The sequence below is a fragment of the Pan troglodytes genome, chromosome 15, assembly GCF_028858775.2.
Source record: "Pan troglodytes isolate AG18354 chromosome 15, NHGRI_mPanTro3-v2.0_pri, whole genome shotgun sequence".
Lineage (NCBI taxonomy): Eukaryota > Metazoa > Chordata > Mammalia > Primates > Hominidae > Pan > Pan troglodytes.
In genome coordinates, this window is record NC_072413.2 from 87,731,889 (window position 1) to 88,280,791 (window position 548,903).

The following is a 548,903-nucleotide window of genomic DNA, read 5'->3' on the forward strand; positions in this document are numbered from 1 at the left end:
CTGTAAACATGGACACAACCATTTTAAGCAACTTGAAAAACACACTGATGGTTCATGGGATGCAGATTTCCTGTATGTGGGGCTTTAGAATGCCAAGTCTTTGGTTAATTCTTTTTTTTTTTTTTTGAAGCAGAGTCTCTGTCACCCAGGCTGGAGTGCAGTGGCATGATCTCGGCTCACTGCAACCTCTGCCTCCCAGGTTGAGATGATTCTCGTGCCTCAGCCCCCGGAGTAGCTGCGACTACAGGCATGAACAACCATGACTGACTAATTTTTGTGTTTTTAGTAGAGATGGAGTTTCACCATGTTGGCCAGGCTGGTCTCGAACTCCTGACCTCAGGTGATCCACCCACCTCGGCCTCCCAAAATGGTGGGATTACAGGTGTGAGCCACTGCGCCCTATCCAAAAATGCTAAGCCTTTGGTTAATTCTGAATAGGGTCTAGGTATGATCTGTATGAACTGCTTTGTGGAGATCCTTTATCTTTTGGCAACAAATTGCTGAAAGCTTCCAAAGTAATTGTCACTTACCCTCTCATTACTTCATGTAAATCTAGAGACGGCATTTGTCAAAGGTGGAAAAGATGCCTCAGAGTTTGCCCTAGCCCAAGTTGTCCCAAAGTCATGTCAGTTTAGTATCACTCCTTGTAAATAAGTTACCACATACCTGACTATTCTAACCCAAAATATTCTTCAAGAAAAGGATATTCTTCCATAGGAGTATATAAACACAGGTATTTCTCTTGTCGTAAACCTAGCATCACTGAACGTGGCAGGAGAAACTTGAGCAGTAATACAATATTCCAAGTAATTGTTAGCTTATCTCTTAATCTTCAAGGGACAGAATTCCTAGAAAACCAACAGAGCATCTTAACTATTCTAAGAAATTTTTCTGGGTTTCATGATCATTATGACCTTGCCTGCCAAATTCTCGGGAATCTACAAAAAATCTGTCATAAATTTTAAAATTATCCCTTAAAAATGTGTGTGAGATTATGTCCCCTGCCCTGCTCAAAACACTATAATGACTTCCTATGACAATTGGAAGAAAATTCGGTCCTCACCACGCCTCCAACGTTCCTCATGGGCTGACCCTGCCTTCACGGGTAGCATGCTTGCACTGTCTCCCTGGGCTGTGGCCACTGTGGCCTCCCAGACTCCAGTCTGGAGCCCATGTACTCACTGTGCCCCTGCTGGGAGCATCCTTCCACCACTGACTCACCTACAGCCATGACTTGTTCCCTCATTCAGAGCTCTGTTCAGATGTCTTCCTTCCTCAGAGGGGTCTTCCCTGACCCCCTTGCTAGGGGCTGAATTATATTCTCACCAAATTCCTATGTTGAAGTCCTAGCCCCCACTACCTCAGGATGTGACTGTATTTGGAGACAGGGTCTGTAAACAGGTGATTATGTTGAGTTCACTTGAGTGTACCCTAATCCAATAGGACTGGTGCCCTTTTAAGAAGAGGAGGTTAGAACGCAGACACTGATGTACACTAGACGTGGGTACACACAGAGATGGCCAAGTGAACACACAACAAAAGGCAGCTATACGCCAAGGAGAGTCTCAGAAAGAATCAAACCTGCCGACACCTTGATCTCGGACTTCTAGACTCCAGAACTGCGCGAGAATAAATTTCTGTCATTTAAGACACGTGGTCTCTGGTATTTTGTTATGGCAGCTCTAGCAAACAAATACACCCCTCAACCTGGGAGCTACTTCCCTGACTTTACCCTGTATCCTGCCGTATGTCTCCTCATAGCACATGATAATATGTTCCTATTTATTTATGCATGATCGTCTCTCTCCCCTGTGTACAATGAAAGCTCCTTGACAGTAGGCACTTGGTCTTGTTCTCTGCTGTATTCCTGATGCCTAAAGTAGTACCTGATACATAGTAGGCATTCAATAAATATTTGATTAACAAATTACTAAATATATATTAAATAATGCACAGTAGCTAACTTCACAATAACACTAATAGGAGCTTTGAGCAGCATATACACAGATACTGAGGTCTCATGTTTAAATCAAATGAACCAACTTATTCCCTAAATGTATAGTAACTTGTACTGAAATGACTATAATCTTGGCAGGCACCTTGCAAATGACATTGAAATAGACCTAATAACTAGAGAGGCACTGAGAGGAAGCTGTGAATATGAAATCAAATTCAAGAACATATATGTATATTTTTTTGCTGCTTTCATGGTCATTATACTATATTTGGAATAATTAGGAAAAAACACACCACAAAGAAGCTAATGTTCAAAAGGCAGAGATACTTGAAAGTCTTTGAACACCTCACTAGAAATAATTTAACCAAATAAGATTAAAATTCCAGATCAAAGGTAGCAAAAATAAAGGGAAGAAAGGCAGTTGTGAGACTTCCCATTCCCACACATGTTTAACACTATGCAAATGATGAATAGACATGGGGTTCCCACAGCAAATAATTCCATTTCCAACATCTATAAGGAATAGCGTTGCATCACTGTTCTTGGAAATATAGCTGGTAGTTTCCGTCACTCATGATCTGAATGATCTAGGAGCACATGAACAATAGAGAAAAAGAATGATACTGAAGGATGAATCTTTACTATTGTGTAATAAATCAGCAAATACGTAGTGACTACCTGCTTCTATGTGAAATTCTATCCATGGTGTTATAGGAAAATCCACCATTATATTCAAAAGCTTCATGCAATTTATGTAGTCAAGGAAATCTACACTGAATGGCACTGGGCATTAAGCCCCTTGCTGGAATGTAAGCTAGGGTCACGACACTGACTCATCTGTGTATTTCAAGATCCTTACACATAATTAGTGCTCCATTAATATTTTTTGAATGAATAAAATGAACATCAAAATAAAAGTCAACGTATGGCTGCACTTCAGAAATGTAACAGCAATGGCTCAGCTTCTTGAGTCATGAATTCAAAGCTGTTAAACAAACAAAACCAGGCTACTGGTCATCCAATTCAGTGATATAGATTACCTGCAACTTTGAGATCAGATAATATCCAGTGTCTACCATGGACGGCTCTCCTGGCAGTGACAGGGAATGTCTGTCATTTTTGTCTCCCTTGTATGTGTTCTGTCCTTCAAACTGAGGTGTGGGAACAGCATCTAGATTTCCCTTTCCACATTCTCGGGTCACACAGTTTGAGTGGAGTCGAACCCCTCCTCCAACCCCGGGCATGAAGACAGACACCTGGCACAGGCCGGGTCACCTCAACGGTTCCTTCCACTTGACCACAGGGGCCTGGCTTAGGGATGTTAAGTGGCCCAGGACAGGCCCATAAGACTCAATCCCAGGATTCATACTGGGACTTTTAAGGGGAAAAAAGTCCTCTCTTTCTACCAGACTTTAAACTTTTGGATATAGGCCTGTTGCTACTCAGTTTAACCATGTCAACAGGGATGTGAACAGACTCTGTAGGTGGAGAATGTGTGTGTGTGTGTGTGTGTCTGTGTGTGTGTGTGTGTGTCAGAGAGAGAGAGAGAATGAATGAGAGAGAACCACCACCTCGTCACTTGGATACAGCTGTGCCTGAAACTGGAGATTCCCAGTGATCCCAGTTATGCCACCAACAATTTCCTTTCCTATACTCACTTCAGCAAATTTGAGTTGGCTTCCCATAGCTTGCTAGTAAAATAATTCGAACAATACAGCAACACAGGGCAAGCCTCAAATTAGTCTGTTTCTCAGTGGAACACTGCATGGTGAAAATAGTTGTCAAAAAAAAAAGGGGATAGAAATTTATGGATGGGTCACATGTGGTGGCTCATGCCTGTAATCCCAGCATGTTGGGAGGCTGAGGGGGGAGGATCGCTTGAGCCCAGGAGTTCGAGACCAGCCTGGCAAGGGTGAGACCTTGTCTCCACTAAAAATACAAAGTTACCCGGGCATAGTGACATGCACCTGTGGTCCCAGCTACTCGCCAGGCTGAGGCGGGAGGATTGCTTGAGCCTGGGAAGTCAAAGCTGCAATGAGCTGTGATCATGCCACTGCATTTTGGCCTGGGGAACAGAGCAAGATCTTGTCTCAAAAAAAAAAAAAATTATAGACGAACCCATAACTGATTAGTTATCTTTGGATTCTCTGTTCCTCATCTGTGAAATGGGGATAATAATAAAACCTGCCTTGTGAAGGAGTAAAGAAATCAATATATCAAAATACTCCCAATGTTAACCAATACTGTTGTTAGCCCCATTTAAAAAATTATGTCCATGCAGAGTTCTGTCGTTCTGTGTGAGGGTACTGCTTTGGCATCAGATATGAATTAGTACCAAGTTGAAATAATTATTCATGAGGTCTCTTCATTACTGGATACATTGATTATTCATTCTGTCTTTCAAAAAGGAAGTCCATATCTGAGTCTGGGATCTGGCCTGACACCCGAATCCACAGGGAACACCCATGGATAAACAAGAGGCCCCTGAAGGACAGGGTCCCTCATCACTGCACAGAGCCTATAAGGACCAGGGAACCTGTGGCTCCATCTGCACCTGTGGAACCAACCGAAGTTCCCATCTCTGTGGAATCCAATAGGGAGATGAGTATTTTTAGAGGAACCGAGGGAAAAGGATAATGGTAGCTTTAGCTTGAGTCTTGAAGCTGTCGCAAGAGAAAATAACAGTGTTGGTAATTTCTCCTTCCTGTTTAAGCACTTCAGCAAAGCGCCTTCCCTTAAATTAAACTGGGAAGTAAGAAAAACCTAGTTCCCATGCCAGCTTACAGACCCACAGGCCCACTGGGCCACAGACTTCTAGCACACAGGAGTTCTCTTAGAGAGTAACTGGGGAACTGGGCCAGACTGCAATATAAGAATTTCCCTCTTACGTGGAAAAAAAAAAAAAAGAAATTTAATCATCCCAAAGACATGTTAATGTCCCCTTCCCAAACCCTTTTTTATTATTTCTTCTTCTCTTTTCTCTTTTTTTTTTTTTTTGAGATGGAGTCTCGTACTGTTTCCCAGGCTGGAGTGCAGTGGCGCGATCTCGGCTCACTGCAACCTCCACCTCCCAGGTTCAAGCAATTCTCCTGCCTCAGCCTCCCAAGTAGCTGGGATTACAGGTGCCCGCCACCATGCCCAGCTAATTTTTTGTGTTTTTAGTAGAGACAGGGTTTCACTATGTTGGCCAGGCTGGTCTCGAACGCCTGACCTCATGATCCACTTGCCTTGGCCTCCCAAAGTGCTGGGTTTACAGGCATGAGCCACTGCACACGGTTTCATTGTAATCATTTTTAAGTGTACGTTTAAATGGTATTGAATACATATACATTGTTACGCCACCATCACCAGCAACCATCTCCAGGACTTTTTCCCGTTCTCCAACTGAAACTCTGTACCCGTTAAACATAATTATCTCCCAATTCCTCCCTCCCCAAGGTTCCTGGCAACCATCCTTCTACTTTCTGTTTCTATGAATTTGACTACTCTAGAAAACTCATATAAGAAGAATCATACAGTATTTGCTCTCTTGTGACAGGCTGATTTAACTTAGCATAATGTCTTCAAGTTTCATCTATGTTGTATAGCTTTGTCAGCATTTCCTTCTTTTTTAAGGCTGAAGAATTAACATTCCACTGTATGTATGTACCATCTTTGGTTTATCCATTTATCTGTTCATAGACACTTAGGTTGTCCACCTTTTGGCTACTGTGAATAATGCTGCTACGAACGTGGGTGTACAAATACATGTTGGAGTCTCCGCTTTCAGTTCTTTTGGATAGACACCCAGAAGTGGAATTGCTGGATCATATGGTAATTCCTTGTTTAATTATTTGAGGAACTGCTCAAATAATTTCCATAGCAGCAGCTCCATTTTACATTCCCACCAGCGATGCATAATAACTCCAGCTTCTCTGCATTTTTATCAACACCTGTTATTTTCTGTTTTTTTAAATGATGGCCATCTAAATGGGTGTGAAGTGGTTTCTCATTGTGGTTTTGATTTGCATTTCCCTAATGATTAGCGGTGTTGAGCATCTTTTTATGTGCTTATTGACTATTCATATATCTTTTTCAGAGAAATGGCTATCCAAGTCCTTTGCTCATATTTTAGTTAGGTTATTTGGTTTTTTCTAATTGACTTGTGGGAGTTCTTTATGTAGTCTGGATACTAATCCTTTATCAAATATATGATTTACAAATATTTTCTCCCATTCCATGGGTTGCCTTTTCACTCTGTTGATAGTGAGTGTCCTTTCATGCACAAATTTTTAGATTTTGATGTAGTCCAGTTTATCTATGTTTTCTTTTGTTGCCTATGCTTTTGATGTAATATCCAAGAAATTCTTGTCAAATCCAATGTCATGAAATTTTTCTCTGTTTTCTTCTAAGAGTTTTATAATTTTAGCTCTTACATTTAGCTCTTTGATACACTTTGAGTAAATTTTTATATATGATATAAGGTAAGGGTCCAAATTTATTCTTACAATGTGGAGATCCAGCTTTCCCAACACCATTTGTTGGGCAAGAAAACCGTTCAGTTTGAAAATCACCTATAATTGTGAATTAAAAATTTGTTCTCTTCTCAGTTCTTTCAGTGTTTGCTTTATGTATTTTGAAGCTCTGTGAATAGGCACATATACATTTAGGACTGTTGTGTTTTCTTAGTGAATTGATCCTTTTATTATTGTGAATTGCCTTTTTTAATCCATGGTTATGTTGTTTATTCTGAAGTCCACTTGGCCTGATATCGATATAGCCACCTCTGTTTTCCTATTATTAGTGTTTGTATAGTGTATCTCTTTCCATTCCTTTATTTTCATCCATTTGTTTTCTATATATTGGGTTTCTTTTAGACAACTCTGAATTGGGTCTTGCTTTCTTATCCAGTCTCACAATATTTGGCTTTTAATTTAAGTACTGTTATTTAATGTAGCTACTGATAGGGATGGATTTAAGTCTACCACTTTACTATTTTATTTCTACTTGGTTATCTGTTTTTATTTTTTCCCCTCTTTCCCTGCTTTCTTTTGGATTGAGTATTTTTAGGTTCCATTTTTTCTCTATTGTCTTATCACCTATATGTATCTGTTTTATTTTTTAGTGGAGTACAGTATAGGGTTTACAATATGCATCTTTAACTTACTGCAGTCTACTTCCAAATTATAGTATATCTCTTATTATATAACCAAAAATCTTACAATAGTATATTTTCTTTCCTCCCCTTGGGTCCTTTATGCAATTGTTGGCATACATTTTACTTCACATAGATAATAAATCCACAATATATTATTGTTTTGGCTTTAAACATTCAACTCATTTTAAAAGAAATTTGTAAATAAGGGGGAAATATATTTTACATTTGCACACATATTTACCACTTTCAGTGTGCCTTCCTTTATGTAAATCCAATTTTCCACTTGGTATTATTTTCCTTCAGTGCAAAAAGATTCCTTTAACATTTCTTTTTTTTTTTTTAAAGAAAATTATGTTAATTCCAGGGTAAGGCATTGCAATGGAATATGTATGCCATGATAAACTATATGCATATTCAGGGAGGTAAAGAAAGACAAAAGTTTTTAAAGAAAAAATGAGGAGAATTGCATAATTATTTGAAGATACTTATCCTTGGCTATAAAGATCAATAATAAGAGTGACTCTCATCTGATGCTAGACAGGCAGGTGTTGGGCAGATGTTCTTGCAGAAGCATTTTTTCATGTGTAAGGTTGTGATGGACTTTGTGCAATCCTTTAACATTTCTTATCGTGGAGGTCTCCTGGATGAAAAGTGTTATTTTGTTTATGTTATTTTTTTAAAGATTATTTTTGCTGGATATAGAATTCTGTGTTGACTTTTTTTTTAACTTTTAGCTCCATGACAACACATATTTACTGTCTTCTGGCTTGCATTGTTCTTGACAAGAAGTCTGTGAATATTCTTGTCTTTGTTCCCTGTATGTAATATGTCTTTATTATCTGCTTTTAAGAATTTCTTTTTTATTACTGGCTTTCAGCAATTCACTATGATGTGTTTTGTTTATATTTTTTTCCGCTTGGGGTTCATTGAGCCTCAGAGCTATATATTTATAGTTTTCATTAAATTGGGGGAAATTTTGGCCATTATTACTTCAAATAAATTTTTTGTTCTCCCTTTTCTGGGACTCCTATTTTTTATACATTAGACCACTTAATATTTTCCCAAGGGTCATTAATGCTCTTTCTTTTTTTCTGGAGACAAAGTCTCGCTCTTGTCCCCCAGGCTGGAATGCAATGGCACAATCTCGGCTCACTGCAACCTCCGCCTCCCAGGGTCAAGCTATTCTCCTGCCTCAGTCTCCCGAGTAGCTGGGATTACAGGTGCCTGCCACCATGTCCAGCTAATTTTTGTATTTTTTTAGGAGAGATGGGTTTTCACCATGTTGGCCAGGCTGGTCTCGAAATCCTGACCTCAGGTGATCCGCCCACTTCGGTCTCCCAAAGTGCTGGGATTACAGGCATGGGTCACGGTGCCCGGCCTCTTTTTTTTTTTTTTAAGAGAAACAAATCAATAAAGCATTTTTTATTAACCGATAGTAAAACATATGCTACCTGACAATAACTGTGTCCCTTTATGTATGAGTCTAAGATAAATATCATTCAGATTTTTATCTGGACAACAAATTCAAAGGCTCCTTAAGAAATAAGAAACAAAATACCATGGTTACTAATGTAACCAGACTAAATATAAAAGCTATGTATATAAGTGTGTGTATATGTATCTTAAAAAATCAATGTTTTGATCAATGTAACTAATCTGAGTTTACAATAACTCACTGCTTTAAATAATATTTCAATCACATATATCAGATTAAGATCCTGTTTGGGGAAAACAGCCTCAGAAGGAAGTATTAAAAAAAAAAAAGGTGGCCTGGTGCGGTGGCTCACACCTATAATCCCAGCACTTTGGGAGGCCGAGGCGGGCGGATCACAACGTCAGGAGATCGAGACCATCCTGGCTAACATGGTGAAACCCTGTCTCCACTAAAAAATACGAAAAATTAGCTGGGCGTGGTGGTGGGCGCCTGTAGTCCCAGCTACTCGGGAGACTGAGGCAAAGAGAATCGCTTGAACCTGGGAGACAGAGGTTGCAGTGAGCCGAGATCATGCCACTGCACTCCGGCCTGGGCAACAGACCAAGACTCCATCTCAAAAAAAAAGGTATATTAATCATTACTTTTGATCAAACTAAGTATCAAACTTTCCCCCAACCTGTAAAGACTTCATGTCTCTAAATGGTTCCTAAATCATGAAAGATAACTTGAAGATTTTTAAGTAGATCTCAAGGTATTAGATACTTATACACACAACGTGGGCCCAACTTTTACTGCCCAGAGTTTCTTGTCATGGTAATGTAACGTCATGAAATTCTGGTTGCCAGATCTTTTTGTTTTTATTTGTAACACAGCTAAACCTTTTAACAATTATATTAACTACATCTAAGTTATTTGCTAATGGTAGTAGAATGATATATATGCTTTATTAACAAAAATAGTACTTCTGGAAATTTTTCTTTGTAAGAATTTCATAAATACCAAGGAAAAGAAAAGACTCAAGGGGTTTGGGAAATAAACCCCTTTTATTTTCTTTTTAAATCTATGTAAGTTTAATTTATTCCCAAACTTTCTAAGTTCTTCCAGAGTTCTGGACTTCATAATATTTCCTAATTTTTCTTCTTGAGTTCTGCACTGCTTCAGAATCTATCCAAACAATCTAATTCTGTGTTACCTATATTTAATATAAATAAAGTAAATATATAATCAACATTGTATCACTAGAATTGTGAAGCTCTTCATGAATTACTTTTAAAAAACTCCAAAAGAATTAAGCTATTTTATTTAACATGTAATAGATAGTCATAAAGCAAGTCCATATATTTAGTTTTCTGATACCCTAATGTATTTCCACAAACTTTTGAGTCTCCAATTTTATATAGTTTTCCATCAGGGAGGCAAGACATATATAATTTCTTTTTATATTTAACTAATTAAAGGTTTTAAGAGGGTTTAGTCTCTAACTAAGCAACAATTAGTCATAACACCATACAAACACATTTAAATATTCAGGAAAGAGGTTTTTAAGATTATTGCTTAGTCTTATAAAATGGTGAACTTTAACCAAATTGATACCTCTGCATTCTTACTTATGCTTCCTATACACTTACATCATACTGCTTGGCAAGCAATGTAAGTTTTGATGTAATTTAAAAATTCAAGTAGTTGTAAACAAATTCTAATTTGTTAAACAGTTCATATATTCCCCTTTACTTACTACACTACCTTGGAATTAATCCTCCTTAAAAAAGTAATCATCCCACATAGAAAAAACTGCAGAGCTTCTCATCTCTTCCTTAAATATTTTCAAGTACTATAAGAACACAAATCCATGAAAAACTGATTAAAATTTGACATTTCATCTTGCTTTACTAATCATGGAATAATAGAAAGATATAAAAAACATGTTCCTTAATATTTCTGTGCTCAACTGAGAAATACAAAGAAATACTGCAATTATAGTTATGGGCTATTTCCAGCCTTTTCAAGTACAGGACACAACTATAGTTCCTACCAGTAAGGAGAAATTAATAATCAATCTTATATAACATAAAAGAAAGACGAGAGGCACAAAAAGACAAACTGACTTTGGCTTTTAAGAACCTAATGTTAACCCTGAAATGCCAGATTCAGCAACACAACAACAAAACAAAAGATTACGGCAGCAAGCCACCACTTCACACAGTATTAAGAATTCTGAAATACAGGATAGCCTTCCTCCCATCTCCCACTCAATCTGTTGTGTCTTCTTTCTGTTTTTCCTGCTTTTTCACTGCAGGCAGTTCAAGGCTTGCCCACTGCATCGGTTCAGCTTTTCTCATAGTGATCTCAATCTTTGTTGCAGTCAAAGTTACGTAACTTTGCTTTACATCAATCACACCCTATAATTTCACATTTTGATCAAATTCCTTCTCTCCTTCAAATACAATGTGCACATTTAACAATGTGCTATTGCTTCTACTCGACTAAGTTCTGGAAGTGAATTTTTAGCATATGCTTGAAATGGTAAGTCCACCTCCAGTCTGATGCCAGTCATGTCTACATGGAGCAACTTTTTTCCCAGCATCCTTTTATTTCTTTTTTCTTTCTTTCTTTTTTTTTTTTTGTTTTTTTTTTTTTTGAGACGGTGTTTCACTCTTGTTGCCCAGGCTGGAGTGCAATGATGTGATCTCGGCTCATAGCAACCTCTGCCTCCCGGGTTCAAGTGATTCTCCTGCCTCAGCCTCCCAAGTAGCTGGGATTACAGGTATGCACCACCACACCCGGCTAATTTTGTATTTTTAGTAGAGACAAGCTTTCTCTGTGTTGGACAGGCTGGGCTCGAGCTCCTGACCTCAGGTGATCTGCCCATCTCATCCTCCCAAAGTGCTGGGATTACAGGCGTGAGCCACCGCACCCGGCCTCCCAGCATCCTTTTTAGTCCGCATGTGTTCCCCTGTTGTACAGCCCCTCTTGGGCTAAGAATGTACTAAAATCAGAAGTTTTTCTTCTACAACAGCTCCAGTATTTCATACCCTCACGGAAAATAGCTTCTCCAGAATGATATACTCAAACCTTTTCTAGACTCTCTAGACCCTGATACGTCTTTGAACACCCTCCATTCTTACATGAGGTGCCAATCTTAATTTCTTCATTGTCTTCTTTCTTATCTTCTTCATTCCCTGACGACAGTTTATCAAGTGCTTGTTTTGGGGAGGCAGATATTTTTAATTCCAAATTTGTCATTGGTTCATCTGGGCTTGGCCGTTTTATTGCTTCTACTGGCTTAGGGGCTTGAATGATGTGTTCCTGAAATTTGGGTTTCAATTCAGATATTTCCTTCTTCTCAGTAGTCTTGACTTCAGGTTTGACTGGTTCAGGTGGCTTCTCACTATTATGTCTACCTTTTGTGCAGCCTACAATGCTTAAGAAATCAGAAAAATCAGTTGTTCTTCTCTTATAGCAAGACCAACCCTTTAAAGCATCGTGAAAGACTGGAACACCTGGGTGGTATGTACAGGCATCATCGGAATCGGTCTCATGATCGAAGCGCTGACCGCAGCCCCAGCTGTAGCCCGCAAGGCCATTTTCTCTTCTCACCGTCGCAGGCAGGCAAGGTCCAAACACCGGGAACGGCAAGAGGATGCGTTAGCCACTCCCGTGTCGCTAGCACCGGTTTGACGACTGAGGCGGTTGCCGGCTTCGGGAAACGACCGCTCTTTCTTTTCTTTTTCTTTTTTTGTTTGTTTGTTTGGTTGTCTGAGACGGAGTCTCACTCTGTTGCCCAGGCTGTAGTGTAGTGGCGCGATCTCGGCTCACTGCAACCTCCATCTCCCTGGTTCAAGCAATTCCCCTACCTCAGCCTCCTGAGTAGCTGGGATTACAGGTGTCCGCCACCACGCCCAGCTAAATTTTTTGTATTTTTAGTAGAGACGGGGTTTCACCATGTTGGCCAGACTGGTCTTGAACTCCTGACCTCAGGCAATCCACCTGCCTCGGCTTCCCAAAGTGCTGGGATTACAGGCGTGAGCCGGCGCCAGGCCTTTCTTTTTTATTCAGACTTTTTCTCTGTGTGCTTCAGTCTAGATAGTTTCTTTTTTTTGTTTTTGTTTTTTGTTTTTTGAGACGGAGTCTCGCTGTCCAGGCTGGAGTGCGGTGACGCGATCTCGGCTCATTGCAGGCTCCGTCCCCCAGGGTTCACGCCATTCTCCTGCCTCCGCCTCCCGAGTAGCTGGGACTACAGGCGCCCGCCAACTCGCCCAGCTAATTTTTTGTATTGTTAGTGGAGACGGGGTTTCACCGTGTTAGCCAGGATGGTCTTGATCTCCTGACCTCGTGATCCGCCCGCCTCGGCCTCCCAAAGTGCTGGGATTACAGGCGTGAGCCACCGCGCCCGGCCTAGATAGTTTCTTTCATGATTTCTTCTAGTTGACTGACCTTTTGTTCTTCGGTGTCCAATCTCTAATTAAAATTTCCAGTGAATTTTTCATTTCATTTGGTTCCAATTGAAATTCCATTGACTTTATGTTGATGGTTTGTATTTCTCTCCTCATATGGTCACGTTTTTATTTAAACTCTTGAGCGCATTCATAAGAACTATTTTAAAGTCCTCATTTGAATTATTCCATTATCAGTCATTATGGGATGATTTCTATTGATTAATTTTTCTTCTGGTTATGAATCGTATTTTCCTGCTTCTTTGAATGTCCAGTAACTTTTGATTGTGATTATTAATGTCACATTGTTTTGTGACATTTGTGTCTGGATTTTGTTGCCTATCTTTAAAGAGTATTGAAGTTTATTTTGACAGGCATTAACTTACTTGTGGATCAGCTTAATCCTTTCAAGCTTGTCTTTAGGCTTTGTTAGGTTGGGTCTAGAGTAGCCATCATTTTAGGACTAGTTTATCATAATACTACGGCATGACTTTTCTGGGGCCTCTAATAAATGCCTCAGTGGTTATAGTAAGCAAAATTATTCCACCAAAGATGTTCACATCTGAATCCCCAGAACCTGGGAATATGTTAGGCTACATGACAGAGGGGAATTAAGGTGGCAGCAGCTGGAATTAATGTTGCTAATCAGCATGCCTTAAAACAGGGAACTTACTCTGGGTTATCCAGGTGGGCTCAAGGGTCCTTAAAAGCAGAATAGGGATGCTGAAGAAAGAACCAAAGAGATAGCAGCATGAGAAGGACCTGGCTCAATGTTGTTGGCTTTGAAGATGAGGGAGGAAGCCATGAGTTAAGGAAAGTAGGTGGCCTCTGGAAAGTGAAAAAGGCAAAGAAGTGGATTCTTCCCTACATCCTTCAAAAAGGACAGCACCATGCCGTGATCTTGGCCCAGTGTGACATCTGTGTTAGACTTCTCATCCACAGAACTGTAAGATAATATTTTGTTATTTTAAACCACCATATTTATGGTAAGGTATTACAGTAGCCACAGAAAGCTAATACAATGATCAGTGAGATTTCTCCACACTGACTGGGTTGTCTTCCACATCATCATGAATGCTGAGAATGTTCCAGTTTATAGCTCCCTGGTGGTTCTTTCACTCTGTTTTGTTTCCTTTGTCTCAGGAATTATACTTTTGCTGTCCAATATCTGAAAACAATTGTATCATATAATTTTCCAGTTGTCTAGCTGTTTACAGGTAGGAAGGAAACAAGTAGAACTGGTTATTCCAACGTCGCTAGAGGCAGAAATAATACGTTCAGTTTTGCATATTGAGAACGAAACTTATATAGTATGACTTTTAAAAAACTTCCTTCAACACAGAGCTGAAGATTCAACTCAGTTCCACCCTCCTCAATTATAGCACTGCCTTCTTTTGGTCTTAGCAGCCACCACTGAAGACAAAAGTAATACCCTGTGTCTTCACAGCAGCCTTCCCTCCGAGTGTGTCTGACTATTAATCTCTTCTTTTAAGGAGGCCAGTTTTACTGGTTTAGGGCACACCACGGTGACCTCATTTAAGCTTAATTACCTCTTTAAAAACTCTGTCTCCCAATATAGTCACATTTTGAGGTATTTGGGGTCTTTGAATGCATGAATTTTGGAGGGACATAATTCAGTCCATAACAGTGTGCTTCCATGCTTAAAGTTACTGTTTCTTTTTGTTTTTGTTTTTGTTTTTTTTGAGACGGCGTCTCGCTCTGTCGCCCAGGCTGGAGTCCAGTGCCGCGATCTCAGCTCACTGCAAGCTCCACCTCCCGGGTTCACGCCATTCTCCTGCCTCAGCCTCCGGAGTAGCTGAGACTACAGGCGCCCGCCACCATGCCCGGCTAATTTTTTGTATTTTTAGTAGAGACGGGATTTCACCGTGTTAGGATGGTCTCGATCTCCTGACCTTGTGATCCGCCTGCCTTGGCCTCCTAAAGTGCTGGGATTACAGGCATGAGCCACCGTGCCCGGCCAAAGTGACTGTTTTAAGAACACTGGGAATCTTTTTTTCCATTTCTGTGACCCATTGACTGTTCTTCCTCATTTAAGAGCAGCAGCAAATATTGATTAAGAAAAACTTGATTTGGCCTGGCGCAGTGACTCACACCTGTAATCCCAGCACTTTGGGAGGCTAATGCAGGGATCACCTGAGGTCAGGAGTTCAAGACCAGCCTGGTCAACATGGTGAAACCTCATCTCTACCAAAAAATACAAAAATTAGCTGGGTGTGGTGGCAGGCACCTGTAATCCAGCTACTCAGGAGGCTGAGGCAGGAGAATCACTTGAACCCAGGAGGCGGAGGTTGCAGTGAGCCAAGATGGCACCACTGCACTCCCTGCTGGGTGACAGAATGAGACTCTGTTTCAAAAAAGGAAAAGAAAAGAAAAACTTGATTTGCTGGACAGGATACCAGGATATGGTCAGGATACAGTTCTTGCCCTCAAGGGGCTTACTTTTTGTGGTGGCATTATATTTTTGATATATAACAATCTTGGCTGTTTTTCTTGTTGTTGTTGTCCTTAGTACTTTCTTCTACCCACTGACCCACAGACAGGTTCTCTGATACCCTGGACTCTCACACAAGCCTCTTTATATTTACATACCTATAAAGGGAATTGGGGCAGCTGAGCCCTGAACCAATGGAAGGGCCTTATAGTAAAGAATGAGTAAAAATCTCACAGTTAACTGACAATGAAATATCAAATAAATGAGGATGTCTCCATCAGATGATGACATTAAAGACCAGCTACACCTCCACAAACCAGAACTTGGGTTCAAATAAAAAACATTAGAAAACCCCCAAACTAACTAGAATTTCTTTTCTGCTATCCCTGTGGCACAAAAACTCAAGAAATAAATTCAGTAAAGAAATGCATTTCTTGCACCTTGAAATCCATACCCACGGTATTGTCTAACTGGGGAGGTAGGACATTTCCATAAAAAGAGAAGCACTGACACTTTTAGATGCTGAGGGTAAATAAGTTGTGTAGGAGACACTTTCTACAGTAGGTCAAAGCCTGTAGAGATGGAGAGGACATTGAGAATGTGAGTGACCTTCTTGCAATATTAACTGACCATACTGGTTAGGGTAATGCAAAGTATCTCCAAAGCTAGCTGCTAGAACAAACGCCAAATGTCAAAGGCTAACCACAAAAGAAGTTTACTGCTTGCATATGTAACAGTTTGATAGAGGCAATCCTGGTTGCTAGATGGCTTCCTCCACACAGTCGTTCAGAGACCCAGGCAGCTAGATCTCCCCAGAGCAAGGGGAACACTTTAACAACACTATAGGGCAGCGGATCCCAACCTTTTTGGCACCAGGAATTGGTTTTGTGGAAGACAATTTTTCCATGGACTGGGGTCAGGGGATGGTTTTGGGATGATTCAAGCACATTACATTTATTGTGCACTTTATTTCTATTATTATTATATTGCAATACATAATGAAATAATTATGCAACTTGCCATAATGTAGAATTAGTGGGAGCCCTGAACTTGTTTTCCTGCAACTAGACAGTCCCATCTGGGGGTGATAAAAGATAGTGACAGATCATCAGGCATTAGATTTTCATAAGGAGCATGCAACCTAGATCCCTTGCATGCACAGTTCACAATAGGGTTTGCTTTCCTATGAGAATCTAATGCTGCTGCTGATCAACAGGAGGCGGAGCTCAGGTGGTCCTGTGAGTGATGGAGAGTGGCTGTAAATACTGATGAAGCTTCTCTTGCATGCCCACAGCTGACTTCCTTCTGTGTGGCCTGGTTCCTAACAGGCCATGAACTGGTACTGGTCATGGCCTGGGGGTTGGGGACCCCTAGTATAAGGCATTGCTATGAAAGGAATCATCCTAGTTCGCATTCCCTGAGCACTTCCTGGGGAGCAGGCAATGTGTTGGGGCTCCCCATACAATCCTCACAATAACCCTGTGCTGAGGAGCCAGGTCCCGGAAAGGTTCACACCCAATTTTGGCCAAACCCAGCCAGATTCTTAATCTCTCTGGTCTACATCAGCCTCTGGATTTATGTTGCTCTTATATTCCTGAGACGTGCCAGTTAATTCAAAAACATGTAGAGCAAAAATGAATTTTCTCACAAGACACAAAGGGACAGCAAAGCAGGAAAAACACTCCAGTAGGTTGCAAAAGACTCCAGCCACGTAAATGGTTTTGCCACATTGCATTAATATGAGCAGTAAATAAGCAGTTTATGGGGGAAAACTGAATACATTAAAATTTATTCATGGAATAAAACAAGAAAAAAACCACCACTGACTGACAGCGTACTGGCCAGGGTAGCCTGCAATCGGTAGTATGCAAGTCTCCATTTGCTACTCCATCAGAATTCTAACATACCGAGTCTCTCATCATATTAGTGGTGTTCCCAACCAAAGGCCCCTGTTATTCTTGGTGGCCCTGCTGAAACTTGTTCTTAGTATTGTCACCTGGGTGAAGCCTGGGGCCAAAGCCTGTGATGATAACATGAAAGATCAAGCCCTGAGTGCTGAGGGCAGGCACTGCTGTAAACACATGCATCAACCCGTTTCATCTTCATGTTCACCCAATAGGAAGTTTCTGTTATTATCTCCATTTTATTGGCGAGGGAACTAAGACGCTAAGAGACTGAGCAACTTCCTGTGATGGTTACTTGTATGTGTCAGCATGGCTGGGCCAGATGTCCAGATATTCTGGATGTTTCTGTGAGGGTGTTTTCAGATGAGATTTACATTTAAATTGGTATGCTTTAAGTAAGGAAAATTACTCTCCATAATGTGGGGGATGCTCACGCGGTCAGTGGAAGGCCTGAATAGAACTCAAAGATGACCTTCCCTGAGCAGGAGAAACTCTGCCTGCAGACAGCCTTTGAACTTCCTCTGCCGCACCTGCTCTTCCTGGTTCACCAGCGGACAGCCTTTGGACTTGAACTGTGTCTCTTTCGTGGGCCTCCACCCTAGCAGCTTCTCCCATCAGACTGTGGAGATTCTAGACATGCCAAACCTCCACTGTGATGTGAGCCAATTACTTAAAATAAATTTCTTCCTACACACACACACACAGACACACACACACAACTTATTGGTTTTGTTTCTCTGGAGAACCCTGATTAATACAGATTTTGGTACTGAGAGTAGATGGTGGTCAATGGTTTGGTTGGATGGTCAGGGGCTTGGAAGGAAAATGATTAAGAAATTGATGGCAAAGAAGTCTAGGAAAGAGTTATGTGGATAGACCTCTAAAGGGGCAAAAAATATGAAGGTATTTGTGTCCCATGTGAGTGCTCACTAAAGGGTGGTTTCAGCAGAGGAGAACTTTAATAATCGAGCAGATAGGCTGACCGGTTCTGTGGATACCAGGCAGCCTCTTTCCCCAGCCACACCTGTCATCGCCCAATGAGCTCATGAACAAAGTTGCCATGGTGGCAGGGATGGAGGTTACGCATGGGCTCAGTAACATGGACTCCCACTCCCCAAGTCCAACCTGGCTATCACCATGGCTGAGTGGCCAATCTGCCAGCAGCAGGAACCAACACTGAATCCCTGCTATGGCACCAATTTTCCAGGTGATCTGCCAGCTACCTGGTGTCAGGCTGATTACATTAAACCTCTTCTACCCTGAAAGGAGCAGCATTTTGTTGTTGCTAGGACAGACACTCTGGATACAGATTTGCCTTCCCCTCATGCAGGGCTTCTGTAAAAGCTACATTCCACAGACTTACAGAATGCTTTCTCCACCATCATGGTATTCCACACAGCATTGCTTCTGATCAAGGAGCTTGCTTCACAAAAAATGAAGTGTGGCAGTGGGCCCATGCCCATGGAATTGGATGGTCTTGCCATGTTCCCCACATTCCTGAAGCAGCTGGCTTGACAGAGGGTGAAATGGCCTTTTGAAGACTTTTAGCACCAGATAGATGGCAGTACCTTGCAGGACTGGGGCAAGGTTCTCCAGAAGGCCGTGTATGCTCTGAATCAGCCTCCAAAATACAGTGCTGTTTCTCCCCATAACCAGGATTAATGTATCCAGAAACCAAGGAGTTGAAAAAGAGTGGTGCCACTCACTATTACCCCTAATAACCCACCAGCGACATTTTTGTTTCCTGTCCCCACAGCTTATACTCTGCTGGTATAGAGGTCTTAGTACCAAAGGCAGGAATGCTTCCATCAGGAAACATAATAATGATTCCATTGACCTGGGAGTTAAGACCGCCACTCAGCTACTTTGGGCTCCTCAGGCCTCTAAACATCAGGCAAGAAGAGAGGGACTGTGCTGGCTGGGGTGATTGATGCTGGCTGCCGAGGCAATTTTGGACTGCCATTCCACAATGGATGTAAGGAACAGTATGTCTGGAATACAGGAGATCCCTTAAGGCATCTCTTAGTGATGCCCTGTGATTAAAGTCAATGGAAAACTACAACAGCCCACTCCAAACAGGACCACTAATGGCCTAGACCCTTCAAGAATGAAGATTTGGCGCATCCTACCAGGTAAAGAACCACAACAAGCTGAGGCACTTGCTGAGGGAAAAGGGAATATAGGTAGCCATAAATACCAGCTACAGTCAAGTGACCAGTTATAGAGACAGGGACTCTAATTGTCCTGAGTATTTCTTCCTGATTTTGTTATGAATGTGTGTGTTTTCCTCTCTTATCTGCTTATCGTGTAACATAAGCTGCATTGACTTTGTATCACAGTATTTAAGTATTGTTACCTTTCCATCATATACTTAAGCTACAGGATCTCAAGGTGAAGAAGAAAGATCATTCATGGACTTTGCCTCCTCTTCTGGGGAAAGGGTTAGTGGGTTTTTGGCTGTACACAGGATAGTTCTATCACGTTAGGCAGAGCTATAACCTTATGATTGTCTTTACTTGAAGATTAAGTACAGTTTAGGGAGATGTGTGTGGGTGCCCAGTTGACAGGAGTGGACTTGGGATGGTTAATTTTATGGGTCAATTTGGTGGTCCATGGTGCCCAGATATTTGTTCAAACATTATTCTGGATGTTTCTGTGAGGGTGTTTTTGGAGGAGCTTTACTATTAAATCAGTGGACTTTGAGTGAAGCATATTGCCCTCCATATGAGGCTTCTGCAGTTAGTGGAAGGCCTGAATAGAACACAAAGATGACCTCCCCCGAGCAAGAGAAACCCCGCCTGCAGACAGCCTTTGAACTTCCTCTGCAGCATTGCTTTTCCTGGTTCACCGGCAGACAGCCTTTGGACTTGAACTGTGACTCTTTCCTGGACCTCCTCCATCAGATTTGGAGATTTTAGATGTGCCAAGCCTCCACCTTGATGTGAACCAATTGTTCTCTCGTGTGTGTGTGAATCCTTTTGGTTCCATGTCTCTGGAGAACCCTGCCTAATACACTTGCCTAAGATTATATAGATGATAAACAGTAGAATTGGCTTTAAATCCTGCAGTTTGGTGCCAGAATCCACACTCTTGATGTATACCATTCTGTTAGCCTTTATCACTGTAATAGGTAATGTCCATTTGAGTCCAATAGTGATAGCTTTTTCCCATGTCTTCATATTAACTGATCATATTGGTTAAGGGGATTCCAAGTGGCTAAGAAGCTAGCTATTAGAATAAAAAACTCCAAATGTCAAAGGCTAATCACAATAGAAGCTTACTTCTTACATATTCGTCAGTTTGATAGAGGTAATCCTGGTTGCTAGGCTACTTCCTCCACACAGTCATTCAGGGACTCAGGCTGCTATAGGCTCCGCCTCCTTCAACATGTAGCTTCTAAGATCACCCTGGGCTTTGATTCCACTCTAGCCAGACAGAAGGGGAAGGGAGAATGGTAGATTAGGCATGGAAAGTTTTTATACTTACTACTGCTAAGGAATTTGTTTGTTTGATTTAAAAGGAAAGCAGTTTAAATTGTTTTATTCTGAAATTATTTTGTGTGTATGTGTAGGTACGCATGTAAAGTTTCCAATCTCTCCTTCATTTTATTTCAAACTCCTTAAATTAACAGGGTATAAACAGAGAGGCAGGTGTATTTCTTCAGGAATCAACCAAATTGACTGGAAGAGCTGTTTTACATAGAGGATATTGAGACAGAAGATTGGAGATAAAGTCGAAGCCAGATTGTGGAAGGCCTTGAAATGCTTGGCCAAAGGGCTTGGACCTTTTCCTCTGAGAGATCTCAGGTTCTCTCTCTCTCCTCAACTAACTGCCCTTATTCTCTACACCAGCGAATCACAGCCTACATTCACCACCACGTGACGTGGTAATATTTAACTTGTCCTTTGTTTATTTCCTTTCTTACCCCACACCCATCACCTGGATAAACTGTATGCATCTCAACAGCAAGAACAATGACTTATATTTTTCTCAATGCTGCACAAGCCTAGGAGAGGGTCTCATATGTAATGTTTAAGGACTACATTCTGTTGACATGCAAGAGGTGTATGTCCCTACACCTTCAAACGCCCTACAAATTGTTGAATATAACTATAGCATATCGTTTCCTCCCCTAATCTGGTATATTTTGACTGAAAAATGTGAATAATATCTTGAAGCTTCTAATGCCTTTATAAGCTACCACATTCTGATCAGAGTTCTTGGCAAAATGGCTTAATGAATTATGCGTCCTTGTTTTGAGATCACATCCTCCAACTGTTTTCATATCATAAAGCCAAGTCATCATCACATTTGACATTCTGTTCCTTGAAATTTCTATTATTGGGCTAGGAATGTCTTTCTCAGGCCTCTTTATTTTCTCTTTATTTCGAACACTAGGACTAGCAGAACTGGTTTTTTGACAAAGGAACACAGCCTCAAGAAAAAAAAATCACATTAAGCCAGGTGCAATGGCATGCACCCGTAGTCCCAGCTACTTGGGAGGCTGAGGTGGGAGGATCACTTGAGCCAGGAGTTCAAATACAGCCTGGATGACATAGCAAGACCACATCTCTTTTAAAAAAAATCACATCATAAAATGTACTGCATAAGGAACTACACGTCGAGAACAAAACTCTGTTTATCTGACAGTCAGCTAGGATCACTCACTAGCTAAGAAATTCACTCCCGCCCACAAGCCTGTGACTCAAATTCATGGCTCAGCAAAATTACAAATGACTGTATATCGTGGATCTGGTATTTATAAACAATCAACACCATACATGCTGACCATGCGGAAGGTAAGCGTTTATGATATAATAGGTGAATGTGACAATAGCATTGACCCCATCTAGTTACCAAGCCTGAAACATGTCTGCATGAATACATATGCATACACATGTGAGTTTGGAGATATATATTTTTTCACGTTCTCTATGATTACCTAAGACGTTATCTCAGAATAGTGGCTTACAACAACTACAATCATTTCTTCTCGTGTCACACAGTTCTAGAAGTTGACTGAGTTCAGCTAGGTGGTTCTCGCTCTGGGACTGGCCATGGTTGCAGTCAACACGTAGGGAGAACTAGAATTTTTTTTTTTTTTCCTGAGATGGAATTTCACTCTTGGTGCCCAGTCTGGAGTGCAGTGGCGTGATCTCAGCTCACTGCAACCTCCGCCTCCCAGGTTCAAGCAATTCTCCTGCCTCAGCCTCCCGAGTAGCTGGGATTATAGGCTTGCGCCACCACGCCTGGCTAATTTTTTGTATTTTTAGTAGAGACAGGGTTTCTTCATGTTGGCCAGGATGGTCTCAAACTCCTGACCTTGTGATCCACCTGTCTTGGCCTCCCAAAGTGCTGGGATCACAGGCATGAGCCACCACACCCGGCTGCTAGAATCATTTTAAAGGCCTCTTCATACACCTGTCTGGGGCCTGGACTGGGAAGACCCAAACAGTTGCAGGCTAGAGCGTGAAGACAGGTGACTCCTTGGGCATCTCTCTCTATTTCTATGTGGTCTCTCCATTTGGTTGTTCCACTACGGTGGCTTCAGGGTATCTGGACACTTACACGGTGGCTGGTGACTCAGGGCTCCAAAGGCATGTGTCCCAGGAGAGAGACATGCTATGCTCTAACATAATCACGTGCTTCCCATCACCTTTGCTGTCTGCCGCTGATTAGAAGCACATCACAGGTCCCACCCACCCTTGTGGGGAAGAGCATGACACACGCTGTGAATACGAAGAGGCAGGGATCATGGCGGCCTCCTTAAAGTCTCTCTGCCACACTTAGTAGAATTTAGCAATGTTGCCCCAGGTCACGTAGCTAGTGAGCAGCACAAACAGGATTTGACCCCACGCAGTCTCACTCCAGAGTCCCCATTCTCGAATAGTACCCTATAGGGCCACTCAGTATGAGTGACTATTTTTCAATAGTTCTCATTTTCATTTTAAATGAAATGTGTCCTCAGTTAGTAAGAGACTACACTACTCCCGCCACACTGGCAGAATCATGCTTCTGGGTCTACAGAGCTGAAGACCAGACTCTGACACATGGCGACTTCATGCAGGTAATGCCGTACCCATCAACAAAGTTCCCTGCTGGCACCTGTTCCATGATCGTCCCCTCGAGTCACAAGAATATACCTAACATATTTGTACAAACTGAAAAAGAGATCTTGTCAGAAGACTATGCATTTCTTTAGAACATCATCAGGCCGGAAGCCCATGGGCAGGAACAAATGGGTAGTGGAAAAATGGAAAACAAGTGGGAGAAAGTTCTGTAGATGCTGGGACTTCAGCTTTGGAAAGGCCCCTGGCCACAGCTGATTTTCTGCAATGCAACCGGCTGAAAAAATACATCTCTGCAAAAATAAAGAAAAGCCTAACCGAGTGCAGCTGCCATCCTCCCAGTAATGAGATTTGGAGGATTACTGCTGAGATGAATGGAAGATATCGTATGGTCACTGCTAGAAATATTTGCCATCCCGGTCTAACTACATGAGTAGACACTAGAGTTCTTAGAATACCCACATATGTTTGATTTTAATTAAAATGTGCTGAATGAACTGTTAGCAGCACTGAAATAATGAAGAAAAGCAACGTAAGACAAATCGGCTAATTGACAACCCCAAACATTCTATTTTATACCCTTCAGTTATGTTAATGGAGGTTTCCAATATGTTCTAGCTGAAATAATCATTACACAAACACAGTTACATAATAATCTAAGGGGTAGATGAACATATAAATAACTACAGCAGCAAAAACCACAAATGGGTCAAAGGATTACAAATTCATTTTCTCAGTCTTTATTCGAAAACAATTTAGTGAGTGCTTATTGGTTATTATGTGCCAGGCACTCATGGGCTAATGCCTATGATGAAATCATCCTAGAGTTTCCAAATATACACTTCTGTTTAAGATAGCATGTTCTATGAGTACCAGGGTGCTGTGTAGAGTATATCTCCAATCACATGATGAAACAAAACAGCAAGCGACTCTTGAAAGGGAGAGACTATCATTTTAAGTCATTTCAAAAGCTAGTTCATATGAAGGCAGAGACTCTGGCCAAGATCTTAACAAATTACATTTTATTGAGTGCACAAGAAATTAGCGCAGCTGCCTGAAGGAAAATATGTCCTGGGATTGTGTACACAGTGCAAGGCCAAAGGGCAGCCATATTCCAAGTAGACCGTAAACAGGAGGTTTATTGGAGGCCTTTCCAAAGAACGTGACCAAATTTCAGCTGTGAGATAACCAGAATTCCAGCCAAAATTGGGAGTGATGGAAACTGTCAAATGTCTTTGGATCTTTTGTGGAGATTAATCCCTTGGCTGTGCAGTCTCTGATGAATGAAGGAGAATAATTCAGAGTCACTGAACACCCTTGCTCTTAACTGGAGAGGCAGGATATCAACGAGGTAAGTGAACGCCAATGCATTTAGAGTTTATTTACAACTAAACTGCTAAAGCCTCAACTCATCCATATTCAATTAGAGAAAGTTGTGGTTCATCCAAGACAAGACGTGAGCCAAAATTTGGGGCGAGGGTGACATCATCTGAAAGGGCTGGAAATAAAGTGTTAATTTGAGTATCATCTGTATATAAGTGATAATTAAAGCTGTGCAACTCAACACGTGCCAAGAGAGAAGGTCAATAAAAATGAAGAACAACAGGGTCCCAAACCACATGTTACTTCTAAAATGAAGATTTATTTTTTTTAAGGTGGTGGGGGTGAGCTTTTCTTTCCTGCTGCATAATCTCAAAACAGATACAGATCACCTGCAAGGAAGACTCATTTCTGCAGAAAGTCACTGAGTTACTTGAACATTGAGCTAAGGGGAGGGGCTTTTCTATGTGATCTATACTGCAAGGAAGTAAGAAGTCATTCCATTTAGTTTGGGGAAGACCTCCCCAACCCCCTAAAATAGATCACTTTAGTAAATAATATCTAAGAGAACCACCAATTCAAGCTGATACTTGATTGTCCTTTTCAAGTCTTGTGTTAAATTTGGGCAGGAAACACAAGTTGCTTTTATCTGGGTGCTCGATAATTTCATTCATGCAGTGAAGAAATAGGTTCTTTATTCTCAGCTGTGTTTGAACACTTTAACAATGGGATAACTGAAGTAAGATGCAGCTTAAATCAAATGAAATGGAGACTTGCCCACAAGGACTTATTCATTATAAAAAAGGGCAGCTCTTGTCCTAATCGTTCCTCTAGAGATCTATGACTTAGGGCTCTTTTTATTTTTGACTACCAGCTACCTTTCCAAATCATGGAAGCTTTCTAAAAATACCAAGTTCCTCAGTAGCTGGAGCTGAGCAGGGAGTGAGCCTAACCATAAATGATGGGTGTTACGGGTTTAAATTGTTTCCCTCTCAAAAATCATGTGTTGAAATTCTAACCCCCAGTGCCTCAGAAGGTGACCATATTTGGAGACAGTGTCATTAGAGAGGCAATTAAGTTAAAATGGGGTCACAAGGATGGACCCTCATGCAATATGGCTGGTGTCTGTATAAAAAGAGGAAATTAGAACAGACATGTACAGAGGAAGGACCATATACAGACACAGGGATATGACGGCCATCTACAAGCCAAAGAGGGAGGTCTCAGCAGAAGCCAATCCTGCCAACATCTTGAACTCAGACTTCCATCCTACAGAATTGTGAGGAAGTAAATTTCTGTTGTTGAAGCCACCCAATCTACAGTACTTTGTTATGGCCACCCCAGAAAACTAACACGATGGGGCAAAAGGAGTAGAGCCAGGGCCGGGTGTGGTAGCTCACGCCTGTAATCGCAGCACTTTGGGAGGCTGACATGGGCGGATAACCTGAGGTCAGGAGTTCGGGACCAGCCTGACCAACATAGTGAGATCCCATCTCTAATGAAAATACAAAAAGTTAGCCAGGCATGTTGGCGCGCACTTGTAATCCCAGCTACTTGGGAGCCTGAGGCAGGAGAATCGCTTGAACCTGGGAGGTGGAGGTTGCAGTGAGCCAAGATGGCGCCACTGAACTCCAGCCTGGGCAACAGAATGAGACTCTGTCTCAAAAAAGAAAAAGATAAGAAATAGAGCCAGGCCGAGCACAGTGGCTCACACCTGTATAATATTCTGTGTATTTTTTTGGGGGGGGGGTATATCTTAAATTTGTAAAGAGTTTCTAAAAGCAGAAAGAATGGTCAATTCATCCATTCCTGGAGATACTTTATTTAAATTTGCTTTTGAGTGAAGTCAAACCATGAATGAAGGAGCTGCAAAGTGGGACTTCATTTCACCTTGATCTCCCTAGAAAGGCCTTGCTCCTTCTTGCTGCATTTGAGTTTATGCAACTGTGGGCGCACTTTAGGGATCAGCCCTATGAGCCCCTCTTTGCATTTGTTAGAGGAAAGTGGTTAATGATCTTGTCTACTACTTCATACAATTTTTCCCTTACTAGGCCTCATTATTCTGAAGATACTTTTTATAAGCAGACAAAAATCCTTTTAGAATAAGGAGGAGCATAAATAAATACATGATTATTATATCAAATGCAATAACTATCTCTGCTGGTGGATAACAGGCTCATGCCTCTAGAAGGATGAAAGCAACTTTTACTGAACTCCTACCGTGAGACAAGCTTTCTGCTACAGGCTTTAGACAATTGTCTGCCGAATTTTAATTTTCACAATCTTATGAAGCAGATTATGAGAAAATGTAGGTAACTTGTCTAAAGTCACATTTTAAATGACCAAACCAGAAAACCACAGTATTTTATGATCATACAAAGAATGGAAGAGGGGAAGGAGAAAAGCTTATGTTAATTTATTGAGAACCTACTTCCAGTGAACCAAGTATTTTTCATCCCAATTTAGAAATGAGGAAACTAAAGCTCAGAGGAATACATAAATGTATAAATATATGTAATATATATATATTAAAAATATATGTAATATATATATTAAAAATATGTTATATATAATATATATTTGCTCAAGGTGACATAATAGATGAATATATTAGGTAGGTCTATTTCTAGAATGAGAGGAGACATTTAAGACAAGGAGATTCCATGGAAAATACATAAGCTGGCTCTATTTCTTTTTTTTATTTTTATTTTACTTTTTTAGAAACAGGGTCTTACTCTGTCACCCAGACTGGAGTGCAGTGTCACAATCATGGTTCCCTGCAGCCTCAACCTCCCCAGGCTCAGATGATCCTCCCATCTCAGTCTCCCAAGTATCTGGGATTACAGACAGATGCCACCATACCCAGATAATTTTTGTATTTTTTGTAGAGATGTGGTTTCGCCATGTTGCCCAGACTGGTCTTGAACTTCTGGGTTCAAGGGATCCACCCAACTTTGGCCTCCCAAAGTGCTGGGATTACAGGTGTTAGCCCCCGCCCCCACCCCGTGCTCAGCCAATTCCAGGGCATTTAAATGTTTACTCACATATAGAAGGGATTTCTGTAGGTCTGTGGGTGTGTTCCACGCCTCTAAGTGGTAGGTGGTATCATATGGTATGCACCATTATGCCTCATGCACATTCAACTCAACATTGCTTTCTGAGATGGAGACACTTTGTTATTTATGGATCTTACTCATTCCTTGTAGGGGCAGGGTTATGGGCTAAATTGTGTTCCCCTCAAAATTTGTATGTTGAAGTCACAATCTCCTAGTACCTCAGAATGTGACTGTATTTGGAGACAGTGTCTTTAAATAGACAATTAGGTTAAAATGAGATCACTAGGGTGAGCTGTAATCCAATATGACTGCTGTCCTTATAAGAAGGGGCGATTAGGACACAGACACAAAGAAAAGCCATGTGAAGGCTAACAAAAACAAGCAACAGGGAAAGGACTCCCTATTCAATAAATGGTGCTGGGATAACTGGCTAGCCATATGCAGAAGATTGAAGTTGGACCCTTACCTTTCACCGTATAAAAAATTAACTCAAAATGGATTAAAGATTTAAATGTAAGACCTCAAACCATAAAAATCCTAGAAGGCAACCTAGGAAATACTCTTCTTGATATCAGCCTTGGCAAAGAATTTTTGGCTAATTCCCCAAAAGCAACTGCAACAAAAACAAAAATAGACAAGGGGGACCCAATTAAATTAAAGCACTTCTGCACAACAAAAGACATTATTAACAGAGTAAACAGACAAGCTACAGAATGGGGGAAGATATGTGCAAATCATGCATCCAACCAAGGCCTAATATCCAGAATCTATAGGGAACTCAAACAAATCAACAAGGAAAAAATAAATAACCCCATGTATTAGTCCATTCTCACATGGCTATGAAGAAGTACCCAAGAATGGGTAATTTATAAAGGAAAGAGGTTTAGTTGACTCACAGTTTCACATGGCTGAGGAGGCCTCAGGAAACTTACAATCATGGAGGAAGGGGAAGCAAACATGTCCTTCTTCACATGGCAGCATCAAGAAGTGCTGAGCGAAAGGGGGAAAGGCCCTTATAAAACCATCAGATCTCATGAGAACTCACTATCACAAGAACAGCATGTAGATATCTGCCCCCATGATTCAATTACCTCCCACCAAGTCCCTCCCACAACACATAGGGATTATGGGAACTACAAGTCAAGGTAAGATTTGGGTGGGGATACAAAGCCAAACCATATCATTCCACCCATGCCCCCACCCACATCCCATGTCCTCACATTTCAAAACACAATCATGCCCTTCTAATAGTCCCCCAAAGTCTTAACTCATTCCAGCATTAACCCAAAAGTCCAAGTTCAAAGTCTCATCTGAGACAAGGCAAGTCCCTTCAGCCTAGGAGTCTGTAAAATCAAAAGCAGGTTAGTTACTTCCTAGATACAATGGAGGTACAGGCATTGGGTCAATACACCCATTCCAAATGGGAGAAATTAGCCAAAACAAAGGTGCTACAGGCTCCATGCAAGTCCAAAATCCAGCAGAGCAGACAAATCTTTAAGCGCTGAAATAATCTCCTTTGACTCCATGTCTCGCATCCAGGTCACGCTGATGCAAGAGGTGAGCTCCCATGGCCTTGGGCAGCTCTGCCTCTGTGGCTTTGCAGGGCACAGGCTCCCTCTCAGCTGCTTTCATGGGCTGGCATTGAGTGTCTGAGGCTTTTCCAGGTGCACAGTGCAAGCTGTAGGTGGATCTACCACTCTGGAGTCTGGAGGATGGTGGCCTCCTTCTCATAGCCCCACTAGGCAGTGCTCCAGTGGGGACTCTGTGTGGGGGCTTCCACCCCACATTTCCCTTCTGCACTGCCCTCACAGAGGTTCTCCATGAGGCTCCATCCCTGCAGCAAACTTTTGCCTGGACATCCAGGCTTTTCCATACATCCTCTGAAATCTAGGCAGAGGTTCCGAAACCTTGATTCTTGTCCTCCATGTATCGGCAGGACCAACACCATTTGGAAGCTGCCAAGGCTTGAGGCTTGCACTCTGAAGCAATGGCCTGAACTGTACCTTGGCCCCTTTTAGCCATGGCTGGAACTGAAGCAGCTGGGATGCAGAACACCATGTCTCAAGGCTGCACAGAGCAGGAAGGCCCTGGGCCCGGGTCCAGGAAACCATTCTTCCCTCCTAGGCCTCCAGGACATTGATGGGGGCACTGCCAAAGTCTCTGACATGCCCTGGAGACATTTTCCCCATCGTTTTGGTGATTAACATTTGGCTTCTTGTTATTAGGCAAATTTCTGCAGCAGGCTTGAATTTCTCCCCAGAAAATGTGTTTTTCTTTTCTATCACATCATCGGGCTGCAAATTTTCCAAACTTTTATGCTCTGCTTCCTCTTGAATGCTTTGCAGCTTAGAAAATTCTCCCTCCAGATACCCTAAATCATCTCTCTCAAGTTCGAAGTTCCACAGAACTCTAGGGCAGGGGCAAAATGTGCCGGTCTCTTTGCATAGAAAGAGTGACCTTTACTCCAGTTCCCAACAAGTTCTTCATCTCCATCTGAGACCACCTCAGCATGGACTTTATTGTCCATATCACTATCAGCATTTTAGTCAAAGCCATTCAACAAGTCTCCAGGAAGTTCTAGAGTTTCCCACATCTTCCTGTCTTCTGAGCCCTCCAAGTCTCTAGGAAGTTCCAAACTTTCCCACATCTTCCTGTCTTCTTCTGAGCCCTTCAAACTGTTCCAACCTCTGTCTGTTACCCAGTTCCAAAGTAGCTTCTACATTTTCAGGTATCTTTACAGCATCACCCCACTCTCAGTGTTACCAGTTTACTTATGCAAATTAAAATTTAAAAATGGGCAAAGGACATGAACAGACACTTCTTGAAAGAAGACATACAGTTGGCCAACAAGCATATGAAAGATGCTCAACATCACTAATCATCAGAGAAATGCAAATCAAAACCAAAATGAGATACCATCTCACACCAGTCAGGATGGCTATTGTTAGAAAGTCCAAAAACAACAGATGCTGGCAAGGCTGCAGAGAAAAAGAAATGCTTACACGCTGTTAGTGAGAATGCAAATTAGTCCAGCCACTATGCAAAGCAGTCTGGAGATTTCTCAGATAACTTAAAACAGAGCTGCCATTTAACCCAGCAATCCCATTATATACTGGGTATATACCCAAAGGAAAATAAATCATTCTACCAGAAAGACACATGTACTTGTATGTTCATCACTGTTCTATTCACAATAGCAAAGACATGGAATCAACCCAGTGCCCATCAGCGGTAGACCGGATAAAGAAAATGTGGTATACGTATACACCATGGAATACTACGCAGCCATAAAAAGAATGAAATCATGTCCTTTGCAGCCACATGGATGCAGTTGAAGGCCATAATCCTAAGGGAATTACACAAGAACAGAAAACCAAATACTGCATGTTCTCACTTATAAGTGGATGCTAAACACTGAGCACCTATGGATATATATATGGGAAGAATAGACCCTGTGGACTACTAGAGGGGGCAGGGAGAGAGGGGCCAGGAATTGAAAAACTACCTATCAGGTACTGTGGTCACTATATGGGTGATGGGATCTGTACCCCAAGTCTCAGCATCATGCAATATTCCCAAGTAACAAAGCTGCACATGTACCTCTGTGTCTAAAATAAAAGTTGATTTTTTCTTTTGAAAAGGCCATGTGAAGACATAGGGAGAAGACAGCCATCTCCACCCCAAGGAAAGGGGCCTCCGAGGAAAGTAGCCCTGCTGACACCTTGACCACAGACTGCTAGATTCCAAAACAGTGAGAAAAGAAACTTCTGTTGTTTGAGCCACTCAGTCTGTGGTACTTTGTCATAGCAGCCCGAACAAATTAACACAGGCAGCAAAGTATTCTACAGACCACAAACACCACAGTATTTTAGCCAGTCTCATGGTGGACATTTAGATTGAAACTAAACAGAAATACACATCCTTGGACAGCGCTCTTGTGAGCCCCTGTGGGAGTAAATACGTAGAAATGAAATTGCTGTTACAGGGGACGCATGTTTTCAAATTTACAAAATGCTGCTAAATTGTTCTCTCAAATATCTCTGTTGATTTGCACTCCCAACAACAGTGAATGAGGGCACCATTTCTCTCACAGCTTAGCCAACATTTGATATTCTCAGGCTCAAGATTTCTGCCAATGTGATTGGTCAAAAAAAAACCATATTGTTTTAACTGCACTTTCCTAAGTTTGCATGAAGTTGAATATTTTTTAATATACACATTGCCTGTTCTTATTTCCCCTTCTATACATTCTCAGTTCATATTTTTGGTCTGTTTTTCCTTTGGGGTTGTATGGCTTTTTCCACCTGATTTGTAGGGATCACATATGTTCTAGCTCACAATTCTCTGTCTGCTAGATCTTCTGCAAATACCTTCTCCAAGGCCCCCACTTGTCTTTTAATCTAGCTCATGGTGTGTTTTTGACAAAAGGTTTTAAATCAGGTATAATCAGATAGACCTCTGTTTATAGTTTGTATTTTTTGTATTGTCTTAAAGAAAATACTTTCTGGCTGGGTGTGATTACTTACACCTGTAATCCCTGGAGGCTGAAGCAGGTGGATCACTTAAGGCCAGGAGTTCGAGACCAGCCTGCCCAACATGGTGAAAACCTGTCTCCTCTAAAAATAGAAAACAAATAGCCAGGCATGGTGGCACATGGCTGTAATCCCAGCTACTTGGGAGACTTGAGGCATGAGAATCACTTGAACCCAGGATTTGGAGATTGTAGTGAGGCGAGATCATGCCACTGCACTCCAGCCTGGGCAACAGAGTGAGACTCTATATCAAAAGAAAAGAAAAGAAAAAACGTTTTCTCTCCAAAATTCAAAAAGGTATTCTCTTATAATTTCTTCTGACAGTTTTAGTGTATTTTCCCCATGTTCCAGTCTTTAGTACCTCTTTAATGTATTTCAGTGGTGGCAATAGGTAGGAATTTTATTTTCTTTAGGATTTTTTTCTTTTCTCTTTCATTGAGAGTGAATTGTCCCAAAGCCACTTACTGAAATATCAAATGCTTACTCCAGTCATTAAAAATATATATTCAGCAAAGCACCCACAGACCATCGCATTTTGAGTAGTGTAATTTCCTGATAAATCCTCCATAATGTATTAGGAGAAAAATGTACCCCTAGGTAAGTAAATAAGCTGATCTAAATGGGTATTTGGCTATGAGCCAAGCAAATGCTAGAGGTTGTCTGCCAAAAAATGGTTTTGATATTGGAAGAGTTGATGTTAAGCCCTTCTTCCTGACAGTCATTGGATAGTGGGACCAGGTGTCTTTTGAGGCCACTCTGAGTTTGTAATGATTAAACCATGTCCACGACATTTAGGAGAAGACTTGTCCTTCCATTGTCCCCACCAAGGGAATGTGCTTCCTGCCCAGCAGAGCAGTGGCCCCTGCACAGAAATCTCTGGAATGACATGCTAAAGCCAGACACAGCGTTGTCTCCGGAGGATGGAAACAGGGTGTTTGTGAGGAGGGTAATTTTTAACTGAATTCCTTTTCTATCTCTCTTAACTTTGCTGACCATATGCATATACAATTGATTCAAAATAATAACTTTTTTTAAAAGCCAAAAAAAAAAAAAAAACCCTGCCAAGTATGTCACTAAGACACTAAGGAAAATCAAGAAAAAATACATTCCTGTGGCAGTCTGCTAAAAACAAACAACAACAAAAAAAAAAACGACAAAAAAACAGATATATGAGAACTTCTTTTGCAGGGGTAAACTGGAAATTATGTTCCACCTTGTTTGAATAATTTAGGGAATTGTTTTTCATATATTCCTTAGTCACAAGACACTTTGTTCAAGCTAGATCTTCCTCAAAGACCAACATATAAAATAGATGAAAGTACTCCTGTTTAAAAATGGGGATCCCCATCAGCGGCCTTTCAGGCAGCTCTGTGGGGGTCCCCAGGGCTCTTCTGAGTACATTGAGAAACTTCCTTTAAAGTCAATGTGTTTGAGTTAGATATATAATTATCTTTTGCACCTTCTTCATGTAGTAATACTACACCCCACTTTAAAATTTACAGCATTGTGTATTTGCTTATGCTGTAAATATTGCTTGAGCACCTACTGTTTGCCAGACCCTAGAATAGACAGGAGGAGGAGGTGACTTAAACGTGGTAAGGTCTGAACAAAAGGTTGAAGTGTGAATAGAAAACAACCAGGAGGGCGTTCCAGGTCCAGTAGACTGCAGGGGAAAGCTGGAAAGCTGGGAGGAAGCAGCCTGGCAGATCGGGAAGATGGGGGTGGGTGCACTCAGTGTGCATAGATGCACGGGGCATCTGTTGGTCCTAGCAGGTGCTGAAACTGGAGAGGGAGGGAGCAATAAGTTATTACTGCCTGGTGGATCTTTCTAAGTTTGGACTTGGCAGGCCATGAGGAAGCGATTGAAGGGTCTTAGACAGGAGATTGACACAGTCATATTTGTGCTTTGGAATGATTGCTCTGACCTAAGTGAGCATTGCAAGGGGACATGATTAAGGCAGTGAGACTGGGTAGGGAGGTCTTTGCAGCCACCCAGGGAGGAAATGATGATGGACAGACTTGAAGTCCTGGCAGAGATAGAGCAGAGGGGGTGACTAAGACGGAATTAACTGGATGTTGGTGGGAGGCAGAAAAGGGATGTGTCTAGGAAATTCTGGAGTTGGGCTGTATAACTGAGTGGGGTTGGATAACTGGGGCCATTCAACAAAGCAAGGAAGACGGGAGAAGGGATTTGGGCAATAGATAATAAGCTTCATTTGGGGGAAGGTTTTGATTGAAGTACCTGTAAGACATGAGGTGGAAATGTCCAGTAGGCAATCAGATAGCCGATCTGGGATGGAGGTGAAGGCCTGAGGTCATCCTCAGTGAGCTGATAATAGTAGTCAAGAAGATACTTGAAACCCCCAGGAGAATGTGAGCAGTGAGAGAGGAGAGGCCCACGCAGGCAGATCTGGGTTGGAGAGGAGAGGCCCATGCAGGCAGATCTGGGATGGAGAGGAGAGGCCCATGCAGGCAGATCTGGGATGGAGAGGAGAGGCCCATGCAGGCAGATCTGGGATGGAGAGGAGAGGCCCACGCAAGCAGCGGATGGTTCGCATGAAGCCGGCTAAGATGGCTGAGCAGTGAGGAAGGGGGAGAGTGGGGGTCAAAGAAACCAAGGAGGGAATTTGAGGATAGGAGGAATTATCAGCAGGCTCAAACCCTGCACAGAGAAGAAGCTTAGGGACTGGAGAACTCACTGGACATAGCAACTAGCAGCTCACTAGAGAGAATGAGGAAAGGCAGTTCCCAGAGACGTGGGCAGCGGGGAAGCCATACAGCAGGGCTTGGGGAGTGAATGGGCAGGGAGAAACTGGGGGAAAGTCGGGTATGACCACTCTCCAAAAACGGCGATGATGAAGGAAGTGTCAGCTACCTCCAGGTGGGCCTGCTTCAGTCCTCTGATGAGCAACACAGAATGACTGGACCCGTGCCTCTCAATTCCAGCTGCGCTTCTAATTCCAACCGCACAATAGAAGCACCTGGGGAATTTTTTAAAATAAAAAAGTACCAAAGCTGGGGCCACAGATTTAATTGGCCTGGGGTGGGGCCTGGGCAAGGGTATATTTTTAAAGCTCCACAAGAAAGTCTAATGTGCTGCCAGCATTAGGACCATGGCTCCAGTTATTCCCTATTTTGAGCAACAAAGGATTGAATGAGCTTGCTTGGGGAGAAGTCAGAGGTGGTCCTCTGACATTGATTTGTCTTGTCGGGACACAAAGGAGAGGTTCGTGAAACAAAGAGTCCCGCACATTTAAGTGTGTCTGTGTGGACCCAATTCTTTTCAGTAGAGTTAGGCCCTGAAATTAGGGGAGCACCAAAAATGTGTTCTCCATTGCTGGAGAGTAGGATTTCACTGGGCTTTTCTAGAACATAAGAGAGCTGTCCCCCAAATCATTTTGAGTCTATACTGGCCAAACCTCCTTTTGATTAATAATTAAACTCTACCTGGTGATTTTTAAAATCATACCTGTTTTCCATAATTTCCAAGAAATACATGCATAGGATGAAAAGATAAAATGCTACAGAAGTAACCTTCTACCTCCCACATCGCCTCCACCTGCAGCTGCTTCCCAACGCCAACCGCTTGACTGCTTCTGTTTTTGTTTTTCCTGGTGGTTACCTCCATAACCTTAAATCATATGCTTACTCTTCTCCTTCATAATTTACCAATAGTATACATGGTCTACCTATTTTGAAAGGTAAACATCTACTAACTCTGCCTCCACTTTCACTTCTCCCTTCCAAAGTTTGGTGGTTTTAGTATTATTTTTAATCCTTCCATTGGTTACTTACATAATTTTAAGTAATATACTTAAAATTCCAGTTCTCACTCTATGAACTTACCTTATTTATTTATTTTGAGACAGGACCTCATTCTGTCACCCAGGCTGGAGTGCAGTGGTGTGAACACGGATCACGGCAGCCTTGAACTCCTGGGCACCAGCAATGCTCCTGCCTCAGCCTCCCAAGTAGCTGGGATTACAGGCACGTGTCAACACACCTGGCTAATTTTTAATTTTTTCTTTTTGGAGAGATATGATCTTGCTATGTTACCCAGGCTGGTCTCAGACTCTTGGCCTCAAGTGGTCTTCCTGCCCCAGCCTCCCAAAGTGCTGGGATTTCAGGCATAATCCACCACATTTGGCCTCATTCCATGAACTTTCAACAATATTTCTTAACTCCACACAGTATGAGATGGAGATACCAGCTCCCCCACTTTCCCCTTTCAACTTCTTCCAGCTTGATCTTTGTTTTTCCATTGTTCTGATTGGTAACATTACATTCTGTTCTGCAACCATGATGAGTCCTCTGTGCTTGGTCTATGGGTTAATTCTGCTAGTTCGAAGCCAATGAACTGCATTAACATTATTGTGAGCGGGTAAATATTGTTCCCTGGAGAGCCAAGGACTGCGTTAGGATCACACTTCTTCCTCTTGCATTCAGTGTCATCACCTTTTGGTTGACTCAAAGGAGTATGTTCCCAGGAGCACAGCCGAATTGATTTTCTTTTATTACATCCCTGCAGTTACTCAAAATTACGATTCATTTTATTTTGCCTCTATTTGGACCATGATTTTCTTGTACCTTTTTGAGTTCTTCCTAGACTTTTTTTTCTGTAGAAAGAAGAAACATATTTTGTCCTTGCCACATCATGAATATTTTCTAGCTTCTTACTCCTTCCATCTGAAGCATCAAATACCTTCAGTTTTTCTTCTTACAGAGAGATTTATTGGACCATGCTGACTTCCTGCCTTTAATTTGGACTTAATGACTTTTAGACCTCTACACAGCTACCATCTTTCCCCTGTGTTGATACTGGGAAATGAATATTAGAGATAACTAACACAAACTTTTTTTCCATCAACTTTTATCTTAAGTTCCGGGCTACATGTGCAGGATGTGCAGGTTTGTTACATAGGTAAACGTGCCACGGTGGTTTGCTGCACAGATCAACCCAATACCTAGCTAATGGATACTAGGTATTAAGCCCAGCATCCATTAGCTATTCTTCCTGATGCTCTCCCTTCCCCTACTGTCCCCACACAGGCCCCAGTGTGTGTTGTTCCCCACCACGTGTCCATGTGTTCTCATCATTCAGCTCGCACTTATAAGTGAGAACATGTAGGAACACAAGCATTTTGATCACTGCAAAGAGACAATCTCATTGTAAACAAATCCATTTGTCATGTATTCATTTGTCTTGTCTAAATTTAATTAGTGTGATTTGTCATAGAAAGACTGATCAGCTATGGACATATAAAGAAAATTCATGTTCTGGGCCTCAGAGATTTAAGTATTAGACCCCAGAGGTAGCCACCCAACCACCCTGAGAAGTCTCACCATAACCAGCCAAAATCCTTCAATGCATCTGTAGTGGGAACTGGAACGTGCTGCTTGGAGACACAAAGGACTCAAAGGACTAAGGCACTCAGTCCCCTGCCTCAATCCCAGACATCTCTGAAGGACCAGCCATCTTCAGAGGTCCCCATGGGGTGAGCTGAGCCCTTTCTCACAATTGCCAAGAAGTTCAACTTCTTTCTCTGTCCAGTCCTTCTTCCTTCATTCTCGTGCAGGTTTCCCCCAAAACTCTTCCCTAGGAACATCTATCTCAAAGTCTATTTCCTGAGGATCCATTCCTACAACCACACCTTTATCACATACCCTAGAATTGTAATATCAACAAACACACAATAAAAGGTCAATTGCTGATGGGGATAATGAATTATTGTGGGAAGCAGTTGTTTTACAGGCAGGAAATGAGATGAGGATTGGGTTTCAGTCCTAGGGGAGGCAGGAGAGGCTGGGATCCAGGGCACCTAGGGAGGGGAGCAGGAACTAAGCTTTGTCAGAGGTAGGAATGGAAGACAGAGCGTGAGATGCAGATCATCACTGCAGGTATTAGAATGGGGTACGAAGCTGAGGAAGTGGTAATGATGGTTGTGACTCTGAATTTTCTTGGGGAGAAGAGCTCTCTGTTTGTAAATTCAGTTGTACCTTCAGACCCCGGTGGGAGGGTGGAAGGGACAGGAGTGGATGAGGACCTGAACTGAAACAACTGCAGCAATTACAACATGTTCTGGAATAGTCAGGTTGGTGAACGTGTTCGCGCTCATTCACTTAAAGTAACTTTAAATTCCTATTAATTCAAACTAGAATGAGTTTATATAGAATCTATGCTATAGGAAGGGAGCTGGGAGGGGGAGCCAGCCTTCTAAGGCCAGCATTAGAAAATGTCAGTCCTATTAATGCAGAAACGGAAATCCAAATACTGCATGGTCTCACTTGTGAGAGTTAAACATGGGGACACACAGACATAAAGATGGGAACAATAGATACTGAGACTCCAAAAGAGGGGCGGAAGGGAGGGGGGAAATGGCTGGGAAGGCTTCCTATTGGGTACCATGTTCACTATTTGGGCGATGGGATCAACAGAAGCCCGAACCTCAGCATCACACAATATACCCTTGTAACAAACCTGCACATGTACCCCCGAATCAAAAATGAAAACAGGCCAGGCATGGTGGCTCACACCTGTAATCCCAACACTTCGGGAGGCCGAGGCAGGCGGATCACCTGAGGTCAGGAGTTTGAGACCAGTCTGGCCAACATGGTGAAATCCCGACTCTACTAAAACTACAAAAATTAGCCAGGTGTGGTGGTGGGTGCCTGTAATCCTAGCTAGTCGGGAGACTGAGACAGGATAATTGCTAGAACCCAGGAGGCAGAGGTTGCAGTGAGCTGAGATCGCACCACTGCACTCCAGCCTGAGCAACAAAGAGTGAAACTCCATCTCAAAAATATAAAAATAAAAATAAATAAATAATAAAAACAAAAAACGAATATGTCAGTCCTTGCCAAGTTAGTTAAAATTAACTTCAGCTTAATTAGAAATGGTAGAAAACTTCAAATAATAACAAATTTAACAAGATACACATGTAATTGTCTAATAGAAACCAAGTCTGGAAGTGAGCAGAGGGGAGACTGTCCTGGTATCTGGCAGTTTTGCAAACACTAGGAAGCCAGTCTCCATGTTCTCGCTCCACCAATCACAAGAGTACCCACCTCATGGTCTTTTTTTTTTTTTTTTTTTTTTTTTTTTGAGAAAGGATGTCACTCTGTCACCCAGGCTGCAGTGCAGTGGCTCAGTTATAGCTCACTGTAGTGCAGCCTCAACCTCCTGGCTCAAGCAATCCTCCCACCTCAGCCTCCAACATAGCTAGGACTACAGGCACACACCCCCATACCTAGTTTATTTATTTATTTATTTTTTGTAGAGTCAGGCTCTTGCTATGTTACCTAGGTTGTTCTCAAACTCCTGGGCTCAAGTGATCTTCCCATCTCAGCCTCCCAAACTGCTGGGCTGACAAGCATGAGCCACCACCACGCCTGGCCTTCAAAATTCTTATGACACTGTGTGGACCAACAGTTTCTGTAGATGCATTTATACTTTGGTTGCCCAGGCTGGTCTCGACTCCTGGCCTCAAGTGATCCTCCCACCTTGGTGTCCCAAAATGCTGGGATTACAGGCATGAGCCACCATGCCAAACCCACCTCATGGTCTCAAATGGCTGCTGGAGTTCCAGCCATTGCATCCCTACCAGAGGAAGGATAGTAGGAGAAGAAGGGCATGGTCACACTGAGCTGCAAGGGAGGTTGGTGGCCATGTGCCCAGTTATTCATAAAATTTGGGAGCTCTAGTACCAAGGCAGAAGGGAAGAACAGGCATTGGGGGCCATCCACAGCTTCTGCCACACCTGCCTTCCCTACTCCAGACACCTGGCATCACCTCTACCCTTCATCTGCCAGCTCGCCCCCCCCTCTGGAGCTGACCGACTCCCACACAGAGCAGTCAGTGAGTTAATGTCCATGGTCATGCTGTAGGACTGCTGCTTGGCACTTCTGTGCCTGCACACCAGAGAATTGTACTTCTGAATCAGTTTCCCTCCCAGCACCCCTCTTCCATGATGGCGGCCTGTCCAGCTCTTGCCAATGCCCTCTCTATGGAGTCTAGTCTCTCTCTGTCATGCCCTCAATCTCTCCAGACACTGGCTGGGGCCCTTTTCTGATGGACCCACCACCCAGATCCCAGTATCAGGCCACCCAACTTTCAGGGTCACTTCCTGCCTAGACCTTTGCCTCACCTCTCTCCACCTCTTCACTGAGTTGCTCAAACTACACCTGAACTTGACATGCTTATTAGCTTCTCACCAATGATGACAGTGAGCAAAGTCTTTTTTTTCCTGGAAAGGACTAATTCCAAAAAACCATAATTCTTAGGAGCTATGTATTTCTCTTTCAAAATAAGAACTTGAATCCCAAGAGAAAATGTACACCCTTGTAGTTTAGATCACAAGGGCATGACTTGTCAACTCAGAGAGTGGCCTACAGCCTTGGTTCCATCTCTTGCTAGCTGTGGGACTTAGGCATATAACTTACCATCTCCGAGATTTGGGTTCCACAACTGGAAAACTATCCTAAGCACAGCACCTACCTTTCAGCACTATAAGGAAGATTATGGAAGATTAAATGAGGTACACTGCCCGGTGCAAGGCAAGCACAAAGTAAAGTTACTTATAATAATAATTGATTTATAATAACATGAATTTTAAATATCAGTAAATTGGCACTGATTTTTTAGTTGCTAAAATGTTACTGCCTGGGCTTTTGTGGGAAGTAGTTCAGTGCAGTCAGTGTTTCAATTTTTCATTCTGAAATCTTGTCTAACTCCTTACTTCCTCCTTTCCCTGGTGGACTCAAGCAGTGGAGGTCCCAGTGTGCCTTACACCTGAGGAGATGTGGTGTGTACATCAAAATCAAGCCTGCTTCCTTTTGGTAAATAGTTACACCACACCAGGCGAGGGCCTGCCTACTCCAGTGTGGCAGATGTATTTTTCCAAACCCATAATCAACCCAGAGATCATTGGCCCAACCACATCTGCTGCCCTTGATATTACATCTTGGAGTGGCAGTTGAGGGCCTGGCCAAGTAGAGAACTTGTCTTTTGGGGATGAAGTAGCATTCTCCCCCAACTCTCACTTTCTTTTCTACACGTGGATTTCTTTCTGAGTCTCATTTTATCTTTGTCTTTTTGGCTTTCTTTGTCTACACAATTGTTTTATTTATTTATTTTCCCCATCCCCCTACTTTTTTTGCAATGGGGTCTCTCTATGTTGCCCAGAAGCATCTGGAACACCTGGGCTCAAGCGATCCTCCCATCTCAGCCTCCCAAGTAGCTGGGACTACAGGCCTGAGTTACCACATCCAGCCCCACGATTGTTCCTTTTTACATATTAAATAACCTATGCTTAATTTAGAAAATGCACAAAAATGAAAAGATGGGGGAAAAAACCAAATATGTAACTCCTGCACCTTGGTGTGTACCCATCCAGAACACTACACATGCACACAGTTTTTGTTTTCTCGGAAATAAAATCATATGAGCTAGACCAGTGGTTCTCAATCAGGGTGATTTTTCCCCCACAGAAGACATTCAGCAATGTCTGCAGACATTTTAGGTTGTCAAAACTGGGGCAGGTGGTGATACTGGCATCTAGTGGTTGAGGCCAGAGATACTGCTAAACATCCTAAAACGCACAGGCCAGCCCTCAACAACAACAAATTACCTAGCCCCAAATGTCAAAAGGCCCAAGGTTAGGAAACTCTGGTCTAGACCACGGTTAAGCAAACTATAGCCCTCCTGGTTGGCTACCTGTTTTTATAAATAAAGTTTTATTAAAACACGGAGATGTCCATTCATTTCTATGTCATCTATGGCTGCTTTGACTTACAACGCAAGTGAGCAGTTGTAACAGAAACTGTGTGGTCACAAGTCCTAAAATAAATATGAGCCACATAGGAAATTTCAAGTTTTTCTAGTAGCCACATTTTTTTAAAGTACAAAAAAAGCAGGGGAAATTAATGTCAGTAATATGCCCCAAATATTATCATTTCAACCTTGAATCAACATAAAAATTAATGAAATATTGTTATATTCTTTTATTTCCATATTAAGTCTTCACTTACAGCACTTCTCAATTCAGACTAGTCACATTTTTTTTTTTTTTGAGACGCAGTTTTGCTCTCATTGCCCAGGCTAGAGTGCAGTGGCACAATCTCAGCTTACCACAACCTCCTCCTCTCAGGTTCAAGCGATTCTCCTGCCTCAGCCTCCCGAGTAGCTGGGATTACAGGCACGTGCCACCACGCCCGGCTAATTTTGTATTTTTAGTAGAGACTGGGTTTCTCCATGTTGGTCAGGCTGGTCTCGAATTCTGACCTTAGGTGGTCCACCCACCTCAGCCTCCCAAAGTGCTGGGATTATAGGCATGAGCCACTGTGCCTGGCCCAGACTAGTCACATTTTAAGTGCTCACGTTGCTGGTGGCTATTGTATTACACAATGCAGGTCTACACTGCATTTTTCACTAAACTGCTTTTTAAAATTATTTTATTTTTAATTTTATTTTATATATATTTTTGAGACGAAGTTTCACTCTTGTCACTCAGGCTGGAGTGCAGTGGCGCGATCTTGGCTCACCACAATCTCTGTCTCCTGGGTTCAAGTGATTCTCCTGCCTCAGCCTCCCTAGTAGCTGGAACTACAGGTGCATGCCACCACACCCAGCTAATTTTTTTTTATTTTTAGTAAAGACAGGGTTTCACCACGTTGGCCAGGCTGGTCTCGAACTCCTGACCTCAAGTGGTCCCCCTGCCTCGGCTTCCCAAAGTGCTGGGATTATAGGTGTGAGCCACTGTGCCCTGCCACTAAAAAAAAAAAAAAGTGCTGCTTTTTTTACTTAATGGAAATAAAAGTCTTCTCATGTCCACCATATATTTTTATATCTCTTTTAAAGCGTTCAATTTTTTTAAAAGATTCCAATTTTCTGGATGTTTATATTGCTTCTGAGTTTCACAATTATGAACGATTCTGCCACGAACATTCTTAGATAAAACTTTTTCACCTCATCTGTAATTATTTCCTTAGGATAAACTCCCAGATGTGCGTCAAAGAGCAAAGAAACATTTTTAAGGGTTTTGAAATATATATATTTTTAAGAATAATACCTTCCCTACAAGATGATTACAAGAATTAAGTTAGTACATGTAAATCAATTTTATTAATTCAAGTAAGGTCAATAAAACTTAAAATAGTAGGCTGGGCACAGTGGCTCACACCTGTAATCCCAGCACTTTGGGAGACAGAAGCGGGCAGATGACAAGGTCAGGAGATTGAGACCATCCTGGCTAACACGGTGAAACCCCGTCTCTATTAAAAATACAAAAAATTAGCCAGGTGTGGTGGCGGACGCCTGTAGTCGCAGCTACTCAGGAGGCTGAGGCAGGAGAATGGTGTGAACCCGGGAGGCGGAGCTTACAGTGAGCCGAGATTGCGCCACTGCACTCCAGCCTGAGTGACAGAGTGAGACTCCCTCTAAAAAAAAACAAAAACAAAAAAAAAACAAAAAAAAAACTTAAAATAGTAGAGCCTGGCACATAAAGGCACTCTATAAATACCATCTATTATTGGTATCAGTATTGCTCCTGAATTTATCTCCAGCATTGTGGTTCTAATTATACTTCCACTAACAATGTCTAAGAATGCTTGTTTCTGGTATACTCTTTCTAATACTATTATTTTTATAGCCCTTGCAAATTTGATATACGAAATTGGCTTCTTGTTATTGTTGGTTTAATCTGACTGTAGTTCATTCGTTTTCTTTGATTTAGGATGTTTTTCTTGGGTAGAGTTGTTACAAGCTCAGTCTGTAGCCACATGTTTAAGAGTTGGACCATTTCTCACCAGAATGACCAGGACAGTAAGTGACCATTTGTATCAGTCAGCTTTCACTAGGTTACGTGTTGTAACAAGTGCCCCTAACATCTCAGTGGCTCACAATAACAAGTATGTATTTCTCACTCACATTGCATGTGACAGCCCAGGCTGAAAGAGCGGTGCCCATCGGGGACATGCCATTCCCATGGAAGAGGGAAAGGAATAAATGAGAAAGAAAGAAAGGGTGAAGCCTCCAAAGCTTCAGCTCCTACCCACACAGACTCCCTTCCGCTTGCATCTCATTAGCCAGAGCAAGTCATGGTGCCAAGTCCAATATCAATGGAGCAGAGAAGTGTATTCCCACCATAAGAGACACTGCAAGCTACATAGCAATGTGTGGGAACTGAGATAGGGAGCAATCCACCAGTAAAATCGATGCAATTAACTAATTGTGTGCCTCTACTCGCCTCAAGTCAGGATTCCCCCTATATGATTCATGACAGTTCTCATAGAAATGATAAGCCCCATCCCCACTAGCCACCGTGGGAACAGACAACAGATACTGAGCTGCTGTACGGCTTCCAATGGGCTCTAAAGACAAACTGGTCTGGAGAGACTCAGCCTAAACCAAACACGAGGACATCTCCCACTCCCTGCTTGAAGGGGCAAACTTGCCTATCAATGGAAAGAACTTTGTGCCTAAAGTCATCATTACATCACCAACAAGTAGGAAACAATAAATCTCTGATCTGATCTAACCGTCATCAAACAATCATCCATCATACACAGAGAGTGTAATGGTTCCCTTAGAATAAAGAGGATGGGGTTTATATTGCAGTTGGCCTCACCTGTGAGATCAATAGTTGCTATCAGCAGCAGCAGTAGCATAGTCACCACCATCACCTCCAGCACCTTTTAAGGTCAAGCCAGTTACCATACCCTTGAACCCAGCCAACAGCACAGGATGTTTACAGATAAAAGGACCGACCCCTGTCCTAAAGAATTGAGCCCTTGGCTCTGCTAGCATAGCTTGTTGGAAAATTATTATGCTACTTGAATCCTCATAAAAATGTATTCCTAAAATCGTAACACTAGACAGTTTTAGAATTAATAAATGTATATTAAAATTACAAGCTGTTCTACCCCAACCCTGAAAGAAACCATTCTAGGAACATGAAAAACAAAAAAGAGCAAGGCATGTTTCCTAAGGTAAGTCACTTCCTATTTGAATCATTTATTTATATAACAAGTCTTTCTGGACTGATTAAGGAAACTGCCAGTTACACTTACCAGCTGTTCCTCAGGTTGGGGAGAAGCATGGCGTTTTCCTCCTGCTTTACATGTGAGTGCCTGTGCTGGAGATTTTTGTCCTCGTATCCAAATTCTCCCCCTTTCTGTCAGTCTCTGGAAGGACTCGATGCTCGAAGAAAAACACTTCTCATCCTGAACCAGTGGCAAAGGGAAGAAAACCAACACGATCCTTTACATCCCCCTGGGCTGCTAGCTTCCTTGAGCCTTAGAAAATGACCAGGAATCAAAGTACGGTATTTTCTTCTTCATCCGTTTTTAAACTTTAGGTCTCCCAATGCCCAGCTCAAATCCTACCTGTCCTTTGAAGGCATTCCTAACGACCTCAGCTGAGAATGGTTTTCCTTCCCTGAACCTCAATTGCGGCTTCCTGATTTTACCCCCCACCAGCACTGTCTTCACTGCCTGGTAATGTTGGTTAACTTCCCAAGTGGGCTGTAACGGCTACTGATTTTACAGGTTCATTCTAATCTCCCTTCTTCTGAGGTTTGCAGTGATTGGTTCGGGGTGAGCCTGCAACCCCAGAGGGACCGTTCTGCATTTCCTCTTCATAGTTAAGTATGCCTTGAGAGAGAGAAGCTCCTGTTTTCTCCTGGGTCATGAGCTAGAAGGGAATTGTGAGCCTGGAACTTCTCTAAGCCATCTTCCCTGGACTCCTGCAAGAAGCCAATGTTGGGAGACGGAGAATCCTAATGACATGCTTTGAACCCCTAGATCCAGTTATGCCTGAAACTCAGCCTGAACCTCCCAGTTATGGGAAGAAATACATTCCCTTTTCTGCTTAAGTGAAAAGTCTGTCTTGTCTTCTTTTCTTTTCTTTCTTTCTTTCTTTCTTTCTTTCTTTCTTTCTTTCCTTCTTTCTTTCTTTTATAGAGACAGGGTATTGCTGTCTCTAAAAGGAGGCAGGCTGGAGTGTGAAATGGCACCATCACAGCTCACTGCAGCCTCAAACTCCTAGGCTCAAGCAATCCTCCTGCCTCAGCCTCTTGAGTAGCTGGAACCATAGGTGCACATCACCATGCCTGGCTAGTTTTCGTATTTTTTGTAGAGACAGGGTTTTACTATGTTGCTTAAGCTGGTCTCAAACTCTTGGGCTTAAGCTATCCTCCCGCCTCAGCCTCCCAAAGTGCTGGGATTACAGACATGAACCACTGTGCCCAGCCAATTTCAGTTGGTTTTAATTTTTTTCCTTCCTTCCTCCCTCCCTCCCTTCTTCCTTCCTTCCTTCCCTCCCTCCCTCCTTCCTTCCCTCCCTCCCTCCTTCCTTCCCTCCCTCCCTCCTTCCTTCCCTCCCTCCCTCCTTCCTTCCCTCCCTCCCTCCTTCCTTCCCTCCCTCCTTCATTCCTTCCTTCCTTCCTTTTCCTTCCTTCCTTCCCTCTCTCTTTTTCCTTCCTTCCTTCCTTTCCTCTTTTTCCTTCCTTTGTTCCTTCCTTCCTTCCTTTTTTAGAAACAAGGTCTTGCTGTGTTGGTCAGGCTGGTCTCAAACTCCTGACCTCAAGCCATCCTCCTGCCTTGGCGTCCCAAAGTGTTGGGATTACAGGTGTGAGCCACTGCATCTGGCCTCGGTTGGTTTTTATTATTCACGACCTAAGTGATTAAGAAGCTCACTCAGAGCTCCTTAGGAAAAAAGAAGAGTACGATGCAGGTGCTTTAGGGTATAAAATCTCCAAGATCTCTCCATCCTGCTGCTCTGTTCTTGTCATCGTGTGGTTGAAGCTGGGTTGCCTCAGATTTGGGTTCCAGCTGATGGGAAGGGGAAAGAGCACGTGGAAGGGTATGCAGCTGGCGTCCACAGGTGCAGCTCTGGAGCCGGCACACCCACTTGCCCAAACATGCATGTGATAAGTAGCAGTGATACGGCCACCCCTAACTGCATGGGAAGCTGGTTCATGGCTCTGTCTGGGGAGCTGTGCGTGCAGCCACAGCTGTATTTCTGAAAGAAAGATGTGGATGCACAGCCAGCAGTCTAAAGCACACCAGGTGTTTGTGGATTTAAACAATTGCAATAGCACATCCAATTTCAACGCATGCGAAGTCTGGAGTGAGGTGAAGAAAACACCACTTCACAGGTATAAAGTGCTGGTGAGCAGAGCCCCTCAGGGTCTACTGTGGGGGGCTTGGACTATGGCAATTTAGTGAACCTGGAACTACATTTTCTAGAGTTCCTTTCCTGTAGGGTTTCAAGTTAGGGCTGACCAGGAGAGAAATTTGCATGAGATATGGAAGGTGGAAGTGAAGCAGCAGCTCTCACGCTCCGCAGGTGGGTGCGGGGCACTGTGCATTGTTACTGTAGCTCCAGTGCGTTGCCACTGATCTGCTGACTCACCCGGTGGCTCGGGGCAGCCAGCCCTGCAGTTCCTCAGCAGCTGCCCCATATCCCTCTTCAGCATCGCCAAATCCTCCCAGGTGCAAGTGTTCTTCAATGATGAGGGACGGCAACTCCTGCTTTGGGTTATCCCTTCACTGAGGGGGGCTGCAGGAGGCAGACATGGCTTATAGGTTGTGGCCTTTCTTCACATAAGGGTCTCTCAGCCTCAGCACTGTTGCTCTTTCAAGCCAGGTAACTGTGGTCAGAGGCTGTCCTGTGCATTGCAGTGTTTAGCAGCGTTCCTGGCCTCTTCTCACTAGATAGTCGTCACTCTCACCTAAGTTGTGGCCACCCAAACTGTCTCCAGACATCAACTCCAAATGTCTTCTGGGGGACAAAGTCGTCCCAGGTTGAGAACCACAGCCTTCACATCCGGCTTTTTTTCTCAACTGCTGGCTTTGTGACCTAGGGTAACCTCAAGCCCATCTGCAGATACAGAGGTCTAGCAGCTCTGCTGAGACCTCTCCATCAGCTGTCACAGTCACAGAAAAGCCAATCCTGAGACTCAGTCCCTTATTCCATGTTACTCACAGCAGTTCTGCTCAGAGATGAATTATGATTTCTACGCGCTGAGCCACTTTGCCTTCATGGGCCTTATTCTACTGTTAAAACATTTTTAAAAAATTATAGTTTAGGCCAACTGTGGTGGCTCACACCTGTAATCCCAGCACTTTGGGGGGCCGAGGTGGGTGGATCACCTGAGGTCAGGGGTTCAAGACCAGCCTGGCCAACATGGAGAAACTCCATCTCTACTAAAAATACAAAAATTAGCCAGGCTTGGTGTCAGGTGTCTGTAATCCCAGCTACTAGGGAGGCTGAGGCAGGATAATTGCTTGAACCTGGGAGGCCACTGCACTTCAGCCTGGGCAACAGAGCGAGACTCCTCCCTGCCCCCCCAAAAATTATATTTTGTAATTATGTTGGTATAAAAAAATACTACCTAGGCTGGATTCATTATTATGTATTCACTATTATACTCATTTTCCTCCAATCTTAAAATAAATTATAATTAAAATTGGGCCCTGCAAGTATCCAGGGCTGTAGACATTGTGTGTCTGATGGAGAAGTCGGTCTTGGGTCTGCTCCTTTTGCCGAAACCCTAATGACACCTGCATTAACTTCACATGACTATCGTCTCTGTAATCAGAACAAAAACTCATGCAACAATGATTTGTTGCTTTCAAAGCCAACCTGAGTTTGGGGAAGTCACTCTGAGTATTCGGTGCTATATTCAATGGCAGCAGAGCCAAAGTGAGCGAAGACCCTTGGTGAGCTGGCGATGAGCTTACCAGCTGGGTCAATAGGAACGATAGTGGCTGTATAGGGAATTCAAGGGAAAAGATGAGTGTGAAATAAATCTCCCTTTAAAAAACACATCAAAGAAAACAAGTATGTCTCAAAATGAAATGGCAGACATGTGTTTTCGATGTATTTCCCATTAGATTCTTAATAATAGGATGTAAATCATCAACTGGAGTCAGACGGACCAATCCCGGGGCCCCGGTCCCCACCAACGATGGCTGTTTCTGATTAGCTTGGAGCCTACTATTCTCAGGAACAATGAGCGCTTCTTGGGGTCTGTGAGGGACAGGAAATTAAGCCATCAGGCTTCTTGCCTATTACTTCCACACTTTCCTCAAGTTGGAAATCCATCAACTTTGAAAGAAAGACAAATAAACTGTTCAAAGTGGAAGGAAGTTCGGGATGCAGTTTTATTCCACACTCCCCTTAACAAGCTTGTCCACAAGGGCTAGATATTCACTCCAGAATTAAAACACCTGCCTTACACCAGATGTTTTATAGATGGGTACCATAGTGGATGTTAGAAAGTTTGTATCAAAACACCAAATTTTTCCTGTAGCAAAAACTCTGCTTTTTTTATATGGAAATATCAGGAAACCATTTTGCAGTTGAACAACCAAACCAAAGGCAGTGGAGTTTAAGATAAATGTTATGAAAATTGCATAAAACATTATATCAAAACCCTTGGCAGTGTCGAAAAGCAAGATTTCTGAATCCAATGAGTAGCCGAAGAAGAAAATTCAATTCCATTTTTTCACTTTGCCTGCCAATTTTTATAGCACTTCATTTAAAATGGAATCTCTAAAGAATCAATTCAAATTAGCTTTACAGTTTTCCCCAAAGAATCCGCTTTAAAATAAATTGAATTGGAGCATGTGACATAATAAGTGAGAATAAAATTCATGTTAACTAGAGTCTGAAGGAAAAACTTCTCATAATAAGGAAACAAATAATCTCACTTGACTGAGCTAAAAATAGTCTTTAGATTGTCAGTTTCAAAATTGAACAAAAACAGGGGGAGTTGTTGTAATAATGACATGGCGCATTTCCCCCTAATGAAATGGCCTTGAATTTTGTAATAAATTACAAAAAGAGAATTCTTTGGGTGAAAAGGAGATTCCAGACATGAGTTCCTTTCATAAATATAGTGACAGTAATGAAAATACCTTCCATCTGGGACTGAGCAGCTTTGGCCATTCTCCCCAGAGGTCCCACCATTGAACCCAGGGCAGAGCTGGGATTAGAGTGGGGTTGAGCCATAACAGGCTGCTTCTCTTGTTCAGAAAATAGCTTTTGCTTCTGCATTTGTTTTATTTTGATCAGGTAGAGCTATCATAAGTTTTTACTTATGTTTTTTATAAAGTTTATTTAGGTCTTAAGCTCCTTGAGGACAATGACTATATATATATATATATATATATATATATATTTTTTTTTTTTTTTGAGAGGCAGGGTCTCACTCTGTCATCCAGGCTAGAGTGCAGTGGCATGATCACAGCTTAGTGCAACCTCAAACTCCTGGGCTCAAGCAATCCTCCAACTCCTGGGCTCAAGCGATCCTCCCGCCTCAGCCTCCTGAGTAGCTAGGACTACAGGCATGTGCCACCATGCCTGGCTAATTTTTTATTCTTTTAACTTTTAGTAGAGGAAGAGTCTCATTTTGTTGCCCAAGCTGGTCTTGAACTCCTGGGCTCAAGTGATTCTCTCACCTCAGCCTCCCAAAGTGTTAGGATTACAGGTATGAGCCACAGCGCCTGGCCTGACGATATCTTATTCGACTTTGTAACTACCCGGTACCTATCATAGTGTCTGACACACAGTAGGAATTCCATTATCATTTGAGGGAGAAACACAAGACTGAATAAGCCAATGAATCAATTTATTGTTTAAATCAGATTAAACTGAGCTTTAAGATTATATCTTTTTTTAAAAAATCAGTTAATTTGGGAAATGCACAGTTTTTAATTAAGAAGGGGATAGTTGGGTTGTGGTGATTTTTTTTCCCCTCTATTGAAGTCAAGTGACAAATAACTTGGTTTATCTTTGAAGAAGTCTTGATGGAGATTACTTAAGGCTCTGCCTGAAAGTAACCGTAAGTTACTTATAAGTTACATAAGATAACCAAAGTTTATCTTAAGGGGACTCAATATCTTGAAATGTAATTATGTTGTAAAGAACGGGCCAGCTCCTCTTTTCACAATACCATCTGGGCTTCCTTGCATTTCCACTATGCTCAATCAACATAACTTAGTAAAGACCGTGTTTTATTTCCTACCACCTTTACCTATCTTTCCATCCTTCCACCTATCCATTCATTAGTCCATCCATCTATCTGATTATCCATCCATCAAGTAGTTAGAGACACAGTGATGAATAATAATAGCTAACATTTATTGAGTGCTCATTACATCCCAAGGACTGCAATAAACACTCTATGCTAATTAACTCATTTAACACTCCCAAAAGTTCTATGAAGGAAGTACAATTATAATTCACATTTTACATACAAGGCAACTGAGGCACAGCAAGGTGAAATATCTTGCCCATATTTACACCACTAGGAAGCGGGGCAGTCGAGATTTGAACCCAGAGACTCTGGCTCCAGAACCACCTGTCTGCTGTATTAATTAGACAGATATGGTCACCGAACATGCGTTCTAGTGGGAGAAATAGAATTTAAACAACTAATTATGTAATTTTAATAATAACAATTGCTTTGAAGGAAAAGTACAGCGTGTTATAAGAGTCTATGAAAGATGGCTGGGTGCAGTGGCTCATACCTGTCATCCCAGCAATTTGGGAGGCCGAGGCGGGTGTATCGCTTGAGCCCAGGAGTTCGAGACCAGCGTGGGCAACATGGCGAAACCCCATCTCTACTAAAATCACAAAAATGAGCCGGGCATGGTGTCGTGCACCCGTAATCCCAGCTACTCTGGAGGCTGAGGCATGAGTATCGCTTGAACCCGGGAGGCAGAGGTTGCAGTGAACCGAGATGGCATCACTGCACTCCAGCCTGGACGACACAGCAAAACCCTGTCTCCAAAACAAACAAACAAACAAACAAACAAACAAAACAAAAAGTAAGAAACACTGAGCCTAGTCTGAGGAAATTGGGAAGACTTCCCTGCTGAGGAGGTTGACCCTTGGGCTGAGATGGGCTGAGATGTGGCTGGTGGATGAGTAGTGAAGTATAAGCAGGAAAGAGTGTTCCAAGTAGAACGGCACATGCTGGAGAAAGAGGTATCTGTGTTGAGGAACAAAGAGTGGCCAAGTGGCCGTTAATGTCTACTGATGTCAGTGTGACTAAAACTCAGCTCAAACGAGGGCCTATTCTGGAGCTCTCGACCCCACTGACCTTCTGTACTCAGTTATGGAAGTCAGAATTCCAGGAGAGAACTGGTCATCTCCCCCCTCACCAGTGCCCACCCCACCTCACCTGTCATCAACTCTTGTCTCCTGGTGCCCCCCATATCAAATCAGTTGCCCCTCATAGATCTATCAAATCCACTCATTTCTTTCCGATCCTGTCCCACCTCCTGAATCCAAGCCACTTTCACTTCCTGCTTGGATGTCTGCAGCATTTCCCTGTATCTGATGCTCTGCGAAACGTCCCCCAGATCCCCACATGCCTGCTCTCCGCCCTTCAGCCAGACTGATATTTCCAACTCTGCCCTCACTTAGAAACCTTCAGTGGTCTTCCATTGCTCTTGGAAAAAGACGAAACTCCTGACCATGGTCTCTGAGGCTGAGCATGGCCTGTTCCCCACCTAGAAAGTCAGCTCTGTCCTGGGCCCCATGCTCTGCCTCACAGAATCTCAGCTGCCGTGGCCTTCTTGCTTTGGTCTCTCTAGTGTGACCGGCCCCTCCCGCTGTAGGGCTGTGGCGCCTGCTCTCACCTCTTCCTGGAGGACACTTTTTCTCCTCTTTGTTTAATTTGCTCTTACTCATCCTGTAGATCCCTGCTGAATAGGGAAGCCTGCCTATGTCCCTGCTCGGTTATCTGACCTGTCCCCATTACAATCTCTGTCCAGCTACCTCTCTGTTATGGGTGAAATTAGGTTTCCCCCAAATTCCTATGTTGAAGTCCTAATCCCTGGAACCTCAAAATGTGACTGTATTTGGAGATAGGGCCTTTAAAGAGACAATTAATGTGAAATGAGTCAGCTAGGGTGAGCCCTAATCCAATGAGTAGTGTCTTTATAAGAGGAAATGTAGACTCAAAAAGAACCAACCCAAATGTCCATCAATGATAGACTGGATGAAGAAAATGTGGCACATATACACCATGGAATACCATGCAGCCATAAAAAAGGATGAGTTCATGTCCTTTGTAGGGACATGGATGAAGCTGGAAACCATCATTCTCAGCAAACTATCGCAAGGACAAAAAACCAAACACCGCATGTTCTCACTCATAGGTGGGAATTGAACAATGAGAACACTTGGACACAGGAAGGGGAACATCACACACCGGGGCCTGTTGTGAGGTGGGGGGAGGGGGGAGGGATAGCTTTAGGAGATATACCTAATGTAAATGACGAGTTAATGGGTGCAGCACACCAACATGGCACATGTATACATATGTAACAAACCTGCACATTGTGCACATGTACCCTAGAACTTAAAGTATAATTAAAAAAAAAAATTAAAAAAAAAACCCTTTTTCTGTCAAAAAAAAAAAGAGACCCTATGGATGGGTATGCAGAGAGAAAAGGCCACGTGAGGGCGCCATAAGAAGGCAGCCATCTGCCAGCTAAGGAGAGAGGCCTCAGGAGACACTAGCCCTGCCTGCGCCATGGTCTTAGTCTTCTTGGCTCCAGAACTGTGAGAAAATAAGTCTTCGTGTCTAAGCCACCCAGCCTGTGGTATTTTGTTATGGCTGCCCGAGGGGACTGACATACTCTCTTTCACAGAACCGGTCACAGTTGTAATCTGTTTTATTATCATATCGTCATCTTGACAAGAATGCAAGCTCTGTGAGGACAGAAACTGGGTCTGGTTTTGCTTGGCCAGCTGTCCCCAGAGCCTGGCACGGGGCCTGGCATGTAGTGGGTGCTCGATAAATAATTACTTCCTCACTGAATGAATGAATGAATGAATGGACAAATAAAAATGTGTGAGTGGGCCAGGTGCGGTGGCTCATGCCTGTAATCTCAGCACTTTGGGGAGGCCAAGATGGGCGGATCACCTGAGGCCAGGACTTCGAGATTAGCCTGGCCAACATGGTGAAACTCCATCTCTATAAAAAATACAAAAATTAGCTGGGCATGGTGGCACGTGCCTGTAGTCCCAGCTACTCGGAAGGTTGAGGCACGAGAATCACTTGAACTGGGGAGGCAGAAGTTGCCAAGAGCCGAGATTGTCACTCCAGCCTGGGTGGCAGAGCAAGACTCTGTCTCAGAAAACAAAACAAAACAAAAACAAAAACCACATGAGTGAATGGTCACTGAATGAATGAATGGACAAGTAAAAACATGAGTGAATTGATGAACACGCACATGAGAGAAGCGATCATTACCGATATTAGTGGGTTTTACTGCTGGGAAGATTCACTTTAGGCCTGGCTTGCATCTAGAAGCAAGGGCACCTTGTATTGACTAATATGGGTATTAGTATGCATTTATGTAATTTCACCAGATACAGCCAATTCCTGGAATTTCAAGTTTTTAGCCCCTGAGAGAAATACTATTTAATGAAATTTAATCTCATGGATTTTATTTTTAAAGAGGCAAATCTCTCTCTGTAGGGTTAAAAAAGATCATTCTAACAAATTTAAGTCCAACATCTTCGCAACGGGAAGAAAATACAAAAGTGAGAGAAACGTCCTCATTTGTATCTAGCCGGGTTGATTTATGGCACGCTTGACTTTGGCTTGGAAAATGTCCTTGCTGGTTTCCGTGGGGGCAATGACACCGTGAGAACACTGCGGAATCGCTAGGTGGGAGGGAGGGAGGGTGGAACACATACACGAGAATTTCTATCGAAGTCTTTGGAGGAAACTTCTTTTCTGAGAAACTCATTATTCACTTAATTATTCATTCTGTTTATTTACTGTATAGTTATTACACATAAATATGGTGCAAATCCCCAGAATCCTCAAACACCAGATGCCAGTTTCCCTCCGCAGTCCCAAAAGACATAGCCAAGCCATCACTGTGAGAATTAAAACAACAACAACTAAAACCCAATTAAAATTGTGCCAGCATGTTCATTTCCAAAAGAAAAACCCTGCAAATGAATAAGCTTTAGTCACTCTCCCGACTGCTGCTGCAAAGAAACAAACAAACCTTAACACGAAAACTGAAATATCATTAATATTTACATCACAGCTACATTGAACTTAGTATCTGCACGGAAAGGGCATTGGTGAAATCAATTTTATATCATTTCTTCCATTTTCTAAATCAGATGATTGGGAAAAAAATGCTGTTTTGCTTTTCAAACTTTCAATGTGTCTGGCAAAGCCCAATGGTGATGGGGAAGAAGCCAGGTAGTGCTACGTTACTGATGGGGTCTTGGGATTCTCGGGTTACACAACCCCTCCTCTTATTGATCTGAGATGGGATGAAATGGGTGCATCTTGCTCACCTGAGTGCATGAGCGGGCATCCTGAGGAGGTGAGCCTGCAACCTGAGCTCTTTGGACAAAGTCTAATGACGTATAAGCCAAATGCTGCCAGTCAAGGAGGCCTCCTGTGAGAAATGGTGGGAGGTGGCAAAAACAGAGGGCAGTGCAGGGCTGATGGCTGGGATGGAGGACGCATGTAGGTGTGGAGGGAGGAGGGGAGGGGTGTGTGTGGGTGTCATTGTTTACAAGTCACCAGTCCTCTGGTGACATTGGCTTCGTGAAGAACAAAGTGGTCTCTTAGATGAGTGTGTGATGGTGGCTGTCCCTAATCAAGAGTCATGCTGTACCTGGGAGATGTGTCTAGACTGTTCCACCCACACCAACATGTCTGCCTGGGGGGCCACTGATCAGACACACAGGGACCTTTGACACACAGGCCACTGGTTCTGCTACTGGAAACACCTGAAGCTCCTCTAGATCTGTGGTGCCTCCCCAAACCTAGAGCTCAGACCTGAAAGGCCAGGGGTCTCCAGCCTCAGTGTTGAGGGTCTGAGGATGGACTCTGGGCCGGACTGTCCAAATTCAAAGCACCAGGTCTCCCACTTACCATTAACAGTCCTCATCCTGCCTCCTGAGAATCAAGACTGTGTCTTGATTCTTACAGTTGCCACAAGAATTAAATTCTATGGCCGGGTGCAGTGGTTCAGGCCTGTAATCCCAGCACTTCGGAAGGCTGAGGCGGGCTGATGACTTAAGGTCAGGAGTTCAAGACCAGGCTGGGCAACATGGCGAAACCCAATCTAAAAATACAAAAGTTAGCCAGGCGTGGTAGCATGCATCTGTGCTCCCAGCTACTCGGGAGGCTGAGGCACAAGGATCACTTGAAGAAAAGGTTGCAGTGAGCTGAGATCGTGCCATTGCACTCCAGCCTGGGTGACAGAATGAGACTCTCGCTCTCTCAAAAAAAAAGGGAAAAAAAAGGAATTACATTCTTCACATTACTTTGCACTTCATGCAAAGTGCTGAGAACAGTGTTGACCAATGGCAGGCATACAATAAACCAGCAGTCCCTAACTTTTTGGCACCAGGGATCAGTTTGATGGAAGAAAATTTTTCCACAGATGAGATGGGGGGATGGTTTTGGGATGAAACTGTTCCACCTCAGATCATCAGGCAATAGATTCTCTTAAGGAGTACACAACCTAGATCCCTTTGCACATGCAGTTCACAGTAGGGTTCATACTCCTATGAGAATCTAACGCTGCTGCTGATCTGACAGGAGAAGGAGCTCAGGTGGTGATGTCTGCTCATTCACTGCTCACCTCCTGCTGTGTGGCCTGATTCCTAACAGGCCATGGATTGGTACCAGCCCCAGGGGTTGGGGACCCCTACAATAAACATTGGTTTCTTTTTTTTTTTTAGACAGAGTCTCACTCTGTCACCCAGGCTGGAGTGCAGCAGTGCAATCTTGGCTCACTGCAACCTCCGCTTCCCAGGTTCAAGCGATTCTCCTACCTCAGCCTCCCGAGTAGCTGGGATTACAGGCACCCACCACCACGCCTGGCTAATTTTTTGTATTTTTAGTAGAGATGGGGTTTCACCATGTTGGTCAGGCTGGTCTGAAACTCCTAACCTCAGGTGATCCACCCGCATTGGCCACCCAAAGTGCTGGGATTACAGGCATGAGCCACCATGCCCGGCCTAAACATTGGTTTTTGATAAGTTAATAAGTTCAATTAATAAGTTAATAAGTTCAGTGCATGTGGCAATTTAGCACGGCACGAGGAAACCCTGTTTTTCCTGCTTTTTATCCCAAAGCAGTTGACATGATTATTTGTGTTGTTCTTCAGCATAAGAATGTTGCTATTCCTGGCATCTCTGATTGAAATAAATTCAGCACCTCATGTCCCACAATGCCTCATGGCCATTTTGGTTACCTGTTGCAAATATTCTCTATTCATGTAGCCTAATTTGGGACCTTTTTACTAAGAAGGCAAAAACATTTCCAATCTATCTGGCACCCATGTTATAAACTATCAGACCCACCAAAACACAAAAGGTCTTCATTAATAATACACGGAATATGAACTCTGTAGAATATTTCATTATTGCTTTCTTATTAACATACCATTATTAATCTGTTGCTGCTTTAAGAAATGCATATGTATGAAAGCCTTGTATATTAAGTTATTGCTCAAACTAGATATATTAAACTGACACCCATGAAACCATGAAAGAAATGTGGTAGATCTGAAAACATCAATTTTAAATTAAAATAAAATCATTCTCCCTGTCTTATGCTTTGATTTTCAAAGCAGCTGCTCTTTCAGATTAGCACCGACTTTACTTCCGTATCAGAGGTCAAAGGTAAATATGCATGCACCCCAGCCCTGTCTCTCCTGACAGACATGTGAAGTAGAGCTGCTCCAATGTCTTTTTTTTTTGGGTAGGGCAGGTTGTGGAAAGGAGATGAGGAAGCAGGGGCTGACGGAGTGGAAGGTGAAGTGTATGGCTCTGTGAGTTCTTAGTTACAGCGCTGTCCAAGTCAGCCACAGGGACTGTAAGACTCTGGAAGGCATCTTCATAAAAATGCAGAACTGGAAGATTCTGCAGGGGTCAGCTAGTTAACCATTTCCCAAGATATGATCCATGGAACATCAGTTCTTTATGATGGCACTCTCTATATACACACACATGCACAGGCACCCACATCCAACGTGGTTCCGTGGTTCATCAAATAAGTCTGAAACTCTGCACATTCTACTTATTTCTTGGAGTGCCATAATGGACCTCAGCATTTCAAAAGTTCTGTGAACCCCTGTATGAAAAAAATACCCATTTATCATCTTTGACCAAGTATTTCCCCAGCTTCCCTGGCCATGACACTTTCTGCTCACATAATGCTAATTCATGTATAATGGTGCAATGGAACAAATGTTTGTGTCTCCCGAAAATTGGTATGTTGAAATTCTAACCCCCAGTGTGATGGTATTAGGAAGTACGGCCTTCAGGAAGTAATTAAGTCATGAAGGTGGAGTCCTCATGAATGAGAGAAGGGCCCTTATGAAAGAGACCCCAGAGAGATCTCTCACCCCTTCTACCATGTGAGGACACAGTGAGAAGAAGGGTGTCTATTAACCAGGAAGCAGGTCCTCCCCAGACACCTAATCTGCTAGTGTCTTAACTTTGCACTCTCCAGCCTCCAGAATTGTAAGAAATAAATGTTTATTGTGTAAGCCTCCCAGTCGATGGTATTTTTGGTATAGCAACCCGAATGGACTAAGACAAATGAGCAGTGAGCAATCTTATCCAAGTCAACCACTTCACTGAAATTTATGAAGAAGAGGAAATTGAAGCCCAAGAAGTGGTTGACTTGCCAAAGAGTACAAGAGATAGGAATTGAGTGGAGCACAGAATTCTGGCTTTCTGATTCTTAGCTCTATACTGCACCATCTTGCAGAGAAATTTCCCTTTAATTCAACATACCAAGATCTGTCATTTATGAGGCACTGTGCCAAGGATTAAGGACACTGGTCCCCAGGGAAGCTGGGGAAATACTGGGTCAAAGATGATAAAATACAAAAAAGACACATAGCCTTAGCCTTTGGGAAGTTCATGATCAAGAGTCAGAGACAGATATGGAAATATGCCAATCACACTACAACATGGGGAGGACTCTGAAGAGGCTTCTGTGAGATTCCAGAAGAAAGTATGACAACCCTCTAAAGGAGCTAGGAGAGTTGTCCTACAGTGGGTGATGTAGGCATGGGGCCTTCAAGGATGCTATAGTTTGTCTCCTCCAAAACTCATGTTGAAATTTAATTGCCATTGTAACAGTATGAAGATGTGGGACCTTTAAGAAGTGATTAGGCCATGAGGGCTCCACCCTCGTGAATAGATTAATGCTGATATTTAGGGAGTGGGTTCATCATCAAAAAGGTACATTTAACCCCCTTTTCTCGCTCTCTCATCCTCTTGTTCTCTGCCATGAAATGACGTGGGAAGAAGGCCCTCACCAGATGCTGCCCCTTGGTCTTGATCTGGACTTCTCAGCCTCCAGAACTGTAAGAAATAAATTTCTGTTCTTTATAAATTACCCAGTCTCAGGTATTTTGTTACAGCAGCACAAAGACAAAGGATGATCAGGCATTTTCCAGGCAGTTTGCTGCAACGTGTTTGTCTCTCCCTCAATCCCTTTCTAAGGAGTTCCCACAATAGCTGTCTTATATGGGGTACTGTTTGCACACATCACCATGCTAGTACCACAGGACCCTGTCAGCTGATTGGACCAGGATGGGCTGCTGACCCCAGAGCAGTCAATCTAAAATCTGACTAGCATTGCGCGGGAGCACCTAGGGAGTGCTGTCTAGGCCAACAGAACTGGCTGCAGTGATGAGAATGTTCTATTCTGTGCTCTTCAGTTTGGCAGCCACTAACCACATGCAGCTATTGGACATTTGAAATACGGCTTGGGATATGGCTGTTCAGCAGTGAACTAAATTTTAAGTTTTATTTAATTGTGTTAAAAATTAAAATTAAATAATGACATGCACTGTTGGCTACCGCATTGGACAGCACAGCCTCAGACTGATTAACAGCTTTACTTGGCGATTCTAATTTAAAATACAAGTTGGCTTAGATTTACGATTTTAAGTTGAAATCCAAGCTTACAAATAGTGTTGGAACATTCAAGAGAACTAAGACAATAGATTACAGAGTTTAATTTACTATTCTTAAAAACTTGTTGAAATACATGGGAAGATGTCTTTGTTCATTGAAGAACCAAAGGTCTTAAAAGAGAATTGATTGAAACATTTGAAAGATTCAGAATAAGTCCTCTGGCCACAGTGAAATTAGCTGGAAATCACCAAAGAAAACTAGAATACCCATAATTTTTGAAAATTTAACATTTCATTTCTGAACAGCACATGTGTCAAAGAAGCAATCACAACAGAAATTAGAAAATATGTTTTATGACAATTATAAAGAAGATAAAATATATAAAAACTTTTGAGATGCAGCTAAAGCAGTACTCACAGGAAATTTATAACCTTAAATATATATATTAGAAAACAAATACTGGAAGTCAATGATCTTAATTTCTCAAGCAGCTAAAAAACAAAGAGCAAAAAAGAAGGGAAATAATAATAATTAAGAGCAGAAATAATGGAACAGAAAACAAACAGAAAAGCAACAAGATCAAAAGTTGGCGTTTTGAAAAGGTTAATAAAATTGATAAATTCCTAAAAAGATCAATCAACTAAAGTGTGATGGTTAAGTGTCAACTTGATTGGATTGAAGGATGCAAAGTATTGTTCCTGGGTGTGTCTGTGAGGGTGTTGCCAAAGGAGATTAACATTTGAGTCAGTGGACTGGGAGAGGCAGACCCACCCTCAGCGTGGTGGGCACCATCCAATCAACTGCCAGTGCGGCTGGAATAAAGCAGGCAGAAGAAGGTGGGGGAAGCCGACTTGCTGAGTCTTCTTGGCCTCCATCTTTCTCCCGTGCTGGATGCTTCCTGCCCTCCTTGGAACATCAGACTCCAAGTTCTTCAGCTTTTTCACCAGTGGCTCTCGGGCCTTTGGCCACAAACTGAAGGCTGCACTGTAAATTTCCCTATTTTTGAGGTTTTGGTACTCAGACTGAGCCACGACCAGCTTCCTTGCTCCTCAACTTGCAGACGGCCTATCGTGGGACTTCACCTTGTGATCATGTGGATCAATTCTCCTTAATAAACTCCCTTTCGTATATACATATATCCTATTAGTCCTGTCCCTATAGAGAACCCTGACTAATTCAGAAAGATAACTGAATATATATTTTATACATGCAGGTAAAATGTATGGAAATGTAACAGAATTATGAAAGCCACCTTAGAGTGATTCATACAATTTTCCAGATTTATAAATAGAAGAATAGGATCTGTCTATATGGTAAAAGCTTAAAGGAAGAATTAGGCTTGTTAACCATTACAACTTTAATGTAGAAAACATGAACTTTGTAAAATCAAATTAGTCCCTGAGTAATCTCACAATGACCATGCTGGTTTTCCGAGGCTATGACTCAGTGCCAAGCTGAGGCCAAGCCACCAGGACTGCAGAGAGAACAGGGGGAGGGCTCCTCCCAGTACGCGGGTGTGCGCCACTCATTAGCAGCCCTTTCAGGACCTGCTGCAGGGTGAATCGAGGAACTACACCTTATGGGTGCATGGCACCTTACAGTTTTCTCAGCACTGTGAGAAATTACCAAGTTCAAAAGAAGTAGAAAGGCCTTTGTTTTCAATAGGTCCAAAGCTAAGGGATTTCTTTCCTTGAAACGTATATTGAAAGCAATATAATAGAAAGCTGGAGACTTTCTTTTTTTGAATGTTTTCAAAATGCAATTCAAACATACTTTAAACTATATGAGGTCTCTTCTTTGTCAGAAACCAATCCAAGTCATGTAAGAGGCTGTGAACACACTTCCCTACGGCAAAGGCCTGACCCTATTAGGGAGGCCATCGTTGAGGCTGCAGTCAGAGGGTCCTATAAAGGTGCCATAAGTGGCGGGGCGCGGTGGCTCACGCCTGTAATCCCAGCACTTTGGGAGGCCGAGGAGGGCGGATCGCCTGAGCTCAGGAGTTCAGGACCAGCCTGGGCAACATGATGAAACCCCATCTCTGCTAAAAATACAGAATTAGCTGGGTGCGGTGGAGCACGCCTGTAATCCCACCTACTCAGGAGGCTGAGGCAGGAGAATCGCTTGAACCCAGGAGGCAGAGGTTGCAGTGAGCCGAGATCGCGCCACTGCGCTCCAGCCTGGGCAGGAGAAGCAAAACTCCATCTCAGACAAAAAAAAAAAAAAAAAAAAAGGGCCGCAAGTGGTGCTCTACACGGGTTTTTTGCTAAGTATTCCATAACATTATTCTGAAAAGTTATGTACTCCTTTTTCCATATTTTTAATTGATACCTTAAACTTTTATTATAAATTTAAATAGTGGAAAGGTATAGAAGTTCCACCATAAAGTAAGATCTGTTTTTTTTTTTTTTTTGAGACGGAGTTTCGCTTTTGTTGCCCAGGCTGGAGTGCAGTGGCATGATCTCGGCTCACCGCAACCTCTGCCTCAGCCTCCCGAGTAGCTGGGACTACAGGCATGCACCACCACACCCGGCTAATTTTTTGTATTTTTAGTAGAGACGGGGGTTTCTCCATGTTGGTCAGGCTGGTCTTGAACTCCCGACCTCAGGTGATCCATCCGCCTCGGCCTCCCGAAGTGCTAGGATTACAGGTGTGAGCCACTGCGCCCGGCCAGATCTGAATTTTTTTAAAAATAAACTTTTTACTTTAGAACAGTTTTAGGTTTACAGAAAAATTAAGATAGTATAGAAATTAATACATATCACGCACTCAGTTTTCCGTATTATGAACATTGTATGTGTATGATACCTTTGCTGCAATTAATGAGCTAATGCTGGTACATTATTAATTAAAGTTCATACCTTATTCAGATTTCCTGGGTTTCCCATAGTGTCCTTTTCCTGTTCTAGGACCCCATCTAGGCTATTGCATTACATTTAGTCCCCATGGCTCCAGAGGTTCCTCTTGGAGTTTCTTAGGCTTTCCTTGGTTTTGATGGGCTGGACAGTGTTGAGGAGGATTGGTCAGGTATGTTGTAGAAGATCCATTCACTTCTTAAGAACATATCTCGGTTGCTTCTAGGTTTTGGTGATGATGAAGAAAGCTTCTATAAACATTCATGTGCAAGTTTTTGTGTGGATGGAATTTTCAAACCAGTTGGGTAAATACCTAGAAGCTTGATTGAGGGGTCATGTGGTAAGACTATGTTTAGCTTTGTAAGAAACTGCCAAACTGTCTTCCAAAGCAGCTGTACCATTTTACATTGCCCCTAGAAACAAATGAGAGTAGAAATTATCCAACTGAAACAGGGAGAGAAAGGAGGAAGGGGAGGAAGAGCATGAAGATGTGGTGGAGAAGAACAGAGAATGAGAGATGTGTCAGATAATATTATTGATATAAAGTATGTACAACTGGAGTTTGAGAAGGCCATTCTCTTCAAGATTGTGGTAAATGGAGTATTTGAAGAAATCATGGCCCAGAGATTTCTATGTTTGATGAAAGACATAAAGTGTTCTGGAATTTTGGTTTCAATTTGTAGTAAGGGGGAAAAATCTGCTCATAGAAGTTTGAATGTCAGCCAAGGAGCAGGTCAGATCGAATGAACCTTAGATGGTCCAATATATGCAATTCTAGGAATTAAGGAAGGAAAGAAGAAAGGGAACAAGGAAGGAAAAAAAGAAAGAAATGAACAAATCCTATCCCATGGGCCGTCCAAGACAAGTAGCAATAGTGAAAGCTTGGTAAGGAAATGGACTCAAGAACTCTCTCTGACACATTTGACCTTAGAAAAGTTATTTAAAATTAAACTTGGCTTCCTTATTTAAAATTAAAAAGATGTTCAAACCTGACTTCTACCTTAAAATGACTGTTGCTATGACAATACACACAATATATTTCCAGCCCCTTGGTCAAAATTTTTTTCTATAAATTCAATATTATTGGAATTGCTCTTTCTGAAGTCACATACTTTAGCCAACTTAACTGTTTTGCGCTCTGCTAAAATTTTTTTCAAGGATCAGTAAAGCACAAAATAGGGAGTATATTTGGATTTCAGTTTATGTTTTCACATAAATTAATCTGCATTTTCTCTGAAGTTAGAATAAATTCTTTTTTATTCACATTTCTGAGTATTTCGTCAACTTAATAATCTAAGAAACATTTTGATTGGACACTCTATATTTTATTATGTTAAATTGTTTTAAGCTACTTTTCAATCCCTGTGGCCAATCCAATTTAAGCCTGTTTTATAAGAAAGGTTACTTTGTGAGCTGCTATTCCTAATGCCATTGAATTTCAATTTGTGTGTGTATATGAATTTTTTAACTGCCTAGTTCTGCAGTTCCAAACAAATTTCTCAAAAGTTATAAGCTACAGAAAGGAAAGTAGCCAACAGTTCATTTTTATTAATCCTAAATTACAATTCTGTGAGAGAGGTGTGAATACCAAGTAGGCTGATTGGTGAGATACACTGTTTAGAATTTATATACATAAGTGAGCGTTGCCCAGTGGGAATGCACACCTATTTCAAAGATGCTTCAATTGTTCGCAGCATTTCTGAAACTCCTCTTTGAATATTGCCTTTAGAGATTGCAGTACATTTTAATCCTTGTCTTTTGAAAGTGGGTTTAATAACTCAAAGTAATTTTGGTTAAGTTTGGTGATGCGGAAGATGGAAAATAATTTTTTTTCTTTTTTTTTTTTTTGAGACAGAGTCTCACTCTGTTGCCCAGGTTGGAGTGCAGTGGCACGATCTTGGCTCACTGCAACCTCTGCCTCCCGGGTTTAAGTGACTCTCCTGCCTCAGCCTCCAGAGTAGCTGGGATTACAGACATGCGCCAACACACCCGACTAATTTTTATATTTTTGGTAGAGATGAGATTTCACCATGTTGGCCAGGTTGGTCTCGAACTCCTGACCTCAGGTGATCCACCCGCCTCGGCCTCCCAAAGTGCTGGGATTACAGGCGTGAGCCACCGAGCCCAGCTTGGAAATTAATTTTTCATACCTACTATGTGCTAAAGGCTTGTCTTGGATTGTCCAGTGAATCTGGGTAAATTCATTTTAGACTGAAAATGAAGTATAACCATAGAATATGAATCAGTGTCATAGATGATTTTCCCACTGCAGGTAGTAATGCAGCATCGTAGGAAAGGCATATGTTTTCGGTCAGGCTGATAGGTTTGAATCCCTACCCTGACACTCTTCTCCCGTCACCATCACTTAGCCTGAATCAAGTTACTTAGATTTTCTGGGACTGTTTCCTCATTTATAAAAGAGGATGACTAATATCTATCTCAATAATTTACAAAATAAAACAAATATACAAAATACCTGGCATAATTAGTCCCCCTTCCCAGGGTGACAAAGTGAAGGGAAAAATACTCATTATGACGAAGATGATCCCGGATGTTTTTCAAAGTGAGTTTTATTATTTTATGGTTGCATTTTCCTATTATCTTGTCAGATATTAATTCCAAGAGTATTTGTTACTCCTCTATTTTGGGCAAAGATGTCTTGTTTTTGGTGTATTTAGGAGAAGGGACTGTGTGTGTGAGTTTACCTGGTTGTGGGGTGGTATGGCAGAGGTAGTTGTGAACAATGGGACTGAAAATATAAATTGATACCCGATTATGGAGGGCTTTGAATGGCATATTACAGGGTTCGACATTATCCAATAGAAAAGATGGCCACCGAAAGCTTTTGAGCAGAGACAAAGTAATTTTGTCTGTGCTTTGAGAAGATAACAGACATGCTAGATTGAAATTTGTTGACAGCAGGGTTTACTTCTTACTTGCACATCTTTTACTCATCTTTATATAAATGAGTAGAAGAAAAAATGATGAGGTGGAAGGATGGAAGGGGGAATAAGGACAAAGGCAGGATGATCAGGAGGGGATGGAAGACAATGCTGTGAAGGGTTTACAGAGCCAGGCTCAAAAGGATTCAGCAAGTGTCTGGATGACGGAGCTAAAGAAGATGGGGGAGACTCGAAAAGAACTCTGCGGCAGCTGGCTTAGATGACAGCTCTGGGCGGGGGGTGGGGCGGTGGCTAGGAAAAAGAAACACAGAATGGGAAAATCATTTTGAAAATGAGGGGAACAATGAGTCTGATTTTAATTCAATGAGTTTGCGTGGCAGTCCGATAGGCAAATGAAAACACAGGTCTGGAGTTGAGCCGAGGTCAAGATAAAGATTTGTTTGTAGAGTCATACCCATAAAGATAATAGCTGAAATCTTGGTGGTGATGAAATCATCCTTGGAGAATGTGTGGATCAAGAAGATTGGCCAAATACAGGGCCTTGGAAAATGCTAATACTTACGGGATGGCTGTAGGAGAGGAAGCAGGAAAAGACAGAGGGGAAAAAATGGGCACAGAAATACCAGGAGAGACCCATGTCATGGAAACTAAAAGGGAAGGATTTCAAAGGTGCAGCTGTCAGGGCAGACTCAGGAGAAAGGACAAGTATGATGAGGTTAGAGAAGGGCTGGTGCGTTTGGCCATTCATTAGCAGCTCACTGGTGACCCCTTTGAGAGCAGCTGCCATGGGGAAGATGGAGCTGGGTTACAGGGAGAGGGCAAGTCGGGGCAGGGGAATCGTAGAGAGAAGGGGGCAACAGCTTCTGCTTCTACCTTTAACTGCTTCTTCTTAGTCTCGTTAGAAGACTTTTCTCTGCTGTCCTAGTAAATGTTAACGTTGCCCAAGACTCTGTCCTTGGCTCGATGCTTACAACAGTTAGGGTTCTCTTGGTTTCAAATAACAGAAAGCAGCTCCAGCTGGCTTGAGCAGAAAGATTTATTGGGAGGATACAGGGTTACCTCACAGGACCCAGAGGGTTATGACTGGGCCTTGGACACAAGCTTTAACCAGCAGCCAAGCACCATGGGGCTTCTTGTCTCCTTTCCTGTTCCCCTCTCGGTGTCTTTTTCTTTTTTCTCCGCTCTCAATGCCAACTAGCTGCCTTGGGTTTCCAGGCCATGTGGTAGAAAACATGTGTGCCACTCACTCCTGAGTCAGACCCACTTACTCAGCCCCTCAGAGGGGCACTGCTCTCTCTCACTTATGCCCACTCTTGGTGTTTCCCAAGAGAAGAGATTGAGTTGGTCAACAGACGTCCACCCTTGGGCCACTCAACTGAAATCAGATCAACAAAGTCATTCTGCACAGACAGTAGCATGTGGACTGGGGACAAAGACAGGGACTAGGACCTGGAAGTGAGAAGCTGGGGAAAAAGCTTATGGGATGAGGATTTGGATTGGGCCCAGGGCAAGTGAAAAGAAGGGGAAGGTGACATGAGTGGCTTCTCATTCTCTCTTTCTGTATTCACCCTGAGAGCCTGGATCCTCCTAAGTAGCAAATCCGAGGAGCACTCTCCCTCCTAGACTACAGTTTACAGCTAGACAGACATACGGTTTTCTTCTAAGAAAGAAAATGGGATGTCTGCTCAGATCTTACAAACTTCCCCTCTCTGCGACCAGCCGTGGGTATACCTGGGCCAGTGCCCAGTGGCCATGTCCATACCCCCTGGGTGAACCAGAGTTGATTGCTCCAAGGGGCCAGAGCCTCTATGTGGGGTCTCTAGACTTGGAACTGGATGAATCGTGAGCCAATTCCTTTTCAGGATACTGTGAGGCTGTCCGTGACTACGGGAGAGAGGCAGAGTCTGAAGGTGCTTGTATGGTTGGTTCTTGTTATCCTGGAAACCCACTGCACCACTGCTGTCTCTATGTTAGTTCTATCAGATAGCCCAGTGTTTTCCAGTACATTCTCTTGCAGTCTAAGCTAGTTTGGGTGGTTTTCCGTCATTGAGACAAAAAAGAGCCTTGACTAGTCCAGGGTCAAGGGAGTTGCCCAACAGCTATCCCCAACTTGGCCTCTTGCCTGCCGCATCAACTGTAGGAAATGACCCCTCCCTTTCCCTTGTCATGTTTCCTGGGAGAAATGAGGTCCGAATAGTGACTGCAATAGGAGGTTATGGCTTTCTGGAAATTCTGAATAATGTCACTTTGTTCATGTATTACTCCAATTTTGATATTTTAAAAAATCTGAAGTATGCATCATTTATGTTCTGAGATCAGGAATCAACAACTCAATTATTCAACTTATGATGAAAATACTTGCTGAACAAAACTCTACCCAAAATCAGAAAGGAACAATTCATCAACTTTTCATCAACTGGAACAATTCGTACATAAACACAAAAGCTACTCAATGATACCATTGATCCACTTTGTATTTGAAATAAGATTTTATTTTTACTTGATTTTCAATGTTTTCTTCATTTTAGATAAAGTTTAGTTTAACAGGTTTTGAATAAGACTTTATTTTTTAAATGAATTTTTAATTTTAGAATAGTTTTAGATTTATAGAAAAATTGTGAAAATAGTAGAGGGTTCCCATATACCTCACCCAGTTTCGCCTACTATTAACATTATATATGAGTAGGATACATTTGTTACAATTAATGAACCAATAGTGATACATTATTATTAGCTAAAGTCCATGCTTGATTTGTTTCTACTTAATGTCTTTTTTTTTTTTTTTTTTTTTTTGAGAGGGAGTCTCGCTCTGTCGCCCAGACTGGAGTGCAGTGGCACCATTTCAGCTCACTGCAAGCTCTGCCTCCCAGGTTCATGCTATTCTCCTGCCTCAGCCTCCCGAGCAGCTGGGACTACAGGCACCTGCCACCACGCCCAGCTAATCTTTTTTTGTTTTTTGTATTTTTAGTAGAGACGGGGTTTCACCGTGTTAGCCAGGATGGTCTCGATCTCCCGACCTCGTGATCCGCCCGCTTCGGCCTCCCGAAGTGCTGGGATTACAGGCATGAGTCACCGTGCCCGGCCAATGTTTATTTTTTATTCCGTGATCTCATCCAGGATACCAAATGACATTTAGTTGTCACATCTTGTTAGGCTCCTCTTATTTGACAGTTTAAAACTTTATTTTTATTGGCCAGGCATGGTGGCTCACGCCTGTAATCCCAGCACTTTGGGAGGCCGAGGCAGACGGATCACTTGAGGTCAGGAGTTCAAGACCAGCCTGGCCAACATGGTGAAACCCCTTCTCTACTAAAAATTAGCCGGGTGTGGCGGTACACACCTGTAAACCCAGATACTCAGGAGGCTAAGGCAGGAGAATCACTTGATCCCGGGAGGCGGAAGTTGCAGTGAGCCGAGATCGCGCACTGTACTCCAGCTTAGGTGACAAAGTGAGACTCTGTCTCAAAAAAACCCGCAAACGTTTATTTTTATTAAGGTTATCTGCTAATAATTTGTATGATAATGACGCTTAATGTTTCCATATTACAAATTTACAATTTTACTTGACCTTTAAATTTTAACACTTAAAAAGTGAATTATATTAAAAGTTCTTTGACTAATGTTCATGTTATGCATTCCGTACACTTATAAATAAGAGTACTGATACCAGTATTTTGGAATTACCTTCACTAAATGCTGAGTGTCCAGCATTGCTGTTCTTGCTCCAGTATAGCAGTTACTGGAGCCCAGCAGGACAGGCAAGGCATGGGGAACGTGAACACACATGGCTAAGTGTCTGGGTGCAGGACATGACTGCTAGAAACCAGGGGGTATGGAGCAGAGGGCAGCTGAGCAGCTCAAGGCTTGCTTCTCTGCAGTGAGACTCCCAAGCCTAGGCCATCCTAAAGGGTTCTGCAAACATGTCTCTTGCCCCCAGTACCCTCATCACTCTGTTCTTCCTCTGTATATAGCCCGAGAGGGCTTGCTCGTGTTAGCCCAAGCCGATTTCTTTGTCTTGCACAGACAGTGCCCTGGGACCACTTTACAGTGATGATTTGGACTCAGGGACATTATCTTAGAGAAGTCTTTATATGTTTTTTTTTAATTGAAAGTGTTTTTTTAGAGACAGGGTCTTGCTCTGTCATCCAGGCTGGAATGCAACAGTGCAATCATGGCTCACTGAAGCTTCAAACCCCTGGGCTCAAATGATCCTTCCACCTCAGCCTCCCAAGTAGCTGGGACTACAGGTACACACCACTAAATCCAGATAATTTTTTATTATTAATTTTTTGGTAGGGATGGGGTCTCGGTATGTTGCCCAGGCTAGTCTCCAATTCCTAGGCTCAAGTGATCCTCCTGCTTTGGCCTCCCAAAGTGCTGGGATTGTAGGCACGAGCCTATCTTAGAGAAGTCTTAAGCCTATGCTTCCCAAGGCCTGGCTCATTGCTTGGAACATAGTAAGTATTCTGTATGTGTAGGTGCTATTATTTGTTCAACCAATGTTGAGCAAATGAAGGAAACTGGCACCATTGGCAGGAAAAGTCTGCTCCTCTGCAGATATTAGGAGATGATGAGATTCAGGGTGGGATGGTGAGGACAATGAAGTGAGTGAGTGGAGCACCGTGGCCTGCAGTGTGGAGAGGGTAGGGGGCAAGAAGAGTGAGGAGGAGGAGGACCACCAGTGCCATCCCTAGCCCCAGCTCTAGCAATGGCGGCCTGACTCAGGGCTGCTGGCCACACAGAAGGAGACCCCCGGCAGCAACCATCTCTAGGATTCTGAGATGCAAGTCCATCATCAGCATGCAAAAATTATGATTAAAAATTTAGTCAATTACTTATTGCATGCCTGTGCCAAAATATCTCCCGTAACCCATATATGTGTGTGTATGTATACATATGCACCTACTATGTACCCACAAAAATTAAAAATTTTTAAATGTTTAATCACAAGTCTGTAGCATGACATCATTAGTAGAGTAGAGTCTGCTGACATAACAATCTATTGATCTCCCCAGAGTTACCAAAAGTAGTTCACAATAGTTAGGCTTCCTTCTGTCCATAGTTCAGGGCATATTCAAAGTCTCTAAAGCTGACATGACCATCTGAGTCTCGATCTACTTCCCTGGAAAATGAAACAAAAAGTCATTTACACATTATTCTCGTTAACACCTATGCACCGAGAGCACATTAGAATCTTTATTTATTTGCATGTCTGTGTGAGACAGGAACCTATTTTATCTACTTGAAGGCTGAGATTGATGCCTGTTTTTTCATTGATAATAAAGGTTTGCAGGAAAGAAAGGGTATTTATTAAAACTTACAGAAATAATATATTCCACATATTTAAAGAGATGAAGCCAAATACACAGATTATATAAGAAAAAAAGAAACGGCTCTTTCTAATTATCTTACACGTCTTTCTGTGATATGTCAAAAACATATGCAGGCCAGATGCAGTGGCTCATACCTGTAATCCCAGCACTTTGGGAGGCCAAGGTGGGTGGATCACCTGAGGTCAGGAGTTCCAGACCAGCCTGGCCAACATGGTGAAACCTCGTCTCTACTAAAAATACAAAAAATTAGCCAGGCATGGTGGTGGGCCCCTGTAATCCCAGCTACTTGGGAGGCTGAGGCAGGAGAATCACTTGAACCCAGGAGGCAGAGGTTGCAGTGAGCCGAGATCACGCCACTGTACTCCAGCCTGGGTGACAGAGCAAGACTCCATCCCAATTAAGAAAAAAAAAAGTGTGTTTGAAAGCATAACTGATGAGTAGTGGTCCCAACTCCTCTTTGGGGGCATTCTAAAACAATGCCTTACAAGTAGCTTCTGCAGTTGATGCCAATTATATTTTGTTCAAACATCAAATTCGTATCAACCATGACATAGGACTTTTTAAAGCAAAGACTGGCCCAAGCAAAAGAGCCACTAATCACTGTAATAGTTTTAAAGCAGGCTTTTAAAATCTTGAACTCTAAAATAAACTTTCTGAATATTTCATGCCAAAGTCTCTGAAGTCTATAATGGTTCTGGATAGAGTGATGATCATTTTTCATTCTTTTGAAGTAGAGAAAAATCCCTACTTCTCTGCCCCAGGGCAAAACCATGTTGCAGTGTGTTCATATAAAATGACTGCAGACTGTAGAGGCCATTATTCTTGTTACTTCTTTTGGTAAAATATACATGATGATTTCATGCTACACAGGACCGAAAGCATAGTGTCAGATATCTTCTAAGGGATTAGAAATAATCAGTATCACGTTACTAACTACAGAATATAAATCATCCCTTTTATTAAATTAGATCATTGAGGATTCTTAATATTGCCTAAGTATTTTTTCCCAAGGAATTGGATTAGATAAACGGCCTTTTTTCTTTCCACTCTGAACTGGTATGGTTGAACTATAAATCTCAGAGGGTGAGTTAAGTGAATAACCTAGAAAAATAATGTTTAGAATAAACTGCTTCTGATAATATTTTGTGTGTGTGCGAGTGTGCTTATTCACTTATTGAGATGCTGAATGCTTGTAGAGAAGCAAATCCCTTTGCCTGACCTTCTCAGTAAACGACCTCATTGTTATTGTATTAACTTTTTGTTTTTTGAGATGGAGTCTCACTCTGTCACCCAGGCTGGAGTGCAGCGGTGTGATCGTGGCTCACTGCGACCTCCGCCTCTCCGGCTCAAGCAATCTTCCCACCTCAGCCTCCTGAGTAGCTAAGACTACAGGCACACAGTACCACGCCTGGCTAATTTTTGTATTTTTTTGGTAAAGATGGGGTTTCACTATGTTGGCCAGGCTGGTCTCGAACTCCTGAGCTCAAGCCATCCCCCTGCCTCAGCCTCCCAAAGTGCTGGGATTATAGGCATGAGCCATTGTGCCCCGCCTGTTATTGTATTAACTCCTAATTTTTCTTGCTGCCTTTGCTAGAGCTTTCCATCATAAAATGAGTATAGTATAACCAAACACTGTTAAAACTGGAAAGTTTATTCATAACGTGTGGGGTGGCATTTTATTCACATAATGAATGGCAGGGCATCATCATTTTAAATTTATATTTCAAATGAGACATGCTGAAATACTTAATGTCTTTTGACTTTTCGTCCTCATCACATATATACAAGCAGGTCTGGTCATCTCACGGAGAGTGCAGAGGAAATTCAAGTTCAGAGCTATCATTTTTTTTTTTTTTTTTTTTTTTTTTTTTTTTTGAGACGGAGTCTCGCTCTGTCGCCCAGGCTGGAGTGCAATGGCGCGATCTCGGCTCACTGCAAGCTCCGCCTCCCGGGTTCACGCCATTCTCCTGCCTCAGCCTCCCGAGTAGCTGGGACTACAGGCGCCCGCTACCACGCCCGGCTAATTTTTTGTATTTTTAGTAGAGACAGGGTTTCACCGTGTTAGCCAGGATGGTCTCGATCTCCTGACCTCGTGATCCGCCCGCCTCGGCCTCCCAAAGTGCTGGGATTACAGGCGTGAGCCACCGCGCCCGGCCCAGAGCTATCATTTTAAAAGCTAACAAATACTGTTTTTCATTGCAGACAGAATTGTTCTGAAGAAGGAAGGTCTCATAGCACCCACACTTAAATCACTGTGACAGAGAAGATGTACCGTGGGTAGAATTAGTGACTGGCTGAGGAGAGGAAGGAAATGTCATCAGGTTAAAAAGCCCTCTTGTTTCTGTTACAGCATTCAACCCTAACGTGAGTTTGCTCTAGTTCTGAAACTAGAATGCATTGTTTTGGTGTCATCAACAAACCCTCAGCACTAAAAAATTCAGCACCTCCCACCCCCCAACCCTGACTCGAAAGAAACTTTAGGAGGGCAAGACCTTTGTCTTGTTTGCTGCTGTGGCCCCACTTCTTGCCCCACAGCAGAGGATGAATGTCGAATGAATGAATTTGTGGAACAAATGAATCTGAGGAAACAGCTGATAATATTATAGAAAATCTATTACCTCCCAGGAGGTACTAGGGAATTAAAGAAAGAAACTATCACTTCATTGTTTTACCGAGTCTAAAAACGCTTGTGGCTGGGCGTGGTGGCTCATGCCTGTAATCCCAGCACTTTGGGAGGCCCAGGCGGGTGGATCACCTGAGGTCAGGAGTTCGAGACTAGCCTGGCCAATGTGGTGAAACCCAATCTCTACTAAAAATACAATAATTAGCCAGGTGTGGTGGCAGGTGCCTGTAATCCCAGCTACTTGGGAGGCTGAGGCAGAAGAATTGCTTGAACCCGGGAGGCAGAGGTTGCAGTGAGCCAAGATCGGGCCACTGCACTCCAGCCTGGGCGAAAAGAGCAAAACTCAATCTCGTAAACAAACAAACAAACAAACGCACGCCTGAGAAACACCTTAGACCCATCATTCAGGGACCCGTAAGTAAGTCGATTATGGTTTCCATGCTCAACCACATTTTGCAAAACATAGACTAGGTACAGAGGAGACCACATGAGAGACAAGCTGTGGAAAATGAGGCTCAAAACATGGGGCAGTGGAGCGAGGGAACCCCCTGAATGTCAGGCTGAACAATTTAGAGTTAAGAAGCAGGAAATTGTGAACCAATGCAGAACACTGGGTACACATGGTCTAACCCATAGTCAAAGACCACCCACTTCAATCCAGTTAAGCAGCTCCCCTTTTACCAGACACAGGGACGTAGGTATAGACACATATACAGACTATCTCAGAAATGGCTTTTCAAAGGAATTAAAGTTTATGCAGATGTAAAAGAGGAGAATTAACTAACAACAACTGCTTCTAGAAATGTAGGCCCAATGAAATTAAAGGCTTTTTTGGTGTGTTTGTTTTTGAGATGCAAAAGGGAGACCTGGAATTGATTTTGGGAGTAGAGACTCAAGAGAGCAGAACTGGGCTGGGTGCGGTGGCTCACACCTGTAATCCCAGCACTTTGGGAAGCTGAGGTGGGTGGATCACTTGAGGTCAGGAGTTCGAGACCAGCCTGGCCAACATGGTGAAACCCCATCTCTATTAAAAAGGCAAAAATTAGACAGGCGTGGTGGCATGTGCCTGTAATCCCAGCTACTCGGGAGGCTGAGGCAGGAGAATCGCTTGAGCCTGGGAGACGGAGGCTGCAGTGAGCTGAGTTCACACTCCAGACTGGGTGACAGAGCCAGATCCCATCTCAAAAAAGAAAAAAAAAAAAAAAAAGAGAGAAGTACTGCTCTGTATTACTTGGTATGAACAATTTAGGGCCATCTGGGAGGAAGGAGATGACAAGCCAAGACAAGAGAGGGTACAGGCACAGGGAGATGCCATATAAGAACAGTCATGAAATTCCCCAATGATGCGATGATCAAAAGTCCTTCAATTAACTGTTACGTTTCCTATGTACTTCCAAACTGTTTGTATTACCTGTTCTAACCTCTCCCCTATCTTCACCAAGGGGATTGCCAGGCACACACACACTGTGGGGGATGGTGACTTTGGGGTGTCAGTGTTGAGTCAGGGGCTGAAGATTGAGTCAGGAGATGAGCTCTGTCTGAACGTGCAGCAGAGAGCAGGAAAAGCAAGAAGGGAAAGGCAGGATGATCCATCCACTGAATTCTCTCAGAGAAATGAGAACTCAGAGCCATAAGCCTGCTAGGAATTTGCAAGAATCTTGGGAAGTGCTTCATAATCCCCCAGGTGTAGAATGGAGGTTCCAGGCAATACTCTATGGACTTCAAAGTACAGGAAGACCTCAGATGACACAGGATACATTCCAAATTTGCAGAACTAGACTCGGTCCATTCAGTTGAATTCCAACAGTTTTCAAATTTGTTAAAGTACAAATATTTTGATTCATTGTATTAAAAAGTGGTTATAGGCCAGGTGCGGTGGTGCACACCTGTAATCCCAGCATTTTGGGAGGCCGCGGCAGGTGGATCACTGGAGGTCAGGAGTTCAAGACCAGCCTGGGCAACATGGTGAAACCCCGTCTCTGCTAAAAATACAAAAATTAGCCGGGCATGGTGACGCACACCTATAATCCCAGCTACTGGGGAGGCTGAGGCAGAAGAACTGGTTGAACCCAGGAGCTGGAGGTTGCAGTGACTGAGATCGCGCCACTGCACTCCAGCCTGGGAGACAGAGCAAGACTCCATCTCAAAACAAAGAAACAAACAAACAAACAAACAAAACCAAATAGTGGTTATAATTACTTTCATCAGCATGAACTTTAGCATTTTTCTCTCTCACATCCAGATTTTTTACACAAGATTCTAATTGCTCTTTTTGGTGGCGCTATGTGGGCTTCAACAGCCCAGGCTGGATGCTTCCCTGACCCAGAGCTAAGAGGTCTCAACCCTGAAGGAGCCAGGGTTTTACACTGGGAATCTTTTATTAAGATTAATAAAAGGGTGGGAACGTATTGCTCTAATACATTCTGAAAGAAAACCTAGGGTTTTTTAAATTTAAAAAATGTCAATAATTGGCTGGGTGCGGTGGCTCAAGCCTGTAATCCCAGCACTTTGGGAGGCCGAGGCGGGCAGATCATGAGGTCAGGAGTTTGAGACCAGCCTGACCAACATAGTGAAACCCCGTTTCTACTAAAAATACAAAAAATTAGTTAGGCATGGTGGTGGGTGCCTGTAATCCCAGCTACTCAGGAGGCTGAGGCAGAAGAATTGCTTGAATCCAGGAGGCAGAGGTTGCAGGTAGCTGAGATCGCACTACTGCACTCCAGCCCAGGCGATAGTGCGAGACTCTGTCTCAAAAAAAAAAAAAAAAAAAGTAAATAGTCAATGTTTCTCACAAGGAGTAAATGTTTCTTGTATGAAAATGTTGACATCATAACAATTTCTTAGAATGTTCTGAAAGTGGTTATTTCTTGGAAAATCATTTTTCTTGTAAAATTATTTTTCTTGTAAAATTATTCAGGAGTACCCCATGTCTAAGTCTCCAAAGCCAGGCTTCAGACTAGAGTACTTGCTTTTACCCAAGTTACTTAAAAAAAAAAAAAGAAAGAAAGAAAAAGAAAATGGTTTAAATTTTATTACATTGAAACGATGGAATCTTTTCTATTAAAATGACATAAAGACTATGAAAGTGATATTTTTAAGTGGGAGCAAGAATACAGAATGGTATCGCATCATCATTGCAATGTTTTTGTTTTTTAATTTTAATTTTAATTAATTAATTTATTTATTTAGAGACAGAGTCTTGCTCTGTCACTCAGGCTGGAGTGCAATGGTATGATCTCGGCTCACTGCAACCTCTGCCTCCCAGAATCAAGTGATTCTCCTGCCTCAGCCTCCCGAGTAGCTGGGATTACAGGCATGCGCCACCAAGTCCGGCTAATTTTTTGTAGTTTTAGTAGAGACGGGGTTTCGCCATGCTGACCAGGCTGGTCTCAAACTCCTGACCTCAAATGATCCGCCTGCCTTGGCCTCCCATAGTGCTGGGATTATAGGCGTGAGCCACTGCGGTCGGCCCCATAATTGCAATTTTATAAACATTTATATTCTTTTGGGCAGAAGCTGAAGGTTATATGCTATGCAGAAACTTGTCTTATGAAGATGGTAGGGTTTTGGGTAATTCTGTCTTAAGATATTCCTTAATATTACTTATATCTTTTTCAACTGAAAAAATATTTTCTTTCAATTTAATCTGAATTTTCCAAACAATTGGCCTTATTTCAAATCGTATAAATCCACAACAGCTAGTGCTGGGCTTCTCAACGTCAGCACAATTGATATTTTGGACCAGACAATGCTCTGATATAGCAGAGAGGGGGCTGTCCTGGGCATTGCAGGACGTTTAGCAGCATCCCTGGTCTCTAGATGTTGGTAGGACCCTCTCCCACCCCTCATGCCCAATCGTGACAGCCAAAAATGTCTCCAGAAATTGCCAAGTGTCCCTTGGGGGACACAATCACCCCAGTTGACAACCATTGAGCCAGAGGAATCACAGTTTAAGGCAATCCTTTTGAACATTCCAGCTAAATCTACACTTACTAATATAATTGCTTTAAAGACTTTTTCTTTAAAAAAAAAAATGATTTCAGGGTCAGCTGAGGCACATGTTTCTCAGATCATGCAGATGATTGTCCCAACACTCTAAGGTTTTGAAATGAGCCCAGAGAAGACCCCACTGGAGAGGCAAACTCTTGCTGGTGGTAACAGGGCGTGTGCCAGACATATCTGTGTTCCCAACAAACGCACTGACAGATAGTAATTATTTTGAGTCACTGTGATAATCACATGAGATTTTGAAAGTTGATGCCATATTTGATGCACCTGAAATGTGAATGAGAAATTTAATGTGGAGGCCAAGATTTAAGTGAGAAAAGTTTTCTTAGTGGAATTTTTGGGGTGGGGGAAAAGGGAGAGAGCAGCTTTTTCTCTTTGATTCTTTATGGAATAATTTAAACCAAAGTCAAAACTGCCACTACATTAGGGACAAAGCTGTCATACTGACTGAACAGTGAAAGTAAAAATTACCCTCCAAGCAAGGAGCCCCTGCTGGGGATGAGAGGACCCGCCAATTGAAGATGTAATGATGACAGCCTCTCCCGCAAGCAGCCTTCTCTTCTGAGGAGCCCGCTGCTTCTTCCCACTGGCGTGCTTGCCTCTTTGTTGATGAGAGTCCTGCAGGGCTCTACAGCAATTCAGCTGGTAATGTGTTTATTAATTTTACCTTTTTAAAGACATGTGTTAAGAAAAGCCATTCAGATACACAGGAAAGACTAAAGAGATATGCAGATGATTTCTGGTCTTTTCTAGGCTCCAACATGACTTTGGCAGATGCGCTGCATTCTCTTCGGTGTGTACTGGGGTCCCTTTGTGCCCGTCCCACGCTATGCAACCTTCTTTGACTCCAGCCATTGCTGGGAAAGCCTCGCCCGAGCCAGTAACAGTATCTTTTGCTGTTTGGGACTGCTCTGACACCTGGGGTGGCACCCCCTACCCCCCAAACGTGGAAGCATGAAAAGGAGTGTTAAGGCCTTCTTCATGCACAGAGCAGGTAGAACCCCTTGACCAGTTTACACTCCAGCTCACTCTGCTCTTCTCCCTTTCCTTCATTGTGCACAGCTCCAGTCTCAGGCTGGTAATTAACGCTTAAAAGCCTGTGCACGAATTATTGAATCAATGTACCAAAGGAGCACAGGACTGTTGTGAAGACTGCATCCTTATGGCAGGAAAAGGCTGTGGCAATACCAAGCCTCACCTCTGCATCCCAGATGTCCACATGTGGGTAGAACAGAGCAGGTGGCACCCCTTCACCAATGCACAGAGCATTGGTCAAGCACTCCTTGACCAATGAGGCATGAGGACCAGGGGATAATGGCGTCTGCTTTGGTGCTTTACATAGACAACTCTGAGGTCATTCTCTTGGCTCATCAGAGGTTCCGGTGGGATCAAGCTCCAATCGCTCATAGTAGTAATGAGCTTGGTGACAGACACTTGCACTCCCTCATTCTCCGTTTCACAACAACCTGTACACAAGGCCTCATCAGGCTCTGCTTTCAAGAAGAACCCAGGTTAAGACACAATGGAAAGTTTATTTTGAGAGATGAAACTTCACACAGAGCATTTAAATTGCCATCAGCAATAGCACGTCATATCAGATTCTCATTCAAGTAAAATATATCTCACTACTTGAAAGAGATCAGACTATTCCTCTATTTGCAAAATGCTTTTTTTGGGAGGAAATTAAATATTGCCTTTAAGAAGAGCTCTGAAGTTTGAAGTTCCAAGCAATTAAAATGCCAGAGTTAACCAGAAAAAAACACTGCAGCAGTCTTCTTTTTACTGTCTAATATACATGTCTTATTAATAAATATTTAGTCCATTAATAGTAAATAGTATTATTGGACTTTAAGTGCTCCTTCAGAGTGAGGACAAGGTATCCCTGAATATAAGATTCTTACAGGGTCCTTTTGGATGCAGGGGTATAGTTATCATCTGTTCATAAGCAAGTGGTGGACCTGGCTGTTTAGGATGAACGGTGAAGGGTAAGAGAATGTCCAGATCAGGCCAGGAATAAAGAACGACATAAGCCAGGCAAAACGGTGGCTCCATTAGCACTCGGCTCAGCCTACTAGCCTAACAATTCCATGGACATTGTTTGCGTCTTCCCCAACTTCCATCTTACCTGCTCTGTCCATGTAGCAGCTGTGTGATTGTGGGGGAACAGACCCCCACCCCAAGCTCTAGAAGTGGGATCTCACTGGCCTTAACCAATGACTGTAATTCCACTCTCCTTACCACAGTGACTGGCTCAAGGATTGACTGGCTTAAGCCAGTTAACACATGTCATTCCTCCCCTGGCTACTACTGATTGGTAAAGAATTGGTACAAACATAATGAAGTCTAGGAATTTTGTTTGCAAGTTGAGAAGCTCTTTCAATGTGGACATCTGAGATGCAGAGGTGAGGCTTGCTATTCCAACAGCCTTTTCCTACCATAAGGGTGCAATTTCCACAACAGTTCTATGCTCCAATGGTACATTGATTCGATAATTTGTGCACAGGCTTTTAAGTGTTAATTACCAGCTTGAGACTGGAGCTATATACAATGAGGGAAAGAGTCAGAGAACAGCACAGTGAGCTGGAGCCTAAACAAACCATGCCTGAAGCCTCCCCTATGTCAAGACTCTTAGTCACTGACCCAGTAAATTCCCTGTGTTGTTTAAGGCAGTCTGAAATGGATTTTCTGCTACTTGGAAATGAAAGCATCCTGACATACAAAGGATTCTGTCTGAAATCTTTTCCAAACCTTGCAGTATTTGGAACTTGATGGACAGACAGCAGATACTCAATGAACATAGTATTTTTGAAATGATTATTCCATTTTAAAGAAACCATAAATAATTTAGATTTCTCCTCGGATGCTAGCTCAAGATTCTGGATTATTCTCCTCAGCTCTGCAATCTAAAGACGCAACTTGCTTGCTGTATCCAACAGAAAGTTCTGTTTATGGTGCCTTAATTGTGATTCTTAATGCACTGAAGAGGCTATTGAGGGAACTAATATATATTTTCCCTAACAAGTGACGGAATAAATTCTCCAGTCCAAGAAAAAAGGAAAAATGGATGTAAAATACAGTCACAGCTTACCAAAGTGACTAACCATAAATAACGACTCACTTTTTCCTATTTACTAAATTTTAAGAATGAGGAATCTCATTGACAGCTAGACATATTTTGAAAGGAAGAAAATATAATTTCAGTATGTCATTTCGGATTATTGACTACTTGTAGACATGTGGATAAATGCAATCAACATATAGCCCAAGGCCCTGGGCTATATTTCCAGGAAATAATTTGATATTCCTTCTCTATCAAGTGCTTTAACAGAGCTGCTAATAAACAGGGATATGATTGTGTTTCTAACTTTGATTCTCTGGAAGAGAAATGACAATGTAAGAAAACAGCACAGATCAGACAGTTTTCAGGATAAAGTACAAAAGTCAAAGTGAACATCTTTGAACTAATCATAACAAATCTGTTTCCTACACTTCTGAGTCACTAAGATCTTCCATTCTTCCCCCCATGCCGTAAATATGCAACTACCACAGGCCCACTCTGAATATGGCAGGGAGACAGTGTGGTCCAGCAGAAACCCCCCAGGAGCGAGCTCTCTGCTCAGCTAGGCTGCTGCCAAGCCCTGGGCAAGTTTCTCAACTGCTATGACTTTGAAGCTCCTCACTTGTCAAGCTGAATGGCTAGGCTAGATGATTGCTAAGATTTGGTTCAGTTCTCAATTTTGATGAATCTAAGCCAGATCTTAGTTATACAACTAGTATCTTTGTATGCAGAAAATTGGAAAATGTAACCCAACTCCTGTTAGCCATGTTTAGCCTTTTAAAAAAAAGTAGTTTGGACCTTTGACCCCGTGGACATTTATAAGGAAACATAAGCATATATAAATATAAAGAAAAAAGATCCTACCATCAACAATATGAAATATGAATGGAGATAAAGCCATTTCTATTTCAAATATATAATCACTTCAGCTGAGATACCCAGTATCATCTTGAACTTGATTATGAGATAAAAGAAATGGGACAGAGATGGCAATCATTTAATCTCTTAAGAACAGCTATTCTGAAGAGCTTTTCACTCTATGCTCAATAGATTTCTAGCAGGTTATGATCTGGCTAGAAAGAAAGCATAATGATGAAGAAAATTATGTTTTCAATAACACAGGCTTTTTACAGTACAAGTCCTTCCACAAAGGAGGCAATAAAATGAACTCTGACCACTTTAACAGATGGCATAATGGCTCAGTGCACAGATGTGGCCTCTCTGAAAGCAACAAGTTCATCTCCTTGACTGGAGGTTTAGGAATGAGCTGAACTTTCAAGTGTAATGTAGGAAAGATTACATATTTCCATACAAGAAAGCTGAGCATTAGTGGGTTCAGAAGCTTGGAGAGATGGACTAAAAGAATAAGGCTTAATGAGTTTCATTTTGCTAATGCAACCAATAGAGTTGAAGTTGAAATGTGAACTATAAATATCAAGCCATTTGTAAATGCCCTCCTAATCACATTGTTAGCCATTGTTTAGACGGAAGCTTGCCTTTTAAAAAGCATGCTTCCTCAGAGTCAGAAAATACCAGTTGTCAAATAATGCTTATTTTCTTTAATAGTATAATATTTTGAGTGGGATATATTTTTAATAATACGTGATAGAAGGACTGTAGAGTTTTTTGTTTACTTTCTTTGGGAAATTTGATAAATCAAAAGTTTATCTGGGAAAATAAATATGCCATAAAATGCAAAATATTTTTAAAAACAATGTTATCAAAACAAAAGATAAATCCTCAATTCGGTAATTAAAAGAGTATGATTATTACTCAGGAATCAATAAGAATAATGTCCAGAAATATGTATATATAGGAATTCTGCAAAAATCAAATGAGGCAATTCAAACGAGTGGGGATGGAATAGGTTGGCAGGAAAAGAAGCCGGGATAATTGGCTATCCATCTGGGGATGGGTGGAGTTTGACTCCATGGTAGAGCCTGCTTTGTGTTCAACAAAATTTACTTCCCTCTCTTCCGGGGAACATAGCTAGACTACATTTCCCAGCCTCCCTTGCAATGAGATGCAACCGGGAGTCCTGGCAATGAATGTTAATAATATAATGATATAGGAACAAAGACTAGCCATTGCTCCATCTAATTAAAAGCGTAATATTTCAAAGGCCTGTATAGGACCTTATAATCACCCTAGGGGCTGTGACATGGCCAGATCCTGAAGGATATTCTCATACAGTGTTAGCAAATACTCACCAGTAAGTGAGTAATTTACTCTATAGATCTTGGTTATAGAAAAATTACTTTAAAATTCTGTGAAGATAGATTTTTTTTCCATTAAATGAGAGTGCAGGAACTTATATAAAAATCAAGATTTGCTTTTAACAGCTTGTACTTTAGTTTTCAATGATCCATTTGGGAAAATAAGATTTTACATCTCAGCCCATTTCTCACTGATGCGATGTGCATCACTGAGCCACTAGGAAATTTGGCCTTAGTTCAGCATGACTATAATAAATTATTTATGTTTTCATTTACAACATGCTCCTAGCATTTAAAACCTCTGGGTCTGTGGACAATAATACATGACATAAAAAATGAATAACATTTGATAATGAAACAATTCCCTCAAATTATCAAAAGCACTCTATTAATGGAGTCCACTCACAATAAAAAAGTCACACCAAATGGAATGACCAAAAGGGCTTTTAACAAGAGAATTTCAGTCTAAAGAGATAAAGGTTCAGAGGGCCATATACAAGCATTTAGAAAATTATGAAATGCATGAGGAGTGTGAATATGGGCAAATCAATCAAATCCTAGGATTAAAACTCAGGGACTCCAAGTGAAAGTTCAGAGGGGACATTTGAGGACTCAAACCTGGAAGTGCTTCTTCAGCTAACAGTTAGAATTTGTTTTCTATCCCTGCATTAATTCTCAAAGTTGGTATGGAGATGGGAGAAGAAAAAGGAACATAAGGAACATACCGTGAGGGAGGTCTTACAAATTGCATATGACATCCTCATTCCCCGACCCTGTCCACCTCTCTCCCTCTGCCCAGCACTAAGCATTACTCCCAAGACAGGTGACCGTTGTGCTGAAACTGGTGTGCCATTTGCCTTAGTGAGTTGGGGAGGCAAAAAGTCCTCAGAGGTTTCAGGCCAGGAACAGACACTGGCCACGAGGGATTTCAATAATGCGTAAATCACTGAGGGACATTAGGATGTTGGGGAGCTCTCCCTACCCTTGGGAAGAAACTGCTCTCCCATAAATTGCCACACTAATACCAATTTCAGGGATTCAAATTACTGGCCCAATCCAGCAAGACATTTTCTGCCCATTATCTAGTTTCTCCTGCCTCCAGGCAGGGCCACATCATTGATTACGGAGCATTTCAGCCACTAAAAAAGATCACGCTCATCATTAAAGACATTAAGTGTTGATCTGTGCTGGCTAAGTGACTTAAAAGGTTCGTGCCCTTCTAGTAACAACTCAAAGAGGCTATTTCAGGATATTTATTAAACAAATTAAGTATTTACATTATGCTCAAGCACAGAGGCACAGTCACCGAGTGCAGAAGTGTAAGAAGACAAAACCAAGAGAATTTATGTTGGAGAGAACTCGGCATTTTTAGTTCTTAGAAGTGGGGGCCGGGGAACCTCCAAATGTCTGAGAAAGAGAATGAATTGGGCAGGGAAAGGGTTCTACCTCCCTCCCCCCGTCAATGGCGTCCCAATGACCACCTCTTCAAAAGAGGATAAACAGTGATTAAAGACAGCAGAGACAATTTAGAAAATCTCCTTCAAGGCCTAAAGACTAAAGGAAACAGGTATATTAACCCTACAATTTTCCCCCACAATTTAAAATTTTAGGACCCTAATGATGATGACCCAGATTTTAGAAGTATTTTCTGTAGCCTATGGTACACACTATGGTGAAGGAACCCATGTTTTCTTGAATACAGCTGCAGCCCATGAATGCTGGACCATCAATATGACTGTGATTAGTGTTCCTCCTCACCTGCCTATGAACTTGCAGTGGGCGGAGGCCACCTATATCGTGTTCACTGTGCTGTTCCCAGTATTTGGCACAGTGTCTGGCACACAGTGGTGTTCAATAAGTATCGGCTGAACATACGAGCATGTGAGTGGGAGAGTTCGGAGATGGGAGAAAGAACTCACCACCCTATGATCTTACACCAATTGCTGTGAAAATGTTGGCACTTTTCCTTCCGTCAGCATAAGAACATTTGGATCCTGCTATTTAAATGTAAAACAGATGTTTCTCCCCATTGTTATAGTCTTTATAATTTTCATTTTTAATGGCCATATGCAATTTTATCAAATGGACTTATAATAAATTATTTTTTGTTGGACTTTGGAGCCAATCCAGTCTTTTCACTTTTATAAATGTATCACTGAACACGTTGAGTAACTATGCAGAGGTGGGTGGATCACCTGAGGTCAGGAGTTTGAGACTAGCCTGGCCAACATGGTAAAACCCCATCTCTACTAAAAATACAAAAATTAGCCAGGTATGGTGGCGGGCACCTGTAATCCCAGCTACTTAGGAGGCTGAGGCAGGAGAATCACTTGAACTCGACAGGCAAAGGTTGCAGTGAGCTGAGATCACGCCACTGCACTCCAGCCTGGGTGACAAAGTGAGACTCCGTCTCAAAAAAAAAAAAAAAAAAAAAAAGAAATGGATTCCTGAGTCCAGTTACTCATTCACCAGGCAAACACTAAGAGCCCACTATGGTCCACGCACAGTAGGTTCTGAAGATACATGGGTGAGCAGAAAAGACAAGAGTCCCTTTGAGCTTTTATCCAATCCTGGGAGAGAATTCTATAAGCAAAATTAAATAATTCTATTAATACAAGCAAAATAATATTACCAGTGTACTAAGTGCCCTGAAGGAGTGACAGAAGGTTCTAGGAGAGGGTGGGACATAGGGGCGAGAACTGGGCAGCAGGTCAGGGAAGCAGGACCTGGCTGAAATCTGAGAAGCATGGAGCTAATAAGAGAGGTGCAGGTGGGGAAGAGTTCTCCAAGCAGAGGGAACAGCATGTGCAAGGTCCTTGTGGCAGGACAGAGCAAGGTACATTCAAGGAACTGAAAGAAGGCAAATGTAACCAGGCACAGAGTGAGGATGAGCATGGAGCCAAATGAGGCTCTGGGGTGCATGGGCTGGAACTATTCAGGTCCTGGAAGTCTACGTAAGGACCTTGGTCGTGATGCAAAGAGCGATGGAAGTCATCAAAGTGCTTCAAGAAGGGGGCCGACGTGCTTGATATAAATTTTGGAAGTTTATCTTTGCTTAATAACACCCCGCCCCAAAGGTATCCATGTGCTATCCCCAGCACCTGTGAATATGTTGTATTATGTGGGGAAGGAAAATTAGGGTTGCAGACAGAATTAAGGTTGCTGACTCTAACATGGGGGAGATTATCCTAGGTTATCAAGGTGGGGCCAATGTAATCTTAGGGGACTTTAAAAGCAGGAGAGGGCGTACAAGAATCAGAGGAGCCAGAGGGATGTGAAGATGCTAAACTGCCAGCTTTGTTGATGGAGAAAAAGCCATGAACCAAGGAAGGCAGGGGCCTCTGGAAGCTGGAAACAGTAGACATGGCTTCTCCCCTTGAGCCTCCAGCAGGAATGTGGCCCCGCTGACACCTGGATTTTAGCCCAATGATGGCCATTTTGGATTTTGGCCTCCAGAAATGTAAGATGATAAATTTGTGTTGTTTAAAGCCACCAAGTCGGTGGCAACTTGTTATTGTGGCAATAGGAATCTAATACAAAGGAGATGATCATGAATTTAGTTTCGGATATTTAAGTTTTACAAGTCTTTGACACAAAGAACATGGACATTGGAAGTATTATTCATCTACAGCCACTCTCTTAATGAGTAATATGATCTTTATTTTACCTTTCGTGTCTTCAGTGTTATCATATATAAAAAGAAAATAGATTTAAGGTTGGTTCCAGTTCTAAATCTCTGAGCTTATAAGCCTGGAAAGGAACAAATATGCTTTTCACTTAGATTTCTGTCAGAATTGGCAATCAGTGGGGAAAAAGTGATATTAAAAATAGTGATCTAAACTAAAGGGGGAAAAGATTCCATTTTAAAAAAGTACCCAAAATATGAAATAACTAGAAATACCTTAATAAGAAATGTGTTGAATTTATATAAAGAAAACTACAGAATTCCTTCGAGACATATAAAAGGATATTTGAAAATGTGCAGGGACAAGCCACGTGTGTATTCCTGGATGGGAAGACTGAACATTGTAAAGATGCCAGATCCTTCCCAATTAATTTATAGGCTGAATGCAATTTTCATCAAAACCCCAAAGGGAGTTCTTGGAACTTCACAAAAATGATTTTACCATTCATCTGGAAAATAAACAGGCAAGAAGAGCTGAGAACAAATTCGACAACAAGAAACACCAGGTTTTAGAACATATTGTCAGAACTAGGGGCGGAAAGGTGTGTCCCTGGAGTAAGAATAAGCTGACCAAGGGAATAGGATAAATGTCCTGGAAAGGTCACCTCGTATGTAAAAGGAATCAGTACGGCACAAAGTGATAAAGGCATTATATATAAATGAGGATTACTTAACAAAGGATCATGGAAAAACTGGCTATTTAGAAACAAAAATGCTTAGATCATCACCCCATGCTATATACCAAAATAAGTTCCAAATTCGTTAACATGTTAGATTGTCCTAAAATTCAAACCAACCAAGAATATGGAAGCAGATATTAATCTGGTCTCTAGACAAGGAAAATTTTCTTAGTACAAAAGCAATTGAAGAAATTGTGAAGGAAAAGATCAGAGATTTGAATACATGAAAACTTAAAATCTTTGCACATCAAAAATTATAATAAAAGAAAACAATAAGCTGGAAAAACAGTTGTAATAAAAATAGAAACAAGTAAATGTTTTCACTATAGAAGAGAAAATGGGCAAATGGTATGAATAGATAATTCACAGAAAAGAGAACAGAAAAGGCTAATAAACATGTAAAAATGTTCAAAGTTATTAGCAATTGGAGAAATAAAACAAAAAAATAAGATACTCTTTCCACCTATTAGATTCGTAAACATTTGAAAAATAATACTCGGTCATTGGTGAGAACAGGACGAGAAGGGCATATACAGTGAGGGGAGCAGAATTTGTTTATTAGGCAATTGGGTAAGAAGAACCAGGAGCTGTAAAAATGATAAAATAACTTCATACTCTCTGATACGATACCTTGATATCTAGGAACAACTCCTAAGAAGATAAAAGTGAAGACAAATTTGTTTATTGTAGGGTTATTTATAAAGGAAAATGGCAAAATGATTGAAAAGCATGGGATATAAAACTCACACTCATCTTAACAAAAACAGAGAGAAACAGGGAAGAATCAATACCAAAATATTAATGATAATTATCTTTGGTTTGGTATGAATATGGTTGTTTGGTTTGTTTTTTTGTTCTGTTTTGTTTTGTTTTTCTTTCTTCAGATCTTTCTCTATTTCCAACATATTCTATGAGGAGCATTTGTTACTTCAGCCAGATCTCCTCCCAACCATCCACCTCCCACCCCCTGCCCCACCTTCTACCCTCCACCCCCTATAAAATGCCTATGTGCTCAGCACACAACCACCTCTCTATTTTGTGAGTTTCCCATTGCGTGCAGCTGATAGCTGAGGGAAAATTCATGTTTGATAAAATCATTTTGTGAGTGACGGCCAACCAAGGAAAACCATTTCACACTTAGAGAGTTTACATAATGTGAGTTTATAAGAAAGGAATGAAAGAAAAGATGTTACGGGCAGAACTTTTAGAGAAACAACCGTGCTTGACTCTGCGGAGAAGGAATGCAGTTCCAGGGCGCCCGGTGTCTGCGCGCATTCCTCGGCTGCTGCTCTCTTTCAGTGACTACATGGTCTGACTATTTGACTCGTTTGACACTCTTTAGTAATAAATATATCCCCATATGGAAGTTTTACTGAAAATAGCTCCCTGGGGGGAGAAAAAAAAAACTAACCTTTTTTTTTTTTTTCCACTTTGAATCGAACCACAGGTATAAAATAACTCTGAACTTGGTGTTCAGAGCTACAACCTCTAGAGCACTGTACAGAACAAATGTCCTGAAGTGAGAACTTTTCATGTCTTCTTTTCTTCCCCCTTTGCTTTTCTGTCCCTCGCTGAAGGGATCTGTGGTGAGGGCTTCAGACCTGCCGCCTGCCAGCAACACACGGTCTGGTCCGCTGGGAGAAAGGGCTCTACTGCCCTGCCCACCATGCTTCCAGAGTCCAGGCCTCTCCCCAGAACAACAACACGTAGTCATTTTTCCTTCAAGGGACTTTAAAAATCACCCAGCAGGCCGGGAGCGGTGGCTCATGCCTGTAATCCCAGCACTTTGGGAGGGCGAGGCGGGCAGATCACCTGAGGCTGGGAGTTCGAGAGCAGCCTGACCAACATGGAGAAATGCCGTCTCTACTAAAAATACAAAATTAGCCTGGCGTGGTGGTGCATGCCTGTAATCCCAGCTGCTCGGGAGGCTGAGGCAGGAGAATCGCTTGAACCTGGGAGGTGGAGGTTGTGGTGAGCTGAGATCACGCCATTGCACTCCAGCCTGGGCAACAAGAGCAAAACTCCCTTTCAAAAAAAAAAAAAAAAATCACCCAGCCCCACTCTTTCATTTTACAGATGGGAAAATGGAGGCTCAGATGCACGAAGCTGCTTTCCTACCTAGCATAGCAGAGCAGGTCTCTGGATTCATGGCACAGTCCTATGCCCAGCTAATAACTCTGGGCTTTCGGAGATTTTGAGGGTGTTTGCCAAAAACCCAGGCTGGTCTCATTGGACACAGAAAGGAACGCCAATTTCTAATACACTGCCAACTCAAAGCTGTGTACACACTGCAAGCAGTACCAAGAACAAGACATTGGGACTCCCCATTTCAACTGCTTGATCATTTCCAGCTTATGTGGGAATATGGGATAAACTGTAGGATTAGGATGACTTTGGTGTGCAGTTAGCTTAAACTTTTCACAGTCACGCAGAATTAGGGGCTGAATAAGACGTGAAGATCTGTCCCTGGAATATGCGGCAATTATGACATCACAATGAACATCCTCCCCGGAGCCCTGCAGAATAGCCCAAGAGAACGTCCCCACACTTTGGGGGTGGGAAAAGAAGGCACAAAAACTTTTCAAAATATTAGTGTTTCAAAAATGTTGTCCTAAGTGTACATGTGAAAAGTTTGTTTAAGTTCTTAGTTAGGATTTCCCCCCACGGATGCTGGGTTGGGCTTAAGAAAAAAGTCTTTCACAAAACCTGATTTTAATACGTGCACTGGTATCATAATTAAAGGAATTTCATTATGAAATCCTTTTTTTTTTTCCCAAGACGGAATCTTGTTCTGTCGCCCAGGCTGGAGTGCAGTGGCACGATCTCGGCTCACTGCAACCTCCGCCTCCCAGGTTCAAGCAATTTTCCTGCCTCAGCCTCGTGAGTAGCTGGGATTACAGGCGCGCGCCACCACGCTGGCTAATTTTTGTATTTTCAGTAGAGACGGGGTTTCACCATGTTGGCCAGGATGGTCTCGAACTCCTGACCTCATAATCCACCCGCCTCAGCCTCCCAAAGTGCTGGGATTACAGGCGTGAGTCATCGCGCCCGGCCGAAATCCTTTCTAATTAGTACTATACAGATTGCTGTAAATTTGAGTTTTGGGCAATGGTGAGGAAATAACCTGATGGAAGAAAATGAGTACTTCTGGAACATCCTAAAGATTAGGGTTTTGACTCATTTCTCGGGTTCAACTGGAAAAATAAAAATTAAGAAGAAAAGAATTTTAGCATTTTTAGCATTTTTTCCTATTTTTGTGAATAATGTCATTGGTACTGTGGTAGGCATTACATTGAATCTGTAGATAGCTTTGGGTAGTACCGACATTTTCACAATATTAATCCTTCCAATCCATGAGCATGGGGTATCTATTTTTTGTGTGTCCTCTTCAATTTCGCTTATCAGTGTTTTATAGTTTTCCTTATAGAGATTTTTTATTTCTTTGGTTACATTTATTCCTAGGTATTTTATACTTTTTTTGGTAGCTATTATAAATGGAGTTGCTTCCTTGATTTCCTTTCAGTTTGTTCACTGTTGGCATATATAAATGGTACTGATTTCTGTAAGTTGTTTTTGCATCATATAACTTTACTCAATTCATTTATCAGTTCTAATAGTTTTTTGGTGGAGTCTGTAGGTTTTTCTAAATATGTTGTCAGCAAACAAGGATAATTTGACTTTTTCCTTTAGGAACATGACAAAGTACCAACATTTCCTTAAAAAGGAAGTCTTTGAAACATTAGAGCAAAAGATTAAAAATTTGTGAACTAACAGGAAAAGTAACCATAAAAGAAATATGTTCTTCTCATAATACAGTTAATTCACTCCTAGCACACTTTGCTGGCCCTCACCATTACTTGTATGTTAAAAGGCTTAAAAGGGAATTTTATAAAATAAAGCATACATTCCTAATCTTTAACTTCTGAAAACTAAACAAAGCAAAACCCTTAGTGGAGATACAGATATTAGTGGCATGTTTCCTAAAGCAAACTCAAAACAGAGATACTCTTTATTTTACATTTTATTTAGTAAACTAGAAGAGGGTCTTGCCACGGTGAAAAGGCAAGAAAAACAAAAAAGAAAAATTAATAGGAAAGAAACATCATTAATTGCTACAGCTGCGATTATGTAACCCAGAAAACTCAAAGGGCTCTACTAAGAATTTTAGAAGTAAAATAATGCAAGGATAATTATCATATAAACCATGCTCTAAAAATAATAACATTGCTTTTCAACAACAACTATCAAACTTTTTGTTTCAAAATTAGATTTCTCTTATAACAAGGAAAAAATATATCTGTATTTAATACACATTTATTGAGTACCTACTTGGTAATTAAACCAAGGTAGAATATATCAGTCCAATAATAAAAGTATAAATATTTTATAAAAGAAAAAATGAAAATAGGCAATACTTCAAGGTAATTTGTAGATTTAATACATTTCTAAATAAAATAATAATAGGATATTTTATTATGTAAAAATTCTGAAGTTCATATCAGACATTAACTGGGACAATAAGGGGCAACTTAAGAGAGATCAGAATGTATCAAAAAGCAACCCACATTAAAAGAAATAGGAGCACTGACTAACACCTGTAACCCCAGTGCTTTGGGAGGCCAAGGGGGGAGAACCACTTGAGGTCAGGAGTTCGAGACTAGCCAAAAACTGGGCAACACAGTGAGACCCTGTCTCTACAAAAAATAAAAAATAAAAAAATTAGCTAGGTATGTACCTGTAGTCCTAGCTATTCAGAAGGCTGAGATAGGAGGATCACTTGAGCCCAGGAGTTCTGGATAACAGTGAGCTATGATCGTACCACTGCATTCTAGCCTGGGTGATAGAGCTGAGACTCCTTCTTAAAAAAAAAAATTATAAATATAAACTTAGATCCTTACTTTATACCATAAAACAGAATAAATACATGGTAAAGAAAAATTTAACATACAATTTCCCAAAGGTAGACGAAAATAATAATATATTTATCCCAGGTAGGTATTTAGATTCACTATTTAAAACACACGAGAAAATTACAAGTAAAATGCAGTTGCAAGGCCAGGCGCGGTGGCTCACACTTGTAATCCCAGCACTTTGGGAGGCTGAGGCAGGTGGGTCACTTGAGGTCAGGAATTCGAGACCAGCCTGGCCAACATGGCGAAACCCCGTCTCTACTAAAAATACAAAAATCAGCCAGGTGTTGTGGAAGGTGCCTGGAGTCCCAGCTACTCAGGATGCTGTGGCAGGAGAATCACTTGAACCTGGGAGGCAGAGGTTGCAGTGAGCCAAGATCACGCCACCGTACTCCAGTCTGGGTGACAGAGTGAGACTCTGTCTCAAAATAAATAAATAAATAAATAAAAATAAAAAATTGCAGTTGGGGTAGGGAGTAAACCAAGATAAAAGGTAAATATGGATATGAAATTGTGATAAATATTATATGTAAATGTTGACATCTACAATACATGAAAAGCTCTTATAACTCTATAACAATAATTCAAAATTACCAATGGCAAATGGTTAAAAGTTACAGAAGGAAAAATATTTTAAATACCAAATTTAAGTAAATGTTCAACTTGCCAGGTAAGTGAAGTGAAATATAACCGTAATGTCGCACTTTACACTCACCAAAATAGCAAGTAAAGACAAGTGAGAAAGACCAGAGTTGGCAAGCCTCCAGGGAACAACATACTATGATTCAGTGATAGTGTTTCAAATTCTTTGGAAGACAGACAACAAGTAAGTAGAACTACAAAAGAAAGAAGCAAGAGGGAAAGAGGACGTAGGGAGAAGAAGGGAAGGAAGGAGGGAGGAAGGGAGGGAAGAAGGAAAGAAGAAAAGATTAGGTTTTTGACCCATTAATCTTATTTCTGAAAATGTATCCAAAGAAAATATATTTTAAAAATTTCTGCTCTTCAACAAACACAGGTAAGGCAATGAACAGACAAGCTACAGCCTAGAAGAAAAATCTTTGCAAAGTACATACCTGATAAAGCAATACGTAAAGAACTCTCAAAACTCAATAATAAAGCAAATACCACGTAAAAAATAGGTGAGAGATTTGAACAGATACTTCACTAAAGAAGATATGATGGAAAATACGCACATGAAAAGATATTCAACGTCATTCGTCATTACAAAAATACTGACTGAAACAACAGTGAGAGATACCACTACATGCCTATAAGAATGGCTAAATTTACAAAGATCGAGTGTTAGTGAGGATGCAGAGCACCTGGAATTCTCATTCACTGCTGGTAGAAATGAAAACAGGTACAGCCACTTCGGAAAAATTAGGCAGTTTTGTAAAAAAACTAGACATATAATACATCTACCACACAGTCCAGCCATTCCACCCCTAGCTACGTATCCAAGGGAAAAGAAAGCACATATCCATTCAGACTTGCACACCAATGTTCACAGCTGCTTTATTTGTTTAATGGCCCCAAACTGGAAACAAACCCAACGCCCATCAACATGGTACATTGTTACAATGTACTCAGCAATGGAAAAGGAATGAACTGTTGATACATGGTATCCCATGGATAAATCTCAAAATAATTACACAGGGTCAAAGAAGCCAGACCTAAACAAGTACATATTATATGATTCCATTTATATAATATTGTAGAAAATGAAAACTAATGTGCAGTGTCAGAAAGCAGTTCAGTGGTTATCTGAGAAGAGGGAAGGGGGAACAGGGAGGTGGGAAGGGGTAGGAGGGTGGGAGCAACTGCAAAGGGATACAAAGAAACTTTCTATTTTTTTTTCTTCCTCCAGGCAGGGTCTCACTTTGTCACCTAGGCTGGAGTGCAGTTGCATGGTCACAGCTCACTACAGCCTAAAACTCCTGGGTTCAAGTGATCCTCCCTGGTCAGCCTCCAGAGTAGCTGGGACTACAGGGGACTACAGGGACATGCCACCATGTCCAGCTAATTATTAAAAAACCCCATTTCTTTAGAGATGGGGTCTTGCTGTGTTGCCCAGGCTGGTCTTGAAGTCCTGGCCTCAAGCAATCCTCCTGCCTTGATCTCCCAAAGTGCTGAAATGACAGGCATGAGCCACTGTGCCCAGCCCCAAAGAAACTTTTAATGGTGATGGCTATCTTCAATATTTGACTGTAGTGATATTTCATGTGTATACATACCAAAAATTATTCAAGTATGTTAAATTATTAAATATATGTAGTTTATTACACATCAGTTATATCACAATAAAAATGTAAAAAATAATTTAGATAAAAAATCATTTATACCATTATCTTTTACAATGGTAAAAATCTGTTAGGAAATCCCAATCCAACAATAGGAATATGACTCAGTAAACTATGGCTCATCAATTTACCATAAAGCTTTTCTGTTATTAAACATAATACATATAAAGACCACATAGACATAAACTTCCTCATAGTAGGGCACAAAACCACATATACAATATTATTACAGCTATACAAAAGCCTAGGATTACATAAGGCTAAAGACTGGAAGAGGCTATAGAAAAACCTAACAGTTGTCATAGTAAAGAAAGGGATTACAGGTGTTTAAGTGCAGAGCTGTCGATTTTTTTTCTTTATTCACAAAGAATAGCATGCTTGTTTTTTAGAGGTTTAATAACATCTTTCTAAAGCTCTCTCCAAAGGAGTTGGGAAGTCCTGCCACCAAAGAGACAAAGAAACTTAAGGAAATTTAAATGCTGAATTCCCCAGCAAAATATTCATCATTTGCCTTTTTCCTCTCTCCTTCCACTCTTCTCCATTCCACCGCCCCCACCACTCTCACCGTTGGCCTTTCCCTGGACACTGTCTCACTCAGGTCCTTCTCATTCCTCCCCTAGCTACCATCTCAGTGCTGCACACTAGATTTCAGTCCCTACACTGCCATCTAGACAGGCGACATCACATATTTCCCTCATCAAAACGTTAGAAGACTCCCACTCGGCCCACATAATACAGTTAACTCCTTCACATAGTCTCTCAGGAGCTACAGTAACCTCTACTTGCAGCCTTATTTAAACATTATTTCCTTATTCCCAAACTGCAGCCTCTTATTTGCTATTCCTTAATTCCTATGCAGTACTCAAAGTTTTAGGGGTATAAAAATGAGTAATAGATGTATGATGGTTAATTTTATGTGTTACCTTGGCTAGGCTATGATGCCCAGTTGTTTGATCAAATACCAGTCTAGACATTGCTATGAAGGTAATTTTTAGATTTTTAGATATTATATATATAAAATATGTTATATGTTTTATACATAATAACATATATATTTATATGTGTATGGTTTCTCTTTGTCACACAGGCTGGAAGGCAGTGGCCTGATCTCAGCTCACTGCCACCTTGAACTCCTGGGATCAAATGCCTGGCTAATTTTTTATTTTTTGTAGAGATGGGGGTCTCACTATCTTGCCCAGGATGGTCTCCAACTCCTGGGCTTGAGCAATCCTCCTGCCTTGGCCTCCCAAAGTGCTGGGATTACACCTGTGAACCACTGTGCTGGGCGGTGATTAACATTTCAATCAGTAGACTTTGAGTAAAGCAGATTGCGCTCCATAAGGTAAGTGGACTCATTCAATTAGCTGAAGGTCTTAAGGGCAAAGACTGAGATCTCCCAAAGAAGAGGCAATTCTGCCTCAAGACTGCGGTAACAACTCTTACTTGAGTCTCCAGCCGGCAGCCTTCCCTATGAACTCTGGACTTGCCAGCCCCCACAATCCTGCAAGCCAGTTCCTTAAAACCAGTCTTTCTACCCTTATGTATATAAATCCTATTGTGTCTGTTTCTCTGGAGAGCTGTAATACCATATGGCTCCTATGCTTATAAAACTCAGGCAAATCTAGGAAATAGGAATATAAACAAATAATAAAACCCAGTGTGGAGGGTACCACACTAGCCCTTCTGCCATAAAGAATGAAAAATATATTTTTAAAAATCACTTTCAGAGATTGGACAACAGAGAGTAAGGCCTGTGGTCCCTGAAAAGAAAAACAAATGAAGTGAGCCCTGGGATGGTCCTAGCTTTCTGCCTAGAGGCACCGTTTGGATGGAGGTGCGGGGGAGGGAAACTTGAGCACAGAGAACCTAACCTACTTCACACCAGGAGCACAGCCTTTTTAAACACCTCCTCCTCTATGTGACAAAACTATTTTCAGCAACACTCATGTAATAATGAGCAATAATCATGACCTTCTTGATTTAGTCTCTGGTTTTAAAACACACATGAACAATCCAAAAAGGAGAATAAATATCACTTTACAAAATATCATTCAAATAGTAAAATCATCCAGGTGTAAACTACAATTTACACATAACAAACATAAACATTACACATGACATTTCCCACTTTCTCACTATTTTCCATTTTAAACACAAATTAAAACTCTGAAGTAGTCATATAGATAAAATTTAATAACTCGAGGTTTTTTTAATGTTTACAACCACTGTGTTATCATTGTTTACACTGAATCTATTGTTAAAACACTGGAGCTTCTGGTGCGACCAGAGATGAAAACACTAACTGCACCTAAAGCCAGTTCAAATGATTCTGAACTGTTATAAATGTATTCTCAAAATGAGCAAGTGTGGCTGCTTATTAAAACTAAGAAATAAAAGTGTACAATTTAAAGTTTATATATGTATTATTAAAACTCAGAGTAACTTCAGCAATTACTTAGAATGTAGGCGTATAAGCGTGCTTGTTTTCTTCCCCTGGCAGGAGTAGGTATTTAGAAACATGGTGATAAAAGAAGATAGATTTTGAGTCACTGTTTTAAAATTCTCTTCAGACAAATACTCCTAAATTTTCAGCACCTAGGTTGGATTGGTCCTCCCACCCCACCCTTGGCACACCACTGGTTGGGAGAGGCTGAGAGTCTACAATTTGTAAGGCAGAGTACAAGAGAAGGAGCTGTGCAGAAAAAAAGCTCCAGAAATTGGCCTCGGTGTCACTTGAGTCTGGTCAAATATCCTATGGACACACAGAGTGTGAGAATCCAAACCCATGGGAAAAGAACTTACAGGTACAGATCAGCCGGATGGCCACAGGACTTCACAGAGGGCTTGTGCATGCTGAGGTTCTGACTACTGAGAGTGGAGACCTCACTGAATACCTACATTATTCAATAGACACCACAAAGGCCATACCTCAGAAATAGGGCTAAATCAGTCACGGAGTAAAAGCTATTCTAGAACTATCCTAACAAAGCTTATAAACCAGCCTGAAAATATCAAGCTGATTTGCAAGTAAACTTAGAACCTGCCAGAAGACATCTCAATACTCTTTAAAAGAAGACATCAAAATCCTGCTACTTGGCCATCATAATGGTTGTAATTGTGATAGGCAGAATTCCTAGGAATAACCCCCAAGATTATACATCCTGAACATATGAAAGTGATGAGCTATAACTCCTGTGATTGTTATATTACCCAGGTGGGACTAATCTAAACCTGTGAGCACAGAACTTTCTCCAGTGTGTAGTAAAAGAGGAGGTCAAAGAGACTCAAAGCCCAAGAAGAATATGACATACCATTGTTGCTTGAAGATGCAGAGGATCACATGAAAAGGAATATGGGCATCCACCAGGGCCAGAGAGTAGACCCTGGCCAACAGCCTGTAAGAAAATGAGTACCTCAAACCTACAGCCACAAGGAACTGGATTCTATTAACAACCTGAGTGAGCTTGAAAGTAGATTCTTCCCATGAACTTCCAGGTAAGAGCCCATCCCAACCAACACCTTCATTTTGACCTCCTGAGACCCTAAGCAAAAACAATGAGTCCACCATGCTGTGGACCTTCATAAGTGAAATGAAAATGGGTGTTGTTTTCAGCTGTTAAGATTGTGGCAGTTTGTCATGCAGCAATAGAAAACTAATATAATAATACTCAGAATCCAATAAAAACATTACTATACATGCTAAGAAGCTGGAAAATGTGACCAATAAGCAGGAGAAAAATCAGACAATGGAAACAGAATCAGAAACAACAAAGCCAATAGAATTAGTTGACAAGAACTTTTAATTATAAGTATGCTCTAGTATTTAAAGGAAGGCATGGATATAGTAAAGACAGAAATGGAAAGTATTTTTAAAAACCCAGTGGAACTTCTAGAGATGAAAAACATAATATCTGAAGTTAATAATTCATGGACTGGGATCAATGTCACATTAAATATTGCAGAAGAAAACTTCTGTGAATGTAAAGACACAGAAATAGAAATTCTCCAAACTAAATCTGAGAAAAAGAAATGAACAGAGGAATGAAAAGAGCATCAGTGACTTGTGGGGCAATATCACGTGGTCTAACATATGCATAATTGGAGTACCAGAAGGTTGAGGAAGAAGAAAAAAACATTCAAAAGAATGATGGCCAAACATTGTGCAAATTTGATGAAAACTAAAATTCTACAGATCCAAGAAGCTCAATGAACTCTAAGTAAGATAATGAAGAACACTATAAAAAACAACACCATAATCAAATTGCTGAAAACTGGCAATAAAGACAGTATCTTAAAAGCAGAGAAAAAGACATACTTGTTCAGAGAAAAAAAATATATAAAAACTACCACTGACTTCTCATCAGACACCATGGGAACCAGTTAGAATTACAATGTTAGAGTGTGGAAATATATATATTTCAAAACAAAAGTAAAATAGAAACATTTTCAGACAAACAGAAACTGATAAAAATTTGTGGCCAGCAGACATTAAATTTAAGGAAGTTCCTTAGGCTTATGGAAAATAATATGAAATGGAAAACTGGATCTACAAAAGGGAAAGAAAAGTACTGGAAATAAAGGTAGAAAAGGGGGATAGAGGAAAACAAATGACAAATGAGAGAAATAGGAAATGTGAAGATGTAGACTTAGACCCAATGATATAAATAATTACATTAAATGTAAATATGCTAAATATTAATTAAAAATCAGGATTGCCAGAAAAGATGAAAAAGCAGACTCAACTGTATGCTGTCCTTAGGAAATTCACTTTAAATATAAAGACACAGATACGTTAATAGTAAAAGAATAAAAAATGATAATCACAGCAAAGAAAGAATAGCCACATCAATATTACTGCTGAACAAAAAATACTGGTGGAGATAATAAGAGACATTTCATAATTATAGCAGGGTCGATTAATCAAGAAGACATAATAATTCTAAACGTATACGTACCTAATAACAGAGCTTAAAAATACATGAAGCAAAACATCGAGAGAACTAAAAGGAGAAACAGACAAATCTATTATCATAGCCGGTTATTTTTAACATTTCTCTCTCAGTAAATGAGAGAACACAGAGACAGGAAATCAGTAAAAATAATATGACCAACACCATCAACCAACTTGACCTAGCTGACATTTATAGAGTCCCACTCCTGACACCTAGAGGATATTCATTCCGTTCAAGTGCTCATGGAACATTTACCAAGATAGATGCTGGGACCAAAAAAAAAAAAAAAAGTTGCAACACATTTGAAAAGATTGAAATTGAATAACGGAATGAAATTAGAGATCAATAACCAAAAAATTGGGAGAACTTTCAAATATTTGGAAATTAAACAGTACATTTCATAATAACCCATGGGTCAAAAAAGAAAATTCAAGAAAAATTAGAAAGTATTTGGAATTAAATGACAGTGAAAATCCAACATATCAGAATTGCGGTATGCAGTTAAAGCAGTCCTTAGATGGAAATATGTAGTTTTAAATGCCTACATTTGAAAAGACTAAAATCAATGATCAAAACATCCACCTTAAGAAGACAGAAAAAGAGCAAGTCAACTAAAATAACTATAAGAAATAACAAGTAACAATGGCAAAAGTCAATTAACTGGAAAATGAAAAAATCATAGAGAAAATAAATGAAACTAAAAGATGCCTCTTTAAAAAAATTAATAAAGTTGATAGCCCTGAGCTAGACTGATGGGGGAGGGGAGAAGAAAACCCACAAATCACCTATATCACAACTGAAAGTTAGAGCCTAGAGTCATTAAAAATATCATAAGGAAATAGTATATGTAATTTGTGCTAATAATTTTGAATTTAGATGAAAATATTCTTTTACATTTTATTTCTCGAAAAAAAAGAGAAAGAGAGAAAGAGAGCGAGTGCAACTGTGAGATGTGAAGCAAGTATGGCCATATGTCAAAATGTGTTAAATTTTGCTGGCAGGTACCTGGATGCTTGTTATAATATTTTCTGTATGCTTGCAATGTTTTATAACTAAAATAGTAAGTTAATTGAAAGAAAATTACTTCCCAGGATCATTCAATCAACAAATAATCATTGATCATCTACTATGCGATAGGTATTGGAGCAGGGTCCTGGGAATATAGTAGCCAATAAGACTGACAGGTTTCTGCCCTAATGGAGAGCAGGGTGGTGGGGGAGACAAACAAATAAGATCCCTCTTTCTCTCTCTCATATACATATATATGTAAGCTCTGTTATTATGTATACATTTAGAATTATTATGTCTTCTTGATTAATTGACCCTGTTATAATTATGAAATGTATCATATATATATATAGTGGCAAGTGCTATGTAAGAAATGAATGCATGATGATAACATATTTACTAGAGGAAAGGGTTGAAGGTTTGCTTTAAATAGGGAGGGTTGGGGACCTAGGGAATATGAAATATGAAGGATGGGTAACAGTCATACATGCCAAGGGAATTGAATTCTAAGAAGAAGGAACTATAAATGCGGGAACTCCCAGGCCAGAGAGAGCTAGGAAGACTGGAACACAGAGGGGAGGAAAATGGTTTGAGACGAAGTTGAAGAGGTTAGATTTTTTTTTTTTTAATGCAGTAGGATGTCATTGGAGGTTTTAGGCAGAGGTGTTGGCTTTATGGTATCTTGGTCACCCTCTAAGAAATGGACTGTAAGAAAGGGAGAGCAGGAAGCTGTCACAAAACTTCAGTTGAGAAAATATGACTTATAGTAGGATGGTAGAGGTGGAGATAAAAAGAAGTGAAATAATTTGAGATTTGCCAGATATGACTTGAGCTGAGTGTTTAAAGACTTGAGCTTGTCATTTTTTTCTTCCACAAGAATGCCACTAAAGGCAGAATAGCCTCCCATTCCACACTTCTGACATCATCATTACTACTATAATGGCTAAGTGCAGCCGCCACTTGGTCCCTTAAGTTACTAGCTTCAGGCACTTCTTCACAATCAACCACAGGGGATAGTTTGATTAATCATGATGCCACGGCATGACCCGATTACTAACATTCCATTTCACATTGACAAGCTGCTCAGCACTGCATTTTGGGCCAAAGACACAATCAAACCATTCCCAGACCACCTGGGACCACTTCTGGTACCATTTATTATATCAGTTGGGATTCAGTTAGAAAATCAGAAACCACAGTGGTTATTTTAAAAGAGAGAATTTAATATAAAAGAAATAGGTTAGACAGGTATTGAAGAACAAAAAAGGCAAAAGAGGAATTCTGCAATTAAAAGGTAGTAACCATTAAAACACATGAAGCCCCTACCATCCTCAGGGCTGAAGAAACAAAGGGATGAGACTGAGGTTATTAGAACCTAGGAGGCTGCAGGAAGGTCCTGTGGAGCTGGAACCCAGACCCCTGGAGAGGGTGCTAGAGGCTGAAGCTGCTGTCTCTGAGGGAGGACACCATAGGAAAACGCACGAAACTAGAACTGCAGACAACTGGAGTGAGGAACTGTTATAGGAGTGAGCCTCACAGGAACTGCAAGAGGACAGGAAGGAACACTCGCCTCTCCCTTCTCTGGCCGCCTGGTAGCCTCTGTATCTCCGGAGGACAGGACCTAAAGGGAAGCAGCTGGGAAACGAGAGATGTGGTTTGTCAGGCAGGTCTGGCCCCACCATGCAGAGTATAGAAGGGTGAGTTTGGAGCCCAGAGACAGTTGAAGGACCAACATGCACTGCTTTTTCCATGACCATGTTTCATGAAGCAATTTTATTCAGTCTTTTTTTTTTTTTTTTTGAGATGGAGTTTTGCTCTTGTCGCCCAGGCTGGAGCGCAATGGTGCAATCTTGGCTCATTGTACCCTCCACCTCCCGGGTTCAAGCGATTCTCCTGCCTCATCCTCTGAAGTAGCTGGGATTACAGGCATGTGCCACCATGCCCCGCTAATTTTGTATTTTTAGTAGAGACAGGGTTTCTCCATGTTGGTCAGGCTGGTCTCGAACTCCCGACCTCAGGTGATCCGCCTGCCTCGGCCTCCCAAAGTGCTGGGATTACAGGCGTGAGCCACCATGCCTGGCCTTTTATTCACTCTTGACATGCATCTTCATATAAATGTTTTCATGATCACCAGAGCCACTTTTTGAGACATAAAACTCTTTTCCAGGGCACCTGGAAGAGTTATCTGGAATACAGGACTTTGATTCCATGCTTAGTACTGACAGTAGAAATTTTTGCCTAAAGCCATTTAGTAGCCATTTGCATAACATTATAATAGGTGTGTTTTTTCATTCAACCTGAGATGCATGTTTGTGATCTCTAATTAATATATAACCACTTATTGTATTGATATGACTGGTCTGTTAACTGTACCCTAAAAGTGTATAAAAACCTATGAAAATGTAAGCATTTATTTTTATGACTGACTTTATACGTTTTAATTTTTAATCAGAATTTTTAACTTTGTGGTTTAACATTATTAGCTGATTAGAGCAATAATATTTGTTATTTTCACCCTCAATTTATGGAGGTGAAACAAGCTTCACTGGACTTTTTTTCATGAGAAAATACTTTTCTGAGTATGACAGGGGTAGAAACCAGATGATGACATGGAAGTGATTCTGAAGAAACCAAGACCCAAAGAGTTCATAGTGCTTTTCCCCAGAACTATGATCCCTAACATGCTGAGTTCAGTTTAAAGCTGTAATCGATGTTGACATGCTAAAAACATAGTGTTCGGTTTTTTGTGTGTACTGGCTATGAAGCAATGAGACCATCAGAACTTATGGGGTGTTTACTTAGAAAAATTCAGTTAAAAACCACAAGAATTTTTTGAAAGAAAGAATATTGGATTAAATAGCTTATGAAGCAGATGTTCAATATTTTACATATAAACATTAGGGCTTTACGGGCTTAATAAGAAGCAGTCCAGCTTGCCAAAATTAAGATCCATATACAGTTGGGGCGATATTAGTGAAAAGACTGTATCAAAGGCATTTACTTGGAAATATTGGGTGAATCTGCAGCAAAGAAGGTGGCTCAAGCACTACTTTTCAGTGCCACCATAGCTCAGCATATCCAGGCACTGGCTAACGATCCAGAAGGCTAACCCATGGAGCAGTTAAAGCTGGCAACGTATTTTTCATTGCAGCATGATAATTGCACTCACATTCCTGTTTATGTGCAATTGGAACATGATGGTGATATGAAGGAAGAGTTCTTTTTTTCAATTTTGTTGCTGACATACATAACTAAGTCTGAACTGTATAAAACTATGAAAGATTATATTGTCAACAAATGTGGTTTGGAGTTCAAATTTTGTGTAGGGTATGTTCTGACGGTGCAGGAAATATTCTGGAGGAGTTATCCTGACTAAGGAGCTTGTACCAGAATGTAAATCTATGTTTTGTTTCTCTCATGAGAAGGTCCTGCTATGAAAAGAAATGTTGGTGGAAGTAAACAGTGGGCTTAATGTTGTACTAAAAATTATGAATTAGGTAAAGGCTAGTGCGTTAAATCTTAGATTATTCTCTTGTGTTGCATGATACTATGGAAGCAGATCATAACCAGCTGTTGCTGCATGCTGGGGTACGATGATGACCAATAGGCTGTGTTTGAGAAAGTTTGAACTACAAAACAACTCTTAAATGTTTCTGCAAAATAAGAAGACAATTTGGCCCCAACTTGTTGAAGATATGAATTGGACAGAGAGGATTGTTTATGCATCTGATATCCTCAGTAGTTTTAATGATCTTAATACTTCCATGCAAGGAATTAATGCAACATGTTTTTCAATGACAGGTAGAATCAAATGGCAAAAATGAAAGTTCAAAGCTTGGAAGAACAGTTTCTGCAGATTGCTATGACACAGGTTCCAAAATGTAACAATTTTAAATGACATAGTGATGATTCTGATATTGCACATCAATGAAGAGCAAACACCAAACACCTTAAATTTGATAAAGCATTTTGAATTTTATTTTCCATCAAAAGAAGATCTATGTCTAAAAAATCCATGGATCTAGGATCCATTTATTTCACCAAAAGATAATTATATTTAATTATAATTTACAGGATATATTGCTGGCACTCATGTCTGTTGAGGGATTGGAAGACTTTGAAAGCATAGTGGCACTGGCTCCATCTTAGATAAAATTTTAAAATGAATAAACTGAGCTCACTGAAAATTGCTCTAAAATCTCTCCCTCCATTCCATTGTGAGACTGGTTTCTTTTGTATCATTATTAAAATAAAGCGTAGAAATTATTTAGATATACCTTATTCCCTACAAGTAGCCTTATTGGCAATTTTACCTAGATTAGGTAAAGTATCAAGTAGGAAGCAATCCCATTTGTCACATTAAAAACTTTAAATATTTATCCACATTGTGTTCAAAGTGTACAAATAGACATTTAATATGGGAATTCCATTTTCCCTTAAAATGAAGAAAACTTACAAGTGCAATAGCCTATTAATTGCTTACACGCATACTTTCAATGAACAAACATGAACAATTTTTGTATCTTTTTTCCTATACCCCAGTAATTATTGCAATATAACTTCCTGTTTGCTAAAAATTACAACTTTTATATGTCTTTTTCAAAAATTTCATTTTTCTAGTAATTCACTTTTATTAATTTTTACAAAGTATCGGTTTGCAACAGACTGGAAATTTATAAAAAGTGGTTCTTTTCCACAGAGAGTTTAAGAAGCACTGCCTTATAGAATGTAATATAAAACGAGCCTTTCCTTCAATATATATCCCTTTGAAAAGCATTAGTTAGCTTATAAAGTACCTTCTACCACCAGACATGCTTTCAGTTACTTTATTTTGAACAGTACTAGTTGAGCCTGAAACAACCTCAATCAATGCCAGGTTTTGATGCTTACAGAGGTCACCTAATGAAACTGGCAAAAAATTTCACAGATCTAGTTCTCATGCTTAGTGCTATACACTCATAATTGCAAATAGTGGCTATGGTTGTAAACAAACCTTTAAAAATCATTTTAAAAGCAACATAGTAAGTGGTTACATATTGGAGGTCACAAACATACATCACAGGTGAAATGGAAAAAAGAAAAAACTCCATACCTATCATAGGTGAGATGAGAAGGCCCCTCCTGATGTACATTTTACAAGGATCATTGCTGGACTTATTTATTGGGTGGAGAAGAGACCTGAAGTAGATTGTTGGGGGCAAAGGCAGAATCCTGGAGCTGGGTAAGAGGCTGAGATGGTGGTGGAGGTTTGCACTGGGTGACACAGTGGAGGTGCTGAGAGGTGGTCAGAGTCAAGATTTGTTGACAGCTTGGATGTGGAGGGTAAGAAAAAGAAAGGAACTTGGGATGACTTCCAGGTTTCTGGCACAAGCAACACAAAGGATGGAGTTACCATTAATTAAGATGGCAGAAAACCATGGGAAAAGCAGGTTTTGGGGAGAAGATGAGGAATCTGGTTTTGAACATGGAGATGTCTATCTCACATTCACGTACAGAGTTTAGAGTAGAATACTCGCAGAAAAGATAAAAACAATTTCAATGTCACTAACAGGGACTGGTGAAATTATGGCACATTGATACGACTGCTGAAAGAACAGGAGTTACAAAGAATGTGATATCACTACAATAATATGAAATGTTGTCTATATAAAAAAGCAAGTTGCTGAATGGTACGACAGCATTTTAACTAGATATCTCTATATAGTCTATGTATGTATGTGCATGTATATATTAGTTTACATACTCAGAAAAATTTGGATCTATAGACACCAAATAATTTAGCAGTGTTTACCTGGAGAACGAGAATGGTGAAGGGAAGAATGGAAGGAAAAAATTGTACTTTATTTCTATATTGTTAGAAGTTTTAAAGAAAGAGCATGTATTACAAGTTAGTACAAATTAACAAAGATTGAAAGGATTGAAACCTTTCAAAAAGTGTTTGAAATGATGCTTGCTTCATATATAAGCAAACTTTCTCAAATACAAGCACATTTTGCCAAGGTTGTTCTTTGAAATGAAGAAGCATTTTTTGATTACAGCTTTTATCTGAGGCAGCAAGTGGTCTAAGATATGGAGTGGGTGGTGGTGAAGAGTAGAAGAGAGAAAGAAGGCATGCAGAAAGGGGAATGGCAGGCAAGGGGCAGGCATAATTTAGAGATCTAAATCCCAAGCTAGGGGCTGGGCGTGGTGGCTCACACCTGTAATCCCAGCACTTTAGGAGGCTAAGGTAGGAGGATCATTAGAGGTCATGAGTTCGAGACCAGCCTGGCCAACATGGTGAAACCCCATCTCTACTAAAAATATAAAAATTAGCCAGGCGTGGTGGCCGGCACCTGTAATTTCAGCTACTTGGGAGGCTGGGGTAGGAGAATCACTTGAATCCGGGAGGCAGAGGTTGCAGTGAGCCGAGATTGCACCACTGCACTCCAGCACTCCAGCATGGGTGACAGAGCGAGACTCCGTTTCAAAACAACAACAGCAAACTCAAGCTAGGGGCAGTACAGGATCTCTGGCCATGTTTTTGCTTGGCTAGCACAGTGTTTTCAAATTTTTAAATGTGGATGTCTTTAGGCAACTTGGGAGCTCTCCAGTTTGCCATAAGCTCTACCACTCCTCAAGATTTCGCATGACGCCTATGTCACACATGTATGTTTCTGTAGGCAGTGACTCTTCCAGCCCTGCAAGCACTGAATTCTTACTCTGGGCTCAGCACTATACAGATGTTCCTTGACTTACCACTGTAAGTTGTAAATATCGTAAGTTGAAAATGCATTTAATCCACCAAACCTACTGAACATCATAGTTTAGCCTAGCCTATTTAAATGTGCTTAGAACACTTACATTAGCCTACAGTTGGGCAAAATCATTTAACACAAAGCCTAGTTTATAATAAAGTGTTGAATCTCATGTACTTTATTGAATACTGTACTGAAAATGAAAAACAGAAAGGCTGTGTGGGTACTCAAAGTACGGTTTCTACTCAACGCCTATCTCTTCAACACCACTGTAACGCCGAACCATCCTAAAAGTCACGGACCATTTGTATGAAATTCTGCCTTATACTGTCTTGGTGGCATAGGTAATGCCAGAAGATCAAGAGCATTAACAGAATTTTCCCCACAACATTTTCATGTCTCATCTATCCTCCTTTGAGCCATATCCATTTTCTTACACAACAATAAAAATTAAAATTGTTACCATATCATTTTTAAAGTTCCTACTTATGTTGCAAACAACGTGAAATACACAAATCATCAGGTAATGGAATCTTGACTTTTTATTTAATTTTGGCAATTCTTTCTTCTCTGGACCGACAAGAGTTTTCCCTATTTAAGTAGAGAGTAGCACATAAAGGTCACAGGATGAATGTTGTTATTAAAGTAACTGTGGCAGGAACAGACGGAATGAAATGATATGATCTTTGGAATCTCGTGACTGTGCAAAAAGTAGGTACTTCTGAGTAACACAGTCTGAAGGCTAGGACAAGAAATGCTGGCAGGTAAAGCCAAAATAAAGTCATAAATTCAGCATATCTTTTGGCAGGCATCTTTTCATATATTAAATAATATCCACTCTAAGATTTCTTGAAGTGACTGTTCACATAATTATTTGTTGGATGAATGATGAATGAATAAACAAAGGAATGTTCTATATGTGACATTTCTTCATTTCAATGAAAAGAGAGCCTTAAATAGTTCTCGCTGAATTCTTTCAGTGTCAAGATCTAATATGGCCCCTAGGCTGGTGTGTGGCACTCAAGTTCTGAGTATGGAACATGGAACTAAGTAAGAGAAGCTTTACTACAAGATATGAAAAGGAAAAGGCTATAATGTTTAATCAAATTTATCCAGGGAAAAAATTTTGAAAATGTTCTTTTCAATAATCATGGAACATCCATTGTCTTTTTAAGGTTTCTTTCTCAGAACTGCAGAAATCATTTAGTCTAGCAGAACACTGTGTGGCTTAAATTTATTTTCTTTCTCTCTAGATTCTCTGCCAAGAACTACAGAGCAAAATGAAATGATGGTGTGGGGAGACAGCTGCTAAGTAATCTCTTTATTGTATTTCTAATAAAATAGCTACACCACTTCTGTTGCTAACATATAGCCATATTAGTTCTGAAATAAGCTATTATGGTTTTTTCCCCTCAGTGGACTCCAGTTGCAATAAGTAATACATCATTTATAATTGGAAATGTGTATCCCTTAAAGAAAAGTTTGTGGCCGTGTGTGGTGGCTCACACCTGTAATCCCAGCACTTTGGGAGGCTGAGGCGGGCGTATCACGAGGTCAGGAGATAGAGACCACGAGGTCAGGAGATAGAGACCATCCTGGCCGACGTGGTGAAACTCCGTCTCTACTAAAAATACAAAAAATTAGCCAAGCATGGTGGCGCGTGCCTGTAATCCCAGCTACTCAGGAGGCTGAGGCAGGTGAATCGCTTGAACCCAGGAGGCGGAGGTTGCAGTGAGCCGAGATCGCACCACTGCACTCCAGCCTGGGCAACAGAGTGAGACTCCGTCTCAAAAAAACAAAAAACAAAAAACAAAAAACATTTTTGTTTAAACTTCTAAAGATTTGTGAGTCTACTGCTTGAATTTGCAACCGGCAATTGGATCTGCATATGTAATTTGATACTGACTGAGCCCCTTCTCCAGGCAAGGCACTGGGAGTGCAAGGAATTAGAAGGGAAGCCGCCTCCGGCAGAACTCTGCGGAAGACATTTGTGGGAAGGAGACTTGGAAAGCTGTTCGGGAAAGTAGGAAGGTGCATGGATCTCAGGGCAAAGAGCATGCTTAGAAGGTAGGCTCAAGAGTGCCCAATACTGCAAGGACTGAAGTACCCACAGGTAGCAACAAAGAGGTTCAAGGCAGTTTCAGCAGAGTTACTGGGGCAGAAATAAAATCACAGTGGACTGAAAGAGATTTGGATATGACAAGTAGAGAAGTGACTGCAGCTTAATGCAGAGCTTCAGACAGAGAAGATAATTGATGCAGTTAGGACCAGAGGAAGTAGAAAAGGGCAGAATCCAAAGCTATGGTGGAAGGATTTGTCTGGGGCTGGGAGATAAAGGAAATAGTACCCCTGCCATTGTGACCAGGATGAAGCGGGCAGTGGTTAGTGCTGAAGAAAGTTAGCCATCATCCCCCATCACCCTCATCCTTACCAACAGTGTATAGTAACTGCAGAGGGAAGCAGAAAGTAAAAGACATTATGCTTTGATGACTTCTATTTTCTTGGAGATATAGGAGGCAAGGCCATTTGCTGAGAGTGACAGGGGAAATGGGGCAGGAGCCTGAGAAAAGTGGCAAAGGTTTGAAAGTGCTTCTGTGGAAACCAGAAAGAGCTGCCTGAGAGAACACAGCAGGATGCCCGGAGGCAGAGGCCCAGCATGTTTACACTGCTGATACAGGCTGTGGTCCCTTATCTGAAATGCCTGGAACCAGAAGAGTTTCAGATTTCTGATTGTTTTCAGATTTTGGAATATCTGCATATACGTAATGAGATATCTTGGGATGGCACTCAAATGTAAAGACAAAATTCACTGATACTTTATAAACATATGTATAGCCTGAAGGTAATTTTATATAATATTTTCAACAATTTTGGTTTATGAAACAAAGTTTTGACTGCAACCAGTCACATGAGGTCAGGTGTGGAATTTTCCATTTGTGGCGTCAGATCAGCTCTCATAAAGTTTCAGATTTTGGAGCATTTTGGATTTCAGATTAGGGATGCTCAACATGTGTGTGTGTGTGTGTGTGTGTGTGTGTGTGTGTGTGTGTGTGTTTGAGACGTTGTCTCACTCTGTTGCCGAGGCTGGAGTGCAGTGGAGTGATCTCGGTTCACTGCAACCTCCGCCTCCCGGGTTCGAACAATTCTCCCACCTCAGCCTCCTGAGTAGCTGGGATTACAGGTGTCCACCACCACGCCCAGCTAATTTTTGTATTTTCAGTAGAGACAGGGTTTCACCATGTTGGCCAGGCTGGTCTCAAACTCCTGACCTCAGATGATCTACCTGCCTTGGCCTCCCAAAGTGTTGGGATTACAGGCGTGAGCCACTGCACCTGGCCCAACCTGTATATTTTTATTGCAGACACTCAACAACCTAAGTGTAAAGCAAGAAGATGGAGAGTCAGGTTGGCCCAGGGCTAAGATTTTGCTAGGCAGGAGTGACGGATAAACAAGGGTGCTAGGAAGTTGAGGGCATTGCTAGGAGTATGAGGGGCTATAGGCTCCAGGCTAGACAGGGAAAGAAGGGAGTACCACAAGAGGTTTACAGTCTGAGAAAACACAGATGGTCAAGGGACTACAGGTCTTGATGAAAATCAAGTGTAATGGGGCCCAGCATAAGACTCAGGACAGAGGCGACCCTACCCTGGGCCCTGCATTTTAGAGGACTAGGCTCAGTCTCATCTTTTGCTCTAGAGTCCTTTCATGGAGCAAGGACTCTATTGGACCAGGAGATATGTCCATCCAAAGCTCATACCCGTTACCTTTTAGACCACATTCCAGGTACCTGGGACCCTAGAATTTCCTTCCTACACAGCCCTGAGGCTGCTTTTAGTACCTTTGCAGGCCTCTTCCTGAGGGTCTGCCCAGAGTGGTTGTTTGAAGGGGATGTGGATTAAGCATGGATGTTGGGGGTGGTGTGTCCACACAGTGTGTAAGGCTCTTCACCATGGGGAGCAGGGCTAGGGACCAGACGTCAGTACTCCCCTGTGCCATAGATGTTCCACATGAACCTCCAGGAAATTGATGAATCCCAAATAAAACCTCTGCCTTCTAGCTCATTATTAATGTACATCTGTCAGGGTAGAAAGATAAAACAGATTTTATTTAATAGTTTACCTTGATTTATAATGTTTAAATATATAGACATGGCTGGGCACAGTGGCTCACACCTGTAATCCCAGCACTTTGGGAGGCTGAGGTGGGCAGATCACTTGAGGCTAGGAGCTCGAGACCAGCCTGGCCAACATGGTAAAACCTCGTCTCTACTAAAAATAAAAAAATTAGGCGGCTGTGATGGCGCACGTCTATAATCCCATCTACTTGGGAGGCTGAGGCAGGAGAATTGCTTGAACCCAGGACGAAGTGGAGGCTGCAGTGAGCCAAGACTGTGCGACTGTACTCCAGCCTGGGCAACAGAGCGATACACTTGCCTGAGAATCTGCACAGGTGAGGGGTGTGCCTGAATGATAGAGTCAGCTGCTAAGAGGCCAGAGGAGGGGTTATTAGACTTCTGGTCAATATGGCAGAGTAAACACTTGCTGAAAATCCTTAGGCCTCTGCAACATACAGAAATAACAGATACACTATTTATTTAAACCATATAAGCCTTATACTATTTATTCTCTATTTGCATATCCATCCAATCAATTTTCTGCCTTGCCCTGTGCCCTTCTGGGTCACATTACCTGGGCTCCCTTCCAGTTAGGTTTGGCCAACAGAAGTTCCACCAAGAAACTGGAGTGTGGGAGAAGAGAGGATGGGATATTTCTTTCCTGTAGCCTCCCTGCTTCCTTCTGGTAATGGCTACTTTCCTCCAGATACAGCTTCTACCAGGCGGCCCTTCTCAATAGCTCCAGCTCTCTTGGGCTCCTGTAATAACATTTCCTCCCTTGCCCTTTAGAGCCTGCTGTTCTTAGTCTCTGGGCACCTCAAATGACCTTGTTGTATGCTTTATTCCTGGCCTTATATCTGTAAATAGTCCCTTCATTCAAATCTCTTGAATTTAGGTATCTGAATAATATTGTTTTCTGCTGGGGCCCTGACTGATAGAACCATTTTTAAAAACAAGAAAGAAAAGTCTCTGTGAATAAAAAACGATAATAAACCCATGCTGGTAGTGACGGGTAAGACTATGGCCATTGTGAGATTGGAGGTAGGGGCAGGTGCTGAAAAGACATGGGGTCTGAGGTTTCTACATCTGCAAAGGGAAAAGAATATGAATGCTGAGCATGACTCCACATAAATCTAGGGGTGGGGCGGGGAGCTGTGGGGGTGATATCAGTTTCTTTTTTTTCAGTGAGGGTCAAGGCCCCAAATTACCTATGATTAGAGATGAAGATAAGACACCTATATATAACTAGCCTCTGAGTCTGCATTTCACATGGGCATAGAAATCACTTCCCTGCAGTAGGATTCCCAAGCTATGCCTAACTTATGAATTGTTTCAGAGCTGAGGAATTCATAGGCCTGGGGTTGAGACAATTCCCAAAGAGAACCTTTATAGGGCAAATCTGTAGGGAAGTTAAGCTCTTAATTAAAGAAAATTACAAAAGGATATGCACCATGATTAAAAGCAGTTCAATGAATGAGAAGATTCATATCCGAGGAAATATGTACTACAGAACACTCTGAATAAAGACTTTAAAAATCCTCAGTCATAATAGAGATTACTAGCAAGATTGTAAAATCAGAAAGTTGTGAAATAAAAAGAGGTAGAAATGAAAAGGAACCAACTGAAAGTCTTAGAATGAAAAATTATATAATTAGCAGGATTGACAGAGCTGAAAAGAGATTTGATGAACTGGAATGTATAACTGTGGAAATCTCCCAATATGCACTACAGAGAGATAAAAAGGAAAAAAAAAAAAACAAAAAAACCCTGAAAGGAAAGTCAAAAAAACACAGAAGACACAAGGGAAAGTGCTAACATTAAACTAAAAGAAATTTCAGAAGGAGAGAAAATATTTAATGCTGCAAATATCAGATTAAGGGAGAAAAACAATAACAGCATTTCACATATGTAGAAAAATATTCAAAGAAACCCAACAGCTATTTATAGTGGAAAAATTGAGCAGATTGGGAATACAAACGCATTTTGCTTCCACCAAAACCCTACAGCAACATCATACTAAATGGTGAGACTCTAGAAGTATTTCCTTAAAAAAGCTAAAAGCACATAAGGATGTCCACTATAATTTCTACTACCCAACATTATATCAGAGATCCTGACTCATAAAAAAGAGTTATTTCAATGTGGTATTTTAGCAAAGATGTGTTTCCTGGTAATGATCCAGGGTATAGCTAAGGAAGCAGGCGGCTAAAGTAACACAGATAAATGTGTTGATGATGTGAAAGAAATGAAAATCTAAAGGACTGAGTAGTTTTGATGATGGCAGGGCTTTGAGTTTTGGGGGAGGCTATATGTGACATAGGTGACTATGAGGTTAGTGGATGACAGTATTATGGACAGAGGACAAATCAGTCAGATAGCAGGATGATCAAAAGAGTAGGGTCTACAACAGAGTGGGAAACAATGGACTCCGAACAGCACTGTGCTTCTGGAGCAGGATTCTCTCAACTGGGAAAAGCTCTCAGGGAAGAGTCAAATTTCAGTTAAGGCAAGAAGACAGGTACAATGTTCTACCATCCAGTTAAGGAGGTGGGTGTATTTACTATGAAAAAGGGATTCCAGGAACGTCTTTCACAAGTTTGAGAGAGGAAAAGGGTGGAGGCTGAGTGAGAACAAATAAAGAGCAAAGTAGAATGGGGATGGGACAACCAGAGAGAGGGGCTTCTTTTTCTAACAGAGTGGTCAGACTGTGAGCCTGGGGCATTAGCTGGTGATGAGGTTGGAGGTCTCTCTGTTAGTCTGCCACAGCCCAGATACTTACAGGAGGATCCATTATATGTGTTAAGAAATGGAACATGAGGTCTCTTTGGGGTCATGATTGGGAAGAATAAAAACAAGAGGGAAACAAGTGAGGTGGTTTGGCAGGCAGCTTGTATTAGTCAATTCTCACACTGCTATAAAGAAATACCTGAGACTGGGTGATTTATAAAGAAAATAGGTTTAATTGGCTTACAGTTCCACAGCCTATACAAGAAGCATGGTGGCTTCTGCTTCTAGGGAGGCCTCAGGAAACTTACAATCATGGTGGAATGCAAAGGGGGAGCCAGAACTTCGCATGGCTGGAGCAGGGGGAAGAGAGAGGAAGTGGGGAGGTGCTTCATATTCTTTAACAACCAGATCTTGTGAGAACTCATTCACTATATAGTACCAAGGGGGGATGGTGCTAAACCATTAGAAACCGCCCCCATGAACCATCACCTCCTACCAGGCCCCATCTCCAACACTGGGGATTACAATTGGATATGAGATTTGGGTGGGATATGAGATTTGGGCAGACCCAAACCCTATCACAGCTCAAATGGCCTGGTTGAGTCAAAAGGCAACAAAATCAAGTCTGACCTCCAGATGAGATCCACTAGGCATTCCCCATAGATTTGCCACTTAAAAGTGCCCTTGTACTATACTGTAGTCTACGCTTACACATATTCAACACAAGTATATTCAAGTTTCTCAATATGAGAAATCTAGAAAAACTGCAATATGACATTAAAGCATGTTTCTAGAACAAACACCCATGTCTTAAATACAATAAATATTTAGTAGAGGGCTATAAACTTGGAATCTAGAAGTATTTTATAGAGTAGGCTTATACTGAAGATACTTGAGATACTTTATTTTACAATTGCAATGAAGAAATTGTTTTGTACTTTGCATAATTAACCTTAGAGAAATAGATTTTGGACATCACTTAACTATCCCCCAAAAGCAATAATCTCCATTACATTTGCCTTATCATTTCCTCTGATGCAGAACACAGCATGTTCAAGTCTTAGGAGGCATCTCTTTCAGTAATGACCATTGAGGAACAAATATCAAAATAAGCAAGGATTGGCATCTGTCGGCTTATGAATCTGGAATGTTAATTATGTAAGACAAACATGATGTATTCAAGAAAATAGTACCCATTCATCTGCTTTTTTTCAAAATGGAAAAGCACTACATTTAATTTGTGGTTCTCTGCATTTTAAATAGGCAATTCAATGAAGCAATAAATGTGTTCATAATGAATAGATTTTTCTACATAGGGATCTCTTAATGGCAGTGGCGTAACTGAAGATTTAACCTGGTGAACATAAAAGTAAACAACAGAAACACATAAGAATAATTTGAATTGGTCAGAAAATGATGTTTTGGTTAAAAAGAATATTATTGTTGAGAATAAATTTTAGGTTGTGATAAAATGCATCATTGTGTAAAAAGATGAGACTGCTGTAATTAAGTTACCAATATCTAAAATAAGCTACAGCTCCCCGTACACACCTGTCTCCTCACAAAACTGCCATGCTTGGGCACTCTGGGGAGCCCCTCTGGCCTTCCAGTCTCCCGTGTCTTCTTCCTCACACTGCCTTGTGCTTTTTCTCCTTTAATCTAAATTCCTACTACTTTCCTCCTCCTGAACCTTTCCACTGAGTACCATGGAATTTCCATTTGCTAGTTAAACTATCATACATCCTCATCTGTCTCAGCTAATGCTCATTTCACCTCATGCCTTGATTGGAACTTGGTTTTTCGTTGGAGACATGGCTTCTCTCCATATTTTCCCCAATCCTTTCACCGCCTGACTCTTCTGGAACACCCCATTCAAACAATTTCCCCTTCTCTCTTATGTCTTCAGCTTTCTCTCTCTACTGCCTCCTTCCCATTGAGTGAAAGTAATCTCAACCTCCCTCTCTCCCCATCCTTTCTCTCTCCCCTACTGCCTTCATCTCCCCTCCCCCTCAACTACTCTCTTCTTCCCCGCCGCACCCCCAGTCTGCTATCCTCTCTCCCTCGCTCTTTAACCTACTGGAGCGTGCCATTCTACTGATATTGTTCTGGAAGCAGTCAATGACTCAACAACTACCTCCTGGTTACTAAGTCAAAAAGACCCTCTTAATCCTCCTTGTACTTCTTGGCAGTACTTGTCACTGCTGACCCCGCCCCCTCCTTTCTTCTTGACTCTATTCCCCTTGCCTCAGTGCTCACATAGTCTGGATTCTGTTACTTCTCTGGGCACTGTTTACTGTTTTTCAGGGACAGTTGCACACTCTCCTTTCTTTAATTATCCCTTAGATGTCGGTACCCCCAGGGTTGTCTCTTAGGCAGTCTTCTCTTCTTATTCCAACCCTCTGAGGGTTCTCACTCAGCCCATGGCTTCAGTTACAGTTTGTGTGTTGACGGCTCTCTCCTCTGTGCCTCTAGTCCAGATGCTCTTTCTGAGCTTCAGAACAACGCATCGGAGTGCTGACCGGGCAGCTCCTCCTAGGTACCCTACAGGAACTCAAGTCAGATTCCTCCTCCTTCTCTCTAAACCTGCACCGCCTGTGTTCCCTCTGCTGGTGAACAGTATCATGACTCCCAGGTGCTGAACCTGAAACCTAGATTCAGTCTTGATGCCTACCTATCCTTCCCTCTAGCCACACCCAACCATTTACCTAGTTCTGTAAACTTCTCCACACACCTCTCTCTGAAGTGTATGCATGTCTCTCCAACACTTCAGCCATATCCTAGTCCAGGTTCCATCAGCTCTCTGATTGCCACAATGACCCCTAGTGGGTCTCCCCTGCCTCTAGACATCCATTCCCTATGGCCAGAGGGATCTGTCTAAAATGTAATCTGGGCGGGGCGTGGTGGCTCACGCCTGTAATCCCAGCACTTTGGGAGGCCGAGGCAGGTGGATCACCTGAGTTCAGGAGTTTGAGACCAGCCTAGCCGACAGGCTGAAACCTCTTCTCTACTAAAAATGCAAACATTAGCCCAAGCATGGAATCCCAGCTACTCAGGAGGCTGAGGTGGAAGAATCACTTGAACCCGGGAGGCGGAGGCTGCAGTGAGCCGAGATCGTGCCACTGCACTCTAGCCTGGGCAACAGAGTGACCCACTGTCTCAAAAAATAAATTAATATGATATGATATGATATGATATGATATAATATAATGTCCCTCTTGTGTCTTAAAACGCCCCAGTATCTTCCAGTTCCCCTCAGAGGAGGTCCTGCCTCCTGAACTCACACAGCCCTTCGTGATGTGGCTGCTGTCCTCTAGTTCAGCTTCTGTCACACCATCCCCCTTTACCCTGTGCTCAAGCTACACTCCTCTTATTTCTGCAGTGGAGCCATGATCTCTTCCATGGGGCCCTCTGCACATGATTTTCCATATACCCAGAGGAATCACTCTGTTATTGCTTGGATAACTCTTATTCATCCTTTAAGAATCAGCAGAGAGACATTAATTCGTCCTGGAAGTTTCTAAACAGGGTGAGGTGCTCCCATATCACCCTGCGCTTTTCCTATCACAGCACTTACCACACTTTATGGGACGTATCTATTTAGCTGTAGATGACTTAGCTCCATGGTCAAGGTCCACTCCTGTCTAGTACACAATGCTATCTCTACACCAGCCCAAGCCCACTATATAATATTCTCTATGTACCAGAACGGTGGTTCTCAAACTTTTTGGCTTCAGGATTCCCTTATACTCTTAAAAATTGAGAACTCTAGAAACTTCTGTTCATGTAGGTTATATCAACAATATTTACTATACTAGAAATGAATATTAAAACTGAGAAAAATTTAAAATATTAATTCATTTTAAAATAAGTTATTTGTATTTTAACATAAACATATTTTTAAGAAAATTCATTTTGCAAAAGAAAAGTAAGAAGAATATCATGATTTTACATTTTTGTAAGTCTTTTATGTGTATTCCCTAATAAATTATAGCTAGATTCTCTCCTGCTTCCGAATTTCCTTTGTAGAGATACGGCTGTAGTATATAAAGAAAAATATGGCCTCACATAGATTCATAGTTAAAAAGGGGAGGAGTATTTTCATAGTCTTTTCAGATGACTGTAGATACTCTTGTGCTACACTGTAACTCAGTAAGTGGTATTTTCTTAAAGACTAGCTGCAGTGTAGAATTTGAAAACATATCAATTAACTTTTCATACTTTATTACGTTAACATATATTGGGGCATCTTATACTTGCAATGGATCTTTTATCCAAGCAAAATTCATGATTTTGTAACATCTTACACTGGTCATCAAAAAATGTTTATTCACTGACTTAAACGGATCTTCTAAACGTTAGCACATTTCATTATACACTATAAAAACCATATTTAATATCACCACTGAACTCATCAGAAAAGCCTTCATGTATTGAGAAACTGTCAAGCTCACAGTGGTGAATACAAGTTTCTCAAATTCTAAATTTCACTTGAAAGCTTGAATTTTATCATTGGCAACAAATACTGTCAGTTGTTTTCCTTGAAATGACAGGCTCACTCCATTCAGTTTTGAGAAAATGTCGACCAAATACTAAAGGCTGAATAACAGTAGTTTGTCTGTCAGTCACTCTTTCAAATAAAAATGGTGTACCAGTAAAACAGTGGCCACTTCTGATTTCAACTTAAACAATCATGAAATCCTTTTCCTGGAGACAATCTTTTGTGCTTCTGCATATAACAGAAATGCTGTATGGATACTTCCCAGAATATTAAAAAGATGTGCATTTGGGGATTGAGACAATAAAATTAATACTTTTTAATATTTCCTTTGAAATATTCTTAAGTGAGACTGACAATTGTTTTAAACTGTGAGGACAAGGGGGTGATGAATACAATGATTACGACTATGGTTTTCACTACTGTCTTCATGCTAAAATTGAATGAAATAATTCATACAATTTTACCTACCATTGCTTTTGCACCATCAATGCAAATGTCAATGGTGCCTTAATATTGTGAAAACAGTTTTGACCTCACAGACCCCTGGTGGCCCTGGATCACATACAGAGAACTGCTGGGTGGATGAATGAATATAAGGAAGGCCATCACCACCCAGCTTAGACGCCTGTGACAATGCTGCCTGGGGCACTGGCCCTATGTCTGAAATCCAAGCTAAGCAACTTCTGCATGGCTAACACTTCCCCCAACCTTCCTCACTCTCAGCCTTCCCAGTCACTTCCTCCCAGCCACATCCCCACACCCGATACCTGGTTTTGGCTCAGTCCCTGGGTGTTAACACCTAGGCCTTAACAAAGTCCTGGTTGGAACTTAATTTCCTGGCCTCATTTTTGTAATTCCTTCTGGGACTTGGCTTTGGGTATCAGCCCTCTGGCCTCAGGCCCCATGATCAGGAGTAAGGTAAACCCTCCTTGGTGTTGTTTCTGGAACACTATGAGGTAGACTGCCAGGGGCACTTCCAGCTCTGTATCTAGCACCGTGGGTGTGTTGGAGGAGGCAGTGAGGGGAGGGGGCAGGGTTATAAGGATTAGGTATTTGGTATAAATTGATATTGTTTAGGAATATATCTAACATTAAAAATAAAAAAATCTGTTGTGTTGTTTTACATTTTGCATGATGAAGTGAAATATTTTACTCTTGCAAATAGGGGTTAAAAAGTCTTCATTTGGTTAATAAACATAAGCTAAAGAAATACCTAACGTATTACAGTTTTTAAAATATGTGCTCATCCATTTCTCTTCCATCGGTACTTTCTGAATATGCATCATGAGTTCATCCAAGTAAACGGATCACTTAAATATAAAAGTTAGAGTTAGGCATACCACAGGACAAGGTATCATTTTCTGAAAGTAGCTTTCAGCAAATAGCAAATTAATTTAGAAACAAATTAATATGATTTTCAAGGAGGTCTTAAAATTAAGTTACTCATTTTATCATTATAAAAGAAATGCTTTCTTCTCCTTGCATACTTCTTATATTACTTTTCTGAGCATTCTTGAAATAAGGTTTCAAACTAAGATTTCGACGTCAGCACAGCAACCTCCTTGCACTTTGAACAGCCAAGCGCCATCACAGTGACGTGTCTATGTGAAACAACCCTCTGGTATTTCCAAGAGTCAATAGTGGAATGAAACGGCTCTCATGCCATTCTTCAGCTCTCTTGTAAGGAGTGCCCAGAGGATTAACTTCTGCGGGGCTTTGGGAAGACATCTCATGCTGCCCCTGGCAGTGAAGGGCACTGTCTGAGGTGAGCAGTACTGTATGGGGTGATGGAATGCCCAAAGGACACTGTGATTCTGTGCTTTAGGGAGAAGCAGGCTGAAGATGGACAACGGGGAGACGGATGTGCAGTCGGAAGTCCTGGGTCGAGTGGTGTGTCTCTGGACAGGGGCCCCAGGGTGGCTGCTTTCCTCTTCCTTCACAAACAGGAATACACTAACCTCCAAAATGAGGCTGACTTAGGTCTCCCCAGCATCGACAGACAGTTTTACAGAGTTAGTATCTCAAGTTCTAGATGCAAATTGCCCGGATTTGAATATTGGCTCCATCATTTACAAGCTGAGTGACCTTGGGCAAGGGACTTAACCTCTCTAATCTTCAGAGTCCTCATCCATAAAATAGACACAGAAAGTGCACCTATCTTGCGGAGTTATAAGTGTATAAAGAGATAATCCACATAAAGTGCTTAGCACAGTGGCTGGCATGTAGTAAGTGCTTAACAAATGACAGCTATTAGTATTATTAGTATTATGCTTCTGAAAGCGTAAGCTGTACATCCTCTGGAAGAAGAAATGAACCCAGGACACTTCCTCTACCAGTCTCAGGATGAACATACTAAGAAAAAGTTGAAGATTCTATCAGATTTCTTGGACACCAATGAAAGAACGTCACTAACCATGAAGAATGTTTCCATCATAATGGGGAAGGACCTCTTTAGACATAACAATTGGATTATTAACAAAGTATTATTAAAAAGATGTAGTCTTACTATTTGGGAACTCAAAAGGATACCAGTGCAAAGAGCTTAGTCCCTTCAGCTCTTCAATTCTGATGAATTCACCTTCACTCTGCTTCAACAGTTGATCTCTGATGGCAGGGCCAGGGATATCATCAGCTACCCAGGCTTCTCTGTACATGAATTGATCAATATCAAGAATACTGTGCACAACTCCCTCTACTCACAACTCAATTCTTCATTTACTCCCAACTTCTCTTCAGCATCTCTGAGACTCCCAGGACCTTGGCCCCTCTACATTCTCTAAGTCTATGAATGGCCTCCTGATCTTACTTATTCTCTTCCTAGTCTGCAGCCTACGATGCCATGACTTTGGTCATACTGATGACTGTCTTTAGTTCTCTGCCTCCTTGATCTTCTATCACACCCAACCTAAAAAGCCCAATCCTGACGTCAATCCAGTCATAATTCTTCTACCAGGCTTTGGATCCCATCTCTCCTATCTCCTAAGGAAGGGTCTTGCTTTCTTCAATCACATTCCTTCACTTCTACTATTTCTGCCCGATATATCTATGTCTTAAATATCTCCCTGGATTCCAAATAGCTTATTTAGCACCTCATTCTTCAAAAGGAATTTATACCAGTTTTCTCCACTTCATCATTACCAATTGACTTCTCAACCCAAAGCAATCTGGCCTTTGCCTTCCTTATCTTGCCCAAGCTGCTTTTGTTAAAATTATCAATCCTTTTCATATTGCCAAATCCAAATAACCTTTTTAAATTCTTACCCTTTTTGATCTCCTGATGGCATCCAAAACTGCTAATCATCCCCTCTTTCTCTAAATTCTTACCTCACCTTCAAATTCAGTGTTGCCCAGAGTTGCATCCTTGCCTTCTGCTTTTCTGATTCTATAGATTCCTCCAGTGTTACCTCATTCAAACCTAAGACTTGAACCACTGAGAACATTCACAAACTGACACCATGTAGCTCAGATGTCTCTGCTGAGTGGAGGCCCATATGCACACTGGTTAAGAATACAGACTCTAGACTGGGTGCGGTGGGTCATGCCTGTAATCCCAGCACTTTGGGAGGCAGAGGCGGGCGGATCACCTGAGGTCAGGAGTTCAAGACCAGCCTGACCAACATGGGGAAACCCCATCTCTACTAAAAATACAAAATTAGCCAGGCATGGTGGCACATGCCTGTAATTCCAGCTACTCAGGAGGCTGAGACAGGAGAATCGCTTGAACCTGGGAGGTGGAGGTTGCAGTGGGCTGAGATTGCACCATTACACTCCAGCCTGGGAAACAAGAGAGAAACTCTGTCTCACAAAAAAAAAAAAAAAAAGAAAGAAAGAAAAAAAAAAAAAAAAGAATGCAGACTCTGAATTCAGACAGACTTGCCCTCCAAATTGTCTCTGCATTTACCAGCTGTCTGGCCTTGAGAAAGATACTTAACTTAAAACTCAGTCTTCTCAGGTTCAGAATGAGAGCAATCATATCACTAATACCTACCTATACAGTTCTTTGGAAGATTAAACAAAATAATGTATGTAAAGCATGTAGTTAACAATCAATAATGTTAGCTATTGTTGTTATTTCAGGATTCTCTACCTAAGCTCCCCAAAGTAACTCAAACTTTACATATTAAAATATCAACTGAATGCCCTCATGCTTCTCCTTTTATTGCAGTAATAATCATAATAGCTCTCTCAAGGATTAATTTATATCATTATCCTGTAAGTTAAATATTAGTGACTCCATTTCACATATAAGGAAACTGAGGCTTAAAGAATTACTCTGCTTGAAATGGCAGAAAAGTGGCAGTTAGGATTCAAATCTTGGTCCTCTGACTCCAAAGTTTATGATGTTTGGTACCGATATATGACTTCAGTGTTCAATTCCCAAGCCAAAACCCAGGACATTTATTTTGGACTTCTTCCCTCTCACTCAGCTACATCTAGTGGTGTGCTGCAGAACTGGCTTGAATGAAAAAAAATCCCTGATTTGTAGCATTTGCTGATTTCAAGCTATGAAGGTGACATTACTGAAAAGATGGGCAGAAATGTCTTGAGAGCCTGCATAGGTCAGCTCCAGCACAGCACTGGATCCAGTAAGCCCCCAAATCCTCTTAATTTGGGTATAGATCATTTGGTTGAAAGCCATTTGCCAAAACCAACTTAGTCCTAATCAAGTTGGTGAAAGCAACACTGTGTTAAAACAATCTGGTTGAGTCCGGGCACAGTGGCTCACGCCTGTAATCCCAGCACTTTGGGAGGCCAAGGCGGGTGGATCACTTGAGGTCAGGAGTTCGAGACCAGCCTGGCCAACATGGTGAAACCCCGTTTCTACTAAAAATACAAAAGTTATCCAGGCGTGGTGGCAAGCACCTGTAGTCCCAACTACTCAGGAGGCTGAGGCAGGAGGACCACTTGAACCCGAGAGGTGGGGGTTGGTGGGGGTTGCTATGAGTCGAGATGGCACCATTGCACTCCAGCCTGGGTGACACAGCGAGACTCCGTCTCAAGAAAATATAAATAAATAAAAATGAAAATAAAGCATTCTGGTTGAAAAGGAATAACGTTCAGTGATAGGCTGCAGATTTTTTCTCTTTTTGTCTTTTTTTCCCTCTACTTTTTCCCTAAATAAATTTTGGCCAATTAGTCCCCTGGATATCCAACTGTAGGCTATTAGTTCCAATGTTTTAATCTTGTGAACCTCCACTCCCATTACCCTTCACCCTTCATGGTCCAGCTTTACTGTACATCCTTCGGTTCTCACAAATGTTATGGTTGCTTCACCTCTAGGTCTGTGCCCAGACAGTACTTCAACCTAGAATGTGTATCCCTCCACTCCACCATCTTTGCCTGGCTGACTCCTGTCCCTTCACTTTCAGTTTAGGCATCAGCCATGGGAAATTACTTGGAACAGACTAAATGTGAAACAATGGGAATTAGATTGGAAGAGTACAAATGTCCAACAATTGGCAGATTGTGTAAATGAACTGTGCTGGTTTTCAAAACGTAGATGGTGTAATCTATTTTGGTAGGGAAGAATGCACATCTACATGGAAAAGAATCTAAAAAGTTAGTGTCTAGGGGGTTTTGCAGTGGTTTTCTAAATGTGAGTGGGATTGTGGGAGGTTTCTTTGCTTGTTTGTAGTTTCCGTAATAAGTATGCATTGCTTTTGTAACAAGGAAATCTGTTTTGTTTTTTGGTAAGATACTCTTATTGCTAATATCTTGGTATTCCACCTGTTCATTATTATAATCAATTTGGGACAAGGATTACTGGCTGACTATTCATTGGATAGAAAAAGAACCTAGAAAATAATGGAAAACAGATCATATTTAAGAACACATAAGTCATCATATGGTGCACAAAAATGACCAGAAATGAAGAAACCAGATACCCAAGAGATTGACTTTCAACTGAAGTGTAATTTCAGCAGGATTAATGGGTTAACTAGATTATATTTAGATAAATTCTACGCTATCATTAATTCTACCACCTTGAGAACTCTAGTGAATCTTTTATTTTCTTTGTTCCATTTCTCTTGTTCTCAGGTTAGGACAGCAATCCAATCTCTTGGAGTACACAAGCCCCCTAATTACCATCAGAGCTCTACCTAGATCTTGGCATCTCTTCTGCCACATGTTCCTCTCCTCCCCCCACCCCTACTAGACTACCCCCTGCCTCCCGGCCAGCCACATGCTCTCTGCTGCAGGATGCAAACTTCACATTCCTGAATGTGTCATGTGGTTTCAATTCTCTAAGCCTCTGCACATACTATGTTCTCTGAAATGATTTTAGAACACATGGTCCTGTGCACACACACACACTGTGATACAGTATAATTAATATTAGCACACAATGGAGTATTAATATTAATCCTACCTGCCTTACAGACACCATGTGTCTTCCTTACCTTGGCATTCCGAATGTTTCTAGACTGTGCGACCCAAAGTGTGGTCTGCACACCAGTAATATCATATGGGAGCTTGTTAGATGCTAATTTTAGGCCCTACCACAATATCTACCAAATCAGAAACTCTGAGGATGGAGCCCAGGAGGGACATTTTAAAGGCCTTCCAGGTGATTCTCATGCACATAAAGTTTGAGAGGTGCTGCTCTGCATAATTGTTAACATTGCCTGGATGAACTAATAGATGATTAAAAACTTGGGAAACTCCTTTACATTTGTTTTAAACCTACCTCCATTCTAAGCCCTTGCTTTTGTATGTGTAAGTCCAGATATGTAGGTATGTGTGTGTGTATGAATTAATGAATCAATAACCAATCTTGTCAAAATATCCAGTGAAATTTTACTTAATTATTTGATCACCGTAGGACATTTAACTTTCACCTCTAAAAAGGGAAAAGAGGAAGTTAATAGAGGATTTCACGCTACACGGCCTCATTTATTATTAGTTAGTTGGTTAGTGGCTTCTTGGGATTTAGTAAGCTAAATCTGTATTATAATTCCTAATTTTGGAAGGAGAAACTGAGCCCTAGGAAGTTAAACACTCAGTATCTTGCCTAGGACCACACATCAATTTAGTGGGAGGCCTAGGCCCAGGCTGAACAGACTCAGAATTCCAATTTGTTGCTCATCCACTGAGCCAACAGTGTTCATCTACCTTTAGTTATATTATAGGAATTAACTTACTAGAGAGCCCTTGGAAGGTTACAGTAAACACTTTATTTTGTAGTCAGGTAATTAAATGTGTAAAGGTCCCTTACCCTCTATCCAGCCATTACCTATAGGACATTCCTATTTGGCCAGAAGTGATTTGTTGGCTTTGTAATATAGGCAGCCTTTGTACATCTCCCTCTGTAGCTGCTGAAATCTTGGCTTGCACCCAAATGCCCCACTTGGGTTTTGTTCAGAAAAGATTTCCTCCAGCTGCTTTATTTGTTCCACGATTACATGTATGAGCTTCCAGAATGTATAAGATCACAAGTCAAATGAAGGGCTTCAGCTCCCAGTTCACATAAAGAGATAAAATTTGAAACCAAGGAAACAACAAAACTTGGCTAAATGAAGGGCTAAGCATAAATGAGGCTGAATAGTATTCCTGCTAAAAGGTCAGCACATGCTAAAATGCTCAAGGAAAACAGACACTATAGGGTAATCATAGGATCTTTGTGCTATATTTATGGTCACACTGGCAAAGGGATTCAGACTTCCACTTTAGCATTGACAATTTGGGGCAAAGCAAGCTGAGAGAGACGAAAAGCAAATTTGGATCTAACAATAAACAAAACAACCATATAAACAGGGCTCCTGTTTTAAGAATTGGAAGACTATATTCCAAAATGAAATTTAGACATCCTGGAGATTGGCCATCATTCAAGTCAGGAGCTTTGGGATCATCATAAAGAGACGCGGGTCTAAGGCAAAAGGCTAAAGTAAAAGGAAGAGGGATGGCAGTTATTTGCAGCAGACGGAGGAGTCACCAAAGAACATGCAGAGAGAGACCTACAGGTCATAGGGCACGAAAGGAAGATGATCTCTAGTACAAAAGTGGAGAGTTTGCCAAAGGATACCATCGAATGCCAAAAGAGTCTTTGGAAATTTAAAAAGAAAACCTGAAGTTGGTTCCATGAATCTCAAAATAAATACTGGAAAATACTTAGGAGTGGACAGAGGCCCTAACATCAGTTGTGCTTCCAACACATCACACGTTTATTTGCTGCGATTAAGTTTACAGGATTCAGGAGAACGCAGTCTTGTTGTATCATAGATGGGACAACTGTCATATGCAAAGAAGATCAAATACAATGAGACCTTCAGAAGATTATGCATAAGCAGTGAAGATACTCTTATTTGAAGCAATCTGGACCAGAAGTTAATCAGTTAATCTTTAAAAGTCTGTTATAAAGGGAAAACCACACACAAAATGGAGACACACTGTTGTGGATGCTGTAGTGTACCACTCAGATCCCCCAGCTGCTGGAGTGTTACCTGCTGATTGTTCTCAGCTAAGAACCTCCTGAGACTCACGCTCAGCCAAAGAAGTTCGCCTTGTTCGAGGTTATGCCCCCTCCCCTGGGGAGCAGCCCACATCCAAGGTCTGATCAACACAGGAGGACAAGTTCCAATGGCCTCAATCTCCATCTGTGAGTCTGTTCCCCAGGAGCCTGGCCCAAGACACGTACACAACTTAAATGTTTCATTTTAAACTTAAAATAAGTTTCCTATCTTGGTTTCCTGAAATTATGAAAACTTAACGACCACTGGGAAACAATCTTGATGTGGACTCTTTCTAGATGTTTTATTCCTCGCACACCTCAATCTTTAACAGCTATTTTATCCACAGCTAATGTGACATATTTTTAAAAGCTTTAACTGTATTAAAATATACATAATATAACATTTACCACCTTAGCCATTTTTAAGTCCAGTCACATTGCTGTGCAACCGTCATGCAACCCACCCATCTCCTGTCCCCTGTCCCCATCCAGAACTCTCCTCATCTTGGAAAATGGAAACTCTGTACCCATTGAACCCCAACTCGACATTCCTACCTTCTCTCCAGCCCCTGGCAACCACCATTCTCCTTTCGGTCTCTACAAATCTACAGGTACCTTAATGAGTAATATTTTGTTAAGTCTTTCCATAGCCTTCAAAGTTCATTTTCAGGAAAAAGCTGCTGTCTTTTTGTACTTTTACATTCCATCTGTTTGCCTGATATTTAATTAAATTACATAATTACAATAACAAGTTCAACTGGCACAAATAGGCTTGGGAACAAACACAAGCAACAAATAACATAAACAGGTTTGGCAGCAAATAAAGTCAGCTAATTGGAGTAGAAGTGCCTGAGCATACTAGAGAGAAGCCAGTTACAGTTCACCACGTCGTGGGCATTCACTGGACTGCTCGGCATAGGGTCTGGAAGCTTCCTTTAATCTGATGAATTGGTTAAGAAAGCTTCCTCTACTATATAAAAATATATATTGTTAGCATTTATTGAGTACCTACTATGTGCCAGGCATTGTGCTATGCATGTAACTTGCATTATGTCACTGAATGCCCATAATCCTGTGAGGTGAATATTACCATCATTCTCATTTCATGCACCAAGAAGCCTAGGCACAGAGAGGCACCTAAGCAACTTACCCAAAGTCACACCACTAGGAAGCGGTGAGGCTGAGATTTTCAAGGCAGTGTGACTCCAAAGCCTGTCCTCACTTCACCTGCCACACTGGCTCTTAAAATGAATATTAAATAAAAGGGATACCAAGAATAAAAATACAGAAGTGATCCTTTGTTTTCTATGGCATCATACAAAATGACAAAATATGTCACATCCAATTTCTTTAAAAGACTGTAATTTAACAAACAAGGGTGTACTTACATCCTCACAACAAAAGAATGTAGGTAGTACAATCTGCAATTGTTATTTGTTTACATAAGAATGATTTCGGATAATTAAAGACAGAAGAGTTAGGCAATATTTGTAAGGAAAGAACTGAAGTCAGACATCTTAATTATGCTCTCAGATTAGCACAAAAAAGAGAATAAGCTACAAATGAAAAAATGGAAAGTTTACAGAGTATAATAACAGCTAAATGTGTTACATCTCAGGACAACTCTTTGAATCAAAAAGAGAGAGAGAGAGCAAGAGTGCCAGCACATTTAAAATGATTCAGAGTCAGATAGCAAGTGCTTAATTAGAGAGGTCTCATTACAACCATCTGTATCAACACCCATATGGAAAAAGCCAAACTATGGTTTTAGTAGAGGTGTTTCCCCCGAGAAGATAAGCATGAATTTGTGGTTGTCTCTCAAAAAAAAAAAAAATGACATCTCAAAGCAGATACAAACACATTTTTTTAAGAGGCATTTAAGATTGCCAAATCCTAATGAGTAAAAGCAAGCTCCATGTAATGGCCCATAGGAGAGCTGGGCAGAGAGAGGGGCCCGCATCCTACATACAGGGCAATGTGGTAGCTCCTCTCCACATCCACTAGCAAGAGGCTGCCCATTGCTCCCCTCCTCCTTCAGGATACTAAGCTATAAAGACAGCAGCAGAGATTCCCAACAAAGCCGCACACAGCCAAGAAAGTCCTCTGCAGCAGTTGGCTCTTTTCAGTACCGGCAATCCATGAACTGGACATCATCAGATACATGCCTACGATCCAGCTGTCTCCCAGATGTCCCCAGACGGTTGTTCTTTCACGGAGCCATCTAACCTCAATGCACATTTCTTGATAAAATATCTTCCCTAATTGTCCAAAAGACGCCTTAAATACTTGAATACACAGCCCAAATTGCCCCCATAGTGAACCCCACACCTGCTCCTCCTCCCCTGTCCCCTGCCATACTGAATGGAGCTACCATTCACTCAGGCTCCCAGGCCTCCTCAACTTCTCCATGTCCATCCACCGTGCATCCTGTCACCACGATCCTGTAGACTTAGACATGAAATATTTGAATGCACCTGCTCTTCCACCACTACTTTAGCTTAGGGCCTAGACTCTTGCATTGGGGCCTCTTAAGAGTGATCAGGAAGTCTCAGTAGCTTGGTCGGGGGTTTGATACACAATCTCCTCATTTACTGAGCTCCAACTTCCTATCTAAATACCATGTTCAATTTCTGCATCACCCAGGTCAGAATCCCTGGAAAAATGGGAAAGAAAAAAGAGGACTTTCCCTTACTTAGCACTTTAGGCATGAGGAAATTTCAGTGTCCCACTTACAGAATGAAGAACATCAGGTAATACCAAAAGTTCTTTTGTAGCCTGAATAGGACAGCTGCTTTTTTTTTTTTTAAATAAATGTTAGGCCAGGTGTGGTGGCATGCCTGTAATCCCAGCACTTTGGGAGGCAGAGGCAGGAGAATCACTTGAGCCCAGAACTTCAAGACCAGCCTGGGCAACGTGGCGAAACCCCATCTCTACAAAAAATACAAAAATTAGCTGGGCAGGGTGGTGTGCACCTGTAGTCCCACCTACTCGGGAGGCTGAGGTGGGAGGATTGCTTGAGTCTGGGAAGTTGAGGCTGCAGTGAGCCATGATCGTGCCTCTGTACTCCAGCCTGGGCAACAGAGTGACACTCTGTTTCAAACAATACATGAACACATTGTATTGTGTATATTTAACATATACAACATGATGATATGGGATACATACCGATAGGAAAATGGTTACTATAGCAAAACAAATTAACATATCCCAACTAACTATTGCACAGTTATCCATTTTTTTTGTTTTTGTGGCAAAAACAGCTAAAATCTACTCATTTCACATGAATCCCAAATACAGCACAATTTTATTACCTGTAGTGCTCATGTTGTACCTTAGGCCTCTAGGCTTGTTCTTCCTACACATCTGCTACTTTGTATCCTCTGACATGTATCTCCCCATTTCCTGGCATGCCCCCACAGCCCTGGTAACCACTGTTTTATTCTCTCTGTATATTTGACTGGGTTTTTGTTTGTTTTTTAGATTCCACATATAAGTGAGATCATGCAATATTTGGCTTTCTGTATGTGGTTTATGTCACCTAGTATAAAGCCCGCCAGGTTCATCCATGTGGTGACAACTGTCAGGATCACTTTTAAGGCTGAATAATACCTCATCCCATATATACACTACAGTTTCTTTATCCATTTGTCCAGCAATGAACTCTTAGGTTGTTTCTATATCTTGGCTATTGTGAATAATGCTGCAATTATCAGCAGATATCTTTACAAAGTGGTGAATTTTATTTCCTTTGGGTATATTCCCAGAAAAGGAATTCCTGAGTCATATGGTAGTTCTATTTTTAATTTCTCTTTTTTTTTTTTTTTTTTTTTTTGAGACAAAGTCTTGCTTTGTCATCAAAGCTGGAGTGCAGTGGTGCAATCTTGGCTCACTGCACCCTCTGCCTCCCAGGTTTTGGTGATTATCCTGGCTTAGTCCCCCAAATAACTGGGACTACAGGCGCATGCCACCACACCTACCTAATTTTTGTATTTTTTTGTAGAGACAGAGTTTCACCATGTTACTCAGGCTGGTCTCGAACTCCTGAGCTCAAGCAATCCGCCCACCTTGGCCTCCCATAGTGCTGGGATTACAGGCATGAGTCACCATGCCGTATTTTGAATTTCTTTAGAACTCTCCATACTGATTTCCATAATGGCTGCACCAATGTACATTCCCAACGGTCTATAAGAGTTCCCTCCTCTACACCTTTGCCAATATTGGTTATCTTTTAACTTTTTGATAATAGCCATCCTAACAGGTGTGAGGTAGCATCTCACAGTGATTTTGATTTGCATTTCCCTGATGATTAATAATACTGGGCACCTTTTCATATACCTGTTGGTCATTTTTATGTCTTCTTTGGAGAAATGTCTATTTAGGACCTTTGCCCATTTTTAATTTGGGCTATCTGTTTTTCTACTATTGAGTTGTATGAGTCCTTTATCAATTTTAGATATTAACCTTTATCAGATATATGGTTTGCAAAAGCCAGCTTATTTTCAAGACCCTTTTATCCAATCAACAGACTGTTTCCTTTTGGCAGTCTCTTAAACTACAGTGATTCATTCTGGGCAAAGACAGAAATGCCTCCTAAGTAATTTCTCCTAGCTGAGAACTACAAGGATACTACTTGGGGCTCCCAACACAGTTCTCTCCTAGAGTTCTCCTGGGTGCATCTGAACTGAAGCAGAAAATATAGACCTGGCTTTGAATCTCAAACTCTGCCACTTCCTAACTATGGGCTGCACTCAAGTTTTCCAATCCTCTGAGTGTTATCTTTCTTACAGAGAAAAAGAAGATAATGGTATTTACTTATAGGCTTGTTAAACTCAACCACAAATAATAAAAATCAACTAAGGGCCAGGCATTGCCTTGCTCATCTGGATTCAAAGACGCATTTCACAGCTCTGCCCTTTGGGCACTCCCAGTCAAGTGGCAAACAGATACAGACCAAAAAGTGCTATAATCATGACGCACGAAGACGGAAAGACTGGTTGGAGGATGAAGAATCGAAAGAGAACTTACTTGAAACGAGGTAATTATGTAAAAACACGGTTCCCGATGCCTGGCTCACTTTATAAATGCCTTTGGGTTGATTTTTTTTAACACCCTATAGCTGTTACTGACCTGGTCTTTGTTTTTTTTTTCTGGAAGTTCCTATAAAAAAATCACCAATAAAATGCTGGATGGTTATTGGTTCCATTTTTGGAGAAGCTCCTGAGTAACTGTAAGATGCCTTCTCTGAAGCTCTGTCATATCTGGCACTGGCTCCTCTAATCCTAGGTGAATGCTGTGGAATTGGCCCTCACCAGTTCATCTAGAAACTGGGCAGCTTTCTTAAATTTCTTTCCACCTTCAATAAGAAGGCTTCTCAGAAACAATAAGTTCTGAATTATGGTCTAGACAGGAAAAGTTTGTAGTCTGGTGTGCAGAGAGAAAATGATATCTTTTTATTCTAATACTTCATGATTTTTTTACTACTGTATCTCATTATCTTATACAAGAGAATAAAAAGAAAGTAGGCCCTAGAAATAATAAAGTAGAAACCAGAAATTCTGATATCCAGCTTCTACTCATGGAGAAGAAACTACATAAATAACTTGGATCACAGATGCTTTCAGACCCTGGACAAAGCATCTAAGGTAGCAAACAGAATCTAATGGTACAGGCTGTGGCACTTTTAAACTATGTCCACAAATGCTTTGATGTTCCTCCCTTCAAGAGTAGAGCCTGACAGCCTTTCCCCTAAACGTGGGCACTGGGGCTACCTCTAGGCTCTCCCTCTCCTGGCTCTCTTGCCATGTGGTGAAGACACTCAAGCTGCCCTGATGACAGGGCCATGTGGTAAGAAACTGAGGCCTCCTGCAGACAGGCACTAACTTGCAGGCATCTGAGTGAGCCACCTCGGAAGCCTTCAGATGACCAATACCTTGACTGTAACTTCGTGAGAGGACATGAACTAGGACGACCCAGCAAAGCCACTCCCAGATTCCTGACCCACAGATACTGGAGAGATACTAAATGTTTATTGTTTTAATCAGCTGAGTGTCAGGGAAATTTGTTACTCAGCCACAGATAACTAAAATGCAGGTCAACAGGCTAATAGGCTATAAATGATGAAGGGTTTGTTTTGTTTTTAGACAAGGTCTCACTCTGTCGCCCAGAGTTGAGTGCAGTGGCGTGATCATGGCTTACTGCAGTCTCAACCTCCTGGGCTCAGGTAATCCTCCCACCTCAGCCTCCCAGGCAGCTGGGACCACAGGTGTGCATCACCACACCCAGCTAATTTTTTTTTTTTTTTTTTTTTTTTTTGTAGAGGCAGGGTCTCCCTATGTTGCCCAGGCTGATCTCCAACTTCTGGGCTCAAGCGATCTGCTTGCCTTGGCCTCCCACTTGAGCCACTGTGCCTGGCCAATGATGAGGTTTTTGTATTCAGGATGGCATAGTTTTCTTAGTTAAAAAACAATTATCTTAATTCCTTTCTCTGGAGCACAGAAATACGATATACATAAGTGTGGGTGGTGTGACAACACCAAAAGTTCACACTAGTTCTCCTTTATTCAGCACTTCACATCCCTCACCCCAAAGAAAGAAACTGTAGTTTAAAATACTAGAATTATATGACTCAAAAAAAAGTGGTGGATTGTCACTTATTAAGAAACAATTTAAAATAAGGCCTATGGTAAGGCAGTAATAATGAAAGCAAATATCTTATCACGAAATTGTAAAAATCAGGCAAATAAAGCAGAGTAGTCCTAGCCAAAATTATTAGATAACAATGAGCTCTGAATTTTATCAGATCTGGTGGTTTGGGCACTTACATAATTTCACTTATTTAAAACTATAACTTGGTATGGGTAATGTGAATTAGTCTTTAAAGGTCCAAGGTTTTAGATCTGCAAACAGAAGAAAGGGCATTTTCCTCTCATTTATTATTTATTACTTTTCTCTAGAGTTAAATTCTCTTATTCACAAATATTTCTTGTATATCTAATTTCTGCCAGAATCAGAATGGGAATGAAATGGCAGAAACCATAGTCTGCCTCCTCAAGGAACTCACAGAGGAGAGACTTGTGTTTCTCACATGAGCATAACCTGTGGCGGAATTTTACAGTAGGAATGTATAGGCCCGTTCCTCCAAACTCAAATGCCAAAGGCAGGGGAGTAGGACCTGGAGATCTCTGTTTCTGATGTTTAGTCAGTGTGGAGAACCACCAGGGTGGACAATAATACAACACAGTCCATTTACTCTGTCATCAAATATTTATGGAGCACCTGAGCTGTACCAGAGGTGCTAGGTGCCAGGGATGCCACTGTATGCCAAAAAAACAGGTAGCCTGAGGTTAGGAGGGTAAGATAGTTGGGCACATGAAGGGAGAGGTAAGGCTGTTCCATCATAGACAGAGGAAACAGGCAGAGGAGGGGGCATGAGGAACACTCTGATCACGTCTGTAAATGTGGAGTCATACCATGCAGTAGGCTTGATTAGTGGAAGACAGAATATATAGTATAGCCATGCATTCTGAGCTTTTTTATTTGAATGAGACCAAATTGGCCCTCTGATACCGTCTTCTCACTTCATTGCTGAGAAACTCTAGATGTTGACCTCCTCACAGTCAAGCCCCAAAGGAGGGAACAGAACCTAGGTCCTATGACTCTGGTTCTAACGTACTTTTTCCTTTATTGGCTCCTTTTAGGACTAAAAGATATCTTCAGGGCCAGGTGCAGTGGCTCATGCCTGTAATCCCAGCATTTTGGGAGGCCGAGGCAGGTGGATCACCTGAGATCAGGAGTTTGAGACCAGTCTGGCCAACATGGTAAAACTCTGTCTCTACTAAAAACACAAAAACTAGCTGGGTGTGGTGGCGGGCACCCATCATCCCTGTTACTCGGGAGACTGAGGCAGGAAAATCGCTTGAACCCAGGAGGCGGAGGTTGCAGTGAGCCAAGATCGCACCATTGCACTCCAGCCTGGGCGACAAGAGTGAAAACTCCATCTCAAAACAAACAAACAAACAAACAAACAAATGTCTTCAGGAACCAGAACAAGGCCAAAGTACATTTCTCAACCATTCTAAAAAGCTTGTGTTGTTACTATAGGCATACTACCTCACATGCTGTCAATCTGGGGTGTTTTCAAAAAGATATAATCAACCAAGAAAAAGTAAGGTAGATGTGAAAAATGTCTTTGAAGCTATTTCAGTTGCTACTGTTAGAAAATGTTTGAATTTAAACTCTACTAGGCATAAAATAAGCTTATAGAAAACACTAGTTTTGGAATCTGAATCAATGACCCAGAAATAAATCTTGGAGAGGGATAAGTGAAATTCTGAAAGAGTGGAATCAAAGAATATCAAACTATTATTTCCAAATGGTTTGTAAAAATAATGTTTCTGGGTTACAGTGTGAAAACAGGTACATTTTAAATCTCCAGGTATTAATAATATACTGGCATTTTGTAACATAATGCTAGTCAGTTAAGGAGTAAATTTCCTTCCAAGGGGTTTATTACTTGAAGTGACTGAAGGATGTTGTTTTACAGTCTCCCCAGTAACACAAATTCTTCTCCATTTTCAGGGCCTTTGCCATCTGGTACCCACTTCCACTACTTTTCTGAAGTTACTCAAAGGTCAACATTTTGTCCTTCTCCTAAACAAAACCAAACTCAGACCTCTTATTTCTTGACTTTTCTGTTCTTCTTGTCATCTTGAAACACTGTCTTCTCTTTGCTTCCATGAAACTGTAAGTTCCCAGTTCTCCTCTGACATTCCTTTTCTGGCTTTCCTCCTATCCACTGACATCCTCTAAAGCCTCTGCCTATTACACTTCTCTTTCTAACCATCCATTTATACTAATATGACACCATGATTCCCTACTCGCCTAGGCTCTCCATCCTTGGAACTAACCTTGACAATTCTCTTCACATTGCTTCCCAATATCCAATAAGTTACTGAGGCTACCTGATTCTGTGTTAAGATTTGACTTAGCCTTCACATGTCTACCTCCTTTACCCTAGAAACAAGACCTCATCACTTAAGCCTCGGTCAGTTACTTAGTTCTCTGGTATCTGCTGCAGCCTGCAAACAGATGAAGACCTTTCTCATCATGTCCCTTCCTTGCCCAAGAATTAGTACATGCCCTGCTGAACCCAATCCCAGTGGCCCTTACCTGCAATGTCATTCCCCTTTGCAAGTTGCTATGGTTTAAATGTGTCCCCCAAATTTCATGTGTTGGAAACTTAATCCCCAAATTTATAAACTGATTAGAAATGTGGTCTTTTGGAGGTAATTGGGATTACATAAGACCATCAGGATGGGGCCCTCATGAGAGGACTATTGGCTTTATAAAAAGAGGAAGAGAGACCTGAGCTGACATACATGCTCTTGTCATCTCTCCATGTGATGTCTTCTGCCATGTTATGATGCAGCAAGATGGTCCTCTCCAGATGCTGGTACCATGTTCTTGGACTTCCCAGCCTCTAGAACTGGGAGAAATAAATTTCTTTTCTTTATACATTGCCAAGTCTCAGGTATTCAGTTATAGCAACAAAAAATTGACAGAGACACAAACCAAATTTAATTCTTTGTCCAAAATTAAACATGAAATTCCTTCTTGGATGAATCTTTCCTTACCTAATCTCCTTCCACAGTGAATTTTAGTTTCCTTAGCAGTCACATCTGGATCACACTCTCTCGCACTTGCTGCAACTAAAAGCCAGCTCTTATAGAAACCATGGTATTGCGGGACCAGCAGAAGGGTCTCCACAAATGTTTGCTAAATTGAATTGAATTATATTGCAGCTCTGCCAAAGTTCACTTTTAATTATATAAAGATGGAAAGAAAATAGAAAGCACATCCTGTTTCAACTGTAACAGTTATTATTTTAATTTCTTAAACAGTAATAATAGAAACAGATACTAAAAGCATTTTTTTATTAGAAAAACCACTGGGACAAAAATCTTTTAAACATTTTTGTTAGTTTTCTTTCCTGTAACACTTTTGATATATTTTATCACTCTGAATATAGAGGGGATTTTTGGCACCTGAGGAGCTGAGGATTGATGACAATGGGCAGTCTCACACATGTGAAGGATGAATTGTGTCCAGAAAACTGTGGGTCAGAGAGATATTTTCCAAATGGGAAATGACTTCTGACAGAAAGCTACCTGGTGGGAAATGAAGGATGACTTTGAAAAGCTAGTAATCATGATCAGATTTTAGTTGTGTTGACTAGTCTGAAATACACACATGGAACTACAATACATAAGTTGTTCTTAAAAGAACTGAATTATGCAGAAGAGGAACAAAAGATCTTATAAAATTTGAGCATTCACATCATCAAACATGTTAATGTATCATAGATAACAAGTCTGACTTACAAAATAACTGATGTCTGAGAGCACTTTAGTAGGTTTCTAAATCTTACCTCCTGGAGAAGGTAAGACAAAGTTAGCTCTGAGTTAGGTAAAACTAGCAGGAAGCTGCTATAAGAAGATAGATTGTTCAAAATCATAAGTAAAATTACAATTATACATATGTACTTACATCTAATTTCCTCTGCATTATTTCTTTCTACTCATATGTGAAATGTTTCCATACATTTACTAAGCATTTAATGTGCATCTTCTATGTGCCAAGCACTATCCAAAGCTCCAGGGAGTTGATGATCTCTGTCCAAAAGGAATTCACAGCCAACTAGGGGAGTTCACAGACTTAGTAGAAAAAAAAAAAATGAAGAGTAAAGGACAGGAAATAACTAAAAGGGAAGAAATAATATGAAATGGAAAATTTTAGGTTTAATCCTAAATTTATTAAACTAAGAATAATCCAACAACTCAATGTTAAAGAAAGCCAGCTAAGAACTCTGCCAACTTGATGATAGTCAGATTCAGAAGTGATCTATATGACCAACTCCTAACAATTCTACAGGAAATATTACACAATAAAGAAAATCTTGGAATTAAGCAGCATACTCCATAATTTTAAGAAAAATAGAATGAAATTCAACTGCAAAAGCAAACTTGTTTGACCACCTGGGATGTTCTCCCCTTCCTTGCCAACATCTGAGCCTCTCCCATCCTCTGCAGGCTTTCTCCTCTCACCCCAGCAACTGCTCCCCCTTTTCTAAACTCATTGTTGGTTTGCCTGCTGGCACCAGGTAGTGAATGAACTGCTACTTTTTATTTTCCATGTTATTTGCTTTTCTTCCCAAAGAGATCATATGCTGTTCCCTGAGGAAAGGAAGTGTGTCTTCTACTTCTCCGTATCCCCAGCAATGGGGATGCACCCTGCACATGATAAATGTTTGTTGAGCATATGCTCATTTTATGTTCATATATCTGTGAATATTAATGAATACAGTTGGTTGAGAAAAAAAGGACCTAGGATGAAAAATTGGCAATGCTACACATTTTGCCTGATTTTGAAGTATTTCTGAAGAATTCAATACAGCCTGTACTAACTAGTCAAGTAAAAACTTAAAAAAATCCCAGTATTTTTAAAACTGAAAATTCATGTATTCTGAATTTTAAAAACTCTTTAAACTTAGATAAGATAGCAAACAAAAGATCATCAAACTTTTCTTTAACCAATAACCCTTATTTGCATCTTCTTCTACTTCTCTCAAGCTTATTTATAAAATTATTCTAATATAACCAATGAGGAACACTACTTAATTTTTAAATAACTAGTTCTAAATAATGCATAATTGTCCTAAACAAACAGGATCTACTTGTTTATGGAATTCCATCCCTAACACCCACATACTTAGCCTATTTTAAATGTCCTGGACTCAAGCTCAAATGCACTCCCTTTAACACAGGAGTATGTCAGAGGCAAAAATAATTGCATAACTGAGCCGTACTAACAAATTAGTGATTATACGAATGAGTGTCATGGGCAAGGCTAGTACAGGAAGCACAAGTTTCAGGAACTGTTGGATGGCCTGACGGTCTACCCTAAAAACAATTCCTCTCCCATCTGTTTGCTGATGCCCATGTTTCTTTCTCTTTTTCCCTTTTCTTTCCTTTTTCCTTTTGTTTCCTTCCTTTTTTTTTCAGATGGGGTCTCACTCTGTTACACAGGCTGGAGTACAGTGGTGCAATCATGGCTCACTGCAGCCTTGACCTCCTGGGCTCAACTGATCCTTCCACCTCAGCCTCCCAAATAGTAGCTGGGACTACAGGTGCACGTTAACATGCCCAGATAATTTTTGTTTGTTTTTTTTTGGTTTTTTTGTAGAGACAGGGTTTTTTCACGCTGCCCAGGCTGGTCTCGAACTCCTGGCCTCAAGTGATCTGCCTGCCTTGGCCTCCCAAAGTTCTGGGATTACAGGCGTGAGCCACTATGTCCAGCCACATTTCTTTAATATTAAATTAACAGACAAAATACCTAAAATACAAATATCCCTATGCGTCAGTGTTGTTTGGTGCTTCCCTAGAGCTGACTCAACCTTGTGCCCATTCTTGGTCTCCAGGGTCCCTGTGATTTGGGAGAGAAGGATCCACCCACAGCTCCAGAGATTATACTCCACCAATCAGCAGGATGCCCTCAGTGACTAGTTCTCAGATTATTAGATACTCCTGGACCTAATAATTGGCTCAGGGGTGTCCCACAACCTTAGAGAGAAGCCAAGGGCTTGTGACCGTCCAGAGTAGAGCAGCATTTTCAGCTCAGGTTGGTGAGGTTACGGGTGTGAGGCCGGGAGCCGCTGCAGTCAGTGCTGCATCCTTGGTGGGAGTCAGTCCAAGATCACCACTGACACGGGGCAAGGACAAGGCTGAAAGAACATCAGAGACCTGCGGCCAGGGGCCAGATCAAATTGCACCAGAGGCAGTCCCACTTCTGCATGGTTCTGTTGTGAGAGTCAACAAATTCCTTTTATCACCTAAAGCAGCTGGAGTTACAATCAGCCATACATTATAACCTGGGAAAAGGCAACAGACTGATTCAAAATTGCATCATAAAGTTCATATAAGTCATATCCGACAGAGCCTCTCTTGAAATCAGGTGTTGATTTAGAGACTGACATATGAGTCCTGGGCGTCTGAAGAGGGAAGAGATGCTATGGGGGGAGAGAGAGAGAGAGATACTTTATTTGAAAAGGATGGCTGGAGGTCTAAAAAAAATTTATTTTTATTTTTGAGATTGGGTCCAATGCCCAGGCTGGAGTGCAGTGGAACAATCATGGCTCACTGCAGCCTCAACCTCCTGGGCTCAAGTGATCTTCCCACCTCGGCCTCCAGAGTAGCTGGAACTACAGGCGCATGCCGCCATGTCTGGCTTATGTTTATTTTTTTTGAGATGGAGTCTCACTCTGTCGCCCAGCCTGGAGTGCAGTGGCGCGATCTCAGCACACTGGGGCCTCCACCTCCCAGGTTCATGGGATTCTCCTGCTTCAGACTCCCAAGTTGGTGGGATTACAGGCGCCCACCACCATGCCCGGCTAATTTTTGTATTTTTTTAAACTAGAGATGGGGTTTCACCATGTTGGCCAGGCTGGTCTCGAACTCTTGACCTCAAGTGATCTGCCTGTCTCAGCCTCCCAAAGTGTTGGGATTACAGGTGTGAGCCACAATGCCTGGCCTGAGATAGGGTTTTGCCATGTTGCCCAGGCTGGTCTAAAACTCCTGAGCTCAAGTGATCCGCCCACCTCAGCCTTCCAAAGTGCCGGGATTACAGGCATGAGTCACCGTGCCTGGCCTGACAAAATTTTTAAATATTATCCTGCAATTTTGTCTGATCCTGCTTGACTGTCAGAGGACTTGTGTTTTAAAGGAGATGAAGTTCAATGATAGGATTTTAGACACCGTCAGGGATGGTTGGAAAGACATTTTTGGGCAGGGGCCCTTCTGGGTGCACCTAAATGACACTGTATGGCAAGAGCCCCTTCTGTTCCCTTCAGATCTGAATTGCCCTCACCAATAATAGATTCACTTCTTCAAGCCCCAATTACACACATGGTCAGGGCCACAGAGTAGAAGCTGCTGCTCCCCTGCTTAAAATTCCTAAAGTCAGACCCCATGCCTTTCAGGTTCTATCCTCAAAACGTGGCCCACGTGGCCTGTGGGACAAAGCTGCCTCCTGGCCTCTCCAAGGGACCCCTCCAGCACCTGCAGGTTCTCCCTCTTCAAGATTCACCAGCCACTTCTCAAAGGCACCAAGAGTGTTTCCTCCCCAGGGTCTTGCACACCATGCGTCTTGCCTAAAATGCTCTCCTAAGCCCTGGGCCCACACCCTCGTCACTTGGCTGACCCAGCCTTGATCTCCTTGTCTAGGCTGAAACGTGTCTCCCTCAGAGAAGCCACCCCCACTCCAGATCAATCAGGCCCCGGGCTATAATCATTCATGATGTTCTTTGGTTTTCTATGACAGCAGGTAGAGAAATGTGTAATGATCTCATTTTTAAAAATGTTTTATTTATCTTTTTTTTATTTTTATTTTTTTGAGAGTCTCATTCTGTTGCCCAGGCTGGAGTGCAGTGGCACAATCTTGGCCCACTCCAACCTCAGTCTCCTGAGTAGCTGGGATTACAGGTGCCTGCCACCAAACCCAGCTAATTTTTGTATTTTTAGTGGAAACAGGGTTTCACCATATTGGCCAGGCTGGTCTCCAACTCCTGACCTCAAGTGATCTGTCTCGGTCTCCCAAAGTGCTGGGATTACAGGCGTGAGCCACTGCGCCTGGCCTGATCTTGTATTTAGTGTAATTATTTACATAAGGTCTATTTACCTGACTAGATTATAAACTGAGTATGAAGCCAGGAACCAGGTCTCCTGCCTCACCATCAGCAAATAGGACCTGAATTGCTGAATGATTCCATGATTTCTGGTCACTACTGGTGCTATACCTTTGTCTTGTTTTTTAGTCAGCGACCCTGCCTTATATAGGCAGTCCCTACATTTATTACTATCTGGCGTATTGGCAACTCAAACCTAAAAATCAGTCATGGATGACCTCAGCCAATCCCTGGTCCTCCCCAAACCTCACCTCAACCAATGGAGCTTCTGCTGGTGCCAACATCATGTTAATGTGTGGCCTTTTCCAGAATCCAGAAATTTAGAAACAGTATAAGGAAAGAGGTGATGAGAAGTAGGGTGGGCTTTGGAGAGCCAGCCCCAGGGAACAAGCTCCTCGTACGGCTGTTCTGCCTCCAGGGTGATCCTGCAGCCCCAACGCAACTGCCCTTGCATGGTCTTAATCTTTTATTTCACTTTATCCTACGTGCTAAATAATCTACCCTTGCTTGACTTAATATGCATTTAATAAGTATTTTGTTTTAATAATGCAAATGCCTCTGGGAAGATTAAGGAAGTTATCAGTTATGCACATGTTAGTATGAATTAGTTACATCAAAATACTTCTGTACTAACATCTAACTGAGATCTGCTACGCCGAGGAAATGAGAGTTTTGCTGGGTTGGGGAAACAGGGAGGAGGCAGCTGGTGACTGTGGAGGACACTGGGAACCCCTGTGGCAGGAGGGCACTGAAGAAGGGGTGAGCTTAGCACCCAGAAAGGCAGAAGAAAGTTCCCCCTGCTTTTCTTTTGTATCTCAACCCTAACAGGAGCCTCAGACATCAAGGTATGGATGAACCACACTAGGGATTAACGATGCCTCATGGGTGAACCTGGAAAATTAAGCGCCATTCATTACATTGTTGGGCGCCACATTCCAGGTTCCAGATTCAGCTTCCCAATCATTTGGAAACCAATCCATTCTTAATTGGGGGCTGTACTTCCTTTGTCTCTTGCACAGGGGAAAACCCTGAACTAAGCCCACAATAGGCATGCAATAAACACCTGTTTAACTGATAGATCAACAGTGTGCAATCTTATCATCAAGTCAAGTGAATATGGTCCCTCAAGAGAGACTGGCAAGACCAGTAGGACTAAGCTAAAATAAAGGTTTCTCTTGCTATGATATGGTTTGTAAGTTGGAGTGGTTTGCACTTCAAATTATGTATATTTAAACCACTATTACATACAGGACTATGTGGTCCTCAGAAAGAGTTTATAAAGATACAAAACATTCCCATTAAAAGGAAAGATATGTCAATTTTGTATGAAATTCCATCAAATTAAGGCATTTACAAGAATACACCAAGATAAAATACTCCGTAGAGTTAAGCAGAAAAACTATAAAAAGCTCTCCTAAAAAGATTACAACTGGGGGTCCAAGGTCTCTGCAGCACCCAGTGAGTACCTGTCTTCAGGGATGTGGCCAGCCTTCTGTACCTGGAGGAGGCCAGTTCTGGCTACTTTTACACTGCATTTCCTTGTTTTACGTGCTCTGTATGCCAGATTAATGTATTTACATTTTCTGTAGCCGAATAAAGACAAATCAGCAAACTAAGGATAAAGACACTTCATATTTTACCTTTGAAGCCCATTTCACATTAAGTGCTGTGACTTCCCTCATAGGTACCAATTATAAATCAGAAGGAAAATGACATATCCTTCGTGAGCATAACAGACACCAAAATACTATGCAAACCTGCTTTCTTACAGAAACAAACGTGTGCACACTAGGTCTCATCCTAGTATGTTAAAGAAATATAGCTCACGTCTGTAATTCCAGCACTTTGGGAGGCTGAGGAGGATCACTTGAGCCTAGGAGTTTGAGACCAGCCTGGGTAACATAGTGAGACCTCAACTCTACAAAAAAAATTAAATTAGCCAGATGTGTTGGTACACATCTGTGTTCCCAGCTACTTGGAAGGCTGAAGCAGGAAGATCACTTGAGCCAAGGAGCTCGAGGCTGCAGTGATGCATGTTCACAACACTGCAGTCCAGCCTGGGTGACAGTGAGACCCTGTCTCAAAAAACAAAAACAAAAATAAAAATATCTCTAATGTACTTGGTCCCTCCTCCTCACACTTTAAAAATGTTAAATCCCGCTTATTAGAAAATATTAACCATCTTGGTATCAGTGATATAGTTTTGCTGAAAAGTAGTAGCATGGAATTCACTTTAAAAAGGGATAGTCAAATCTCAGCAATCTCTAATGTATTGGGGGCTCCTGCCTGGAGGTCACAGAGCTTGACCCACTTGTCCTTATTACATAATGTCTGATCACAACTGTAAGACATTCTCACTTCCATGAGGTTAAAAAAAATTCTATACACTCCTGTAATGTTACCAGAATTAAAGGATTAAATGACAAAGACCTGCCACTGTTAGAAGCATAAGCTATAGAATCCACAGGACCGAGTGTGCACTCTGCCTAAGAGGCCACAAAAAGTGACTTCACCTCTTTCTAGGCCCTGCTTCCTCAGCACAAGATGGGGATGGTGACAACAGCTACCTTGGGTTGCTGTGAAGAGTAAATAAAGCAAAGCACAGAAAGCATTTGGTCTACAGTAGGTGGTAAAAACCTTCAGAGAGTATTATTTATGACAACAACATCCTAAGAGACCTCACAAAGAATCTAGTGTCCTAACTCCCAACAACAACTAGACCACACATCAAGCTCTCTTCGCAAGTGTGATAAGGGCTGGTGAGTCCCCAGAGGCCTTGTTTTGGGCTAAGCTGTCAGCAAGGAGCTGCAGTCATTCACAGGGGACACAAAAAGCACAGGATTCTCCTTAGAGTTTTGCCACCTGAGAAAGGCTTGAAGAATCCTTCTTTCTCCTGACCAGATGGAAGACAGAATTACAAAAGGAAACATGATGGCTTCTTCATTCCTCAAGAACAGTGAGGTTGGTAGAGTACATAGAAGATCTTCCCAAATGTCTCAAATTCCCAGGTAATGCCCCCTCAGCATTATAAACATAGGTGTTTAGCATCTGTTTTCAGAACTGATGAAAATTAACTGTATCTAGAATTAGACATTAAGCTAAAATAATTTTAAAATAATCTTAGATTAGGAAAATACTGGAGCACTTAGTCTGCAATAATTTCATGATCTATCTACTATCTAAGAAAGGTAAAACCTTGAACATCTCCAGTATTTCTCCCAGGAAGGTGGGGAGATACACCATTTTCCTGTCAGACATTCTTGTTTGATATTACAGGGCTTTTACGGGAAGACACTATCCTCCACTCTACTAAAGCCATATAAGAATCCAACAGATGTTATATGACTCATAGCAATTCAATAATTCCAATTATAAATGTCCCTAAGCTGATCCCAAAAATGTATTATGTAATAGTTAATACATACAAAAGAACATATGTGACTAATAGGTATATCATGAAGCATAATAAAACCAAAACTTGTGAACTCACCCCCAATGTCAGAACTAGAAAACTAACAAGATTACCATAGCTGGCTGGAAGCGGTGGCTCATGCCTGTAATCCCAGCACTTTGGAAGGCCGAGGTAGGTGGATCACAAGGTTAGGAGTTCAAGACCAGCCTGGCCAATATGGTGACACCTCATCTCTACTAAAAATACAAAAAAAAAAAAAAAAAAAAAAAATTAGCCAGGCATGGTGGTGGGCGCCTGTAGTCTAGCTACTGGGGAGGCTGAGGCAGGAGAACCGCTTGAACCCGGGAAGTGGAGGTTGCAGTGAGCCAAGATCGTGCCCCTGCACTGCAGCATGGTCAACAGAGTGAGATTTTGTCTCAAAACAAAAACAAAAACAAAAAAACATAGCTCCCGCTGTGTTCCTTCTTGATATGAGCCCTGTGCCACATCTTCTTAAGTAATCACTTTCCTGAACTTTTCATTTCTCATTCTCTTGCTTTTCAAAATATTTTTCTTCCAAATATGGGTCTTGAAATGTGGATTTTTTAGTTTGATTAAATCCTGTGAAAATCTTTGAGACCTTTAATTCCATGTGGGTCTGAAGTTGGCAGACAAGAGTGCAGGAGGGACTGGACTGAGATGGCTCAGCTCTCACCATGCTTCCCTAACAAGTATTACATGCCCCACCATCCATCTCCCAAAACAAACTTCTAATGATTCTCTGGTTTCTGCCTATGGAAATCATAAATTTCCCTACATTCTCACTCAATATAGGCATCTGTCTATATAACTATTATCTGAAAGAGGGTAGAGCCTTCTGCCAACCCAGGATGAATCTCTGTACAGTTGTTTCAATGGGTGGACCTGGGGCTGACCACCTCATTGGTGAGGAAGTCTTCCTGCCTGGAGGAGAGGTAGCAACCAACCCGGGCACTTTCTAGGCAATTATCTGTGAATCCACTGCAAGTCCCTCCCCAACTCCTCCTTATAAACAGGAAATGAAGCAGACCATGACTCCCTGGTTGACCATACGGTTCGATCAATACATTCGCTACTAATTCCCATAGACTTCCCTCAAGTCCTGTTAAGGATCATGATTTCCTTATCCTTCTTCCAGAAAGCTATGCCTCTGGCAGCATCCCATCCTTGCTGAAGAAACTATTAAAAACTGTGAAGGATCTGAAGATGTAGCCTCCCTGCAAGCTGCCACATGCCACAGGCTCACAGATGCTGGCAGAAGACCCAGGACTACTAGGTCAGAAACGAAGGACTTCATTACTCACGGCACAGCAAACAGCAAGAGCATCAGCACGTTTGAGTCAGTCTTTGCCCCAAATTCTCCGGGCTGATGCAGCTGGACCCAGAGGGATGCCTGTATGTGCAAGTGGGTGCATCATAGAAGAAGAACCTTGAGTTTATGGAACCAGGAATTTTTAAACATTTTTTTGAGACAGAGTCTCCCTCTGTTGCCCAGGCTGGAGTGCAATGGCGCGATCTTGGCTCACTGTAACCTATGCCTCCCGGATTCAAGCGATTCTGCCTCAGCCTCCCGAGTAGCTGGAATTACAGGCACATGCCACCAGGCCCGGCTAATTTTTTTTGTTTTTACTAGAGACAGAGTTTCGCCATGTTGGCCAGGCTGGTCTCGAACCCCTGACCTCAGGTGATCCACCCACCTGGGCCTCCCAAAGTGCTGGGATTATGGGTGTAAGCCACAGCACCTAGCCCAGGATCTTTTTAAATGGTCAGTAAGCAAGCCTTTCCGTTGCTCCGGAAGGAGACACTATCTCTGTCTCTGAAGGCTGTTCTCTATAAAAACATCCTGAAAAGATATTCTGGGAAAAAGGGCAGCAAGTGCCTCACTCATAAACCATGTGGAAATGAGAGAGGCCTGTGCAGAATAGGTTCCCATCATATATTATACGTCAATAAAAAATTTATTTAGATATATTTTATTATATGACTGCTTTAATTTTGTCTTGAACACAGAAACATCAGTCATATTTACAGAGCCTCTTGGAGGAATGTGTGTCTGTGTGCAGCAAAGGATTCTTTAAAAGATGGGTATTTGTTAGTTGGCACATATGAGGTTGATAGGTTCAGGCATTCAGAAGTTTTGAGGGAATCTTTCTGACTTTTTTTTTCTATTGAGCAGGGACAATAATTTTTCTCTGTAATATTAGCTTGAAATTTAATGACTTAAGGAGGCTTAAAGAACTCTTAAATTTAATTAATGATTGTAAAAGACTTAAAGATCTGCAGTGAGACAGAACTAGAAAAATACTGAAAATTGTAGCCAGAGTGTGTATGGCCAGCCAGTCTCCTTGTATGAGGTAAGCTCATCTTTACAGTGATGCCCCTCCTTTGCATTATCCTATAATTTGCACCTTTTCCTCCCAAATCTGCCAGTTTTCCCATGTTACTAATGTACTGACCTCTCCTTTCTATTACCCAGTAATTTATACCTTTTCTTTAAGTCCGTCATATTCCCTGCATTACTAACATACTGACCTCCCCTTGATATTATCCTGCAATTTACACCTTTTCCCCCTGACTCCATCAGATTTCCCATGTCACTGCTAATGTACTGACATCGTACAATCTGTGCTGCATTTCTTGCAATTTGTACTCATTTTTCAGAAAAGGTGGGGAAGAGCTGCATTGTTCCTGTGTCTAGGGTTAAAGAACAGAGACTGCTGAGAGTGGGTTCTCCAGATCCCACTGCAGCCCTATGACGGGGCTCCGATTTGGGAAGGCTAGGCAGTGATTACATATGGAGAGATGGGCCCTGAACTAATGGCTAGAACTGATGAAAAGTAAGATGTAAATTTTATCATCCATCCCTTTAAGAAAGTTTCAGGGGCTCCACAGAATGACAAAAGTCTGTAACAGCCTAATTTACATTACCATATTCTTTTCCTTTGTGTTCTTATGAACAAGATGCCTTCTCATATAATAATTCAACAGTTTCTCTCCATTTGTTCTATTGCTATTTGCCATGTTTCCTCCTGGCCACCTACGTTGGGTCTTAAACAATTCAGTTGATAAGACAAAGGGAGGCAGGGTTAAGAACATTCAGACCCAGAAAGCCACACACGCAAAGGCACAGAGGTGCAGGTCTAAGCCTTTAGGGAAGCTGAAATACTTCCGCATGGGTGGGGCACAGTGCAAGTAGGAAAGAGTGCCTTGTGCAGGGGTCTGGGTAGATACTCCACTGACCCGAGGCTTTAAGCAGGGAGAGTACTGCACTGCTATTTGAATTCCGAATAACCTCTCTGACGGTGATATGGAAGATACATCAGAAGGTAGATGATTCTGGAGGTATGGAAACAAAGTGGGAGAGTGAGCAATAAGCTCATAAGAAAATGAAGGCAGGTAGTATGGGCTGAATTGTGTCCCCCAAAAACTCATATGCTGAAGTCCTAACCTCCCAGCACCCTAGAATGTGACTGTAATTAGAGATAGGGTTGTTAAAGAGGCGATTACATTTAAGTGAAGTCATGCAGGTGGGCCCTAATCCAATATGACTGTATCCTTATGAGAAGAGATTAGGACACACACACACACACAGACACACACACATGTGGAAGAATATGACTGTATCCTTATAAGAAGAGATTAGGACACACACACACACACACACACACACACACACACACACACAGGGAAGAATATGTGAAGACACAGAGAGAAGGTAGCCATCTGCAAGCCAAAGAGCAAGAGCTCAGAAGGGACCAACCCTGTTGACTTCTCAGATTTCTAACCTCCAGAACTGTAAGAAAATAAATTTTGCTGTTGTTTAAGCCACTGTATTAGTCTGTTCTCACACTAGTATTAGTATTAGTATTAGTCTGTGTCACAGATAAAGACATACCCGAGAATGGGTACTTTATAAAGGAGGTTTAATTGACTCACAGTTCCACATGGCTGGGGAGGCCTCGTAATCATGGTGGAAGGTGAAGGAGGAGCAAGGCACATCTTACATGGTGGCAGGCAAGAGAACTTGTGCAGGGGAACTCCCGTTTATAAAACCATCAGATCTCGTGAGGCTTATTCACTATCACAAGAACAGCATGGGAAAAACCCACCCCCATAATTCAATTACCTCCCACCAGCTCACTCCCATGATATGAGGGGATTATAGGAGCTACAATTCAAGATGAGATTTGGGTGGGGACACAGCCAAACCATATCATTCTGTCCCCGGCCCCTCCCAAATCTCATGTCTTCACATTTCAAAACCAAACATGCCTTCCCAGCAGTCCCCCAAAGTCTTAACTAATTTCATCATTAACTCAAAAGTCCACAGTCCAAAGTCTCATCTGAGATAAGGCAAGTCCCTTCAGCCTAGGAGCCTGTAAAATCAAAAGCAAGTTAGTTACTTCCTAGATATAATGGGGGTACGGGCATTGGATAAACACACTCATTCCAGATGGGAGAAATTGGCCAAAACAAAGGGGCTACAGGCCCCATGCAACTCCTAAATCCAGTGGGGCAGCCAAATCTTAAAACTCCAAAATGATCTCCTTTGACTCCAGGTCTCACATCCAGGACACGCTGATGTAAGAGGTGGGTTTCTACAGCCTTGGGAAGCTCTGCCCCTGTGGCTTTGCAGGGTACAGCTCCCCTCCTGGCTGCTTTCACAGGATGGCATTGAGTGTTTGTGGCTTTTCCAGGTACACGATCCAAGCTGTCAGTGGGTCTATCATTCTGGGGTCTGGAGGATGGTGGCCCTCTTCTCATAGCTCCACTAGTCCCAGTGGGGACTCTGTGTGGAGGCTCCAACCCCACATTTCCCTTTTGCATTGCCCTAGCAGAGGTTCTCCATGAGGGCTCTACCCCTGCAGCACACCTCTGCCTGGATATCAGGTGTTTCCATACATCCTCTGAAATCTAGGCAGAGGTTCCCAAACCTCAGTTCTTGACTTCTGTGTACCCACAGGTCCAACACCACATGTAAGCCTCCAATGCTTGGGGCTTACACCCTCTGAAGCAATGGTTTGAGCTGTATATTGGCCCCTTTTAGCCACAGATGGGATGCAGGGCACCAAGTCCTGAGACTGCACAAAGCAGCAAGGTCCTGGGCCCAGCCCACAAAACCATTTTCTCCTCCTAGGCCTCTGGGCCTGCGATGGGAGGGGCTGGCATAAAGGTCTCTGACATGCCCTGAAAACATTTTCCCCATTGTCTTCGTGATTAACATTTGGCTCCTTGTTATTTATGCAAATTTCTGCAACTAGCTTGAATTTCTCCCCAGAAAATGGGTTTTTCTTTTCTTTTTTTTTTTTTTTTTGAGACGGAGTCTCGCTCTGTCACCCAGGCTGGAGTGCAGTGGCGCGATCTCGGCTCACTGCAAGCTCTGCCTCCCGGGTTCACGCCATTCTCCTGCCTCAGCCTCCCGAGTAGCTGGGACTACAGGCGCCCGCTACCACGCCCGGCTAATTTTTTGTATTTTTAGTAGAGACGGGGTTTCACCGTGTTAGCCAGGATGGTCTCGATCTCCTGACCTCGTGATCCGCCCGCCTCGGCCTCCCAAAGTGCTGGGATTACAGGCGTGAGCCACCGCGCCCGGCTGGTTTTTCTTTTCTATTGCACTGTCAGGCTGCAGATTTCCAATTTTTTTATGCTCTGCTTCCCTTTTAAATATAAGTTCCAATTCCAAACCACATCTTTATGAATGAATAAAGTGGAATGCTTTTAAGAGTACTCAAGTCGGCCGGGTGCGGTGGCTCACACCTGTAATCCCAGCACTTTGGGAGGCCGAGGTGGGTGGATCAAGAGGTCAGGAGATCGAGACTATCCTGGCTAACATGGTGAAACCCCGCCTCTACTAAAAATACAAAAAATTAGCCAGGCGCTGTGGCAGGCCCCTGTAGTCCCAGCTACTCAGGAGGCTGAGGCAGGAGAATGGCGTGAATCTGGGAAGCGGAGCTTGCAGTGAGCCAAGATCGCGCCACTGCACTCTAGCCTGGGCAACAGAGTGAAACTGTCTCAAAAAAAAAAAAAAAAAGTACTCAAGTCACCTCTTGAATGCTTTGCTGCTTAGAAATTTCTTCCACCAGATACCCTAAATCATCTCTCTCAAGTTCAAAGTTCCACAGATCTTTAGGACGGGGGCAGAACGCCACCAGTCAGTGTAGTGCACATGCAGCCCTGGACATCTAAGGGCATCACAGACCTGTTATTGCTCAATCTCAGGTGGCTGAATGCCACTTGTCCCTCTAAGAAGTTGGGGGATGCTGACTGCTTGGGGTTCACGTAACTAGTTAGCATGCCACAGTCTTGTTCGTTATCGGAATTAAACAGACAAATTACTCCATCAACTAAGAACTGCCATGCAGGGGAACTGCCCTTTTATAAACACCATCAGATCTCATGAGACTTACTATCACAAGAACAGCACTGGAAAAACCTGCCCCCATGATTCAATTATCTCCCACTGGGTCCCTCCCATGACACATGTGAATTATGAACCTACAATTCAAGATGAGATTTGGGTGGGGACACAGCCAAACCATACAGCCATACAATTGTGAGGTACTTTGTTACAGCCAACTAAGATAGCACGGGTCAAGAATGTTGAGGTGGAAAAAAACAGAGGCAGATATGGGTGGTAGATGAGACAGAATTTGGTGACCAGTTGGTTATAAGTGGTCAAGAAAAGAGGTTGATTTAGAGGTTCCAGTTATGGGTAACTGGGTAAATGGTGGTATCATGAACCAAAGAAAGTTACACAAAAAAGGAGAAGGATCAGCAGGTTAAAGTTAATATAAACCATTTAGAATATGTGGAGTTTGAGGGGTCATTGAGGATACCCAGAGAAAGACGTTCAGTAGGAGTTGAAGATGGGGGTGAGACACTGAGAAAACCAAGCTGAGCTAAAGGAATGGAATTGGGAGTCCTCCATGTGGGAGTGGAGCCTGTGAGTGAAATATCCCAGAGAAGTATACTGGTAAGGAAGAGAAAATTGGAAAGGGCATGCAGGCAGAGTGCCATTCACCAAGGGAGAGTGGAAGCATTGGCTGTTAAAGGTCAGACTCGACCCAAGAGAGCAGTGTCAGATGCCAATGGAAAAGGGCATCTCAAGGAGGTCATTAGTTTGAATGTTGAAAAGGGTTCAAAGACTGAAGGGTGAAGGTTACATTTGGCAACTGGGAGGTTGTTGGTGAGCACAGCAAAATTATTTCAGTGGAGCTGGTAGAAGTGACAGCCATACTGTACTGAGTTCAGAAGTAGAGACTGTGGGGAAATGAAAACAACAAGCAGACTACTTTTCCCAGAAGCTTGGCTGAGATAGAGCTAGAGAGAAGGCAGGGCCCAGAATGGGTTATATTACTAGCATCAGTGGTGGTGGTGGTCGAGGAGGAGGGAGAAAAAGAGGAGGAGGAGGAGATGGTTCCGTTAAACAGATGAGGCTGTATTTAGATCATATCCTAAGGTCAGAGGGTGCTGGGCCTCTTGGACATGCTATCTCCAAGACAGGGTCAAACATCATCATTACAATGAGTTATTCCTACTCCCATTTGGGTAGCTGATTAGGACAGGGGAAATTTCTATTCAAAATATGCACATGATTATGTATGTAAGATGTGTTTTAAAAAAAGTAAAAAACAAAACAACATGTGCATGGGTTCAGATAGTCCATTTGTAGAGAATTCTTGATAGGCTTCTGTGCAATGCAAGGCAGATTACATTTGTTTGATATTATGAAGGGTTAAGTTGGGGGTCACAAGAAAAAAGAGGGAGGACAGTAAATCAAGGAAGAGGTGAAGAGAAATTTTACCTCTTGGCAGCGCTGCCTGTCATGGCTAAAGTTAAGTGAATTCCAATCCCCGTTTATGCATCTGCTCTCCCAGACTGCAAGTTCCTTGCCTGCAGGACATGTCTTGTTCAGTGTTGTAACTTAGAGCACCTGCACAATGCCAGGCTCCTGGTAGAAGCCCAACCAACACTGAATGAGGAAGCTCTACAACGGCTGTAGGACCAGATCTTCATGAACTGATGCCTACATCCTGCTTACAAGGCAAGAATGAGCCCATGGACTATCCACAATTGATGTCTACATCCTCTCGTAAGGCTAGGATAGGTCAGAGAGGCATGTTTGACTGAGATAGTCACAGTACTATCTACTCCCAGAGTAGATGACCAAAAGTATTTTTTTTTTTTGAGATGGAGTCTGGCTCTGTCGCCCAGGCTGGAGTGCAGTGGTGTGATCTCAGCTCACTGAAACCTCTGCCTCCTGGGTTCAAGCGATTCTCCTCCCTCAGCCTCCTGAGTAGCTAGGGATTATAGGTGTGTGCCACCACACCCGGCTAATTTTGGTATTTTTAGTAGAGATGGGGTTTCATCATGTTGGTCAGGCTGGTCTTGAACTCCTGACTTTGTGATCTGCCCACCTCGGCCTCCCAAAGTGCTAGGATTACAGGCATGAACCACCGCACCAGGCCAACCAAAAGTATTTTTGAGTGAAGTCAAGGTTACATGCAGTGAAATCGGGTAATGGGGCCAAGAAGAGGTTCTAAAAGGGCAGAATAAAGTACACTGGATAGGATTACTACTGGGTATAAGAAATCTAAAGATAATTCAGAACGAGGTGGTGAAGGTGCACATGATCTTATTTCCTTGCTTCTCTAACACCATTTTCCACAATTTAAAAATTTCTAAATTTGCAAAGCATCTTGCAATTGTTGGTATCTTAGCAGTGTGTCACAGTTTAACAGGCAGAACTTTTTCTGTCATTAGTGGTACATAATATGATGGTGCCCCTAGAATCAATGGTGTCTCAGATTTACTAAAATATGGTATTTTACTCCATTAAAGGGTTTGGCAGTTGTTTGGATCTACTGTTTTAATTAAAAGCACTCAGCTTTAGCAATGGGTAAATCCTAAATACAAATCAGAGTATCTCAAAAGGCACCCCTTCATATATTAAGACATTGGATAACTATTTTGAGAGGCACTGCACACTTTAATTTACCACTCTCAACCTCAAAACACTGAGCAGTAAGAACTCTGATTGGCAGAAGCACTGTGGAGCTTTATCATAAGTAATGACATGTAAGTCCCAAAACTCAATAATAAAAGGCTGATTATTACCACTTTTGTTCAATTGCTTCCACGTGTGTTATTAAATCTGTACCTTTCTTCCAACGCTACAGAACGTTGGTCATTTTCTCAAATGGATAGGGGAAAAAACAAGGTTTGAGATTCTATGATTTCAAAAGACAGATGACTAGGAGAAAAATTCTAGCTTGCAGGTGGGACGTACTAAAAGATGATCTGAGCAATGTTTTGAGACAATAATCCTTTCATTAGATGACCCCTGTGGTAGTGTGGTATGTGGGGTTTGTATTGCTTTCAGTTTTTACAAAGTCAAATCTAAAGCCATATAATGGAAATGCATTCTATTTTAACTGCCAGGTATGGGATGAATTAATTTACTTGCTTATTTTTAAATGTGTCTACTGGCCTTTAGAAGCTATTATTTATATAAAGGTACTTCTGAACTTTACAAACAGGTCAGATGCTACCCACTATTTAAATATTTACAATAAAGTATTAGAGATGTATAAAGCAACAATCCATATCCAAAACAAGAAAATAAAAGATGAAAATCATCTCCAAATGCCCTTCTAAATCACATTTAAATCATTTTTATAGATTTGTTTTATCGTACTGTATTAAAATATATTTTCTCAAAATATTCAATTATATGAATGTCTAAATATATCTTCACAGCTTTATATATAAAGAATATGGAGTACATTTTACATAGCAATCAATATCTCTACTTTGAGCAGTTATTTTAATGATTATTATAATTCAGTATCTAACTTTTTTAAAAAACTGACCTAAGAGACAATAACAAATGTGGGTCATTTATCTCAAACTTCTTTGAGGTCTAAATTCATTTTCTTTCTTGGCTCTTCTCATTTTCATCTTGTATCTGACCACTTTACAAGACACATGTCTCTTCTTTTCCATAGTTCCTTTTTCATTCTTTTTTTTAATTGCTTGTTGCTAAGCAATGTGCATAACATTAGGCTATACATTTCATTATCTTAAGACAATGTCTACTTGGTATTATTTTCTTCTATTACTTTACCTTGTTTGAATTAACCCAAAATGTACTTTCTGCCTTGTTTTGACCTTTCTTTTGCCGAGACATGATCCCCCCCATCTCCCTGTCCTCTGATCATTACTAAACTGCTATTGTATTCAATATTTAGCCCATTTTTTTTCTGTTCTCCACTGTTTTTGTTAAGCTCTGGTGGACAAACTCTTACATCATATGACTATTTTTCTTTTTAGTGTACTCGATCCTACTTCCTTCTTTTATATTTAAAGGCATTAGAAAGACACCTTTTATGAAATTCAGTTCATTTCCTATTATTTTCCTTTTATCACTTTTGCTATTCTAGATGTTGGTTCCTTTCAGCATCATAGCCTGTGTTATTGTTCTTTTCCTGACACTTCTTCTTTATGTTAGTGATATTATTAACTATGCTATAATCCTATAAAACCATATTCCTTATTCAATTTAAATTTGTTCTATTTTTCAGTGAGTTACAATGCATTTAATTTATCTGGCTATGGTAAGCTACACAAAAAAAACCATAAACATGCCACCCCTCCAAAAAAAAATCAAGGACCAAACAAACAAAAAAACTCCCAAACACTTCAATTACTTACAAATATATACCATAATTTTCTTTTACATATGTCTGAATAAGTATTTTTGAAGAAGACTAAAAGCATACTTTACTTTTGCCAAACCAAGTTAATTTGTAGGCTAATTTGCACTGCTGGGCTCATATAGACTCTTATTCCTATTATTATTCATGGAGACAATAATTTTTAAACGAAGGCGTGGACGGTTTATGATTCAAGATTACCCAATATTCAGCTTGACTCACTCTGAGTATAACCTTATAAGCCTGCATTTTCTAATTATAAAAAGAGAAAAGTGATGCTTCTTCCCCTATTACAACACAGGGATGTTACAGAAAACTTTTAGCAAAATTCATTACGTATAAACTCTCCAGAACAAACCTGTTCTATCAGAAATGCCAAATATATGTGTGGGTACACATGTCAGCATTAGTATATCCTCTTTTAAGATTTGGCCTATTAATAGTTTTTCAGTTTCCATTTATTCTAAACGTTGTGAGTATACCTTTCTTAGTATTTACTGTATGACTCTGCTATGTTCTGAACATTTGTGTCTCCCTAAAATTCATATGTTGAAACCTAATAACCAATGTGATGGTATTAGAAGGTGGGGCCTTCATAAGAGTAGGTCACAGGGAAGAGCCTTCATGAATGGGATTGGTGCCCAAGAGGCGCCAGAGCACTCCCTTGCTCCTTTCCACCATGTGACACACCATTCCATGAACCAGGGAACAGGCCCTAACCAGACACTGAATTTGCCAGTGAGTGCCCTGATCTTGGACTTCCCAGCCTCCAGAAGTGTGAGAAATAAAATTCCTTTGTTTATAAGCTACCCAGTCTATGAAGTTTTGTTATAGCAGCTCAAAGGGACTAAGACAAACTGCATTCTCCTGAATACTGGACTGCATAGGCAGATGAAGGTGCTCAAGTTAACTGATGTCATATTAAAAGAGTCTTAAGAATATTTCAAATTGATCCTAAACTGAGACTTCACTTCCGTTTTTCTTTTCTTTTGAAGGTGGTTTATAATTAGTTGAAAAATAATGAAATCTAAATAAAATAGAAAAAATAAATACTAATTACTTCACAGAAAAAAAAATGATAAAAACACACCAGCTGTGTCAGTCTATAAGCTCTACGACTTCTTGAGAGGCAGTTAGTGTAGCTGTTAAGAGCGGACTTTGGGGTTAGTCTGCTTGGTACTTATCTTGGTTATTTCACTAATATGAAACTAATATTACTTGTGGGACAGTACAGCACAGTGGTTAAAAATACTAACTCTGGAGTCATACCACCTGGGTTTGAATTCTCACTTAACCCCTTACATAGATGCCTACATGCACATGGAAAGTTACTGTGCTTCTGCATCTCATCTTCCCCATCTATAAAATGGGGAAAGGATAGAAGTCAGAACCATGGTCCATCAGGTCCACTGATGGGTGGTACCACAGAAATCACAAACACACGTCACCCTCTCCTGTGGTCTCCGCAGGCACCCTGAAGTGACTATCCCAATTACTCTGCATTCTTATTACCCTATTTATTTATTTATTTTGCATTTAGAACAACTGGTGATTATATGGTTGTTATCATTGGTTTAGTTTACCTGATACTGTTTTGCCATTTAATGTTACAGAACAAAATTGTCTACTTCACACCATATCCCCAACTGCCTAGCTCAATGTAAGCAAGTAACAGTTGCCTCAATAAGTCCTTGTTAAAAGAAGTAAAAGGCTGAATAACTGAGCTCTTCATCAACCCCCATATTTAGAGATACACAAAAATCTCAGTTTCTTCAAAATCCACTCTCTACCCATCAATAAAATTTTTATCTAAACTATTTTTAGAGCTACTTATATTTTTGGTCTACTTTATGACTTGGCGCATATATATATATTCTTTTTTTTTTTTCTTTGTCACCCAGGCTGGAGTGCAGTGGTGTAATCTTGGCTCACTGCAAACTCTGCCTCCCAGGTTCAAGTGATTCTCCTGCCTCAGCCTCCTGAGTAGCTGGGATTACAGACATTCACCACCACACCTGGCTAATTTTTGTATTTTTAGTAGAGGCGGAGTTTCACCATGTTGGCCAGGCTGGTCTCAAACTCCTGACCTCAGGTGATCTACCCACCTCGGCCTCACAAAGTGCTGGGATTACAGGCATCAGCCACTGTGCCTGGCCTGGAACTAATATATTTTTGAATTCTACTACCAACCATACAAAATCTGTTCTAAATTTTACTTGTCTTAAATTTTCCTTCATTAAAGAGTAAAGGTATGAAGTTGAAAGTGTGCATGCACTTGAATAAAAATAATTTCAAACCTGGGTCTACAACCAAGATCGGTAGCATTAATCATAGGAGCATGTATGCTTAGGGTTACACAAGCATTGTAGTATTACTATAATCAATTAACAGAACTTTGACTTCTATTTATAATCCTTCCAAAAACTGGTTTGCTCAAGAGCACCTGTGTGGAGCGATACTGGTTTTCTAATCCCACTTCCCCTTTCAAGCACCTTTTTTCTACCCTACAAAAGAAAGGCACATTTCTTACCTAACATGAATCTTACAATCATGCATTGCCTGAGTGTTGAAAAACTTCCTGGGTCCCAGAGGGACGAATAAAATATTGGTATTCAATGCATTATAAACTCTTCATTGAGAGGTTCAAATACTACCTTGTCTTATTATTTGTTTCTGTTAAGGGTGAAGCACAATGGGAAATGTATGTGGGGCATATGTTGAGATGGTCTAAATTCAAATATGTTATAGAATACTGATCATTTTGATATAGAGACTTTGACTCTTTCCCCACCATGGACAAAGAATGCACTGCCCTGGGAGAAACTCCTACAGAAGGAAGCCAAGAGATCATCTGTGAGAAACCATCTGTGATGTTTCATTTCATCCAGGTGAAAAACCTACAGCAAGTTTCTGTGACTTCTCTCACTCTCTCTTTCTCTCTTTTTTTTCTCTATCCATTCACTCATCTACTCACCTTAAAATAAGGTTGCTTAAGATTTATATAAGCAATGATGGGAAATACCGATTTCCTACAGAGTGTACCTTCTTTGAATTTTCACTGTTCTTAGGAACAACAAAAGGCCTGGTGAATGTTCTACCCACCTCTCAGTCTGTGGCTCAGTTACATATAATATACAATTTAAAGAAGGCAGAGCTAAAAAGTCCTACAGCTACCGCTATGGTTTGGATGTTTGTCCCCTCAAACCTCCAGCTGAAATTTGATTCCCAATGTTAAAAGTGGGGCCTAATGGGAGGTGTTTGGGTCCTGGGGGTGGAACCCTCATGAACAGATGAATGTGCTCTCTTGGGGGTGGGGGTGGGTGAGTTCTTACTCTATTAGTTCCCAGCAGAGCTGGTTGTTAAGAAGAGCCTGGCGCCTCCCCACTCTTTCTTTTGCTTCCTCTCTTGCCGTGTGATCTCTGCACATGCCAGCTCCCCTTTGCCTTCCACCAAGAGTGGAAGAAATCTGAGGCCTCACCAGATGCAAAACGCCCAATCTTGAACTTTCCAGCCATCAGAATTTTTAGCCAAATAACCCTTTTACATTATAAATTATCCAGCTTCAGGTATTCCTTTAAAGCAACACAAATGGACTAAGATAGTTATCTTAACGTAATAATATTCTAGTACATCTTTGAATAAAAGAAATTGATATTAGAGGAATGTTTTGTAGTTTCTTGAACATTTGTTCAGACTCACAAAAGAAATACTGCCATTAAGCTTTGTCAAAAGGTGACTGAATATATAAATATAGTCATCGCTTGGTATCCATGAAGGACTGGATCCAGGACCTCCCATGAACACTAAAATTCACAGATGCTTAAGTCTTTACTACAAAATATTGTAGTATTTGCATATAACCTAAGCACATCCTCTTGTATACTTTAAATCATCTCTAGATTATTCATAATGCCTAATACATTGTAAATGGCATGTAAACAGCTGTTATACAATATTGTTTAGGAAATAATGACAAAGAAAAAAGTCTGTATATGTTCAGCGTAGATGTAACTTAAAAAAATATTTTCTGTCCTCAGTTGGTTGAATCCACAGACATGGAACTTGCTGATATAGACGGCCAAATGTACATTTACTTTTTATTTGGACACAAATGCCAAGTCACCTGTCACTTCTAAACCACTTCTCTGTTCATTTAATTATTCTTCCCAAGTACCTGTTAGATATAGACAAATTTAACAGCATTGTGGAATCTACTACAAATAATGTCCATATAGTCAGGTACAGTGGCTTGCATCTGTAATCCAGCTACTCAAGAGATGGAGGTGGGAGACCGCTTGAGGCCAGGAGTTCAAGACTAGCCTGGGCAACAGAGTGAGACCTCATCTCCAAAAAAGTTTTAAAAAACTAGCTGGGCATAGTAGCACATGCCCATAGTCCCAGCTACTCCAGAGGCTGAGGTGGGAAGATTGCTTGAGCCCAGGAGTTTGAGGCTATAGTGAGCCATGCTCTCACCACTGCACTCCAACCTGGGCAACACAGGGAGACTCTGTCTCTAAAAAATAATAAGAAAACAGTAATTTTTAAATGCCCTTAACAAAAAAAAATTATACAATTGTATATCCTCTAAGCCTCACATTTACTAATGGTACAATAGTTCTATTTTTACTATTGGTCTACTGCCTATCATCATCACATTAACAGGGTAAAGGAGAAAAATATGATTATGGCAACATGAGCAGAAAAAGCATTTAATAAAAGTCAGTATTTATTCATGATAAAATTTCTTAGCAAAGCAGGAGCTCCCTTAATCTAATAAAGGTTATTTATCCCCTAAAAACATAACAAAACACAAAAACCTATTGCATATTCCATAGTTACTGTGAAATACTAAAGTTTTCCCCTCCCCCCACCAAGATGGGGAAGAAACAGGATACCTGCTCACATAACTTTTATTTATCACTATGTGGGAGACCCTAGCTGATATAGTAAGAAAAGAAAAAGAAATCAATGACATAAGAATTGGAAAAGAAGAAATAAAACTACTATTATTTGAAGATGACTTGATTGCATGCCTAGAAAACATAAAATATATACTATTACAATTACTAAGACGAAGTACTAGAATAAGTTAACTTAGTATTATGTACTGAATGTGTGTGCCCACTCCTGCTCTAAATTCTGTGTCGAATCCCTCACCCACAATGTGACAGTATTTGGAGGTGGTGTCTTTGGGAAGTAATTAGGTCATGAGAGTGGGACCATCATAAGGGATTAGTGCTCTTATAAGAAGAGCAAGAGATCCCCTACTCTGTGCACATGTCCAGGAAAGGACCCAGAAGCACACAGCCAGGCAGGCAGCCATCTGCAAGCCAGGAAGAGGCTCCTCACCAGAACCAGACCATGCTGGCATCTGATTGCAGACTTCGCAGTCTTAAGAACTGTGAGAAAATAAATTTCTGTTGTTTAAGCCACCCAGTCTATGGTATTCTGTTATAACAGACGGACTAGACTAAGACATTCAGTCATGCTGCTGGTGTAAGACCAGCATATAAAAAACAATTGTATATCTAAATAAGTAGAAAATAAAATTTAAAAATCTATATAACTACATAAAAACCAAATATTTCAGAATTATCTGATAAAATATGTGTAAAACTTTTACATTAAAACTACAAAACAGCAAGGAAAGTTAAATAAGACCTTTAAAAACAAAAGGATATACTTTATTCATGCACTGGAAGACTTAAAACATTTTGGCATTGTCAGTTCTCCCCAAATTGATCTAGTCTAAAGATTCAATATAAATTCAATTAAAAACCCAGCCAGCAGGCGCGGTGGCTCAAGCCTGTAATCCCAGCACTTTGGAAGGCTGAGGCAGGTGGATTACGAGATCAGGAGATCGAGACCATCCTGGCTAACATGGTGAAACCCCATCTCTACTAAAAATACAAAAAATTAGCCAGGTGTGGTAGCGTGCGCCTGTAGTCCCAGCTACTTGGAGGCTGGGGCAGAAGAATCGCTTGAACCTGGGAGGTGGAGGTTGCAGTGAGCTGAGATCGCACCACTGCACTCCAGCCTGGGTGACAGAGCAAGACTCTGTCGAAAAAAAAAAGAAAGAGAGAAAGAGAGAGAAAGAGAGAAAGAAAGAGAGAGAGAAAGAGAGAGACAGAAAGAAAGGAAAGAAAGAAAGAAAGAAAGAGAAAGAAAGAAAGAAAGAAGACAGCAACTAAAAGAAAGAAAGAACGAAAGAGAAAGAAAGAAGACAGCAACTTTTGGGTTTGAAGTTGGCTTCTTGTTTTATTCTTTTTTTTTTTTTTGGTGGAAATTGAAAAGCTGACTCAAATTTATTTTAAAACACAATGGGCTAAAAATAGCCAAGATAATTCTGAAGAAAACACAAAGCTCTAGGACTTACACTGCCAGACATCAAGATTACAAAGTTATATAATAAAGAGAGTGTGATACTGGCACAAAGATAGACAAACAGACCAATGCAACATAACAGAGAGTCAAGGGAAGAGTTAATGTTGCAGCCTCAAATCTGAAGGCAGCCTGTGGGCAGAACTGCTTCTTCCCTGGGGGACCTACATGTTTTCTCTTAAGGCATTCAACTGATTAGATGAGGCCCTCTCACCTTATAGAAAGTGATCTGCTCGGTCAGGCGTGGTGGCTCATGCCTGTAATCCCAGCACTTTGGGAGGCCAAGGCTGGTGGATCATGAGGTCAGGAGATCAAGACCATCCTGGCCAACTCTGTGAAACCCCGTCTCTACTAAAAATACAAAGAAATGAGCCGGGCGTGGTGGCGGGTGCCTGTAGTCCCAGCTATTCGGGAGGCTGAGGCAGGAGAATGGCATGAACCCTGGGGGCGGAGCTTGCAGTGAGCTGAGATCGCGCCACTGCACTCCAGCCTGAGCAACAGAGCGAAACTCCGTCTCAAAAAAAAAAAAAAAAAAAAAAAGAAAGTGATCTGCTTTACTCAAGATCTACTGATTTAAGTATATCTTAAAAATATCAAGACTGGTTTTTGATCAAACACTGAGGCAAATATGACAAATATTAAGACAAGATAAAGGGAAGTGGCTGAAATGCAAGTGTTACACCATATTATTCTCCATACTTTTCTATGTTTAAAATATTTCTAATGGACACAAAGAGATCAAAGTATGTATTTAGTATCTCGATATTTGGAAAGACTCCTGGTTTATTGCAGTTTTGGTAATTTACAGCAGATACACAATTCTCAGAGACAGCCCAAAGAGTCAGAAAATTTAATCAGGCTTAGAGATTAAATATATCCATTAACTTTTTAGTTAGCTAATTATTATAACCTAAACCTAAGGTCGGTCTGGATACCTTCTTCACATCCTAAATAACCCACAGAAAATCTCATAGATTTGAATTAACAAAGATCAAATACCATACTAACAGATTGTTTTTATAGTCTTTAATAAATTCATTAATTTATTCAACATGTGCTCTGAACTAACCTGAACATCCAGAGGTATTCAAGAACAGACAACATCACTGCTCTCATGAAGCTTTATAGTCAAGCCTGACAGATAGACAATAAGGCAACAAAAACAAAAATCTTCCCTGAGATTTGCTAACTGCTATGAATGACATAAAACCAGGCAGCAGAGATTTACTGGGGATGGGAGATGGAGTGAAGTCACTTTGGATAGGAAAGGCCTCTCTGATGATGTGATATTTAAACAGGGAACTACAAATGCAAAGATCTGAAATAGAAGGTAGCAAACAACTAGATACACATGATCACATAGGAGTAATAAATTAGACATAAGCTTTCTAAGCCTATGGAAACACAGGGCCATTTATCATGTGTAGTTTGAAGTTTTGGAATTCTTTTTAAAAAGTAAAACTAGAAATAATTTGTTTTCTATCCATAAACATTTAAGTAAGTGTCATGCCTAGGTCATATAGCATGACTCCTTATGTGGTATTTAAGTAAAAACAGTATTAAGGTATTAAATTGAAATAAAGTAACACTGAAAATAAATAACAAGGAATCCTTAAGGTATTTACTGAAAGAAACCAGTAAAAGTCAACCTTTTTCTTACATATGTACCAACCATTTAGAAAAGACAACAGACTGTAAATATATTCCTGGGAACAGGTGTTATGGAATAAAGAAAGCAAACTTAGGCAGGGATCAAAAAAGCAGGTGACTACGAACAGTAAAATAATATTACAGTAAGACATTAAACATCTGTATCATATTTCAGCAAGTGTTAACACTTGCATTTTTCTTGAAGCTATAATATATTTTCTTGGAAATGGATATAGCAAATAGTGAATCTTCTCATTTCAATTCTAAAAAAATAATCTAAAGTATACTTGTAGAGAGGCAAGCTCTTAGTTATCAGCTATATCCCAGATGGCCCTCTAGCAGCATTTAAAGGCCATGCCCTTAAGTCACTGTTCAACATACTGAGGTAGATAATACGGCCAATACAATGATGAGAATTACAAAGAAGGAAATAAAACAGAAAATGCTGTTGCTATGGTCTGAATATTTGTGCCTGCCCCAAATGCATATGTTAAAACCTAATCACCAATGTGATGGCTGGAGGTGGGGCCTTTGGAAGGTAATTAGGTCATAAAGGCTGAACCCCCATGAATGGGATTGGTGCCCTTATAAGGGGCTGAAGAGACTAGAGTTCTCTCCTTTCACCATATGAAGACTGTAGTAGGCTGTTCTTGCATTGCTATAAAGAAATATCTGAGCTTAGATAATTTATAAAGACGAGGTTTAGTTGGCTTATGGTTCTGCAGGCTTTACAGGAAGCATGGCGTTGGCATCTGCTTGGCTTCTGGGAAAGCCTACAATCATGGCAGAAGGTAAAGCAGGAGCAGGCATGTCACATGGCCAGAGCAGGAACAAGAGTTGGAGCAGGGGAAGTGCTACACACTTTTAAATGGCCAAATCTCACAAGAACTCACTAACATGAAGACAGCACCAAGCCTTGAGGGATCTGTCCCCATGATCCAGACACCTCCCACCAGGCCCCACCTCCAGCATTGGGGATTACAGTTCAACATGAGATTTGGGTGGGAACAAATGTCCAAACTATATCAAGGACACATTTAGAAGGTACCATCTGTGAACCAGAAAGTGGGCCCTCCCCAGACTCCAGATTTGCCAGCTCCTTGCTCTTGGACTTCCCGGCCTACAGAAGTGTCAGAAAAAAATTTCTGTTGTTTATAAGCCACCCAGTTTATGGTATTTTTATTATAGCAGCCTAAATGGACTAAGACAGCTGTCCTGTCTTTGTTTATAAAACCATGGCGCTGTGATACTGTCTCTGTTTGCAGTTCTAATTGCTAAATTTCAGAAAATACCAAAAGGGAAATACAGAAAGAACCATGGTAGTAAATTAGTGGTCAAGGACCAGACAAATGGAAAAAACAATTCAAATTCTCCAACCCAGAAGAAACACAGAGGCAGAGAAAAGCCTATGAGATCAGGAAGGGTTTGCGTGATAATTAGAATGATTTTTCAAATCTGAAAATTAAGAGCCATGAAACAACACTGAAGATTAAAAGGGGCTGTATGAAGACAATTTCTTCCTTTTTTTGACAATTTATTTTAATCACCATTTTAAGGAAATGTATGGAACATCTTATTCATGAGGTGAGACAAAATGAAAGTAATTTTCAAAAAAACCCAAATAAAGTATTGGATAAAATCATGGATTCGAAGCCTTACTATGAATCCTGTTTTACTACTTATTAGCTGTGAAATATGAGACAAATTTTTTAACTTCTCTATCCCTCAGTTCCCCATCTATGAAATGGTGATTGTGAGGATGAAACGAGTAAAGGGCTTAGAACAGTGCTTGCCAAATGGTAAGTGCTTAAAAAACTTCAGCCACACCTCCACATGTAGAAAAAAGTTAAGACAGCAGACCTGACTGCAATTCTGCTTACAAGCCTGGCCCTTGACTGGCATCTGGGAACTTGGATTTCAGGAAGGTTCCTACCACCATTAACTGGTAAGAGTTGATCACTGTGCTTAAAACTGTTTGTGCAAACAACATGGCTCCCACTGAATACTTGCTTTCCTTCTGCGAGTCTGAAATTTTGGCACATGCCAGACAGAGAATGCCAATGTGATCAGCCCACAATTAAACCCTGGGCACTGAGTCTCTACTGAGCTTCCCTGGTTGGCACATTTCACATGTTTGGTCACAACTTACTATTGGGGAATTGTGTTCTCTGTGACTCCACTGGAGGGGAACAATGGGAAACTGGCATCTGGTTTCCCCTGGACTTCACCCCATGTACCCTTCCCGTGTGCTGGTTTTGCATTGAATCCTTTCACTGTAATAAATCATAGCCATGAATACGACTGTAGGCTGAGTCTTGGAAGTCCTTCTAGTGAATCATCAAATCTAGCATTGGCCCTTGGGGACCCATCAACACACTCGGACACAGTTAATCAATTATTTTGTCGTAGGTATAAGTACTATAAAATGCACTTTTATAAATATTGAGTTCAAGTTCAAGAAAAGTGATTTTTAGATATAATACCTTGATAAAAACAGAAACACTGCATGATTTCTTCTCATAAATAATGAATGCAATAAAAATGTTAAGCTTCAATGACATGATCGCTAAATTACATCAGTATTTCCCAATACTATGGTTTTAGGTTACATGAAAATAAATATTTAGCTTACAACTTCTAAATGATATTCAATATAAGAGCAATAAAAGGTCAGAAATACTTGGTCATATTCTTTAAACAGCAATAGAAGATAAAGTAAAGCTAAAATGCCAGAATTACTAAGCTTTAGAAATGCATTACTAATTTTATATATTTTCTATATCTCTTACAAATAAGTGATACTCTTTTCTAACACTTAATAAATCTTATTGTCTACCTAATAAATCAATATTTGGAAAGCAGAATTTAGAAGGAAAAGTTTGGGAGACAAAGTATTTAAGAATTCACATGAGTTTCTGTTTTTGGATACTCAGATCAACTCCCCACTGCAAAAAACTAAAGATGCTGGATAAGACACTAAAACAAAACCACCTTAAAAGGACTGAAAAATTAAAAAGAGCTGCCAGGCCAAATTCTTGAGGCTAGCTTGAACCCAAAGAGGTTAGTGGAAAGAAAGTTGGCATTCCAAAGCCACCTTTGCCCTGAAGGCATTCACTCACATCGTGCACTGGGGCTATGGTCTGGTAGCCTCATGGGGGGACGAGGCCAGAAGTGAAGACCCAGGACTTTGCCAATTTGGATCATCTCACAGGATAACTTTCCCACATTAAGCTGAAATCCAAAGGACTACATGAAAGTTTGCCTGGTGCTGAGCAAAGCAGTAAGAGAAAAATGAAATAAAAAACGATCATTCACCCCTGAGAAGGTATGAGTGTTGACTGACCCTCACTGGGAGAGTCCCTGGGATCCTGGGTCTAAACATACCTTGAGTGAGTATAGAAACTTCCATCTGTGGATTTGTTTTAATATAGTCCTGTACTGACTGTGCTACAAGGAGCCTGGCAAAAACACATAAACCACTCTGATTTCATCCTGGGCTTGTGGAATTCCTCATAAATTATTTTTCAAGGTCGGTGAGCTCCAGAAAGTTGAATACAAACAAGTTTACAGGGAAATTAGTCACCATGAGCAAGAACCAGCAGAAGCAGACATAAATAGACTTCAACTAGAGGTTCTATGTTTAAAAATAAATAACTTGAAGTGACTTCAGGGAATAGAAAACTATAAGATGTAACATAGAGGATTTTAATAAATGGTTATAACCTTTTAATACCTTTGTACTTTTAATTCATTAAAAATACTTAAGAGTTTGAGATATCATGGTAGAAATCAGAGTTTTTCAAAGTAGCAGAAAACAATGTATTGTCAAAAGCAAGAGGTTTCTGATTATGTTTATAATTAAAGTTATAAAATTTCCAAGGCAATATTTTATTTATATTAAAATAGCAAAATCTGTACCAAATATAAAAAGAGGGAATTCTCCCTAATTCACTGTATGAGGCCAGTATAAGCTTGAAATGAAACAAAACAAGAAAGGAAAATTACAGCTCCAATTTAGACCCACACACACCACGCGCACATGCACACACCACCCTAAGTAAAATATTAGCAAACTGAATCCTACTCTGCATTTAAAAGATAATAGGATAGGGACGCGGCCATGGAGGCCGAGGGCTGCCGCTACCAATTTCGGGTCGCACTGCTGGGGGACGCGGCGGTGGGCAAGACGTCGCTGCTGCGGAGCTACGTGGCGGGCGCGCCTGGCGCCCCGCGGCCCGAGCTCGAGCACGAGCCCACGGTGGGCGCCGAGTGCTACCGCCGCGCGCTGCAGCTGCGGGCCGGGCCGCGGGTCAAGCTGCAGCTCTGGGACTCCGCGGGCCACGAGCGCTTCAGCTGCATCACCAGGTCCTTTTACCGGAATGTGGTGGGTGTCCTGCTGGTCTCTGATGTGACAAACAGGAAGTCCTTTGAACACATCCAAGACTGGCACCAGGAGGTCATGGCCACTCAGGGCCCGGACAAGGTCATCTTCCTGCTGGTTGGCCACAAGAGTGACCTGCAGAGCACCCGCTGTGTCTCAGCCCAGGAGGCCGAGGAGCTAGCTGCCTCCCTGGGCATGGCCTTCGTGGAGACCTCTGTTAAAAACAACTGCAATGTGGACCTGGCCTTTGACGCCCTCACTGATGCTATCCAGCAGGCCCTGCAGCAGGAGGACATCAAGCTAGAAGAGGGCTTGGGGGGTGTCCGGCTCATCCACAAGACCCAAATCCCCAGGTCCCCCAGCAGGAAGCAGCACCCAGGCCCATGCCAGTGTTGACTCTAGGAGAGAAAGGGTTAAAGCAGTCCCAGCCTTAGCCCACCTGGTGGGATGGGGAGTGTTAGTATCTCTCTGGAGGACAAATGACAGAAGGGTTCATATAAACAGTATCCTGACACAGTCATGCTTCCTGGATTTTAGAGTCAAGGATTTCTACAGAAAAGAAAGGTCTGATGGCCAGGCATGGTGGCTCACGCCTGTAATCCTAGCATTTTCGGAGGCCAAGGACAGCAGATCACCTGAGGTCAGGAGTTCGAGACCAGCCTGGCCAACATGGTGAAACCCCGTCTCTACTAAAAATACAAAAATTAGCCAGGCGTGGTGGTGCATGCCTGTAATCCCAGTTACTCCGGAGGCTAAGGCAGGAGAATCGCTTGAACTCAGGAGGCAGAGATTGCAGTGAGCCAAGACTGTGCCACTGCACTCCAGCCTGGGCAACAGAGTGAGACTCTGTTTCAAAAAAAGAAAAGAAAGGCCTGAGAGACCAGATGTGGAACTTCCTGTCCTTAAGCCTCAGTGTCCTTATCTATCGATGGGGCTCATAAAAGATCCCACCTTGCAGGGAGGTGGTGACCACGAATGAGATAGTGGACAGGATGTGCTCACCCAGAGCCTGCCGTGCTGTGAACTGAATGACAAAAGCTCTCATTCCCACTCCCTTTTTCTTGGCTGTGATGTGCCCACTCTGGCAGCATTCCTGGGCTCAGACACTGAGAAGCCAGCGTCAGGAAGCTGCTGCATGAGCAAAGGCAGGTGCGGGGAATTCCAGGGGGAGCTTGGCTTGGAGGCTCCTTATGTCCTCAGGCTAAAATGATTCTGGGAATGGGATTAATATGTGATGTCAAACCCAGGGTTGCTGGGTTTGCCCCCACCCTAGGCCCAGGGGCTGAAAAATGGATGTTGGAGGCTGGGATGAACATGAATGTGCAGCAACTATGTTGGGCACACAGTGGCCACTGTGATGAGCCACCAAGATCCCCCTTCCTGGCTGGGGAACCCATCAACCCTCTCCCCAGCTGCTGAAGTGCCGCTGGATGATGGACTTCAGCTTGCCCCACTCTCTGGGAAAGGCCCTCCCTTCAGGGCAGCCCGTATCCAAAGTCCATCTCCTGGGGGGCCTTAAAGGCCTTTCCCTCTTGCCCCAGCTCTGGACAACTCTGAAAGTCAAACCCAACTTTATCAGTCTCTGTGGGCTTCATTGAGGACACTGTTGTGACATCATAGCCAAGTTATCCCCCTGCCCAATCCTGCTTCCTTTTCTTCCCCAAACAGGTATCCATTTCAAGAATATCCCCTAATAAACATCTGCACACTCGTCTCCAAAAAAAAAAAAAAAAAAAAAAGATAATAGGATAGTAAACTTGGGTTTATATCAAAAATATAAAAGATGAATTGATATTAAAACTATACATATATACACAGACATGTTATTCATCATATTAATGAATTTCAAAAAATAACATCTCAATAGATACAGAAAAAGCATATAGTGAAATTTAATGCCAATTCTTGATTTTTTTTTTTCTTTTTTTGAGACGGAGTCTCTCTCTGTCGCCCAGGCTGGAGTGCAGTGGCGCGATCTCGGCTCACTGCAAGCTCCGCCTCCCGGGTTCACGCCATTCTCCTGTGCCCGCCATCACGCCCGGCTTATTTTTCGTATTTTTAGTAGAGATGGGGTTTCACCGTGTTAGCCAGAATGGTCTCGATCTCCTGACCTCGTGATCCACCCGCCTCAGCCTCCCAAAGTGCTGGAATTACAGGCGTGAGCCACTGCACCCAGCCTTGATTTTTTTTTTTTTTAATTTAAGTTCTGGGATACATGTGCGGAACGTGCAGGTTTGTTACATAGGTATACAAGTGCCATGGTGGTTTGCTGCGCCTATCAACCTGTCATCTAGGTTTTAAGCCCCACATGCATTAGGTATTTGTCCTAATGCTCTGCCTCCAGTTGTCCCCCCCACCTCCGCCCCCGACAGGCCCCCAGTATGTGATGTTCCCCTCCCTGTGTCCATGTGTTCTCGTCAATTCTTGATTTTTAAAAAACTCAAGATAAACTAGACCAGATAAGAAATTCTTTAATCTGAGAAAGGATCTAACCCCTACGGCTATGATCAAATTAAGTGATAAAATATTGAAATCTTTCCCTTTGAGTTTCAGAACAAGACACTATCACCCCTGTAAGTCCTAGCCAGTGCATATGTCAGCAAAAAGAAATAAATGATATAAGGATTGGAAAGGAAGAAATAATTACTATTTTCCACTGATGTCATTATCTTTGTGGATCCTTAAAAATCTACAAAGTTAGCAAGGTTGTTAGCTAGAAGATTAACATACAAAAAGCAATTTCATTTCTATTGTTTCTACAAGTAATTTAAAAAACATAATTTTCAAAAGCTACTATTTACAATAGCAACAAAAACGATAAAATATGTAGGAAGAAATCCAACAAAAGAAGAAAACAAGTTGTGTGCAATATAGAGTAGTAATTAAAAGTATGAACTTTATATCCAAGCACCTTGGGCTAGAATCTTGCCTCTACTATTTACTAGCTGTGTGATCTACAGTGAGTTGATTAACCTCTCTGTGCCTCAGTTTCCTATGTGCAATATTTCATAATAATAGGATCTACCTCAAAAGACTGCTGTAAAAACTGCATACAAATAGAATGGGGGTTGGCATATAAGAAATACAGCGTAAGTGAAAACCAATGTGATTATGATGGTGACAGTAGTGTGATGGTTCAGAAAAAGAATTTTCTGAAATATCCAATGAAAAATATATTTATGAATAGGAAGACAATATTATTAAGATGTCAACTCTCCAGAAATTCATCTGTAAAGTCAATGTTAATCGAAATCTGAACAGAGTTTTTGGTTTTTAACAAGCTAGTTTCTGGAATTATTATGAGAAAACAAAGAGCTGGAAATAATCAATACACTGCTAAAGACGAAAAATAAGGAGGGAGACTTGCCCTACTGGTATTAAGATTTTATGAGGACAGTGAGAAATTGGTGCAGAGACAGATTAAGTGACCAATGAAACAATAGAAAACACAGGAGCAGAGGCAGCAAAGCAGAACAGCAGAGAAAAGAGGGCACATTCAATAAACAGAGCTGAAAATACTGATTGTCCATATGGAAAAGGTGAAACTGGGTTCTCACACACGCCCTATTCATAAATCAATTCTAGTAGAATTACAGATTTAATTTTCAAGAGCAAAACTTTAAATTTTATGAAGAAAATATAGGTAATAGGTCTCTGACTTTGGGGGTAATGAAGGGTTTCTTAAACAGGACACCAGCCCTCTAACTATGACAAAGATTCATAAATTTAACCAAACTAAATTTACTTATGTCTGAAAAGTCACTTGAAGAAAGTGAAAAGACAAGTCACAAGCTGGGAGAAGATATTTGTTAACTAGACCGAATATTTGTACTGAGAACACATATAAAGAACACATTCAAATCAATAGAAGATGCAATCGAAAAATGGGTAAAAACCACGAACAGGTATGTCACAGAGGAGACTAGTAAATGTGAAGAGATAAGAGAGAGAACTCATCATTCATCAGGGTAATACAAATCAAGCCGACAATGAGATATTAAACCCACTCAACCGGGAAAGATTAAGAAGTCTGACGGCCGGGCGCGGTGGCTCACGCCTGTAATCCCAGCACTTTCGGAGGCCGAGGCGGGCGGACCACGAGGTCAGGAGATGGAGACCATCTGGCTAACATGGTGAAACCCCGTCTCTACTAAAAATACAAAAAATTAGCCGGGCGTGGCGGTGGGCCCCTGTAGTCCCAGCTACTCACTCACAGGAGGCCGAGGCAGGAGAACGGCGTGAACCCGGCAGGCGGAGCTTGCAGTGAGCCGAGATCGCGCCACTGCATTCCAGCCTCGGCGGCAGAGCGAGACTCTGTCTCAAAAAAAAAAAAGAAGCCTGGCAAGAGTTGGAGAGGATGCCCATCAACAGAATATACTGTTGATGGAATGTAAATTGATATGAATTATTGAAAATATCATTTGGCATTATGATATTCCAGCACTATCTAAGTAAACATTCGTGTACCTTACAACCTAGCAATTCCATTCCTAAGTACATATCCAGAGAAGCATTGCACATGGGCACTAGGAGTTATGACACAAAAGTGTTCATACAGTATTAATAAGAAGAGAAAAAGGAAACAAAGACAAACTGTGGTAAATCCATACAATGGAATGCTATACTATTTTATTTTTTTAGAGTCAGGATCTTCCTCTGTCACCCAAGCTGGAGAGCGGTGGCACGAGCATAGCTCACTGAAGCCTCAAACTCCTGCAGCTTCAAACTCCTGCAGGCCTTGAACTCCTGGGCCCAAGCGATCCTCCCACCTCAGCCTCCACAGTAGCTAGGGCTATATGTATGTGCCACCACACCTGGCTAATTTTTATTTTGTATTTTTTGTAGAGATGGGGTCTTGCTTACTGCTTGGCGAGTCTTGAACTCCTGGCCTTGACAGGTCCTCCCGCCTTGGCCTCTCAAGGTGCTAGTATTATAGGCGTGAACCACTGTGCCCAGCCGCTAAACACATTTTAAATGAGTGAATTATAGATAAAACAAGGATAAATATTAGAAACACTATTGAGTGAAAAAAAGCAAGTCACAAAGACTACATACATTTGAAATTCTTTTTTACAAAGTTTAAAAACAAGGAAGATTAAACATTAGAGAAACATATAGGTATATATATGTATATGTGCATTTTTTTTTTTTTTTTGAGATGGAGTCTTGCTCTGTCACCCAGGCTGGAGTGCAGTAGCGTGATCTTCGCTCACTGCAACCTCCGCCTCCAGGGTTCAAGCAACTTTCCTGCCTCAGCCTCCTGAGTAGCTGAGACTACAGGCGCATGCCACCAAGCCCAACTAATTTTTTCTATTTTTAGTAAAGACAGGGTTTCACTGTGTTAGCCAGATGGTCTTGATCTCCTGACCTTGTGATCTGCCCACCTCGGCCTCCCAAAGTGCTGGGATTACAGGCATGAGCCACCGCGCCCAGCCGTGTGCATGTATTTTTAAAGCATGGGAATAATAAACACTCACTTCAGGATATCGGTTCCTATGGAAAAAGGCAGGAAGATAGGATGGAGGAGTGTGCGGATATATGTGAGTTAATGGTAATATTGTAGTTCTCGGGTTGACTGCATTAATTTTATTGTTAAACACACTAACTTAAATAAAGCAGTCACGCATGGAAAAATTATGTTTAAAAAATTAACTATACACATTTACAAATTTACATCTAGTTACAATCTGATTCATAGTATTACACCATAGTTTTAATTTATGCAAACTTAATATGCCATTTTGGAATAATTTACCATAACATTTAACTTATTTATACAACCTGTTGGAAAGACTAGCATGTAAATACGGTTGAAAATAAGGAAGGAAAACAGTATACATTATTTCCATAAAGCTAATTTAAGCAAGTATGATGAACAGTTCCTTCAGTACTAAGAAACTGAAAAGATGTCATCAACAAAAAGCTAAAAGCACTGAAACCTATGTTTCTGTGAAACCTAAGGAATTCTAGCTAAGGAAATCTAGAAATGCACACCAACTTTATAAAAATAAAGAATAACATTATTATTCTATAATCCATTACAATGGAAAACACACTGTGCCAGGGGCCAAGAACCCTGGGTCCTAATCCTATTCCATGCCCACATTCACCCCCACCAAGGTATAAGGCCTTGCATGGGTCATTTATCCTCGCATGTGTAAAATAAGAGACTGTACCACATGCTCTTTGAGGCTCTTTTTATGGTGAAAATCTATGCATGACCCTACAAGAAACTGTTCTTATGAAGAATTAGCAAAATCATGATGTGATTTTCTTTTTCTCGTTTTTGTTTTGGTTTTGTTTTGTTTTTTTGAGACAGGGTCTTGCTCTGTTGAACAGGCTGGAATGCAGTGGCACGATCTCGGCTCACTGCAACCTCCACCTGCCAGGTTCAAGCAATTCTCCTGCCTCACCCTCCTGAGTGGCTGGAACTATAGGCCCATGCCACCACGTGTGGCTAATTTTTGTATTTTTGGTAGAGACAGGGTTTCACCATGTTGACCAGGCTGGTCTTGAACTCCTGGTGTCAAGTGATCCACCCACCTTGGCCTCCCAAAGTGCTGGGATTACAGATGTGAGCCACCGCACCAGGCCTCTTTTTTTTTTTTTTTTTTTTTTTAGGAGGCAAAGTATCACTCTGTCATCCAGGCTGGGGTGCGGTGGTACAATCGTAGCTCACTGAAACCTCCAATTTCTGGGCTCAAAGGATCCTCCTGCCTCAGTCTCCTGAGTAGCTGGGACTACAGGGGTGTGCCACAATGCCCAGCTAATTTTTTTTCATTTTCTGTAGTGACGGGGTCCCGCTATGTTGCCCAGGCTGGTCTTGAACTCCTGGCCTCAAGCCATCCTCCCACCTCGGCCTCCCAAAGTGCTAGGATTCCAGGAGTGAGCCACCATGCTTGGCCTGCAATTTTCTTTTATAAGTATCATCATATGCAATTTAGTACTCAAATGCCTTCGGATGATGACAATGTCCACAAGCTCTACGGAGAGAATGAAATATTAATACAGCATTGCCATCAGAATAGTTAAAATGCAAAAGCTGTGTTACACATAGAGAGTTGCCAAGTGGTAGACAAATTTTCTTTTTGGTAGGTCACACTTGTTTTATGGTATAGCCTTTTCATGCAACTATACTGAGGCTAAAAAATCATAATTTAAGCAGTAAGCATTTAATTCTATAATGTAAAAGAACTTGAAACATAATGTAAATCTTAGAGAAATATTCAAACTGGCTAATACAGAAAAAGAAAGATGAGCAACTGTTCAAAGTGAGTATTGCAATAGGCAGAAAATCACCAGGGAGACCCCATTTACATGCTCAAGTAACACTACACACATGCTCTCCAAAATTCTAGACTTTGGACATGCCAAACAGTCCCAGGCTTTTTTCTTTTTTTCACGTTCTCTCTAAAACCTCTGGGAAAATATATAGTCCTGTTATATATCAAAAGATAATCCCTCCCCCACAAAAAGTGAGGACAGGCCACAAGTGGGTAAAAATTTCTGTGACTCACACATAAGAAATAATTAGTACCCAGAATATGTAAAGAGCCCCTATAAATCATTTTAAAATAGACTATGCAATATTTTTTATGTGGGCCAATACATAAATAGGAAATTGACATTGAACAGGAAACCCAAAGGGCTAGGAGACATGATGAACTTTGTAAGTAATGAGAAAAATTAAAAATCAGAATAAGATGCCATTTCACACCCATCAAATTGGCAAAAACTAGAGTTCAGTAACAAGTGCTGGTGAGTATATGGATAGAAAGCAATTCTGGTGCACTGAGGGTAATACTGTGAACTGGCCCAACCACTTGGGAAACAAGTCAACTGCTGATATGAATACACTGAAGACCCTGCCACTCCACTCTAAAGGGTAAACCTGCTTAATGTGGGCTGTATTTTAGCAAACCAATCCCTCCAATAGAGCTATGTCACTAAGAAAGCTGAAATTTCTATCTATTACTCTCTTGCACTTGGAGTCGAATTTTCAATTGATTCTGGAGGGGAAAAGAAGGTGCTGGTTATTGTGCCCCCTGGTGCCCCAACAGAATACTATACAGTAGGGAGAATAAATGAAAGACACATGGATCAATGTGGATAATTCCTAAGAATATAATAAGAGAAAAAGCAATATGCATTTATATAAGGTATAAAAATAAGCAAACCAATACTCTGTATTATTTAAGATATATAAATCCATGTCATAAAATATAAAGACATACACGAATGATTAAACAAAAAATCAGGACAGTGATGATCTCTAGGGCAATCAGGCAGGGCTACCCAGGGGGCTTTAACCATGGCTAGAATGGAATATTTTGTTTCGTAACCTGGGAGGAACATAAATGGACAAATTTTCTGACTTGAATATTTCATATATGCATCATACACACTTACATACCACACATACATCTATAAGAAAATAAGAAGCACAGCTGAAAAAGCCATGAGGGCTGCCTAAAATGTCTTGCCCTGTCACATTCAGGCTTTGTCAGCTGTTTTCCAGAACCTTCCGGAACACAGCCAGTGGGAAGGATTGGCCATGCCTGGAGATAGATACTAAATGTGGTACTGACTTCTACAGTTTTATTCTAAACAGGAGGAAAATCTATTAAACCACAGAATCAGGGAGAGTTAGAAAGAATAAAGCAAAACAAACATCCAGGGAGTGGAATTAATATCAGCAAATCACAGAAAGACTTCTAGAGCTTACCTTTGCTAACATGAAAGGTAAATTATTGCTTTTTTTTCTTTTTTAATAACAGTCTTTTCGTTAATTATCTCTGAAGGAAGATTCAATAACTGCTCTTGGTAATGCATTTCAACGTCTTATAAATCACTGGAAAGTTTAATTCGGTGGAAATTTTAAGTCAGTATATTATGACTACATATGGTATGAAGACACGGGGAAAGGAAATAGTCTACATTATTTCCTGATCCTCTAGTGTAAATCAGACACTCTGAATCATAACCATCGTAACAGAAGATCTGTGTTGCCTCATTTAAAAGCATATATGTTTGTAAACTTTCACATATTTTATTAAACTGTTAATTTTTTTAAAACTTCTTACCCCTATTCTTCCCAGAAGAGAGGTATTCAAATGATAAACACTTCTTGGTCTGATGCATAAGCAGGACTCAAAATCATTTTTTTATATCTTGTATCGCCAGTGGAGAGAAACAAATGATGACTATGTTAACATTACATATCACTGCCATTTAGATTAGATATTTGGCCCTTATGATCATTTTACTGCTTGTAACCTAAGGATAAAAAAGATGGTACAAAAGATAGGTGCTCACTAATTGAAATAATAGACATAATCTAGGAAAGTTGCTCTAAAATGAAAGCCTATCACAATTTCTTCTGCATTCATCTGTAAAATGGCCCAAGTGGACTCATCCGTTTCTTGGGCCCAGCACGCACCAAGAAAATATCTGTTGAACTGAATTTAACTGATAATGGGAAAGAAACATGAAAAGAAGCTGGGGACCCCAAGCCAGGATACAGCAACCCACTAGCATGACTTTGTACACTGGGAATGCCAGAAAACCTACACATCTTGAGAAATCTAAGGTCTTTCTTTGACTCTTCATTTCCCTGTAAGGTACAGGGACATAAATATATAATACAATATAAATACAGAACATGGTGTGAAATATGATATGACATAATGGAATGTAACACAATACAGAATATAATATGGGTTGAGTTATCCTTAATCCAGAATCTGAAATCTGAAAGCTCCAAAATCTGAAACTTTTTGATATTATACATGATATTCAAAGACAATGCTCATTGGAATGTATAAGATTTCAAATTTTCAGATTGGGCATGCTCAACCAGTAAGTATAATGCAAATATTACAAAATCTAAAAAAAAAATCCAAAATCCAAAACACTTCTGGTCCCATGCATTTCCGATAAGGGCTACTCACCCTGTCATATAAAAGAAAGAGGTAGCAGCCATGACTAACACAGCATCCTGCCCTGCCTACCTCTCAAATTTTGCTCAGACCTTGCTGCCTCTTGTTCACTGCAACCCAGCCACTCTGGTTTTCTTTTAGTTTCTCAGTCCCTCTAGGCTTATACCCATCTCAGACCCTTTGCAACTGCTTTTCCTCTTTCTGGATGGCTCTTCGTCATTTAGGTCTCAGTTCAAACGTCAGCCCCCAAAAATGTCTTCCCTAACTTCCCAATTTTAAGCAACCCCTTCCCCATTCAAACGTTTTCTATAATTTATTCTGTTTTACTTTTCTTACAGTGTTTTATCTCTATCTGAAATTAACTTGTTTACTCAGTTATTATCTGTCTTCTCCCAAGGAAACTGTGAACTCCCTGACAGCAGGGACCTTGTTTGCTGTGTTGGTGGCTCTATTCCCAGCATCCAGAATGGCCCCTGGTGTACAGAAGGTGCTCCAATAACCACTTTCCAGTAGATTAATAAAAATATGCCAGCCCAATTTAAAATCCTTAATCTCAAGGCTTCCAAGAATATAACAAATGTGTTCCCTATTTTATCTAATTCATATTGGGTTTACTTAAAAATGGGGGAGGGCAGAGGAAAATAGAATACTTAGAATTAGATTATTAATACTTAAGATTAGATATTAGAGAGAGTTGATACCACTCAGAACACCACTGAACTAAATGCTGTTATTTAATTTACGTATTTTAATCATACTGATCTAAGCCATTCAAGACTAAAAATAAATCCTTTCACTATTTTTACTCTAAGCACTAATTTAATTATATTCTGTTACTAAAGCTATTACATTATTTTCTATCCAAATTACCTTGTACTTTTCTAGCAATGATATTAGCTATCTCAATACGTCACAGGTATTCTTGTAGTATAAGAGATAGCAAGAGGTGAAACACAATGTGAACATATTACTGAATAAAATGCTTCTAAAATGTGGTTCCTTCTCTCAGCCAGAAAAAGGAGACACAACACATTAGGTCAGTCATTAGGAGGAAACAGCCCCATGAACAATGCCGCATCTGCGTTACACATGAATCTGGCTCTCCTACATGTCTAGTAGAATTTGAATAACTGTGTTTTACTGAATACACATTTAAAACAGAAAGCTACCCCTTACAAAACAAATTCAAGAAGCGTTCAAACACAATTTTGCTGGCACAGTTTCAGAATCTAACTATAGTGAGATATTTTGTCTCAGATTTAAACCTCCTCATTTTTCAAGCTAACCTGTTGTAACTAATAGGTTTTAAAATAATGAACAACCACAGAACTATAAAAAATATTCCACTTTCATAAAGCCAAAGATCATTCTGTCTGATATGGTTTCATTTTGAAAACTTCATGCATTTGAAAAACATTATACACTCCAGGAAGAAATGGTCATTTTCAGTGAAAGAAAATGTTACTGGGATACAGCTTTAGCACAAAAGTGAAATATACACTGCTAAGCAAAGGCTGTTTTGCTATTTGACGAATAGAGAACTTGTTTCCTTATAATGGGTAAAAGAGAAGGGGGGGGGCAATTCTGGGTGTTTGCAAATGAAGAACACAAGAATGCAAAGTTTTAAAAATAGATCTGAGAAAATATTAGCACTTTAAATCAATGTTAATTTTGGACTACGTTCAAGAAACTACAAGAGATAAAACAGAACTATGGTATCAGGGCATGTGAATAACCACAATTTATTATCTACCTTTAAGATCACTTCTTAGAAGTGCAGAACTTTGAAATGCATTAAAACTTTGGTTAAAGAAGCATCTCAAACCACATCTATCATATGTACACAATGGAACAAAAACTCAGGCGCTAATGTGGCAAAAGGCATGGCATCAGATGGATTCCTTTTTTTTATATATTTATACCCCTATTTTATTAATTCTGTTCCTCTAGAGAACTCTAACACAAACATATCTGTTTTTTTAATTATTATTATACTTTAAGTTCTAGGTATATGTGCACAACATGCAGGTTTGTTACATAGGTATACATGTGCCATGTTGGTTTGCTGCACCCATCAACTCGTCATTTACATTAGGTATTTCTCCTAATGCTATCCCTCCCCCAGCACCCTACCCCCTGACCGGCCCTGGTGTGTGATGTTCCCCACCCTCTGTCCATGTGTTCTCATTGTTCAACTCCCATCTATGATTGAGAACATGCAGTGTTTGGTTTTCTGTCCTTGTGAGTTTGCTTAGAATGATGGTTTCCAGCTTCATCCATGTCCCTGCAAAGGACATGAACTCATCCTTTTTTATGGCTGCACAGGATTCCATGGTGTATATGTGCCATATTTTCTTAATCTAGTCTATCATTGATGGACATATGGGTTAGTTCCAAGTCTTTACTATTGTGAATAGTGCCACAATAGACATACGTGTGCATGTGTTTTTATCGTAGAATGATTTATAATCGTTTGGGTATATATCCAGTAATGGGATGGCTGGGTCAAATGGTATTTCTAGTTCTAGATCCGTGAGGAATCGCCACACTGTCTTCCACAATGGTTGAACTAATTTACACTCCCACCAACAGTGTAAAATTGTTCCTATTTCTCCATGTCCTCTCCAGCATCTGTTGTTTCCTGACTTTTTAATGATCGCCATTCTAACTGGAGTGACATGCTATCTCATGGTGGTTTTGATTTGCATTTCTCTGACGACCAGTGATGATGAGCATTTTTGCATATGTCCGTTGGCTGCATAAATATCTTCTTTTGAGAAGTGTCTGTTCATATCCTTTGCCCACTTTTTGATGGGGTTGTTTTTTTTCTTGTAAATTTCTTTAAGTTCTTTGTAGATTCTGGATATTAGCCCTTTGTCAGATGGGTAGATTGCAAAAATTTTCTCCCAGATGGGATCCTTTGTTGGGGGTGGTCACCTAGATCACCCCTCAGGTTTTGAGATTTATTAGTTTTTTCTATGCTCTTTGCTCAAAGTAAGTCACAAGTCAGCTTTGATTTGGGGAGTGAAGAAATAAATTCTTCCTCCTGCTGGGAAGAGAGCCAAGTCACTTTACACAGGTGCATGCACAGGGATGGAAGGAGCTGTGACCATCTCTGCAAACAATCTACCACTGTATCCTATGAGTACATGTGGTCCCTTTCTAGTGAAATGGGTCTGAATAATAAGGCTTGGAGGATTCACAGGAGATCTCTTAAGTCAATGAAGTCAATATGTGAGATATTTACTATAGTTACCATAAAAATTCCTCTCCTTACCCATGCACACGAAGCATGAAGACTTGTACTTTCTAGGTATAGAACAATGTTCCACATGTTAGGGAGAGATCTAGACCCAGTCCTAACCACCACTAAGAGAGAGACAGATCACATTGATGAAGAGTTGTACAGCAATGCTAGTCAGGTGGCACGTGCTTAGTGCAAAATGACAGGTATAGAGCCTACTGTCACAAGCATTGAAAAGAAGGGATACTCATTGAGGAATGAGCTGATCAAAACACATCTTTCAGGAGAGGACCCAGTCTCATGCTGAGGAAGGGATAGGGCTCACAGACCAGGGAACAGGGGAGAGGCCATCTCAAGAGTTATCATTTGCAAAAGGGGATGTAGAAAATGGGCACAAAGTATTTAGGTAACTAGTTCATCTGGAGAGAAGTAAAAGGAAAAAGAGCCTAAAAGAAGAGGAGGAGTCAGAGAGTAGCCAGCCTTGAGGACCGAGTTATGGAGTTTGGCCTTTAGCCTGTACATTTAGTTGGGAGGCCTAGACACTAAGTGATGAGAAGAGGGCTGACAGCAGAAAGACACTGAATGAGGAAAGGGACTTGGTAATTGAATGGATTTAGAGCAAAGACGGAAAAGGAAAAATCAATGACTGCAAGAATGAAACAGAAAATCATGATATCACTGACGAAACAGAAAGAACAACAAGGGATGAGGATGATGACTTTCACTTTAAATATGGTGAACTCAAGGTGACAACAAGCAATGTGAAACATTTTCAGCTATTTAAAGTGTGGGACTTTGGGAACATTAACCTCTCCAAGCTCAGTTTTCTTATCTGTAAAATAGAAATAGTAATACTGTACATCTCATAAGGTTATCATGAGGATTACATGAAATACTGACAATGCCTGGCACTCATTAGAGCACTAAAATAAATAAATAAATAAAATAAAGGTAACTTTCCCCATCATCATCATCCAGTTCATCATTTGACAAACAGCCCAATAACTCTTTTCTGTCACATCAATTCATGATTACCTGATATATCTGTTAATCAGGTTTGGTTTTGTTTCAATACAATTGAGATAATTTAAAATATCCTATTCTAATGGCAGTCCTTGTAAATTTCCTATAGCATTTGGGTTTGGGCGATTTATAGCTAGAAAATGGCTTCAATTCTATGACAAATTCATTACTGCAACTCATTGAAACTAGTATGTCAGCTGATGCATCTAAATTAGAAGTGAACATTTGATGTCTACGGTTTTTCCTAAGAAATATAACCTAGTAGGTTTTAAAGTGTGGTTCTTTACATTGAAAAATTGAAGACAGAAAATTGTGTGTGATTTAATGATAATTTGCAACATGCTAAAAATCCCTTTGAAATGAAAGATTTTGTTTTGTTTTGTTTGGGGAATATGAAAATAAGATTAAAGAGTATAACATTTTATGGTAATGTTGTAGCCAGGAGGGGAACATTAGCAATGGGAAAACTGAGGGAAGGAAAATCCCAAGTCAGTTTGAGAATTTAACATTATTAGTATACTGGACAGTGAAACAAGTATTTATCATGCACATAGTAGGTGCTTAATGAACTTTTGTGAAATAATGTTCAATGAAATTAATGAAACCAAATTATTTTTTTTCTCTATTTCTTACCATTAGATCACTGTACTATTAATTATAATATTCTTTAAAGAGTGAGTAAACAAAAGGTTTAGAAAGAGAGAATCAAGGTATTTTAAAGCTAGAAGTCCTTCAGAAGTAGAAACTGAAGTCCAGGGAGGTTAACAGACATCAGTTTCCCTACATCAGTTTCCCATGACAGATGCCTACATTAGTTTCCCACGACTATGACATTCAAACTTGGAAGAACTGACCAACAGCCCCTGCACATCCTACCACCCCATGATGGAGAAGAAAGAGTTACAGAGAAACTCAAGCCTGTCAATTCTGTGATTTGTTTGAGGGTCTAACAAAAGGTTGAGATGAGCAGGTGGATTCTGAGAAATGTAGACTTCAATTATTTAAGTCATAAATGTTTCCTATTATGATGATGTTTAAACAGTTCATGACAGTAAAAAATACAGATGTTTTTGGCCATTAACAGAGTCACATTTTACAGTATTGCAGTATGAGGTTTTTGATATTTTTATCAAAAGATTGTATGACCAAATTGCCAGATATCAGGCATTTTATAAAAAGAATGTACAATTCAGCTAAAGTGTTTTCATATATCCCCAACCTTAGGGCTATGAAAAGGGTTATGGTCATAGATTATATAGCTCTATTTTTCACTATGAAAATTTATATGCTGTCTAGATCTTTATTCTATTGAAACTGAACTGGAAAGCCCCTTAAATAAAATGGTTCCTTCAAAATCTACAGACTGTAATAGATCTGATTGATAAAGAGATTCAAAATCCCTTTTTAAGGGTACACCTGTGGGGAGAGAGAAAAAGGAAAGGCAAAGATCCTCCTTTACATGGTGGCTGTATCTATTTGTGTTTCCAATGTGGAGTCAGACTGTCTGGTCCAAGCCAAATTCCAGGAGTTAATGGGATCTTAGCTAAGTCACTCAGCTGCTTTGTACCTGTTGCCTCGTCAGTAAAATGGGAACAATCACAGTAGCCACCTCATGGGGTCGTTGTGCGGATCAAATGAGTTAATGCAAGTAAAGCATTTAGAACAGGGCTTGGCACACAGTGAGCACTAGATATCAGCTAGCTATTTTTATCACTCCCTCACATCTATTTACTCACTGGAATAGCCCCCCAGCTGGGCAGGATGTGATACCACTGTCATCTCTCAATTATTCACAGTGAAGAGGAGGGGTGGACCTTTCAAGATTAATACCCATTTGTCTGTTGTCAAATATTCCTGAAGTCAAAAACCTTTTATGTTCTCCCATTTTCCCTAGGGTTAAGTCTAGACACCATAATAACAACATGAATAAGCAGTGAGAGCTAGTTATGGGCCAGGCACAGTGTTTGACAGGCATTCGCTCGCTTAATCCTCCAAACAACTCTGGTGTAGGTTCTCTTAATACCTGCAGTTTATAAATGAAGAAACTAAGGCACAGAGAAGTTAGGTAACTTGCCTTGGAAATCCAAACTCCAAAATGCTCCAAAATCCGAAACTTTCTGAGTACCAATATTACACCACGAGTGGAAAATTCCACACATAAGTATTTAAGACAAACTTCTTACGCACAAAACTATGAAAAATATTGTATAAAATTACCTTCAGGCTTTGTGTATAAGGTATATATGAAACTTAAATGAATTTTGTGTTTACACTTGGGTCCCATTCTTATGTTATCTCATTATGATATGCAAATATTCCAAAATCTGAAAAAATAAAAAAATCTGAAACGTTTCTGGTCCCAAGCGCTTTGGATAAGAGATACTCAACCTGTAGCTGGTTCTCCTCACCTTACCTCAATCCATCTTATCGAAGGTATTGTTCTATGTAGGTATACAATGGAGATCAGTTGTGAAGTATCTAGGATACTCAACTACAAGTGGGAAAAGAGAGGGATTCCCTCAGCGGCAGGTTTGTTCTAGACTGGCTGAGCGGGAAGAGCCAACGTGTGAATGGCAATGAATTTCAGGGGTCAAAGGAGATCACTGAACTCAGGCTAGATCTAAGCTGGCACCAAAATCCCAGGGGAGCCAAGATAGTAGGCAAAACAACAGACTCTCTGGGCAATGGTAAAGCCTGGATCCAGTTGGTGCTCCAGATGACACATTTAGTGTAGAGTAAGAGCCAGCCCAGAGCTAGGGAAAAGACACAGTCCTGGCCTTTAAGACAGGAAGCTAGAGAAAGGGAGCTGATGTTTGAGATGAGCCCTCATGCTAATCAGAAAAATGCATGCTGGACTGGACAAACACTGTGGAGTTAAAGAGAAGGCTGAGTTGGGAAAATGGTCCCTAGGAACAGCCCAAATAGAGGCTATTCTTGCCACATTTTAATCCATTCTCCACACTACACTAGGAGAGATCATGTAAGTCTGATCACATCGGCTGGGCATGATGACTCACGCCTGTAATCCCAGCACTTTGGGAGGCCAAGGTGGGCGGATCACCTGTGGTGAGGAGTTTGAGACCAGCCTGGCCAATGTGGCAAAACCTCGTCTCTACTAAAAATACGAAAAATTAGCTGGGCGTGGTGGCACGCACCTGTAATCACAGCTACTTGGGAGGCTGAGGCAGGGAGAATCGCTTGAAGCCAGGGGGCGGACGTTGCAGTGAGCTGAGATCGCGCCATTGCACTTCAGCCTGGGCGACAGGGCAAGACTCTGTCTCAAAAAACAAAACAAAACAAAAAATGTCTGATCACCTCACTTCCCTACATTTCGATGGCTTCCCGGTATCCTCAGGATAAAGTCTGAACTCTTACAAGACCCTCATCACCTGGCACTGCCTATCTCTCCAGTCTCATCACTCTGCATTCATCTCTCGTTCCACCCACCCACTGAAAAAAATAGGTGTATTTGATAGTAGGCTAACTATGCGTAACAACTCTGTTATTCATGCTCTCCCGCTGACCTCTGCAGATGCACTCTGTCTAGAATATGCCCTCTCTCCTTGCCTGGCTAAGGCGAAGTCAGGCAAATGGAGACCATCCTCCAGGTCTCACGCTGGCTATCACTTCTCTGATGTCAGCCTTGGTGCCCCCTCCCCAGTCTGCAGCAAGCGTTCTTCTTCTCCATAGTACTTTGTAGTCATCTTTCAGGATTAACCATCTTGGATTCTAACCACCTACATCCTCGACTAGACTCTAAGCTCCTAAAGGGCAGAGCAGTTTCTATCTTGTTCATTTTCATACAATCCCAGTATCTGCAATGCAGAAGATTCTAACAAATATGTGTTTCCAAAACAAAGAAAGATATAAGCCTGAGAATAAAAGAGCACAGGGAAAGATCTCTCTTACAGTGATTAGGGGACAAAGAGAAGGCAGGAGTGCATTTTGGCCACGTTAAGTGTGAGGTGAAGGCCACACATACAATCAGGGGTCTTGAGAGGATTTAAAATGTCTAGTGACCGGGTGCAGTGGCTCACGCCTGTAATCCCAGCACTTTGGGAGGCCGAGGCAGGCAGATCACTTAAGGCCAGGAGTTCGAGACCAGCCTGGCCAACATGGTGAAACCCTATCTCTACTAAAAATACAAAAATTTGCTGGGTGTGATGGCGGGCACCCGTAATCCTAGCTACTCGAGAGGTTGAGGCATGAGAATCACTCGAACCAGGAGGCGGAGACTGCAGTGAGCAGAGACTGTGTCACTGCACTCCAGCCTGGGCAACAGAGTGAGAATCTGTCTCAAATACATACATACATACATACATACATACATACATACATAAAAATGTCTAGAGAAGGTCTAAGTTTCGTCACTGAATGTTTACTTACCAAAAAATGGGTGTCTTAGGGTACTCATGTCACTTGGAGTGTTGCCAGCTTCACTCGGAAGACAGGAGAGTCGGACGGGTTTTTATATTGTGGGAAGAAGCAGGAAGAATGGCAGAGGAGGGAGAACAAAAAGATTCAGAAAAGTTAAGCTACTTCTATCTCTTTAGAATTAACATGAGCCTAATGATTGGAGGACAGGGTAAAAAAACAAAGAGCTAAATAAAGAGAACTAGAGACAATGTAGTATAATATTCGGATGTACAAAGTACAAACTATAAAGTCTATTTTGTTTTAATAATTAACAAAGGTGCACCTAGTACACACACTATGGATCAGGCTTGGGGAAAACAGACAAATGAATCCAAGACTACTCATTTTGTGAGAGCTTAAAGCAAACAACTTTTAGCAGTATTTTAAAGCAAGCTAGTAAAATAAATAGAAGTGAAGTCCAAGGGATTTAAACATGAAAATTTGGGGAAAAAAGAACTTCGCAAAGCAAAACAGACAAAATACAAGGCTAACCAAACAAAGGCTAAATCAAATAAATAGGCATTGCCGTGTGCCCTGGAGAACTGCCAAGGAGAGTGAATTTCAACAAAGAATGCTTCTGCCACCAGTTAGGAAAACTTCAATTCCAGAAAGGCTGAAGGAATGCTGCAGGCACTGCCGAGTGACAAGGGGGGTTTGGGGGTGGAGAGGCAGTAGGTCAGACGTTATTTCAGACTATGCAGACAAACACGAGAACCTTCCTCAAGACAAGTAAAGGCAGCCCACTCCCTCCCAACGTGCTCCGCACACAGCTCCTTGTAAGAAACAAATCCAGGTCAAAGATGAGAAATTTGCATCTTCAAGGACTGCCTGTAGCAGCCTTCTCTTCTCAATTTGCAGATAAAAAGACCCCTGTAAATACTTCTCAGCCACCATCCTAGTATCCACAGTCTTGAGATGAAACAAGTCCACGTAGCCCAAGCACAACAAAGCACCAGCAATCATTGTGTGAGCCTGGATGCTGGGAACAGAGTCCTGCGGCTTTGGGGCTAGAATTGCTGTAGATCAACCAAGTATTATTCTCTAGGTCAGAGCACAGTTCTCCATTCAGTTGTGGCCTGTAGTAGTCATGGCAATAGAAACCACCACTGCCACGGCAGCAGTCCCCACTGACAGAGCACGTGTCCTGTGCCAGGCACAGGGCTGAGCAATTTGCATGAATTATCCCTGTTAAGCCTCCTAACAACCTGTCATTATCTTAATTTTATAGCTGTTCCCTCTACAGATGGGGAAACTAAGGCAAGCTGAGATACTTTTCAAAGGTCTCACAGCTAATAAGCAATGCAGCAGGGATTTAGATCCAGAGAATTGTTCTAGAACACGCTTTCTTAGCCAACAGAATGGCCAGAAGTCCACAAAAGAAGGCAGTGGCTAATCAACAAGCATTTATTCATTGTTGGTATGCTATACACTATGAACTATGTGGGTTAAAACTGAGGTAAAATGGTTTCATTGAAAAAAGAAAAAACTAGAATTCCTTTTACTCCCACTTAAAAAAAAATATCCTGAACTTTATTGGCCTTTAAAGAGAAAAAGGATCTCTATTCTAACGTCTAGCATGTCTATCCAGCAAATATCTAGGTTGTTCAAACCGTTAAGGAGACTAACAAATCAAAACAGGAGTTGATGATACATAGCTCAGGGGCTTTTTTTTTCTTTTTTAGTTGGCATTACCCAGGCTGATTTAGATCTAAACACTGGGGGGCCCTCAGGATCTGAAGTTCCTTAAGGTTTCCTGGGCTTCCTGGGCTTAGTTAGCATTGTTTTTCCTTCAAATTTCTATACTGCTCTATTGAAATATCTGTACATTAATATATGCTTTTTTTACATGACCTATTTTTCCAGTGGGACTGAGGATGAAAATTACAAATGCATATTTAAAGCCATAGGAATATTTAAATTCTCCCTGTTTTTGTCATACGTTTTAGTACTTTCTATGCGCGACGAAAGATAAAAACTTGTGTGCATGATTAATTGTAATGATGAAAGAATGCTAGGCAGTTGCTTAAGAAACGGGAACAACAAAGGAATAAACTACTGCAGGCATCACCAGGACTGGAATGACACTGCTCTGTGTACTCGATTTCCATGGCAACTAGCAATGGGAAGATGAATGTTTCATAGTCACTCTGCTCTGCAGTACACGTCTATAAATCAAACTTGCATAAAGAGCACAAGATTTCTGCTGTGGGCTGTACTCAGAGCTGGTTTATTTTCCTGTTACTGTATAATTATGGAAAAGAAGCACAAAACAATGAGGTCATTTTTAGTGGGGAACAAACTCAGAAATTACTAATACACCTGCGGCATATGATGCCATTCATCTAGCAAGAAACGAGAAGCAGGCAAGGCAGGCGTGAATGAAAACGCTGCCTGCTTCTGTGGGGAACTCATTGGCTCTGGCTGAGAACTGCACATGACAGGCCTGGTGTGCCCTGCCTCCCCTCAGCTCAGCTCTGAGAGGGAAGTAGGAGCACCTTAATTAACTGCCGAAGGTACGGCCAAAGTTTTCATTTTGGTAACGGGGCGGACATGATACTCCATATTTAGCATGAAAGTTTATTGAGATGGGACAAGTATATATTTATCTACTGAAAATGGCTCATTGTATAGGAGTTAGGATGGAAAAATAATGTCTTGGCATGGAGACCTGAGTTTTGATCCAGGTCTATGTAACCTTGGGTGAGTCACATACGTTTGTTTGACTTCCATTTTCTTAGCTAGAAAATAAGGGAGATGGCATATGTGATTCCTGAAGTCCCAGCCACTATCCAGTTCTATGATTCCGTAATCTCTAAATCTTAAGGGTCTGAATCTTTCAATCGAATCTAATCAAAGATGTTAGTTGTGCTATTCCTAAAAAAAATATACCTTATACAGTTGTATTTTAAAATTCTATACTGGGCTAAAGCTCCTAATTAACAGTGTTTTATGACTTTACCAACCACACTGAAGGCTTCTTCTGATTTGTTCATTCTTCCAAACATGATGCTATCAAAAGCTTAATACAACTATCAGAGTTTTTCAAAGTTAAAATTTTCTTTACAGTCTTATAACTTTTTAAAGTAATATTTTTAAAAATATTTAAATTTCTCTTTCTTGCTCTTCCATAGATTAGGGCTGCTTATCAATTCCTGCCAAGCAGAAAACATCCTGCTTCTTGAGTCTGCAGCTCTCAGAAGCATCTTCAGGCTCTCTGGGAATTCATCTTTGTATGCCGGAGACCCAGCAATAATAATGTTGAGTAAAAGTTTGTGGAATAAATGGATGAATGAACTGTTGGGGACACTGTTGCTACACCTGTCAGCAACCCTGTGCTCCCTTCTCCAGTCTTAAACATTTAGGCAGATTCAGATCAACATGGAAACATCCCAGGGTAGATGGGCAAATATCTGAACACCACATATAGCTAACAATATGAGTATCTCTTTTGTGAGTTCTTTACAAAATCCTTGTGGAACTTTACAACCTGGAAACATCTTCTCATTAACGCAGCATGAGGCATCATCACACCCAAGGAGGGACTCCGGTCCTAAGGCCCTGGCTAAGAGCATGGGATGTGGTGGAGGCTCAAAAAGAACTGAGTCTGTGCTTAAACTAGAAAAGGACAGGGTGAGGAGCACTTAATCAGCACATCCGTTATCTCAGGTGATGTTTACGCCAACTCTGAGGGGAAGATGTTATTATCTCCATTTTACAAACTGGAAAAACTGAGCGTAAAGAATCTGCATAAGTAATTAAAAGACAGTTATGAAAGGCTGGGTACAGTGGCTCACGCCTGTAATCCCAGCACTTTGGGAGGATGAAGCAGGCGGATCACTTGAGGCCAGGAGTTGGAGACTAGCCTGGCCAACACGGTGAAACCCCGTCTCTACTAAAAATACAAAAATTACTCGGGCATGGTGGTGCACACCTGTAGTCCCAGCTACTTGGGAAGCTTAGGTATGAGAATCGCTTGAATCTGGGAGGTAGAGGTTGCAGTGAGCCGAGATCGCACCACTGCACTCCAGCCTGGGCACAGAGTGAGACCTTGGTCTCAAAAAAAAAAAAAAAAAGAGAGAGAGAGACAGTTATGAAATATGTAGGGAAATTCAAAACCTGATCTCTCTGACTCCAAAGCCTGGGTTCTTTTGACTGTATCTCAGGACACATTCAAGCAACAGGCTATTGCTCCATTTGGACTTTTTCAGGGCTAAACAGTAAAGGGTTAAACAAACCTAGCCACCCCCGCCCACACACACACAAAAAAGCAATGTTCCTGCTGTCACAGGAATATATTAATGGTTAAAAAAAAAAACAACATAGTAATAATAACACAAGTCAATATTTTTAAAGACCTAAATTCGACAATAAATATAGCCAGGAACATCACTCTCCTTCTCTGTACACATTATTATCGTTTGCTCCTCCACTCTCCAGGCAAGCACACTAAAGGCTATTTCCAGGATGGAGTCAGATGTTACACAACTTTGCAATTTCCAATATGTGAATATTAACATAGGCCAATGACATTATTACAGAAGCTTACTAGAAATATATTCTGCTGGTCACCAGAGGGATTCGCTTTGCTTCCTAACCTTAGAAAATGCGATAATTTGGGCATATGTTTTCAGTACAAATTTTTCAAAAACTACGAAAAATAACGCTTATTAAGAAAGGCTCCTGGTTAACCTTCTGTTCTTTCAATCAGTTTCTTAGCAGAGTTTCTGGCACCACCAACTGGTGAAAGAGGTGTACTGCAAAGGTGCTCGGCTCTCAATCTGTTTGGTTCATTAAGAGAGGATCATGCATTTATTTCATATTTAATTTACGGTGAATCAATTTATTTTAGTCACCAAATAAAATTAGAAATGCATTTCTTTGTCAGTCAAATAAATAATAATCCACTCTGGCTTTTTCACCTGAGAAGAAAGTATGTTTTGGTTAGTAAAGGTCATCAGAGAAAACTCAATCTACCCACCAAAGTTAATTTGATTTATTCTGCCATAAACTCACACTCAAAAAGCAAACACTGAGAACTACAATGAAAATTAGGAACTAAAAGAGAGAGCAAACTAAATGGTATCAAATACTATGCTAGCCTACAGTGTTTATATAAGACATTAATTTAACCGGAAATAAAAATGATTGAGGAGGTAATTTCACATTTGTTAAAAAACTGAACTTTTCCCACCAAGATTCCTGTCTCAAAGATGGATGCTGCCATTTGACATGTGAATATATATGCTATCTAGCCATCCTTCCTGTTTAATTGAGCCACACCTAGCAATGGATACCAGTATCAAGAGAGCAGAGCCAAGCCCTTAAGGCACAACTCCGATCTCTGCACAGTGAATCATGAAAATAAATACCTCTGAAGAACAGTCTAATTTTTCCCCCCAAAAAAATTTGTGTTTTCTAGGGAGAATGGCTCAGAAAAAAAAAAAAAGAAAAAAAGAAAAAAAACCCAATAAATTTGTGGATACAAGTTGTCTATGAGAAGTACATCTAGCTACTTGTGATGATAAATTTGTAACCCACAGAATAAATGGCACCAACTCTATGACAAAACTGGTCATTGAAGAAACTTCTTTACTAGACAATGTGAAAGAGACAGAAAAAAGGAAAGAACCATCCAAAGAATCAAATTTGACTCTGATGGCAGGGTTTGGTTAAAAGCCATCTGACAGAGTTTAAAACTACTGTGACAATTTTGTGATAATAGCAGTTTAAATCGCTATACAAATGTGTACTCAATTCATATTTGTTAAAGCCTCCAAGTCTAAATCTGCAATTGAAAGCCTAGTAAAGAAGACCATTTGAAATAGGCCCAGAAAAAAGTAAGGGCCAGCAGCTGCTCTATCCAATTCAACACATAATTTGAACATGTAAACTTTGATCAGATTAATTCTATTCCTCCGCTCATTTCATTCATTTATTTGTTCATGTATTCATCAAATACTCTCTCCTGCAAACAGAGTTAAATTTTTACAAGGAGAGAACAAGAGTGAGACCCTCCTGCCCCTTCCTCTCCTTGGACAAGAGTCTTGATATTCCACGGCAAGGATTTCTAATTGAAGTCATGACCGGATTATGAGGAATCCTAACAATAAGACTTGGGTTAAGAAAAGCATTTTTAAACTTTTATTTGTTTCTAATATCCTTTAACATGACTCATGTCATGAGTCTCACTAAGTCTGTGTAGACATTTTTTGAGGTATGGCTGACAAAAAATTGTCTATATTTAAGGTATACAAGATGACGTTTTTATAAAAGTATACTTTGTGTAATGACTCACAGTCAAGCTAATTAGCATATCCATCACCTGACATGCTTCGTGTGTGTGCGTGTGTGTGTGCGTGTGTGTGTGTGCGTGTGTGCGTGTGTGTGTGTGTGTTGAAAACACTTAAGATCTGCTCCCTTGGCAAATCTGAAGTACACAACACATTAACTATAGTTACCACGCTGTACATTAGATCACTAGAATTCATTCACCTTGTAACTAAAATTTTGTATCCGCTGACTGACATCTCCCCATCTTCCCCACTTCCCAGCCCCTGGCAACTACCATTCCACTCTTTTTCTCCACGTTTGACTAGTTTAGATGTCATATATAAGTAATATCATGCAATATTTGTCTTTCTGTGTCTGGCTTCTTTCACTTAGCATAATGTCCCCAGATTCCTCCATGCTGTTGCAAATGGCAGGATTTCCTTCTTTTTTAAGGCTGAATAATATTCTGCTGTACACACATACCACAATTTCTTTATCCATTCATCCAATGGTGGGCACTTACGTTGTTTCCATATCTCGGCTATTGTGAATAATGCTGCAATTAACATGGGAGTGCAGACATTTTATTCTACCTGTAAATTCAGTCTACTCCATCATTATCATTACTAGGCAGTGGCATTTCTAAACAAGAAAATAACATTTTGAGGTTATGAAAACACTTGACCATTAACAAGTACCAGCAACATGATTATAATCAAATAAAAAATTCTGATTGCCCTAGGGGCTCGGTTCTGTGACTTCTTTGACCAAAAAAATAATAATAATTGCGAATTAGTTCAGTTTGGTTTGAATTGAGCAATAAAGGACTCTCAGCTTTAACTGTAAAATAGATAGAAATGCCGTTGATGTGCAGAGTCACTGTAAGGACTAAGTAAGGCAACACGTAGTTGGTAATCAATGAACGGGAAGCACTGTGACTGCAGCGGACGATACAGTGCAATGAAAGCTGGGGAAGAGCGAGAATCGAGGACTGGCTCTCCAGGCAGGGTGTGAATGCTGTGAGAAGCTGGCAACAGTGAACCCTGAGAAAAAGGACAGGGGGCAACTGGAGGTACTTAGTTGGGGAGAGCAGCTTTCTAGGATGGATATGAGTATATCTTCAGGCAGGGATAGGCATTATAAACAGAAGTGGGAATGGCTGATGGAGAAATGTCTTAGATCAAAAAAAGGGGAAGAGAGAAGACCAGAACAAAAGAGAGGAATTAGGAAAAAAAGAAGAGACCCCTTTTCCTCAGAAATAAAATTAAAGGAAGGCTGGGCGTGGTGGCTCACGCCTGTAATCCCAGCACTTTAGGAGGCCAAGGCAGGTGGATCACCCGAGGTCAGGAGTTCCAGACCAGCCTGACCAACATGGTGAAACCCCGTCTCTACCTAAAATACAAAAATTAGCCGGGCATGGTAGCACACGTCTGTAATCCCAGCTACTTGGGAGGCTGAGGCAGGAGAATCGCTTGAACCCAGGAGGTGGAGGTTGCAGTGAGCCGAGATCACACCACTGCACTCCAGCCTGGGCGACAGAGCGAGACTCCATCTCAAAAAAAAAAAAAAAAAAAAAAAAGAAGAAGAAGAAGAAAGAAAATTAAAGGAATACAGAAAAGAGATGAAGAGAAGGCAGTAAACCCAGGAAGAGGCCATGATCCTCTCCATGAAGAAAAAGGGGCAAGATCACCTGCAAAGCACAGTAGTGGGAAAGGTTTGGTACAACCATCACAGAGAATACATCCTTACAGAGAGAGCAAGAGATTTGATCTCATATGACAACTCTAATGAGCTGGCTTGGGGTATTGTACTGAGAAGAACTCTGAGTTCTGCGGAAGAGGGCAGCCACAGGTACAGGAGGGGTCAGTGGCAGGCATGTCAACTACGTGCCATCCCTATAACAGGGAACTGAAGCCAGCTGAGTTACATTTCTCCTGGATAGCAATAGGGGTATCGTCTGACCTGAGTGACAGGCATACCAGATCTCTGCATGAAATGGAAGGCATTCTGGAATGACACAGGACCAGGGTGGGGGAACTGAGTACAGAAGACAGATTCTGGTAGCCCAAACACTTTGGTCACGTAGAGATCAGTTTCTGCCTGTACTGTGACATGGTCCCATTCTGGGATCAAGGCTGGCACCAGGGGATCTAAGCAAGAGGATCCAGGAAGGTGGATAGCAGAGTTTAGAGATTTCTCAGACATCACACTTGATGAGAGAGAGAGAGAGAGACAGAGAGAGAGAGAGAGAGAAACACTAATTCACTGTGGAATGTATGATGGGGAGGCAGACACATTAAAGAAAGAAGGCAAGTGGTAAGTAAGCTTCAGATCTCAGATCGGCCAAGAGCAGGTCCAAGCACCTGAGCCCACTTAACAGTGCAGGCCCTGCAGTATGGGTAAGAAGAAAGGGCGGGGGCCTTGGACAGAGGCCTAAGTGAAGATAAGGAGGAAAAAGTGGTGTCAACATTGATTCTTGGGCTTAATGGTAGCTAAGGAGACTAGAGGTGTGGCATGTGGAGGACATGGCACTGGGGAGAAAGGAGGAGGGTTGGGAATAATGACAAGAGTCCAGGATCCATGTCTAGCCACCGGTAACCAGTCCTGGGATTTTAAGATTCTAAAAACTCCATGAGTGGGAGGCAGGTAGAAGTGAGTGATAAACAGGCAGAGTAGGGGGGAGAGTAAAGGGTATTAGTATTAGTACTTGTTCTGCCTTTCCTGGGGCTGGCTTAGGAAATGGGTGAGCCAGTCTACCAAAGGAGCCATCATCAGTAGCTTCAAGGGCTGGGGTAGGCAGAGGCAAGAGCGAGTGCAGGAACTACGAGGCTTCACAGTAAGTCTATAGTGGATTTAATCACTGCTTTGCCCTGATTTTCTCCAGCAGCAGGTTGCAACCAAGGAGAGAAGAAGAGCAGATAATGTGGCCCAGCTGGAATTTATAAAACACAATGCTAAACTCACAGTAACTGATTAAAGACTCTTCCAAGTGAATCAAAGTATAATCCTCCCTTATGAAGAGAAAGTCATGAATTTCTTTTAGCACTCCCACTCCAGTTAAAATTATGGTAAAACTCCTTTCAGCAATTTTCAATATATTTGATTTTTATAATTTATTTGGCAAATCCTTTGGTCTTGTGATATAATTCCATAGGCAAGATGCGTAACACATGGGTTCCTATCAGAGCAATCTGAACTGGAATGCCTTCTACAGTTTGATGGATATAAATGTTGCATCAGCTTCCTTTTGTATATTTTTTCAAATGAAATCTCAAGTATAACAATCCAAACCAAACCACTTCATAGGAACAGGGAAAAGCCATATAATCATGCAACCAGTGCATCAAGAATGCTCTTAGGGCAGAGTGAATAGGCCTTGCTTCCTGGTGTTTATGCTAGGCAATGGAGGGACACAAAAGCATGCTTCCTACCTTCAGGGTCTCTAACACTGTTAAAAGAAGTGAGAAAGGAATATGACAGTGATTAAGAGCATAAGCTGGAAAGGCAGCTTCCTTCGGTTTGAATCTTGGTTCCATCAGTCACCAGTTGGTGACCTTGAGCAAGTCTTTAGACCTCTCTGAGCTTTTTCCTCATGTGTAAAATGGGGACAGACAGAGCCCAACCCAAGATGTTCCTGTGAGGATCTGTTCAGCACAGTGCCTGGCACATGGAAAACACTCAGTAAATATTAGTTGCCAGTGGCGTTGCAGTTGCTACCATTAAATATGTCAATATGGCAAGTGTTATAGGAGTTCTACAGAAGAGGAAAGATATTTTGTGGGCTGGAGTGATAAAGAAAGGCTACATAGGGCCGGGCGTGGTGGCTCGCACCTGTGATCCCAGCACTCCGGGAGTCCGAGGAGGGTGGATCACTTGAGGTCAGGGGTTTGAGACCGGCCTGGCCAACATGGTGAAACCCCATCTCTACTATAAATACAAAAATTAGCTGGGCATAGTGGTGGGCACCTGTAATCCCAGATACTTGGGAGGCTGAGGCAGGAGAATCACTTGAACCTGGGAGGCAGAGGTTGCAGTGAGCCGAGATCGCGCCACTGAACTCCAGTCTAGGTGACAAAGTGAGACTCTGTCTAAAAAAAAAAAAAAAAAAAAAAAAGAAAAGAAAGAAAGAAAAGAAAGGCTACATAGAAGAATGTTCAGCTAAGGAATGGATACCATTCAGATATGTGGATGGGGAAGTGGGAGGAAGAGGAAAGAGAGCAGTGAACCTGCCATGAACAAAAATGCTAGGAGAGAAATGAGACAGTATATGGCAAGAAGACCAGAAAGGCGGAGTAGGATGAAACACTGGGGGACATGCAAAAAAGGCACAGCCGTTTCTGTCTATATGGCCTTGTATGTTTCTGTCTGTAGGGGCCTTGTATGTCAGGCTAAGGAATCTAGACATTATTTGGTAGGGAATAAAAAGCTATTGAAGTTAGGAAGTACCATAAATAGAAATGATAATTTACTCCAAAATTTATCCAAAATTTAACTGGGGTAGGCCAGTGATTTTCAAACTTTAATGTGCATATGAATCACCTAGGAATATTAAACATGTCTGACTCAGTACCTTTGGAGTGGGGCCTGAGATTAGGCGTTGCTAATAAGCTCCCTGATACTGATGCCACTGGTCTTTGGAGAACTCTTTGAATGTCAACGATGCATTTATCTGAGGTAGCCTGATGGAGGAGAACGATGGGGTAGGAGGTAGGCAGACAAGATGGCCAGACATAATAAGGCAACAAACTCATAGGTTGCTGTCATCGATAAAAATGTAGTACTGGAAATCTTTGGTCTTGATTTTAGTCTATATATAAGGTGGACAATCAAAACTGTGATGTAATTCTTAATTCCTGGCCTACTTTGTCATGGCATTTTAAAACAATTGTTAAGTATCTCATAAAATGTGTATTTTATTAAATACAGATTTCTCTTATTTTATAAATATGACATTCAATATTACCAAAATTCCACCTAGAAGTTAGCTATCTACTACAAAAGAAAAACATGAGAAATTGATTCCTTTTTCTAGAAAGGAAATGGCATGAATACATTCATGATGTGTGGCTATTAATAACTTCAAGGATGACTGAAAGGGTTAGCAACATTTGGTCATAGAAGGAAACCATGGCAGCAGTTTCCTATGTGACAGCTGAATTAAAAGAAAAATAGCCCTCATGCTATTACAGCAAGAACAGCATATTCAGCCATATATGTAGATGAGGAATTGGATACATCGGCCACAACACTTGCTATAGTGACATCCCAAAAACTAAACCCAGGGTTGGGTAGCTGTCAAACCCAGTAATTTCCTCTTGAGAACAGTCTTTGTCACACTGACAGACCACATCTATATTCATGCTGTGGTGGATTCTGAATAATATCTGTGGTACGCAGGGAAAATAAAGGAGACGGCCATGCCATTCTCCATGATAGATGACGCCACCAGTGAATTTCAGAGCTGGAGAAGCCTGCCAGATTGTATAACACAACACCCTTTTTTCTCAGATGACAGTGCAGTCCAGAGAGGTTCACTGATTTGTGGAAAAATGGGTCAGAGGCAGAGCTGGGCCTAGAACTCATCCTGGGGCTTGACTGGACTCCTGACCTTAACATGGTGCCAGTGTGGTATTTAAAGAGTAAAACAAATAATAGTAATAAAAAGCCTGTGTTTTTTTTTCCAATGAAATAAGCCATTCATTTACATAAGATGAAGTCATCTATTCAAGACCTACAAAACTGTGCTAGGGGTGTGGGGAGTGTGATGATGAATACCCTACTATGCCTTCTCACGTTTAGCTTCCATTCTGACACTGGAAATAACACATGGGTACAAATAACTATGAAAAAGCATGAAGAAGAAAGATATTTATGAAAGATTAGGAGTTTAAAGCAGAAGGTGAAGACAATTTCCTTTTTGGGGGTTGCAAGGTGGCAGGGTAGGGCCGGCTTTCAAGATAAGAAATATCTTAACAGCTGGGCCTTGAAGGATGAATCGAATGTGTATCCGGATGGGTTTAACATAAGAGAGGACTTCAAAATCTGAGCTTCCTAAATGTGAAGAGACTAAATATTCCTTCCAATCTAATAATATATCCTTCATAAGTTAGCTTAAATGAAGAAACCAAAATAACATAATCTATTTGAAAATCTATGTAACAAAGTCATCTTCTCTACTTGCTTCCTGGTCCAGTTTCTGAGTTTCAATTCCTCCGTTTCTAAAGTTCATACTGGTAAAAAGAGACAATCAAAATCAATTAAGAACCCTCTGAAAAATTGGTATTTTCTTAAAATGACTAGAATATAATTATTTCTATAGCTGAATTTTTAAAGTACAGTTTTATTCAATATATCACATGTGAAAGTCCCTAGAAGTCCCTCAGAGAGGAAATCCTGAGGTCAGCTTGAAAAGCTAACACACATTCATACTCCCCATCTTATAAGCATGTGCAACAGGACAATCAGAAAAGGGAATCTCTGACAATATAATTTTGAAACAAAACCATTTAAATAAAAACTAAAGCATTTCCATTCCAGAGAAGACACAAAATTTCATGAAATAAAAGTTGGGACCTCAAGAAGTCTACTTCTTCGGTCATGCCATCCACACAGAAGGTATAGCTGATGACTGTTATCTATGTATGGCTACAAAGAATGAAATATGATTTCTAGGTGTTTTTATGGATGTTTCTATACCCGGAAGCAGGCAGATACTCAAAGACCAATAGTCATAGTCACTAAATTAGGTACTCATTTTAATAACTGTGATCTTACTGAAGTTGCATGATCATACACAGAATCATTCTGAAGCACAAAATGATGACTGGAAATTTTCTCTTGTTAGAGATGGACCAGGAAAATGATACTCAACAAGTTGGCTGCTGGCAGAAAGGAATTATGGGAAGCTAAAAATTACAGTGAGAAATAACATTTCAAAAGAGACGCAAATGACTTGAAAAAGTAAATGCTCTCTGAAATCACTTTCCTTTAGGCCCTCAGCTCTGTAAGACTCTTCCAATCAGCATAACAGAAGAGCCTATTAGTTTGTTTTACCCAAGCTGGTGACAGTCCTTACCCCTATAATGGCTGTGATATAACATCTATATAATTTTTCTGCCAAGGGAATATCCATCACTCCCTTTTACAATTGCATTCCTAAGCCCCAGCCCCCACTAATACTCTGATTTTGAAAATATCTTATTCAACAAGCAATGACATTCTCATTTTCACCCAATTTCTAATATTCAAAAAAGGAGAGTTAGATGTCCTATGTCCTTTGACCTTCCCTTGTGTAATATGAAGAAAGGGATTCTTACACCAAAAATATCAGGATATAACTTTAAACGTCTCCGGTCATGATGGGAGCATTTGGTGCCTCGATATTGCCACTTTACATCATTATGTGGCAATCTGCCTGTGCACTCAGGATCTTGGACGCTGGGTCAGGGCATGGACCTTATGCACATTCACATTTCATCTCATGACTGGGAAGCAAAAGCAGCTTCCCAGAGCTTTTTGCCAACTGACAGGTGGTGGGAATGTACAAATAGCAGTGCTTACAATGAGATGGAGAAGGTTCCTAGGCATGGAGAAGTAAACATATCCATGCAGAGAAAAATGCCAGCCAGAAATACCACAGGGTGTTGATGGCGGGCAAAGTCAAGAAAGAACATTAAGTCAGCTTCCTGATGACAGCCGAAGTTAAATCATGCACTGAAAATGCCTCCGAAATAAAGCAAAAAGAGACCACCAGAGATTAATTCATGAAAATCACATGTAGACAGAGGAAAATGGAAAGCAAAGCCACATGTGGCTATGAAGCTCCTGACTGCATTTTAAAGGACTCTTTCCTAGTTTATGAGAAATAAATTAAACCACGAAGAAAACAGAATTTTACTGTCACAGGGTATTTGGAATAAGTGGCAATGGACCAATGATTATTTATTAACTGCAGTGCAAAAGGCAACATGCCAAGGACAGTGGCGATTACAGATATAAGTCCATAAACTCAAAGAACTTGTACTAATTTATGGAGATAATCATAAACACTGTGTTTTCATTTATCAAGTAAGTGAATGAAAAAATACACAACAATAAATACTATCAACATTTAAGGAAAGAAGACTGTACAATGCAGAGAAAGAAAGGCTTTATTGAGGAGGACCTTTAAAGATGGTTTAAACCTGGACAGGTAAGAGTAGAGAAAGGCACTGCAAACAGAATGAAGCACAAATGCACATCACATAATCAAAGGAACAAGTACCACACCAAGGGAAACACAGGAATTTGGGACTGATGAAAGATGAGTTTGAAAAGGGGACCAGATGTTGGAAAAGAGACCAGATGTTGGAAAGCCAGGTTAAAGAGTTTTAACTATACCCCTTAGAGTCACTGAAGATTTCTGAACATGAAAAACAAAAGATAGCACTATAAAATTTTCAGTCAGTTTTATTAGTGTTAAAGAGGAAAGATGTTTCTTACTTAACTTTTAATTGCTCAAAACACCCTATTATCTAACATTAATTCTATAGTACAAACAGTACTATAGTACAAACAGCTCTTATGTCTCTTGAACTTCTGCCATTTTTAGTGGGTAGAAATTCTGACTAAAAATGAAACATCATCTTTGATACAGTACACAAACACACAAATTGTGACTACCAGCTCTAAGAGGAATACAAAGTTATGTTTCTTTCTTTTTTTTTTTTTTTTTTTTGAGATGGAGTCTTGCTCTGTCACCCAGGCTGGAGTGCAATGGCGCAGTCTGGGCTCACTGCAACCTCCGCCTCCCGGGTTCAAGCGATTCTCCTGCCTCAGCCTCCCGGGTAGCTGGGTCTACAGGCACGTGCCACCACACCCAGCTAATTTTTGTATTTTCAGTAGAGACAAGTTTTTTTTTGAGACAGAGTCTTGCTCCGTCACCCAGGTTGGAGTGCAGTGGCGTGATCTCGGCTCACTGCAACCCCCGCCTCCAAAGTTCAAGCAATTCTTGTGCCTCAGCCTCCTGAGTAGCTGGGATTACAGGTATGCACCACCATACTGGGCTAATTTTTTTTATTTTTAGTAGAGATGGGGTTTCACCATGTTGGCCAGGCTGGTCTCAAGTGACCCACTCGTCTCGGCCTCCCAAAGTGTTGGATTACAGGCATGAGCCACCGCACCCACCCGAAAGTGTTAAGTTTCAAACACTAAAAAAAGTCTCAAATTTTGAAATCCAAGTATTAAAGATTATATAATATCTTTAGACATAACAAATGAGTAGCAATTTTGAATTTTGTATATGAGATATCCCTTGGTTTATGAAAGTAATTTGTTCCTCACAACTTTTCTCTTGGTAGAAAACTTGCTTTCATTAATTTATGTGGAAAAAGTTATAATTAGTTTCCCCCAAGCAATCACTCATTTAAAAATAAAATCTGAAAAATCACTGTTTCCCCTAATAAAACAAAGACCTCTATAAAACAAGAGCTGAAAGTAGATAGGGGAGCTACTACAAAATAACAAGATACAGCAAAATAACAAAAGGATATGAGACATCAGCAGATATAGCTCAAGAAAGAAATGTAAGAGAAAAGTAAAACCAAAACAGAAAAAGAAAAATGCCAAATTGGATGCAGCACAAAGGAGAATAGATATTATTGAAAATACACGAAGAGACATGGTAATATACTAAGAGCAAAGCAAGCAATTAAAATAAAAATTAGCAAAAAACTTAAAAGGACTTCCAAAATAGGCATAACCAATGTTCTCAAAGAAAAAGAATGTGACTCAAAAATGTTAGCATTCAATCCATTACATATTTTTATTCAAATACAATGACCCAGATAAGCATTTTTGAACATGAAAGACAGTGGGGAATATAATTCTTATGACCCCTACTTGAGGATAAACTTCAGCTAAGCAGAAACCATAGCAAAAGGCCTGGAGGTGAGCTTTGAATTCATTCAACTGTAGAGCTATGACTAAAACAAAACAGGAGATTATGATTGCACAACAGAATGTCAACGTTATGAACCCTAATAATATGTTTTCTAAAAAAACACATTGCTTTCATTAATGATAAAATCACTAAAGTAAACATCACCAGAATACCTAGGCAACAATTCACAAACCTTACAAAATTATTTTACATTTAGTTCTCAAACACTTTCAGAATTAATGAATGATACACCAGTGTTCTATTAAATTATAAAGTGAAATGATTCCTTGATGCCTATGTCCAAGTCTCTTTCTTTGGATCGTTTTTGTTGTTTGGTTGGTTGAATTGCTGTTGTTTGGTTTGTAAAATTAAAGTGTAATACGGGCAAGTACTTCCGAAAGAGCCTACTCTTGATCTCTAGAAATTTCTTTGGGAAGAATCTGGCAGTCACTGAATTGAAGACTATAAAAACTTATTCAGTCATTCAAGCCACAGAGGACCCCGGCCTAATTAGAATTCTCCCTCTCTAGCTGCCTTCTCCTAGTGCTTTTCAGAGATCAGCTTTTTTTCTGGACCTGTGTAGTGAATTGTGGACCTGGGTAAAGAAACCCATACATGCTGGTCAATTAAGTGAAAAGCTACTCAAGCGTCTCAAAAAGTGAACGTCTAACCTTGGAAACATTAAATAATTTTGCATCGCTAACAGCCTCAGCAGCTGATTTTTTTATTATTGAAAATTGTTTGCATGACTGAAATAAGGATATGTGTGATATGTTAGACATCTCTGTTTCTTTGGCCTACTTCAATTTACACAAACAGGAAATATTTTTCCAGTTCACAACTTCCTTTAATATGTGTTATTCTTTTTTTTTTTTTTGAGACGGAGTCTCGCTCTTGTTGCCCAGGCTGAAGTGCAGTGGCACGATCTCGGCTCACTACAACTTCGACCTCCCGGGTTCAAGCGATTCTACTGCCTCAGCCTCCTGAGTAGCTGGGATTACAGGCGCCCACCACCACGCCCAGCTAATTCTTGTACTTTTTAGTATAGATGGAGTTTCGCCATGTTGGCCAGGCTGGTCTGGAACTCCTGACTTCAGGTGATCCGCCCACCTCGGCCTCCCAAAGTGCTGGGATTACAGGTGCAAGCCACCATGCCTGACCGTGTTATTCATTATTTAGTCTAATTTTGGGATTGTGATATTATAAAAATACAATTGAGAGTTTAAAAAGCCCATATTCAGTCAACAAAGTATCTTCTTTGGCTGTATGTTACAGTGGTTTCCAAACTGTTTTGGTCTCACAACCCTAGGAAGTACAAGATTTGTGGGCATATACTCCACAACATGAATATACTTATTTATAGAGGAGCACATATGTTATTATATTAATATACTATGTACATGGTTAAAGTATAGAAATTTCTAAAGAATTAAAGATAAAATATTTTATCAATGGCAAATAACTTTCTGATGTCTCTAGAAATTATTAATACTTAACCAGAACAATGTACACTAATATACTCTATTATTTCTGAAAATCTTGGCTTAATATTTTATAAGTGAGCAATTTAAAATTCAATTTGTTTTGATACTTGGTTTTAATGGACAGTATAGGTACCTCATGAAAATACATAGATCTAAATGGGAAAAGCTCATCATGCCACTGACTCCATCCTCTGATAATGCAAAAGTTTAGGAATTTGAAAATTTGTTTTGTTTTCTTAAATTATTATTTTGTTGTTAATGCCAACTAAAATTCAGCTAGTAAAGTCCATCTTTCCTGATATCTTGCTATTGAATTATATATATAATTATGTATGTTTACATATGTTAATCATATATACAATTATTAATAATATATAATTCTGTTGTATATAACTAATTATATTAATTATATAATTATATATTGCATATATAATTAAATAAATGCAATTAAATAATTATATATTATAGATTACATATATAATTAAATAATTATATATTATAGATTACATATATAATTAAATAATTATATATTACATATTATATATGCTTAAACATCTATAATTATATATTACATATATACAATTATATACATTAATATATATAATTCCAATCATAATTATATATTACATATATAGTTCAATATATAATTATATATATAATTCTATAGCTTTAATACATTTTCAAGATATACTCTAACCTATGGAAAGATGGACATATAAATACATACATATATATATATATATATATATACACACATATTTTTTTTTAAGAGATAGGGTCTTGCTCTTTTGCCCAGGCTGGGGTGCAGGGGTGCAACCTTGGCTCACTGCAGCCTCGAACTTCTGGGCTCAAGAGATCCTCCCATCTCAGCCTCCCAAATAGCTAGCAGTAGGACTACAGGTATATGCCACCATACCTGGCTAATTTTTGTATTTTGTGTAGAGACAGGGTCTATGTTGCCCAGGTTGGTCTTGAACTCTTGGCCTCAAGCAGTCCTCCTGCCTTGGCCTCCTAAAGTGCTAGGATTACAGGCATGAACCACCACACCAGGCCGAATTTCTGTTTTTAATAATTGTGTGCTAAAATCACCACAACTTTACAGATTTTTGAGACAGAGTCTCACTCTGTCACCCAGGCTAGAGTGCAGTGGTGTGATCTCAGCTCACTGCAACCTCTGCATCCCAGGTTCAAGTGATTCTCCTGCTTCAGCTTCCCGAGTAGCTGGGACTACAGTGCATGCCACCATGCCCAGCTAATTTTTGTCTTTTTAGTAGACATGGGGTTTCACCATGTTGGCCAGGCTGGTCTTGAATTCCTGACTTCAGGTGATCCACCCGCCTCGGCCTCCCAAAGTGTGGGGATTACAGATATGAGCCACCATGCCTGGCCAGGACATTCCATTTTAAACATACCAAACATGCAGATATGAATTTTAATAGGTGACATTATGTTTTAAAATAAAATAACATTTTCAAACATCTATTTCAAAAATGTTCTCCCTGTAGCATAGCTTTTCTTCTAAGAAGGTGTTACTTTCTCATTCATCGTTAAAACATTGCCTGTATCTTGAATGGCTATATTTAAATACATTTTTCAAAAATCTCTATAAGGTAGTATCTACTAAAACCATTTAACACATAAAGTTCATCATATTTGGACAACTTGTCTTTTTGTAAAAAGAAAATGAGTATCAATTTTTAGTTCCTTTGTTAAAAACAACTTTTGTATGGTAGAAGTATATTGATATTCACTACCTATCTCATCACAAAATACAAAGATGCTACATTTTAAAGGATTTGCTTTTACAAAATCAGCTAAGTAATGTTTTCCCATAAGCATTTTGTATGCATCTGGCTTTAACTTCTTTGCTCTTCTTCAATAGCTTGCTCAGTAGCTTGCTTGTCAATGATGCAGCAAATGAATTTCATATATGTCACTGTTAATGATAATGACTGCAAATCTTCATTCAAATAACCTATTTACTAATTTCTATTGAGAAGGGCTGGCTCTGCTCATATTTCATTAAGTTACTTTTATCCCAAATGGGAACATCTGCCAGATGTCCCCCAATATCCATTCTCTCTCCCTCTTCCTTGGTATCAGAACCTCTATTCGTGGGCACATCATTGCCCAGAGCAAAGACTACATTTTCCAAAATCCTTCCCCCTTGCAGCTGTGCATGACCTTGGAACTAAGTTTTGGTCACTGGGTTGTAAGTGGAAATAATATATATCCTGAAAAGGAGTGCATACCTCTGCTTTCTTTTCCTCCTAACCAGCTGGAATTCAGATTTGACTGCTGAAACTTAATATTTGACTGCTGAAACTTAAGCAACCATCTTGAAGCAAGAGGGAGAAGCCAGGTGTTGATACAGCCAGAGCAACAAGAAAAGGGGCAATCTGGATCCTTCCCGACGGTGTGGTCAACATTCGCCCCTGGTTTGCCTATGTTTATATGGCAGAGAAATGAATTTCTATATTTTTTGAGTTTCCGTTCTTTTGGGTTTTCTGGCTCTCGCTGGTGTGCCGAACGCTAATGAATACACCTGTTAACAGGGTTGATGAAGAGCTCACGCTGGGAGTCAGAGAAGAGACAGCTCTGCTGTGTTCTCACGTCAGCATGTGTTTGCACTATTAATATTACCTTCAATCTGCAGTTTCCTAACAGAAACTGCTTTTAAGCCACTTGTCCATTTTGTCAGGATTCGTTCATAAGAACCACATAATATAATCTTTAAATCCACTTTATCAGGTATGTGTGAACAGCAACATGTGTCAGTAGCTTTGAAAGCAAGGGAACAAGGGGGCTACCATCAGGCAACTCCAGCTGTTCTCTCCAGACAACTCAAGAACCACATGTAACCTGTGTTTGTCTGAAATACAGACCATGTGAGGACACCAGCATCCATGCTAAATATTACTAAAGCTCCATTTTCCCTTGGTTCACACGTAAGTATCTGAAGAAGTTCTTTCTTCCTGTTCCTCTCCTGCCCCTACTCATAAGTGCTTGTATGCACCTGCCTGGTGTGCAAGCGCTCCCCCAACTTTACAGTTCACTGTCAGGGGCATGGAAGGACTCATAGCTAACTATAGATTTCCCTCCTGGACCATGACACTATGCTGCAAGAGAAAAATGTTCCAGACTCAAAAATCAGAATAAATAAGTTCTTTCCATAAAGTCAAAAACATGTAAAAGCAAATGGTAAATCAAAAGGTGGTGTACAGAAGGATTTTGATGCCTTACCTGAATACCTCAAGAACAGTCCTTTCCGGTAATTTGGGAGCCACCTGCCTAAATGCTTTTTTGAAATCTTCCAAAGTTAAAAATCCACGATCTACTTGAAAACAATAAAAAATATTCACTTACTTTAATAAGACCTATCAACTGTTACTTCAGCCATAACATTTGTGCAAAACTTATTTTAATATATTACTAGGAGAAAAGCAGTAGTTTACGATTGATTTCACAGATAAGGTAATCTGAGATTGTCTCATCGGAATAATTTAAGATTCTAATAATACTTTTCTTCAGTGCAGTCCCGGCTGATCTTGAAGGTCACTTCTGGCCCTATCATTTTGCTGATTCTCTCAGTACCAGAGATAGCACTATATAGAGACATGCACTCTAACAACGGTGTTAGACTTTGAGTCTTTGCGAGTTGCCAAAACAATGCAGTCTTCAAAATGCATGTTTTTTCCTTTGCGTGGTATTAGAATCATGAAATATTGCTATTTAGAAGGAAACCATAACAGCAGTCAAGACACTGACCCTAGACTCCATGAGTCTTTTCATTCTGTGTATGATCTGTGGGGCCTAGGGGGTCTACAGCCACCCACCCCTCTCAGCCACACCCTATGGGGGAAAACAATTCCACCAATCATATGTAGGTCAGAGCAAGAGTTGATGAAGAAGCCACACGGTCTCCCACACCTCCATAGGTGGCTCATGGCCTATATCCCCCAGGGCCAGTCCTTTTGCAGTCCCCATGACAATCAAGGTACAATATATTAGTACAACTATATAACTGTAAATACTATTTCATCTATGGTAAATGTCAAGAAATCACGACGGAGAAAAAAATGTGCATCAATACCTAAGGTAACAGCTAATGAATACAGTAATATAATCTTCCAAGTATATTATATATTTGACTTACGGGGTATATAATCCTATTCGCAATCCCTTAATAGCAATTTTGTTTACATCAAAACACTTTAGAGACACTTACAGTAGGTGTCAAAGGCTGTGAAGATGTGTCTTACTTCATTCCGATATCGTTGAGCTTCCTTCTTTTTCCTGACAATATTTAAAAACCCCTCAAGTAATATACCTAAAAGTTGGGGAAAAAACAATTTGTCAAAGATTATTGTCTTCCTCTTTAAGAAAAAATTAAACAGAAATGGACAGTAATAAATCCCACCGATAATCAAATTTTATCTTAATTTTGGTGAACAGTATTTACTCAAGATCTGTAAAGTTTCCTGAAGACCGAAAAAGGCATTTTGCTAAATGCTAACATTTAACAGACCCAACACTAGAAATCAATAGTGAAAACACAAGACACTTTTAGGGTTCACTGAGCTTTTTCCAGGGGTAAAGGAATGGTGACCTTGAAAAAACTGTAACACTCTTCCCTCTAACAGATCTAATAGGCATGAAATTACTTATTAAACAAGGTCTCATAATTTTTCTTTCCTTATGCTTCTTTGATCCCTTTTTTCCTAGCCAGATGTCACTATGGCAGGTTTTTTTCCAACTGGGAGATCGGGTCAGAGAAGTAGTTTCTTAAAAGTCAATACCAATTGTACACCACAGATAAAGGTGGGGAGAATATTACATAAACAATAGAGCTGGCACCATCTCCAGCCCTGGATACACCCCACAACGTGTGGAGCAGCCTCAGGCTCAGCTTCCTGCGACTCTCATAATAAAAGAGCCCAGCATGATAAAATGAGATTGGATACTGTGCTTACAATGTCTATTAAAACGAATTCTAATGTGATCTTTGTAGTAGGTTTAAAGAGCGAAGCCAAGAATTTAAACATTTTAGTGAACTGAGCTCTACATATATAAAAAGAGTGGTTCATTTTTATAACTCAGAATTTCCATAAAAAATTATCACTCTGTTTTAAAAATAGCCTCCAATCATACAATAACCACATGCACATTTTTTCTTTTAGTGATGTAATACTATGCTGTATACCTTTTCTAAAATAGTTCCAATCATTTAAAAAAGTGTAGAAATGATTTTCTTAATTTCCTACATCTTTATTTATATTTAAAGATTTATAAACTGAAAAAGAAATCTGTCTGTTTTTAAATGATTCCTTTTAGGACCTACTATGGGCCAGGCACTGTATTAAGCTTTGGAAATAGAGGAGAAAAGAGAATACACATGATTCCAGTCCCAAGGGAGCTACTGATCTGGTGGGGAAGGCAGTCATTACACAGGTTCAACTGCAAATGCACACCTCATTGCAAAGTGTGGCATGGGCAATGAGGGGAAAGACAGGAGGTTGTGAAAAAGATTCACAGGAATCCTCATGTCAAGTAGACTCTGGTGACAGAGAGAGCCCTTCAAGGAGGAGATATTTAAGCCAAGACCTAAACCATGAGACAATACCAACTGCCTAATGTTGGGAAGAAGAGCATTGCTGGAAGTAGGAACAGCCTGTGCCAAGGCTGTTGGGTGGCAAGGTGGGAAAATGAAAAAAGGCTGCTGTGGCTGGAACAAAGTGAGCCAGAGAGAAGTGATACAAGATGAGGTTGGGGAGGGCAGCAGGGGCCAAAACTCACAGGCTCTTGTGGGCCACAGTAAATAATTTGGGTTTTATTTAAGTGGCAATAGGAAGTCAACAGAAGGTTTGAATTGGGAAGTTACATGATCTGAGTTTTGAAAGATCTTTCTGGCTATTATCTTGATAAAAGGACGGAGGTGGGGGAGCAAAAATGTAAAAAGAGAGACCAGTTAGGAGCCTACTGGCAAGAGATGTGGTTGCCAGGTTGCTGGCAGTGGGGATGAGAGGAGTGGAAGGTTTCCAGATATATTTTAGAATCTAAATGACATAGCTTGATGAAGAACTAGATGTGGCAGGTGAGAAAGAAAGAGATGTCAAGAATATCCCGTAGATTCTGGCTTGAAGAGCTACTTAAAGAGAGGAGAAAGTCTGGGGGAAGAGCAAAATTGGGGCGAGATGAAGAGTTGCCATTCAGCTGTGTGAAGTGTTCAGTGCTCTGGAGACAACCAAGAGGAGAAGTTCAGGAGGTGGCCGGCTGTCTTCTAGGCAACAGGGCATATCTCCCTCACCTACCAGAGTGCCTGGCAGGTGCTCAATCATACGTACTGTAGCAAATTAGCATATGTAGCGTTTTTTTCCATAGTTGTGGGGAATACATATTGATGCAGCTCCATTCTTATCTAATTACCCTTGTGACAGAGAACATAATGACAAATTGTTAGCTGAGGTTAAAATTGAAGTCTAGCCATGCCATGTGCCCGTAAGATCATATCCATAACTTTAGCTTCATGAACACCAAAAGCTAGTCAATTAAGTAGCAACTAGAGTAGCTGAAATTCTTGAATAATGTATTCACTGATAATGGCATGTCCTAGGAGACCCTTCAGAAATGTATCCCAGTCCACCTCTCAAGGCTTCCTAGTCAACTTCCTGGTGCTTCCCCAAGCCAAGAGGCCCTTTCGTACTCCACACCTTTGTATGTATAGAACACACTGCCTGGAATAATACACTTTCTCCTTTTTTCTCCTAGTGAATATTTATATCTCCTTCCAGATGCAACCCAGGCATCATCTCCTGTTTGAATATGTCTCTGATTTCTCTCAGCTGAGTCCTTTTTCTGTGACCCGACGGCCCTTTGTTCATCATGCAATCATAGAAGTGATTAGGATCTACGGTAATTATTTGGCCACATGTCTGCCTGAGACATGCTGAGGGAAAGCAGTGTATAGTGTTCTCAAAATTTTATCCCATGTTTAGCATGATGCCTAGCAGACAGTAGGCATTCATTACATGTTTGCTGAGTAAGTAACATTCAATGAATAATAACAAACAAGAAGATGTTATTTCTAGTTTTTAGCAAAAAGCATTAAAATGCATGTGGGTTTTTTTTTTTTTTTCCTAGAGACAGGGTCTCGCTCTGTTGCCCAGGCTGGAGTGCAAAGGCTAGTCACAGGCATGGCCACAGCGCACTGCAGCCTCAAAATCCTAGCCTCAAGTTATCCCCCACCTCAGTCTCCCCAGTAGCTGAAACTAAAGGCATATGCCACCATGCCAGGCTTAAAATGTGTGTTTTAGACCAGGTGTGGTGGCTCATGCCTATAATCCTAACACTTTGGGAGGCCAAGGTGGGCAGAGAGGTTGAGGTCAGGAGTTCCAGACCAGCATGGCCAACATGGCAAAATCTGTCTCTACTAAAAATACAAAAATTAGCCAGGTGCGGTAGCTCACACCTGTAATCCCAGCAATTTGGGAGGCTGAGGCAGGCAGATCACCTGAGGTCAGGAGTTTGAGATCAGCCTGGCCAACAAGGCAAAACCTATCTCTACTAAAAATACAAAAATTAGCCAGGTGTGGCGGCATGCACCTGTAATCCCAGCTAGTCAGGAGGCTGAGGCACAAGAATCACCTGAACCCAGGAGGTGGAGGTTGCGGTGAGCCGAGGTCGTGCCACTGCACTCCAGCCTTGGTGACAGAGCAAGACTCTGTCTCAAAAAAAGAAAAAAAAAAAACACCCATGTTTTAAATGATCTTATAACTCTGTAAATGAATGCCAAAAAGTAGGTCTCTTTCTATTCACGTAGCCAGCAAAATAAACTGTCACTTCAGAAACTCCAATTTCTTAAAACATATGATATAGTAAAAACCAAACAAAATTCAGAGAGAACTACATCCATAATATTTGCTCTTATCATTGCATTTGACTTAGAGAAGTGATAAAGGGAAAAAAGCACAATTCCTGGTTCATCGTGTAATTCACAAGGAAAAAAAAGGACCTGAGTGGTGATATCTTTTAAATTACATATTCAGATAACTCATGAGTATTTGGAGCTGTGAAGTATTCAGGTCTTTATTTCACAATATTGTAGGATAAAAACAAACGGTCTTTAGCTTTTACTAGGAGAAAATGTATGTGGATTTAAACTGTATGCCTATTACCACTTAAAAGGAAAACCCATCCAATAACACAAATTACTCCGTATGTGTAATCAATTTCTTTCACACTATTTTCCCACACAATCGTATACTTTTATTTCTTAAAGTCCATACTCTAGGGGTTAAACTCATCAAGCATATATTGTGTGAACATATCCCCTCCCTTCTATGCCTTTAATTGTCTTAATCTTCTGACGCAACATTTATCCAAATACAAGACCCTTTTCTAAAAAGCACAGAGGAGTTTTTGTTCAGCTCGGCTCTCATGTTGTAGTAATATGATCACTTTCCAAAGCCAATACATAGTAACATGCTATTCCTGAAGCTCTGCAATGAAAACACATTAATGTAAGCTGTATACATCTAGCTCTTTAAATAACCTAGAAAGAGTTCCTACTACTAGCTCCACCTGCTGTCACAACATTCAAACCTAAAATTACCACTTCACAAAGGCTTTCAGTAATTCTACTGACATCAGATTTCATATCCAATAAGAAATGTATTACCTGTGTCCCCTCCCACCCCGCCTCCAGAGGAAGAATATGTTCAGAAAATTCTAATTTCAAATACAATGTTGAGTCTTTTGTGCACACTGTTCCACTACTAATAGTTACCTAAACATCCTTTACTGTGGTTACAAATTAGCATCACAACCTTAGGAACCACACAGATCTATGTGTTTATCTGTGTTTATTATTAATATGTCTGCAGAAGGTATTCAGAAATTGCCTGGGTCATTAGACTCTATCAATAGTTGGCAAACTATTTCTTTTTTCAGCTATAGGAAAGATTCTTCTTTATATGAAAATGGAAAGCCTCATGTGTAGAGGAGATGAAGGAAGAACTATTTGGTTTGAAGTGGGTGGGCTTCCCATTCTTCCCTATCCAACAGTGTCTTTGAACGTGTCCCCAAAGGATCTAGGATTGAGGCTCGTGGTTTAAAGACCACTGGACCAATGATCTTTACAAATCCTTCTTGACCCTGCAAGTCCATGCATTTTTTTGTACAACTGGAAAACATCTCCTTCCATTTTATAAACAATCCTTGGCAAAATGGACTCTCTTCATGTTCTATAACATATATATATATATATTTTAGATGGAGTCTCACTCTGTCGCCAGGCTGAAGTGCTACAGCACGATCTTGGCTCACTGCAACCTCCACCTCCTGGGTTCAAGCGATTCTACTGCCTCAGCCTCCCGAGTAGCTGGGATTACAGGTGTGCGCCATCACACCCGGCTAATTTTTGTATTTTTAGTAGAGACGGGGTTTCACCCTATTGGCCAGGCTGGTCTCGAACTCCCGACTTTGTGATCTGTCTGCCTCAGCCTCATAAAGTACTGGGATTACAGGCATGAACCACTGCGCCTGGCCAACATGTACATATTTTTTAGTTTCCAAACTACTTAATACATGTATATATATCTATGAGAGATATAGAGAGAGAGACTAGAAAGATTATTTTTTTTTACTTGTTTGTTTTTAAGCAGTTTCTTAGGAGGGTAATCATCTTTCACCACAGGGGAAGATAAATTCAAAAAGTCTAACAAAACTATATAAATTTTTTACTTGAAAGTTCCATTAAGTATAGTTTTTTGTGGTTCACAGTTCTAAGCTTCAGGGTCAGTGCACACAGAGAAATCCTCTTGAAAATGAAGGAGTCTAGCATCTGGCTATCACAGTGAGCTCAAATTAGAAACTGCAATAAACCTGGGGAGAGTGAAGGAGAAAACAATAAAAATGGCAAGTTATTTGGACAGTAAGCCTGGTCCTAGATTTAGTAGAAAGGAAGGGTTCATGTTCATTGTGTCACATATTGATTTTTCCAGGAGTTAAAAAAATGCTTAAAAATTAGGGTTTAAAAGGATGAGGCAGTCTTTCAAAAGACATAATGCCTTCTCTAGTCTGAGACACCAAATTCAAATTATGACTTTTGGAGGCCATGACAGTGAAGGGGTGGGAGAAGGATATAATGTGTTCGCACAGAAAGACTGTAAGGATGGTAGGTGAAAGTGACTTCAAAAATAGTGAGTTGTCACCTACGATAAATGAATTCAGAGGATAATATTTTCTTCCAGCTTACTATGGATGTGTAGGGAAATAAAGAGAAAATAATCTACCTTAATGGAAGAAATCAAGTTTTACTATATAATTGGTGGGAAAATGAGTAAAAACAGTTAGAGGCCAGGTGTGATGGCTCACATCTGTAATCCCAGCACTTTGGGAGGCCAAGGCAGGCAGATCACCTGAGGTCAGGAGTTAAAGACCAGCCTGGCCAACATGGTGAAACCTTGTCTCTACTAAAAACACAAAAATTAGCCAGGCGAGGTGGTGCTGCACCTGTAATCCCAGCTACTCGGGAGGCTGAGGCAGGAAAATCACATGTTCACCTCCAGGCTTGAACCCGGGAGGCAGAGGTTGCAGTGAGCCAAGAGCGCGCCACTGCACTCCAGCCTGGGCAACAAGAGCAAAACTCCATTTCAAAAAATAAAACAACAACAACAACAATGCAAAAACAAAAAAACAAAAAAAACAGTTACAGTAGAATAGAGAAATCTGAACCAATAAAATCTTATTTCTATCAAACCCAGGCAGGAATTGTTACTTTTTTATTATATACATCTCCTGCTCATAAAGCTTAAAAGGTTCCTCAGTGTCAAACACCACAAAGTCCTAATACCTTATTCTGGACTTTAAAGCTTCATCCTTCCTTCTGTGCACACCGGTCCTTAATCCTTCCCAGCTCTCATCATGCCAGCTGACTCGGCTGGGCACAATTCATTTATAGTTATATACTATATTCCTTGCTGCTGCAGAGGTTAAAAAAAAAAAGGTAAAAATCCAAGAAGAGTGGATTCTGTTAATGGGAGGACTGCATTAACAGCATGATAGCTGATATATTTAGGTATGCAAATCTGAGATGGGCGAGAGATTTGTAAAAGAACAGGGATCTAGGAAGAAAAGATTTCAGGCACTGACGTGGACAGCACAGAAGAGGGTCTCTGAAGAACTCTACACAGAGAGCACAGCACCAGCAACAGGAGCAGGAGGCGGGGCACACAGCTGGCACCTGCCCTGCATTCATTTACCGCCTCTTTTCTCCTTTGCTCCATCACTATTTCAATCCCACCCATCCTTCAGCATGTCCAGCTCCAGGCCCACACCTCCTCTAGGGGGCAGTGCTGCCCTCCTGAACTCTTAAGAGGTTTTCTTGCCTCCAATAGTAATATAACATCCGGCCGTAAAAGAAGTGGCAATATTTCTTTCATCTTCCCTATCACATAAGATATATACACATTTTTTGATGGAGTCTTGCTCTATCGCCCAGGCTGGAGTGCAGTGGCGGGATCTCGGCTCACTGCAACCTCCGCTTCCCAGGTTCAAGCAATTCTCCTGCCTCAGCCTCTGGAGTAGCTGCAATTACAGGCACCTACAACCACGCCCAGCTAATTTTTGTATTTTTAGTAGAGACAGTGTTTCACCATGTTGGCCAGGCTGGTCTTGAACTCCTGACCTCGTGATCCACCTTCCTCGGCCTCCCAAAGTGCTGGGATTACAGGCGTGAGCCACCGTGCCCAGCCCACATAAAATATATATTTTTAAATGTCTTTAGGTCAGTGTCTGTGTCTCCTAATTCTTCCCCATCTGTATAGTGAAACATATTCACTGTTTTCTAAATGGGTAATTAAATAAACATGGATGGGTGAATATCTGTAGGAGATCCCACAAAATGCTATGATTATAATTTCAAAATAAGGTAACCTTAATGTGTATGCAGTTTCCTGATTATAGAAAAGAACTAAGAGGCCAATTGAAATCTGAAATCAACCAAAACCTTCATCCCTGCTATACCTTGATCTTTGTTCCATAGGAGCCAAAATAAAAAACCATACACAACAGCAGGTGTTTTATGACAGAAACTAAGACCAGAAAAAGGATATTTAAATTTAGAAAAATAATACCTTTAATAGTCAACTGTCTTGTTTTGAACAAGCCAGACAAGATATTAACAAATAAAAGCATGCAAGCCAACTGACCATTAACCTACTCATCCACAAATTATTTTTCAATTGGACCTTACACTGGATAGCAGTCACACAGTCCATAAATACTGCTATGATGAATCAATCGCTTTGATTTTTCCATCATTCAAAGTTGAGGGTTAAAAGTAAGTTCCTGGAAAGCTTTTTCAAGTATCAAAGTAGAATATGTTCATTAATTTAAAATGGCAATAGTATGAGGAAACAGAAAAGATGCTCAATCTAATCGCCTAGTGAAAACAAAATTCTGAAGTCCTTTTTTCTGGTTTTTAATCTTAGGCATATTTTACATAGATCCGAGATAATAACACAGAGACAAATGTATGAGGATTCAGTGGGACAATGCTCATTCAGTTCTTATTTATAGCTTTTAGCATAAAGAAAAGCCCTGTAAATCTTAGCTGTTGTTATTTATATAGAATGGTCTACAATTTATTCTGGAATAAAGTCAGACCACCTGAGATCTGTATACTTGGAACACACAGCCTTTGCCCTTCATAGAACTGCCCTGACATTAAACACTGGTCTACACTGAGAAAAGATGAAGCAACAGCCTTACAAAATTCACTACTGCATTTATTGAACAGCTCATCGACACTGACATCCACTCAGCAGTCTCCCCTCCATGAGACATCACAGAAGAACTATCCCAGGGCAGGAGGACTTATGCCTCTCTAGAAAAATTGTTTTGTTGCATGGACCCTGACTGCAGCTGTGCTTGCTTGTGTTTTCCTATTTGTTCTGGATGCTAGGTAGTCCAGAACCAAATTTGAAATTAATGTCTAACAACTATAGAGAACTATAGAGAACATGGTGATTTGTTTTTCGTGTATTGATTCTACTCCTGACTTCAACTCATTGATTCATAAAGTTCCTTAGGGGAATGAATACTGGCCTCGATTTTGTCACAATTAGGAATATGACCCATGGCACTATTAAAAATCAAAGGAAGGGCTCATCAATTGGTTAAGAGGGTGAGCTAGAGGTCAGAGCACGTTGGTCTGGTACTTACTAGCTAGCGGTGCCACTCTGGGCAAATTATTTAATCTTGCTAGGCTTCTGGATTTATTTATTTTTTTATTTTTAAACTTTTTAGTACTTTTTTTTTTTTTTTTAGAGATATGGTCTTGCTATGTTGCCCAGGCTGGTCTCAAACTCCTGGGCTCAAGTGATCTTCCCACCTCAGCCTCCCAAGTAGCTGGGAATATAGGTGCATACCGCCATGAATGGCCAGAGTTTTTTAACTTCTAAAATGGGGATAGCCAGGCACAGTGGCTCATGCCTGTAATCCCAGCACTTTGGGAGGCTAAGGTGGGAGGATCACTTGAGCCCAGGAGTTAGAGACCCTGTCTCAAAAATAATCATCTAAAATGATAAATAAAATATAATGAGGATAATATGGTTTGGCTCTGTGTCCTTACCCTACCCAAATCTCATCTCGAACTGTAATCCCTGTGAGGGCAGGGGCCTGGTGGGAGGTGACTGAATCATGAGGGCTGACTTCCCCCTTGTTGTTCTCACCAGATCTGGTTGTTTGAAAGAGTGTGTCAATTCCCCGTTCACTCTCTCTCTCTCCTGCCACCATGGGAAGAAGGTCTTTGCTTCACCTTTGCCTTCTGCCATGATTCTAAGTTTCCTGAGGCCTCCCCAGTCATGCTTCCTGTTAAGTCTGTGGAACTGTGAGTCAATTAAACCTCTTTATAAATTACTCAGTCTCAGGTAGTTCTTTATAGCAGTGTGAAAATGCACTAATACAGAGGATAATCATAATATCATAGTTACATTAAATATAACAATCATCACAGATGAATGTGCTCATCACAGATCTGCATGATAACTGTTCAGGAAATGATTGCTGCAATTATCTATAATAATAATAAATACTGTAAAAGGATTTTGCCAAGTATTTATTATTTTATTATTCCTCTATATCATTTTGTGATTCTTCTCTGAAGCCTAGGTTCCTCATTTTAAAATAAGGACAGATGACTGTTTTCCAGGTCTCTTCTAGTTGCAAGCTTCTTCATTCTATACACTTGGAAAAGTTATGAAGTGCATCACAGAGAATGAGGGTTATAATGAAACCCTCTGAAAGACGTAGCAAGACTGTAAATCAGAACCAACCTCAACTGTGATCTGCTGCTTCCTTTAACTAATGGCTTGATTTTTTTCTCCCACTCATATATTTCCTTGTTTCAAGACGCCACGACAGTTTTTGCTTATATTCACTTGCTTGTTAGGTTACAGGCAATAAAAACACCATTAGCACCTTTCTGCTACTCACCCTGGCTGCCCTCAAATTCTCCCAGCATGTACACTTCTTCCAGATACTTTACTCTTATTTCTACTAGCTTTGACTTAACTTTTCACTCTTCTTAATTTTCACGAGGAAATCTCTATTGAAATGACCTACATTTCAAGAGGATTAGAAGCCCTTGGGAAGCAGGGCCTGGGCATCCAGGTTTAGGTATAATCCCGAACCCAAAGTGCAGGGTGTCTAGCTTCCGGACTCTGGCCCTTCCTAAAAGCAGCTGAGTCTGGGCCAAACTAGAATGTGAGTCTGACCTCACCCTGCAAGCTGGGCAGCAACTGGGCCCTGCAAAAGAATCCTGTGGATGGTGTGTTAGAGCCCTGTTCCGAAGTAAGAACAATGGATAGCAGAGAATTCCCAAGTCACAGCTGTATTATACAGAACAACTTTGGAAAGTTGATTACCTGAATAAATAGTTCCCAGGAGGCCAAGGCCAGCATTTCAGACCTGTTTTTTTCTTTTTTTTTTTTGAAACAGGGTCTCACTCTGTCACCTAGGCTGGCGTGCAGTGGCGTGATCATGGCTCACAGCAGTCTCAACCTCCTGGGCTCAAGCAATCCTCTACCTCAGCCCCCTGAGTAGCTGGGACTGGCATGTACCATCAGGCCTGGCTCATTTTTGTATTTTTTGCAGAGATGGGGTTTCGCCATGTTGCTCTCGCTGGTCTCAAACTCCTGGGCTCAAGTGATCCACCCACCTTGGCCTCCCAAATTGCATGGGACTACAGGCGTGAGCTACCACACCCCGCCAATTTCAGTTCTTCAAGATCCAAACATTAAGAAGAGAGATAATATATGTGGAAAAACATTTAATCTGCACATGTGCTCTCTTCCTTCAAGAGAAATAGCATGTAAAATTGACTCGTATCAATAAGAGGGAAAGAAGAAAAAGTGGATGGTTTGAAATTGGTTCAGTATTGAACAATTCTAATAGAAAAATTGCATGTTAGCAGCAATCAGAGTACAGCAGTGATTTCTTGCTAGGCTATTTTACTCCTTTTCTTGAATGTTTGTGGTCTTGAGTTTCTCCAAATAAACACACACACACACACATACACACACACTCACACTAGAGTACAGCTGGGAGAATACAGGTGGGGACTGTATTCTTTCTTCCAGAATCCATACCTCTCTGCACATTAGAGAACTAGTTAAGGAAAGAAAACATTCAGTGTGAAGTCAAATCCTTAATTCAAAATCAGAGAACATACAGAAGAAAGAAAGTCTATGAGAATAATGAATGTTAAAATGCCTTCAGCAATAGTCACACTTGATGTATCAGAAAAGCCACTGTATTAATCTTTTTTCATGCTGCTGATAAAGATGAGACTGGACGATTTACAAAAGAAAGAGGTTTAATGGACTTACAGTTCCACACGGCTGGGGAGCCCCCACGATCACAGCGGAAGGCAAAGAGGAGCAAGTCATGTCTTACATGAATGACAGCAGACAAGAGAGAGCTTGTGCTGGGGAACTCCTCTTTTTAAAACCATCAAATCTCGTGAGACTTATTCACTATCACAAGAACAGCCTGGGAAAGACCCGCCCCCATTATTCAATTATCTCCCACTGGGTCCCTCCCACAACACGTGGGAATTATGGGAGCTACAAAATGAGATTTGGGTGGGGACATAGCCAATCCATATCAGTAACATAATAGAGAAACACGATATTATGACCAGGGGAAGATCTTCATCCAGAAAGAATAACTCACTGAATATCAGGGAACTCTTAAGAAAGAGAAATCCTATCAATGCAAAGAATGTGGGAAATCCTTTTGCCAGAAAACAAAACTCTCTGTAGATTGGAATATTCACAAAAAACCCTAAGGAAAAAAATGTAGAAAAGGCTTTATCAAGAAGTTGTAACTAATGGAACATCAACCATTATTCTGAATATTTTGAAAGTGAAAATTTTCAACAATAAATTTAAAACCTGGAGCAATTCTATCAAGTTAGGGATTATATCAAGAACATGTTCTCCTAGCAATAATCCTGAAAGTCTTATTTTAAATGTGATTCTAAACCTTGTATATAAAGTGTATTAGATTTTAATACAATATTAATAAATCTAATAAAATATTAGATTTTATTAGATCTAATAATAAATCTAATAAAATATTAGATTTTAAATCTAAATATTAGTAATCCCTGCTCTCTTTTTTCCCCCCCCACTCAGTGTGGGTAGTAGTTTCTCATTTTTATTGATTACCTCAACAAAATCAGCTTTTAATTTTTTCTTGTTTGTCCTCTTTTCAATTTCAACAATTTCCATTCCAATCTTTACTATTTCCTTTCCTCCACTTATTTCAGGCCTTATTTACTCTTTTTTGTAGTTAAAGGTAGAAGATAATTAAAGGTAGAAGCTGAGGTCATCAGTTTGACACCTTTATTCTTTCCTAAACATAGAAAGTTAGTGCTACCACTTTCCAAGTATTGCTTTCAATCCATCCTACAAAATTTGAAATGTGGTCTTTTCATTCAATTCAAAATACTTCCTAATTTTTCCCTTTTGATTTTTTCTTTGACCTATGAGTTATTTAGAAGTGTGCTATTTGTTTGGAACTTTTAAACTTTTACTTGGAACAACTATTTGCAACTTTTCCAGACAACTTTGCTATTGATTTCTAATGTCGTTCCATCACAAAGAACATACTTTGTACTTTAAATGTATTGACATGTTTAATGGCCCAGAGTATGACCAATTTTATTAAATATACTGTGTAGACTTGAAAAGAATGTGTATTCTGCTTTTGTTGGGTAGAACATTCTATAGATTACAATTAGGTCACACTGGTTGACAGTGCTGTTCACGTCTCCTATATCCTTATTGATTTTATGTCTACTTGCTTAATTATTGATAGGAGTGTTGCAACCTCCTACCATCATTATGGATTTGTCCATTTTTCTTTACAGTTTTATTAGTTTTTTGCTTCATGTATTTTGAATTTCCATTATTAGGGGATTTTTTTTTTTTTTTTTTTTTTGAGACAGAGTCTTGCTCTGTCACCCAGGCTGGAGTGCCGTGATGCAATCTGGGCTCACTGCAACCTCCACCTCCTGGGCTCAAATGATTCTCGTGCCTCAGCCCCCCGAGTAGCTGGGATTACAGGCAGGCACCACCATGTCCAGCTAATTTTTTTGTATTTTTTCGTAAAGACGGGGTTTCATCATGGTTGGTCTCAAACTCCTGGCCTCAAGTGATTCATCTGCGTTGGCCTCTCAAAGTGCTGGGATTACAGGCTTGAGTCATGGCACCTGGCCAGGGGCATAAATGTTTAATTCCCTTAATGAACTGGCTCTCCTTATCCCTGGTAATATTTCTTCTTCTGAAGTCTACTTCATCTGATATTAACATGCTCACTTTGGCATACTTTTGGTTAGTGTTCAGTACAGTATATATTTCTAATCTTTTTTGCCCTTATGTTTAAAGTGGGCTTCTAGGCAACACAGAGTTAGTTGGTACTCTTTTATCTAATTTAACAGTATCTCCCTTTCAATGGGGCTGTTGAGATCATTTACATCTAACTAAAACATTAATGATTGGATTTAAATCTACCATATTATTTTTCTACTTGTCTATTTCCATCTATTTTTTGATCCCATCAGATCTCATGAGACTTATCCAGTATCATGAGAACAACATGCGAAAAACCCGCCCCCATGATTCAATTACCTTCCACCAGGTCCCTTCCACAACACATAGGAATTTGAGATGAGATTGATGTAGGGACACAGCCAAGCCATCTCAGTGTCTAAATAAGGTACTAAAAATTAATATTAACTTTCATATTACCAGAAGTATTTGGATTTATTGAAGACATCACAGAATCCACTTCTATCTAGAAAAGAGGAAAAAATAATAGAACATGTAATTTTATCACGTTTTCACAGTGCAAGTTCTTAATTCTTCAGGTGGGAATAAGGATCTATTTTATGAGAAACCAAGTCTGTTGAACCAAGCAGACAAGTAATGATACACAATAGCTATAATAGTCATTTTATTTTTCCATCAACATCTATAAAATAGCAGACACTAATCTGCTAGTCCCTAATAGCCCCCAAAACTTTATTCCATCGACCAAAACAGTTTAAGCACAGAAAATCAATTTGGCTGTCCCATATATAATATAATCTAACAGGCAGCCTTTCTACTTTAGACAAATACAATTGTTATAATGGGCTCTATGGCTCTATTTTTAAGATTTTTTTCCTAATTATAAAAGTATCACATGATTGATGTAGAAAGCAAGAAAAATACAAAAAATTATGAAGAAAATTTAAAAATCAGCCATCCAATGAAAATCACTGTTATCATTTTAGACTAATCAGCTTTTTTCCCCTGTGCATCTTTAAACATTTGAGACTTTACTGTATAGAAAATATGAGGACCTGCTTTCACTAAATGTTAAAATATAAGCCCTTTACCACACTGTTACAAGGGCTTTATAAACATTATAGTATTAGAGCCTTGGCAGCATCTGACATAATTTCTCCACTTCTGGTCTCGAACCCTTCCCAGTATTTCCTGCATTTTCCTGGTTCCTCTTGTTCCTGCCAAATGGTTCCTACTCCCACTTCTTCAAGTCCCCTCCTACCCTTAAATGCTTGTATTCCCTAACGTTCTATCCTCAGACCATGGCTCTTCCTATTCTGCATACTCTTCCTGGGCAATGCCATCCAGCCTCGTGTTTTGAGCAACCACATGGAAACCAAGGAGCCCCAAGTCTATCTCCAGCCCTACCCCCTCCACCCAATTTCAGATTCCTATATCTTAGGGAAGCAGTAAAATCTAACAGTGGATTTTCACCACCATAACCTCAATAGCCAGCATATTATTTAATGAGTGAATGCACCTGGAATGCTCACAGCTGCCTCAAACTCAATGTGCTCCAATCGAAACTCACTGACTTCCTCTGAACCTACTCTTAAATTTTCTCTTAATTGGTGGCATCGCTATCCCTTCAGTCCCAGTGGTCATGTCACTCTTACCACCACCGCATCCAATCAGTCATCAGGGCCTAACTTGTCCCACCACCCACAAAGTGTTCCTAGATACTTATCCGAGTAGTCTGTCTTCTCTAGTCTAAATGACCACCCAGACTGTTATAGTTACCACTAGAATTAGGCCTTCCTTCTTTGTTCCCTTCACTTTGTTTTTCAATCTCTTCTCTTTCTTGGTATCTATCACAGTTTTATGTTTTTCTACATTAAACTCTGAACTGCTTCAAAGTAGAGACTGTGTTTCATTCATCTTTGTATCACTAGCAACTAGCAAGTACTCCTTTTATTAAATAGAAACAATAAATTTCATTATGTATGGGTGGGCACGGTAGCTCATGCCTGTAATCCCAGCACTTTGGGAGGCTGAGGTGGGCGGATCACTTGAGGTCAGGAGTTGGAGACCAGACTGGCCAACATTGGTGAAACCCCGTCTCTACTAAAAACACACACACACAAAAAAAAGAAAAAAAAGAACCGGGTATGGTCGTGTGCACCTGTAGTCCCAGCTACTCAAGAGGCTGAGGCAGGAGAATTGCTTGAACCTGGAAAGTGGAGGTTGCAGTGAGCCTAGATCACGCCACTGCACTCTAGCCTGGGTGACAGAGCAAGACTGCATCTCAACAAATAAATAAACTTAATGATGTAAACAACTGCATGAATGTATAAGTGATTTATTATATAAGTATTTTATTGCTTCATGACCTGCAGTCAGTAAATATTTCATTTGCTCAAAAGCAATATTAAAAAATTAAACCCCAAACCTCAACCTAGTCTAAAAAAATCTGTTGAATTTCACAGAAATTATATATTAAGTGTCACTTGCATAATAAAAATTCATTGTACAAATGACTAAGTTTATAGGTGACATGCTATTAGTAAATACCGTTTAATGACCTGCGGTTACTAAATAGTTCATTTGCTTAAAAAATAAAATAGAAAACCTCACCTCAATATGAAAAGTAAAATCTGTTAAATTTCATGGAGTGTATGTACAGTATATTACATCACTGTATCTGTCATTAAATTCCTCATTCTAAAATTGAAACCAAATAGACTCAAGGGTGATAAAGGCAAAAATGAGACAAGATACCTTTCCAGGTGAATCCAAGTTAAATACAATGCTTCACAGGCTGACTCTTTTCAGCTGACCTGCTTTGTAATTCCAACTGAAATGATTACAGGTAAACAGGAGAGCTGCAATTTCTAAGAGTCGGCCCTGACTACTTCTCTGAGCTCCATAATAAGCTTCTCAGTAACTAGGCAGCCCCTCATAGTTGAGCCACTCTGAACCCACCTGAGCTGTTCATGTAACCTACTTGGGTCAAGAGAATATATTAATACTTACTGTGCATCACAACTTCACAGTAAGTATGTTCTGTTGACACAAATAGGGCGGAGAGGCATGATATCACAGGGTCCCTGGCTTTGCCGGGCTTTCAATTTGACAGAAAGGCACAGTCCACTCATGAGGAACAGCTGGGCCCTAATTAACTGCCAAGCTGTCTGGTCTAATGAGAGTGAGGGATGGCATTCCAGGCTGAGCCCTGAGTGTTTCCTTTGCTTGACGGTGGCAGCTCAATTTCTTGAATCTGGACAATATCTTGACTCTGACTAATTCCAGCTTAACAAGAAGGGTGTTGTCTCTCGAATGAATGTAACAGGAAAGCAGAAAAGCATAAAGACAGGGGTGAACAGGAAACTTCCCCTACTCAAGTAGGAGGTTCATGGAGGCTCAGCTCAACTCTCATTATTGGTGAATTGGTGCAATCTTTTCTGGAGAGCAAATATCTAACAAAATTTTAAACACACATATTCCATGACCTAGCAGTTTTACTTCTAGGAACTTATTCCACAGATATACAGCCACAAGGACATAAATGTGTGTATCATTGCAGCAATGTTGGCAGAAAAAAAAAAACCCACCTATATAACCTCAGACAGGAACCTGGCTAAAAAGAATAATACGCAACCATATTATAAAATGTAGTAGTGGTGTGTGCTTTTAGGTTGATATATTGTTAAATGAGAAAAGCAAGTTAAAGTAGGCACAACATTTACCCATTTATGTTTTCAATAAAAGACTATGCATATGTATGTCACGGATAGAAAATTTCAGAATTACACAAAAAACTGTTAATGGTAATCCCCTAGGAGTGGGACCCTCTGGTAGGCGGGGAGCGGATTTTATGCTCAACTTTATACCTTTCTGCACTGTTTTAATTTTTTGACCATGGATGTATTTTATACACAAAGCAACAAAAGTAAAACGAGAAAGAGACTATGTCATGTCCTGTGTAAATTTCTCCTGTTACCAACACTCCCCTCTCAGTCTTCCCTCTTGGCACCTCTCTAGCATCTTGTATTTATAGTAGTTATTAGCAGCCTGGTGGTGAGATAGGCTTGTGTAGACTCCAGTGGAAAAGATTACTACTTCATCTCTGGGCTGAGGCGTTAAGAGGAAGCTAAAATTCAGCACTGGACACATCTCTGAAATTGCTTATAAAGCAATTTATAAACATCCTAAGCTAGCCCTGTGAACTTTTCTTAGGATCCATTCACCTTTGATCGTCTACCCCAACCCCAAATATATAAGAAAGCTCTACCTTGGAGGGCTTGTACCCAAACAGCATTACAACAGCAGTTTTAAAGTCCTCTCTGCTGAGATATCCTTTGTGATCTTCATCACATGCTTTAAATACCTGAAGAACATTAAATAGCTTTAGTTAATGAGACAGAAATGGTTTCTTATTTTTATTACTAGTTTATTATACAGTTTGGACCTCGAAAATCTAAAACTTGGCCCAGCGGTAGAGTATGAAAATAGAATTTCATTATCCCAATATTAATTCTCAAGAAATCTTAAAGATGGACTGAAATTTTCTTAAAGATGGGCTGAAATTTCCCTCAAAGTGCAAACGAGTTAACCGCTAGGTGACGCAAATTAATTCATTTAGGCCACTGAGATAAATTCTACCCAAAATTCAGTCCTGGAGTTAGGAAGGTGAGGCAAAGGGGCTGGCTTTGAAAGGCGGGAGAGATGCAGACTCAAGGTTACCATTAATAGACTATATAGAGAGAAAGGAGATGGAACTTGGAGGTAGCCGTAGTCCTGGACGGGGAGCCAGGAGCCCCGCAGCTCCAGGATCAGTCATTAACCACGACCCTTTGGACAGGCAGCCCAGGTCTTATCTGCACACCCGGCAGAATGAGACGCAGGCACGGGAGAAGAAGCGAGAGGCCCAGGCCAAGCTGAAGTCCGAGGCTCAGTCGCCCTCCGGACACCTACTTCCACCCACTTCCTGTGTTCCGAGGGACTGGCTTCCCACGTCCGCGACCTGGCTCTGGCCTCCGAGAAGAACATCGCGACTACAACAACCGAGCCCCAGCAACCCAACCAGCTACCACCGCTTTCCCAGCCTGGCTGGCAGCCTACCGCGGCCACGCCCACCGCGGCTCAGGAAGCCGAACTTCACCGCGCAACTCCGACGTCTCCTCCCATTGGACAACCTGCCAGCCACTCGCGTTAATCCCGCAGGGCTATTGGCCAGAGCCTTTGTTTAATCACGTTTCCTTGGAGCCGCCCTGGCAGTGAAGGGCCCAGGCCTGCCCCCAGCCCTTGGCTCCACCCCCTGACTGTCCCTTAACTCGTTGAGCGCGGCTGGAAATCCAAGCGCTTCTAGGTGCTGGTTCAATGCCTGGTTCATGATTTATTTCATTCTCTCCCTCCATCTTGCAATAGGTTACTTTTAATCATTTAGATCTATGACACTATGCTAAACGTTATAGGAGACAAAAAGACTGTGAACAAACAAAAAGAACCAAACGAAAAGAGCCAAATCCAGGATTCTCGTTCAGATCAGCAAGTCATTGGGATCGAGCTCCTAGGGCAGCTACTACATCTGTTATGTCCTTGAGATAATCCCAGCACCTAGCACGGTGCCTGGCACAAAGTAGATCTTCAATGAAAGAACGAAACGAGCCATTATATTTACACAGATGTATTTCACTCAGTCCTCTGGAAGAGATGCCTAGTGTGAAAGAGATTCCAAGAATAAATACCATAAACAGCACCGAGCCCAAATCCCACAGCAAACATCCTTATTAAAGGCAAAGAACGTGGGGCGAGTTCCTTTTCTCAGAAGATTTTACAAGAACGCAACTGTTGCGAAGAAGGAACAGACATTCGAGATTCTGAGTCCAATGGGAACTCATTTAACTTTTTATTTTGCAGCAGATTTCAAAGTCTGCACCCAGCCCCTCCCAGGACACAAGTCTCCTTGCAGCTGCCTTTAACCTAAGCGTATCCTCTCTCCACTTTAAACCAAACGCCGCTGCATGGAGCCCTGGGAGCCTGAGCCATGAGAATCCTGTAGAGGGTGAATCTTGCTATTAGTTAACTAGAGAGAAGTTAGGGGACGCCTTTCTGGTTCTCCTCTCGTTTTAAGAAGTCTCCAGGAAGTAAGCCAAGAGCTAGGAGAGATCAGGTTTCCCCAGCCCCGTCCTGGGTAAACACCCGGCGGGCTTTAGGACCCAGCGGTGGGCTCTCCGGAAGGGGAAGGGGCCGGGCCTCGAGGCACAAGCCGCTGCCCCCAGGATTTGAACTGCGCGCATGCGCGGCGGCCGCCGAAGGGGCGGGATCCGAGGCGAGCGTTGGTTCTGTGCGCCTCAGGTACGTGCTGGGCGGCAGTGGGCGCGGACTCGGTGCGGTCTCTCGCGGGCTGCGGTCGGGCCCGGGATCCTGCTCCTGGCCGGGTCGCGGTGCGCGGGCTGCTGGGGTCCGGCAGGGCTGGAGGCGGACCGCGAGGAAGCGGCGCGGCCGGGAAGATGGGGCAGGGTCGCCTCGGCCCCGGGGCCTCGGTTTCCTCCGATCACAGCGCCTCAGGGGGCGCGCACGGGCGCTGCGGAGACCTGTGTCCTGCCGGGGCGCGGCGCTAGGGGCCTCTGCTCGGGTTTTTATTCCCAGACCTAAGCTTACAGGTGCGTGGTCCCACAAAGTGAGTAGGAAAGCGCCCACCACGTGCCAGGCGCTTAAGCTTTCTGTGCTCGGTTTCCCAGTATAGGAGGAGGGTCACGGTACGTAGTATAGAGTTGTCCTGAGGGTGAAGCGAGTTTACACCCGGTGAGGCGCTTCGAATCGTGCCTGGCCGGCCCTAAATGAGCACGCAGTAAGGTTAGCAGCTGTTGCCGTCACTTCCTCACGTTCTGAATCTGCTCCGTCCCCAACGCCTTCAGCAAGAGCCCTCTCACTTCCTTTGTCTTCAAACCATTCTCCACAGAGTTGGAGCACACAGTTGTATTAAAAAGGCAAATCGAAGGCCGGGCGCGGTGACTCACGCCTGTCATCCTAGCACTTTGGGAGGCCGAGGCGGGTGAATCCCTTGAGGTTAGGAGTTTGAGATCAGCCTGGCCAACATGGTGAAACCCCGTCTCTACAAAAATAGAAAAATTAGCCGAGCGTGATGGCGGGTGCCTGTAATCCTAGCTCCTCGGGAGGCTAAGGTGGGAGAATTGCTTGAACCTGGGAGGCAGAGAGGTTGGAGTGAGCCGAGATTGCGCCATTGCACTCCAGCCTGAGCGGCAGAGCGAGACTCTGTCTCAAAAAAGTAAATGTAAATCGGACTCCCCTTCTTAAAGCCCTCAGTGGGGTCCCATTGTTCATAGCATAAAATCCAATTTTTTTAACAAGTCTTCTCCCCTCATCCGCTTCGGAGCACTGCCTGCCTTGCCTAAGTCCTTTCTTATGACCTCTTTCCCACCTCTGCCGGCTGGGTTCCCTCTACTTGGGAATGCTCTTCACCCCATCATTTAGACAGCAGGTTCCTTTTGGCCCTCTGGGTCTCATTTATATGTTACTTCTTAAGCATATTCCAAAGGTCACCCCTATTTTTCTGTCTCATACTTATAAAATGTAATGAATGTGTAACTCATCTTGGCTATTAAAATTTTTATGTGTGGGTCTGTCTCTTCTGCCCTGAAATTAGCTCTGCTAGGGTAGAAACTATATTGTTAACGCCTCATTCCCAGTTTTTGGTACATAATAGCTGCCCAGTAAGTTATTGAATGAATGAACTCCAGGGGGTAAGCATGATATCCATTTCACAGACTAAAAAACTGAGGCTCAGCAGTTAACTAACCTGCCCAAGTGCACATTTACTCCCTAGTCATGGCTGGGTTTGAGACAAGGGCCCATGTTTGCCTATTACTGGCCACACAGGAACTCAACTGAGGAGCATGGCCTCCAGGCCCAGCTGATGGTCTTTAAGCTCAATGAGAAGGAGCAGCTGGAGGTGAAAGAGAAATGCCCCAGCTGGGTCTCATATAGTGGGGAGTGAGGAAACACTAGTAGCTCTAAATGGAGTACCCTTTTATATCCACAACATGTTTTAAAGTCCTTAATAAAAGCGCTAACAGTGTCCTGAGCTAGCATTTGGTGGGAAGATTTCTTAGATTTTTCATGTTAGTGCAGTGTTTGCCAAATTTCACTCACACTCACCTGCCTTCTCCCCAGTTTGCTTTATTCTCTTAACACATGACACAGGATTTTTTTCAGGGCCGCTTTGCCAGCTGGAGACCTCCAGCCCTGGGCTGGCTGCAGGAGGTGCCCTGCCCACTCAGCCTGGCAGAGTGCATTTGTCTTTCATCCCCGCCCAGATCCCGTGGCCACTATGACTGCATGCTCAGCCCGTGAGGAGTCGGTGTGTGAGTGAGTGAGCAAGGCTGGAGGCCCGGCTGGCCGTTCCAAGTGCTGGCCCAGTCGCAGGCTCCATGTAGGGCTTGTGGATGGCCTGGGCGTATGGCAAGTGACTCTGATAGCAGATTCTGGTGTCCAGACGAGGGGGATGCAGTGGTGCCCAAACACTTGGAGACACCAGGCAAATAGGGATGTATTAACAGCTCTTTTAGTCCCGCCATCTGCAGCCCAATGAATGGGGGTGTGTGGCAGCCAGCAGCTCCCTCTCCCATTGCTTCACCAGCGGAACAGAGTGCTACAGGGTTATAGCTCTATTTGCACTCGCTGTTTAGCTGGTCCCAATTTCTTGTCCTGCGTCCAAGAATAATGAGGTTAGGCTGACAACTGAAGGGGAAAAGGGCGGAGGTGAGTTTTACTCAGTGATGAGACAGTTCTCAGCAGAGACGGGACCCCAAGTGGATGGCCCCTGCCCTGACCCCAAGGTGGGCAGTTCGCTGGTGTGACTGAGTCTGGGGCTTTTATGGGCTCAGAATGGGGGAGTGTGCGCTGATTGGTTTGTGAGTATGCAAAAAAGGCTAAAACAAAGGCACCACTCAAAGGTGGGCATGACAATGTAAAAAACCAATTAGGGAAGGGTAGGTATATGTAAAGTAGGTGAAGGGTGGGAATTGATCAGAGGAAGGCATGCCAAGTGGGAAGAGAAGTTATCAATCCGGTCCGTGGATTTATCCAACACTCGTAGCTTGGCTTTCAGGCTTTAAACTGTCTTTGGTTTGCAGGTGGGGTTTCACTGGGGCCTTGCCCCTATCTGCCTAGGGATTTGTCTGCCTCCTGCTGCTATCACATAGACTATCATATACTTAATATTTTTGTTTGAATCCAATCATTCTTTTACATAAAATAAACTTTATTTTGCTATTTCAAATATAACGTAGCCATAAGATACCTTCTATTAATGGTAAACAAAATTGTTGGTGCCTGCAGAAGAGCCCAAACCCTGCTATTTGTTCAAAATCAAGATTAAAAGCATTTCTACAACACTACAATTTTCTTCTTGATTTAAACAGGGAGTTTGGATTGGAATGGAAAGGGAGGTACTTTCATAATGTCAGGTCCCAATCACTTCCACTTTAGGAAACACTGTGCTGTCCTGATTGAGTGCCAGGATTCAGAATCAACACAGCTATATTGTATTCTGATTCTTTCAGTACCACTTACAAAAAGTGTGACTTCAGATTTATGCTGTACCAAGCACTGCCCAGGCAGGGAAGACAGATGATAAACAATTGAAGGAAAGCTCTCGGGTTCTACATTTCTTAAAACTGTATGACTTGATTACAAAGCACTCTGAAATGCTGGGCACCAGAGCCTCTATGAGGGAAGTAAATTCTGTTACTGGTGACCAGTTATCCAAAGTAAAAGTTTGATATTGGTGTTTACTAGCAGTTCTTTTCCAACTGGGCGCAAGCCTTGATGCCATAAAGAGGTTGGTAAGCTGCTACATTTAACAACAAGACACAATTTTATTAGTCTGTTGCACTAAACTGTAACCCAATAAATTGTATTAGGTTGTAATAAGCAACTCAGGCATATTTTTGAGTTTCAGCAGGTCCAAAACTTTATAGAGCAGAACCCCAAAAAAAGGCTTTGTTCTCTAGAAAATGTCTTTTTTAAAGCTTTGTTTCATTTTTAACCCACTTGTCCTACTTTGTTGGAGGGAATTCCACTTCCATATGATTTCAGAAAATGGAGATAATGATAAAACTTAAAAACCTTTGAAATTCTCTAAATAATTCACAGAGTTGCTAAGGATTTTACCTTAGCAACTCTTAGTACATAATAATGTACTTAGCACAGAATTCTCAGTGTTTGGAAATTCCATTTTATTTATATAATGCAGGCAACCATATTTGTTATGGTAGCCTCTTAAGATTCTGCGACTGCTTCTGAGAGTGGAAGCTGAATCCTTTCTCACCAAAAACTAAGACCTGCTACTTGCTTTAGAATGGGCAAGGTATCTATAGAGAACAGCCTGAGGACTGTAATGGAAGATTGTATTACTCACCGCTTTGGTTTAGAACTGTTGTAGAATTCAAAGGAACCTAGAGCTGACATTCAGAGAGTGGTTTTTCCTAAGGTGGTTCTTTTGTTCGTAGATAACTTTAAAGTCACAAAACTGTAGCCACTGAAATAGTTTCTTCAAAGTGAATTGTAACAGCTTAAATACCTCTATCCAGCAACTTCTAGACTCTAGAACACTAGAGAAACCTAAGGTTTTGTGGGTTTTTTTTTTTTTAACCGGAAGGATTACAAACATTTAAAAAAACACCTCTGAGCTGCTTAAGTAGGTGTTGAGTAGTAAATCAATCTGAATCTCTTTCATGGAGGAAACTGGGCACTCAGACCCCTTTAACCATGACAATACAGTTCTACAAACCCAGTTATCTAGTTTCTTAACCCTTAGCAGATTAGAAACAATTTAGGGAAAATATACCTATGCTATGAGTTTTAACAAGCCCTTGAAGTGGGCTGGACAGAGTGTAGAAATGAATAGAAACTTTTAGAAAGCAGATATGAGGGCTCAAAAGAGCCAGACAGTCTAGGGTCACTATTACGGAGCAAGCGGCCCCAGCCCTCTCTACAGTCAATAAGGCTTGGCTGTGAGATAGTGTGTTCATGCTGGGTAGGGTAATAATGACCCAGAGCCATGAAGAATGGGCCAGATTATTGTCTTGATGCATTCTTGCATAAAAGCTCCTTGAAATGTGTAATTTACAGAAGGCTTGCTTAACTTGACTGGTAGTTAATTGAAAAAGGTGAAGAGAGAAATTGTGAAAAGGGATAGATACCTTTAAAGTATTTCCAACCCTCCCCTGCCCTGCTGTGTTCACTGAAAAATCATGAGATCTATACATTTAGAAAGGAGAGCTTAGTTCTTATAAAGGGCTACAGCCTGCAGTGTGGCCTGACAGGCTGGGAAGCACAGCCTCAGGCAGAGACCTTTAATGGCATCCCAGGGAGGAGAGGGTAGAACAGAGATTTATACTGAATGGGTTGGCCAAGTATAGTATTCAACAGGTGTGGGAGGAGCTATGAATATTCACCAAGGGGGGACACGTGTGCATGTGTAATGAGCAAACGTGTGTTTTGTGCATCTCGTGTTCACTTTGGGATGGAGACTTAACGTTTGAATGAATTACAATTAGGCCCTCTGTCAAAAGGTGAAGGAGACATGAAGGCACTCAGTGCTCAGCCTCTGAGGACTGGTCAGAACCAGTCTGTGGTTTCTTTTCAGGAGAAAGTTACTCCATTGTCCAATGACAGCTGCAGTCATGGCCTGTGGAACCAGAGGGGTCAGTTAGTCAAGCATCTGGCAGTAGGTGAGCTGCAATTGTTTAGATATTACTTATCTCTAGGCCAGTGCTTATTTAGCTGCTGAAGAAAAAAGAACCTTGTGGAAGGTAGAACATAGTTTAAAGGTAGCAGTGTGTGATTTAACCCTTGCTTGGCATGGCCTTAGGTCTTGTTTATGATTTGGTGTCATATTGTCACAGAATCTATTCTGCCAGTCTTCACGATCTCTGGTCAGTTGTGTTTAAACCACAGAAGGGAGGGGATATAACAGGCATGTCTGAGCTCCCATCTCATCATGGCCCGGAACTCAGTTTTTAAGGTTTCTCTGGGGTCCCCTTAGCCAAGATTTTTATTTTTAGTTCTCATCTAGAGACATATGCATATGTATTGATTTGCAAATCTTTTGATGTAGAGTAATGTAGAATTCTCTTTTTTGGGGAATGTAGGTTTTGTGAAGGGAGTGTCACCATCTTGGTTTACTCCACTCAATGCAGCTTTTTCAGCCTCATTAAAACAGCAGAAACTCGAAGATACTGTTGATCAGAGCACAGACTATTGAGTTTTGTGATTTTCCCCTGGGTCTTGTGCTGAACTGTTAAAAGTATCACATTGAGGAGCTGTTCTTTAGCTGTCTGGAAAGTCTACTTAGATAGTCCTTTACCACTGAATTGACAAGATTTGGTAGGTAACACCAAAAGTGACTGTTTCGTGTACTTTCCTGTTCTCAGAACAAGAAAGTAGAATTTGACTGTGTGGCTTAAAAAATAAAAGTGTGTTGCTTCAGTACAAGTTATTTCTGTGCAGGTTTTAGTAGATTTATGATGTAGCCAATAGGATAATTATATCTTGATATAATTATATCCAACTAATTATAATTAGTTGGGTCCTCATGGAAGTAGTGTAAATAATGTACATACCTAAGTGGTCATTTGGCATTCCTCTTGAAGACTTTGTTAAGCTTTATGGTAAATGGGTTGTCTTTTGGGAAGTAAGACATACATAATCACTGAAGTCCTGTGGGTGCCTGTACTTGGGTGAAGGCTAGGTTTGTAAATTCCAATTTGACCTTAAGCATTTGAACATAGGTTAAATGGACCTTAATCCCAAACGCTTATTGGAAGTTTCGGGGTCAAGAATGAATGTTTGTTTTATTTTGGCATTTGTCTTGATGCATTCTTCAACCCCCTTTCCTAGGACGTCTAAGAACAAAGTTTAGATTGAAAGCCAAGGCCAGGCATGGTGGCTTATACTTGTAATCCCAATACTTTGGAAGGCCGAGGTGGGTGGATCTCTTGAGTCCCAGAGTTCAAGGCCAGCCTGGGCAACAATAGTGAAACCCTGTCTCTACCAAAAAAAAAAAGAAAAAAAAAAAATTAACCAGACATGGTGGCGTGCACCTGTAGTTCCAGCTATTCGAGAGGATGAGGCAGGAGGATTGTTGAGCCCAGGAGGCAGATGTTGCAGTCAGCTGAGATCGAACCACTGCACTACTCCAGCCTGGGTGACAGAGCAAGACCCTGTTTCAGAAAAAAAAAAAAAAAAAAAAAAAAAAGGAAGAAAAAAGAAAGGTGACCAGGACTTTTGCTTGTGATTTGGCAGAATCTGATAGTGGATTCTGGTAATGTGCTTATAAACACCCAAAAAGCAGCTGATGTTAGGTAGTTCAGCCTCTGGAAGGTGTCAGCTCATCTGACAGGGAAGTTGAGAGCAATAAAGTTATTTTGCCAATGCCCTGATGAATGGGAAATGCTGATGTTTCCACTTTTCATTTCCAGGAGTATAATGTCTCAGGAAGGCGATTATGGGAGGTGGACCATATCTAGTAGTGATGAAAGTGAGGAAGAAAAGCCAAAACCAGACAAGCCGTCTACCTCTTCTCTTCCCTGTGCCAGGCAAGGAGCAGCAAATGAGCCCAGGTACACCTGTTCCGAGGCCCGGAAAGCTGCACACAAGAGGAAAATATCACCTGTGAAATTCAGCAATACAGATTCAGTTTTACCTCCCAAAAGGCAGAAAAGCGGTTCCCAGGAGGACCTCGGCTGGTGTCTGTCCAGCAGTGATGATGAGCTGCAGCCAGAAATGCCGCAGAGGCGGGCTGAGAAAGTGGTGATCAAAAAGGAGAAAGACATCTCTGCTCCCAATGACGGCACTGCCCAAAGAACTGAAAATCATGGCCCTCCCGCCTGCCACAGGCTCAAAGAGGAGGAAGACGAGTATGAGACATCAGGGGAGGGCCAGGACATTTGGGACATGCTGGATAAAGGGAACCCCTTCCAGTTTTACCTCACTAGAGTCTCTGGAGTTAAGCCAAAGTATAACTCCGGAGCCCTCCACATCAAGGGTAAGAGGATGCTGGGTGTCAAGGAGCTGTTGAGTTGCCCTTGAGAGTCTCTCCTCCGTGAAACAAGGAGGGCAGCCTAGAATAGTTTCTGAGAACTCTTCTTTGTGTTCTTAACTATTTCAGGAAAAAAATTATTGACAGGCAAGTGCATTAGTATAACAGCAGACTGTTTACTTAGGCAGAGCGTGTGTTCTCAAAACCCTGTAGCTCAACCCCTTGTATCACTTAGCACAATGTTTAGCATTATTTAACTTTTTAAGATGAAGCTTGATGAGTAACAGTTTATCAACAAGGTAGCAAATACTTGACAACAGTAGTAGTTCTCCATGGGCCCTGGACCAGCGGCCTCAGCATCACCTGCAACTTGTTAAAATGCAAATTCTCGGGCCCCATTCCCGATTCATTAAATTGGACTCTGAGGGTGAGATCCTGCAGCTGTGTTTTCACGAGCCCTTCAGGGGATTCTACTGCCCAGTCAAGTTTGAGAACCACTGCTTAAAAGCCTGGTTTTAGTTCCTGGTGAAGAAGAAGAAGAAAAAACAAAATAGTGCCTGAGTGCAAATAGATGTTTCAGTTATGGATCAAAAGATGGCCTTAGTTTGCTCTCCTTATTCCTCAGGGAGCACCTGCAGGGGGAAGAGCAGGAGCTCTAGAATCTGCTTTCTGGCCTCACCACTCATTTGCTGTATGGATTGTTAACACAGGACCTAACATTCTCTGAATTTTAGTTTGCTCATCTTTAAACTGGAAATGCAGAAAAATGGGAGCAAATATATGAAGTAACCAGTGTAATATATTCACATGGCAGATACAATAAACATTATTACCCTTATTTCAGATTTTTTTCCTGTCCCATATTTAAGAATAGTAATGTTCACTGTCAGCAGTGTTTTTTTTTTTAAATATATCCAGTATATAATTGTATATTGTGTGTGATGTATACATGTTGGAGTATTCCATACTGTAGAGTGTTCTACAGGTTGTTTTCTTTTTGAGAATCTCTTATCTTGGTACTTTGTCAAGTTTTTTGTTTGTTTGAGACAGACTGACAAATATTTAGAGAATTTTGCCAAGTTTTGCTCTATATAATAAAATAACCGGCTATTAGCACCAAGATATTGTGGTAACATGATAGGAGCTCTTACATATATTTTCTCCTTTAATCCTCAGGACAGTCTTATGAGTAGGTGTTACAATCGTATTCCTTGGATAAGTGATGCATCTGCACTTTAGAAAAGTGCCCAAGGTCGTAGAGCTGGTAATGACATTCTGGCATCAGAATCCATGCTGTTTGCTATAGCACTCTACCGTGTGCCATAATTGTAGATGGCTTAGAAGATCTCATGGAGGAAGGGGGACTTCAAAAGGCCTTTGAAAGATGGGTAAAATTTAGAAGGGAAGAAATACATGCTGGTGGGGGCAAATGGAAGAATATTTGCAGTTTATCTCTGCAACTCTCCCATTAAGGTAGAACCTTCCTTACGATTTTTTTGTTGTTGTTCTCTGAAAATCTTTCTACCCCAGCATCTAGCTCAATGTCCAGAAGATAGGAAGCACTCAGTAAATATTTGCCAAATGAATGAGCCCAGTCTTAATTCTCAGAGGCAGTTTAGTGGGTATGAGCGAAGATGCTGGAGCCAGACAGCCTAGGTTCAAACCCCGACTGAACCCCTTCCTAGCTGTGTGTCTGTGGGCAGCCTCCTAAGAAGGCTCCTCCTATACAACATAGAAATAACAGACCCCACCTAGAAAATGGATATGAGGAGTAAGTAATGTATGGGAAGTGCCAAGAATGCTGCCTGGCATCTAACAGGTCTCCACAGGTGTGGCTGTTGTAATGGAAGGTCATGATGATGGTGTACTTGCTCTCGTGGTATGGTTTGAGAAGTGAGCTTTCAACCTATCTAACATAAAGCTTGAATGGGTACAAAGTGAGACTTCCCTAGAGATGACCAGGAACACCAGGAATGTGAGTTTATAATTGTGAGTGCCTCTGTCCTTTCGTTCACAGGCCACAAGTGCTTTCCAGTCTTTCTGGAAAGTCTTTCTAAACTGTCCACGTTTATAAAATCTTTCTAGAAAGTTTTTCTAGTCTTGAGTTGGGAGATTTCCTGGAGAGGGACTTGAATGGGTACTTAGAGGAGGTAGAAGTTCAGAGATCTGAAAAGAATATGTATCATTATTGTCCATATTGAGTTTCTAAACTTGATCAATCATTCAGTACTGAAGTTGTAGATTTTAGTTTTGCATTGTTTTATAAAAGAATATATGATAAATATTAAATACCATAGGGAAATTTTTTTGAATTTTATGAAACATTAAAGTCTGACTTTGTAGTAACTGTTTAGCTTACTGTGTTCTGAGTCAGATCTTGATTGTCAGTGACTGTTGAATGAGTTAGTAGTGATTATTATGACTAGAGGATTTTTGTGAGTGTGAATTTGATATATGTTTTGTCTTCTCAGATATTTTATCTCCTTTATTTGGGACGCTTGTTTCTTCAGCTCAGGTAAGTATACCTTTAAGCTGTTTTTTCTTTGGGTGAAAGTAGACAGGTAATTAACTCCATAAGAAAATATGAGAGGTATACTTTGGGGATCTCAGTCCTGTTCAAAGACTGAGATGGCACATACCCGGAGGCTGGCTTAAGTGCCACAGTAATGGGATCCATGGCCATCAACATAGAATGGGGATGTCACTATCAGGAGAGCATTTGACTCAAGTCAGCCTTCGCTGGCCAAGAAGTCACTTTGGACATTCCAGCTTGAAAGACTAGAATGGGACACTTCTTTTGGGGATACTGATTAACTCATGGGACTGAGTTAACTCTGGTGCATAGAGTGGTGAGGTATGGATAGAGTAGTGAAGGCCAAATCAAATTTGATTTAATTTAGAAAAATGTGAATTTTCATGTTCAGTGGCTCCTTCCTGACTGAGCTAGTCCCTTTGTCTTGATAAATCATGTAATGATCCAGACCCGCAAGTAAATGGTCCAAAGGGCCCTGTCCCTGAAGAAAGGCAGGCTTCCTTTATGTTTGGTTTGGCATTGAAAGTCCTGGTTTCCATTTGGAAGGTGGGGAGCATTTGCGAATGCCCTGTTAGCTCAACTGAGTTACTAAGTCCAGGATTATCCAGGTGTGGGGAGGAGCCTCCACGGGTAAGACCAGTACAGAACTTGCATTTAAGATGTAATTGTTAGAAGCCAAGTGAATGTCTGGTCCCAGGTGGCTGTGTACAAAGCTAGCTAATAAGTTAGCCTGAAAGGAAATGTTCTTTTCTGAAAGTCCTGGGAGCTTTGTCTCCAGTATCTGTCTTTTTATAATCACCTAGGGGAAAAGGGATAAATTTATAAGTCCTTTTATTTAAATTAATCTCAGGGCCATTAGACATAATGTAATAACACCCTGCAGACAAGTACAGATGCTGCCAAAACATGCAGAGATAATTTCCTGGGAACCTGTTATCTCATGTACTTGGCTCCATTTAGGTTCTTTTAACCATGCATTTAAGATAAATTATAGGTTTGTTAGTATTGCAGCATAACCCTCCAGGTTTATAAATAATACATGTAGTGTATCACTATTTTAGAGTTTCCTTAAATGTAATAACTAAACAATTCTTCTTATGAACTGTTTGGCAGAATTACCCATGGCTTAGTTACTCTTCTTTTCTCCCATCTAGTTTAACTACTGCTTTGATGTGGACTGGCTCGTAAAACAGTATCCACCAGAGTTCAGGTGAGTTCCTCAGGGTGACAGACAACACTATAAACTGTAAGGGGGCTTTGACACCTAAGATTTGTATTTCTCAGGTGAAAGCCACTCATCTTTTGAGTTTTTCTTTTGAAACTGTTGAAATCACACAGACATTAAGTTATATTCGGAAAACAGCATTCTTTGATCTATTTAATCCTACACATTCTTTTTACGGATTTTAGCATTTTCATCTGTGCTCTTTCAGGAAGTAGATAAGGACAGGCTTTAACTCAAATAACAGAACTTCATGTCCAGTCTTAATATGAAGGAAAATACCATCTCCACATACCTTCTAGATCTGTGAATGTGCCAACATGCGGCCAACGTGCCATGCTTTCCGTAGCACATCAATGCTGTTCTGTTTTGAGGATCCCTTTGTGTTTCTGAGATGAGGAAAGGAGGCTGTATCTGTGGCCTTCCCTTATCTAGGCTCTGGAGGTGATGGATTTTTAGGCCTTCTGCCTGCACTTCATCAGCCTCATGTTAGGCAATACAGACCAAATAGGGCATCACACAGTGAGGTGCCACCCTTCCCTATTTCTAACACATTTACGGGGCAGATTCCCATAACAGCAAGTAGGATGGAGGAAAACACACAAGAAATAATGATTGTCAGGGTCCTCAAAATTCTTGGTACATTCAGGGCATCAGATTGTGGAAACCTTTGACATTAACAGTAGATAAAATGCTGTTAAAATTTTTCAAGCAGCTTTGGCACTTGGGGCTTTTTTTTTTTTGACCTGTAACACACAGAATTAGTTTTAGCTGCATGTAAAAGAATATTCAAAATAACAATGGCTTAAATAAGACAAATTGTTTCCAGCCTGACACATTCAGATGGTAAACATTTATGGTCTAGATGGGGGCACCAGGGTTCTCATAGACTTATCCACCTACCCTTTCTGTTCCACCATCCTTGTATGTGACTTCAGTTTTCAGAGTCACCTCGTGGCCCAGTATGGCAGCTAGAGCTCCAGCTTACTTGTCTATTCCAGGTAGCAGGAAGGGGAAAGGAGGAAAAGGACAAAAAGGCCCACATTCTAGCTATGCCCGTCTAAGCAGCCTTCCTGGAAGTCCCACACAACACCTGCATCTATTTCATTGAGCAGAGCTCAGCTGCATGCTAACCAGCTGTAAAAGAGGCTAGAAATGTCTTTTAGCTTAGCACACCTTTTCCTGAATTAGCCTTTTGTTAGGGAAGGAGGAGAGAATGGCTGTCTGGAGGCAACAAGCAGTTTCTCCCTTGGCTCCTCCTGGCAGTAGTATCCTTGGGTGTCACATTGGCATTTTCTGTTCTTCCTCCCTTTTCTTAAAGACCTTGAAATCAAACTGTCACCCCATTAGAATGTTGGCAAAGTGTAGACTGCCGTTCCTTTGTATCTGTTATGAGTTAAATTATCTCACCCCCAAAAAAGATCTGTTGGAATCCTAAGCCTCAGTACCTCAGAATGTGATCTTATTTGGAGATAGAGCCCTTACAAAGGTAATCAAGATAAAATGAAGGCATTAGGATGGACATTAATCCAGTATGACTAGTGTCCTTATAAAAAGAGAAATTTGGGTGCAGAGACAGAGATAAGACCATGTAAAGACACAGAACGCCATTTACAAGCCAAGCTCCTAGAAGCTGGGAGAGAGGCTTGGAACAGATGTGCCTCACAGCCTCAGGAAGCAATCCTGCCAGCACCTTGATCTTGGACTTCTGGCCTCCAGACCTGTGAGACGATATATTTCTGTTGTCTAAGCCTCCCAGTTTGTGGCTTTGTTTTGGAGGCCCTGGCACACTAATACAGTATCCACTGGACTCTCAGTAACTAAAGGGACGAAAGTGTCCTTCTTCTCCCTGCATCCCCTTATTGCCAAATGCATCTTGGGAAGGCTATTACGAGCCTTAGAAGGATGAGGAGTGACCTAAATGGTAAGTTTAAGTAACATCCAGAATTTGTATGTAGAAAAATTCAGATCATAAGGATTTATACCTCAGTATGCTGTTGTTCAGGTGCCATCTTTTTGTAATAAGTTGTAGAACCAATAAATTTGAAAGAATTAATGAGGACTTCAGTTTCTATCAGTCATATTTAATCTTTTTAATAAGATGACTTGATCTAACATTTTTTATTTCTAGGTACTAGATGCACGAGTGTTTCTTACATTATTCTGTTTTTCTTACCTAATTTCTAAAAATCACAGATGTGTGTTTCATAGTTTTATTTTACCTGTCATGTTAGAATAAAGCTATTGGGCAAGAGGTAGTGAGGTATTAGTACTGGAAGTAGATGTTTCTCTCTAGTTGATTGTTGTACCTTTGTGAATGGTAGAGAATCATTCTGCAGTGTGATTGATAAATGTGGAAGTGGCTTGGTTGTTTATCTTTCTTGATTGCTTATATCCAATTTTTGTTGTGTTGGGAGAGCTTGTAGAAATATACTTATTTCTAAGGATTATCTTGCTTTGAGTTAATCAGAACAAGAATCCCTCAAAAGCCTTTTTAATGTATTCTTGAAGAGTGTTTTTGTATTATATTTGGAATTCAAAAATATAGCATTTTCAACGTAGCTTGGGCTCTGTTTCATTGAAATCTAACCACCCATTAGTGAAGCTGCGTCATGCTATGGGCCTGACCTGGGCCTGTTCTCTGTTGTATCCTGGGTCTAGCTCAGTACATAGCACACAGGAGGAGTTTGGTGAATATAGATGTGGTGTGAAATGAATCCACCGTGTGGTCCAAAAGAAGAAAAAGCAAAAAGCACTATATTATATAATAATTATTATATATCTTTAATTTATTTGGACTTAAATATTTTAACACAGAGCTATTTGTGTGCCCTTTTGGGCCAAAGAAGATAATTATTCAAGGACTTTCTTGAGTCATTACCCCTCTGTATTACAACAGAGCTGCAGAATCAGGCCATGTAGCCCCATTATAAAGGTATCTGGTAAATGAACATTAGCTTTTCACTGCTCTGTGTTAGCCCTGTCTTCATTCAACTACAAAGGCCGGAAACATATCGAGTGATAAGGAAGCTAGCATTCCTTAATGAGGCGAGTCCAGCTTCATGAATGATGTATTTTAATTTATTTATTTATTTATTTTTGAGACAGAGTCTTGCTCTGGCACCCAGGCTGGAATGCAGTGGCTCAATCTCGGCTCACTGCAACCTTTACCTCCCAGGTTCAAGCGATTCTCCTGCCTCAGCCCCAGAGTAGCTGGGATTACAGGCATGCACAACCATGCCTTGTCTAATTTTTGTATTAGTGGAGACGGGGTTTCACCATGTTGGCCAGTCTGGTCTCGAACTCCTGACCTCAGGCAGTCCACCTGCCTCGGCCTCCCAAAGTGCCGGGATTACAGGTGTGAGCCACCGAGCCTGGCCATGAATGATGTATATTAAATACTAATGCTCTCTTTTTAGGAAGAAGCCAATCCTGCTTGTGCATGGTGATAAGCGAGAGGCTAAGGCTCACCTCCATGCCCAGGCCAAGCCTTACGAGAACATCTCTCTCTGCCAGGTAAGCCACTTACTGCCGTTGGAGAGCACGCGTAGTCTGAGTTAGAAGGAAACTTAGACATTTAGTCCACCCTCTCACTTAGTGCAGAAATCCTCTCTCCAGCATCAGTCATCAATAGATACTTGTCTAGCCTCAGCTTAAACACTTCCTGAGATAGAGCATCCCATTCATAGTACTCCTCAGGGTTGGAAAGGTTTTTCTTTTTGTGGGCCTGAAGTCTTCCTACTAATTTCTACTCATTGGTCTTAATTTTCCCCTTCTGGAGCCACACAGAATAAGTAAGTCTTTCATCTTATACATGTCAGTGATTCATATATCTAAAGTGATCTGTCCTGTCTCCCTTCGTTTTCTCCCTCTAATTCAAACATTCTCTTTCTTCAGTTTTACTCAATGTAGTATGGATTCCGAGTCTTTCCGCAACCTGCTAGTGCTCCCCTGGTTGCATGTAGCTTGTCAGTATGCCTGTTGAAACCTGGGTTTCAACACTGAACAGGTCCTCTGGATGTAGTTCAGTGGCTGTGGGTTTCTTTTTGTGAGTATCCTGTGAGTGCAACTTAAAACTTGTAGTTTTCTGTGACACCTTATGTAACTTATATTAGCTGCCATTGACACTTCAATGGTAGTCCTTCAACTGTAGTTCTTTTTTTTCACATCAGTTGCATGTAAGGTCTAAACAGGAGAGACCCATAGATTAAAAACCTGTTAGGAAACTATGTGAGTCGTATGCTGTGTATGATCTAAGTCCAGTGTGGAGACATTAAGTGGTCTTGGTCTTGTAACAGGCATATCCACTTGGTTTGCTAGGACCAAAGCAAAGCAGAAAAGAAAGCTATGTTAGTTTGTTCTTGCACCGCTATGAAGACATACCTGAGACTGGGTAATTTATAAAGAAGAGGGGCTTAATTGGCTCACGGTTGTGCAGGCTGTACATGAAGCATGGCTGAGGAGGCCTCAGGAAACTTTCAATTGTGACAGAAGGTGAAGAGGAAGCAGGCACATCTTACTTGGCCGGGGCAAGAGGGAAGAGAAAGGGGGAAGAGCTACACACTTTTATCAAACAACCAGATATCATGAGAACTCACTATCACGAGAACAGCAAGGAGGAAGTCCACCCCCATGATCCAGTCACCTCCTACCAGGCCCCTCCTCCAACATTGGGGATTATAATTTGAGATGAGATTTGGGTGAGGACATAGACCCAAACCATATCAAAGGCCAAGAAACAGATATTGCCCAGTTTCTTTATATATTCCCATAATTTTGTCCTAATACTTTGCAGTTAGCATACAACGTGGCCAATGAGTCTTGGACTTTCATTAGGACCCATTTCTTTAGACTCATCATCTAAAAAGATCTTCTATTACATGTGGCATTTTGAGCAAGAAACATGCAAAGTAGAAAGGAAAACAAGGAATACAGAAGAATTTCTCACATTTATGATAACTACTTCCTATAGAAATGGTGATTATGAAGTAGCTGGTGTAATAGTCACCTTTTCCTATTTCTTTTGGCTGTATTAGTTTGTTATGAGAAAACACGAAAGATGCTTTTTATAGCCCTTTTCTTTCCTTATCGTTAGCTTAGTGAAATTGGCAAAAGATTTCTGCTCTGCGAGTACAGAGACAGAGTGAATTACATCCTTTCTGGATTTTTTTTTCTCATTTTCCTTCTAGTGTCTTTTTTCCCCATCCACAAAGATGTAAGAATTCCAACTCACATTGTATCACTCTTTTTCCAACTATATATGATATCTTTGTATTTTTTTAAGATTAATACAGTACAAGAGCTCAATCTTGTTAGTTTTAAACATACCTCACAACATTTTCCTTATGATTTAACCCACTGCACTTTATAGAGTTGTCATTTTAAAAATGCCTTCTATCCAACATGGGCTCATCTCATGCCCATAGATGTGCCTTTGCTTAGCAGTTGCCAAAATTCCATTGTTTTGCTTCTATTTCCAGCAACATAAGAGGTTAGACTGCAGTAGGATAGCTCCCATCAAACATTATAGTGGGCAGAAAGTAAACTGACACAGAAATCCTGAAAACCAGTGACTAAATGAATGGAAATAAAGTCTTTTTCAAATATTACCTACCTGTGCTCGTTTAGGAGAGTGATTCCTGTGCTTGATAGTGTGTTCCAGGCTGGCCACCAGAGGGCATAGTGAGCCACTTCTTCCAAACCTCTTGGAAAGAGCTGTGAAGAAGCTCCCAACTCTAGGCTGACGTACAGGATTGTGTCCTCCTGATCTCTTGAAGCACCTTTATACCTTGTCTGTAAGATAAAGTCTTTTTCTAGCAATGTGAGTCATTGAAACTGAGACACATTAGTCAGAGAATCGGCAGCTGCTGACCCTCTCCCATTTTGCAAACGTGGGACCTAAGGGCAGACATTGAGACCTTGTGGTGGTCAGAGTCACATTGCCTGGGCTCAGTCCCGGCTCTACGTGTGTGTATTAGTCTGCTTGGATGCTATAACAAAATTACCTGGGTGACTTTTCTTGGACTTGGGTCGCTGAAACAACAGACACTTATTTCTCACAGTTCTGGAAGCTGGGAATTCAGGATCAAGGTGCCAGTCAGTTCAGTTCCAGGTGAGGGCTCTCTTGCCAGCTTATAGATGGCCACGTTCTCACGGTGTCCTCATGAGGGAGAGGGAGGAAGACAGACACATAGGCTGTCTGGTAGCTCTTGTATAAGGACAGCAGTCCTGTTGGATCAGGATCATCAGGATCCCACCCTTATGACCTCATTTAACCTTAATTACCTCCATAAAGTCCCTCTCTGCAAATAGTCACATTGGAAGTTGGGGCTTCAACATATGAATTTGGTGGGGGACAGAAGTGTTTAGTCTACAACACTTATTCTGGGCTTGTCACTGGCTTGTCACCTAATTTCTTTGTCTTTGAAATTGATTGCTAATGCTGTTCATCCTAGAGTTTACTAAAGGACTTAGTGCACTAGCCCAAAAACAGCACCCAGTAAACAATATCTATTGAAGCTATTATCCTTGTTTTTTGTGCTTAGACTTACCCAGAAGCATGTAACTTTTAGCAAACTAAACAAAAGCCAGGTCTCTTGACCATTGTTCTTTCTCAGCTAAATATCAGTTTATAGAGTGGCAGTCTTCCTTCTCATTTGGTAATTTTGAAAACATGAAATAGAGTTCCCTGCACTTTCTTCTGTGGCCAGAATGCACAGATGCATGCTGGTCTGTGAGCATCTCCATTCCAAACAGGAGCTGTGTTGTAACTCACCTGTGTATTCCAGTCACCCATTACTGCCCCCAGCAAAGTTTCACCCATGTCATGTGGTAAGGAGGCTGGGGTAGATAGTGGGGAGAGGTTGCAGTAGTGATTGCCACGATTATAGAGTGCCTACTGCATGCAGGCCCCCGTTCCTCAGCATTTTACATATGTGATCTCGTTCCTAACAACTCTGGATCTCAGAATGGTACCGTTTTAAAGAGGAGAAAGCTGAGGCATAGAGTTAGATGTATTTTCCAGAGTCATACAAAGTTGTGAAGGCAGGATTTGAGCCCATGTACTGCATTCCTAATTGTGAAACTTTTACGGTTATTTAAACTCTTTCATAATCTGCATCTTGTGTCGTATTCTGCTTAACCAAGATCTGGCATTAGTGGGTATTAGATAACATGTTTTCTATATACATATCCTCCATTAGTTTGTAAAGGTGTCATTTTATAACATGAAAATGGATTTCATATGTTTTTATTTTCAGCACTTGCTATGCTAATATAAGAATATTTCTATTTTAATTTAACATCCTAAGTCTTTATGTTGCCACCACTTTCAGTGTTTCTTTTTTTTTTTTTTTTTGAGACGGAGTCTCGCTCTGTCACCCAGGCTGGAGTGCAGTGGCGCTATCTCAGCTCACTGCAAGCTCTGCCTCCCGGGTTCACGCCATTCTCCTGCCTCAGCCTCCCGAGTAGCTGGGACTACAGGCGCTGGCCACCACGCCTGGCTAATTTTTTCGTATTTTTAGTAGAAACGGGGTTTCACTGCGTTAGCCAGGATGGTCTGCATCTCCTGACTTCGTGATGTGCCCGCCTCAGCCTCCCAAAGTGCTGGGATTACAGGCGTGAGCCACCTGGCCTTCAGTGTTTCTTTTAAATATGCTCTGAAAACTGTGTACCATTAATTTCTGTATAAGCCAAATATCTAAAACTTTGCATAGAGACTCACTTGTTTTACTAGTTTTTTGTCAACTAAAGAATTTAGGCTTCTCAGTCCTAATTACTGTAATTAAAAATGTAGTGTATATTGAATCATTCTGGGTAACAAAATTTGTTTTTGTTTTTTTTTTTAATGAGCGTCCCCAGATGCTATTATAAAAGCTGTCTTGTTATTCAAGGGCTTGTCTGGTAGAGATCAGTAAAAATAGTTTTAAAAAAAAAGTTGACCTGATTGCTTTCTAATGTAATTTCCAGTAGATATGGATATTAGTGAGTTGTTTTTAAATAAATGACTTCTTTTTCATCCTAGGCAAAGTTGGATATTGCGTTTGGAACACACCACACGTAAGCACTTTTTGTGAAATAGGGGAACCCCTCAAGCATTGTCATTTGTCCTTTACACGGTTATTCTTAGGAGAGACTGAGCATGGTAGGCCCATCTAGGATCTAGCACAGCGATGCTTAACTGAGCCTGGGGGAGCTATTCTTTTATTTAATGCTCTTATAAAAATTATTTGGTCTTTCCTTTTAATTTTACAGATCAGGAAACTGAGGCCCAGGTTTAGGTATGTGATTTTTCCTTGGGCCAGTAGTGGAGACAGGAATAGAACCTATTTATTCTAACTTTAATTAATATATACACACAATTGTTCAAGATGTGGTCTCACTCTGTTGCCCAGACTGGAGTGCAGTGGCATGATCACAGCTCACTGCAGCCTCCAACTCCTGGGCTTAAGCAATCCTCCCACCTCAGCCTCCCGAGCAGCTGGGACTACAGGCACACGCCACCATGCCTGGCTAATTTTTTTGTAGAGACGGGGGGTCTCACTTTGTGACCCAGGCTGATCTCGAACTCCTGGACTCAAACAGACCTCCTGCCTTAGCCTCTCAAAGTGCTGGGATTACAGGCATGAGCCCCTGTGCTGGCATTAACTTTAGCTTTAAATTTGTTCTTGTTTGCTCATTGCTAAAATTTACCTTATTATTTCCTTTGGTCCATTCACCACTACCCCCTCGCTCCTACACACATACTTTGCAGGTTAAACTCAACAGAGCTCTTTTTTTTTAGACAGAGTCTCGCTCTGTTGCCCAGCCTGGAGTGCAGTGGCACAATCTTGGCTCACTGCAACCTCCATCTCCTGGGTTCAAACGATTCTCCTGTCTCAGCCTCCCAAGTAGCTGGGGTTACAGGCCACTGCCACCACACCTGGCTAACTTTTATATTTTTATTAGAGACGGGGTTTCACCATGTTTGCCAGGCTGGTCTCAAACTCCTGACCTCAGGTGATCCACCCTCCTCTGCCTCCCCAAGTGTTGGGATTACAGGTATGAGCTACCATGCCTGGCCAAGAGCTCTTAATTCAGAGTTTAAAATGCCTAGGAGGCTGGGCGCTGTGGCTCATGCCTGTAATCCCAGCACTTTGGGAGGCCAAGGTGGGTGGATTATTTGAGATCAGGAGTTCGAGACCAATCTGGCCAACATGGTGAAACCCCATCTCTACTAAAAATATAAAAATTAGCCGGGCAGTAGTGGGACATGCCTATAATCCCAGCTACATGGGAGGCTGAGGCAGGAGAATCGCTTGAGCCTGCAAGGCGGAGGTTGTGGCGAGCCAAGATCATGCCACTGCACTCCAGTCTGGGTGACAGAGTGAGACCCTGTCTCGAAAACAAAAGAAAATGCCTAGGAAAGTAATTACAATTGAACTTTTCCCAATTAAGTATCTGTAGTTTACATTTTGTTGAAATGACATTATCTTGTAGAAGATTGAGCTCGTGTCTTGAAATTACTTTTAGTTGCTTATTTAAAAAAAAATTTTTTTTTTGTTGAGACAGTCTCGCTCTGTTGCCCAGGCTGGAGTACAATGGCGCAATCTCAGCTCATTACAACCTCTGCCTCCCAGGTTCAAGCAATTCTCCTGCCTCAGCCTCCTGAGTTGCTGGGACTACAGGTGTGTGCCACCACGTCCAGCTAATTTTTGTATTTTTAGTAGAGATGGGGTTTCACCATGTTGGCCAGGCTGGTCTCGAACTCCTGACCTCAGGTGATCCACCTGCCTCGGCCTCCCAAAGTGCCGGGATTAAAGGCATGAGCCACCGCGCCTAGCCTATTTTTAAAATGTTTTAAGAATTAAATACTTCTTATGTTCTTGACACAGCTCAAGAAGATATAGAGTTTTTATTCTTACAGCTTTTTCTTTGGTGAGAGAAGCAAGACAAACATGTGAATTAGAAAAGGAGAATCACCTTCCAGATCATAGTGATGGAGGGTAAACTGCCTTCCCCACCTCACAGGGTAGAGCTAGAAACAGTGAACGAGGCAGTCTTTGAGACTGCATACACTTTGGCACACAAGCCCTGCTCTGTCCAGTTTCGGTTGGATGCCATGCAATCCCGTGGTCTGTCTCACAGTGTTTTAGAATGGGAAAGCTCTTTGGTTTCCTCTAGAGCTTGGAGCAGAGTTAATTCTTATGGCTCCAAGAATCGATAGAGGGGAAAGAGAAAGCCAAAGCAGCTGAATGTCAAATATCCAGATCCAGGTGGTGGCCAGGAGCAAACCACAGGATGGGCGAGGCATGCCTCTTTCCACTAAGATCTGTAGCCAGGCCCCCACCACGCATCATTTAGTCCTCTTTCCCACCAAGGCCATGTCTCCCCCCACCTCGCCTACCCCTGTACCAGTAGGATAAAGTGTTCACCGTTGCTGCCACCAGCCCTGTGAAGCCATGTGTGGTGAAAGGAGTGCCCTGGCATCTGGCATTTGTGATCCCAACAAGCTCTTCCGCTGGCCCACTTTGTGACCTTGGATAATCCCTGTTAAATGTCCAGCTGTAGATTCCACAATTGTAGAATGAGAATAACTCCTCTTCTGTATTGCTGTGAAGACTTGGTGTGGTAACATATGACAGAGCTTCTAGGATGGCACCTGGTAGAGAGGTGCTTGCCACATGTTAGTTCTCTTCCCCCTTTGCAGGAATAGCTGCGCATTTGGGTTGGGTCCCTTTTGCTGCCCCACAGCTTAGCAGACAGTATGGCAGGTCAGCATTCTTCAAGGGAGATCTCATTCCTCACCCTTTTCTATCCATTTTTAACTGTGACCTTATTAACACTACCATTTTGTCTATGAAAAGATGAATATGGCTACTCTCAAGTTCATAATTCTATTTGATAGCATTCATTGACATTAGTGTGTGATTTGCCTGATAATCGATGTCTTGACTAATGGAAATATTTGTAAACCTTCTATCATGAATCCATAACTGACTTATTCTTAATTACAATCAGCTGCTGATTTGGCAACTGTGTATGTAAATTTGCCCAGATTTCAGGGAGCACATTTCACAAATGGAAAGAAGATGGCACAGCAGCTGTCATTTCTCCAGCTTTGCATTAATTTACTGTTTGCCAGCTTGGGTTGATTTCTCGTTTTGGCAAGAGCTAAATATCTCATTCTCTTGTCTGTTCTCGTATCCTTTTTCTTATCTTTTTATGATAATTTCATCCTGCCCAGATAATGTTCATGTTGTTTGTTTGGAGAGAGCCAGTGGTTCACTTTTTTTTGCCATGTGTGAATTGAGTTTCATCAGTAAGTATTAAGTAGCATTTTGGCCTCAATAGAAATGATAAAATAAGACAGAGTTACAACCGTGAGAAGTGACACTTTAGTTGGAGAGAGAAAACTTAGATTCCTGAAATATTGAAATAATCCTATTGAAAACAGAGAGATAAAAATCATCCATTATTAGATGAGAAAATAAAGGAGTAATAGGAGAAATAGGAGAAAATAAAGGAGAAAACAAAGGAGTAATAGGAATGTACAGGTGAGAGTGTTTCACATTTAACAATTTTTTTTTTTTTTCTGAGACAGAGTTTCATTCTGTCGCCCAGGCTGGAGTGCAGTGGTGCAGTCTCGGCTCACTGCAACCTCCGCCTCCCGGGTTCAAGTGATTCACCTGCCTCAGCCTGCTTACTAGCTGTGATTACAGGTGCCCACCACCACACCTAGCTAATTTTTATATTTTTAGTAGAGACGGGGTTTCACCATGTTGGCAAGCCTGGTCTCAAACTCCTAACCTCAGGTGATCTGCCAGCCTCAGCCTCCCAAAGTGCTGGGATTACAGGCATGAGCCACCGTGCCTGGCAGCAAAATGTATTTTTGCATTTCATTCACAATAGTCCTGAAGTGGGGTTGATCCTTAGAGATACAAGTGGAAAACTGAGGCTCGGGGATATTGAATGGCTTACCTAGGGTCAAAGGGCTTCTAAATGACAAAGTCTGGAGCTCAGGTCTTCAGATTTCAAATGGAAAGCTTTTATCTATATCCTATTCCCTCTCTCTCACTGCAATTAAAATAAGAGAAATGTGTTTGACTAGAGGCCTGGGGAGGTCACATGGAAAAAGAGTGGACCCCACTGGGTCTGATTTGGGTTAATGAAGAATAGGCAAGACTTACCCCAAGCCCAGATAACACACTTTTGACAAGTGTGGCATCTATGGATACAAAAAACCACTAATGGTAATGAAGCATCTTTTAAACTTCTTAAAATTTCAACTCATAATAAGAAATATACTTTACATTTCAGTGTATTGTGCACTAACATACCTTTGTGCCAAAACAAAATTTCATGAACCAGTAATTAAATATATACAGTATACCAATTTATGCTATTTTAGTTGTTTAAAAAATGCCAGCCATGATGCAGCAAGAGGTTGTTGACCATACTTTGAATCTCAAACACCAGACCAGAAGGTTCCAACGGTCCCTAGTAGTAACAGGTGATGCTGAATAGATAATAAGGGGGCCAGGCTGGAGGGATGTGAAGTGCCAGGACCGGCACTGGGGTTGAAAGTTCTTTTACCACCAAATACTCAACCTTTTTGAAAGGTTTTCATCCTATCACTTAGGCAGACTTTCATCATGGTAATGTATAGAAGGGAAGATTATAAATGTTAAGTTTGGGTAATATGAGAGTTTTAAAAAATTCCTTTAGCTGTGTATTACATTTGCATTGGAAAGGTATTACATATTTTGAAAGTACTATTGATGCTTTTTGATCCTTTGCTGTTTTTAAAGGAAAATGATGCTGCTGCTCTATGAAGAAGGCCTCCGGGTTGTCATACACACCTCCAACCTCATCCATGCTGACTGGCACCAGAAAACTCAAGGGTTCGTAGGGGCCTGCTCACTTCCTGGCAGTGTGTGTGCTGATAAAGGTCAAAAGCCAGAACATTCACTTTATTCTTTTTTCTATTTTTTTTAAGTTGTAAAAATAACACACATGGCCTAGAAAAAGAGTTGTATGCAGAAAAAGTTACTGTATTCTTTTACTACCTGCCTCATTCTACCTTCTTGGAGTAACCAGTGTTAACAGGAGCATCATCATCCACAGCTACCTCTGCTGTACATGTAAACATACATTACTATTTACACAGAGTAGTCTCTTCCTAGTTTTTAGAGAAGTGGCATCATATACACTCTACAGCTAAGTAGAGGGCGCAGCACATGCAGAGATCTGAGGCAGAAAAGGGGTTATAGAATGAAAGATCTGAACCTATTGTTTTCCCAGTAGGATTTACCAGATAGCTTTTGTGATTTCTCCTTACTCATGTACCCACCTGCATTTTAGCTTACCACTTCCCAAACAGGAATCAAAGGAAAAGTTGGGGTAGGCCCTGGTCATGTTAATAGTGTGCTAAATATTTCCCCACTCCCCCAGTTGGTGTATTTTCTTTGAAACAAATTTAAGCTGGTGTCTTTTTAGAGCCTTTCGTGTGTTAATAAAGTTGTGAATCTCCAAGAGAAGAATTGAATACGAAAGCTTTCATGAACTTTTTAAACTACTAACCCTCTGTACTTGGTGCACATATGCTAGATCCAGGTTTTGATTCCCTTTTCAAGAGGGGTTTGCTTTTTAAAAGGGATTTTTAGGGATTTGCTCAACAAGTTCAGCTATTGTTCTTGATTATGACTAACTTTAATTTTCTTTTGTTTAAGCCATTTTGCACATCTCTGCCTGTCCTAGAGAAGAGCTGGTTAACAAACAGCCTTCTGTGTTGGGAGAAACTCGGACGTTTGTCTAGCACCATTTCCAGGTTCACGTTTTCTCTGTCATCCTCCTCTGCCTCACCCTGCCCCATATCATTGCCTACCTTGGGCTAGAACTCCTAATTTGGAGTGTATTACTTTCAGCTAAGCTCTGCTGAGCCCAGGTTACATCTTTTTTTGTTTGTTTTTTTGAGACGGTCTCACTCTGTCACCCAGGTTACAATGCTGTGATGCGATCACGGCTCGCTTTAACCTCAACCTCCTGGGCTCAGGTGATCCTCCCACCTCAGCCTTCTGGGTAACTGGGACTGCAGGCACGTACCACCACACCTGGCTAACTGTCTTTATTTTTTGTAGAGACAGGGTTTTGCCTAGTTGCCAAGGCTGGTCTCAAACTTCTGGGCTCAAGTGATCCGCCTGCCTCAGCCTGCCAAAGTGTTGAGATTACAGGCATGAACCACCGTGCCCGGCCCCAAGTTACATCTTAGTTTGAGCTGAAATAGCTTTCCAGCTTCCTTCAACAGGTCTTGCTTCAACCTGAGTGCGCTGCGCAGGACAAATGTAGTCTCCCTCCCTTAAAGCAGTCCTTCAGGATTTGAAAGGGAGTCTTGTTTCTGAGCCTTACATCTCTTGTTCCCTCCCCACTCCCTTGCCCCACCATAGCATGTGGCTTTGAGACCCCTAGCCGTAATTCCTGGTCGTTTTTCTATAAACGTGTTATAATTTTTCAGTATCCCACTGAATATATGCTTTTCAAAATGAAGTGTGGCTCTGACTGGTCCAGGGTTGAGGGGATAGCTGCTCTGTCTCTAAGTCTCAGCTGTAGCACTTTCTTGATCTACTGAATTTATGGTTAACTATGCCTTTGGTACCCCAAGAGCTTCTAAGCCAGTTCTCCTGAGCTGCCAGATTGGGTTTGGGGATTCATGTGGCCCTATCAAAAGGCAGTGAGATTAATGTAGCTTGTTCTCATGAAACCATAATTAATGTTACTAAAGGGATTTCTCAGGTTAGCTCTCAGCCTCACGTGGTTCCAAGAATCCCACCCTGGGCCTCCAGCTCGTTCTGAAGTTGGAAGCTTAGCTTACAGGCAGTAGTACTGTCTTGGGATTCTCTGGGGTGGCTGCTAGGAGGGAAGAGGCAGGGATAAGGGCTTGGGTGTTTCTTTTATTTAAAAAAAGTATTTTTTAATTTAAAATTTTAGAAAACTTTTTGACTAGGTAGGAACGGTTCAAAACTCAGAAAGTACCAAGACTATGAAATCTTCCTCTGGCAGCCATCCTGGTGTGGGATCCTATTATTTCATGCTTGGTCTATATTCTACTCTCTAATGTTTTGCATTTCATGTTGTTTGTGGTAATTTTAAAACTTTTGAAAGCAGTTTTTGTATACAATCTCACTTCATAATTGGTCTACTGTGGTTCTGCTAATCCCCTTCAGCTGCCTCGTGGTCCACCTGTTGATTTCTCACTTTTAAAATTAGAACAAGAATTGCATCCAAAGCTCACAGTAAAAAATAAAATTATTTGGCTCATTATAATAATTTTCTCATTTTGTGATGTGTGAAAAATGCCTCATATCTCAGCATCTTAGTTTAGAAAGTCATTTGTCTTGTTTCTCATCCAGAACTCACCTGTGAGTGAATCTCTGATCCAGGAGGAGCCTCACTCAGCCTGGGAACTTTGAGGTGCTATTGCAAGGGGAGGTCCTCCACGTCTATCCAGCCCAACCTGGTCATTTTACACACGGAGGCAAAGGCCCAGAGAGATCACAGAGCTTACCCAAAATGGTATAGTCAGCTAGTCGATCTGGGTCCAGAACATGGGCTCCAGCCCTCATCACACCATGCTACCTCCTGTGCTAAGTGTCTCCCCAGGGTGGGAAGCAGGGGTATGAAATGCCCCTTGCTAGAAACTTGCAGAGTTGAGAAGATGTACGGCCGAGAGTCCTTGCAGTTCTGGATGCCTTCTGCCCTGGTGGCCCGCATCTTGCCAGTCTCCTTCAGGGGCTGCCAGGTGAAAGAGAAATTGGGCAGTTTCTCTTTCAGCTTAATAGATAGAACCCAGGGTGGGGAAAAGGAGAGTAGCCACAGAAGGGGAAAAAAGTAACACCTGATACTTTTGACTGCTCCTGTAAGTCATTGCTTTGCAACAGCCCAGTGAGGCAGCCTTGTTAACCCCACTTTTTTGCATTTGAAGAAACTGAAGCACAAGAGGTTTGAAGCCATTTTAGTAATCTACTGTGGAGCAGTTTATAGGAGGATTGGGATTAGATATGATTGTTTTCTATTTATGGATATAATGTAGAAGTTTTGGCAAAGAGCATTGTTTTCCTCTAGGGAAAAAGAATTAATGAAATGAAAGATGTCTGTAATGCTTCTTCAGTGAATTAAGTGTTTGAAAGTTTGAGGTTATTGTAATGTCACTGAATGTGATATATACTTAATCCAGGCACCAGAAAGTATAAGACATAAAAATATGCTGCTATAGGACCTACATTATGAAAATGGGTTTGTTAATTGAAAATAGATTTTTCACATGCACTTTTGGTATAGATAACACAATTCTTATTTCACATTTGGCTGAAGGGCCGCATTGATGCAGACAAGGGCAAATTCTTGCTGGGATTACCACTAGTAGCATGGATTTGCTTTAACCATTAAGAGTAGAATTCTTAACTCTTGTCATCAAGTCTTAGCAATATATAGGTGCAGAGGTAAGAGGAGGAATAAGGAAGGTTTGGCAAGTGAGAGGAAGCATGGAGGGATGTGGGTTGGAAGAGGTGGGCAGAGCCCAGGTCTTACTGAATCTTAAATTCATGGCAAGACATTCAGGAATAATTCTGAATGTGATGGGAAACCATTGGAGTGGTGTGCTCAGATTTATGTTTCGTGTTTCCTAAGATTACTTACCATGTGGAGATACTGAGAATTCACCTCTTTCTTAGGATGAAGGCATAATCGATACAGAGATCATTATGATCAGTTGTGTGCCTGACTGTTAAAGGTTATTTTTTCAATTCCAGAATATGGTTGAGCCCCTTATACCCACGAATTGCTGATGGAACCCACAAATCTGGAGAGTCGCCAACACATTTTAAAGCTGATCTCATCAGTTACTTGATGGCTTATAATGCCCCTTCTCTCAAGGAGTGGATAGATGTCATTCACAAGCACGATCTCTCTGAAACGAAGTATGTATCAACTTATCAATTTGGGGTGCTTATGATAGGTTTATACCTTGGGAGCCTCATGAGGTCTGGCATGCAGGGGCCTGGAAAGAGGTGGGGTGAAATCTAGCCAAGCTTCAGGACGTGATGAGGGGATGAGCAGATTCTATCACATCTGTATCTTGTGGTTCTCAGGCATTAAAGTGACAGCCAGTGAATCCTCATGTTTACCTTAGCCTCCCACTGGGGTACTCTCACAATTATTGGGTTCTTTGTCTGGTACTTTACATCTTGTAGGCGTTCCATCATTAGTTGATTTGCTTGAAAATGAATTTGAGAGTCAATTCAAGAAAATGGATTGGCTCTTAGATCATTTCTTGATTATATTAGTTTTCATGTGTATTTTGTCATTTTTTTTTTTTTTGGTGCCCAAAGCACATCACTATGTTTTATAACTTGTGTTTTTGTCTTTTTAGTGTTTATCTTATTGGTTCAACCCCAGGACGCTTTCAAGGAAGTCAAAAAGATAATTGGGGACATTTTAGACTTAAGAAGGTAACATAACTTTTACTATTTTAACATTTTTTAAAAATTTAATGTATATTCTCTTTTTAAAAATAATTATATATTTTGATGCAGCTTCACAATATTTCTGCACAATTCTGGGCAAATAGATACTTGATAAATTGATAATTATAATTCTTAGTAATTACTGCTTTTTAATGTGTTTTGCCTCTTTTATAGCTGTAGGCTGTTAATGGCATAAATATATAGACCTTTTCTAGTTTTTATATTGTAATAAAGATAGAGGCTTCCTATTTATACACATATTGTAGCTTTGATTATAGCTTTTGATTGTTCAGCATATCAAGTTTTAAGATATAAATTCAACAAACAGAAAATGTTGAGTAAAGACTACAACTGAGCTATAATATATTTTGATTATTAAACCAGTGCCCTTAAGAAAACAAATTCAAAAATAATACTTGCTGCTGATATGAAAATGCACAAAGAAAGGTCATAAAATAAGTTGAAGATTAAAGTTTTTTTCATCTCTTTTTAGGTGGTTTAACTGACCTTAATAAATTCCCTGGCCAGGTGTGGTGGTTCACGCCTGTAATCCCAGCATCTTGGGAGGCTGAGACGGGCAGATCACGAGGTTAGGAGTTCAAGACCAGCCTGGCCAACGTGGTGAAACCCCGTCTCTACTAAAAATACAAAAATTAGCCGGGCATGGTGGCAGGCACCTGTAATCCCAGCTACTCGGGAGGCTGAGGCAGGAGAATCGCTTGAACCCAGGAGGCGGAGATTGCAGTGAGCTGAGACCACACCATTGCACTCCAACCTGGGCAACAGAGCGAGACTCCATCTCAAAAAAATAAATAAATTCCCTAAAGTGGCTTTCTTAAAAGCCTTAACCTCTTATTCCATAAACTATTTAAAGTGTAAGAATTTTCCCTTAGTTAATGAAACTTTTTATTTTAATTTCCTTTTATGAAATGAGACCACAGCTTAAAGCAGGCAAGATCTTGAAGACATCTTTATGTCTTGGCCTAGAGAGGAAGTTCAGCACATTGGCCTGTGCCCAGCCTTGGAGGCAGATATCCATAGCTGGGTTCAAACCCTGTTTTGTTATCTACAAGCCATGTGACCTTGACTTGTTCCTTAACATACATCGGTTGTCATCTATAAAGTGGACATAATAATAGTACTTCCCTCCCGTGATTGTGAGGATTAAATGAAATGATGAATGTAAAATAGTACAGGGCACACGGTAAGTCTTCAGTGCACATACACAGCTATTTGTGGACGAATGTCTAATGGTTTAGATAGGCTAGATAATAGCACGTATTATGTGTGATCACCATCTGATACTGAAAGTTCAACTGTATGTTAAGAGTTTTCAAACCACTTTTTACACACAGTTGCTCATGTTGCACCATAGCTTTCTTCCAGGAAGGCCGGCCGGTGATTAGGTGCCTGTTTCCACTGAAGTGTAAATCTAAGCCAGAGGCTTGTCCAGGATAGGGTGGCCCTTCAGGGGCTGAGCACTGCGGTAGAAACTGGGTGTTGTAAGTTGTCGGTTCAGCTCTGTTTCCTACACCATGCTGTACCCAAGGTGGACATGGAAACTTTGGGCTTTTTGGGAAGTGTATGTGTAAGTATTAATGCCTAAGCTGTGTTAAGGAAAATAATACATATTAAATTAAACAAAACGTCAGTCAGATGAGCTACAGTTTATTTTTCTGCTCTCTCCAGCCCTCTAGGTAGGCATTCAGTACATATTTAAGTGGATACAGTTTCCAAATGTTTTCTTAATTGTTTCTGCAGCTTTGCATAATTATCAAAGCAGGAAATGCAGATCAGTCTTCTGCAGTGTTTTAGCTGGTATGTGTATGTAAATATTCTCTTTTATGTTTAGACCATCACAGCTGCCTGGAGCTCAAGTGTTAAACTATGAATGTTAAGCCTCTTTCAAATGATAGGAGTCAAAATATGTAATCCTTCTAGGTATTGTTTAAGTGTTGGTAGCAAAAAACTCACTTTGTTTCCTCTGCTCTCACACTACAACAGTCAACACAGAAAACTGTGACCAAATATGTGTGGGGTTTTCCTCATACACTAAGCAGGGGACACCAGCTGGGTGTCCTCTAATTCACTTCAATTCTTATGCTGTCTTCCTGGAGATGTATAAAGAAAGTGATGTTATAAAGAAAGTGATGGTATAAAAAAAAGTGATTTTTTATTCCAAAGCTGGCTTAGAGGAATAAGTACAGGCTTCCTGTCTTAAGGATACTGCTTTGCTCTTGGAGCAGAAAGTGGACACTTTTAAAAGGGGCCTAGCATGAATGGCACGCAGAGGAGGAAGCAAGCAGGTGGATACTTCCTTACTTTCTGCCTTCTCTACCAGGCAGTCCATTTGGTCTCTTCCTGGGCAGAACTAGGTTGTAAAGATGGCTGAAACTCTCCAGGTGGGAGAGTTTCTTAGTGGGCATACTTTGGGTTGTAAATTTACTGCTGTCCCTCGAGGCAGTCCCCTGGTGGGAGAAAGTTCTGCTCTGGAGCTTCTAAGCACATAGATGAACTTGCCCTTTAGGGAGTGTCTAGTAAAGGAAAGGTAAAAGGTTATATTGTATTTCTAAAGGTCTAAGTAGGAAGTGGGGAAGGAGTTGGGGAGAACAGAGAAAAGTAGGGAAAAAATAATTGAAAAAATACATTTTTTTAAAAAGAAATATGGGGGTAGCCTCAGATCCCATAGATTGAGGGCTCCATCCCACAAGACTGCCCCTCTCCCTCAGACACCAGTTGCAAGTCTGGGCCTCCAGAACTTCTGACTGACCAGCTTCAAGTTGAGGTTCCCATGACCCTCTCTTTGGGCTTCATTTGCTAGAGCAGCTCACTGAACTCAGGGAAACACTTAACATTTACTGCTTTATTATAAAGGATACAGATGAAGAGATGCATAGAGCAAGGTATAGGGGAAGGGGCACAGAGCTTTCATGCCCTCTCTGGGTGCACCACCACTGTCCAGCAGCCTGCAGGTGTTCAGCTGTCGGAAAGCTCCCTAAACCCTGTCCTTTTGGATTTTTAATGGAGGCTTCATTACATAGGCATGGTTGATTACATCACTGGCCATTGCTGATCAGCTCAACCTTTAGCCCCTCCTATCCCTGGAGGTTGGGGGGTTGTGCCAAAAGTCCCAACCTTCTAATCATGCCTTGGTCTTTATCGTGACCAGCCCCCATCCTGAAGTTGCCTAGGGTCTGCCAGCCATCAGTCTCATTAACATACAGAAAGACATCACATTGGAGATCCCAAGGATTTTAGTAGTTGCATGCCAGGAAACAGGGATGAAGACCAAATACATATTTCATAGTATCAAAGCTGCATTGAACACTTGTGATTTCAAGTAAAAAAAATCTAATTTCATATGACAAGTTGGTGGTTTATCTGAAATTTCTTCTGAAATGGGCCTTTTTAAACCTGTTTTTGCTTTTAGTACAAATCAAATAATTTTGGAAAGGAGAGCTTCTGTCCATCTACTCCATTAAAAATATGTTTTTAGTATTTAAAAAAAATTTCCCAAAGAAGAAGTATGTATGTGTGGGTATGAAATTGATCACTAGTATTTTCAGCTTTTCTTGTTAATTAGGCTTTCCAAGAGCAGAAAACTGTTTTCAAATATTGCAGCATTTCTGTTAAGATTATTTGAGTCACTTTAACATTCACTTTTATTCTTTCCCAGCTTCTGAAAGACCATGCCTCATCCATGCCTAACGCAGAGTCCTGGCCTGTCGTAGGTCAGTTTTCAAGCATTGGCTCCTTGGGAGCCGATGAATCAAAGTGGTTATGTTCTGAGTTTAAAGAGAGCATGCTGACACTGGGGAAGGAAAGCAAGACTCCAGGAAAAAGCTCTGTTCCTCTTTACTTGGTGAGTTCTCGTCCTCATTGAGGTAATTTACTTTTATTCTCTACACAGGAGAAGAATTGAAAATTGGTCCTCTTTGTAATGGAGAGATGTTTTATTCTGTGATTCTTTTTTTTTTTTTGGCGTGGCGGGGGCAGGGTGCGGAAAGAGCAGTACATTAGCATCGTCATTTGTAATCAAGTTGCCTTTGCCTTAATATCCAGTGCTAAGAGCTTGCCGATTTGTTCAGGAGCTCCATTGCAGACACAGACTGGCCTGTGATTTTTCTATCCTTTCTTTCAGGTTGTTGAACCAAGGTAGAAAATATTTGATGTAGCATAGCCAGCAGAATTATGGGCATTTTAATTATTTAGAGACCTGTGAATTAATAATTAATTTTCCATTCAATGTTAACTTGAATTTCAAAGGAAAAAATACTCCAATTGAAGTATAATTTTACATCAAATATGGTTCCTGTTGTTTAATTACTAGTTCATTTTTTTCATAAGATGAGAACTTTTCAAAATTTAAAGCATATTTTCTAATTTAAAAGTATTTTTAACAGATTTTCATTTTCTTAAAAGCTGATTATCATTCCTTTTCTTCAACATGGTACATTCCGAGTTTTATTGTTTTCCTCTTATTTTTAGATCTATCCTTCTGTGGAAAATGTGCGGACCAGTTTAGAAGGATATCCTGGTAATTCTTGGGGAGACTGTCTTGGTTGTGTTTTATGTATATTTCATGAATGTCCTGGTAAAGTTTTACTACTATTGGTTAGAAATTTGGAGATGGTTTTCACTTAACTATATAAGGATCATGAAAATAGGCAATATGAAGCTCTGCATTCCGCAGATGATACCCTTCAGTTTGGGTGTGTTATTAATCCTTACAGAGACCCTCTGCACAATAGTTTTCATTTTTACCGGTAAGGTAAGCAGCAGGTTGGTTGTCCAGACAAGATAGCCAAATAAAATCAGCTTCCCCTTACTCTTCAATGCCTGTTCAGAGCTTATCCAACATAGCTTCCTCTCATCTCTGCATATCCTCCCTTGCTGTGTTTGAGGTACCATGTGGTCCTTTTAAATGCCTGCTATAGATAACATTTAAGGTCCGGAATTTTTAAAATTTTGCCTTTGGTGTAACTTTGTTGATATGTCTATTCTGTCAAGGGCATCATCTGCAAATGCCTAAGATTTTTTGTAGGCATCTGTCAACGCTGTCCCTTTCCCTTATACTCATACCAGGCACTTAACCTTTATTTGGAATTCAGCAGCCCCGCTAGTTACTGTAATCAGGAGATGTTAACTGAAAACCCACATAGTGGTTGTCTCTGGAAAAAGCAAAGTCTAATTGGCATTTGCTGGTGGCTGAAAGCAGAATGTACTGAATTAAACTAATTTAGTCCATTTATTGCTTATCAGGCTCGATAAGAAAAATCTGCCAGAAAAATTTCGCTAGCGTTTGGAGTGTATTTGCCCTTTTTTTTTTTTTTTTTTTAAATGGCAAAACCAAAATTACTTCACCGAGACCCAGGGATACAGTGGTGGTTTTTCTTTGGTACTCTTTTTGTGCCTCTAATAGGCTAGATTCATTCAAAGTGTACTTTTAATGGGGGAACAACATGGTATTTTTAACAAAGTTGTTTTATAACTGGCTTTGAAACTGAATATTTTTAGTTATTTGAAGACAGGACATGCCCTATTTGATATGTCAGAGATGTTTGGATATAGATCTCTTTGGGTGTAGATCAGTGTGGAGAAGTTCCAGCATGTGTGTGGAAAGTCACTGATAATCCACTATGGAGTTTTCTTCATTTTAAAAATGAGCAAGCATTGACTTCTAATTGTATTTCCACTTGGAACTTTCTTTATTCTCTTTGCAAGAATAAGGCTTTTGGAATTCCTTTTTTCAAACTGAACTGTTTACTGAACATTTTGTTTTTTAGCCATTCTTTTCTGTTTGTCAGAATCTGCTCAGCCAGTACAAAGTCTGTTTGGAAATAGTGTGTAAAGGTGAAGTAGAAGGGGCACTGACATCTTGTCCTGGATTTTCCTCCCCAAGTCCCACGGTCTTGAGCAAAACAGAGGCTGTCCAGCTGTGTCTTATTTGCATAAGGAGGGTAGGATGGGCCAGGATTCTAACACTTCAGATCTGTGCAGTTATAGATGTTAAATTATCATCACCAAGTAATTCAATTATAATTTTTTGTTTTCAAAGTGTACTTTTAATGGGGAACAACGTGGTATTTTTAACAAAGCTGTTTTATAACTGGCTTTGAAACTGAGTGGTTTTAGTTATTTGCAGTTGAAGCTTTTGCAGGAAAAAGCTCTATTCTGCTTTACTTGGTGCGTTCTCGTCCTCAATGAGGTAATTTACTTTTATTCTCGACACAGGAGAAGAATTGTAAATAGTCCTTACATTCCTGATGGGAGAAATCTTTTTAATGTGTTCATAATTCTTGCTCTGAATGTTGAATGGGTTTCTAAAAAGTGATTAGCGAGTTGTCATTAGTTTTCAGTATGTTTGTGTTACATGAGCCTTATTTAAAGGCATCCCATGACTGTACTTCGTAAAGTATATGATCATCACTTACTTTTGCTTATAAGTCTGGATGTTTATAAGATTTGCATAAAGTTAATACTGAAGGAAGGAAACCTCGTTAAGAGAACATATCTAATGCAACTATAGACATTTTCTTTCAAATAACTATTCTATAAGATGAAGTAATAGAAGTAGTTTTTTTCCTGTTACCTTCTTGCTGTTTATTGTAGATTTTCCTCTTAATGAGGGATCCTCAAATTATATTTCATAATTTTTATTGTTTTATTTTTCTTTTAAAAGCTGGGGGCTCTCTTCCCTATAGCATCCAGACAGCTGAAAAACAGAATTGGCTGCATTCCTATTTTCAGTAAGTAATTGGTTTAGACTGCTGCTATTGCTTCTTTAGGAATTAGAGTGTTATTTATGTCACTGGTTTGTTTTTTTTTAAAAGGAACTTTATGTAATATAGCTATATTCTTTCATCTACATATGTTAGTGATAGAAATAATTTAAAACAAGGTTTTGAATGTTTTTTGGAATAGGTTTTTAATACCAAAGAGGAAATTTTATTGCTGTGAGGTTTCTATTTAAATATTGGCATGCCAAGAAAGACAAATAAAAGATCATGTTGGGTAGTTTAGAATTTACATAAGCAGCATTTTAGTTCATTTTTCCAAAATATAAAGTATCATTATTCTGTCTGTACCATCATACATGCAGCTGCAAGCTTGTTGAGGGCAGATTCTATGCCGCCGTTTCCTGAGGATACAGGACAGTATCTGGTGTGTTGTCAGAGTTCAGTAAATGCTGAGTGGACAAGTGAAGGGAATGTCCTTCACCCTCCTCCAGCCACAGCAGTTGCACAGCCTGCATATGCAAGGCCAGTCTGTTTCATGCTTGCCTCAACAGATGTTTGCTGTGCTGGTTAGCCAGAAATGAAAGCAGAATTACTTTGAATTATAGCTTTCAACTGTAAGTCAGTATGTAATCCTAGAGCTTTTCTTTAGTGCTTTCTTGAGAGGTTTTTCCTTACAGAGGACATTTCTTTAAATTGAACTCATTTCAATATTATATTATTAAATTCACTTGAATGAAGACAGTGATGGTACCTACCTAAACCTGATTCTGTTTTCACAGACCATCTGTTAATCTGGAGGGACCATCCTCTTATATTCATAAGTAAAGATTGTTGCTTCATGATATAGGTTCCCATAGAACCGTAGTCTGCAATATTGGAAACTTAGAAACCAAACTCAGATTTGTGAATGTCAGCATTTGACTAAAGTATTTCTGCCCTCGCTTTTCAACATTCATTTTTTCATATACTGTTTGTATTTTGCCTTTTTTGTATTTTGTTTCATTCAACAAGCTTTTGCTGAGCCTCTACTCATAACACACCGTGGAAGCATGATTCTTCCCTTTAAGGAGATCACAGTTCAGGCAGGAGACATATACACACATGCTGTTAAAAGCACAACAGAAATAATATGTATGCATGTATGTATGTTCATGGCAAAAATGGAAAGGCTATATGCTGAAAGGTTGCAGTGCTTCTTGTGAAAAGTGGGAAGTTTATAATTCTAAAATGGGCATGCGTTACTTGAACGGAGTTTCATAAAATATCACGGGTCACAGAGTCGTGTAGCCACTGTTGATTTTTAGATAATAGGCTCTTTGTTTTCATGCAGTTTCCTAATATTAGGATTATGATCAATTTTATTTCGTAATTAGTAACTTTTGTCTTTTCTGTCACTAGCAAATGGTCAGCTGAGACTTCTGGCCGCAGCAATGCCATGCCACATATTAAGACATATATGAGGCCTTCTCCAGACTTCAGTAAAATTGCTTGGTTCCTTGTCACAAGGTAAATAGTCCTTACATTCCTGATGGGAGAAATCTTTTTAATGTGTTCATAATTCTTGCTCTGAATGTTGAATGGGTTTCTAAAAAGTGATTAGTGAGTTGTCATTAGTTTTTGGTATGTTTGTGTTACATAAGCCTTATTTAAAGGCATCCCATGACTAATCCCTTTGTAAAGTATATGATCATCACCTACTTTTGCTTATAAGTCTAGATGTTTATAAGATTTTCATAAAGTTAACATTTACTTCTGTTATTTAATACCTCAATAGGGGTTATGCAAATTGACATTTGGGGTAAGTACAGAAGAATAATGAAATGTTAAAATTAATATTTTTTTCTTAATTAGTTTCTCCTTAGGTAATTGAAACCTGAAGCAATCAAATCTCTTATGTGTCCTTTTCTAAAACATCTTTAAGGTGTAATTCACATACCATAAAATCTGCCCATTAAGTCTCTACTGTTTAATGGTTTAGGATAATCACAGAATTATGTAACCATTACCATAATCTAAATTTAGAATATTTTCATCACCCTATAAGAAACCACCTACCTGTTGGCATTTTTGTGTCTATTTTTATAGGAAGATAAATTGCTATGCCCTTTGAAAACTAGAACTTTAGTTCCTGACTCCCAGGCTGAACCCAACGATTAGGCATCTCTTCATGATTCAGTAACATAATTAATGTCAATAGCAACTAATTAAAGTATCACAGAGTAGAATTATTTCTTTAAGAGAGGAACAGCACTCATGAACAAACTTTTAAACAAAAGAGCCACTTACATCTTCTTGGAGAGAGAGAAAGATTTATTTTAAGGAATTGGCTCATGCAATTGTAGGGGCTGGCAAGTCCAAAATCCATAGGGCAAACCAGCAGCTTGGAGATTTAGTAAGACTTGATGTTGCAATCTTGAGTCTCTTTCTACTTTATTGGAAAAGTTTAATTTAATGTCTGTTTGGGTGTTGTTTTCCCTCAAAGTGTAATAAAAAGGTGATGTACTTCACAGAAATTACGTATTATTGATTCTGTTTCAAGGGCATTAAGGGAAGTGGAGATTAAAGTAACCCTGTGAGTAATCTTTTTCTAAAGGCAAAGTTTTTGTAGTTCAGTTCAATGGCAGTGTGTGCTTGACTGTGGGAACACAAAGAGCCAGGAAGCATGAGCCCTGCCATGCATGTGATGTTGTATCCTAGTTGTTTACCTGTGTGAGGATCATAGTGGAAGCACTGTTAGAAATGTATTGCCTTGCTGGGGCACAGGCAGGATCAAATGAGAGATCAGCTAAACTAAGTAAAGAGGTGCTATTGTAAGTAGGCCTAGAAGTAAGCCTGAGAGAAAACACAGATGGATTAGAAGGAACTAGTGAGGACAAAGGCCATGGAGGTGGGAAAATACACAGGGTTTTCAGGGAAAATCTGAGTGATTCCATGAGGCTATGTAAAAGGAAACACAGGTTCAGATACCTTTGGCATGTATTTTCTAAAGTTAAGTCAAAAAACATCCACTGTCAGTTTACTCATTTAATATTTGTCAGTTTTGTACTGTGAATATCTGCTTTAATGTCGAATGGCTGTTACTAAATTAAGCAAATTATAGTTATTTGAAGTTTATTGTAAGAATTTGAAATTTGTCATTATGGATTTGTAGCTTCTAGTTTTATTCTGTAATAACTGGACTGAAAGCTGTATGTACTTACCTAAATGTTTAAAGATGAATAGCAACAACATTCATTCAGCAATTTCAATATGCCAGACTGTTCTGGGTGAGCAATCATGTGTATTTACTTATTTAATTCTCACAACAGCTGCATGAGGACCAGGAGGCACAGAGTGATTAATAAGCTGCCTACTATCATGCAGTAATAAGTGATGGAACCCAGATAGGAGCACACCTCTCCTCTGCTGTCTGATGCCCCTCTTAATCAACATAGAGTTTTAGTGTGCCTGTTTTCTACAAAGCCTAGTTAATTCCACAGAAATTGTGTCAGGCTTTACTTTGATTGTTGTATAAAAGAGGAAAAGGACATTGAGCATTCCAATATGATTGAAGGATTTCTAAGAAACTTAACTTAAATAACAACTTAGATACATAGAGCCCACTCTCTCAGCCCTTCCATAATAAAGGAAAGTATAGTTTCCAAATATAAGTGGCATCTACCAGTAAGGAGCTCCCTTGATTAGGTTTGGACATTTTGTTTTGTCTGTCACTTTTTCTGAACCTGTCAGAAAGAATGTTCCCAAACCGAACTCATGTAGATGGAGATTTCTTTTCCCAGCATTCTTCTTTGCCCTTGTGGCACCTGTCTCTTATTACCAAGCTTAAAGCCTGAATGTCCTCTTTCACTGTTCCTTCAAATGTTTGGCAAACATTTACTGAGGTCCTCCTGTGGATGCCAGGCACTCAGGATAAAACAGAAGATTTAGATAGTGTCTTTTAGATGCTCACAGTCTCTGATGGAGGAGCCAGACACAGAAATAATTACAATAGGAAGAGACCAATTCTGTGCTTGAGGTGGGCACATGGATGCTTTGGAAATAGCTATCAAAGCCTGTTTATCTTTGAAATGTTTCAAAAGTTTCCTCTTCCAGTCCTTGCAATTACCAGGTCAGAAACTTATCACCTGGACTTCTGAAAGGGTTTCCTATCTGTTGTGTAATCACGTGGATATTCTTCATAGGCCACTCATCCTGGTTGCCCATGCCCCTTCACCTTTCTGAAACATAGAGTTTCCTCATTGTTCCATGTTCAGAATTCCCCACGTCCTGTAGGCTAAAGTACAGATTCCTCAGTTTGGAAGTCATGCCCCAGCCACACCATTTTCACCATTCTTACCCATTAATCCCCAATAGGAGCCTTGAGAAGAAGCTAGGCTAGCCTCCTTTGCCCCTGAAGTCATCCAGCCAACAGCCCATGTAGTTTCTTCTCCTGATCCTTTCATCCCTTTTCTCTCTTTCTTCAGTTGCTGTTCATCTTTTAAGAGTCGTGTTCAGGTCCCATCTCCTCCTGGAGCCTCTTTCAGCCTCTGCTGGTCCCTCCCTGTCCAGATACTTAGATCTGTGTGCCACCAGTGGAGCTCACAGCTCCTACCTCACTATTTTGTCTCTCAAGCATGAGCTTATCATTGTCAGACAGTACTAGATGAGATGGTCATGTCTACTGTTGAACAAGTCTTGCCTTGGACAAGTTTCTTAACCTCTCTGAGCCTCAGACTTCTCCACTGCACAGCAACTATGAAGGTTTAAGGTGCCAACCATGGTGACCTGTGGGAGTAAGAAGAAAGGGGCAGGGGAGAGAATTGACCTGCATTAAGTAGCCACCATGTGGCAGACACTTCTGGTGCTTTACCTACATAGTAGTGTCTTTCAGTCCCCACAAGAGCTGTGAGGTGGCGTTATCCCCTCCCTCCACTCAATGAGGAATAAGGCAGCAGAGTTGAGGCAGTTCTACCCATTACTCAGCAAATATGTATTGCCCGCTGTGGCAAGAATAGAGTAATTAAGATGAGGTTCTCACAGAATTTACATTTGCATGAAAGAGATTTACCAAAGAATTCATTGTATACATATTAGTTAATTGCACTTGTAATGCTTTTTGACTCTTCTACATAGGTGGGTTTTAGCCAAAACATCACTTCTAGAGCCTGGTGGCTTCCATAATGCCCTAGATTCCTGCATTGTCAGCATTCTTTCCCTATTCACTGTGGTTGCTTGTGTAATTATCTGGCTTCCCCTCTAGACTCTGTGAGGCCAAGTCCATGCCTGTCTTGTTCAGCATACCCTGGTGACTGGCCAGGTGCCTGACATGTGGAGGCTGATGAAGCCTAGGATTGAAGTGGTAACCATGAAAACACTGCCTAGACTGCATAATGGAACATGGGAGGGCCCTCAAAGGTGATTCCTGAGTTTGGGGTGTGTAGATGGGGATTGTCACTGATATCAGTATAGAAGTCAGGGAATGGAACTGGCCTACCACAGTGGGATGATGGTGAATTTGATTGAAGATTGATTTATCATGGTGGAGACTTCAGGTGGAATTGTTTGTTGGAGAGGAACTTAAAAGTTTGGTGTACATATAGTACGTTTTGGAGTTTTGGTTAGTACTGATTGTTAACACCATAATCCTTTGCGACTTCCAGAGGAGAATATAGTGGATCAATGCCTGGGCATTGAGGAACATAGAAGAAATACATATCAGGTGGGCTTTTCATGCCTACCAGGTGTTCCATTGCCAAACAAATGAATTGGATTCAAGCCATCCCTCCTGGGTTGAAGAGCAACTGGTCACACATTCTCCATTACGTAATTTTTCTTCTACCTAAGAAAAATGTTTTATATATATTCTATTTTGGGTATCAGATTTAACCATTTATCCAGCGCATAACTACTGAGCACCTACTATGCACCACACACTTTTCTAGGTGCTAAGAATGCAATAAACAATAAAACATCTTGACTTTATGTTCTGGTGCTGGGAATTACACAAAAAGCAAAGAAGTATGTTTATGTATGCAAATGGTGGTAAGTGCTATAGAGAAAAAATAGAATGATAATTTAGGTGCACAATCCTTTATTCTAAATTCTTGGTACCAGATGTAGTTCAGTATTTGGATTTTAGAAAGATAATATGGTACCTATACTGTCTGTTAATATCCCTAGTGGTATCTGGACCAACACTTCATAATACATTTTGGAAGCAAAGATCACAGGTAGCCTCATGTCATCTTAGTTCAACTTTCGTTGCCCAATGAGTTAAGATCAAGTTTTGCTATCAAATGAAATGAGTTAAAAGCTTTATTTCAAATTTGGTTTAGGTTATTGTTTTTAAATTTTCAGAGCTAACATGTAGTTTTTAACCAGCAGTTCCAGGCACAGTTCCAAGCACATTTTTTATATATATAATAATGTATGTATGTATGTATATGTATATATATGCATATATTAATTCATGTAATTCTTATAGCCGTTCTACAGTGTATCCATTAATCCCCTTTTCAGATGGAAGAACTGAAGCACAGAGGTTAAACAATGTGCCCAAGAATCCAGAGTCCCCACCCTCAAACACTGTCCTGTAGGGTATGAGTGCCCGGGTTGGGGAGGGAGGCTGCTCCTTAAGGAAGAAGGTCAGGGAAGGCCTTCTGACGTGGTGACATTCATGTAGAGACCTGAAAGAAGTAGGGGAAGAGCCATGTGGATGGGTTGCTGAGGGATGCGGGGTGGGGAGTGGGAATATGCTTACTGTGTTTGATTAACAGCAAAGTGAGTGTTACTGGAGTCAATAGGATGGGAGGGTAGGTGAGTTCAGAGCAGTAGTGGGTGGCCAGACTTTGCCTTTTTACCTGCTTTCAGATATTACCATTTCTTTGATGTCTCCGGGGTTGCCTGAGGCCTTATTAGTCGTTGGTCTATGGAAAGCAGTTCAATGAATGTTATAATTTGAATTGATTGGAATAATTGAGTGCTTTTCTAAATGCTTGTTCCATGAGATTTTCTAGAATGAGATGTGGTTTTAAATAGTCAACTTCAGCTTATACTCAAATAGTGTGTCTCTCAACAGGGCACTATTGTTATTTTGGTCAAGATAATTTTTTGTTATACAAGATTGTCCCATGCATTATAAGTTATTTAATAACCTGGCCATCACATATTAACTGCCAAGTCCTAGTGAAAGCTGAAAAAAATGCCTTCTACATTTCTAAATATTCCCTAGATTTTATGCTCTGGTGGACAATATCATCATCCTTGAGAATAAATTGGTTATGAACAACTGATATATCCTTTCATTTAATATATTTACTTGCTTTAGAATAGTGAGGCAGGATTGTAGAGAGCACTGTGGATTCTAGTCCAAATGAAGTGCTCATGCCCAGCAAATCTAATGCTCTGTCAGCAAAGTAGCAGACATACTAGTTTTAAGAATTGGATTTTAGCCAAAGGTAAATACATCAAAAGCTACGTAAATTTAACTTTTGATATTTTTCTACTTTATTATTACTGATCCATATTAATGTTTGGGTTTGGAATGAATAACCCACTCCTTTTTATTAAGTACAATAAAATAAAAACAAATTCCCCAGAAAAAAATTATAGGAGTAATAAGCACAGAGAATGATAGGCAATATGAATTTTGACTTTTAACATGATAGACTTTAAAAAATAATCTAGAGCTGCATATCCAAAGAAGTATTATGATCACCCTTTGAAAGTAGGTGCTTTGGCCAAAAACATTGCCATTGCTCAAGTTTTCTTTCCACTCTTCCAAGTTCTTTCAAAATAAGTTGACGTGACACATTAACAAATAAGTATTGTTTCTTAATAGACATTCTTTGTTTCCAGCCTTGCATTAGTTTTCTGTTGCTATGTAATATATGATCACAAACTAAGGGGGCTTAAAACAATACAAATTTACTATCTCATGGTTCCCGTGGGTCAGGAGTCTGGGCGTGGATTAGCTGAGCCCTCTGCTCAGTGTCTCACCAGGCTAAAATCAAGGCGTCAACCCAGCTGTGCTCTCATCTGAAGCTTGGGGGTCCTCTTTCAAGCTCACGGTTGCTTGTGGCTGTAAGCCTGAGGTTCCTGCTTTCTTGTTGGCTGTCAGCCGGGCGTTCTCAGCTCCTAGGTGCTGCCCGTGGTGGTCTGCTGCATTCGTCATGGGGTGCTTCTTGGAGACCAGCAGGAGGATCTATCTCAGGAAGGACCCAACTCAGGCCCACCCAGGATTATTTCCCTTTTGAGTAACTTAGTCAATTAATTGATAACCAAATTATGCAAGTGAAACTCCATCATATTCACAATTTTGGCTTATCCTCAAGGAAAGGGGATATACAGGCATGTGCACCAGGGGCCATCTTTCGATTCTGCTTTCCACAGACTTCACTGATGGAGTTCCGCTCTTATTGCCCAGGCTGAAGTGCAATGTCACGATCTCGGCTCACTGCAACCTCTGCCTCCCAGGTTCAAGCAATTCTCCTGCCTCAGCCTCCTGAGTAGCTGGGATTACAGGCATGTGCCACCAGACCACGGCTAATTTTGTATTTTTAGTAGAGATGGAGTTTCTGCATGTTGGTCAGGCTGGTGTTGAACTCCCGACCTCAGATGATCCGCCCACCTCGGCCCCCCAAAGTGCTGGGATTATAGGCATGAACCACTGCACCCGGCCCACTGATATTTCTTTCCTGGTTCAATTTACCCATCTTATTCTCCAATTTTGGCTGGAATTAATTTTTTACTGTTTCCAAAATTGGGGTTTGTTTTCTGTAGTTAAGCAAAAGTACCCTTGTACACACTCAAAAGACTGAACCTCTGGCTCCAAAGCTCTTTGAGAAGTTCTGTACTTTCTTGGAGCCAAAAGAGGCAGCTGTACTGGAGTAAGGGACCAACCCCGCAGCATGACTGCTTTGGAGAACCATATTTGCTTGGGTATGTAGAGTTGTTAAAAATAATAGTCCTATAAAAGATTCATAGAATCACAAAAGATCTGATTTCCTAATCTTAAAAAATCTCATCCCCTTAGGAAATGTATTTCGTATGGTTCCTATTGGGTCTACGTAATATCTTATTGCCTGTTATGTCTCTACCCATCATAAGTAGAGGATGTTGACTTCCTGATCATTTGGGCTTTGTTTCGTCCAGTTGACATTTCACAAATGTGAAAACTGGCTACAGAAGGTCAGGAATTGGAATCTTATAAAAATGCTAGCCTTAATATAGTTTTTAATCTTCCCTTTTATTATTTTAAATATAAATCATAGTTTTCATTTCCTCTCTTTCATTATGTGTTGTGATTGAGGTTCTGACTGAAAACATTTTTCATAGATCCTGGGTCACGTTTTAGTATATGGTTGCCATAGTTACCACGTCACCAAGAATCATAAAATCTGCACCAAAACCTTTTTTAATGAAGTTTCTGTTGAACTATCTGCATTAGAAGTTTCCTTTTACTGTAGAGAAAAAATGAGTTTATAATTATCATGCTTCATTTCCTACCAGAATACTCATTGTGATCTTTGGTAATTATTCTTTAATGTTTGTGCCTTCTGGCAGATTGGCTAATATAGTGCCTAGTTCAGTACCTGGCCTGTAGTGGCTCAGAACTGAATGAATGGTATCCCCCTTAATCTAACTGCAGTTTATTTTCAGACTGCTTCTCAGGTTTTATTTTTTTCTGTACTGTCTACAATAACTATACTTTTCTTTCAACTTCTAATTCAAATGCTCCCCTTAAAGTGAAACTTTTTCTAGCTCAGCAGGCATAATTATTTTTTCCTTTGTGTTTTCATGGCGCTTTTTGCTTGGTCCTTTTTACATCTTCCCAGTTTATTTTATTTATTTTTTTTTAATTTTTTGAATATCTTCTCACTGCTTCTGTAGGCATCGACCTGGTTGCTTCTTTATGGGTCTCTTTGCTTCCCTGTGTCATGAGCTTCAGGTGAGCAAGGTGCCTGATCTTACTCATCTTTTTCTGCTTAGCATCTAACACTGCATGGCACATGGTTACTGACCAAAAATTATTTGAATCAGTACCCTTTTAAAAACTTATTTTTTTCCAATAGGTAACATACACAATATATAAATGGTATATAAAGAAGGTATGTCTTCCCATTCCTGTTCCCCAGCCACCCTGCTCCTCATCCGGAAACCACTACTACTAGTTGCTTGGGTTTAATAGCTGTAACCCATCAACATTTTCAAACCCAGGGTCCACAGATGGTGACATTTCCCAATCATCCAGCATATTATGGAGGAAATAACCTGAGATAGAGTCCAAAGATCCAAGTCCTAATTTGAGATTGCCACTTACTAGCCTTGCCACTTAAATTTTGGAAAACGCATTTATACCCTTGGCTTTTATCTCATTTATGGAATCCCAAGGATGATGATAGAAAACATGCGGTTGTTTCCTATTAAACAGTATGCTGTGTTTAATATTAGTTCACTGCTTGATTTTTCATGTCTCTCATATTCATTAGGCCTCTTAGGATTTAAGAAAGCACCTTATAAAGCCTTTATCTGTTTTGCCTGTGTAACACATCCATATAAAATATATGACCTTAAGACGTATTCAAGCTGGGTGCAGTGGCTCACACATGTAATCCCAGCACTTTGGGAGGCCAAGGCGATCGGATCACTTGCGCTCAGGAATTCAAGATCAGCCTGAGCAACATGGTAAAACCCCATCTCTACAAAAAAAAAAAAAAAAAAAAAAAGGCGGGGGGTGTGTGGTGGTGTGCACCTGCAGTCCCAGCTACTCAGGAGGCTGAGGTGGGAAGATAACTTGAGCCTGGGAGATTGAGGCTGCAGTGAGTCATGATGGCACCACTGTACTCCAGCCTAGGCAACAGAGTGAGACCCTGTCTCAAAAAAAGAAGATCTTTTCATAGATATATAGCCTTTTCTAAACTAAATATGTGGTTATTTTTATTTTATTTATTTATTTTTAGATGGAGTCTCGCCATGTCACCCAGGCTGGAGTGCAGTGGCATGATTTCGGCTCACTGCAACCTCCGCCTCCCGGGTTCAAGCGATTCTTCTGCCTCAGCCTCCCGAGTAGCTGGGACTACAGGCGCATGCCACCATGCCCAGCTAATTTTTGTATTTTTAGTAGAGACGGGGTTTCACGGTATTGGCCAGGCTGGTCTCGAACTCCTGACCTTGTGATCCACCCGCCTTGGCCCCCCAAAGTGCTGGGATTACAGGCGTGAGCCACTGCACCCAGCCATATGTGGTTAATTTTTAAATTGGTCACAATTACTCTATTTAATCAGGACAAGTACCGTCAGCCAGATTTATACATTCAGAGAAACTCAAAATTAACAGTTCACTTGAACTTATTAGGATGTTATATTAGCTGGCGATTTCCTCTTTTGATTTGTTACTTTTATGGAGAGATATTTATGGTTTTAATAAGATTTTCCTCCCATCTGTTTTGATCCTACCGTAAAATCATCCCATGTTTGATGGGCAGCCGGTTGTTAGGGAAATTATTGGGACATGATGACAAATATGGTATTTAAATTTTACCACAGGACTAAGCAGGAGGAAGATGAGGTTTAAGAGAAGCCTTGGCTAAGAGGATAGTGCCTAGGTGTAATTGGCAAACCCAATGAGAACAGTTACGAAAGTTGTGTATTGTGGGTGGTCAGAAGCAAGGTGGGTACCTAACACATGCTGGATCACTGTTAGAGTTGCCTAGCAACTGACAGGCAATGCGGATAGTCAGGGATGAGCAGAAATGTTGGTGCTGCCACTTCGGGAGAAAACGAGACAAGTGCTTGACTGCAAAATCACTGGCTTTTTGAGGAAACATAAAAGACATTCTCTCTCCTCTGCTTTTCAATATTACTATGCAGTACTCCTTCTCTAATGTCTGTTGCTTTGATTCTGAAACAAATCACCTCTTTTTGTTCTCCTTTGTCTGAGTATTTTGGTGAAAATAAAATTGGATTACACAAGAAAATACTTATAGATGTCATTGGGTAGACTTGCTTGCCTGGCCCTGTGGCTCTAAGATATTGGGATTAGCTGGTATGCTTCATGTGCTTTGTTACAAATGATGGTTATCAGTACTAACGCCTACAAGTGACTTCCTTTATACGATAGAGATGACTCAAGGTCATATTACTACCCTCACCTGCCTACATCTGGTACAAGCAGAGTGAAGACAGAGCATACCCCTTTCTGTACTCATATGAGAAAGTCTTGTGAGCATCATCACTGATGGAAAAAAGCTTGAGACCCCTGACTTAGTGCCTCTAGACCCTTTGCACTGGCATTGCTAGTCACTAAGTGCACATCTGGCTTGAGATGAGGAGGTGCTACCTGGAATTTCCCACCAGGGACTGGCCTCCAAAGAAAGCCTCTCACAAGTAATATAGCAAATACTTGTATGGTGCTTACTATATGCTGGCCAAGCGCTTTTTTATACTAGCTCATTTAATCACCCAAATTAGGAGCTAGGTACTGGTACTATCCCCATTTTAGAGATATGAAAACTAAAGCATAGAGAGCTTAAATAGCATGCCCCCAAGTGACCCAGCTGGGAAGCAGGAAGAGCTAGGATTTAGACCCAGATAGTCTGATGTGACTGTTTCTTGTTTATGTGCCAGGTGCTATTCTAGGTTTTAGTTATAGATGATGGACAAGACAGGTGTGGTCCCTGCTCTCATGGAACTTGCCTTCTAATTGATGTAGACCTGTCGTCTCTCTGCTTTGGGATTGGCACAGAAACATTATTGCAGGAGAGTCAGCAGGATGGTGACAGGCTGAGAGAAGGAAGGGAGGAAGTAGGTTGCCTATAAGGTTGTGAGCACAGCTCTCTAGGAGAGTTAAACATGCTGTTAGGCTTTCTGGAGCTGATCAACAGCCCCAAGGAGGCTGCCCCTCCAGCTATCTCAGGTCTTAGTGGAAACCTTCCTTGTGCTATGCAGCACCAATGCTTCAGGCTCCAAAAAGACAAGAATCATTCCCAGGACACTGTGTACTATGGGACTCAGGAAAACAAAGGTAAGGCACCAGCCTTCACATACTTTATAAAGGAATCATCTTCAGAGAGCTTTTCAAGGTCTCCCAGGACCTTGACCAAATGCTGACCATATGGCCAGTCTTACTGGCCATGTGAACAGTCCATCTGCTCTGCAGCCACACTCTTAAGACATTTGTTTCTGCTCTCTAGGCCCATTTCCCCATCTGTAAAACCAGGGGTTGGGCTAAATCAGTGGATTTTGTGCTGTGTTCCTTGGAGCCCTGTGGGCTCTGGAAACCCCTTTCAGAAGCCACCACAACAGTGGGCAGAGAGAGATGAGTGCAGGTAATTCACCCAGAGATACTCGCCCTTGTTTGCTTAAAATGTTTCCTTTGAACAAAGGGTTCTCTAGGTTTAAAAAAAAAAATTTTAAAAATCATTATAATAGATCATCTCCCAAGGCCCATTCTAACAAACATATCATAGTTCTGTTAAAAGCATTAACCATTTCCAAACCTTACCTTTGTGAGGTGCATTAAAATTTACTAAGCACTTGCACCTAGATTATTTCATTCATTCCTCATTATAGCCCAGTGTAATGAGCAGATGGTGTTAAGTCCTTATTATAAGTGAAGAAATTGGTGACCTAAGTACTAACCACAAGGTAACAGAGCTAGCCAAAAGCAAACTCAAATCTTACAAGTCTGTTGCTCTTTTCAAGTCCTTGTATTTATTGCCTTTCCACTATAGGAGATAGACTAAAACATTGGAACATTTCATTACAAAATAAAACAGTAAGCAGTTTTTGGTTGTCACAGGGGTTACTATTAAATATATACTCAAATTATTTGGTATAGTATTCTAAATACCAATTTTGACCTGAAATTTGAAAAGCACTTTTTTTATCCTTGGCAGTAATTTTTGTCATTTTGGATTATTGATGTGATGACTTCTAAAGTCCTTGTAATTCCATCTGTGGGATCAAGAATAGATGGATCCTTTTAAAGACTAGGTCAACAGGTAGGCTGGACTATGCCATCGGGCACCAAGGCCTCCATTTAGAGTCCAACATGGCTGTGAAAGACTGCTTGTCGGGGGAGGGTCATGATAGGCCTGTGACTGAGGAACAAAGTGAGGTTGCAAGTAGATTTGTCCAAATCTATTTGGTGGTTTGTCAGACTTTACACTTGCAAAACCCCACACCCAAGTATCTAATCTTCTTTAGTGTTTTGCTCTTATCTGCTTGAAAACATGCATCATAATCATTTTCATTTTTCTTTTCTTGCTGGCTTTTCTTTGTTAATACACTGTAAGACCTGATATCCACCCTGGGAACACAGCTGATGTGTTGCATCCTCTTAGTAGTTAATCTCCCAAGATTCTTCAACATCTGCAGAATTTTGAGAGAGGATTTCACGCTGTCACTCAGGCTGGAGTGCAATGGCATGCTCACTGCTCACTGCATCCTTGACCTCCCAGGCTCAGGTGATCCTCCCTTCTCAGCCTCCCCAAATAGCTGGGACTACAGGTGTATGCCACCATGCCTAGCTACTTTTTTTTGAGACAGAGTCTTGCTCTGTCACCCAGGCTGGAGTGCAATGGCGTGATCTCAGCTCACTGCAACCTCCACCTCCTGGGTTCAAGCGATTCTCCTGCCTCAGCCTCCCAAGTAGCTGGGATTACAGGCGCCCGCGACCAAACCTGGCTAATTTTTTTGTGTTTTTAGTAGAGATGGGGTTTCACCATGTTGACCAGGCTGGTCTCGAACTCCTGACCTCAGGTGATCCGCCCACCTCAGCCTCCCAAAGTGCTGGGATTACAGGCGTGAGGCACCATGCCCAGCCCATGCCTGGCTAATTTTTGTATTTTTCATAGAGATGGAGTTTTGAAATGTTGCTCAGGTTGCTGTTGAACTCCTGAGCTCAAAACTCTCTATCTGCCTTGGCCTCCCAAAGTGCTGGGATTACAGGTGTGAGCCACCATGACCAGCTCCCCTTCCTCTTTATTATTCACCAATATTTTCATTCCACCCTTTTTTGGCTTTCAAAATTAGTCATTGTCATTATTACTTTACAGTCACTTCTTGTTTACAGTTACCCATAAGTTTACTCATTTCTTTGTTCTTTTTCTTCCCGGTAGCCCTGTCCTTTCAAACAAATTCAGTTTTATTCCTGAACTATATCTTTTATAGTTATTTCACTGATGCCTTCTTACTGGCAATAAGCTCTTATTTGTTTTTCTAAAACTCCCTTTATTTTTGCCCTCATTTTTGAGTGATAATTTAACTGAATTTAAAATTCTTTGGCCGGACGCGGTGGCTCACACTGCCCACACCTGTAATCCCAGCACTTTAGGAGGCCAAGGCCGGTGGATCAGTTGAGACCAGGAGTTCAAGACCAGCCTGGGCAACATGGTGAAACCCTGTCTCTACTAAAAATATAAAAATTAGCTGGGCATGGTAGCTCACACCTGTAATCCCAGCTACTCAGGTGGCTGAGGCATGAAAATCGCTTGAACCCAGGAAGCGGAGGTGGCAGTGAGCTGAGATCGCTCCACTGCACTCCAACCTGGGCAATAGAGCAAGACCCTGTCTTGGGGCGGGAAACTGGGACAAAGTAACTGCCAACTAAGATTTTTTTTTTTCCTTTTAAGGCAGAGTTTTGCTCTGCCACCCAGGCTTGGTTCACTGTAACCTCCACTTCTCGGGCTCAAGTCATCCTTCCACCTCAGCCTCCCAAGTAGCTGGGACTACAGGCATGCACCACCACACCTGGCTAATTTTTTATTTTTTTTAGAGATGAGGTCTCACTATGTTGCTGTTCTCACACCCCTGAGTTCAAGCAATCCTTCCACCTCAGCCTCCCAAAATACTGGGATTACAGGCATGAACCACCATGCCTGGTCTTCCTCTAAGTTCCTTAAATATTTTTTTCCATTGGCTTTTGAGCTCAGTTGTTGGTATTGAGAAGTTGCCATCTAATTGTTGCTCCTTGTGGAAAAGCTGTCTCATCTCTGGCTGTTTTTAAGATTTTCTTTATATTTGGTATTCTTCAATTTAGCTACGATGGATAAATAGGTATGGATTTATTTTTATTTAGTCTCAGCAGGGTTTGTTGTATTTCTTCACTCTAAAGAACTGATTTTTCAACAGTTCGGTAAAATTATTGGCTATTATCGTTAAGCATATTGACTCACCCTCTCTCACTTCCTTCTTGCAACTCTTATGAGATGCTTGTCGGACCCTCTCATTCTATCTTCAGTTTCTTACTTTGCACCTCTTTGCCTCTGAGTTGCATTCTACCTAATTTCTTTAGATCTTTCTTCTGTTCATTAGTTTTGTTTTCAGCTGTGACTCATATGGTATTTAATTCATCAGTAGAGTTTTTAATTCTAATGACTGTATTTTACTTTTGGACCTTCTTGGATACCATATGTTTCATGGTTTAGAGTTCAGCCCGGAGTCACGCTGCCTGAGTTCAAATTCTTACTCTACCACCTAGTACCTGTTGAAATCTTGGGCAAATGACTTCCATTTTCTCATCTGTTAAATAAGTATAGTAATAGAATAGGTATCTAATAGTTAATAATGAAAATAAATAGAATATATAAAGGTATTAAAACAATGTTTGGCAGTTAATAGATGCTGCATATTAGCTGCCATTATTAGCAAATTTGTTTTATGCTTGTTTCATTATTTCTTTTGTATGTTGTTTACTTTGAAATCTTTTATTTTTGTTTTGTTTTTTGAGATGGTGTCTTGCTGTGTCACCCAGGCTGGAGTGCAGTGGCACGTGATCATAGCTTCTGGGCTCAAGCAATTCTCCCATCTCAGTCTCACAAGTAGCTGGGACTGCACGTGCACACCACCCTGCCTGGCTAATTTTTGCATTTTATTTTGATATGGGATCTTGCTTTGTTGCCCTGGCTGGTCTCAAGCCTCTGGCCTCAAGTGATCCTTCTGTCTTGGCTTCCCAAAGCACTAGGATTACAGGCATGAGCTACCATGTCCGGCTCAAATCATTTTAAGTATACTTATTTTTAACTCGACATCTAATTGGTCAATCATCTGAAGTTCCTGGAGGTCTAATTATATTTTCTGTTGTCTTGCTCATGATGGATTTGGATTATTTTCCCTTTTATTTTAAAATTTGTGTCTTCACTGAAGCTTGAACTATAAAAATTATCTGTGACTTGAGTGGACAAACCTCTGTACCTCCAGATAGATTTTGTTGCTGCTGGTCTCTTCAAGAACCTGGAACCAACGTCTATGTTAATATCTTGACATAAGGTAGGGGCAGATACCTAGCATTCCAATATTTGAGAGATCAGGTAGAAGAAAAGGAGTGACCAGAGAGGTTGAAAGCAGAAAGGAAGCCACAAAGTGTAGCAGAAAACAAGGAAGAATAATTACATTAATGTTTCAGTTATGCCAGGGGATAAGAGGCACTGATGGTAGAAGTCTCATGCTACAGAGAGATTAAGATGAGAGTAAAGAAGTTTCCATTGGATATGGCAGTGTGGAGTGACTTTAAGTGGCTTCAGGATAGTGGTTTGGGGAAAAGTCTTATTGAAAGCACATAATAGATTGAAGGGTAAGTGTGGTTCTCTGCAGTATTGTACTGGAAGTTATAGCCAGTGCAATAAGGCAAAAAAATAAAAGACATAAAGATTATTAAGGAAAAAGTAAAACTATATTTGCAGAAGATATGATTGTGCATTTGTAAAACCCCAAGGAGTTTAAACATGATTTCAAGATTCACTATAAAAGCAGGGTAAGACTGTGATATCAGCATAAGAATAGATAAATTGATCAATAGAACAGAACAGAGTCCAGAAATAGACACATATATCATCAACCATTTTTGACAAAGGCACCAATGTAATTCAGTGGATGAAGGATGTTCTTTTCAATAAATATTGCTAAAGCAATTGGATATTGATGCAGGAAAAAAACACCTTAGCCTATCTTAGGACATAGACAAAATTAACTTCAGATGTATCATATGCCTAAGTGAGAACGCTAAAGCTATAAAGCCTAGAACAAGAATACCCTATTACCTTGAAGTAGGCAAGATTTAGTACATAAGACATAAAATGCACTTGCAAGAAAAGATTTACACATGTTTGGACTTCAAAATATTTTAAAACGTTATTTTGTCAAAAGACACCATTTTGGGATGGATGAAAAGGTTTTTCTGAGTAAGACCTCACACCCAGAAGCTATAAAGTCAAAAACTGCACCTTGGATAACTTCCTTCCTCGCCCCAAAATGGAAGAAAACAAGCAAAAATTACCTTCTGAACTATAAAGGTTTTCATAAAAAAGTTATAACTGGGCAAACATTTGCAACATAATTGTAATATATGAAAAGCACTGTGTGGTGGGCAGAATAATGGCCACCCAAAGATGTCTTTGTGTAAATCCTCAGAGGCTGTGACTGTTAAATTATCTGGCAAAGGGTAATTAAGGCAGCAGGTGGGATTAGGTTTGCTAATCAACTGACCTTAAAATGGGGTGGTTATTGGGGGAGGGCCCAGTATAATCACAAAGATACTTAGAAGTAGAAGAGGGACAAGTCGAGAGAGAGAGCACTGCATGAAAAAGGACTCAGCTAACCTCACTGGCCTTGAAGATGAAGGAACAGAGACATTCCAAGGGGAATGCAGACAGCCTCTAGAACTAGAAAAGGCAAGGAAATGAATTCTTCCTGAGGGCCTCTGGAAGAAATACAATCCTCCTAAAACTTTAATTTTACTTTACTTTGTGTAAGATAATGAATCTTTGTTTTAAGTCATTAAATTTGTGGCATTTTGTTAGAGCAGCAGCAGGAAACTAATGGGCACTGCATATCAAGAGAAAAAAACAGTATCATAGTTTAAAAATTGATACTTCACAGAGGTAAACATCAGCGTTCAGTAGTGATATGGGCTGGCTGTATCCCCACCCAAATCTCATCTTGAATTGTAGCACCCATAATCCCCACATGTTGTGGAAGGGACCTGGTGGGAGGTAATTCAGTCATGGGGGTGGGTTTTCCTGTGCTGTTCTCATGATAGTGAATATGTCTCATGAGATCTGATGGTTTTTATAAAGAGCAGTTTCTCTGCACACACACTCCTGCCTGCCACCATGTAAGGCACGCCTTTGCTCCTCCTTTGCCTGCTGCCGTGATTGTGAAGCATCCCCAGCCATGTGGAACTGTGAGTCCATTAAACCTCCTTTCCTTTATAAATTACCCAGTCTTGGGTATGTCTTTATTAGCAGTGAGAGAACAGACTGTTATAGTAAATTGCTACCGGTAGAGTGGGGTGCTGTTATAAGGATACCCAAAAATGTGGAAGTGACTTTGGAACTGGGTAACAGGCAGAGGTTGGAACAGTTTGGAGGGCTCAGAAGAAGACAGGAAAATGTGGGAAAGTGGGAACTTCCTAGAGACCTGGAGGGCTCAGAAGACAGGAAGATGTGGGAAAGTTTGGAACTTCCTAAAAACTTGTTGAATGGCTTTGACCAAAATGCTGACAGTGATATGGACAATGAAGTCTAGGCTAACATGTTCCCAGATGGAGATGAGAAACTTGTTGGGAACTGGGGCATAGGGGACTCTTCCTATGTTTTATCAAGGAGACTGGTGGCATTTTGCCCCTGCCATAGAGATCTGTGGAACTTTAACCTTGAGAAAGATAATATAGGGTATCTGGCAGAAGAAATTTCTAAGCAGCAAAGTGTTTGAGGTGATTTTGGGTGCTCTTAAAGGCATACAGTTTTATTCATTCATAAAGATACTGTTTGGAGTTGGAACTTATGTTTAAAAGGGAAGCAGAGCATAAAAGTTGGAAAACCTGCAACCTGACAATGCAATAGAAAAGAAAAACCCATGTTCTGAGGACTACAGAAATTTGCATAAGTAATGAGGAGCCAAATGTTAATTGCCAAGACAATGGGGAAAATGTCTGCAGGGCATGTCAGAAGTCTTCACGGCAGACCCTCCCATCACATGCCTGGAAGCCTAGGAGGAAATGGCTTTGTGGGCCAGGCCCAGGGCCTTGCCGCTTTGTGCAGTCTTGGGACTTGGTGCCCTGCATCCCAGGCATGGCTAAAAGGTGCCAACATACAGCTCAGGCCATTGCTTCAGAGGGTGCAAGCCCCAAGCCTTGGTGGCTTACACATTGTGTTGGGCCTGTAGGTACACATAAGTTAAGAATTGAGGTTTGGGAACCCCTACTTACATTTCAAAGGATGTATGGAAAAGCCTGGATGTCCAGGCAACAGTTTGCTGCAGGGATGGAGCCTCATGTCATTAAGTGTTTATGGCTTTTCCAGGCACATGGTGCAAGCTGTCAGTGAATCTACAATTCTGCGATCTTGAAGGATTCTGGCCCTTCTCACAGCTCCAGTAGGCAGTGCCCTAGTGGGGACTCTGTGTGGGGCCTCCGACCCCATAATTCCCTTCCACACTGCCATAGCAAAGGTTCTCCATGAGGGCCTCGTCCCTGGAGCAAACTTTTGCCTGGACATCCAGTCGTTTCTATACATCCTCTGAAATGTAGGTAGAGGTTCCCAAACCTCAATTCTTAACTTCTGTGTACCCACAAGGCCATTGCTTCAGAGGTGTGCTGCAGGGGTGGAGCCCTCATGGAGAACCTCTGCTAGGGCAGTGCAGAAGAGAAATATGGGGTAGGAGCCCCCACACAGAGTCCCTACTGGGGCACTGCCTAGTGGAGCTGTGAGAAGAGGGCCACCATCCTCCAGACCCCAGAATGGTAGATCCACTGACAGCTTGCGTGGTGGGCCTGGAAAAGCTGCAGACACTCAATGCCAGCCCCTGAAAGCAGCCAAGAAGGGGGGCTATACCCTGCAAAGCTACAGGGGCAGAGCCTGTCCAAGGTTATGGAAGCCTACCTCTTGGATCAGCGTGACCTGGATGTGAGACATGGAGTCAAAGGAGATCATTTCGGAGCTTTAAGATTTGACTTCCCTGACAGATTTTGGACTTGCATGGGGCCTGTAGCCCCTTTGTTTTGGCCAATTTCTCCCATTTAGAATGGCTGTGTTTACCCAATGCCTGTACCCACATTGTATTTAGGAAGTAACTAACTTGCTGTTGATTTTACAGGGTCATAGGCAGAAGGGACGTACTTTGTCTCAGATGAGTCTTCGGACTGTAGACTTTTGAATTAATGCCGAAATGAGTTAAGACTTTGGGAGGCTGTTGGGAAGGCACGATTGGTTTTGAAATGTGAGAACATGAGATTTGGGAGGGGTAAGGGGTAGAATGATATGGTTTGGCTCTGTGTCCTCACCCAAATGTCATCTTGAACTGTAGCTTCCATAATTCCCATGTGTCATGAGAGGGACCTGGTGGGAGGTAATTGAATCACGGGAGTGGGTTTTCCCAGGCAGTTCTCTTGATAGTGAATAGGTCTCACGAGATCTGATGGTTTTATAAAGGGCAGTTCCCTGCACATGCTCTCTTGCCTGCCGCCATGTAAGATGTGCCTTTGCTCCTCCTTTGCCTTCTGCTATGATTGTGAGGCCTCCCCAGCCATGTGCAACTGTGAGTCCATTAAACATCCTTTCCTTTGTAAATTATCCAGCCTCGGGTATGTCTTTATTAGCAGCATGAGAACAGACTGATACAAGTAGATACAGTTAAAAATACTTGATATGGTTTGGCTGTGTCCCCACCCAAATCTCATTTTGAATTGTAGCTCCCATAATTCCCACATGTTGTGAGGGAGACACAGTGGGAGATAATTAAATCTTGGGGGCAGTTTCCCCCATACTGTTCTCATGGTACTGAATAAGTCTCAGGAGATCTGATGGTTTTATAAGGGGAAACCTCTTTTACTTGGCTCTCATTTTCTCTCTTTGCCTGCTACCATCTTTGTAAGAAGTGACTTGTTCCCCCTTGCCTTCTGCCATGATTGTGAAGCCTCCTTAGCCATGTGGAACTGTGAGTCCATTAAACCTCTTTCCTTTATAAATTACCCAGTCTTGGGTATGTCTTTATTAGCTGCGTGAGAACAGACTAATACAATACTTAATATTGTTAGTAATCAGAGAAGTCAAATATAAATTAGATATATTTTGCCTATTAGACTTGTAAAACTTTTAATAGATACTATCCACCCAGTGTTCTCAAGAGTCTAAGAAAAGAATACTTCCATACAATGTTGCTAATAATCTAAATAGGATAGATGCTTGAGACAGAAATTGGACAGAATTTATCAAAATTAAAGATTATGTTCCTGTGTATACCCGTATACAACTTGAATCTTCTACAGTGAGAATATCTTTACATATCACTTGTGAAATGTCATTTCAATCCATAAAACAGAGCCTAAGAGTAATACAAGAAAACCTACAGAGAATGCAAAATGGAAGGAAACCTACGATGTCTGTGTTTGTGGCACACACACTGCCGTGGAGTTTTAGGAAAGGGCAACAGCAGCATTGGCTGGAGTCATGGTTTCCCCTCCACATCAGTACAGCTGCTTAGTCTCCATCTTCTCCAGCACACACTGTTAACATTCTGTTTTATTGCAGCTGTCTGTGAACATGTCTGTCCCCTCATCCCTGGTCCTCTAGAAGTGCGGTGGCCAAAGCCTCAGTCTGTACATTGTCTCATTGTCTCTGTACTCTTTGTGCTGCTGCTGCTGCCTAGACTGTTAAGTAATTAATGATGAAAAAGAAATATTTTATCAGTGGACGTATGTTCCCATAACAGCAGTCATCCTTGGGGACTTGTACATCTTCTAAAAAAAATACTTAAAAGTGAATCTAATCAGCCACTCTAGTTGGTGTTCAAGCAGGGATTGGTGATGGCAACTGTTCCCATTACCAAAGTTCAGGTTTTGAAAGATGCTTGGAGCAGGGTTTGGCCCAGAGGTCATCTTCATAGCTCCCCACTTCCTTTCTTAGGCAGTTGTTTCCCCCATGTGTTACCATGAACATCCAACAAGTACTCCACTCCCCAGTGGTAAACCTCCAGTGAAACTCAGAGATTTTACCTTAGGATGAGACTACATCACTGGAGGGGAACACTCTAGTTCATGTGAGCATGGGTGTCTCTCATCATTGTAGACTCTAGCCTGGAAAGGGATTTTTGGTCTCATAGGCTGACAGCCCTCATTCTGGATACGGGAACCTAAAGCCCAGGGAGGAGAGGAGTGGCTTAAGGAGTCACAGCTAATGGGGAGGCTGAGACATAAACTACTCCTGATTCAGGGTCCAGGGCTCTTTTCTCAGCATGTGCCTGCCTGCCTTCTCCATGTGCCTAACATGCCATTCCTGTGCTCTCCTGAGATTTCCTGTATGAATTTTTTGTCATATGTTTTCAAGTTTACTCTTAAAAATTTAATCTTTGGGACAGAATGTTCATATTGGGGACTCAGGTCAAACCTGTAATAAGCAGTCACACCTCACAAGCTGTGGCAGGGTATTCTGCCACCATTTGCACTCCTTGTAGGCAAGGGGACAATAAACTGCCTAAATGAGCAACATATCATTAGTCAGCTTAGCTGTGGTGGCTTGGTGCCTCATTCAGCTCAGACTGCTATACAGAGCAGCTTATAAATATATTTCATAGTTTTAGAGAATGGAAGTTCAATGTCAGGGTGCCAGCATGGCCAGGTACCGGTGAGGGCCTTCTTCTGGGCTGCAGCCTGCTGACTTCTCACTGTGTCCTCACAAGGTAGAAAGAGGGCAAGGCAGCTTTCTGGGGTCTCCTTTATAAGGGCACCAGTCTCATTCATGAGGACCCCATCCTCATGACATAATTAACCCAAAGCCCCTGCTCCTGACACCATCACATTGGGGGTTAGGATTTCAACATATGAATTCTGGAGGACACAAACACATTGGGGGTTAGGATTTCAACATATGAATTCTGGAGGACACAAACATTCAGTTCCTAACACTTGGTAATGGTCAACTTGTCTACCCTCAACCACAATTTCCAGAATTCCCTTTCTTGTATGTTTCCAATTAGGTGGGCCCCAAGGGAGATTCTTATATTTGGAGAGCAAATGTGAGACAGCAGCCGTTTTTTGTTTTTTGTTTTTTTTTTTTTTTGAGATGGAGTTGTTTCGCTCTTATTGCCCAGGCTGGAGTGCAATGGCTCCATCTTGCCCCACAGCAACCTCCTCCTGGGTTCAAGCGATTCTCCTGCCTCAGCCTCCTGAGTAGTTGGGATTACGGGTATGCGCCACCACGCCCGGCTAATTTTGTGTTTTTAGTGGAGACGGGGTTTCTCCATGTTGGTCAGACTGGTCTCGAACTCTCGACCTCAGATGATCCGCTGCCTTGGCCTCCCAAAGTGCTGGGATTACAGGTGTGAGCCACTGTGCCCAGCCGAGACAGCAGCCATTTTTATAACTCATGCGTTGTCACTGTGTCCAGCAGAAGCTGGACCTCACACCCTCCCAAGTCCTCCTTCAGCTTTTCTAACTCCTGGCCCTCACCAGGTATGTATTTTTTCTGTGATGAAGGCCCTGTCTTCTGCAGGACATCCACACCTCCAGTGTCAGAGGCACAAAAACCACATGGGTTTCTATCCTCACAGTCTTCAGTCCATGCCTGTGGCTCCAGCTAGTTATTCTTCACTTTATGCCTGTCCTCCTCTGGCTTCTGCCTGCTCTGTAGACTTCTAGCTCCAGCATCAGGACAAAGATAACACCCTTATAAAGACTTTAACCAGCTCCTACAATTACATGATAATAAATTCCTGTAAGAAATACACACACACACACATATACAATTTCCTAGTTATGTTTCTGTGATTGAACCCTGACTGATACACCCCCAGAAGCTACTGTCACTCAACATGACTTTAGTAAGGGTTTGGGTAGTGTTTCTGGTAGATGGTAGACCATGGGACCTCCAGAGTTCTACCCTAAGGATCTAAAGTAAATTAAATACCCCACCCCTCTTTAGTGATGAAGCATCACTCGGTATCCAGCAGCAACAACACAAACCACAGCACTTGGGAGAGAAAGCAGCCCAGTCCAGTAGAAAAAAGAACAATGGAAGAATGAGGGCAGGGGGAACAAAATGGTGAAAACGAGTTTTCAACAGAAGCCAGGACAGGCAGTGGACAATGGATTCCATGTGGAGAACAGAAGCTAGAACTTTTTGGAGTTGTGGGAGCAAGAGACCCCTGTGATGTCGCTGTGCCTCATGAAAGACATAGTGCTTTTGCTGTACATGACGGGCGTGTGTGCGCGCGCGCACACACACACACCCCCACCCTCCCTGCCCCCCAACCCCACAAGAGTTTGGAAATACCCCATCTTCCTGGCTGCCCCAGGTGCCCGTGATTCAAAGTATTACCCAGAATGTAAAAAGTTATTAAAGATGATATCTCAGGGAATGTTGATTTATCACCTAGACAACCTGCAAGTGACTTTCAGGCTCTCAGTGTTCACAGTAGAGTTTCTAAGGTCCCAAATGCTTAGAAATCTGTTACAAGCCAAATAAAAGGAGGGATTGGAGGAAGCCATCTGAAAGGCTGTCCTTGTGATCTCTGTTGAACTTTACTTTGGAATAAGCCCTCAAATCTTGGAATGCTAAGAAAACACAACTCATGGGGAAAGAATGAGAACAGCCTTCCAGAAGATACCTCCCATCTGTGTTGTCATGATACTGATAGTCAAGAGTTGGCCAGAAAGCGATCATCTAAAAAGTGAGAAAAACACCTCAGACCCACTTGTTGGTTTTGCCGTTAGACTTTCCTCTTCGCCCAGGAGATGACCTGTTTTACTAACAGGTGAAAGACCTAAAAGCAAGATGTCATCTTGGACTTTTAAAAAAAGGTTTTTTCCTAGAATCATAATACCAGTTTATCATAAACATCAGCTTCCTCTTCACTTTATGTCGCAACGACGTCATAGACAGTGATGTTCATGATTGTGGTCCTTGTGCAAAGGTTTCCTGTCCTCAATATGGTTCATTTAGGAAGCCAGGAAAGCTTGTAAATAGTGCTCTATTTGCTTAAGTCAGCCTAATTGCTTCAAGAGTTTTCCTTAGCTCTGATTTCCACATTCTTCTTTCTCTGTTCCCATAGAACCCTTAACAAACTTTTTTTTTTTTTTATCTTACTTGGTCGTTGTTTTTGTTTGACTCTCCAATTCCAGCAGACAATAGTTCCAGCACATAGCTCAGAAAACATACTTGGTGCACCAGTGAGTGAATCTCGAAATAGTCACAGTCATCCACAAAGTCAGGCTCTAAAGAGTTTTCTGAATAGCTGAGGTTTATATGTTTTAAAAATGAAATAGAACTTGGGTGAGCCTAACTGAAAAAATGTTTATGGTGGGTTTATGTTAGTCTCTGCCACATTCGATTATAAAAAGAGTCTCTGAAGACGCCTCAGAGCTTAGTGGTCTCCATTCCTGAGCACCTTAATATGCACCTTGGCACCTCCTGCCAGTTCAGTGTCCAGTCTCCTTCGTCCTGCTGCAGCTTGATTTTTTTTCTTTTTCTTGAGACGAGGTTTTAATTGTCATCCAGACTGGAGTGTGGTGGTGCAGTCTCTGCTCGCTGCAACCTCCACCTCCCAGGCTCAAGCGATCCTCCCACCTCAGCCTTCCAAGTAGCTAGGACTGTAGGTTCGCGTCACCATGCCTGGCTAATGTTTTTTAGAAATGTGGTTTTGCCATCTTTCCCAGGCTGGTCCTGGGTTCAAGTGGTCCGCCCGCCTCGGCCTCCCAAAATGCTGGGATTACAGGAGTGAGCCACCATGCCTGGCTTGTACTGTGATTTTTTTAGCCACAACTCTTTGAACATATAAAACATCATTCTGAATGTACCATTTATCTCTAGATACAAATAACAGTCTTTGTCCTCAGAGCTGTTTTCTTCACATTGAAAGTAGAAATTAGCACTACCTGGCAAAAAAACTGAAAAAGAAAATATGAAGCTTAAGATACTACTGCATAAGATAATATTAACTTTCTTCTTAAATGCTAGTTTTATATACAACAAAACCAGAAATCCTGGCTACTCCAGGATCGTGAAAAGAAAAGGGGCTTTAGAAAGAAAAAACTAAAATCTAAGGAAAGATAATTATTTTAATAGCTGCCCTCAGGAAAATGCAGATGAGGGTGAAACTATCCCAAATTAGCAATTAGATAAATCTCAAGGATTAGAGAACAGCAGATTTTAAATTCTCTTTTCAAAAATGCAGCAACTCTGCTAGAAAATGAATGAATGTGATTGCAGCTATATATTTTTTTGACCGGTGCTCTTGCAGCTGTGGAAGTTTGACCCACACTGAGATGCCTCCCTGAGTCAGCCCTTTCTGTGTCCTTGTCTCTGCAGCGCAAATCTGTCCAAGGCTGCCTGGGGAGCATTGGAGAAGAATGGCACCCAGCTGATGATCCGCTCCTACGAGCTCGGGGTCCTTTTCCTCCCTTCAGCATTTGTAAGTTTACACTTCCAACTGCACAGTGGGTCACATGGGAGATGAATTGCGCTTTGTGTTCTCTTCCTTTAGTCACAACAGCTTGCCTAAGGTAGGCAGGAAACAGTCGGGATTCTTACCCAGAGCCTGCACTCTTAACCGCTGGTCTGTACCTCTGAGCTTACCGAACACTCACCAGTCTGGGTGCAGTGGGATACCTGCTTTCAAGGCATGTACTTGATTAGGAATTGACTGTGTGCTTCCAGCGAAATTAATAACATTTAAAATAAATATTGTGAACTACAATGTGAAGATTTATCTCAAGGTGGTAGATGACAAGTCACCAAAGGAATGGCCCAATCAAGCACAAGTTGTTTTAGGTAGGGGTGACTGGAGGATGAAGTTGGGAGGCAGGAGAGCTTGGCAGAGTATTTGAAAGATGCTTAGGATGTAGGCTGTATAGAGAGAGGTGGGAATGGCATCAACGTTGGAAAGGAATTGGTAGTAGCACAAACTGGGAAGCAGAGATTGGTTCACATCATTGGCTAGAGTTTGGCCGGGCGGGGCCAGTGGGGTGGCACAAAGGACATGTGCTTCTGGCCCAGTAAGCCCTCTGGAAAAGCACCGTGTTGAAGTGGTCTCTCGAGATGTCCAGCACAGCCAGCTTGTCTCCTAGCTCTGGAGCCACTTGAGATTTCTGTGTCCAAACACCAGAAAGAGTGGCTGTGTCCAAACACCAGAAGGAATGGCTTGCACATAGGGGCTGGGGTGTACAAGCCATCTGTTTCTCTAAATGCTAGAATCACGCTTGACCCAGAGAGATATTCCCACCATAAGAGGCACATGGACTGAGATCTCCCATGTCACCTCCTTATACTCACTGTGGGCACACACACACAGAATACAGAATCGCCCACACAATGAGATGGCTAATGCTTTTTCCTTCCTTCCTCCCTTCCTCCCTTCCTCCCTTCCTCCCTTCCTCCCTTCCTCCCCCCCTCCCTCCCTCCCTCCCTCCCTCCCTCCCTCCCTCCCTCCCTGCCTCCCTCCCTCCCTCCCTCCCTCCCTCCCTCCCTCCCTCCCTTCCTCCCTTCCTTCCTTCCTTCCTTCCTGTCACTGTGGGCACACACTCAGAATCGCCCACACGATGAGATGGCTAATGCTTCGCCCACATGATCAGATGGCTAATGCTTTTTCCTTCCCTCCCTCCCTCCCTCCCTTCCTTCCTCCCTTCCTTCCTTTCCTCCCTTCCTTCCTTCCCTCCCTTCCCTCCTTCCCTCCCTCCCTCCCTCCCTCCCTCCCCACCTTCTTCCCTCCCTCCCTCCCTCCCCGCCTTCCTTCCTCCCTCCCTCCCCTGCCCTCCTCACTGGCTATAGTTGAATTTATGACAAACACACATGACAAAGCTCCCTTGTGGACAACACCGACTGGACCAGAAGATTTAGCTGAGGGGTTGGTGTGTGCTTGTCCTCAGACTTCAATCTGGACTAATCCAGTCTTTTTTTTTTTTTTTAGACAGAGTCTCGCTCTGTCGCCCAGGCTGGAGTGCAGTGGCACGATCTCGGCTCACTGCAACCTCCACCTCCAGGGTTCAAGTGATTTTCCTGCATCAGCCTCCCTAGTAGATGGGACTACAGGCGCCTGCCACCACGTCCAGCTAATTTTTGTATTTTTAGTAGAGACGGGGTTTCACCATGTTGGCCAAGTCTCCAACTCCTGGCCTCAAGCGATCTGCCTGCCTCAGCCTCCCAAAGTGCTGGGATTACAGGGGTGTGCCACCGCTTAATCCAGTCTTAAGGCACGCTGGAGAGCACCCACCTTCCCAGCCCACCCCAGCGTCGTTCACTGTTTCTCACACCGTGCTCAGGTGAAGAGCTCTTTTCTCCCTTTCTCTCTCTTCTTCTCACCAGTCTATCCATTCTTTCTCTTTCTGTCTCAGTTTCACTACAAAACTATGTAACTAACCTCTTTTAGTTATAAGATTTCAGCTTTATCACACAGCTTGTGGGAAACAATGAAGTCGCATCACTAGGAGGTGTGATTATAGTGACTGTGGCTTTTATAATAACTGGCTGGAGTTCTCTCCCAATAATAAGTAATGGAATAAATTCCACATCACTCCTGTTTGGCTTCTGTTGTCAGCATTTACAAAAGTCTGGTCCTTTGTAACTGTTCTGACCATGAAAATGCTGATCATGAAAATGCTAATAGGAAGAAATGTATTGCCCTTCCAGGTCCTCTAAACCCTTCTGAGCTATTCATTTTTTACCCCAGATATTCTTTCTCTGACTATCCATTAATGAAGGCTAATAGAGAAAAAGAAATAATCATTTGGAATCCCTAAACCGACCTTATAGGGGGGCTCTTCTATATTTTGGAATAAGAAAGAGCCCCATTATAGCACATTCCAGGTAAAATAGAGATTGCATTATTATAAAGACCATCAGACAAGAATATAAAACAGATTCCACCCCTTCTAGACTATGCCAACCGATTCAAGAGCTAGGCACCAATTAGGGTGACGATGTAATTAACAGTCTAAGATTGTAACAGATTTTCCAAGAGTTTGTTAGCACATCTCAAAAAACAGAGCCTGGAACAGTGCTTTCCAGCAGGCTTCCATCATGACCCTGGTGAGGCCCCACTCACTATACCTATCTTGTCATTAGCCATTGTCCCTTTGGTTGGGCTGTGTCCTTCAGTGAATCACAAATGACTTGGGCAGAGTGCTCTAATCAGGCATTGTGGACGGTACACAGAATGGCTTTACCCTTCCCCTCCCAGGGAGCTCATAGGCTAGTTGGGCAGGATGGTCATAGAGTCAGATGGCCACCTGATACACCTAAGCAATGAGACAGAGACATCCTTCCTGGGTGAGAGCCGGGTGCTGAGATCTGAGGGAGGTGCCTACCTGAGTGAGCAGAGCCAGAGGACTTTGTTGTGCGTTACAGAAACCAATTTGTGCCCACAGAAGCCCACAGATGGAAGAAGTTTACTGAAAAGATGCTGGGGGGATGTCATGGGATCAGCGGAGTTGCTGAGTAGCTGAGACTTGGGAGCAACGGGCCCAGGCCCTCTTAGGGGACTCAGCAGCGGCCCTTCTCCCTGGGTTCTGCAGCTAGCATGGCTCTGCAGCCCAGGTGCTGGCCAGTCCGCATCCCAGTGACACCTCAGGCCTAGATCTGCCTTCCATGACTCAGGACTCTCCCAGCTCCATTCCCGGAGAAAGAGCCTGTTTCCAGAGAAGGGAGGATGGATGTGAGCGAGGAAGTCACCCTGAGGGGTAGATACTACCAAGGGGTTTCACCCATAAGTGAGTTGATGTGCGTCTTGTCAGTCTGTAAAAAGGGTTGTTGGGTTATTTTGATATAGGAGACTTTATCTTTAAGTGCTTATATCACAACATCTATGTTGTCTATTGATATGTGAAGCTTCTGGAAAAAAAGTAGACCTTTGCTTGGCCTTCACAAAATTAACATCGATGGTTTTGACCTTGAGGATGACCCAGAGATTTGTGCCATGAGGTAGTTTGTCGTTTCGCTGAGTTTATACGTGCACAGGAGTGAGATGCTTAACTTGTGAAGGAGAGGCTGTCCAACAGAACAGCCCAACGGTTCCCTCCTCAAAGCATACCCCAGGCTCCTACCTGAACGTTCCAGTGGCCTGGGACTACCCACCTCCATACTCACTTCAGTCCCACACATACCCTGTGCCTGCTGTCTTCCAGGCCCCTGCGGAGAGTATAAAGGATGAAGTGGAGGCTTCGTTCTCTGGTAACGCATGGATAAGCCGAGGACACAGACACTGGTGATTACAATATATGACAAGAACTAGGGTGTGGGGCATTCAAAATACAGGGGCTCTGAGAAGAGGGACCATGTGGTCTGCCTGGGGGGCTTGGGAAAGGCTTTGTTAAGAAGGTGGCATTCGATCTCACTCTTGAGAAAGGAGTATGAGCTTAACCTGCTGTCAGGGAAGAGGAGGCTTCCAGACAGAGATAATAGTGCAGGCTGTGTTTGGGAAAGAGCCAACAGTTCTGTGTGCTTGGAATGGGGATGGGGCGTGGGTATGAGAGGCTTGGAATTCCAATCTGAAGGAGACTGGAGAACAGAACACACCACTGGCCTTGGTTCCACGTGGATAGTAGAAAGGCATCAGTTTTTTAAGCAGGGCTAGTGGTCTTAGGCCAGTTTTCAGAGAATTTGAATCTTACAAAATATAATTCTGAAATTAGGATTATGATTTATACTATTTAAAAGGTACTTGAGGATATAGCACATTGCATGTATTATCAAAATCATCATCTTAGCCATGTAAACCACACTGTTTAACAAACCTGATTATTAATGAGTCACTGTTACTATTCACCTCACTCTCTTGGCATGTCTTTTTTTTTTCTTTGAGACGGGCTCTTGCTCTGCCGCCCAGGCTGGAGTACAGAGCTGTAGTCTCCACCAGGCTCAAGCAGTCCTCCCACTTCAGCCTCCTGAGTAGCTGGGACTACAAGTGTGTGCCACTACACCCGGCTGACTTGTTAATTTTTCTGTAGAGATGCGGTCTTGCCATGTTGCCCAGACTGGTCTTGAACTGCTGGGCTCAAGTGATCCTTCTCAGCCTCCCAAAAGATCTTGTCATTTCTCACTCCTTAATGCTTCTTGATAATCTGTTCCCTCTGAACACCCCCGCAACATCACATGCTGGGTGAATCAGCTGTTACTGCCATGGCCCCCACTTCACCTCCCTGGGCCACATCTATGCTACTCCTCAGTTCACTGTGGGAATGGGCCTTGTAGACCACAGATCTGGTTTTGTTACCTGCTGGAGATCCTGTAAGGTAGAATCCAGCCTCCTTAGCAGGGCTTCTTTTCCCCTTCGTGCTCCGACTCCTAACCTCTCGTTCCTGGTACTTACTGTTTATGCTGTGCAGAACTCATGGCTCTCACTATGAACGAGGTCCACCCTGCTAGCCAGCCATAATCTGTACTGAGAATAACACCTTTACGCCCCACCTCTGCCTGCTGCACCTGTCTCCACTCCAGGCACCCCTCCTCTGCATCCACAACTTTCTAGAACCTGGGGCTCAGCACATATCCCACCTTGCATTGTGACCTTTGACTCTTGTCTTCTGGACCAGAGTGAGCTGAATGGGTCATGTGGGAGGCTTTTCCTAAGTGTCTGTTAGTTGAAGTTGTTTCCTTTAAGTTGATCCATACCGAACAATGTGAGAAGTGTGTGAAACAGTATGGAGACTGTGATTTTGGTCCAGTGGGTATTGTGTGCAGTAGGTGCTTAAATATGTTCACAAATTGTGTTGTAAAGCAATTTGCAGTATGGAATAGCTCATCTGTAGCTGTCTTGAAATTAAAATACACATACGCTTAGGAGTCCACTGCAGTACTTACAAATGCCAATCCCTATAAATTAACTTAATAAATATCTTAAAGATTTCTGTATTGTAATCCTAAAATGTTTACTGACAAGAATGCAGTTTATCATAAAATGAGGCCAGGAGTTAATATCTTTTTTTAGGTTTCCCTGTTCAGTACCAGCAAGACATGCCTTTTAGTGTTTTTGGCTTCATGTTTGCCAAATAGACTTACTTAATACAGAATTTTTTAGACATCCTGCAGACTGGACATCATCCAGAATTTACTTCCTTGAGATCAGCCCTCCTTCATATCTCTTGGGTAGAACTCTGTGTCCGCACCACCCACATGTCTGAGGTATCAGCAGCCAGAGTTGCCACTTTTGTCCTTCACCAGTAGGCCGTGTCACTTGCTGTGTTCTGAGGGGCTCATTTGGAGCCATTGTTGCAGATAGTCAAGCTTAGTGCCCAGAATGGCACAGTGTCACACACTGCAGAGGCCTCACCTAGAAAAGGAATCCTGCAGTTCTCTACTTCCCCACAGCCATGATTAGGACCTGTCACTCTGGAACCAAGTTGCCGTGTGATGTGACACTACTGTGAACTAAAAATACAGCAGGTGGAGAACCAGCATTTCCCATTCACGATAAAGATGCCATTTGAAACCTGGGATTGATCTGGAGGCTGATAAGTCGCTGGTACCATGTGTTCCTATTTTTTTTCTTGTTTTTTTAAGTGAATAAATCTGGAAATACATCCTTTTGAGAGAAACCTAACTTGTAAAGTATGTTGTCAATAGCTTCCCCTTTGACTAAGAACACTTTCAAGAGCTTTGGAGAGTCATGTCAAGGTACATTTGACTTTGTATGCCCAGTACTCAGTGATGTTTGGTATATACTAGTAGTAGTCGCCTAATAAAAGTTTGTTAATTTAAATCAAAGACTTTATTCTTTTCAGGTCTAAAATCAATTTATCAATTATGTAATGTTTTCTGGGTTGTCCCTTTAAGTGTATTTAACTTTTAAATTAGACTACAGTTCAGAAATTCTCAATATAGGAAAGCTGTGATTATTTCAAAGATCAGTAGCTGTTTTCCAAACCCAAAGGCCTCTGTGCATATATCAGGGAGGTACAAGTACTTCTCTCTTTGGACCTCATTCCTTTGGTGTTTATTGAGCACATACTCTGTCAGCCACTGAGTAGGCACTAGACTTGAGCCTGCCTAGTGCACTGTGGCTAGAATTCCTCCTGCCTCTGGGAATAATATTGCACATAAGCATCTGAGAAGCCTGGATCAGGGTCCAATACTGCTTACTTCCGGATGAAAGTAGCCCAGGTGTCCCTGTGCTGGTCTCAGCCTCTTTTGAGCCCCAGGGTCACTTGGTCCTGTGCTAGTGGGTTCCAAAAAGTCAAGTCTCTACTTTCTCTTTTCTCTGTTCTGTTTAAATTTTTTCATTGTAAACACGGTGTGTACCACAAGTACATGCACTCTTATGATGTGGCTCTGGCTGGAAGAACTAATACAGTTTACAAGAGCCGCCACCTTAACCCTCTCTTTGTCTTCTTCCTCCTGACACCAATGCTGCCTACCTGCCTTGGGCCCAGCCCATCTGTTGTGGGTCCCCAGGGTTTCCCAGGAGGCCACAGCCGGGCAACAATTTGACATGGCGTATCTTGGTACCTGCTGATGTTCTCGCATCCAGCGAATAAAGCCACGGCCCTTGCGTTCTACTCCTTCCTCTCACCCGTCCACATCCTATACCATCTGCCCTGGCAAGAATTTCTTCTCTTTTTCTTATTATTATACTTTAAGTTCTAGGGTACATGTGCACAACATGCAGGTTTGTTACATATGTATACATGTGCCATGTTGGTGTGCTGCACCCATTAACTCATCATTTACATTAGGTATATCTCCTAATGCCATCCCTCCCCCTCCCCCCGCCCCACGACAGGCCCCGGTGTGTGGTGTTCCCCACCCTGTGTCCATGTGTTCTCATTGTTCAATTTCCACCTGTGAGTGAGAACATGTGGTGTTTGGTTTTCTGTCCTTGTGATAGTTTGCTGAGAATGATGGTTTCCAGCTTCATCCATGTCCCTACAAAGGACATGAACTCATCCTTTTTTATGGCTGCATAGTATTCCATGGTGTATATGTGCCACATTTTCTTCATCCAGTCTATCATTGATGGACATTTGGGTTGGTTCCAAGTCTTTGCTATTGTGAATAGTGCTGCAATAAACATACGTGTGCATGTGTCTTTATAGCAGCATAATTTACAATCCTTTGGGTATATACCCAGTAATGGGTTGGCTGGGTCAAATGGTATTTCTAGTTCTAGATCCTTGAGGAATCGCCACACTGTCTTCCACAATGGTTGAACTAGTTTACAGTCCCACCAACAGTGTAAAAGTGTTCCTATTTCCCCACATCCTCTCTAGCACCTGTTGTTTCCTGACTTTTTAATGATCGCCATTCTAACTGGCGTGAGATGGTATCTCATTGTGGTTTTGATTTCCATTTCTCTGATGGCCAGTGATGATGAGCATTCCTGGCAAGAATTTCTCTGCCTGTTCCTACTGGTTGTCACCTTCTCTCTCCCCTGGATGAACTGACCCTTCCCTCTCTGTTTTCCCCATCTCAGGCTACTGCTGGGTTTCTACCCACATGTCAGGGTCTGTGTTCCTCTGCCCTTAAACCCTCAGCAGCAATCTTTGGCCCACGAGATGATGTCCGGACTCCTTTGTGTGACATCAAGGTCCACTGTGAGCTGGAACAGCATGTCCCCCAGGCTCCAGCCACCCACAAGTATTTGTTAGCATATTAATGCACGTAGGCTGTAGCAGCAATGGCCCCTTTTTACTAGCAGTGTGATCCTGGGATCTACTGCTCTTTGTCTCAGAGACTCTGAAGTAACTTGGTAAGAGAATATGGGGAAACACATTGGACAGATCCCTTAGGGACCTCAGATCTCTAGGAGCCAAAATGAGAGAAAGAGAATGAACTTTGAAGCGAGACAGAGAGGAGCTAGGATCCTGCTTACAAGCTGTGTTAGATTTGGCCTCCTTATTCTACTTCTGTAGGCCCCTTTTTCTCGTTGTACAATGGAAACAATGTAACTCATAGGATCTCATGTGAGATCAAGAATTATAACCCATAAAGTGTTTACAACAGTGCCTGGTACTTAGCAAGTCTCAGTAAACGTTGCAGTTGACATTAGCAGTAGCAGCAACAGCATGTAAGCCACACAGTTCAACAGAAGGTTGAAAGCAGGGGCTGATACTCCATAGGTTTTCAGCCAAATCAGAATCTTGATGTCACTTCTGTGATGACGTTGCACTCTTTTCTTTCCTTCTGAACTGCATTCCCCCAGCCCCACACAAACAGCCCTTTGCTTATCAAAAACCCATCCTTCAAAGTCCTGTTAGGTTTACACTTCTCCACAAAGCTTTTCCTAAGCCCCTAGCTGGAAGCACTTCCAGTTGTTGATCCTATACTGCCTTGCAGGAAAGATGCCACCACCTTCCTGTAATTTACTTCCTTGCCAATTAGTTGGTCTTTGACTAAGTGTGCCCCTTCTGGGAAGTTCAGCTGCTATCACTGTTTTATCCAGGAAAGCCTGATGCCTTGTGTAGGGTTTTACCACTTGAGGTTGCTACTCGGATAGCTGCAAATAAAAACATAAATTACATCTCTAACTGAAACTGAAGCATGCCTCCTGTTCCCTATGATTGAGCTAAGCTGCTAAACATAAATCATCACAGCGACAATCAGCTTTCACTCCCAAAGCTGAAGAAAGGAAAAGTCAGCAATTTCTCATGTGTGATATATGTCCACCCTCTCACCTGGTGTTTTATAAACGTATTGTCTTAACTGTCTTCTAAGTATCTGTGCCTGGGAGGGTGCCTTCCTCTGTTTTGTAAAATGCCAAGTGATACCACTGTGATATATAAATAATGATAATTAGAAGACAGCCTCAAATTATTTGACATTCAGATTGAAGGGGAAAGTAGTACTTTTTTTTGTAATAACCTAGAATTTGGATCAGAAATGGCATTCAAAATAAAAGCATATTGGTTTCTGTCAGACAGGGATAGTTCAAACCTTCTCATATCTGAGGTCGAATATCACAAAGTGGAATCATGGGTCGAGCACACAGCCTCAGATCTGGGCCCAGGCTGTAAAGAACCATAACCTGTGGCCACGATATATTTGAAAATATCAGGACTAATAGGAGCTAAAGAAGAGAGAAGTCATTTTTTACCTGAAACTCCATAAAAGTATAATAATCATTAACTTGGAATCACTTCCCAGCCACTAGCCTCTTTGTTTTTTAAAATGTCCAAATACCAGGGTTTCTAGAATTTGGCTCATCTTGACCCTGCCTGCCTTAAATTTTCAAGGAATTTCTTCCTTTGTCATAGTTCCTGGTGGTGAATGTGAGACCATTTGTTTGCTTGGTGGAAGGAATGTAGGACCAAGAATCAGAAAGACGGTTTGATTTCCAGCCCTGCCATTTTTTTTTTTTTTTTTTTTTTTTTTTTTTTTTTTTTTTTGAGACAGAGTCTTGCTTTGTCACCCAGGCCGGAGTGCAGTGGTGCCATCCTGGCTCACTGCAACCTCCGCCTTCCGGGTTCAAGTGATTCTCCTGCCTCAGCCTCCTAAGTAGCTGGGATTACAGATGCGCACCACCACACCTGGCTAATTTTTTGTATTTTTAGTAGAGATGGGGTTTCTCCATGTTGGCCAGGCTGGTCTCGAACTCCTGACCTCAGGTCATCCGCCTGCCTCGGCCTCACAAAGTGCTGGCATTACAGGCATGAGCCACTGCACCCGGCCTTTTTTTTTTTTTTTTAGACAGAGTTTCATCACTGTCACCTAGGCTGGAGTACAGTGGCTCGATCTCGGCTCAGTGCAACCTCTGCCTCCTGGATTCCAGCGATTCTCCTGTCTCAGCCTCCCAAGTAGCTGGGATTACAGGCATACTCCACCATGCCTGACTAGTTTTTGTATTTTTAGTAGAGACAGGGTTTCACCATGTTGATCAGGCTGGTCTCGAACTCCTGACCTCAGGTGATCCACCCGCCTTGGCCTCCCAAAGTGCTGGGATTACAGGTGTGAGCCATTGTGCCCGGCCTTGCCACTTTTAATAGCTGTGTGGCCTTGGGCAACTATTTAACCTCCAAATATGTTTCCTTCTCTGTAAAATAGGAGTGATTACATCACAGAGAATTGTCCTGAAAATACTTATAATTATACTCATTTGTTTCCTGGAATAAGTACCATGGGCCAGTCATTGTTAAATAACTTAAATATCCTCACAGTAGCCCTATGAATTAGGTGCTCATATCATCTTCATTTCATAAACGAGGAAACCAAGGCCCAGAAAGGCTAAGTAACTTGCTTAGAGCCACACAGCAAGTAAGCAGTCTGCAAAAGCAAGAGATAATTAGGGACTTCCTCAGATCCAGAGTGTGTCAAAGGTAACATGTGAGCAGGGAAACCTGGGGGCAGGTGCTGCCGAGCTGGCCTGCCTGCCCTGCGTGTCTTCCCTGTCCCCCTCCTCTGTGTCTTCCCTGTCACCCTCCTCTGTGTCAGTGCCCTCGCCCTCCTGGGATGTGCCTGCTCTGTGCTTTGCTGACCCTGCCTTTGATTATGCTGTTCTCACGCTTGGTATTCTTCCCTATCATCTCTCTGTTTATTAAAATTACACCAATTTTTCAAGCCCTAGCTAAAATATCCTCTACAAAGCCTTTCCTTATTCTTCTTGGATAAGGAAAATGACTAGAAGAAGGGCACTTCTTCCTATTCTGTCTAGAGTTTGTGCCTGGCATCTGCCACCTCCTGCCTTTCACTGTATTACTGATCACCATCTTCATCAGTGCTGTAACCCATACCTTTCTGTAGGTCTTGACATGCACAAAACACTTTCACACAGGTTGTGCCATTTGCTCTTATGCAGAAACTTATAAAGGAAGCAGGAAAGGAACTTTAGTTCCATTTCTACAGATCGGTATTTCTTGAACACCTACTATGTACCAGGACTTGTGCTAGGTGCTAAAGTTAGAAATGGTAATGTCTCCAGAAGCTTGATTATCTCATTTTTACTCTTTTTTTTTTGAGATGGAGTTTCACTCTGTCACCTAGCTTGGAGTGCAGTGGCGTGATTTTGGCTCACTGCAACCTCTGCCTTCTGGGTTCAAGCTATTCTCCTGCCTCAGCCTCCCAAGTAACTGAGATTGCAGGCACACACCACCACTCCAGTTTTTTTTTTTTTTTTGTATTTATTTATTAGAGATGTGGTTTCACCATGTTGTCTAGGCTGGTCTTGAACTCCTGACCTCAAGTGATCTGCCTGCCTCGGCCTCCCAAAGTGCTGGGATTACAGGTGTGAACCACCACACTCAGCCTTTCCCACTTTTACAAACACAGAACTTTTTTTATTTTATTTTATTATTATTATACTTTAAGTTTTAGGGTACATGTGCACAATGTGCAGGTTAGTTACATATGTATACATGTGCCATGCTGGTGTGCTGCACCCATTAACTTGTCATTTAGCATTAGGTATATCTCCTAAAGCTATCCTTCCCCCCTCCCCCCACCCCACAACAGTCCCCAGAGTGTGATGTTCCCCTTCCTGTGTCCATGTGTTCTCATTGTTCAGTTCCCACCTATGAATGAGAATATGCGGACAAACACAGAAATTGAAACCTAGGCACAGTGGCTCACACCTGTAATCCCAGCACTTTGAGAGCCTGGGGTGGGTGGATCACTCGAGGCCAGGAGTTCAAGACCAGCCTGAACAACGTGGTGAATCCCTGTCTCTACTAAAAATACAAAAATCTGCCAGGCATGGTGGTGCATGCCTGTAATCCCAGCTGCTCGGGAGGCTGAGGCATGAGAACTGCTTGAACCCGGGTGGCAGAGGCTGCAGTGAGCCGAGATCACACCACTGCACTCCAGCCTGGGTGACAGAGTGAGACTCTGTCTCCAAAAAAAAAAAGAAACCTAATAAAAGTGGCCAACTGTCCCACTCAACATCTGTTTTAGTCCCTGGGACCTGCCAGGCTCTTTGCCACCTCTGGGCCTTTGCGGATGCTGTTCTCTCCACCTGCAACATAATTCTTTCCACTCCCACCTGACCAAACTCTACTCATCTTTCAGAGTTTAATAAAGGTGTTGCTTTTTTTAGAGAGGCTTCCACTGATCACCCGCTCCTGCCAAGTCTAAAATAGGCCTGCTATTCTCTTATGGCATTCCTTTGCTTTTCTTTGCAGCACTTAGCACAAATAGTAATTTTTATTTTACTTTTATAGATGTATTTGATGTCCCTCCACCAGACTGTATACTCCATGAGGACAAGGATATTGATGTTTATGTTAACTCTTGTACACTCAGTGTCTGACACCATGCCTGACCCAGAAGAGGGACTCGAGAAATAAAGTGTCGAATGAACGAATGTGCAGACATCAGTCATTTACTCAGCTTAATAAATGCCAGAGAAAAGTCTAGAACCCAGATTATCTGAAGCCCTGTCAACACGGACCTCCCCGTGTTCTCTGACACTGCCCATGACCAGCCTCCGCTTGCTAAGTTGCACCTCAGTCTTTGTTCTTTTTATGGGTTCCTAAGACATCAGCACTGTTGGGTATGTGCGTATTGAGGATTTGAAGGGTGGATATGTGTGTGGATGGGTGGACAGAAGGAATGAGAGACAGACGGACAAGCAGAATGCCAGGATGATCCACGAAGGGGCAGGAGATGGTCAATGTATGGAAGCACGAGGGGGCACATCGGTCATGTGGTAAGCACCTGCACTGCGGCAGGCCTTGTGTTGGAAGGAAGTGGCAGTGTGAACATCAGCCTAGATATAGAACCTCCACTTCCACCCTGATTAAGATCTAAAATTAATACCCTATTCTAGAGTTCTTGGAATAAACCTTCCATTTTGATAGGTCTTAAAGAATTTTCATTTTTATACTTCTGTCACATTATATTGGAACACTTTCATTATACATGAAAGCAGCTTTTATTTCTTCTTACTCCAGGCAGCCTGTTACTATAGCAATGTTGGAAGTATTTTGAGGTATTTTTATACAGTGAGTTCTACAAACTCCCTGCAAACTGTACATAATGTTTGGTTGAAATGGGCTATCATATCCAAAATTGTCTCTCTTGTTTCTTTGTATCCTTTGAAAACTTTTGCAAACTTTGCTATAACTTAATTCCTGAAAATTAAAGCTCTTATGTTTAGAAAGGAAAATAATTTGGGGCGGGGGGGTTGTAAATATATTTGCCTATGAACATTGAAAATAGCTCCAAAATAATTTGAATTTTATTTAGGTACCATAAAGATATTATTGCTTCTTGGGGCCTTCTGGTTTTTTTTTTTTAAACTCAGAAAATGGGGTGCAATCATAGATTTCCTCTGTGTGTCTGCAGGGTCTAGACAGTTTCAAAGTGAAACAGAAGTTCTTTGCTGGCAGCCAGGAGCCAATGGCCACCTTTCCTGTGCCATATGATTTGCCTCCAGAACTGTATGGAAGTAAAGGTGAGACACAGATAAAGGAAAACCACGGGTGGATATGCATAAGAAAAACAAACAGAGCCCAGGAGAAGCCTTTGGTCTCAGTGGGATCCTGGCTCATGGAACCCTCTGGAAGCTCAAGTTTGCAGAGGGCCCTTTGCCAGCCTGTCTGGGGCCTTGTAGCCACTGGTTAGTCTTGGAATCCCTTTGCACTCCTATAATTACTATACAGATCCTTCCTGACTTACAGTGGGGCTACATGCTGATAAACCCCTCATAAATTGAAAATATCATAAGTCAAAAATGCATTTAATGCGTCAAATCTACTGAGCACCATAGCTTAGTCTAGCCTACCCTAAACATGATCAGACCTCTTAAATTAGTCTACACTTGGGCAAAATAATACAAAGACTGTTTTATAATAAATTGTTGACTATCTCATGGAATTTATTGGAGACTACTAAAGTACTGTTTCTACTGAATGCATATCACTTTCACACCATCATAAAGGTCAAAAGGTCATTAAGTCTAACTATTAGAAATTAAAACCAAGAAATGTAACAATAATAAATCTATTGTAACGTACATTTATGCCAGGCACGGTGGCCCACACCTGTAATCCTAGCACCTTTGGAGGCCGAGGCAGGAATATTGCTTGAGGCCAGGAGCCCAAGGCCACCTTGCCCAACATAGCGAGAACCAGTATGTAAAAAAAAATTTGTTTTAAATAGCCGGGTGTGGTGGATCATGCCTGTAGTTCCAGCTACTTGGATGGCTGAGGTAGAAGAATCGCTTGAGCCCAGGAGTTTGAGGCTGCAGTGAGCTATGATTGAGCCACTGCACTCCAGCCTGAGTGACAGAGCAAGACCCCAACTCTAAGGAAAAAAAAAAGTTCTTATGACAATTTCCAAAAAGAAGAAAATAGCAAGGAAAGTGGTGTTTTATGTTTTTGCAAGCCTCTTTATGTGCATCTTAAAAGGTGACACCTGAATTCTCATTGCTGTGTTCTCATTGAGGCTGTTGTGATATCACATCGCATAGCCTCTGTATACCTGTGTAAAAATGAAAGTGAAAACAACAAATGATGGCTTAATACTACAATGAAAATAATGTTGACTTCACAGACCCTCCCAACCACCATGCTCACAAACCCTCAAAAGGGAGGTCCCCAGGGGCTACACTTTGAAAACTGCATGCATTGAGTCTTAAGGGCAGTGACCAAGTATCTTTCACAGTAGAAACACAATAGGAAAAGCTGCAGAAGGTTCAGTTGTCCTCAGAGGAAGGCTGGCTGGCATCAGTGTATCTACCTATGTGTGGCCTGCGTGTGTCCCAGCCTCACAGGCTGCTCTGCTGCTTTTATCAGCCCTGAGAATATCTGTCTTTAAGGTGGGTCCACACTTAGCAAACTCAGACACGATGAGATATATAATCAAGACACACTTAATTTAAAATGGCAAATTACATCACCAAATCAGCATATTCTCCACTGGAAAGGAGAGGCCCACATGAGTAGCCAAATTATAATCTGCAGGTTTCTGAGCCAGTGTTAAATCTGAACAGAGAAAAGATTTTTTTTTCAATTGGCAAATTTTAATGACATCACTCATTGATACCCCAAAATCTCCAGTTCTTACCAAGCTCGGCCTTGCCCAGTGGTTCCTCTGTTCCCTCGACAGTGTTTCATGGAATCTAACAACTTCCCTACCCACTAACCTTCTCAGCTTTCATGGTGAACCAAGCCTCCTCTGTCACACTAACCTTCTCAGCTTTCATGGTGAACCAAGCCTCCTCTGTCCCGCTAACCATTCTCAGCTTTCATGGTGAACCAAGCCTCCTCTGTCCCGCTAACCTTCTCAGCTTTCATAGTGAACCAAGCCTTCTCTCTCTGATGGGCCCTTTCTTAGATGGTGTTAACACATCTGACAAAGTTAATCCTATCTCATGCTGTCCAGTGTGCCATCCTGCCTCTTGCTGGTAACTTTGTATTTCTCTAATCAATAGTTTGATGCTAAGTTTCAGGAGGCATTCTTTTTCTCCTTTCCAAAGTGTGGAAATCCCCTATGCCTTTCTGTTGAGTCCTCTAAATTTGTTGTGTATTCATGCATATTTCATTTTCGGTAGCAAGGCTATCTAGATTTTTATCAGAATTTAAAGCAGTCTGTCAGGATCTTACCTGCCACCAAAAAAAAAAAAAAAACCCAGGAAAACCCTGCTTTAAAATCAGGCCATGTTTCTGTGCCAACTCCACAACTTACTAAATAGACTTGGGCATTTAGTTACTTTCTCTAGGTTTTAGTGTCTGTGTCTACACAGTGAGGAACTATGAGTATCTACCTTATAGGGTTATTGAAAAGATTAACTGAGATTAAAGTACTTATCTTCCCCCTTTTGGCTTTGTGCTACTTTTGTCTTTTCTCCCCTTATCTGTTCTTCAGGTTCCTTTTCTTCCTTTTTTTTTTTTTTTTTTTTAACCCAAGTTCTCCTCCTCCCTGTTGGAAGTGGGGACTGACTGATTAGGCTTTATCTGCTGGGGTCTGGCCTTGGGCCCTGCACTTCCCACCCCCAGCCCTGCACCCTGGCTGGATTCCACCCCCTTCATTTCTTTAGTCCTAATCTTCAAAGGACTAAGAAGGCAAAAATGGAAGCACTAGAAGAGCCTGAAAAATGTTCCAAGGGCCCTTTCCTTCCAGTAAAGTAAGCATTCCCAGGAACTTAGAAGTTTACAACTAGGTATAGTGTCGTAGACCATGGAATGAGAAATCTTTTATTTGGCCAGCAAGCAGAATGCTTTCCAATGTTTAAATGAGTTTTGTTTGTTTCTTCAGCATTTCTTTTGAAAGATACATATAATCTCAGGGTATGCTTAAGCTAAAATAATAATAATAAATTTTTAAAAAAATAAAGATACGTACAAGAGAGACTGGAGCATTTTATTTAATATTGGTACTGTTTTGTCCTCTACACTGCCTCAGTTGCATGTAGGATAATGCTAGTAATTCAGTATTACCAGTTCATATATAGGCAACATTCCTGGGAAGCCGTATGGACTATAGAAAGGCATTTACCAAGATTGAAAAAGTAAGTGGTTAAGAACATTTGAAAAGCACTTCATTTTAAAAAGTGATTTTCAAGCCATTGTAACACCTCTAAGATCTTGTCAGTGTTATTTTAAAGACAGAAGACTACAAAAAGCTTAGCAAAGGAATATACTGCTGTGAATGAAGTAAAGCTCAATGCAAGAGGCTGCCAGATATCTTGAAACCAAGAAAATGATCAAAGTAAAGCAAAAACTAAGACTCAGCTACCAGTATACCCTGCTTGGTGCAGTAGTTACTGTTTATTCATTCTCTCCACAGATCTATATTGAGAGCCTATTGTGTGCTGACACCATCTAGGTACTTGGAATATGTTGGCAAACAAGACAGGCACAAATCCTTACTCTCATCAAACTTACATTCCTCTTCTCCTGAAAAATCAAACTTAACCAAACCCATTTTACTAATAGTAATTTTAAAAGAAGCCCCTCCCCCGCCCCTTTAAAAAAAAAAAAAAAGATAGGGTCTTGCTCTGTCACCTAGGCTGGACTGCAGTGGCATGGTCTCAGCTCACTACAGCCTCAAACTCCTGGGCTCAAGTGATACTCCCACCTCAGCCTCCTGAGTAGCTGGCACTACAGTGCGCGCCATCATGCCCAGCTAATTTTTTAAGAAATGTTTTGTAGAGATGGGGTCTCGCTATGTTGCCCAGGCTGGTCTTGAACTCCTGGGCTCAAGTAGTCATCCTGCCTTGGCCTCCCAGAGTGTTAAGATTACAAATGAGAGCCACCACACCTGGCCCAAAGAAGGCTTTTATAAAGCAAAATCACCAACTTTTAAACTCTAACACAGATTATTTCCATATGTCCCACTTGCTGTGTGACCTTGATTTTGAAGAGGAAGCAAAATAGACTGGTGTATAATCTTAACCTTTCTTCCAAGGGCATCTGTTTTGCACTCCCTTCTTAGCTTATATTCACTTTGTTATCTTATATGCTATCGAGAGAGTAAAGGGTGAAAAAGTAATGAGCTAAGGGTGAAATAAAGCCTATCTTATTTGGACTTAATAAATTATATGACTCCTTTAAGAAGTAACTGAACATGCAAAGCTTCAGAGGTACTAGTTATAGTCTATTAAGGAGGTTGTTTCATTTTTATTATTTTAAAAAAATACACATATGAGTACTTATATAGTATTTTTTTCCTTTCAAAGTTTTGGCATAATTCCAAATTTACAGAAAAGTTACAAGAAGAGTACAAAGAATTCCTATACGCTCTTTACCCAAGTTCCTGAATGTCAATATTTTATCACATTTACATCCTCTCTTATATCAACTTTTCTCATCTATTTGAGAGTAGCAAACATGATGTCCTTTTATCCCTAAATACTTTGATTGTATATTTCCTAAAAAGAAAGGCATTCTCTTACATAACTACAGTACAGTGATCAATATCAGCAGTTAACATTGATCCAAAACTGTATTCAAATTTCATCAGTTTCCTCAATAATGTCCTTTATAGCAAAAGAGAAAGTTCATGCATTGAGTTATGTCTCTTTAGTCTCCATTAATTTGGAACAGTTCCACAATTTTTTGTTTCATGGCATCAACACATTGCATAGCATGGACCAGTTATTTTATAAACTCTGAGGAACATTCTACTTTGGGTTTTCCACTCACCGTTTCTTTATAATTAGACCCAGGTTATGTACTTTTACCAAGAATACCAAAGAAGTAATGTGTTCTTCCTGGTGCATCATATCAGGAGGCACATCCTATCGATCTGTCTGATTACTGATGATGTTAACTTTGATTGATTGGTTAAGTTGGTGTTTACCAGGTTGTAAATAATTGTTGACAAGTATAATTTCAAAAATTTTTTTTAAATTTAAGTGGCTGAAACTAAACTAATAAACTGCAAATGTAGTTAATAGAAGAGGTCCTTAAAAGCTGATTGGCACATGAGGTATGCATAATGTAGATTTAGCATATACATAATATACATAATCCTCCGAAAGGTTTTAAAACCATTTGTTCCTAAATGGTCTAACCATTCTCCCACTGCCTTATTAATTTTAAATAGCTCCCTACATTCAGATAGTAGCAGAATAAACTTCACTAAACCTGTTAGAATTATTGCTAGAGTCCAGAATTATCAAGTATTTTTCTAAGGGAAACTAAGTTGATTGGATTATCCTTTCCAAATAAAATGCACAAAAGGTATATTGCTTTAAATTGTTGGTATGGCTGGATGTGGTGGCTCACACCTGTAATCCCAGCACTTTGGGAGGCAGAGGCGGGCAGATCACTTGAGGTCAGGAATTCAAGACCAGCTTGGCCAACATGGTGAAACCCTGTCTCTACTAAAAATACAGAATGTAGCTGGGTGTGGTGGCACATGCCTGTAATCCCAAGTACTTGGGTGGCTGAGACAGGAGAATCACTTGAACCTGGGAGGTGGAGGTTGCAGTGAGCTGAGATCGTGTCACTGCACTTCAGCCTGGGTGACAGAGTGAGACTCCATCTCAAAAAAAAAAAAAAATTGTTGATATGTTTTATTTTTAAGGACCTGTTTTTGAAAGATCTTCAGAAATGAAGTTTTTTTTTTTTTTAATGAAGTACCCCAAAACATTTTTTAGAATGATTTTGGCCATCTCCTTTAGTAAAATCTATTTTTGTTTCATAGCGCAAACAGAAGGCTAAAAGTAAACTATGAGTTCAGCTTTTAAAATTACTTTGTAATCAGGAAGCTTAAGGAAATCTAGAATTGAAATTGATTCTTTTGAAATAAATAAGTACTGAATTTTCAGCAAGTTGAATTTATCCTCACACCAGTAAGATGGTTCTATTCTCCTGTATATAGTCACAGATTAATATGTGCAGTTCACAGAGAAAGATGTTAATGGGTTTCAGATAACATTGATACCGTAATTACAAATAATTGCATTTCTACTAACTTGGTAAATCAGTGCAAAACACTTTAGAGCTCTCTTTGGCATTTCTAGCTGGCATGTCTCGTACATTCCTTGATTTCAGAGTAGGCTAATGTAAAATGGCATTGGATCTTTTAGGATAATTGGTTCATCTCTTTGGCATTCCACCCTGCCCCCACACCCTACTTTACTTATTCCTGGTATAAGAATTAAAAGTGACTGCTCAGGCGAAGACAGTGACAGTGGCTTCTGGAGGTCGTACATCAAGTTTCGCATAGAGATGACAGTGGAAAATGTATGTGTGGGTGTTCGGGCACGGGGGTGAGAGCAGAGTCGTAAGTCCTTAACCCGTGGCCATTTCTTAGGGGGTTGGAGAAAAGACCTTATTACCTGGCTAAACAGGATTTTGTACGTCACTTGGATTTATCTGATTATTCAAAAAAAAAAAAAAGAAACTGTTAAGACCTACATAGTACATAGGGTGACAATCCTTATCCTCTGTGAGTTGAGGGAGGTGAGTAATCTCAAAAGCAGCTAGCATTCATTAAGTACTTTTGTGTACTAGGAACTCATATGAGCACTTGACATGAATTAATTCATTGTATCCTCACAACCGCATGATGCAAGTATGATAGTACAATCCCCAATTTCCAGATGAGGAATCTAGGGCACTCAGAGTAACTTGGTCAAGGCCCCACTGGCAGTCTGGTTCCAATGCCCACACCCCCTTTCCCGTTACATGGTACTACCTCCCCATGGAGAGCTAAGTTCTAGAGTTAAAGAGGCAGAAGAGGCACACAGTATGACCACAGGGAGAGATGGGACAGAGACTCTGTATATAAAGAGATCAAAACCACATGGGCTGTCATTTTCATCCTTCCAGCCATGGCCTTAATGTAGGCCTCCTCTTTCTCACCCAGCCTTGCTTACTTGTTCATCTTCCCAGTTCTGGTCTCCTCCCACTGGAAGCCATCCTCTACAGTGCTACCATGCACATCTGGTCATGACCCTCCCCTCTTTTAAATTCTTCCACTATAGTCCAGAAAAAAGACAGCTTCCCATCCCCGTAGCCTTGAATCCCAAACTCTGACTGCATCAAGATCATCTTTAGAATTTGATAAAAATGCATATTGCCAGGCCACAACCCAGACCTACTGAAACAAGGTCTCTGTGCATGTGTCCTGGGAAAATGTTCTCTAATAGGCTGCCCAGCGTTTCTCATGTCAGCCAGGTTAGGGGACTGCTACACAGATGTGGAAAAGGTCAGAACTCCACCTCTGTGGCATGCCTGCTTGTCTGTCTTCCCCACTGGACTAGAAGCCCTGCGAGGTTTCATGCATGGCTTATTCCCCTCTGTCCATAGCACCTAGCAAATCTCTGGCACCTAGCCAGCATGCAACAAATGTTTTAAATACGTGCATGGATTATTACAAGGCAAGTTGTTCTCTCATGGGACAATTTAGGAGGATTGCATAAAGCAGGTTTTCCTCTCAACCAGTGAGTATTAATGCTGATTTCCAGGAGTGATGAGTTAAAAGAATCACAACCACCTTCTTTTCTCCTCCTATGGTTATTTTTCTAGCTTTGCCTCCAGGTAGTGATGGGCTTTTCAGCCAGCTATAGACGTTCTACTCATTTAAACAGCAGAGTTTAGTTTTTGTATTGGAAAGGCTAAAAACTCAAAAAGCAGAGCTACAGGGAATTTGCCAACAGAGTGGTTACCAGGTCCTTGCTTGGTCATTTATGACCTAATTTTGAGGGAGAGGAGTAAATGCAACAGTGATATTTAAGTTACTGGCTGAGTGGTAAATGCTTGTATCAAAAATCCTGCATTGCTGAATAGTATGTCTAATAGCACTCATATAGCAAGAATTGGGTGTCGTTGGCCTTGGGAATGAAGCAGAGCTGATGTTACCCAACAGAAAAGTATACAGGGAACGATGGGTAAATAACAGAAGTCCAAGCACAGATGGAGTTTCCAGTGGAAGAGAGCAAGGGCTTGTTGAGGCCAATGAGTGCAATGGGGAGTCAGATTTGTCAGCCCTGCCAGACCCTCAGCCTCTTAGGAAACAAGCATGCAACACAGACCCAGGTGTATGGCTCTCTAACAAGCTTGTTTAGTTAACAAAGAAGTGTTTGGTTTCATGCTTTCAGACCATCCCAAAGCCAGAGACAGACAAACAGCGTTCTGATGATTTGCTGCCATCTTTGGTATTTTTTCCTACCTATCCTGCTGGGTGCTGCTGTTCGTATGATGGCTCTGAACAAACCGTGAGGCTGCGAGAAGACAGCAGCAGATACCATTGTTTGTCAGACCTTCCTGTGACCTACCATCTGCCTCTGTTCAAGAGAAAGGGAAAGGTTGTCCCAGAGGCGAGTTCGCAGTTGGGAGACACTGCTTTAACTTGGTGGTCCATGCCAGACCCGCCAAGAGGCAGTTTACAATATGCATTCTAGCCCCTTGAAGTTTCTCTAACACTTACCAAGACAATAATATGGGGAGTTATTTTTAATCCTTGTGATGTATTTACGGTCTACCCATATTATAGTTCTTTTGAAATGGTTTGACTCTAGCAGTGGCAATGTGTGGTAAAAGTGATTTGTTGAAATGTTTTCAATTTCTGAAACATCAGTTAAGATGAAGAAAAGTTCACATTTATTGAGCACCTACAACAGGAGCTTTCACAGATGTTCTCATTTGTGCTCCATAGTAATCCCTGCCAGTTGCTAAAGTAATTAATTCCCATTCCATAGAGGAGGAACTTGATGCCATAACCCACATGCCTTCCCTAGGGTATTAAGAGGGACGGAGGAGGTGGAACTTGACATGGTCCTCAGTGTCCTTTCCATTGTACCATACCCAGGCATGTTGTTTTCTTCAGCATTGGTCTACAGTTATTTATACAGAGGCCTTCATGTTTCATCAATTATTAACCCTTAACAATAGAACAAAAACATTTTATAAATGTGACTGTGGGCCTCTTGGTTACGTGTGACCAGCTGAGAGCTGCACCTGTGGCTGTACCAACTATTACTGTTGCTTTCTTCAGCTTCCTAAAAGAAGAAAGGAATTGCTGCCCTTTGTTAGGCCTTTTCTGTCTGCCAGATACAATGTCTATGTGGATTTTTCTCAGTCCTCGTGACAGCTCCGCAACATAGGTACAGATAAGGAACCTGGGGTTCTGGTTAAAGTGATTTGCCAATGTGACACAGCTAGTAAGTGGCAGCACCAGGATTTGCCCCTGTGTCTCTGCCTGCCTCCCTGTATTATTCTGTCCTCACACTGCTAATAAAGACATATTGGAGACTGGGTAATTTATAAAGGAAAGAGGTTTAATTGACTCATAGTTCCACATGGCTGTGGAGTCCTCACAATCATGGTGGAAGGGGAAGCAAGACACATCTTACATGGTGGCAGGCAAGAGAGCGCTTGTGTAGGGGAATTCCCCTTTATAAAACCATCAGATCTTGTGTGAGACTTATTCACTATCATAAGAACAGCATGGGAAAGACCCACCCCCATGATTCAATTACCTCCCACCAAGTCCCTCCCATGACACGTGGGAATTATGAGAGCTGCAATTCAAAATGAGATTTGGATGGGGACACAGCCAAACCTTTTCATTCCCCATGTTCACTCACCTAGTGTCCTAATAGGAGCCTTTGCTAAAAGCTGTTGTCTGAAGGGGGAGAATCTTCTGGGCTTGGTTCAGAAAATACTCTACCACAGTTTAGAGTCAAGCACATAAGTGTTTTTATACCATCAGGTGAGTGCATTTTCTATGATCCTATTCAAATAAATATTACATAATGTGTTTTTCCCCCAGATCGGCCATGGATATGGAACATTCCTTATGTCAAAGCACCGGATACGCATGGGAACATGTGGGTGCCCTCCTGAGAATCTTGAGGCACCGTGAAATTTAAGTGTAAGACATTGAGCCACAAACATGGAATCTCTTCTTTGTACTGGATGTTCACTTCCCTTAAAGTCTTATTTGCACCCTTACAAAATCTTTCCAAAGGTCACTCTTATGAATGGATGTTGGTTATACTTTTAATGGACATTAACATTCCCAATAAAAAAAGTATTAGTTTCTTAATTCACTTTTATATGTTTTGGAAAGAAAATTAGTGAACTTCTCTATGTTAAAAATACGTACTGCTTGAGTATCCCCTGTCTGAAATGCTTGGGACCAGAAGTGTTTCAGCTTTTGGATTTTTTTGAATTTTGGAATGTTTGCATAGCATAATGAGATATCTTGGGGATGGGACCCAAATCTAAACACAAAATTCATTTATGTTTCATATACACCTTATATACAATAACCTAAAGGTGATTTTATATGATATTTTGAGTAATTTTATGCATGAAACAAAGTTTTGACAGGCTTTTGACCGTGATTCATCACATGAGGTCAGGCATGGACATTTTCATTTGGAGCATCATGTCAGCACTCAAAAAGTTCTGGATCTTGGAGCAGTTCAGATTTTCAGATTAGGGATGCTCAATCTATATAGATATAAAATTATCCTCACAGTGACATAGAATCTCTTGGTGCTGTCAGCTGTTGGGAATTGAAGATTGACTTTGTGCTTCCACCCTCCATCCAGAAAGGGACCCTTCATTCCACCAGAACTTTACCCAGGAAGAACACGATCATTTCCTTTTTCACCCATGCCCTCTCTCAGCTTTCTGAGTACGTCTCTTGGGGTCGCTGGAGGTGATTCTAGGATCTGTCTCTGAGACCAATGTGCTGTTTCAGCCCCCTGCAGCTAAGAATTCTATTGACTGTCCTCATAGCGGCTTTTCATAGCTTTCAGCTTCAGCTTTACGAGGCTTCTCCTCTCTCCCTGGCACCCCGCTGGCTGCCTCACTGCTTACAGGCAGGTCCCACCAAACCCAAACACCTGCCCAGGGTAAATGAGTCTCTCTTGTATCCCCAGAAACTTTCAGAGGAAGCAGCTCATAGAAACATACAAAAGCACACAAGTATTTTGGGAAAAAATCCTAAAAGGTGACTTAATTTGATGCCTTAAATTCACAAGTGAGGAAGCTAAGGCCTAGAAGGTTAAGGATGTCCCCAGGGTCACACAGTGAGCTGGGCTCAGAGCTTGAGTGTCTTTGTGCTTTGTGTACATTGCGTTCTCCCTAGGGTGCTTTAGACCCTGTTTGTTTTCTTCTGCATGAGGCTGATTTCCAGTTTGTCATCAACCTCTTTATCTTATAATTTAGGATAGAGTTGAATGTTAGTCTTGAAAGATTTTCTAAAGTAGTCTTTCAAACTGTTCCTCAGAGGCCTAGGATTTTCCAAATGTACCTTAGGAACCTTGTAGGCTGCAGTGGGGGTGTGGCGATAAAGGAGGCAGGGAGACAGGGCTGCAGGGCCTCCCACCTTCCAACAGACAGGCTCTGCTTTATCTGTTGTACATATTGGGATTCTGTAAAGGACATTATCTGGGGTTTTGTATGTATTTTTGTGTGTTCTGCTTTTTTTAAATAAACTTGAAAAGCTACTGAACTAATTTAACCAGTTGATTTTGCAGATAAGGCTTAAGCCTTTTGTGACCCTACCCTCTATGTATGAAAACATTACAACTCGACATCAGATGAGCTCAACAGCCAGGAAAGGAAACAGGGAGAGCCCTGGGGCTGGTAGTGAAAGGCGACATCATGGTGGGGCTGGCCCCGCAGTTTAATCCGAGTGTCCAAAGGACCGTGGCAAAGAATGTGCGATTCTTACCATGCACTGGTCCCACCCACGTTGGGGCAGGGGCAGCATAGGCTTCCAGGTAGTGCCAGGCAAGCCTCACAGTCAGCAGGGCATCCTCATCACAGCTGCAGTCAGTTGGCCTGCTCTGGAGCAGGACCCAGCCAATCAAGACGATGGTGGCAGATTGATAGCTACATGATGGCTATGTGGGGTCACACGGGTACATTGCTTATCTGATCCACATAACAGCACAAGGAGGTGGATTGGCAAAATGGGTCAGAGCTCAGAGCTGGAGTCAGGTGGGCAGGGTTTGAATCTCAGCTCTGCCACTTACTGGCTGTGCAGCCTAGATCAGGTTATATAACTTCTCTGTGCCGTGGTCCCCCAACTACAAAATGAAGGTGGTGATAATAATACCGTTTGTAGAGGGTTGATGTGTCTGGTGACTTAGTACATATAAAGTGTTAAGCCACGCCTGCACAGAATGAAAATAGTACAAGTGCTTACTGCCGTCACTGTTACAGGTAGGTCATTAGGATTGTCTGTGTTTTCCTGAAGGAAATTCAAAAGGTAAAATGCTTGTCCAAGGTCATACTTCTACAAAGTGCACTTTAGCAGCACCTGAACTCAGGTCAGACAGCACCTAAAGCCTCTTCTGTTAACTACTGGACTGCACAGCCAGAGCTCCAGGGCAGTGTGGTAGGCTGTATCTAAGGAGGTGGACTGTTTTTCCCCCAATCTATTGTGGACAGATAACATTTTTAGAATATAAAGTCAGGTGCTTGGATTGTGTCAACACTGTCAAATTGCTATGGAAGTCTCTGAATGCTTGCTTTGACTTTCTGAACTCAGCACCAGCCGGCCGTGCTGAGTCTCCATTTCCAGATGGGCCCTCCCAGGCCTAGAGGAGTACTACTCCAAGTCTGGCAGTAGTACTCACACTTGGAGTAGTATTCCTCTGGGCCCTGGGGGGGCCCCACCTGGAAATGGGGAGAGAAGTTCTGCAGAATGGGCTGAATAGATAACATTGAAGTCACATTAGGGAGAGTCCATGGTCAAGGAGTTTGCACTTGGTAGGTGTCCAGGCCCAACCCCTGACAGCAGTGCTGTGCCCCTCGCCAAGGTGAGGGGCTTAGGGAAGGGCAGGGCTGAGCCAGGCCAGTGGGGGGTAGGGTCACTACCCTGTGCTTTCTGGCACAGCTGATAGCACACATGGGAAGTAAAGTAACTCCCCAAAAATAATCAACACATGGGAACACAGAAAACAAGCAGTTCTACCCATTGGTCTTTTTTTTTTTTTTTTTCTTTTGGGACTGACCACAACATGCCTAATGTTTTTGAGGAAACCATGCTTCCATCATTCTCCCATTGAGGTTTAACAATTACTTCTCCCTAACTGAAGAAACCCTCATCTCCCCTCTGTTGGCATGAAGCTGCATGCCCCTGATTTGGAAGGCTGTATTTTTCCACCTAACAGTAACAGCTAATGTTTCCTGAGTTCTTCCTGTGTTTCAGTGCCTGTGTCTAAGTGCTTTACACTTAATCTTCACATCAACCTCCTGAAGAATGTACCATTATTAGCCCCCTTTTTTTTTTGAGATACAGTCTTGCTCTGTCACCCAGGCTGGAGTACAGTGGCACAATCTCGGCTCACTGCAACCTCCAGTCCCCAGGTTCAAGTGATTCTCCCAAGTAGCTGGGACTACAGGCACCTGCCACCATGCCCAGCTATTTTTTGTATTTTTAGTAGAGATGGGCTTTCGCCATGTTGGCCAGACTGGTCTTGAACTCCTGGTCTGCCTGCCTAGGCCTCCCAAAATGCTGGGATTACAAGCATGAGCCACCACGTGCAGCCTTATTAGACCTATTTTACAGATGAGGAAACTGAGGTTCAAGGGAGTTAAATAACTTAAAGTCCACGGTAAGCAATGGAACCAAGACTCTGCTGTCTCAAAAGTGCACACCTTCCTGCACTGCACTACACACAAGTTCAGCTTGGTTTTCCTGGATTCTTTAGTGGAAGTTATATAGTTATCCCTAATATAAATTAATACAGTATTACGTGATTTCCAGTGTGAATATGGTACTAACACCACATTATGCCTAGGTCAGATCATCTTATAAAATCTTTGACAAAATTTCCAAGTTTAGTAGCCTACTTATTTCAAGCAAATCCAGGACAAAAGAATACCATAAACTGTACAATTTCTTACTGTGTTTCTATCAACTAGTAAGTTTGGTGGCCACTGCTTATATAATAGGATTCACACATCCAAAAAATGAGAGATCAAAGGTGGTCTGTGGCCATATGCTCCTGGGAATGTCAGCAATGACATGACCAAGGCCCACCTGGAGGCTGGTGATCAACTCAGCCTGGTCTGTGTCCACTGGTCCTTGAGCATTAACATTGGCCAGCAAGCACTGAGCGCTTTGTGCCAGGAACTCTTCTATGGGTTTTGTGTTTATTTAAATTTTCATAACCTTATCAAAGACATACCACCGTCATCTCCATTTACAGATAGAGAAATAACAGTTATTTTTGAAAAGTCGCATAGCTGGCAAGTGGCGGAGCTGGAATTTGAACCCAGGCATTTTAGCTCCAGGGTCATCCTATACTGCTGTGAGGATCCAGGCAGCAGATGTTCCCAAGGTCCAGCCAAGGGGCAGGCTTTGAGATATGGCTTGGCTGTGTCCCCACCCAAATCTCATCTTGAATTGTAGCTCCCATAATCCTCACATGTTGTGGGAGGGACCTGGTGGAAGATAACTGAATCATGGGGGTGGGTTTTTCCCATGCTCTTCTTGTAATAGTGAATAAGTCTCATGAGAACTAATGGTTTTATAAATGGGAGTTTTCCCTGCACGTGCTCTCTTGCCTGCCATCATGTTAAGTTGTGCCTTTGTTTCTCCACCATCCGCCATGATTGTGAGGCCTTCCCAGCCACGTGGAACTGTGAGTCCATTAAACCTCTTTTTCTTTATAAACTACCCAGTCTCGGGTGTTTTTTCATAGTAGTATGAAAATGGACTAATACATTTGGCATACGTGATATGTAACTATATATACGAGACTGGGTACGCTTTCATCCACTGTAACAGCAAATTGTGGTTGACATGACAGAACCAACTAGCAGCACATAAAGTCACCCACTAAATGTCACATCAGGGTGCAGGACTAAGCCATGGAATTATTAAAGCCAGACCTACAAGTGGAGTGGGCTCCTTTCAGGTAAGAGCATCAAGGGCTGAACACTTGCACTGTTAAGTATGATCTATTAAATTTTCTGAAACCTACCGTTTTTGTTGACTCAGTAGATCTAAAGCACAGAGCTGGAGGAATGAGGCCAATGTCAGAAGAGAAGGCAGCATGGGAGATACCAGAGATGGGGAGGGCAAGAGGCAGCCCACACTAGCGGGTGGTGTGCAGAGCATGCAAGTCTTGGTGCAACTCCTGTCCCGTATTTCACAGAGTTCCAATCAAGTCTGTTTTAAAGCAGAATTCAATCGATGTGTATAAATTATATTTTATTCACAGTAGGCCTAGAAGAAGCTCCACAGTCTGACCAACTTTATGGTTCATGTATCTAAGGCACATGTTGCAGTGTCTCCTGTTCCCTTTGTAGCAAAGTTTTCAAAGAGCCCCTTGCTATTTTTTTTTTGTTTGTTAAAGAGATGGAGTCTTGCTCTGTCACCCAGGCTGGAGGGCTGTGTGGCACGATCATAACTCACTGTGGCGTCAAGCAGTCCTCCTGCCTCAGGCTCCGCAGTAGCTGGGATTATGGGCACAAGCCACCACACCTGGCGTCCATTGCTTTTATCAAGAACTGGAAGGCATCTGGACCAGTCACCTTTTTCATTATACACAAAGAGAAGCTTAGAAAGGAAAGGCAAAGGGGAAATTGCATGCATGGGGCATTTATTATGGGTAACTCAAATTGTAATTTATGATCATAGGTATATACATCTTCACACAATGGGGCAGGTGATACCATCTTAATTTTATTATATAGAGGGAAAAATAAGGTTCAGGGTTACACAGCTGGTTAATGAACAAGATCTGTGCCCCATCTGAGGTGCTAAGTCTATCCTAGCTAAGCCAATGCTATCCCTTTCTGGACCTGAGGACACAGATGATGCTACTGTGTATGCCCTGGATGGCTGTTTGCTTATAGGTTCTTTAGAAATTAACAGTTAAACTGAATGCTGATTTTGTTCTCATATAATTGACATTACTAAAATTTAAAAGCCTCAAATGTTTGCTACTCAATATTTTATGAATATTTTTATGAAAGAATACATTAGATTTCTTTTATAGTTACAAGAAACCAGGTTAATTAGATTTGTACAATGAAAGAGACTTTAACAAAAGTCTGGCAACTGTGCTGGAGCCAGGGAATCCCTAATGTAACAGACTGTCTCCAACTTTCAGCTCTGCTTTCCAGAATGTGGGCATCATTCATTCTCAAGCAAGCTCTCCATACTTGGAGGCCAAGATTCCCCCGTGGCACTAGGATCCCATCTTTCTTCCAGCTCCTTATTCCAGAGAAAATACTCAACAACTCCAGGAAAAGTCCCTGGACGCATGGGATTGGCCATCTTGAGTCACAAGTCCTTTCCTGATCCAATTACTCCAGATCCTGGGGCTGCCCCTGATGGGGAGGGAGGGAGGGAGCAGATGGGAAGTTCTCCAAAGGGAGACAGAAAATGCCTGATGTCTCCTCCACAGTGAGAAGCGTCCCTAGGTGACCTATTAATATTGCACCACAGAAACCTATGCCTCTTAAATAATTTGTGCAAACTTGTAGAATATATTGAAAAGCAAAAGGAAACCAAGTAGAGAAATATTTTTTAAAGTTTCTTGAAAAAGTCGCATAAATTAGTGAACCCTTGTGTCCTACAACAGTGATTTTTTAAACTATGGGTCACAACCCTTTAGTGAATCCTGAAATCAATTTAAGGGTCATGACCAGCACTTTTGTTTTTTGAGTCAGGGTCAGCACCGTTGCCCAGGCTGGAGAGGGCAAAATCAATTTAAGAGTCATGACCAGCACTTTTTTTTTTTCTTCCTTGATACAGGGTTAGCACTGTCCCCGAGGCTGGAGTGCAATGGTGCAATCATAACTCACTGCAGCCTTGACCTTCCAAGCTCAAGCAATTCTCCTGCCTCAGCCTCCGGAGTAACTGGGACTATAGGCACGTGCCACCACGCCCAGCTAATTTTTTTTTTTTTTTTTGTAGTGACAAGGTTTTGCCATATTGCCCAGGCTGGTCTGGAACTCCTGGTGTGAGCCACTGTGCCCGGCCATGACCAGCACTTTTTAATGAAAATATCTGTGTGTAGCACACAGTAGACTTATTTTTGCTTCAATTTACATATCGATGAGTGTGTTCCTTTCCAGGTTCCCTCGTTCATCCACCCTGAATGAAGACAGATACTCACCTGGTAATGGCCTGAGATCTGACTGAAGCCTGAGAGGTGACTCAGCCACAAGACACTCAGGGTTCATTAGAATTGTCTAGTCCCACCTCTGCTTCCTCCAAGCGGTGAGACCTTGAGGCATTGCAGTAACGCCTCTTGAGTCTTCCTTTTCTCATTTTAAGGACAGGACTAATACCTGTCCTGCCTGCCTCATGGGGTTGTAATAATGATCAAATGAAGTGGTGCTTTTGACCAGTGGCAAGAACTTCAGAAATGTGAGTTGTAACGATTTGTATTTGTTAGCAGTAAATAAAAGTGCTTGGAACCGGCAGCCTCTGGGGCAATTAAGTATAGAAGATAAAACCCATCCTTTTGGAAACTAGCATTCTTCCACAAATACTGCTTCCAGACTACTAAATGGAAGTTGTTTCTGGAAGATGGATAGATTTAAGAATCTTGGCCACGGAGCTCCTTTTTGCATCCCACAGAAAGGGGCTCCGCTCACAAGGAAGTCTTCCTCCCTAGACTGAGCCTCCCAGAAACACACCCTGAACAACTCTGCAGAGCTGAGCAGCGTACTTCCTGTCCTACAAGTACTGTTTTAGTGATACCTGCTGCCTCCCAGAGAGAAGTGGCAGCATCTCATTGGTGGGGTTGGGGAAATTAGGGAATGCATGTTAATGTGAACCCCAAGAGTGAGTTGATAGCTGGTGAAGAGGGAGAAGGTAGAGGTGAGGGCCTTTAGGTTGGCTGGCTGGGCTTGCCTCGCAGTCAGTAAAGCCCCCTCATGCAGAGCCATTCATCTCCTGCTGGGAACGCTGACCTTTTGGTTCAGATGCTTGATATAAACTCACTGATATGGGAGGGGAGGATCTGAATGGGTAGGAAGGAAGCAGGGAAAGTTACTAGGACAGACAGATTCTAAGGCTTCTCTGAAAGGAAGGAAGGAGTTGTGATGTGCTACCGGGGAGGTCCAAGGGAGAAGGGCCTGGGCAGTGTGCACCACTGGTGAGGGTGTGAAAAATGGGCTGGTGACTGGCCACCAAATGGCTTGGGGAGAAGTGGCTGGAGAGAGGGTCACCTGTGTGGTGGGAGGGATCGGACAAGTGTTTTTAGATGTTAAGAGAATGTCTAAGTTTGACACAAGACACTCCTAAGTTTGCAAAGAAAGGATATACAGTCACCTTCCTTCAATATCAGAAACAACATGCTGGGGATTAAAAATAAATACTTGGCCAAGAACCTTACCATTTACCAGGTGCATCCATACAGTAAATATCTGAGTGTCTCTTACATGCCTGGCATGTCCCACTTCACCCACAGGAAGAAGTCCATTTTATAAATGAAGAAACCGAGGCTCAAAGAAGTATGTGAACCTAAGGTTTCAGTCTTCTTAAATCCTGCTTCTTGATCTCCTCTAATACCATAGCACACTCAAGAAATGAGCATCTTTAATTGTGCTTGGATTGGCAGAATCTGCCTTTAGGTAGAGGAGCAGATGTAATGGCTTTAATGAGCTACTTAACTACTTTCTAGAGACAACCAAGAGACACTTTTGTGTGCCCAGTCTGAGACCTGGTTCCACTTTTCCATCCCTTCTGTGTCCCTGCCCCCAGCCCCCACCCCCAGGACACATCTGGCAGTGAAGGGACTCCAATTCCTGTTCTAGGGAGTGGCCCCCACTTGTGCTCAAAGTATAATTAAGTGGCTTAAAAGTAAGTGCAAGGGTCGGGAGAAGGACTTGACTGCATGAGGGAACTTTTAGAGGTTATAGAAATGTTTCTACCATAATTGTGGCATTGGTAACATTTAACAAAACTCCTTGAATTATATACCAAATTGGTAATTTTTATTGTATGTAAATTATAGTTCAATAAAGCTGATTTTTAAAATACTCAATGTAAATCCTGATATGTGCATTCATTGTATGTAAATTCTACATCAGAAAGGAAAAAACTAAACAGTTGTTGAATTCCAGTTAATGATATACATGCTGAAGTATTTAGGGGCAAGTAAATGGATGTCTGCAGTTTACTCTGAAATGCATAAAATGTAAGATATATTAATGGACAAGTAGATACATGATCAGGCAAGTAAATAAAAATTTAATTGTCCAATCTAAGTGGTCAATTTACAAGCTGCCATTGTAAAATTCTTCTTTGATGTGTTTGAAAATGTCATTATACAATGTTGGGGGAAACCAGGTGACTTCAGGTTTTTGGCAGAGCCAAAGAGTTCCTATTGGACCAATTCTTTAGCAAATAAAAACTGTAAGCTCTGGAAAAAAACCTTCTTTAAAAACCAACTTCTTAAAGATACTGAAATAGACCAAAAGCAGGCAGATACCGGAGAGGAGTCAGTGGAGGAAGGGCACGGGACTGTGTGAGTTACCTGTTTTTTTACCACCGTTAGCCTGAGGCCAGGCGTCCATGCACCGTGCAGGACAGGTAAGCCTCCAGTGTACAATCTACAGTCTCGCTGGCTTGAGGAACCAGAGTAGAGAGTTCAGAGCATCACAGCCTCTTGAGAGTAAAGGGGGAAATAACAGAAAAGCAAGCCAGAGAGGGGATTCCTAAATTCTGTATATAAACTGCTCAAATCTCTAGCTGACCACTGAACTATGCATGCAGAACTAAGGCTAAAAGAACTGAACTAAAAGTTGAACTACTTCCCACTGCAGGGGAGACAGTTTTGTCACTGAGTTCAACGAGTTAACTGCATGTTTTAAAATAATTATTTTTCAGAGGAATATAAGAGAATCCTGAGTTTCTACAACACAATGTAAATTATACACTAAATACAATGTCTAGGATACAATCCAAAATTATTCACTATCTGAATAAACAAAAAATTATGCCTCATTCTCAAGAGAAGAGACAAAGGAGATCAACCCCAAGAAGTTCTAGTCAAAGCTATTAAAGCAGCTATTAAAACTGTGCAAGAATGTGAAAAAAGTTCCCATGGTAATGGCCGAAAAACTCCCAAATTTGGTGACAGACATAAAGTTACAGATTCAAGAAGTTCAGTGAATAATAAGCAGGATTAATACAAAGAAAACCCCATCTAGGTGCATCATAGTCTACTGAAGACCAAACTTAAAGAGAAAATATTGAAATCAGCTACAGGAAACTAGGGAGTAATGATTTAAATGACTGCTGACCTCTCTTTAGAAACATTGGAGGCCAGAAGACAGTGCAACATCATCTTTAACACGCTGAAAGGAAAAAAAAGTCACCCCAGAGATCTGTATCTAGCAAAAATATATTTCAAGAATGAATACCAAAAAACTAATATTTTCAGATAAAAGGAAACTAAGAGAATTTGCAGATCTAAATTACAAGAAATGCTAGAGGAAGTTCTTCAGGCTAACAGGAGATTTTACCAGAGGGAAACTCAAATCTTTAAGAAGGAATAAAAGGCACTGAAAATAGTAAACATCTGAGTAAATACAAAGGATGTCTTCTTTCTCCTCTTTAAACTGTGCATTACTGTTTAAAGTAAACAATAGGCGGGTGCGGTGGCTCACACCTGTTATCCCAGCACTTGGGGAGGCCAAGGCGGGTGTATCATGAGAACAAGAGATCAAGACCATCCTGGCCAACGTGGTGAAACCTCATCTCTACTAAAAATAAAAAAATTAGCTGGGCATGGTGGCACATGCCTGTAGTCCCAGCTACTCAGGAGGCTGAGGCAGGAGAATAGCTTGAACCCAGGAGGTGGAGGTTGCAGTGAGCCGAGATTGTGCCACTGCACTCCAGCCTGGCGACAGAGCAAGACTCCATCTCAAAAAAAGCAAAAACAAAAACAAAAACAATTGGTGGGATTTTAGCATATGTAAATAATTTGAATGACAATCGTGGCATAATAGATGCAGGGAAGGGAATAGGAAAGGACCCTATACAGTAAGCTATCTATATTTTATGCAAAGTGATACCATGTTAGTTAGCTCTTAGCTGTGAAACCTTCATCCCTGGAGCAACCACTTAATAACGTAGAGATAGAGCTAAAAAGCCAATAGATAAAAATGTCTGCTCTGAGAAAGACACTATTAAGAGAATAAAAATATTTTCTCCCAGCCACAGACTGGGAGAAAATATTTGCAAAACAGTTATCTGATAAAGCCCTGTTAACCAAAATATACAAAGAATTTTTACAATTCAACAATAAGAAAACAATGAGATTAAAAGATGGGCCAAACGAGGAGTTTGAGACCAGTCTGGGCAACAAGGAAAAAAAAAAAAAAACTTAGCTGGGCATGGTGGTGCATGCCTGTAGTCCCAGCTACCTGAGAGGCTGAGGCAGAAGGATCACTTGAGCCTAGGAGTTCAAGGCTATAGTGAGCTATGATTGTGCCACTAAATTCCAGCCTGGGCAACCGAGCAAGGCTCTGTCCCTTAAAAAGAAATAGGCTACAGACACCTCACCAAAATATACACGTGGCAAATACACATAGGAAAAGATACTCCACATATCATATGTCATCAGAGAAGTATAAATTAAGACAATAAGATACCACTACACATTTATTAGAATGGCCAAAATCCAGAACACTGACATCACCAAATGCTGGCAAGGATATCGAGCAACAGCAACTGTCATTTATTGCTCATGGGAACGCAAAATGGTACAGCCACTTTGGAAGACAATTTGGCAGCTTCTTATAAAACTAAATATAGTTGCCATATGATCCAGCAATTGCACTTCTTAATATTTACCCAAAGGAGTTGAAAACTTATGTCCACACAAAAACCTGCACACAGATGTTTATAGCAATTTTATCCATAACTGCCAAAACCTGAAAGCAACCAAGATGTTCTTCAATAGGTGAATGGATAAATAAGCAGTGGTACATCCAGATAATTGACTATTATCCAGCACTCTTAAGAAAATGAGCTATCAAGTCATGAAAAGGCACAGAGGAAACGTAGATCCACATTGCTAAGTGAGAGGAGCCAATATGAAAAGACTACATACTGTATGATTATACCTATGTGACATTCTGGAAAAGGCAGAACTTTGGAGACAGTTGAAAGACCAGAGGCTGCAGGAGTGGGGGTGGTAGGATGAATAGGCAGAGCCTAGAGGATTTTTAGGGCAGTAAAGCTACTCTGTGTGATACTATAATGGTGGATACATGTCATTATACATTTGTCCAAACCCATAGAATGTACAGTACCAAAAGTGCACCCTAATATAAACTATGGACTTTGATAATGTGTTAATGGAGATTCGTCAGTTATAACAAATGTACCGCTCTGTTGGGGGAGGCTACGTGTGTGGGGGAGCAGGGGTATTTGGGAAACGGGTACCTTCCTCTCAATTTTGCTGTGAACTTAAAACTGCTCTGAAAAATACTCTATTAACTAAAAAGACCCAGTTAATCCAAAAGAAGTCAGGAAAGGTGGAACAGAGAAGCCAAAAATAGTGGGGACAAACAAGACAAATAGTAAAATGGCAGACTTAAGTCCAGTCGTATAAACAACTACATTAAATGTAAATGGTCTCTATCTGCACTAAGACGGCAGCCACAGGCCACGTGCGATACTTGTTAATTGACATTAAATAAAATTTAAAAGTCAGTCTCTTCGTTGCAGTAGCCACATTTTAAGTGCTCAGTAGTGACTCCCATATTTCACTAGTATATTGAAGAGCACAGATATAAAATATTTCCATTATCATGTAAATTCTATTGACCAGCATTGGTCTGATCAGTCATGGAGATTATCAGAACTGACACAAATTCCCCCCAAAAAGACCCAACTGCATGCTGTTCACAGCAAGTCCACTTAAAATACATAAACTACACAGATAAGTTAAAAGTAAATGGATGGGAAAAGATACCATGCAAATGTCAAGCAAAAGAATGTGGTGACTGGATTAATATCAGATAAAGTAAACTTCAAGGCAAAGGGTATTACCAGAGATAAAGAGGGACATTTCATATTAATAAAAGGGTCACTACACCAATAAGATACAATAATTATAAATGCATATGTTTAATAACAGCTTAAAAGTACATGAAACAAAAAGTGACATAAAGGTAGAAATAGACGATTACACAGTTACAGCTGGTGATTTTAAATATTCCTCTCACCAATCAATAGAATAACTAGATCGAATGTCAGTAAAGATAGATCATAAAAATACCATCAATTACTTTTAACTGACATTTATAGAACACTACAGCCAACAACTGCAGAATACACTTTCTTTTCAAATGCACATAGTACATTCACTAAAATAGACCATCTGGTTGGACCATTAAATAAGTCTCAACAAATTTAGGAAGATTGAAAACATACTGAATACGGTTCTCTGAACACACTGGAAATAAGTTAGAAATAAATAATGTGTCTTTTTTAAACTCCAGATATTTGGAAATTAAGCAACACGCTTCTAAATCATGTGCCCAAAAAAAATCAGAAAATAATATGAATAAAATATGAAAATACAACATACCAAAATTTTTAGGATGCAGCTAGCACCAGGCTAACAGGGAAAGGTATAGTTTAAAAATACTAATGAGAGCCAAGTGAGAGGGGGTCGCTGGAGAAGCTCCAACCAGCCTGCCTACTGAGGTGGGGCTGGAGCCTGGGGAAGTTCACGACCCTTGCAGCAGGGAGGAGCCCGGCCCCTCCTCTTCTTGTGTGGAACCTGGGATTCAAGCTGCCGGCGGGAAGCGCTCTAGCAGGGACTCTGGCCTAGTAAGAGTCCCTGCTTCTCCCTTTTCTTCCCTTTCACCCAATAAAGCCCTGCGTTACTCACCCTTCAAACCCTCTGCGAACCTAAATTTTCATGGCCGTAGGATGGACAAGGACCCCATCTTTAGCTGAACTAAGGAAAAGTCCAGCAACACTAACATTAGCAAAGAAGAAAGGTCTAAAATCGGTGATCTAAACATCCACCATAAGAAGCTAGAAAAAGAAGAAGAGTAAACTCAGAAGTAGAGGAATAAAAAGAATAGAGTGGAAACCCCAAGTGCAACATATCCCAGAAATGCAAGATTGGCTTAACATTAGAAAGGCAATCAGTGAAATACAACATATTAGCAGAATAAAGGAGAAAACTATATGATCATCACCATAGATGCAGATATGGCATTTAACAAAATTCAGTACTCATTGATGCTTCATTAAAAACAAAAAACTCGGCCAGGCGCAGTGGCTCACGCCTGTAATCCCAGCACTTTGGGACGCCGAGGCGGGTGGACCACGAGGTCAGGAGATCGAGACCATCCTGGCTGACACGGTGAAACCCCGTCTCTACTAAAAAACAAAAAATTAGCTGGGCGTGGTGGCGGGCGCCTGTAGTCCCAGCTACTTGAGAGGCTGAGGCAGGAGAATGGCGTGAACCCGGGAGGCGGAGCTTGCGGTGAGCCGAGATCGCGCCACTGCACTCCGGCCTGGGCGACAGAGCGAGACTCCGTCTCGAAAAAAACAAAAAACAAAAAACACCAGAAAACTAGAAACAACAATAAAAGGAAACTTCCTTAATCCGATAGTTTCTATGAAAACCCCACAGCTAACATTATATAAATGATGATAAAAGGAAAGTGTTCTCCTAAGATCATAAGACAAGGATATCTGCTTCCACTTCTATTGAATAATGTACTGAGGCTCTAGCCATTGCAGACAAGAGGGGGAAAAGATGATAAAGATCAGGAAGAAAAAAGCAAAACTTGTAGATGACATGATTATTTACAAAGAAACTCCTAAAGGAATCAACAAAACATCTACAACTGATGACTAAAGTAGCAAGATTGAAGAATTCAAGTACTTTTGCAACAATCGTGTATTTTTATGGACTACAGCAAACAATTGAAAAGTAAAATTTTGAAATTCCATTTACAATAACATCAAAAGAATATAAAATACTTTAGAATGAATTTACAAGAGATGTGCAAAATCTCCATATGAAAACTTGGTTAAGAAACCCTAAATAAATAGAGGAATATACCTCTTTCATGAATTGTCAAGATGTTCTTCCCAAAATAGATCCAACACAATCCCAGAAATCAAGATCCCACAGCTTTTTGGAGGAAATTAAGCTGATTCTATGATTTTTTTAGTGGAAGTGTAAAAGTTTTATAACATCCAAAGAATCTTGAAAAAGAAGAGCAAAGTTAGAGGACTCAATTATAGTCCCACTAAAGACCTACTATAGAGCTATAAGTAATGTAAATCCTGTGGTATTAGCATAAGGGTGGGCAAATAATGAACAAATTAAATTCCTGAAACTCAGGCATATTTATCTTTTCAACAAATAGCATTGGAATAACTGGAAATCCACCTGGACAAAATGACATTTGACTCTTACCTCATACCATAAGGAAACAAACTTAAATGGATCATAGACCCAAATACAAAAGTGTGGGGAGACAGAAAACCTATGCAACCTTGAAGGAGATAATGATTTCTCAAAGGGCACCAAACATACAGAAAACATATTTAAGAAAATAAATAGGCAAATCAGAGTTAGAAAATATTTGCAAGATATGTATCTGAGAAAGGACTCGTATCCTGCATATATAAAGGATCTCTATAATTCAGTAACAGAGAAACTAACTTTTTAAGTGGGCAAAATATTTCAACAGAAAATTCACAAGAGAAGGTACACAAGTGGCCAGTAAGCACATTAGACATCAGGGAAATGCAAATTAAAACCACAGTGAGATATCGCTACATCCACCAGTATTTTTAGACATCAGGGAAATGCAAATTAAAACCACAGTGAGATATTGCTACATCCACCAGTAGTTTTAAAATTAAAATGACTGATACTGCCAAATGTTGACAAAGATACGGAGCATCCAGAACTATTGTACACTGTCAGTACAGCTGCTTTGGGAAAATGTCGGGCAGTTTCTCATAAAACAAAATACATACCTACCCTATGACCCAGCAATTCCGCTCCTAGGTCTTTACGTAAGAGATATGAAAACATATGTCTACATAGTTGTACAAGAATGTTCCTAACAGTTTTATTTATGATGACCAAAATTTTCTAACAGTTCTCCTTTCTATCAATAGGAAGAGAATGAATAAACAAACTATGGTATACCCAAACAATGAAAAACTAGCAATAAAGAGGAAGGAATTACTAAGACATATAACATGGGTAAATCTCAAAAACATAATGTTTTCCACAAAAGAGTACATATCGGCATGATTCCATTTATATGGAGATTTAGAACAAAAAAAACACTTGTATAAAAGCGAAAGTAATCGATGGTAGAAAAATTCTGAACAGTGGTTTTCTCTGGAGGAATGTGGGTAGGCAGTTACAGGGAAGGGACTTAGGGGGACCCTGTTGGTGATGTTTGGTTGGTAGGTTGGATAGGTGATTTGCAGAGGTGTACCCATTTGTCAGAACTCACCTAATGATACACTTAAGATTTGTGCATTTCATTGTATGTAAATTTTATCCGAAAAGGAAAAAAAATTCTGCAAGTAAATATTGAACCCTACGTAGTGATATGCAGGCAGAAGTACTGGGGATGAGGGCGGAAGTGCACCAAGCTCTGCAACTTACTCTGAAATGCATCCAAACAAGATGGGTTGATGGATGGACAGAGGGACGGGTAGATATCTAATAAATCAAGTATAGTAACATGTTAATTGTAGAATCTAGGTGGTGGGTATACGGGTGTTCACTGTAAAATTCTTTCAACTTTTTAGAATGTTTGAAATTTTTCATAATAAAATGGATTTAAAAGGTAATTGCAGTGCTCACCCTGGGTGTATACACATGCACCTATTCTCGCGATGCCCCTAAAGTTCTTGCCCCTCAGAAGGCTAGATGAAAGAGGGGCATTGGGGAGTAACAGAGCCGAGAGAACTGCTAACAGCACCAGGGTTTCTGATGAAAATGCACTCGCCAGAGCTGTGTTTCTTTATTCGAAATCACACGGTTTTACTCAACAGGGCTCCTAGCCCTTCTGTCTCTGCTCCTGGTGCGTAAGGGTGGTGTGTGGGGCTCTGAGCCTGAAACCGCTCTCTCGGAAGGTGGGAAGATGCCCACGTATCCATTCCTCTCCGCGTACAGATTCGCTCCCACACGCCCGGGCGGGTGATTCCGGAGGGCCGCGCGGGGCTGTGTGCGCGGGCGGGGGCGGGATGTGTCTCGAGGGGGCAGAGCGCCCTCTCCCGGCCCCGGAGGGCCCACGCGGACCGGCTGAGCGTCCCACCAGCCGGTTCTACATCCACTACCCAGATCTGCGCGCCCTGGTGGGAGCACTGCAGCCCCGGGTCGGCCCTTCGAACGCCGGGCGTCTACCCGCGGAGACCAGCCTAGGAGGCGGGCCCGCGCGCAAGGAGGCGGGCGACAGGGTGGAGTCGCCGCAGCTGGCAGCCGCACGGCTCCACCTGTTGCAGCGTCGGAGCGCGCCCGCCTGAGAAGGCAGAGCGCGGTGCGGACCTGTGCTCCGCGCGCCGGCTGGCAGGGCAGGGCCGCGGCTGCCAGGAGGCCCGGGAACAGTCCCGACGGAGCGGCGCGGAGAGGGCGCTCCCCGGAAGGTGAGATCTGAGCGCGGCAGCGGCGCCAGCGCCCGCTACAAGGCGGGGTGTCGGGGAGGGGGCCCCGGCGGTTTGCTGGAGAGCCTTGCTACTGTTCTGCATGAGGTGGGGGATGCCTTCTGCGCGGACCCCGCGTCCAGGCAAAACTCTGGAACGCACTAGGCAGCCAAGCCCGGGGGGAAGAGATGGAACGCTCCAAGGTCAAGGTCTCCTGGCCGCGGAGCCCTTCCAGCCCCCAGTATTTGGCCTCCTCTCCGGAAGCGGGGCTGGCTCGCGGTGCGCGCTTGGTCCGGGCGGAGCCTACTAGTAGGCGCAGAGGACGCCCCCGCGCAGGATCCAGAGACCAAGGGCGCTCTGGCATGGTCAAGGCGAGGGAGGCTGCCCGGGGGAGAAGCCCCTAACTTCCTTTGCTCCCTGTTCCAGCCTCCCTTTCTGGTCTCCTCTCTCCAGCCCGTCCGCCCAACGGATGCGCAGCGTTGGGGCCCGGCCGGAGGTCGGAGCCCTCAGACGCCGCAGCCCTCGGACGCCGCTCAGCACAGCCCCTCTCTCCGTGCGCCCGCCCTGGACCCCCTCCAGCCCTAAGCCCCGGCAGCCGATTCCGAGACTCGGGAGGCCACAGGCTCAGCGCGACACCACGACCACAACTAGGAGGCACCATCGTCGATCTACCTGGGGAGGCACCTACAAAGCCAGCAGACTGACACCCGCGTCCTAGCCGTCGGCGGCCTGCGAAGCGATAGTCAAAGGAACCAGGACCCAGGACCCCGGCGCTCTGCTTACCCGCAGACCTCCGGACCGCCCCCCCCCCCCCCGCCGCCCCGCCCCGCGACCTTCTCTTTGCGGGAAACTCGAGTTCGCTCGAGCTTGCCCTGAAGACGCGCCACGCCCCCTCCCCTATCTGAGCCGGACGGGGAGCCGGGGTGGAAACTGCGCCCGCATCCCAGCGCCAAGCAGACGTGGACTCTGCGCCCGTTCCCCGGGACCTTCAGCGTTAAGGAGAACTCCGAGGAGAGCAGGGGGAGTGGAGGGGAACGGCGGCGACAAAGCGGATTTGAAACTAGGAGTCAAGGAGGACGTGGGGAGCTGGCGCCACAGGAGCTACCGAGGCGGCGGCCGGGGGAGCCTCGCGGCCTGCGGGAGAGCCCGGCGGTCATGGGCGAGCCGGCGGTGGGGCGCCCGGGAGCTGGCTGAGCGCCGGGGCCCTTATTTCCCGGGGGTGTGGGCGAGACTCCGCCGACGCCCGGTGCCGTGGGCCTGGGGGCTGCCCCCGGGGGCCCGGCCATGGCTGGCCGGGGTTTCAGCTGGGGCCCGGGCCACCTGAACGAGGACAACGCGCGCTTTCTGCTGCTGGCCGCGCTCATCGTGCTCTACCTGCTGGGCGGCGCCGCCGTCTTCTCCGCGCTGGAGCTGGCGCACGAGCGCCAGGCCAAGCAGCGCTGGGAGGAGCGCCTGGCCAACTTCAGCCGCGGCCACAACCTGAGCCGCGACGAGCTGCGCGGCTTCCTCCGCCACTACGAGGAGGCCACTCGGGCCGGCATCCGCGTGGACAACGTCCGCCCGCGCTGGGACTTCACCGGCGCCTTCTACTTCGTGGGCACCGTCGTTTCCACCATAGGTAAGTGTGCTGGCCAGACTCGCTGACAACCTCCGGGCGGCCTCCACTTCCTCCGGGGGGCAGGACCGACCCTCTCATCCTTTCATTCATCCATCTGGGCGCCCAGCCCGACTCCACTGACATGAGCTGTCGCCTGATCAACAGGTGGTATTGCCTTCCCGCTGCTCTAATGTGGTCCAGGCACTGGCTTCAGCGTCACCTGGCAGCTTGTTAGAAATGCAGTCTCAGTCCCCTCTGCAGACCTGCCGAGTCAGAATCTGCATGTTAACAAAGTCCCCAAAGGATTGGAATGATCCTTAAATTGGAGACGCTCTGCTCTGGGAGATTTTCAGTCTAATGAAGGAGACACGGCTTGAGTTCATGGGGAAGAAGGCTTTTACAGATAGGGACAGGAAACTAAACATTTACTGAGTCAGTCAGAGGGGAAGTGCAGATTTTAAAAGATTCTGCCCTCGACTAAACACTTACCGAGAAAAAATCAGAACACCAGACTGAAAGTGAGGAAGCAAAAGTGCCAATGACGGTTCAAAAGATGGAAAATTTTCCACCAGGAAGAACCAGGGAAGTGACCTTTGGGCTGAATCAATTCGTGTTAGGCATAACTTGGGTTTGGGAACTGAAAGCGCGGTTGCACTCTGGAGTAGGAGAGAATCGCACTCAGGGGCCCCATGAGCTGGTTGGGGTGGTGGAAGGAAGACTAGGAAGGTCTGCTGGCTAATGGGATGGAGGCGGGGGTAGGACCTTCACTGACAGACTGAGGAGCTGGAATTTACCTAGAGGCACCTGGGAACCATTGAGAATTTTTTAGCAAAGATGTAGCACAGCTACAATCAGCTGTGTTTATTTCCCAGCAGAAGGAAAATGATTTGGGGGAGTCTGCGCCACAGCCCTAAAGATTGTTCATCCTTGAAGAATAATCAAGTGATTAATGGGGGTTAGGGAAGATGCTGTAGAAATAAATTCTGAGGGGGGCAAAAAGAGACCTGGAGCAGGGGAGGGAGCTTGGAAGAGTTAGACGGAGAGGAAGTGGCCTCCAAGCTGCAAAAAAGGCTGGCAGTTGCAAACAGCCCAGGGTGCATGTGCTGAGCGCTCTGTAGCTACTGCCCCTGTGCACTCTAGAAGAGCTCGCTGGTGAGGTGGGGCGACAAGTTGAGCCTCCTTGAGGCTCCCACACGTGGCTGTGCTACATAGACATTCTGCCAGGAGAAGCAGCACAAAAGACAAAAGAGATTGGCTTCAGGTCAGATTCATCATGAAAGACTTCCCAGGGCTAGTCCAGGAATCCGGGGCTTCAGCTGATGCATAGGAGGCGAGGCAGAGGACCAGTATGATTAGGGACACACAGGCTGTATCTGAAGTGCCTGGCTCCCAGCCCCCATCCCGTCCCAGATGGCGCGGCCCATCAGCAGGCCATGATGGCACCACCATAACTGGGTATCAGGCAGGAAACCTTGCAGCAGACCAGAATGGGCCCAAGATTGGTGAAGGAGGAATAACACCCCCATGGTTCTCCCCGTGAGCCCACATTCTCTGCTGGACTCTTAGCCGTGTTCCACAAGCCCCTCCTCACATCACCTCCCACGTCCCAGAAGACAGTTCCAGAATCTCCACATACGCAAGACTTGGGATGAACAAACTGATTAGGAGGTGTCACTTTGGAAGTGACCTTGACTCTACTGTGTTTGCATAGCAAGTACAGGATTTTTTTAGATTGAATGGTTACTTAGGGTGGTTTTGATGGGAGATTTGATGGCTGAATCTTTCCCACCACCATGAAAAACCATCTCTCGGTGCTCCCAGTGGGCACAGAGGCAGGAAGGAGCAGAGTGTGTGTGTGGACAGGTGCATCCATGTAGCGGGAACTGAGAGTGGCATGGGTAGGTGGCCATATAGGAACATGGGCTTTGGGGATACGAATATGACAATGTGGCATGGAGGAGTGGAAAGAAACCTGGACAAAGAGTCTGGAGTGGGAGCTTTTCATCCTGCCCCTGTATCTTGGGCAAGCCTCTTAACTATTCCGAGCCCCATCCTTTTCTCATCTGAGGCATCTACAGAGTGCCCACCTTGGTATCTGGCACATCAGCTATTTGGTGAATATTAGGCCTGCCCCCTGCTCCCTCCGTCTGCGTAAGCCTGCCCCTGTCACAGGGTTCTTGTGAGGGACAATGAGCTCTTGTAAGTGCGTGCGTGTTAAAAGGTAAAAAACATTATGTCAGTGTGGGCTGATTTTTGTTTCTCATTTGTAACATTTCCTTTTAAATTGTTTCACTAATTGTTGTAATAACAGCACTGGCTAACCTTTATCAGGCCCACATTAGGCACATACTGTATGATTATTATGTGAACGTGCGATGCAGCTCATTGCTGTGTGACATTCACACTTCATTTCAGCCAACACAACTCCATGAGGTAGGCATAACACTCCCCCGTTATAGATGAAAAAGCTGAATGTTCAGGTTTTTTTGTAAAATAAAGTATAAAGAAGAAAAAAATCAAGTTATATGCAGTAATATCATCCAAATTCACCGTTGTTCATCTTTTGGTCCATTTTCGTCTAGTCTCCTTTTTCCTCTGCGTATACTTATATACATATGCATTTTTAAAAATTAGGATTATATTCTATAAACCACTTATATCTTGCATTTTTATTGTAACATTACATGATGGTGTTTTTCTTCTGAAAATTAATTCCACCATGCTTTATTCTGCAAAGACTTTGAGGTAGCAGACAAAGTATACAGTAAAATAATCATAAAATACAAATAAAACTTCAGAACCAGGGAAAAGAAGAACAGAAATACGGAATGCAAGTGGAGCTAGGAAGTTGCTAGAGAGGAACTTTGTCTTAGTTTGGGTTCCCATAGAAGCAGACCTTGAGCCAAGAATTTGAGTGTAAGCAGTTTATTGGGAGGAGCAAGGGATACAGGTAGGTGCAAGAGAAAGTGAATCGAGGAAGGAAAGTAAGTTAATCCAGGGTATGCTATTAAGGCAGGTGCCATAGTGGGCAACTGGTACCTAATCCCAAATGGAAGCTTGGAAGCAAAGCAAAGCTCTCGACCCAGATATCCCATGCAAGAAAGCTGGGATGTTTACACAACCACACCTGTCAGGAATTGGTTAAAAAGCTGTCTGGGGAGGATGAGAAAGGAGCACAGGGATGTAATTTCCAGGTACTTCTGGCCTCATTTTCTTTCATGGACAGCCCAAGGGTAGCCCTCACGCAAAGATAGGCTCTGCTGTTGGAAATCAGGCCAGTGTGCCAGGAAATGATAACACGATCCCAAGGAATGGTGGGGAATCCCATGGAAGGCAGAGAACCAGCAAGCTTCAGATTTGGTTTCAGGCTTCATGGCAGACAGAGTCATGACCCATACTAGAATTCTTAATATCAGAAACGAGGAAACATAAACCTTTCCAGTACCTAATTCTCCTTTTTTGAGACAGAGTCTTGCTCTGTCACCTAGGCTTGAGTGCAGTGGCACAATCTTGGCTCACTGCAACCCCTGCCTCCCGGGTTCAAGCAGTTCTCCTGCCTCAGCTTCCCAAGTAGCTGGGATTACAGGTGTGCACCACCAGGCCCAGCTAATTTTTGTATTTTTTTTTTTTTTTTTAGTGGGGATGGGGTTTTGACATGTTGGCCAGGCTGGTCTGAAACTCTTGACCTCAAGTGATCCTCCTGTCTCAGCCTCCCAAAGTGCTGGGATTACAGGTGTGACCCACTTTTTATTTTTTTATTTTTTGAGGGAGTCTCAATTTGCCACCCAGGATGGAGTGCAGTGGCATGAGCTTGGCTCACTGCAACGTCCGTGCCTCCCAGGTGCAAGCAATTCTCCTGCCTTGGCCTCCCAAGTAGCTGGGATTACAGGTGCAAGCCACCACACCCAGCTAATTTTTGTATTTTTAGTAGAGAGAGGGCTACACCATGTTGATCAGGCTGGTCTTGAAATCCTGGCCTCAAGTGATCCGCCCACCTCAGCCTCCCAAAGTGCTGAGATTACAGGTGTGAGCCACTGCACCTGGCCCCAGTACCTAATTCTCAAAAGTATTTTCTCTTTGGGATTATATGTAGGAGACATTGTGTAGGACAACAGATGATATTCACAAACAATATTTTCCTGGAAAATGCTATTGAGGATTTCATGTAGCTGTTATCTAATTGAGACTTTTGACTTAAAAGTCAGAGCTTAGAGTGAAAAACAGTTTGCCAGTTTCTCTACAGGTTAAACATAGAACTACTTTATGACCCAGCAATTCCATTTCTAGGTATATATCCAAAAAAAAATCAAAAGCAGGGATTCAAACAGATATTTGTACGCCAGTGTTCATAGCAGCATTATTCACAATATCCAAACAACCCAAGTGTCCATCAACGGATGAATGAATTAACCAAATGTGGGCTACATACAATGGAATATGATTCAGCCAAAAAAAAAGGAATGAAATTGGCCAAGCACGGTGGCTCATGCCTGTAATCCCAACACTTTGGGAGGCCAAGGCAGGTGGATCACGAGGTCAGGAGTTTGAGACCAGCCTGGCCAATATGGTGAAACCCCATCTCTACTAAAAATAAACAAATTAGGTGGGTGTGGTGGCCTGTGCCTGTAGTCCCAGCTACTTGGGAGGCTGAGGCAGGAGAATTGCTGGAACCTGGGAGGCAGAGGTTGCAGTGAGCTGAGATCGCGCCAATGCACTCCAGCCTGGGTGACAGAGTGAGACCATCTCAAGAAAAAAACGAAAAGGAATGAAATTTTGATATATGCTGTAACATAGATGGACCTTGAAAATAATTATGCTTAGTGAAATAAGCCAGACACAGAAGGACAAATATCGTATGATTCCATTTATATGAGGTACTTAGAATAGGCAAATTCATAGAGATAAATTAAAATACAGGTTACCAGGGGCTGAGGGACGGCCAGAAGTGGGAGTTACTGTTTAATGGGTACTTTCAGTTTGGGATACTGAAAACATTTTGGGTATAGATAGTGGTGATGGTTGTACAACATTGCAATTATATTTAATGCTATTGAATTGTACACTTTTAAATGGTTAAAATGATAAATATGTTAAGTATATTTGACTGCAGTAAAGAAAACCTCAGGGCAGAGTATTAAAACACAATTCAGAGATGTTGATTCTGAAAAAGGCTGGAGATCAGACGTGAAACAGGGATAAACTTAAAGTACTCAGAAAAGTAGAATGACAGTATGTCTTGTAAATGATCTTCTGTGAATATCTTTTCTCTGAAACTAGCTTTTGTTAGGAGCTTGTCCCCGCGTTTGCTGGTATATCTGTAGGTAGCTTCTGTCCCCAAAGGGTTTGAGGTACTCTGCATTTGACAGAGTCGGGGAAGGCTTAGGTTTTGCTGCAGTAACAAACTACTCCCAAAATCTCAGTAGCTTAATGTAATAAAAGTGTACTTCTTACCCACACCAAGTTCACTGTGGGTGCTGGTGATGCTGCAGGGCGGTTGTCTCTGCGTTGCCCCAGCGCTTCAGGCCTCTTCTGTCTCTTGGCTCCTCTTCCTCAGCACATGCTTCCAGGATTGCTCTAGAAGGGGAAGAAAGGGCTGAAGAGTCAAGCACCAATGATTAAATGGCCACCACCACCTGGAAGTAGCACAGGTCCCTTCCACTCCCACATCCTTGGCCAAATCAAGTCACAGAACCACCACTCCCTACTTCAAAGGGTCAGGGAAACGTTATGCTATCCCCTTTGTGGCAAGTTGCAGAAGAAATGTTTCTTCCAGGCTAAAAAACACGTGTTGGGCCCAGCGGGGTGGCTCATGCCTGTAATCTCAGCACTTTGGGAGGCAGAGGTGGGTGGATTGCTTGAGGCCAGGAGTTCGAAACCAGCCTGGCCAACATGACGAAACCCCATCTCTACAAAAAAAATAGAAAAAATTAGCCAGTTGTGGTGGTGCAGGCCTGTAGTCCCAGCTACTTGGCGGGCTGAGGTGGGAGGATCACTTGAGCCCAGGAGATTGAGGTTGAGGCTGCAGTGAGCCATGATCATGCCACTGCCCTCCAGCCTGGGCAATAGGGCAAGACCCTGTCTCAAGCAAAAAAAAAGAAAAGAAATGCAGGCTCTCAGGTCAACCCCAGACCAACAGAATCAAAGTCTGTGCTTTAATAAGACACCCAGGTGAGTCCTGGGCACATTCAAGTTTGAGAAATCTAGAGTCTAGAGGGCCGTTCATGTTGTGATGTTTCTGACTAGGACAAGCCCTCCCATGCTTTAGAACATAGACAAACTGGTGGCCAGGCAGGTATGGTGAGGAGGTGAGCTCACTTGCTGTCTTATGACCTCCTCGCCAACTGGAAGTCAAGTGCGCTGAGGGCAGGTTCATTACACACCATCCAGATGCAGGGATGTGCCGGGCTCAGGCTGAGAAGATGACCCGGCTCATGAGGACCTGAGATGCTCAGATGGAGAGGCTCAGCCTCGCCTCGTATGTGACTAGATTCTCAACAACAGTTTTTATTCTTTTTTTTTTTTTTTTGAGACAGAGTTTCCCTTTGTCACTGAGGCTAGAGTGCAGTGGCGCGATCTTGGCTCACTGCAACCTCTGCCTCCCGGGTTCAAGCGATTCTCTTGCCTCAGCCTCCTGAGTAGCTGGGATTACAGGTGCCTGCCACCACACCCAGCTAATTTTTGTATTTTTAGTAGAGATGAGGTTTCACCATGTTGGTCAGGCTGGTCTCAAACTCCTGACCTCGTGATCTGCCCACCTCGGCCTCCCAAAGTGCTGGGATTATAGGCATGAGCCACTGCGCCCAGCCCTATTCATTTTTATTAAACAGAGATAATTATGCAAGTGCCCTTTTCTGGCCCAGGGTGTGGCCCATGATTGGCTCTGCATGGCTGTACTCTACAAGACCCCCATGGGATTCTGGGGCTCAGCTGGTAGGTGTCTTGTTGGCCCTGGTCAGTGTGTAAATCCATGTGGTGCTGAACTGAATATTGCTTTGGAAATCTTTTTTTTTTTTCTCAGAGGAACAAGGCCGAGGAAAGAGCTTTTGAAATCAAAGTATATCAAGTCCAAACAATAAAATATTGAAAGTCACTATTTTACAGTATAAAGTTATAAACTGACATCAAAGAAGATGAGGCATTCAGAAAGAATAAAAATATCCCACGAATGCGTTAATGATATACATTAATGGATGTTATGCATGGGTCAAGATTTAAATCATACATTGAACACTTCAGATGTTACCAAGCATTTGTGCACAAACCTTACGGGATAGGCAGGGAAGTTATTACTAATTCCATTTTGCAAGTAAGGAACCTGAGGTGCAGACAGCATAGATATCTTGCTTCAGACCACACAGCTATAAAGTGGCAGAGTTAGAATTAGAACCAAGTTTTGTTTTGTTCAGTGTCTAGTGACAAAATATATATTAATTTTGGAAGACTGGGAAAGTATAAAAAAAAAGTAGAAATCATCCATAATTCTACCAACCAACAACAAACACTGTAAATAGTCTGGGAAATCATATTATACATATTGAACCTAAAGTGCTATTTTTAAAATCTAAGCTGCATCATTATTTTATGTACCATCAAGAAAGAAACACTGCAAATTAAATTCTGACATGTTACCTGTTGTGGGATGCATCTCGATTTCAGAGATATTAAAATTTGGGGGAAAGGTGTATCTTAAAATCACTGAAATGTATTTTGTATCTCATTGCTTTCTATATAACCATTATAACATGAGCAGATTGTTGTAATTAGGCAAAAATGAATCTCCTTATAATTAATATATCTGATTTCTATTAAAGTTGATTGATTCAAAATGTTGATTAAAAAATACTTACAGTTCATCTTCTCTGAATCAACTAATTCTTCCCCCATTTTTCTGCTGGGAGCAGGGGGAATGCTGTGTTAATCAAAGTGTCTGTGTGCTTTATAGTTTAAGGATTTCGACCCTGTCTAAAGACTAAATGTGTCATATTTTTCATCCTTTATTCTCTGCTCAATGTCTATAATTTATTATTTATTACTTAGATAGAGAAATGTTTTTCATTTCAATTCAGTTTCGTATTTCAGTCCTTTCCTTGTGCTTTCTTCCATTGTCTTCGTGCTTAAATCTTTTTCCATCCAGATTCCGTAAGAATGCAAGCTTTTGTTCAATATTTTTGCAACTGCTCTCCGTTTCCAGTTATAGCAGTGGCTTTTAAAGCACTTTAATGTGTTGTTTCATGCGAACAATGGCAGGTGCGTTTGGAATTATAGCTGAGGAGCAATGTGTGGTCGTGGGGAATGAGAAAACTGGAAGAGTAGCTGGTGAGAGCTTACCTCCACTCAGGATAGGGTGAGAGGGCCATACCTCTTCCAGCTTCTAAAATTTCATGGGGAAGCTCAGACAATCCATTCTGAGAATCCTGGATTTGTTCAATTATTTGTTTCCTGCTGGGAACATTTTCAATATCTGGAAATTAGAGCTGTGTTGTAGGACACAGCCCTCACTCTCCATTGCCCAGCATTTAGTATTCATATATGCTCATCTCAGCCCATTGCATTAGAAATTCTTGTTTATATTATAAAATAGAATGGCTTCCTTTTCTTTTATCGTAAATTCCATCCAGTTCTCTCTTTCCCTCTATCCCTTTCTCTATGAGGGAGAGATGGGTTTGGTATGAGCGTTAACCCAAATAATTCTTGGGCTCCTTGGGGTCCTGTCCAAGAAGCTGTCTTCTTTTGAAAGAAGCATGGTCTGTTAGCCACAAATAATGAAAAATAAATTTGATTTTTGCTTGCATCTTAAAAGAACCTTAAAGAGTCTCCAATTTATAATCAAAGAAACTTCTTCCTTTTCTCTTCTCCCAGTCTCTCATATCTCAAAGGAGTTCTGGAACCTCTTATCCCTAAACTCCTTCCCAACTTTCTCCCAACCATCAGCCCTCTGTCTTTCTGTCCCTCCTGGTCCCATCTCCCCACATCTCTCTGTGCTCCCTATTATCAGGATTGACTTCACTTCTGCAACATCATTTAGCTTTCTCTCAGCATATTTCCTGGATTCCCCATAGTAAAGGACAGTCCTGGTAGTTGACCCAGCAAGCAGAAGGAAGGAGAGAATTGGGAGGCCAAGGTGGGCAGATCATGAGGTCAGGAGATCGAGACCATTGTGGCCAACATGGTGAAATCCTGTCTCTACTAAAAATACAAAAAATTAGCTGGGCGTGGTTGTGCACGCCTGTAGTCCCAGCTACTGGGGAGGCTGAGGCAGGAGAATCACTTGAACCTGGAAGGCGGAAGTTGCAGTGAGCCGAGATCGCACCACTGCACTCCAGCCTGGGTGACAGAGTGAGACTCCATCTCAAAAAAAAAAGAAGGAAGGAGAGAAGAGTCGGGGAAGATGGTGATCATTAATTAAAGTCATTAATGACTTTACACCTGGGGAACATCTCAGCCATTAGAGGAGGACATTTCTGTGTTCAGACCCAGAAGCACGCAGTCCTGCCGAGGACGGTGGGGAAAATCACCTCATCAGAAGGCACCTCTGTCACAACACGGCCCTCCCTTCATCCTCCAGCCTTTTTTGCCTCTTTTGGTTCAGCTGATGTGAATTGCCAGACATTTTACCAGGACCTTCAGCATACCTACTGCGTCTTCCTTTGGCCAGAGAGTCATCCTTATAAGCCTAATTAGGTGCTCAGGGTATATTTTTCCCATTCTCTAATCAGCTCTCCTGTGTCTCTCAACGAATCGCCTCTCCTTGAAAGGGAAACACTGTAATCCATGAACTCAGGGGTCAGACCGTGAATGTAAATGAGTGTAACGGGGTGTAGGACATTAGGGAGCAGTAGGGCCTTGTGCCCTGGAGAGAGCAGCCCCAACACAGGCATTCAGATTCTCACTTTGAAACGGCATTGTACTGGCCAGACGGGTCTGATGGGTGGAGTCCCCCAGTTGAAGCTTTGATGATCACGAGCTCTGGGCTTCCTTATCTTTGGGAGGGAGGACAGGGAGCACATAGCATCGCTCTTGAGCGTAGCAGAGCTTGCTTTTTATAGTTCACTTAAAGGACGCTTGTTCACAGAGGGTGAACCTTGCATGCACTTATTTCTAAAAGGAACTAAGGGCAGTTACACTCTCTTAAACTCTTCTGATTTCTGCAACTACACATAGTTATTGAAATCTATAAGTATGTATGGACTATTAGCTTTTTCACATTATTTCCTATACACTTTCTCAAGAATTCCACATGTTTATATGAATGCAGAATGGTTTAACTATCCTCAAAGAGTTGGACTTGGGGGTTATATGTGATTTTTTTTTTTTACTATTGCATATAATAAAAGTATGAAATTTTGGATTTCACCATGGTTAAACACAGTGCACATCTTTGTGTACGTTTAGTTCTAACAACAACCCCGTAAGATCGGTACTATTAATACTCTCATGTTGCAAACAAGGATCCCGAGGCTCCAAGAGCTTCTGTGCTCCGTCTGAAGCCACCCAGCTGGAAGCAGTGTGGCATCTCCCTTCAGACCTTACACTCTGAACCACCACTTCTTTGCTTTTTCTTCCTTTGGGGTCCTTGTTGTGGGAAGAATTGCCAGTTAAAGTGACCATGTGTGGTCTCTTTTACAGTGTGGTGGCCCTTAGGTGACCTGGGATAGTCTAAGAAGACAGAAGTGGTCTGGTTAGCAGAATCTCAGGGGAGGCTGATGATGTCTGTGCTACCACGGGTGTAAGGTTTGGGTAGCGTGCTGCCTACCGCCCAGGAGTCCATGGAAACAGAGACTTCTGCCTCCCACCGGCAGTCCTCTCAAAGCTGCAACCTCTCTGCCATCACCATGATGAGGGGTACCCGCCCCCAGGACTTTCATCTCCAATTCAGACATATTTGATCCCAGATGTCACTTCCTGACTTTGCCTATTAACTCTTGGCATGTTGGCACCAAGGTTCTCTGTGTCTTGGGTCTTCTCTCCTTTTAAGCAGCTGATGAAGATCACAAGGCATGGGCCCTGAAGATCAACCAGGGCTGTGGTTTTCAAACTGTGCTCCCCGGAGCCCGTGGGGTTCATGGTATTTTAGGGGCTGCCTCAAGGGCCAAGAGGATCCCCTCAAGTTGTTGGGTTTTTTGTTTTTGTTTTTGTTTTTTCTGGAGACAGAGTCTCACTCTGTCACCCAGGCTGGAGTGCAGTGGCGCGATCTCGGCTCACTGCAACCTCTGTCTCCCGGGTTCAAGCAATTCTCCTGCCTCAGCCTCCAGAGTAGCTGGGATTACTGGCACGTGCCACCACGCCCAGCTAATTTTTCTATTATTACAAAATAGAGATGGGATTTCACCATGTTGGCCAGGCTGGTCTCAAACTCCTGACCTCAGGTGCTCCGCCCACTTCAGCCACCCAAAGTGCTGGGATTACAGGTGTGAGCCACTGCGCCCGACCAAGATTTTTTGTTTTTTTGATGGGGGGACGGAGCCCAGGCTGGAGTGCAGTGACGCGATCTTGGCTCACTGCAACCTCCGCCTGCCCAGGTTCAAGTGATTCTTCCACCTTAGCCTCCCGAGTAGCTGGGACTACAGGCACGTACCACCACACCTGGCTAATTTTTGTATTTTTGATAGAAACAGGGTGTCACCATATTGGCCAGGCTGGTCTTGAACTCCTGACCTCGTGATCCACCCGCCTTGGCCTCCCAAGGTGCTGGGATTACAGGCATGAGCCACGCCTGGCCTCAAGTTTTTATCTATTTGATTGTTTCAGAGCAGAAGAACTTGATATATTTATATGTCTAAAATATTTATCTTGTTCAGCCACTTTTTTATTGGCTTGAATTTTTTGGTATGTAGAAAAGATTTTTATAGAGCCAAATACACTCATTTTGACCAGCAGCATTTTTTCTATAGCTTTTCATAAATTCAGGTCCCCTCCATGGTTGAGATAAAGATTCTTATCCATTCTCTGTTAAGCTCTTTAACTCATCTCGAATGTTATTTTGAATGATTGCTTTTAAAAAGGTTTTGTGAGATTGACTAGATAGTGATGCTTTGACTTATTTCTAAAATTATCACATAATGATTTGAGAATATGCATTTTGCAGATTTCTCCTTTTTATTTGTTGTTTCTGTATATCCTGGTGCCTGTATTTATTTCAGTTGGTTTTTCTCTTATGTTACTGAATTTTGGACCTGGAGGAAACATTATCCACAACCACCCTCCAAACAGAAGACACACCCAAAATGGCATTTCATTGTATGTTTATGGGAATATAAATTCAGTGCTATTGCTTTTATCACTTGCATAATTTTTATTACTATTTCATTATAATCGTATTGCCTTTGTTTACCTCTGAATGCTTTCTATGCTAATACCTATTTTTAAACTGAGATAAGATTAAATTTCTGCATCATATTAGCAGATACTTGCTGACTTTTAGACCATCTCTTTAGTTGTAATCTTTAGTAATTTTTTTAAATTAACCACAACACATTTTTGTATTTTTATTTTATTATTTTATTTTATCTTTGTAGGGAAATTTGATGGACTTAATATTTGGTTTCATTGGTATTATCCTCCTTCATCCTATTTTTCTTATTTTTTAAGTCTGTTTTCAATTCTATATTTTTATTATGATGGCTTAGATGTTCTTTTTGTCATTTAAATGTGATCAGAATGAAATCATATCTAAACTATCTGAGGATAAAAACCATTTCTACCACTATTTTTTATGTTTATAAATAAAATTGAGACCTTGGTTTATTGGTGATACAGAATCTTTCAGCTTGGGGTTCAACCCATTTCCTCCAGCCTCCATGCCTCCCAGGTCCTTGTTGTATCTTTTTCTCTGGAAATGCTTCTTTAAATGACATTTTTACATCTTGGAATCTACCTTGTATCGTCACATCTTTTAACTGAGAGCCCATGACCTCTTTAACCTCTCTAGTGGTTTATGGACTTTTCTTTTTTTGAAACAGAGTCTGGCTCTGTTGCCCAGGCTGGAGTGCAGTGGCAAAATTTCGGCTCACTGCAATCTCCACCTCCCAGTTTCCAGTGATTCTCCTGCCTCAGCCTCCTGAGTAGCTGGGATTACAGGCGTGCACCACCATGCCCGGCTAATTTTTGTATTTTTTTTAGTAGAGACAAGGTTTCCCCATGTTGCCCAGGCTGGTCTTGAACTCCTGACCTCAGGTGATCTGCCCACCTCGACCTCCCAAAGTGCTGGGATTACAGGCATGAGCCACTACACCAGGTCTAGACTTACCTTTTTTGATCTTCCCATCTTTCTGTCTAGTTTCATTCTTCTCATGCCTCTGGACCCTTAGGCTTTGGTTCATCATTCATTTAAACCCCATTGGATCTTCTCAAGCTTTGCTTGTGCCTTCAGACAGAAAGTAAAGGCAAAATAATGAACCTTTGAGAGAATGACATTTCCTTTGTGATCTGAAAATGATGCTCCATTTAATACTTAGTGGAGTTGGAGGAAAGAGGAAATAACACCACATTTGTTACCTATTTCTTCTATGTTTTCTGTCTGGTGCTTTTCTTACTCCTAACTCTTTAGCCACTTTTATTGGTACTTAGGTCTCAAGGCACTAGTGTTCCTTTTTGTTGCCTGTAGTACTGCTTCTTCAAAACGACAAGCATATTGACTGCAGGTTGCACTGGGCTGCATGTAGTAGGAAACTCCAATACCAGTGGTTTAAACACATAGAAATTTATTTTTCTCATATAGCAAGAAATTCAGAGGTCTGTGGTCCAGGGCTGATATAATAGTCCCACAAGACCACCAGAGTCCCAGAACCTTCTGTCTTTCTGTTCTGCCAGGCTTAGATGGTGTCTCTGTCTCTCTTTTGCTCATAAAACAGAAATTGTAAGCACTATCAAGACAGGAAGAGGGAAGGAAACAGGTAAAAGGTGTGTGCCAGCTGAAAAGAACTTTCTGGGACAATTCCAATAACTCATTGGCGTGAACCATGTCAGATTGTCCCCCAACCCCCATCTGTACGTGAGCTCAATGCTATCTCATTGGTGTGAACCATGTCAGATTGTCCCCCAACCCCCATCTGTACGTGAGCTCAATGCTATCTCATTGGCGCGAACCATGTCAGATTGTCCCTCAACCCCCATCTGTACGTGAGCTCAATGCTATCTCATTGGCGTGAACCATGTCAGATTGTCCCCCAACCCCCATCTGTACATGAGCTCAATGCTATCTCATTGGCGCGAACCATGTCAGATTGTCCCTCAACCCCCATCTGCACGTGAGCTCAATGCTATCTCAAATGCAGCTAGAGTTTCTTTATTGAGACAGAAGGGAAGTCAATATTGTGTAGCAACGACAGTGTGTAGACAACTAACAGTGTACCTCCTGGAAAAATAAAATATTGTCTGAGAGTCTCTCTCTCTGGAATTGTTTTGGAAGGTACTCTGTGAGCAGTTAATGTCTTGCTCAATTGTTTTTCTATTCTGGAGATTAAAAAAAATTTTTTTTTTATTTCTTAGAGCCAGAGTCTGGCTCTGTTGCCATGCTGGAGTGCAGTGGCGTGATCTCCGCTCACTGCAAGCTCTGCTTCCCGAGTTCACTCCATTCTCCTGCCTCAGCCTCCCGAGTAGCTGGGACTACAGGCATCCGCCACCACGCCTGGCTAATTTTTTGTATTTTTAGTAGAGACGGGGTTTCACCATGTTAGCCAGGATGGTCTCGATCTCCTGACCTCGTGATCCGCCCGCCTTGGCCTCCCAAAGTGCTGGGATTACAGGCATGAGCCACTGCACCTGGCTTTTTTTTTTTTTTTTTTTTAAGACGAAGTTTCTCTCTCATTGCCCAGGCTGGAGTTCAATGGTGCGATCTCGGCTCACTGCAGCCTCCGCCTCCCGGGTTCAAGCAATTCCCCTGCCTCAGCCTATTGAGTAGCTGGGATTACAGGCACCCACCACCACGCCCGGCTAATTTTTGGTACTTTTAGTATAGACAGGGTTTCGCCATGTTGGCCAGGCTGGTCTCGAACTCCTGGCCTCAGGTGATCTGCCCGCCTCGGCCTCCCAAAGTGCTGGGATAACAGGTGTGAGCCACCATGCCCAGCCAATCCTGGGAATTTTTCTTCAAATATTTCCTTAATGTTAGTTCAGAGAATCCCTGCATTTTTATCTTGTCACACTTATTATTCTCAAGTTGGGTATTCGTGTTTTAAAAAGTCTACTAGGTACTTTTGCTTTGTTTTCATCTATTTGCTTACTTTGATATTGTGGATTTGATTCTCTATGTATCTTCCAGCTCACTAATTCTTTTCTTCATTGTCTGATGGCCGTCTGCTGACAGTGCTTTCAGCAGATACTATTTCAGCAGCCTACTGTGTGTCAGGCACTGGCCTGGCATTCCTCTTTGCTATTCTCCTGCTGCCATCCTTTTTATTATCATGTGATAGTTATTGATAGTATCTTATTGTGATCTCTCTCTTCTCTCTTAACATGGATTTTCTTCATTATATCTTGCTCGCTTGTGGGGTTGCTTCCCTTTCAATTTCTCTGCCTGTTTACTATAAGCCACTCCCATTCCCAACAGAATCATGAAACCTTTCTTTAGGGCTCAAAATCTAAAAACTGAACTTAGGCTACATTTATCATTTTCCTCAGTAAAGCCTGTCTTATTCCTTCTAGCTGCTGATCCTTTTGGCTCCAGATGTTATATATCTGATATTTGGAATAGAGACACGCTATACTATTTCTCAACCTACCATATTTTGAGAGGACTTAGTTTCTTTAACAGACTGTGACCCAGTAACAGCAGCTGTATAAAGAAATGTATAAAAGGGCCAGGCGCAGTGGCTCAAGCTTGTAGTCCCAGCACTTTGGGAGGCCGAGGTGGGCAGATCACCTAAAGTCAGGAGTTTGAGACCATCCTGGCCAACATGGCGAAACCCGGTCTCCACTAAAAATACAAAAATTAGCTGGGCATGGTGGCGCACACCTGTAATCCCAAATACTCAGGAGGCTAAGAGAGGAGAATAGCTTGAACCCCGGAGGTGGAGGTTTCAGTGAACCAAGGTCATGCCATTGCACTCCAGCCTGGGTGACAGAGCAAGACACAGTCTCAAAAAAAAGAAAAAAAGAAAAAAAAGAAAGAGAGGAAGGAAGGAGGGAGGGAAGGAAGGAAGGAAGAAAGGAGAAAGAAAAGAAAGAAAAAGAAAGAATAAAAGGCATGCTTGGAATACACAGTGATGTAGTTGTGCAGAAAGAAGGAAGGAAGAGAGAGAGAGAGGGAGGGAAGGCAGGCAGGCAGGCAGGGAGGCAGGCATGCTTTGAATACACAGGGATGTAGTTGTGCTGAGAACTCAGCAAAGGGTGAGTCGATTTCACGGGCTAATGGGTGAAGACCGAGCTCCCGGAGCTGATAAAATAGCAACCATCACTCCTTCAATTAAGTAAGAACATTTTTCCTGGAGGACATGGGGCCTAGGGGCTGTTTGGGAAGAGATCATGACCTGCTCATTCTTTCAACAGTCCTATGAGTTAGAGAAAGTCAGGCTCAAAAAGAGTGAGTAACTTTCCCAAGTCCACACAGCTGTTAAGGAAGCATATTGCTTAGGAATTTTGTTTGCCTTCAGTGTTACAAAGCCCTGAAAAGTAGCGAAAGCACACAGGGTTTTACTCTATCCCGTGGAAGAGGTCTGCCCTGCAGGTACTGCGTGTAGGCAGTTCAGAGTTGCTGTGGGGACTGCACAAAGTCAACCAGGAGTTGGGCCTCTTCAGCTGGGTGGTGTAACCCTAGTGCTCAGGTTCAACGTGGCTGCTGGTGTGCTGGCCATCACGTCGACATGCTAGGTAGTAGGATGGAGGAGAGGGAGAACGAGGGGGTGTCCCTTCCCTTTTGAGGCACTGTCTTTGGGCAGTTTCTCTAAGAAACAGACTCTGGGCTAAGGATTTGGGAGGAAATGATTTATCAAGGAAGTGCTCCCAAAAAAAACTAGTAGGAGTGTGAGGGAATTGAGGATGAGAAAAGGGAAAAGTCAAATGAGGTTATTTTATGGAGCATAAATTACACCTTAGAATTTGGCCCACCTTGAGGCAAAGGAACTGGGTTTTTATACTCCCACACCAGCCAATCATTGGCTGTGGCTGGTGGGTTAGACGGGCCTACACCACCCAGGTCTCAGCTGTGTGCAGTCACAGGTGTGAGCCATTAGCAGCAGAGCCTGCAACTGCTGGGAGATGGACTCACAAGGCTCAAGGGGTTTAGAGGAATCTGGATGGGGCACAAATAGTGTCTCCTATAAGGGGCTTCCCAGAAATTCCAGTTACTTCCCCTTATATTTCATTGACCAGAACTTTGTCACATGGCTGCAAGAATGGCTAAGAAATGAAGTCTTTATTCCAGATAGTAATGTGTCAGAAAGCAGTACCCAGGAACTCAGAAAGAAAAAGATCCTGGCTCCTGGAGCCCCTGAGAAGAGCTCTGCAGGCCCTGCCTGGGTCATGTTTTCATGACAGACACTTAATGAGTGAGGTCAAGGTCACACGTCCACCTCTGGTGTGAGCAGGGAGCGGGTGTGTTGGGAGGCACACAACTGAAAGTGGAGAAGGAAACAGGTCCCAAAGCAGAAGACTCTTCGCAGATGAGGCAGAGAAGGAGGGAGGGTTGTCCCTGGACACACACTAGTGAGAGTCACTTGGTGGACAATGCTGTTGTCGTCAAAACGGGACACCAAAGTGAGGACGGCTGGAGGGATCCCTAGTTGAGTTTTGAAGGTATTGAATTTAGGGAGCCGTTGGGACCTTGGAATGGAGACATTCAATAAACAATTGAAGGCCAGGTGTGGTGGCTCACACCTGTAACCCCAGCACTTTGGGAGGCTGAGGCGGGCGGATCACCTGAGGTCAGGAGTTCGAGACCAGCCTGGCCAACATGGTGAAACTCCATTTCTACTAAAAATACAAAAAAATTAGCCGGGCCCGGTGGTGGGTGCCTGTAATCCCAGCTACTTGGGAGTCTGAGGCAGGAGAATTGCTTGAACCCAGGAGGCAGAGGTTGCAGTGAGCTGAGGTCACGCTATTGTACTCCAGCCTGGGTGACAGGGTGAGACTCCATCTCAAATAAATAAATAAATATATAAACAAACAATTGTAAAAAAAGAAGTATGACGCTCAGGAAAGAGGTTAGGACTAGAGGTTCCAGATGTCAAAAAAAAAATGTTTTATTGTTACTATCTTAGGAGGATGGGATCAGGAATAACAGGTTTTCAGACTTGCTTTTATATTTGCAGCCATCATCCTTTTAATAACAGCAACAGTAATAAAACTCAGTATTGTTTTTTCTCTTTCTTCTTTGTATCCCCAGCCCCAGGGTTCCCCGTTAGGATACTCCTCACCCCAGACTGTCTGGGATCACCTGTTTTGGATTCCCCAGGGCTAAGAGAAAGCCCTAAATAGCTAACCGGCCCTTGTCCATTCCCTTAAAAAAAATCTGTGACCCTGGAGCAAGGTTTCTCCACCTCAACACAACTGGCATTTTGGACCAGAGTCTCCTCTGTTGTGGGGCAGTCCTGTGCATCCTAGGGTGCTTAGCACCACCCCTGACAGTGTGCCCCTAGTTGTGACAACCAAAACTCTCCAAATGCCCCCTGGGAGAGAATGACTGCCCTAAAGGGAACCAAAGGATGAGAATCTGCCAGAAGAAAGAGTCTCTTTGGTTCTCTTCTTTCCGCAAGCCTTTCAGGCACTGCGAAGGGCTCAGTGCTGAGCACTGGGACCAAAGAGGAATAAGTCCAGGTTTCAGAAATTGAAAATATGTAGTGATTTCCATTAGTTGGGAAGTTCTAGGCCAAAGGCAAAATTTGGAAACACAAGATTGTGAGTGTGTGGTCCTCTCTCCCCAAACTTTAACTTCAATTATTAACTGCAAGGTGGGTTTTCTTTTTAAAAATACTTTTTCCATTAAAAATTCTTAATATGTATGCATTTGGATGCATTTTCAAATCATTTCAAAGTATTTAAAGTAAAAAACCAGTCTCCCTTTGCTCCCCCATCCTACTCTCCGGAAATAACCAACTCCAAGAGTTGGATGTGGATCTTTCCAGAATTGTTTTCTCATCCACAAACATGTAAGCCCAAGCACACACACATGAGTTCCTTCACACATATATGTGGTTCTTTATGTAGTTTTTGCAAATTCATTTTTTATACCTACTGATGGTTCTTCTTTAACAGCTTTATCAATGTATAATTCACATACCATAAAATTCATCTATTTAAGGTATACAATTCTGTGGTTTTTAGCATATTTACAGAGTTTTGCAACCATCATCACCATCAATTTTAGGACATTTCGAGTTCTGAAAAAAGAAACCTCATACCCTTTAGCATTTGCCCCCTGTTATGGTTTGAATATGGTTTGTCCCCACAATAACTCATGTTGAGGCTTGGTCCCAGTGTGGCAGTGCTGGGAGGTGGTGCCTTGAAGGAATGATGAGGACGTTAAGATCCATTAATGTCTTTCTCTCCAGACTGGGTTAGTTCTCTCAGGAATGGATTAGTTCCAGTGAGAGTGGATTGTTATAAAGGGAGGTTGCCTCTCATATTTTGCCTGTTTTCCTTTCCATTTCTCCACCATATTTTGATGCAGTGTGACGCTCTCCCCAGAAGCCACTAGATTCAGTTGCTCAATCTTGAACTTCCCAGCCTGCAAAACCATGAGCTAAATAAACCTGTTTTCTTTTTCAAAACAGAGTCTCGCTTTGTTGCCCGAGCTGGAGTGCAGTGGCATGATCTCAGCTCACTGCAACCTCTGCTTCCTGCGCTTAAGTGATTCTCCTGCCTCAGCCTCCCCAGTAGCTGGGACTATAGGTGTATGCCACCACACCCAGCTAATTTTTTTTTTTTTTAGTAGAGACAGGGTTTTGTCATGTTGGCCAGGCTGGTCTTGAACTCCTGACCTCAGATGATCTGCCTATGTCGGCCTCCCAAAGTGCTAGGATTACAGGCATGAGCCACCGTGCCTGGCCTCCTCTTTTCTTTATTAATTATCTGGTCTCAGGTATTGTGTTACCTGAGCAACACATAATGAACTAAGACACTGTCCCCTCCAGCCTTAGGCAACCAATAATCTACTTTCTATTTCTATAGATCTGCCTATTCTGGACATTTCATATAAATGGAATCATACAACATGTGGGCTTTTGTGACTGACTTCTTTCACTTAGCATGTTTTCAAGTGAGCCAAGTTGTAGCATGTATTAGTACTTCTCTCCTTTTTGTTGCCAGATAATATTCTGCTACATGGATGTACCACATTTTATTTATCAGTTAATCAGTTGATGGACATTTACATTGTTTCCACTTTTTAGCTACTATGAATAATACCATACAATGTCGAATAAGTTTATAAAAACGTATGTCCACAGAACACAAGTTTTCTGTGTGGACATGTTTTCATTTCTCTTGAGCATGTAGGTTTGGAATTGCTAGGTCATGTAGTAACCCTATTCTTTATCTTTGGACAAACTTCCAAAATGGCTATAACATTGTATATTCCCACCGACAGTGTACAAGGGTTCCAATTTCTCCACACCCTTTCCAACACTTTACTATCTCTCTTTGGATGTGAAATAGTATAATATTGTGGTTTTGATTTGCATTTCTTTAATGACAAATGATACTGAGCATTTTTGTGTGTTTATTGGCCATTTGTATACTATCTTAAAAGAAAGATCTGTTCAGATTCTTTGCCCATCTTTTAATTGGGTTATTTGTCCTTTTATTACTGAGTTATGAAAGTGCTTTATATATTCTAGGTTCAAGTCCATTAACTGATATATAATTTGCAAATATTTCCCCCTTCTGTGGTTGTCTTTTCACTATCTTCTTGTTGTTCTTTGAAGCACCAAAGCTTTAAATTTTGATAAAGTCCAATTTATTGGATAGAGTTCTATTTTTCCTTTTGTTGCTTATGCTTTTAGTGTCATGTTGTAAGAAACCATTACCTAATCTAAGGTCATGAAGATTTATACTTATGTTTTCTTCTAAGAGTTTTATAGTTTCGCTCTTACATTCAGGTTGTTGATCCATTTTGAGTTAATTTTTGTGCATGGTATGAAACATGGGTCTGCTGTGGTTTCAGTGTTTGTTTCCTCCACAACTCACATGGAAATTTAATTGCCATTATAACAATAATATAAAGAGGTGGGACCTTTAAGAGGTGATTAGGTGATGAGGGCTCTGCCCACTTGGATGGGATTAACTGTGTTATAAAAGGGCATGTTTGGCCTCCTTCTCTCTCTCCTTGCCTTTCCATGGTGTGATGTATTCCCTCCTGTGATGACAGCAAGAAGACCCTTTCAAACTGTCAGTGTCTTGATCTTGGACTTTGAAGCCTCAAAATTCTAAGAAGTAAATTTCTGTTCTTTGTAAATTGCCCAGTCTGCGGTATTTTGTTATAACACCACAGAATGGACTAAGACAGGATCCAACTTAATTCTTTTGCATGTGGATATCCAGTTGTTCCAGCATCATTTGTTGAAAAGACTATTCTTAGCCCCATTTAATTGTTTTAGCACACTTGACAAAAATCAATTAACCATAAACATGAAATTGATATCTGGACTCTCAATTCTATTCCATTGACCTATCTGTCTGTCTTTATTCTAGCGTCTTGATTACTGTGGCTTTGTAGTAAATTTTGAAATCAGGAAGTGTGAGTCCTCCAATGTTGTTGGTTTTTTTTCCCCCAAGATTGTTTTGGCTATTCTGGGTCCCTTGAACTTCATGTGAATTTTAACATCAGTTTATCAATTACTGCAAAGAAGACTTACATTGAATTAATTTGGGGAATTTTGCCATCTTAACAATATTAAGTGTTCCAATCTATGAACATGGGATGTCTTTCCATTTATTTTGATCCTTTAATTTATTTAAACAATGTTTTATAGTTTTTTGGAGCATAAGTTTTGGACTTTAAAAAAATTTCTTAAGTCATTCATTATTTTAATGCTATTGCAAATGAAATGGTTTTCTTGATTTTATTTTGAATTGTTTATTGCAAGTGTGTAGAAATGGAATTAGTTTTTGCATGTTGGTCTTGTATCCTGTGGCCTTGCTATGCTAATGTATTAATTCTAAAAATTTTCAGTCAGTTCCTTAGGATTTTCTATATACATGAATATGTCACCTGTGTGTCCAGATAGTTTTAATTCTTTCTTTCCCATCTGGATTTCTTTTATTTCCTTTATTTCATGCTTGACTAGAACTTCCACTGCAATGTCGAATAGAGATAATAAGAGTGGGCCTCTTTATCTTATTCCTGATCTTGAAGGAAAGTTTCAGTCTTTCACTATTGAGTATGAAATTGGTTTTGTAGATGGCCTTTACCAGGTTGAGAAAGATCCCTTCTATTTCTAGTGTGTTGAATGTTTTTATCTCAAAGAGCTGTTAGATTTTTGCCAAATTCTTTTTCCACATCCATTGAGATGATCATGTAGTTTTATTTTTTATGCTATTTATATAATGTTTTGCATTGATTTTTGTTTTTTATTATTATTCATTTATTTATTTATTTTGAGATGGAGTTTCACTGTGTCCCCCAGGCTGAAGTGCAGTGGCGTGATCTTGGCTCACTGCAACCTCTGCCTCCCAGGTTCAAGCGATTCTTGTGCCTCAGCTTCTGGAGTAGCTGAGATTACAGGCATGTGCCATGACGCCCAGCTAATTTTTTGTATTTTTAGTAGAGATGGGGTTTCACCATGTTGGCCAGGCTGGTCTTGAACTCCTGACCTCAAGCAATCCACCCACTTTGGCCTCCCGAAAGTGCTAGGATTACAGGTGTGAGCCACTGTGCCCAGCCTAATTTTTGGATATTAAATCAATCTTAGACTCCTTAGACTTAATTTTGGATATTAAATCAATCAATTATACACCTACTTGATTATGGTGTATAATTTTTTTAATATGTTGCTGCATTTGGTTTGCTAGTATTTTGTTTAGGATTTTTGCATCAGTATTCAAAAGAAATAGACCGGGCATAGTGGCTTATTCCTGTAATCCTAGCACTTTGGGAGGCCGAGGCGAGTGGATCACCTGAGGTCAGGAGTTTGAGACCAATCTGGCCAACATGGCGAAACCCTGCCTCTACTAAAAATACAAAAATTAGCCGGGCATGGTGGCACATGCCTATACTCCCAGCTACTCAGGAGTCTGAAGCAGGAGAATCACTTGAACCCGGGAGGTGGAGGTTGCAGTGAGCTGAGATCCATGCCATTGCACTCCAGCCTGGGTGACAGAGTGAGACTCTGTCTCAAAAAATATATATATATTTATTTATTATTTATGTATATAAATTTATATATTATATATACTTATATAATTATATATTATATATTATATAAATTTTATATATTATATAAATTTTATATTATATAAATTTTATATTATATAAATTATATATTATATAGATATATAAATATATTATATAGATATTATATAAATATATAATATATAAATTTATATCTATCTATCTACCTTTTTCCTTTTATTGTGCCCTTTTTCCTTTTTTTATGCCCTTTGTCTTGTTTTGGTATCAGGATAATACTATAGATCTATAGAATTAGTTGGGGCATGTTCATTCATAGTTCTTGTATCTTTGTGAGGTTGCCCAGGATACTTAACTATGATATGGATGTTCATTAATTTAACCATTCTTCCTATTGTAAGACATAGGTTGTTGCTAATTATTTGCTAGCACAACTGCTTTATACACCATATTTTCATTGTAGTATTTAAATTGTAAATATTTTATAGGTACTGCCAAGTTCTGGAGAATTTTTAAATTTAAATATTGTCAGCTAATTTGCAATAATCTTATTCTCACTGCTAACATATACTATATTTTTCCTCTCCTGTGGTACTATACAAAGAGCTCTACATAGATAAACTTTCATCCTATGAGGTAGGACTATTATTTTCCCCCATTCTATAGGTGAGAAAACTGAAGCACAGAGGTTACATAGCTTGCCCAAAGCCACACAGCTAGTAGGTGGTAAAACTTTGTTTCAAACTTTGTTCAGCCGTGATTTAAACTGGGAGAAGTGGTGGGTAGCCTCCAAGATAGTCAAAATTCTAGTGAAAACTGAGATAAAACCTATGGCCCCGGTTCAGTATTTCTTTTTGTCATCAGTGGATGTTTTTGTGTTTTATTTGATGTTACTGATGAATATATTTTGCAGGCTATTGCTTTGAAGAAACAGGGCTGCCAGGTTGTATACTAAGGAAGACGTCTGGGGGTCCCACGCTTGGTTTGAATGGTGTCTTTCTTCCCTGCTTATCTCCTTAGAACCACACCCAGCACTCATCCCATATCAAATGTAAACCTCAGTTTGGTTCAGTCAGAATTTATTGAGTTCTTACTATTGGCCCAACCTGACTGCAGGAGTTCTTAAGCCGGGCCCATGAATAGAATTCAGAGCATCTGTAAATGTAGATGATAAAATAATTCCATCTTTATATTTACTGGCATCCAACTAACCCCTGAGGGACTAACCTTGAGCATGTCTTCCAATGATGAATGATGAATGTAGGTAACAACCCTGACATAGGATGAGCAGGGCCTGTAGCTTTGGCACCAGTGAAATCACGGATCCATTCCCTCCACCTGATAGTCAGGGCAGATCCCTTATCCTTCACCCTCACCACTACCTTAAAATCATGGTGGTTATTAGCCTTAATTTTATTATTTCATTTCATATATATATATATATATATATATTTTTTTTTTTTAATTGAGATAGGGTCTCACTATGTTGCCTAGGCTGGTCTCAAACTCCTGGGCTCAAGCAATCTGCCTGCCTCAGCCTTTCAAAGTGCTGGGATTACAGGCAAGAGCCACTCGCCCAGGCCATTATTTCGTGGTTTAATAACAAAGCACATTTAATGTGTCGCACATTTATTTCATTGTTTAGTAACTGTGTTTTAATACAGCTGCTTTCGTAATTTTATACATTTTATTTCATTCATTAAAAATAAATTATTCTAAGAAGGGACCAATACACTTCCCCAGACTGCCAAAGGCTCCGGGTAGCAGAAAACAGGAATTGAGAACCAGACCAAGGTTAGGCTAGTTTTGAATGAAGAGAAAAAGGGAACCTGCCACTGCCTCCATCCCCGCTTCTCATGATAGAGCATTCATCCACTTGTAGTTGTTTGAAAACGGACTTGCAACACTCTTGTTGCTCAATCACTGTGCATAATCTCAGCTCTTTGTGATGATTCAGAAGCCATTTCAGGATGTTGCCAGGTGCTGAGGGTCATCATTGGCAGCATAATTTACCACAGTCCCTTAGAGCAGTGGGGGAAGAAGCAAGCATTTGGAAATGTCCTATTTATAGAGTACCCTTTGTACAGTGTAGGGGAGTTTGTTCAGAGTTCCTGCCCTGCTCCCTTGTCTCTGCCTTCTCAGCTAGTGATGATGTCCTTCTGGTGCTTAGCCCACCACCTACCCTGTGGTTTCAGCATGCCATGTATACTTGGCTGTAAATGCTGATTTTGGAATATATAATATTGCTTCTTGGTGATTCAGTGCTACTTCTTGCTTAAGTTTATTTATTTATTTATTTTTATTTTTTAATTTTTGAGACCGAGTCTCACTCTATCACCCAGGCTGGAGTGCAGTGGTGTGATCTCAGCTCACTGCAACCTCCGCCTCCTGGGTTTAAGAGGTTCTTACACCTCAACCTCCCGGGTAACTGGGATTACAGGTGTGTGCCACCATGCCTGGCTAATTTTTGTATTTGTAGTAGAGACAGGGTTTCACCATGTTGCCCAGGCTGGCTTCTTGCTTAAGTTTAAATTAGAAATTGCCACTGGCCTTGGACCAAAGGCAACATGCTTTATTAGGTCCACAGATGTTGATGAGTTGGTAAATGTTTAACAACAAGCTTAAAAAAAAAAAAAAAAAGAAAGAAAGAAAGCTCTGATTCATAGCATTTGCCTGTTTCTGTGGTGTAAATATTCCCACAATGGCTGATTTCAAGCCACAAAAGTGAAGTCCCCGAAGGCAGAAGGCAGAATAGAGAAGAGTTGTGCACAGTCAGCTCTCAGGCGCCTTTCCCAGCCAGCTCCACCTCACTGCTGTGGACCTCAGAGTGCTTGAGAAAACCTGAATTCACTGTCAACTTTTTAACATCAGATTTCCCAGTTGAAATATAGATTTCTGATTTCTCTTGGGAAAATGGAAAATCTGGCAATGTCAGGCCCACATTCCTCTGTGCCAGCCATTCACTGAAGAGGAGCTACAGATGATCCCTTTGGGGAGTGATATGGTTTGGCTCTGACCCCACCCAAATCTCATCTTGAATTGTAACTCCCACAATTACCACGTGTCATGGGAGGAACCTGATGGGAGGTTATTGAATTATGGGGTTGAGTCTTTCCTGCGCTATTCTCATGATAGAGAATGAGTCTCATGAGATCTGATGGTTTCAGAAACAGGAGTTTCCCTGCATGAGCTCTTTGCTTGCCACCATCCATGTAAGACTTGACTTGCTCCTCCTTGTCTTCTGCCATGATTGTAAGGCCCCCCAGCCATGTGGAACGTAAGTCCATTAAACCTTTTGTTCTTCCCAGTCTCGGATATGTCTTTATCAGCAGCATGACAACAGACTAATAGAGTAAATTGATACCAGTAGAGTGGGGCATTGCTGAAAAGATACTTGAAGATGTGGAAACAACCTTGGAATTGGGTAACAGGCAGAGACTGGAACAGTTTGGAGGGCTCAGAAAAAGACAGGAAAATGTGGTAAAGTTTGGAACTTCCTAGAGACTTGTTGAATAGCTTGGACAAAAATGCTGATAGTGATATGAACAATAAGGTTCAGGCTGAGGTGGTCTCAGACAGAGCTGAAGAACTTGTTGGGAACTGGAGCAAAGATGACTCTGGTTATGTTCAGCAAAGAGACTCAAGGCATTTTGCCCCTGCCCTAGAGATTTGTGAAACTTTGAACTTGAGAGAGATGATGTAGGGTGTTTGGCAGAAGAAATCTCTAAGCAGCAAGGCATTCAAGAGGTGCTATTAAAGGTGCTGTTAAAGGCATTCAGTTTTATAAGGGAAATAGAGCATAAAGTTTGGAAAATTTGCAGCCTGACAATATGATAGAAAAGAAAATCCCATCTTCCGAGGAGGAATTCAAGCTGGCTGCAGAAATTTGCATAAGTAACGAGGAGCCAAATGTTAATCCCGAAGACAATGGGGAAAATATCTCCAGGGCATGTCAGAGGTTTTCACAGTAGCCCCTCCCATCACAGGCCCGGAGGCCTAGGAAAATAATGGCTTTGTGGGCCAGGCCCAGGGTCCCCGTGCTGTGTGTAGTCTAGGGATGTGGTGTCCTGTGTCCCAGACAATCCAGCCATGACTAAAAGGGGCCAAGGTACAGCTCAGGCTGTGGCTTCAGAGGGTGCAAGCCCCAAGCCTTGGTAGCTTCCATGTGGTTTTGAGCCTGCAGGTGCACAGAAGTCAAGAATTGAGGTTTGGGAACTTCTGCCTAGATTTCCGAGGATGGTGGAAATGCCTGGATGTCCAGGCAGAAGTTTGCTTGAAGGGGCGGGGCTCTCATGGAGAACCTCTGCTAGGGCAGTGTGGAAGTGTGGGGTTGTAGCCCCAAAAAGAGTCCCTACTGGGGCACCACATAGCAGAGCTGTAAGAGGAAAGCCATTATCCTCCAGACCCCAGAATGGTCAATCCACCGACCGCTTGCACCGTGTGCCTGGAGAAGCCAGACAATACCAGCCATGAAAGCAGCCGGGAGGGAGGCTGTGTCCTGCAAAGCCACAGGGGCAGAGCTGCCCAAGACCATGGGAACCCACCTCTTGCATCAGCATGACCTGGATGTGAGACATGGAGTCAAAGGAGATAATTTTGGAGCTCTAAGATTGGACTGCCCTGCTGGGTTTCACACTTGCATGGGGCCTGTAGCCCCTTTATTTTGGCCAGTTTCTCCCATTTGGAGTGGGTATACCCAATGCCTGAACCCCCATTGTATTTAGGAAGTAACTAACTTGCTTTTGATTTTACAGGCTTATAGGCAGAAGGGCCTTGCCTTGTCTCCGATGAGATGTTGGACTGTAGACTTTTGAGTTAATGCCGAAATGAGTTAAGATTTTGGGGGACTGTTGGCAAGGCATGATTGGTTTTGAAATGTGAGGACATGATATTTGAGAGGGGCCAGGGCAGAATGATATGGTTTGGCTGTGTCCTCACCCAAATCTCATCTCGAATTGTAACTCTCACAATTCCCACGTGTCATGGGAGGAACCCAGTGGGAGGTAATTGAATCATGGAGGTGGGTTTTCCCATGCTATTCTCGTGATAGTCAATGTGTCTCATGAGATCTGGTGGTTTTAAAAACAGGAGTTTCCCTTCACAAGCTCTCTTTGCCTGCCGCCATCCATGTAAGGCGTGACTTGCTCCTCCTTGCCCTCTGCCATGATTGTGAGGCCTTCCCAACCATGTGGAACTATAAGTCCATTAAACCTCTTTTTTGCCAGTCTCGGGTACATCCTTATCAGCAGCATGAAAACAGAATAATACAGGGAGCTCAGTGCTTCTTCTGGTCCCACCTGCCTAGGCTGAGTGTCACCTGCCATTCATCTCTATGTTTGACCTCTTTCCTGTCCCTTGGCTTAAGTGCCGAGGTTCCTCTTGTCTCTGAGATATGTGAACCAAGTGATCTTATCACCTATATTTTTAATCAGAATCTCAAGAAAGAGTTAGAGGGCCCCACATGATATTATTTTTTTAAATTGCATCCAGTTTGATCATGGAGCAGTCAAGGTTTTCCTGATGGGGTGCATGGAGATTTTATTCCATTCTTGTTGATTTCCCTCTGGGTGTCCCAATCAGTAGGCGCAAGAGCTTTTCCACTTAGGATATTTAATTAATGAGAATCGAACCAGTAAAGAATGAACTCTATGGCTGGCTAAAGGTTTTCCTATGGGAAATTAAGACCCACTAACTGGAAATGGTGAAAAGTGACAAGTTCAGAGGAAACTCAGTACAGTCATTAAAAATGTATCAAGTCCTATACAGTAGCCAGTTGACACAGCACAGTCAAAGAAAAATAGCATCTCTAAGGTCTTGTTGGATACCATCCATGTTGATTTTGGATAATGCCCAAAAGCCTGTTTCTGGGGGAAAGACTGCTCTTAAACCTGGAATGCAGAACACTGGGCATGCCAAATGCCTCATTATTTATGAGTTCCATGCAGACAGTGATGCATGAAGGGTAAAAGACATGCCAATACCCTCTTCTCGGTCGGGTAGAGTGCTCCTGAAGATGATTTAGGAAGTGAGGTTTGAAACAGAGTCTATGGGGAGAGTCCTGGAGTTACCAATGCTGGCAGGGGAGAAGGAGAAGACCATCAGAAAAGCAGTGGTAGCTATGTTAAGAATTGCATTATTATGTACTTACCTAAACGTTGGCAAGAATGCTGTTATTTAAGAATAAAATCAATTTCATTTTGGGAAAGAGAACTCCTTTTTTTTTTTGAGACAGAGTCTCACTCTGTCCCCCAGGCTGGAGTGCAGCGGCACGATCTCAGCTCACTGCAAGCTCTGCCTCCAAGGTTCACGCCATTCTCCTGCCTTAGCCTCCCGAGTAGCTGGGACTACAGGTGCCCGCCACCACACCTGGCTAATTTTTTGTATTTTTTAGTAGAGATGGGGTTTCACCATGTTAGCCAGGATGGTCTCGATCTCCTGACCTCGTGATCTGCCCGCCTTGGCCTCCCAAAGTGCTGGGATTATAGGCGTGAGCCACCGCACCCAGCCGGGAGCTCCATTCTTAAAGACACTTTTTGCAAACATTTACCTTGCAAAACATTTGTAGTGACTCCTCTGTGAACAACTCTATGTTGATTGGGAGGTAGAGAGAAACCCACTGCTAAACTACATCCATCTGTGCAGGTTTTTCTTTCTAATAATTGATATTCCATGAAAAGAGGAGAGGCTTTGTCATGGGGAAAATGTAGGTTATGAAACAGATGCAGTAAGGGCACACTTAAAAAGAAAGAACAACACTGAGGTTTGCAGGCAAGACATAAGGAAACATGGAGGACAGAGGTCAAAGGGAGCATTTTGGAGGAGCAGGAAAGCCCTCTAGTGATTAAGAGGATGGATGGGATCAAAAGATACAGAAGACCAGCTTTTCAGAATTGAGTGTTTTCATTTCTCTGCCTTTAAAGAAGCATCACAAGGCCAGGCTTGGTGGCTCATGCCTATAATCCCAACACTTTGGGAGGCCAAGGAGGGAGGAGTTTGAGACCAGCCTGGGCAACATAGCAAGATCCCATCTCTGCAAAAACTAAAAAATTAGCTGGGCCTGATGGTGCATGCCTGTAGTCCCTCTACTCCTACTCAGGAGGCTGAAGTGGGAGGTTTGCTTGAGCCCAGGAGGTCGAGGCTGCAGTGAGCCATGATCATGCCACTGCACTCTAGCCTGGATGACAGAGTGAGACCCTGTCTCCAAAAAAAAAAAAAAAAAAAAAAAAGCATCACGATACTCAGAAACAGGCGAGGGAGACTAAACACCCACCATTTCTTAGGCCCTTAATTTGCGCTGGGTGCTAAGCTTCCTCTGGGTATGGGGTGGACACTCCAAATAGGGGCCCCAATTCCAGTAATTAAATGTGTTGAGCCAGGCACTGCACTAAGTGCTAGTGTAAGTGCATCATCTCATTGGATCCTCACAACAACACTCCATGCAAGATGAGGAAACTGAGACAGGAAATTTGCTCCTCACTGCACAGCCAGCAGAAAGAGAGGCAGATCCGCTTGGCTCCAGGGACCACGCTTCTTCTAGATGTCTGTGTCACCCTCAAAGCCTCAGATTGTATTGTGAACTAATTAACTAGTTGAGCAGAACGTTCCCCAAACACATGGTGTAGAATTGCTATTGTTCTCCCAGCATTGATGAAGAAAATTAACTCGCAATAATATCAGTTGGAGATGGAGTCAGTCCCATTTCCACTTGATTTTATTCTTCCTTGATAGTTTTCTGAATAACAGCCTGTTACTATTGCCCTGATTTCTCTTTGCCACCTCTACATTTTAAACAAATCTAGGGCAAGTCAGGAAGCAGGATGGATGCTTTTGATGCTGTATTCCGAGGCACCCCTGGTCCTCCCCAGCGTGCCCAGCCTAAATTAGATGAAGTGGAAATGTTGCAAAAGGGCTGAAGGGGCCCCCATGGAGAGCAGATGGTGGTTGGGGTTATTTGAGGTTTCCTGTGGAGATTCTCTGTCTCCCATTCACTTGCAGAGAACATTATGGGCTGTCTCAGTTCCATAGGGTGGCATCCCTCCCAGCCATCCTCCCAGAGCATTCTAAAGTTTCCTTGTTCATGGGTGGAGATTTATGTCAAATCCTCATTCCTGGAACTCTGGAATACAGTCTGAAGTCTTGATATTTGGATTGCCTTGAATGTGCTTATTCTGTAACTGAATAAGTGCCTAGCATTTGGTAATACCAATTTATTATATAATTGACTTGACATATTGGGATTTGTTTTAATGGGATTTGCAGGGGATGCCATTTTCCACCTCTGGCCTCTTTCTCTCATGACAGCAGATCTCTTCTGCTTGAGCTTTCACTCCATGGAGAAGGGTGAGACAGACATCTCTGAGGTCATGCTGTCTGCATGGAACCAGGAGCTCCTTGTCTGTCTCTATCTCATTCCCCTGTGTGTGCCTGCACCTTGCACAGGGCTGGCATGCCATAGGCCTCAGTAAATATTTCCTGAGTAGATGAATCAATGGAAACTACATCCCATCTGCTTTGACTATAATGTCCTTGCATTGTCTCCACTGAATGAGAACCAGGTATTCACATGACCTCCCAAAGTAATTGTTTCTTCTGACAGCCCCAAGTACTATGAGCCAGCCATAACACTTGTCTAGTGTTTGCTCAATTGAATTTTCACCAGTGAGGCAAATACGAAGGGCTTGATTTTCATAATGAAACAGATTCTATTTCTTGTAATCTATGAGTCAACATCAGAGTATGGAGTACTTGCTTAACTTGTTTCCTCTTCCTGTGGCTAAACCAGATCAAGTCCTAGCTCACATCAAGTCCTAGCTCCAGTCAACTGGAAGGAGACAAGACTCAGTCCACATGTCAGGGGCAGCACAGCACCACTGGGTTTATTTGGCACCTGGAGGATGATGGTCTTCATTATCAGGGACTTTTCTTTTTTTTCTTTTTTTTTTTCTTTTGAGATGGAGTCTCACTGTCGCCCAGGCTGGAGTGCAGTGGCGCGATCTCAGCTCACTGCAAGCTCCGCCTCCCGGGTTCACGCCATTCTCCTGCCTCAGCCTCCCGAGTAGCTGGGACCACAGGCGCCCACCACCACGCCCGGCTAATTTTTTGTATTATTAGTAGAGACGGGGTTTCACCGTGTCAGCCAGGATGGTCTCGATCTCCTGACCTCGTGATCCTCCTGGCTCGGCCTCCCAAAATGCTGGGATTACAGGCGTGAGCCACCGTGCCTAGCCTATCAGGGACTTTTCTAAGAATTAAAGTTTTGTCTAGAATTGTGTTTGTCCCAAATTGTTTTTATCTTAACCATTTTGGTGAAAGCATTTAAAATAAATGGATTACGTGTTATCCCACCTCTTCAAAAAATGTGTGCCAAATATAATTTAAGCCCTTTTGGATGTTTGAAGTTCATCTTTATGGGCAGAGAATCACAGCGTCTCTGTCAAAAAAGGCAACACCATCAAGGAACCACTGCGGCTAGCTTTATTTGTCCCTACATTAATCTGTGATATCTAGAGTCCTCTCTTTTCTCAGATGTCCTTTTGTGCTGAGATCAAGTGGCTCTTTCTAACAGCGGTGCATGGTACAATCTCCTAGGAAACTAAAAAAAATGTATAACTGCCATGAAGACTTGACTGGGCTTTTGATTCAGTAGCTCTGAGATAGAGCCTTCGTAGCGCCATTTGAAACAAACACCAAAACTTCCTAAGGCGATTCTGATTTTTGCTCTTCCTTGAGAGTCAGTGTTATAGTCAACATATCTTCTGCTGCTTCTAATCAGCTATCTTATTTTTTTTCAGATGTGTTTGGGTGAAGACCCCAGAAGGGCCTCTTTTTTCTTTTTCCCTAGTAAGTTAGAGCAGTTATTCTCAAACTTGTTCAGATGGTCTAAGAGTGGAAAAACTTAAGCTGTTTTTTTTTCTATTCTCTCACTCAACAACGATCAACACAGAAGGCTTCTGTGACCAGAAGTGTGAGGGTATTATCCTATATATCAAGCAAGCCGGCGTCCTCTGCAGCAAACACCAGCTGGATGTCTTCTAATTCAGTTCAATTCTGACACTATCTATCTGGAGATAGAGTCAGATCTCACAGGTCGAGGGCTCAGTCCCTAACCTGCCCCCCACCTTCAGGTGTCAACTGCAGGCTCTATGTTTGACCTGTGCTTCTGACTGACTGGCAATAAATCGGGTCCCACAGCTCCCTCCTTGGGTTTGCTTACTTTGCTAGAGTGGCTCACAGAACTCAGGGAAACACTTAGGTTTACTGGTTTACTATAAAGGATATTACAAAGGATACAGATGAAGAGATGCATAGGATAACACCTATAGGAAGAGGTGTGGAGCTTCCAAACCCTCTCCAGGGTGAACCACCCTCCAGGAACATCCATGTGTTCAGCTATCTGGAAGCTCTCCAAACCTTGTCCTTTGGGGTTTTTATAGAGACTTTATTATATAGACATGATTGATTAAACCATTGGCCATTGGTGATCAACTCAGCCTTCAGCTCCTCTCCCCTCCCTGGAGGTTGCAGTGTGGGGCTTTAAGTCCCAACTCTCTAATCATGCCTTGGTCTTTCTGGTGACCAGCCCCATTCTGAAACTACCTAGGGGCTGCCAGTCAACAGTCAACTCATTAACATACAAAAAGACATCACATTAGAGATTCTACAGATTTTAAGAGTTATACATCAGGAACCAGGGACAAAGACCAAATATGTATTTTACAATATCACAGGTGGTGAGATGCCTGAATTCTTAGTCCTCTTTGCAAAATACAATAAAACATAATAAATTATTCTCTTGTAAAAACTAGGAACAATTTTATTAGCAGTATATATGACCGTGTTTTCTGTATTATCTTAGTCAAGACCCTTTTGCTTGCAAATATTAGGAACTCACCTGAATCAGCTCAAGACAAATTGTTGATTGTATTGTAAGGATACATACAGGGGTAGTTCATGGAACTGCAGAGCAGGAAGCAAATTTGAGACTCACAACAGTGCTAGGCCAGAAAGTGGAGAATCAGCAAGAATTGGCAGCCATTTTCTTGGGCTCTTGCCTTTGCTTCTCTCTTTCTTTTGCTTTTGACTTCTGCTTTCTGCTTCTTCTCATTCTTGGCTGCTGATCGCCACCCCTCAGCCCTGAGTTTTTGTCCCCTCAGTTGAAACAACTAACGATGACTGCCTACTGTTTCTTAATCCCAAGTTACATTCCTGAGAGAATCTGATTGGCCAAATATGGGGGTCAGGTGTTTATCCCTTGTCCACTGAGGTGCATCTTCGGGGCTTGGATCCAGCAGCACAAACATGGCTGCCACACGAAGTACTCAGGGAAGGGGAGTGGGAGATGAAACTCAAACCTTGTTTTCTATATTTTGTTCTACCTCTTACCATAAACCCTCCTTCCTATACACCCAGAAATGCCTCTGCCCAATAGAACCAGCTATCTTAGTTCATCCTGTGTTGCTATAACAGAAGTGAGACTGGGTAATTTATAAAGAAAAGAGGTTTCTTTAGTTTATAGTTTTGGAGGCTGGAAGTTCAAGGGCATGACCCTGGCTTCTGGCAAGGGCTTCTGTGGTGCATCTTAACATGGTGAAGGTCAAAGGGGAAGCAGACAGGCATGAACCCCAGGGGCATTCTGGCTTTATAACAACCCACTGTCAAGGGAACTGATCCATTCCCATGGAAACTAATCCAGTCTCACCAAAGCGAGAACTCACTCAATGCCACAAGAATGACATCAAGCCATTCATGAGGGATCTGCCCCCCTGTGACCCAAACACCTCCCTCTAGGCCCCACCTTCCACCACCACCACATTGGGGATCAAATTTCAGCATGAATTTTGTTGGGGACATATTCAAACCATAGCCAAACAATAGCACCAGCCATCTCATTGACTGCCACAAACTGTATTCCCCATCCCTGATGGGAGAATATTCAAAGTCCTGTTGAGCTGCAGCACGCAGAGGCTCACGCTCCCCAGATATGAATGCTCACCAGCTGCCATTTGTGGACTAAGCAATCAGATTAAACCATGCACAACACGCCCAGTATACAATACTGGAAGAAAAACAAGACAATGGCAATGAACCATTCCTCTTTAGAAAAAGAAATAGGGTATAGGAACCCCCATGTATCTCTCATCCAGTTATTAGCCATTAGTAATGAGTATATAATGAGGGGCAGAGGAAGGGGAAATGGGACTGTTTAAATCCAGACCTGCTCAAACTAACATAAGCAAACAAGGAGAATTCATCACAAGGATCCAGGTCTCTCTCTCTCTCTCAGTGTTCCAGGGCAGAAACTTCCCTCCTGGGGCGGGGATGACTCTGTCTATCTCTAGGCCTGCATCTCATGCATCTGCCTCATGTGTCTGTCTATATGCTCCATGTGCCACACACTCACCTGTGGGTTCCTCATAGACTTTAAAATGTGAATTCAGAAAACCTGGATGTTCCCAAGTACCACGGGGGCCACACATCATTTCCAGTAACACATGGAAGACAGTGTATTTTATTAATAACTATTTAATTGGCATTTATTATTTATTTCCATTTTTGTTTATTTATTTAAGTGGCACACAAAAATACTCTGATTTCTTGGCTCTCATTGCTTAGGGTGAAGTTAAGTTAAAGTTTTGAAGTGCTATAATTTATATAACAATATTAAGCACATGACCACCCAGGCTGAAGGTCAATGTGGTCACATCACAGAGAAAGTCCTTCTGGAGACCATGAAAACCCCATCTACGGCTGGGCATAGTGGCTCACGCCTGTAATCCCAGCACTTTGGGAGGCCGAGGTGGGCGGATCACCTGAGGTCAGGAGTTCGAGACCGGGAGTCCTGAGACCAGGAGTTATAACCCGGGAGGTGGAGGTTGCAGTGAGGCGAGATCATGCCACTGCACTCCATCCTGGGCGACAAAGTGAGACTCAGTCTCCAAAAAAAAAAAAAAAGAAAACACATTGCACTGGGGATGGAATTGTCCCCCTTAATTGATTTCTCTCTCATTACCAAGGAGTACTAGGATTCTACTGCGAATCTTTAGAAAATAATTTTATATTTACCGTTGAAATTAAAGAACAAGGCCAGGCGCGGTGGCTCACGCCTGTAATCCTGGCACTTTGAGGGGGCCGAGGCAGGTGGATCATGAGATCAGGAGTTCAAGACCAGCCTGGCCAAGATGGTGAAACCCCATCTCTACTAAAAATACAAAAATTAGCCGGGCGTGATGGCAGGTGCCTGTATTCCCAGCTGCTTGGGAGGCTAAGGCAGAGAATTGCTTGAACCCAGGAGGCAGAGTTTGCAGTGAGCCGAGAGTGCGCCTGCACTCCAGCCTGGGTGGCAGAGTGAGACTCTGTCTCTATAAAAAATTTTTTAAAAATTAAAAAAAAAAATCACCTATTCAGAGTGACCACTTACGTTTTTGTGCGATTCTTCCCAAACACTGTGTGTATGATTGTAACATAGTTGAGATGAGATATTTTTAAATATGTTAGTCCACTCTGCTTTCTCAGTCAGTCGAGTTTTCTCAGCGCAGTTGAACTTTCACGTGAGGAATGTTCAGGACTGTGCATTGCCTCTGACATTGTTAGGAGTAACGGCCGGTGTAGAGGCTGTCAGACATGGAACTCTTCACCCTTATTCAAGATACCCCTTGGTGGCTTTGTCAATGTCCTAAATAAACTCTGCTGCATCTTGTTTCTTGTTAATGACCTCTTTTTCCTACAAGTTGAGTATATGAAAAATTCCAAGAAAAATAGAATGCTCATGGATTTGGCTCCAGGAGATTGAGGATTGATTTATCCCTAGAGTGAGTTATTAGAAAGGTGTTTCTGGCTCAACAATTGGCCGTATATATAGCATCAAGTTTCCCATTTGGGACAACTAGGGAGAAAAGTGCTGATTGTTTAGGCAAATGTTGAGGACTCTAGATGGAAGTCATTGCAATTGCACAGCTAAGTAAACCCTGCGTAATTGAAGCAGCAAGCCAACAGCTGTGACAACCTGACCACACAGCAGATAAACAGACGGACAATAGGTGGGTGAGGTGTTTACAGAATTCTTCACGAGGATCGGGGACCTCTGCTCAAGGGGGAGGGTCCCAAAGCCACATCCTTTCTCATACCAAACCAACATAATTTTTCCTTCCAGGGGAGGTAAAAAGCAGGGCAGACTGTCCCGAATTTGTGCTTATTTGGTTTTGACATACACACAAAACTCACATCTCCTTCCCTGATGGAGACTAAGAACCCAACTAACCACGCAGCTCTGGACTCTTCTGAAGCTGCTGTTCTGTTTGCACATTACCTAAGGCTCAGCTTGCTCCTGCCCTTCCCATCGCAAGCCAATATTAAATTAATTTGTATGTTCTGTGTTAGGAAGTACCGAGGGGCCAGAATAAAGTTTTTTGGAGTCGATCCCACTTTGGAGTTAATAGCATAGATAATCTACACTTGGATAATTAGGGTTTGGCCAGAGTAAAAAATAACTCAATGAAACTAAAAATATCTTCATTTAAGAACCTTGATGTAAACACGTGAGTCCATGTTTCCACCCAAGAAACTCTATAATAGGTGCCGTGGCTGCATTTTGGTGACCTGTTTATCACTGGCCAAGTCTCAAACCTCAGCAATGCTGGCCCTAATGACATCTAAACTGGAGCTGATTCTGCATGAAATTACGTTCAACAAGCTACTTTTTGGCTGGTACTAGTGACCTCGGGGACATAAGGCCTACTTCTGTTTGCTGGAGAGAACATTGCCTACCTAATAGAAGAGGAAGGCCTAATCAGTCCCAAGGATGTTAGGGAGGCCGCAAAGTGTGAAGCAGTGGATTGAACAAAGGAAAGCAGTAATTTCATCAGATTAGTAGTGGCTATTTTTATAACTTTGATTTGTCCATGTGAAACAGAGGAATGACTTTGAAAAATAGTCTGAAGACCTGCAACTTTTAAAATTGTATTTGCATCTCAGCACTAGGTTGGTTGGTTTGTTTTTCTTGGGACGGGGCCTTGCTTTGTCGCCCAGGCTGGAGTGCAGCGGTATGATCACATCTTACTGCAGCCTCCAACTCTTGGGCTCAAGTGATCCTCCCACCTCAGCCTCTCGAGCAGCTGGGACCACAGGTGTGTGCCCACCATGCCTGGCCAATTGTTTTATTTATTTGTAGAGACAGAGTTTCACTATGTTGCCCAGGCTGGTCTTGAACTCTAGGGCTCAAGCAATCCTCCCACCTCAGCCTCCCAAAGTGCTGGAGTTACAGGTGTGAGCCACCGTGCCTGGCCAGCACGAGATATTTGAGTCAAGCAGATGCTTCCACATGCTTTAAAACTAAGGAGGTTGCAGTATATGATGGAATTATGTCATTCGAGGTGCTTCAGTCCCCTGTTCAGTTTCTCAGTCTGTAACATGGGGTGATAATAATCACACCTCAGAGTTGTTCTGAGGAGTAGACCAGGTGACATAGGCAGGGTGTTTGGAACCATGTCTGCTTCACAGTGAGCACAAAATACATTTTTGCCCTTGTTGTTCAGTCTGTCTCTGAAATCGCTTCTGGCACCAAATGGGCAGGAGATTTGATTTCTCTGAAATCTTGATCTGAAGTCCCAGCACGTCTCCACTCATATCTTGTCCCGGACCAGTGTGTTGTCCTCGTATGGCAAAACCAATACTTAGACGAGGGGGCAGGGGCATCACATTCAGAAATTCTCCCATGGGGTGCGACGCAGGAGAGGGATACAAGACTACAAATTGGGTTCAGGGTATACTGCTCTGGTGATGGGTGCACCAAAATCTCACCAGTTGGCCGGGTGTGGTGGTACAATCCCAGCACTTTGGGAGGCCCAGGCAGATGGATTGCCTGAGCTCAGGAGTTTGAAACCACCCTGTGCAACATGGTGAAACCCCATCTCTACTAAAATACAAAAAAATTAGCTAGGTGTGGTGGCGTGCTCCTATAATCCCAGCTACTCGGGAGGCTGAGGCAGGAGAACTGCTTGAACCCAGGAGGCGGAGGTTGCAATGAGCTAAGATCGTACCACTGCACTCCAGCCTGGGCAACAGAGTGAGACTCCGTCTCCAAAAAACAAAACAAAACAAAAAAAAAACCTCACAAGTCACCACTAAAGAACTTCCTCATGTAACCAAATACCACCTGTTCCCCCGAAAACCTATGGAAATATTTTCTTTTTTTTTGAAACGGAGTTTTGCTCTCGTTGCCCAGGTTGGAGTGCAATGGCGCGATCTTGGCTCACTGCAACCTCTGCCTCCCAGGTTCAAGCGATTCTCCTGCCTCAGCCTCCCAAGTAGCTGGGATTACAGGCATGTGCTACCACACCCGGCTAATTTTATATTTTTAGTAGAGATGTGATTTCTCCATGTTGGCCAGGCTGGTCTCGAGCTCCCGACCTCAGGTGATCCACCTACCTTGGCCTCCCAAAGTGCTGGGATTATGGGCATGAGCCAACGTGCCTAGCCAGAAATAAAAAATTTTTAAAAAGAAATCCCCCCATTGAAATGGACTCCTTCAGATCTATACGGGCTCCAGGAATTCCCTTTAAGGCAGAATGTACAGCTGTGATGTAGAGCTGGTAACAACACCAGCCAGCATACAGAAAGCTCACTGGCTGCAGATTCGGTTCATAACTCTCCCATCAACTATAGTATCTTCATTAATTGATGTAAAATTGAAGCTTAGAAGAATCAAGTAAGAATCTTGCCTGTGCTGCAATGCTGGGTGGCAAAGGCAGGATTTGATCCCAGATGATTGGACTCTAGCACCCATCATCTCAATCCCTACCCTATGCAGCCACCTTCAGGATGTTGTCTTCTCTCCTGTTGCCTTCCTGGTTATTGGGAGTCAATGACACGGAGAGTAGAGTCTCTCCCATGACCCCCTATGAAATTCCTCCCATTATTCCTCATAGCCTTTGGGAAGTGCTTTTCCCCAGAGCTTCTCAGTCAGTATGGCTGTGCTGTCTCAGATGTTAACACTGACTTTCTGTCTCCCTGTGGGTTGCTGTCTTCCAGTTGAGTTGCCAAGCTTTCATCTGAGATATTAGACATTAGATTTGGGGGAATTTTAGTTCTGTTAACATTCTGGGATTTTTTTCCCCCAACTTTTATTTTAGATACAGGAGGTACATGTGCAGGTTTGTTACATGGGTGTATTGTACTCAGGTAATAAGCATTATACCCAGTAGGTAGTTTTTCAACCCATGCCTCCCTCCCTCCCTGCTCTAGTAGTCTGCAGTATTTGTTATTCCCATGTTTATGTCTGTGGACGCTCAATGTTTAGCTCCCACTTATAAGTGAGAACATGCAGTATTTGGCTTTCTGTTCCTGTGTTATACACTTAGGATTATGACTGCCAGCTCCATCCACATTGCTGCAAAGGACATAATTTTGTCCTTTTTTAAGGCTGCATAATATTCCATGGTGTATATGTATAATACCACATTGTCTTAATCCAATCCACTGTTGATGGGCACCTAGGTTGATTCTATGTCTTTGTTATTGTGACTAGCAAGGTGAGGAACATACCAGTGCATTTATCTCTTTTGAAAAATGATCTATTTTCCTTTGATATATACCTAGGAATAGGATTTCTGGATCAAATGGTAACTCTAAGTTCTTTGAGAAATCTCCAAACTGCTTTCCACAGTGGCCAAAATTACTTACATTCCCACCAATAGTGTACAAGTGTTCCCGTTTCTCTGCAGCCTCGCCAGCATCTGTGGGATTTTAAGGGCAATCTGAGTTATTTTATCCAGGACCTTTTCCCATGAAAAATAATGCAGGTATTTTTGGAGATTCAAACACACATAAAACTAGAGCATCCTGTCCACCCCAGGGAGACAGACAGGTTTTCTTTTCTTGGGGAACGGAGTTTCGCTCTTGTCGGCTGTAATGCAATGGCGTGATCTTAGCTCACTGCAACCTCCACCTCCCGAGTTCAAGCGATTCTCCTGCCTCAGCCTCCCGAGTAGCTGGGATTATAGGCTCCCACTACCTTCCCCGGCTAATTTTTGTATTTTTAGTAGAGACGGGGTTTCACCATGTTAACCAGGCTGGTCTCAAACCCGGGACCTTAGGTGATCTGCCTGCCTTGGCCTCCCAAAGTGCTGGGATTACAGGCGTGAGTCACTGCACCAGGCCCAGACAGTTTTTTGTTGTTGTTGTTTCTCTCTCTCTCCTGGACCAGAGAGATCTCTAAGTGTATCTTCTACCTCTAAAGACTTTGCCCTTTCAGCTTCCATTCTCAGCAGCTCAGTGAGACATGGGCCATACCCAGATGTATAAGATCAGTCTCTAGGCTTCCTGAAGACCCTGTCTTTCCTCTTCACATTCCTGTTGGGCAGGAGTCAACTTCTCTTGTCTCTTTTTCTCTCCTGATCTTACCCTTTTCTGAAAACTCACTCATCTCGCTCCTCTACTCAATTTTCCTTTGACATGAATTTTTCTCTTCTCAGCCGAGCCTCCTAATCTTGTTCTTCCTCAAGGACACCTTGGAATAAAAGCCTGGCATGTCCCTGAGTGCCTCCTCCTCCTGTGAATGCCTTTTGGCCCCTCCCTGCATTCTTGTTGGGTGTCAGGAACTGCGTGGTTTCTGGGCCTTCTCTCCAGACCCCTTTTCCCCTCTTAAAACAGTAACATCTTTGAAATCTATGATCATATAGGCCATTCTTTGATGAGTTTCTGGAAACCTCACTGAAAACACATTGTCTGGAGACCGTTTTCTCTCTTGGCACAGCAGCACCCAGAAGGCAATAAGACACCTTGTCCCTGTCACACATACATTCCTATCTTTGGGGACTCTTGGGATTTGCTTGATAATAGTATCTTTTTTATGTCTTTGAAGGCTTTGTGTGATCACTTGATGAATCCTGCCAGAATTGTCTCACAAAGGTGATGTGCATTCTGTTTCTTTCCTGGGCCACATATCCTCCTGGGATGGTCAGATTAAGCCCAAGGGAGACGCCATCCTACCCAGGTTGGGCAAGGAAGGTGGAAGAGTCTTGGGGGTCCCTTTCCATATGAGGTGTCACTGTCTTGAACTTGGGGATCAGCTACTTTCTTTTCTTTTCTTTTTTTTTTTTTTTTTTTTTTTTTTTTTGAGAGAGTCTCACACTGTCACCCAGGCTGGAGTGCAGTGGCACGATCTTGGCTCACTGCAACCTCTACCTCCCAGGTTCAAGCAATTCTCCTGCCTCAGCATCCTGAGTAGCTGGGATTACAGGCATGCACCACCATGCCTGGCTAATTTTTGTTTTTCAGTAGAGATGGGGTTTCACCATGTTGGCCAGGCTGGTCTCAAACTCCTGACCTCCAGTGATCTTCACGCCTCAACCTCCCAAAATGCTAGGATTACAGGCATGAGCCACCAGCCAGGATCAGCTACTTTCCAACTCCATTTTGCTACATTAGGTAAATGGGTTACATAAATAGGGTGAGGTTGGGTCCATCCATCCATCCAAGGCACTCAGCAGCACCGTGTCTCTCATTCACGCTGATCTCCTGTCTCCTGATTGTCCAAGCTTGTTTCTGCTTTAGGCCCTTTTCTTCTCTCAGCCCTTTTTTCTCTCAGCTTTTTATAAAACTGGGTCCCCATCTTCAGCCTCACCTGAAGACATGAGATCTTCTCTCACCCCCTTGGTGAAGTAGTCCTCACCTCATTTATTCCCTCTAGAGTCCTCGCCTGAAATCACAGATGTTAGAGGAAAAAGGGGTCCCTTGACTTTAATATACAGGATAAATCAAGTGACAGAACAACCAACACTGGAGCAACACAAGTTTTTATACAGTTGATGGGGACATTCTGTGTATGCAAACTAAGTACCACCCACCCTGTGGCCCTGGATTGTGGTCGTTGAGGGTACTAGGGTACTCATTGAGTCCCAAGTTTGAGTCTTTAACTACAAAATCCATTGTCTCCCCAAATCAAGGAAGTTGTTTTTTTTTTCCTTTTGGCCATTTTTCTTGAAGACCCTTGAATCCAACTCTAAACAGACAAGGACAGGCAGCAATTTGTGTCCAAAGAGAGCCAGGCACAAGGGATCTGTTTATTTTATAGCTGTGATTTCTGCATACGAAAGAAAAGGTCCTAGGTTAAAAATGATAATAACAGTCCGACAAAGGTTTTGTGCTTCCTAGTAAGACGGCATGATGTTCCAAATCATTGTCCAGGCCTTGGCAAAAGCAGGGGCATAGAAGGAGGTTTTCTATGGAGACAAGGAGCCCTCCAGAGACCTGGGCAGGCTGAGCTGGCAGTGCTGGTGGCAGGAGGCCAAGTCCTGGTTGGGTCTGAATTCATGGGTGTCTGGTTCTTCTGACACTAGTTATCCCTGTGACCTTGGGCATTCCATCTCCTTGGGTTTCAAGGCCTTTGAAAAATGAGGTGATTCAATCAGAATAGTTCTGCTCAACTCCTATAATACCTGCCAACTCCCTATTTATGTCAAAAATAATTTAGGAGCTGGGTGCCGTAAGGCCCCACAGTAAACACAGAACTTCTAAAGAGATCTCATTTTGACATACTCTACCATCTGAAATGTTTTCCACATCACATACTAATATGCAAAATAAGAAAGGTGCTGGGCGCAGTGGCTCACACATGTAATACCAGCACTTTGGGGGGCTGAGGCAGGTGGATCACCTGAGGTCAGGAGTTCGAGACCAGCCTGGCCAACATGGTGAAACCCTGTCTCTACTAAAAATACAAAAATTAGCCAGGCATGGTGGCTCATGCCTGTAATTCCAGCTACTCGGGAGGCTGAGGCATGAGAATCATTTGAACTCAGGAAGCAGAGCTTGCAGTGAGCCGAGATCTCGCCACTGCATTCCACCCTGGGTGACAGAGTGAGACTATGTCTTCAAAAAAAAAAAAAAATTATGATACTATCATGAAATTTTATAAATATTTATTATCCTGAAATGAAATTTTATAGATAAAATAAACTATACATATATTTTAGAAAGACATTATACTTCCCTAATTATAAAAGAATAAACAACAGAAAACATTTATAGTAAAATAATATAGGCTGGGTGCAGTGGCTCATACCTGTAATCCAAGCAATTTGGGAGGCCAAGGCGCATGGATTGTTTGAGGCCAGGAGTTCCAGATCAGCCTGGCCAACATGGCGAAACCCCGTCTCTACTAAAAATACAAAAATTAGCTGGGAGTAGTGGTGCACACCTGTAGTCCAAGCTACTCCGGGAGGCTGAGGCAGGAGAATCGCTTGAATCCAGGAGGCAGAGGTTGCAGTGAGCTGAGATCGCACCACTGCACTGCAGCCTGGGAGACAGACTGAGACTCCATCTCAAAAAAAAAAAAAAAAAATATATATATATATATATATATAAATGCTAGGGTCTGGCTATAATGAAGCGCTCAGGTGTTTTTACCTATAAGTAGGCTGACACAGGTGCTCTGTACTGCACACCACCGCTTTACTGTCCATGATGAGATTGCCTGAGATGGTGCACGTTTGGTTACTCTTAAAGTACATGTTGGCCGGGCATGGTGGCTCATGCCTGTAATCCCAGCACTTCGGGAGGCCAAGGTGGGCAGATCACGAGGTCAGGAGATTGAGACCATCCTGGCTAACATGGTGAAACCCTGTCTCTACTAAAATAGAAAAAATTAGCCGGGCATGGTGGCGGGCGCCTGTAGTCCCAGCTACTTGGGAGGCTGAGGCAGGAGAATGGCGTGAACCTGGGAGGCAGAACTTACGGTGAGCCGAGATGGCACCACTGCCCTCCAGCCTGGGTGACAGTGTGAGACTCCATCTCAAAAAAATATATATATACATATTGAGCCTTCCCTCAACTTATAGGGCAGTTGCCTGCCTGGAAATTTCAGTAAACATTACAATTGTGCAAAAACAAAGAGTGTGTTTATTTGTAAAACAAGAATTAGGTTCGGCTCAATACCCATGCAATACCTACAACTGAGGATTCTTCCCAGGGAGACCGCAGCCTGTCGGCATGGCTCAAGAGTGTGTGAACTACAAAATCCAGCCTGGGAAGGTGGTTGTGTTCATCAAGCCCACCTTCCCATTCTGCAGGAGGACCCAAGAGATCCTCAGTCAACTGCCCATCAAACAAGGGCTTCTGGAATTTGTCGAGATCACAGCCACCAACCACACTAACAAGATTCAAGATTATTTGGAACAGCTCACGGGAGCAAGAATGGGGCCTTGAGTCTTTATCGGTAAAGACTGTATAGGCAGATGCAGTGATCTAGTCACTATGCAATAGAGTGGGGAACTGCTGACGCGGCTAAAGCAGATTAGAGTTTTGCAGTAACCACAGAGCAGGCCACACGCTGACTTTCCTCCTCAAGAGCTGGATGGCATTGCACGTGATGACAGCACTTCCTGGTGGATGAATTTGGGGGACACAAACAGCTTTTGTCTTCTTTTGCCTCAGTATTTAAAAGTGGATCAACTTGCTCTTGACCACAGGGCCAAGAAGGTTGATGGGCCATCTTGGTTTTCTTCTTGATGTGCTCTTTGGTTTTCAGAAGACTGTGACAAGTTCTGGCCTAGGATTCGCTCACTCACCCTCAATTGTTCTTTCTCTTTGGCACGCATTTCTTACTGTTCTCCACGTGTCAGCATGCCTCTGCCTCTAAGCCAGTGTTTTTCAACTATGTTTCTACAGACTCCTTCTCCACAATGATGAATCCTTGGTTGGTTTTCTGCTACTGCCCATTAGCTGAAATCATTTTTCCGCTTGACTTTATGGAGTTGGTGTTATGAAATCAGTGGGTATTTTGAATGTGTTCTTTCAAAGTACTGCATCTCTCCGGAGACTCAATCCCACCCCATCCCATCCCACCTTGAGAATCACTGCTCTGAACCAGTGTTGTCCACCTTGTCCTCTCACAGATCTCATAGGAAATGTTCAACAGTTCTGTGTAAGGTCTCAGGACTCAACTGGAGAAATCATATGAAAAGTTAAGCATAGTTGGTCTTGCTGTCATATGGATCAGAGGCACAAGTGCAGAGGCTGTGGTCGTGTAGAACACTCTGTTATTTAAGATGGCCATCCAGATAATCCTGAACACTGTGTATTTATTTGATTTAGAGTACCAGCAAAAATTAAAGCACAAAATGTAAAACATCTGAGAAAACTTACAGCCCCCTACCCTAAGAGTGTATCTGTGAAAGAGCCCCCAATGCTTTGAAAACTTAAGAATCCCTTGGGCCAGGCGCGGTGGCTGACGCCTGTAATCCCAGCACTTTGGGAGGCCCAGGCAGGCAGATCACGAGGTCAGGAGATCGAGACCATCCTGGCTAACACGGTGAAACCCTGTCTGTACTAAAAATACAAAAATATTAGCCGGGCATGGTGGCAGGTGCCTGTAGTCCCAGCTACTCGGGAGGCTGAGGCAGGAGCATGGCGTGAACCCGGAGGCGGAGCTTGCAGTGAGCCGAGATTGCGCCACTGCTCTCCACCCTGGGCGACAGAGCAAGACTCCGTCTCAAAAAAAAAAAAAAAAAAAGAATCCCTTATGAAGTTTGCCTCCTTCTAGACTTGTAAGATTATTAATTTCGTTCTTCAGTCTCTAGTGAGAATGTTTAATTTCTTTTCTAATAAAAAAATACCTATAGATGAAAAAAAAGAATTAGGTTCTAGGCTCAGATAAATGCAGACATGTATACATAAATATCCAGTGAGACATTTGGAAGTTGTACACGATGCAGGACTTCCTTTTCTTAACTTTTTTTTTTTTTTTTTTTTGAGGCGGAGTCTTGCTCTGACGCCCAGGCTGGAGTGCAGTGGTGTGATCTCGGCTCACTGCAAGCTCCACCTCCCAGGTTCACGCCATTCTCCTGCCTCAGCCTCCCGAGTAGCTGGGACTACAGGCGCCCGCCACCACGCCCGGCTAATTTTTTTGTATTTTTTAGTAGAGACGGGGTTTCACCGTGTTAGCCAGGATGGTCTCGATCTCCTGACCTCGTGATCCGCCTGCTTCAGCCTCCCAAAGTGCTGGGATTACAGGCGTGAGCCACAGTGCCTGGCCCTTTATTTTTTTTTTTTGAGAAAGGACTTGCTCTGTCACCCAGGCTGGAGTGCAGTGGTGCAATCACGGCTCACTGTAGCCTCAACCTCCCGGGCTCAGGTGATCCTCCCATTCAACCTCCCGAGCAGCTGAGACCACAGGCATGCACTACCACAACAAGCTAATTTTTGTATTTTTTGTAGAGACAGGATTTCGCCATTTTCCCAGGCTGGTCTCGAAATCCAAGACTCAAGTGATCCATCTGCCTCAGCCTCCCAAAGTGCTGGGATTATAGGCATGAACCACCTCACCTGGCCAGGATATTTATTTAATGTGCTGGACATGTAACAGCCCTACCCCCTCCACACTAAATGCCAATCATTGTGACAGCCAAACTACCTGCCCAACTCAAATTTCCTGAATGCCCTGTAGGGGCAGCGTTGCCCCTGTTGAGAACTGTCTTTAAGGAACCCAGAGGTGTGCTACTACAGCTTTAATGTGCGTGCAGATTACCAGCAAGACCGTATAAAAATGCACCTGAGCCGGTGCGGTGGCTCATGTCTGTAATCCCAGCACTTTGGGAGGCCAAGACGGGTGGATGACTTGAGGTCAGAAGTTCAAGACCAGCCTTGCCAACATGGTAAAACCCCGTCTCTACTAAAAATACAAAAATTAGCAAGACGTGGTGGCAGGCACCTGTAATCCCAGCTACTCGGGAGGCAGAAGTTGCAGTGAGTCGACATCATGCCACAGCACTCCAGCCTGGGCGACGGAGTGAGTCTTCGTCTCAAAAAAAAAAAAAAAAAAAGCATCTGATTCAGGAGCTCTGGAATGGGACCCAGGATTTTGCATTCCAGGTGATGCCACTACTGCTAGTCTGGAGCCACACTTTGAGTAGCAAGGACATAAGGAGTCTCATAGTGCCTCCTGAGCTAAGTGTCTGTGGATTCAGGGCATGTCTTTCTAAAGTGGCATGTCTTTGAGAACCACATACTATTGAATCTTCTGGGGTACTTACCAGATATGCATATCCCTGGCCAAGTGCGGTGGCTCACACCTGTAATCCCAGCACTTTGGGAGGCCGAGGTGGGCAGATCACCTGAGGTCAGGAGTTTGAGACCAGCCTGGCCAACATGGTGAAACCCCGTCTCTACTAAAAATACAAAAATTAGCTGGACGTGGTGGCAGGTGCCTGTAATCCCAGCTACTCAGGAGGCTGAGGCAGGAGAATTGCTTGAACTCGGGAGGCAGAGTTTGCAGTGAGCTGAGATGGCGCCATTGCACTCCAGCCTGGACGACAAGAGCAGGACTTTTGTCTCAAAAAAAAAAAAAAAAAAAATCCCTGAGTCTCTGAGTCTCACTCTGAACCCCCTGATCAGGAACTCCCTGCGTTAGCCTATTAATACATAATTCCCTGAATGTTGCCTTAAAGCCACTAAGTTGAGAACCCCAACTTCATTTCTAGACATCTCCAGATCTTGCGGATCTTTGCAAAACAAAGCTCTAGTTCTCCGTCCAAATCTCAGATTCTGTGCAAGTCAAGAAACTGCCCTGGGGTGTCAGATAGAGGATGGAGAGTTGGCCACCCACTGAGGTTCTGGAAATTTTCTATTTCTTGACTGGGTATTAGTTACAAAGATGCTCAAGCCACTTATACATTCATTCACTTTTTTCCCCGAATGTGTTACATTTCACATATACACAGAGAAGAGGACCTCTCCTTATTGGCTCTAGGAGATGTGGTTGATTAGCTCAGGGAAAGAATGAGGGGAATTGTTAGTTGTTACTCAAGCCCAATTATTGCCCAGCTGTGCCCTTTTGCTGTGAATTTCATTGATTCTAGTCTGGCAGTGGGAGAGGACAGTATGGAAGACAGTGAAATGTTCGCATTTGTTGTCCTGAGACCAAGCAGAAAGATGTTGACCTGCACGTCTTTGGAGAAGGTTATCTGGGGCATCTGGAGAAGGGGCTGAGCCCTTTCGTCTCTAGATGCAGAATGTCCCTCTCTGTGACAATACTGCCCCAGATGGCTTGGCCACAACAATAAGGCCACTTTCCCTCTGTGCAGGCAGTTGCTTACCATAGAGTATTACAGCTAAACCTTCTCTTGTGACTATTTTTTACCTAAATAAATAAGGTGACTGATTTCTTCAGGTGAATCGACTTCTCTAGTAATATTCTGGCCCCACCCCTTCCACGCATCCCTCACAGGTGGGTCACTGGGCCACACTCCAGGCTCTTAAGAGAGAATCCACTCCTCCCAGGGAGTCTAAGGATCCTAGGCTAGTTGTTCAGCAGAAAATCAACCTTGGGGCTGGCCCCACCCTGAACTTATATCCCAATTCTGGGAGCTGGGACGTCTTCTCTTAGATCAAGGCTCTGCCTCAACACCATGTCTGGTCCCTGTGTCTTTGCCTGGAATTCAGCCAAACATCCTGCTCTGCTCGTTCTCCTTGGCCCTTCTTACCTTTTTCTCACATTCCTGCACCGTCCTGCGTATCTCTAGCGATGCCATTTACGTTGTGTTCCGTGGGTAAGGCGGTGCTGCTGATATGCAGGGACTCCCACCCACCAAGGGAAGCTTTTAAAAAGTTTTTTTAAATGAAGCAGATCATTTCACTCACTTGACTCATCATCTATTCTTGCTCTGCTGGTTCATGTGTGAACACAAACATCCAGAAGAACTGGATGAGCAATACAGTTGATTCATGCCGGCCAGTAGAGCATCTCTAGAGTGTCTGAGAAGAGCCATTCAGTTCTTCCATGGCTCAACTAAAAACAATGCAAATCATCAATCTTGTAGTCGTCGCTGCAAATATCATTGGTAGAAAAAACACAAAAGGAAATATAATAGTTAAAATTGCAAGTCATAAAAAAAATTGTTGCAAATGAGAAACTACAGAAAGTAAACATGGTAAAGTTGAAAAGTACAACAACTGAACTGCAAAAAATTAAATGTGATAGAAAACTCAAATGAAGTAAAAGCAACAGAAGGAAAAATGCACATGGTAAAATTGTTTTTTTTAATCAATAGAAGGATCACATCTTGGCAAATCTGGATATGCACAATTTGACTCAGGAAAATTGATCTTGGTGGAAATGTGATCATCCAAGGAAACTCAGATTGTCAAAAACCATGAGGGACAGCATTCATATAGACAAAAAGTAATTGATGAACCAAATATTTTTGGTAAAATTTATTGTAAAAAAAAATCTGTTGAAAAGATTTTTTTTTTTTTTTTTTTTTTTGAGACAGGGTCTTGCTCTGTCGCCCAGGGTGGAGGGCAGTGGTGTCATCACAGCTCATTGCAGCTTCATCGTTTTGGGCTCAAGCAATCCTTTCACCCCAACCTCCTGAGTAGTTGGGACCACAGATGTGTGCCACCATGCCCTGCTAATTTTTTATATTTTTTGTAGAGACAGGGTTTTGCCATATTGCCCAGGCGAGGCTTGTCTTTAACTCCTGAGCTCAAGCAATCTTCTCTCCCCAGCCTCCTAAAGTGCTAGGATTACAGGCATGAGCCATTGCACCTGGTTGAAAAGTTTTTTTTTTTTTAAATGGAAAAACATGGTACTGGTTTACCTGCATGGAAAAATTGTTGAAAGAATTAAAGTAGCTTGTAATGGAATTCACTGAGGAAAAGACTGTCTCAATAAAATTTCTTCAGTGGTAAAATTTGGACGAAAATATATATTCATAAAGACAAAACAAAAATGTTTTTAAGTTTAAAGCACCAATTGAATCAAATAGAGTGTCTGAAAATGGTGGGGTACAAATGAAACCTGATGACTGAATCAATGCACCATCTTCAATTGGATCCTGGAGCAGAAAAAGGACGTTGATGAAAAATAGGTGAAATCCAAATGAACTCTGGAGTTTAGTGGGTAGTAACGTACTAATGGTGGTGTTTTGAGTTTTGACCCATGTGCCATGGTAAGGTAAGATCTTAATATTAGAAGAAACTGAGAGGGGCCAGGCACGGTGGCTCATGCCTGTAATCCCAGCACTTTGGGAGGCCAAGCTGGGAGGATCATCTGAGGTCAGGCATTCCAGACCAGCCTGACCAACATGGTGAAACCCCGTCTCTACTAAAAATACAAAAATTAGCCAAGCATGGTGGCATGTGCCTGTAGTCCCAGCTACTTGGGAGGCTGAGGCAGGAGAATCTCTTGAACCCAGGAGGCGGAGTTTGCAGTGAGCCAAGATTGCGCCACTGAACTCCAGCCTGGAGGACAGAGTGAGACTCTGTCTCAAAAGAAGACGAAGAAAAAAAAAAAGAACGAAAGAAAAAGAAACCTAGAGGGATGTACAAGAACTTTCTGTACTAGCTTTGCAACTTTTCTGTAAGTCTAAAATTATTTCCTAAAGTATGATGGGGTCAAAATGCCCTAGACCAAAGAAAAAGCAAACTCAAATTTTCATTGCAGCTCTTCCTTGAGTACCTTGGCTCACTTCCCAGTGGATCCCCTTAGCTGTGCCAATTTATTTCCAATTTCTATCTAGAGCATCATAGTTGTTGCCGCCCTTCATGGACTTGTGTGTACTTCAAGCCATCTGCCCCTCCCCACGTATCTATACTCAGGCTCCAGACAGCTTCCTGTTGTTTCTCTCTGCACCCAGACCCCCTTGGACTTCTCTGGGTGTAGACCAGGGTGCTCAAACTTGGCTGCACATTGGAATCACCTGAGGAGCTTTAACAACTACTGACGTCTCTTTGACCCTCGCAGAGATTCTGATTTAAGTGGTCTGGGGCATGACCTCAGCTTCGAGATTTTAAAACCTCTGCAGGTGATTCTAAGGGGCAGCCAAGTTTGAGAAAATGGTGTCAACCTAACTAGAAATTCCTTCGTTCCTGGGAAAGCCCGGTTAAGCCTGGCCTTAATTACAGCAGACCTTCCCCATTCTCAGGACCACGGACGGAGGTCACCTGCGTTCTAAGGTAGATGCTTGCACATGTATATTGCTCCCAATCTTTTTTCATGTATGTTAATTACAGCCTCTGGGCAGGGATTTTGTTCCATGCATCTTTGTGTCTCCACCACCAGGAGGTGTACGCTCCTGATTCTCTGGGTGTTCCTGTGCATCATCCTTGAGAGTGAGACCTAGGTTGTTGGTTTCTCTCCTGGAAAGAGATGGCAGTGGCTGTCCTGAGGGATTTCATTGCTAGTTGAGCATCACCGGTGCTCACCAGGTAGCAGCCTCGCAGCGTGGGTTTCCCCTTCTGCTAGGTGGCCCCTCTTTCTGCATGCAGGTGCAGGTTCACCTCTCTTTCTTTGCAGAGCAGAGACTTTGGAGTGCCCTCCAACTGTGGCCTGGGCAAAACTAGCTCTCTTGTTGCATTTAAATCCAAAGTCCGATCCAAATCACTTCTACCAACCCAGTGCAGATTCTGGCAACCAGGAGGAATTGCACCTTCAAAATTTTGGGACTGGGACCTGGTCTCGTTTCAGCTCCTGATTGTAAGTGGTCCCAAACACAGAGAGGAGTTTTGGGGTTTCGTTGTTTTGGGGTTTTGTTGGTTGGTTTGTTTATAACAGCAGTAGATGGACCCTTCCCCAGAGCGACTGAGTGTGAACCTCTGAAGGGTAATTACTGGGGATCTGAGTGGTAAACGTTCCTCACATGATTCTGGAAGAGCCAGCCCGCTCCTGCTGGTCACTGGGCTCCACTGGGAACTGCATCACCACAAAGCACCAAGGGCCCTAATTCAGAACTGGGGGATCCCCAAAAAAAATCTCCTGTGAAACTTACAAAGAAGTCCTGCCCAAGCCTCATCCTGGAGAGTTGGAGTCAGAAGGTTCCAGGTGGTGCTGAACATCTTGTGTTTTATAAACTCCACATTCAATTCAGATGTCTGACCCAGGGGCCCTTTCTGTAAAGGGCCAGCCAGCAAATATTTCAGGCTTGCCGACTATATGGTCTCTGTTGCAACTGCTCAACTTTGCGACTGTAGCCTGAAAGCAGCCATGAGTTTACATAAATGAACATGCATGGGTGGGTTCCAATAACGTGTTATTAAAAAAAAGAAAACAAAAAACAGGCAACAGGCCGATCTAGGTTGTGGGCCATGGTTTGTCCACCCTGATAAAACCACCTGGGGAGCTATAATGTGTTCTTTTATGCCCAGGCAATTAAATCAGAATCTCTGTGGGTGGTGCCCAGGCATTGGTATTTATTAAAAGCTCTTCAGGTGATTTTCAATCAGCCAGGATTAAGAACCACTGCTGTAATGCATGGTCATTGCACTACTCATTCTAAGGAGCAGCTCTTGCTCTGATACAGTGTTTAAACTGCTCCAGAAGGTTCTGTGTTTCTTTGTGTGTTTGTTTGCTTGCTTTGTTTTCATTAAATGGAATGATTCCAAGCATATTTTTCTATGCCTGCCTGCCAAAAAAAATTTTATTGAGATATGACCCATATACAGTCAAGGATATAAATCTTAAGTATACAACTTGATGAATTTTTACATTTATTGTTTGCACTCTTCTTCACATATATCGTAGCCACATAACCACACAGGTAGAAACATAAGAACACTCAAAGGAGTCCTTTTTTCCCTTCCCAGGCAATAGTCTCCTGAAGATGTTTGAAGCCTGCCTTTAAATCTGTCTTCTGTCTGAATGGCTGTCACTAAGTCACCAAGTATTTGGCAATTTGCTCATAAATATTCTCGGCATTATGGGGGCAAAAACAAGCATGGCTGTGGTTGAGATTTTCTATTGCACAGTTTAGTTATAAACTATTGCACAGTTACAGCAATTTTCAGTTGCTATGGCAGACCGCATCCCTGAAAAGGAAGTTCCGTGTGCCCTGTTGGCTCATGTATATCAGGGGACAATGAGGGCTGTCAAGCAGCAAGCAGCCTGTAAGCAGCAGGCCCCGGCTAGGTCAGCTCATCAAACCTCCATGGATGCTTTGGGAAAGGAGACAAGCCCAAGTGGATTTAGACCGCTCATTACAACATAGCAGGCAGCGTGAGCTTCGGGTTTGCAAAGGTTCCCCTTGCCCCACAATTCCCAGGAGGCCATGCACAGCAGGCAAGGTGAATGCAGCATACCCCACGGGTCTGTGTCACAACTGCTCAGGAAATCCCCAGTCTTACAAGGGGTTGCAAGCAAATGCACTCATCTTTTCTCCTACTGGGAGATATTACCCTTATTTTTTTAATTGAGGGGAAATGTGCATACATAAATTAACCACGTCAAAATACAGTAATTCCTCCCTTATCTTTAGAGAATCTATTTCAAGACCCCAGGCGGATGGTTCAAGCCTCAGATACTACTGAACCCTATATGATACTGTGTTTCCTGTACATACGTATCTATAATAACGTTTAATTTATAAGGCACAGTAAGAGATTAACAACAATAACTAAGAATAAAATATAACAATTATAACAATAGCCAGCATCACTACTGTCATGCTTCTGAGCCATTGTTAAGAAAAAGAAGGGTGACTTGATACAAGCACTGCAGCAGTGGATCTGATAGCCTAGATGGTTACTCATTGACTCAGGGGCAGCAGTGTATACAGCTGGACAAAGGGATGAACATGTCTGAAGTGAGACAGAGTGGGACAGTGAGAGGTCTCATCATGCTCCTTAGAACGGCACTCAATTTAAAACTTAGGAATTGGGCTGGGTGCAGTGGCTCACACCTGTAATCCCAGCACTTTGGGAGGCTGAGGAAGGGGGATCACCTGAGGTCAGGAGTTTGAGACCAGCCTGGCCAACATGATGAAACCCCATCTCTACTCAAAATACAAAAATTAGCCAGGCGTGGTGGCGTGCGCCTGTAGTCCCAGCTACTCGGGAGGCCGAGGCAAGAGAATCGCTTGAACCCAGGAGGTGGAGGCTGCAGTGAACCGAGATTGCACCATTGCACTCCAGCCTGGGCAAGACAGAGCGAGACTCTGTCTCAAAAAAAAAAAATTAGGAATTGTTTATTTCTGGAATTTTTCATTTAATATTTTGGACCATAGTTGACCACAGGTAACTGAAACCTCAGAAAGCAAAACCTTACGTAAGGGGGGACCACTTGTATACAATGAAGTGGTACTTAGTACATTCACAGTGTTGTGCACCCATTACCTCTATCTAGTTCCAAAGCATTTTTATTGCCCCCAGTGAAAACCTCATACCACTTGAATGGTTGCTCCTCATTTACTCTTCCCTTCAGCCCCTGGCAACTACCAACTTGTTTTCTGTCTGTATAGATTTATCTATCCTAGACAGTTCTCATTAAATGGAATCCTTCAATATGTGACCTTTGTGTCTGGCTCCGTTTCTTACCCACACAACAGGTGGGTTCGATTGCTTGGCCAGTGACAGCTCAATGACTACAACCAAGGAGGACTTAACAAAGAGATTTTATTACTTGCAGCAAGTAAGAAGAACATTGGGATAGTTCCCAAAGCAGTGCCTCCCCAAATAATGGTGAAAACAGGGCTTTTATTGGGCTGGTAGCTGAGTCATTGTACGTAAAGGTAGAGTAAATGCAATGAAGGCACCGTCACCGATCATGCTTCTACATATGTGTATAGGAAATGGTGAATAAACAAGCTCTTCCCTGGGAGGAGAGTTTAGTATGGTAATGAGGGGAGTTGGGCAAAGTTCATCTCCAACCCAGGCATCTCTGGATCCAACCCATGTTTGTTTTCTAGGGCTGAGTTTCTTCCTGGAACTTTTTTGAAACATCAAGAACTTAAGATGCAACAGTTACAAGTATGTTCTTTTTCACAGTGCATACCCAAAATTCCAGGATTCTGGGTTACACTTTCACTTAGCTCAATGTTTTCAAGGTTTATCCACATTGTAGCATGATTCAGTGCTTTATAGTTTATGGACATGTGAGTTTCCACCTTTTGGCTTTTATGAATAGTGCTGCTATGGACATTCGTGTACATGTATTTGTTTGAGTACTTGTTTTCAATATTTTTGGATATTTAAGAGTAGAATTGCTGGGTTATATGATAATCCTGTTTAACTTTTTGAGGAACTGCCATACCGTTTTCCACAACAACTGCAACATCTTACATCCCCACAGGAATGCACGAGAGTTCCAGTTTCCCTGCATCCTGGCCAACACTTGTTATTTTCATTTTTAAAAATAACCAAAATCAGACCTGAACTGAAGGAAAGTAGAGGCATGAAAAACCATTCAAAAGATCAACAAATCCAGGAGTTGGTTTTTTGAAAAAATTACCAAGATAGATAGTCCACTAGCTAGACTAATAAAGAAGAAAAGAGAGAAGATCCAAATAAACACAACTAGAAATGGCAAAGAGGATGTTACCACTGACCCCACAGAAATAAAAATAACAATCAGAAACTGCTTTGAACACCTGTATGCACACAAACTAGGAAACCTAAAGAAGATGGATACTTTCCTGGACACATACATCCTCCTAAGACTAAACCAGGAAGAAACTGATTCCCTGTACAGACCAATAACAAGCTCCAAAATTGAATCAGTAATAAATAGCCTACCAACCAAAAAAAAGCACAGGACCAGATGGATTCACAGCTGAATTCTACCAGATGTACAAAGAAGAGCTGGTAACATTCCTACTGAAACTATTCCAAAATATTGAGGAGGAAGGACTCCTCCCCAATTCATTCTATGAGGCCAGGGTCATTCTGATACCAAAACCTGGCAGAGATGCAACAAAAAAAGAAAACTTCAGGTTAATATCCTTGATTAACATTGATGCAAAAATCCTCAATAAAATACCTGTAAACTGAATCCAGCAGCACATCAAAAACTAATCCACCACGATCAAGTAGGCTTCATTTCTGGGATGCAAGGTTGGTTCAACATATGCAAATCAATAAATAATCATCACATAAACAGAACTAGTTACTAGAAAAATGCAAATTAAAACCACAGAGATATACCAGTTCATACCCACTAGGATGGCTGTCATTTTCTGTTTATTTATTTATTTAGAGACCAAGTCTCACCCTGTTGCCCAGGCTGGAGTGCAGTGGCATGATCTTGGCTCACTGCAAGCTCCGCCTCCCAGGTTCAAGCAATTCTCCTGCCTCAGCCTCCCAGGTAGCTAGGATTACAGGCACCCAACACCATGCCTGGCTAATATTTGTATTTTTAGTAGAGAGAAGGTTTCACCATGTTGGCCAGGCTGGTCTTGAACTCCTGACCTCAAGTGATCTGCCCACCTTGGCATCGCAAAGTGCTGGAATTATAGGTGTGGAGCACTGCACCTGGCCTTCTGTTTATTTTTTAACTTAAAAAAAAATTTAGGTTCAGGGGTACATGTGCAGGTTTGTTATATAAGTAAATTTGTGTCACAGGAGTTTTTTGTACAAATTATTTCATCACCCAGGTACTAAGACTGGTACTCAATAGTTATTTTTTTCTGCTCCTCTCCCTCCTCCCACTCTGCACCCTCAAGTAGGCCCCAGTGTCTGTTGTTCCCCTGTCTGTGTCCATGTGTTCTCATCATTTAGCTCCCACTTATAAGTGACAACATGCAGCATTTGGTTTTCTGTTGCTGTGTTAATTTGCTAAGGATAATGGCCTCCAGCTCCATCTATGTTCCCACAAAAGATGTGATCTTATTCTTTTTATGACTGCATAGTATTCCATATGTGATGTGTGTGTGTCTGTGCACTATTCCAGTGAGGATGACCAAGTCTCCCCACAAGAGTTTACTTTGAGTTTTATCTACTGTGTTAGTCCGTTCTTACGCTGCTATAAAGAACTGCCTGAGATTGGGTAACTTATAAAGAAAGGAGGTTTAATTGGCTCACAGTTCTAAGTGGCTGGGGAGGCCTCAGGAAACTTACACTCATGGTGGAAGGGGAAGCAAACACGTCCTTCTTCACATGGTGGCAGGACAGAGAAGTGAGTGCCAGCAGGGAAAATGTCAGACGCTTATAAAACCATCAGATCTTGTGAGAACTCACTCACTATCATGAGAACGGCATGGGGGCAACTGCCCCGCATGATTCATTTACCTCCCACTGGGTGCCTCCCACGATCTATGGGATTATGGGATTAAAATTTACGATGAGATTTGGGTGGGGACACAAAGCCAAATCACATCATTCTGCCCCTGGCCCCTCCCAAATCTCATGTCCTCACATTTCAAAACACAATCATGCCCTTTCAACAGGCCCTCAAAGTCTTAACTCATTCCAGCATTAGCCCAAAAGTCCAAGTCCAAAATTTCATCTGAGACAAGGCAAGTCTCTTCTGCCTATGAGCCCATAAAATCAAAAGCAAGTTAGTTACTTCCTAGATACAAGGGGGGTACAGAATTGGATAAATACACCCATTGCAGTCTGTAGCTTGGGAGGTTATTGCAGTTGTTGAGGGAGAGATGGTGGTGGCATTGGCTATAGGAGAAATGGACTGACTGGAGGATGATTTGGAGTCCATTGTCACTAGGACTTGAAGGACTGAACATGACAATGAGGGTGAGGGAGGCAACCAGCCGACGTCTAGGTTTCTGGCTCACTACCGAGGTAGGAACTGCTATGGAGAGCATGCTGCAAAGAATAAGAATAATATTTGTGCCTTATCAGAATTGCCCGTTTATGTAAATATTGACTTTCATCGACAGGTTTCTGTTAAATTAATTAAGAAGAATGTTTTGTAACAGGGATAGAAGAGAAGTTGCTGAAGCAGCACTTGGCAGCCTCTGTCCTCTGCCTCCCTGTAAGCACCGTGGCTTCCTTAGGATGTGTTTTACACCCACATCAGGAAAACCTTCTGGGGAGGGATGTTGTTACGCCGCGGCAATGTCATTAGCTAAATGGTGTTTGATCATTCCCAAGCATTGTAATGGGATAGCTGAATCCTTAAGCAAAATAGGTCTCCTGGGTCCTGTTTCTGTTCTTTATTGTTGGCTGTTTTATATTAACTCTATTTTCTCCCATGATAAATGTAGTATATGCTCATTATAGAAAAAAGTCAGGAGCCCAGAGCAGCAAAGGTCAGAAGGGAAATCACTCATCGCCCACCGTTAAGGCACCCACTTTATTAGTACCTTGTTGGATTGCCTTTGAGCCTTACCTTTATGCTTTTTATTTTATTTTATTTTTTTTGAGACAGTCTCGCTCTGTCGCCAAGGCTGAAGTACAGTGGCACAATCTCAGCTCACTGCAACCTCTGCCTCCCAGGTTCAAGTGATTTTCCTGCCTCAGCCTCCTGAGTAGCTGGAATTACAGGCGTGCAACACCACGCCTGGCTAATATTTGTATTTTTAGTAGAGATGGAGTTTCACCATGTTGGCTAGGCTGATCTCGAACCGCTGACCTCAAGTGATCTGCCTGCCTCTGCCTCCCAAAGTGCTGAGATTACAGGTGTGAGCCACCATGCCCAGCAGATGCATTTTTAACCCGTATATTTTATATCTTTTCCTTAAGAAACTGCCATCATGTAAACGTTTTCCACAATTTTAATAGCTCCATCATAGTCTATGATGGGCATGTACTATATTTTATTTGTCCCCCCTTACTGGACATTTAGATTTTCACTGTTTTTTTCAGTTATATATAATGCTATAAGTAATCTACTTATGGATAAAACTATTTCTGTATTTAGCAGCTTTTCCTCAGAAGTGAGTAACAGAAGTGAATTTTCTGGATAATAGGGCATGAATATTTTAAAGACTTTTCACCCATAATTTTTTTTTTTTTTTTTTTAGACAGAGTCTTACTCTGTCACCCAGGCTGGAGTGTAGTGGCGCAATCTGAGCTCACTGCCACCTCCACCTCCCGGGTTCAAGCGATTCTCCTGCCTCAGCCTCAGCCTCAGGCTGAGAATTCCCAGCCTGTAGCTGGGAATACAGGTGCCTGTCACCACACCCGGCTAAATTTTTTTTTTGTATTTTTAGTAGACAGGGTTTCACCATGTTGGCCAGGGTAGCCTCAAACTCCTGACCTCAGTTCACCCATAATTTGACATTGCTTTGCAAAAGGGTTGTACTCACTTACTGTTTAAGGATGGAGTGTGAAATTGTTGAGTTTTGTTTGCGACATGATATTCACAAACTGGCCCGAGGCACTCAATGAACATGAAAAAAAAGGGAGAAACTAACTTGGAGGAGACCAAAGGTATTATAAAACTAATTTTTAAAATATAGCTGAGCTGATAGAAGAAAAGGTTTGCATGGTTTGCTCTGTGACATTGTTCATTCATTCAGTACGTACCTAATAAGCCTTCATATCCAAATCAAAATCAGGCAGGCTGTGGAAAGATCTGGGTAGATTTCCCAGCACGGTTCCGTCACACACTATCTCAGCACTCTCATGGAGTGGCATTTTTCAGATGAAGACTCCGAAGCTTGTTAACTTAGCCAAGATCACATGGCCAATTAGTGGCAGAGCTGGGACATAAGCCCAGGGTTACAGCTGCTTTAATTGTATTTATTGAACTATAGCTATATTCAAACAGCCTGATAAGCATCCGGGAAATGAAGGTGAGAAAGCAAGTCCCACCCCTAGGAACTTGCACTCACTGAGGAAGCTCAAAGGCACCTGGTACTTCAAATCTGTATCAGTCGGCTAGGGCAGCCATAACCAAGCCACTGGGTGGCTTAAACAGCAGAAATTTATTTTCCTACAGTTCTGAAGGCTGGAAGTTTGAGATCAAGGTATCAGCAGGATTGGTCTCATCTGAGACCTCTCTCCTTGGCTTGCAGGTGACTGCCTTCTGCCTCTGTCTCCATGTGGTCTTCCCTCCGTGTGTGTCTGGGTCCTGATCTCCTTTTCTTATAAGGACACCAGCCAGATTGGATTAGGGCCCACACTAAGGATCTTGTTTTCATTTAAGTACCTCCTTAAAGACCCTGTCTCCAAATACAGTCACATTCTGAGGTACTGTCAGGTTAGGACTTTGACACAGAAATTTGGGGTGGACACAATTTAGTCCATAACAGAAGGCAATAGAATGAGAAAAGTTGCCAGTCCTCGTTTGTGAGATATGGCTATTATTATTAGTAGTAGTATTTTTGAGACAGAGTCTCATTCTGTTGCTCAGACTGGAGTGCAGTGGCATGATCATGGCTCACTGCAGCCTCAAACTCCTGAGCTCAAATGTTCCTCCTGACTCAGCCTCCCATGTAGCTGGGACGATAGCCATGCACCACCACACCTGGCTAATTAAAAGAAAAATTTCTGTAGAGATGGGGTCTCACTGTGTTGCCCAGGCTGAGACAGGGCTAATTCTAAGCCAGTGACTCAACCCCAGCTGCCCTTTCAAATCACCTGGGTGGTTTTTAACAGATAGCAATGCCTCCAGAGATTCTGACTTAATTGGTCTCTGAGGGGCCTTGGCATAGATATTTTGTAAAAGCTCCTTGCTGATTCTAATATGTACCCAGGACCAAGAACCTTGTTTCACTGAAATGCCAAAGAGAAATCTGAGCTGCTTTCATTATCCTACACTGTCATGCTTTCTGCCCAGCAAACAATTAGTTTTTCATGGATAGGATACTTTCTAATCAGCAAAATATCAGCACCGCAGCAGAACTGTGCGTCTCCGGTTAATGTGCACTCAGCTCTCAGTGTTCTTTAGCTCTTTCATTCATTAAAGTCATTAGTCTTTTGTTGAATGCCTGTGATATGTAGACACTGTGCTGATGGAATAGGCCAAATAATGGCCCCTGCCCCAAGACAGGTTCCATTCCCTGGAACCTGTGAATAGGGAGATTATCCTGCATTCTCCAGGTACACTCAACTTAATCACATGAGGTCTTAAAAGCAGAGAATCTTTCCTAGCAGAGGTCAGAGAAATATAATAAAGGCAGAAGAGATTCAAAGCATGAAATGGATCACACCCACCATTGCTGCCTTTTAGATAGAGAAAGAGGATCCCCAGCTAGGGAATGTGGGCAGCTTCAATAAGCCAGGAACTGGAGCTGGCAATAGCCTTCAGCTGATAGCCCACAAGGAAACGGGGACCTTGGTCCTGCAACCACAAGGAATTGAATTCTGTGGGCAACCTGAATGAGCAAGGAAGTTATTCTCGCCTAAGATCTCTGGGAAGAAGGCAGCCCTGCGGACAGCTTGGTTTTAGCTTGCTGAGACCCAGGTCAGACTTCTGACCTGTAGGAGTGTGAGATTATAAGTGTGTGTTGTTTTAAGCCACTAAAGTTGTGGTCATTTGTTGCAGCAGCAATAGAAAATGAATACAGCTAAACTCTGAAAAATACAGTAAGAAGACAATCTCTCTGTTGTCATGGAGCTTAGCAACTCAAATTTGCAAAATTTGTAAAAGTAGAAACAAGTGAAGTTTGTAGTAACTCAAGTGTTAGGCTGAAGAAGTTATTGAATGGAGGGTCCCTGGGTGTTAGGTGCTATGTGAGACCCAAGCTCCACGCTTTTTGATGGAAGTTCCAGCTAAAAGGAGAATGAAGAATTTTTTACTGTAGATGGAAGGAAAAGGGACGTTTTTGTAATAAAAATATAGAAAGAAATGATCATTTAGGAAGGATAGGCTTTTTTCAAAATAATAGTAATGATAGCTCCTCAGACTTCAAAGGAGTTCTTATCCTTCCCCATCCCCAACCCCCAGATCTACTTAATTTTTTTTTTTTTTCTTTTTGAGATGGAGTCTCACTCTGTCGCCGAGGCTGGAGTGCAGTGGCGTGATCTCGGCTCACTGCAAGCTCTGCCTCCTGGGTTCACACCATTCTCCTGCCTCAGCCTCCCAAGTAGCTGGGACTACAGGCGCCCGCCACCACACCCCGCTAATTTTTTGTATTTTTAGTAGAGATGGGGTTTCACCATGTTAGCCAGGATGGTCTCAATCTTCTGACCTCGTGAATTGCCTGCCTCGGCCTCCCAAAGTTCTGGGATTACAGGTGTGAGCCACCTTGCCCAGCCGATCTACTTAATTTTAATATGAAAGCTCATGGTAAAATCATATGTACCAAATAAGGAAGTGCGTAAACACACACACGCACACACACACACACACACGCACACACAAATGATGGAGTATGTCAAAGAGACACAGGACTCAATTGAAAGCACTCTCAGTGGCCAAAGCTGGAATGATTTGAACAACAGAATAAGTAAATTAAAGTTGGGTCAGGCACAGGAGTTCACACCTGTAATCCCAGCATTTTGGGAGGCCGAGGCAAGTGGATGGCTTGAGCCCAGGAGTTCAAAACCATCCTAGGCAACATGGTGAAACCTCATCTCTAGAGAAAAATACAAAAATTAGCTGGGCGTGGTGGAATGCACCTATAGTCCCAGCTACTCAGGATGCTGAGATGGGAGGATCACCTGAGCCTGGGGAGGTTGAGGTTGCAGTGAGCCATGATCATGCCACTGCACTCCAGCCTGGGCAACATAGTGAGACGCTATTTTAAAAAAAAAAAGTGGAATTGGAGTTGGAAAATAACTCCAATTATTGGAAAATACTTAATTGGAAAGTTGGAAAATACTTAAATATAAAGTAAATATCCCTAAGTCCACACTGATTTAAGTAAATGATTCAATAAATAAATGGAATAGAAACAAATCTCCTCTGAAGAAGAATTTAGTATAATTTTTATAAATTATTTCACCCTCAAGGAAGTGGGCCATGAACTCCCCACTCCTAAGTGTGGGCTGTGCATAGTGACTTCCTTCCAAAAAGCACAATATGGAAACAGCACGGGCCGAGGAATGTCTAACTTTGCAGTGGAAAAACCTGCCCAACGCTAGCTCACCTAGGAGCTCAAGGTTTTAGCCTCATCGGTGATAAGTTATGTTGATAGTGTATCCCCTTGATGTGACGTGACGTGACGTGACATGACGTGATGTGATGAGAATAGCACTTCCCCTCTCTGGCCTTCTTTCCCAAAACCCATGACTCTATTCTTGTTGTTGTTGTTGTTGTTATTTTCTGAGATGGAGTCTCGCTCTGTCACCCAGGCTAGAGTGCAGTGGTGCAATCTCGGTTCACTGCAATCTCCGCCTCCTGGGTTCAAGCGATTCTCCTGCCTCAGCCTCTGAAGTAGCTAGGACTACAGGCACACGCCACCATCCCTGGCTAATTTTTATATTTTTAGTAGAGACTGGGTTTCGCCATTTTACCAGGCTGGTCTCGAACTCCTGACCTCAAGTGATCTGCCCACCTTAGCCTCCCAAAGTGCTAGGATTACAGGTGTAAGCCACGGTGCCCCGCCTCCAGTCTAATCATGAGAAAATATCAGGCAAATTCCAGTTGAGGGACATTCTACAAAATACCTAACCAGTACCTCAAGACTGTCAAGGTTATCAAAACCAAGGAAAGTCTAAGAAAGTGTCAGACCAGCAAAGCCTAAGGAGACATGACTAGTAAATGTAATGTGGTATCCTGGGTAGGATCCTAGAAGAGAGAAAAGACATTAGGGAAAAATAAAGGAAGTCTGAGTAAAGTATGGAATTTAATTAATAATATATCAATGTTAATTAGTTGCAATGAATGTACCATATTCATGGAAGATGTTAATAACAGGGCAAACTGAGTGCAGGGTATGATATGGGAACTCTGTATTATCGTCATGACTTTTCTATGAATCTGAAACTATTCTAAAAATAAAAGTTTATTTTTAAAAAATGAAAAAAAAATGTATGCACCTTAAAATGTTTTCTCCATGCCTGGCACCCTATATGTTTTGTAGTGTGAAAACAGCCTTTCTGTATTTTCTGCAGGGAATGAAACCTATGTGTATGGATCTGAGCCAGCCCCCAGAGCAGTCCTGTTTTGGGGACAGGACATTTGTTCTTTGGGTAATTTAAAGGTAAAAGTGCTCACCATACTTTATTTTTTTTTGTACACTGGTTTCTCTGCCTCACATACAACTCACTCATCATAGTATATTAAAGCTATTTATGGCCAGACGTGATGGCTCATGCCTGTAATCCCCACACTTTGGGAGGCTGACGCAGGAGGATTGCTTGAATCCAGGAGTTTGAGACCAGCCTGGGCAACATCTCAAGACCCCCAACTCTAAAAAAAAAAAAAGAAAAAATGAGTGAGGGGCAGTAATGTGCTCCTGTAGTCCCAACTACTCATAAGGCTGAGGCGGGAGGATCCCTTGAGTCCAGGAGTTCGAGGCTGCAGTGAGCCATGATGGCACCACTGCAGTCCAGCCTGGTAGACAAAGCAAGATGCTATCCAAAAAAAAAAGAAAAGAAAAAAAAGGCTATTTAATGTTTCAAGAGTATGTTTCATCTAACAGAGTACATTCTGTGACCATTCTGAGTGTACTTTCGGTAAATAAGGAAGAATATATATTGTAGAAAACAGATGGAGCTTTGGTAGTTGCCCAGGTTGAAGGCAAACCTGGCTTGACCCCAGACCTATGGGAATCCAATTCTTGTCCCCCGTGTTAAATAAGACCATTTAGAATAGCTTTCCACAATAGGATTGGAGGCAATTTTAAATCAGTCTGCCCATGGAAATAAAAAATATGGACCCTCTGGCCTATGGAGGAAGAACAGGAATTGTGTATCTCGTCTTTAACACTGGATCGATGGTGCAAACATTTAAGTACTTTGTGTAGCAGTTATGTACTCCGTCTTCAGTTGAAATGTATTCTTTCATTCCGGGAAAGATTTACAATTTTCTAAGCGGCAATTTATTTCCAGTCCCAGCGAGGATTCAATTGGTGGTTAAAACAAACAAACAAACAAACAAAACAAAATTTTTTAGTAGTAAAAACACCTGTATGTATTTAGGCATTTTTTTCAGGGGCCTCTTTATCCTCTTTTACCCCTTGGCCAGCTGCTCCCTTTCATTCCTGTCCTCACTTCCCTTCAGCTCATTCCCTGCACTGACTTCTCACTGTGCGGCACGTGTGGGCTCTCAAGTGATGGGTGAATGCATATCCCAAACAAACATAGCGGCAGAAATAAAGGGCCAGCCCTCAGCACCTTACCATCCTGGAGATGGAGGTACACACGGAGGTAAGATAAGGAATCCTCTGTGCGTTTCAGCTTCCTTCATGGCTCGCCTGTTCCTCTGAGGCCACAAACCCTTCCAAGCTGGCTCCACTCGAGAATTTTCTCGAACATTCTATCTCTCACCGAATACTTTTCCTGAGCATCATTCTCCAAATTGAGCAAGAGATAGTGTGATACTTGGCAGAATTCATCCCTATTCCCCTTTTTAAAAAATCTGATATTTGATACATACAGAAGAATACGTGTAACATAAATGTAAGGCATGCATCCTGCTAATAAAATGGACACCTTGAGCCGCCCCCCACCGCCAACCTGAGGACGGAGGCATTATCAGTACTCTCCTGTTCTGCGTCTTCCCCCCCGCCCCCCCAAGAGGGACCACTATCCTGAACTGGGTAATTATCGTTCTTTTGTTTTTTCAAAATTTGTACTTTTATCACATAAGTAGGTAACTCTAAGCAATATATTGCTTCACTTTTGACTTTGAGATTACAAAAGAAGCAGCGTGCCACATGTGGTCAACTGCAACCTTCTTTTTAGTCTCAATCTTAGGTTTCCAAGATTCATCTACATTGTGTCTAAACTAGAACCTATTTATTTTTGCTTCTATATAATATGCTATCATATGAATATTCCACAGTTTACTTATTCCTTCTCCTGGTTTGGGGGCACTGGGGCTTTTTTCCAGGTTTTTGCCATTGTGATGAATGGCATAGTGAACACTCTTGGCAGATGTCTCCTAGAGGCACATGTGTGAGCGTTCCCTAGTGCAATTGTTCACAAGTGTGAGGTGGCATCAGAATTGCTCGGGAAGAACACATATTACTGCGCCCCATCCCCAGAACTTCTGATTCAGTGGGTCTAGGGTGGAGCCAGAGATGTTGCATTTTTCATAAGCTTCCAAGTGAGGCTGAAGCTGCTGCTCCAGACTCCACTTTGGGAACCACAGTCTAAGGTCTAGGAGTGGGATGGCTGGGCTGTAGGGTGTGTGTGCCTGCTTCACATTATAAAATAATGCCCAATCGTTTTACTGTGTTGCTGTGACACTTTATTTTCCTATGACAGTATGAAAAGTTCCACTGAACCACATTTTCACCAGCTCTTAGTATTATTCATCCCCCTTCTCTGCATTCAATGTGACTGAAACTTAGACACTGAGACTAGTATGTTTGGCAGTTTATTTAAAGAAGATAGGGGACTTTATGTCATTTGGGTGTGTTTTTCCTTGGGCTTAACAAGCAGAAGAATGGGCTCTAACAGGTTTTCCAAGGAAAGTAAACAGTGAACAATTCAAATAACTTTAACAGGTTGTCTTTAGCAGAATCAGGGAGAGCCCGATGGTGTAGTCATTTAGGTCCATTTTAAGTAGCCATTACAAAAGCGGAGATGGTTCCTAACATGTTAGCCGAGACCATCCACGGACATGTTTTGTCTGTTCTTTCATTGGAATATAATGTTGTTTAATCAAAAGGCACTTCATTTTGAAAAGACTCAGAGGAGATGTGACTGAAATTGCTTGTGACAGATAAGATGATCATGGATTAATTTATCACATGCTAGAACTGGAAGAAGATGGAGAAGGACATTTATTTATTTATTTATTTATTTATTTATTTATTTATTTATTTATTTTTCAGACAGGGTTTCACTCTCTCGCCCAGACTGGAGTGCAATGGTGCAATCTCAGCTCACTGCAGCCTCCGCCTCCCAGGCTCAAGCGATTCTCCTGCCTCAGCCTCCTGAGTAGCTGGGATTACAGGCACGCACCACCACGCCCGGCTAATTTTTGTATTTTTAGTAGAGATGGGGTTTCGCCATGTTGGCCAGCCTGGTCTCGAACTCCTATCTCAAATAATCTGCCCGCCTCGGCCTCCCGAAGTGTTGGGATTACAGGCATGAACCACCACACCCAGCTAGAGAAGGACATTTAAATAAATAGGAGTGTTGGCCGGGCACAGTCGCCCATGCCTGTAATCTCAGCACTTTGGGAGGCCGAGGTGGGCAGATCACCTGAGGTCAGGAGTTTCAGACGAGCCTGGCCAAAGTGGCAAAACCCCATCTCTACTAACAATACAAAAAATTAGCCAGGTGTGGTGGCGGGCATCTGTAAGCCCAGCTACTTGGGAGGCTGAGGCAGGAGAATCACTTGAACCCGGGAAACAGAGGTTGTGGTGAGCCGAGATCGCACCACTGCACTCCAGCCTGGGCAACAAGAGCGAAACTCCATCTCAAAAATTAAATAAATATATAGGAATGCAGATTTCTTTGTGCAGTAAATGGTACAATTACTTGGCTCATGAGGTAGCAAAGTCGAGTATGGTGGGAACCGTATCAGCTTTCGTCAGTGAGACCCAAGTTTGATTCCAGCTCCTCTAGAGAAGCCCGAGTGTGAGAGCGGGCACAAGGTGCTTGGTCTCTCCTTAGCTTCAGCTTCCTCATCTATGAATTTGGATCACTCCTGTGTGCCTCGCAGGGCTGCTGAGTTTCCATGAGAACTTATGGAAAGCACCTGGCACATAGTAGGGCACTCAGTAAGTGTCATGTCTCCTCTTTTTCCATTCAAACACATTTTATAAGAACAGTAACTATTCTTCTTCACACCCATTAGGATGGCTGTTATTGTTATTATGTATTTATTTATTTATTTATTCATTATCATTATGTTTTTTGAGACAGAGTCTCACTCTGTCACCCAGGCTGGAGTGTAGTGGCGTGATCTCGGCTCACTGCAACCTCTGCCTCCTGGGTTCAAGTGATTCTCCTGCCTCAGCCTCCCGAGTAGCTGGGACTACAGGCACGTGCCACCACACCCAGCTAATTTTTGTATTTTTATTAGAGACGGGGTTTCACCATGTTGGCCAAGATGGTCTCAGTCTCTTGACCTCGTGATCTGCCTGCCTCAGCCTCCCAAAGTGCTGGGATTACAGGTGTGAGCCACCATGCCCGGCCATATTATTTATTTTTTCAGAAAGAGTGTCACTCTGTCATCCAGGCAGGAATACAGTGGCATGATCGTAGTTCACTGCAGCCTTGACCTCCTAGGCTCAGATGATCCTCCCACCTCAGCCTCCCAAGCAGCTAGGACTATAGGCGTAAGCCATCACACCCAGCAAATGTTTTGTAGATTTTGTAGAGGCAGGGTATTGCCCAGGCTGAGGATAGCTATTATTGAAAACAACAGCAACCACAAAAAGGAAAATAGCAAATGTCAGTGAGGAGATAGAGAAACTGGAACCCTTGTGCATTGCTTGTGGGAATGTAAAATGGTGCAACGGCTACGGAAAACAGTATGGTGGGTGCCCTCAAAATGAAACAAGAGTTACCGTAGGATCCAGCAATCCCACTTCTGGGTATACCCCAAAGAATCGAAAGTAGGACCTTGAAGAGATATTTATACATTCATGTTCACAGCAGCATTGTTCAGAATAGCCAAGACGTGGAAGCAACCCAACTGTCCGTTGATAGGCAATTGGAAAAACAAAATGTGGTCTATACATACGATGGAATATCATTTAGCCTTAAAAAGAAGGGAAACTCAGGCACATGCTATCAACATTGAATGAACTTTGAGGACATTATGCTAAGTGAAATAAGCCAGTCACGAAAGGACAAAGAGTGTGTAATTCCATTAATATGATGTAACAAGAGGAGTCAAATCCATAGAGACAGAAAGTAGAATGGAGGCTGGGTGCAGTGGCTCAAGCCTGTAATCCCAGCACTTTGGGAGGCCAAGGCGGGAGGATCACCTGATGTCAGGAGTTTGAGACCAGCCTGGCCAACATGGCGAAACCCCGTCTCTACTAAAAATACAAAAAATTAGCCGGTGTGGTGACATATGCCTGTAATCCCAGCTACTCAGGAGGCTGAGGCAGAATAATCACTTGAACCTAGGAGGCAGAGGTTGCAGTGAGCCAAGATCTTGTCACTGCACTCCAGCCTGGGCAACAAAGTGAGACTCTGTCTCAAAAAAAAAAAAAAAAAAGAAAGAAAGTAGAATGGAGTTTACCTGGGATTGGGAGGAGGAGGGAATAGGGAATTATTTAGTGGGCCTATAGTTTTCATTTTGCAAGATGGATGAAATGAGGTCTGCAGATGGTGGTGGTGGTTGTACAATGTGAATGTACTTAATGCCACTGAACTGTGCACCTAAAAGTAGATAAGATGGTAAGTTTCATGTTATGTATATTTTACCACAATAAAAACAAAAAGAAGAGTAACTATCGCCATTTGTACCTCAGTTCACTGTTTACAAAGCCCTGTCCCACATCTAATTCTCATAACACCCTGAGAGACACTATTTCCATGATCCTCATTTCCTGCCACTTCACCTTTCCTGCCTTGCCTCGCTGGTATTTGTACTGATACTCTGCCTTTCCCACTGTACACCATTTTCACGTTGGAACAGCTGTGTGCATGAGTCACGGCTTCATAGCTTATCTAACGTTTGGACGACAGGATCATTGTAGACAGGAGACATTTGACCTGTCCTCTTCCTTGGCTCCGCAAAGAGATGTCAGCAGGAAGAGATCTCACATTAATGAGAACTTACTATGGGCCAGATGTTTGACAAGCTTGATCTCATTTAAACTTCACCAAACAAATCTACCTCTGAGGTAGATTCAATTACTAGTCTCATTTTATACGTGACAGATCAGACACAGACCTCAAAAACATTATGCTGAGTGAAAGAAACCAGTTGCAAAAGACCATATACTGTGTGATCCCATCTATACGAAATGTCCACAACAGATAAATCTCTAGAGACAGAAGGTAGATTAGTGGTTGCCTATGGGATGGGAGTTTAAGAGGAAACGGGGAGTGACTGCTGGTGAGTATGAGGTTTCTTTTAGGGGTGATGCAAACGTTCACGGTGGAGACTGTAGAGATGGTTGCACAACTCTGAATATCTGAGAAGACATTGAATTGTGCACTTTAAATACATAAACTGTACAGTGTGTGAATTATATCTCAATAAAGCTGGGTTTTCAAATCTTATTTAGAACAAAAACAAAACAGGCAAAAAAAAAAAAAAAAAAACAGTTAAGAAATTGCCCAATGTTACAGAGCTAGCAAGTAACAGAGCTGGGATTTGAACCAGGCAAGTTGAGTTCAGAGCCCACACTTCTGGCTTTCACTCTTCCCTTTGTCTGCCTGAGAAACTCTTCCTGCTCCTTTGAGACACAGCTCAACTCTAATCTTCTGTAAGACTTCCCAGCTTTCCAGGCAGCCTCCATGATCCCTCTCCTGGGGCCTCGCTATCCAAAAAACAGCTCCTCTAGAGAGCTTTTCACAGTGCACTGTGAGGCAGTCTACCCATTTGCTTTCTCAGTATAACTCCATGGGTGCTTCTAGAGAAAAGAAAATGGATTCTTCCCATCTATATTCCCAGGGCCTACCTCGGGTCGGGCACCAATTATGTGTATCAAGTCCCGACAATGTGGCTGAAACCCTGGGACATAGGCCAGATACTTCTACCAAGCATCCTTTGGCACTAGAATCAAATAAGACTCCTGCTTGTGGTCCCAGTTACTCGGGAGGCTGAAATAGGAGGATCTCTTGAGCCCAGGAGTTCGAGGCTACAGTGAGCTGTGCGTGCCTCTGCACTCCAGCCTGAGCAACAGAGTGAGACCCCATCTCTATTTTGTGTAGCCTGTGCGGTTGGTAAGATGGGAGACTAGGTCAGAATGTATAGAATTTGGGGAAATGCATTGTTGCCTCTAGAAAAACATCTGCAAGTTCATGTCCAAGTGGTAGAAATAAACACTATTTCCTTGTACGTAGAGGTAACACTTCTCAACTTTTCTTATTGTTTGACTGTCTTTCTTCCTGTTGTAGTTTATGGAACATAGCCTTAGAAGATTAGTCAGAACTGAGCTGAAATTGGACATAGGTAGGAATTTTAAGAAAAATTAACTCTCCATAAGCAAGATCCAACGTTTATGAAATGTTGATGTTTGTAGACACACACACACACACAAAGACTGAATGGAAACACGTCAAGGTGTTCACAATAATAGCAGCTTACGTTATTTAACTCTTATGTGCTAAGTGCTTTACATTAGTATAGGATAATTGTATGATAGATACATTATAATCTCATTTAATCCTTGTACTATTCTTCATCTCCCACTTTACTAACAGAGAAACTGAACTGCAGAGAGACGTGTGTGATCCCTTTTCTGAACGGTGGGATTATGAATGGTGTTTTGCATTTTCTGAATTTCCTACAATGAAGATATATTGTGGTGAATAATAAATATGAAATGTTATTATAATCAAACATTGTTAGAAACAAACCATAAGAAACAGGAACTGCTGAGAAGAAAACACTTTCCTAGATGATAAGCCTCCCCTGAATTGGGAATTGTGGAGCTCACAGTAGCCTGCTCATCGTAGACATGACTGATTTGAGAGTTTTTACCCTGCTTCCAAGGTTTACTCAATTCATCTTACTTTCAGAATCATCAATAGATACCTTACATTGCACGTTGTTAAATCGCAGAGAACTGGGCCTAGTGGCCCATTTGGGGAACTCACACCTCCACACTGCTGACCCAGGTCTTCTAATAAAAACACACACATCTCTACTGAATCCTGCAATTGGGACTCATTCGAAAAGAAAACAAAGATAAGGTTGAAGTGGGTTTCATGAAAGAAAACTCTTTATGTGCTTGATGACTTTTTGGCAAAGGAAAGAGGGGAAGTGTGCTGCCGTCAAGCGTCTCCTTGGGCCGCCTCAGGGTCCAGCCAGCCCGACATGGCATGAGGTCAACATTTGTCTCACTGAGGACCAAGGGAAGGGAGGTGCTGAGGTTCACCGACATCTCAAACTGTTGCAAGGCTGATAAAGGATGCTGCATAAATGATTTTTCAGATTTCTAAAACATAAAGATGTTGAGGTTCCATTGTTTTCTATTTGATGGCCACTACCCGATGCCAGGTCTCGAGAGGACCTTTTCTGCCTTCCTCGCCATATGGCAGATGATTTCCACAGGCCCGTGGACAGACGTTAGAGAGAAGATGGCCTGTAATGTCACTGGCAGGATGTGGCTCCCACATCAGGGTTGGGCATGAGAAGTGTCTGGCCTTGTTGGAGAGAGGTTGGAGGGTCTTCGGCTTGCTTTCAAGCTTTAAGCCATGCTGGTGCCCTCTTCAAGAAAAGGACTCTTTTTTGTTCTGTGTTTAAGTTTTCATTTCTGGTTGAGTGTAGGGATCTGGCATTGTTTGTAGAGTATTAAAGAAGTTTCCCAAAGGGCTTGACCTATCAGAAGAGTTCACCTTCGTGGTGACAGCCAGGATGTCGATAAGCTGCTTTTTTCCCTTCAACAGATGAGAACATGCATTCAGCTGTCATCACTTCTCGGGCATAAAGAAAACTTACTTCACAGGTGCTGGGAGCACCAGGGCACACCCAGCATCACAACACAATGTCTGCAACACACACACACACCTGGCCTGGGCAGCAGTATGGTGGACAAGACCAAGGGATGGCATCCAGAAATAGAGACGTGCCACCAAGAAGGAGATTGGGCTGGGAGTCATGAAAAGTGGCCAGAATGTGGATGACAGCAGATGGGACAAGCAGAAGGCTGAACGTCAAGGAAGTTCATGCATATTGAGCTCACATTTCATGCCTCTGGCCTGCTGTTTCTGCATTTCCTGCAGATTAAATGGATGGAGTAGATGGTCCCTGGTCTATTTTGCAGGTCTCCCATGTCCATCATGGTCCCTTCTAAGTGGGGACAGGTAGATGGAAGCAGGTGGCTGCTGACTGAGGTCCGGTGCCTGGGGATGAGGAATCTGGAGACTCTTGGCAAATAAATCCTGAGTCCAAGTGAGAAGAGAGACTCCTTTAATAAGGACCCCAAGGAAGGCAGAGCAGAAGTCTCTGCCTCAGAGCAGGGACACAAGTGAATTGATTTAAGGAGGAGGGAATTAAAAAAAAAAATCTTAGCAAAACCTGAACTACCTAAGGTTTTATTGAAAGCAAAATAATCAATACCCATGATAGTTATTATTACAAGACAGCACACAGCATTGTGTAGTAAAATAGTTATTTACTGGCTTTCTTGCCAACTGAGTTTTGAGCTATTTGAGAGCAAGGAGTCCTTCATCTCTGTCCTGTTGTCTGGCTGGAATAGACATTGAATGAAGCTCCAGGACCCAGGGAATGGAGAAAGCCTGGCGAGAGAGGGAAAGTGCTCCATTCCTTCCGCCCCTCATTCCAGGTTGAACCGAGAGGGTCAAATACAGACCCAGTATTTGAAATAGCACTTTGGATGGCAAAAGGTTACCCCCACGAAGGTCTTTAAAGTCTCAAGGTGATGTTCATTAGCATCGTCATGTGTATTTCTCTGGCCAAGACAGATAATGAAAGAAATGAAAGGAAGAACAAAGCAAGGGTCACTCAATCGCAAAACAGGCAGTGAGAGTGTAGTTTCTAGAAGGAATTACCCACAGGTCATGGAGCAGTTCACCAAGTTGTTCTGATTCATGTTTCTTCATGTTTGTGCTCATTTAAAAACAGCCAAAGTCAACACAGAAAAGTGGTAAACCTTCTGCCTTCGTGGCCTTTGATTTCCTTTCTTTAAAGGGGCCACTGCCTACTGCACCCCACTGCATTTCCCGCTAGTAACAAGGTACCCAGTGAATTTGGCAGCCTTTTTCTTTTTTCAACTTTTCTGCCTTTGGCCGGTGTTTCTACTCTTGATTTATTTTATATTTTATTATTTATTATTTATTTATTTTTATTTATGTATTTTTTTGAGATGGAATCTTGCTCTGTTGCCCAGGCTGGAGAGCAGTGGCATGATCTCGGCTCACTTCAACTTCTGCCTGCCAGGTTCAAGCGATTCTCCCACTTCAGCCTCCCGAGTAGCTGGGATTACAGGCGCCCGCCAACACGGCAGCCCAATTTTTGTATTTTTCATAGAGAAGGGGTTTCACCATGTTGGCCAGACTGGTCTCAAACTCCTGACTTCAGGTGATCCACCCACCTCGGCCTCGCAAAGTGCTAGGATTATAGGTGTGAGCCACCGTACCTGGCCCCACTCTTGTTTTAAAATGACACGTTGAGAACAAATGAAAGAAGGCTATTAGTTGTAAAGTTATTTCTAAAAATGGAGGAAATAAATGAGATGTAAAATTGTGAACAATGTAATCGACTCCCAGCTGTGTGTTCATCACATTAGAACTGCAAATGTCAGAATTTATTTTCCTACTCAGTGGTTTGACAAAATGGTAATAAGTTGCTTACACACACGATTGTGTGTTTAAAAAGCCTGTAGCTTCTTATAATTAGAGATTGATTCCACTGTTAGCCTGGCAAGTGGTCCAGCTTTTAGCGTGAAGACAGGATCGGTTCTCGATGAGGAGTTGCTGTTATCTATGGTGGAGTGGGGAGATATTCTAGGGCTGATTATTCACCCGTTGGCATCCTCTGACTTGAGTCATTTTGGTCATTTCCCTGCTTATCAGTACCCATAACAGAGAAAAAAATGTAGGGTCAAGAACCTGAAAGTCAAAGCAATTAATTTGACTTTTTACTTAACAGCTTTTTATTTCCACACTATTTTTTTCAAAATGTAAATAGCTTTATTATTATTTTCTGTTTGTAGAAGTAATATGTGCTCATTTTAAAAAAAATGTATATAAACAATTCAGAAATATATCAAGCATAAAGTCCTATTTGCAAATTCTACTCCCCCAAAATAACTACTATTAGGAGTTTTATCTCTATCCATACAGGTCTTTCTGTCCATGACTGAAACATGTACTACCATTTTGGTTTCCTAATGGGATCATATTACTTACGGAATTCTGTAACTTTTCTTTCTCCCAATGTGCTGATGTCATATGGTTGATAAAATGTGACAGTGTGCTTAAAGTGTTTAGCCCAGCACCTGTCACACAGTTAGGACTCAGTAAGTAGTGACATTTATTCAAGGGAGATTTGGAGGTTGTCTTTGGCTTTCATATCAGCATTCCCTATTTACCGTGGATGATTGAGAATTTATATAAAATGTCAGAGAAGGGAGACTTACAGAAAGGAATCTAAAAATCCATTCTATGGGGCTTGACATGGGATCTCTGAGATCTCAAAGATGCCATGTACAGCTGTGTGATGCGTGCACTGCACAAAGGCCCCCAGCTGAGGGGTAAGCCCACCCTGCCTCCACTCCATAGCTTCACCCGTGGGGCCTTTTTCTTCTCAGAGGGGAGTTTCTTTCCAATTTGCACAGATTGGTGCTATGCCACTAGTGACATCTCTTTGGCTGCTGGTGAGAGGTTGCTTCTGGGGTTAATTTTCTGTTATATGGCCCAGAAGAAATGGCCAGGGGAAGAGTACGGCCAGAAAAAAACACATCGAGGCAGGTAGTGTCTAGAAGGCAACAGTGAGGCTCCGGGGAAGTCAGCAAGGTCAGCAAGGCACAAAGTGTTTTGTTCCGTTAATCAGGCACAGTGGGGCTCAGAAGGCTCTAGAAGGATAGAATCACATGGGACCAGTGTGGTTCAGACGTCCAGTTAGCACTGGAGATGCTAACTGGTGAGGTCCATCCTCTCACAGAGCTTTCACTTTATCATAAAGTGCATAAATACATGAGAGGTTATTTGAGATGGGGCAAGTGATGTTGAAAGCAAACAAACACAGACTGTGATGATTGAATGCAGCTGGGGAGTGGGGCAGGCTACTCTTCAGGTGGCCAAGGGTCTGGGGAAGTGATATTGAAGCTGAGACCTGCATCCAGCAGTGTGAATGAGGAACCGGGGAAGAGCATTCCAGGCAGAGAGAATAGCAGATGCAAAGGCCCTGTGGTGGGCCAGCATAGCTAAGGCACAGTGAGCAAGGGGGAGAGTGTGATGAAATGAGGCTGGGGGTGAGGCAAGACTTCGAGCATGCGGGGCCCTGTAAGGCAGTGAGGAGGTGGAGTTCTTTCCTTTTGTACAGCGCCGTGCCGTTGAAGGATTCTAAGCAAGGGAGTGATGAGATCCAATTTATATTTTTAAACGATCACTCTCATAATGAAACATTAACGATTTACTCTGACGCTGGGAGGAAACAGTGTTGTACGTGAGCAAGAAAAGAAGCAGAAACATCCGCTAGGGGCTGGGTGCGGTGTCTCATACCTGTAATCCCAGCACTTTGGGAGGCCGAGGCAGGTGGATCGCTTGAGCCCAGGAGTTCAAGACCAGCTTGGGCAACATGGCAAAACCCCAGCTCCACTAAAAATACAAAAATTAGCCAGGCGTCATGGCACACGCCTGTAGTCCCACCTACTCGGGAGGCTGAACCATGAGAATCGCTTGAACCTGGGAGCTGGAGGTTGCAGTGACCCGAGATCACACCACTGCCCTCCAGCCTGGGTGACAGAGCGAGAGTACATCTCAAAAAAAAAAAAAAAAAAAAAAAAATTCTGCTAGGAACGTGCACAGTGGTCCAGACCAGCAGTGAGGTCTTCGACTGTGGGGTGACTGTGCAGCTGGCAGGTAGTCAGATTTGAGATGTTGGGATGCAGGACCCACCATTTCAGGGGAACCAGGCAAATTATCATGAAAGAGACTGGAGACGTAAGGGTTAAAACAAGCCCCTTGGCTTTGGGGTTCGAGGTTGGAGTGTGGTTACAAGAATAGGGAGAAAAACCACACCTCAGAGCCTCTGAGCCATCATGCAAGGCTCCTTAAATTCAAGAGGTGGATTCTTCCAGTGCCTGTTCTCACCTATAAAAGATGTAAGAGACTTGTTCATTTCTTCTGGTTCTTGAAGTCCTACCACGCATCAAAAACATTCTGGTTCTTGAAGACCCATTGAGAAGCAATGAACATGAACATTTTAACGTACCATACTACAAAGCAGTAATTTGATACTGGGGGAAGAGGGAACAAAGGAATGGTGCTATTAACTGTTCAACATTGGTGCAGGGCTGGAGACTGTGAGTCATCATCCCTTCCAGACGAGTCCCCTCTCTCTAAAGAGAGAAATCTGGTACTAAAACTGGACAAGCACGGAAATAAATTGAAACCCATTTCATTTTAATGTCACGCCCTTGAAAATCCCACAGGATTCCCTGTAAGATCCTGCTGTACCCTCTGAATTATCTGAGGAAGATTAGTCATGCCCAGTAGAGTTTGCGGGTTAAGGATTTGGATGGGAACTGCGGATAAATGTGCCTGTGATTTCTGTAAGTTTTAAGTTCCTCGATGAGAAATAAATCAGTAAAGGTCATTGTCTCCCCGGGGCAGTGGATGTTTTAATGATCATTCCTCTGGCTACTTTTGGCAGAATTCAGATTAAGGAAGTAAATGATGGCAACTTAAAGGCAGCATGTGGCAGAGGGGACTTGAGCCTCCCACAGCTCTCAGCCACCCGCTCTCACATTAGGGGAAGTTACGTTATTTCTCAGCTGACCAATTTAAGTTCCTACCCATAGCGAATGAGAAGGAAGGGCGTCACTCCGCCACCTGCCACCCCATCCCCTGGAAATGGGGGGTCCTCCTGGACACTGTAGCTTCCCCAGGTCAAAACCAAGAGAGCTGGACCCTGCTAGCAGGGACCCTTCCTCCTCCATTACTTACCTGTCCCTCAGGAAGTGACTCAAAGGTTGACTGCATTCCCAGGAGGGTTTGCCTTCAATGCAAACACACACAAGAAAGTGGCGTCACACTTTGAGGCTTGATAGTATAACCAGAGCTATTTGTTTTAAACCATAGCTCTTATTTCTTGCAGCTTTCTTGAACTATAATTGACATACAATAGTCTGCACATACTTGACAATTTAATGAGTACACAAATGCATACAAATACATGCATTCCTGAAACCATCTAAGCGATTTAGGTAAGGAACAGATGCATTACGCCCAAGCATCCTTATGCCCTCTTGGGTTTTTTTGTTTTGCTTTGTTTTGTTTCTGAGATAGAGTTTCGCTCTCGTTGCCCAGGCTGGAGGGAAATAGCACGATCTTGGCTCACTGCAACCTCTGCCTCCAGGGTTCAAGCGATCCTCCTGCCTCAGCCTCCCAAGTAGCTGGGATTATAGGTGTGCGCCACCACACCTGGCTAATTTTGGTATTTTTAGTAGAGACGAGATTTCACCATGTTGGTCAGGCTGGTCTCGAACTCCTGACCTCAAGTGATCTGCCGGGCTCAGCCTCCCAAAGCGCTGGGATTACAGGTGTGAGCCACCACGCCCAGCCTTATGCCCTCTTGGGTTTTTGTTTTGTTTTGTTTTGTTTTTTGGGGGGGGATGGAGCCTTGCTCTGTCACCCAGGTGGAGTGCAGTGGCACAATCTTGGCTCACTGCAAGCTCCGCCTCCTGGGTTCACACCATTCTCCTGCCTCAGCCTCCCAAGTAGCTGGGACTACAGGTGCCTGCCACCATGCCTGGCTAATTTTTTTTGTATTTTTTTAGTAGAGATGAGGTTTCACTGTGTTAGCCAGGTTGGTTTTGATCTCCTGACCTCATGATCCATCCGCCTCAGCCTCCTAAAGTGCTGGGATTACAGGCATGAGCCACCGTGCCCAGCCTTATGCCCTCTTGTAGCTCACCCCTCCCTTCCCTGTCCCCAGGTAACTAGCGATCTGCTCTCTGTCACTACAAATTACTTTGCATTTTCTAGAATTGTACGGAATTGGAATTGCACAATATATGTTCTTTTTTGATTGGCTTCTTTCACTCAGCATAATCATTTTGAGATTTATTTATATTGTTACATGCATCAATAATGTGTTTTCTTGTTTTGGCTGTCCAATTCTTTTTTTTTTTTTTTTTTTTTGAGACGGAGTCTCGGTCTGTCACCCAGACTGGAGTGCAGTGGCATGATCTCGGCTCACTGCAAGCTCCGCCTCCCAGGTTCATGCCATTCTCGTGCCTCAGCCTCCCAAGTAGCTGGGACTGCAGGTGCCCGCCACCATGCCCAGCTAATTTTTTTTATTTTTAGTAGAGATGGGGTTTCACCGTGTTAGCCAGGATAGTCTTGATCTCCTGACCTCGTAATCCACCCGCCTCGGCCTCCCAAAGTGCTGGGATTACAGGCATGAGCCATTCTGCTCAGCCTTGGCTGTCCAATTCTTTAAGCATCATTTGTTAAAAACATGTTTCATTTCCAAGTGAATTGCTTTGGCACTGTAAGGGAGGAAAAATATGTTTTCCCTGTATCCTCCTAGGTTCTTAAGTTGGTCCTGTAAATTAAGCTGACAAAAGACGGATTAAACAAACAGGTTTATTAACATGTGCTTATGTATGGGAGCATTCACTGGTAACAAGGTTGGTTAGGACTTGGGCTTACATAGCACCTTAACAAAAGATCAATATATTTTTAAAGAAGTGACAAGACACAGGAAAAGGACTATACGTTTCTAGGGGAGCAAATTGTGGGAAGGTAAATGTATGGGGGAACTAGTGGAAGATAAGGGCTAAAGGGCTAGTTAATAAGGTTTGTTACGTAGATTCCTCTGGTGCCAATTGCTGGGCTGATGAACATCTAGAGTTATCTCCTGTGAGTAAAGTTTGTCCTTCCTGGTAAGGAAAAAAGGTAGGGACACCTTTACAAATTTATGTCCCTATTTTAGGAGAAGAGCAGAAACTTCTTTCTTTCTTTCTTTCTTTCTTTTTTTTGAGACAGGGTCTTGCTCTGTCTCCAGAGCTGAAATGCGGTGGCGTGATCTCGGCTGGCTGCAACCTCTGCCTCCTGGGCTCATGCCATCCTCCCTCCTCAGCCTCCCAAAGTGCTGGGATTCGCAGCTTTTCATACATCTGCTGCTTCTCAGTTGTCTTCAACTCAGAATAATCCTTATGCCAGAGCAGCACATTTGGGAGTGGCATATTCTGCTACCCTTCAGCATCTTTGTAAAGAATCAGTTGACCACGTATGTGTGGGTTTATTTCTAGGCTCTCTATTGCGTTCCACTGATGTACATGTCTGTCTTTACGCCCTCACATTATCTAGATTATTGCAGCTGTATAATAAGTCTTGAAATCAAGTAGTGTAAGTCTTGTTAAAAGAAAAACTTTAGGCAAATTAAACTTAGTAGAGTTTAATTGCGCAAAGAACGATTCATGAATCAAGCAGATCCTAGAACTAGGACAAATTCAATGAGACTCTGGGGCTGCTATGTGCATGGATAACATTTCTAACAGAAAAAGGGAAGAGATGTGCAGAAAACAGAAGCGAGGCAGAGAAAAAGAGCCCAGTTGGCTCCAGCATGGCGTTTGCCTTATTGAACATAATTTTGACAGTTGGCCGCCTGCAACCGACTGACACTAGACTGAGACTCAGCTATTTGTCACAAAGGCAAATTCCTATTTGCTTTTCAATTTGTTTGTGTACTAAGTTAGGTTGCAGTTTGCTAGGTAGGACTAATTTAGTTTAACAGTCTCTAACATTGTTCTTTTTCAAAGTTGCTTTGGCATTCCAGGTTCTTTGTATTTCCATGTGCATTTTATAATTGTCATTTGCTACAAAAATGCTGCTGGAATTTTGATTAGAATTGCATTGAATCAATCTGGGGAGAACTGACATCCTAACAAAATATTGTCTTCCGAGCCATAAACATGGCATATCTCCCTACTTATTTAGGTCTTTTTAAGTTTCTCTCAGTAATGTTTTGTAGTTTTCAGTGTACTGGTCTTGTACATCTTTTGTCAAATTTCCCTAAGTATTTTATATTTTTGATACTATTGTACATGATATCTTAGTTCCATTTTTTATTGTCCATCGCTAATAGATAGAAATAGAATTATTATATTTTGTGTCCTGCAACTTTAATAAACTTAGTTATTAGTCTTGCTTCTCTGCTAGATTCCATTGAATTGTTTACATAGACAATCATGTCTACTGAGAATGAAGGCTGTTTTACTTTCTCTTTTTTGTGTGTGTGTGAGATAGAGTCTCACTCTGTCACCCAGGCTGGAGTGTGGTGGGACAATCTCAGCTCATTGCAACCTCTGCCTCCCAGGTTCAAGCCTCCCAAGTAGCTGGGATTACAGGAGCCCACCACCATGTCCTAGAGATGGGGTTTCTCCATGTTGGCCTGGCTGGTCTCAAACTCCTGACCTCAAGTAATCTACCCGCCTCAGCCTCACAAAGTGCTGGGATTATAGGCTTGAACCACCATGCCTGGCCTCTGTTTTACTTTCTTTACAATGCTTTTTATCTCTTTTTCTTGCCTGATTGCACTAAAACCTCCAGCACAATGTTGAATAGAAATGGTGAGAGTGGATATCCTACACTTGTTCCTGATTATAGGGGGAAAGCATTGTCTCTCATCATTAAATATAATGTTAATATTAGCGGTAGGGTTTTTGTATTTACCTTTTATGACACTGATGAATTTCCTATCCATTCCTAGTTTGCTAAGAGTTATCACCATGAATGGATGTTGGATTTTGCAATGATTGTTCTGCATCTACTGAGTGATTACATGGGGTTTTTTTTTAGTCTATTGATATGGTAAATTACACTGATTTTCAAATATTAAACAAATAGAAAAGTGGGGCACAGTGGCTCATGCCTGTAATCCCAGCACTTTGGGACGCTGAGGCTGAAAGATCTTTTGAGTTCAGGAGCTTGAGACCAGCCTGGGCAATATGGCAAAAAATACAAAAAATTAGCCAGGTGTGGTGGTGCGTGCCTGTAGTCCCAGCTACTTGGGAGGCTGAGGTGGGAGGATCACCTGAGCCCAGGAAATTGAGGCTGCAGTGAGCTGAGATCACTCCACTGTACCCCAGTCTGGGTGACAGAGCAAGACCCTGTCTCAAAAAATTTAAAAAGAAAACAAAACCCAGAATAGTCCTGGGATAAATTCTCCTTAATTATGATGTATTATCATTTTTATACATTGTTGGATTCAAACATGCTGAAATTATGTAAGAATTATTGTGTCTGTGTTCATGAGAAATACTAGTATATACTTTTCTTTTGTCTTTTTTTTCTTTATGTTGGAGTAATGCTGAACTCATAGAATGAATTGGAAAGCACTTCCTCTTCTTCTATTTTCTTTAAGTTTGGATAGAATTGGTATTATTGATTCCTTATTGATCCTTACCGATTTTCTTTCTATTTGTTATGTCATTTATTGAGAGATGGTTGGCCAGGTGTGGTGGCTCACACTTGTAATCCCAGCACTTTGGGAGGCCAAAGCTGGAGGACTGCTCGAGCCAAAGATCCAAGACCAGCCTTGGCAACATGACGAAACCCCATCTCTACAAAAAATTTAAAAATTAGCCAGGTGTGGTGGTGCATACTAGTAGTCCCAAATACTGGGGGGGTGGGGAGGTGCCGAGGTGGGAGGATCACTTGAGCTCAGGAGGCCAAGGCTGCAGTGAGCCGTGATCACGCCACTGTATTTCAGCCTGGGTAACAGAAAAAGACCCTGTCTCAAAACAAAACAAAACAAAAACAAATACGAAAGTGAGAGAGAGAGATAGTTGTTGAAATCCTCAGCCCTAATTTTCAGTTATAATTGCAAATTTGTCTATTTCTACATACAGTTCTAGCAATTTTTGCTTCAAGTATTTTGAATCTCTGTTATTAGGTGCATAAACATTTAGAATTTTTATGTTCTCTTGATGATTTTGTCTCTTTATCCATTATAGAAGATCTTCTTAGAATTGATCCTCTTTACCATGGTAATATTCTTTGCCCTAACCTATATATTTCTTTTGTGACTACCACTCCAGTTTTATTTTGGGTTAATGTGGAATATCTTTTTTAGTGGAGGGGGGCAATCTCGCTCTGTCACCCAGGCTGGAGTGCAGTGGTACAATCTTGGCTCACTGCAACTTTCGCCTCCTGGGTTCAAACGATTCTCCTGTCTCAGCCTCCCAAGTAGCTGGGATTACAGGTGTGCATCACCATGCCTGGCTAATTTTTGTATTTTTAGTAGAGATGGGGTTTCACCATGTTGGCCAGGCTGGTCTCGAACTCCTGACCCCAGGTGATCCACCCACCTCAGCCTCCCAAAGTGCTAGGATTACAGGCATGAGCCACCTTACCCATCCTGGAATATCTTTTTTTATTCCTTTTGTATCTAACCCTTTGTGTCTTTATACTTAAAAATGGGTTTCTTGTAGGCAGCATATAGTTGAATTTGATTTTTTTTTTCCCAATCTGACAATCAGTGCTTTCAAATTTGGTGTTCAAAGGTTTACATTTAATGTTTATTGGTACAATTGTGTTTAAATATACCATTTTTTATTTTATCTTTTTCTATCTATTATTTGTTCTCTTTTTCCTCATTTTCTGCCTTTTTAAATAATTGAGTATTTTTATAATTCCATTTTGTCTTCTTTGTCGGCTTATTAGCTAAAATTATTCAGTGTGTTATTTTAATGGTTATTCAGTAACCATTAAAGGTTTATAAGGTTATAACCATTAAAGGCTTAAGGTTTATAATATACATGTTAACCTATCACAATCTACCTTCAAGTATTATTATGCCACTTCACATATAATACAAGTATCTTAAGATAATGTGTTTGCATTTCTATGTGCTGCCTGCTGTCTGTGTCTGCAAACTCTTATTTCATATGTTTGTACATTGTTTTAGTTGTTTAAGAAAGGAGGGTATATCTAGTTCCTGTTATTCTATCATAGTCAGATGTGGAAGTCCTAAGAGATTTTCAGGCATATTTTTCTAATTTTTTCTTTTTCTAGAGACAGGGTCTCACTCTGTCACCCAGGCTGGAATGCAGTGGCACAATCATAGCTCATTGCAACCCTAAACTCCTGGGCTCAAGCGATCCCCCCTCAGCCTCCTGAGTAGCTAGGACTGCAGACATGCTACCACACCTGGCTTGTTTTTTTGGTTGGGATAGGATCTCCTTCTTTCTTTCCCTCCTGGTTTGTGATGTTTTTATCAGTTTGTGTACACTTAATGTTTGAAAAATATTAACATTTTAATTATGGCAGACATCTTTTCTTAGATTTCTTAGATTGTCATTTGCCTTTTCTAATGTATAAGATATTATGAAATTGATATATAGTCAAAGTTATTACAATATTTTCCTTTGAGATTTCTTCTGTTGTGTTGGGGCTTATGTCTCTCATCTCTGTCCATGAGATATTTATGTTTAATTATCCTAGTATTTTTAGAGGTCAGTATTCTTACATTTAATGATTTTATATACCTGTGATTTAATTAATTATATGCTGTGAGGTTAGGTTATACTTTTTAAAAATATCGAATGTTCCTGGCCTCACTGACTGCATAGGTCTTTCTTTCTCTCCTGTTTTGTGATGCTGCTTTTACCACTCATAAGTCTTATGTTTACAGGGGCCGGGCATGGTGGCTCAGGCCTGTAATCCCAGCACTTTGGGAGGCTGAGATGGGCAGATCACCTGAGGTCAGGAGGTCAAGACCAGCCTGGTGAAACCCTGTCTACTAAAAATACAAAAAATATTAGCCGAGCGTGGTGGTGCATGCCTGTAGTACCAGCTATTCGGGAGGCTGAGGCATGAGGATGGCTTGAGCTCAGGAGGTGCAGGTTGCAGTAAGCCAAGAGCACAGCACTGCACTATGGCTTGGGTGACAGAGTGTGACTCCATCTCAAAACATAATAATAATAATAGCAAGTCTTAGGTTTACAGGGGTCCCTTTTGGAGCTTTTATTCTCTTTTATAATGTGCCTGCCCATTCTTGCCCTAGCACCACACCATTAATCCTATAAAACATAAATCTTATAAAGCACAATTATTCAGTCAGAAGTCCTTTCTAGGGCACCTCCCATGTTATACATGCCACGATGAGATCCTCTCCCTGCCTTCAAGGGCCTTACTGGCCCATGATGGCCCAGAAGGGGAGAATAACCTGCAAACAGATCATTTCATATGGATAATAAATGCTGCCACAGATAAGAAAGGAGCATTAACTCTGCCAGGATAAGCTGAGCAAGGTTACACAGAGAAAGTGGCCATTGAACTAGGCCTTGAATGGGAAGAAGAGGGGCACGGTAGGCAAACGATGTACAGGGGCAGCACTCCAGAGGTGCAGAGTGACAAGGTGCCTTTGGAATAGCAGAAGCTCTGCTGCGCAGTGGGAGGGATCAGAAGGTGGCGGGGAAAGTTCAGATTCTGGCAGTCCCTTGGGACCCTGCTAAGGAACGCATATTTTATCCTATGAGCAGCAGGGTGCTAATAGAGAACTTTAGGAAAGAATGTAATAAATCATATTCGCTCTGCTAATCATCACTCAACTTGTGAGATGCTGGACAGACACAAATGAGTAACAACACACTGTTCTTGCTATCCAGCAGCTCCCAGTCAAATACCGGAGGTCAATATTTTGCACTGAATTACAAATACACTGTAAAAGTGCTATTGTGATGGTAAAATCCAGTTGTGCCTCCCTGAAAGATGAATGAGGTCAGGAAAGGTTTATATGTTGCATGGTGTATTAGTCCATTTTCATACTGCTATGAAGAAATACCTAAGACTGGGTAATTTATAAAGAAAAAGACGTTTGCCCAGGCACGGTGGCTCACACCTATAATCCCAGCACTTTGGGAAGCCGAGGCGGGGTGGATCACGGGGTCAGGGGTTCAAGACCAGCCTGACCAATATGGTGAAACCCCATCTCTACTCAGAATACAAAAATTAGCCAGGCGTGGTGGTGCATGCCTGTAGTCCTAGCTACTCGGGAGGCTGAGGCAGGAGAATCCCTTGAACCTGGAAGGCAGAGGTTGCAGTAAGCTGAGATCACACCACTGCACTTGAACCTGGGCTACAGAGCAAGACTCTGTCTCAAAAAAAAAAAAAGAAAGAAAGAAAGAAAAAGAGGTTTAATGGACTCACAGTTCCCCATAGCTTGGGAGGCCTCACAATCATGGTAGAAGGCAAAGGAGGTGCAAAGGCACATCTTACATGGCGGCAGGCAAGAGGGCGCATGCAGGGGAACTGCCCTTTATAAAACCATCAGATCTCGTGAGATTCACTATCACAAGAATAGCACAGGAGAAGTATGCCCCCATGATTCAATTACCTCCCACCAAGTCCCTCCCACAACATGTGGGGATTATGGTAGTTACAATTCAAGATGAAATTTGGGTGGGGACACAGCCAAACCGTATCACAGGGTTTGCCTGTTGCTGTGGCTGGGGACAAGCCATGAGGTCATCACAGCAGGCATGGTGAGTTGTGAAGAAGGTTTAAACCAAGGTGCTAGGGTCATGGTGATGGAAAGAAGAATTCAGAAGGCATTTTTAAGAAGCAACTTGAGTACACACTGAATTCAGAGACATGGGAGAGGGCAAAAGATGATTGAGGTTTCTAACTTAATTCCACAAATGCAAATAGAGCACTTACTATGTCCAGGCATCGTGCTAGGCACTGGAGACATAACAGCGATCATGTAATCCACAGCCCTCCAACTGTTTAGCATCTAGTAGGTGAGACAGTAAAGTGAACCAGCAATTACAATACAGAGCTATGGCTACCAGAGGGGTGTGTACATGTTGCTCACATAAAGATACATAAGCACTCAGAAGAGGGACCCATAACCTAGTCTTCAGAGATTTCGTGGAACTGTAATGTTTAAACCAACTTGAAGTACGCTGTAGAATTCCCAGCCAAAGAAGGGAGTGGAAAACTGAAAGAGCATTTCATGCTGGAGAGGATGTGGCTTGTTTGGGGATGATAGTTAAGTACGGCTGGTTTTGAACCTGGGAAGTCTGGTTATACAGCCCATGTGCTTAACTACTATGCTCTCCTGTTAAAGGTAATATCTGGGCCAGGTGTACTGGCTCACACCTGTAATCCCAGCGTTTGGGGAGGCTAAGGCGAAGGACTGTTTGCGGCCAGGAGTTCAAGACAAGCCTGGGCAACATAGCGAGACCCTGTCCAGACAAAAAGTAAAAATAATAAATGAAATAATGGTAAAATTCTCAATCTGCCTCTCAAAGGTCTTCATGAGTGAGACACTCCAACCTGCAAAATCCAGAGACATATTTGATGAGGGAAAAAACAGCCACATCAGAGAAGGTCTGTCTGATGCACAGGAAGGCAGGTTTCCAGTTTCAGGTGTACATGCTAACAGGAACTTCTTCATGGAAGCCCATGGTTAGCAGAGTGATATGGTTTGAATTTGTGTCTCTGCCCAAATCTCATGTCAAATTATAATCCCCAGTGTTGGAGGTGGGGCCTGGTGGGAGGTGATTGGATCATGGGGGCTTTGGTGCTGTTCTTGTGATAGAGATGAGATCTGGTTGCTTAAAAGTGTGTGGCATGAGCCAGATGTGGTGGTGCATTCCTGTAGTCCCAGCTACTGGGGAGGCTGATGCGGGAGGATCACTTGAGCCCAGGAGGCAGAGGTTGCAGTGAGCCAAGATTGCGCCACTATACTCCAGCCTGGGTGATAGAGCAAGACCTTGTCTCAAAAAGAAAAAAAAAGTGTGTGGTACCTCCTCCCTTCTTCCTCCTGTTCACACTTTATGATGTGCCTGCTTCCCCTTCACCTCCCTGATTGTAAGTTTCCTGAGGCCTCCCCAGAAGCCAAGCAAATGCCTGCATACTTCCTGTACAGCTGTGGAACAATGAACCAATTAAACCTCTTTTCTTTATAAATTACCCAGTCTCAGGTATTTCTTTCTAGCAATGCAAGAATAGCCTAATACACAGAGCCTCAAAAGTAACCTATTTTATTTTTTTACATTCCCACCAACAGTGTACAAGAGTTCTCTTTTACCACATCAACGACACTTACCTTTTGGCAGGAATAGCCATCCTAACAGGTGTGAGGTAATATCTCACTGTTGTTTTAATTTGCATTTCCCTGATGCTTAGTGATGTTGAGCATTTTTTCATGTAACTCTTGGCAATTTCTATGTCTGCTTTTGAGAAATGTCTGTTCAGGTCCTTTGCCCATTATTAAATTATCTGTTTTCTTGCTATTGAGTTGTTTGAGTTCCTTATATATTTTGGATATTGGCCCCATATCAGATGTATGGAATAGAAATATTTTCTCTCATTGTACAGGTCATCTTTTTACTCTGATTATTTTCTTTGCTGTGCAAAAACTTTTAGTTTGATGCAATCCCATTTGTCTATTTTTGCTTTTTGTCGCCTGTGTTTTTGGAGTCATATCCAAAAAATCATTGCCAAAACCAATGTCAAGAAACTCTTCTGTGTTTTCTTCTAGTAGTTTTATAGTTTCAGGTCTTAATGTTTAAGTCTTTAACCCATTTTGAGTTGATTTTTATGTATGGTATAAGGGTCCAGTTTCATTCTTCTGAATATCAATATCCAGTTTTCCTAACATCATTTATTGAAGAGACTGTCCTTTTCCCATTGTGCATTCTTGGCACTTTCGTCAAAGATCAATTGACTGTAAATGTGTGGATTTATTTCTGAGCTCTCTATTCTATTCCATTGGCCTATATATCTGTTTTTATGTCAATACTGTACTGTTTTGGTTACAGTAGCTGATATGGTTTGGCTGTGTCTCCACCCAAATTTCATGTTGAATTGTAACACCCATAATCCTCACATGTTGTGGGAGGGACCAAATGGGAGGTAATTGAATCATGGGGGCGGGTTTTTCCCATGCTGTTCTCATGATAGTGAATGAGTCTCACGAGATCTGATGGTTTTATAAAGGGCAGTTTCCCTGCACACATTCTCTTGCCCGCTACCATGTAAGACATGCCTTTGCGGCTGGTGCAGTGGCTCACGCCTGTAATCCCAGCACTTTGGGAGGCTGAGGCAGGCGGATCACCTGAGGTCGGGAGTTCCAGACCAGCCTGACCAACATGGTAAAACCCCATCTCTACTAAAAATACAAAATTAGTTGGGCGTGGTGGCGCACGCCTGTAATCCCAGCTACTCAGAAGGCTGAGGCAGGAGAATCGCTTGAACCCGGGAGGTGGAGGTTGTGGTGACCCGAGATCGCGCCATTGCACTGCAGCCTGGGCAATAAGAGCAAAACTCCATCTCAAAAAAAAAAAAGAAAGGCATGCCTTTGCTCCTCCTTTGCCTTCTGCCATGATTGTGAGGCCTCTCCAGCCATGTGGAACTGTGAGTCCATTAAACCTCTTTTTCTTTATAAATTACCCAGTCTCCGGTATGTTATTAGCAGTGTGAGAATACTCTAATACAGTAGCCTCATAGTCTATTTTAAAATCAGGTAGTGTGATACCTCCAGGTTTATTCTTTTTGCTCAAGATTGCTTTGACTATTTGGAGTCTTTAATGGTCCCATATGAATTTTAGGATTGTCTTATAAGTAACCTATTTTAATTGACATAGAGTCTCCCCATTCAAGGAGGTTTCATTCCGTGGGTTTCTGAGGCCTAGGAGATCTGTAGCACAGGATCATGCTGGACTGCACTGTAGTAAGGGCCTGGTCTGGGCCTTGACATTTCCCCAGCTTTGCCCCTCTGACACTCAACTCTGCCCATCCCCATTGCCACCCTGCTGACACTTGCCTGAGCACACCATGCTCTTCCTATGCACTAGAAGTTCCCTGAGCCTGCATTGTTTCTCCTGCAACCCTACCTAGACCACATGTACTGATTCTTCTGGCCTCAGCTCAGACATCCCCTGCCTCCCAGGGGAAGCCTTCTCTGACCTCCCTGACTCTCCTTCCCCTGGCCTTCCCAGACCCTAGTCAGAATTAGGTATTCCTCCCACTGTACTCCCTAAAGCCCCAAGAATAAGTAGGGCTTAGTGATTAAGGCACTTTCTTTGGAGTCAGAAAGACTGTAGTTCTCATACTGGCTCTGCTTCTTCCTAGCTGTGTGACCATGAGCAATTTCTTTTACCTCTATAAGTCTCTGTAAAATAGAAACTTAATACCAGTACTACCTATCTCACAGTTTCCTGAATAAAATGATCCGTGTAAAAGTGTATAGCACAGAGCCTGGAACCCGGTACATGCTGGATAAATACTAACTGTTGCTGTTATTATCATCACCATAGTTTACTTATCCTTATTTATGAGTCTATTTTCACTATTGCACTTGCAGGCAGGAACTATGTTTACTTTTTTGTCATGATCTAAGCATATAGCACATAACCTGGCATGCAGTGAATATGCAGTGAATATTGTAGTATGGATGAAGTTTCCATTTATGGAAAGCCCTTGATCGAATGTCATCAGGAGTACTGAAAAGAGATCATGAGAAGAAACATGGGCTGCAGTCTGAAGGCCTCTGAATTGTGAAGATCAGCTTAGATCTCTCTTGACTTAGAGGCAGGGAGCTGTCTTCAGGCATGGCAGCCACAGCTCTATGTCCTGTGTGCCCAGCCTTTCTCCCAAGAGTGGTGACACCTGGCAGCCCTCATCTGCCTACCAAAGAATGTGCTTAGAGCAGGCCACTTAGCCTCTGTCCTGGCATCACCAGGTGGTGGTGGGCAGGTCTTGGCATGGATCTTGCCCCCTGATGTGGTTAGTTCCAGTTGGACTCAGCCTCTTATCTGGTCTGCATCTCTGATTGGCCCTATGCTCTGACTTCAGTCAGGATTTTATCCTTTGCTTCTGCCTGACCCTAATTAGGCAGCATGTGTTCTGTTTGGTTTGCTCTGAAACCATGAGAATGTTCTGCCCTTGCCAACAGTCCTGAATGATCTCTACCAACACCTAATGTGGGCTTTCCTACAACAGCACCACTTCTACTACCCACAATGCTGTGCTTTCCTACCCATAATGCCTGCTCTTCTACCCACAATGCCTGCTCTTCTACCCACAATGCTGTGCTCTCCTACCCACAATACCTGCTCTCCTACCCACAATGCCATGCTCTCCCACCCATAATGCCTGCTCTCTTACACACAATACCTGCTCTCCTAGCCATAATGCCTGCTCTTCTACCTACAGTGCCATGGTCTTCCACCCATAATACCTGCTTCTCTACCCACAATGCCTGCTCTACTACCCACAATGCTTGCTCTCTTACCCACAATGCTATGCTCTCTACCAAGCATGTGCTCTACTAGCCTAGCCCATCCTGCAGTCTGTTTCCTGGTCAGCCTGTCCAGCTGCCATTGCGTGATTGGTTACAATGACACAAGAGGATAAACAGGACCATTCAGACATACTCAGAACTATCAGAGGTATCAATAAGAATGGTTATAAAAAACTAATCAGTTTGTTTACATAAATGGTTACTTGTAGGTTAAGGACATTTGTAAATCACTTATTCTCTAGATAATTTCAAAATTTTCCCTTGGACACTTGCTTACCCTATTAATTTTATTAATTTAATTAGCTAGCCCTTCCCATATGAGATATTGCATTGGCAAATTTAGGTGGGAATAATTGCAAAAGCTGTACAGGAAGAGGTGAAGTTAATCTGACTATGTACTGTATGTACAAATGAAAATAATATTTGTTGAGCCCTTACTATGTTTCAGGCATCATCCTAGGCTCTGAGGATACAGCAGTGAACAAGACAGACAAAAATCTCTGTCCTAGTGGAACACACATTCTAATAGGAGAGACAATAAATAATATATATAATATATGGTATATCATACTGGTGATATGTGCTGTAGAAAAATTACAGTAAAGCAGGAAAGAGGGATGGGAGTTTTGAGTTTTCTTTAGGGTGGTTGGGGAAGGCTTCACTGAGAAGGTGGCATTTGAGCAAACACATGAAGAGGTGAAAGGATGAGGCTTGCAGCTATCTGGGGGAAATGCAGAGGAAGCAAGAGGTGCAGCGGGGGCCTGGGATGGAGGAGGAGCAGCAAGGAGGCCATGGAGCCAAAGAGACTGAGTGAACAGTGGAGGGGCTGGAGAAGAAGTTAGAGGTAGGATTGGGGAGGGGAAGATTGGGGCAACTTTGTGGGCTCTTGGAAAGACTTTGGTTTTCGCACCAGGTGAATGGGGGCCAATGGAGAGTTTGGGGCTACGGGGTGCGTGATCTGACTTGTTTCCGAAGGATGGCTCTGGCTGCTGCAGACTAGGGAAGGATAGCTGCAGAGGGACCATTCAGGAGACTCCTACAAGAATTCAGGGAAAACAGAATATTTCGGACTGGAGAGGTAGCAGGAAAGGTGATGAGAAATGGTTGAGTTCTGAATATATTTTGGTAGGTAGAACAAACGGGATCTCTTGATGGATCGGATGTGTCAGAGAAAGAGAGGAGTACAAGATGACTATTTTATTTTAGTCCTCAACCACTGGAAGGGGAAAGTTGCTATTTTTTGAAAAAAGAAAAACTGTGGGTGGATCAGATTGGAGGGGAAATAAAGGAATTCCATTTTGGACCTGTTAATTTGAGAATCAGTATTACATAGCCAAGTGGAAAAGTAAAACAGGCAGCTGGATACACGAGTATGGAGTTCAGCAGAATGAGTTCAAACTAGAGATAAAATCTGGAAGACAGGCCAGGCGTGGTGGCTCACACCTGTAATCTCAGCACTTTGGGAGGCCGAGGCAGGCAGATCACTTGAGGTCAGGAGTTCGAGACGAGCCTGGGCAACATGGCTAAACCCCATCTCTACAAAAAATATGAAAATTACCCAGGCATGGTAGCACACACTTGTAGTCACAGCTACTTGGGGGGCTTGAGGCGGGAGGATCACTTGAGCCCGGTAGGTCGAGGCTGCAGTGAGCCACGTTCGTGCCACTGCCCTCCAGCCTAGGTGACAAAGTGAGAGTCTGGCCAAAAAAAAAAAAACCTAAAAGACGTCAGCATAGAGATGGTATTTAAAATCATGACACCAAATGATATCATCAAGGGAATGAACAGAGAGAGTGGAGAAGAGGCCCCAGGACTGAGGGATGGGGTGCCCCAATACTTAAAAGACAGAAATATGAAGAAGAGCTAGCAAAGGAGACTGAGAATGAGAAGACAGTGACTTAGGAAGAAAACCAGAGGAGACTTGTGTCTTGGAAACCAAATGAAAAAAATAATTTAGTATGCCAAAGGAGAAAGTTCGAGAATTGAGATGCCAGGCCAGGGTTTTGCAAGGGAGCAATTGATTCTCTGTGAATACTGAAGCCACATAGAATTGTGACAGGAATAGTGTTGAAGAGAAGGACAACTGTGAGCCAGGGACTGAAATATTCAAGGAATGGGGGCCAAAACAAGGAGGAGCAGGAGGCACATTATATACTCCATTTCACTGAATCTGACCCCCAGTCCTGTGGGGTATTATGATCATCCCATTTCACAGATGAGGCATAGGGGAGGTTAAATACCATATCCAAGGTCCTCGTGTGCATGAGTGGCAAAAGCAAGATGTGAGTCCCTGCTTTTCCCCATGGTGCTCTTCTGCCTCACATGCAGGAGGCCACCTGCTCTCCTTCTGCAAGCTGGAGCCTTCTAGCCCTGACAATGTATGTCTCGAGGGTATCTTTCCAGTTGGCTGTATTGGGGTCCAGTCCAGTGGTTATACTTTCTCATGTTGCATAAATGCATAGGTTTGGATTCTGAATAAACCAGAGTTTATTCTAGGTACAAGTAAACATAGAAAGTGCACTTACTGGAATTCAAGCAGCAAGGAATTTCATATAATCAGACACTCCCATCAATGCTATTTCAAATTAATTTGTGCTTATTTTGATAATTTTGATGTACTGCAAGAATCTGAAATGCCATCTGGACCATCAAAGATAGTTTTAAATATAATCTGGTAAATTTGTGTGATGAGCACATTCTAACATACTTTGATAATTGCACATTTGTATCTACTATCTATTGTAATCCTCAGTTAACCAGAATATTAATTGAACCAAAATTCATTCTGGATAAAAATCCGCTGTACTCGTGCAGGCCCTTTTCATCCCATTAGAGTCATCCTGTCTTAGTAGTCAAGCACATTGTAACCACGAAAAAAAAGTGTCGGCATTTATTTAGTTTTTAATCTTTTAGAGATGGAGTCTCACTGTGTCACCCAGGCTGGAGTGCAGTGGTGCAGTCATAGCTCACTGCAGCCTTAAACTCCTGGGCTCAAGAAATCCTCTCGCTCCAGCCTCCCGAGTAGCTGAGACTGCAGGCATGTGGCACCACACCCAGCTAAGTTTTTTAATTTTTTGTAGAGACAGGGTCTTGCTATATTGTCCAGGCTGGTCTCGAACTCCTGGACTCAAGTGATCCTGCCTTGGCCTCCTAAAATGCTGGGATTACAGGCATGGGCCACCATACCTGGCTTGGCTTTCCTTTTTTTTTTTTTTTTTTTTTAGACAGAGTCTTGCTCTGTCACCCAGGCTGGAGTGCAATGGCCTGATATCGGCTCACTGCAACCTCTGCCTCCCAGTTCAAGCAATTCTCCTGCCTCAGCCTCCCGAGTAGCTGGGACTACAGGCATGTGCCACCACGCCCGGCTAATTTTTGTATTTTTAGTAGAGATGGGGTTTTGCCATGTTGGCCAGGCTGGTCTCGAGCTCCTGATCTCAAGTGATCCATCCACCTCAGCCTCCCAGAGTGCTGGGGTTACAGATGTGAGCCACTGCGCCTGGCTAGCATTTATTTTTTCAAAGGATCAGATGGCAATGGCAATGAACCCCCGACCTTGGGAACTCCTGCTGGTGGTGCTTGGTCCCATGCCCTGGACTGAGCTGAACAAACCTTCAGGCTGATTGCAGGTTAGAAGGGAGGCGACCACAGCAGGAGCAGACCTGTCAATGGTCCAGAGCCATGGTTGCCCAGAGCTCCAGGGCCTCCTGTGAGAAGCTGGTGAAGATACCAGGGCTGGCCTGGTGTTCCATCTACCGTGACAAGACATGGCCCCAGGGACCACAGATAGACTGTGGGAAATGTCCCCGCACCCATGCCCTCCCAGCTGGTGTCCATCAGGGAAAGAGGTGGAAGAACAAAGATTATTCGTTTATTATCTGTCTCTGATAGGAGAGAGAAAAAAATGTGGGCTAAGTCAAAATTCCTAAAAGGAAGCATTCATGACTTGACCCAGGCCTTGACCTGTAACCATGGCCACCTCTTGGCCAAGCACTGGGGACCAGAAGGGAAGGGGGGGAAAACACCAGGATGGGCACAGTCCTACTTTTGAATAGTTTACAGCCTTGTTTTCATGTTTCTTTTTCTTGGCTCCCAAAAACTAGAGAAAAAATGTATTTCAAAGAAGGCTTCCTGGGGTGCAGTGTTTGAGAAGTGAGTAGGTGGGGTAGAGGAGGGAGAAGGTTCCCTTCCTCCCTTCCTGCCTGCCTGCCTTCCTTCTTTCCAAATATTTGACAAACATTGTCCTCGAGTCAAGGTCTCTGTCCTCATGCTGCGTATGTCCTACTGGGGGAGACATGCAAATGTAACAAGACCTAACAAGCAACGTAACCACAGCCTGGGACAGGCCATAAGAGGAAGGCCTCCTTAGAACTTGACAATAGTGTTGATTAGCCAGGCTTGTGGGAGTCTGTGGGTCCCCATTTGGAAGAGGGCACACTTGGGAGCTCCAGAACCCCTCAACCATCGTACTGTCTTAGTCCATTTGTGTTGCTATAACAGGATACCCTAGACTGGGAAGTTTATAATGAACAGAAATGGATTGGCTTGCAGTTCTGGAGCTGGAAAGTCCAAGGTTGAGTGGCTGGCATCAGGCAAAGGCCTTCTTGTTGCATTATCCCTTGGTGGAAGAGCAAAGAGAGGGTGAGAGAGAGCAAGAGATCAAACTCACAACCTCAGGCCCTTTTATAGTCAGCATTAATCCACTGAGAGTGGAGCGCTGATGACCTAAACACTTCCCATTCCGCCCCACCTCCCAACACTGTTGCTTTGGAGACTAAGTTTCCAACACATGTTTTTCCAGAGATCTATGCAAACCATGACAATAGCTAAGACCTTTCTGCCCTGATTAGAAATCAGAAACGGAGCCAGGACTCAGGGCCTGCCTGTCCTCTCTTTCCAGGAGTCTGCTGCCCTCAGGGCCATAAACACAATCAATCAGGCAGATGGCCTGGGTCTGTCTGTTCTTGATAACTGGTTCTTGTCAAATACAAATGGAAATGCTATTCCAGCTGCAGGAGGGCAAAGGTGTGATTAGATGAGAAATCTCCCAAGGTGTACAATGGAAGACCCAATTAACAGAAAGCATTACTCAGCAAACACGGGGCTTGGCACTGTAGATGTCAATCACAGCCTCCCCTTAGAAGGGCAAACTCTTAGAACTCTAAGGCACATATCTAGTGTTTTATCTATATTAGGTTATTTAATTCTCACAAAAGTCCTACGAGGGTGGTACTGTTAGTATCCTGTTTTATAGAGAAAGAAATTGAGACACATAAGAGGTTAAATAATTTGCTTAAGGTTAGAATAATGACCCCACATTGCTGGGGTTTAAATTCCCCCTGTATCCCTTTCCAGATGGGTGTCCTTGGGTGAGTAGTGACAGGGCTGAGATCTGAACCCAGATAGCCTGACTCCAGACTTGGTATTCTTAATAATCGTGTGTATGTAGGGGGGTGTGTGTGTGTGTGTGTGTGTGTGTGTGTGTGTGCACATGCATGCATACAGAGGGGGTTGCAGGAGAAGCCTCTGCTCTTGAGGAGCTTAAAACTTAACAGAAAATACAAAGTTGTATTGATTAGGCCTTCAGGCTGTGGCAAAAAAGAATATACACAATTTAGAAAGAGAAATTACTTTTCTTGTGAGGAAAGTGAAAGAGAGATATATTCAAGTGTGTTACTGGCCTACAGTAAATACCTAGACATTGACGAAACAACCTGGCACTTTAGAGAAATTCACCTGCTTTTGTTGCCTCAAAACCACTTCTGCAAAGTTAATGGAGTCTTTCTGTTGCACCTGCCCTAACTCCCTTTTGCCTTTGTGAATAAACTCATCTAGAAGACTCAAAAGCCCAAGAGAGAACCGAGTTTTCATGAACAATTACATGTAATAGTTTAGGGTATCTGGTGTGTGCTGAGCTCATGGCTAAGAGTTCATGAATGACTGTCCCTGTGAGGTCAGGGCCTGTACAAACAGAAAGGGCATTTAGCAAGGGCCTTGAAAGATGAGTACTTATATTTTGGGTGATTTTTTATTTTTGTGTTTGGGTAGTTGGAAATGTTAACTATTTTTCTAATTAGAAATGTAATACTCATGCCTGTAATCCCAGCACTTTGAGAGGCCAAGGCGGGCGGATCACCTGAGGTCAGGAGTTCAAGACCAGCCTGGTCAACATGGTGAAACCCCATCTCTACTAAAAATACAAAAATTAGCCGGGCATGGTGGCAGGCACCTGTAATCCCAGATGCTCTGAAGGCTGAGACAGGGGAATCGCTTGAACCTGGGAGGTGGAGGTTGCAGTGAGCCAAGATCACGACATTGGACACCAGCCTGGGTGACAAGAGCAAGACTCCAGTTCAGGAAAAAAAAAAAGAAAAAGAAAGAAAGAAATGTAATACCTTTCCCCTGCTATCTGCCATTAATAATCAGTTGTGAAAAAATATTAAATATTCTTTTTTAATATGTACCCAAAAGAATTAAAAGCAGAGACTCAAACAGATATTTTCACACCCCTGTTCCTAACAGCATTATTCACAGCCAAAAGGAGGAAACAAACCAAGTGTCCATGGATGGATAAATGGATAAACAAAATGTGGTCTATACATACAATAAAATGTTATGCAGCCATAAGAAGGAATGAAATTCTGATCCATGCTATAACATGGATCAGCCTTGACAACATCATGCTAAATGGAAGAAGTCAGACACAGAAGGACAAAATATTACATGAGCCCACTTATCACTTATATGAGGTTCACAGAATAAGCAAATTTATAGATAGACAGTAGAATAGAGGCTGCCGCAGTGGGGCGAGGGAACAGGGAGTTACTGTTTATAAGCACAGAGACTCTGGGATAATGAAAAAGTTCTGGAGATGGCTAGTGGTGATTGTACACATCGTGCATGTACTTACTGCTACTGAACTATACATTTTAAAATGGTGAAAATGGCAAATTTTATGTCTATTTTACCACAATAAAAATCAATAATAAGAAAACAACCAAAAAATATGTATGGTGGGAGAAAAGATTCCACCTGCAATATCTACAAAAGCTATGAAATGGGAATCAGTGTGACAAGATTTGTGCAGAATTCATATGAAGTAATTACAACATTCTACTAAAGCTCATTTTTAAAAGGTTTCTATAAATGGAGAGACACTGTGTTCCTAGTGGAAAAACTCGGTTTGGTAAGGATGTCATTTCTCCACAAATGAATCTCTAAATGTAAGGCAACCCTAATCACAATCCAAATATCTTTTCTGGAACTTAACCAAATGATTCTAAAGCTCATCAGGAAAACTGAACATGAAATAAGCAGGGGCATCTTTGAAAAGAAAAAGGGAAAAGGAGGAGGAAGAGAAGAGAGGTGAGGGAAGAGCCCTCACAAGCATTAAGAAAAGGAGAACAGGGCTGGACATGGTGGCTCACACCTGGAATCTCAACACTTCAGGAGGCCCAGGAAGGAGGACTGTGTGAGCCCAGGAGTTTGAGACCAGCCTGGGCAATGTAACAAGACCCCGTCTCTACAAAACATCAAAAAACTTACCCAGACGTGGCAGTGCGCACCTGTGGTCCCAGGTACTTGGGAGGCCAAGGTGGGAGAATCACTTGAGCCTGGGAGGGGGAGCCTGCAGTGAGCTGTAATTGACCACTGCACTCCACCCTGGGCAACAGAGTCAGACCCTCTCTCAGAAAAAACAAAACAAAACAAAACAAAAACAAAAAGGAGAACTGTCTACATTTTTGGTACCAGCCCCAGCATAGGCAATGGATCAATTAAACAAAATATGAAATCCAGAAACAGATATAAGAATTTTGTCTCTGATAAGTGACATTTCAGGAGAGTGGAGAAAGAATAGAGTATTCAGAGATGGTGCTGAAGAGCCTACGCATGAGAACTAAAGACACACTAGCACAAGTCAAACAGGGGAAAAGGAAAAAGATCATTGGATTGTATCAATGTCAATATCCTGGTAGTGATATTATGCTGTAGTTTTGCGAAATGTTGCCATTGAGGAAAACTGGGTAAAGTATAAACAGAATCTTTCTGTATTATTTCTTACAACTGCTGTCAGTCTGCAATTATCTCAATAGAAATTTCAATTTAAAATAGTGATAAGAAAAATAAACTTTTTAAAATGTTATGTGCCTGCAATTAACAAGGAATTAAATATTACATTGTTTTTGAAAAGCACAGCCATAAGTGAATACTGGAATATTCCTAGGATAAGGAAGGAAAGACTTTACTCTCTGTGACCCCAAAAGCCAAGAGCCACAATAAAAGAAATTGATTTACCTAAACAAAAATTAAACTTTAGTGTAGCAGCAAAACATTTATGCACAAATAAAAGACAAACACAAATGGGGAAAATATTTGCAACATATATAGAAGACAAAGGGTTAACTTTCTTAAAAATATGTAAAGAGCTCTTACCAACCAATAAGAAAAACCATAAATACCCTAATAGGAAAGTGGGCTAAAAACATAAGCAGGCAAGTCACAGAAGAAGAAATACAAAAGGCCAGTAAACACATGAAAAATGTAGGCAATGAAGCAGAAACTGCTGGAGAAACAACGTGCAAATTCTGGAAGAAATATAGTTTAAGGAAGCTGAGAGGTAATGTCTTATTTACTGATAACAGTGAACTCCACATCTGGCATGTAGTAGATGCTTTACTAATGTTTGTTGAATGAATAAGTGGAAATGATGAACACAAATGGCTTGTCAAGGAGAAGGAACATTCCAGATGCAGGTAGGAGAGAAAAGTAGAGTCACAGAACAATTCTTAAGGAAGAGAAACGCAAGTTAGGTGAATTCATTTTAGAGCCTGTTTTTGCCAGTAAAACTAGAAATTATGTCATGAGAAGAAAATCCCTTTGTCTCAACTCCCAGAAGCCTGCGGTGAAGACACTCAGATAGGAGAGCCTCTGAGATATGGTTCAGGATTTAAATCATTCTCTTCGGTGCCTTCTGTCTGCCTCTGTAGCTGCTCATTCCTCTTTCTGTTGCCCAATGGATAACAATGACTTCACCCTTTCTTAGCCACATGCTTGAGCCACCAAGTCGGACCCCACTGAGCATAACAGTGTGACTGACACAAAGCACATCAGGTGCAGGATGGTTTGCACTGGGTGCTTCACACTTGCTAGCTGAGTTGGCAGTTCCATCTAACTTCACGTTTCTTATTTATTTATTTATTTATTTAGAGATGGAGTCTTGCTCTGTAGCCCAGGCTCAAATGCAGTGGTGCAATCTCGGCTCACTGCAGCCTCCGCCTCCTGGGTTCAAGCGATTCTCCTCCCTCTGCCTCCCGAGTAGCTGGGAGTACAGGCATGTGCCACCACCCCCAGCTAATTTTTGTGTTCTTTTAGTGGAGATGGGGTTTCACCATGTTGGCCAGGCTGGTCTCAAACTGCTGACCTCAAGTGATCCTCTTGCCTCAGCCTCCCAAAGTGCTGGGATTACAGGCATGAGCCACTGTGCTCGGCCCACATTTCTATGTTTAAAAGTCACTTACCAAAGACTCTGGCATTTGGGGTAGCAGCCTGGAGTTCATGGGAGGTGTCTGTCTTCAGTCTCTGTTCCCTTTGTGGAAAAATAAATCCTGATGAATCAGCCCATCCTTTCCCCATGACTAGCTAAAATGCCATTGCATTACAATATTTTTGAACTTTTCCTCTGCCAGCTCAATTATTATACCCATCCCATGTGTGCCACAAATGTCACAATGCTTTTAAAGAATGGATCTATACTGGCTTTGGCCAAAGGAAAGTTACAACTTCTTTCTGACACTAATAATACTAAAATTAACATTTTTAAGGAAAGGCCCCAAAATAACCCCCTCAAAGAACTATTTCTTGCAGAACAGTGATTCAATTAGCTATGCCCAGAAGGCGCCTCTAAAAAGAATGAGGTTTGAGTTGTATCTCTTTAAAGACTCTTTTAAAGAAATGGAAGGAAGGGGGAAGGGAAGAAAGAGACTAGAAAAGAAGGAGAGAATGGAGAAGAGAGAAGAAAAACTTAATCTTCTACTAGGGTTGTTCCCTAAAGTTACTGTCATAGCAAATGTGAGGTGTTTGTCAAACATTTCTTGGAGATTGTAGGTAATGCAGTATACCTAGTGGTTCAGTAGTACCATAGGAAATTTCATGATTTTGTAGGAAAGAGCTACAGACTGAAAGAACACATACTGTAAATAACACATTTATTTCAAGTCTTTTTGATTCTGTCATTTTGTATCCCTGGGCCATGCTTTATTCTTGACACTTAAGTAAAACCATAAAAGGTGAGAGAACCACTAATCCTTTGTAGGTCTTTGATTTTCAAATGGGATTTCTGGAAGCATGAGGGTCCCACAAATGGGCCTGTATTAGTTTGTTTTTATACTGCTCGTTCATTTCTCACTGTATTTGTTCATTTCACACTGTTCATTTCACATACCCCTTACCCATGGGTAATTTATACATGCAAAAGGATTTAATGGACTTAACAGTTCCGCGTGGCTGAGGAGGCCTCGCAGTCATGGTGGAAGGCGAAGGGGAAGCAAGACATGTCTTACATGGTGGCTGGCAAGAGAGCTTGTGCAGGGAAACTCCCGTTTTTAAAACCATCAGATCTCGTAAGACTTATTCACTATCACAATAACAGCCCAGGAAAGACCCACTCCCATGATTCAGTTACCTCCCACTGGGTCCCTCCCACAGCACATGGGAATTCAAGATGAGATTTGGGCGGGGACACGGCCAAACCATATCAGGGCCAAAGAGGCTGCCGTGGGGAGAGGGAGAGTGCTGATCAGGGTGGGGCTGGGACCCACCCTAGGCCAAGAAGTATAGCTCATCTTCTTCTGCTTTTTACACCAACGGCCACCTCTCCAGAAGGGCCTTGTGTACCTGTCCTCTGCAGCAAGAAATTCAAAAAGGCAGGCAGATTCAAGTATACTTGGCCCAGAGGTCCATCAAAATAAAGACATAGTCATCATTCTTCAAAATGTCTCAGAGCCAGATTTTCTCACTCACGTTGAAGAAAAGGCACAAAGGCACCTTTCATCAGTTACATGCCTGCATTGGTAACATTCTACTTAATTGAACCATTTCTTCTTAGTCTGAGGGAGGGCAATTTAGTTCAAGAGAGAACATAATTATATCTGCTGGCTTTTAAGGAGTAGTTTCACAATTTTAGAAGTTAAGAAGCACTGGAATTGGGACACCTCCTTGAGATAAGTAAATCACGTTGTTTTTCACCTTAAATGAGGGTAAAACAGAAATAATGACAGCGTTTATTGCTTCTAGCATTCATTCCAACCATCATCCTGGCTGACCGTGAGGAGGGAAAGCTTGTGAAAGCAGAAAACACAGCACTAAATGCCCCCAAGATGCAGTGACTCTCAGGGAAATGAAACGTTTTAAATTCCTCTTCGCGAGCTGATGCACTCTGATTCCCATGCAGCCGATTTTTGTTATTTCTGAGTGCAAGAACTACTGTGATTTGTAGTAATGCAGATGATTTAAAGAGTCTGTATTTATCATACCCTCGTTTTCAGCTTATACAGTTAGAATAGCTGTAAATTATTTTTCTCTTATAAACTACTTGTTGCTGAAGAGTCTAGAAACATCCCCATAGTTCAGAAGTTACCTGGAAAACAGTTTAATCTGTGCTACATTCATAATCTTTTGTCAGAGATGCTTTACTGTTATGGAAATGAGAGAGGAGTCATAACCCTAAAAATATCAAATTCCAAGAATATCTGTAACTTTGGGAAGAACTGGTAACCTCTGTATTGATAGCAGTAACTGCTGCAAAATGATAGCTCAAGCACAGAGTGGAAATACGTTCCCTTTGGCTTACCTGGCAACTTTTAATATGCTTTAAATCAGCCTGTAACATATTTTTTAGTTGAGAAGTGTTACAGATAGAAATTTTCTTTGGGTTGCCGGGTGCAGTGGCTCACGCCTATAATCCCAGCACTTTGGGGTGCTAAGGCGGGCAGACCACCTGTGGTCAGGAGTTCAAGACCAGCCTGGCCAACATGGAGAAACCCCATCTCTACTAAAAATACAAAAATTAGCCAGACGTGGTGGCAGGCACCTATAATCCCAGCTACTTGGGAGGCTGAGGCAGGAGAATCACTTGAACCTGGGAGGTGGAGGTTCCAGTGAGCCAAGATCACACCACTGCACTCTAGTCTGGGTGACAGAGCAAGACTCTGTCTCAAAAAAAAAAAAAAAAAAAAAGAAATTTTCTTATTTATTTGGGTAGACTGTGGGTCTACCTGCCTGGCCTGTGGAAGGAGAGCTGCAGAGGCAGGGTGAGTCCTCCCCAGAATCCTGGGATGATGGCATGAGCAGAATGAGCTCTGATTGGTGCCCTGCACACACACACCCAAATCACAGAATATTGACATTGGAAGGTCCTTAGACCTCATCTGGAACACCCTATCCTCATTTTACCAAAGGGACAACCAGAATAAGTTGTGGGCATGACACAGTGAGGTTATTAACTGGGTCTGCACTAGCACCCAGGCCCTAACTAGCTAGCTACATGACTTTGAGCAAGTTACTTAACCTCTGTGTACTTCAGATTTCTCAAGTGTAAAAGGGGGATGAAGGGTTCCCACCTCTCAAGGTTGGCATGAGGATTATGGGAAGCACCAAACTCAGTGCCTGGCTCTGAAAATCGGGCACAGACTGTCATCATGACTGTCCTCATTATGGCACAATTCTGACAGTCAAACAGCTTTGTGCTTAGGGACCTAGAGAGGTTTAACTCTCGTATCGCAGTCATGAACCAAAAGCCCAGGAGCGAAGGAAGAACTTCCCAAAGGCGATCTATTTTCATTGCTTTTCTCACCACCAGGTAACACAGATATAAAGAGTACAGTTATCCTGGAAGCATAACATTTATTGAGTTACTTAATTGCCAGTCCTCCTTTGGTCTATTAAATCATGGAGCAACGCTGTCTTGAATGGAAAACTCCAGAACAGTGATTCTCCTGCTGTAGGGTAATCATTGTTCTAAATGCAGGGAACTGGACTCAATCCCAGACATGCTGATTTGTAGGTAAAGCTCAGGAATCTGCATTTAAACAAGTTCCTCAGATGGTTTTGATACCAATGGTTAAGGTGCCACACTAGAAAACACTGCCTAGAACACTGGGGACCCAGGCCTGCTCATTCGCTGAGGCAGTCCACCAAGCTAGCAAACACCCCTGCCGAAAGCTGGTTCGGAAGTGACTGCCTCAATCCTCTATCACATTGCTGCATCTCCCTCTTCCTCTGCTACCCCCACCCCCTGCCAATAATCCCAAACCTCATTTTACAAAAATAAACTGGGACTAGCACCCGCCTGGCTCACATGGCAGGAGGTGTATTGGCTGGGAAGAACCACTTTCCTCTCTTCACTTCCTTTATCAACATGTAGGAAGTAGAAGGTCCTTGAATACTTTGGAAGTCAGTTCCATCCAAAGGAAGAGTAAGGAGCAACTATTTTCCTGTTGGCCACAAGGCCCCACGGTTAACCCAGAACTTCTGAAGACAGCTCATTTTACGTACTGTACCATCTGAAATGTTTTCTGCATCACATACTAACATACAAAACAAGTGAGGGGCGGGGTGTGGTGGCTCACTACTGTAATCCGAGCACTTTGGGAGGCTGAGGCAGGCAGATTGCTTGAAGCCAGGAAGTCGAAGCCAGCCTGGACAACATGGCAAGACCCCATCTCTATAAAAGATACAAAAATTAGTCAGGCATGGTGGTGTGTGCCTGTAGTCCCAGCTACTGAGGCTGAGGTGGAAGGATTGCTTGTGCCCAGGAGGTTGAGGCTGCAGTGAGCTGAGGTCACACCACTGCACTTCAGCCTGGGTGACGAGTAAGACCTGACTCAAAAAAAAAAAAAAGTGAGGGTTGCTTTTGCTTCCAGGACCCCAGAGATATTGTTATCCTTCGCTGGGTTTTGTTGGGGAATAGGGACACCATTCTTCAGACTCTTCCCCAGGCACACTTGACTTTTGTTGCCTTCCACAAACCAACCCTGTCTACCCCAGTGCCATGACTCTAGCTCGTAGGTATTTCCCTGAGTGAGGTCTGTGGCCGTTGCATCAGATCACTATTAGGCACTGGTTTAAAATGCAGGTTTTCTGGTCCTACTCAACCTCCTGAATCAGACTATCTGGTGATAAGACCTAGAAATCCCAGTTTTTAACAAGCTCCTCAGGGGATTTCTTGGCATACTAAAGTTTAGGACCTTTGTCCCAGGTGATCTAAGTTTCCTTCTACCTTATTCACTGACATGGTTTGTCTGTGTCACCACCCAAATCTCACCTTGAATTGTAATAATCCCCACGTGTTAAGGGTGGGGCCAGGTGGAGATAATTGAATCATGGAGGCGGCCATTTCCCCCATACTGTTCTCACAGTAGTGAGTAAGTCTCACGAGATCTGATGGTTTTATAACCTCTGACCTGCCACCATGTAAGACATGACTTTGCTCCTCATTCACCTTCCACCATGATTGTGAAGCCTCCCCAAACATGTGGAACTGTGAGTCAATTAAATTTCTTTCCTTTATAAATTACCCAGTCTCAGGTATGTGTTTATTAGCAGCGTGAGAACAGACTAATACATTCACCTTTTATATGCAGTGTAAAAGTTAATTTTTATAAACTAAAAAGTTAATTTTTAAATACTGCAAATAAAGATGTGATCAGATCTTCCATCCTCTCTGAAGCTTGGCAGAAGTTTTTATGAAGTTTTAAGAAGTTTTATTTTGGGCAGATATCTTTGGTGTCATCTGCAGGTGACTCAGAAGAGGCGTTGACTTGATTTTGTACACTGCCTTGTGCAGGTCGCCTTCTTGTGTGTTATTTCTAGTACTTTATTTCCTGGATCAGGTTTGAAACTCCTGGAGGGCAGAAACTATCGTCTCACTACTACCTCCTCTCCTTGCTCTCAACACAGTGTTTGAAACCTACGGAATACTCAATGCTGCCTTATTTGATTGTCACAGCAGCACTTTCCTTCCATGCCTCTCTCAACATGAGAAATGAGGATTTCCCAGAGGAAGTCAGCTTTGATGGGGAACCCCTGCCCCTCATATGGTAAACATTTATGTCTAAGCATTTTCTTTAGGATATTCATAGAACTTTATCTGCAGACGGGCTCTCAGTAGCCTGTGAAGTACAGTTGCCCCCTGGACCTCTCCATGGGCCTCCTCCCTCTCCACATAACTCCTAGCATACATATCCCGAGGTACGTACTTGTCCCGGTCTCTCCTTACCTTAAGTTTCTTTAAGGGACTCTCATCACCACTCTGGCACTCCCAAAAGTTAGGTTTTTTAAAATTTCTAACATTCTGTACTTTCTTTTTCTGCCGGGAACAGAGATGATTTTAAGGAACAGCCTCCAACTGAGGGCAGGGGTAGGAGGAAGAGAGCATTCTACTGTTGATAAATATTTGGCTGCTTCCCAAATTGGGCTATAAGAATAGCGTTGCCACAAACTTTTTTGTACATGTCTTTTTGAGATGAAGCAGGGATCCCTCTTAGGAGCCTGCTGGCCCACTCCCAAATGCACAAGCATGGAAATAAAAGAAAATAATTGAGTTCCTTCAGGGGAAATTCCAGGTACCTAGGTACCCCTGAGAAGTAAATCATCCAAGCATTTAACTAAGAGAAGATTTTACCCATATGATTGTCAATCAAAAAAAAAATTACAAGCCTCAATCATTTTATTATTTATTTATTTTGAGACAGAGTCTCACTCTGTTGCCCAGGCCGGAGTGCAGTGGTGCAATCCCAGCTCACTGCAACCTCCACCTCCCAGGTTCAGGTGATTCTCCTGCCTCAGCCTCCCAAGTAACTGGGATTACAGGTGCCCACCACCACACCCAGCTAATTTTTGTATTTTTAGTAAAGACACGGTTTCTCCATGTTGGCCAGGCTGGTCTCCAACTCCTGACCTCAGGTGATCCACCCGTCTCAGCCTCCCGACGTGCTGGGATTACAGGCGTGAGCCACCGCACCTGGCCTCAATCATTTTAAGAGATTTATTTGCCAAAGTTAAGGATGCGTGCCAGGGAGACAGGTCTATGCCTTTCTCTGAAGATGATTTTGAGGGCTTCAAATCTAAAGGGGAAGGGCAGGATATTGAGAAGTATACAATTTTCCTGTAAGAGTGGGATAGGGAAAAAATAGACATTCATGCCTTTGTCTGGCTCAATGAATCTGCATGTTTTACATAAGATGATGTAAACAAATGGGGCAGAGGAAAAATGCAGGGAGTCTGCATTTTCTGTCAGATAGCATAGACAAAATGGGGCAGGGGAACAATCAGATATGCATTTGTGTCTGTTGGACAGGGCTGACTGCACCTGTAAAGATAAGCTATCAATTTGCATTGCTGTGGTGAAATTTTAACAGCTCACTAGGAATTTCCTTGTGGGCAAAATATGGGGGAGGCTGTAGCTTTTCATCTTGTAGCCATCTTATTTAGGAACCAAAAGGCAGAGGCAGGTTTGCCTGACCCAGTTCCCAGCTTGACTTTTCCCTTTGGCTAAATGAGTTTGGGGTCCCAAAATTTAATTTCCTTTCACATAATCTCCTGGCAAATACCAGTTCACTTGCCTAATCGTGTCACCAATCCCTACAGCTGATTTCCAGCTAGGTGAGAGAGGAGACAGACTTGCTGAGCCCCTCCTTGGGGAGGCTCTTCTCTGTAGGGCTGAGACTGTGCTAAGCAACAAATTTATTCTGCACACAGGAGCCCCAAGGCACATGGGTAGACTATGAAGGAAAACTCATAGAGGCCAGAGAAGGCCAGTTTCACATCCCATTGTTCCTTCTTGGTAATTTTCCAGTGGTGTTTGTGAAGAAGGAACGATGTCAAAGGAGAGATATCCTTACCTTGATTTTCATAATTCATAAAGACTGCTTTTTTGATTTGTATAAAGCAGATTATGATTGTGGACCCTGAACATTTGAGACATGTCTAAGTTAATTTAGAAAGTTTATTTTGCCAAGGTTGAAGACACGTGCCTGTGATGCAGCCTCAGGAAGTCCTGACGGCGTGTGCCTAAGGTGGCTGGGGCACAGCTTGGTTTTATAAATTTTAGGGAGACATGAGACATCAATTAATATATGTCTGGAAAAGTGGGACAACTTAAGCAAAGGCAGGAAGAATGGAAGTGGGGAGGGAGCTTCCAGGTCACAGGTAGGTAAGAGACAAATGGTTACATTCTTTTGAGTTTCTGATTAGCCTTTCCAAAGGCTTTCCAAAAGCAAACAGATATGCATCTATCTCAGTGAGCAGAGGGGTGACTTTGAATAGAATGAGAGGCAGGTTTGCCCTGAGCAGTTCCCAGCTTGACTTTTCCCTTTAGCTTAGTGATTTGGGGGCCCCAAGATTTATTTTCCTTTCACATGATGAACACAAACATGGAGCAATGTGAAATTTCACAGAGACAAAACTAAGTTCTGTCTACTGGCATCATTCTGTCTTGCAGAACTCAGTGGGCAGTGTTCTTGATGGGAAAAAATTGACTTTATAAAGTTATAGAAGGGGCCAGGTGTGGCGGCTCACACGTGTAATCCCATCGCTTTGGGAGGATTAGGCAGGCAGATCACCTGAGGTCAGGAGTTCCAGACCAGCCTGGTCAATATGGTGGAACCCCGTCTCTACTAAAAATACAAAAATTAGCCGGCTGTGGTGGCAGGTGCCTGTAATCCCAGCTACATGGGAGGTTGAGGCAGGAGAATTGCTTGAACCTGGGAGGTGGAGGTTGCAGTGAGCCGAGATAGTACCTCTGCACTCTATCCCGGGTGATGGAGCCAGAGTCTATATCCAAAAAAAAAAAAAAGTGATAGAAGGGCTTGGAAAAGGATTTTGAGTCACCAACTTGTACCCTTGCCTTAGATTTATAGGTGTACAGGAATTCCTCGAGGGCGAGGTGACCGAAATTGTTAATTTCCTACGGAACATGTAAGCCTTTGGTGCACAACTATAGCTTTCGATTATAGGATCCAAACCCTGGCTTGTCAAATTTGAATCCTGATACAGTGTTAACATGAGCATGTTCTGGTGTTACTGTATTGTCTGAGTGGTAACTTAACCATAAAACACTTCAGTGTAAAGTGTTACACTGATGTTATTGTATTGTTCTGGTGTTATTATATGAGTGGTCACTTATCATAAAACACTTCAGCATAGAGTGTTATAAGTGTGTGGGTTTGCATAAGTTCACTTCAATTTATACCTGAGAGGCAGTTGGCCATGCAAGTGTCTATTTTGGAATCCATTCTAAAGAGGTTACTATTAAGCACGATCAACATTGTCATCAGAATCTGCACCACAGAGTGAATTGGCTAGGGTAAAAAAAAAGCTAGAAATAATTTTCAGTCAGAGAAATGAGTGTTGTGAAAGATAAAAGGCTGGCCAAGCAGATTGTGTGAAACCCACTGCCCTTGCATGAATGAGGCAGTAAATTCACCCAGCAAACCTGCCCCCTTCCAAGCCTCACTCAAGGCCTAGAGCTTCAATGTTTCTATGTCACCTAGAAATCAATAATAAACAAGAGAAATGGCCAAAATAAGTGAGCAGGTGCTAAAGAGAATATCCAAATTACCGTGAAACCTATGAAAAGATGTTCAACTTGATTAGACATGAAGGAAATGCGAATGAAAACCACTATGTATCCACCAGAATAGTTACAATGAATATCAGCGAGAATGTGAAGAATATACTAGGTGTGGTGGCTCATGCCTGTAGTCCCAGCTACTTGGGAGGCTGAGGCAGTAGGATCACCTGAGCCCAGGAGTTTGAGGCTGCAGTGAGCTATGATTGCACCACTGCACTCCAGCCTGCGTGATGGAGTGAGACCCCACCTCTAAAAATTCAAAAAGAATATGAAGAATATGAACTGAAGCTCAAACTTTGATGAGGGGAGGGTAAATTTGTACATCCACTTTGCTGAACATATTCATATCATGTGAGTCATCGATTGCATTCATAAGTGTATGTATCCAAGAGAAATGTGTACATATGGTCACCAAAATGTTATCGAACTGAACTGGGGTCCACTTGCCAGGTGCAGTAAGGCCAGATATCCACACCAGGGTTTGAAATGGGGAGAAAGGAGGGTGTTTGTTTGCAGGGCACTAAACAAGGAGAATCAGGCAGCTCAGGCTTAAGACCCAAACTTCCCAATGGCTTGCAAGCAAGGGAAAATTTCAGGAAAGTAGAGGTTACAAGCAGAATTGTAAGTCAATACATGAAGATTATACATTGGTTTGGCCTAAAAGGGCAGGATATCTTGAAGCAGGGGCTTACAGATCATAGGTAATGTATTAGTCCGTTTTCACACTGCTATAAAGAAACACCTGAGACTGGATAATTTATAAAGAAAAGAGGTTTAATTGACTCACAGTTCTGCATGGCTGAGAAGGCCTCAGGAAACTTACAATCATGGCAGAAGGGGAAGCAGGCACATCTTATATGGCAGCAGGCAAGAGAAAGTGCAAAGAGGGAAGAGTCCCTTATAAAACTGTCAGATCTCGGCCAGGCGCAGTGGCTCATGCCTGTAATCCCAGCACTTTGGGAGGCTGAGGCGGGCGGATCATGAGGTCAGGAGATGCAGACCATCCTGGCTAACATGGTGAAACCCTGTCTCTACTAAAAAAATACAAAAAAAATTAGCCGGGCGTGGTGGTGGGCACCTGTAGTCCCAGCTACTCAGGAGGCTGAGGCAGGAGAATGGCGTGAACCTGGGAGGTGGAGCTTGCAGTGAGCCGAGATCACGCCACTGCACTCCAGCCTGGGCAACAAGAGCGAGACTCTGTCTGAAAGACAATAATAAATAAATAAATAAATAAATAAATAAATAAATAAATAAAACCATCAGATCTCATGAGAACTCCCTCACTATCATGAGAACAGCATGGAGGAAACTGCCTCCATGATCCAATCCCCTCCCACCAGGTCCCTCCTTTGACACGTGGGGATTATAATATGAGGTGACATTTGGGTGGGGACTCAGAGCCAAACCATATCACGTAGATTCAAAGATTTTCCGATTTGCAATTACTTAAGGAAAAGAAGCTTTATTTAAAAACTGGGGGTCAGGCCGGGCATGGTGGCTCACACCTGTAATCCCAACAGTTTGGGATGCCAAGGCTGGCAGATAGTGCTTGAGCCCAGAAGTTTGAGACCAGTCTGGGCAACATAGTGAGACTTCATCTCTACAAAAAATCCAAAAATTGGTTTTGTTTGGTATTGTAAACCAGTAGTCCCAGCTACGTAGGAGGCTGAGGCAAGAGGATTGCTTGAGCCTAGGAGGTTGAGGCTGCAGTGAGCCGTGATCACACCATTGCACTCCAGCCTGGGTGACAGAGCAAGACCCTGTTTCAAAAAAATAAAATAAATAAATAAATAATAAATAAAATAAAATAAAAATTTAGGGTCAGCAGAGAAGAATGTTAGCTCTGGCTAATGGGCATAACCTCCTCCAGGATGCTCAGGAAGAACTTTAGAACAAAGGATAGCACTCAGAGTTCAGTCCTCAGCTCCCCCTTATCTGAGATGTACATGACAGTGGATCCATTTGGTGGGGGACCAGGTTTCTGAAAAACAACTCGGAGACATATATTAAGATGTTATCTTTAGTTTCTATAGGGAACCAAAAACCTTGTGACTTTAGCTTCCTTAGCTATTGTTTTAAGCTACTACTCCCTTCTTGGTCATCAAGTTGCTCATTTACTTCTCAGGGTACCTAGGTACCTGGAATTTCCCCTGAAGGAACTCAAGATTTTCCTTTATTTCCATGCTTGTGGGTTTGGGAGTGGACCAGCAGGCTCCTAAGAGGGGTCCCTACTTCATCTCAAAAAGACATGTACAAAAAAGTTTGTGGAAACATTATTCGTATAGCCCAATTTGGGAAGCAGCCAAATATTTATCAACAGTAGAATGCTCGCTTCCTCCTACCCCTGCCCTCAATTGGAGGCTGTTCCTTAAAAATCAAACAGGTTCAACAGCCTGCTTGATTTACAAGTTGAACCTCCATTAAATTCCACATCCCTTGCAGGCCTCCTCTTGAAGCCCCTTTAAGTCCCTCACACCTAATTTTCAATGGAAAATGGAGCAGGGAGCTGAAGAAGAGGAGGAAGATAGAGGGAAACAGGTGCCTGTTGAAAACACTGAAAGTCCCAGACAGAAGATATTTCATTATCCATCGCTATGTGGCAAACCTCCCCAAATGAGTGGTTTGACCAACCATGGATGTTTCTCACAATTCTGTGAATTTCCTGGGCTCAGCTGGCAGTTCTTTGGCTCAACTCAGTGTCAACTGCTGACTCTTGTGACTGCATCCAGCTGTAGCCTTGGCTGGGCTTTACTCAGTACCTGGCACTAGGAATCCAGTCATCTAGGAATGGCTGGGCCTGTCTCTCCAGCTGAGTGGTCACCCTTCTTACGTGGTATCTAGGGGATCCAGAGAGAGGAAGCTGAAGTTCCTAAGCTTCTGACAGCCTAAGCCTGGAACTAGTGCAGCATCACTCCCACCATATTCTGCTGGTCAGAGCAAGTCTCAGGGTCATCCAAGATTCAAGGAGAGAGGAAATAGGCTTCATCTCTTAATGGGAAAAACAGCAAGTGCTTACAAGGATGGGAGCAATTTGTTTGAAATCATCTTTGGAAACTATGTACCACAAGCAACAAGAGGAGAGGAGAGGAGAGAAGTCTGCGTTGCAGACGTGGGATCTGAATTCAGCCAAGCCTCCACAACCCATGAAGATTGCCTGGCTTATTGAAGCCTCAGTTTCCCCACCGGTAACTTGAAAAGCTTGGACTATAGTGTCATGAAGTCTGTCCAGCTTTGAGAGTTGTGGTTCCATAATCCACGTAAATACAATGGGCCCAGTGAGGACCCAGGGCCTCCTGCTGATCTTCTAAGTCTTCCATCATTGAACCCACTTCCCATCCCCCACCTCACCCCTCAAGAATAACCCACAGGAGTCTGTTCTTGCCTCCTTTCTTCATCCCAGTTGACATTGGAGGGGCTTTTTACCAAAAAAAAAGGTCTGCCAATTCTTTTGTAGTTTCATCCCACATGAGAAGGCTTAAACTGTTAGCATCAAAAAGATTGTGGGAAAGTATATGCAAGTCAAGCTTTGGTTCCTTGGAGTATTGAGAAGAATGAATCAAGAGGTATGCTGCAGGTGTCTGCGCAGGTGTTTGACTGCAACTTGAGAAAACCTGCTGAGAAACATATTTTTCTCAGTTTAAAAATAATGAAAGAGGCCTGGCTCAGTGGCTCACGCCTGTAGTCCTAGCACTTTGGGAGGCCGAGGCAGGTGGATCACAAGGTCAAGAGATCAAGACCATCCTGGCCAACATGGTGAAACCCTGTCTCTACTAAAAATACAAAAATTAGCTCGGCATGGTGGCATGAGCCTGTAGTCCCAGCTACTCGGGAGGATGAGGCAGAAGAATCACTTGAACCCAGGAGGCGGAGGTTGCAGTGAGCCAAGATCGCACCACTGCACTCCAGCCTGGCAACAGAGTGAGACTCCATCTCAAAAAATAAAATAAAATAAGTACAAGAATTAACCAGGTGTGGTGATGCAACCTGTAATCCCAGCTACTTGGGAGGCTGAGGCAGGAGAATCGCCTGAACCTGGGAGGCGGAGGTTGCCATGAGCTGAGATCACGCAACTGCACTCCAGCCTGAGTAGCACAGTGAGATCCTATCTCGAAAAAAAGAAAAGCAGTAATGAAAGAGGCTGGTCTGAAGGTAGTGAGTTATTTCAATTGATTGTTCACAGTTACAGATAGCACTCTTTGTTCTACTCCTTCCCCCATTCTCACTACTGCACTTGGCTAGTCTTTAAAAAAAAAGTAATGAAAGATAAAACATTAGAAAATAGTTAAATCATTTGTGTTATCATCACCTCAAAATAACCTGATTGAAAATTTCGTGTGTTTTTCTTTTTTTTCCCCCCTTTTCTATGTATGTCCGTGGCAGACATTGTCAGTTCTGAGGTCCATCTCTTCCCCCAAGGGAATCTGATGAATCCTGACCAGAGGAATCTTTCCTCTTACAGATAATTGGTTTTCGGAGTATGCATGTAACTTGGGCTGGTCAGTGGTATATAATGGCAATTTTGCCAAAGGATTTCTGGAAAGGATACACAAAGTAGGAAACCATTTTTCTGACTCTGGACACTGGTGTGTGAGGGAGTGGTTCCTGTAACTCTTGGTATGAAGGGAGCCAGCTGACATGGTGATGGGGCCAGAGCTGGGAAGGAGTCAGTCTTGATTCATGCATCATATTCTGAAGCCACCATATTAACCATCCCTGGAGCTGCCCTCTCTCTCAATTTCATGTTCTAGGAGCTAGCCCCTGCATGTTTAAGCCACCTCTATTTATGATTTGCTGTTCCTGGCAGCCAAAAGCATTTTAATTGCTGCAGTATATAGCTACATAAATATATTTTACAAAGTTTATTCCTTCATCCAACAAATATTTAATGAGGATGCCCCATATGTCAGGCATGACTCATGCTGCAGACACACTGCAGACACACAAAGTTGCTCTGCTTTTTTCCACTTAACATTTTCACCAGTCATTGAGAACTCTTTACATATACAATTTTAATGGCTACTTGATTTAGTCATTTCCCCATTATCTGATATTTAGGTTGCTAAGGATTTTCTTCATTAAAAGTAAAGACATGGTGAACATCCATGTGCATAATTGGTCACATTAGTCATAATTTGGGAGACATATTCCTAAAAGCAAAAAAAAAAAAAAGGATACCCTGATGTGATTATTATCATTATTATTATTTTTTTTTGAGATGGAGTTTCGCTCTTGTTGCCCAGGCTAGAGTGCAATGGCGCAATCTCATGTCACCGCAAACTCCACCTCCCGGGTTCAAGTGATTCTCCTGCCTCAGCCTCCGAGTAGCCGGGATTACAGGCATGCGCCACCACCCCGGCTAATTTTGTATTTTTAGTAGAGGAGGGGTTTCTTCATGTTGGTCAGGCTGGTCTTGAACTCCCGACCTCAGATGATCCGCCCGCCTCAGCCTCCCAAAGTGCTGGGATTACAGGCATGAGCCACTGCACCTGGCCTGATGTGATTATTATGCATTGTATGCCTGTCTCAAAGTATCTCATGATACACCTACTCTGTACCCATAAAAATGAAAAATAAAAATAAATATATAAATAAAAACAGAAAAAAAGTGTCTGACACATATTCCCAAATTGCTTTCCAGACAGTTTATACCAATTTTTATGTCCTCGTGTAGCATTTGAGAGTTGCCTCTGCATATAAGAGCACTCTTGAAATACACAATGCTTTTTTCTACCGTCAAGTATTTCTAGAAAAAAAAAACCTGATTAAAGTCTACAGGACACAACAAATCAAGGGCATACCAAATGAGAGGGGAGATTGTTAATGAATGAAAGAGGCTGAAGAGCTCTGCTAAATGTGGGTGCAGCCTGTTGGATCTTGATTCATACAAATCATCCGTAAAAAGATAATTTTGAGAAACCTGAATATGGACTGGGTATTATTTGATATTAAGGAATTAGTATTAATGTCATTAGGTATGGTAATGGCACAGTGGTTATGTTTGAAAAATAAAGGCCTTGGCAGTTAAAGATGTGTCTTTATTAATCAAAGAAATGGTATGTTATCTGGGATTAAGTTTACAATTCACCAGCAAATAAAGGGGATGGGTTGGGGTGGGATGGGAGAAGCATGGTTGACAGAATGTTGATAATTTGGAAAATAGGAGTTTATTATACTTTCTGCTCTGCCTTTGTGCCTGTTTGAAAAATATCATAATACAAAGCTTTTACTTTTTTTTTTTACCTTAATTGAATTTTGAAAAAAAATACGTAGTTGACAGCATATACATAAAAGGCTGGGAGACTATGGGCCTGCTCTTCATGGGCTGAGTGAAGTGTTCTGTGGGGGGGGACTGGGACCTTGGCAGTCCCTGGTAGCTTTATTCCTAGCCCCAAGGACAGCAGAGAGCCTGGGATTGGTCCCAGAATCTGCCCCAGAAATTACAAGCACATTAACAGAGGTCTGAAATGATTTAAGGGAACTAGACCAAATCAACTGTGAGTTTCACTGGCCTCCAAGCCAACCTCATTCGCCGTTGGTTCTCGATCCACTCATCAGCTCCCAGACTCAGGGGCTGAACACCAATCAGATAACTTCAGGCTTGAAGCACAGGGAATATATTACGTATTGAAAAGTACCACCTGTGACTGTCAGTTTCATTTGTATGCCTACAAAATATGGGGAGACTGAAATGCATGGGGCATAACAGGCTTTTAAACTGATGTAATTATATCATTTGTTGGAAGAGACATATATACATTCAGAAATATGTTTTATATGTTTTGGTACATGAAAATTTTAAGGTTTTAGCTTGTGATGCCAGCCAAACCCTGCCCCTCTTCTCCGGTTTTGGTACCAGGTTTGGCAGCCACTGCAGTCTGGGTGTCTGTATAAAGCATTGAACTATGGACACTTGGCTAATTTCCTTCCCTCCATTCTGCTCATGGCTTGTACCTTGACAGTGATGACAGTGAGCTACACTCAGCCTAGTCAGGTGGAAAAAAGCACAGGCCTGGGAGACAAGACGATCTAGGTTCTGATTCTGGTTTTATGACTTTAGGCAAACCACTCAGCTTCTGTAGTCTTTTTCTCATTTGTCAAATGTAACTAGTAGACTAATAATACCCAGCTCCCCAGTGTGGGTGTGAGGAGTTGCTGACAAGCACACAGGCTGGCAGAGGAAAGGCCTTTGATAATAATCCCTGAGCCCTTTTCCTCTACCAAAAAAGGACCCTGAGGGTTATTATTCACCATCTGAGCCATCTTCAACTCTCAGCATTATGGGGCTCAAAAAAGGGGAGGGTTTCTATGGAAAAGCCTGCATTATTAGCTTACTTCCACACTTTTCAGCACTGAGAGTAGTAAAACCACCTCTCACACCTCCAGCTGCAGACATGAGGAAGCTGTCTCCCTTTGCTTCCATAAATACCACCATTTGTACCATTTTCTGTTATTTTTGCTGATAGGAGAGATGGCAGTCATCCATCAAACAGTAGATAACCAAAAGTCATGATTATCCCTCCTTTAACAAAATTGAGTATGTTAAAACCAAAAAAATAAGATAGAATCTAGAAATGTTAAATCTCTGGAACATGTCACTAGAAACCTCATTCACTGGAAAAATCAGCTCATCAAGTGTATCTGCTGGCATCAGCACTTCACTGTCTGTGCCTATGTCACTCCTCCCAAAGTGAGGCTGCATTTGGGCCCCTAAACCCAGATAACTCCATGGTGCTTCTGTGTTGGCCTTTGACTCACTGTGGCTTGATTTTTTCTTTTTTTTTCAGACAGGGTCTCACTCTGTCACCAGGCTGGAGTGCGGTGGCACAATCTCGGCTCACTACAACCTCCACCTCCCGGGTTCAAGTGATTCTCCTGCCACAGCCTCCCAAGTAGCTGGGACTACAGGCACATGCCACCACGCCCAGCTAATTTTTGTATTTTTAGTGGAGACAGGGTTTCACCAGGTTGGCCAGGATAGTCTTGATCTCCTGACCTCATGATCTGCCCACCTTGGCCTCCCAAACTGCTGGGATTACAGGCATGAGCCACCATGCCCAGCCCACTGTGGCTTGTTTTGTAGATAGTTAGTCTCAGCCTTGGATGCTGGGGTCAAGGACTATGTCTGTGTCATCTTCTTTGGCCATCTTAGTCCACATGGGCTGCTATAACAAAATACTGAAGACTGGGAGGTTTATCCACAATAGAGGTTTATTTTTCATGATTCTGGAGACTGGGAAGTCCAAGATCAAGGCATCAGCAGGTTGAGTATCTTGCGAGAGCCCTGCTTCCTCATACATGGCACCTTCTTGTGTCCTCCCATGGAGGAAGGAATGGATGAATCACCTCTTTTATAAGAGCACTAATCCCATTCATGAGAGCACCACACTCACCTCCCCCAAAGACACCACCTCCTAATACCATCACCTTATGGGTGATGGATCTCAACATATGAATTTGGGGGGCACATAAACACTCAGACCACGGCAGTGGCCCAGACATGTAGTGAGGGCCTTGAACTTAACAGGTGCTCAGTAAATTATTGCTATCACTTTGGCTGGGAGCAAATCCCTAGCAACTCCTGTTGCTCAGCTTTCTGAGAGTAGAATGACTAAATCACCTCTAAAACAGGTAAGGACTACCTGAGAATGTTCTTTTCTAATTGTCTGAAAGGACCCTCCCCCAGCCCACACATCTCTCTTCATGTTTCTGAACCTTCCCTATTTTCATTGACTTCATCCGGCTTCTAGAATAAATGGCCTCAGACAAATGTTTCCCCCTTTTTCTGCCTGTTTGCTGCATTCAGTTCCCTGTGTTTAGTAATTACAGCAGCAATACTCTCTGGTCTTGCAGCTTTGGGGTCTACATTGAGCCTCCACTGCCAAGAATTGCTGAGGGACTTTGATTTTGAAGAGTTCCCAGAGAAGAGATGATGGTCTGATTTTCTGTCTAACATGAAGGGCCCTAAGTAATTCTCAATGGAACTATTCCCTGTCCCTCGACCCTCCCTTCCCAAATCATCCTGGCAATTCCATTCCATCCCATCTAGCTCAAAAGCTATACTTGGTATCTTCCTCTAGTTTCCTGACTACATGCTGTTAATTTCTTACCCAAATGCAGCTCCTTGTGTGCTGAGAAAGGAAAATTGTATTTAGTTCTGAATGGTAATAGAGTATGCACACCTGGATGTTTGGGAAAGGTGGCCCCTTGGCTTGACTTGAGCAGACCAGCAGGTCATAAGCCCAAAAGCCCACACATTTCAAGGTCTGGTCTGAACACTTCCAGGGTGCACTGGGAGGCAGCCATTGACCGAGCTGTAGCAACAAGGAACTATATCAGCTTGGTGACAAGTGGGATATTATCAGGAGGGAGGATCATGAGAGAGCTCTTGTGATCCAAACGATGGGACCCAAGTTAGAAATTTGAACTTGAAAATAAGGAAAAACTGGGCTGGGTATGGTGGCTTATGCCCATAATCCCAGTGCTTTGGGAGGCTGAGGTGGGTGGATCACTTAAGACCAGGAGTTCGAGGCCAGCCCAGGCAACAAGACAAGACCCTCATCTCTACAAAAATTTAAAAATTAGCCAGGCATGGTGTGCACAGCTGCAGTCCCAGCTACTTGGGAGGCTGAGGCAGGAGGATCACGTGAAACTGGTAGTTTTAGGCTGCAGTGAAGTGTGATCGCACCATGGCACTCCAGCCTGTGGGACAGAGAGCAAGATCCCATCTCTTTAAAAAAAAAAAAGAGAGAGAGAGAGAGAGGTTTGATGGTTTGATTTTAATAAGAAACTGACTCAGGGAGGCATGCTCAGTATTCTTTTTATTTTTTAATGGTGTTTGTAGTCAGAGTGACTCTGATGCCAACCCCTCCACCCATCAGCCTTCTCATGTTTACTGAATCATTTGCTTGGAAAGAACCCTCATCCCTCTGATGAGAGTGGGCTGACCCTCATTGCCCTTTCATGAGAAATCCTGAGTGTATCACTGCTCTCTTTTCTATTTCTGTTTTTCTTAGTAACATCCATTGTTCTACAATATGCATTCTTAGCGGTATGCCTGTGTGCACAGGTAGAAAGGTCAGGAGGGTGGAAATGTGAACAGTTAGAGGCAAAGGCAAAACGGACGTTTTATAGTTTATCAACGCATAGCATCCAATACTTCTGTTGTTATTCCAAAAGCATGAAGTGTGTGTTTGAAGAATTTTGTTTAAAAGATGGGTAGATCTTGAGCAAATTTCTCATTTCTATGTATGCTAGAAATGCCCATAATCCCAGTGCTTTGGGAGGCTGCTGTTTCTCTGCCTGGAACATCCCGACTTCTCCATCCCACCACCACCACACACATACACCCTTCTTGCCTGCCTAACTCCTCTTTAGCTTTCGGGTCTCCCTGCTTCATCTTTTCTAAGCCCCACTTCTTAGATGGGTTCCCCTCTTAGGAGTTACCATAGAATCCTGTACTCCCTCTAGCACCACACTTACCACACAATATCATCATCATCTTACTGGACTAGGGCTCCATGAGGGCAGGGACCAGAACTGTCTTTTCCACAGTTCTATCCCCAGGTCAATAAGTGTTTGCAGAATAAATGAATTCTGATGAGTCTGTATAAGCCTCTTCTTTGTATGAGCCTTTGCTTCTCTCTCTAAACATGATCTGTTGAGTATGGTTGTTCAGGTTGTGGACTGTATAAGGATATCTAGCAGAGAAGGGAAAGGAGGCTGAAATCCAGCCCACATTCTTGTCACCAAGCCATTTTTTGCTGGCTGTGTCCACCATGAGGATGAGGTGCTATTCTCCTGATTTGCACGATAGCACCACACAGGCTTTCAGCAGCCTAGCTCTGAACAACACTTAGTGTCTTCAAAAGCAGGTGAGAATTCTCCTGCTCATTCCTAGAAAGACTAGGGCTGAGTGATTTTATGAAACTCTCTCTTTAGGTCCTTTGCCAGCCATCAAAGCCAAGACCCAGACCCCATTCACAGCAAAGATTTCTCTTACTCTTCTCTCATTTTTCTCTCCTGCAGGGTTTGGGATGACAACTCCGGCGACAGTAGGAGGAAAAATCTTTCTGATCTTTTACGGCCTTGTTGGGTGTTCCAGCACCATCTTGTTCTTCAACCTCTTCCTGGAGCGCCTGATCACCATCATCGCCTACATCATGAAGTCGTGCCACCAGCGGCAGCTCCGGAGACGAGGGGCCCTGCCCCAGGAGAGCCTGAAGGATGCGGGGCAGTGTGAGGTGGACAGCCTGGCCGGCTGGAAGCCCTCTGTGTACTATGTCATGCTGATCCTATGCACAGCGTCCATCCTCATCTCTTGCTGCGCCTCAGCCATGTACACCCCCATTGAAGGCTGGAGCTACTTTGACTCACTCTACTTCTGTTTCGTGGCTTTCAGCACCATTGGCTTTGGGGACCTGGTCAGCAGCCAGAACGCCCACTATGAGAGCCAAGGCCTCTATCGCTTTGCCAACTTCGTCTTCATCCTCATGGGTGTCTGCTGCATCTACTCCTTGTTCAATGTCATCTCTATCCTCATCAAACAGTCCTTGAACTGGATCCTGAGGAAAATGGACAGCGGGTGCTGCCCGCAATGCCAGAGAGGACTCTTGCGATCACGCAGGAACGTGGTGATGCCAGGCAGCGTCCGGAACCGCTGCAACATCTCCATAGAGACAGACGGGGTGGCAGAGAGTGACACGGACGGGCGCCGGCTCTCAGGGGAGATGATCTCCATGAAGGACTTGCTGGCAGCCAACAAGGCCTCGTTGGCCATCCTGCAGAAGCAACTGTCTGAGATGGCCAATGGCTACCCCCACCAGACCAGCACACTGGCCCGGGACAATGAATTCTCAGGGGGGGTGGGAGCCTTTGCAATCATGAACAACAGGTTGGCAGAGACCAGTGGGGACAGGTAGAAGCCAGGAGTGGATGCTGGGCAGAGGCCAGAGTAGAATGGTGGATGATTGCCGCCCAGGGGACGAGCTCAGCCCTGCGCCTTGGCTCTGTTCCTTCTGGGAGCTGTTCCCGGGAGCCTCCGCAAGCATCTTTAGAAATCTGATCTCGGCTCCAACCAACAGCCACCTTCCAGGGATGGGGGGCCTGAAGCCTCGATGCTTCTCTCCTGATCCTTATTCTTTAAGTCTAAATTCAGTCTTTTCAAAACAAATCACAAAAGCAGCATTAGACATTGCCTTGTTTCTTTAATCTTGTTTCAGAGCTTTAGCTGCCTGAGGAGATAGGTTTTCCTTAAGCCTTGATTTCCTGAAGCTCTCTCTGTTCCTTATTTGGGAACAAAAATTGCGAAGACTCATCTTTCCCTAGAACTCTGAATGGATGAATTTTTAAAAGTGGGGAGAATGTTTGGGGATGTGTCTGGGCTTTCTTTTTGCCAGGCTTCCTTCAAAGCATACCTGCCAGTGGTGTCTGCATAGGGAAAATGTCTGTTGTACTCTTTATACCTGTTTCTGTTTTTTGTTGTCCCTTCCTTTTTATTTTTAAGGCCTTAATGCCTGGCTGTGGCGTCTGTGAGACCTCAATGTAATAAGAAAATTAAATTCAGCTTCAGGCCTTTAAACTGCAGCAAGATGGTGGTGTAGGGGTGTGGGGCGGGGAGAGACTCACTTTTATAACTAAAGAACATAGCTTAACATTTTCCCTTTGAATGGTCACACAGACCATTTCATTTTTACCAGGGCTTGGGGACCCAATGCAAAGATGATGACTATTTATTAAAACGGAAAATTTAATAAATCCTCATTTTATTAACTAAGATTCCATGAGTGCTCATTGTGGCCAGTGGAGGACAAGCACCTAATTAAACAGGCGTTTATTGGACTCAGAGAAAAAGGAAATGGGAAATTGACCTTCACGGATATGAGCGTCATTTTGGTGTCTTGACTGGAGAAACATTCTAGGCCAGATAATGAAATCCGGCTTTTTTTGGTTTGATGCATTTCCTTTGTGCCTTCTGAGACTGTAACGAGTCTAGTTTTATAACCTCCCTACTAGATTAATCATCCACACTAGGAACAAAGGCTGTTGACCTTCATATACACAGGAGAATGCATTTGGGGGAATGACAGCAGTGTTCAAAAATGATGGCTGTTGTTTTTCTAAGGTAAGAGTGGTGCAAACACAGCCCTTTCAGAATTGATGAGGAAAGGCCGGGCACAGTGGCTCACACCTTTAATCCCAGCACTTCGGGAGGCCAAGGCAGGCAGATCACCTGAGGTCAGGAGTTCGAGACCAGCCTGGCCAACATGGTGAAACCCCCGTCTCTACTAAAAATACAGAAATTAGCCAGGTATGGTGGCATGTGCCTGTAATCCCAGCTACTCAGGAGGCTGAGGCAAGAGAATCACTTGAACCTGGAAGGTGGAGGCTGCAGTGAGCCAAGATCACGCCACTGCAGTCCAGTCTGGGCAACAGAGCGAGACTCTTCTCAAGAAATGATGAGGAAAGATGGCCACCATAAAGAAGACAAAGCTGAAAACCTATGCCTCGTGAAACTGAAATGTTGAGCAGAGAACATTAGAGCTGGTGGAGGACCCCTTAGAAACCATCTCATCCAGCCTCCTTGTTTTTGACACCAAGAAACAGGCACAGGGGTTGTCCCTTGTCTGAGGCCTTAGGGGTGGATAGTGTACAGCTGGGGAAGGAACCTAGGGCTCCTGATAGTGAAGTCCAGGCTGTTGTCCCCTACTCCACACAACCTTGCCCCGTTCCTCAACAGGTCCCTCTTCAGGCTCAGTTGCCTTTCCTTCCAGCTCGCAAACCCAGATATTTTCTTTACATTACCAGAAGTGCCTGATAGAAGTTCGACAAGCAGCAACACTGGGCTTTGAATTTAGTGCTGCACGGCTCCAAAGTCAGAGATCTTAAAGTATTCTCTATACCACTCTTAAAGGGAAAGCATCCTGGAGCAACTGCAAAATGCTTGTTAGGAACCTGTGACCCCAAACAGAGCTTCTCATGGGCTCTGTACCGTACCAGGTGCTGTGGGGATGGAAAGAGGAGCACCTATGGGATTCCTTGATCTCCATATTTCTAGTACATGGGATCTCCATATTTCTAGTACATGGGATCTCCATATTTCTAGTACATGGGTTGGAGTAAAGCAAGTGGTTGCATCTCCAACACAGGTTTCTGGAGGCCCTGATGGTGTGCTGGAGGCCAAGGAACATCAGCATACCCAAGGCTCATCTTCCTAGAGGGTCAGTTGTACTAAGCAATTTTTGCAGAGAGATGTTATATCAAAACACATGACTTTCTTTAAATAAGATCCAGAATGGGCATAAACTTTTTTTGTGTGTGTGGGGGGGGACAGGGTCTCACTCTATTGCCCAGGCTGGAATGCAGTGGAGCAATCTGGGCTCACTGTAACCTTCGCCTCCTGGGCTCCAGCAGTCCTCCCACCTCAGCCTCCCAGGTAGTATAAGCAAGTTGTTTAGTAAAAGGAGGTGTTAAAGACATGCTAGCATCAAGCAGAGACTTTCTCTGTGATGTAACCAAAAGGACTGGAAGAGTCTTGCAAAGGCAATAAATTTCTCACTGTGTGATTAATTAATTCCACACTTGAGGGCCCCTAAAATCATCTCATGTTCTACCCAAATCATTGGTACACATCCCACATGTGGGGCAACAACATTCAAATCACAAAATACCCCAGAGAAAGCACAGTTTCTGAGGTCTGGCCAACCACATAGTGAAGAACAGTTCTTGGCGTCAACATACTTGGTTTGAACCCCAGTCCTGATAGTTCCAATGTGGGAGAGGTTGGGCAAGTGTGTCAACCTCATTGTGCCCCATGTGGAAATGGTAACAACACTGGCTACCTCGCAAAGCTGTGGAGAGGGTCAAATGAGATGAGCCTCAGGGGAGGCTTTGTGAACCCCCAGGAAAGGCACAGACTGTGGGCACTGATGGGCCACATGCCGGGGCGACGGGGGGATGCTGCATCCAGCAGTGAAAGACTTTGTTTTGTTCTTGCACCTGATATCTAACACTAGCCACATGGTTTCAAGGATGGCTCTTGATTATTAAATGGTGCCACTCCTGGTGATACAGTTATACCAAACCACAAACTGCAAAGTATTTCTTTCTCTTCCACTGGGTCTTTTTATTTCAATATCAGCTGAGGCTATTGAACCATTTGACATAGTAAAATGTTTTGGAAAGGCTGTAGTAATATCCTGTATCTTACTAGCATTTTTACGGTTTTTAAGTCTTACCTGTTCATAATTCTAATATTTTGACCTTCATAACCACATTGTAGATTTCTAGCCTAGAAGTAGACAGGACACTTATCTTCAAACTGCCCTTGATCTTTTCCAGAATAAGAGGGATAAATAATTATTTTATGTATGAGTTGACTGGGATTCAGATTGACAGTGGTTCTAGAATAAGCTTTGAAATTATTTACTGTGGTGTTTTACTGGTACTTTTCTATTTCCCTGATTTCTTCTGCATTTATTAATTGGAATTCTTCTGTGTGGAAGAGATTTTTCCTTCTCTATTGTTTTAAAACGTTAAAGAACTTTCTTCAACATTTCTCATAGAGTACGTTTTCTGGCAGTGAGTTCCCTCAGTTTTCGTTTGTCTGAGAAGGCCTTTGTTTCTTCTCTATTTTTGAAGGTGTTTTTGATGGATATAGAATTTTGTATTGACAGGTATTTTGTAAAAATAAGCACTTTAACGATGTCACACCATTGTCTTCTGACTTGTATGGTTTCATATGAGAAGTCTGCTGTAACTCCTTTCTTGTTCCTGTGAATGTAATATTCCTTTTTTCTCTGGCTGCCTTCAAGATTTTATCTTTTGTTTTCTGCAGTTTGAATATAGTATGTCTAGATGGGTGTGTGTGTGTGTTTGCATATTGTAAAACCAAAGTAATAATTGCCACAAGCAAGATCCACTGATGGATGCTAAAATTAAGGGTGTAGAAGTTTAAGCCAAAAGGGATATTTGCAGTCTCAAAGGATCTCGACCAAAATATTTGGTAATTACAAAGAGAAAAATAGTCACTTTACAGTGGAGAATTCTGGCAGATATCAAATTAATCAAGTGACCAGAGTTAACCTCGCCATTAGCACCTACTCATCATGCACCATCTGATTTGATGCATTGAGAAGGCACAGCATCTCTGTGGAGTCCTTCACAAGAACTTCAATCTAATCACGGAAAAACACCTGACAAACCCCGAATCGAGGGGCATTCTACAAAGCAATCAATACTCTCTTCAAAAATCTCAAGATAGGAGATATAAGTAAAGCCTGATGAACTGCTACAGATTGGAGGAGACTGAGGAGGCCCAATAAATGAGGCGGGGGCACCACAGGCCTTAATCATCAGCATATTCCATCTGGATTTTTTAAATGGAATCCGACAGCTCATTGGCTCATTTTCTTAACATGGTGTCTGTGATTCAGTCCCAATACAGACAACTTGCATGTTGCAAAGAAAATCCACTTGATGACTGTAATTATCCAAACTTCTGGCTCACCTTTTTCACTACCTTAAAACATGGCTTTTGCCACTAACCAAACACAATTCTGTCCCTGAGCTAAAGAGCCAGCTCCAGAGGGCGAACCAAGGTGGGGTTGGGGAGGAGGTCAGGCCTCTTTCCACACAGTTCTGGGTTTATTTTCCATGAAGCCTTCTTCATTCAAGAAGAAAGTGGCCTTCATCCAAGGCCATTCCTATCCCAATGACTGCAGTCACACCCTGAGAGAGGCAAGCCCTTCTGAGACTATCTGATACACTTGCTGTCCACAGAAATTGCTTGGAGGATTTCAGGAGCAGCTCCTTTGCTGCCATCACAGGAGTTTGGGGACATAGAGGACATCTACTACCTGGAGAGGGTGAGGAAGCAGAAATCTTGTGAGTGGCCACATCTCAGGTTTACAGCCTGCCCAAACGGTGTGTAATCCCAGCAGGTTAATTTTCTAGAACCCAAGAAGCAGGATGCATTACAGGCCCTCTGTTTTCCTCTGGGAGCTTTTACAAGGCCAAAACATCGGACTGAAACGATTACAGGCTCAGCAGCTCCCTGATTACACTCTATCCTGGAGCTCAGAACCCATTTCTATAGGACCCATGACTGGATAGTCTAGCAAACACTCCCCCAGAAATGTACCCCCAACCCATCAACTGATGATGGGATACATGAGAAGGGCATTACTTAGCATTTGCTGGCACACGAATATACCACGGGTAGGGGGGTGGTGAGAAGGAGAATGGAGATAGTTATTTTAACTCTCCCTTTCTTTTTGGGGAAAGAAATGATTTTTTTTAAGTCATGTTACTGGAGAAAAGTAACACCTGCCTCCAAGTCTAAGTTAAAGGTCACAGAACATCTGAATCACATTTCCTTTTCTTCTCCTTTTCCTTCTCCACCATGAGGGCCTTCTGGAAGGTTCTCCTCCATTCTGGGGCTATTCGATACTCCCTTTCCCAAATCTCCTGCATGCCCTTCTCTGGCTATGGGGCCCCTTGTGTCCTTGATTGGGAGGCATTTGAGGTCAGTGCTTAGCGGGTTTCTTGATGCAAAGTCTTCAGAGCCTGGGGCGCCATCTAATTCCCTCTGAATGAGAAGCTCTATAGGTAGGCCTGGAACTCTGCATTTCTAGAGAACTTCAGAGGTGTTCTGAGAGGGAGCTGCTGGCCCGCCTCATTCAGCATCATCAGTCTGGATCTGGGCCCTGCTTTTGGCTCTGGCCTGTTCTCGCCACTGGCAAAGGTTTCAGTCTGGGTCCTTTTGAATGAGTTGCCTGAGTTGTGTTGAGAGATCCGGTCACCATCTCCAGGCACTTGCCCCACCCCTACAGGCTGCCTAGTTTGGGGCCTGCTCATCCTCGTATAGCCTCTGTGTTACAAATTCCAACACCTTTGGCCTAACTCTCCTCCATTTAGGGTCTGTGCAGGAGCCTGTCCCACTAGTGCCCAATTCTCAAACACTGTCCCCTCCCCTGTGGACCCAAGCATCATCTAATTTTGCTCAGGCTGGAAGCTGCTTATGTTGTCAATGCTAAACGAGAAAGGGTCCCTGGAGCTGGCCAGAGCCAAGAGTATATGGATGGGCTGAGCTGAAAAAAGCAGACTGAACTCTGACGGAAGCATGACATCAATGGACTGACACAGCTAATCTGCAGAAAGAGGAGAGGATGGAGGCGAGTGGGGGCAGTGTGAAGTCAAGGGCTCATGGTAGAGGAGGAAGGGGCAGACTCAGGGAAAGTTTGGGCCCCCATGACTTCCAGTGCTGGCCTATGGCAGGCAGCCCCGACACACAGGGCAAGTAGGACCAACCACAGGAGCCACGCCAGGTGGAACGATGCCAACTTATCAGGCCACTGGACACACCCTGCTTCTATTGTCTGTCCACCTAACAAAACACCCTTTGCCACTTTCTTAAGTCCCTGGCTCCTGGACAATCACCTGGGCCTGCCCTATGCTCTCTGGGTAAACACTTTGCCAGCCTCCCAGCATCAGAGATCATGCCACTGTCTCCAAGAACCTGCCCCACCTCTAAGGGCTGCCTAGTCTGGGGCCCACACCTCCTGTTCTAGTCTGCTGTGTTACAAATTCCAACACCTTCAGCGTAGCTGTCCCTCCTTGCAGGAGCAAGGAGAGGGGTCCGGAGCCAACAGACAGCCTCAGTCAGTCGTTTGTCATTCTTAGTGCCTCTCTGTGCCAGGCACTGGAAAAGTGGTGAATAAAACAGACCCAGGAGCAATCCTGTCCTCAGGCAGCCTGGAATGTCGTGAGAGGGCAGCAGGGGACCATGTAAATGAATATGGGACTTCTGCCCCTAACCAGTGCTGGGAACAAAAACGACGTGGGAGCCAGGTCAGGCATCTGGCATCAGGGAAGAGGAATGGTTTCTGCTGAGCTGGTCAGAAGCTCAAGGGTCAAACATAATCTGGGGGCCTTAATCTAGGCCCATCACTTAGATTAAAGGAATGATGGGCCTCACTGGGGTCTTCATGGGCTGGACTGGATTCCCAGCTGGGCCACCTGAGAACCCTGGCCTTGAAACCTCCCCAACCAAGGCACTGGGTGTATTTGTCCATTTTGCATTGCTTATAAATCACCTGAGACTGGGTGATTTATAAGAAAAAAGGTTGATATGGCTCACTGTTCTGCAGACTGTACAAGAAGCATGGTGCCAGCATCTGCTTCTGGTGAGGCTTCAGGAAGCTTTCATTCATGATGGAAGAGAAAGGGGAGCATGCGTGTCACATGGTGAGAGAGGCAGCAAGCCAGTGGGAGTGGGGGGCAGGAGGTCCCAGACTCCTTAACAACCAGATCTCATGTGAACTAACAGAGTGAGATCTCATTCATTACTGTGAGGATGAGGATGGCACCAAGACATTCATGATGGAACCACCCCCATGACCCAGACACCCCCCATTAGGCTCCACCTGCAACACTGGAGATCAACTTTCATCTGGAGATTTGGAAGTGACAAATATTCACACTGTATCACGGGACAAAAGGCTCAGGTCATCCTGAAAAAAATCCTTCAAGCAGAGGACAGGGGCAGGACAGGCTTTGGACAGGTAGGACGGGCAGATCCAAATTAGACTCCTGGTTCCCACTGGGAGGGCTTGGAAAAGTGGCCCCTGCTCTCTGAGCTTCAGTTTCACCATCTATGAAAATGGAACTGCACAAGGATGACACACCAATTCATGAGGCGTTCCATAAGAAAAGAAAGACCCAAGGAAGATGCACCCATTCTAACCAGAAAGATGCACTCCAGCCGGGCAAGATGTCTCACGCCTGGAATCCCAACACTTTGGGAGGCCGAGGTGGGCAAATCGCTTGAGCCCAGGAGTTCAAGACCAGCCTAGGCAACATAGCACAACCCCATCTCTACAAAAAAATACAAAAATTAGTCAAGTGTGGTGGTGGCAACTGTAGTCTCAGCTGCCCAGGAGGCTGAGGTGGGAGGCTCACGTGAGGCCGGGAGGTTGAGGCTGCAGTGAGCTGTGATCATGCCACTGCACTCCAGCCTGGGCAACACAGTGAGACTTTGTCTCAAACAAAACAAAACAAAAAAAGACGCATTCCTTAGGAAGCTTGCTGGGAACCCCTTATGCATGGACTGACTCTCCACCCCACGTGTCCTAATGGTTGCAAGGGGTGGCACATGACTCTGCAAATCAGGGCAACTTGTCCACCAGGCACTGCTAGCACTATGCCCTGGGCCCACAAAACCAGTAGGGGCCTGCAAAAATGCTTTAACCTTTTTCAAATCAGAAGAGCAGCCTGGATATGGTGGCTCATACCTATAATTCCAGCACTTTGGGAGGCCCAGGCAGGCAAATCGCTTGAGCTCACAAGTTTGAGACCAGCCTGGGCAACATGGTGAAACTCCATCTCTACAAAAAATACACAAATTAGCTGGATGTGGTAGTGCATACCTGTAGTCCCAGCTACTCAAAAGGCTGAGGTGGGAGAATGGTTTGAGCCTGGGAGGCAGCGGTTTCAGTGAGCCGAGATGGCACCACTGCATTCCAGCCTGGGAGATAGAGCCAGAACTTGTCTCAAAAATTTAAAAATTTAAAAATAAATAAATCAGAAGACCACAAGAATATGATCTGCCCTTGATAATATTTCTCTTTCTACCAATACAATCATAAAATATAATTGTAATATGTTTTATAGAGAAAAGAGACCACAAAAGTCATACCACGGCTCTGCTCAAAGCGCAGGTAATTGAAACTTCACTTTTAGTGATTTCTGCATTAAATGCAGGTCCCTGAGGATCTGGGGCTTCCATGCTCCCTCAGGGGTAAACGTCTGTCAGCCAGTGTTCCTAATAACAGTGGAAACAGCCAGAGAGGGCAGGGCACGGTGGCTTACACCTGTAATCCCAGCACTTTGGGAGGCTGCGGCTGGCAGATCACATAAGATCAGGAGTTTGAGACCAGCCTGGCCAACATGAAACCCATCTCTACTAAAAATACAAAAATGAGCGAGGCATGGTGGCGCATGCCTGTCCCAGCTATTCGGGAAGCTGAGGCAGGAGAATCCCTTGAACCCAGGAGGCGGAGGTTGTGGTGAACCAAGATCGCTCCTCTGCGATCCAGCCTGGGTGACCTCTAGGGGTAGAGTCCACGATGTTGCTAAGGGTTGGACTTGACCTTAAGCACACTTGTTCTATTAGCTCAACTGGAACTGCCCTCAGTCCATGCTAATTGGATTAGTAGTAAATAGCATAAATACGTGGGCAAATAGGCTAACAGGTTAGTTTGAAATCATAAATGAAATTAAATGCACAGAGCCCTAATCTCTGGAGAAAGAGGCAAGATTGTAATCAGTGGAGTACGGCCAGGCATCCCCCACCTTCAGGGGGCTCACTGCCTAGAGAGAGAGATGCAGAAGGAAACAAATAATCACAAACTAATATTACACTAAAGGGACAGTGAGAATACAGAAGAGGAAAAAGTTATGCCTCAAAGAGTCAGGGATGATTTCATGAAGAGGCTACATTTACAATGGGTCTTGATGGATGTGTAGAAATTTGCCAGATGAAGAATCAATGTGAGAAAATGAAAGAACATGACATTTGGAGTCAAGCAGACCAATGCTTCAATCCCAGCCTTGTTCTTTTCTATTGATGTAACCAGAGACAAGTTATCTCGCCTCTCTGAGATTCGGTTTCCTTATCCATAAGATACCCACCCTTTGGAGTTCCTTAGAGGATTAAAGGCAATAATATACATACAATACCTGGCACCTGATAGGCTTTTTGTAAATAGTAGCTACTAAAAGGAGAAGATGTGTTTGAAGCTGAGGGTTTGTACAAAGGTGTGTTGCAAGCATGAGTCACACAAAGACTGGGGAGAGGGTGGGCCGGAAGCGTGGGAGTCCAGAGAACCTGGATCTGAATCTCTTGCAGTCCTTGACGTATCAGCTGTGTGGCCCTAGGTGAGTTATTTAGCTTCTCTGCAACTGTAAAATGGGATAATGACGGCACAGCCTTGGAGAGCTATTATGTTGGGACAATGAGTTAGTGCAAGTAAAATGCCCAGCGCAGAGTGAGCCATCAGCAAATGTCAGCTATTATTGCTGTTTCATCATCACCATTGCTTTTTTGTCATCATTGGAAACAGAAAGTGAGGGAATGGGCTGAGAATGAACAGATCGTATCTGGCCCTCCACTGATCTTAATATGATATATTGATTGGTTTATCATCCCTTCATTGTCTCTCCCTATTAGAATATAACCATCTCCAATGAGATGGGCTCGTTGTCTTGTTCACTGCTCTATGCCCAGTATCTAGCAGAGCACCTGACGCATAGGACAGTTGGCCCTCCATATCCATGGGTTCTGCATCCACAGATTCAACCATCCTCTCATTGAAAATATCCAGGTTCTGGTGCGATGGCTGACAGCACTTTGGGAGGCCAAGGCAGGCGGCTAACTTGAGTCCAGGAGCTCAAGACCAGCCTGGGCAACACGGTAAAACTCTGTCTCTACAAAAATATGCAAAAAAATAATTAGCCAGGCATGGTGGTGCGTGCGTGTAGTCCCAGCCACTGGAGAGGCTGAGGTGGGAAGATCACCCAAGCCCAGGAAGTCAAGGCTGCAGTGAGCTGAGCTGTGATCACACCACTGCACTCCAGCATGGCTGACAGAGTGAGACCCTGTCTCAAAAGAAAATATTCAGAAAAACAATTCTATGAAGTTCCAAAAAGCAAAATTTGGATTTGCTATGCACTGAGTGCATTGAATCTACGTAAATGAAGTGATGTGTAAGCATTGTATTAGGTATTAAAAGTAATCTAGAGATGATTTAAAGTATACTCTGCACAGGCTATATGAAAATACTGTGCTATATTTATATAGGGGACTTAAGCATCTGCAGATTTTCTTACCTAAGGGGTGTCCTGGAACCAATCCCCAACAGATACTGAGGGACAACTGCACATGCTTGATAAACACATGTAGGATGGATGGATGGATGGATGGATGGATGGATGGATGGATGGAGCTATGCTTGCAAGTGATAGAGACAGGAAATAGCCAAGGGTCCCTGGTGAAGCCCCGCCTTCAAGCCTAAAACAGCCTGAAGGGTGAGAAACCGGACCGCTAGTCCTGGATGACGCCTGCGCTTTCCTGACTGATTCTCTCTGAACGACACCCACCTGCACACTGGGAGGACGGGGTGGAGCCTGGGGAAGTTCACGCCATTTGCAGAGGGGAGGAACCCGGCCTCTTCAGTATCAGGGTGGTGACCTGGGATTCAATCTATGAGGTGGGAAACCTGCTAGCAGGACTCTTTTTCGCTTTGCTGAGAGTTATTTTTCCTTTTTCCTTTTCTCCCAATAAATTCCGCTCCTCACCCTTCTATGTGTCCGTGAGCCTAATCTTTCCTGGTTGTGTAACAAGAACCCGGTTTTAGCTGAACTAAGGAGAAAGTTCTGCAACACAAGAAAGGAAGGAAAGACAGCAACTTCTGAGCCTAAGTGCAGGGTCAGCGGACCTTCAAGGGATTCCTTGCCAGCCCTCAGCCACTGGCCCTAGAGATCCTGGAACAGTGATACGATCACCTGTGCTTCAGTTTCTGCATCTGTCCCATGAACATGAGGAGACCTAGCTTCCAAATTGTGGTGAGGATTAGACATAAACAGTGTGAAGTACTTAACAGTGCCTAGAACAGAGGAGGCACTCAACAGAGGTAGCTGCCATTATTATTACTATTACAATTATTAGTAATAATAAAAAGGTACTTCATAAATTGTTACAATCACTACTACGGCCCAAAGGAACCTCTCTTTTCCACTGAACAGCATACAGGCAGCTTCTTCTGGTTCAGCTGCAAAATTCCCTTTGGAGTTGCGGCCCATTTGAATCACCTGTGTTATTCTTTTTCCTGGCCGGCAGGGAGCTCTTGGGGCACATGCCTGCGTTCTCTGTCTCCATCACACACTCTCTCTCTCCCTCTCTCTCTCTCTCTCTGTTTCTCCCTCCCTTCTCCCCACCCTCTTTCTCCTCCTAATTCTACTCAGCCCCACCCACCACCACTATCGTTAACCAAAAATGACCCTTCTCCCCCTCCTTTCTTCCTCCTTCTTCAGTCCTCTGTGGGTCTTTTCACAGAGCCTCAGTTTCCTCATCTGTAAAAATGGGTATGACACTACCATCTCACAGGGCTGTGGGAGGATTCAGTGAGATGAAGTAGACAAATTGCTTAGCCCAGTGCCTGGCACATAGTAAATGCTCAGTGAAATGAGAGCCATATGGTTATTTTCTTATTTCTATATTTGCACCTTATTTCCTTCACTTCATTGAGTTTTTTTGTTTGTTTTGATTTGGTTTTGTTGTTGTTATTTTTAGAGACAGGGTCTAGCTCTGTTGCCCAGGTTGGAGTACAGTGGTACAACCACAGTTCACTGCAGCCTTGAACACCTGGCCTCAAGCATTCCTCCCGCCTCAACCTCCTAAAGAGCTGGGACTACAGGCATGTGCCACCACACCTGGCTCATTGTTTGTTATGAGTCTTTGAGCCAGGGGTTGAGCTCTGGAACCATCTCTGCATGATTCCCAGTGTATATCATAGGATCAGTTTGGAGAAGGAGCAAAAAAGGGGGAAAGAGTGGAGGGTCATGAGCTGTCCCTGCTCCCAGAGACAGTTCTCTTTCTGTTTGAAAGAGAACAGCCTGCTGAGGAGGGCTGGTGTTTAAAACAAAATGTGGTTCACACTTCTTCCTTCTCGTGAGATGAAGCCACCAGAGGGACATGCTTCTGCAGATGGGACTGGCACGTTAAGTTCAGGTGCATGGGGGTGGGTAAGAGCCCAGGATGAAAGAGCCCGTGGCCTCTCCGGCCGCACAGCTGTTAATGATGGGAGGTGCCTTTATGACATCCAGCCATTACCCCAGTGGTATGAGGCGGAGATAATTACCTACATTTCACAGATGAGGAAACGGAGGCCCAGAGAGGTTAATTAACTTGCCTAAGCTCATGCTGTGCCAAGGGGGAGCAGCAGGGACTCTAAATCCAGCCCCAGCTATTTTTTAACCTATTAGTGTCACACAGAACAAAACTTGCATCGTGAATAGCAGCAAGGCGAAGAGCCCCTGACTCTTTGAAGCTTTAATGAAAAGCATCCCGGTACACAGGCAGAGCGCCCTCCTTCGGGGGCCCCAGGCATTAGTGTGGGAAATATCTGGAAGATGGACAAAAACACGCATCTTCAACCCACATAATAGGAGGCCTCCAGCCACTACATTTGCTAAGAAACTACCATTTATTGAGACCTACTATGCGCTGGCACTATTACAGTAGGTAACTAGTCAAGCATGAGCAGGGAAGGAGAAGAACTTGAACCCACCTCCCGACGCCACTCCCACCCCCTCTCCAACCAGGAATGTCAGGCAACCATCAGGTGATGGTCAGGCAGTTGTTAACTATCTCCCTAAAATAATAATTGGTGACAGCCAGCACCAGGAAAAAAAAAATTTCCCAACGGACAGAAAAAACCTGAAACTGGTGATCAGTGGCTTCCCGGGAAGATCTCAGGAGTTGGGCAAGTGGGCTCAAGCATTGGAAAGAGGCAAAATGGCGGAGTTTAATTAATTAATTTAATTAATTAATTAAATGACCTAGAGACATTTGACTGGTAAAGGAAAGACACCTCAAATGAGCATGCGTACAACTCCAGTAAACACACTGGGCATGCTCCCCCCCAGGCACTAGCAGGCCACTGCGCATGCGGACAGCCCGCCGCAAGGCAACAACCAGAGGAGAAGGGATGCAAGACTGCAAGACTCCAGAAGGGTAAGACCCCAAGTCAAAGGTCAAACTGTGCACTTCATCTCTCAAGTCGCCCACTCGGCCCTCTTGCAAGTGTACCTTACTTCCTCTTGTTCTTGTTCTAAAGCTTTTTTTTTTTTTTTTTTTTTTTGAGACAGAGTTTCACTCTTGTTGCCCAGGCTGGAGTGAAATGGCACGATCTCGGCTCACTGCAATCTCCACCTCCCAGATTCAAGCGCTTCTCCTGCCTCAGCCTCCTGAGTAGCTGGAATTACAGGCGTGCACCGTCACGCCAGGCTAATTTTGTATTTTTAGTAGAGACAGGGTTTTTCCATGTTGGTCAGGCTGGTCTCAAACTCCCGACCTCAGGTGATCTGCCCGCCTCAGCCTCCCAAATTGCTGGGATTACAGGCCTGAGTCACCGTGCCGTGCCCAGGTTTTTAATAATTTTTCACTCCTGCTCTAAAATTTGCTTCCGTCTCTCCTTCTGCCTTATGCCCCTCAGTCAAATTCTTTCTTCCGAGGAGGCAAGAACTGAGGTTGCTGCAGACCAATATGGATTCACCACCACTAACAGTAGTATGCTAAACCCTTTTGTATATTTTATTTCGCTTAATGCTCAAAGCAATCCTAAAGGGAACTTTTTTTTTTTTTTTCTGAGACGGAGTCTCTCTCTGTCGCCCATGCTGGAGTGCCGTGGCACAATCTTGGCTCACTGCAGGCTGCGCCTCCCGGGTTCACGCCATTCTCCTGCCTCAGCCTCCCGAGTAGCTGGGACTACAGGCGCCCGCCACCACGCCCGGCTAATTTTTTTGTGTTTTTAGTAGAGACGCGGTTTCACCGTGTTAGCCAGGATGGTCTCGATCTCCTGACCTCGTGATCTGCCCGCCTCGGCCTCCCAAAGTGCTGGGATTACAGGCGTGAGCCACCGCGCTCGGCCCAAGGGAACATTTTTTAATCCCATTAGATAGATGAAAAACTGAGACAAACTAGGTGGTCCAAAGCAATAGAAATGTATTCTCGCCCATAGTTTTGAAGGCTACGAGTCCTCTCTTTATAAGAACACCGGTCACACTGGAGTAAGGGCCCACCCTACGTTAGTATTAACCCACCCAACTTAATTAATTATGTCTAAGGTCATGCAGTCATTAGATGTCATTCATGTGACCATCCTCTCAACCCCCAGGTTTCTGTGGAGGTTTAAGGGAACACCCTCACTGCTATTTGAGTCTCACTGTGTGTCATAGCTTCAAGTAACCAGTGTCATTTGCAGACCTGGATGTAAACCCTTGGGGGTTTGTATCAGTTTGCTTTTGCTACAGTAATCCTGCATAACAAAAAAGTCTCAAAACCTCAATGGCATACAACAATGAGCACTGGTTTGGCTCACGTGGCCCAGCTCTTGGCCAGGTGTCTCTCATCCTCCTAATGAGTCTGCAGGCTGCCTGGAGCATTCTTCTCATGGTGATGGCAGAGGCACAAGAGGGCAGGTAGAGACGCAAAAGATCAAGCATAAATGATTAGCCATCACTTCCATCTGATTGCATTAACCAACACCAGTCACATGGCCAACCCAAAGTCAAGGGCAGGAAAACATATTCCACCCATGGAAATGAGGGGGCTGCGAGGTCATATGGTTACCAGAAAGGGGTCCCAATCCAGACCCCAAGAGAGGGTTCTAGGATCTCACGCAAGACAGACGGGGCCAGTCCATAACGTGAAAAGCAAGTTTATTAGGAAAATAAAGGAATAAAGAATGCCTATTCCATAGGAAGAGCAGGGCTGCTGGCTGCCCATTTTTATGAATATTTCTTGATTATATGCTAAACAAGGGGTGGATTATTCTTGAGTTTTCTGGGAAAAAGGTGGGCAATTGCTGGAACTGAGGGTTCCTCCCCTTTTTAGACCATATAGGGTAACTTCCTGACGTTGCCATGGCATTTGTAAACTGTCATGGTGTTGGTGGGAGTGTCTTTTAGCCTGCTAATGCATTATGGTTAGTATATAATGAGCAGCGAGGATGGCTGGAGGTCACTCTTGTTGCCTTCTTGGCTTTGGTGGGTTTCAGCTGGCTTCTTTACTGCAACTTGTTTTATCAGCATGGTCTTTATGACCTGTATCTTGTACTGACCCCCTATCTCAATGCGTAACGTCCTGGGAGGGCAGCCAGTAGGTCTCAGCCTCATTTTACCCAACCCCTATTCAAGATAGAGTTGCTATGATTCAAATGCCTCTGACAACATGGCAAAAGGTGTGGATTTAGGGAAAAGGGGAGATTTGTGGTCATTCTCTCTCCCTCTTCCTTTGTACCTGGCAGCATTTGGGGATACAAATGAGACATGGGAAGATCTCGAGTTCTCTCCAGAGGACAATGGATTTGCTGACTTCTCACCTCCCCCTCACTGGGATGAACTGGTGTTGCTTTGACTAGTCACACTTCAGTGTGTTGTGAAAAAATATTCACTGTACTTTTTCTTCATTGTCTCTCATGATAATATTAATGATAATATAATTTACAGTTGTCCGGGTCTTGAAAGACTACAAGGCATTTATTGTCTTGCTGCTCCTCATATTACCCTGCAAAGCATGCAGAAGGGGGAGTGAGCCCATGATAATATATAATTAATAACAACAGCAACAATAGCAGCTAGCACTTCGTCAGCTCTTGCTTTGTTCCAGGCACCGATGAACACAACTGACTCATTTAAGATAGAGTAATTGCTCATCACTGGGGCTCTGGAATCAGAATCTGCCCTGGAATCTCAGGGGGTCTGCTTCACAGCTGTGTGGTCTTCGGCAACTTACTTAACCTTTCTGTATTCATTTCCTAAAGCTGCTGCAACAAATCACCACCAACTTGGTGACTTAAAACAACAGAAATTTATTCTCTCCCACAATTCTGAAGGTTAGAATGTGGAGTCCTGATGATAAGTAAGCAATAAGGAGGAAGGGGCCCCAGGTAGGGGAGGGCCCCAGAGGGGAAGAACAATGAACAATTGTTCTGAGAGACCAGCTAATCACAAATAAACTGCAGGCACCACAACTAAGTTCTGCAGGTAGCCCTTTTGGCACAGCCCCGTGAAACTTCCCTCCAGCCCCTGCCTCTTTGCAGACAGCCCCTTCTCTGCTGTGCTGCCCGTTGCTTTCTTTCTTTCTTTCTTTTTTTTTTTTTTTGAGACTGAACCCAGGCTGGAGTGCAGTAGCATGATCTTAGCTCACTACAACCTCTGCCTCCCAGTTTCAAGTGATTCTCATTCCTCAGCCTCCTGAGTAGCTTGGATTATGGGCGCCCGCCACGACACCTGGCTAATTTCTGTATTTTTATCAGAGACAGGGTTTCACCATGTTGGCCAGGGTGGTCTCGAACCCCTGACTTCAAGTGATCCACCTGCCTCGGCCCCGCAAAGTGCTGGGATTACAGGCATGAGCCACTGCGCCCAGCCCCATTGTTTTCTTGTAATGTATTTTCATACTGTCTCTAATAAATCTGCTTTTCTTTACCTACAACTGTCTTGGTAAATTCCTTTACCACTCATGCCACTGGGCCCAGCTAGTTGCTACCTATGACATAGAAGTCCTCTCTTTATAAGAACACCAGTCATACTGGAGTAAGGGCCCACTCTATGTTGGTATTAATCCACCCAACTTAACTAATTATGTCTGCAATGACCCAATTTCAAATAAGGTCACGTTTTAAGGTTCATGGGTTTTGGGAGGACACTAGCCAACTTAGTACACACTCAAAGACTTGTTTTTTTCCTTTTCCATCTATGAAATGGTGCTGCTAGTAGGTTCTATATTAGAGGATTGATACAAGGATTGGGTAAGAAATGGCTGGACAGCTCTTGGTTCAGAGCCTGTCACACTGAAAGTGCTCGTCACATAGAAGCTGTCATAATCACTGTCACCATCATCTCCACTTTGTAGTTGAGGAAACCAGATCCAGAGAGGGAAAGTTGGCTGTGCTCCTCTGTGTGATGAAGCCAAGTTTTCTAACTCCTGAGCCAGTATGGCATGTATACAGTAGATGCTTAATAAATGTTCCATGACAATGAAAACCAAAATTAAAATATGAAGCCCGTCCACCAATGGAATGGACCTCTCCTCTCAGCCAAGGCATTCCTAAACTATCCTGATGGGAAGTGGGGTTGGACGTGCCTCATTATACCCTCCTCAACTGGGAATTCAGGCACAGCTGACCATCTTTTAAAGACATTAAAACAGAGACCTTAAGGCTGACAAAGCAGACTCTTGGCAGCAATAAGATACCAACATGACAGATAGCAGGCCCTAGAAGAAATCAAAGCATTTTACCCCAAAATATATTTCTTTGACATATTTTGAAATGGCCTTGCAAAGCTGTCTCTTATGGGGAAAACCCTTCCTTTCCAGGAATTTTCCTGATCCAGTAGAGAATTAATTAAGAGTCTGCCACCTTTTAAAGTCTAATAAGAAACATTTACAATTTAGTCTCTCTGAAGCCTGCAACCTGGAGGCTTCATCTGCCTAATAAAAGCCTTGGTCCTCACAATCCCTTATCTTAACCCAGACACTTTCTTCCGTTGATTCCAGGTCTTTAGATAAACTCTTTCAACCAATTGCCAATCAGGAACTCTTTGAATCCACCTATGGCCTGGAAGTACCCCCTACTGCCCTTGCCACCCCTATCTGCACTTCAAGTTGTCCCCATTTTCTGGACAGAATCAATGTAAACCTTACATGCATTGACTGATGACTTATGTCTTCCTAAAACACAAAATCAAGCTGTAGCCTGAGCACCTTGGGCACATATTCTCAGTTTAACCACCCAATGGGTTCACCTTGCCTGCTGCCTAGACAGAGCCAATTTCTCAAGACAGGGGAATTGCAACAGAGAAAGAGTAATTCATGCAGAGCTGGCTGTGTGGGAGACCGGAGTTTTACTGTTACTCAAATCAGTCTCCACAAGCATTCGGGGATCAGAGTTTTTAAGGATAAGTTGGCGGGTTGGGGGAAGCCAGTGAGCCAGGAGTGCTGATTGGTTAGGTAGGAGATAAAATCATAGGGAATTGAAGCTGTCCTCTTCATGAGTCAGCTCATGAGTGGGGGCTGCAAGATTAGATGAGCCAATTAATCGTTCTGGGTGGTGCCAGCTGATCCATCAATTGCAGGGTCTGCAAAATATCTCAAGCACTGATCTTAGGAGCAGTTTAGGGAATGTCAGAATCTTGTAGCCTCCAGCTGCATGACTCTTAAACCATAATTTCTAATCTTGAGGCTAATTTGCTAGTCCTACAAAGGCAATCTAATCCCCAGACGAGAAGGAGGTTTGTTTTGGGAAAGGGCTGTTATCGTCCTCGTTTTAAACTATAAACTATAATAACCTCTTCCCAAAGTTAGTTCAGCCTATGCCCAGGAATGAACAAGGACAGCTTGGAGGTTGGAAGCAAGATGGAGTTGGTTATGTCAAATTTCTTTCACTATCTCAGTGACAATTTTGCAATGGCAGTTTCATCAGGCCCTCCTGAGGCTGTGTCATGGGCATGTCCTTAACCCTGGCAAAATATACTTCTAAAATGATTGAGACCTGTCTTACATACTTTTTGGTTTACAGCAACAATCTGAAATCCAGTGAGCATGGAGCCCTGTGATCACTCAGGGTTGGAACCTAGAGGCCTGGAACGCAAGCCCTCTGACTATGAGAGCTTTCCACCTCTACCCCTGCTCCCTGGCTCTTCCCTGCCTTTAAAACCAGCTTTTTATTCCACTGCTCTCTGCTGGGGGTTAGGGCTGACACACCTGGGTAATAATGTTTACCACTAATTTTGCAAATGGGATTCCATTAATTAGCCAGCCTGTTGCTGTCAGCTGCCTGGCTGGAATTCTTTCAGCAGCTGGCTTTTTGGCTGTTAAAATGCCACAGGGACTTGTTGCTTGATGTATTTCCTCAGGGGGTTTGCTCTGTCAAGAAGGCTTTGCCAAAATAGAGAAAGCCAAAACTCCTGTTAACAAATTGCACCTAATCTTATCTCCATGTAGGCTTCCCTAGCTGATTTGTCCTGGGAGTTGGGGGAGCTTGTGGGAACACATATGTATGCACTGGAAGGGGGGGTGGGGGCTGCTGGCATAATGTGGGCAAGTTTGGGCAGAGCCAGGCCCAGGCAGGTTGTGGTAGAGACAGAGGTCAGCTCAGAGGTCAGCTCAGATGGGGCTGTTTGGCTCTTGTCCCAACACCCATCTGTGTCACCCTACCCCCATGGCCTCAGTTCTATTTTCTTGCATTTCCCCATACACAAGCCACTGGATCAGACTCAGGTCTCAGGAAACAGGCACAAAACAGACATGGCCCCTGAAATCTCAGCTCGGACAGGGGTTAAGGCAAACACAACCTCCCTAATTAAGTCAATGAATGAAAAGACTTTCAGAAAAGAAGGCAGGAACACAACCTGCCGAGAGGATCAGAAAATGCTTTATTGACAGGTGGCATCTGAGTGGGTCTAGAAGGTTGAATGGGAATTCAATGGCTGCTGGCAGAGTTACAAGTATGAGAAAAAGCAGGGAGGTGGGAATCCCAGGGCATATATGAGAAACATTGATTTCAACCAATTTGGCTGAAAAACAGGGAATTAGAAGCAACTACAGAGGCGATAACAAATAATAATAACAATTCCCTCTGAGAAGTCAATCTGTAAATAAACAAGCTCTAGAAAATGTCTACAAGCTCATCAGAGTCCCAGTTTCTTAATGTGATGGGTGATCCAGAAGCTATTAGTAAGCACTCAGCAAGGGTGTCCCCAAGGCTGTGGCTAAAACACACTTCCACCCACAGCCCAGCCCCTGGGACTCCCCTCCATACATCCCATTCCATTTCATCCTCATAGCGCCTGAGGAGGTAAGATTATATGCCCACTCTACAGATGGGGAAAGTGAGGCCCAGGATTTTGAGGTAGGCAACAACATGTTCAGGGTCTCGTAGTGTGAAGTGCTTAAAAAACAAAAAACAAACAAACAAAAAAAACGGTGAATAAAGGAGGCAGATTTTTCCAATGAACTTACAGTCTTTTCAGAGTTTTCTTTAATAATTCAATGCATGTGTTCATTGAGGCGCTGGGGATAATAGGGTGACCCCAGGCTAGGAGGGGAACTGAAACATGAGCCAATGATTAGAGCAACACAGTGTTGCCATAACCTAGGGAATGGAAGGAGGGATTCCCAATGCTGCCATGGAGCTCAAGGATGTCTTCCATTGGAGGTGAAGCCTGACTGAAATCTGAAAGAATCTCATCCTGTGCAGAAAGATGGACAGAGCCAGGAATGCAGGTAGAGGGAACAGCCTGTGCAAAGGCACAGAGACACGAAACACAAATTGACTAGAATATGAGTTCCGTGAGAACAAGAGCTTTGTCTTCATCAATATGTCCAGGCCCTGACCATAATAGATGCTCTCAATGAATATTGAATACATGAATGAATAAATGTATCAACAACTGAATTTTATTAACTTTCAGGAAGAGTTCAAACCACAAATTGTTTTAATCTTTTCCAACTTGTCCTTTCACCCATGTCTTGAGGAATCCTCCTTTCCACCCCTTAGGCAGATCCCAGCATGTCTGTCCCTTCTAATATTAAGAATAGTCGCATTTTTGGAAGACTCAATCTATTAAGAAGTTCACTCTAGTCCAAAGCATCCTCCATCCCCAGCTCAGACCCAATTCATGGCTCAAGACCTCACAGTGGGGAAGGGGCAGAGCCTTTCCTTATTCCCCTCGTCCTCCCACTCTGCTGCTTCTAATGCCCCAGTGTCATGGCATGGGGAGGAGGGATTTGAGGAAAAGTTGTAGTCTTTCATTGAATCAGCTGTCTGCAGTGAGCTGCACTCCATTTTGTTTTGTTTGTTTGCTTATTTGTTTGTTTTCCTTTTCTTTTTTTTTTGGCCTGGCTTTTTTCTTTTTTATTTATTTGTTTATTTATTATTATTATACTTTAAGTTTTAGGGTACATGTGCACAATGTGCAGGTTAGTTACATATGTATACATGTGCCATGCTGGTGCACTGCACCCACTAACTCGTCATCTAGCATTAGGTGTATCTCCCAGTGCTATCCCTCCCCCCTCCCCCCATCCCACAACAGTCCCCAGAGTGTGATGTTCCCCTTCCTGTGTCCATGTGTTCTCATTGTTCAATTCCCACCTATGAGTGAGAATATGTGGTGTTTGGTTTTTTGTTCTTGCGCTAGTTTACTGAGAATGATGATTTCCAATTTCATCCATGTCCCTACAAAGGACATGAACTCATCATTTTTTATGGCTGCATAGTATTCCATGGTGTATATGTGCCACATTTTCTTAATCCACTCTATCGTTGTTGGACATTTGGGTTGGTTCCAAGTCTTTGCTATTGTGAATAATGCCGCAATAAACATACGTGTGCATGTGTCTTTATAGCAGCATGATTTATAGTCCTTTGGGTATATACCCAGTAATGGGATGGCTGGGTCAAATGGTATTTCTAGTTCTAGATCCCTTAGGAATCGCCACACTGACTTCCACAATGGTTGAACTAGTGTACAGTCCCACCAACAGTGTAAAAGTGTTCCTATTTCTCCACATCCTCTCCAGCACCTGTTGTTTCCTGACTTTTTAATGATTGCCATTCTAACTGGTGTGAAATGGTATCTCATTGTGGTTTTGATTTGCATTTCTCTGATGGCCAGTGATGGTGAGCATTTTTTCATGTGTTTTTTGGCTGCATAAATGTCTTCTTTTGAGAAGTGTCTGTTCGTGTCCTTTGCCCACTTTTTGATGGGGTTGTTTGTTTTTTTCTTGTAAATGTGTTTGAGTTCATTGTAGATTCCGGATATTAGCCCTTTGTCAGATGAGTAGGTTGCGAAAATTTTCTCCCATTTTGTAGGTTGCCTGTTCACTCTGTTGGTAGTTTCTTTTGCTGTGCAGAAGCTCTTTAGTTTAATTAGATCCCATTTGTCAATTTTGGCTTTTGTTGCCATTGCTTTTGGTGTTTTAGACATGAAGTCCTTGCCCATGCCTATGTCCTGAATGGTAATGCCTAGGTTTTCTTCTAGGGTTTTTATGGTTTTAGGTCTAACATTTAAGTCTTTAATCCATCTTGAATTGATTTTTGTATAAGGTGTAAGGAAGGGATCCAGTTTCAGCTTTCTACATATGGCTAGCCAGTTTTCCCAGCACCATTTATTAAATAGGGAATCCTTTCCCCATTGCTTGTTTTTCTCAGGTTTGTCAAAGATCAGATAGTTGTAGATATGCGGCATTATTTCTGAGGGCTCTGTTCTGTTCCATTGATCTATATCTCCGTTTTGGTACCAGTACCATGCTGTTTTGGTTACTGTAGCCTTGTAGTATAGTTTGAAGTCAGGTAGTGTGATGTCTCCAGCTTTGTTCTTTTGGCTTAGGATTGACTTGGCGATGTGGGCTCTTTTTTGGTTCCATATGAACTTTAAAGTAGTTTTTTCCAATTCTGTGAAGAAAGTCATTGGTAGCTTGATGGGGATGGCATTGAATCTGTAAATTACCTTGGGCAGTATGGCCATTTTCACGATATTGATTCTTCCTACCCATGAGCATGGAATGTTCTTCCATTTGTTTGTATCCTCTTTTATTTCCTTGAGCAGTGGTTTGTAGTTCTCCTTGAAGAGGTCCTTCACATCCCTTGTAAGTTGGATTCCTAGGTATTTTATTCTCTTTGAAGCAATTGTGAATGGGAGTTCACTCATGATTTGGCTCTCTGTTTGTCTGTTATTGGTGTATAAGAATGCTTGTGATTTTTGTACATTGATTTTGTATCCTGAGACTTTGCTGAAGTTGCTTATCAGCTTAAGGAGATTTTGGGCTGAGACAATGGGGTTTTCTAGATATACAATCATGTCGTCTGCAAACAGGGACAATTTGACTTCCTCTTTTCCTAATTGAATACCCTTTATTTCCTTCTTCTGCCTAATTGCCCTGGCCAGAACTTCCAACACTATGTTGAATAGGAGTGGTGAGAGAGGGCATCCCTGTCTTGTGCCAGTTTTCAAAGGGAATGCTTCCAGTTTTTGCCCATTCAGTATGATATTGGCTGTGCATTTGTCATAGATAGCTCTTATTATTTTGAGATACGTCCCATCAATACCTAATTTATTGAGAGTTTTTAGCATGGAGCGTTGTTGAATTTTGTCAAAGGCCTTTTCTGCATCTATTGAGTTAATCATGTGGTTTTTGTCTTTGGTTCTGTTTATATGCTGGATTACATTTATTGATTTGCATATATTGAACCAGCCTTGCATCCCAGGGATGAAGCCCACTTGATCATGGTGGATAAGCTTTTTGATGTGCTGCTGGATTCGTTTTGCCAGTATTTTATTGAGGATTTTTGCATCAATGTTCATCAAGGATATTGGTCTAAAATTCTCTTTTTTGGTTGTGTCTCTGCCCGGCTTTGGTATCAGGATGATGCTGGCCTCATAAAATGAGTTAGGGAGGATTCCCTCTTTTTCTATTGATTGGAATAGTTTCAGAAGGAATGGTACTAGGTCCTCCTTGTACCTCTGGTAGAATTTGGCTGTGAATCCATCTGGTCCTGGACTCTTTTTGGTTGGTAAGCTATTGATTATTGCCACAATTTCAGCTCCTGTTATTGGTCTATTCAGAGTTTCAACTTCTTCCTGGTTTAGTCTTGGGAGAGTGTATGTGTCGGGGAATTTATCCATTTCTTCTAGATTTTCTAGTTTATTTGCGTAGAGGTGTTTGTAGTATTCTCTGAGGGTAGTTTGTGTTTCTGTGGGATCGGTGGTGATATCCCCTTTATCATTTTTTATTGCATCTATTTGATTCTTCTCTCTTTTTTTCTTTAGTAGTCTTGCTAGCAGTCTATCAATTTTGTTGATCCTTTCAAAAAACCAGCTCCTGGATTCGTTAATTTTTTGAAGGGTTTTTTTGTGTCTCTATTTCCTTCAGTTCTGCTCTGATTTTAGTTATTTCTTGCCTTCTGCTAGCTTTTGAATGTGTTTGCTCTTGCTTTTCTAGTTCTTTTAATTGTGATGTTAGGGTGTCAATTTTGGATCTTTCCTGCTTTCTCTTGTGGGCATTTAGTGCTATAAATTTCCCTCTACACACTGCTTTGAATGCATCCCAGAGATTCTGGTATGTTGTGTCTTTGTTCTCGTTGGTTTCAAAGAACATCTTTATTTCTGCCTTCATTTCGTTATGTACCCAGTAGTCATTCAGGAGCAGGTTGTTCAGTTTCCATGTAGTTGAGCGGTTTTGAGTGAGATTCTTAATCCTGAGTTCTAGTTTGATTGCACTGTGGTCTGAGAGATAGTTTGTTATAATTTCTGTTCTTTTACATTTGCTGAGGAGAGCTTTACCTCCAATATGTGGTCAATTTTGGAATAGGTGTGGTGTGGTGCTGAAAAAAATGTATATTCTGTTGATTTGTGGTGGAAAGTTATGTAGATGTCTATTAGGTCCGCTTGGTGCAGAGCTGAGTTCAATTCCTGGGTATCCTTGTTGACTTTCTGTCTCGTTGATCTGTCTAATGTTGACAGTGGGGTGTTAAAGTCTCCCATTATTAATGTGTGGGAGTCTAAGTCTCTTTGTAGGTCACTCAGGACTTGCTTTATGAATCTGGGTGCTCCTGTATTGGGTGCATAAATATTTAGGATAGTTAGCTCTTCTTGTTGAATTGATCCCTTTACCATTAAGTAATGGCCTTCTTTGTCTCTTTTGATCTTTGTTGGCTTAAAGTCTGTTTTATCAGAGACTAGGATTGCAACCCCTGCCTTTTTTTGTTTTCCATTTGCTTGGTAGATCTTCCTCCATCCTTTTATTTTGAGCCTATGTGTGTCTCTGCACGTGAGATGGGTTTCCCGAATACAGCACACTGATGGGTCTTGACTCTTTATCCAATTTGCCAGTCTGTGTCTTTTAATTGGAGCATTTAGTCCATTTATATTTAAAGTTAATATTGTTATGTGTGAATTTGATCCTGTCATTATGATGTTAGCTGGTTATTTTGCTCGTTAGTTGATGCAGTTTCTTCCTAGTCTCGATGGTCTTTACATTTTGGCATGATTTTGCAGCGGCTGGTACCGGTTGTTCCTTTCCATGTTTAGCGCTTCCTTCAGGAGCTCTTTTAGGGCAGGCCTGGTGATGACAAAATCTCTCAGGATTTGCTTGTCTATAAAGTATTTTATTTCTCCTTCACTTATGAAGCTTAGTTTGGCTGGATATGAAATTCTGGGTTGCAAATTCTTTTCTTTAAGAATGTTGAATATTGGCCCCCACTCTCTTCTGGCTTGTAGAGTTTCTGCCAAGAGATCTGCTGTTAGTCTGATGGGCTTCCCTTTGAGGGTAATCCGACCTTTCTCTCTGGCTGCCCTTAACATTTTTTCCTTCATTTCAACTTTGGTGAATCTGACAATTATGTGTCTTGGTGTTGCTCTTCTCAAGGAGTATCTTTGTGGCGTTCTCTGTATTTCCTGAATCTGAATGTTGGCCTGCCTTGCTAGATTGGGGAAGTTCTCCTGGATAATATCCTGCAGAGTGTTTTCCAACTTGGTTCCATTCTCCCTGTCACTTTCAGGTACACCAATCAGATGTAGATTTGGTCTTTTCACATAGTCCCATATTTCTTGGAGGCTTTGCTTGTTTCTTTTTATTCTTTTTTCTCTAAACTTCCCTTCTTGCTTCATTTCATTCATTTCATCTTCCATCGCTGATACCTTTTCTTCCAGTTGATCACATCGGCTCCTGAGGCTTCTGCATTCTTCACGTAGTTCTTGAGCCTTGGTTTTCAGCTCCATCAGCTCCTTTAAGCACTTCTCTGTATTGGTTATTCTAGTTATAAATTCTTCTGAATTTTTAAAAAAGTTTTCAACTTCTTTGCCTTTGGTTTGAATGTCCTCCCATAGCTCGGAGTAATTTGATCGTCTGAAGCCTTCTTCTCTCAGCTCGTCAAAGTCATTCTCCGTCCAGCTTTGTTCCATTGCTGGTGAGGAACTGCGTTCCTTTGGAGGAGGAGAGGCGCTCTGCTTTTTAGAGTTTCCAGTTTTTCTGCTCTGTTTTTTCCCCATCTTTGTGGTTTTATCTACTTTTGGTCTTTGATGATGGTGATGTACAGATGGGTTTTTGGTGTGGATGTCCTTTCTGTTTGTTAGTTTTCCTTCTAACAGACAGGACCCTCAGCTGCAGGTCTGTTGGAGTACCCGGCCGTGTGAGGTGTCAGTCTGCCCCTGCTGGGGGGTGCCTCCCAGTTAGGCTGCTCGGGGGTCAGGGGTCAGGGACCCACTTGAGGAGGCAGTCTGCCCGTTCTCAGATCTCCAGCTGCGTGCTGGGAGAACCACTGCTCTCTTCAAAGCTGTCAGACAGGGACATTTAAGTCTGCAGAGGTTACTGCTGTCTTTTTGTTTGTCTGTGCCCTGTCCCCAGAGGTGGAGCCTACAGAGGCAGGCAGGCCTCCTTGAGCTGTGGTGAGCTCCACCCAGTTCAAGCTTCCCGGTGCTTTGTTTACCTAAGCAAGCCTGGGCAATGGCGGGCGCCCCTCCCCCAGCCTCACTGCCGCCTTGCAGTTTGATCTCAGACTGCTGTGCTAGCAATCAGCAAGACTCCGTGGGCGTAGGACCCTCCGAGCCATGTGCGGGATATAATCTCCTGGTGCGCCGTTTTTTAAGCCCGTCGGGAAAGCGCAGTGTTCGGGTGGGAGTGACCCGATTTTTCAGGTGCCATCTGTCACCACTTTCTTTGACTAGGAAAGGGAACTCCCTGACCCCTTGCGCTTCCCGAGTGAGGCAATGCCTCTCCCTGCTTCAGCTTGCGCATGGTGCGCGCACCCACTGACCTGCGCCCACTGTCTGGCACTCCCTAGTGAGATGAACCCGGTACCTCAGATGGAAATGCAGAAATCACCCATCTTCTGCGTCGCTCAGGCTGGGAGCCGTAGACGGGAGCTGTTCCTATTCGGCCATCTTGGCTCCTCCTGTTTGTTTGTTTTTCAAGACAGGGTCTTGCTCTGTTTCTTAGGCCAAAGCATAGTGGCATGATCAGAGCTCACTGCAGCACTCCTGGGCTCAGGTGATCCTCCCGCCTCAACCTCCCAAGTAGCTGGGATTACAGGCGTGCGCCACTAACCCCAGCTAATTTTTTGTATATTTTGTAGAGATGGAGTTTCACCACATTGCCCAGGCTGGTCTTGAACTCCTGGGCTCAAGCAATCTGCCCATCTTGGACTCCCAAAGTGCTGGGATTACAGGTATAAGCAACCACACCCAGCCTGCATTACATTTTGGAAGGGCCATTCTTCATTGTCCTGAACCGTTGCATACATCACAAGATGTCCAGCACCCCTGCTCACTAAATACCAAGAGCATCCTCCCAATCACTGGGACAGCAGAAAACACAAACACCCCCTCATGCTGACAAATGCTTCCAAGGGAGTGATATCTGACTCTGAGAACAGAGTCACAGCAGAGGTGTTTGCCAAGCTCTCCTGGCTGACCCCACGTGGTAAAAATGCCAGTTCTTTCTTGAAGCACATTGGGGTTCTAAAGAGGCTCCCTGTGGGGACCTTCACAGGCCCAGCCCCCTGAGTTTGGCCTTGAATTATCCAGATGACTTATGATCCTCGGTTCCTGCCCAGGGATACAGACCCTCTCCCTGCTGGGGCTCCCTCACACTGGCAGACAGCCTCTTGGTCGGGATCCATCAAAGGTTTGAGCCAGCTAATTTTCTGTGGCATTCACTTGTCCCAGGAGGAGTCACAGATATGCCAGCTGCCTTGTGGCTGCCCTGTCTTTTCAGCAGCCACAGCAAGCTGCCTTCATCATTATCTCTCTGCCAGTGAGGGACAGACATCAATCTCTGTCCTTGTGGGTATTGTCCATTCTCATACTGCTAATAAAGACATACCTGAGACTGGGTAATTTATAAAGGAAAGAAGTTTAATGGACTCACAGTTCCACATGGCTGGAGAGGCCTCACAATCATGACAGAAGGTGAAGGAGGAGCAAAGGCATGTCTTACATGGTGGCAGGCAAGACAGCTTGTACAGGGGAACTCCCATTTATAAAATGATCAGATCTCCTGAGACTTGTTCACTACCATGAGAACAGTATGGGGGAAACCACGCCCATGATTCAATTATCTCCATCTGGCCCTGCCCTTGACACATGGGGATTATTACAATTCAAGGTGAGATTTAGGTGGGGACACAGAGCCAAACCATATCATTCTGCCTCTGGCCCCTCCCAAATCTCATATCCTCACATTTCAAAACCGATTATGCCTTCCCAAAGGTCCCCCAAAGTCTTAACTCATTTCAGCATTAACCCAAAAGTCCACAGTCCAAAGTTTCATCTGAGACAAGGCAAGTCCCTTCCACTTATGAGTCTGTAAAATCAAAAGCAAGTTAGTTACTTCCTAGACACAATGGGGGTATAGGCATTGGGTAAATACACCCACTCCAAATGGGAAAAATTGGCCAAACAGAAGGGACTACAGGCCCCATGCAAATCAGAAATCCAGCAGGGCAGTCAAACTTTAAAGCTCCAAAATGATCTCCTTTGACTCCATGTCTCACATTGAGGTCACATTGATGCAGGAGGTGGGTTCCCATGGTCTTGGGCAGCTCCACCTCTGGCTTTGCAGGTTACAGTCCCTCCTGGCTCCTTTCACAGGCTGGCATTAGGTGTTTATGGCTTTTCCAGGCTCATGGTGCAAGCTGTCAATGGATCTACAATTCTGGGACCTGGGGGATGGTGGCCCTCTTCTCACAGCTCCAGTAGGCAGTGCCCCAGTGGGGACTCTGTGTGGGGACTTTGACCCCATAATTCCCTTCCACACTGCCATAGCAGAGGTTCTCCATGAGGGCCCCATCCCTGCAGCAAACTTTTACCTGGACATCCAGGTGTTTCCATACATCCTCTGAAATCTAGGCGGAGGTTCCCAAACCTCAATTTTTGTCTTCTGTGCACCTGCAGGACCAATGCCACATGGAAGCTGCCAAGGCTAGGGGCTTGCACTCTCTGAAGCCACAGCCTGAGCTGTACCTTGGCCCCTTTTAGTCACAGCTGGAGCAGCAGGGATGCAGGGCACCAAGTCCCAAAGCTGTACACAGCAGGAAGACCCTGGACTCAGCCCAGGAAAACATTTTTCCCTCCTAAACCTCCAGGCATGTGATGGAAGGGGCTGCCGTGAAGGTCTCTGACATGCCCTGGAGACATTTTCCCCATTGTCTTGTCAATTAGAATTTGGCTCCTTGTTACTTATGCAAATTTATGAGGCCAATTTGAATTTCTCCCTAGAAAATGGGTTTTTCTTTTCTATCACATTGTCAGGCTGCAAATTTTTCAAACTTTTATCCTGTGTCACTTCTTGAATGCTTTGCTGCTTAGAAATTTTTTCCACCAGATATCCTAAATCACCTCCCTCAAGTTCGAAGTTCAACAGATCTCTAGGGCAGGGGCAAAATGCCACTAGTCTCTCTGCATAGCAAGAGTGACCTTTACTCCAGTTTCCAACAAATTCCTTACCTCCATCTGAGACCACCTCAGCCTGGACCTTATTGTCCATATCACGATCAGCATTTTGGCCAAAGCCATTCAAGAAGTCTCTAGGAAGTTCCAAACTTTCCCACATCTTTCTGCCCTCATCTGAGCCCTCCAAACTGTTCCAATCTCAGCCTGTTACCTGGTTCCAGAGTCACTTCCACATTTTTGGGTATCTTTACAGCAGCATCTCACTACCTAGTACCAATTTACTGTATTAGTCTGTTCTCACACTGCTAATAAAGACATGCCCAAGACTGAGTAGCTTACAAAGGAAAAAGGTTTAATGGACTCATAGTTCCACATGGCTGGAGAGGCCTCAATCATGGTGGAAGGCAAAGAAGGAGCAAAGACATATCTTACATGGTGGCAGGCAAGATAACTTGGGCAGGGGAACTCCCATTTATAAAACCATCAGATCTCCTGAGACTTATTCACTACCACAAGAACAGTATGAGGGAAACAGCCTCCATGATTCAATTATCTCCACCTGCCCCCACTCTTGACACATGGGGATTATTACAATTCAAGGTGAGACTTGGGTGGGGATGCAGCCAAACCATATCATTGTGGGTCCCCCAACTCCGCTCATATATGTCAAGTTCCACCAAAACTTCTCCCTCCCCATGTTGCAATCCGGTGCCCACACATGTCTGAAACTTAGCAAACCTGTAGCCAGGGAACCAGACGCCAGACCCCTTTCTTAAAGGAACCCCAGCCTCAAAGATGATTCTCCTTGAGACTCACTCACTTAGCTTGGGACGGAGAAGGGAAAATCCGAACACTACCTACTTCCATATGTACTCTCCTTTCTACAATGTCTAGTCATCTGTCATAGAGGTTGTTATGGCAGCTGGTGGGAGTTGGTAGGACTAAGCCCTGCAGGGTGCAGGGTATATCTGGCACCTATCTTGGCACATGGAAAAACAGGTTTTGACCCAATTTCTGAAACAGCTGTGAATGTCTCCTTCCATCTCCCCTTAAAAATGAGTGAATAAACACAATGTGTTTGGGGAACTGTAAGAAGTTTCTTGTACCTAGAAGTCAAGTTGCATATAGAGAAAAGAGTGAATGGGTCAGCTGGAATTCCAAAATGTGTACGCTAAGTGTTTATTATGTGCTCAGCTCTGCACTGTGGGCTTCCTATGAATTATCTCGTTTAAAATCTAATTTTACAGAGAAAGAAACTAAGACTCAAAGAGGTCAAGTGACCTAGCCAAAGTCATCCCAATGAGGTGGTAAAGACCTGGGCTATGAACAAGGATGGTCTGGGGACAGCCTTATTCTGAAGTCCTGCTCTGATTAAAGTCAGGTTCTAGGAAGATCTATTCCACTTGACTGTAGCTGGGACCACAAACACCCATGGAGAGGCTCAGCGAAAAAACCAGAGGCTTAGTTACCTGAGTGTCTATTATACCAACAACCATCATTCTCAGCCTGCAGGAAGCAACACTGCCAGTTTAATAATAAATTAATCCCTTATAAAACCAGTCCCACTAAGCCATTCTTCTCCCCCCCTACATCCTCTCCCCACACATGGGGTCAATATCTCTGTCCTAAGTCTCTTGCTGATGTCTGATTGTCAAATGTTGTCATCAAGATGCAAATCAAATGCAGAGTAAAGCTGAGAATCTTTCCGGTGATGCAGGACTTTGAGAAGCCCATAACAGTTATGTCGGGAACTTCTCCCATCACAAGCAAAAGTCTGGCCCAGGGAGGATCTGGTGGAGGCAGGTTAGTTAATGCACCAAGATGAGTACTTCAACAGGCGGTCTGGGAGTAGAGACACCAAAAGACAATGATTGGACTGTGAGAATTTAGAAAGGCCATCTAGTATTAAGTTTTTTGCTAAAGTGACCTTTCTGCGTGTGCCGTGACAATTGGGAGTGAAATATTTAGTATCAAACTCTCATATAAGCTTTTCAGAGTAATTACTCTAAGAGGCCATCTCCAAATAATCAATATCTGATTTATTCCTTTTTCACTTTTAGAATTCATGCAGAAAGCCATTACCACCTAAAATTTTCTTATGTGTTATTTTCATAATTATTAGTCTTGTTTTTCAAAATTGAGTCCTAGTCATATTTTTTTTCTCTACTTCCACCTTCTATTTCATTTCAGTCCTTGCTTTAAGAGACTAATAGGATTAGGAAGGAGAGAAAAGACTGAGGTTACAGAGAAGTGAAAGGGGAAATGGAAAGAAGTTAGGAGACAGTTTGCATAAAGGAGACACAAAAGAGCCAAAGCTTTCAAATTTCAACTGTGCCATGACAGAAGCAGTGAAGGTGGGAATGGCAGCTCATGAGGGGCATTACCAAATTTGGTGGATGTGGCATGACTCTAATGGGTCTGGGGAGGCTTCAGCCATTCCTTTATCCACATATATTCACTGAGTGCCTACTGTATGCCAGGAGTGGCACTGGGAACTCAGAAATGAAAAAGACCTTACACCTCATAATCTATTAGGAGAAGGAGATACATAAATAGGGCATTACTTTTTTTTTTTTTTTTTGAGATGGAGTCTTGCTCTGTCACCCAGGCTGGAGTGCAGTGGCACAATCTTGGCTCACTGCAACCTCTGGCTCTAGGGTTCAAGCGATTCTCCTGCCTTAGCCTCCCGAGTAGTTGGGACTACAGGCACACGCCACCACACCTGGCTAATTTTTTGTACTTTTTAGTAGAGATGGGGTTTTGCCATCTTGGCCAGGCTGGTCTCAAACTCCTGGCCTCATGCAATCTGCCCACCTCGGCCTCCCAAAGTGCTGGGATTACAGGCGTGAGCCACCACACCCAGCCAATCATTACTTTATAATGTGATTAGAAAGGAAGAAAGCTAATAGTCATTGACAAGGGAATTCTGTTGTTATGGGTTGAATTGTGTCCCTCTCCAAAAGACATATCTTGACCTCAAGTACCTCAGAATGTGGCCTTATTTGGGAACAGGGTCATTATAGATGTAATTAGTTAAAATGAGGTCATATTGAAGTGGATGGACCCCTACTCCCATATGACTGGTGTCCTTCATTTTTAATTTTTTTTTTTTTTGAGGCAGAGTCTCACTGTGTTGCCCAGGCTGGAGTGCAGTGGTGTGATCAGCATGCACCACCACACTCAGCTAATTTTTGTATTTTTAGTAGAGACAGGGTTTCGCCATTTTGACCAGGCCGGTCTCAAACTCCTGGGCTTAAGCAACCTGGCTGCCTCAGCCTCCCAAAGTGCTGAGATTACAGGCATGAGCCACTGTGCCCAGCCAATATGACTGCTGCCCTTTAAAGAAGATAGTTGTGGCTGGGCACAGTGGCTCACACCTGTAATCCCAGCACTTTGGGAGGCCAACACGGGTGGATCACCTGCCTGACCAGCCTGATCAACATGGTGAAATCCCGTCTATACTAAAAACACAAAAAAATTACCCGGATGTGCTGGCAGGCCCCTGTAATCCCAGCTACTCAAGAGGCTGAGGCAGGAGAATCGCTTGAACCCAGGAGGCGGAGGTTGCAGTGAGCCAAAATGGTGCCATTGCACTCCAGCCTGGGTGACAAGAGCAAAACTCCGTCTCAAAAAAAAAAAAAAAGAAGAAGAAGAAGAAGAAGAAGAAGATAGTTGTGTGAAGACAGAGACACACAGGGAGATCACACACATGGAGACAGAGACTGAAGGTGTGCAGCTGCAAGCCATGGATCACCAAGGAGTGCCAGCAACAGCAGAAACTAAGAGCAAGGCATAGAACAGATTCTCTCCTGGAGCCTTCAAGAGAGGGCATGGCCCTTCCAGAACCTTGATCTTGGACTTCTAGTCTTTGAAACTGTGAGACAGTATATTCCTGCTGTTTTAAGACACTTAGTTTGTGGTATGTTTTTACAGAAGTCCCCACAAACTAATGCATATGCTGAGTGAAGAAGAGACAAGAGCTTTCTATTTTTGCACAAAACATAAATAGAATTCAAAGCATACCATTACAAAAAATGGTCAAACCACAAAGGAAGACAGCAAGAGAGGAAGAAAGAAACAAATTATCTACAAAACAACCAGAAAACAAATTATAAAATGGCAGTAATAAATTCTTACTTATCAATAATTACTTTGAAATTAAATGGATTAAATCCTCTAGTCAAAAGACATAGAGTGGCTAAATTGTTTTTAACGCACCAACTATATGCTGCCTACAAGAGACTCACCTCAATTTTTAAGGATACACAGATTAAAAGTAAAAATATGAAGAAAGATATTCCATGCAAATGGAAACCAAAAGAGAGCAGGGATAGCTCATATTTATGTCAGAAGAAATAAGCAACAAAACTATAAAAAAGAGGCAAAGAAGGATATTACATGATGATAAAGTGGTCAGTTTATCAAGATGATATAATAATTTTGAATATATTTGCACCTGACTTAGGGATACCTACATATATAAAGAAAATGTTTAAGAAACTGAAGGGAGGCTGGGCACTGTGGCTCACACTTGTAATCCTATGATTTTGGGAGGCCAAGGCAGGTGGATCATTTGAGGTCAGGAGTTCAAGATCAGCCTGACCAATGTGGTGAAACCCTGTATCTACTGAAAAATACAAAAAAATTAGCTGGGCATGGTGGCACAAGCCTGTAATCTCAGCTACCTGGGAGGCTGAGACAGGAGAATTGCTTGAACCCAGAAGGTGGAAGTTGCAGTGTGCCGAGATTGTGCCATTGCACTCCAGCCTGGGTGACAGAGCAAGACTCCATCTCAAAAGAAAAAGAAAGAAAGAAACTGAAGGGAGACATAGATCTCAATACAATAATAGTAAGGGACTTTAATATCTCACTTTCAACAATCCAGACAGAAAATTAATAAAGGACCTGAAGAAATAGAAAATCTAAACAGATCAATAATGAATATAAAGATTGAATCAGTAATAAAAAGTCTTCCACCAAAGAAAGACCCAGGACCAGGACCTAGTGCCTTCATGAGTGAATTCTTTCAAATGTTTAAAGAAGAACCAATACCAAGCCTTTGCAAACTCTTCCAAAAATATCAAAGAAGAAATACTTCCAAACTCATTTTACAAGGCCAACATTACCCTGATGCCAAAGCCAGACAAAGGCATTATAAGAAAAGAAAATGATAGGGCGATATATCTGATAAACCAAGATGTAGAGGCCAGGTTCATGCCTATAACCCCAGCACTGTGGGATAATTGCTTGAGCCCAGGAGTTCAAAACCAGTGTAGGCAACATAGTGAGACCCTGTCACTACAATTTTTTTTTTTAATTAGCTGGGCATGGTGGCACATTCCTGTAGTCTCAGCTACTCAGAAGCTGAGGCAGGAGGATTGCTTGGGCCCAGGACATGGAGACTGAAGTGACCCACGATCACACCCCTGCACTCCAGCCTGGGTGACAGAGTGACTATGTCTCAAAAAAAAAAAAAAAAAAAAAAAAAAAAGCCAAAATTCTTCACAAAATACTAGCAAACCAAGTTCAACAGCACATTAAAAGAATCATTTACCATGATCAAGTCGGATTTATCTCTGGGATGCAAAGATTGTTCAACATATAAGATATAGTTGAGATATTTTCCCCTCTCCAAATCTCATGTTGAAATGTAATCCTCAATGTTGGAGGTGGGGCCTGATGGGAGGTGTTTGGATTATGGGAACAGATCCCTCATGAATGGTTTGGGCTATCCCCTTGGTGATAAGTGAGCTTTCACTCTGACTTCACATGAGATCTGCTCATTTAAAAGTGTATGACACCTCCCCCTTGTCCACTTTCTGTTGCTCTCATTCTCACCATGTGACGTGCCTGCTTACTCTTTGCCTTCCACCGTGATAAGAAGTTTCCTGAGGCCTCCTCAGAAGCAAATGCCACTATGCTTCCTGTAGAGCCTGCAGAACCATGAGCCAATTAATCCTCTTTTCTTATAAATTATCTAGTCTTAGGTATTCTTTATAGCAATGCAAAAATGCCCTAATACAATATGCAAATCAATAAATGTGATACATCACATTAACAGAATGAGGAACAAACGCCATATAATCATCTCATTCGATGCAGGAAGAGCATTTTGGCAAAATTCAACATCCCTCCATGATAAAAACTCTCAACAAATTAGGTATAGAAGGAATAAGCCTCAATACAATAAAAACTATATTTGAGGCTGGACACGGTGGCTCATGCCTGTAATCCCAGCACTTTGGGAGGCTGAGGCAGCCGGATCACCTGGGGTCAGGAGTTCAAGACCAGCCTGGCCAACATGGAGAAACCCTGTCTCTACTAAAAATACAAAAATTAGCCGGGCATGGTGACATGCACCTGTCATCCCAGCTATTCGGGAGGCCAAGGCAGGAGAATCTCTTGAACCCAAGAGGCAGAGGTTGCAGTGAGCCAAGACCCCACCTTTGCACTCCAGCCTGGGCAACAAGGGCAAAACTCCGTCTCAAAAAAAAAAAAAAGTTGAAAGCTTTTCCTCTATGATCAAGGGCAAGACAAGGATGTTTACTTTCATCACATTTATTGAATGCATACCAGAAGTCCTTGCCAGAGCACTTAGGCAAGAGAAAAAAATAAAAGGCATCCAAATAGGAAAGGGAGACATAAAATTGTCTCTGTTTGCTGGTGACAAGATCGTATACATAGAAAACCCTAATGACTCCACAGACAAAAAAAAAAAAAAAAAAAAAAAAAAAAACTGTTAGAACTAATAAAGAAATATAGTAAAGTTGTAGTATACAACTATCAACATACAAAAATTAGTAGTTCTTATACATTTAGAAAAACTATCAGAAAATCAAGAAAACAATCCCAGCCACAATAGCTATAAAAATATTAAATACTTAAGAATAAATTTAAATGAGGTAAAAGATCTGTGCATTAAAGACTATAAAACACTGATGAAAGAAATTGAAGAGCCAGGTAGAGTGGCTCATGCCTGTAATCCCAGTTCTTAGGGAGGCAGAGGCGGGAGGATAGCTTGAGCCCAGGAGTTGGAGATCTCCCTGGGAAATATAGTGAGACCCTGTTCTCCACAGAAAGAAAAAAAAAGGGGGGAGAAAGAAATTGAAGAAGACACAAACAAATGGAAAAATGTTCTGTGTTCATGGATTAGAAAATTAATATTGTTAGGCCAGGTGCAGTGGCTCACACCTGTAATCCCAGCACTTTGGAAGGCCAAGGTGGGCAGATCACCTGAGGTCAGGAGTTCGAGACCAGCCTGACCAACATAGCAAAACCCCATCTCTACTAAAAATACAAAAAAAAAAAAAAATTAGCCACGCGTGGTGGCAGGCACCTGTAATCCCAGCTACTCGGGAGGCTGAGACAGGAGAATTGCTTGAACCCAGGACGTGGAGGTTGCAGTAAGCCAAGATTGCATCACTGCACTCCAGCCTGGGGGACAGAGCGAGACTCTGTCTCAAAAAAAAAAAAAAAAAAAGAAGAAGAAGAATTAATCTTGTTAAAATGTCCATACTACCTAAAGTGATATGCAGATTCAGTGCAATCCCTATCAAAATTCCAATTTCATTTTTTTACAGAAATAGAAAAAAAATCCTAAAATTCATATGAAACCACAAAAGACCATGAATAGCCAAGGCAATTATAATAGTCCATTCTCACATTGCTATAAAGAACTACCTGAGACTGTGTAATTTATAAAGAAAAGAGGTTTAATTGGCTCACAGTTCCAATGGCTGGGGAGGCCTGAGGGAACTTACAATCATGGTGGAAGGGAGAAGGGGAAGCAAGCACATCTTCACATGGCAGGAGTAGAAAGAGAGAAAAGGGGGAAGTGCTACACACTTTTAAGCAATCCGATCTTGTGGGAACTCACTCCCTATCACAAGAATAGCAAAGGGAAAAATCTGCCCCCCATGATCCAATCACCTCCTACCAGCTCCCTCTTCTAATATGTGAGGATTACAATTCAACATGGGATTTGGGTGGCGACACAGAGCCAAACCATATCAGCAATCTTGAGCAAAAACAACAAATCTGGAGGCATCACACTATCTGATTTCAAACTATATTACAAAGCTATAGTAATCAAAACATCATGGTACTGGCATAAGAAGAGAAACATTGCTCAGTGGAACAGAATAGAGGATACAGAAATAAACCTATGCATTTATGGTCAATTTATTTTCAACAAAGGTGCCAAAAACACATGATGAGAAATGAACAGTTTCTTTAATAAAGAGTGTTGAGAAAATTGAAAATCCACTGCAGAAGAGTAAAATTTGACTCATCTCATACCATATACAAAAATCAAGTCAAAATGGGTTAAAGACTTAAATGTAAGACATGAAACTGTACAACTGCTAGAATAAAAAGGAGAAAAACTATGTGACATTGGTCTGAGAAATGACTTCTTGGATTTGACCCCAAAAGCATAGGCAACAAAAGCAAAAATAGCATGGGATTGCATCAAACTAAAAGGTTCTTCAAAGCAAAGAAAATGATGAACAGAGTGAAGAGACAAACTACAGATTGCAAGAAAATATTTGCAAGCCATGTATCTGGTAAAGGGTTAGTATCCAAAATATATAAGGAACTCAAACAATTCAATAGCAAGGAAAAAGATACTCAGATTAAAAAATGATCAAAGGACCTGAACATACATTTCTCAAAAGAAGACATACATATGGCCAACAAATATATGAAAAAATACTGAACATTATTAATCATCAGGGAAATGTAAATTAAAATCACAATGAGATATCATCTCACAACTGTCAGAATGGCTAATATCAAAAAGAAGAAAGATAACAAATGCTGGTGAAGATGCAGAGAAAAGGGAACTCTTATACACTGTTGGTGGGAATGTAAGTTAGTACAGCCATTATGGAAAACTGTATGGCGGTTCCTCAAGCAACTAAAAATAGAACTACACTATGATCTAGCAGTTCCACTTCTGGGTATATATCCAAAGGATTTGAAGTCACTATATCAAAGAGACAGCTTCACTCCCATGTTCACTGCAGCATTTTTCACAATAGCCAGGAGATGGAACCCACCTAACTGTCCAACAGCTGATTAGATAAAGAAAATGTGGCATATATACACAATGGAATACTATTCAGCCTTCTGGACGAAGGGAACTCTTTTATTTGCAACATGGATGAACTTGGAGGACATTATGCTAAGTGAAATAAGCCAGGCACAGAAAGACAAATTCCACATGATTTCTCTTATATGAGGAAACTAAAACAAACTCACAGAAGCAGAGAATAGAATGGTTGTTATCAGAGGCTAGGGATGGGGGGAATGGGGAGATGTTGGTCAAATGGTACAAAGTTTCAGCAAGACAGGAGGAATAGGGAGAATTTTTTTTTTGAGACAGAGTCTCTGTTGCCCAGGCTTCAGTGCAGTGACGTATCATGGCTCACCACAGCCTCAAACTCCTAGGCTCAAATAATCTGCCTCAGCCTCTCAAGTAGCAGGGACTACAAGCGTGTGCCACCACACCCAGCTATTTTTTTTTTTTTTTTTACAGAGACGAGTTCTTGCTATGTTGTTTAATTAATAGATAAACTGATTCTCAGAGAGAAAAGAAAGGGAAATGGAGTCAGAGATTGACTGCAAAGGTAATGGGGAAGTTTTAGACACTATAAAGTGTTCTAGAACTTGATCATAGTGGTAGTTTCATGAGTATATACTTTACCAAAACTCATTAAACTATATACTTAATATGGGTAAATTTTATGATATATACATTATAGCACTAAAAAGGTGCTTTTTTGGCCGGGCATGGTGGCTCATGTCTGCAATCCTAGCACTTTGGGAGGCCAAGGTGGGCAGATCACGAGGTCAGGAGTTCGAGACCAGCCTGACCAACATGGTGAAACTCCATCTCTATTAAAAATACAAAAATTAGCCAAGCATGGTGGTGTGTGCCTGTAATCTCAGCTACTTGGGAGGCTGAGGCAGTAACATTGCTTGAACCCGGGAGGCAGAGGTTGTGGTGAGCTGAGATCGTGCCATTGCACTCCAGCCTGGGCAATAAGAGCGAAACTCCATCTCAAAAAAAAAAAAGGGGTGCTTTTTTTTTTTTTAAGACAAAATACTTAAGCAGACATGGCACTTCATAGAAGAGGCCATATAAATAGCCAGTGAGCCCATGAAAAAATGATCAACATCATTAGTCATCAGGGAAATACAAATTATAACCACAAATTATAACTACATTCCCACCAGATTGGCTAAAAGTAAAAGGACAGATAATACTAAGTGATGGAGAAGATGAGGAGCAACCAGAACTTTTGTACACTGCTGATGAGAATGTAAAATTGTACAACTACTATGGAAAATAGTATCTCTCAAAGCTGTGACCCAGCATTTCCACCCAAGAGACATGAGTACATGTATCTACCAAAATATATGTACAGAATGTGCATAGAGATCTTATTGGTAATAGCCAATGGCCAGAAATAGCCCATGTGTCCATCAACAGATAGACAGATGAACGTGTTGGGGCATAACTATTCAAAGGAATACTAGACAACAATAAAAAGGGAATGAATTGTTCATACATGCAACAACATAGATAAATCTCAAAAAGTATATTGAATGAAAGAAGCCAAATACCAAAATGTATGTGCTATTTGGGTCATTTATATGAAGTTCTAGAACAAGTAAGACTAAGTGATGGTGTTAAAAATCAGATCAGTGTTTGTTTCTGGATAGCATATGTATAGACTAAAATGATGCATGAATTCCAGCACTTTCGGAGGCTGAGGCAGGGGGATTGCTTGAGCCCAGGAGGATCGCTTGAGCCCAGGAGTTGGGCGACATAGTGGGATCCTGTTTCTACAAAAAAAACAAAACAAAACAAAATGAAACAAAAAAAACCATGACGAGAACTTCTGGGGTACTGGGGTACTGGAAGTGTTTTATATCTTGGTCTGCATGGTGGTGGCAGCACGCGGATATAGACATATAGATGTATACATGTACAATTTGTCATGCCGTGCAATTTATTTTTACTTATTTATTTTTGTACTTTATTGAGCACCTCAGTTTTAAAAGTCCAAGTTTTAGAAATAGCTAAAGCTAGGAGAGAAGGTGGAAGAAGCTGTGGGAGCCATCTTCATTGAGATGCTGGCTCAAGTTACAAGCCTCTCCAAGGGAGAGGACTTGGAGAAATTATCCAGTGAGGTCCACGGCTGACTCTCCAAGATGGCTGTAATTGGAGAGAAGGGAGCCAGGCATGAGGAGGGGCAGCCAGTTGGATGAGAGGAAAGTCTTGACAGAGTGTATGTCAGGGAAGCAATAGACAGGGAGAGATTTCAAGCAGGTTGGTGGTGTTGAATGCAATGCAGTGGTCTAGAAGGATAAGGGCAAATATCAATATCTCAGATATTGTCCTATGAGAATCTCTGAGGTGCTTTCCACTAACACCTTCATATTCCCCTGGTGGGAGGTAGCCTGGTCCTGCCTTCCTCAAGGCAATTTGGAATATGTCAATGCTTTAAAAAAAAGGCTAGGTGCAGTGGCTCATGCCTGTAATCCCAGCACTTTGGGGGGCCAAGGCGGGTGGATCACTTGAGGTCAGGAGTTCGAGACCAGCCTGACCAACATGGTGAAACCGTTTCTACTAAAAATACAAAAAATTAGCCAGGTGTGGTGGTGGGCGCCTGTAATCCCAGCTACTCAGGAGGCTGAGGCAGGAGAATCACTTGAACCTGGGAGGTAGAGGTTGCAGTGAGCCAGGATTGTGCCACTGCACTACAGCCTCAGCGACAGAGCTAGACTCCGTCTCAAAAAAAGAAAAAAAATTGCTAACTTTGACTCACTCATTCTACTTCTAGGAATTTTTCCTACAGAAATTACTAAATGTGGGCACAAAGATTTGTGTACACTCACTGCAATAATAATAACAGTTAATTTGTGCTGAGTGTTTTGCATGTATTATCTCATTTTATCATCAGAAAAGCTCAATGAGATCAATGCTAATTTTATACTTATGTTTAAAATGAGGAAACTGAGGCATAAGGGGATTGAGTAACTCATCAAAGACACACCGTATGTGGGCAAGTTTGGATTTTAGCTCTGATCTTTCTGACAGAGTCTCTGCTATCAAATATGAAACCAGTATAAATATCAAAAAATATAAGGTTAGTATAAATTATGGTATATCCAACAGCCAAAGTATTGCTTTATCATATATTTCTTTCCCACTAGAAGGTCAGCTTTGTGAGGATAAGGACCTTGTCTGGCTTTTTCCTCAATGCTTAAAACAGTGCTTGGCACACAGTAGACTTTCAAAAAATATTTGTTGAATGAAGAAATAAGCCTACATAATAAAGTATTGTGAGTTTTTTTGTTTTTTTGAGAAAGAGCTGAAATTGTGGAAAACAGACACTCTTATCATGCGAGTGGTTGACCTGCAATGAAAGGTGCATGCACAGCCTTGCCAGGCGTCTATTGTTAAAGGGAGGGCATTGACTGGAAAAGAATAGGACCCTGCAACTTGGAATGGGGACGTGTGGGAGGACCCTGATGAAGCTGGGGACACTGAGTTTATAAACTCTGATGCAACTTTTTTGCCAAAAGAAACAGTTTCCCCATCCCCAGTAGTGGCAACATCCCCTCCACAACGCACGCTGCCATCAGCCTTTCCACCTTTGAGGAGATAAACCCTGCACTGCTTGAAGCAACAGTAATGGCCTCTCTTGAGGCAGTTGCCAGGTTGATTATGATAATATTGATGCTCCTCAGGAGCCACCCTCAACACCCCTGTCTGCTTCTAGACCTATAACTAGACTAGTCTAAGTCCTGTCGGGCCCCTAGAGATGAGGTTGAGAGTGTGACCCATGAGGAAGTGTGCTACACTCAAAAAGAACTGCTTGAGTTTTCTGATTTATATAAGCAGAAATCTGGAGGACAGGCATGGGAATGGATATTAAGGGTGTGGGAAATGGTGGAAGGAACAAAGAGTTGGATCAGGCTGAATTTATTGATTTGGGCCCACTAAGTAGGGTTTCTGCATTTAATGCTGCAGCTTGGGGAATTTAAAAAAAAGGTTCTAATAGTTTATTTGCTTGGTTAGCTAAAATACGGATTAAAAGATGGCCCACTGTGAGTGAGCTGGAAATGCCTGATCTCCCTTGGTCTGATGTAGAGGAAGGGATCCAAAGGCTTAGGGAGATTGGTATGGTGGAGTGGATTAGTCACTTTAGACCTACTCATCCCAACTGGGAGGGTCCAGAAGGTATATCCTTGACCAATGTTTTGCAAAATAGATTTGTGAGGGCAACACCTGCATCTTTGAAGATCCCTGTAATTGCTCTTCTCTGTACGTCAGATCTAACAGTGGGAATCACAGGCACTCAACTACAAAATTTAAATGCAATAGGAATAATTGGATCCCGAGGTGGCAGAGGCCAGGTGGAGGCACTCAACTGTTAAAGGCAAAGTGGGCATCGCTACCGTAATGGACAGCAGAGGCAAAGCAGCAATCAGAATATTCTCACTCATGTGGCACTGGCTAATTAATTATGGTGTTCCTAGAAGTGAAATTGATAGAAAGCCTACTGCATTCCTACTTAATTTATATAAGCAGAAAACTTCCAGGTCGAATGGACAGAAGACTAATTTGAATTATAAAAACAGAAAATCATGGCCCCTCAATCAATTTGCAGACTTGAGCCACTTTACAGACCCAAAACCCCTTGAATGAATGGGGAGGCTGGGTCCCCTTGAGGAAGGGCCCCACTACATTATCGACAATTTATGCTGTTAATCTTTCTCCCATCCTCCCCCAAGGAGACCTCCAGCCTTTTACCAAGGTAACTGTGCATTAGGGAAAGGGGAATGATCAGACACTTCGGGGACTACTGGACACTGGCTCTGAGCTGACATTGATTCCAGGGGAACCAAAATGTCATTGTGGTACTCCAGTTAAAGTAGGGGCTTATGGAGGTAAGGTAATTAATAGAGGTTTAGCTCAGGTCAGACTTACAGTGGGTCCAGTGGGTCCCTGGACTCATCTTGTGGTCAGTTCCCCAGTGCCAGAAGGCGTAATTGGCATAGACATACTTAGCAGCTGGCAGAACCCCCACACTGGCTCCCTGACTAGTAGGGTGAGGGCTATTATGGTGGGAAAGGCCAAATGGAAGCCATTAGAGCTGACTGTACCTAAAAAAACAGTAAATTGGCTGGGCGCAGTGGCTCACGCCTATAATCCCAGCACTTTGGGAGGCCAAGGCAGGCGGCTCACGTGGTCAGGAGTTCAAGACCAGCCTGGCCAACATTGTGAAGCCCTGTCTTTACTAAAAATACAAAAAATTAGCCAGGTGTGGTGGCGGGTGCCTGTAATCCCAGCTACTCAGGAGGCTGAGGCAGTTGAATCGCTTGAACCTGGGAGGCGGAGGTTGCAGTGAGTAGAGATTGCGCCACTGCACTCCAGCCTGGACGACAGTGCCAGACTCTGTTTCAAAAAAAAAAAAAAGTAATAAATCAAAAACAATATTGCATCACTGGAGGGATTTCAAAAAAAAAAGTAATAAATCAAAAACAATATTGCATCCCTGGAGGAATTTCAGAGATTAGTGCCACCATCAAGGACTTGAAAGATGCAGGGGTGGTGATTTCCACCACATCCCCTTTCAGCCATCCCATTTGACCTGTGCAGAAGACAAATGGATCTTGGAGAATGACAGTGAATTATTGGAAGCTTAACTAAGTGGTGACTCCAATTGCATGCAGCTGCTGTACCAGATGTGGTTTTATTGCTTGAGCAAATTAACAATCTCTTGGTACCTGGTATGCAGCCATTGACTCGGCAAATGTTTTTTCTCCATTCTTGTTGATAAGGCCCACCAGAAACAATTTGCCTTCAGCTGGCAAGGCCAGCAATATACCTTTACTGTCCTACCTCAGGGGTATATCAACTCTACGGCTTTGTGTCATAATCTTATTCAGAGAGACCTTGATTGTTTTTCACTTCCATAAGATATCGCACTGGTCATTGATGACATTGATGACATTATGCTTATTGGATCCAATGAGCAAGAAGTAGCAAACACACTGGAATTATTGGTGAGACATTTGTACGCAAAATGATGGGAAATAAATCTGACTAAAATTCAGGGACTTTCTACCTCAATAAAATTTCTAGGGGCCAAGTGGTACGGGGCCTGTCAAGATATTCCTTCTAAGGTAAAGGATAAGTTGCTGCATTTGGCCCTTTCTACAACCAAGAAAGAGGCACAATGCCTAGTGGGCCTATTTGGATTTTGGAGGCAACATGTTCCTCATTTGGGTGTGTTACTCTGGCCCATTTATCAAGTGACTAGAAAGGCTGTCAGTTTTGAGTGGGGTCCAGAACAGAAGAAGCCTCTGCAACAGATCCAGGATGCTGTGAAAGCTGCTCTGCCACTTGGGCCATATGACCCAGCAGATGCAATGATGCTTGAGGTGTCAATGGCAGATAGAGACGCTGTTTGGCACTTTTGGCAGGCTCCCATAGATGAATCACAGCGGAGGCGTCTAGGATTTTGAAGCAAAGCTCCACCATCTTCTGCAGATGACTACTCTCCTTTTCAGAGAAGCTCTTGGCCTGTTACTGGGCTTTGCTGGAAACTGAACATTTGACTATGGGTCATCAAGTTACCGTTCGACCTGAACTGCATATCATGAAGTGGATGCTTTCCGACCCATCTAGCCGTAAAGTGGGTTGTGTACAGCAGCATAACATCATGAAATGGAAGTGTTATATACGTAACTGGGCTCGAGCACAAGCCCTGGCTGAAGGCACAATTAAGTTACATGAGGAAGTGGCTCAAATGCCCATGGTCTCCATTCCTGCCACCCTGCCTTCTCTCCCCCAGCCTGCACCAATGGCCTCATGGGGCGTTCCCTATGATCAGCTGACAGAGGAAGAGAAGACTAGGGCCTGGTTCACAAATGGTTCTGCCTGATATGCAGGCACCACCCAAAAGTGGACAGCTGCAGCGCCACAGCTCCTTTTTAGGACATCCCTGAAGGACAGCGGTGAAGTGAAGGGAAATCTTCCCAGTGGGCAGAACTTCAAGCAGTGCACTTGTTGTGCACTCTGCATGGAAGGAGAAATTGCCAGATATGTGATTACATACTGATTCATAGGCTATAGCCAATGGTTTGGCTGGATGGTCAGGGACTTGGAAGAAGCATGATCGGAAAATTGGGGACAAAGAAATTTGGGGAAGAGGCATGTGATGGACCTCTCTGAGTGATTAAAAACTGTGAAGCTATTTGTATCCCATGTGAGTGCTCACCAACGAGTGACCTCAGCAGAGGTGGACACCACTCAGCCTCTTTCCCCAGCCACCCCTGTCATTGCCCAATGGGCCCATGAACAAAGTGGCTATTGTGGCAGGGATGGAGGTTATGCATGGACTCAGCAACATGGACTCCCACTCACTAAGGCTGACCTGGCTACAGCCACTACTAAGTGCCCAATTTGCCATCAGCAGACACCAACACTGAGCCCTCAATATGGCACCATTCCTTGGGATGATCATTCAGCTACTTGGTGGCAGGTTGATTGTACTGGACCTCTTCTATCACAGAAAGAGCAGAGGTTTGTCCTCACTGGAATAGGTGCTTACTCCAGATATGGACAGATATGGGTTTGCCTATCCTGCATACAATGCTTCCTCCAAGACTACCATCCATGGACTCACGGAATGCCTTAACAAACATCATGATATTCCAACAGCATTGCCTCTGACCAAGGCACTCACTTTATGGCTAAAGAGGTGCAGCAGTGGGCTCATGCTTATGGAATTCACTGGTCTTAGCATGTTCCCCATCATCCTGAAGCAGCTGGATTGATAGAATGGTGGAATGGCCATTTGAAGTCACAATTACAATGCCAACTAGATGACAATACTTTGCAGGGCTGGGGCAAAGTTTTCCAGAAGGCCATGTATGCTCTGAGTCAGCATCCAATATATGGTATTATTTCTCCCATAGCCAGGATTCACACGTCCAGGAATCAAGGGGCGGAAGTGGAAGTAGCACCACTCACCATCACCCCTAGTGATCCATTAGTAAAATTTTTCCTTCCTGACCCAGCGACATTATGTTCTGTTCGCCTAGAGGTCTTAGTTCCAGAGGGAGGAATGGTGCCACCAGGAGACACAACAACGATTCCATTAAGCTGGAAGTTAAGATTGCCACCTGGACACTTTGGGCTATTCCTACTTTTAAGTCAACAGGCTAAGAAGAAAGTTACAGTGTTGGCTGGGGTGATTGACCTAGACAATCAAGATGAAATCAGTCTACTATTACACAACGGAGGTAAGGAAGAGTATGCATGGAATATAGAGATCCATTAGGGTGTCTCATAGTATTACTATGCCCTGTGATTAAGGTCAATGGGAAACTACAACAGCCCAATCCAGGCAGGACTACAAATGACCCAGATCCTTCAGGAATTAAGGTTTGGGTCACTCCACCAGGAAAAAAAACAAAAACAAAAACAAACATGACCTGCTGAGGTGCTTGCTGAAGGCAAAGGGAATACAGAATGAGTAGTAGAAGAAGGTAGTCATCAATACCAGCTATGACCACATGACCAGCTGCAGAAACAAGGACTGTAATTGTCATGAGTATTTTCTCCTTTTTTTGTTAAAAACACGTTTATGCATGTATACACTTGTACTAAGAAAATATCTTCATTTTATTTCCTTTTTTTTTTTTTTTTTTTTTTTTTTTGAGACTGAGTCTCACTCTGTTGCCCAGGCTGGAATGCAGTATCATGATCTCAGCTCACTGCAACCCCCGCCTCCCAGGTTCAACCGATTCTCATGCCTCAGCCTCCTGAATAGCTGGGATTACAGATGTGCACCACCACCCCCAGCTAATGTTTGTATTTTTAGTACAGACGGGGTTTCACTATGTTGGCCCAGCTGTCTCAAACTCCCGACCTCAGGTGATCCACCCACCTCAGTCTCCCAAGTGCTAGGATTACAGGTATGAGGCACCTTCCCCTACCTCCTTTTTCCTTTATCATGTGACATAAGATTTATTGACTTCATATCAGCATTTAAGCACGGCTAACTTTATGTAATAGCATTTGGGCTGGGGATTGGTGCATTTCTGGTTGTACGAAGGATAGTTGTATCATGTTAGGCATAATTCTGACCTTATTACTGTCTTTATTTGAAGATTGTGTATGATCTCAGGAGATGTGTATGGGTTCAAGTTGACAAAGGGTGGACTTGCGATGGTTAATACTGAGTGTCAACTTGATTGGATTCAAGGATACAAAGTATTGGGTGTGTCTGTGAGGGTTTTGCCAAAAGAGATTAACATTTGAGTCAGTGACCTGGGAAGGGCAGAGCCACCCTTAATCTGGGTGGGCACCATCTAATCAGCTGCCACTGCGGCCAGGATATAAAGCAGGCAGAAAACCTGAAAAGATCAGACTGGCTTAGCCTCTCAGCTTATATCTTCCTCCCGTGCTGGATGCTTCCTGCCCTCGAACATCGAACTTCAAGTTCTTCAGCTTTGGGACTCTGACTGGCTTCCTTGCTCCTTAGCTTACAGACAGCCTATTGCAGGACCTTGTGAACATGTGAGTTTAATACTCCTTAATAAACTCCCCTTTATGTGTGTGTATATATATATTCTATTAGTTCTGTCCCTCTAGAGAACCCTGACTAATACAGATGGGCTTACGGGGACATAACCCCATTGTAAGTCAAGGGGCATCTGTATCTAACATAGCATGGAAAAGGGAGCAGGAAGAAAAAGCTTCTATGGGAAGAACAAATGGGTTTCTTTAGAAAGGACAAAAGGGTTTATAGGAGAACAAATGGGAAATAGAAAAGTTTGTGATTGTTTATGCAGAAGTGAGTGGTCTTTCCATTTTCTTCACGCCCATGAAACTCCCCCAGAGTGGGGATTTTTGGTAGGTTTCCTCTTGGTCTCTATCCTGGGAATAGGCCCACCCATGAAGAAGGAATTTCTGGCAGCTTCGTTTCCCAGAAGTTGCTGCTTTTAGTCAGATAAGGGAAGTTCCAAAAGGGCTTCTTTCTGCATCTGTTGACTCTCAAATGTCTTCATATAATCTTAGTAATAAATTAAAATAATCTTCATATCAATTATGGGGTTCTGAGTAGTCCCCACCATGTTTAAGCTGAGACCTGAAAGTTAAGCAGGAGGAAGCCAGGCAGAAATGTCTCCAAGCAAAGGTTGTACCTCCCCACCCAGGGCTGGCTGAGGCATTGAGTACCTGGATGGGAAGTGGAGTTTAAGATACATCCCAATCAGCTGGGCGCAGTGGCTCCCACCTGTAATCCCAGCACTTTGTGAGGCTGAGGTGGGCGGATCACCTGAGGTCAGGAGTTGGAGACCAGCCTGACCAACATGGAGAAATCCCGTCTCTACTAAAAATATAAAATTAGCCAGGCATGGTGGTGCATGCCTGCAATCCCAGCTACTCAGGAGGCTGAGGCAGGAGAATCACTTGAACCTGGGAGGTGGAGGTTGCAGTGAGCCAAGATCGCGCCATTGCACTCCAGCCTGGGCAACAAGAGCAAAACTCGGTCTAAAAAAAAAAAAAAAAGATACATTCCAATCCTAAAACTCTGGATTTCCTTGAGACAGAAAGAAGGAGATGAAAATTAAAATTGGGGCTCAACATTAGGCTTGGAGTCAGAATGTCTGAGTTAGACCTGACTGCCCATCAACTGTGTGGTCCCAGACAGGTCATTTAATGTCTCTGAGCCCCAATTTCTCATGTGCAAAATGGGAGTGACGCACCAACCCCAAAGCACCGTGGTGAGGTCGGATGAGCCAGTCTAAGAGAGCAAAGAGCGGGCATTCAGCAAGTTTAAGTGGAATCTGAAGTCTGGCTTTAGCTCATCTCTTGGTATCAAGTGCCCAAGGCATGGGCCTGGGGTCCAATGACATGGAGTGGTCTGGCTCCAGTCTGAAAGTGCCAGTCTCTCTCCAGCCAGTCCCGGGTAGCCAGGTGGAGCCTGGACAGAGAGAGGGAGGATGATCCTGCAGATTGCAGAAGCAGCCCTGAAGACCAGGCTTTGAGCAGGATAGAGGCCAAATACCAGCCTTTCGGCCAAAGGGCTCAAGGGCCACGGTGAGAAAGAGCAGGCCAGCCCCGGGAGTGGGTGGGCAAGGAGCGTCCGGTCCGAGAGCGCCCAGGGCGTTTGGAGGCTCGAGGGGCAGACACGTGCTCCACAGAGCGCTTCTTACGCAGGGAGGAACCGGCCCCTGCGCGGTATTTGGTGTGCGGCGCCCTCTGCTGGTGAATATCTGAACTGCATGCACCTGTCAGAATCCGGGAAAATTCATTCCTTCTTCACAGGAAGCACTCAAGACAGTCACAGGCAGCCCGGGTTCTAAAGCTGAGTTTAGTTTTGGTGGCAGATTACCATGCCTCAGGTCATTTTACCTAAACGCTTCATTTGAAAAAAAACTTTTAACAAACTTGCCTGCCGGGCACTGTTTTAGGTACATTACAAATGCCACCCAGCTTTTTATTCAAAGTTATGTGAGCAGGGTCTATTAGCATATCCGTTTTACAGATGAGGACACTGGTGCCAGGGCTTACACGCTGACATGTAAGCGTGCATGTAAGCTGACATGCGGCAACCAGGGGGCACCCAGGAAGCCCGGCCACAGGGTGCCTGCACTTCACCATTCCAGTACCTGCCCCCCTTTTTTTTCTTTTTGATATAACAGCTTAATTGAGATATAATTCACATACCATACAATTCACCCACTTAAAACTCATAACTCAGCGGTTTTTAGTGTGGTCACAGGTGTCTGCAACCATCACCAGAGTACGTTTTAGAGCATTTTAATACCCCCCCAAAAAGCCCCTTACCCATTTGCACTCACTTCCCGCCCCCTCCTTCCTACCCCCAGAAAAACCACTAATCAATCTTTCTTTTTTCTTTTTTTCTTTCTTTTTCTTTTTCTTTCTTCTTTCTTTTTCTTTTCTTTCTTTCTTCCTTCTTTCCCTCCCTCCTTTCCTCCTACCTCCCTCCCACTCTCTCTCTCTTTCCTTCCTTCCTTCCTGCCTGCCTTCCTTCCTTCCTTCTTTCTTTTTCAAAGTCTCTCTCTGTTGCCCAGGCTGGAGTGCAATGGTGCAATTATGGCTCACTGCAGCTTTGACCCCTGAGCTCAAGTGCTGCTCTCACCTCAGCCTCCGAAGTAGCTGTGTCCACAGGCATGTGCCAGAACACCCAGCTAATTTTTGTGTTTTGTAGAGATGAGATTTCACTATGTTTCCTAGGCTGGTCTCAAACTTTTGGGCTCAAGGGATTTGCCTGTCTTGGCCTCTCAGAGTGCTCGGATTAAAGGCATGAGCTACCTACCATGTCTGGCCCACCAACCTACTTTCTGTTCCCTATGACTTCACTTAATCTGAACGTTTCGTATGAATGAGAGCAAATAATATGTGCTGTTTTGTGACTGACTTCTTTCATGTAATGCAATATTTTCAGGGCTCATTCATGTTATGTAGGCATCATACCTCACTCCTTTCATGTCTGAATAATATTTCCATGTATGGATATACCACATTGTGTTTCACATTCCTCAACTGATGGACAGTTGGGTTGTTTGCACTCTTTTGCAATTATGAATAATGCTGCTATAAAATTTCATGTACAAGTTTTGGGGAGACATATGTTTTCAGTTTCCCCAGGTATATATGTAGGAGTGGAAATTCTGGCTCGTATGGTAACTATGTTTAACCTTTTGAGAAACTCCTAGACTGTTCTCCTCATTATTCTTTTTAAAGGTAAGAACACTGAGTAAGGCCCCCAGATTCTCTTCCTACCTTCCCCCACCACCTCCACCCCCCAGGCAGTCGGGGGAGGGAGAAGCTTCCTGCTTACTCTGGGTGGTTTCTGTCGAATCTGCTTTCTATGTCCTGAGGTCTCACTGAAGCTTATGAAAGTCAAGAGCAGGCCAGGCACGGTGGCTCATGCCTGTAATCCCAGCACTTTGGGAGGCTGAAGTGGGTGGATCACGAGGTCAGGAGATCAAGACCATCCTGGCTAACATGGTGAAACCCATCTCTACTAAAAATACAAAAAATTAGTTGGGCGTGGCGGCATGTGCCTGTAGTCCCAGCTACTTGGGAGACTGAGGCAGGAGAATTGCTTGAACTTGAGAGACAGAGGTTGCAGTGAGCTGAGATCATGCCACTGCACTCCAGCCTGGGCAACAGAGCAAGACTCTGTCTTGAAGAAGAAGGAGGAGGAGGAGGAGGAGGAGAAGGAGGAGGAGGAGGAGGAGAAGGAGAAGAAGAGGAAGAAGAAGAAGAAAAGAAGAAGAAGAAAAGAAGAAGAGAAGAAGAAAAGAAGAAGAAAAGAAGGAAAGAAGAAGAAGAAAAGAAGAAGAAAAGAAGAAGAAAGAAGAAGAAGAAGAAGAAAGAAAAAGAAGAAAGAAGAAGAAAGAAAGAAAGAAGAAAGAAGCTCCCTGTCCTCTGCTTGGTGCCAACCTCCCCATCCCTTCCTGCAGCAATGAATCCAGGACAGCCCAGCTGAATGGGGGAGATGGCAAAGAGTAAAAGAATATGCTGGAGAAACAGCATTGGTGAGTATTTAGAGGTGATTATCCCACCACGCCACCTAATGGGGGAACAACATGAACAAAGAGCAAAGGCAGGCTGGGCACGGTGACTCACGCCTGTAATCCCAGCAGTTTGGGAGGCCCAGGCAGGCCAATCACTTGAGGTCAGGAGTTTCAGATCAGCCTGGGCAACATGGTGGTATCCCTTCTCTACTAAAAATACAAAAATTAGCCGGGTGTGGTGGCAGATGCCTGTAATCCCAACTACTTAGGAGGCTGAGGCAGGAGAATCGCTTGAACCCAAGAGGCGGAGGTTGCAGTGAGCAGAGATCAAGGCATTCCACTCCAGCCTGGGCCAGAGTGAGACTCCATCTCAGAAGGAAAAAAAAAAAAAAGGAACAAAGGCAGGAGTGGAGCTGGAGAGGGTATAGGGGAAGTCCAAGGGGCCAAGAGCAGAGAGGAGAGGTGATGAAATTAAAAAATGTGGAGACCAAGGGTGACTGCCTTAGACGCTGCTCCTGGAGGCTGCTTGTGGTCTCCAAGATGCTTGGATAGCTCACCCATGAGTTTTTTTTAAAGTTGAGCACCAAGTCTCATTTGCATATGCATGTATTTATTATCTATGTGTGTAAACAAATCCCCATATGTGTATTTATATACAGACGCCACCATAGAGGTCTTTCCACTTGGACATGCACTTCACTAGGGTCTGGGGATCTATTTCTTGTTCCTCAGTTGTCCCTGTGTTCTCTTTCCTACAATTTGATCTGAGGACTAAGCTCTGATTTTTTTATCTTGCCCAAATTCCTACCTAAGGGGTCTAGGGAGTCATGCCCTACACCCCATAAATTCTTATCAGATGTGTTTTATTTGACCCTATATATCATGACTTACTTTCCAGTCTGACTTTGGAATAACGTTATGAGACAAGGAAAAAATATTTAACCCCAAAATTATATTTCCTTGCCATACCTTGAAATTGCCCTGCAAAGTCTCTTGTGGGAAAAAATCCACATTCTATAGAGAATCCTTTTCCCCTTTGTTTACCTTCCTTTCTTTCCAGATCTAAGAGATAATCAACTAAGATCCAGGCACTCTTTTAGGGCTATTAAGAAACATTTTATAACCTACTTTCTCTCTGAAGCCTGCTATCTGAGATTCCTCTGCACAAACTTGGTCTCCACATCCTTTATGTTAACCTGAACATTCCTTTCTATTGATCCCAGGTCTTCAGATAAACTCAACCAATTGTCAACCAGAAAATGTTTAAATTTACCTATAGCCTGGAAGCCCCCGCTTTGAGTTGTCCTGCCTTCCTGAACCAAACCAATGTATTTCTTAAATGTATTTGATTGATGACTCATGCCTTCCTAAAATATGTAAAACCAAGCTTTACTCCGACCACCTTGGGCTCATGTTCTCAGAATCTCCTGAGGGCTATGTCATTGGTCATGGTCACTCATATTTGGCTCAGAATAAACCTCTTCAAAGATTTTACAGAGTTTGACTCTTTTCATCGACAATAATCTGGCGCCCAACATGGGGCCTCTGAGAAGACTCAGGACCCTGAAGGAGTTGCCTGAAACTGGAGCTAAGGTACCAGCAGGGGCTCACTGAAACCTCACTGAGTTTGAGCTTCTCCTCTGGTGGGACTGGTAAGTCCTCCTGAGCCCTGGACCTCCCATTTTGGTTGATGGTCCTTGATTTATCCTGAGCTGTTTTTCTCTCTCTCTGTCTCTCTCTTTTCTCCTAGAAAGTTGGTTAAAACCTTAATTTTAGTTTCAGTGGTGCATTCAAAAGGGTCTTTATCCATTGCCTTTTCTCTCAAAATTAATCTCAATTGGCTTGTGGGTGCTCTGCGTGTGGAACTGAACAGTTATTTTTCATAAGTAAATGACAGACTGAGTTCCTCAGCTCCGAAGAGAAAGGGCATTTTGCTCCTGCCAGCTGAAAGTCACCTCAGGGTGACTGGGGACCTTGTGGGAGTGTCTGGGGGGTTGACCAGCCCATGACTTGCAGCAGCCCTATAGGAAACTCCCAACAAATATTAATTTAAAAAGGCTTGTCCAGGAAATGTATGTAAGGGCTGATCGCCCAGCCTTTTAATCCCACTCAGAGGTGATAGACCTCTGAAGAGATAAACTGAGACACGTAAGAGGGTGGAAACGACTCAGTGGTGACACACAGTGGAGTCCTGCCCACAAGCAGCACATATCAGTCCACCACACAAAACCTTAGGCACAGGTCAGTTTTCTTTTGTTTATTTTATTTTTTATTTTTTGAGCCAATATCTCACTCTGTCACCCAGCCTGGAGTGCAGTGGTATGACCTTGGCTCACTGCAACCTCTGCCTTCTGGGTTCAGGTGATACTCCTCAGCCTCCCAAGTAGCTGAGATTACAGGCATTGCCACCATTCCCTGTTAATTTTGGTATTTTTAGTAGAGACGGGGTTTTGCCATGTTGACAAGGCTGGTCTGGAACTCCTGATCTCAAGTGATCTGCCTGTCTCAGCCTCCCAAAGTGCTGGGATTGAAGGCATGAGCCACTGGGCCTGGCCAAGTTCCAAAAAAAAAAAAAAAAAAAAAAGGGAAATAAACCCTCCAAAACAAGAGGAAAGGCAAGGAGAGTGGCCCCCTATGGGCACCCAGCTGGGTTTAGGTGTAATAATTGTGGCCTCTTTACTTCCAAGTATTTATGTAAATGGGCAGATCTTACTAAAAATGACCTAGGTCTAAGTTTCCAAAATGGGGAACTTTTGATATCCCTAAATTGATTTTCTTGCACTCCAGATTAGAAAAATTAGGCTACAAAATCAAAGAAAATCAATGGGAATTGTACTTTAGCTGGCACCTAGAATTGTCAAAAAGAGGGAATAATAAGCTTCCCTCCCTCCAGGAAGTTAATTAAAAGTTTTTCGAAACTGTCTCAGAATTAAAGAAATTAGTAGAAGCCACCTCTGAAATCAGGAAGGCTCCAGAAACTGTCTCTCCTTCTGCTCCTTTTGACCCTCTTCTCTCTGAACTTCCTTGTCTGGGCAATTTCATTTTTCCTCCTCCTTCCCCTACTCTCTTGCCTCAAGCCACAGGGGGACCAGAAATAGCTGGAGAAAATAACATTGTAGTTGTTCCTTTTAGAGTAAAACCCACAGGCAGAGGGGATCCTAACATAATGTGTAAACCCTGGACCAAGTCAGAGTTAAAGGCCCTGGTATCTGGATTCCCCAATCCGAGTGAAGATCCCTTTGGATTTGCTAAGGAATTCCAATTAATGCTTTGGACTTATGATCCGGGGTTCTCTGACCTGTATCAGCTGATCGAGTTAGTGGTCCCCAAAAACAAAACTGAAGAATGGTTTAGAGCAGCAGATTAGAAATAGCCTTTAGAAGATTTTGACAAAATAGATGCAACTGGAAGAGAGAGATGCAGAGAAGCTTTGCATTTGCCTCCATGAAACTGTATCACGGATATTCCCCAAGGTCATAGATTGGGCAAAGGTGCAACAATGTAAAATACGCCCAAATGAAACCGTACCTGACTTTTATATCAGGTTTGAAAAGACATTCAAACAGTTTTCAGGAATACGTCCTGAAAACTTTGAACGTGGTAGAAGTGACATCTTACTAAATTTTGGGTTTATTCAAGGTTTAGATAAGGAGTTAGCAACCCTAATAAAGAGGAACAATGTGGCTTGGGCTTCCTTGCCTACTAGCCACCTAGTTACCTTAGCTGACCAATTGTCACAAACAATCATTAAGAAAGAAAAGGAAACAGTCTCCAAAATTATGAGTTTACAACTAAAACAACTTAGTAACCAAGTTGGGAGCTTGCAAGGGTCCCATGGTCCCCAGAGATCTAAGCTACCCCAAGAGGAAGCAATTTGCCACTACTGCAAAAAGAAAGGACTTGTTGTTGTTGTTGTTGTTGTTGTTGAGACGGAGTCTCACTCTGTTGCCCAGGCTGGAGTGCAATGGCACAGTCTAGCCTCACTGCAACCTCTGCTTCCTGGGTTCAAGTGATTCTCTTGCCTTAGCCTCCCGAGTAGCTGGGATTACAGGCGCACACTGCCATGCCTGGCTAATTTTTTGTATTTTAGTAGAGATGGGGTTTCACTGTGTTGCCCAGGCTCATCTAGAACTCCTGAGCTCAGGCAATCCACCCTCCTCAGCCTTCCAAAGTGCTAGGATTACAGGCGTGAGCCACTGTGCCCCACTGTGCCCAGCCAAGAAAGGACATTTTAAAAAAGAATGCAAAAAACTTAAATGGGTGCTTACACAAAGGGGGCAAAGGGCCCCCAAAGGAAGGCACCAGAACAATTCAAAAATCAGAATAGGGATGTTCTGAGGGAATAGAGATGGCTTTCCTCCTACTTCTATCTAATGCTTTAGGAGAAGTAGAAATATTCATAAATGGGGAAGATACCAAAGTCCTTGTCAACACCAGCGTTACACTGTCAGTTTTTAACCCTACCTTGATTAAAGACCTTTTCCCTTGGAGTAAAGAAAAAGTCTAAATGGTAGGGCTTTCAAACTCTCCTATTGTAGCCTTTAAATCAAATCCCCTTCCATTTCAATCAGGCAAACTAGTGGGGCATCACGTTTTTCTTCTAGTAGATAGTGCCCCCTTAACACCTGCTGGGATGGGATTTCCTAGTGACCCATAATGCTCACATCTCATTTTTACAGAGGGAGAAATGAAATGATTCTCAACTTGGAACACACAGAAGACTTAGAAAAGCCCATATGTAATATTATGATTGGGAAAGTTAATCAAGATTCTGGACAGGAAAAATTAGAACCTTTCTTATCTAAGGTACCAGATTCCTTATGGGCAAACTCTTCCACAGATATTGGGAGAATTAAGTCAGCAGTCCCTATAGAGATAACCATAAATCTATCCAAACCTCTGCCAAATGTAAGGCAATATCTCCTTAGACCAGAAGGCTTACTAGGAATCAAACCAATCTTTCAGGACTATTTATACAAAGGACTCATAATACCCTGCACCAGCCCTTGCAATACACCAGTCCTCCCAGTTAACAAGCCAAATGGTGGCCGGGCATGGTGGCTCATGCCTGTAATCCCAACACTTTGGGAGGCCGAGGTGGGTGGACGACCTGAGGTCAGGAGTTCAAGACCAGCCTGGCCAATATGGTGAAACCCTGTCTCTACTAAAAACACAAAAATTAGCTGGGCGTGTTGGCAGGCATCTGTAATCCCAGCTTCTCGGGAGGCTGAAGCAGGAGAATCACTTGACTCCGGAAGGCAGAGGTTGCAACGAGCTGAGATCATGCCACTGCACTCCAGCCTGGCCAACAGAGCAAGACTCTGTCTCAAAAAAAAAAAAAAAAGCCAAATGGGAAAGGCTGGAGATTTGTTCAAGAACTAAGAGTTATAAATAAAATAATAATTCCCAGACACCCTTTTGTTCCTAACCCCCACACCTTACTGTCCAAATTCCTATCACTTCCAGCCACTTCTCTGTAATAAGGTAGTGCATTTTTCAGCATACCTGTAAAGCAAAATAGCCAGTATATTGCTTTCACTTTGGAAAATCGCCAATACACATGGACAGTCTTACCCCAGGGCTACTCTGAAAGTCATATATATATATATATATATATATATATATATTTTTTTTTTTTTTTTTTTTTTTTTTTTTTTTTTTTTTTGAGATGGAGTCTTGCTTTATCACCCAGGCTGGAGTGCAGTGGTGCGATGTCTGCTCACTGCAACCTCCGCCTCCTGGGTTCAAGCAATTCTCCTGCCTCAGCCTCCCAAGTAGCTTGGATTACAGGTGCCCACCACCACGCCTGGCTAATTTTTGTATTTTTAGTAGAGACAGGGTTTAGCCATGTTGGCCAAGCTGGTCTCGAACTCCTGAGCTCAGGTGATCCACCTGCCTTGGCCTCCTAAAGTGCTGGGATTACAGCTGTGAGCCACCACATCCAGCCTCTTTTTTTTTTTTTTTTTTTTTACTTTGAGTTCCGGGACAGATGTGCAGAACGTGCAGGTTTGTTACATAGGTATACATGTGCCATGGTGTTTTGCTGCACCCATCAACCCGTCATCTAGGTTTTAAGTCCTACATGCATAAGGTATTTATTCTAATGCTCTCCCTAAAGTCCTACTTATTTTTCTGAAATACTAAAGGCAGATTTAGATGACATTGAATTTCCAAATGAATCTACTCTAATTCAGTATGTGAATGATTTATCATTGTGTTCATCCTCCATACCAAAATGCAGAGAAGGTACTGTCCACCTATTACAACAGCTTGCTCTTAAGGGACACAAAGTGTCAAAAGATAAATTGCTATTTTGCCTTCCCCAAGTTAAATATTTGGGACATATGATTTCCCCAAGGTGGCTATTAATAAACTGTGAGAGAATCTCTGGTGTTATGATCTTTCCCATTTCCAAAACTGAAAAGCAATTAAGAGGATGCTTAGGGTTAACAGGCTATTGCAGGAGTTGGATTCCAAACTACTCCTTCATGACCGAATCCCTATATAAAAAACTAAACAGACCCAGCCGGACCCAATCCACTGGGAAGAGGGGGAAAACCAACACATAGAAGATTTAAAACAGGCTCTCACCCAAGCACTGCTGTAGGCCACCCCAATTACAGCCTTCCTTTTTCCCTCTTTGTACATTAAATAAATGGGAATGCTCTGGGAGTATTAACTCAAAAACATGGTGACAATCACAGACCAACTGGTTATTTCAGTCAATAGTTATATCCAGTTGCAAGGGGGTGCCCTCCTGATATGAGGGCTGTATCAGCTGCAGCCACCCTATGCAAAACAGGGAAGAATTTGTCCTAGGGTCCCCTCTGACCATCTATGCACCTCACTCTGTGAAATGTCTTCTTTTTTTATTTTTTGAGATAGAGTTTCACTCTGTCACCTGGGGTTGGAGTGCAGTGGCATGATCTTGGCTCACTGCAACCTCTGCCTCCCAGGTTCAAGCAATTCTCCTGCCTCGGCCTCCAGAGTAGCTGGGATTACAGGCATGCACCACCACACCCAGCTAATTTTTGTATTTTTAGTAGAGACGGGTTTTCACCATGTTGGCCAGGCTGGTCTCAAACTCCTGACCTCAGGTCACCCACCTGCCTTGGCCTCCCAAAAGTGCTGGGATTATAGGCATGAGCCACTGTGCCTGGGTGAAATCTCTTCTAAGCTCTCACCAGACTCAATGCTATTCTGTTAGCCACCTTGTCTCTTATGAAGTACTCCTGCTTTTTGCCCCCAACATCACTTTGAAGCACTGTAACACTTTTTTTTTTTTTTTGAGACAGAGTCTTGCTCTGTTGCCCAGGCTGGAGTGCAGTGGCATGATTTGGGTCACTGCAACCTTCACCTCCCGGGTTCAAGCAATTCTCCTGCCTCAGCCTTCTGAGTAGCTGTGATTACAGGCACGTGCCACCACACCTGGCTAATATTTGTATTTTTAGTAGAGATGGGGTTTCACCATATTGGTCAGGCTGGTCTTGAACTCCTGACCTCAGCTGATCCACCTGCTTCAGCCTCCCAAAGTGCTGGGATTACAGGCGTGAGCAACCACGTGTGGTCGAAGCGCTGTAACACTCTTTTTTTTTTTTTTAATTATTATTATACTTTAAGTTTTAGGGTACATGTGCACAATGTGCAGGTTTGTTACATATGTATACATGTGCCATGTTGGTATGCTGCACCCATTAACTCGTCATTTAGCATTAGGTATATCTCCTAATGCTATCCCTCCCCCCTCCCCCCACCCCACAACAGTCCCCAGTGTGTGATGTTCCCCTTCCTGTGTCCATGTGTTCTCATTGTTCAGTTCCCACCTGTGAGTGAGAACATGTGGTGTTTGGTTTTTTGTCCTTGCGATTGTTTGCTGAGAATGATGGTTTCCAGTTTCATCCATGTCCCTACAAAGGACATGAACTCATCATTTTTTATGGCTGCATAGTATTCCATGGTGTATATGTGCCACATTTTCTTAATCCAGTCTATCGTTGTTGGACATTTAGGTTGGTTCCAAGTCTTTGCTATTGTGAATAGTGCCGCTATAAACATACGTGTGCATGTGTCTTTATAGCAGCATGATTTATAATCCTTTGGGTATATACCCAGTAATGGGATGGCTGGGTCAAATGGTATTTCTAGTTCTAGATCCCTGAGGAATCGCCACACTGACTTCCACAATGGTTGAACTAGTTTACAGTCCCACCAATAGTGTAAAAGTGTTCCTATTTCTCCACATCCTCTCTAGCACCTGTTGTTTCCTGACTTTTTAATGATCGCCATTCTAACTGGTGTGAAATGGTATCTCATTGTGGTTTTGATTTGCATTTCTCTGATGGCCAGTGATGATGAGCATTTTTTCATGTGTTTTTTGGCTGCATAAATGTCTTCTTTTGAGAAGTGTTTGTTCATATCCTTTGCCCACTTTTTGATGGGGTTGTTTTTTCTTTTCTTGTAAATTTGTTTGAGTTTATTGTAGATTCTGGATATTAGCCCTTTGTCACATGAGTAGGTTGCAAAAATTTTCTCCCATTCTGTAGGTTGCCTGTTCACTCTGTTGGTAGTTTCTTTTGCTGTGCAGAAGCTCTTTAGTTTAATTAGATCCCATTTGTCAATTTTTGCTTTTGTTGCCATTGCTTTTGGTGTTTTAGACATGAAGTCCTTGCCCATGCCTATGTCCTGAATGGTATTGCCTAGGTTTTCTTCTAGGGTTTTTATGGTTTTAGGTCTAACATGTAAGTCTTTAATCCATCTTGAATTAATTTTTGTATAAGGTGTAAGGAAGGGATCCAGTTTCAGCTTTCTACGGGGCTAGCCAGTTTTCCCAGCACCATTTATTAAATAGGGAATCCTTTCCCCATTGCTTGTTTTTGTCAGGTTTGTCAAAGATCAGATAGTTATAGATATGCGGCATTATTTCTGAGGGCTCTGTTCTGTTCCATTGGTCTATATCTCTGTTTTGGTACCAGTACCATGCTGTTTTGGTTACTGTAGCCTTGTAGTATAGTTTCAAGTCAGGTAGCATGATGCCTCCAGCTTTGTTCTTTTGGCTTAGGATTGACTTGGTGATGCGGGCTCTTTTTTGGTTCCATATGAACTTTAAAGTAGTTCTTTCCAATTCTGTGAAGAAAGTCATTGGTAGCTTGATGGGGATGGCATTGAATTTATAAATTACCTTGGGCAGTATGGAAGCGCTATAACACTCTTACCCCTGCTACCCTGCTCCTCCTTCCAGGAGAACAAGAAGAGGAAGAGGAACAAGACTGCAATCTGCTAACATCTTACTCTCCCCTAGGGAAGTTTTACAGGAAACTCCCATTGAGAATAAGCTGAATTAATGTGATTCATGGCGGGTTCTTATTTAAGGGACAACCAGGGGCATTACAGGGCAGGATACGCCATCACTTCCGTAACAGACATAATTGAAAGTGCCCAACTCCAAGGAGTCAATTCAGCCCAGATGGCTGAATTAATAGCATTAACTAGAGCTTGTAAATTAACTAAAGGAAAAGTGGCAAATATATGTACAGATAGTCAATACGCTTTCAGAGTGGCCCATGATTTTGGCATGCTATGGAAACAGAGAGGATTTCTGACCTCATCGGGACAGCCCATATGAAATGGACACTAAGTCTCAGAGTTACTAGAAGCAATTCAGATGCCAAAGCAACTTGCAATCATACAAATTCCTGGGCACTCATAGGATAACACTAAAGAAACAAAAGGAAATAATCTAGCTAATGCTGCAGCAAAGAATGCTGACCTAGGAAAGAAGTCCTGTCCTGTACAGGAATGTAACTTTCATCCTACAAATACCTTTACTAACATTCTTTTACAATGTCAACAAGCATCTACCCATCAAGAGAAACCTGGCAGCCAGGCGCGGTGGCTCACGCCTGCAGTTCCAGCACTTTGGGAGGCCGAGGTGGGCGGATGACCTGAGGTTGGGAGTTCGAGACCAGCCTGACCAACATGGAGAAACCCTGTTTCTACTAAAAATACAAAATTAGCTGAGCGTGGTGGCGCATGCCTGTAATCCCAGCTACTCGGGACCCTGAGGCAGGAGAATCGCTTGAACCTGGGAAGGTGGAGGTTGCAGTGAGCCAAGATTGTGCCATTGCACTCCAGCCTGGGCAACAAGAGCAAAACTTCGTCTCACACACACAAAAAAAAAAAAAAGAAGAAAAGAAAGAAAGAAAGAAAAGAGAAACAAACCTGGTAGCAGAAGGGAAGCATGGAGGCATGCTCAACCCAAGTAAGGAATTATGGCTAGGGCCTAACAAAAAAACTGTAATTGCCATAGGTGCACAATTGCTTTTCCTTCCATTTATTCATGAAATGACTCACTGGGTCCCTGAAAAAATGGAATCATGGGGAAAGCAATACTTTTGGAAACCATCCCCCATGGCAGCCCAAAATGTATACTCGATACTATATGCCCAGAACAGAACCCCGGCAAGCCGTTACATGGCTCCCAAGGTCATTTCCCTTTGCCAGTAGGACCTTTTGAAGTATGGCAGTTGGATTTTATCCAGATGCTGCCATCTCAAAATTTCAAATATGTGCTGGTCTTAGATTGCATATTTTCTCATTGGGTAGAAGCATTTCCTTGTCGTAAGGCTACTGCCTTAACAGTAGGGAAAATTTTGTTAGAGAGAATCATTCCATTTGGGGAATTCCTTTTGAACTGCACAGTGATCGCAGGACTCATTTTACTGGATAAGTTATTCAATCCATTTGCAAAATCTGGCCCATAATACAACATTTCCATTCTGCCTACCATCCCCAATCCTCCGGGCTGGTGGAACGGACAAATGGCACAATAAAAACTCAATTAGCTAAGTTGATGAAGTCTTTTAACCTCCCTTGGCCAAAAACCCTCCCACTGGTCTTGCTTAATCTTAGATCCATTCCTTTTGGAAAACATTGTTTATCGCCCAATTAAATGATAACAGGGAGACCTGTGAGGCTGAGTGAGGGCTTATACAGCCTTACTCACAGGGGAAATATTGCACTATTGCCAAGGGCTCCACAAAACCTTAACAAATAAAACAAAGCTGGTAACAGAATCCACAGTGAACTCTCAGGGGCAGATGACCCCAAGACCATGGATTACAGCCAGGTGACTTTGTATATTGGAAAAGACACCAACTGAAGGATTCCCTACAACCCCACTGGAAAGGACCTTCTCAGGTGCCTTTTTTTTTTTTTTTTTTTTTTGAGACGGGGTCTGGCTCTGTTGCCCAGGCGCAGTGGCGCTATCTCGGCTTACTGCAAGCTCCACCTCCCAGGTTCATGCCATTCTCCTGCCTCAGCCTCCCAAGTAGCTGGGACTATAGGCACCTGCCACCATGCCTGGCTAACTTTTTGTATTTTTAGTAGAGACAGGGTTTTGCCATGTTGGCCAGGCTGGTCTCGATCTCCTGACCTCGTGATCCGCCCACCTCAGCCTCCCCTCAGGTGCTTTTAACCAACTCTTGCACTGCAAAGTTAAAGGGAGTCACTTCTTGGATTCATATTTCACACCTAAAATGAGCACCTGGGCCAGGCACAGTGGCTCACGCCTGAAATCTCTGCACTTTGGGAGGCCGAGGTGGGCAGATCTGTGAATCAAGAGAACATGAGAGGCTCAGGAGGTATCTAGGGATACAAGGAAAGCCAACATGTTTCCAGAGACGCTGGACCAGGCCAGTCCTCATGAACCCTAAGATAACTCTCATTCTTAATTTTATTTCCCCACCCCCCAAATACCAGTATATGGGGCAATACAAAAGTGGTAAGAAAAATTGATTTGTCCACTGTTAACAAGTCCTATGACAATTTAGACATTGAGGACCAGGCGTTCCTTGCATTTGATTTATACCCTCCTCAGGATGATATACCTGTAGCAATACATTGGCTGGAAGAGAGGTTAAATTTATTGGGTTCTGATACAGTGTTGGTCCTACAATCCTCAAATAAGATTTATCATAAGGTTCAAATGACCCTTGATAAGGAGGGTAAACACAATGTGAGTCTGACCAAAGAATATCATGATGCGTGCAGCGGTTTTTTGGCTGGTTAGGTTGTGGACTGCCCTCTGACTCTACCTATATAACCTTCTTGGATGCCTAATCTTTGCTATCTTTATGGTATGTGTCACTGCATTAGCATTATATATCTCTTGTAAATGTTATGCCAGATACAGCAAAAGGAAGAAGGCACAATTAAAGACCCAGATCATGATAGCTCGCAAAATAGACATAATTCGGAATTTTTTTTAGACTAAACCCTAGGCCTGACTCCTGTAGCGGGGACTACAGGTAACTGCCACCACACCCAGCTAATTTTTTCCTTTTTTGTATTTTTAGAAGAGATGGGGTTTCACCATGTTAGCCAGGCTGGTCTTGAACCCCTGACCTCAAGTGACCTGCCCGCCTTGGCCTCCCAAAGTGCTGGGATTACAGGCGTGCGCCACCAGGCCCAATCTTGATGACCTATCGTTTGCATAAAATGCATTGACATAAAATGCATCACTCTTGACAGAGCCTCCCTAGAGAGTAAAGCAAACAAGCATTGGTAACAGACACTGAGGCTGAAAATGACTTTTTAAAATGCATTTAAACAGGAGCACTTTCTTCAGCTAATCTCAATACTTGCCCTTAGGACAAAATGTAAATTAGAACAGCGGAAGCAATATTGGTTTGTAATAGTCTTTTCAGGGTAACTACAGGGTTTGCTGGGACTACTCGATATTTCAGGCTGCTTTAGATAACAGAAAAACCCATTGATTAAACCCTTACTTAATTTCTTTCAGATTTATCATGTATTATTCAATGAGGTTGCTAAAAGTTATTTTTATCCAGTCATATGAAATATTTATTCTGATTGTCAGAATAAATTCTCACTTATTTCATCTTTAAAAATGTTTTTGTTTTCTACTTCCTATTTTTGAAATGTATTTGCCAGAAAAATTAAATTTTAACAATATTGTATATTTATTTTCTCTTCCCTGAAATGAAAATGTTTAATCCTGATGATGTCTTACAAAATTAATGTAATTATTCTGATTTTTATGCTCGATTCTTTTTCCTTTTTTTTTTTTGAAACGGAGTTTTGCTCTTGTTGCCCAGGCTGCAGTGCAATGGTGTGATCTCGGCTCACCGCAACCTCCACCTCCCAGGTTCAAGCGATTCTCCTGCCCTTGCCTCGCAAGTAGCTGGGATTACAGGCATGCGCCACCATGCCCGGCTAATTATGTATTTTTAGTAGAGACAGAGTTTCTCCAAGTGTTAATTAAAAAATTCACACACACACATTTACCCAAGAATATCATACATTTTATTATAATCCTTGCTTCACAGATAACTCATATTTCAGCTACATGATAATTGCATTATTAAAAATTAAGAGAAATATTAATTTTTTCTTATATATAACTATAAAGTAAATATATTATTTTAATTTTATCTTAACTGTTTCTGATCATTTGTCTTATGAGTTGCATTCCATAATTTATCTCTGTCATTTTAAAAATAATATTTTTTGAATTACATATGAAGAGGTTTGTGTAATTGAAAAACAAAGTTGAGGGTTTTTTTTTTTTTTTTCCTCCCAAGAAATAAATCTGATTTGGCTCAATGGGTTGAAGTGGAGCACTAATTGTCAATTGGACCTTTTTCAGAAATAGAATGCTCTAAAACTCTGCTGCTCCATGGTTTTGACAAAAATATATTTAAAGAAGGTTAACTTTTAAATTCTTATTATTTTAAAATCGTATGAAAAATGTCGTATTTCCAGGCTTGGTGCGGTGGCTCACGCCTGTAAACCCAGCACTTTGGGAGGCCGAGGTGGGTGGATCACTTGAGGTCAGGAGTTTGACACCAGCCTGACCAAGATGGTGAAACCTCGTCTCTACAAAACATACAAAAATTAGCCAGGCGTGGTGGCAGGTGCCTGTAGTCCCAACTACTCATGAGGCTGAGGCAGGAGAATGGCTTGAACCTGGGAGGTGGAGGTTGCAATGAGCCCAGAACGTGCCACTGCACACCAGCTTGGGCAACAGAGCAAGACCCTGTCTCAAAAAAAAAAAAAAAATTGTATTTCCAGGGGTATAATAAGATTAACGATAGTCAAGATTTTTCAGTTCTTTTTCAGGCTATTGGTTTAAACTCTGAGTGAAGGAGTAACAGGTCTTCATGGATAGTATTTGGTAAGTCGTGGGAAAGCCTTTTGGGTGCATTTCCCAGAAACTAAGAAACTGAATGACCCTAATGACTGGTGACTGAATTGTTTTGCACCTCCAATGTTTTCTAGTTCTTTGCAAACACATTGAAGACTTATTTCAAGTTATCATTAGTAATAGATTTTGTGGATCAATCACTGTGTGATTTTCTGTTTAGAACACAGGATTGGAAAGAATTGCGTGACATTTTCATTACAAAATTATTTCATTTCCCATTTATGTGAACGAGAATTCTCAGCCCAAACATCTATAAACAATAACTAATGAGACTAGAATTGGTGCTGAATCCTGCCTCATTCTGACATTGTCATATCCATCCATGGGTAGGTGAAATGAACACTAACTTAGCACAAACTGTATATCATCTTGATCAAGTGCGTACTAGTGGTAATTGATAATAATTCAAAATCCAGAAAACATTTTTAGCATGTAGGACCCAAAAGACACAGAACATAGAATACATTAAAAATTTTTGACTTACATAAAACTTTTGCAAAAATGTGCGAGAGGTCAATCAATAAAATGTTTTCCAGCATCAACATACATGATATTAGGATAAAAGTATGCATGATAAATGGAATGGAAATATTCGCTTCAAAGGGAAAAGAGATGAAAGCAAATATTTTCAATGCTAGAAAAGAGCCTGCGTACATAAGTTTGAAATGGATGAGATATCAAGCTATCATGATAGTTAGATTCCTTTGTGTATATACGTTAAAAAGTCAATACTTAAAACTTTCTGGCAAGTGGATCATTTGCAGCTATTTAAACTTATATGAAATTTAGATGCTAACCTAGAAATGTATCAAGAAATACATTTTGCAAATTACTTTCGAGAATGCATGAAGAAATGTGTTTGAAGATCACTGTACCACTCTACGAAGAGATTGTAAATTTTGAATGGGATATGGGACCATCTGAGATATGCACAGAATGAGGGTGCCAATGGCAATTTGTATATTAAAAAAAAATACTAATAAGGCCAGGTGCGGTGGCTCACACCTGTCATCCCAGCACTTTGGGAGGCCAAGGTGGGTGGATCACTTGAGGTCAGGAGTTGGAGACCAGCCTGGCCAGCATGGTGAAACCCCGTCTCTGCTAAAAATACAAAAATTAGCTGGGCATGGGGACGGGTGCCTGTAATTCCAGCTATTTGGGAGGCTGAGGCAGGAGAATCACTTGAACCCGGGAGGTGGAGGTTACAATGAGCCAAGATTCTGTCATGCACTCCAGCCTGGGTAACAGCATGAGACCTTGTCTCAAAATAATAATAATAATCAGAGTAGCTGATACCTAGAGTAATTGTCGTATGCCAGGTGCAATTCTCAGCATTTTACTTTAGTCCTCAAACAATGGCACCATGAAGGAGGAACTATAAAAGTCCCTATTTCACAGACGACAGAACTGAGACACAACAACACAGCTCACTGGTGACAAGGCTGGAAACGAGACCTGGCGTTAACCCCTTGGCTGTTTGATTAGTAATTATTCTTATTTTTTAAATAAAAAGTCATTCTGATGGCTTCTTCCAACACACGAATGGGCCCCTGGGCCACCAGGGTGTGGCTGCCCTGCTTTGCAGACCACTGTTCTGGATGTCCGGCTCTAAAAATGTGGTGTATGAGTCACCCAGCCTCAGAATCCCTTGGGGTATCTGTTAAAATGCAGGTGTCTGGGCCCTGCCATGGGCCTATAGAATCAGTCTCTGGCAGATGGCACCAGAGTCTGCATTTTGTCAGCATCTGGGCTGGTTCTGATGTGCTTGAGGTTGCAGGGGGTGCTGCTGAACAGGATGCACGCTCGCCTCTGGCACCTGCCCTCTGTCCACCCCGGCCCCGCCCCCTCTGTCCACCCTAGCATGAGCCCTCCGTCCACGTTTGGACACCTTCCTACCTCAGCCTCCGTTCCATCGACTTTTGGCAAAAATCTCTTAAGAATCAGAAAACAAGAGTTTTATCCTCTCCGTATCCTCAGCCGGCAAGGTAGATAATTATCCCGTTATACAGATGAGAAAATGAGGATGACTTGCTGATGTCACACAACTAGAGCAGAGCCTCCAGAGAGGAAACCTGTTGGTATCTTGATTTTAGCCCTGTAAGACCCAAGTTGAACTTCTAACCCAGAGACCTTCTAGCTTTGAGCACTACATTTATGGTCACTTTCTTTTTTTTTTTTTTTTCTTTTTTTCTTTTTTTTTTTTTGAGATGGATTTTCGTTCTTTTCGCCCCGGCTGGAGTGCAATGGCACAATCTCGGCTAACTGCAACCTCTGCCTCCCAGGTTCAAGCGATTGTCCTGTTTCAGCCTCCCGAGTACCTGAGATTACAGGCATCTGCCACCACTCCCAGCTAATTTTTGTATTTTCAGTAGACATGAGGTTTCACCATATTGGTCAGTTTGGTCTTGAACTCCTGAGCTCAGGTGATCCACCCGCCTCGGCCTCCCAAAGTGCTGGGATTACAGGCGTGAGCCACGTCGCCCAGCCCCTGTGCATCTCTTTTGCCCTGTGGCTGACTCTCAATCCTCCCCACCCGGTTGACAGTCATCTCTGCAACTCTCCCTCTTTTCCACTTGCAACTTCCAACCTCCCCAAGTGCTGAGCACTCCAAGTAGTCTTTCCAATCCTCTCCCTGCTTTCTCTTAGCTGTCCATTATGTAGATAAACTTAAATTTTCTGCTTACTTTATGTCACTTCCTACAGCCACAATAGGAAAGTCTGATGCCAACGTTGGCTACTCTCTTCATTACTGGGTTCTATTGACTCGCCTTTAACCGCTGAGCTTCCACTGGGAGTTATGTGCCTGTTTCTGACTTCTTCACTATATGGTGTCTCTAATCTCCATCCTCTGCAGCTTCTACTGCAGGGCCTCTGCGCTGGCTGTTCCCTCTGCCTAGAAAGCTCTTCCACCAGATATCTGAATAGCTTACTCCTTCATGCCTTACGGGCTTTTGCTCAAGTATCATCCAATTTAAAGTTAAAATCACCCACCACTGCTGCATGCTCCTAATCCTAGGCATTTTTCCTAGGCATTAATTTTTCCTATGGCATTTACCACTATGCGGCATACTATATATTTTACTATTTACTTGTTTCTTGTAAAATGCATTAGGGAAACGATATTGATTTTGTTTTTTAAAATTTTATTAATTTTTTTTTGAGACAGAGTCTCACTCTGTCACCCAGACTGGAGTGCAGGGGCATGATCTCACTGCAACCGTCGCCTCCCAGGTTCAAGAGATTCTCATGACTTGACCTCCCAAGCAGCTGGGATTACAGATGCCCACGATGATGCCCGACTAATTTTTGTATTTTTAGTAGAGATGGGAGTTTCACTATCTCTATCCTATGTGTGATACTGTCCTATCGTGTGATTTCATGTGTCATGTACACTAGATGCCAGATTTGTTAACAGAGGTCGATAGTGCTAAGACTTTCTATTACCGTGTTCCAGTGATGATGAAAAGGAAGAAGTATACCTGTTGTGTGTTCATAAGGGAAATATTTTTAGTGTTTCACAACTAAAATCCCCAAATCAATCTGGAGCAGCAAAAAAAATCATCCATCTCTCCAGTTCAAAAGATGCAGCATTTTGAGCACTTGTTAATGAAATTTCCAGAAACAGAAGGGATTCTTGCCATTTTTCTGATGTCCTGGAGGGTGTAACAAATGAGGAACTTTACCAATCAGCTTCAAGATAAGGAATTTAAGACATTTGGCATCATCACAAGTCACAGGTCATCAGAAAAAGACAGGTTTAGATGACCCATTACACACAGACTCCCAGATGTGCAGGTTAAATTCCAGAAGCTGAATAATAACTGAAATATTTGTGCAAATGTATATGTCAACTTCCCAGTTCCAAATACCATTCCAGTTTTTAGAACCATAAAGTTCTTCCCAGTTATAAATTCTGCATAATTTAAATATTTTATATTTTCACGATTGTCCTAATTCTTTGACAATAGGGGTCATTGTCTTAAGTTGTTGACAAGCGCCTCATAACGGGTATTCAAAAATTTCTTTCAAGTAAAATATTTATAAAGTTCACTTTATGCTTATAAACTACTGCGTTGCCCTAGACCGCCCGCACAAGCCCTGGGAGCACAACTTAGCGCAGAATTTGGTTCCTATCAGCTTCCGTAGCGTCCCTAACGACTTCCGCCTGTGGCGGGCCGCAGTGGTGGAGGAACTTCCGGCAGCGGCAGCTCAAGTGGCTAAGGCAAGATGGTGAGTGACTAAGGGTTTCTTTCCGCTGGTCGTCGCGGTGCGATGGGGTCTCAGCGGCGTGAGGCGAGAGAAAGAGGCGGCTGCCCGAGGAACTGGGACAGCCCTCTTCTCCTCCTGTCGGCCTGATCTTCTCGGCGGGTGGAGGCTCCCAGAGACCGCGCTCAGGTCCACCGCGGGCCGGGGCCGACCAGCGGGCCTTGCCCGGGGGTCCTGGGGCCGGGGCTCAGCGCAGAGAGAGGGTCTCCTGCGTGGTCTTGTGGGGCGGCAGAACGGATCAGGTCGCTGGCTTTGCTGCTCCGCCGACCAGGGCTTTGCTGATCGGCGCTGGGAGTTTCGGGGGCGCCTCCTCGAGTCACCGGGAAAAATGCTTTTTGAGTCGGGCAGGTGAAGGGTGCTGGAGAAGAGGGTGGGATTCATTCCACCTGAGGAGTTGAGCGCGGAGTCGTGGAAGGCCTTTCGGAGCTGGGGGCATTTGAAGGAGGCCTTAAAGACGTTGTTATGACAGGCGGAGCTAAGACGGAAAGGGCCCGTGGTGCAGTAGTAATAATAAAAACAGCTAGCATTTATTCATCAATTCACTAAACAAGTATTTACTGAGCACTTGGTGTTTTGTTGTTGTTGTTAAACTTTTGGCTAGCTTCTGTTGTAGACACTGAGGATTGATTGAAGTCCCTGCCTTCATAGTGCGTACATTCTAGAGCAGAAGGCAGACAATAATCAGAAATATGTAATATGTCAGGGGTGGGGTGGTCATTGTTGTATGGTTATTGTATAGAAAGGGATAGCTTGGAGGAGTGGCTGCTTTTTATAGAGTCAGCGAAGGTAGCTCTGAGGAGGTGAAATTTGAGCGGACCGAAATTGAGGGAGTAACCCCTGCAGATGTCTGAGGGAAATGTGGTCAAGGCAGAAGATACAGCACGTGCAAAGGACCTGAGATGGGAATGTTTAACGTGCATCATGAAGGGCAAGAAGGCCAGATCTCATAGAGGTCTTTTTTATTTTTATTTATTTATTTATTTATTTTGAGACAGTCTTGGTCTGTCGTCCAGGCTGGAGTGCAGTGGCGCGATCTCCGCCTCCCGGGTTCAAGCGATTCTCCTGCCTTAGCCTTCCAAGTAGCTGCGACTATAGGCGCCCGCCACTACGCCCGGCTAATTTTTGTATTTTTGTAGAGACGGCGTTTCACTCTGTTGGCCAGGCTGGTCCTGAACTCCTGACCTTATGATCCGCCCGCCTCGGCCTCCCAAAGTGTTGGGATTACAGGCGTGAGCCACCGCGCCCGGCCTCATAGAGGTCTTATACGGATTTCTGGGTAGTATTCTAAGCATGTACCAAGTACTTTTCCAGCATTTTCTCATTTATTACAACAGTTCCCTCGAGGTAATTACTACTGTCCTCATTTTGATAAGGAAGAAATGGAAACACAGTAAGTGGCTGTGCTGGAACACAAACCCCATCGTTTTTTTTCTAGAACAGTAGAGAAACACCCAGGTTTTGGCATTCAGCAAACCTGAGTGTGATTCCTGGCTCCATCTCTGACAAGCTTTGTGACAACAGGCAAGTCATTTAAGCTCTCTGGGCCTTGGTCTTCTTATCTGCAAATGAGGGGGTAACGATAGTACCAGTGTCATCGTGTTTGTAAGAATTAAGTGGGATAATACTTGGAGAATGTTTAGGACACTGCTTGGCATATAGTAGGGGTTCAGTAATTGGTGTACTTGTTATTTAAGCTGAGAAACATGTAAAATGCCCAAGAGGTGAAGAGGTGTTGGTGTATTAATTTAGAAGTGCCTGTGTGGAGCTGATTTGAGGGAGCTGAGTGGGCCCTTCTAATCAGTAAGTTCACTCATCTTCATATTTGAAATGCCACCATTTCTGAGACATTGCTCAGTGTTAAGCATTGTCCTATAACTGTAGGGTCTCTTAAAATCAGGAATCCCACTGAGTTTATTAATACACTAAGTTCTTAACACCTTAAGGTGATGGAGCTTTTCAGATTGAGAAGACAGACCTGCCCCAGAGCCCCCTGGCTTTAGGGGTAGGAATTGGATAAGGTGCTATTGGAAGGAAAGTCTTCTGGATCTTGGTGTGATCTAAGTAAGGGGTAAATGATTGGTAAACGATTTTTGAGTGTGTAAAATGACGTAGCTTTCATAGCCTGATTTTATGGAATATATTCTTGATAGCTTCAGTCTGGTAGTTTCCTATCAAGAGATGTGAAGCTCCATATTTTCCCCTCAAGAGGGGGGTGATCTTAAGACTCTCAGCCTCTTTAGTTGTATCTACTTCTCAAAAGAGTTGTTCTTGATTCTAAGATGCAATCAATTGCCAGGTGCACCAGTAATCTATCGAACATCTTTTCAGGGAAAAAGAAATTCTGCCACACTAAATGCACACATTGACTGCAAGTATTACATCTTGGGTTCAGAAATGTTAAAATGAGGGAGAAATGTTACTCACAGGACATGTTATAGACTCACAGGACAGTAAAAAGTTATTCTTTTGAAGTGATCATATTCTGAATTTACATCTGTGCCTGATTTTTCTCCCCCAGGGTCAAAGTCAGAGTGGTGGTCATGGTCCTGGAGGTGGCAAGAAGGATGACAAGGTAAATATGCCAGATTTGTCCTGTGATATGAGCAAATTGTGGAAAATGTCATGGGTCTCGGCTGAGAAGTTCTGTGGGGATTCATGAATTTTAAAAAGTAGAATGATCCAGTAGTTTTTAAACTAGCCTGTCCTACAGATACAATAAATATGCTTTTCATGCTTTAGAAAAGGTTATTGACCTAACCATCAGATAGGTATTTATGAGTTATTTATTTAAGTGTGTAAAAGCAATGACATTATAGAAGTATTAAAGTAAATTGCCTATAATTTTGGTGTCTAATAGCCTGAGGTATGAAGATTGTCTCAGGTTACCTAAACTTTTGGCATATAACTTGATTCTTAACCCTCTATACCTTATTGGAATAATATGGCTAATTGTCACTTATGTGTATGGTAAAAAGATTACATTTATTTTCATTTGTTATTATTATTATTGAGACTGAGTCACCCAGGCTGGAGTGCAGTGGCATGATCTCGGCTCACTGCAACCTCCGCCTCCTGGGTTCAAGCAATTCTCCTGTCTCAGCCTCCCGAGTAGCTGGGATTACAGGTGCCTGCCACCACACCCGGCTAATTTTTGTATTTTTAGTAGAGATGGAGTTTCACCATGTTGGCCAAGCTGGTCTCAAACTCCTGACCTCAAGTGATCCTCCCGCCTCAGCCTCCCAAAATGCTGGGATTACATACGTGAGCCACCACGCCCAGCCTACATTTACTTATTATAATCATATTTACTTATTAAAATTGCAGGAATGTGAAACAAGTCAGGTTTTTAATAACATCCTAAAAGATAAGGAAAATTGTACCACCTGAAAATAGATGATGGTGGTACAGAAATAAGTGTGTGTTTTAATATGATTTTCATGTGATTTTTTTTTTCCTGCTATTCTAACAACTCAAGGACAAGAAAAAGAAATATGAACCTCCTGTACCAACTAGAGTGGGGAAAAAGAAGAAGAAAACAAAGGGACCAGATGCTGCCAGCAAACTGCCACTGGGTAATGACATGGCTTCTCCTTGCCATCTTTCCAGTTCTTAGGATAAACCATCTCTGTGCATGTAGCTTAGAGTCTGAAAGGGGTAACAGGAAGTAGAGGGGCAACTGAAGCTCTAGCTTTGTGATTCATTTCCACCTCACTCTTGAGTGTGGCATTCCTCTAGGTTGGCATACAAGTTATCTTTTGTTTTAAGATACAGTATTATATGATTGTGTCTCACTTTAAGAAATGTCACCATGGTGGGGGGTGGTGGCTCACGCCTGTAATCCCAGCACTTTGGGAGGTCGAGGCGGGCGGATCACTAAGGTCAGGAGATCAAGACCATCCTGGCAAAACACGGTGAAACCCTGTCTCCACTAAAAATACAAAAAATTAGCTGGGCGTGGTGGCGGGTGCCTGTAGTCCCAGCTACTTGGGAGGCTGAGGCAGGAGAATGGCATGAACCCGGGAGGCAGAGCTTGCAGTGAGCTGAGATTGCACCACTGCAGTCCAGCCTGGGCGACAGAGCGAGACTCTGTCTCAAAAAAAAAAAAAAAAAAAAAAAAAAAGTCACATTTTTCTTTAACTGGCTCCTCTAGTGGATTGAAAGTATAGTTTTAACTCGAACCCAGGAGGCAGATTGCAGTGAGCCAAGATTGTGCCACTGCACTCTAGCCTGGATGACAGAGCAAGACTCTGTCTCAAAATAAATAAATAAAATAAAAGTATAGTTTTAAATGACAAAACCCAGGTTGAACTTTAGTAACTCAGAATCATGTTTATTTCATGAAATGAAATGCCACTGTATTGAAATTCAGATCATGCAATGCCTGAAGTTATAATAAAATTTTTCAATGACTTCCTGCCGAACATAGAATAAAATTCATACCAAGTGACCTGACCCAGCCCACCTCTCCGACCTCAGCCCTGCCACTCCCCCTTGCTCATCGGTCACACTGCCTGCCTTATGTTTTTTTGACTTTTGTACATATCAGGGCCTTTGCCCTTACTCACTCCTCTGCTTAAAATGTTCCCCCAGTTCTTCTCATGGCTACTTGCTTCTCATCCTTTAGGCTTCAGCTCAAATACCTCCCCAAACCCTCATCTAAATATGCTCCTCCCTGCTTAGAAGAAAAAACTAAGAAGAAATCCTTAAACTACTTTAAAAAATGTTGTTCAGTTAATTGAAGGAAATCAGTAAAACCAGCCATTGGTCTACCATAATGAATTGGTATGGTATTGGTACAGAAAGAGGCCACCAGAACAGAGTAGGAAGTCCAAAACCAGTCATGTTACATGGATATTTAATATACATTGAAGGTGCCACTTCAGGTCTGTGGGGAATAGGGTGGGTTATTTAATATAAAAGGCATTTCCATCAGAGAAATGCAAATCAAAACTACAATGAGATACCATCTCACACCAGTTAGAATGGCAATTGGCAATCATTAAAAAGTCAGGAAACAACAGGTGCTGGAGAGGATGTGGAGAAATAGGAACACTTTTACACTGTTGGTGGGACTGTAAACTAGTTCAACCATTGTGGAAGACAGTGTGGCGATTCCTCAAGGATCTAGAACTAGAAATACCATTTGACCCAGCCATCCCATTACTGGGTATATACCCAAAGGAATATAAATCATGCTGCTATAAAGACACATGCACACGTATGTTTATTGTGGCACTATTCACAATAGCAAAGACTTGGAACCAACCCAAATGTCCATTAATAGGCTGGATTAAGAAAATGTGGCACATATACACCGTGGAATACTATGCAGCCATAAAAAAGGATGAGTTCATGTCCTTTGTAGGGACATGGATGAAGCTGGAAACCATCATTCTGAGCAAACTATTGTAAGGACAGAAAACCAAATGCTGCATGTTCTCACTCATAGGTGGGAATTGAACAATGAGAATACTTGGACACAGGGTGGGGAACATCACACACCGGGGCCTGTTGTGGGGTGGGGGGAGGGGGGAGGGATAGCATTAGGAGATATACCTAATGTAAATGACGAGTTAATGGGTGCAGCACACCAACATGGCACATGTATACATATGTAACAAACCTGCACGTCATGCACATGTACCCTAAAACTTAAAGTATAATAATAATAAAATTAAAAAAATATAAAAGGCATTTCAAAAGTTTTTGTCCAGAGAAAATGAAATTAGATTCTTGACTCTTGCCAAATGGAATACAGGTATACATGTGAAAATAAATAAATGAAAATTCAGAAATATATTTAACCTTAGGGAAGAAGACAGTTTTTGAAGTAACTTGGAAAACCCAGAAACCATAAGAGAAAAGGTTGACATATTTATCTGTAAAAATGATACAATTCCTAGCACTTTGGGAGGCTGAGGCGGGTGGATCACGAGGTCAGGAGATTGGGACCATCCTGGCTAACACGTTGAAACCCCTTCTCTGCTAAAAATCCAAAAAGTTAGCTGGGCGCGGTGGCACACACCTGTAATTCCAGCTACTCGGGAGGCTGAGGCAGGAGAATCGCTTGAACCCAGGAGGCAGAGGTTGCAATGAGCTGAGATCGCACCACTGCACTCCAGCCTGGGCGACAGAGCAACAAGACTCCGTCTCAAAAAAAAAAAAGACACAATTCTTACGTGGCTTGAGACTTCAAAGCCAAAAGAAACAATAATGTATGGAAAAAAAATATTTGCCATATATGTGATAAGCAGGGTTAATATCCCTGATATTTCAAAATTCTACAAATAGATGAGTATGTATATAGCCAGCATACAACAGTGTATACTGCCTGAGCAACATATGTAACTTTTTATTAGTACCTATGGGAAAAAATAAACCAGACCCAGTTATCTGATGGGTCAGTAGCTTTTTCCTTCTTTAAGTATACAGACTATTCAGCCAGGGTGTGTCATTTGGGGCTAGCTATTTGGTCATAAACCCCATCCCCATTTTGAAGGGCCTGATTATATAACAGCCACACTCCCCTTTCCATTTTGGCACCGGTTTACTTAGAGTTACCAAACTGAATTTTTCTGAAGCTATCTCCAACAAAAATGAGCGTATTTTAAAATCTTAATATTTTTTCCTTACTTGCAAACTTCAGGGTCCACGTATAATGAAACTTTAAATTTCAGTGACACCTCACACTCAGTGCCGGTTAAAATTACTCAAGTTAGAGAGAATTAAAGACTATCTTCTCATGGAGGAGGAATTCATTAGAAATCAGGAACAAATGAAACCATTAGAAGAAAAGCAAGAGGTAAGTTGAAAAGTTACTATCATTTTCTTTTTTACAAATTGAATTCTATAAAATTGTCAACAAATAAATGAAATTCAAGTAGCTGAACCTGTCCAGGCTTTCATGAGTATTATTAGCTGCCTTTTACAAGCATCAGCTGCTTTGCAAATCTAGCAAACTATCAGGATCATCTACTTTGAGGTCTAGTCTGCTTTTTTTCCTTGGCATTTTCATATGTAGGAGGAAAGATCAAAAGTGGATGATCTGAGGGGGACCCCGATGTCAGTAGGAACCTTGGAAGAGATCATTGATGACAATCATGCCATCGTGTCTACATCTGTGGGCTCAGAACACTACGTCAGCATTCTTTCATTTGTAGACAAGGATCTGCTGGAACCTGGCTGCTCGGTCCTGCTCAACCACAAGGTGAGGTGATAGTCTTTTTCAGAAAGCCCACGGAAGTGCTTTCTCTTCTCACTTAGGTTCATCTTCCTGTCCCGTGGAAGTAGATCACCAAAGCACTCCTCAGGCAGAAGGATGCCATGACTGGCATTGCTTTGCTATAAACAAATCCAGCAAACCTCACGTTCCTGTGTTAAACCTTGATGTTTCCTGTTAGGTGCATGCCGTAATAGGGGTGCTGATGGATGACACGGATCCCCTGGTCACAGTGATGAAGGTAGAAAAGGCCCCCCAGGAGACCTATGCAGATATTGGGGGGTTGGACAACCAAATTCAGGAAATTAAGGTATGATTGATTGGTAACCATCTCTGGGTTTCAGTTTTGGTTTCTGCTGTCCCATTTAGGATACTTTGCAGGTGTTTTGTATGTTTGCTTATTTATTAATCAAACCAGTAGCTGAGTCAGAGCTTGCCAGTTGTGGTATTTTTGTATTTGTTAATACTGAGTTAGGTGATAGAAATAACAGTCAGTTGTGTGATAGTTCCTGCAGCAGCTGCAGCTTCCTTCTTTTTAGTGTAATGTTGAATGCATTGTCTGTGTGAATACGTAATGTTTCTGATTATGTTGACTTCAGTTGTGTTTATCTGGAAGCCTCCAGTGCTTTGTGGAGATAGCATGTGTACTTGCACACATTTAGACAGCAGTGGGGTTGGAGCATAATCCCAGTGCCTTCAGCAGCCCTGGGGGCTGGACCATATGCAGGGCATATGGTCACTGAGGATGGCCGTCGGCTCTCTGCATGTTCTTTCATAGGGAAGTCATTCCGAGCCATCACAGATCTCTGCTAGGGACCTCTGAGGCAGCTGAGAAATAGCTGTAATGTCCCTAGATGGGAACAGCCATCAGGAAGTCTTTCCTAGTCCTATCTGTAGTTTAATTGAAAAGGGTCAACTTGAGCTTTATTAAGTCTCTCTTGCTCAAGAAGAGCTCCAGGCTGACTTCTACTAGAAAGTAAAAGGGGAATTGGGTGTGGTTAGGGAGATGGAATGGGTGCGGGGAACTCAAGCAGGACAGGTGTCATCTTCAGTATGTCTTTGCTGCTAATAGAAATCAAGCACATTGTCTCCAAGAAGAGTAATTGAGATTTTTACTTATTTTTGTTGAAAGCAAGATATTGTCATGTTGCCAATTAGTAAATATGCTAATAATTTCAGTAAAGCCGTTCATTTATACTGTTTTTCATAGGAATCTGTGGAGCTTCCTCTCACCCATCCTGAATATTATGAAGAGATGGGTATAAAGCCTCCTAAGGGGGTCATTCTCTATGGTCCACCTGGCACAGGTATGCTCTGTTTTTGACTCTTTCCAGACACCCAGCTGGTCTCTTGAGCAGCAGCACTGGCTAGTTATAATTACTGAACTAATAAGCGAGGACACCACAATTCCTTAGTTTAAAACAGGGCTGCTCAACCTTGTCTGCACGTTGGAATCACCTTGGGAGCTTTAAAAATACTGATGCAAAAAAAAAGAAAAAGCCTGAGTAACTTGGTGAAACCCTGTCTCTATAAAAAATTAGCTGGGCGTGGCCGGGCACAGTGGCTCACGCCTGTAATCCCAGCACTTTGGGAGGCAGAGGCGGGTGGATCATGAGGTCAGGAGTTCGAGACCAGCCTGGCCAATGTGGTGAAACCCCGTCTCTACTAAAAATACAAAAATTAGCCGGGTGTGGTGACGTGCGCCTGTAGTCCCGGCTACTTGGGAGGCTGAGGCAGGAGAATAGCGTGAACCCGGGAGGCGGTGCTTGCAGTGAGCGGAGATAGCGCCACTGCACTCCAGCCTGGGTGACAGAGCGAGACTACATCTCAAAAAAAAAAAAAAAAAAAAAAAGATTAGCTGGGCGTGGTAGTGCATGCCTGTAGTCCCAGCTACCCAAGAGGCTGAGGGAGGAGGGTCACTTGAGCCCTGGAGGTCGAGGCTACAGTGAGCCATGATCACACCACTGCATTCCAGCCTGGGCAACAGAGTGAGACCCTGTCTGAAAAAAAGAAAAAAAAAACTGATGCCTGACCCCTCCTCAAAGATTTTGATCTATTCATCTGGGGTATGGCCAAGCCTGGGAGCCATAGTGGAGAAGTGCTACTTTAAAAGCTCTATTCTGAGCATGGTGGCTCATGCCTATAATCCTAGCACTGAGAGAGGTCAAGGCGGATGGATGCCTTGAGGCCAGGAGTTCAAGACCAGCCCGGCCAACATGGTGAAACCCCATCTCTACTAAAAATACAAAACTAGCCAGGTGTGGTGACACACATCTGTAGTCCCAGCTACCTGGGAGGCTGAGGCAGGAAAACTGCTTGAACCTGAGAGTCTGAGGTTGCAGTGAGCTGAGATCGTGCCACTGCACTCCAGCCTGGGAGACAGAGCGAGACCATCTCCAAAAACAAAAAACAAAAAAAACCCCACCCTATTCTGCAGTATCAGATTCATCTGGTAGAGCTCAGGACTTAGAAGTTCATTGCTGTGCAGATTCCAAAGGAAGCACAGTCATTTGAGAGAATTGACAGTGTTCCTAAGAAGATCCGTGCTGAGGGGTACCCACAATGGAGAGACGGAGACACCTGTACCCAGAGGCCGAGAGCTAGAAGAGATCCCTCTTCTACAGCCCCTCATCTTACAGCTTAGGAAATTATGTTTCAGAATGGCCGGTGACTAGCCCAAGGCCCCTCTGGGAGTTGAGCTAGTAACAGGGCTGGAGCTGGAACACAGGCCTCCTGACCCACAGCTGCAGGCCCCCTGTGGGGCTCTAGTACTAAAGGGGCTGCGGTACAGGGCTGGGAGGCAGGACTGGACAAGCAAGTCTGTCAGAGGAGCGGGCAACTTGTTCAGTGAGCCCTCTGACCGCAGAAGCAGCCCAGTGGCTAGACTTGGCTGCTTCTGCACAATAACATCCTATCCACTGGAAAGGTCCTATTTGTTTTCTGTTCACCTTCCCTCATTGATGCTTTCAGGGAGCAGTCCAGCCTTTGCATCTGCTACTCTGCCTGTCTAAAAGCAACATTATTGCCACATGTTGCAAAGCTGAGCTTTGTGTCAGCCATCCCATTTCTGGAAAGTCTTCCCTGTCGCACACCAGCTAGCCACCTCCACACTCCTCCCGTGCTGGCCCGAGGCTGCCAGCTCTGCCCCTAACTGCCTCTGTATCCTGAGGCACCTACCCAGCCCTTGTCAAGGTCCTCACTGACCACCAAAGGATCCCAGGTCTTCCAATTCAAAAATTCTCAAGTTGGGCACTCTTTGCTGACTCTTGTTTTTCTTTTCTTTTCTTTTTTTTTTGAGACGGAGTCTTGCTCCGTCGCCCAGGCTGGAGTGCAATGGCGCGATCTTGGCTCACTGCAATCTCCGCCTCCCGGGTTCAAGCGATTCTCCTGCCTTAGCCTCTCGGGTTCAAGCAATTCTCCTGCCTCAGCCTCCCGAGTAGCTAGGATTACAGGCATGTGCCGGCTAATATTGTAACTTTTTTAATAGAGACGGGGTTTCTCCATGTTGGTCAGGCTGGTCTTGAACTTCTGACCTCAGGTGATGCTCCTGCCTCAGCCTCCCAAAGTGCTGGGATTACAGGCGTGAGCCACCGCGCCTGGCCAGCTGACTCTTGTTTTTAACCTGAAACAGAAATATCAGCAAGTAGAGCAGTATTGGAAATGATGTTTGAGTTCTTCCCTGAGATCAGTGGGAGGAACTGCCTCTCCCTTGGAAGGGCATGCCACAGCAGCTCTCACTGTGGGGTTCATCAAGAGCTGGTCCTGTCTCAGCTGTCTGAGCTGGCAGCAAGCCCACCCAGTAGCTACTTTTCTGGAGCAGTAGGCACTGCATGCCTGGAGCTCAGGAACACTTCGTGTATCTCCTTAGGGCCAAAGCTAGGATTCCCAGACCCTTTTTTCCAGCACTGATGGTTTCCTAGGAGTTTACTTTGGCTCTACAGCCCTGGGTTGGATGGGTCAGGTTAATGTATGCAACTTTGAAGGGGCCCAAGAAAGACTCAACCAGAGAAAAAAATGAGATTTATTTCATTACTGGAATGAAGCAATTCTTCGTACAGGTCATTATAGTTCGCAGCTTTTCAGGGGAAACTGGGTCAAGGTTGGAAAATAACCAAGTAAAAAGTATTTTCTGACGTTATCATAAGTTCAGCAAAATAGCTAAGGATAATCCAAACATGTTAGTAGATTTTTCTAAATGTCCTCTTATCTACTTAGGAGAATGGAATGTCGTGACACTTGAATTGGTGCCATGCCTTAGCATGAGGGCCCGCCTGTTTTTGGTGTCCATTTAAGGTGGTAATGATACGAGTTTTTAAGTTAAAATGGCACTTAAGGTGTCTTTTTTTTTTTAAATCTTTTTTCATCTAAAATAGGTAAAACCTTGTTAGCCAAAGCAGTAGCAAACCAAACCTCAGCCACTTTCTTGAGAGTGGTTGGCTCTGAACTTATTCAGAAGTACCTAGGTGATGGGCCCAAACTCGTACGGGAATTGTTCCGAGTTGCTGAAGAACATGCACCGTCCATCGTGTTTATTGATGAAATTGACGCCATTGGGACAAAAAGGTAGACTTTCTCATACTTATTTTGCCTTGTTTAGTAGGGAACACCGCATAGCTCTTCTCTTGAGAATGAGCAATCTCGGGGGGCTCTCCCTATGGCCACAGTTCTTGCTGTGCGTGGCCTTCCATGCATGCTTTAGGCTCTGCTCTCCCAGGAGCCAGCTAACAACTGCCCAGGAACTGTGAACGTCTGGAGAGATTGGTCAGTTATGAATAACCATGTCTTGAGCACCCACCCTGATCCAGGACTATCTGGACTCTAGGGACACAGTTGTGAGAACAACAGTCTCTGCCCTGGAGGAGCTCACAGGTTGTAGGGATCAGATACCAAACATGGAAACAGAATAAATGATACAATTTCAGACACAGAAACTGCTATGAAAAAATATGATCTGTAACTTGGCTGATGGGGAGCGTCTTAGTCCATTTGTGCTGCTAAACAAAATACCTTAGGACTGGTATTTGTATAAAGAATAGAAATGTATTTCCCACAGTTCTGGAGGCTGAGAAGCCCAAGATCAAGGCACTGGCATTGATGTCTAGTGAGGGCTGCTCTCTGCTTCCGAGATGGCACCTATTCTGCAGAGGAGACAAATGCTCAGGGGACAAACATAAGAGCAAAAAGGGCCTACGCTAGTTCCCTGCAGCATTTTTTATAAGGAATACATGCTGTATAAGGCCTTTTTCTCTTTTTAGAAGGAACTCATGCTGTATAAGGCTCTGCCTCATGCCTTTAGCCCTTTCCAAAAGGCCTCATCTCTTAGCCACACAGTAGGGATTAAGTTTCAACACATAAATTTGGGGAAACACATTCAGACCATGGCAAGGGGTGCTGAATTTATTTTTTCCGAGCATAATTGAGGGAGTGCCATGTGAGTTCAAACAGGAATGTTTGTTAAGGTGTTTTGTCACAATGAGGTCTTTGCTGTAATTCCCCTTGAGCAGGCGATCAGTTGGGTCTTCATTCCTTCCCTTTTTTTCCCCAAAGATATGACTCCAATTCTGGTGGTGAGAGAGAAATTCAGCGAACAATGTTGGAACTGCTGAACCAGTTGGATGGATTTGATTCTAGGGGAGATGTGAAAGTTATCATGGCCACAAACCGAATAGAAACTTTGGATCCAGCACTTATCAGACCAGGTTAAATTTGCTTTGGTTTCATCATGGAGATTAATGTGTTTATATATTTGTGTTTAAGTGTGCTTTGGGAGGCCTATAAAATGATACATAAAAAAGCAAATACTGCAGTGAAACTCAGGATAATTTACAAAAAAATAGGTCCCCTTGAGACGAGGGTTAAAACAGAGCATGATATGGTCTGTGCACCTCGGCCCTTTGAATTCCAGTCTTATGTCTTGTCTTTTCCATAATATTCCCTTTTTAGCCTCAAGAACTTGCTGCTTTTTCTGGAAGAAATAACTCATGTGATGGTAGGATTTGTCCTTTTTACATTCAGGTAGCATCAGAAGAAACAGTGATTTGTTTGCTGTCTTTTGTAATGTTTTTAACACAATAGGTCTGCTCAGTTTCACTCAGGAATTGCTCCTTTCATTTATTTCTGAAGGTACCAAAGCAGAGAGAGTTTCTTTTAAATGAAGAGAATTCAAATGTAGAAATCTACAAACTACAAAAATATATGTTTACTTTTTAAAATTTGGACATCCTTCCCACAGAATTCTGTCTGACTGAAACTTCATATGTAAGGAGATGGGCTGAGGCCTCTGAGCCATGGCCAAGCCTGGGTTTGGATGGTGGTGTGACTTCAAATCTTTTTGTACCTGCAGGCCGCATTGACAGGAAGATTGAGTTCCCCCTGCCTGATGAAAAGACGAAGAAGCGCATCTTTCAGATTCACACAAGCAGGATGACGCTGGCTGATGATGTAACCCTGGACGACCTGATCATGGCTAAAGATGACCTCTCTGGTGCTGACATCAAGGTGAGAGCCTAGCCATGTCAGCTTATTTCTGGGAATGTGGCCGTCAATCAGGAAAGAGTCTATATGTGCTCTTGGGATGGTGGTTGGCCTGGACAGGTGGGTGTCTGTATTTTAATCATCATATTGGTTTACGATTACATCCAGATGGTATATGTGCTTGATATTGAAGTCATTCTTAATGCATCATTTTATGCAGTGAGTGACGCTAAATCACCTGGAGCCACAAGGCTGAGTCGCTGGTACTAAGCCTTAGGCCCAGGTGACTTTCTCAAGGTGTGTCAAATGTAGCTGCTCAGTCCCAGGTCAGGGGAAGGGTATGTCCTGGGAGAACTCTCCCCAGAGCCGCGGAGTGGGGACCAAGCACCCGCTGCATTCATGTCCCAATCTGTGTTCTGGAAGGTTGTACCAGATTATACTTCTTGGTTTTATGACAAATGTACATGAGTTAGGACATTTCCTCCCAGCTGACCAGAATTTACAGCAAGGCCTGGCAGCGTTGAATATGGGTTCTACCTGCTTTTCCTGGAAAGAGCTGGGTTTTCGTTGGGCATAAATGCCATGGTTAGGTAGGGACAGCACAAGCAGTGCCTTTCCAGGCCAGCACCTGCCCTGAGCCCACGGATCATTGGCAGTTAGTCCTAGAGAACTAGATGTCTCTGTTGGCAAGTAAAATCTATCTTCTTTTTTAAAAATTGAAAGATCTTAAAATTCTATTTTTAAGATAAAAACTTACTTTGACAATTTTCAAGCCTTCAAAAAAGTTGCAACAATAGCACAGTGATTTGCCAAGAGTTAACATTTTACCTGTTTGCTTTTTCTCTTTCTATACACAAAACTTTCTTTTCACCCGAACCATTTGAAGTAAATGACCTGATGGCCATCACCAAACAAACTTCTGTGCCAGGATTGTGTTTTTTGCCACATCTTGTTTTTGCCACAGTAATTACTGGCCAAAAGAAAAAGAAAACAATAACAATAACCCACATAATATGTTTGTTTGCTGTCCTTCTCTATGTATTTCCTTCATTTCTCTTTCCTTTCTAAACAGATCAGGCCTAAAACAATAACAGTAACCCATGTAACATGGGTTATTGTTTTCTTTTACTTTGGGCCAGTAATTACTGAGAAATTAAATATATTGGAATAAATGCTATACTCTGTAGTATTATTCCATAGTATAGATACTGCCACTTACAGTATCTAACCAGAATACATGTTCTTTTATGACTATAGGTAAATGAAATAGACATATACTGTCAATTGCCTCTTAAGTTTCAGGGCATAATTTTGTTTATTTCCTAGGAATATTATTCTCTTTAACGAAAGTGGTGTTGTAGAAGCCACATAGCTTGTTAGAACCTGAGCCAAAACTAGAACCCACAGCCCTGACCCTTGGGTCAGTCTTAGTTACAGTAACTCCCAGTTTAAGCCACTTCACATCCTTTCAGAAAATAGGATGCTTAAAACATTTTTTTTAAAAATCAAATCTTTCCCAAATAAGCAATTTGTGATTAGTCTAGGTGTCTCATGCTTTATTTCAGAATAGATTTTTTTTTTTTTTTTTTTTGAGGTAGAGTTTCGCTCGTTGCTCAGGCTAGAGTGCAGTGGCGCGATCTTGGCTCACTGCAACCTCTGCCTCCCGGGTTCAAGCAATTCTCCTGCCTCAGCCTCCCGAGTAGCTAGGATTACAGGTGCCTGCCACCGTCCCTGGCTAACTTTTTGTATTTTTAGTAGAGACGGGGTTTCACCGTGTTGGCCAGGCTGGTCTTGAACTCCTGACCTTAGGTGATCCACCTGCCTCGGCCTCCCAGAGTGCTGGGATTACAGGTGTGAGCCACCGCGCCTGGCCTCAGAATAGGTTTTTTGGAATTCCTTGTTAGAATAAAAAGGAGTATTTCACTTTCTGAACACACTGTTCTTTCTTACAGGCAATCTGTACAGAAGCTGGTCTGATGGCCTTAAGAGAACGTAGAATGAAAGTAACAAATGAAGACTTCAAAAAATCTAAAGAAAATGTTCTTTATAAGAAACAGGAAGGCACCCCTGAGGGGCTGTATCTCTAATGAACCATGGCTGTCATCAGGAAAATGGTTGGGAGATTTCTCAATCCCTGAAAGGGATGAGGTTGGGGGAGTTGCCCAGAGGAATCCCTGTTCCCACTGATTTTTATTAGCAAAACATCCTGTGTCTTTTAGAGTACGATGTGTAAGTGCCCATTGGGTGGCCTGTTGGTCACTGTGCAGCCGTCTGCTTCCCAATAAAGCGTGCTCTTTCACAAGCACTTCCTGTTTCTGCAGTCTCCACACACACCTACCGCTCAACAGCAGCCTGTGGGTGGACCCAGCTACAGGGAAGCCTTTGGACAGGAACTCAGGCTGCGGTCCCAAGGAGTGTGGACCTCACTATGCGTTCGCCACATCACACCCCCAGAGCTGGCGTTCAACGGTAATTACAGTGGGAAATGGTCACTACCACAGAGCCAGGGATATTCGTTGTTTAAATAATAAAGGCTGCGTTAATGTGGCTATTGCTTCCAAAGGAAGTACAGCTTTCCTTTTTGGAAGTTTTGTGGACCATGCATGTTCTTAGCACTCTGAGGGCAGAAAATAACTACTGGTGTTCCCAAGAGACTGGGGATTCCTAGAGATATCTTGAAAGCCCTTGTTCTTGGGCTCAGAAACCTCATCCCTTTCAAGGTGTTCAGAAACATGTCGGAACTTCCCCTTCCCTTTCTCCGTCTATTTCCGTCATTTCTCTTTCTGAACAAATCAGGCCTAAAGCTATTAAGTGGGGCAGATCAAGGTAAGCGTTCCCTTGACAGGTGGCCTGGTGTGGGTTGTAGGGGCCCACATTGAATGAGGAGTGTGTATTAGTTTTCTGTTAATACTATAACAAGTTACCACAGGCTTTGTTTAAAAACAGCACAATTTGGCCAGGCACGGTGGCTCACGCCTGTAATCCCAGCACTTTGGGAAGCTGAGGCAGGCGGATCACAAGGTCAGAAGTTTGAGGCCAGCCTGGCCAACATGGTGAAACCCCATCTTTACTAAAAATACAAAAATTAGCCGTGCGTGGTGGCGGGTGCCTGTAGTCCCAGCTACTCAGGAGGCTGAGGCAGGAGAATCGCTTGAACCCAGGAGGCGGAGGTTGCGGTGAACCAAGATCCCGTCACTGCACTCCAGCCTGGGCGACAGAGCAAGACTCCGTCTCGAAAAAAAAAAAATAAATAAATAAAAACCACAATTTTATCTCAGTTCTGTAGGTCAGAAGTCCAACACGAGTGTCTCCAGGCTAAAGTCTTGCTGTTGGCAGGACCGTTCTCTCTGGCGTCTCTAAGGGAGAATCCGTTTCCTTGCTGAGGATTATTGTTGGCAGAATTTAATTTCTTGGAGTTGTGGGCCAGCTGAGGTCAGCATCTCCTTGCTGGCTGCCAGGTGAGGCCTTTGCCAGTCTGTGAAGGCCACCCTCCCTCCTGACTCGTGGCCCTTCATTTTCCACCAGCAGCAGCAGGCCCAGTCCCTCTCTCCCACCGACCCTTCTTTCTGCCTGCCTTTTCTATTCTTATGGATCCTTGTGATTACATTGGACCCGTGCAGATGATCCAGGATAATTTCCCTGTTTTAAAGTTTACAATCTTAATTAATTTTTGTCTGCAAAGTTCCTTTTGCCATGTAACATTCACACGTTCCAGGGCTTAGGGTGTGGCCATCTTTAGGGGCGCCACTCTGCCTACCACAGAGGACATCCACACGTGGGGGTGGCCCAGTGCAGGGTAAGGACGGGGTGCTTGTGGGGAGGGCGGGTGTCACCCCAAGCAGGGTGTGGAGCTGTCCATGTGGAGGAGCACCACAGCATGGGGACTCAGCATGGGCAGGGTGAGGCTGGCATCCGTGTGGGGTGTCTGTGCAGGGCTGGGGTGGTCCGATAGGGGGAGTCAGTGTGGGCAGCCTGATGTGCAGTATGAGAGCCCCAGTGGGTGAGGAAGGCATCTGCAGGGACGGGGTGGTGGCAGGGGAGGGAGGCTGCTTATGTATGGAGGCAGTCAGGTAGGTAAACAGGACGGTGGGAGCCAGGTTTCTCTGAGGAGTTAAGACACAGAAAGAAGAAAACAAGAACGACCTCTGTCCACTGGGAGCACCTGGGAACAGTGACACCCCAACTGCAGTGAGCACCCCTAGACCCAGACCTTTGCTGCTAAGTATTATTCTCCACTAGAAGGAGTGAGGGCTGATTCCGGGGCTAGGCAGGGAAAGGACAGGATGAACCCAAAGTCTGTTTTGCCAGAAAGCAAGGGAGTGCTCAAGGAATGATAAGGACATGTCCAAAGGACACCGAAGCCTATGTGAAGGGGCTTCCACTGGCCAAACTTGGGACAATCTGAGCATCCTAACAAACAGTTACTATTAATGGAATACAGTATAGCCCTTTAAATAGGGAAACACACACACACACACACACACACACACCCCCAATACATATGAACTGATCTGAAAGTTTGCTGAGGAAGGGGTATTTACAGATTTTGAGAGTCTGCCACAAAACACTGTTCAGTTAGAAAGGGAAAGTCACACTGGAGAAGCCCAGCAGACACCGTCTTCACCAAGTGGTCAAATGCACATCATCAGTAATGGACACTTTGAAAGTACGTGCCACCCAAGAGTGTCAGTGCTGTCACACTCCTGCCAAAGATGCTTAGCCTGAATCCAGTGATGAGGAAACACCAGGCAAACACAAACTGAGGAACATTCTACAAATTCAGAACACTTCAAAAGTATCCACGTCTTGGAAGTCAAAAAGCTTCCAATCAGAAGGAGACCAAAGAGATGACAACCAATTGCAGCTCCTGCTCCTGAACTGGATCCTTTTCCTAGAGGACATGACTGGGCCTGAGGAGCCGCTAGGAGTACTGTGTCCATGCTGACTTCCTGTTCAGTGTCTGTATTGTGGGCGGGTAGCAGACTATCAGCAACTGACTCACATGGTTCAGGAAACAAAATTCTTTGTAACGCACTTGCATCTTTTCCTAAGTTTGAGATTAAAAAAACAAAAAACCCCAGCACATCAGTATTGCCTTTTCCTCATTGGTAATAATAGCTGAGCCTTTTCCTCTAGAGGGACAGTCTCCCTCATGTCAATTCTACAAAAGCAGCTAAAGCAAACGCCAGGGCCTAGAGTGTCAGGGTAGCGGGCTGAACTGCGCCCCACCCCAGCTGCTTCTCCAGTTTGCTTACTGACCAAAATGCTGAAATTACCATTTCGGCAGCTGGTCACTGAGGCCTGCGGTGCCAAGTGCAGGGATGCAGGAATGAAGTGCTTGTGAAATAATAGAATTCCCACAGTAATTTCTTCCCTGGCTTCCTGCACTGGTGAGCCGGACAGGGAGAACCCCGTCTGCCTGCGGAAAACCCAATGGCTCTTTGGAGCCCTTCCTCAGTAGAACAATTTAAGGTGAACTCTCCCATCACTCCCTCTGCAGCAAGCCCATCTTCACTTTTCCAATGCAAAATGATATGTGTGCCTTACAAGTAGTAGCTGCCTCCTCCTACTGGGAACACAGCACAGAGGTGCCTCCTGGCCTCCCGAAGGCCCAGCGATCCTGTGCCAGAGGCATTGCCACTGCTTCATTCCAGGAAAGAACACTGTCCCAAACCCGAGGTGGGCCGACCCCTGTGGTCTGATGTGATCAGTGACTCCTTTGGGGAAATGACGAGCGTTCCTGATGAAACACATGAGCCACTGTTTGACTCCAGCTGAGAACCCCCTTCTCAGCCCTCTGAGCTGATGGTTAGTCTTGGGAGGCACATAGTCATCTTTCAGAACTTCATGTCAGCAATCTCAAACGGGCTTTTTTTTTTTTTTTTGAGACGGAGTCTTGCTGTGTCGCCCAGGCTGGAGTGCGGTGGTGCGATCTTGGCTCACTGCAAACTCTGCCTCCC

The 548,903-nt window shown here is 42.5% G+C and overlaps 5 protein-coding genes, 1 long non-coding RNA gene and 2 pseudogenes across 31 annotated transcripts; 5 read left to right on the top strand and 3 right to left on the bottom strand.

The window, feature by feature from the left end:
* Positions 1-10,343: 10,343 nt before the first annotated feature.
* Positions 10,344-12,174, bottom strand: LOC738435 (cysteine and histidine-rich domain-containing protein 1-like; annotated as a pseudogene).
* Positions 12,175-36,140: 23,966 nt separating this feature from the next.
* Positions 36,141-45,876, bottom strand: LOC134808311 (uncharacterized). Its single transcript, XR_010151001.1, has 2 exons — positions 45,360-45,876; positions 36,141-36,910 (listed from the first exon to the last, which is right to left on the bottom strand). It is a non-coding gene; the product is annotated as an uncharacterized LOC134808311 (long non-coding RNA).
* Positions 45,877-70,911: 25,035 nt separating this feature from the next.
* Positions 70,912-227,906, bottom strand: EFCAB11 (EF-hand calcium binding domain 11). 9 transcript variants are annotated; one of them, XR_008539071.2, is made up of 8 exons: positions 227,681-227,809; positions 226,998-227,093; positions 223,187-223,232; positions 209,098-209,199; positions 208,113-208,203; positions 187,167-187,214; positions 185,936-186,054; positions 70,912-71,111 (listed from the first exon to the last, which is right to left on the bottom strand). XR_008539071.2 is itself a non-coding variant. In XM_009428284.3 (7 exons), exons 1-6 carry the CDS (start codon positions 227,753-227,755, stop codon positions 187,196-187,198), a joined length of 429 nt encoding a protein of 142 aa, XP_009426559.1. In that variant the 5' UTR covers positions 227,756-227,809; the 3' UTR covers positions 71,031-71,111; positions 187,167-187,195. The 9 variants fall into 9 exon arrangements, 7 of the variants coding, with proteins under 7 accessions (XP_063649134.1, XP_009426557.1, XP_009426559.1 ...); XM_009428284.3 differs by lacking the exon at positions 185,936-186,054 and having other exon boundaries at positions 71,031-71,111; XM_063793063.1 differs by lacking the exon at positions 70,912-71,111 and having other exon boundaries at positions 185,993-186,058.
* Positions 168,315-170,319, top strand: LOC737297 (ras-related protein Rab-42-like). The gene has a single exon (XM_024348850.3). The coding sequence runs from the start codon at positions 168,315-168,317 to the stop codon at positions 168,969-168,971; it is 657 nt and encodes a 218-aa protein (XP_024204618.1). The 3' UTR covers positions 168,972-170,319.
* TDP1 (tyrosyl-DNA phosphodiesterase 1) lies at positions 227,818-317,521 on the top strand. 14 transcript variants are annotated; one of them, XR_010150820.1, is made up of 17 exons: positions 227,818-229,063; positions 236,215-236,780; positions 239,246-239,289; positions 240,462-240,517; positions 243,949-244,045; positions 248,553-248,587; positions 253,318-253,410; positions 257,314-257,481; positions 257,934-258,012; positions 261,704-261,889; positions 262,516-262,564; positions 264,710-264,776; positions 266,166-266,273; positions 292,048-292,150; positions 295,857-295,936; positions 305,941-306,049; positions 315,823-317,521. XR_010150820.1 is itself a non-coding variant. In NM_001246628.1 (16 exons), exons 2-16 carry the CDS (start codon positions 236,222-236,224, stop codon positions 315,894-315,896), a joined length of 1,827 nt encoding a protein of 608 aa, NP_001233557.1. In that variant the 5' UTR covers positions 228,994-229,063; positions 236,215-236,221; the 3' UTR covers positions 315,897-316,098. The 14 variants fall into 14 exon arrangements, 10 of the variants coding, with proteins under 10 accessions (XP_009426535.1, NP_001233557.1, XP_054521691.1 ...); XR_010150819.1 differs by lacking the exon at positions 295,857-295,936 and adding an exon at positions 304,815-305,302 and having other exon boundaries at positions 315,823-316,098; XR_010150821.1 differs by having other exon boundaries at positions 229,047-229,371.
* Positions 317,522-333,386: 15,865 nt separating this feature from the next.
* Positions 333,387-458,716, top strand: KCNK13 (potassium two pore domain channel subfamily K member 13). 2 transcript variants are annotated; one of them, XM_063793065.1, is made up of 3 exons: positions 333,387-333,642; positions 334,093-335,257; positions 456,974-458,716. In XM_063793065.1, the coding sequence occupies exons 2-3, from the start codon at positions 334,924-334,926 to the stop codon at positions 457,864-457,866; spliced, it is 1,227 nt and encodes a 408-aa protein (XP_063649135.1). In that variant the 5' UTR covers positions 333,387-333,642; positions 334,093-334,923; the 3' UTR covers positions 457,867-458,716. The 2 variants fall into 2 exon arrangements, with proteins under 2 accessions (XP_063649135.1, XP_024204620.1); XM_024348852.3 differs by lacking the exon at positions 333,387-333,642 and having other exon boundaries at positions 333,891-335,257.
* LOC107968232 (glutaredoxin-1-like) lies at positions 380,458-381,251 on the top strand (annotated as a pseudogene).
* A 70,415-nt stretch (positions 458,717-529,131) lies between the features above and the next one.
* PSMC1 (proteasome 26S subunit, ATPase 1) lies at positions 529,132-545,248 on the top strand. Of its 4 annotated transcripts, XM_063793071.1 has the most exons (12): positions 530,548-530,594; positions 530,686-530,771; positions 531,769-531,822; positions 532,726-532,822; positions 535,928-536,052; positions 536,272-536,457; positions 536,651-536,779; positions 537,680-537,776; positions 540,843-541,032; positions 542,017-542,168; positions 542,813-542,967; positions 544,896-545,248. In XM_063793071.1, the coding sequence occupies exons 5-12, from the start codon at positions 535,993-535,995 to the stop codon at positions 545,028-545,030; spliced, it is 1,104 nt and encodes a 367-aa protein (XP_063649141.1). In that variant the 5' UTR covers positions 530,548-530,594; positions 530,686-530,771; positions 531,769-531,822; positions 532,726-532,822; positions 535,928-535,992; the 3' UTR covers positions 545,031-545,248. The 4 variants fall into 4 exon arrangements, with proteins under 4 accessions (XP_510114.2, XP_009426560.1, XP_063649140.1 ...); XM_510114.8 differs by lacking the exons at positions 530,548-530,594; positions 530,686-530,771 and adding an exon at positions 529,132-529,214; XM_009428285.5 differs by lacking the exons at positions 530,548-530,594; positions 530,686-530,771 and adding an exon at positions 529,164-529,214 and having other exon boundaries at positions 535,897-536,052.
* Positions 545,249-548,903: the final 3,655 nt, after the last annotated feature.

What these genes read in the sequence shown, in the direction of transcription:
- KCNK13 (XM_063793065.1), top strand. Translation starts at nt 334,924, where the DNA reads ATGGCTGGCCGGGGTTTCAGCTGGGGCCCGGGCCACCTGAACGAGGAC. An exon ending in CACCGTCGTTTCCACCATAG is followed by an intron (nt 335,258 to 456,973) that starts GTAAGTGTGCTG and finishes TCTCTCCTGCAG; the next exon opens with GGTTTGGGATGACAACTCCG.
- TDP1 (NM_001246628.1), top strand. Translation starts at nt 236,222, where the DNA reads ATGTCTCAGGAAGGCGATTATGGGAGGTGGACCATATCTAGTAGTGAT. An exon ending in TGGCACCAGAAAACTCAAGG is followed by an intron (nt 253,411 to 257,313) that starts GTTCGTAGGGGC and finishes TTTCAATTCCAG; the next exon opens with AATATGGTTGAGCCCCTTAT. An exon ending in TGGCTGCATTCCTATTTTCA is followed by an intron (nt 264,777 to 266,165) that starts GTAAGTAATTGG and finishes TTCTGTCACTAG; the next exon opens with CAAATGGTCAGCTGAGACTT.
- EFCAB11 (XM_009428282.4), bottom strand. Translation starts at nt 227,755, where the DNA reads ATGTTCTTCTCGGAGGCCAGAGCCAGGTCGCGGACGTGGGAAGCCAGT. An exon ending in AACACAGGAAGTGGGTGGAA is followed by an intron (nt 227,094 to 227,680) that starts GTAGGTGTCCGG and finishes AATGTTCTTCAG; the next exon opens with GTATTTAAAGCATGTGATGA. An exon ending in CACAGCCTTTGACACCTACT is followed by an intron (nt 208,204 to 209,097) that starts GTAAGTGTCTCT and finishes GTTTTCAAGTAG; the next exon opens with ATCGTGGATTTTTAACTTTG.
- PSMC1 (XM_510114.8), top strand. An exon ending in TGCCAGCAAACTGCCACTGG is followed by an intron (nt 532,823 to 535,927) that starts GTAATGACATGG and finishes TTTAAATTTCAG; the next exon opens with TGACACCTCACACTCAGTGC. An exon ending in TCCAGCACTTATCAGACCAG is followed by an intron (nt 542,169 to 542,812) that starts GTTAAATTTGCT and finishes TTGTACCTGCAG; the next exon opens with GCCGCATTGACAGGAAGATT.
- LOC737297 (XM_024348850.3), top strand. Translation starts at nt 168,315, where the DNA reads ATGGAGGCCGAGGGCTGCCGCTACCAATTTCGGGTCGCACTGCTGGGG.